This window comes from Cheilinus undulatus, linkage group 4, assembly GCF_018320785.1.
Source record: "Cheilinus undulatus linkage group 4, ASM1832078v1, whole genome shotgun sequence".
NCBI lineage: Eukaryota > Metazoa > Chordata > Actinopteri > Labriformes > Labridae > Cheilinus > Cheilinus undulatus.
In genome coordinates, this window is record NC_054868.1 from 29155763 (window position 1) to 29583124 (window position 427362).

The window sequence follows — 427362 nt, forward strand, 5'->3', positions numbered from 1 at the left end:
TTGTGTCCTATTATCACCCTTCACCCCCTTCCTTCACATCCTCTAATCTTCACACACAAACACACACAAACACACCTCTGCCCCCTCCTGGACTCGGCCTGCAGCCAAGACTGCAGCACTGGGACACTACATTTAGTCAGAGAGGTGGAAGGGAGGGGTTTGGACTCATTGTCCCCAGGAACAGCCTCCTGCTCTGGATGTTTAGGAATGTGACATTTAGACCAGCAGCCAGGATGTGTGCATGCATCGCTGACATGCATAAAGAAACACAGAGCTTTGCAGCTAAGCACTGACACAGAAGCTTCAACTCCAAAAAATTATTTTTTTATTCTGAAGGACCAATAAAATTATGGCAAATATTTACAAATAATTACTTCTTAGCTTCACATTACAGGTACATAAATGGAATAAATTCACCAACAACAGTCACTCAGGTGGACGGATGGACAGGTACACAGACTGAGTATGAGGCGATGCATCAAGCAAACTGCAATTTAATATTTCACATAAACCCAGGAAATAAAATAACAATAATATTAACAATAGAATTATGAAAAATAATCATAACATCAAATTCACAATTTATTTCCAGTTATCTGAACAGAATTGGTAACAATTCAAAAACAAAACAACTAAAAGAAAGAATTAAAGAGAGAGAGAAATCAAGTGATATGATATCTTTGGCAAATTCGCACTGCAGTAAAATACATTCAAATATTAAGACAACACACAACACACAAAGAGAAAAAACACCAAGTTTTGTTTGCAACTACTAGAAAATTGAATAAAAAACATACACATTTTCTTAAAGAAGCTTTTCTTTTACTTTTTTTTTAAATCCTCCCCTCCAGAATATTTGAAGGCATTTCTTATCTTCATTTTGTGTTTGTATCTGTAAGTCTTTTCTGCTATTTTATACCTTTTTTGTACAAGAATCTATCATTTAAAACAGGCATCACAGGCTTTGGTGAATGTTACAGATATGTTTTCTTTTTGTCACGTTTGATTTTGAAGAATTGTTCAAACCTAATTTAATCTTTGAGTTCTGGTGTATTTCTATCTGTCTTTATTTTTCTTTTCTTACCAAAACAATACAGATATAAATATCTCTTTAACACCCCAGATAGGAAGCCATGGACACAAAAAAAACTCCAGATTGTTACACGAAAGGCCACAGTAAGGTGAAAAATCATGTCATCTATTTTTTCTGATTGAAACATCTGCTTTAAAAAAGCACAGTAGATTTTTGTAGGCTGAGTCCTGTGAATGTCTCCTCTTCCACAGTTGAATAATATTAAGATGTACAGAACATTGTATCACTTCAGTATGAGATCTGTCCAGAGCCTAGTTATATCAGCGAGCATGAAACAGATTGTGCCACTAATTGCTGTCAAGATGTGATGCTGAAATTCCCTCAGGTTTCATCGAGGCAGTAGCCATCTTCATGGATTCATATTGAGATACAGTCAGGCACTGCATGCTCGCTGAGAAATCATAATAAAGAAAAAACTCATTTGCATTTACTTCAGTTTCCTGTTTGATTTGAGGCGAATGCAATCAGATTTTCATGGACAGTAAACTGTAGAAGAGATGGTCAGGAGATGCCTCTGTCTGATCTGTGATTCTTTTAGTTTTAAATGCTTGAAAATACAGGAAGAGATAAAGAAGGATTCAAGATGCAATCTCACAGAATATTCCTGTGTATATATGTAGATACTGGCAGCAATATTGCCATTGAAATGACCTCGCTTTGGCACAAAACACCCTGCTTCATTCCTATGCAGGATTCCTGACAGGACAGTGAGCATCACGTCTGAATAGTCAGAGAGAAAAGTAAGAAAAGGAGAGGGAATAAAGATTAATAAGGCTATCTGAAGAATGAGGGATGACTTTTTGAGGAAGGTCACGAGCCTGAAATCAACAGAATACTTTTAATATTCCTAATCCTGGTGGTGTGGCAGTTCTACGGGAGGGGAGGAGAGGGGGAGACGGGAGCTTCAGATATGATGAGATTAGGGCCGAGGGAGGGGGAGAAGAAAGACGGTGTGAGCTTCTGATGGCACAGCAGGTTTGGCCTCCCCTGGGGAACACGAGGGGGGCATGGGGGGGGGGGGGGGGCGATCGACACTCTGCAAAGGACAAAGGGAGGAAGAGAGAGAGTGTCTGTACTTATATTTACGTGTGTGTGTGGCCTCTAAAGTACCACATACAATGACAGTCCCCCCTCAGCGCTGAAGTCAATGTCATGGCCGCCAATCCAAACAACTGCGCGCCAATGGGAACTCTCCCTCTCCACATATGTGAACCAATTAGGTCAAAGCAATGGCAAGGCAATCCACGTCACTATGAGATGCATAGTTAACCAATAATCCTGTTAACGTATCACTGGATTCTGGGTGTCAAATATGGACAGTTTGGTATTGTTGCTTCTTGTGAGTAGAAAAGAAGCACGGCTGCTTTCACCTCCTCAAGCAGAACGACTTTAAACATTTCTTCATGTTTACAATGTTTGTAAAAACGGTGTTATCTATTTGTAAGATGCTTAAAGGGGAGACGTCTTATATGACTGCTGCTTACTTGGTCCTTTTCCTTGGGAGAGGATGGGTTATGTTCAGCCCTGATCCAGAGCTATAGATCATGTTCATTTTCAGATTTTTCTCAGAACTTTTAACATTTCAGCCAGAGATCAGCGCAAAAAGAATAAAAACAGACGACATCAGGGTGGATGGGGCTAAATCTATCAATGGTCGTAACACTGGAAAAAGTATGAATAAGCTGGCTGGCAGCCCTCTTAATACAGGAAGTGTTAACAACAGCAATTCTAACAAAATGATGTTATGCAAGCATATGAGCCACGCAGAAAATAAAGTTTTGGGACATTAAAATTTTGACCTGATGGGGGCATAATGAATGAAACCTCACCAAATAAGTTTAACTTCATCCTGCTAGAATAGTTAATACAGATAACAAATCTAATCACACGGTAGCACTGAAGGATCACAGCATTAAAACAGAACATTTCACCGGGAATCAATAAAGCTTGTGACACACTTCTTGCCTATGCATTCAGTAGTTTCTGTGCTATCTATTCACTATAATGGTGCATTTCCACCAGGCATCCAGTTTGGTTCTGTACAGTAGACCCTGAACGAGACTGGCTCTCAAAAGGGAGCCAGCTCCTAACGTTCATATATCAAGAGCCTAATCTCACAACCAGCTCAGTTGCAAAGACACACCATTACGGCCTGTAACTTGTCGGGCTTTAACTTTAATCTAAGCAGTACCAAAAATGGTTTAGCAAATCACCATTTCCTTTAAAAGAAAATTTATGACAATCTTGGAAAGATGATGGGTTGGCCAGATTCCACATCTGTCATCTTACAAAGCTCCAAACTGAAATGACTGTGCCAGGTCTGAAAACAGACTGAACCTATCAGTGTCACTGAAGAAAATGAGACTGTATCTGCGGGCGGGTAAAGTTGCATTTGGAGAGAGTGGCAATGGCTGTAGCGTTTAGCTTGGATGCTGTTTTACAACAGCAGTTGTATCAGTACTAGACCACATTTCTTTATCGAATAAAAGAAATGAACAGCTTTTCATGACCGGAAAGATGTTTCCACTCTTCTTACGATCTGCTCGGCATAAGTTTGTGATGGTTACCCAAGGGGTTTGGTTGTACTGTAAGCCATACAATGGCTGCTGCAAGCTCAGATTTAGATATAGTGTAGCAGCAGTTTTATAACAACAGGGTCACATTTTGTCATTAAAACAACAGCAAAGAGCTACACCGACAGCTTCTCTGGGCAGAGATGTTTTTGCATGTCTCCTCTGCATGTCCACTGACAAGCTCCACTGTTCATAAACTATGGCAGCACCTGTCTGTTGGGCTCAGGCTACATCCAAAGCCACGCATACCTGACTACCACATTTTGTCATGTCTGTTTGGCTCTCAACAGAATGTTTGTCCAGTCACCTTCTGAGAATATTTTTTTTAAGTTTTACCCTTCCCAAATGCTTTGTAAGGAAGGTTTTCCAGGTGAATAGGAAATATATTCATGCACTGGAAATATGAAGCAGTCCGTCTGGTGTTTCAGGTTAACTATACTGGCAGTCTTATCAGATTTGGACCAGATTTCTTTACCAAAAGAAGAGCAAAAGTATCATGCTGAAAGCTTTTCATGGCAGAAAAGATGATTTTGCTCTTCTCCTGACCAGCTTCGGCATGAGAATGTTACACCAACCGGCTCCAATGGCAAGTTCTGTCCAGAACTCTGCATGTCCATTATGTCATGTGTTTAGTTGCTCTCACTGGCCAGGAATAAATGAGATTGACAGAACTCAATCAGTAGACTGCAAAGAGCCTAGCTCTGCTCTTCTGCGCTGTGCACCTGGAACTTGCGCAGGTGGAGTATGTGGATTTTGGGGGTTAGGGTCAGGTATGTACATTTGGTACCCTAACAAAAGGGTGCCAAGAAAGTAGGACAGCGAGGGTCAGTTTTTCTAGTGCCCTTTTCAACTTCTGATGGTAACACACAAAAATTGCATACTGCATGAAACCAAACCGAACCAAACCACTTGGTGGAAAGACACCTTAAATAATTTGAACTGCTAATGGCTCTAGAAGAAAAGTCAAGATTACTGGGGTCTTAAAGAGTCATCCTGTTGTGACCATGACTACTGGAAAGAAATCACAAACTAGATGTCAAAAACTTTCTATGCTGTTAAAGAAAACTATCTTTAATTGAATTTGTAACTCTTGGTGAGTTGCTTAGTGCTCCCACTAGTGGCTTAGAGTGAATTTTCAGCAGTTCTAGCTTACAACTAAAACTATGATGTAGCACAGACTGCTTTACTAGAGCATCAGTTCACTTCACAGGCAAGAAAGGAGTTTTATTTGACTCAACATGGCTTATATTAAATATAAAAACAGTAGATGTTTCTTGGATGATGTTAGTTTTTGTGACCAGGCATGTGCGTAGATTACTAAAGGGTTTGTAGTCTAAATTCAAATAATTTATGCATGAATCTGTGACTGAATAGAAAAGTTCTGGGATACGTTAGAGTAGGGGTGGTGTTCTCAGTGTTGGGTGCTTAGGTCCTGCTTTCAGAGCTGCATTACTGTTGGTGAAATATGTAAATCATACTTTAGAGCTGGCTTTAAAATCTGTGATTCATTCGTTTTCAGAGTCATATTATCTAAAGCCCTGTGTATGCATAATAGGCAGAGTTTAGTTTAAGGGGTGCTGAAGAAGTTTTAATGATGTGTGGTCAGTTGGGGTTGTTGACATATAAAACTAAAGGCACTGTCCTTGTTTTCAGCTGGTGTGGTTCAGGTTCAATAATGCCTCAGAAAGATCAAGAGAGAAAGACAGAAATAAGGAAAGGCTCCTGCTGTGGTGCACGCTGGCAGCACAGCAGGCGAGCCGTCAGAAGATTCTTCTTTAGGGTTGTGTGCACACAACTTTTTAAGTCTACAAATGTAAAAGGATCCACTTTATCACTACTTCAAAACCCAGAAACAACAAAGATTGAAAAACTAACAGCTCTGGTCAATGTTTATAGGTTTATAGAACTATATTTAAAGTCTCACGCTGCAGATTTGGTGCCTCCAATCTGTTGTCTAGTAAAACTACACAGTAGCAATGATGTGCTACAGTCAGCCACACACACCCGAGCCAAACAAAGAAACAAAAGATGTTTAAACACCTGCAGACGATGGCTAAAATAATACCACAAACCTCTTAGTCGTTTTATCATAAAGAAAGCTTCATTACTAAATTCTAAATTCAAATGTGATTCATTAAAATTTTTATCGACATTGTGAATTCTCTTCTCGTTCACTGATTATTGTACAAATCTTGTATGGACAAAAGTGAGACAGGAAGCTATGTACAGGTTTAGGAAGATGTTGCCCCCTCACAAGATCAACACTGTGGGGCCCTCAAACCTTGGAGAGGAATAACACACTGATTTTAGATCAGCTTGAGGGCAAATCTGTCCTACGCTGTCTGTACATGATGGGTAAGGCCTCAACCCTGGTGTCATACATTGTCACAGCGCAGAACTAATGCAGGAGACAAACAAAAATAAGAAAACAGTTTCACTTGTTTTTCACATTAGCAATGCTTTTATAGAAATAATTTCAGGGTGTCAAACAGCACAAGGACAAGCACTCAAAAGAGGAGAAGAAGAAGAGAAAGTACTCAATGGTTCTGAAGAGAAGTCAGAAAGTAATATGGCGCCTTTTAATGATGATTGAGTCTCTTTGTGCTTTTTGTAGTAAGTCAGCCGATCCACTAGGGGGGGCCCATCTTTGGGGAGTTTAAAGAGAGAAATAGAAGAGAGCAAGAGAGAAAAGAGAGGGTGCCACTGTTTCCTGATTTGTGTTTTTTATAACAGGAAGTGTCTTTTTCAGTGTCACCTGTGTCAACTGTTGCCAGGCAACAAACTATAAACAGGAAAATCGCAGTCGGCTCTTATTCATAAACAAAGACTTCTTTTCATATTGACAGATTTTAAGATTCATTTTAAACTGCATCGTCATCAACATCATCATCATCATCACTACTCTAGCACAACAGCGTGACATAATAAATCATTACAGGCATTCACTCTCACAGTGGAGTGCAGCACAGAAAAGCTTCTCAATATATTACTCTGTCTCCTCCACTTATAAATAGCTCTTGATCAGGACTAAATCTTGGCTGGGGAGGGAGGATAGCACCTTCCTGTACAAAAACACTCCCTGTTGGACTGGATTTTGGTCTGATGTGAACATGGATGCTGTTGGTTTAACAGCAGGGGGCTCAGATTCATGGCTGTGCTTCACTGAAAGGCCAGTCTGTCAGTAAATCAGTGTGGAAGTCGAGATAAACTTTGTGTCCTGGGGAGACTTGTCCGAATCTGGCTAATACATGAAAAATGAGCCCTTTGCTAAACCCTCAACAGAAAAGCATTTAAAAAAATCACAGCCTAAAGAAATGAGAGATGGTATGGTAGGCCAGTCAAGCTTTCTTCCTCATGATAATGTAGTGTGAAAGAATCTGAAGGAGCAGCAACACTCTTTATCTGTTCTTTAGTTTGTCTTAGCAAAAAGTAAAGATAGATAGTTGCAATAAAATAAGTGATTAGGGTACTGCTATTAAACATAATATGTTGTGGTTTGTGCTTGTTAAACTTCAATGCAGATAGCAGCCGGCTTTTATGTAACTTGCATTACTCAGGTGTTTTTCCCAGCCAATGTTACATGTGATTACAGTAATAAAGTAAAAACTAAAAAGCCCATATTATTTTCTTTTGTATTGTTTTGGATGCAAACAGCCAACACTAAAGCTTGTCCTCTGAATTAACAAGCAAAATATTTGGAAATACAAACAAATGTTCTAGCTTGGTTACCTTACTTGCTAGCTTGCTATCAGCTAAGAGCAATGTCTTGTTTTTGATCAGGTGAACTGTTTATTTATTTTAATGTATTTAGATGCAAAACAAGCTAAAGACCAAACTATTCTCTACTTAGTGATGACTTAAGTTACTGGAAACATACTTCGGTCTGCATTTCTTTAGATTTTATTCACATATAAAATTTAGTGGTTAAATGATTGTAGCCTCACCTTTTACGAAGTGGTTGCTGCATACACGAGTGTTTTCTGACTCTACTCTACTTTAGACAGCAGATTTTAACCAGGTTAAAAGTGAAGTGGCATATTCTGCAAACTACCTATAGTTGGTGTGGGCAAGAAATGAGAGGCTGTCTTTATCTACTTTCACAGTTAAGGCTTGACGGGCCTAGCATCATTAGACTAACAAAAGGAGGATTTAGCAAAGGATCATCAGAGGAAACTGAACACTCCAGTAGCCTTAAGTATTGTGATATCAGGGTAAAACTGCGGCATCAAAAACAAAAGGAGGAGAACGATAATGATATGGATGATTTTGGTCATTCAGAGTTATGAAAATTGGATTGTCTTAACTTCACCTCAGCATGGCATAGAAAATTGATTGATTGGTGTTGGGGCATGGAAACACTGCTTGAATAAGTGTTTTTTTGTTTTGTTTTGTTTTTTTGCTTAAATCAGCTCAAATAACAGAATCAAAACAAAGACAAAATACCTGAAAACACAACATTTTTACCCAGAAAATCACAATACAGTTTCAGTCACTGCTCGGCTGACTTTTTGGATTAGTAGATGATTTGTTCACAAAAAGACAGTTTTTATACCTTGTTGTACAATGTGAGGAGCTAAGTTTACTTGCTTACTGTTTATCTGAACAATAGTTTATTTGTCTCTGCCATACTTCTGTCCTCACATAATGTAATACCCAAACAACAGTCAATGTTGGTTTACAAACGAAGAGAATTTAAACTTCACTGACGTCAAAAAGTTGAAATCTTCATCCTTATTTTTGCTCTCACGCAGGCAGGTTTCTACTGAGCAGTGCTGGTGCTAACCATCCCTCCTTTCCTTCCTCTATTGTCTCCTTCTCCTCTTCTCTCAGTAGGAGGCGTCAGTGGCGGTCATAGGCCGAGGCTGTTGCAGTGGCAGCAGGGCCTGCACCCCGAGATGTTGCACCATAGTAGTACGGTGACCCTGCAGAAGAAACAGAAAAACTTGATGATAAAACTGAAAACAAAAGGATTATTTGTTTTAATTAGGACATCGCTGTGCTCACCCCATGGAGGGATCAGATTTCTTTAGATGTTACAATTAAGAAATCACTGAATGCTGTATAATAACATTTTTAGCTTCTTGTTACCATTTTGTCCAGGTGTTCACCCTGCACAGAATGGCCTTACTGTAAATATTGATGTATTTGCTGATTGTGCAGCAGCTTAATATGTGCAAGTGTAAACCTCTGATGTTGGAAAATGAAACCAATGCACATGTGCAAAAATGGCTCCAGCCTCTCTAGTGTCAATTTCTCATCTTTTTGGTGGCACTAAGATTCAGAGTCACACAAAATAAGGGCATGGCTGAGTTGACCAACAGGAAGGCACGCTGTTACTAAGACAGAAGGCTGTAAAACCTGCCACGGCTCCACCTCTTTGTCTGTTACTTGGCTGACAGGAAGATAGCCATAGAGACAAGCATTTCCAATATGGTGACCACAATGATAGGCTTACAAATATCTCTGCAGACACCAGAGGGTGGCATCACTTAAAATATGTCCCTGCTTTATTAAGTCAGTGATCAGGAAGTGGAAGCCCGTCTGATGCAGCAAAAACCTGCAGTTTGTTGAGTGTCAACTAGAGGCTGTCTGCAGAAGCACTGGAAGCTCCTTAAACACACCAGATTAAAATACTGATGTTTACATCAAAAATAAACATTTTTACAGCCTGGTTCAAATAATTATAATTATATTAATTAGGTAAATTGTTGATAGAACTGCAAGCAGGCTCAATGTGACTTTTTGTCAGGACGTATAAGACCCGTCCCAATTCCACCTCTCTGTCTTATTACTATGTTGATCTACAGTTAGCTGTCATGGATTGGACACAAAAGCCTCCTTAAGTAATCTAATGGCTCACTTCATTCAGGCTTCGTCCTTTATTTTCTACTGTCTATGGTGATCATATGCTATATTGGAGTTATTAACCAGTGATGACTCCTAGGGGCCAGAGTTTATGTTACAGGCGGAGTTGGAAGTCTAGAGTGAGTAACTCCATTCATGGTGGCAATAGATAACTCATCAAGACTTGTTCCCTGGTTAAAGTCCCATATAAAACAACATCATTAGTGATCACATTTACATGATCACATTTTATCCGACAACTGGGAATAATCAGGTAATGGTAATAATCTCATTTGATCTGCTTACATGCATGTTTTCTGTCAATAGTCAGATTTTTTTTTTCCCACAAGTACATGAGGTAAAACCCAAACCTGCAGTTTTCAAAACTCTGATGGTGGCAGTACTGCATGCAAATTGGGAGTTGATATTTCCTCATATATTTGCAGTTAAGGAACTTATTTATTAATTAATTGCTTCATTCAGAACATGAGTACTCAAGTACTGGAATTACTCTGAAATCCCACTCCTAGCAGATATACTAAAACAGAAGAGTAAACTGTGTACATGCATTGAATAATCAGATTATTTGGGAAAAGGCTAAGTGTGTTAATCTGATTTTTCACAATCTGACAATGGCCTTTATATGATAAAGAATATTGGATTAAGCTGTTTACAAGACTACTTGAGTCATCAGGTAACTTCTGAAATCAGATAATAATCAGGTTATTAGTGTCCATGTAAATGATCTCATTGTTTTTTAATCCTGCTTGTTATGGATGTACTGTATAGTATGTGACTAATAATTAATTTATTGTAAGAATTACTGTAAGATCACTTAACAGTAACCACTTCATGATGCTAACCATGTGCTCAAGATATACAGTAAGGCTCATTTTATGTGTGTTGGTTTGAGGATTTATTTTCTGTCACTGCTACAAGCATTAATTCAGAGAAAGTTTCTGTGGAGTATGAACAAACGGCATTGTTTTTCTATTGGTGAGGGGACTTGTTTGAGATTTCTTTGGGCTGATATGGGGATTAAAAAAATAGTTTTTCACACTTAAAAACATCTTTTTTTCATGATTTGACTTCAGAAGCATCGACTCTCCCCACATTCACAGAGCCAAGCAATTAACTTTGCGACTGGAGTTTTATTACAGACAGGTCTGATGGTCAAAATGACAAAAGTGAGACTCCAGTTGTAATAAATCTGAATTATTCCCTGAATACTCAGGGTTACTGAAATGCTGTGCAAATTTGAAATGAGCAGCTTCAATTTTCATTTTAAGATTATATTTGAGTCTGAATGTGAGCACTGAAAGGCCGGGATGAGATGACATGAGCTGATGAAGCTAATGACAGAAAAAAATGACTCTCCTTGTCGTCTAGAACTGATGAAATGGACTGGGTCTACTTTCTCCATCATCTCTCTTCACTCTTTACTATCTCTCTGACGCACACACGGAGAGGGACACACACTATCTAAGTGGCAGTCTAAGCTGACACACTGAGTACAGCTCTACTACGGCTGATCCCTTGAGTCTATTCTCTCTGCAGGGAAAAGGTCAATTCAATACTGTAACCCCAAAGACACACAGAAACCCACACCCACACACCTTGATACACAGAAAAACCCTCCTCCAAACACACACACACACACACACACACACACACACACACACACCTGTCTCTGTCACTTCCATCAATCAGTCCAGCTGTGTGTTGACAGGTTATGTCTGTCCACAGTCCAGGTAATCTCAGGAGGCTCTTTGGGGAAGTGAGGCATTAAGCCACTCTGACAAACTATTTAGTCTCAGTCGAGACTTCAGTCGCCCTCTCCTCCCCTCCGTGCTCCTTTTTTAACTTTCTCCTCTTTCATTTGTTTCCTTTACTCACAGCTTTCCCCACATTTCATCCCTACCATCAATCTTAAACCTTTCAGTGTCTCCTGCCCTCATATAACGGCTCACCTTATCTGTTCTCATTGAAAAGTTCCTCTGTTTTTCTCCTCTGAGTTCTGTGGTTATTTCTTCATCATCACACACACTTCACTCTTTCTTTAGCTGTCTCCCTTTTTTCTTTGTTTCTGGTTTATTTTCTCTTCACCTACCTTGCATCTGTCCTGCCTGGCTGGTGAAGAGACTTGAGGAGCAGCCGATTTCCGTCCCCAGGAGAGAACCATAATCCTGCTGAAACACTGGGGACAGAGGAGGGGGAGGAGGCAGGGAGGGGAGAGAAAAGAGGTAAGGAGAGGAGAGGAAAGGCTGGGGGCACAAAAATGACCCCTCTCACCTATTGACCTTTGAAGCATCGATCATTGACCTTTTTACCTTTAAACATGACCCTTAAAATAGCTCCCTGGACATTGACTTTGACTGTAATTGTAGATCAGGGTTAATGTTTTTCTCTTTAATGCAGATTAAAAGCATGGAAGGCAAAACATCAGCAATAACAGTTTTGAGAGTTATTTTCTTTCTCTAAGCTGAATTTGATTAATTGATTTTGTCATTACTTGGTAGCATTCATTCCCTTGTAGTTATAAAAATGTGTGTGCAAAAACAGAGATGAGTGATGTTGGAAAAAGCTTCATAATAAAGTCAAGACACCAATTTGAGCTGGTCCAGAAAAAACATGATTCATTGTATTTGATCTTGTTGATTAGGGCTGCATGAGCAAAATACATCTGCAAGAACATTGTTCAACACTGAAATAAAAGTATGATGAATAAAAATGATGTTGGAGTACATCTAAGACAACTCAGTTTCTATGATCGTCTGCTGCTCTTCATGTTTCACAAAAAATGTTTGCAGCTCATCTCTCCTTTATCAAAATAAATCCCACAGTTTTTTTTCACTGCCCATTGATACACAAATAGAACATACCCTTATAGTACATATGCAGAATTTTAGCTCTAAATTGTCCAAACTGACTGACAAATGACTACTTCTGTCAAGCTCGACACATTTACACGTGTCGCTCTGCAGCCAAGGTCAAGCTCAGTGGCATCTCTTTAGTCTGAGCCTTTTCACCCCTGGTGATATACCCTACTTGCCACAGGAACGGTACCCTAGGCCATGCTTAGGTTGGCAACACTTTAAGGTTTTCAAATCTTAAACAGTTTTGAAAATGTGGGAGACTGCAGACACAATTGGAGCAATAAAATAATCATGTTGTTACCACATAGTTGGGAATTATTTAGACAAATAACCATTTGCAATGAGCACCCACTTGGGATACTCCTCCTCGATTGTCAGAGTAGGCAAATCTGGCCTTGCTTAAAACTGCACACTGTGCGGTAAAAGTGTTGACGTAATTTTTTCAGTTTTTTAACAGATTAATTTCCCTGCCCCTGGTAATATGCAAGGACATCCAGAGCATGACTGTGGTTGTGTCAATCTTCCCTCCCACCTGATGGTGCCCTCAGGCAGGCCTGCTCGCCATTACACGCCTTACTTCAGCCTCAATTTTAAGCCCAAACTTTCCAAAAAGTTCTGCACATTACTGTATATTTATTAGTTTACGTTATCTCAAAAAATTCCAAAAGTTTTCAAAGCCAGAGAAATTTTCAATTTTCACAGCTGTATTCTCACAATGGCTGCCACAACAGAGCCACCGTGGCAGACACGTCTTGTTTATTGTTGCTGTGGAAACATTTGACGCTATGTGCCAGACTGCTACATAAGGAAGCATGAATGCCTACTTAGAGCTGCTGGTCTGTTGCTTGATTTCACCCATATTTGTGCTGCTCACGTGTGACTGACCACATTTCTGGTACTTGATTCTGCTGTCACATCTTATTCAGATTGTCTGTGAAAACTCGGAATGATTTCCTTCCCAGTAACAGTTAGCTTACATAAAATCTTACAAACCCCAAAATGCATTGCTGATTAGTCATGGAGATAAACGCCTCTTAATCTGTGCCTTCCTTTCTCCATCTAATTCTGTCTTCCCCTTTCTTCAAACCCATTCAATCCTCAAATTGCCAGTCTTTAGAAAACCCCCTCCACAGAACCATTAGTATGTCTGTGATGTATTGAACTGTACAGTGAAAAACAGACAGAAATGTAATGAAAAACTGACACGAAGAATATGAGCGTAGTACAAGAGGGTACTAGAAAGACTGGGCCTGGGATGTAAGGTGGAATGAAGTGAAACTCATTGACACACTTATTGATCCATAGGCAGGATTGTGTGGATAGATATGGGGCACACCTACCTAATAAACTGGGGTTTGGAAATCTCCATGATTCATTGTATGTGGAATACTGGGGATGGGAATAAGGACTTCCGGAAAAATCTCCACCTGAAAGCAAACACAAAAAAGGAGCAGAGCAGGGTTTAGAGGACAACAGAGGAAGAAGACAACAAATGTGTCTATTTCTTTTTCTTTTTACAAGAGAAATAAATGCTACATAATTGCTCTATGCCTTTTACTAACAGGTATGAGATACAAATCAACCAACTGATGTGTAAATCAAATTTAAAGTGCATTTTACAAATATTGATCAGACACATGGATTAAATGATTGATTATATGCCATGGAAGCGTGCTTTTCAGTGAGGTACTCCTGCAAGAACATTCAGACTAATTAAACCAGGAAGAAGCCCATGGATGTAGTTAAAACTTTTAATAAGATGCAGCAATGTTTTGGTTTGAAATGTTATCACTGCATCTTATTAAAATCTTTTACAAGATAGTAACTGTGCTCTAAAAAGTTATTTCTGCAGGATTAATCGGACACACTTCAAACACATACTTTGATACTAATTTGTGTGTGAAAGCACTGTGTGATTCATCTCAGCTGTAGATTTTGTATTAACATGGACATATAGCAGCTTTCTAAGAGTGAAGCCAAAAAAAAATAGGACACCCCGTGCTGACTGGCCCACAGACTACATGAGTTATATAGAGCAACAACAGGATTCATCATTAAACATTCTGTTTTTGGTTGATATTAGCTCCGTCTGTTTGTATGCAAATGCTTTTTTTCTGTCAGTCTTTTTCCACCACCGTCAAAAGTGTTTAAAAACTATTCATTTAATATTTGGTGCCTGCATGACTTGATAACAGAGACTTTGACATGCAAATATATTGTATAAGTATTTTTAAAAAGCCCAAAAAAACAAAAGACAAGTTTACAAAAAAAGGAGTTTCAGTCACCCACATAAAGAGAGAATATGGCTTCATACAGCAATTCACCTACTGCTAAGCCTCGCCTTCCACAACATGAACCAAGCACATTTCTAGCAGCTCCACACACAAAAGCATTGATTATTTTGATTTTCCTGTGGTTTAATTGTAAAATTATGCAGTTATAAATCATCAGTTATGTGTGTTGTAAAGGCAACACTGATACAAGGTAGCACGAGAGACTAGGGAATGAAATGCATTTTTTCTGTAAACCTCACATAAACACAGCTGTCTTCTTTGGATTAAGGTATATAACAGACCACACTATCAGCTCAGTTTAAAGAAGATTAACAAGCATATCGACTGTAAGTTAGCTAAATGTAGCAGCTTCATAACCTTTGCTCATCATATCATATTTTCAACTTAGCATTTTTGTTCTTAACCAATCCAACATTAGTGTTAACTATAGCCAAAGATTTAGTTAAGGTCCGCCAAAGGGAAAATCTTTAACCTTAGCTAACTCTGAAAGGTGAGATTATGGCCAGTAAAAAGAAACCAGAAACCTGTCTTCAATAGGAATCATCAAACATCTGAATGACAAAACTTCAGTCTGCCAGGCTGGGAAATTTGGCGTTTATTTAGGAAGTAGCGTAAATGTATTACCTACTGTACATGAAATAAGTTCATCATTACAACAATAAAGACTTTTTTATTGCACAGTTGTTGCACAAAAATTCCCCAGAACACATGAATTTAGCATTTGGCCCTGAAACTTTTATAAGGGAGGAACCTGATTTAATCACTTGCGTTTAAATTAACACATTAGCTTTAATTTTGAATAGAAGATATTTTTTTAGGGTATAGATGTATAAAAAGAGTGTTCAGTGTTGAGATAATACTCTTCTCTTCAATTGTACAATCAATAGAATTCCTAATGATGCTTTTTTTCCTTTTTTGAGCCAGTACACACACACAACACATCCTTTTGTACATGGTATGAAAGATAACACCTCTGCTTAGTTTCACACCTGTTTGGTGTGGCAATTGTAGGGTGGAGCTAAGCAAAGGAGAAAAAGAAATGTAAGCATAATGTCAGATGATCAAAACAAAAATTGTAAATAAATGCCCCTTACACAAGTTTAAGTTATTGCCTCTATCAAAAGATTTGTACACACCTCTAAAAAATGATAACTGCTAAGATGTTATTTGTTTTTTAAAAGCAATGAAAATGTTCTTCTTTAGTTTTGAGGATTTCTTCAGGTTAATGCTGCTCACAGAGAAGCTTTAACCTTCACTCGGTCTCCTGCAGAACGGTCTGCAGACAAGTTGAGTGACTGAACTGGAGATCTCAGTGAGACCATAGTGGTCCTCCCCTACAGCGGATGATAGCTTAGCTTTTCTCCCTCATTTACTACTCACTGTCTGGGGTCTACTCTTCCTTCCTCTTGTCTTCCCCTCCCACTTCTCCCTTCACCCCCTTCCCTCTTTATTTTTTCTCTCTTGTCCTCAGACTACAGCCCGCCCGTCATCCTTCACATCAAAACAACATTCTTCCCCATTTCTTCTCCTCTTGTTCTCTTTTTTTCTACTCTTTTGCTCTTTTTTTTCTCTCCTCCTGAACCTTCACTCCTCCCGGGGGATTCCTCTCCCATAGCTGACAGTCACAGACCCCGATGCCCCCCCCACCACCTCCACTCCATCCCTCCTCTCTCCCTCTCGTTCTGTCGGTTCTGCCTCACTGCTCTCCTACACCCCCTCTGAGTGTCAGCCCCCCTGCTGCAGAGAGAGAAGAAGAAGAAGAACAGCAGAAGAGAGTTGCTTGCTTAATGAAGGTATGATATTAGACAGAGCAGACAAAAAGGAGGATAATTTGCCTGAGAAGTGCTGAGATAAAACATGGTGGAGCTGGAGAAGCAAAGTTAAGAGATTATCTTCTGCGGTCGTCTGATCAGAGAATTCCTACAGCGATGTAGATGTTGAGCCAGTTTGTGTGTTTGTAAGAAACTGGACGTATACACCAAGTTTTCTTTCTCACATCACCCTCAGTGTGTGCGTTCATGTTTATCTGCATCTGTCAGGTGGGGTCGGGATGCGGTCTCCATGGCATCCCTGGGTGCGAACATCCTCCCCTTGTCATCACCGTAGTGACGGCAGCATGTCAGGTTGTTTAGGAGACGAGGGGGAGGGAGGGGAGAAGAGGGCGCAGGGGTCTCCCTTGTGTAGCTCAGTGTCAAGGTCGCACGCACACTGTCAAAAAACAAACACACAAAGGTGCGCAAGCAATAGCATGCCAACACACACTCTCCCACAAATATGCTGTCAAACCTGAGGACAGGACGGGGTGAGCGCAGGGGGACAGGGCGACAGGGTTACCCATCTTTAGACGTGCTGCCTACATGTCCACTGAGAGTGGAATGATCAGAGATATACACAGAGAGACAAAACTTGTAAACAACAATGACTTTGTTTTGCTGCTGCTGTTGCTTTTGTGTTCTCACTGTATTTTCTCTGTCGTAAACTTTATGCTGACCACAACTAACACTGCAAAACTGAGAGAGGAAGAGAGAGAGAGAGTGACAGAGTGAGAGAGAGAGAGAGAGAGAGAGAGGAGAGAGAGAAAAGAAGAAGGATGGCGGTCCAGGATTGAAACACAAAAGTGGCATCGAAGGCGGAGTGGAAGGGAATGAATGAATTAGTCGTGGGTCACTGGTGATTCTCATTAAAAACAAATTACTAATGTTGAGGAGGGACAGCTGTGCTACTGTGGGTGCTTTCTAATGATACACACAAAAGCACACACACAATACAACACAGGCACAAACACACTCGTATATGTAAAGATATACACAAATGTGCACACACAGCACCCCCTGGGAGCACTGTCAACCATACAGACAAGAAGGAGGACGTGGCAGAGCTAAGTACACCCTCTAATGACACACAAACATGACGTATATGCACACACATCCATTAACGAAGAACACAATAACCCTTTTGGAATTCAAACTGTAACATAGATACAGATACTGATCTGCAGAGACGGCAGAGAAACTGTCAAGTAAGTTGATGCTGTTGTGGGTCAGAAATGATGGCACAGTTTGATTGAGTTGACTGAGTTTGTGTTGTACTCACCAGGTACCATGCCAGTGAGGGAGGGGGTGGAGTAGCTGCCCTGTCCAGTGGGAGGAACGTGCGGAGGGTAGCCTGGCAGAGTGGTGCTGGCTAAGTCTCGACCTGTTATCACACACACATGCACACAGATATTATGTGAATAAATATATTCTGTATTTACACCAACAAAGCTATGCTCTGTTGTAATTCCTGTACTTTTTTGGGGGAAAATACCCAAATTAGCCAATTAATAAATATCGAACAATCAAATAACCTGATTGAAGAGTTTGTCAAACCAAAAGAGACCTGTCTTCACCATGGAGTGTAAGAAACCTTACAGCTGTATGCCAAAAGGTTTCCTATGTCTGTATATTTTGAAAATATCATACTTGATGGCTTGGAAATTGATCGCTATCTTCTAGATGCAAAGCAAGCTCCTGCAGTGGACAAAAAGACATTTTCAAAAGGGAAGAATTGACTGTGACAGTTTCAAATAAAACGGACATATTTGAACAAAGAGGAGATCCTGTTACCCTGAATCTATCTGCCTGGACAACCTCTGCATGCACAGTATGTATATTAGTGGTCTCCTCAACCGAGGATATGCATGAATCAGATTGTCAGTTTGTGTTGATGAGTTAGAGTAGTGATCCCCAGCCATTTTTTCCTACGAGGCCCCTACTTGTTGTATCTAAGACAAGCTGTTGGATGCTATGAGTTTAATTAGTTTAAAATTTAGTTTAAAGGTCACATATTATGCAATTATGCAATACACTTTTTTAGGCTTTTCAAGCAAAAATATGTGCCCCTGGCCTGTCCACAATCCTCCCAAGAATTGGACAAATCCATTTCCTTCCGCTGTCTCTTTTTAAACCTTCAGAAAATGTGTGCTGAAACAAGCTGTTCTCAGATTTCCCCATCATGATGTCATGAGGGGAGTTAAGACCACCCCCAGGTTTGGTTGGCCCTCCCAACTTCGAGGAAAGTTCCACCCTCCTCTCCTGATCCTCCTTTCAGAGGATCAGGAGAGCCACACCCATTTTCTGAGAGGGGTGGAGTCAGCTCATTAGCATTTAAAGCCCCAGAAACAGCTCATTCTGAGCAGGGCTGAAACAGAGGGTTTTTAGGCATGCAGATTTTCATGGAATATTGTTTGTTATTTTTTAACTAAGAGTGCCTGCTCTATGATAAATGTGCAGCTTTGTTGAAAAGAACTGTTTCTGAGTTTATACATCAATATATATTTATGGCATGTAACGATTTTAGTTAAATAGCACAAGGAACCAAAATTATTCACAATCGAAAGATTTGTTGCTTTGAAAAACTATTTGAACAGATTAAAACAATTGAAACAATAATAAAAAAAATTATGCTGGTGTATTTGTTGAACTTACGAACCTTTATTCAAGTTTTACATCATGAGATTAAGGTGACTTGGTTTCTTTCTGTGTACTTTTTATCGAGATGTGTTAAATTTGACATCTGATCTTTTCCAGTTAGTGTTTTATTTTGATGATCTGTGATCATTTTTACAGCAAAGGAACAATTTAAGACAGGTGATTAAATGAAAGTTTCATTGCCATGTTAACTCATAAAGCCAACTAACTGCTTTAGGGTAGATACAGTGACCATGGGAAAAATACAGCTGCTCTTTATTTCCACAGCAAGGTGTTAGGAGGTGTATTCCTCCTGACAGTAAGTGTACAAAATGTTCAAAATGGTAAAAATACCACACTGAAAGGATTACATGCAGGCTCTTTGCTAAAATGTCCACGTAGGACGTCCTTTCCTCTTTTGTTTCCTTCCTCCTTGTATTCCGTCAGCTGACATCTATTAATTTACCAACTCCCCCTCCTCTCTTTACTACTACCTCCCCCCTCTGTCCGTCAGCGGGTGGATTGGATATATAACTGCATTAGACTACATGACAGTGTGTCGGCCCAAATCATTTCTCTATGTTTGCACGCAGTCGACATTGGGAGTGCGTGGAGAGGGAGCCCTCCATTCATCATCATCATCATACCCACACAACGACACACAACCCCACACATACATCGACACCCTCCTCTCCCCCCCTGCACACACGCATTTATCATCATCATAAACAGCTCAGATGCTAACACCATCAATCCCATTCGCTTCCCCTCAACTTAACCACCACTAACTAACTGAGAGGTGGAGGAGGAGGAGGAGGAGGAAGAGGACATAAAAGACATGGAGGGAGAAGAAGAAACAGGAGCACTGAAGACATAGTGGAGAAAATGGTAAGTAAGAAGCAGTGGTAAAAGAAGCTATTCTTTACTGGAGTTAAAATTCATCTATTATGCTAACATAGTCCATTACAAGTAAAGTTGTTACAACTGAACCTATATTAAATAAAGGGTGTGTAATAATTGTAAAATTAATGAAGTCAAGTATCATATAAAAATCAGATGTTACATTTAGTGCCAAATGTTTTGTAAATCATTTAATTCTGCTCACAAATCCTAACATTTTAGGAATTGTGGTTGCAAGAAGGTAATGTATGAGACCTTTGAATTGCTATTTGCTTGTTTAATAGAGTTATTATGTTAACTTGCTTAGCACCACAGTATATACATATCACATTAAAAAGAGACCTCTGATTCATCAGCCAACAAACTTCTACTTTAAAGCACACTGAAGTTGGTGCATCTGTTAATGTGCTGCTGTGTGAACAAGGTCAAGATATTTTTAGCAATTCATCTGAGGCAATAACTCCCATTAGTTAACCAGAGTGAACAATTTGTTTTCCATTGATAAAATTTTCATTCTCAGTAACAAGTCATAAATGCTCACATAGTAAGAGCTCTGTTTTGTGTTTTGCCACAGATACATTTTGTAGACATTTGAACATGCTCCAAATGATCATAAATAAATAAGAACAAGCTGGGACATTTACCATGTTCAGATCCTTGGTTTAGCTTAATATGCTAAAAGTTGATTATTGGAGATTTTTTTCAGCAAACCTTTATTTAAATTTTGGGGAATCAAAGGCATGTGTGACTTTTCCAGGGGTGCAGATGCATATTTAAAACAGAAAAAAAAATGCATACATAATTAAAAAATCCATAAAACATGCAAGCAGACATTTTTTTTTTCTTGGTTGAGCAGCCTGCTATCCATTATGTATTTAGTTTTCTGTATTATCATGGACATCATTCTCTGTTATATCATTAAAATGAATGTCACTGAATGCCAAATTACAGATCCGATTTTAAAGGGACAGCCGAAATATCATTATCATTAGTATCCCTGGAGTTGAAAAGCCATGTGAATAGAAATAATATTCATGAGTGCTAAACAAATGCACTGACTGGACATTTGACATTCAAACCATGATTAGAGAGGCCGATCAGAAAACCACAGAAGATGCTTTAGTAACCACCAACTACTATTAAGTCTTTGATCCAAGATGAAAACAAAAGCAGCTGACCAAAGACATATTTTAAGGCAGGTTTGCAAGGAATCTCTTATTCGATCTCATTTAAACACAGATCTAAACAACATCCTGACTGTTTCTCTTTGATGGCATGTAAAAATGGTCACTTTCTTTAAAAGAACTCACTTGTTTGGAGGTTTCTTAGCCTGTGGTCATCATCTATAGCTCCAAGCTTTTTTTAAAAAGCATATAAAAATGTCAATCCAAATGAGACTTTACCATGTTAAAATCTCAAAGTTGGATGAAGCTGACTAGATAACGTGGTTAGGGTCTGTTACTCATGTACATACAAACTTTAACTGGCCCCAAACTTGCTAAGGTGTTCTGAGCATGCTCCACATTTCCCATGGCTGGAAGTGAAACACAATACATGTAGCAGAAAACGGTAAGAGATGAAACGTATCAACATGGTGAGTGTTCAGGCAAGAATTACAGGGGCATCTAAATATTTAGAAAATCATGTTTTTTATGTGATCTTAATTCACGAAATGAAACTTCCACATATTCTAGATTCATCTCAGACAAAGTGAAATATTTCAAGACTTTACATTTGTTTACATCTTGAAGATTACGGCTCACAAAATTCCACTTTCTCAAGATATTAGAATATCACAAAACATCAATCCAAAAAAAAAAAAGGATTTATACCACAAAAATTTTGACCTAAAGAAAATGTATGCTAGTTGATGCACTCAATACTTGTCTGGAGCTCCATTTGCACCAACTACTGCATCCATTAAGCAAATCTATCCATGGCACTGCTGGCGTGTTATGAAGCCCCGGTTGCTTTGATAGCAGCTTTTAGCTTGTCAGTATTGTTGAGTCTGCTGTCTCTCATCCTCCTCTTGACAGTACTTTAGATACTGAAAAAACAGTATTTGGTAGTTTTGGCTTCACTGTGGGTAGGTTCCAAATCCTGCTGGAAAAGGAAATCAGTACCCTATAAAGCTTCTCAGCAGATGGAAGCATGAAATGCTCTACAATCTGTGGTTCAGGAGTGGCTTGACACTAAGATTACCACTCTTGTAGCCCATCTTCTGGACCCGTCTCTGTGTGGTAGCTCTTCACTGGTAAATCCACTGACTCTAGCTTCAGTCCACTCATTGTGAAGTTCCCCTAAGTTCTTCAGTCTGCTTTGTGAGACAATCATCTGAATCAGAATGAGAGAGTGGAGACTCGGGAAAACTACAAATTTGACTTTTCTGCAATTTTATATTATTTTGAGAGAATTGAGTTTAGATTTTTGTGAGCTGCAAGCTGTAATATTCATAATAATAAAAAAAAGTCTGGAAATATTTCACTTTGTATGAGATGAATCTAGAATTTATAAAAGTTAAACTTTTAGAAGCAAATCACAGGAGAAAAATGAACTTTTACATGATATTCTATTTTTTAGATGCACCTCTATGCATATTTGGACAGACAAGGAGACTCAGTGTTTATGTTGTGTTGACTAAAATGTGCTGAGCTGTAAAGCTGTCCATGTTTCCACCATTAAAATTCAGGTTTCTGCTTGCTAATTTGTTTGTTGATAGCTTGGTGAGTTTTAATAACCAGAAGAAGGTCCAGTGGTGACTAGCTCAAAAGAAAAGCTGTGATAGCTGTGTCAGACATACTTCCATCAATAAATCAATTCTCCCTTGATGCTTGATCACTCGGACAAGGACAGTGCAATTAAATGGCCCAACTGAGCCATAACCAACTTGACCATAACCGACTTAACTATGCATGTAAACATGTTGGGGGGTTGAAACATTTCAATCAAACCAGAAATGACAACCTGTATGGTTTCAACGGCTTAGGCTTGCAAGCCAGTAGAGAGGGGAAAAATAAGACGATAACCAAAGTCATTAGGATGCATCCTGTAGAGATCAATAATGTCTGTGTCAGTTGAGTTAATATTGCAGTCTGCGTAGAGCTACCTACTGACAAGCAGCATGGTTTAAAAAAAATCACATTTAATAGATGTCTATCAAAACTCTCTTGTGATGTCTTGTTGAGCCTTACTGATATTCACTGATTAAAAGTTGTTTAAAGGGGCTTCACATGAAAGGAAAAGGGGAAATGGCTGGAAGAAGTAGTGGAGCTGATGAGCAAAGGGAATAGGCAGAAAAAACAGTGTGGTTACAAATCAAGTGAGGCTCCAACATCCCTCCCCCTCATATATCTGACCTCTTCACTTAATATCTGCCTCTTCACCTCCCTCCTTTCTTGTGTTTCTCTCTCGTATCGCCTTTCTCTCCTCCATGCAGCCCCTTCTGTCCCTCTCTGCCTCCCCTCTCCTGTCTGAGCGTAGTAAAGTTTTTCTCGGTGTTTGACGCGACAGCGAGGCATTAGTGCAGACGGGCTACTCATCCGCTCAGGGTCAGTGCACAGGGCACGGAGGAGAGGGAGGGAGGAGAGGAGAGATGGACTCTCTACAGCCCAACTTAGAGGGGGCAGACAGGGCCAGATCCTCTGAGGTGTGAGCGTGTGTGTGTTTCTGTGTCTGTGCATGCAGTGTATTTGTGTTCATGCATGCCAGTTGTGTTGACGTATCTGCTTTCCACAGCTTTGCCATAGAGGTCAACAGCAAGTACAAGTCTACTCTGCGCTCACTTGCAGCAGCAGACGAATGCGCTTCCTCTGTTTTTTTCTCTTTTATTCTGAAACCTTTATAAAAAAAGCCATCAGAGCAACAAATGTCAAACATGGAGGAGATCCACCGTGTACAGTCTGTCCCTTTAAACTCCACAAAGACCAGGGAAATGAGAATGCCCTACAGATTAAAAAGGCCTCAGAAAGAAATATTTCATGTCTAAATGTTGTGTCTAGAGTATCAAGAGGATGCAATAAGATTGTGTCAAACACAAACATCTGATCCCCTAGAGGGAGCTCTGCTCTGAGGGAAAAGACAGGCAAGGAAATGCATGCATAATATTCACAAGGTGTGTGTGAATATGAATGTGTGTTTGCATGCATAAGCAGAAATGGAAATTTTCTCTCTCTCTCTTCTCTGTCTCTCTCTCTTTCTTCCTGAGTTGAGCAGGTAATATTCCTCAGTGGGCATAAAAAGACCCCTTTCCCAGATATCCCAAAATCCCAGCTCTATGATTCCCTTCATTACAGATGGGAACGCCGGAGCCTTGTCCAAGTGCTCCCTGGTCTGCTCTTAATTAACCGCTGCATCTCCTGGTACCCCTAAATGGAGACGGAGGAGGAGACGAGGATCTCACTTTTCTTCTCTCCATCCACCTTTCTTTTCCTCCTCCTATGGGCTGCTTCTCTCTCCTGAGATCCAAGGCACTGAGCTCTTTAAACTGAATCACTTAGGATCCGCGAAGCTTCCCTCTCTGCTGAGGTAGACTTGAAAGGTATTTAGCTGTGAAACTGCACTTGGAATATAAATTTCTATATTTTTAAGGCAGTAAGGTCAGAGCTGTGCACACAGCTTGATCCTCTTATCTATCAGCTGATTTTGTTTGTGTGAAGCAACAACATTAAATAACATCAGTTTCTCCTCTAGTAAGCTTTTCATTTATTATTATTACTTTGTAAAATGACACCTCTTTTAAACCCAAAAAAGTAAATGAGATTATCAGTATACTATATTGATCATCTCAATGCAGTTATTTTAAATGTCTGAAACTGTCCCAGTATGGGTGAAGATGTCAGATGAAGTGATGAATAGGATGCTGCTCAAAAAGCATTTTTATACTTAAACATTTTTTTTTCAACAGAAAATGTTCTAAAAAATGTGAGTGTGACTTTAAAATAAATAACTGGGGGAAAAATGGAAAAAAAAGTATGTATGGGCCAAAGGAAGCAAAAACATAAGACATATTGCTTTGACCACAGAGGGCGCTAAAGCCAACACAAACCCAGAGGTCCTTAAAGGTGCTTTAATTTGCTATAGCAAATGAATGCCATTCTATAGAAATTAAGGCAATGGAAATTTTCCTTTTTATTTCTCCCCAAATCTTCTATATTACCCGCAAAGGGAAAATGCAGCCAAAACTTAAAAAAATGCATGAGGTCTTAAAATATAAAATGCCCCCCAAGAGAGAAAAAATGGGTTTAAGATAAAACATTTGCATTTCATTTTATAACATGAGCATTTCTATGAATTAATTATGGTTTCTGAAAGTAAAGTTTTTATTTACTTTAAAAATATATAAACAGAAGCTAACATTACTTTCAATCCCAAACACATCCATAGCCCTGTGATGTAGTATTGCGACATTTTGCAGATATATCAACTTAACCCGATACACACTGTGTCCCAACAAGGCTATGAGTAAAACGATGGTCCTCTTAAACTTCTTATTTCAGCAAAGGGCCACAGGACGGGTTCAAACCCGGGCCGCCTGCGTACATGGGGTGCACCTTAAACCACTTGACCATCCGCACACCCAGAGAGAGCCATTTTTTATGTATTTGGTGTTTCCACCAAGCGAGCCAGTTGGGCTCATCCTAGTTTTGCATGATTTAGTGCAGTAAACCCTCATCTGACTTGGTAGGTCTGCCATGAGGCTGTCCATGATGCAGTGCTATGAGCTGACATTATTTGAAAAAAAAAAAAACAAAAAAAACTTTGACTTGCTCTCTTGAAATGTAAAGGAATACTTAAAAGTTACACATTTTGTGCTTTGTCATCCATTATTACTGCTGTCAGAAGCAAAGAGATTATTCTTTCGACCAATCAACAGACTGCTGTGTGTCTAGCTCCATCCTATAGGGCCTGATAGGTGTGCATGGATCCCAACAGAAGGGTGATAAAAAGGACAGTATAGACCTGTTAACTTTTGATATTAGAAATGCAAATAACAGTGGCATACAGACAACTCTTGAAATTACTGTACCCTTTGTTTATTATGAACTGTGTGAGTTTGAGTGTGTTTGATTTTGAAACTGTATTGCTGCCATTCTTGGCCAGGTCTCCCTTGAAAAAGAGATCTTTGATCTCAATGGGACTAGCCTGGTTAAATAAAGGTTAAATAAAATAAGTAAATAATTGCACATCGGACCAAACTGAACTGAAATGGACTGGACCACTTGGCAGAAACGCAGCATTTGTCTGTCAGGTAGGCAGAGTCTTGGGTATATGAAGGTAGACATCTCCCTGTGTTTTCAAGTACTCCAAAATGGGTAAACAAGTTTACACACCCAGATTGCCTTTAAAATGTTTCTGTTTCTTTCTGATGTATTCAGCAGAGATTGATGATCATTAGACTCATCCTTTATGGTTTAGAAGGGCTGAAATAAAATGTGTGTTAATCTATGATGAGTAATTGCAACTCTGTCCTCCTCTGAGTATTTCCCTGTATTTTATTATTGTAACCACTCTTATTGTTCATACTGCATAGGATTATTTCTGTTTAATGATACAGTTAGGTGTTTGAATGAGGACACATGAAGTCTTTATCTGAGTGGGTGAAAATCCATATGTTGGATGGTCTTACCTGGAACGAGGGAATAGGACTGTGGACCGGACACGCTGGCTCCTAACTCTGCTCCTGAACCAGGATTAGCCAAACTGTTCTTCATTTCATCGAGTCCACCAGCGAGTGAGGCCATGGCTGAATAGTCTGACGTCTGCAAGTGGAGGAAAATAAATAAGAGAAAAAAAGAAGAAATCATTACATTTTCTGTTAGAACAGCATAAACATAGGGTAGTAGACTGTAGTATGCTGCCTTATGGCAAAAAACGATGAAGCTTTAGAATGAACACACACACACACACACACACCGATGTACAGGAACACACCTTCAGTGGAGAGTTTATTGATCTGTTTACAAAGACAGGGATTTACTGTACAACCAAGTCCAACAGTCTATAACCACCGGATCAGCTCGCTCTCTCTCTCTTCATCTCTCTCTGCAAACACACTCAAAAACACATCATACAGTTCCTTTATACACACACACACAAAGACATGGTATAGACCATGGCTAACACAAAGCCTCTTGTCTCCCCAGACACCAACAACAATAAGAGTGGTGATCATCTCAACACAGACACACAATCTCACTTTGATCTTAACACACACACAGTAACACACAACACAGGAGTTAAAAACATATAGAGAAGAGGAAACTAAAGTGACAAAGCAATTTCTAGCTGCTATCAAGTTGTGTGTTTTTTATTTTCTCTTTTTTTACTGAAAATTTCAGAGAGTTTTGCTACAGGAAGTAAGAATTCACCACTATCAACAACGTAAGGTATAAATGTCCCTTCTTCTCCTACATGACTCTAGTTTGACTGATCATTTGAATAGTTTGACCTTTTTCTGATTGGATCGTAAGCATGAGGGAAAATCTTGCTTTTGTTTGCACATTTCCAGATTTTTATTTTCATATACTTGAGACACACTATGCATTACACTTCATTACAAAGGAGTTGTTTTCATTAAACCGTTGGAAATTCATATTCTCTTGTTGTTTCTGCAAGAACTTATTTTCTCGTCAAAGATTGACTTTTTTTTACCTTTTATTAATACAGCATAGCATAGAGTTTGAAATTAGAGTGAGAGGGGGGAATGGCATACAGGGAAAAAAGCCACAAGTCAGACTTGAACTTAGGCTGCCCGCTTTGAAACCAGCACCTTCTGTACATGGGCTGCACAAAGATATCAGTAGGTTATCTGTGCCTCAGAAAAAGCCTTCAATAACTTTCCAGAAGTAGTAAATATATATTCAGAACCTCTGTGTACAGATTTATAGAAGCCCAGTCCTGCCCATACAACTGTCTGGGTCCCTGAAAACCCAAGAGAATGACCCTCTCCAGTTGTAATTTATTGATAATATCAATGCATATGTGTTGGACCAGTGGCACTGGTGCTAGCATTCGTCCTGGCAAACACAAAACCTCATTTTGGAGTTAAAAAGTCTTTTGAGCTATTTATTGGGTTCTGCTATTCAAATTACTTAGTCATGTCACTTGATAACTCCTGTTGAGCAATGGTTATGCCTGCTTTTGCAATTTTTGTCCCATATTTGACCAATTTTTGCCTCATCACCCATTTTTGCTTCTTTTAGCTTTTCATTTTTGCTGCTTTTTAGCCCCTTTTCACCATTTTTTCAGCTCACTGTTAACTCTTTATTGCCTCTAAACCCATTTTTATTTACTTGAGCCATTTTTTTTCTAGTTTTTAACCCATTTTCAACCACTTTTGCCACCTTTTTCATCCAATTTTCCCCTTTTTTGACTCTATGCAATTATTTAATTAGGTTTTTCTTTAAGTTATTTCAGTTCCTTCTACTGCGTTCCTGATATCCTGATGTCTGTGTACATCATGACTTATCTATGAAGCCTGATATTATGGTTTAGTCAATGTGCCTATTCAAATTATAAACATAAACAAAGAGGGTATTTCTGTTTTAAGGAAGGGGGTTTCATATTTTGAAAAAGGCTATAGCATATCTTATAACAGCATGAATAAAAAAAAATGTTTTTTGCTTCTTTGATAAGGTTAACTTAACAATGGACCATGATTTTCCTGATCTCTAAAATGTCTCCACACTCAGTGCCCAAAACAAGGCAATGCTTTGCAAATTGGTTATACTCGGCAGTACAATCTCAGGTTGTCAACAAACTTGAATGACTTGTCATCATAGTGCATAGATGACATCTAAGATGGTGATGGTGATCCATTAACTCACCACTTTGAGCACCTTTAATGCAGATATTGTGTAATACTTCTGCAAGGAAACCACTTATAAATATGGTTTTCCCTATTATTGAACGTAAAAGGACACCTTGAACGCACCCTACTACCTCATACTGCACAGACTTTTGTAGTCGTGTTTTAATGCAGCTCTATTGTACTGTATTGAACTCCTAAAACAGACAGATAAATGAATCATTGGAAGTGTCCCCTTACCCCCATCTGACCCCAACACCAAACAACGACCCATTTATCCTCATTTTCACACCACAGCTGAGCTCGTGTGTCTGATGTGTGTGCGGTGATGGCAGTGACAATGATGACCACCTAGATATAGATTAAACACCATTTTCAGGATTGCTACACTCATGATGAGTGAATGACCTGCCTGTTGCCTATTTGTGTGTGCGTGTGCTGTCTTATAACTGCATTTGTGTAGTGCTGACATTCGAAAAAAGGAAAAAACATTTGTTTGAATTGTTTTACGCCTTTGATGCCATTACAACAACTTACTGAGTGCACCAAGTGGGTGGAAAATCTCTCTCTCTTTTCTTCACTGATTAAATCCCCTCCTCTTTTTTTCTGTTACTGCTTCCCTATCCGTGTATGTGTGTGTGTGTATCTGTGTGTGTGTGTACACTAATGACAGCGATCAGAATTTCCTTTAGGTGATGAGGTGAGAGTTTTGCACTGACCCTTTTAATACCTCTGCATCTGTGTGTGAAGGTGTGAGTGTAGGTGTGTGTTTCTGCTCACTGACCTCTTAAGCACTTCTGTGCTCGTCAACACACAACACAACCACTGAACTGTGACCTGCCAAATAAGAGCTTACTCTACACACACACCTCTTTACACTTCAAACACATTTTAAGCTCTTTTCTGTCTTTAAACCCCGCTCCCTCCTCCCTTACACATCACACCTGTAGTCTTTCTTTCACTCAATCATACACACTTTCCCAGCAGCCCCTCCTCCCTCTCTTGGCTTATTCTAATGTTGTCTAATGTGTCCATGTTTCCATGTAGATGGCGGCCAGGCAGCAGCAGCAGCGAAGAAGACGGGGTCTGCCGTGGTAATTGGCCATGATGAAGTTTGGCCAGTGGGGTGACAGCCCCGCTAAGGAAGATGGATCATTCTCATTCGGCCCCGTAAATGTTGTCAATTCCAGTGCTCATAAGGCACCATCAGCCCTCATCAAAGAGGGGGGGACGCAGCTGCCTTGGAAGGGTTGGGGTTTTGTGGGGTGGGGGTGGAAGTGGTTGTGATGGGGGAGATGTTTTCAGGGCAGGATGGAGGGTTAAAGGAAAGATGGCAGGAAGTCGCTTGACCTGGAGTAAGAAGAGCTATACTGTAGTTTTAAACAAGGGGAGAGAGAAATATTGAATAAATGAAGAGAGGATAGAAAATAATATGGTAAAAACTGAAAGAAAGAAAGCAAAATGCTTTTGAAAATTCTGAGTGTTTCCATGCTCAGGCAGACATTCACTGTGTGCAAATAAAATACAAAGGCCTCTCGTTTGAATTACACATCTGTGTTGACACAGTGGGCATAGTTTCTGTAAAAAATAACAGAGCAGTGATATAATTTAAGCATGGCTTTACTTCTGAAAGACTTCTTATAAAGCCATGTGTAGGCAAATTAGTTACAATCACGCACAAAAAAAAATCCAGTTAGAGAGAAAAATCAGTGTAAGCCTAATCTGTGTCTCATTAACATCTGTATAATTACCAAGGCTTAAAGCTTCAAATGCGTTTTCTGGCTATGTTTTTCCAACTTCGATTTTCATCTAACATTTAGTTTAATAGGGTTAAAAAAATATAAGAAACACAATTCCTTCTTACCATAACACTTACATTATCTTCTATTTCTTTTCAGGCTGTTTGGAGATAATTTATTAATTGAAATAAAGACTCTGAATTACATGCAACAAAAGCGCTGGGGTTTTCTTAAACTGTACAAATAAAAACTAAGCTGCACTGACACAAACAGCCTATATTATCTGTGTTTTTCAACAGTGTGAAACACAAAAGTAAAAGACTCTTATTGGTAGATTTTCACCCACTCACTCCCTCACTTAACCAGAGCAGGTTGGTCCACTGACTCATATTTGTGAAGGTAATGGTTCGGTCCAAATTTCACATCAATAACAGATGAGCCCTAATCGGCCCTCTGACACACACTCACTCACACACACCCCAGCCCTGTTGGCTTGCACCATTTGCATAATAGTATTTCCCTTTTTCTCCATTCCCCAAATAGCTCTGGATTTCTCTGTCGCTCTCTCTCTTTCTCTCCACATTGTCTTGTGTACTCCTGATGGAAAAAGGCTCGACTATAAACAAATACAATTCCCTCAGAGGCCCACAAACTGAGACAGGGATTGTGGGGAAGGAATTCATCTGAGCTCAAACTGAGCGTGGCAGCAGTGGGGAGGATATTTATTTCCTGACGGGCCAGATAGATCTCAGCTCTGGGGAGAGGCTGCAGAAGTTCATGAATTTTGAACGAAAAAATTGGGCTAAAATTTCCACTTTATGAAATGAAATTATGTATAAATGCTTTGGTAGTTAATTCAACTTTCCCAAACAGATAGTTCATCAGGGGTGTGTTCAAAACAGACTGTTGAGAAAAAAAAACAGAGGCAAAGATAAGTCTTTGTGAGTTAAAAAGGAACCAATATGAGCAACAAAGGCTGAAAATAGCCCATAGGAGGGTAGGGCAGTTAAAATGTTGGATACTTTGATAGCTTTAAACTGATACAGTCTGCAGTGTTTAAATTGTTTTCAACATTTGGACACTAAAACATTTCCCAAGCATTTATACAGTTTAGACCAGTGATGCTCAACCCATGGCTCTTGAACCACATGTGGCTTTTTGTGATGATTTGTGGCTCTTTCATGTCTTAATGTCAAATATTATTCCTGCATAAAACCTTATGAAAGGGAAACTTTGACCTCAGAGTTGTCCATTGCAACTCACATTAATCAGTTTGTTCCCCTCACTTATACAGAAGGCTTTAATTGCCAACCTTTACTTTTTCGTCCGTATATTGTCATTTCCCTTACTGGCAATTTTTGCCCCTTTCATTTTTTGCCACATTAAATAAATCTTTGCTGCTTTCAGTGCATTTTTGTCACTTCTTTTTGCCACTTCTTGTCCATTTTTGTCACCTTTATCTCATTTTTGCACCTTTTCATCAATGTTTGCCTCTTTTGTCCTGCTTTTTGCCATTTGCAATTTTTCCCCTTTTTTGCCATTTTTGACACTTTTCGCCCACTTAAACTGCTTTTTGCCATTCAATGCCCCCCCCCACCCCCCCCCCCCAATTTTTGCCACTCTTTGCTGCTTTTCACTCATTTTCCCATCTTTTTGATGCTTTTTGCCCATGTTAGTCACTTTTCACTCATTTTTTGCCACTTCTTTTTGCCACTTTTTGACCATTTTTTCAAGCTTTGATTTCTTTTTATTGCCACAATAACCAATTTTTTTTCACTGCTTTTCACCATTTAGACTGTGGATCATGTAAAGGTATTTTCAATAATTTGGCTCTTTGGTTGAGCAGGGTTGAGTAACACTGGATTAGACAATATGTATGAGTTTGCCTTCAATATTTGGTAAAAATAATAAATTGCCCAATATTGAATGATGGACTTGTATTTGTGTTGACACAGTATTGAAAGAGGTATTTAGGGTTAAACATCTGGTATTATGACAACCCACTGAGGCCTCACTTTTATTAATTTGCAACTGAAAACAGTCCCCTAAAGACAAACCCAGTATGATTTCTGACTAGGAAGTCAGGCTGACTTCCAGCCCCATTGTGCATTGTTTGTCTTGCAGTGTACAGGGGGACACAATAGCCAACCATGGCCTGACAAGCTACTCATTACTGGTTGGATGAGTTTCTAAATTTGATATTTTGATATACACACTGAGAGCAGAGCCACCTTTGGGGCATTTTTTCCCTTTTAAACTGTCAGATTGCATCTAAAATCATAGTGGAAAGCACAGGTTAAATGTCAAAACAGATAATTCTGGCTTATTTAATTAAAGACAGATGAAGAGGATTTGGGAGCTGAAAGAATCAGTTCTTATTGTTTCTAAATCAAAAGACCCAGCTCACTAAAAAGAGCCTGAATTTCAGTCACTAGCTGACAGAATAATGGTAATCATTTAGCTGCTAGTTGTGTTTTCTGGTGATAATGTGTGTGTGAGAGAAGTTTTTGTCACTGTTTGTAGCTATTGAAGTTGTGCAAACTGGATAGATCTGACATCAACTTGTGAGACTTTTTAAAGGAAATGTTCTGACATTTGTCACAGCTTGTCTTGACTTCACACGTACAGTTTGAGTGCACAGCTTGTTGCTGACCATCGAATTGTGCAGTGGTCATTGTGCAACGTTAAGGATTCAGGCGTACAATGAGAGGACATTCTACCATGAAGGTTACATGGTCAGCTTGAAATCGCACAGTGTAATACCTGCTGCTACTGATAGCTGCTACTATAAGTATTTATAGTCCCTGTAAAGTGATTTTAAAAATCCTCATTTGAGGTTTGTTGCATGGCAGGTTCTGTGTTATGAACCATCAGGCTAAATTTCAGTCATGAAAAACATCTCTAAGTTTATAAAATCAAGCTTTAAAATCTGAAAAATGAGGCAGTAAAATCTGCTCTAGGACGACGTGGCCATGTCTGTTGAATGAGCTCATGAGAAATACGTTCCTCTCAAGTTTTAAAAAAAATACTTCTGATCAAATTGTGCCAGAGCAGAGAGACAGACGTTGGGGATTGAATTTACTGTTTCCTGGAACAGATTTCTCCATTACAATACTTTTAATGACCCATAGGCAACCATGGCTGATAGGTTTGGGAAATTTACCTCCCAATGAACAAAAACACAGCACACTGGCTGTTGATTTATTGTAATTATTTTATTTCTAATTTTGTACTGGTGTTGTGGCGAGGTAATTCCCTATTAAGACTGGTGATGTCATGGGCTCCTATATTTGCCCTGCTCAAATAAAACCAAGCAAGGAAAAAGGTGAACAACTTTCTAACGCTCTAAGTAAAAAAATTCAGTCCCACAGTATTTTCACATGTTTACAGCAACCCTTTTCCAACACAGCTAGTGTGTTAAGAAACAAAGTCTGGATTTCACTTTACAGGGACTTCAATGAAAGGCAATGGTAGCTCAGTGACAGACTGGATACTTCATCATGCCTTTTTATGTTGCTCACATCAGTTACATGTATTTCATTGAACTTTTTATTGATTGAATGTGTGAAATTGCTTACCAGCTTAGCAGTCTTTGCTTTCTCATGCGTTTCATAACTCTGACGGACTGAAGAATCCAGAGGCAGTTTTGGTTGCAACTGCTGAAAATCCCTTCCATTTCAAAAATGAATTCAGAGGTTAAAAACTTTTACCTATTCTGAAATTGGTTTTGGGCTGTCAGTTTAACAAAGCCGGGCTTGGGAAGTTGGTAAGTATTTCCAGGCAGAACAAAGCCTAAAAAAAAAACGTCCATTATAAAGAAAACCATTAGTGCAGTGCAGCCACGCCCACTTTGCACTTGCAAATTATTTAGAATATTGAGTTTGGTCTTTTTGTGAGTGTCAAAAGAATAATGATGTAAGCCTTTGCATGATGACACTAATGGAGGTAGTGCTATTACAATTGTTTTGACTCTACTTTGAAGAATGTTAATGGCAACTGAGCGTGATGATTTTTAAAATGTCAAAACTCTATTTGGAAATAACAAAAAGATGAAACTGAGATATTTAATTGTTTTGGGGAAATCAAAGGCAGACAACGTACCAACTTTTTGGAATAAATGGTAAAAAAAAAAAAAAAAAAGTTCATCGAGGTCTTTTGGCTCAAACGACTTTATACTTAGTTTGACTTTTTCATGCTGGATACAATGACAAGAAATTTCCCTCCTTCTGTCTATGACTCAGTGTAGCAGGCCCGCTGGGTGCTGTGATGGGCATTTGGACCCGGGGCGGGCAGCAGGGATGGGTGGGGGCTCCATCAGCCCTGCTGATTTATCACCTGGGTAATAGGAAGTGATTGAAGGGAAATTCAAATGAACTCTCTCTGACAGGCACACATGCAGACACACGTTGGAGCACGCACACACACAAATTAATAGTGGGACTTAATAGACTACAGGGAGCGAGGGAACAAAAGCAGGAGAGGGAGATGAGATAAAAGGATGGCTTGTTAGTGTGGAGAGATAAAGAAAAGGTCTGAGACAAACAGGATAGAAGAGGAACAACTAGTGACAGATAAAATAAGATTTACTTGTGAGGAACGTGAGCAATTTCACTTTTTTTATCTGCACCAGTGAGAAAGAAAGAGGAAGTAATGAATGAAGCTCGAGTTTCAGTGCAAGAAAGAAGAAAGATAATAAGAAGCTTGAAATAACCACAGAAATGACAGTATATTAGTATACCATTGTAATATACTATTGGTATCTGAAATTGAGCCAGCAGCACCTTTGCTTTCACACCGAGTTCTTTTTTCCTTTCCGTTTATAATTAAACACACAAATATTAACACAAAGCCACTCTCTTTCACCAGCATGCACTCACAGCTGCAGAGGAACCACCAGCAACAGCAGGTCCAAGGCTTCATTTAGGAATGTCAGCCACAACACACGCTGACCCTCCTTGACCATAACCCCAGCAGCCTGACCTCACACACACAAACACACAATGACACCTCAGCACACATACCAAAGAGGCTGAGCTGTAGCTGTCAGTATGTCAGCGTTAAGGGTATGACTGTCAATCATTCCCTCTGGGAAATGCAGGCTGGGAGAAAAAAAGGATGGGGGGGTCGACTAGACAGGATGAGAGAAGGGAGCAGAGGTAGAGCAACAGACAGTGATGTAGATTTGTGTGTGTGCTCCTCTTCTTAATCACAATGTGGCTCCGGTTTGACCTGAGGGCGACCCACGTTCTAAAGCCTCCTATCCACCGACCCCAGTGGCTTGACCGGGCTCAGAGAGGACACTGACCTATGAATCATGGGTATTATAGTCTTGAGTCGTAGTCTATAGAGCTACTAGAGCCAATCCCTGTCGACCTCTCACCCTGTGGCACTCCACTCCCATGTCGGTCAGCTGGAAGAGAAAGGGCTAAAAAGCCAAACTGTGCCCTAAAGGTCTAAGGCTGTAGCCTGTTTGTGACTCCATAAACTTCTACTCCTCCTAAGCGTGTTCATCCTCTTGCCCTTGACATTCATCTGATAAATAAACCTGAAGTTGGGGTTACATTTAAAGGTTATGAGAACAGAAGTGTCATTTTGCAAAACTGGCAAAATATTTCCGTAATATTTGACGAGAGGGCCGCAAATTAGAGGATACTGAAGAAAAGGCCAATAGAATACAAATGCTAGCTCATTGTTGTTTTGTGATTCAGTGTACTGCTTACACCTGTCCATTCCACTCAGAATTACATTAACTTTCTGCAGGAAAAGGGCGGCAGGTCAATTTAGATGCAACATTAAGACACACAGACAGACTTTTCTCACTCTTGTTTTTTGCATCTTTTTCCCTCACACACTTATGCAGCACATTCCTGAGATGCATCAGCATGTACACAGCTCCATCCCTGTTCCCCCCAAAGCCGCAGGAAGTGAGGTCATAATGAGACCTGGGTCAATATGCTCATTAACCCCTGCAGTGTATCTAGATTATAGGAACATCAATAGGGCAGGCCTGACTGGGTCTCTGCTGCAGCCATCACATCTATCAGAGCACAGCAACTCACAGCAGAGTGTCAGGCAGACGGAGACACACAGCATGACGATGGCATTAAAAGATCACAGAATAAGGCAAAGCACAAAGAACAGTCAGTATGCAATGCATTAAATAAAATTAAGAATGTTTGAATTGGATATGCATTTGGCTTAATTTTCTAGACTGGCATGGCATGGCAAGGCATAGCAGGCAGGACAGGCTTTAAGCTAACAGCAGAGAAAAGCACGTCATCTAACACGAAAGCAGAGATAGAGCACAAACACTGCTCCCAACATTTTTTAGTTACACTGAATGCTTATAGATCTTGTGAGTCAAAGCTTTCTGTATGCTGATGTTTAAGCTCATTATTTCACTGCTCCTCAAAGCTCCTATGAAACACACTTATATTAAAAGTTGTATTTTCAGCTGCATTTACATCAGCAAAGATTTTCAATGAGCTATGAATTCAGGCCAAAATAAAAGAGGAAACCAGTCACTCAAAGCATGAAAAATTTTAAATCCTTTATTATAATGGCAGATATGTTTTGACCACCTCTCTTTTTATTGGTCAGAACTTTTTCCCCCTGTATCAAGGGCACCAGACTTTGTTTTCACAATTCTTCTACTTTAGCCACAGCAGCCACTCATCCCTTTGTGTCTAAAATGATGGACTTTATTGTAAAAATAAAGCAGGGGAAGATTTTTTTCCCCACACTACTTAAAGTACTACTTATAGGACAAAATCAGCAAAGAGATAAGATATACTGTTTTTGTCCACTGGTGGCACCAAGATCAGCACAAGCTAAAACTAAAAGTTTCTCACAGGAGCTTTAAATCTACATAATTTATTTATTTTTTCTGTTCTTTAGGGCTGATACTTGCTTGTCTGTTGGCCAATACAAACACAGCAGTTTCTGATTGTTTCACAGTAGTAATGCTCTAAATTTCCTATTAACAACACAACTTCAACTCAACAAAAGATGCAGGATTTTAATGTGCTGAAGTGGCGTTGCAGGTGTCACTCCCCCAGCCATCTACTCCTACTGCCTGTTTTATTCAAAAATTCACCAGCAAATAGGTTTACACAATATGGAACCATATGTAAACGTCACTGATATTAGGTCCATGTTTTTATGGCCTATGATCCAAATAGGGTTAAGGACTGTAGGAAAGGTCTCACACAGAAAGAAGTGGATAGATGGCCTTGTAAGTTATACTGTGTTTGTAACCTGAAATGGGACAGTATTTCACTCTGCCTTTGTAACTCTGGACAGCACCCTACTGTCTCAGTGACCCTGACCTGTGCCCACACTTAGCCTCAGCCCAGAGCCTGCACAGTGCCACGCCCTTACCTTGCCAGAGTCAGGGCTCACATAGAGCTCAGAGCTGGATTGGATTGGACAGGGAGGCTGTCTTTCAAACAGGCGATCCAATACCTCGATCTGCTGCGGCGAGAACAGCTCCCCTCTCATCTGCTTCCTGAGGAAGTCCCGCCCACTGTGGCCATGCCCGTTGGCCAGTGGTGACTCCTGCAAACCTGCACAGAGAAGACGGGAGAGGAGTGTGAGTTTGGTGAGAGAAACGGAGGGAGAAACCAGGAGAAGACAAAGAAAGTATGGAGGAGTAAAGGTGTTGGTTGATGAAAAAACCCTGAGGCAGAGGTTGAGAGAAGTTTGAGTAAAGCATGGACTGAAATGAACCCCACTGAGCTGATTTAGGTCTGAGTGACTCCATAGATTCGTAGACTCTGAGAAAACGCTACACAAATGCAATCCATTACTGAGCATACGCTGTCTCTCCTTCTTGATCTCTCTAAAGTACACTCCTGCCTCTCATATATGCGCGCTCCTCCGTCTCTCTTGTCGTAACACCCATACACACACTGACACACAAATATATATGGCTGTGGTATCAGTATTAGACTGTGAGCTCTCGTATCCTGCAGTTATTGCAAGGCTGAGGGACTGAACGAGACAATTATAAGAACTGTGAAGAGTCGCGGCCCACAAATGATTAGAAAGAGAGAACGAGAGAGAAAGATAAAGAGAAAAAGGGGATGAGGGTGAAAATCCCCCACTATAGAGCCAATTCATTGCTCCGAACTGCTCCTGAGAGCCTATTTTAGTGCTGGGGGTCACTCTGTGTTTGGTGTGAGTGTCTGGACTGTGTGTGTGTGTCCCACAGCAGGGGGTGGGGTGGGGTGTGGGGTGATATGATGGATAGGTGGAGATAGGGAAGGAGCTTCAGATGTGTATACAGTTTGTATACATTTTTTCGATTTGAACAGAAAATACAGATCCTTTTTCACTAAAAGCTGATCCAAAAAAAAGGGCCTATTTAAAAGTTTGGTCTGCATCCAAGCAGAAATATGGAGGAAGAACGCAGAGTATGGATAAGGTCTGTCCATATCTGTATGTCTTTCAAAGGTCATAAATAAGTCATTACAGCTAAACCAGCCTCAAACTGGCGTGGATATTCTGAGGATACCTCACATTTTCTGCCCAGAAGCATAAAAAAGACAGAAAGAAAAGAAGCACTTAGAAGAACTCAGGTTCCCTCACAGTTTGGCAGGTTCTCCAAAGGCAGTAGTCCATCAAATGGCCTCATGGAGCTAGACTATATGGACAAAAGTATTTGGCCAACTGACCATTGGACCATTACACCAACAGGGGCTTCAATAACACTGTATTCAAATACACGTACTTTAATATGATGTTAGCCCCTTTTTTGCAGCTGCAACAGCTTCCACCTCTTGGAAGGCTTTCCACAAGGTTTCAATGTTTCTGTGGAAATTTGTGCCCATTCATTTTGTTTATAACACAACACAAACCTGCTGATGATACACTCCCAGCTTGATTACTAATGTCTTCAGTGAAATTTCTGAGTAAAAACGTTTGATCTGAAGGTGGAACAGGCACAAGGCGTGATTTGAAGTTCATTTCAAAGACTTCACATAGACCATTAATCTTGAGAAAGTATCTCTGCCTCTCACTCTCACACAGAGCTAAAAACTCAAAAAACCTCGCTTTACCTTTTTCAGTACACAAAACCTCTTTCTCCCTCTCTCACAAACACCCTGCTTGATCCTAATCTCTCTCTGCTATAGTCGCTCACACACGCTCATATACAGATGCTGGGAGCAGACTGAGTGTATGGTCCAGGTCTCTGGTGACAGACCAATCAGGGGGGAGATAAAGCCGGTATGATGCTTTAGCCTGGTAACCCACGGCGACCCATTTAATCCCACCGGCCAGTCCCCATGATGGAATTCAATTGATCAATCATGTAGCTCTGATGGCACCATTTCAGCCAGCTTATTGCTTTTTTGCTTTCTCCTTCGTACACACCTACACACACAAACACACACTGAAAGACTGACCCAACCTGTCACCATGGAGGAACCACAAAGGAGCAGAGACAGACAGAGAACGAAGGAGACAACAGAACCTCCCTGTAATGGAGCAGTAAGAACAAAGCTTTTATTTATGATAATCAATATTGTCCATTTATCTGTATCAGTGTGTGTAGGTGTGTGTTATGTCTGTGTGAGTGTGGGTGGGTAGCTTGATATCCGGCTGGGCTCATTGTATCCATGGATGGGTAAAGAAACTCATTGCCGTGACGGGTTAAATCCTATTCACTGTTGGATACACACTCACACTAACACACATGCTCACAGCTGCCTCTATCTCTGTGAGTCAGTCTCAGAAGGGAAGCGCTTCTCTTCCCTCTTTTTCAGAGCAGAACAAAACAAACAATGAGCCCTTATTGTTCACTCCTTTCTGCCTTTTTCCTCTCTCTTCCGCCTTCTCTCTCTCTCCATCACCATCTCCCTCAGACTCAGCCTCACTTGCCATTTATTCAAAAAAGCCCAGGAACAGTTGAATTATTAAATCCAATCCAAATCCAATGAGTTGGCACCTGTTTGTGTGTATGTGTGACTGCATGCTTGGATGTGTGGAGGTCTGTCTGTCTGCAGGCAGTAAGACACCACCAGTGCGCATCTTTTTGCACTTGACATAGATTATCATACTGACAGGGACAAGGGTCGTCAGTCTGACCTCACCGCCCCGGCCTGTGTGTGTTTGTGAGTCATGTAAACTCCAGAGATCAAAGTTTTCAGGAGGCAGGAAGCACAGAGAGAGACTCAGGGTGAAGGGCGGAGCTCTCCTCCCTCTTCTCCTCCGTGCTCCATCTTTTGCTCGCTTGCAGCGTCTTTTATCTGCTAAGCTGCTGCGTGTCACAGTGGATGCACAACGGGGTGAGGGGTCAGCTCGGCATACTGGGTAGATCCCACAAATTTCTTCTTTGCTTTTCTCTCCCAAAAACTACTTTTTGTTTCATAGTACTAAGTTTTTGCTTTGAAAGACAGAAACATATGCTACCTTAACCCACCTTTCCTGAACTTCTTTTCAATGTAGGATCCACGCACACACATATAACACCCACACCCACACAGTGTGTGTGTAGGAGAATAGGTTAAGATACAATAGTCCCCTTTTGGCCCCACAAGTCAAGTTCTCCCATTCACTCTCATTCATCGACACTCTGCCCCCCAGTCACCCCCCACTTCCCCTCTCTTTGGCAGGGGGCACAGGTCACCAAAGGGCTTTACGCCGACACACACTCCTGCTGCTGACGCACACACATATACACTCGCACAAAACACGTTAGCATGATCCCGCCTTCCTGTGTTCCCATTACTTGCACAGCTGCCATTTCTATGCTTATGAGCAGGAGCAGCAACGTTTTCTGCATACATGATAATATGATGGTTCTCCTGACATGATGTAATTTTATAAGATCTTCTAAGAAATTCTGTAATATCACTATGACAAAACACCTCCAAGTATACTAAATAGCTCCTGTTGAAGCCTAATGACAAATAATTATGATTTTTTAAAATAATCAATGGCGAGCACAAAACTAAAAAAAACGACCTAGTGCAGTGGATCTCAAATGGTGTGGCATCATGGCACACTGGTGTGCCTTGAGGCAAATCTAGGTGTGCCAATCCAACCATATGTTATAGCGATGACAACACAACAACAGAATGTACTTTATTGAGCATAATAGCAGCTATTTTGCATGGATATGGACATGGTGCCCTGAGATTATGGATTGATCTTAGGTATGCCGTGGGCAAAGATAACTTACCTACTTGCTTACACTTATAAAGTATGATGTACTTTACTATTACAACAGAAATCTTTAAAGGATGCTTTTCCCTTCAGTTGTCCTTTAATGTATTTCAGTTTGTGTGATTGTGTGTTCCGTGTTTATTGGTTTTATCTGGCAGAAAAGCAAATTTCCCTTGGGGGACAATAAAGCTGAAGCTAAAGCCTTGTCAAATTTGCCATTTCATTTCTACATAGATATCAGCATATGCCATTTAATTATTAATACTCTACCCAAAACGAGCTAAAATGTAGTTACAAGGTTTTGGACCTGCAAGAACAGACATGGAGTTTCAGCTTATTAAAGTAGGGTTGGGTATCGTTTGGGTTATTTTCTGATACCGGTGCTAAATCGGTACTTTTTAAACGGTGCCAGAATCCATACTTTTGAGGGGAAAAAAGAGTGTTAAAAGTCAGCAGGAGAATAAAAGCTGCCTGGGTATCATAAATGATTTGCAGAAATATCTTTATATGAACATGGTCAAACGTGGGATAAGAAAAGAAAACCAGTGTAACTTAACAAATCAATCACACGCAACCCATACGTATTTTCAGCCTTTTGTTTGGGGTGGCAGAGTATCAAAATGAAGTATTGATACCTGTATTATAATTCGGTCTGGTAGGTATTGGATGTGTTGGTATCTTTCGATACTCATCCCTATACTGAAGTGTATCTAGTGACAGTGTTTAGTCACAGTCTTTTACTTTAATTGGTTTAAAGTGTGTAAGCCTACTGACAGACTTAAAGGCTGACCAATAGCACTGATTTATTGAAAAATTTAAACCCATGAATGATGGAGATACAAGACAGATCAGCATTTCATAATATCTTTAACCAAGGCACCCCCTGATTTTTTAAAAAAATTTATTTTGGGGCTTTTCATGCCTTTATTAGATAGAGGAGGACAGTGGATAAAGCTGAAAACAGGAGAGACATGTGGCAAAGGGCCATAGGCCAGATTTGAAGGCTGTAGACCACTAGGCTATCTGTGCACCCCACCCTTTGAAATTTTGAATAATCTCTCCTCAGTCAAAATGCATGAATAAAAAATGATATCCTACATCCTTATGACTGCCAAATTAAACACACAATGAGTTGTTATGGGACAAGAGGCCTATTCAACAACTGTTACATACAATTAATGGGAAATCTTCGATGGGATGATGCACACAGCTGCCCTATTCTGGATGGATGAGAGGCAGACATGGAGCTACTAGTCCTCATCTGCTATAGTCTGTACCGATGTAAGCATTTGCATTCGCTGACACCAAAATCAGTGTTGTGATTGCAGGAAAAAGGCAAAAAGAAAAATACAATAATTTATGCCAGGATAACTAATTATCTTAGAAAATTCACATAAAAAATCTTTAAATCCTGTAAAAATAAATTTTGACAAAGGCTGGTATGTATCAACCAGCAAAGTTTGTTATTCTCCATCTAACAGCTGAAATTTAGACTCATCACAGACAACTCAATTGTTGTGGCACTAAAATTTCAACAACTCTGCTCTGTTTAAATGTGCAAGGTAACCAAAAATAAAATGACTATGTTATATGCAAGGATAAAAGATGTCAGAAAAATTGGATGTGATTCAGCCATATTTAAAATATGTCTTTGCACTTGTACTAATCTCCTAGAGAAGATGTGAAGAATCAGCTCAAATTTGGGGATTGTTTTCTAATCAATGGACTGACAGCAGGCTGGGGGCTTAATTACAACAGTCAATTTGTTTGAAAATCCACACTGCGATATAATCAAGACATGGGGTGATTTAGGTGCACTTAAAAAACAACGGCCTCCCTTTTACCGGTTGTTGCATTATTTTGCATGTTCTTATTTGCAAGGCTATTTTCAGTCTACTTCCTCCATGACAGCGGTCTTCTGACTGATGTAGATCAGATGGCACAGAAACTTAAAACTTTTAGTCTTAAGATGTTTTCTTACTGTCCATTTCAAAGGTCAGAAAAACATTGAAAAAAGTGCTGTAATTCACTTGGAATGTATTACAAAAAGACCTGAGAGTGAATGAGCTGGTCTTGCTGGATGCTTTTAAGAGGATGCTAAATGACTTGGAGACGGACACATCTGGCTTTAGATGTCTTACTGATATATTCCTAATTTTAGCTGGTCTGGACAAATACATGCTGTTTCTACTTATTTCTTGTCTTTCAATGCGTTCTTGGGTTTTACATTTGTTTTTCTGGCTGCATGAAACTCTGTTACATGTGCTTCTGCCTGTTTATACAGGATACTCTTGAAATATAATTTTTTAATCTCCTTTTTTCCCATGTTGAATAAAGGTTAAATAAAGTTTTAAAAGTTTCCTTATTTAAATGATTAAATCTTGTTTAATGTGCCATGAACAGAAAAGTCACAAAGATGCAGAAGTTTACTGTCCTTGTCTTGTTCCTAAATGTTCATCTGTTGTTGGAGATAGATAAAAGCACAAAAACAACCAGAGAAGGCAGTATTGTTGTACAAATGTACGTATATTCATGTCTTCTTCCCTCGGTGCGTGTGTGTTCAAACTGGTGTGAGTGTGTTTGTAAGAAGCTTGCATTACTGTGCATTGTGTGTATATGTGTTTGTCTGTCCATGTCAATGCATGCTGTTCCCCCTGTCGCCCCTCGCTGTGTGTGTGTGTCATTATCCAGCGGGGGCTGCTCTAATAAAAGCTGTGATTAGCAATGCTGTTAATTAGACCACAGAGCCGACCGCGCAGACCTCCACCACGGAAACACTGCAGATAAAAAGCGGAGACACAACGCTTCCTGGGTGCTTCAGTGAAACGTGAAGCGATACAATATTTCTGATATGAACTAAGAAACATGCAGCTGAGTTTTAGCAAGAAGCAACAGACAAACCACACATGTATCACATGGCGTAGGATGTCATGCACATAAAGAACAAAGTGAACAATAATGCTGCTAATTAGATTACAGAGCTTCTATTTCAGCTGCAGATTCAATCCCACAGTCTTTCACACCGACATCAGAGAACACATAATAGCGGGGGATATATCTGGGTAATTAAACGTTACTCATATTGTTTATTTTTTTTCTCAATGAAGTATGGCTGAATAAGAAACGTAGACCCCTGATACATACTGGCATGTGAGTGCAACTGACAGAATGAACAATGGGAAAAATGAATACCACTTTTCTGCAAAGTAAATGATCAAAACTGAATGGCCAATGAGATATCTCGGTACACCAGACCAGAGTTGAACTGTCTGATTTAATGAACAGGAAGGAAATGTTAAACGGCTTAAGGAAAATAAAACTATTTGGCAATAAATGCCCAAATTTGATCATTACTGTCACATTTAATGCCTCTGTTCCATCAAAATCCTGTATACTGATATTTATCATAACATTGTAGCGGGTGTTCTAAGCTGATTCTAGACAATTAAACTATTAAAAAGCAGACTAAAACTAATTGGGAAAACCCTGTTCAAATAAGGGTGGGCGGTATGGACCTTTAAGTGGGAAATCCGGTAGCCTAGATGTTAGAAAAGTGGACTGGTGTTTATGAAAGTACAGAGTGTATGTTGTCACTGTGAGTCAGATGCTATCAGAGAGGGGGCTAGGGGTCCTCCCCCAGGAATTTTAAGCATCCAACACAAAATTCCCTGAGTCCCTGACATTATTTATGCAATAATTTGTGGAGGATGATGTTTAAATTGTATTAGTCAAAGTGCTTTCGAAAAATTACAACCTCTCACTGGTAAAAGGAAACACCGGACTTTTTAAGGACTTAAAATTCAAATGTGCAAATTAAGACTATTTAAGAATTTTCAAGGATCTGCAGGAACCCAGAGCAAAAGGAACACCTTAATGAGATTAATCCATCGTTAAAGCTCCTGTGAGGAAATTTCAGTTTGTGTCAATATGGCGCCCCCTGTAGACAAAGCAAATCTTGTATCTGCTTATCTTGTCCTGGTCATGATTTTCAACAATAAAACTAATCCTACTCTCTTTAGTCAAATATATCACTTACATTAAGACCTTTGCTAATCTCTCCCCTTCAAGGATTTAAGATATTACAAATGCCAATGTAGAAATAATCATTCTTTTTGATGATGGATTTTTTTTTGTTGCTTTTGTCGCTCATATAGAAGTATCAATATCAATTTCAGGCCATTTTATAGCAAGCTTAAAACTCCCCATAGGAGATTTAAAGACTCTTCTAATTATCTAAGATTCTTAGTCTTGGCCTAGATCATTTTAAGTGTGTAGTTTTGTCCCGTCTTAGCTGTGTATTTTCCCCAAATCCTTGTCCTTCTTTGCTTCTATCTTGCTTCCTACTTACAACTATGCTATACCATTACTGTATTGATGACATTTTACTGTATTATCACTCTGGTCGACTTAAAAATGGCTTTACGCATACATATCATAAACGGATTGTGGAGGGTGAAAAATGGTTATCAAGTTTCTCAAGTTTCAGGCACTAAAAGATCACCTGGGATTCATTCCTGTACCTGCTAGAATGTTTAGGAAATTTATCAACATAGGGGAAAAAGACCCCATACTGTATCCGTGTGTGTGTGAGTGTATGTTTGTGTGTTACAGAGAGAGAGAGAGAGAGAGAACTAGCCCCCAGTGGCGTTCTGTCACCCCCCCTCGCTCCGACATCTGGTCCTGTCTCATTTACCGCAGGAGTCTGTCTGTGTGATGGCTTTTTAATGCTGCTGACACCGCCACACACACACTCATTGACATGCACACATGTACTCACATCACACACCCACAAACACAAAGGTATAACTACAGTTCAGTAAGTGAGAACCCCCAAATGTGCGTAAACCTCTATTAACATGCATGCTGCATTGATCCAGTATGACAGTGTGTGTGATCAATAGTGCATGCATAAACTGCCTTCTCAGGTAGCTCTCCAGTGAAGCTCTGATAGTAAACAAATACAGCTTTCTCAATGAAGATGTTTGCTTTACAACTCCCACATTGCACTCAAACACACACACCTGTCATCGATCCTCCTGAGCTGAGATCTTTCCATCTGGGGTGAAGGAGATGTTCCTAAGGCTGTCCGTCATCATAAAATGTGTTTATGTATGTTTTGTTTTTGTAAAATGTACATAGAAATGCCTTCAAAAGGTAAAAAAAATAACTCTGAAGAGGTTAAACAAACACTCTTGTCACATGCACTGACATATATTTGTACTCACCATCGTCCCTCTTCCTCTTGCCCACATCAGCAGCTGAGCTGATACCCAGAATGCCACTGATGGAGTACGATGAGCCTGCTGAGTCGCTGGTCACTGCTGACACTTGCGTGACAGCTACAGAAGTCGCTGCAGAGAGACCACAGGCAGCACGACAATTTATCATTTGTGAGTGACCCTTGGGAAGGACTCAAGCTACTTATTTTGACATCTTCACGCTCTTTGAGAAGATAAGATTACACTCAGAGTCTCTGAAATTTCATTGAGCCCTCTGTCTTTATATATAGTTTTATCTGAATCAAACTAAGTATTGGCAAGATCCTGCTCCTTTAATCAGTTACAAGAATTAGTTTAATAAGGGTTAGGGTTGAATGTAAGACTTATCAGTCTGGTGCAGCCTGATTAAGAGGATTTCAATGAGTTCATGTCAGGAAATACATTCTTGGCTTATCATTGTTGTAATGCTCTGGAGGCAAACGACAACTTCACAAGAGCTCAATAGCACTGTATTTTCTAAAGCAGCGGCCCTCAACTGGTGGGTCAGGACCCAAAAGTGGGTACCAGAGCTGTTTTCATCAGGTCCTGAATTTATTTCTGGGAGAAAAGAAAGTAGCAAAAACTTGATGTGTTCCTGAAGTTGTTAGTGGACATGCTTCCTTCATTTTATTCAACTGTGTTTTGCAATAATAGGTAAATGTAAATGTTTTCTCAATATTTCATCAGATTTTTCTCATTTTCTTTCAACAACAGAGCTGCATTTCCGTTACACTGATGTAATTCCTCAAAATCTCTGGCAAACTGGCCAAAATGGACAAGAAATAGGTGTTAGTTTTGTCTCATCTCATTTTTCAGTCATACATTTTGTTCCATCCAAGAGGCAAACTGCATTGTTTTCCCTGCGTCTGTGGCTCAGTTGGTAGAGTCAGTGCTGGGGATTGTGGGTTCAATCCCAAGCTCCTGCAAACACATGTTGATGTGTCCTTTGACAAGACACTTACAGTCAAGGACAAAAGTATTGGTACCCCTGGAATTTTTCCAGAAAATACACCATTTCTCCCAGAAATTGTAGCAAATACAAATATTTTGGTATACACATGTTTATTTCCTTTATCTGCATTGGAGCAACACAAGAAAACCAAAGAAAAAGGACAAAATTGACATAATTTTACACAAAACTCAAAGATTGTTTGGACAAAATTATTGGCACCTTCAACTTAATATTTGGTTGCACATCCTTGGGAAAAAGTAACTGAAACTAATCTCTTCCTACAACCATCAACAAGCTTCTTACACCTCTCAACTGGATTTTTGGACCACTCTTCTTTTGCAAACTGCTCCAGGTCTCTCAGATTTGAAGGGTGCTTCTTGCAACAGCAGTTTTAAGATCTCTCCATAGGTGTTCAATGGGATTTAGATCCGGACTCGTTGCTGGCCACTTCAGAACTCTCCAGCGCTTTGTCTCCAACCATTTCTTGGTGCTTTTTGAGGTATGTTTGGGGTCATTGTCCTGCTGGAACACCCATGACCTCTGACGCTTTCTGACACTAGGCCCTACATTGCAGACCATAATTTTTTGATAGTCTCCAGATTTCATGATTCCTTGCACACAGTCAAGGCAACCAGTGCCAGAGGCAGCAAAATAACCCCAAAACATCTTTGAACCTCCACCATGTTTGACTGTAGATACTGTGTTCTTTTCTTTGTAGGTTTTCTGTAAACAGTAGAATGACGTGCTTTTCCAAAAAGCTCTACCTTAGGCTCGTCTGTCCACAAAATGTTCTCCCAGAAGGATTGAGGCTTACTTGTTCTTACTTTTTGCAAACTCCAGTCTGGCTTTTTTATGTCTCTTTATCAGCAGTTGGGTTCTCCTCGTTCTCCTGCCATAGCGCTTCATCTCATTCAGATGACAACATATGGTCTGAACTGACACTTTTGCACCCTGAGTCTGCAGGACAGCCTGAATTTGTGTGGAAGTTGGCTGAGGATGTTTATCCACCATTCCAACTATCCTGCGTTGCATTCTTTTGTCCATTTTCTCTTCCATCCACGTCCAGGGAGATTAGCCACAGTTCCATGGGTTATAAACTTCTTGTTTATAGTAAACATAGTGGAAAAAGGGATTTCAAGATCTCTGAAGATGGTCTTGTAGCCTTGAGATTGTTCATATTTTTCCACAATTTTGCTTATTAAGTCCTCAGATAATTCTCAGCTCTTCTTTCTCTCCTCCATGCTTAGTGTGACACACACAGGCACACAACACAAAGGTTGGGTCAACTTTTAAACATTCTAACTGGCTTCAGGTGTGATTTCTATATTGCCAGCACCTGTTACTGCCACAGGTGAGTTTTAATGAGCATCACATGCTTGGAAAAAAAAATGATTTACCCACAGTTTTAAAAGGGTGCCAACAATTTTGTCCGGCCCAGATTTTTTCTGTTGCTCTAATGCACATAAAGGAAATAAACACATGTAAACCAAAAACATTTGTAACTGCAACAATTTCTGGGTGAAATGGTGTATTTTCTGGAAAAATTCCAGGGGTGCCAATTCTTTCGTCCATGACTGTAAATAGCATGAAAAGGTATAAATGGGTAGGTGTGACCTGTGGCTTTGTGTGGTCAGATGATTAGAAAAGCGTACAGAGCTCAAGTCCATTTACCATTCCTTTACAGAACATGCATTGTTTAAAATTTTGGAAAACTTTGGTCATGATTGTCATAAAGAGATTGGTGGGTCCCAGGATTTGTGCAGCTGAGAACCACTGCTCTAAAGTGTCTACAAGAGTAGTTGTATAACAGTATTAAAGGGATGCACAATATCGGCAGATATTAGCTTAAAAATAAAGTTATCGTTCTTGGCACATATGAAAATTTCTGCTGTGAGAAGTCAAGTGAAAAGCCATCTGTACCTTGTGTTATCGAACATTTACTTTTTTACTGTTCCCTTATTTCCTTTTCAGTACATAACAAGTTCCTTTTTCATGGTTAAGTACATGTTAAAATCTACAATCTAACGAAAAAAGCAGGTCTGTTTCCAAACTTGAAGTCATTTTCCCTCAGTTTAAGGCTGTGGAAAGATCCAGAATCACACAAAAACCGTTTTAAAAATGTAATAATGAAATTTTAAAATGCTCTAAGAAGGTACAAATATTCACAGTTACTACAGAAATCCTGAAATAAATTGTGATAAATAAAACCATGTGGAATAAATGGGGTAAAATGAGCAGTCAGAAATCCCATGTAAAGTCAAAATAAGTCACCAAAACTGTTTGGAGTGCAGCATGATTCTTCAAGTCCAGTCAATCTTATGCATCAGCATTCGTTGATAGAGACAGATTTATAAACCTCTAAAATACTCTAAAACGGTGATGACCAAGATCCATGAGCCATATTCCTTCAGCATTTTTGTTAGTTTGAAAGATAAAAATTTAACTAGAAAAGCACTCGGAGAGTGCAGTCCTCCGCCAATAGCCCTATCTCCCAATAGTACAGAATCCTTTAAAAAATTCCTGGATCCAGACAGTGATCTGGATCACTCCCAAAATTGAGTCAGTTCTTCCTTATGCCATTTCTGACATTTTCTGAAAATTTCATGAAAATCCATCCATAACTGTTTGAGTTATGTTGTTAACAAACTAACAAATAAACAAACCCTCCCGATCATATAACCTCGTTGGCGGAGGTAAATATACAAGTAAAAACTCTGCTAAAATCAAGCTGGAGCATTGGGATTAGCATGACTTTGTGGTTTGGTTGCGTTCCCTGTAAACACAGATTGGAGTCCTCGAAGCGGGGCGCCCGGGCCAAGCTCAAACTCTCAGGAATTTTCCCTTCACTTGTCATTGCCCACTCTTTCCTCAATTTCCCACTCAATCCACTGTCCACTCGAATAAAAGCATGAAAGACACTCAAACAGATGTTTTTTAAAAGCTTCTTTCTTATTCTCGATCTCATTTATAAGCTTTAGTCAAATCCATGTTTGCCATTTTGGCCCCTATCTTTTCTTCAAATCCAGGCTCTTATTTTTCCATCTGTTCTTCCAACGTCTCGATGCAACTACTTATATTACCTTCACAACCATGGTAGTAAATCTCACTTCTCTCTCCTTATACCCAACAAAGATGCACTTAAATCTTGTGAAACTTTCCTCAGCCACACACACCAAATCAAAGCTTGTAAAAAAAAAGAGCACAAAGGACACAAGCCTGTCTGTGTTTTGCTCCTCATGTCTCTCCCTCTAATCTTCCCCCTGGAGGAGACAAGTTCCTCACTGGGCGACACAGCAACATACTTGTCACCGCTTCAGTGACACACACACAAACACACAGATTTTTCAACCTCCCGACACATACACACAAACACGGAAACATACAGTCACTCATTCCTTGGTCCCTTATCTGTGCCCCCTGTAAGCGGACGTGAGGGTTGAGTGACAGTACGGTATCCCAGGAGGGACAGAAAGGTGTGGAGACAGACATCCTAATCCTCTCTCCCAGCAGACCCCCAAACACAGAAAGACGAGACCGCAAAGGGAATAAAAAAAACAAAAAAGAGAAAAGATAAAGCAGGCGATGAAGGTCCCTCCTAGCCGTCCCTGGTTCTCTAACGACAGAGCGACTGTAATGAATGCAGATCCCTCCTTTTCCCATCACTTGATTTAGCACTTCAATTATCTGATTTTCCTTTCTCTTTCTTTTCACTCTTTTTTTTTATCACAACGTAACGCTTTTATTCTGCAAATCCAAATGTTCAATTTTACGCCTGGGAGTGGGACCCATTTATCTGTGTAATCTGTCAGCGTGCTGTTAGTGTGTGCGACTCCGTACATCGACGTGTGTATGCATGCGCAGTGTGTAAGCGTGTGTGTGCGTGCTAAATGTGTGTAAAAGGCAGGAGTCAGGGCGCAGTGTGTGTGAAATTAATTTAGATTAATAGACAATGTGCGATTATGAAGATATGAGAGACACCGAGACACAATCCACTGCAGGGCAGAGCGAGGAAGAGAGATAGGCTCTCATATTTATTTGTACTCTGAGATATTCATCGAAGGAAAGGAAATAATGTTTCAGTCACAGTTGTTATATTTCTATTGCTTCAGTTTGTAACATGATTAAAAACTACACATGAACAAACAAACACTGTTAATCTGAAGGATGAAAATTTATAATGTTCTTAAATATTTAAATTTAGTAAATTTAGTTACTTTCTAATAACATGACTGGTACATGTGATAGGAATCCTGATAATTTTCTGATTCTGATTAATCTGGAGTACCTCTGCTTTTCATAACTGTGCACAAATCACTTCATAATAAATAATAAATTCAACCTGACAAAAGACTGCCTTGTTTTCCTTATTAACTCTGACATCCATGCATTTAACTTGTTATTTGCTTTACAAAACACAGATAAATAGATCTTTACTAAAAATGATTTTTAAAAAAGGCAGTTAAACTGCTGTTTTAGTAACAGCAGCAAAGGCAAAACACTGAAATAATAAGAGAATAAAGCCTAAGACTACACTAGTGAAAGTTACTTTCATACAAAATACTTTTATAAAGAAAACTGTATATTAAAGGGCCGTTATTGCCTCAGCATGGTTATGATTTTTCTTTTCTTTTAAACATAAACTCATTCAGGAATCGGCAACAAACAACAATTTAGAAGAACTGGTACAGTTAGAAAAATATTTATGATCCATGCCCTGCTTCGATGACAGCATCATTTACATTTAATTTTACTTTAACAACGCAATTTAACATAGTTACAAGATAGAACATGAAACAGCATCTGCTGTAGAGAGTTTATAGCTATTACTAATGTCCAAATGTCTCCCTAGTCAGGCCTTTGAGTAAACAGTGAGCATAAAATGAACCACACTCAATAACATGAAGCCAAACAACAATGTATGCATGTGAAGCTATAGTAACATTCATATATCCATCAGATAAGCCAGATTCCTCATCAGTGCATTTCACAGGTCCTCAGATCTCTACTCTGGCTTCCTGTGAGTCAAAGAATCGGTTTTTAACTCCTGCTTTTAGTACTTAAAGCCCTAAATGGACTTGGCCAAGAATGCCTTTCCAATTTCATTTTAATCCTTATGAGGCATCAAGCCTCTTAGGTCATCTAGGACAGGTTTACTCATGTTCCCAGAACCAGAACCAAGCAGGGTACAAACTATCAGAGAATCTGAGGTTGTCAGCTGTATTCTCATCAGTTAAACCTCCTCTATTCTTCTTTTTTTAAAACTCTTAATTCTATTTATATTCATTTTATTGATCTTATACTGTATTAGACTACGCAAATGACCCCCTTTTGCTATCTTAATAAATTTTGATGATTTGATGAATAGAAATAATTATCTAACATTTTTAACAAATTATTTTAACAATTTCTGATGTTGTGTTATGATGTGTTTTTTATTTTGATGCCTTGTTTTTCCACTGTGTCATGTTTTGGACGCCCTCAGTGTTTTAAATACCTTATCTTGGCTCTGTAAAGCACTTTGACATACTGTTTGTATGAATGAATGGTGTTCCATAAACAACATTGCCTTGCTTTGCCATTTACCACAACATAAAAAACACAGAGTCTATAAACTAATTTATAAGAAATGCACGATAGTGGATTTTTACTGATAACTGCTATGATGATATTTACAGATTAATTCAACCCGATACCGACAATGATATTGAAATATGCATTTCAGACCTAAAACTTCAGTCCTCTGAACACAGTTAAATGTAAAGGGATGAACAAAGAGTAATCTTGAGTACTTAAAACACACTTTGAAGTTTAAGGATTAAGAATGAACAAAGAAAAGACCTCAACTGGCATAGGTCTGTTGGTCCAGCCTATAACTTTACAAATCTATTAGTACAAATGGCAAAAATGTACAGCCAAAATATCAGCTTTGAATATCTGCAGACATTTTGATACCTGCGGATACCAATAATTGCCTTGTAAGCTTATACCTGCCGACACTGATATCAGGATGATAATATGGTGCATCCCTGAAATTCACATTCAAATGTCAAATAAAACCATCTTAGATGAGTACTGCTCTTGTTCTCTTTCAGCTAGCACTCAAACCTTGTTGTTAAAAATGTTAGATCTGTGATCAACTTTTTCCAGTTGTGAACTTGTTCTATTGTTTATAGCCCTTGGCGGAGGAAGCAGATTGTCCAAGTGTAGATGTGTGACATTTTAGCTGAAGTTTCCATTCTCCATGCTTCTTGTTACTTTCACTGTGCTGCCTTTAAACATACTGCATGTGGAAAGAAGTTCAGGAGTGAGATTGTTGATGGATTTTGAACTAATCTAAGAATGCATAAATGCAAAAGCTCTCAAAACTATGTGGCTTGGTGATGCAAAGGTCATCGGCTGTCACAAATTAAAATTGGGCTTTCATATCAGTGGTCCACTTTCCACTCATGATAATCCAGGTTTTTTGATTTAAGTCATCCTGACTACATGGATAACACCCGTGCTTTTATTGCTAAATTGTTAGCTAGGTGAGAAATAGTGTATGATGCATCCATTGATGCACAGATCTTCCAATTACAATGTGTCCTAAAGTGTCCCAAGTTTTAGTCTGACTGGTTGCTTATTACATGAAATCCTTCTCATTTTATTCTGTTTACACTATCCATAAACACCCACTGTTTGAAAATGTTCTTTTAAAGCAGTTTAGGATTAAATATGAACTTTAGGACTTTCAAAGAAAAGCTCTGTGGCACACAAAATTTCCCACCTTGTCTTTCCACTGTAAGTCATGCTCCAGAATATCGATACGTTTCGTGCTGGATTTGCTCCTGAGAGACTTGCACAAAATCGTCTCTCCTGTAAAAGTGCTTTGACAGTTGGAAACAGGATTTTTAAAGCAGCGACCTACCTAAGTTGTGAGCCGATGCTGAGCCTGTTTGGCCCGGCTGCTGCTGAACCTTTGTCCGAATGATCCTGCAGGAGGCGAGAGGAGATATTAGTGTGTGTGAAGCAGGTCGTTTGTGTGTGCGTGAGAGGATTGTGAGTGACAGAGAGAACATGACCATCGTGGGAGCAAAACTGTGTGTGTGTGAATGTGTGTGTGAAGTGGCTGAGGCAGGCTGACATGGCAGAGGGGCCTCACACTTCCTGCTTGGCTGCTCATGCAAGCCTTTTCTTCCTCTTTCTTTCCCTTTCCTCCCCTTTTTCCTCTCCTCCCCTGTCCTCTCATTTCCTTTCCTCTTCCTTTCTTTCCTTTTCCTTTTGTGTCTGTTTCTTCCCGTACTCTCACACACCTTCCCTCCCTTTTGTCTGCCTCCTTTGCTCTCTCTTTCTCTCTCTTATTTCACTATCCCTCCCTCTCTCTGGCTCTATGCTCAGGGGAAAGGGTTGTCATTGTACCATCGTGTTGAACCACTGAGCTGCAGCCACTTCATACATATGGAGACTGGGGCCTCTTTACCATTCTCTCTCTCTCTCTCTCTTTTTTCACCACAGCACACAAACACACAGTATTATATTGCTCTGTGTTCGACCTACCTAAGTGGGCACTGAAACACGCACACAGATTACACAGACTGTGGTACCTGTTGATGGAGCTGACACTGGGGACACTGTCGTTGTCACACACTCTCTCAGCGAGGAGCCTGTCCCGGATCTCCCAGGCAAACATGGTGGGGTTTTGGCGTTTGTAATCTGCGATCTTGTCGACCACTTTGGGAGTAGCAACCTTTGGTTTGGATCCCCCGATTACCCCGGGGCGAATGCTGCCCGTTTCATAGTACCTGTCGATCAAAGAAAACAGACGCTTGTGTTGGTTATAAGGAGGCAAGCCAATAGTTACAGTATGTCTGGTAGGTTGGTAGTTTTAATATAAATGTATCAGTAATGTTACTTTGTATTCAGTCTCTTATTTATAGTTCCATTATGAGTACTTTGATATTTTTAAGATCCAAATGTGAATCAAAAATGCTGACACCACAAAAAATTGCAAAATATGAAAATAAATCATGCAGATCATATGTTAAAATAAAAGAGAGGGAAACATATCTGTGCATTTTTAATCATTAGCTATTTTATGTAATTACTCATTATCAGTAAAAAACTTTTCTGCACTGGCTCCCTTAAAAAAAATCTATAACAGATGGTGAAATCCACATTTTACCCTCTGAGGTCCTCAGTGGTCAGGTATCCTTGTATTCTAAAGAGCACATGGCGGCCTCTTACCCCTCTAGAACACTGTTCCCCAACCCAGGGCTGCTTCAGGTACTTTGCTCTGCCTCCCATGCTACTTTTGGAGAGTCTATGTCTTTAACTGTCAGGCTGCCACCCTGTGAAATCATCTCAGCTTTGATCCAGGGGAAAAAAACACCCTTTTTATCTTTAAGAATAGGCTTTGATTTAATTATTTCATTAAGCTTTTAGTTAGAGCTTGGACACACGGACTTTGGACCAGCCAGTAGTCAAGCTGTAATGGGCTAAGACTGCAATAGGACTTGAGATTAGATCCTTTCCAATATTCTCTCTTTTAATTGTTTGCTTGTAATTGTGCAGTTATTTCCCACCTACATCAAAATATTTACATCAGAAGTTTACCTGGTTTCAAGGTATGTGGCATCATCTGGTCTATGCTTATATTTAGTAGATGTGTTGCAGGCTCTACACTAGCAGACAAGGTTTTTAAAGGTTGATAATTTGAGTAATCATTAATGGCAAGAAAAATCAAAAACATACCCTGCCTTGTTGTTTCTATATCGATCCATTGTCCTATTAAAGTAAAGCCAGCAGCTTGAAAGGGGACTAAAAAAGAAGAGTAGCACATGATGTACAGCTGACTATTCAGTTCACCCATCCTGTGTCATGGTCCACCCAATCTCAAATCTTTTCCCTCCTGGCGCTCCAGTGCAGGAATGACCTTCACACAGCAACTTAACCTCCCCACTGGCCCGTCCACTCCCCTCTCCTCCATTCACACCTGATCTGGATAAGATGAGCCGCCTGTCTTCTGCCATTCTGTCATTACATTGAGGACTGGTATATGATTTGTTTCAGTCTGTTCTGAAATACACTGTATTTGCCCATAAAAATTAAACATGTAAATGTGATCTGTCAATGTTCTGCTGTCCCTCCCTTCTGTCTGTTCTGAGGAGATGGTTTAGTAAAAATCCACAGCCCAAATCATTTCACATTTCTTAACCTTTTCCTGGATTAAGAGTAATTTCTTTAGAGTTAAAGTATATCTTAAAACTCCCTTTACTTCTCTTTTTCATCAAAAATCACAAAATAAATACTTTACTCATCACTACTCAATTTGTCTAAGACTGCCTGCTAAACCCTTGCATAAGCTTCTGTTAAACATTATACTGGGAATGTAACGAGTTGCTCTAATTAACTGTCTGCAAAAAAAAAAAAAAAAAAAAAAAATCACATTGACATAGAAAACAGAAGTTACAACAAAAAATAATTTGGACTGACTTAAAACAAATGTAAAAACATGGGCAGCTGTTGCCTAGTGGTGTCTGTCTGTGTGCCCTATACTGAGGCTGTTTTCCTCAATGTAGGACACTTGGGTTTAAACTGCTCCTCTCCCAGCTATTGTCCTATCTGTCAAATAAAGGCACAAAAACCCAAAAAGAAATCTTTAAAATTCATCCTGTATGAAAACGTATGTGATAATTTAGCATCATGAAGACAACTTCAGCATACGTTAGAAATAATCTAAATTTTGTATTTGTATTAGTTTTGATAACTGTGTTTCTTTTTAAGTGCTATTCTCCATGGAGCTTTTTTTGGGTAAAAAATCCTGTGAGATATTTTCAGCTGGTTTTGAAACAGTTCAAACTTCTTACTCTTGCCTTTCTATGACCTACAAAAGCAATTATTTGCATAGAGACTGTCAACATCTGTAAGGGATGCACCAAGAGTAAACATCAGGGTTGACGCTGACACCAATGTTTTAAAGTACAGTTTAGCTGATGAGCGATAATAATGCTGATGTTTTTTTTTTTCATCACTTCTTTTGGTGCAACATTCCAACAATGCCAACAGTTTCTCTCATCTTTGACCATGAAAGTGTACAAATAAGTGTATGACCAGCTGGTCACATCTTCTGCCCAGTAATAAATCTCTGAAGCAGATTTTAGGTGTGCTAAATGCCAGCACTAAATTGATACAACACAACAGATGAACAACTGCCACTGACATTGCTTCATGCCCACATTATTTGCTAATGGTGGATATTTGCTGATACCAATGTTAAACTGATGCATCCATGCATCCCTTATGTCTTAGTAGTTATTTTAACGTCTGAAAATGCCACAGGGGTTAAACATTTATCAAAGGAGAGATGTTTAATTAAAAAACACCACTTACAAAACAAAGAGATATCAGGTATACATTTGTCTAAAAGGAGCGCTGGAGCTTTAAGTCAGTTAAGTCAACCTCAAACTTTGGTAAAAAATATTAATAATAATAATAATAAAAAACTAAGCTGCAACCCATACATTGTTGGAGAAGTGATGTCAATGTGGAAATGCTAAAAACTTTAGTTTTCCAAAGTTTCCACTTGAAGCTAGCTGCAAAAGCTCAGGAATCCACATTAGTTCTCATTCTATATTGTTAATTTTTACAGAAGAAACAGCCGTGTTACAGCCTCAAGGACTAAGCATACTAAATCCATTATATTCGGATGCGTTTTTTTTTTATCTGTGTACTGATTAAAAAAATTTGGGCATTCAAATCTTGCGCACAGAGTCCAGTGCTTTTATTTTTCTATTCATTGTGAAAATTTGCAGAACAGAGTAAAATGGCCACATACTGCAAAAAAAAGGCAGTGAAGATGATTCAGTTGCTCTTTCACCCAGTGTCTTCTCTTTCAGAGAAGACAATGGAGATATCCATCCTGACAGAGACCTTCATATATTTAGGTTATATGCATGAGCTTGTGTATCACCACGATGCGCCAAGTTTGAAAGGTAGATCTTTTCAGTTCGGCCTCTTTGTAACAGGGCTGTGAGAACCAGTTGTAGCCTTCATCCATGATGTTAAATAGTTGATATCCATGGCATGTTTAAAGTGAGGTTTCAATGCAAGAGAGAGAGAGAGAAGGGAGCTGCAGCCACTACTTTGAACAGTCAATCCCCAGGAAAAAAACAAACAAACAAAAAACTGGCAAATATGGATGAAAAAACGAACTCCCTGTGCTAAGACCTTGACTTAAATTTCATTTTGGTCTCAATAACTTTATTTGCATCCATAAAATAATCTGTACGTGGGACTTTTTTTTTTGTAACTAATGCATTTTAAAAGCATCAAGACTAGGAGTCATGGACAAATGGGGATGCGGCTAAGCTCACCGACAGGTGGGTATGTTGTAGCTTTTTTCCAGGAGGCTTTGGGCCTGCCTTGACTCCAGCCCTTCGTCTACTGTCAGACTGATGTAAAGTAAGGTGGAGATGGCATTCCAATAGGCACCACTTCTTCAGAAACCAGTGTGTGACATTCCTGAGACAATACGCCCAAGTTTTATAGCCTATGTTTTAAACTGGAGCAGTTCTAAACAGACTGGGCACACCTACATACACTGCAACGGCACATGATAATACCATATTTGGAGAAAATCTAATAGCAAACAAAGCTTTTCTGAAAGTGAAAATTTACCATCAGAAGGCCAATATTTCTTACACAAAATGGTGAAGTCGTTGGAATAGACCGCACATCACACTGTCAACTTATTGACTGAATCTGATGCCTGACTGTGGTGCTGGCTGTTGTTTCTCCTTCGCATTGTGACACAGAGGTAAGAAGAGGGTGGCACTGATCCACACACACTCTAAATACACACATGCACACTGAGATTCAGGCATTTCATGTCCACCATGGCTATTTCATGAATGTATTTGCATGCAGAAGGGGCATAGTGGGGCGTGCAGGGGGTGGGAGGACAGCAAATGTGCTCCACAGCTTGCAGAAAAGGGGGGATGCTGTGTGTGGATGCAAGCTGTCAGTCAGTCTTAAACCTGCTGCTCCCTCTCTCTCTCTCTCTCTCTCTCTCTGTTTGTCTCTCTCTCTCTCTCTCTCTCTCTCTCTCTCTCCACCGCTGTACGGTAGAGTAATCCCTTCCGTGAAGATGTGTGCTCCTGTAAAATGTGCATTTCCTTGTCTTTCTCTTTGTGTGTTAGTGTGAGTTTGTGTGTGCTGTTTTTGGGCTTTTCACAGCTGGAGTCTAAACACAGCTAAAGGAAAAACAATCTATTTCCAAATGGAAAACTATTTAAATTATTCACAGCTGAATCATTGGTGAATAAACGAGCGTGGTTATTGATATCCACGCAACGATGAGCCAATACACACAAACATACGCAGAGTGGTAGAGTTGGTGTTTTTGTTCTGCTGGCACCACAGAGACGGAGAGGAGAGGATAAAACAAACCCTCCCTCCCTCCTTCCATCCCTCGATCCCCTCTTCTCCCCCCCCCCACACACCGTAACGCTTGAGTGAGTTGAACGGCCAGGACAGGGGGGAGAGAGAGGTAGAGAGAGAAAGACAGAAGGAGAGAGAGGGAGGCAAAGGGAGAACAATGAGCAACACATTTTTTGATATAGCTGAGGGTCGCTGTGGTTAATCCTTCCCCTCCGTCCCCTCAAATGGTCTCTCTCTGTCTCTCATTCTTTCTCCCCGCGCTCTTCTTCTTCTTTAACATGCCGTTTGCCTGATTGTGTTCCTTGTTCTTGTCTTTCTTCCATTCTCCATCTCCCCTCTGTCTCGCTTTTTTTCTCTTTTTTTTAGGGGTACAGAAATATGGTGCCACTTTCATTTTGATGCTAATTCCAAAAAGTGATGAATCTTTTCCCTTTTGTGCCCTTTTCTTCTCGGGGGGACGGAACGAGCAAGGATTTACTCTTGAATTTTAGCTTTGAAAAGCCAGAGAGAGAAATGAAAGGTGAGCAAAGACAGAAATATTGAGAGAGGTTAGACAAGAAATACATGATATAGAAAAAAAAAAGGTTTAAAAAGGCAGAAAATAGAGAAGGAAGTGAGAGAAACATGGGATACAAAGGCAAAAAATTTGCTAGTTTGTGCTGACGGGAAAGAAAAAAATGTCAAGATGGACAATACTCTGACTTGTCAGATGCTTAGCCAACACTAAAACGGTGTAAAAATTAAATCCAAAAGTAAGCCAGATTTGGCCTAAAAATGTGATCTAAGAAAAAACAAGTATGGCTTGCAAACTGAACCAATTCAGTAACCCTGATTTCATAATGTCTCTGACCTTTTTACTACTGCACCTTAAAGGAGTTTTTATGCCGTTTACCTGCCCAGTATCTTGCTGACACATCCGTGGCTGACTCGCAGCTGCCGTGAGATGTCGCAGGGCCGAACCCCTTGGTGGGCAAGTTCTACTATTCGCTGTCGCACAACATCTGGGAGGGGCCTGCCGTTTACAAACACACCTCCAAGCTGGTTCACTCCGCCATGTCCTACGAGGGGGAGAGACAGAAGGTCAAGGATGAGTGAGTGAGGGAGGGAGAGGTGGAGAAATATGATGGTTTCTCCTCGCTCAAGACTGAGAAGAAATTTAATTAAGTTACAGGTAATGGAATGAAACAAAGATAAACTTATTCAAATGACATGGACCAAATAAAGGCTGACAAGGCAGTAATTCTGGAAGACAAATACGGTTCCTGTCAAGACGTGCAACAAATAAAAAGCAGCACAAAAAAAATCTGTGAAATAATGTTTCAATTTTGTTCAATTATAAGCGTCAAAAGCCCGGTATATCCTCTTAGAAGATTTTTGGAAAGACAACTGGAAATTGTCACAAGAACATCTTAAATCACAGTTGCTTCTTTGACGTTACCATCATGATTCTTCTGACAAACATGGCTGATCTGATTTTAGATCTGGTTACAAAAATGACACACTGAGAGAGGGAATCTGATAAGGGACCAAACTTGCAAAAAAAATCCTTCAACAATCTTTTTAGTCGATGGTGGTTGACCAAAAGTCAAAACCATGCAAAAATATTTTTGGAAGCTTTCTTTAAAGTCATTTTTGCAGGAACATAACCACTAGTATTTGCAAATGCAGCCCAGTCTGGATTACATCATCCAATTTTTATCATCTTATCTGCCTAAAAGTCATCCAAAAACTGCACAACAGGCCTCAACAAAAACACCATGCTGTCTTTGTTTCATAAAGCTGTGCCTTGACTTTAGAAAACTTTGATTTGACTGCTTTAATTTCTTTCTTTGCCTGTATATTAGTATTTTAATGATTTTTGTTAAGAAATATTAAAATTGCGGAACAGGATTCCACACTGTTGAAGTCATTTCACCGAGTCCAACGCATCTGATTTTTTCACTGATTTCTCCACCTTCGACTTTTACAAAGTGCAAACTTTGACCATTTTCACCAAAGCCAGAGTAAGCTGGAGTAAACGAAGGGATTTCAATTAATTATTGACCAAAGCCTGACCCTGGCCCTAGCCCCTTACTGAGGATATACAACTAATATTACCCCTGGGGTGAGGGTACATGAAGTAATAAATGAAAAACTGGCATGCACAAGAGTCGAGCAGAGCAGAAGACAAGCAGGACGTTTGCATAATCCAGGTCATTCATAGGATTGTTATAAATGCTTTAATCCCCTGTTCTTTAACTACTGGAGGCATAAGGCAAAAACAACAGCTTGCTTGTTAATTCAAACTTCAATTTTTTGACTGACAAATTTCAAACAGCAGCAGCAGCAACGGAGAAAGAACAGTTTGTGAAACAAAGCAAAAAAAAAAAAAAAAAAAAAAAGACATCCAGTGTAGACTTGAAGGATACAGTTTTCATGCATCTGTGATACTTTTTAAGTCTGAAAAAAATGGTCCCAAATTGGTGTTTTCACATCATTAGTCCTGTCCGACCAGCAGCCAAAAACACAAAAATATTAAAGAGGCAAAGATGAAGCCACAGAATAACCAGCATTTCACTGATGAAAACAAGTAATCATGTCTTCCACTTTTTTTCTGATTACAAAGCTAGTTATTTTCTCCCAGCATACTCTAGAAGAGAGGCAGGTCAGACTGTGGATGGGTCAGCAGTATAAGGGAAATACATCCACACCACAAGACAGAAACCAGCAGAGCCAAAAGACATGAAGGCACCTTAGGAAGACGGTGCTTAGCACTGCTAAGAGCTGAATGGACAGTACAGTGAGCATCAGTGGCACACACCATGAGACACAAACTGAAGTAAGAAGAGTTTTGGCAGCATGCTCTCTCGCTCTCAGCCCATCTGTGTGTATTTACTGTACATGTACATATCTCACCAAAGGCAGACTATAAATCAACCACATTTTTTTTCTAACACATAATCCATTGGCTTTTGTATTACCATAGTGATTACGTCTTTAGGGGAAACACACACACATGCACACACACACTAATCCTAGCTGTGGGGGTAATAGATTTTAAACACATTTCCCTAGCAGGGATACCCCCTCAAACACAAAGCTGTCCCCTGAACCTGTCCCGCTGTCCTCATCTCTCCTCCACCAGTGTGAAAGGAGGAAATAAACACACACAGATTTTCCTTCTGCTTGCATGAATGCAGAAATATGAAGCCTCCTTCTGTGAAACCAAACAGAGCTATTTCTAAACAGCTGATTTAAACCCCCACATTACTTTTTTTACTTGGAGAAAACTCTATGGAGATGCTGCCATTTAAAAAAGCAATCACTCCTCACTTAAGACAGAAATATATAGAGTCCTATTAAATGCAACGTCCATGAAATGTGGCTGAACCCCGGTTTAGTAAATTGCAAAATAAACTGCAAAATAAAGACAAAATAATCGAGTCAGCTGCCTAAAACGTATTTTACACTCATCATCAAAATAACTCAAGTAAAGAAGAAGCCGTCTGCTGAATTCATGACCATGTTCTTACATTTTCAGACTTTTTATAGGTATTTCTATGGTGGGAGAGGCGAATTTAAAGGGCAATGCAGCGAATCTACATGACTTCATCATGGAAAGCAAACACTGAGCTTACACACCGTCTTTTAAACATCTAGAGGGGGAAATAACCCTGCAGAAGCTGCTTCATATCAGAGTTGAACTCTACAAATCACAGACAGCTCTGAGAACTGGGGGAGTGGAGTCCGACAAATGTGGACATAGCAGCAGTCTGTAGGGCCTAATGCAGGTGCTTTTGAAAAATTGGGATGCAGCATATGTGGAACTTGACCTGTTTTCAGAGGAAGAAGTGCACTAAATTTATGGAATTGCAAAACTTTATGTTAATGAATCTAGAGCCATTATGGAGAACACGGCCAGTGCAGCAGGTAATAATTACTTGAGTGTCTTGAAAAATTATGTTTATATTGATATGTCATTAGAACACACATAAGTCACATTTTCCTGTTCTGTTGATGATTAACTTGACATTCATTTAGGTGTAATGAAATAATGTTTTAAAGTCTACTTTAAAACTGCAGTTAAGTGACCCAAATCTGATTATACTGGCTCATATGTGACTCACATCAGTTTTTTTTCTGACAGTGTGAACAGCTGAATGTGATCTTTTCGAATCAGATTCGGGCCACTTTCATATTATTCTGTTCTTTTGGAATTGCAGTGTGAACAGCCAGGATTGAGCATTAAGGCCTGCAGTCTGAATGTAGCCAAGGAAACACACTCACTGAGATTTGAGTTTTAGGCAATTTAATACATTATGTTTTTCTTAAACAATTGTAAAAAAAAATATATATATATATGTATATATGTTTTGTCTGATGCACCTAAATGCAAAAATATCAGTCATTGCAATCGCAGATTAAAGAAGCTAATTCATCAGGGTTTTAGAGTGGAAAAAAGTATTGAGAGGAAGCCAAATAGTGGAGCCTCACTACATATGTACCTGTTTATTTTTAAGCAGAACATTTTGGATTACATGTACTTTAATACAAATTTGTTGTAATTATGATGACATTGGTGTGTTATGATTACATGGCTTTCCCGTGTATGAGCCTTTTGTTGGTGGATTTTGATGTGAAGAGAAGCTGTCCTGTCTAATGAAGGGCAGAAAAAGACCAAAATAATCCTTAAAAAATACATCTTTTTCACAAGCAGGTGTATAGGAGAGAAATTAGTCCATCAAACATTGTAGGCAAGCCCCCTGCACAAGGTCTGAATTTAAAAGCATTTGCTTCACTTCCATTTTTGTTAGTTTTAAACAAAAACTGACCCGATACTTGGTATCTAGGACTCAGGTTTCATCTTTACTAGTATAATATCAAGGTTTAATATTCAGGTAAAGTTAGTACTCATTTGGGAAACCCCATTCTGCCACTGCTGTTACTCAATTTTATCCTGACATATTTGGAATCATTTACAGTTTATAAAAAAAAAATGAAGTGCAGCAAAGGTCTTGAATTTGGGATATGAAGTTTAGCTCAACCTGGCCTTAAACTCAACTTTTGTCATAGCTATTCCTGTGTATATGTGCATCCATATAAAAAATCAATAAGAAAAACTGACTGTGGCTAATCCCTGCAACTTCACAGAAAAGTCCTGACACTGTAATGTCCCACTGTGTCCTGACACTCAGAGAAAGCACATTTTCAGACGCCCGCTGACCTACATGAGCCAAATTCAAGTCCTCCACTCCCAGACTCTCCATCGCTCTCTGTGAATGTTTTTGTGTAGTTGTGTCACTGCATTATTGCCTCTTCCTCTCTTTATTACGTCCTGGAGCCTCTCTGTGAATAAAAGACACAGTTTTTGCAGGGTCGTTTATAGAAACCTACGTCCCCTCTCAGTCAGCACAGGTATCTGCCGAGACACCCCAACCTCTCTCTCTCTCCCCCCTCTTTCTCAGATAAGAGTAAATGAAATGGTTCCTTTCACCTCTCCTATCTGGGTCGGGGCATGAAATACCCCTTGCTTTGCAAAGAGACGGAGAGGAAAGGCTTGTGACCTACAAAAACCTTCCAGATAACTATTTATTCACTTATCTGTGTATTTACTGTTGGCATTAGGCGTCCGCACTCTCACCATTCTCTGGGACGGTTTATGGGGATTATGTGTGGAAATTTATTTTCTGTGCCTATAAATACTGATAGCCACAAACGCAATAACTTACACATTCTATAAAGGCATTTGTTTATCGGAAACTGGGGTATAATTCTCTGAGAATGTTGTTGTATAAGTTGCATTTTAAAGACTTTACTCCATTTTATTGTAATCTTGCAGTTTTTATCTTTATCTTACACAGAAATAGTCTTAGTAGTCCGGGAGGGATCTATCCCGTTTCTTGGCTTTAAAGCATATTTGGAAGACTTCAGGAGCTGAGTTTCCTTACAGCTGTGTGAGTTTAGGGACAAAGGTCCAGTAATTCATCACACTGACCAAACAAATTAACCACTTGCTCCCAGAAATTCAATCAGCGTTAGCTCAGGGAGGGTTTGTTGCAAATGAGATACAAAGATTTTGCCAAATTAAGGGTCAAAAAACAGAAGCTACAGTCTCCAGAGGCAGAGGAGGAAACTGTTGGCAGAGGCAGCAGTTTTATTTTCATCCTACAGACACAGAGTCAGAGAGGGGACGGAGAGACAGACAGCCAAGGGAGCGGGGCTCATTATGCATCCTCATAGTATTTTATTTATTTAACTTTAAAAGGAGCTGACTTAAGAGCCCTGCACCTTCTTAAATGTTTGATTGATTCACTGTATCCAAGAGGAAAAATGACAGAGATAAAAAGCAGAATATATTCAAGCTCCTCCATCCAGAAAATAAGGTCCATTAGGGCTCTGTGTCTCTCTCTTTTCCTGCTACATTTCTCCTCTATGTCTCTCTCTCTTTCTTCATCTCTCATCTGCCTCGTCACGGCCTGACGACTCAAAAATAAAGCACAAGAAAATATCGTAACAAAATGCCACCGGTTCTCTTCTCTTCTCACGTAAAGAAAAAAAAAAAAGCACAGAAAAAGAAAGGGGAAGTAGAAATGACTTTTGGCTGAAAACCTGTTTGGAAAGTTGCCTGCGAGAATACAGATGAAGCACATTCCCTGAGCAAACAGAGAAGAGATGTGAGAGATGTGGCAGGCAGGGAGGCGTTTTGGATGTGGAGTGTTATTTTTCCCTTGGTAGGTGAAAGAGTTATATTTTAAAGGGGAAGGGGGACCCAGGAAATCTTGTTAATAAAGCGTGAAATTTATAAAATGTTATCTTAGAATGGAAGAAGCCTTATTCTCACACATTCCTGAAGCCAAGTTTTATATTTCATTAAAGGGAAAAGCTGTATAAATTATTAGGCAAACATTTCTTTGCTTTTTTTCAACTGCAGGTGTAGATAAAGTTTGATTTAATGGGCTGTTTAGCCTGCAGAAACATGGTTTCAATTCCCTTTTATAACTGTTTTTAGTTTCTTATATTTCTTCAGGCTATCTATCTCATGAGTGGATCACTAAAGGTAGGCCACGGCCTGTTTTATATTCAGCATGCTGTCATTACCATTACAATATGTGATTATGAAATTCAGCTCATTATCATCACAATTATCTGCTATACATTTTTAAAACATCACTGCCAGGCCCAGGCCATAGGCTACATATTATTGCTAATGGTGCAATAAAAGGCTGAGTTATCAAAGTTATAAGTCATATACGTTACACTACAAAACAACACTGAGATGGTCAGTTACAAAGAAGTCAAGAGCAAACTTGACTAGAGTTTAAAAAAAGGGGGGGCAGGGTTCATTGTGTGAAAAATAGATTAGAATAGCAGCATTAAGGCGAGCACATGCAGCATATGTTTAAAAAACTAAAGAATAAAAACGTAAAAGGGATAAAAATATATTTAAAACAATTTTTAAAAATCTGACCTACAAAAACTGCAGACGTACTAACCGTACATGTACGTGTATGAAAGTGTTAAGCTAGCAATAAGAGGCACAGAGAACATCCACAGTGACTCTCAAAACTACATTTCCACGCGTCACAGTTGATTCCTCGCGACCTCTCTCCCTCCCTCTCTCTCTCTCTCTCTCTGACATTTTTACTTGTAATCGTTTTAAAGCGTCTCCGCTCTCTGACATATATAACTTTAGCTGCGCTGCTACCGGCAGCAGCGCGGATCATTGGCTTTGGTCGAACGGCGTGAAAGAAGAGGAAACGGGATTCGTTCTAGTTTTATGTGTGTAGGCCTATATGTGTGTGTGCGCAGTTTTTTTTTTTTTTATTCGAGGAGGAAAACTCACCGTGGGAACCTGTGTCAGTCACAGACTTTGTATTCTCTGGGGTCAAATTGCAGGAAAATATAGACTATAGGCCCAAAGCATAATCTATTACACGCTTTTAAGGCGTTTAAGGGCAGAGGGAGAGCATAAGTAGGCTAGGAAGCTAACAAATATTTGACTCGACGAAGATATTTTTCTTTCATAAAGTAAAAAATAAATGAAGTTTTCGTCAACTTATGTGCTAGTTTTAAGGCCTTCATATCGGACTCTTGAGAAAATAGCTGCCTAAATTATCAGCCATGAAAGCCTGCTATTTTCAAACATCAAATTTAAACCGTTTAACATGAGTGAGACAGCAAACCAAGGCCCGCCATGACAGTGAAGAGTTCCTCCATTAATGAAGCACCACGCACTGCTGGAGTGTCCTTGAGCAACAACCTGCACCCTGAGAGGCTGAACCTGCATGACCTTCAAGGGAGGGGTCAACAAAGTCTCACCTCGTAGTTGTTGTTAGCATCTTATAGGACCTGTGTGTCCGTCTAACCATGTTATACGAGCAGAAACGCTGTCAGCGTTTGTGGATCAAGTTCAGCTTTTAGTCATGCTTTGTTAACCTCTCTCCCTCTCTCTCTCTCTCTCTCTGACCCCTGCACCTTCTCTTTCGCTCGACGAGGGCAACACAACAAAGCAGCGTGCACAGAAAACAATAAATACAGCAAACTCCCATAAATGACGACGTATTCAAAATTTAAAAATCACTATAGTTAATTTTCAACTTGCTAACAAGGGACTTTTAAAAAATAGATTTAAAATAAAATGATGATAATAATGTAAATGTTGCACAAACGATGAAGGATGGCTGAAAAAAGGATGATTTTGGTTTTAACTTTTCCATGCACCAAAACTATAAATATCAAGACTGACCTGAATGTAGAAATCAACTTTATTTAGCTATCCATAATAGGTAGTAGCACAGAAAGAGGTTATTAACTCGCAAAGCAAGTTTTTGCAGTCAGCAGCTTTTAGAGCGTTAAAATTAATGCAAATCAATTACATATCAAAAAAGCGTAACGCTGCCCTCGTTGGGGACTTAAGAAATAAGGTATATGTAGACATTTTTTCTGTGTATGCTGCAGCTGTTCTATGCTATTGTATATGCACACAGAGTTGGTGATGATGTGGGGGTTGTCTCAGTTCAGGGCAGATGGACTCATGTAGATATGGGGATTATAAACGTGTAAACTTACTGTGCATTGCAGCAAACGGGTCGTGTTTACAGTGAATCTCCATCACTAGAGTGGGACTGGGGACCCCCGATAGTCACGATACAAGGGGTTTAAAAAAGCCACCGGACGCCCCGTTTCAGCCGGTCACTTCACTGACACACCAAAAGCTCCGAAACAGAAAAAAGAGACAGTTCCTTTAAATAAGGGGGGTCGGATTTTTTTTCTAGGGAGTCGAAAATTAACAAAAACGAAATGTTTGACTTTGAAGCAAAATTAATGAAAATAAAGGCTTATAAAAAGTGTGATTTTCAGGTGGAATTGGGGAAAAGAAATGGCGTCAAAAATGTGAATCAGAGACGGACTCCCTCCTCGTGGGGACGGGACACCACACCGGGGCTCTGCTGGCGTCCCCAAAACCAGTGGAGGGAAACGACTGCTACAGAACTCATTCCTTCGGTTTGTCGTCTACACCAGGTCCCCACAGTCCAACAGAAACACATTCAAACTTCTACAGAGAAAAAAAAAAGCGAAAGGCTTAAAAAGTAGCCTCCCTCCCTTTCTCTTCTTCTCGGTCCGCTGGTCGTGACCCCTAAACTGCGACTTCACCAGTGGGGGCTGAACTCCCCCCTTTCAATTAGCTGAAAAAATTGTAAAATAATTTTTAAAAAATCAGGAAGTAAAAATAATCTCTACAGATCCACTGATTTGTTTCTCCCAGGTTCTTTCGTGCACATTTCTTCCTGTCAGAAACCGCCCTCGGCAGCTGTTTTCACATTAACACTTGGTAATCTCCATCAACACAGCGCATGAGAGCGGAGGACAGCTCACATCTTGAAGTCTCATGTCCGTGCCAAAAATACGAAACGAACAAAAAAATTACAGAACAGCATTCATCAGCAGAAAAAATAAAAAAAAAACACAACTCTCTCTGGCGTGAGTAAAAGCTGCTGAAGCTGGAGGAAGAGTTGTTATCCTGTTTGTTTGCAGCAAAGCTCTTGGTCTCACTGATTTTTCGTCCCCCCTCAGTGTGGACCAGGACTCTGCACGAGCGTAGCAGCTACTGGACCCCGGTTTATAACGTCTGAGTTTTCAAGCGCCTTTTCTTCGCTTGTGAAAATAAAACAGTCCTGTCCGAATTCAAAAGAGAGTTTTTTCTGCTGTCGTGCCAAAAACGCCAAATATTAAAAAGCAGAAGTACGTTTCTTTAAGTATTCAGAGATAGACTTCCTGCGCCCAGCGTCCACGGTGGCGCACGCGGCGTTTCAGAACCAGCTCTCGTGCGGACAGCGCCCGCGCTCCCAACCCCCTGGAACCCTAACCTACACGCGCCGGCCAGCTGCCCGTCACTCTCAACAGAGCTAGCCAATCACGGTACGAGCGCTGTCTCTACGTCACTGCCAACCCCCAGATAGAATCCAGAGGAGGACCGTGGTGATTGGCTGGCACTCGTCCCGTGGGCCAATAACGCCCCGCGTGCATTGCACGTCAACCAATAGGGGGGCTTGATGAGGCGACGGAAGGCTCGGGGAGTGAGATGATGATATGTTTAATTTCAATTAACGAAGTAAGAAAGTTAATGCCTTTATACGCGTTTGCGCTCGATTTATTCAAGTCAATATTAAAAGGATGATTAATTGAGTAAAATGAGGCTTAGGTTGCAGCAAGCTTTTAAACGAAGGAACAGTCTGTCCATATCAAAAAAGGGGAGAAAAAAAAGAGAAATTAAAACTTTCACTCCTTAAGCAGACTTTACACATTCTAACTCTTCGGGAGAACTGCCCCTTTAAACAGGAAGCATTATTCATTTAGTTTGTAGGCCTAAGTGTTATGAAAACAATTGCTCCTGTGTAATTTCCCCCCTTCTCCACAATGTTATAAATCTTACGCTTTGGGGAGAATAGTGATAAAGCAGCATATGAAACATGTATTCCCACTCATCACCTAATTGATTGCGGATCCAAACGGACGTGCTTTTTAATGAAATGCAATTGGCGAGCTCCGCATTTAAACTCAGAGAGAGAGAGAGATTCATTACATGTTCGTCCCACCTGATTTCAGAGGGCAGATCTGAGCCTCGCCCCTGTAATATTAAACACACAAATAGCCTAAAGCATGAGCCAAATTAAAAAGTGTTATTTCCCCTTCTTCCTTTTTTCTAGACATTTAATCATTTCAAATCCATGCTGTTTAGACGTGCGCGAACGTTTAGAGCAATTACCAGCGATTTATGCCTGTTAATCAGCACCATTAAAGATATCATTGCTTAACACAACTTTGGAAGAGAGTGATTACAGTGACACGAGAAGAAAGAAAAATTACAACAATTTCCATCTTATTCTATGGGCTATTTCCAGGTTTATCCTCAGAGGACTTACAGCTTTGATGTACCTTAAGGCAATGCATCCGATCATGTAAAGGTCAATGTATAATATTATAGAGTTAATTCAGTGTCTGATTTTTATTTCTGGGTTTCTCGCTTTGATTTATTGGTTTCTGCCTCCTGTCAAAACAACCAAAAGTAATAAAGTGGATCACTCACAGACGCCCACACATTAAAGGTGACGCATATCTTCTTTGTCTTCTGCTTTAAATCATATGTCAGAGCTATTTTGGGGGGTCTTACTCTGTCGAAAGCGTCAAAGGTGAGACTGTGTACAGGATGAACCACAAGGGGGCGTCCAACTTTGAACAGAGTGCCTTTACGCACGCGCACAGCTATGCACACGCGCAAAAGCACAATGCAGAAACTTTACCATCAGCACTTGAACTTAAAGGGTCAGTGCAGCTAATGTGACACAAACTGACCTAAATATAAACACAAATCAGTGCTCAGCAAGCAGCGTGGAAGGCCTTTCTCTGTGTCTGTGATTTAAGCTACTAATAAACTCCATTTTCTATCTTGAACATCAAATCTGATTTCATAAATCTGCATTTATTCAGTATCTCTGCTCTTTAATCCACTAACACCGGAGTACACCTTGAAACATTCACGCTAATCCTCATTCATATTTCACATCTGTTCCCTGAGTATTCATAAATTAGGGCCTCAAACAAATCTGGCACACAGAGCAACATTGATTTTGTTTCTAATAAAAATGAGCCATTTAACTTAGATCAGGTGGAAGAAAAATAGGCTGAAATAGGTTAAAAATAAAGGCATGGGCCTTGAGCTCAGGCCTCATAGAACTAACAGAGGGGAAGTGTGGGGACACGGGACAAAAGACTGGCACCGCTGGAACAGACACAAAGAGGAAAAACCAACTGCTATTTTAATACGAATCTCACAATGTGAAATAAATGTAACCCCATTTATATATAACTTTTTTGGGCATCATAAATAAATAGATAAATAAATAAGTACCACTGATAGAGGAGAGTATCCAGTTTGGCCCATGATGGCTCCAGTTATGCACCCACCCCCCCAGCCGAAACGCAAAGCCATCATATTTTAGGTCCTTTTTTTTATTTTTAGAAAAAAATCCTCATGATTGAGCTCGTTCTCCCTTCGCACCCACAGTCTGTTTTATTTATTGAGATTTCGACACGAGCGCTTTCTTCCCTACAGAAGTAAATTGCAGTCGTCGCCCTTGTCTCTCCGATTTGCAAATTAAATACATAAGCAATTAAAAACTCCAAACACAATCAATCATGTATACAAATTGTTGTTGCTTTAGGGTTGAAATTTTGGAGGAAACTTCCATCAGGGTAGGACGACTTTAATCCGGGGGTCCAAATCCATTACCATATTTCATTACCTTGGAAAATGGGAGGATGAGAGGGGGGAGGGAAGAGGGTGCGTTGACTTTTTTAAACATTAGTAAGAATGTGGTGGAGTTCTGATAATCATTTGGAGGCAAATTGGAGGCATCGCTGTTGTCTAAGTGTTCCCTCTTCCTCTTCCTTCCCTCCATCCACCATGACAAAAAAAGGCTTCGGCTGTTTTGCTTTTTTAGCGTGCGAGCCTCGAAACGGAAAAGCAATGAAAAATTAATAGCGCATGTTAACTCCACCAGCTCGTTTATTACACGCCCGCTGACTGTAAACATAATGAGAAAGCTGCCGTATCTCTTCTTAACTCTGCACTTGCTTATAAAATATAAAAGTCGTAAAAAAGTATTCAATAAATCATATGGACTCCGGGGAGAGACTTCCCACAGGCAGGTAAATCACACTCGCTGCCTTCTCCTCTTTCAGGCCTAATCACATGGATCAATTTGTAATCATTTGTATCGATGATGATGATGCGTAAAAGGCCAGTCTGTCATGTGTCAGTGGGATTACGAGGCACTGCTGGTCAGAACATCAGATCTTCTCCTGTTCTGATGGGGCACTTCAGGTCAAAACGAATGTAGGCTATATGCCATGTGAGGTCATCTCTCTCTTTCTCCCCTCCCTCTCCTCTTCACTCTCTCTGCCGACTGACGCAACATTAGGGAGCGTATTTGGCCCATACGTTATACTAATGCCTTTATAGTGACGACTTTGAGGCAGAAAAAAAATCCAAAATATGAATAAATAATGAATATATTATATGAGGCTGAAACAGTCAGGAGTTATAAGCAGAACGTGTTGAAAGAAGGTGAAACATGAGCAGCAAAATAGTGCCATTCGGTGAGAAATCTGACCGTGTGCGCACCAGGAAATCCAAATTTGGATTATTTTAGAAGTCCATCTTAAAATATACAGAGGCCAAAGACTAAATTTCGCGCGTATAACATCACAGATGATTAAAACTGTCTTTTTTCACCCTTTATTAAAGTAATAATTAAACGCCAGCCCCACTGCCCCACATCTCGTCAGGCACAGATAGAAAGAGCGGCCCTGCTCAGTGAAAGATTCTGCCTTTGCGCACTTTTACGCACGACCAACCTGCGGGGCGGGAAGAGAGGGGCTCTCATTAGATCCACGCTCATTCTCACGGTGGCTCCTTTGTAACCAGAGCACGTCTCTAAAAGTGAGAGTAAAATGGAGAGGCAGTAGGTGAAGGCCTCTGGCCCTGAAGACTTCCCAAGCCAACAGGGGAGGGCCTCCTTTAAACTCTGATTTCCTCTGCGGTCTAAGGGTTATTATCCAATTGACACAAATCCAACAGTATTCAGAGTATATCAAGGGTAAGGCCCACTCTCCACAAAAGACTGCAAAGAGGGCATTATTTGTCTTACAGGCATAGGCTTACTTTGATAAGCAATTTACATAGCAGGCCAGGCACAGACTGATGTATTTTCATTATGAGACAACGTGTTCGACAAGAAAAACGACTACTACACGATTATATTGTGCGAATAACATTCTAGAAATATTTTTATAGAGCTCGCAAAGCATTAAGAAAATTTTTAACATTGATTTTACGTCTTGCATAACCACAGCCCCAGAGCCAGGCAACTGGGGGAATCACCACAAAGCACAATGCTCTTGCTCAGTGCATCACCTGCCCACCGTTTCTTAATGACAAACGACGTTTTATCAATGCAGACGCAGCAGGCAGCAATATGAAATGATGTGATAACCATTGGGTGCCATAACAAGGTCGATGGCCTGATCCATCGCTGTACCAGACCCCGCTGGTTTATGAATAGGCCTAAAGCAGATGAACCTGTTGAATAAAGTCATGCAGACATGCAGGAAAGGAGGCACGGACTGATTACTCTAAAGGTTACTTTAGAGTAATCAGCTTCAACCTGAGATCCAAAAAGTGCAGAAAAATGATCCTGATTTCACATAGTAGCAGTCCTCACTGATCTGCAAACACGACAAGAGCGCAAATGTCTGCCACGCCACACCACAGTCTTAAAAAAAAAAAAAAAAAAAAAAAGATAAGTCCTCAAATGTAATAAAATTCATTTTTATCTGAGGAAGAACATGATAGCAATTCACACAAAAAGTTTGGCCCCTTTTATAACTTAAAAAATAAATAAAAAATAAAAAATGAAACAGCTCATCTGACCATGAAATAACATTTAAAACAGCAAAAATGTGTGTTAAAATAAAGTTGGAAAATGATCCACCCACATTATCATTTATGCAGAGACCAGACAGCAAAAACTCCAAAGTCAAAGTGCCCGCTAAAAATCCTGACTCCATCAGTGGCCCACAAACTTGGAGTCAAAAGTAATCAAAAGTGAGATTTAAGTTCACTTTACAAGATAAAACTCCCTGAGCTTCTATAGCCCACGTCCTCACTGAGGATTAGTTAACAAAACTTTGTAGAAGTTGTAAAAACTCAAGAATCCTCATAAAAAAATCTAAAAAGAAGCATTAAAAAACTTTCATGTGTTAAAAAAAAACTTCTAAACTTGTATTTAAGTTTTACGCAAGCAGATATAATCATATAAACACCACGAATACTACAAATCTGTACACACAAGTATTCATTTCCATTGAGCTGAACGGGTGTGACCCTACCTGCTCTCCCCAGCCGCAGCACAGGACTCTTGGGCCCCTGATCCATGTTGCCCGGTAAGAACAGGGGGAGGCGATGACGGGAGGAAAAAGGAAAGGAACAAAAACTTTTTCCAGTGTCCACCTCTCCCTCTCTCTCTCTCCCTCTCTCCTTGGCACAGTTTTCCTCTCCCCCTCTTTTTTTTTTTTTTTTTCTCTCGTCCTACAGTACTTTTGGGGCGACTTGTAGGCTGAAATAATTCGACCCTTCCGCTCCCTCTCGCACTCCCTGCAAGTGTTCAGTCAGCTGCAACTAAACGCTTTAGGTGGAAAAAAGGCTTCGGGGGGAAGCGTGAAATGATCACGCCGAGTAAAAAAGAGCCGCTCTCTCGATGTGCGCTCATGTCCTGTCCTTTTTCCTGCGCGAGCGTACACACACAAATTCATTGGCGTGCACACGCCCGCGCACGGCTGATGCAGACATACACACAGCATCAAACCTCCACCCTTTCCCTGCAGGGCCGCGCCCCCCTCACTCGCATCTGTTACCAAGTTCCACTTTACTAAACTTTCCCGCCCCCCCTTGTCTCTCTCTCTCTCTCTCTCTCTCTCTCCCCCCACTCTTCCCCTCTTTTATGTTTGTTTCATTTCCTGTGGGGTGCACGAGGCGGTATCGTTAACATTTATGCGTGATGACAGTGTAGTTTTAGCAATTTTGTTTCTAAACAAGAGGAAAAGGCATCTTTACTCCGCGCGTGTCCGTTCATCCTCTTCTGAGGCAGCCTCCACGCGAGTCTCCCCAAACTTCTCTCCTCCGTTGCCTGTATACACCTGTTACGCAGGGCGCACTTTACGCATTACGCACGGAGGAGACTGCTGCAGGTGCAGCACACTGAGCTACAGCTTCACCTTCACCGCTCAGCTGTTGAGATCAAGTCTTCACCTTCCCTCTGCGCTCACTGTGCGCAAAGTGTTTGTAACAAAACGGATAGTTCCGGTGCTCGCCTCGCATTGTTCGCAGACACATACACCTGTGAACATTTCATTTAAATATTAATTTGCCAACTGAAAATTTCCACTCATACTGATATTCGACGCTTTGTTCACTTCTCATCGAGAACTTGGTGCTGTGGCGGAACAATGACAGTCAAGGTTTCCTGAACATGTGCGCTCTTTGTGGCTCTTCCGTTTTATTAAAGCAAGCACATATTCACGAGGGACGTGGTTTTTACAGCCATTCAGACTTGCTGAGGGTTTCCAGTCTGCTTGAATATAGAGAACCTGCTCTGTGTGAACTCTGGTATCTTTTGGCTGACCATAACATTTTACAAAAACACAAGAATCCAAAAACAAAGTTAAAAAAAAAAAATGTTTCAACCTCTTTTTACACTGATTCATCAAAGTACACTCCCCCAAAACAGTGCAGATGGCATACAGCAGTGTTGGTTGATGCCTAAAGTCATTTTTACATGAAAAGAGAGGCGAAAAAATAAATAAACATCAAGAAAATTAAATATATAGTCAAAAGAGTATAGACAGAGTCAAGCACAAGATAGAGACGAATTCTAATAGAGTGTCTACAGCCAAATTTCAAACAGGCCTGTGTCTGGAGATGGAGGGCAAAGCTTTACTTTTAAGGATAAAATCCAAAAAATACTTTCCTTCATCCCATATGTTTTTTAACCATATGTTTATAACACGCCAAGCAATATCATGATAAAGGAAAAGAGACGTGAAATCTCGCTCCGCGTAAAGCGAAAAGGAAGCAGCTTTGCAGTGAATCCCTTCACCAGTCTGTCATTTTCCTCTCACTAAAAAAAAAAAAAAGATTTACAAATAAATTCCCTCTAGGTCTGCCCAAAACTCCACAGAGCTGCAGACATTTTCAGTCAGTCTATAAGCCATTTTTCAAACTTCTCCTTCGCCTCTGTCCTCCAGACAGCTGCAGGTCTCAGGGTTCACGCGCAGCCTCGAGACTTACTCCGTGCGGAACAAAGCACGAGACAGGGACCCTTTAGCTCTGCTTGTCGCCGCGCGCTGCAACACTCCGACCCTGACCTCCGGCTCGCGCCCACGACATCAGAACATAAATAGGATGCTAATGTTTGTTTGTGGGGACGGGAAACAAAATAAGAGCTCTAACTGTTTAACTTTTATTCATTAGGGGACAATTCTAACGAGGAAATCATTTATGACCGAGTTTGGTCATGATGCACACGTCGACTTTGATGGTAACATGAAGTGATATACCACAAAAAGGACGTGGAACTGTGTCGATGTCATTATACGCCCTATATACATAAATAAATATGTAACAAATTCTACAGAGTGCCAATTTTAACCAACAGTAGGCTACTCACTCATTACACAGCTAAGGAGAATAAAGAGGTCCTCTTGTCAGTGAGTTATATTGCTGGATGTATAAGGAACAGTCTAGACTCAGTCTTTGCTCCACTGCCTAAGGGGGAATGCCTTGTATCCTCAGTAGGCTCTGCTCGTCTTAATCCCTTATAGGCCCCAAAGTTGATTCTGTATGCACAACCAGGCAGCATGATGTTAAGGTTATTAAAGCTGTAAAGAAAGACTGTATTGAGCTATTATGAGAAAAAGTTTTTACACAAGCTTTTATTTTGGTAACTTCGTAAGCTTTACAGTAAGGGATAGACGGACTTCAAAAAATCCAGGTGTGTAAATTTGACACAATTTGAGCAAAATTCAGAGCAATGTAAGGTGGACTTGATCCATATTTTTCAAATGTATAAAAATGCTTAACTTTAAAGTGACAGTCAGGCTCTTGAGATAACTTCTATCGTGTCTGTTTGCGTTTGTATTTCAATTTTCAAAATATTTATTGTATTTTCAATCATTTTTAATCAAATAGTCGCCCTATGGCATGATAAAAATATATTTTTTTCACTATTAAGTATGTTTTTTCTTACCTTTGCAAGTTTTTAAACTTAAGCCTTTATCAAAATATATGTATAATTAGTCAAAAATTGAAGCCCAACATTAAACAAGCTAATTGACAGATATTATTATTATGGTACATCACATGATATCATTCTAATAAGCTGGCCTTTTATTTGCCTCCTAAGGTTGTCGCTCCCTATTTGGTTTGCCTTGAAAGAATGCACCAGAGTTTGGATATTAATTATAGGTTGTTTGTTTTTCATCCAGCATGCTAATTAATGTCATTAATGTGAGGGGAGGTCGTGGTTGGATTGGGTGACCCGCGACTCTGACCGAGCGGAACCGGAAATAATCGCATTAAAGCGCGAGAGAGAAGAACTAAAGGGACGATTAGAAACAATAAGTAAACACGTAAACACAGGAGGAGCTGCTCTGTGCCTCTCTGAGGCCTTTAGTCTTGGACCATGACCGCTTACATTCAGGGTGAAGTAAAGGGGGAAGGCTTTAAAGGCCAGCATTAACGTGAGAGAAAGGGAGCATTTTGGACTACGTTTATTCTTGCTTTTTTAGGTTTTTGAAGGTAAACTAGCCCTGGGGGAAATATCCTGATATAAATTCTTTTAAACAGTAACAGAAAGACAAAATACTTAACCAGAGTACTGTTAAAAATCATAACGAGTCTTTCCAAATAACTCTTCAATTATGCTAGCCTATATGAACCCATCATGCTAATGTTTGGCTACATCACTGACATATGCTGCACTTTATTAGTGCTTTAATTGAACCATGTAGTGCTCTTACATGGACCACATTTTTTGTACTTTTTATCAACATAGCTTTTTATTCACTCATAAAAAATAGCATGTACCTTTTTTCCCCAAACAAACCCTCCACAAAAAGAATGATCAGAAACATGCAATGGAGTAAAAGTGCCATAACTGCCATGAAATTTGGTGAAACTATGCCTAAAAGATGAATAAGAGCAGGAAGTGAAAGTATCTCAAAATTGTGACCATGTAAAATATCGTACAAACTGTTTTTTCATTTCTCTCTTCAACAGTACCTCTAAAATCTTAAAGAATGGTGCTTTTAATATTCTTCCTTTTTAAATATATTCCTTGTTGAATGTATACACACACCCACACACACACATATATAAACATAAAAAACACATAAACATAAAAAAATTACAGCATATTTATGACAAAAATTGTGTTTTATAACAATTTATTGTAGTCTAAAAGTTCAATCCAGTGTTGTTTACAGCCAATATGTGTAGAATCAGTTTAACATGTATGGGTTTCATGCATATTTACTTTGCCTAAAGACTTAAAAATAGCTTTCCTCAAATGAACAAATATTTAATCATCAGTAAACAAATGTTTTTAATATCCATACTTTCCATAAGTGATTTTCTGCTCATGTGTCAGTCCCATTTTTGTTGCAGCAATCACGTTTCGTTGCTTAATCTGTCTGCCTCATAATCTGATGCTTTTATTTTGAAGCACAGTGTAAATTTTGGAGCATGTGTGGATAAATCTATAATTCCTAACTGAAATGCTTGTCTTCTAAGAATTGGTCTGTGAGGCTGGAGCGTTATGCTTTTGGTGGGCCGTTTTATATCCGACTAGGTCTCATGTTTTGTACACCAAGACAAAAAAAAACCTACACTAAAACAGTTTAATAACGCTTGTCTCTGGTGTGAGAGCAGAGCAGCGGTGCTGATCGTGCTCACCTCTGTATCCCTGGGATTTAATTCAGGGTGGCACTTCACTGTGGTGACACAGGGTCCTTTTTTTACCGCCATGGTGCCTGGGTGTTGCTGTGACTATAGAGCCAAGAAGAAGGGGGCTTAAGGGGCTGTAGGGCGGATTGAGAAATGCGACACATTATTTGTCCATGAAACATTATGTGACACAACATGACACCAGGCCATTTGTATGTAAAGGTAAACATTTCAGCGTGACCGTTGGACAAGAGAGGACAAGGCTCCTGTCAATGTGGTTTTATACTTACAGCTGAGAGAGAGGTGTTGTGGCATCGTGTGGCTTTGGGGTGTGTATGTGGGACTTTGTGTGTGTGTGTGAGTGTATAGAGCTTCTGTTCACAAATTTAATCCCCATAGGCACAAGTCACTCGGTTTGGTCTCAAAAGGTGTTGTCAGGCTTGTTCTCTCGCTCACGGTCCTTTCCTGCTGAGAACACAGTGTTGATCACAAAAAGGTGTTTCTTGGAGTGACTCTGATGTATGTGGGGGGATATGACCTATACCTGCTATTCATGTATTCATTTAATATGAGAAAATGGCACTGTCAGACTATATTTAACAGACAGGAAGTACTAGTTTAATTAAACCAATAAAATGGAGCACAAATTACATCAATAAGGAGACATCAAGCTCCACTGAAGCTTCATGTCAGTTGTGACTTGTTTTATCTTAAATTTCACCTCCAAAAATCAATCATCTGATGCTGTCTTATGACACGTTAACATAGCTATGATGTAGGCTAAACTGAGACAAACGCTCTCTCTTAGTTTCTTACTCAAGGTTAGGATTTAGCCGATTAGATGAAATTTTAGCTGTACAATGTAATATATTTATCAGTAGGGGGACTTTCATTACTGCGGTGTATTCTAGCATAATTTAAGGAAAATATTAGAGTTAATGTACTTTTTACACTGAGGTTATAACGTGCTTTGATTTAGACTTAGTTTGTGTATAGATGTTGCACTACAAAAAACACATGTATAACAATATGCATCAAAATCAGGGTATGAAAATACATGGAGCTTGACCGATTATTTTCTATCTCCCCTGACTAAGATGAAGAATCTTGAGGCCTGTGTTAGCCACGATCTCACATGAAAGAAAAAGCTTTATGGAAAAACAGACTTGGTAAAAGACGCATTTTTTAAAATTTCCTTTACACAATTTGTGTCAGCTCTTGTATTTTGGGAGTCCTTGAAGGAAATTTTCTGCCTTTTCTGGTAGGGATGCACAACATCATTGGCATGATATTGATATCAATATATTAGCTTCATAAGTGAAGTATCAGTTTTGGCAGATGTGAACATTTCTGCTGATATTATGTTGGATATATGGGTCATGCATACTGGCAGTATAACTTCTGTATCAGCCTTGGCGGTCAATTAAAAAAATACAAGTGTAGCATAAGGTATATGTAGTCGTCTAAGGTACTACACACTCAAGGAGGCCCATTGTGAGCCTGTAATATTTTGAAGAAGCCCCAAACGTAAAACAACAACCAGATTACTTCCCAACTCCTCTCCCAGCTCCGCTTGACTCTCGACACTTTTTGTTATTTGCAGTACAAAAAAAAAGTCTGCACACATCTGTATCTACGTTGGTATTCACTTAAATAAGTTTGGATACATTGGCATGTTGGATATAGGCAAACATTTATTCGCATGCATCCCTCATTTTTTCTGTTTATTGTCTTGTAAAGGCAAAAATCTAAAAAAAAAAAAGAAAAAAGAAATTTAACTTAAAGCAGATAAACAGCAGTCTGCACATCCTGCAGCGTTTCCAACAATGTGTCATAAATCACTGGCAAAGCTAGTGGTGTGAAAACTATTTGTTCATTCTTGGGTCGACACAATCATACAGTGTGTTCTACAGCCTCCTAAAATCTACCAATTTGCCTGATAAAGCAAAGAAATGTTGGGTTACCTTTGCTCTGAATTTTAGATTCTGGTCCTGTGATAAATCCTCACTCCCCTCCGGCTGTGTCTGATCATTTGTTTCTTCCTGCGTAAGTCTGAGTACGCTGCTGATTACTACATGCTCTACTTGGCATATTAACTCCAGAATCCACTGAATCCCTCTAATACACCATCACTTTCTTATCCTGCTGAGCTATTTGATGCTGTGATATCCATCTAAATGAATAAAAATACAACACCTCAGTGTGTTAATATGATTAAAAAGTGATAAAACAACGTCTCCGTATTACAGTGACAGACAAACTCTGCTGAAGGGACTTTTTGGGCTGCTGTACTTGTAAGTGAGCGGCTCCTGCACAGAGGGCCCCATATGGGTGATGCATGGGAGCCATTTTTGTTCAGAAGCGCTGATCCAGGGCGAGTCCTTTTTTTTTTCTTTTTTTTTTAGATGGAATTCCTCCTGCCTGGCTGCTTTGATACAGGCTGCCTGGTTATATTTACATACATACAGTAACAAGGACGCCTGCAGCAGCAGAAAAGGAAGCAGATTTGTTTTCAGCAGAGCTCACAGAACTGAAACAAGCTGATGCAACCAGTTACTGCTCGGATGTACGTCTGAGTGTTCACAGACATGTTCTCAGACAACTAATACATTTTTCTTAAGGCTTCCACTGACTGTTTTTTCTCTTTTTCATGATTTTGCTGACCATTTTCACAACTAAGTACTTCATTTGGCTATAGAAATGCCTTCTACATGTTCATCTTGTCAAAAATGTCAACGAGAACCATAAAATTTTCTCATATTAGAGGATGAAACTAATTTTTAGAGTTAAATATCAAAAAGGATACTGAGTTTATTCATGACAAAGAGATCAATCTATATCTATCCATCATATGACTTTTACAACACTTCCTGGAAAGTCTTCCCTTAGTGTCTCACCACTCAGACAAAATCCAAGGAAAACACTGTTTAGGACACAGTTGGGTCATTTTAAGCTTTTTAAACAACTAATTTTGTCCATAAATAACCATCATTTTTCAGAATATTGCCAATACACCACAATAACTGAGAGGAATCCTGTTCTGATAAACCTTTCCATTCAGAAAGTGGGCTGCAGCGTCAAGCACCAAATGGATGTAGAAACCTCCATAGCACAAACACACAGCATCAAATGAGAGCAATGACATGCTTCTTTTAACTCCTTCTCCTCAATATAGATCATTCATCAGGCAGAACCATCCCTCTGGAATGTATGATTGGAAATGGGGAGACTTTAAATCCCTGTCTTGGACTCTCCATCCATCTTCAACACCCCATTGGTCCAGACACTCCGAGATGAACCGCTGAACCAGATGCCTCCATTCAGCCAGCCTCCTCAAACCTTTTTTAAAAAATAATAATAATAATATAAATACCAGAGAATGCATGGAAGTCGAAATCAGGCGGCCACATCACAATTTCAGCGAGGCAGTGAGGCATCCCGAACCTGCATCCAATTTAGGGAGAGATATGAGGAGCAGAGGAGGCAGAGGGCCCTTCCCCAAAAACAAAACAGACGCAGGATATTAAGTGTGTGTATGTGTTTGTGTGTGTGTAAGATGACTACATGAGCTATAAGAGGTGAAAGTGTTGAGACATGAGGTGCAGCCTTTAACCTTTAAAAGGGAACAATCCAACTCTGTGATGGCCTTTCCTGTGTTGACACGCATGGAGAAATTTCAAGAATCAGATGGCATTCACCCTCTGATTCCCTATCAGAACGCCTTTTGCTCACTTTTATTATGACGGTGACGCCTATAGTGGGATATACAGAGTTCATTATTACTCTCATGATATTGAAGGGATGGTTGGGGTTTGGATTTTAATGTTACACAGTCTGCGTGAGAGCCAGGATGGCATAATTTTGCTGCATTCTGCGTGTTACAAATATGACTGATGGCGATAGTCAGTCTGTTGAATTACATTTACATATAGATTTACATTTCCATCAACATGTAATAATAGCAAAAGCCTGCAGGTCCATGCACACATACACCCAATGCATATTCTGGCATTGCATAGTTAATATTTGTGTCTTATTGGTAAAGGTGAACACGCCCAACATCCATCAGACTCTCAATAGTCCATTTGAAACAACAGTGAAGAGCCGGATGGATCTTTTGTCTGCACTGAGAGATACCAGCAGGCCTTCAAAGTAAAACAGCTGGTTTACAATTCAGTTTTGATAATGACATTTTATTATCAGAGTATGTTCAAAATAATAGTCAAATGGTATCCTGTGAGCATGTACAATGCACGCAGCCATTATCTGTTTTGGATTACAGCATAGGTCGACCAGTTCTGTTACTAAGGTTCAAACTTTTTGCGAGTGCTGGTAGGCATTTCTGGATACTGAAATTTCAGACAGATACGGCTTTCGACAAACTAGACAATTTTCAGATCTTAACTGTTTTAAATACATGGGAGACTGTATGCATAAGGGCAGTTAATCTATCTTCTTTATAATCCTCTGAGTGCACACACTAGGCTACTCAAACATGGAGGGAGATCAAAATCCTAGGTTGGCTGGCCTGTCGTGCTGAACAGTTACAGCAAAAATCGAAAGACGCAGACAATAAAGAGGGGTGAAATCCTGGCTGAGATGAAGGTAAAAGTTGTGATAATACTGTGAGCCATAAAACCACGTAACATCAGTTTGGTGACCCTATCTGGTCTGCTAGCACTTAGGTCTAACATCTTTCTCTTTTGTTTTGAAGGTATATTTTGGGGGCTTTTTGTGCTTTTGTTTTAGAGAGGAGGACCAAGGTTAGATTCAGAAACAGGGATGAGAGAGTTGGAGGACAGACATGCGGTAAAGGAGCCACAGGCTTGACTTGAACCAGGGCCGCCTGTGGACATGGGGCACCACCTACACTTAGGCCATCTGCACCCCATTCTCTCTTTTGCATAATGATTTGTAAAATTAAAAGTTTGTCTTAGGGTAAATAGTCACAACCCTGACAAAAAACTAAGACATTAAAAAAGTTACAGCGAAAGAGATATACTGTATACAATCCTGATATTGATGCATGTGCTTCTGAGCACCTGATGGTGCAATAAGAGATTGTGATGTCCTTATTTTCTGCTCTTAACAAGCAGAAATAAGGCACATATAACTGTCTTCACACAAACTCTTAGAGTGAAACTCTGGTAAATATTTGGTTTGACTGAATGTAGAGTGAAGAATTAAGCACTAGATTATCATCATGGTCTCCTTCCAGTTTCCTAAAAACCCAAGTACAAAAAAAAAAATCAAATTTAGACCTTTGTAAGACCTGAGCTGATAAAAAATATCACTTTTTGTGCAGTAAACAGTCAAAAATGAAAAGCATATATGTTTTCTTCGTACACCATACAGAGTTGAATTCTCTAATTTAATGCACTGCTAATGAAGTGTCAAATGATACAGAAGAGGATTAGGGCCATTTTTGAAGGAGAAAATAATTTTGGACAAATCGAGATTAAAGTCCAAATAACGAGAATAAAGTCGAAATTTTGAGAATAAAGTTGAAACACAATTTCAAATTTCAACTTTATTCTCGTCATATCGACTTTAATCTCGTCTTGCCCATAATTATTTTCTCCATCAACAATGGCACTGATCCGCTTCCGTAAATGATGCGATACATTTTTGGGTCATAATTGTTTCAGGCACATTGTGTGCCTCTTTTCCATTAATAAAATGTACAGAGATATTAATAATATAAAATGCTACAAGCATATACCTGATTAAAAAAACCTAAATGTAACTACAAATTGAATATTAGACATGTCCTAGTCAAAGTGCCTTCTAAAATGTAAGACCTTTCACAAGTAAGAATAAGACTTTTAAGAAGCTTTATGGCCAAAGATTTTATGAGAAGTCCAATCTATGATCTTTAAAGACTGTTCAAGGATCAGCAGGAACCCTGCCTACAGGGTTTCAGTTTGTCATGATATCAGTTTTAAACTTACAATACTACTACAAATACATATTTGATGTTAAAGCAACAAAAATATCTGTCTTAAACATGTGATTTCTTATCTTTAGTTCCAAAAATTGTATTGAAATGTTGCCAATGTATCTGTGAAATTTTGACATATCTGCATCCCTCTGTCTGTAAGCAACATCAACACAATTTTCTCATCTTTATGTGACAGTAAGGACTCTTGAAAGATTTAAGTATTTGCTTGCCTACAAATCTGAATAACCCTTGCTCTCCCTCTCGCTCTGTACTTTTTAGGTTTAGTAGTTCTTAATTTAATGGATCATTCAAATATGGTAGATTGTATAATTTAACGCTCGTGGTATTGAAATGTCTCAAAAGTTTTCAAAACCTTAACAGGGGTAGATAAGATTACATTGCCAAAAAGTGATAAACCAAAAGTAAAAGTAGTTGAACTATCTGCAGGTGATCATTCTGAGTAGCCTAAACAGACATTATTAACTGTGGTAAACTTAACACAATTCATTCAGGATGTTAGGCTTCTATAGCACAAATGAAATCCTCTACACAATTAACAACTGCCCTACAAATTGAATTTCCATATCAACTCTGCTCTGTGTTAAAAAGCAGTAGCGCTGCCTGAAATATCTAATAAAGTTGGATAGAAGATTTCTATGACGGTACTTTAACAACAGCGGTATATAGCTAATGTTAGCACCAGGTTACCACGTATTTGACCATTTTCTACATCGCTTGTCCGGTTGGAGGTCACGGGTGGTTGCCAGCCAATCACAGGGCTGACAGGCCTGTGGGGACAGACAACGGGCACGCTCACACTCACTTACTGTGAGGGAACAGCGCTAACCCCTGCGCCGCCTTGGGGCCCTAGCTGTAATGTTCTTCTACCTCATGGTAGCTCCACACGCACAACATAACAAAACTGGTTTAAACTCCGTTTAACACATTCACTTACCGGATTTATACAGCTCATTCCCACAGTCGTCGTCATCTTCCCCCCCTTCATCATATGTGGCAACATAATGTCCAAACTATGTTAGCCTGGTAGCTGGAATGGGCAGTTAACATCCTCTCATCATCTCATTGACATCAAGGGAACGATAAGCCAAGTAACCCGGTCTGTAAACAGCTATAATTAGCGTGACACTATTAATGACTTCCAAGTGAATGTGACACACGTAGTTATGAACTGTAATGTAGGACAATGTTTTTTCCTGAACCACACAATACCGTCTATTTTTTATGGTGAGTGTCAACCAGTGTTTAGGTGTTTTCCTGCTTTTTCCACACATCCGCTCAACGTCATCATCTCTCACCAAGGGAACGCATAAATTAAAATAAATAAAATACAATAACTTTTTTTTTTCCCACAAATGCAGGTAAGATGTACAGAGGTTGTCTGTGTATCATTAATATTTTCAAAAAATATTTTGATCATATTGTGTGCATCTTTGGTGTGAAGGATGGGATGGGTGGGGGGCACTTGAATATCCCAGTTGTGTTTCTTGTATAGTCTAATATTATGTATCCTCAAATATTTCACAAGCACTATTTTTCTGAAATTAGCTATTTGTATAAGTAATGTATATAAATGATGTAATGTATGTACTGTATGCAAGGCCACCCATAATGAAGGCTAAAGAGAAAAAGCTCTATGGGACCCAACCAAATGAGGGGCCCATGGAGGTCAGGAAAATCATTGTTCATTGTAAAGTTAGTCTGTGAAAACCAGATTTTATTTTCAACCTGAATTATAACCACTCTTATTGAGAGCAACAAAATGGATTTTATTTGTTTATGCTGTTGTACAATAGACTATAGCCTTTTCAAAATGTAGCCCTTTTTTCTTTAAACAGAATTACATTTTATTTGTAATGTTAACAGTGTGGATGGGCAAACTGAACTAAACCATTTGAAAAGTAATGTCAGGTTTCATAGCTAAGCCATGATGTGCACAAACATCAGGACACCAGAAAATAAAAAGGAATTTAAATTACTTTAAGGGGGAAATAATTTAATGATTGCAGAAAAAAAAGGACAAAAATGGTCAAAACTTGGTTAAAAGGGGCAAAAAAACAGCAGAAATAAGTGGTCAGAAGTGGTGAAAGTAACACCAATGAGGCAAAAGTAAGTTAAAAGAGGCAAGAAAAAAAAGGGCTTGAGCAGCAAATAGGGGTTAAGAAAGGAAAAAAGTAGTGAAAAGCTGGAGGCTGTGTCTAACTAGACAAGAACCAACCACCTTTTTTGTCATAGTTAAATCTGCAGGAGCTGATAGTAAATCACAACCAGGTTAACTTCCACAACACAAAAACAGAACAAATTCAATCACTGCTGGGATTATTCATCAAAACACATATCTTGTACATCATATTACTTTAAGAAACATTTTAAGCTGAAGTCATTGAGTCCATTTGGTGTCATTGTATTGAGAGTATGGACCCAAAACATTTCTCTCAGCGTAAGTTTCCTCAGGATGTCTCCTCCTCTACTGGGCATTGTGATTTTCTCAATTCAATAGAACTTTAATGAGGAGGGTGAACCATGATTTGCTTCATAATAATGTTTGTCAATTGCACTGTCCATGTTACCTGTACAGATTGCTGTTTTGTGCTCTGATATCTGTTGCTTGAGAGGTCATTTGGTTTGTCCAATGTATGCTAAGCCACAGGACATAGTAACATATAGATAACATGAGTGATTTTACAGAATATAAGGCCTCAGATCGGAATTTTCTTTCCACAGTTACCACATCTATATGTTGTTGTCAGCCATGTGTTTTTCTTTCTAGTGACGTTTCTGTACATGACATGACTTGATTGTAGGTGCTCTCCTGAATGAAAAGAGGGGAGGGGATTTACAGATGTCTTTCGACGATGGTTCTGCTTCTAACACATGCCACTGTCTCTTAACCACATCTTTTATTTGAGAAGCACGGTGATTATACTCTGTAGAGAAACACACACAGACTGGAGTCTTTGTTTTAAGCTTGTGAGCAAAAGATCAGAGGTGGTAGGTGGTATCAGCTATCTGTATGGCTTTTTCAATGGACTTAGATGTGTAGCCTCACTCTTTAAACCGATTTGCCATGATAGTTTTATAAGAGTGGAAATCGTCAGCATCAGAACAGTTGTGTTTCAGTCTTAAAAACTATCCAGTTGGTAAATTATCCTTAAGAAGCCTGGGATGGTTGCTAGTAGCATGCAGAATTGTATTATGTTCCATTTCTTGCAGACAGAAGTGTGAATACCTCCATTATTGCCTTTTTGGATTCTTAAATCCAGATTGTTAATTCTGTCTGTGCTCTCCTCACAAGTAAATTTCAGGAAACTTGAACTGTTGTTAAGATATGAAACAAAGTCATTCAGTTCCCCCTGTGACCCCTCCCAAATCAGCAGAATGTCATCAATGTACTTTTTATACAGTTTGATTTTTGAATGATACAGGTTTTTGTTGGGGTCATGTACAACGGTCTCTTCCCATTTCCCTACAACCAAACCATCCACAGATGGCAATGTCCCCATTGCAGTCCCAGCAGTTGGATTCATATTGTATATAGATGCGACTCAGTACCAGATGTAACTCTTCTAATAGGAAGGTGTTTGGAGGATTTTGTGTTTCTTCTCTCTTGGACAGAAAATTTATTTAAACTTTATTTAATTCTCAAAAATCATTGAGGTTTCCCTCATTTACAATGATATTGAGTACAACAGACACCTTTAGAACAAGTTAAAAAGAGACAAGAGAGTATGATCAATGAAAACAATTACACATTGTGGTGAAATTATTTGAGGTCATCATCTCAAATTTTCCAAGAGAAACTAATGTATCAATCCTCAGGTTTTGTTGTAAGTTGTTCCACATTATAGGAGCACAGTAGCTGAACGCGGATTTACCCAATTCAGAGTAAACTCTTGGGACCTGCAGCATTAAACAGTCAGTAGAGCGAGTATTGTAATGTCCAATAGGCCAGTTCAGCATAGATGTTATGTAAGTAGGTGTACATCCAATCAGGGACTTATAGATAAAAACATACAAGTGTTTATCATGCCTTTGGGCCAGAGAGGACCAACCAACTTTGTCATACAGAACACAGTGATGAGTGTCATAAGGATCTAAGAGCAGAGTGATGAACAGAATCTAGAGGTTTGAGTGTGGAAGCAGCAGCGTGTCTACAGAGGAAGTCACCATAATCAAGTACAGACAGAAAATAACTTCATTTAAATTTTTCCTGCACTCGGGAGGGAAGTTTGATTTGTGTCTGTACAGAAACCCAAGTTTCTGCCTAAGTTTACTAGTAAGAGTCTCAATATGGTGCTTAAATGCGAATGATTCATCCAGCCAAATACCAAGATATTTATATACTGAAACACTTTCAATACTGTTACCACTGGGTGTTGATAGTTGAAGGCTGTTAAAGTCTACATCCCTAGCTCTGGAGAAGATCATAAATTTCATTTTACTTATATTAAGAATTATCTTAAGAGTAATAAAAGCATTTTAAAGACAGTTAAAAACACATTGCAGTTTATCTAAAGTTAAGTGGGCAGAATCAGCAGAGCAGTGTAAAATAATATCAGCGTAAAGGTGAAAATGACAGTCTGTTAAGGAGGAAATAGGCAGTGGCATCCAGAGCACCATTGTGGGGAATGCAGCCATATCAATTTTCAACATCAAGCGAGGCCAATATCGTGTTCTCATTCAAACATTTAAGTAAATCCTTTGTGACTCCGAGATAAGTAGATTTTCAACAAAGTCTTTAAAATAGAAGCCCACATATTTTGATAGTCGTTCAGTGACTAAGCCTCTTCCTGAGACTACTGGCCTGAGTGGGGGTTCGGTGGGGTGTTTGTGAATCTAAGGAAGGCTGTAGATGATGGGGGTAACTGGATGGTCAGTGGTCAGATAGGCATATTCTTTTTCCATAATCAATTTTGATTCCAGTGCAGCTTTCAGTAAATTGTCAATTTCAGGTTTAAATTCATCCAAAGGATTCCTTTCCAACTTCCTGTAAGTGGGGCTGTTCAAATGTTTAAGCATTTTTTGTTGATGATAATCTAGAACAACCACAGCACCTCCTTTGTCAGCAGGACGAATAGTGACGTAATTTCAGATTCCATAGCTAAGCCATGATATGCACAAACATCAGGACACCAGAAAATAAAGTAAAAGGAATTTAAATGACTTTAGGGGAATAATTAAATAATTGCAGAAAAAAAGGACAAAAATGGTCAAAAATGTATTAAAAGTGGCAAAAAAATAGCAGAAATAAGTGGTGAAAGAGAGGCATCAATGTGGCGACATTAAGTTAAAAGAGGCAAAAAAATGGGTTAGAGCAGCAAATGGGGTCAAGAAAAGGAAAAGGTGCAAAAACAGGCAGCAAAAGTTGTGAAAAGCGGCTAAAAAATGTCAAAAATGGGTTAAAAGGGGCAAAAATGTGCGGCTTAGGCAGTGAAAAGCGTTTAAAGTAGCAAAACATTGCCAAAAGTGGCAAAAATGGGTTTAATGTGGAAACAATTGTGACAAAACAAGCAGAAACAGTGATCAAAAGGGGTGAAAAGGCAGCACAATAAACAATTTGCCCACCTAAACCCAATAATAGCCTGACACACTTTTCAGCAACAAAATAAAGTAACTGTTAACAACAATGATACCAATCCAACACACATGTATTGATATCATCGACAAATCACAGCTGGGGAGAGCCAATTCTCTGGGTTTTTCAAGACCCTGTCAGTTCTGTGGCAGGCCTGGTTCTATGCTATGTCACAAATACTTAATAAATTAATAATAGAGAAAGATCCATTCAATACTAAAAACAGCAAACAATCTTAAATATTACAGACTTTAATATTGCACAAGTAGTTCTTGCCTTGTGGTCACTTTTGTCTGCGTGTTGATGGAAAAAGTATAGGACTGTCAAAGTAAAAGTACAGTTACTTTGGTTAAACTTTACTTAAGAGGGCAAGAAGTAAAAGCGAAGGTCTATAAATCTACTGAAGGAGAAATAAAAAGTATATAATTCACAGTTTAAATCAAAGTACTGAGTAGCAGGTTTTTGGCTACCCATGGGGCTTTCATAGTGGACTATGATGTTTCCTAATGTGTAACAGTAAGTGAATATAAATCTCCAAACAAAATGTTTGTTTTAAGGTGTGCTGTAAGCTAAAGTAAAATGCAACAGCTGCCCATACAGAAAGAAAATATTTTCACATAGGCTAAATGTTAAAATATTTGAGTACATAATATTAATACATTTCATGAAAATACAGTGTTTTTGCACAAGCAAAACAAAGACAAATATCTGTCTGTTCACGCAGAGCATGCTTGGGGATGACATGTGAAAACGTTCTCCCTCTGTCTGCTACTGATCGTCACGTAATCAGAACTAAACTACTAGTCAGTTTCATATCGTTGACAGTAAGCTTGGACCTCCTGGTTTTGGCCTTGAGTGATATTTTTTGACTCAGTACTTGATGCTTTTTAAAATGTAGAAAGCACATTACTTTTCCTAAATATATTTTAAAGTAAAATGAATGATTTTAAAAACTACTCGAAAAATACAAGTGGGTCTATAAAAAATTAAACAAAAAAAAACCTACCCAATTACAGTAAGTTGAGTAAAAGTAATTGGTTCGTTTTCATTCCTGAATACTAGACTGCTAAATGTTTGGATTCATTTAACACATTATATAACGATATCTCCGCAATTGCCATTCTTATCTTAGAACATTTTAAATGCTAGCATCTTTCGTCGTGGTAGTCTGTGCAACAGAAGTCCCCAAAGGCATCTCTCTTCAGCCTAGTGCACTCAGTGAAACGTTACACTCGGCCAACATTTTTTTTCAGACAAACCCGGAAGTGTTTAGTCTGTTTCCCTCTGACTGGGAGCAGCGGAGCAGTTCTAACTCCTGTAACATCTCCTGTTTGTTGGATACAGGTAAGCCAAAGCCTCAGTTGAAAAACATAACGTGTGATGCTGTGGCTTTGAGAAAGCTGACACCAATTTTATGCATTTGAAATCTTTCCTTTGAGTTTGTGGCTGAATTGATCCATTGTTTACATCCTACCGGCTGCTCCGCTGCTCATAAACACGTGGACAGACAGGAGGGACGCATGCTAACCAGGGACTGTCGCCATATGCAGGTTACTGGATAAAATCGCTTCTAGGTGACAATTTTTGAGTTCCTGTGTTTTATGGGACATGATAAATTATAGTAACGGATCAGCAGCTCTCTAGAAATATAACATGAGCCTCAGCCCTGTTAGCTCTTTAGCATGGAGCTAGCAGAGACTGTAACACGTTAAACTACAGCTAATGTGTATTGATACTTAGCACGCTGACATTTTAGCAAACCAGATGACAGCCGACAGCTTGTAGAAATTGTAATCAGTGAGCCCTGTTTCATATTTATAAGCTTAATTCAAGTAGAGCATCGAAATGTCATGAAAACACAATGGACCACAGTGCGTCAACATCAATAGTAAAAGATGTCAGGAAAGCTGAAATGCTGATGAAAAATGTCATTCTGTTAGTATCTGATGTACATTTCACCAACTAAAGAAATCATATTCGCTCCTTTAGGGTACTAAAAGTCTTTGAGTGATTGTTTATGTTGTATATGCAGCCAACTTAGTACATCTCCCATCTAAAAATATCTTCTCCATCTCCATTTCCCTCTCACTGAAGCCTGAAAGACAGACAAAGTTAGGCATATTTTCCAGATTTAGTGTTCCATCTTTTTCTGCAACTTTGATCAGTGTACATTATCTGTCGTTCTGTAAATTGGTCTGGTGATGGTGAGATTAAATGCAATCACATCATTTAGCCAACTTAATATAGAATTGTTTTATATTTTTTCTGAGCTGAAGTGATTTAATAAAGGGAAGGTTATTGTTTTTTTGTAAGTTTTGTTTGAGAAAAAGTGCAAATAATAACATTGAAGGGAACTTTTGTTTGTGTATAGGCCACCAATAACAGTAAATAGTAAATGTTGAGGTGTTAAATGCCCCTGCTTGTGTTGTAGCAGAAATGTTAAAGTTTTTTGGCCCACAGATTTCATTAGTCAGTGACTTCATGTACCAGGATGCATTGTACAGAAAAAATCTTGGCCTTTATCGACAAATGTTTACTTTATTGTACTCTGGCTGTGATAAATACAGCTGAATTTCTTATCAAAAACTGTTTTATACAAATCCCATTGTGTTATATCACTTGTGCATGTCAGGGTGTTATTTTGCTGTTTGTTGTGTATGTATCGTTGCTGATTTGGCTGTTACTCAAAAAAAGTTAAAGGTAGAAATCATAACAGGAATAACCTCTAGTTTTTCTGAGTCACCAGCAGTGTTGGGTATTGTTTGGTTTTTTTTCTGATACCATTGCTAAATCAATACTTTTTTTAAAGTTGCCATGCTTAAAAGGTTCCTTAACTGATACTTTTAAGAGGAAAAAAGTTTTGAAAGTCAGCAGCTGAATAAAAGCTGTCTCAGTATCATAACTGATTCAGAAATAGGATGTAAAGTGAACATAGAAGTAAAGGAAAGAGTTGTAACTTCATTGCATAACATTTCATGCCTTTACTTTGGAGTGGCAGTGATTGCATGGGTTGGCTAGGTACCGAAATGAAGCTCTGAAATCGGGCTTGTAGTTTGGAACTGGCTGCAGGTATTGGAGGCTTTGGTATCGGTACTATGTTGGTACTGGATTTCGATTCCCATCCCTAGCCTCCAACTACATCAAATATTAGCTTTAGTTACTAAAGATATACAGCTCTTCCAAGCTGCAGCCAGAAAACACTGTGGCAACAACTGTGCATTTTTACAGACTATAACCGAATTGTTTTTGTGTAGAGACAAAGTTAAATATCAGCAAAGAGTCCCTTAAACAGTGGTTTTGAGGTATTCAAGTGTTCAAATAAGTTGAGAGTGAGCAAATGAGCACAGCAACAGTACCTCAACACTGGTAAAGCTTAATGGTAATTTGGTAATATGCATGTGAAATTGTTTTTGTGAAGTATCAAAGTATTTCCTGTAAGAAAAGCATAATAAAGTCATAATGTTTTTGCAGCAGAAACAAAGCTAACAGGACAGTCATTTCTAAATCACTAGTATAGAGTTCATAAATAGTTCATATATATATATATATATATATATATATATTATATATTATATATTATATATACATACACCCATACAGTCCTGAGCTGAGCTTTGATTGGTGGATTAAGTGAACACACCTGTGCTGGTGGACCATGTCTGCACTGGGGCTTTAAGTACTCCTATATCCACCAGTGTAAAACACAGCCAGTCATTTGTCAGCTCCAGGTCTCTGTGCACCGCTAAACTTCAAAACTGTCGCTCTCCGCCACCAGCCGGCAAGACTCTTCTTTCTGTCCCTTTAATCCCTGGCGGCCGGCTTGTGACCGTGTAGCGTGGCGTTTCTGCGGTGTGTGCGGTCTGGGAGCCAATCATCTCCAGCCATCATGGCACAGACACGCAGGACTGGACAGAGCAATGGGCCAGTGCACCTTCTCTGTCCTGTGTGTGGGTGTGTTTATGTCTGTGTCTGTGAGAGAGAGAACAAACCGATTTTGAAAATTTGAAATCTACTGTGCTTTTTATAGAGTTTTTTTGGACGTTGATTTACAGCAACTAGCACTCAGATTGGGCCCCCTAATTATATGTCTGTTAAAATAATCATTTAGTAGTTGAAGAACTCAAAAGGGATAGACTTCTCTAAACAAATCTCTCAAGAAGTATAAAGAAGAAGAAGTAGAGAAGAAGTTGTCTTAATGTCAGCTGCGGCAGAGCGGTCACATTTTTTAATGTCAAAATCAGGCTATACTCTTATAATATTAAAGTTTAGTTATATTTGTAAGTCTGGGCTGCAACTTTGGATTATGCATGTATGTATTTCAGTGTCTCAACTAATGACTCAGTTACATGACCCAGAAATTGTCAAAAAATTACAGATTTGTTGTTGAAAGTACTTTATCTTTTCAAACATCTTGTGCTATGTACAGCCCAAATAAGATACAATCCGAACACATCATGGATAAACTCTGACCAACAATTACTGTAAAAAATAATCACCTGATATATCAAATGTGAAAACATTTGTTAGTCACAGATCCTTTTTGACAGTAGGATATCTTTTTAAAATTTTGATCATTATTTTCCCCTACTTTCTCACCTTTAATCAAAGCAAATGGTAATACAATAATGTTTAGTTGATTTATTAAGTGTGTAATGGTTTGGACAACAAGCAAATAATATTTAATCAACATTATTTAAAGTGGGTAGTTTTTAATCTGGAATATTTGTGTTTAATTATCATTGTACCACTTTTGCTCATTATGTATGAATTTATTATTATGTTTTACTTCACATTAAATGCATGATACAATATATAATTACTGATTTATATTTAAGGTTTGTGAAGACTATAATACAGTGCCTATAAAAATTATTTACCCACTTGGATGTTTTACTCTTTTATTTGTATAAATCAATCATGGTCAAAATAAATTGTTTTTATGGACCATAATCATTACCAAAAAAGTCTTTAATGTCAAAGTGAAAACAGATTTCTTAAAAGTAATATCATTTAAATAAAAACATGTAATGTAAAATACGTGACTGCAGAGATATTTAACCCCTTCAAGTGAGTATTTAGTAGAAGCACTTTTGGCTGCAATCACAGCACTGAGTTTGTGGAGGTAGGTCCCAATCAGGCTTGCACATCTGGACACTGTAATTTTACTTTCTTTCTACATTCTTCTTTGCAAAACTGCTCAAACTCTGTCAGGTTGCACAGGGATTAGACATGAACAGCCCTTTCAGGTCCAGCCACAAATTCTCTATTAGAGGAGGTATGAGCTTTGACTCAGCCCCTCCAGAACATTCACTTTTTGTCTTTAAACCATTTCTGTGTAGCTGTATGCTTTGGGTCATTGCCTTGCTTGAAAATAAATATCCAAGCCTTATTTATCTTGCGGATTGAACAAGACTGTCCTCCAGGATTTTCTTAGATTTTCCCGCATTCATTTGACCATCTACCTTTATGGGCCATCCAGGGCTGGCCGAAAAGCATCCCAACAGCATGATGCCGCCACCACCATGCTTCACAATGGGGATGGTGTGTTTGTGGTGATGTGCAGTGTTTGGTGTCCACCAAACATAGCGTCTTGTATGATAGCCAAAAAGCACCAATTTGGTCCCATCAGTCCAAAGAACTTTCTTTGTCTTGACCATGGAGTCTCCCACATGCCTTTTGAAAAACTTGTCATGATCTGAGGAGTTTTCTTCAACAGAGACTTTCTCTTTGCCACTCTCCCATAAAGCTGATTGGTGAAGAACCTGGGAAACAGCTGTTGTATGCAGAGTCTCTCTTCTCTGCTGAAGCTTGTAACTCCTACAGAGTGCGGTTCTTGCACAGTCACTCAGTTTGTGAGGGCAACCTGATTTAGTCAGATTTACACCTGTAGCATGTTCTTTCCCTTTCTTGATGATGGATTTAAATGACTTCTGGGGGATGTTCTCTGCTGTGTTTTTTTTTTGTATTTATCCCCTGACTTAAACTTTTTGATAACCTTTTCTCTGAGTTGCCTGGGGTGTTCTTTTGTCTTTATGGTAGCCAGGAATACTGATTAACCAATGACTGGACCTTCCAGGTACAGGTGTTTTTATACTACAATCACTAGAGACACATTCACTGCACTCAGGTGATCCCCATTTCACTAATTGTCAAACTGTGAACACCAGTTGGCTGGACCTGTGTTGAATTAGGTCAGTCACTTTAAAGGGGGAGAATACTTATGCAGCCACTTATTATACCTTACATGTTTTTGTTTAATTGACATTACTTTGTTGAAATATGTTTTCACTTTAACATTAAAGAGGCTTAGGGTAAAAAGCAAAATTATATTGACCATGCTTGATTTTTAAAATTGATTAACGGGAAAGACATCCCATCACTATATCTAAACCGGATTTTTCATGTTTTATCCCTGCAGCTGGCTTCTTCCTCTGAGCTCTCCGCCTCCCCAGGTGTGAGTGTTGTAAAGTTGTGTGCATGTGCATTTGTCTGCTGAGTGTGCACTGGGGAAATGTACTGTTCCTATCAGGGCCGAGAGGAGTTGGAGGATGACCTTTATCAAGAGGATGATGCCGACTCTGAGGAGTCAGAGGTCAACAGCGAGCTGGAGTTCCATCTCTACAGCCAGCTCCACTACTCCTCTAATGCCGGGAACATGGAGGAGCAGGAGGAGAGAGGGGAGGAAGCTGAGGGCCAGGACAGAATGAAGGCTGCAGATAGAGAACAGGAACCCAATGGAGGAAGCAGGCCACAGTCACCTGATGTGAGCAAAATACAGCAACATCTCAAGCAGAAGAAGAAGAAGAAAGAGAGCCAACAGAAACAGATGAAGCAGAACAGTAATCCTAAAAGCTCATCGTCATTTTTTGAGGAGGTCATAGTGATCGACTCCAGCCCTGATGTCATCTCCATCTCTGAGGGAGACACTGCTGATGAGGGCGTCTGTGCCTTAAAGAGTCAAGGTGTGCGACGACTGCAGACTTCCACTCCAGCGGGACAGGTAGATAGAAAATAGTGAGATACTAAGCTGTGTTTGATTAGTTGTGTGCAAAAATTACAGTTCAAAGCCCTGCCCCATTAGTGACTGTTATTACACCCGTTGGAGTGATATTTTGGTATTTTTGAAGTATTCCACTCTATAGAATATCCATATTGTTTGTCATTTTACACAGTCTACGGCCAGCCTTACTAAAGATCTGTAATGAATTTTTATTTTACTGTAAATTTTTTTTTTTTTACTGCAGATAAGTGTATAAATAATTTATTGTCTCCAGTAACTGGTAGTTGACCCCACTAAGGCTCTGTGACCAAAATAGCTGATCAGAGGACAATAAGGCAGTATGCAGAAGAGAAAATAGCCTCAGAAATGGTGCTTTCTAGTAGGGCTGGGCAGTTAATCAAAATGTAGATTAAATTGCAAAATGTTTTACTGCAATTTTCAAATCCCAGAAGGAGCAATATTTCTTTCATTATTATCAAACATTATTCTGTTCAGTAAAACAATTGATATCAAATTTGCAATGAGTCAAAATGAATTGCAATTGGATATTTTTTACAAAATTGTTCAACCTTATTTTAGTCTAACAAATATTGTGTTTATTATAATATAGAATGATTTGGTGTTTGTTAAGAAATACATAAGATGAACTTAGAAAAAGATCACACATTAAATTGCTTCTGCAGTACTGGGGGGGGGTCACAAATAGTTCAGCCCTACTTTCTAGCAAACAATCAAAAACTTTTGTGTAATTTGTATAAATTATATATTTATATTATTTGTAATAACATATTTTTTTCTGTATAGCTTACATTAAAGCCAACATTGATCTTTGGCCTATGGACTGTACCCGTCTATAGCACTGTATCACTCTCTCCTTTAAGGGGCAACACAGGCTGAGTTCATTTGAAAAAACCTTTAATTTCATCAAAAAAGCTCTTATTTTTCTGGTATCCAGGATTAAATCAATACTCCAATGGTTTTGATTTAATACAGACTGTGATTAGATTTTTCCTACTTTTGTAATGTGGCCATGACATTAGCTGTGAATTTCATTTTATGTAGTTTGAAGCAGGTCCACAAGAACACAAGAACACACAAGAAAGCCAAATTGTTTTCCTCAGTTCGAAGGAAAGACAAAGAGGTTTTTGCTCAATTGTGCCAGAGCTCTAAAGCCAAAGTTTAAAATGTCATTGTTTTAAGAAACTTAAAATCTGAGCTCCAGAGGCCACGTCAAGGCTATAATTCAATCATCTTAAAGTGATAGCAGCAATCAGAGGTTTTATGTCCAGACTAGATATAAGGGGAACTCATTCATGCCTTCATTTCCAGTTGGGTGGACTTTTGTAATGGTCTCTTGTCTGGTCTTAAAGTCAGAAAACTTCAGCTCACACAGCACCCTGCTGCTGGGGGTTTCAGAGGAACCAGGAGGACTGTTGGTCGTTAGTCCTTATGCCAGCAGCCATTTACTGATTCCCAAGTACTTGTGATTTATACAATAATCACATAATAATAATAATATAATAATAATATCTTGAATTTTTATAGCGCCTTTCAAGAAACCCAAGGATGCTTTACAAAAACAGATAATACATCTGAACTTTAGATCTTTGGATGAGGTAAACTGTGCTACTCAGAATTATAAAGGGTAACACGGTTTTAGCTTCTGTGCTGCTTACAGATTAGTCAAACTTTCTTTAGATTTTAAATGCATCCTAACCTCGTACAATAACCACTCAAACACTCACTATTACTGTGAGTTCATACTGTATGATTTGATGATCTTGTATGATCTGGGTGCTCACTCTGCGCATGTGAAGTCAGGACAGTATGTAACTAATACAGTATCAGTGGAGTTTCCATTTCTCTGTCTTACACACGTGCATGTGCATACACACACTCACAGAGCATCAGTTAATAAGGAATATTCCACCAAGCAGTGATGGGAATTGAATCTCTTTATAGTGATCCGTATCTTTTGGTTCAGCACAGCAATAAGAGTCGATTCTTTCAACTCGCAGACGGATCCTCATTTTTAGTACCATTTTGACTTTAATCAAATAAGCCAAATTTAGCAATCGGTGGTGATACATGTGCATCTGTTTTACTGATATTACTTTTATAGTTAAAACAAACCATAGATTTCCCAGAACAAAACCACATTGTTTATGGTTTGTTTTAACATTAATGTTTTAACACAGAGCAGTAGTTGTGTCTGTGGCCAAACACTATGGAGTAAAGATCATGTCTTTCTTCTGAGATGTATTTAATAGAAGCAGAAAAAATGAAAATGGCTCACACCATTGACGTGAAATAGCTTATTCAGGAGCAGCACACCATGACTGTCCGCTGGAAGTCCATGGATATTTCTGCTCACTCATATCATTGGTGACAACAGGGGAAGGACATTAAACAGGCTTTCCTGCTGATGCCATGGTGGTTTAAAGCCCTACAACTCAAAATTTGTTTCAGAATCAGCTTATGATTGCACACAATACATCTGGCTGTAGTTTGATGATTTATTAGAACTTTAATATATCATGCAGCAGTTCAATGAGGAGTGCATTTAGTGATTTGACGGTAACAGGTACAAGAATCAGGACAAACTGTCTGCTGTAGGTGGAGGGATACACACAGTGGAAAGTTCTGTGATAACATACAGTGTGTCCCAAACAGCATACTTCTGTACTACTTACACAAGTATGTACGTAGTACAGAAGTATGCTGCATATTGCATTCAAACGGCGAAGTATTCTAGAATGCGGTGCACTTCTGGTGCTCTGTTAGGGGTATAATCCTCGCTTCAGGTATGAGAGGTCCCGGGTTCAAATCCTGGATGAACCCCCAGTCTTTGTTACGACCAGCTAGTGCGATACCAAACGTAACATAAAGGTTGACGTCTTCCTTCTTACTCCCAAGCTGACACAAGCATAAAAGGAAATTGTAAATACATGAATAAATAATGTAAGAAAATTGTTATTATTGGTCAATACAAGATATTACCTCACAGAATTATAGCTAAAATAACAAACAAAATTTCTTCCTAATCAAATAACTTACCACTCTATTAAAAAATACAATATTACACAACTAAACTGACTCTGTATACAGAGAACTGTTATCAAGAGAGACTCTCCCTTACTTGCCAGGACTGTGTTACCTAAGTTTTAACTGAATTTTCACCAAAAATCACAATATTTACGACAATCAATAATCCAACACACAAAAACGAAATTGGTGACATAGCAGCTGTTGGACTGTTAGAATGCTAGCCCCTATGCTAACATTTTATTAGCAACACAAATACATTTCAATCAAGAAAATGGCAGTTAAGGTAAAATAAGTTTGTTTTATTGAAGCAAATAATGTGTAAATTCAAGTATAAAAAGCTATTGGAAAAATGTAAATTGAATATGAAGTACAAGTTACATGAATTCAATAGTGAGTGAAAATAGTCATTTAATTTTGATTCTAACATCTTTTGGGCATCTGCTTTTAAAAACGAGGGGAAGACGAAACAGAGGTGGTTAAACAGTTTTCACTTCCTGTTTGTACAAAACTGCAGTGTGCGATTGGAGACAATACTAACCCACTATGATTCAGCGCTCTCTACTGAATTTAAGTTTACTGTGATACTGTATATTAACAGAAATATGTGATTTGAGACACACTGATACTCCATTTCACCACTCAATGGCTCTCGTCCAATCAAAGCACTCTGCTTGAACTGTGTAGAGTAAGTAAGTAGAGCAGCAGGATATTGAATGTTGACCTTAAGAACTGTGATATCTGAAGAAAATGGAATGATTAATAGTTAAAAAGTAAAAAGTAGACGTAGGTCTATCATACAAGAACCCAGTTTTATTTCTGTTATTGTTTTTTCTCATTAGGTCGGACAGCCTTATGCAGCAAGTATTTGGGAAACATACTGTTTTAATATGTAACCTAAATGGTTATTTTTATAAAGATTTATTTCACCCTTTACACTCTGTTTCTTGGCTTTTAATTCCCTACAGATTTGGCGCTGGGTTTTTTCTACAATTGCTGTGACATTGGTATTAAGTTCAGTTAGACATCTTCATTAGACATCTTTAAAAGGTCTTAATAGTCTTTAATTTCACTTAAGCTATGTTATTGGTTCTCAGATCTATAGTATGTTTTTTTTTAATTTTTTGTTTTTTTTTGCCCTCCAGGGATCCCAGAAAAGTAGACCGAGTCTTAATACGCCAGTGACTGTGGACATCAGCAGCTCAGAATCTGATTCAGAAGAGTCTGAATCAACGTCTGAATCTGATTCATCTGATGCTTCAGATTCCTCTGACTCTGATGGTCTGGAGAACTGGATGATCCTGGGTCGAGGGAAGCAGGATGGAGACCACTCCATCTCACTCAACCTGGAGGGAGAGTCAAACAGCAGTGAAGGTGTGTTTTTCTGTATATGTGATGTGTATTAGAGGTTTTGTGCATTGTTCAGACTTTTGTGCGTGTGTAACCTGTAGTGGGTAATTTTGGTACGGTCCAGCTCATTCAGAACACTTGAACCTACCTGCAGCGCATTGATAAGAAGCGGGCACAGCAATGGGCTACACTGTGTGCGTGTTTGTATGTACACATGCAGCATCTGTGCCTGCATGTTTACGAATTTGTACGCTCTTAGCATTCCTGGCAACGTCTGCCCAGCCGCTCACTCCTCTGATGCATCTTTAAGTACGTTTGTGTGCATTATGTATTGATATGTGCGCAGAGGCTTGTGGGAGTGTGAATATTTGTGTTTATAAAATATTCCAGTTTCTAATCAGCATGCATGTGTACATACACACTCAGACCAACAGTCATAACACTAATGCCAAAAACAAACAAACGGAGAGACAACAACGCAGGAGGAAGAGGGGAGGGGAGAGATGGGAGTAATCAAAAAATGAATAAAAATATTCCCCTGCAAATCTCTTCAGATCTACACATTATCTTAACCTGCAGCCTCAGCAACCTCTGCAGCTCCTCTCCCTCTCCTCCTCCCCCTCTACCTTACACTCTCCCATCTCATTCTTTTATCCTATTTTCTCACTATTGTGCTCTCTCTCTCCCTCTGTCTCTCTCACTGTTTCTTCCTCATTTGAATTTCCCTGGGCTGATGTTTCTGCAAGACTGCTCTCTGCCTCCTCGACACACAACTGGGCTAAAGGAGGGGGTCTGGAGCTGGTGGGCAGGCTCCAGGTTTTGGCCTGATTTTGGAAGGAACGGAGGATTTTAGGTCTCTGTCTCTCTTCCGTTCTTTCTTTCTTCCTTTCTCTCCCTTTCGTCTGGCTTCTCTCTGTGATCTTTGGAGCTTGACCTCATGTCTGCACATGGGGGGTCATGGGTGTGGAAGAGGTCTTAAAACTGAAAGAATGGGGGAGGGTTTTAGTTCGGAAAAAAAGGAAATGAAGGCGAGAAAATCTGAGGGACGAGTTTTGAGTTTGGAGCTTGGAGCTGAAGTGATTCTTCATAGTCGTTCTGAGCAGGGTTTATGTGTGCAGCGTTTTTTAACAATTGAAATGTGTGGAAATATATTTGTCAGAATGTCAGGAATCCCTCGCAAAGACCAAAACAAAATGTAATGCCCTTTACAGACTGACCCAGTATATGCATTTTAAATTAAAGTCTTTATACCACAATAACAAAAATGGAAATCTTAGATTCTCAGTAGGTCATTTCTTGTTTTTAAGTACCAAATTAAAGGCAGATTTTCCCATAGTCATAAATTGCACAAATGTATATTAGACAATGTTATAGTGTTTTGAAATTGAAATGTTGCCACTGCATTTGTGCAGTTTAAACAGTGTGTGCTCTCTGTGAAGGGAAGTTTTAGTTTGACTGCTCGTCTATAGTCAAATTAAAACATTGTCACTTTTCAATATCATTCATCCTCACAATCACAGAGACTGTATTATTTTAAAATGTGGTATTGAAGAAAATGGCAAGACCTTGGCCTTTCTTTCTGTCTTCAGTAAGATCCCCATAAGCACTAGCAGAAGCATTGGCTGTTCGTCCTGGGGTTCAACTCAAATAAGGTCATACACATCAACAAACAAACAAACGTAGTCAAAAACAAAAATTAGCTCCTCTCAAAGTATAAAAACATATACCAGAAGATATACAGTGCTTAACAAATTTGTTAGACCACCCTAACCAAAGTAAGGTTTATGCCACAGCTGCCCTAAATCAACAGCATTGGTAATTACCAAAATCATTTTTTTTATGTTTCTGCAATGGTTAATACACCAATATGTAAAAGCTCTTTAACTAAAATGATAATGTTAATACTAAAATAAAATTATTGTTATCCATGAATTTTCGAATTTACTGATTTACAAAAAACTGAAAAAATAATAAAGCACGTTCATATTTCTTGATTAATATGTCAAATTATAGTTATTTACTTGCATTCCTGAACAGTAAAATGAGTTTTAGTGGTTGAATGTTATGCTTGATTAATTTCTGACTTCTCAGAGAAGCCCAGTGAGCCGGCTGAAATTTGGGTGAATTCAGTTTGAAATCCCTCATTCCTGTTCAAAATGGTAAAACGTGGAGAGCTCACTGAAAATGAAAGAATCCGCATTAAAGCACTTCATGGTGCTGGATGGTCTCTGAGACAAATATGACAGGTGGTCTAATAAATTTGTTAAGCACTGTACATATATACATACAGAAGAAAAACAAAATGGCCATCCATTTAAAAACATAGTGCAAAAACACCAAATCATAATCACATTTTAAAACTCACATCAAACTTAATGTCTTTTTACCAGCAGATGCTACATGCATGCACACACACACACACACACACATATATATATATATATATATATACACACACACACACACATGCCATATTAGAATAACCACACATAACTGCGACTACAAAGCCGACTACAGCTCTCCTGTTCACTTTCATTAACAGGAGCTCTGCAGTATTCTTCAGTCCCACTTCTAACAGCAGAAACAGCAGTGTGCATAAAAATGAGGAATTACTTAGCTAATTCAAAATAAAATGTCATATAACAGGAGTGATTTTTTGAGATTTATAACCTTAAAACTGATATTTACAAACAGGGAGCCCAGATTACAATGAGAGGTTACCCAGTTCATCATTGGTTTGAATCCCTGTATGCAATTTGTTGATGATAAGAACATTTTCTTGCAGTGTTTTTGGTATACTAGGCTGCCCACTTGTAACTTAAATAAAGAGATTTCATTTAAAAAGCAAAACTTGTATGTACGGTGTGAGTGTACCTATGTACTGTCAGAGAGCAAGATGTTGGCCCCCATGATAATCACAATTATTTGATCAATATTGAGATTACAGTTATAATTCACAACTATTATTATTTTCTTTAGAGTGTGTGTCTGCATGTGTATGTGTGAAGAAGAGAACTAAAGGAAGCAAGTTGAGCAGATTAAAGTTGTTTGAAAAGTTGTTGAAAAAAACAGAACATAATAAATATCTAATTTGTTTCCAAACCTTTTCTGCCCTCTTAGGCAGTTAAAAAAATCTTCAAGCCCCTCGACACCCATTTTTACACATCAACACATTCATATATATCAATATACACTGAAAATCTTGCATAGATAGGATGTAGTAAAAGGCTCCATCCTTAAATAGGTAAAAGCAGAGATAAAATATGGTTCATCCTATTTTCTAGTCTTTGTTTTTGTTATTGTGATGTCTGTAGAGTCATTCTTAGCCATACATTTACCTAGAAATTGTCTCACAAAATTTGACTTGCTTTGCCCCACTCTGGGAATTATTGAAAAAAATGTGTAGGGGTGCACAGTATTGGGTTTTTGCCAGTATCTGATATGCTGATGTTTAAATATTTATATCGGTGGATACTGATATTGATATGAATATACAAATGTAGGTCAAACCTTAAAGTCCTTAGAGCATACAGTACTTTAAAACTAAAGGAATCCTTTTCTGGAATTGCTTCAAGATAAAATCTTTCTGGGATGGTAAACATTCAGTTCTCTTCAAAGTGCTGGGCTATGCTATTCCTTGATCATGTCTTGTTTTATATTTGGGTCATTTGTAGGGATCTGTGAATGCAGGAGATCGATACTTGGTAAAGATCCTCCTTGCAGTGGCAAAGAAAGCCATCACTAAAAACTGGCTGAAAACAGATGCACCAAATCACAAACAGTGGTGGTTCATTATAGACAATATCCTGATGATGGAGAGGATTACCTTCAGACTGAAAGTCAAGGAAAACTGTTTTGCAAGAGACTGGGGAAAATGGTTAACATATATAGGAAAAAAGGACTCAGACAACAAACTGTAAAGGATGCTCTATAGAACAATGAAAATGACATTTTCTTTACAGGCTTGGGGAGTTTGTGACTTTTCATTTGTCTTCAATGTTTGGCTATAAGTTAGCTTGTTTATTTCCACTATTCCTAATAGCACATGATAGGGAAATGTTGTGATATTTAATTGACAGATTGTGAATGGCAATGTACAAATGTTAAAATGAAAATAAGATAAAAATTGGAAAAAAAAAAAAAAAAAAAACCCAAAAGGAATCAGAGAGAACAAAGAAAGACTTCAGCTGACGTAGGTCTGTTGGTCCTGCCTAAAATGTCCCATTTGTTTGTGGATACAGTTGATATTGACTTATACAGGTCAATAATTACAGCTACTATCTTGTGAATACCAGCACATTGTCACATACCAACAATTGACTTTTCAAAGTAGTATTTGCCAAAGCCGATATCATGTTGATAATATTGTGCATCCCTAGTAATGTATGTAGGTTTATGTACTTATTAAAATTTTTCCAGTAGAAGACCACATGAAATTTACAATGGGCATTTAAAACATTAAATACAAAGAATGAATACAACTTAAAGTATAAAAAATGAGATTTAATATGTACTAGTCAGTTTGTTTTTATTTCAGTGTATAAAAGCCTGTGTGCATTGATAGTATGGTTGCAAGATGTGTAAAGGGTGCAAGAACGCTGACTATACATGATCAGAAGAATAGAATATGCAAGGATACGGGCAGATTTACATGAGGGAGATAAGATCATTTTAGATAGTTAATTAGTGCAAATGTGCATACAAGATGAAGTATTTTACCACAGAGAGCCTTCTTACAGCTGTGGAGTCACAAAGCTGAGATAGATGAATTACTTGCAGTATGTGAGCACAGTAAATAGATTAAATTATTAATTAAATCGATTAAGTAGTGCAAATATGTGTATAATGTGGGGCATTTTACTGCTGTGATTTAAGTTACAGTTAATTGATTGAGTGCAGGTGTGCATATGAAGTGAGGCTTTTACCACAGTGAGCTTTCTTACAGTATTTGAGATACAGCAGAGCAGTAAGAGACAGCAGGGCTATGGTGTTTGGTAAACGAGTGTTCAATTTTCTGACACTGCGACTATTGAGTGGTCATCAGAGTAACTCTGAATACCAAGGTCACACTTAAAAGTCAATTAGTTGTTTAGTTCTACGTGTTGGCCTTCATCTGCTTACTAAGCTCGTAATAATGATCTCAGTTTACACCACCTCTGCTACAATAATTTTTGGGAAGCCTTGTCAGCATTGTTCTTAACATTAATATGTGCTGTTAAAGTACAGTAAGTATTTTCTTACAGTGTATTGCATAAGGGAAATGGGGGAGCCGTTAATTACCGCAGCTTGAAGAAGTCAAATAATAAGTTCCTTTAAATAGGACCGCATGATATGAGAAAGGTCTTTGAAGTACACAGCCTTGTTGAGTGTTGCATAGATGAAGTGGGTTGAATAAGCAGATAATAAAGAGTGGGTATTAGCTTGCACATTTTCTTTATCTATCTGCTTGCATTAATTGTTAACACAGTACCTGTGTTTGTAACAAGATTCTTCTGAATCCCAAATAAATCCAATTGTTTTTATGACTGAAATGGTACAAGATAATCTGAGGGTTGTTGATAAATAGCTTGACCTTCATTTGACTGCATTAAAGTAGTGTGACAGGAAGAAAACTGGTGAACAAAATCAGTTTTCTTATGTATTGTAGTAAATCCATACATATGGGATGCGTATACTTATTGTGAATGCTTGTACAAAGTTAGCAATGCGATTGATCATGATCAAAAACCAGACATATATTTTTCCATCTGTTTATGAAGTGAAGTTGGCAGAGACATTAAGCACGGAAACAGTTAAGTCATCGACAGAAAATTAATCAGCTAAATGTGTAGATTCGCATTTGAAGCAAAAATGTCAAGCATGCTGCTTGAGCTCTGGGACACTGGAGACAGAAATTTAGTCTCCCAGTTTTCAGATTTATTATAAACACATCTAATTATAAATAAAGGACACAAAGTGCTTATTATTCCAGTGCATACTCACTTTAAAAACTGCCACGTATGTTGCAGAGGGCATCATTTCTTCTTGTTAGTTGCAAGTTCAAATCTTAACTGCTTTAAGCCAAGATGATAGAATGGCTAAATTTTCCTCTGGATATTTTTCCATGCTTTCTTTCATTTTACAAAGATATTGGCCTTGATAGTAGACCAGTTTTGGTCTCTAAGAGAGACAGTTACAGCTGCACACATAACCACCCTGGGCTTTGTGATAAATCTAAAGATTGATTTTTGTTTTTATATGCCATGTTGTTTGTTGTAGCCTGGGAGCATAGTTTTTCTTTCACATTTGTCTGAGTGAGTGTGTGTTTGCATTTGTGTGTGAGGAACAGGTTTGCACAGCAGTGACTAATAGTATTTGTACGCCTAAAGCCCATCTCAGCATCCCCATCAAATCACATTCACTACACTTAGCCTCCTCCTTTCAGCATACAGAAATTGAATCCTTTCATCCTCTTTCTCCCTCTCTTGTTCTCTCCTTTATGTTGTCACTTGTTCACATACTTTTACAATCTAATCTTTTCTCACTTTCCCCACATACATTTTTTAAAATCAGAAATGTGGAAGCACCCAGGCTCACACATGCTGAGCAGCTATCTGACACCTGGCCGTGCAGGGGCAGCTGTTGGTGGGTGGATCTGTGGGGACACTGGATAAGGAAAAGAGAAAAGATAGTGGAGAAAAAGGGGATGAGCGAGGGCCTGTCCGGCAGCCATGCAGCAGCGACCACATGGAACAAGAGGAGAAAAAGCCAGGCTTCCCAAAAAAAGAAATCCAGCCCAGTGCCTCTCCCACCCAAAGAGGTGTGCGTGTACATGTGCGTGAGTGACTCCGGGGCGTAGGCGGGGTGTGCTGAAGCTAAACTTGAATCGTAAGTGGTTAAACTTCACTCAGTGGTCACACTTTTTTTCTTTTCTCTGTCGCTCCCCCCAGATTCTTCCTAGCTTTTTTGTCCCCTTGGTCTTGGTCAGTGCACACCAAACTTTGTTAGAGGCTTAGAGAGTCAGCTCTGGCTCGCTATCGGGGTGGCCGATCACATCACAGTGTGTCTGAGTGTGAGCGTGTGCACTTTGTTGAAAGTCTTGGTGAATTAGAAAGAAGTGTGGGAGTGCGTTTGTGTATTTGTACCCAAAGGTTAGCTCACAGATAAGGAAGGTAAGCTCTTCTTTTCTCTTCTCCTCATTGTTATTCCTGTTCTTTGTTGTTCTATGCAATTTTTTTCATACAAAAGTGTAACAAAAATACTTGTAAAGTCTCAGACATGTACATTTAAGGTAGAAGTGTGACTTGTTTAACCTTCCTGTTCATATGTGAGTGAAATACTGATGCTGCTCAGGCCTCAAGCTGCCTCCCAGCAGCCTCCTGCACTCTGCCATCCGAACACACATGCCAGCGTACTGTACGAACAGAGGGAAATATGGATTTAGTTGGCCTCTGTGTGTTTGTGGGTGACGGGATTCTGAAATAGGATTACAATGGCACGTTGGGTACTACAATAAGTGTGTGTTTGTGAGTGTGGGTGTGTGGGTGGGCGGGCGGGCGCTGCAGAAGGGAGGCATGGATAGGATCAGCTCTTATCTTGGCTGCCCAGTGCCACACGAGGTGTAACGCCACACCCACACTACCACACAGTGTGTTTGAACAGGCACACACGCAGACACACGCAGCATCAGATCACTGCACCATAGTTTGACTTGTATTATCCAGTTTTTACAGAGGATATGCAAATGAGGCCAGACCAGGCCTAATATTAGTGCATGCTAAATAAATGGTAGAAATTCATCTGAAAGCTGGATGATTTCAGTTTTTAAAAAGCTTTTCGATGACACAATCGCTGTGATACCAGCAGTCACTGATATGTCATGATAACTGTTAAATGGATTTTATTGAGTATTTTTTTAAAACGCTCGATTTGTGGCGATGTTCATCATCGTATCCTACGAGTACAGTTTGACTTAATACACTTAGAATAAATCCATAATGTTTTTAAAGACTAGTATCTCTGTGGTTTACTAGATCAGATTTACACAATAACATTGACAAAGACATAGCTTAATGTAATGTAGCTGCAGATGTCCTTCAGTTGCCTCCAGTTGAATGTAACAGCCACACAACTGTGAATACTGCAAGATTTAATCATGTGCAGTTACCATTATACTCGACAATATTGCGTTTTCCGATTACAATATAATACATCAATGTTATTATAAGTCTACTTGTTTTTTTCATCAATGTAAATGCAGAGAATAATGATGATTTTAAAGTGTGTGCAAAGAAACACTTACTAAGTAGCATAACAAATGCAAAACCTGAAGTTTTTAACATACTGCTATCAAAATAACTGTATTTTCCCAAAAATGAAAGCTTTTCTTCTTTTGAAAATAAAAGGTACTTCTACAAAGTGCAAATGCAATGGCACTGTTTTCTGCGATGAAATTGCACAGCCTGACATTACGACTTCAATTGCAGTAAGATTAATCGTGCAGCTCTAGTTTCAATACATACAAATAGATCCACACTCAGTTCCTATATTTCATCTGTTTGTTCTTCAGAACTAATGTCTATAGTTTTTTTAACTGTTCGCAGTAGAAGGAAGCCAGACGATATTTAGCATTAGGGTGAGTGTTATCAAAATAAGAAGGAATCTGAAGCTTCGTTTGAGTTTAATTTCAAAGAAATCTACACGTACAAACAGACAGCAGAGCACCAGAGTCTCAGACAGCTACAGACAGAGAGAAAGAGAGAGAGATGGTAGTGGGTGTTAGCCAAAGTGGAAGAGACAGGCCTTGAAAAGGATCGGCCACGGTGTTTCTGTTGGTCAGGGCCGGTTTGTCTCCAGATCTCAGAGTGGTTTGAACACAGCCGGCTCTCTGTCTGCACATACTGATGTTCATAGCCGTCTGTCAGTCTGTGTGAACATCTCACCGTCAAATCGTCTCACAGAACACTTGAACTGAGCCTGCACCTCATGAAAACCACAAATATGATTTCAACACTGCATTTTTTTTTAAGGTCAATGAAAAAGCTGTTTGGCTTGTGAGCAGTTAGGCTGATCAGCCGGAGTCTGTATGATTCAGTCAATGATTTAAATAGGTAAGAATGTCTAGTGTCCAAAGTCATAGACACAAGAATTGACAGACTTTATTTCTTCTTCGGTTGGCATCAGATTTAGACCGCTACTCTTGTTTTTACTGCAGACGTGCTCAAATAGCAGCTGCAGCTTTGTGCCTGTCTTTTATGCTGATTTTAGTTTATTTATACCTCATTTATCTACATCTGCCAGAAACAAGCCATCCTGTCCGAAAGTCATCTTTGTCAAAATAATCTATGAAAATTTCTCTATTTTTTTCCTGGAAACTTTGACACAAAAACACCCACAGACATCTGCGGTTGTGGCTGCAGGTGCTCATTTGTATTAATGCTGCTGCTTGTTCTTTAATTTAAATATAATCAAGTAGAAAACATTCTGACTTTACTATCAAAATCCCCTAAAACACACTACACGTTAACATCTTAAAACCAGTATTTTTCTGAAGACAGACAGAATTTGGATTTATAAAAGGAGAGATCAGTGAAGTCGTATGACTCATGTTGAAAATGTTTATTTTTGGCATAGATCGTTGGGGTTAAATATTTTAAGTTGTGCAAATAAGGGGACGTTGAAAGTGAAGGTGTGATTAAAGGTTGAATGTTGTGTGTGTTGGAGTGTGAAGGTGTGCGCACTTTAAGACAAAGTCTATGTGTGCGTGAGTGAGGGAGAGAGAGAGCCCCGGTGTCAGCCTCACCACGCCTGAGGTGAGCCCAATAACCGTGCCCTGACCCACTGGAACGAAGTTTCACCGTCTTTAGTTCCAAAGAGAGAAAAATGTGACATAAAATCAAATACATTTCAAGACTACATGGGTTAAATGTTGTGCCGTTTCTGATTTGTGTGATTTTCAAAGTCGAATTCAGTGTCAAAGGGGTCAGCATGGATGTGTGCCGTTGTTTTAACCTGTTTTCAGTAACTCTAGCCTGGAGGAAGGGGTAATAAACGGGAGACCAGCGGGTCCCTACTGTAGTTTAATGTGTATGTGACGAGAGGGAGGGTAGAATGGGGAATTCCTGTCTTCTTCTTTAACCTTTATTTAACCAGGATATCCCACTGAGAGCAAGAATCTCTTTTCTAAGGAGACCTGCAGCAGACATTGTGCCCTGCAGCTACAGGGGAAGACAACGCAGACTGAGACACTCTCATGTATGATTAAATAAAACTTCGAAGCCTCAACACCTTAATCCTGCAGCGTGAGACTCTCACAGTGCGTTTTTAACGTGTCTTATTATCTACTGCTGTTCAGGTTGACCTTATTTACAGTCTTTTTCTCTTCCTTGTTCATTTTTAAATGCCGGGCTTGTCTTTAAAGAAGAGCTGATGAAAAGTCGGGAGAGACAGGACAGAGGGAAAAAATGTCAATTACAATTACCAATAATAATCTTTATAATTAAGCAATCACTTAATAGGAAATCAAATTATTGTGTGGGATGACAGTGGGACAGAAGGAGGTCTCATGGGACTGTATTAATTTCTCTTCTTTTATTTGGCCGGAGAACTTTCCCCTTATTGTCTTTGCTGGTTTTTTAGAGCTGGGAGGGGTCTTTCTAGAGAGAGGGCTTTATTAACTGGTAGCCTAGGGTGGTGATATTTTTGGGGGGTAGGGAGGGGAGGGCTTGGAGGGATATGTATTAATATTAATACGTTTTTGGGATAAGGAAGAGGAGGAAAATGGAGCAAGCAGAGTGGGTGAGGTTGTGGGGGGGTGGTGGTGGTGGAGGCGGTGTAAAGGCAGTCATGGATCCACAAAATCACCCTCTCTGCCCCTTCATTCTTCCTCCTCCTTCTTCTTCTCGACCTGTTTTTGACTCCGAAGTTCAATTAAACAGTCAACAGGACAAAAGGGAGAACATTTAGCGTTCGTACACTTGCTCCGGTATGCAAAGGGCTGCCTAATAATAGCTGGCCAATGTTTTTCACAAGGTCCCAGAGGATGACCATGTGTGGGTGTGAATGTGTACGAGAGATTCTTGGCAGTTTACCACAAAGACACACAAGTGTGCCTGTTTAGCAGTTTCCTCTCCAGAGGCTCCTGGCAGTGTGTCTGCGGCCTCTCCGAGCCTTCTTCCCATGTCTCTTAATTAAGGCGCTCGTCAGACAGACAGCAGCTGGGCCTGGTCTGACCGAGCTGGCACTCAACATATTTCAGTCAACACCTCGTCCTCTTTGCTTTCTCTTTCTGTGTCTCTAGATCACTTCCCCTTCACTCCTTTACCCTGGTTCTCTTTCATCTGTGCTCTGACTCCACTAAAGCATGCTAATGCAGTATTCTAAATACTACTGAGTATAAGCTAGTCTGGTTGACCCTTTCTTCACACCTGCCATCAGTAAGACAGTAATTAGGAGTCCCTGAATGATGTTTTTATTTGTTTATTTTACAGGGACAGTGCGTATTAATCAACATTTCTGTACATATGCCAGAGTTAGCCAAAAGGCTAGTTTCCATCTGCAGTCCCTGGCCAGATGTTAAATTTGGCACCCTAAAAAGAAGAAAATAATAAAAGGCCTTAACAGGCCCTTCACCAGGATTTACATGAACATTCAAGTCTTAAATAGATATACAGGGAGGGATGCACATATAAGTCATGACATTATAACCACTTATGTAATGTAATACAGTCCCATACAACTCTTCTATCAACATTCCTACCTTAATAAAACTTCTACATGTTCAGTTTTTTGTTGGAATGATCAGAAGAAAGACCTTTCTACGAAATATGTTTTTATGTCAAAGTGCAGTGATCATCACCTAGCAGACCGGGGGCCATATCAGGCCCCTCAAAGCTCCTCCTCCAGCCCCAAAGGTGATTTGCATGTGGATAAAAAATATGTTGGGATTTTAGGGTATATATTGTCTTTAGTCCTTACAAAATCAACTCCAAAATGATCAAGCATGCAATAGTTTTATCAGGAATGACTGAACGCTTGGCCTAATTTTTACAGTTATCACCTGCTGGCCATAATTAGTAAATATGATGCATTTTAAGCATATAGTAAGTCCATAATCAGACTAGTCCTGGTTAAATTTAAAGTAATCCCAATTAATCCTTTTAATTGCATTCCAAAATTTCACTATTTTGCATTTTAAACAGTTTTCTTGACTTTTTTTTTTTTTGGCTGTCTTAAAATGAGGGTAATTGACTTCCTGTTTGGGTACAGATCTACTTTTAGATGTAGATGGAAGATTTAAACATAAATTTAACCATGGGAAAAGGAACTTGCTGTGGATTGAAAATGAATAAGAGATTACTGAAAAGGTGCGATTGACTTCTGACTCATCCACTGAGCTGTCTGAGTTTTTTAAAGTGAAATGAGACATTAGCAAGCAGCGGTGGACTTGTTTTACATCACTGTGGCTGCAGGGAGATGCTGGCATGCTTGAGCCAAAGTGTGTCGAAAGGGAAAATAAAGCATGCGATTAATCATGATTGGGAAATATTAGTGCAGTAACTGTAGACCTTAATTGATCACGATTAACTTAATTAATCTTGACAGGCCTAGTTTATACATGTTACCTTTACCAAAATACATTTGTATACACTATTCAATAAGTGTTTGGCATGATTTTAGTTCATATATACAAATCCAGTTTTGACAACCTCAGAGCAGACAAAGCCTGACGTCCTGCCTGTGATCTTTGACGCCTCCCCTATGGGGTCGCAGACCATAGGTAGTGAACCAACAGCCTGGGCGGTGATGGTGCTATGTCTGATTGCCGTGTACAGACTAAACAAATCAGTTCTGTTAAAGAAGTTTACCACATGTAAAGTTTTTAGATAATTAAAAAAGAAGCTAAAGTGTTAACCTAAACTTTAAAACAGATCCAATATATCAGAATTGGTGTTGTCAAAATTTTTGGTACATTGATACTTTACAAATCTTGACGAAATGCGACAAAACCACGTTTCTAAACAGTACTGACTTTCCTATTTATTGCAGACAATATTGAATGTGATAGAAATAGAGGCCTGACTGTGTTAAAAATGTCTACTTGCTCTCTAAACACTGTTAATTAAAAGCAAAAAGTTCATTATTATGGGTGTTAAGGACTTCTGTTTATGTTGTTGGGCTTTCAAAACAGGCTTCAATGTTGTTTGATTTTTAAACCAAAGTTTAAAGTTCTGGTAGCATGACGAGCTTAATGAGGATTGAGGCATGACCGTTCTCTCCTAACCTAATTTTATGATGTTTTCAGAAGCTTCGTTGCTGGAATCACACACAAAAATGCTAAAATAAATGTGCATAAGTGTTTGACTGGAGGTAATGTGTCATCTTTGTCTAATGCTGCTTCTTCGACTGTGTCTCTTTTGAAAACTGGCTTTAAGTGAGACTAAAAGACACATACAACCCTATCACACATGCTAACATGTAGCCTAAGTCTAAAAATTTTTAGGAAAGTTCCATTTGTCCTGTGATTATTAATAAAAGGATTATCATACTGTCCTTTATTGGTGTAATCTCTTCAGTCTTTCTCAAAGCTAAGGTTGTGTCAGACATTCAGCATCAACCCACACACTCCACCTATCCTTCCCCCTAACCCTTCAGCTCTACCCCTCCTTCCCTGCATCCATCTCTTTATTCCTCCACACCCATCCCAACCATCCTTCCATACAACTAGACCAGGCCCTGGTTACGTGGCTGTTGCTATGCCGGGTCAGGATTCATGCTATAGGCTTCCCTGTACTAATCCAGCTTGTTTCTGGGCTCAGTGTGAAGAGGGGAACACCGTGTCCCTCTCTTCATGTTTAGACTTCAGTCAGAGACTCTTTATGTGCCATAATACAGGAAATGTTTAGTTGGGTACATTTTCTGTGTTGGGTTCACCATTAGGTTGTTTGTGCCCATCTGCCTACTGGTTTTCTAACATTATTTGTCTGTGAATAAAGTCAAAGTCTTTGTGCATGCACGCGCTCCTGTGCGTACACACATGCCTGTGCATTAGCACACCTAGGCAGCCCCTTTATCTGGGGGATTATGGTTAAATGGAATGCTGAGATTCTGGCACCGAGCGACCGATAAAGCTGAAGTTGGTGCTGGGAGTGAAAATTAATTATTGAGGATAAAATCAGAGCCAAGCTGATAGTTACCTACTCGTTGGGGAGTTTAGTCATTGATATTGCAGCGGAGGCTTCCAGACAACACACAGTTCATCACTGCCTTAATAGGAGACTTTTCTGCGTGTGTGTGTGTGTGTTTATGCACACATCTAACGCAGGGCTGGGCAAACTTTTTAAGGCTCAGACGGCGTTCCTTCATCTATTGTAAGTGTAATTATTTGGACCAGATATATTTTTTAAAAAATAACGACGTGGAATGACTTTAATTGTGGCATAGGTGAAGGAATAAATGTACATTTTAAGTAGTCATTGTGACGACTACATTTCTAGTTGTGTTTGCTTGATCAGCCTGGTTAGATAAATGTTTATATAGAGCAGATTTGATCAGATTTCCTGCATTTAAATGATTTTTTTCTGTATCTTCTAGCCTCTAGGGATGCAAACTTCTAAATTGAACTTAAATATAATTTCCTCAATAGAAAACCCATCATCTGCACTTCAAGGAGTGTCTGAAATGTGGTCCAAATACGGTTAAAAAGTGATCAGAGTGATCAACTCTTGCTCTAATAAGTATATGATTTAGAAAAATCCAGTTATTACAGAAGCTTTTACACAGAAATGTAAGACACTTTTTTGACTTCATTATAGAAAGATGCACTCACAGTCTGTATCTCAGTCACCTTGCGCTGTCCTAACAATAATACCACCTTGTGACATCCTTCTTGACTTTTCTTGACGTTTCCTCTTTGTCAAAATTCCCTCTTCTAAAATCTCACTTTGCTTTGCTTTTTAAACAAGACTGAAAAACATACCAGGCTGTGTTCAGACAATAGGAATTTTCTTTAAAGTGCCATAAGTGGTCAGTGTTATGAAGAAACAGCCCCGACCTTCCAGGACTCCCTATCTGGACTAGATTCCTGGATTTGTGTATGCCTGCTATGGTTGTGTGTTTGTGTGTGCAGGTGAACACATTTTTGCCTCTCCTCTGAGTGCAGCCTGATCAATAGTAATTGGGTTGAGTGTCTGAGGCCTGTTTCTCTCCTTTGTACTGCGGGCCTTTTGTCAGCTGACACATAGCCAGCAGAGAGAGAAAAAAGAAGAAAGACGGGGGGAGATGGAGAGAAAACGGAGGATGTTTGCAAGTCGACGAGCATGACTGACTCCCTCAACCAAATCTCCGGATATTTATTCAGCATTACTCACTAATCTAAAAAAAATCTTCCTCCCTCTCTGTCTCTGTTCTTTTCTTTTCATTCACACTCCACACAGGAGGGATCATGGCTCTGTGGGTGTGATACTGTAGGATGATCTCAAAGAGGTTTGATAAAACAGATAACTTGTTATAATGTATTAACAGCCTCTTCCTCCCTCTCTTACAAACACAAATACACTGGTGGAGTATCTCTCCATCCTCCTCCCTGGCTCTTTTATGACTTCCATAAAAGCGGTGTGTGCCGAGTGGAGGGCGGCGAGCTCCAGCGGTATTAGCAGGGAGGCATTAGGCATAAACTCTAAGGTATATTAAAGCAACGGCCCTGTTGTTCATATAAACACGCCAATTCAATTTAGCCTGCCCCACGGGGAATGGGATTTCAGCAGCTACCGAGAGCGGGAAGAGGAGGAGGAAGAGGAGGGGGAATGGAGGATGAGGTAAGACGAGGAAAGGAGGTGGGATGAAAGGATCTAGGGAAGGAGGAGAAGAATAGGTTGGTAAATATGTGCAGATTGATGTATGGGGATGGCTGTTTGCAGGAATTCATACTAATTGTTGCGTTAACTAGCATGACGTGTGTTTGTGGATGTGTGTGTACATGTCGAGACACCCTACCTGGCAGGCAGAGGGGGCTGCTCGCTCGGACAGAGGGAGCGTTATGTGGGAAATCCCACATTTCTATTATTCAATCCGAATTCAAATAAGCTTGTCAGGAGAGCTCTGGCTTTTTATTACCTGTCAGAAAAACCAAGGGATAGACAGAGCAGAGGGGAGCAAATTAAACGACAGTAAATAAGACCCCCTATCTCTCTCCATGCTCTCCCCCCTGCCTTTCCACCATTCCTCCCCACGCTGGATTTTTTAGGAGACACATTTACAGATTTTGACAGCGTGTTGTTGTTCAGCTCTATCTGTAGTTTACCTTAACCAGGTTTTATCTGTCAATCACACACGGGAGGCGGACCTAATTATTTTGTTTATCAGTGAATACAATCTTCAGTCAATAGGGAATCAACTAAGCCAAGAGGAAGTGAAAAAATGTAATTTAGATGGGTTGAGAACATATTTAAGTAAGGAATCATGGGAAAGTGAAGGAAAGAAACTAAAGAAAAAATGGGTTAAAGAGTAAGAGAGGCTGGATGGACAGATTTCTTAAGGATGGGCTCTGAATGTGAAGAGGTGGGGGGTAAACACACCCAGAGCAGCCTCCTCCTGTCTTGCCCCTCGCAGCCAGGCATAACCTCTGCCATCTGTCCACTTCCCCCTTCCCTTCCTCCTTCTTCCACTCTCTCTCCCCCCACCACCTCCTCCTCTTCTGCTCATCCTCATCTTCTTCCAGCAGCCCCACCTCTGTTTGGTTTGAGCCTTATTTCTTGTTTTCACTCTCAGATGGCATTTAGAGACGTGTGAAGAGTTTAGTGTTTCCTTACACATTCAGAAAGATGTTCCTGTGTCTGCACAATCACCACTGAGAGCAGCAAAGGTGAGGAGTCGTCCTGTTGGCCAAGGCAGTACCTTGTAAAGAAATGTCTGCTGTGTAATAGTAGCACATAAAACATCAGTGCTTTTTTTCATTTCTCTATTTTTTTTATTAAAAGGATGCACAACATCAACAGCACAATATTGGTATCAACAGATATTAGTTATAAAACCTAATTTTTGCATGGGCAGCTATGAAAATTTCTGCCTATATCAGCTGTAAATCCAGGCTGTATGTACATGTAAGTGTGAGAATTTTGAAACAGAACCAACAGATCTGCATCAGCTAAGGTTTCTTTTTTATGTTCATCTTCTTTCCATATAAATTTAATTGGGTTTTAAGGAATGAAGTTTCTTTTTTTTGTTAATCTTTAAACTTTAAAATATTTCATTTATTAAAAATGAAGAACTGAAATATCACATTGACATGAGCATTCAAACCCTTTTTCAAAAACAATGAGATTTCACTCAGGTGCCTCCCATTTCTCCAGATTGTTGCTGAGATGTTTCTACACCTTCACTGGAGTCCACCTGTGGTAAATTAAACTGATTGGACATGATTTGGAAAGGCACACACCTCTATATAGAAGACCTCATAGCTGACAATGCATATCAGAGCAACAACCAAGCCATGAGGCAGGTTGTTGAGACAGGATTGTTGTTAGGCACAGGTAAGGGACGGCTACAAAAAATTCAGTTTCACTGAAAGTTCTCAAGATCACAGTGACCTCCATAATTCTTAAATGGAAGACGTTTGGCACAACCAGGATTCTGTAAAGAGCTGGTTATCTGGCCAAACTGAGCAATCGGGGGAGAAGGATCTTAGTAAGGGAGGTGACCAAGAACCCGATGGTCACCAGACTGAGATCCTCCAGAGATCCTATGCAGACATGGGACAAAGTTCAAGCAGAACAGCCATCACTGCAGCCCTCCACTGGTCTGGGCTTAAGGTGGAGAGCAAGACAGAAGCCTCTCCTCAGCGCAAAACACATGAAAGCACATGGAGTTTGCAGAACACTCCATGTGTGCAAAAGGGCTAGGGTTAGTGTAGATAAATCAGAATAACAGTGTTTTTTTAAATTTTTTTTAATATAGCGTCAGGGTGTAAAACAACAAAACTGAAGAAAGTGAAGGGGTCTATTTACTTTCTGAATACACTGTGTCTGTATTGGCTAAAAGGGGTCTCATAAATACTTTTTTATGCTTCGTCTTCCCTCAGGATAAAACGTTTAATATTTGGCCCAGGGTTTGCCTTCATAAGTAACTTGAGATTTTACTTGCTTCCCTTCGAACTTCAGATTTCTTGAGAGTTGACCTCAAAGAACGCAACATGAAGAGAGAGAAAGAGGCAGATTTGAGCTAAGAAGATCCCCTGCTGGCTGAAGCTTATGATGTAAGGAATCAAAAAAGTCCAGCCCATAATGACATGTTTCCACTGTGTGTTTCTAGCCTGCATTGTCTTGTCTCTACTCCTTTTCTTTCTTTCCATTTTCTCATTCCTGGTACTTTTTCAGGGATCACCCCTTGATGTCTGACATATGAATCAGACCCCTCTTTGTCATTTTCTTACTGTTATGACTTTCGAAACTCTCCTGACCTTTTCAATAGTGATTAGTCTCATTGCTTGTAACGTCTCTGGAAAAAAACATTTTATTTCATTTGAAAAAAAAAACAAAGCAGACAGAGAACCAGGTACATTATTGCCTTGATTCCCTCCATTGTTGAAGTGGATGTCATGGCAGTTTCATGCCGCACTATGATGAACCCCACCTACAAAGAGGAGATATCTAAGTACATACTGTATTGAATGACAAGTGCCTGGTGCCAAAACTGCACGGAGTCAAGCTGAGTCAACTTAGTGCCACACATAGAAATGCTCCCTAAGTTTTAAAACTTCTGTAATTACATGAACATTTTACAGTGATAATTGCTATATGAACTAATAACAATATAAAATTCATAATTAGGTGCAGCAGTAGTAGTTACAGGTAATAATGTTTTTTTTACCTATAGTCTCCAAACTGCCCACTAACTTCTAACTCCTTCGGGTGAAAAGGACAGCGGGATGTCTTTAAGTCTGTATTTGAATGGAGAGATAAAAGAGCCATATTAGGAGCTGCCCCTCTAATCCTCTATTGTTCTCCGTCTGTCCCCCGTCCCACAGAGGGGCTGCTCTAATTAAACACTAATAATTGTATTGTTTTATAAAGCCTACAGAGACACAGATTCTGTCCTTCAATCATTCAGACTCTCCAGTGTAGCTGCCACATTGAGGTCTATCTCACAGGACGAAGCCTGGACCCTACTGTGACTCTGTGAACGCTGTGTGGCATACAGTAGGAGGAGGAAGGAAAAAGCCAAATCTAAATTAAAACTTTAAAGCACCATTATTTAATTACCCCAAAGGCTGTGGATTTGAAGGATTGAAGGGCGTGTGTTTGTGCGTTTGCTGCCGACCAGGATTATTTCACTTTTTCAATTTGCCAGTTCTCCTCAGCGTGTGCGTGTTTGTGCGTGTGACCACAGTGTAACACTCTTATTGGTTGCCCTCGTCCTTTGCCCCTCCTTCACCTCTACCCTCCACACACACACACACCAGACACACACACTTTCATGCACGCATGCTGAGGCGCCGGCAGATAAAAAGGCATTATGGTAAATTCCACTTAATGACAAATTTTTAATTTGGGGAACAGGGCCCGCTGAATGGAGCTTAATTACCGGGGCCAAAGATCCCTCGGAAAAATAACCCCCTCGACGTGCCCAACCTGCCCGATAATGGAGCGCTCCGCAAAACGCTTCAGATTAACCAACACCGTTTATCTTGCCCTTCCCCCCGCCCCGTCTCCTGCTGTATAATAACAAAAATAACAATCATGAAAATTCTATCTGCCTCCCAGCCCCCTCACCCCTCTTCCCCGTGCCGCTCTCCCGCCTCTGCGCCCTCCCACCCACTGCCTAGCTCACTCCCGCAGGAGGAAATTCATCAAAATGAAATTGAGGTTGCAACTCACTGGTTTTATTAAAATATATTTGCCCCTTCCAGAAGCTGTGCGATGGTGTGTTAGCAGGGTTTTCATCACCCAAGACAAAAGGGCTTCCTGAATAATTTGGTCAGTTTTACCAGAAATATTTCATGTCTTAGCAAATATGAGTTCAGTTTACCATAAAATGTAAACACTTGTTGACATGAGGGTGGCTCTGTCAAGTTCAAACTTTAGTCCTGTACAGAACCCAGAAAAGATGCGACTCAAATGCCACCACAGTATGAGTTTTTTTCTACTATTGGGGGAGAAACTGCAAACAGTACAATGTGAAAGACTCATTTACTGTAAAAAAAAACAAAAAAAAAACTTGATTTTGGGGTTTTCACCTATAATGGGTTTATTTTTTTAATTTGAAGATAAAATGAAATCATCACTTCCCGTAGATTTAACTAATAAAGATATCATTTAATCATTCAAAGTACCCAAAAACCTGAAAGACTTAACACTCACGTTGCATTTATTATCAACTCTTGAGATAAAGATGTTTTTCCAAATGTTTGGAGTTTGTGAGCAAATAAATTAAAAACTAAAACTAAATTAAACTAAAACTAAACTTTATAATTGACTTCTTTTTCCCACCTGCTGTATCGTTGAGGCTGTTGGTGGATTGCAGACCACACATAAAACACTAGACAAATGAATGATTTAACCATTTAAGCTCCTTATTCAGTTACAGCATGCTAGGTACTGACATATATAAAAAACTGACTATCAAGTTTATATTTATTATAATTCCTTTTTTCATTATAAAAAAAGTATAACATGTATTTAAACTAGTACTGTCAATATTTTTGATTTATTACTCACAGGGGTGAAAAATGCGATGAGAAATATGCTGATTACTCACACTCTGATGCCATCACACAATCAGCTAAAGTAGCTTTGTAACTTAGATTGGAACACAAGTTCTGTGTTCTTGATTTTTAGAATTTTATGGATAAAATTCATATTTTACACATTAACACCATCCCAGATTGACTGAGCTAGTAAAAGGTTATGATGCCGTTCTCTCAGTTTTGTGACTATTATTTTTAAATCTAAGAGTTAAGCAATCCTTCTCAGTTTATCAACATAGATGATTTAATCCTCTGAGCCCAGCGTTGTCGTATACAACAAGAAGAGACAAGTTGCTGTTAAATAATGGTTGAACCATAAATCTTGGCTTCTTACTTTTTTCCCCACTGAAAGCCCTCTGTTTTGCACTTCTAATGACACTATCCATGCCTTTGTAGTTCTTACACAAGTTTTTCTAGAAAGCCTGAAGCTTGAATGACTTTCTGGGGTCTTTAAAAAGTAAATCCTCACCAGTAACTCTGAGCATCTTTTTATCCATTTTATAATCTTTTTTTGATTGTTCCTGCTGTTAACTTTAGCCTTGGCCACCATATCAATATCCCACAATGCACTTTGATGGGCTTTAAAAACCAATGGCAGGCTGTTTTATACATGTCATGCTTTGCTAAACAGTACATGTGTAAACACTTTGAAACTGGGAGAGAGAGCCAGAATGACTCATAACAGAGAGAAAGAGACACAGAGAGGCTGTGTTGTGTCCCTCTGTGTCTCTGCAGACAGGGACTTCTTTGAATAATGACTCAAATGAAGCCAAAAAAAAGTTCCAGGACTCTTTTTTTGTTTATATGTGAATATTTTAGAGACTTTTGTGACAGAATGGTTTTATTTTCCCTTTTTGGTCTGACAGAGACGGGAGAACAAGTTTATGTACAAAAAGCCTTAGTCATTGTTGTTTATTGTGTGTTATACATTAAAATGCAATGTCATAACTTTTTTTTAAAATTGAGGTTACATTACTGCAGTACACATATTATTAAAGTCCAGGTTGTCAGAAAAAATTATGTCTAGAGCTTGACTGTGCACCACAGGGTTGATGTTTTGCATGCTTTTCAAGACAATAAGTCCAGGTGAGACACGATTGTAAAACTAGGGCTCAGAGGGTTTGTGCTTAATTAATTACAAAGCATATAATGAGATTTGTTTTTTTTAATCAACTAATATGACTAATTTAAACAATTATAACATTGTCAGCCAAACGGATTCATTGCTGTATCAACCAACCAATCACAATCCATCCCTGTTCTCATGCTATTTGCAAACCTTCATTTTTCAAAACTGAAAATCTGGTGCACAAACACATCAGTTCTTGCAAGGCTAAGCCCAAGCCTTAAGTCCATCAGCATTGTGAGCCAAAATAACCCAGTATGCAGTATTGTCTGACCATCTTTGACCATCATCAGCTCCTGCTGCTACTGCTGTTGGTCAGCTATCCTCTTAAACCAGCAGTGGTATGAGCTAAACTTTGTGAAAGGTTTCTTTGCCAAAAAATGAACAGCAACCTGTTAAATGTCCTGTGTAGCTTTTACCAGATCTTTTAAAAGATATTATCATCTCTTGTTTTAAGCAAATAATTGTAAGGAATCCATGATGGTGTGTGCAAGGACTTAGATGAGTATCTAAATTGGAATCAGTATTAAAAAAAGCATCCCCCATTCTTGACTTTACTAAACAACATGCTTTTCATTGTTTAAAAAACTGGATATAATCTTTATCTCTGGATGTTCCTGGATAGTGGCTCTTGCAAAAATATTTTTGGTCAATGTGCCTCTTAAGTAGTGCAATGATAACTGATTACCGACTGTCTTTTATAATGCTTTTTCATGCAAATTACTAAAAAGTCAGACATTGGAGCCCTAAATTCTTTCTTATAACTTTAGAAACTATAGCTGTAAAAATCTCTCTGTAACTGGCTATCATATGGTGAATAAAACGGTCTCTTTTAAAGGAATAAAATCCCTAAATGTTCTTTGAGGTGGTTCGGGATATAGGAAAAAATGCCCTTCTGCCATTTTTCATTGTCCCATGATATGCTGAGATGTCACAGCCATACATCTTTAAGATGAACAAAAAAGCTTCTTTGAAATAGATGTTCGATTTGTGAGAGTATTGTGAGTAAGGACTGCATGTTTTTGTACAAATCTCCCATCTTAAACTGATAGAAAAAGCATTTTTGTTTGTTTTTTTATTGTCTCCAGTAGAACTATTACTTATGGATGTTAAAAAGAGACACTAATTACCTGTCAAACCCGCAGACATTTGCTGGCTCATTTTCAGATATCTTAAACATGAACCGACACACAAACAGCCTCGCTCACTTTTCTTGGCCTCCTCTTGCCCCTGTTGTTGTGTACCCTGATTGGACCATGTGGTTGCCATGCGGTTGCCAGGCCGCGCCCCTGCTGTGTAGTAATTGGTGTCTGTGGTATTGCCGCGTGGCGACGGTGCTTTGACTGACAGGTTTGGCCACCTGCCCTGCCCTGGCTGCCAACATGGCGTGGACGGGGGCGAGGAGGAAGGGAGGAGATGGCAAAGGCTGGCAGGGGGTGAACGCTCGACTTGTCACGCAGAGGGTAGAAGGGCGGCTAATCAAAGACGGGCAGAGATGAAATATGTGATGGTCAAACATGAGGAAGACTCAGCAGCGATCAGGATGATGGCACGTTGCTTTTTCATTGATTTTTAGAGGCAGAAATCTGCACTGATAAAAATCTTTTTGTGAGATGCTACATGCTGATGTGTTTTTTCAAAGTTGTGTTTAGGAAACCTCATTTGATTTTAATTAGGGATGATATCCTTCATCATGTGAAAGGCTGGACTGAAGGTGTCTGATACCAAACCAGTGTTGAGTGTTATGGACACCCAGTCCTTCACATTTTGAGAAGCCAGTGGGATTTTATGTTTTTTTGCATTTCTAATTTCAAGACCTTTAGTCTTCATTTTAAAGCAAATTTAAGACAATTACATTTGCTCTGATGAAATGCATTGTGCAGAACAAGAGAGGTTGGCTGCTGTCTTTCATTAGCCCAGAAAGTTAAAATCAGAAGTGGATCATTTAGAGAAAAAATGTAGTCAGAGAGACATCACCTGTACATTTCTGAAGAGGAAAGGAAATCCAACAGATCAGTTGCTATCGTGAGCTTACTTTCAGTCTAGCAACAGGAAATGCAATGGAGCAAGCGTGGGTCTTGAGAATCCTGTCAAACAACGCTACAGTGTTTGCTTGCCAGACAACTCTGCTATGCCCCTAATTATGTGTATGTATGACTCTAGCCTTGATATAATCGAAACAAATAAGTTTTAAAGAAAGACTTTATCCCAGTAAAGTGTGCACCAACTAAGACATGATTTATCTACACCAAACCCCTTGTACCAGGCTGTAATCATGTTTATTTCTGCTGTAAAAAAAGAACATTTAAATATGGCTGTTGATGGGGTCTCCATGGCTTTGAATATAGTCTTAAATGGATTTTTGAGAAACTTAAAGATTTTTTTACATATCCACATTGGCTTTATTTTTTAAAAACTAGAGGTTAGCTCTTGGGTGAGCATCAACAAGAAATGACCAGGATACAGTTGCAAACTGTATTTTTTCTATAATTTAATTGGCAAAACAGAAACTTTCATATATATCAAGACTGATTACGCATAGAGTGAAATACTTCAAGCATTTTTGTTTTTCTTGATTGAAGCTTACAGCTCACAAAATTCAGTAATCCAATACCACTAAATATTTCAGTGTAATGTAATACTATTCAATAATGAAATACATATGCACTCAGTACTTTGCTGGGGCCTCTTTTGTGCAAATTACTGCATCATAGTGATGTGGAATGAAGGCAAGCAGCCTGCGGCACTGCTGGGGTGTAAAGATAGCCCAGGTTGCTTTATTAGCAGCCCTCAGCGTGTCTCTTTTGTGGATTTGATGTTTCTCATCTTAAGCTTGATAATACACCATAGACTTGCTCACTCAGGACCCAGCAAACCAGTTTCTAGTAGTTCTGGCTTCAATGTGGCAGGCTCCAAGTCCTGCAGGAAAAGGAAATCAGTATCTCCATAAAACTTCTCAGCAGACAGAAGCATGAAGTGCTCTAAAATCTCCTGGTAGACGGCTGCATTGATTCTGGACTCCATAAAGCAGTGGACCAACAGCAGCAGATGACATGCCACTCCAAACCATGTCTGACTGTGAACTCTGAAAACACTGGACTTCAAGCAGCTTGAATTCTGTACCTCTTCTGATCTTCGTCTAGACTGTAGGACCTTGATTTCAAAATGAAATGCAAAATTTTCTTTCATTTGAAGCAGAACTTTAAACCAATGAAGGATGCTACATTTTTCCCTCTGAAGCCTAGGTAAGACACTTATTGAGTTCAGAGGCCCACAAAAGTGTCAGTTCTGCATAATAGACAGTTGAACTCCCCTAATACAGGAGAAAAATCAGTTTGTAATTGACTTTAAATGAGCATTGAATTTAACTTGATACCCTGCATTTGGCTCTCTTACTTTCTCACCCTGTGTCTGTCTAACAGAGAGATCAGAGAGCTGCAAAGAAAGAGCATGAAATGAAGCCAAATGAAATCTGCAGCTTTAATCTATAATAGGCCTGTACAGTTATTGATCTATTCCCTGCATGGAAAATATCTACACACACAAACACACACATTCACCGCTTCATCTTATCCACCTAACCCCACCTCTTACCAACTCTGCCAGCTCTACCTGTATGCTCTTTGCTGCAGAAGCTTGATATTCAGACGGCTTTCCTTTGGTTGCGTTATGTTGTGCTCTGTGATTCCATACCCATGCCCCCTACTGTTTGTGCTCATCCCACTCCTCCTGCGCTCTACGCTTTTTTTTTGTTTTTGCTACTGCGTATGTGTGTGTCTGACTTGGCCAACCTTTTGGTGTGTTTAACCTCGTCGAGGGCGAGGCTGTAGGGCAAGGGTGATGTCATAAAGAAAGCATTTTTTCTGTGCACACACACACACACTGCACACTCCCTCCGACCCTCACCACCTCACTATTGTCATGTATAGTGTTTCTTATCCAGCCCTGTCGCTTTGGTATCAAACATAACCTTTATTCGGGGGGTGCAAGGCTTGTCTTTCACTTCCCACTTTGTGTATGCATGTGTGTGTGTCCACGCAAACCCTATTTAGTGTGTTAATGGTCCCGGGCAACAGTGCGGTACAATGGGGCGGGCTAGCCTGGAATGCCTGTTTAAGTGTGGAAGAGGGAAGGGGGGCAGAGCAGGCCAGTTAGAGGCTTTGATGTGGCATTGTCAGAGTCTAAAATAGCGAATAGATGAGACCTTAACTCACTCATACCAAACCCTCACACACATCATAAGAAATGGATAAATGATTACAGTAAATGGTGGGGTTTTTGTTCTGAAAAAATTTGACATTTGAATCCCCTTCCTGTCTAATAGAGCTCAGTGCCCACCTACTTTTTCGCCGACTCTGGTTCCGGAAGTAAAATTCATCAATCAAATCCTCCAAACATTTCCTAAAATCCTTATACCAACACTTTTAATGCCCCAACCAAGCTAACCCAGCTACCTGAATACTCATGAATACAAAATGGCAACAAACAGCATTCAAAACAGAATAAAAGGCAGAAGCACAAGACTGTGCACATTTCATGATCAGGATGAAGGAACTACTTATCCCACCGTCTATTGCAATTCATTTTATTTGTTAGGAAGGGTAGTTTTTCAAGCTTTCAGTGTACCATTTTCTACTCTTGTCTCTAATGTAGTGTTAACATTTTAAGTCATATTGATATCATTGGGGCTGTCAAAAGATCTCAATCTTTTGTTGCAATTAATCACAGAATTTACATTGTTAATTCCTGATCAATCACATCTGGATACCACAATTTTACTCCATTCTTCTTTGCAAAAGTGCTTAAGCTCTGTCAGGTTGAACAAGGATCAGCCCTTTTCAAATCCAGCCACAAATGCTCTATTGGATTGAGGTCTGGGCTTTGACTCTGCCACTCCAGAACATTCACATTGTTGTCTTTAAACTATTTCTATGTAGCTTTCGCTGTATGCCTAAGGTCATTGTCTTGCTGGAAAATAAATATGTTGCCCAAGCTGTAGTTAAGACTGCAGACCAAGTAAGATTGTCCTCCAGGATTTTCCCATATTTTTGCCACATTCATTTTACCCTCTATGTTAACAAACCCTCCAGGGTCAGTTGCTGAGAAACATCCCTACAGCATGATGCTGCCACCACTGTGCTTCACAGTGGGGATGGTGTTTGTGGTGATGTGCAGTGTTTGGTGTCGGCCAAAAATAAAATTTTGTCTGATGGCCAAAAAGCACCATTTTGGTCTCATCAGACCAAAGAGTCTCCCACATGTCTTTTCGTGAACTCTGGTAGAGATTTAATCTTAGTTTTCCTTCAGAAGTGGCTTTCTCTTTGCTACTCTCCCATAATACTTTGTCTGGTGAAGAACCCAGGCAACAGTTGTTGTATGCAGAGTCTGAAACTTGTACCTCTATCAGAGTAATAGGTGTCTTTGTGGCCTCTCTCACTAGTCTCCGTCATGCACGGTCACTCAGTTTGTGTGGATGTTCTGATGTAGGCAGATTTACACATGCCATATTCTTTCCTTTTCTTGATGATGGTTTTACTGAACTCTGGGGCATGTTCAGTGCCTTGAAATTTTTTTGTATCCATCCTCTGACTTATACTTTCAATAACCTTTTCTCTGAGTTGCATGGGGTGTTCTTTTGTCTGCGTGGTGTAATGGTAGCAAGGAATACTGTTTAATCAGTGACTGGACCTTCCAGACACAGGTGTTTTTATACTACAATCACTTGAGACACATTCACTGTACTCAGGTGATCCCCATTTCACTAGTTGTGAGACTACTAGCACCATTTGGTAGCAAAGCCAAAAAAAAGCTTAAAACATCCAAGGGGGGTGAATACTTTTTATAGGCACTGTTATAGTTTGTGTATTTCTTGCTGCATACTACGGCAGCATATATTGTCGTCATCAATAGTTAACAGTCTTTTCATACATTTTCATGGTTACAGGAGACCTCACAAATCAGAGACGTTTCTGTTACACTCTAGGACTGTGGGCACTGCTGTACTTTAGGCTGAGATCATGAATTAACTATGTTATTGTTATAAAAGGATTGATATCTTAAAAGTAATGTCTTCTATGAGAGATTTAACCATTGTTTTACTCCCTGTAGCTCATGTTAAGTCAGCCTTGGATACTTCTGACAGGATGGCTAATAATCAGTCTGCTGTGGAGAAAATGAATGAGTTTCACTTCCAGGACCACACTGTAGAGCTCTATAGGACTTGCAGCACCCTCGTCCAATGCGGAGGATGTCACTCATACTCCACGTATGTTCCCTTTTCTGTGTGTGCGTGTTTGTATGTGCGTGTGTGTCACCCCAGAGATCGGGGTGTTCATGGTTCATTAGCCACATGTACACTCCTGCTCCGTTCTCACTGGTAGAAGGGACAGACTCAGAGCTTCAACACACGTACAAGCTACCACTCACAGCTTGTACACGCACATAAACACAAATTCACACACACATGCACACGCGTTTCTGTGTTTTGTTGTGTTCTGCCGGCTCTGATGAACTGGCACGCAGCCTCCTCCCCTCTTCTCCTCATCTTCCAGTAATCAGAGTACCTATGAGACAGACAGGTAGCATCTGTCGCCTTTCCTCCCCTGGTTCTTTCCTCCCTCCGTTTCTCCGTCTCCCCCCCTCGTCTTCACCATTGTGGCAGATTTCCCTCGATGACTGAGTGATGTGATAATGTACGAGTTGTCCTAGAGAATGAAAAATCAGGAGAACTAGCTGTAACAAGGGCGCTTAGGAGCGATTTCTCTAATTTCTCTCTGCCATAAACCTTGATTTCTTTTTTACGATCACGGGACTTGAAGAAATTCTTCACCGTTCGATCATTTGAAATGGAACAGTTGCCCTCAACATGGCGGAGGCCTCTCTTGAGCCCGCTCAGCTGCTCGGTGGAGCCACAGCCATCTGCTTCTTCAGCTCCAGACTCCTTCAGATCAGCTGGGCCACGGTGAAGTGCGCAGCTCTGATGGTTTGGTTTTGAACAGGGCCTCAAAGTCGATTAGCATATTTTCACCCTGTGTACAGACAACAGCCCCCCTACCCCACCCACCCACCGATCCTCTCTTCTTAACTTCCTCCATCCTCTCCTCTGCCCCCCCACCCCCACCCATGTGTTTGATTCCTCGGCCGTGACAAAGAGCTTCACCCTTTATCCGTGTGTGTTGGTGAGATGGGGGGCCCTTAGATTAAGGGAAAGCTTCCTGCTCTTTATTTGGGGAGTCCCCCCGGGAGACGCTTTGGGAATGACTTTCGTCGAGTCACTAACGCCTACTCTCACACTCACACACAGCATGGTAAGACTCATTTCTTTGCACACATACGCACCTTTCACCCCTGCCTTTATTTTCATGCTGCCCATTGACTGGGTGCTGCCTGTTGTGTAACACTGAAAGCGTGTGCACGAACACACATAGGCCCCCCAGTCTGTCCATGGTAGGTGAGCACTACGGACGTTTTCTGTACACTTTCACTTTATTTCACTTTACCAAAGTAGCTCCAGCAGAGTAACTCTTTCCCTGCTGAGACACTGAGAAGAGAGCACCTGCTAACATGAAAACCTCAAATGTGTTTTAAGGAAACATTTTTAGCCTATACTGCAAATTTAAAGATCTCCATAGATGGAAGCTGGGATGATAAAATTTACTTTGCAAGCACTTTTACCTTCTGTTAAGAAGCATTATTACTTTACCAGGTCTTACATATTTAACCCTCTTGGTCCGTAGTTGAACAAAAACATCTTTCCGCACATGCAAACAAATCGATCCTTTCCATAACACGAATATCATTTACAATATCAATCCACTCCTGTGTTGTATGGGTTTCAGGAAGTCACCAGTGAGAGTGATAGCTTTTTTACAGTCAGTGGTCAATATCCCAAACATTTATGTATGACTGCTACTAGTCTGAAAATCTATGTTTCCAAAAATAATCTGGTAAACTGCAGAGATAGGTTAAGAATGTTTTTTAAGCAGAATTCTTTCTTATCTGGATTCCCCCAGTACTGCAACAGACGTCCGTTTTGCCATCTCGCAAAGCTCCACTCTTAAAGAATTATGGCAGGTGTGAGATCAGACCTGAAAGAGACATTGTCTGGATGGGATGCTCCAAAACTTCTATATACTTTTCAGCATTGATAATGCCTTTCCAGATGTGTAAACTGCCCCACCATAAGCATTAATGCAACCCCTACCATCAGAGATGCATGCCTTTGAACTGTGCTTATGACTAACTGGATGGTCCCTCTCCTTTTTAGTCTGCAGGACACAGGATTTCAAATTTTAAAGACCCTGTAAAGTGAAAATAGATCTTTATTTAGGTTTGTTGTGTGACAGGTCACTGTGTTAAAAACCCCCAAGTCGAATTTCAGTCAAATAAAACATCTTCAAGTTTATAAAATTAAGCTTCAAAATCATGAAAAATGAGGCAGTAAAATCTGCTCCAGAATGGTGTGGACATGTCTGTTGAAGGAGCTGAAGCCACGCCCACTCAGGAGAAATACGATCCTCTCAGGTTTTATGTGTTACAATATGAATGGAGAAAAGCACTTACGCCATTAGCCTGTCTCTTGACCTTTTGTTGACCTCAAAAGAAGAGACAAAGTCAGTTTTCTGGCTCAAATTTTTGTTATGAGGCTTTCAGTGATCTATAGACCACTGTGGCTGATAGATTTGGCAAATTTACCCCACAGTGAACAACAAACAGCATTTATTGTCTGTTAACTTTCAATAAAGGCAGTAACAGCTAACAACAGACTGTACTGAGATTAACTGCTCTGTGATTTCATATTGTAGTGTTAGAGGGGCGGAGTTATTCCCCACTGTGGGCTCTCGACATCATGAGCCCACATATTAGCCCCGCCCACATTAAACCTAGCCAGGAAAGAGGTGAAAAAATTTCTAATGGTCTTAATTCAGAACTCAGTCACATGTAGATCTCAGGGTTTCCACATGTTTACAACCATATTCAGCAGCAACAGCAGCAACCAACAGCAACCATATTACAACATATACACTTTACAGGGTCTTTAATTCATCTGACCACAGAACAGTTTTCATTATTGCCTAAGTCTTTTTTTAAATTAGCTTTGGCTTGGAGAACATGGCTGTGTTTCTGGATCACGTTCACATATAGCCTCTTCTTTCCATGATACAGCTTTAACTTGCATTTATAGACGGCACAGTGAACTGTGTTGATAGACAAGGATTTCTGGAAGTGTTCCTGAGACCATGCAGGGATTTCCAGTACAGAGTCATGCCTGTTTTTAATGCAGTGCACTGCCTGAAGATCACAGGCCTCCAATTATGACCTTCGGCATTGTCCCTTTTGCAAGGAGATTTCTCCAGATTTTCTGAATCTTTTGATGAAATTTTGCACTGTAAAATGCGTTACTCAACGTCTTCACAATTATATGTATTATTTTTCTGAAATTGAATTTTTCTGAAAAGGTAATTGGCAGGTGTATTGATGAAATATTTCCAAACAAAATGTGATACACTTTTAGTTTTGCCTGATTATTATGCTTCATAATCTTCAGAAGTAAGATTGCTACTGAAAAGACAATAATTCAGTCATTAAAGACAGCAGCTTTTGCTTCAGTGTAAATGACGTTGACATGCTTCTAAGCAGATGTGTGTTTTTGGGTTGAAGGTCGCAGCAGAAAGAAGCTTCATCCAAACAGCAGCCATTTTAATTTGTTTGACAGGGAGGAGAGGTGATAACCTCCCTCTGCAGCTGCACCCCCACCGAGAAGAGGGGAGAGAGAGAGAGTGGTAGAAAACAAGGAGGTAGAGAGAGAAAGCAAAAGAAGGAGGGCTGAGCAGAATTGTGATAAGGGGGCCAGATGGAGAGAATGAGAAAAAGAAAGAGAGAGAGAAAGAAAGGTGGAAAGGAGGCTGTAATATTTGATTATGGCTCAAGGCTGCGTGTTTGTCCAAAGGCTAAAGACTGTCAAACAGCTAATGGTGGGGGTCGATGTGTGGGTGTGTCTGTGTGGTGAAAGCATGTGGGCCTGTGTGGGTCGCTGCTATCAGCACATCATTTACGCTGAGTACACGTGTCTTTGTGTTTCTCTCTCTCTGTGTACGTTACAAATTCTGGATGTCAGTTACACTTCTGTGGGCCTGAGGAGAATACAGCGGCCTCCCTTAGGGCGCTGTTAGTGCCACTCTCATACAGATGTGCTGGGCTGCCACTCTGTCAGTTCTGGGTGTGTGTGTGTGTGTGTGTGTGTGTGTGTATGTGTGTGCGTCCTTTCTTTTTTACAGGAAACTAAACTTGCTCCGCAGGGTTTAGAGTTCTTAATACGGTTGGATATTGTCCTAAATTTGTCTGTTTTGTTTCTTGTTGAAGTTCTATCAAGGTTTTGTAAAACTGAGAATGATTGAAAGCAAAAACACCTTTATTTTCGGTCTCTTCAGGTGGCCATGAGCAGTTACAGACAGAAATTAGTAACTTCTACTGTAAGGTGTAGGTCTGAACACTACAGTACTTTCAGAGACTGGGAACACAATGGTTAAAACTACATTACAAAGTGGGATTTTTTGTCTCCACTGCCATGTGTATTTTTTCCCTCTGGCTTTGTATTCATTCTCCACAGTTTCACCTAATGTCCCAACCACAACACCACCTGATTGCTATACATCACACAAGTGCTAGCCAATCAACACTGAGGCCTGGTTTTCACTGTTGAAGCATATAGCATCTCCTGTTTTCCTGATGTTACTGTGCTGCTTTTTACTGTACAATGCAAGTGCTTTTTCATTTAAATACATTTTGTTTTTGTCTTTTTAAATAATTTATGCATAATGGTTTTAAATTGGTTTCAGCTATCGGTCTCATGAATCATTGTTAATCAGTAAGGGCCCTGAAAACGTGAGGGTTGTGCTACAACCCAGGTTTTACGAGTGAAGAACGAGAGTTCTTACTCATGCTACCAAGCTGTCATCGGCAGCGCTGCTGAATACATTTTATTTATAAAACTTTAACACCACCCAAGTTACGTCTTGGCCTGAATGGCAGGTGATTGCCTCAATGCCATGACGCGCCTGGGCCCGCCCTAAGACTATAAAGGGCCCTGCGCACCTGCCAACATCATTCGAAGCAGCTTTTCAGCCCGCGTCCGCACATGGGACAGCAAGGCTGGAATAGTAAGAACTCTCGTTCTTCACTCGTAAAACCTGGGTTGTAGCCCAACCCTCACGCTTTACTTCATTTCGAACTTGAGTTCTTACTCATGCTACAACGTATACCACCATCCTTGCTGGCCATGAGAGGACACAGCCAAATGCAACCCTCTTGACCAGTGGTCAAGGCAACATGGGAACCGTGGCAACTCAGTTTTATCTGTACAAAAGCACATAGCCCATACCAGTAATTGCCAATGCCAAAACGTGTCAATGTCTTGCTGCAGACAATACAACGTGTGCAAATGGCGCATTTGACACATCCAGACTATAATATCTCACAAAAGTGTGCAGAGTTGACCATGAAGCAGCCGCACACACGTCTTCTACTGACAGCGCGTAAAAGCGCCCATGAGGTAGAAACACCCCATGTGGAATGCGTCTTCAGATCCTCTGGGGGATCCTTCCCTAAAGAGGAATAGGCTAATTCTATAGCTTCCACTATCCATCAAGACAGACGTTCATTGGATAAAGCCCTTACTTGGGACTGAGACCCGTAGCACACAAGCAGCTGGTGAGAAAGGCGCAGCAGGCGCGTCCTCTCCAAATATGCCAAGGGCGCACGGACCGGGCACAGTCTGTTCAAGCGCTTCTCTTCTGCTGAAGCGAAGGGAGGGGGGTAAAATGCCCCCAGATCCACCAGCATAGCTTTAAAACCAACCTCAATGCGCTTTGGCTGATAAGCTGGGTTAGGCAGCAGCGTAACGCGCCGCTTATCAGCTGAAAAAATCAGACATGATAGCTCCACTGATATTGCAGTCAAATCATTGACTCTCTTTGCCGTGGACAGGGCTAATAATAGTGCCATCTTCAAGGATAGATATTCTAAATCAACCGTTTCAATGGGTTCAAATGGAGGCACAGAGAGCCCTTCCAGCACTGTAAGCAAATCCCATCTGGGAAACACACGCCTAACGGGCGGACGCAGACAGTGAGCACCCTTCATAAACAGAAATGCCAAGGAGTGGCACCCAACAGACTTTCCCTCTATATCTACATGGCAGGCTGAAATCGCAGCCAAGTAGAATTTTAGGGAAGAAGGGGATCAACCATTTTCAAGCAAGCCCTGTAAGAAACACAGAATAATCCCTATGCCACAGTATATGGGATCTTCATTATATTCTGCACACCAGCGCGTAAAAGCTTGCCATCTACATGCATACAGAGAACAGGTAGATGGAGCCCTGGCACTCTGTATTGTCTGTACCACTGCTAAAGGTAAACCTTAACCTAGCAGGTGTTCCCATTCAGGACCCAAGCCACCAACCTCCCCTTGTGCTGCAAGGGATGGAAAATCTCTCCTCTTGCCTGGCATAGGAAATCCGCGCACACCGGGAGTGCCCAAGGGACCCCCTGTGCCATTGCGCATAGGTCAGCGAACCACGTCTGTGATGGCAAATGGGGCGTTAACAAGATGACCTGCAGCCTGGCTTCCCTCACTCTGTCCAGAACCGGTTGGATAAGTGGAGTTGGGGGCAAGGCGTACAGTCTTTCTCTTGGCAAGGGTGTGCCAGCATGTCGTGCCCTAAAGGTGGGTTGTCGTTGTGAATGGAGAACCACAGCGGGCAGTGCGTTGCGAGGCGGGATACGAACAGATCGACGCTTGCACGGCCGAACCAAGTCCAAATCTCCTCCACCACTTGAGGGTGCAGGCTCCACTCTGCTGGGTGAGGACTGCCCCTCGATAGAAGGTCTGCTCCCCGATTCAGCTGGCCCTTATTTTTGCTATATCCTGATACACGATATATATCGCAATATTTTGAAATGGCCTCTCAGCAGCTGTAATTAATTTGGCCCAAAATGGCACTAGTTTGTTGGTTAAAATAGACTGTTCTATTGGATTATTATTATTATTATTATAAAGTCAAATTCAGTTGTTTTATTTTGAAAAGGACTTCATTCAATCTTTTACCAATAAATCAAAAATACATAAATCATGAAATACTCGGTCTTTTACAGTGGATGGAAAGTCCTGAAATGTTTTCTGTGTTATGTTTACTATTAGTGATTATAAAATTCTTATTTCCTTCATTAAGGGCGAAGAAAACCTACACAAAACCCAAGGGCAAAACCCAGCAGTCTAGTCCACTATTCAGGCTCACAGCTGTGATTATATTAGTCCCTTATCTGTGCTGATGAATGCTGGACCAGTTTCTGACAAGTTCATGACATGAGTTATGAACATGAGAGCGTCTTTAGACCTTATTCAATAAACTGTCCTGTGTGATCATGGGGGAAAAAGCTCATCTGGAGGCGGGGACATTTTAACTCCTCGTTGTCGGTGTTTTAAACTGTTAGGCTGAGATAAGTCTCCGTTGTTGTGGAAAAGTGGATCACATTTTCTGCTGCTGGGTCATCTTCTCTCTGACATGTACGACTCTGGTAGAGAGTTTTCAGCAAGATGTTCGCACCCAGTCAAATCTTGTATTCTGGGTTAAGTATCTTAATGAGATTTTTTAAATCCTGGCTTTTCAACAACACTGGGCTCATGTCTTTAGCGGTGTGTTGTGTTACTGCCACCGTTATCTCGGAGTCATCTTGCAGTGTATTTTAACGAATACCACATGAGTTTGACCTCCTCCTTTTCAAAGTTGAACGACTGCTCAACGCTGCTGATTAAACGCTGTTTCTCATTATTCGTCTTAAAAGGCATCTAAAAGAGATCTATCTAGCTGCTAACTCACAACGCTGCTCTGTTTACCTTCCTGTCCCCTGCTTCTCTCGCCGCTGATACAGAAACGTGCATGTACAGAGTTTTCTGGATGACCGGTGGAGAAAAACACATCTCTCTGCTGTGAGAGATGCATTCAGGGACAATGGGAGAAGCAAAACTCCAGCGAGAAATGCATGCAGGCTGCTCAAAACTTCCACTTAATTTATATTCGGATATTCACGATATAGTCATTTCAACGTCACGCTACATTCACAGAGTGAGGGCGAACAGGTAGCGCCAAAATCTATTTGTGGCGGGCCTAATTTATTTGTGGTAGTCTGCCAAAAATAAATAAATGAATGTATGGGAAACGCTGCATTAGGCAAGGGTCTGGCCATAAGATTGGCTTTAAGCCCTGACTTTTCTGCCTTTGACATGTGTATAAAAAGTCCCAGCCCTATAGTGGGCTTCGGGCTCATTTGTTTCTGTTCTATACATGTATGTAAATGTCCCGGCCCTATACTGGGCTTCAGGCTCATTTGAGTGCTTTCTGCAACCATGGCTCTTGTAGAGCTGAGTGGACAGATGTGCCTTGGGAGGAAGTGTATGGGGGAAATGTGAGGGTGTGTGCTTAGGGACTGAGTGTGCCGAGCGGTTTTCACTGGCAAGGGTCACTGCAGCGCTAACTTTCGCTTTAATACACCTGGCTGCTGTGGGACTGTGCGACCTAACAGCAGAGCGCCATATATTTTCCCCTCTCCCCCACAGGTGGTAACTAGGTCCTGTACGGCTCCCTCTGCTCGCCTGGCTGGACTGCTGCTGTTGCTGGCGCAGAGGGTATGCGAGCCAGCTCCGCGGAGTGGAGCGCTGGGCGGTCTGGTTTACCTCCGTCTGGTGGGGCCTTTCCCGGGACCGGGAGGAGCTCAGCAAGCGCTAACTTGGGCGATATCTCTGACTGGGTTGGGCAGGACGTGCACGGTCCACTGATGAGAGCTCACAAGAGCAGCGACGGATCAGAGATTTAAAAGCCACTGAATCCTTTTGTTGTCTTTCAAATTTGTGCGTGATATCTTGTATCGCAGGACCAAATAAGCCCGTAGTGGAAACAGGGGCATTCAGGAGCCTCTTTTTCTCCCAGTCGGACATCTGGGTGAGATTAAGCCACAAATGGCGATGGCCACCGAGAAGCCCATAATTCTCCCGGCGTCTTGAGCAGCACATGAAATCATGAGCAGGGAGAAGTCAGTAGCCTTTCTGAGCTCTGTGTAGGTCTCAGCCGTGGCCTTACCCTCGAGGTCACGTAGGAGATAGGCCTGGTAAGCTTGCAGGATGGCCAGGTTGTTAGTCATGGCGGCCACCTGCCCTGCTGCTTTGTAGGATTTCTCCACCAGAGAGGCTGTGAGCTGGCAAGCCTTGGAGGGAAGCTGAGGCTTGCAGGATGAAGAAGAGAGGTGAGAGGCCACGGACTCCTCCAGAGATGGCATGTTCTGGTAGCCCAACTTAGGTTCTGAGACAATGGAGGACCATCCTGGAAAAGCTTGAATGGGGGCTCTAGTTTGGTGCAGCTCACCCCATGAGAGCCTTACTTGTTGCTTGATGTCCTCACAACATGGCATCTGCTTCAGCGGGAGAGCTGCCTGCATCGCTGAACTCCGAAAACATGCTCCGCTGAGCATTGAAGGGTGTTGCGCCGGGGGGTCTGGCGATGGGATCCCCAGCTTAGTCACCTCCATAAATTCCTTGTGGAAGGGGTCCTTAGACCCCGACCCCACGGAGCCTCCCTCACCGCTGGGTATCTCCTCTTCGCCACATAAGGGACATCTCCATCATCTTCACCATACTCCTCCTCTCCTGAAATGGATGCCCATTCACTGGCATGAAATTCAGCAAGCTCCTCGTGCTGCAGAGATTCCATGACGGGAGGAGAGAGCTGGTCTGCAGGTGTGTCAGAGGGGCAGGAAGTCAGCATCCGTCCACGGGCTAGCAGGCTTGGAGAGAGCTGTGCTGGCCGTGGCGGGACCAAATAGCTGAGCTTGATGATGGAGCGTGGGGAGTGGGAGTCGGGAGCTTAAGAGGCAAAAAAAGGGGTCGCTAAAAGATAGCTCTGCATGTTCCTGTCCCAGACAGAAGACACATATCTTGTGTCCGTCCTTTCCTGCCATGTGCCTCCTGCACTGAGAGCAGCACTTCTTCGTAGCGTCCGACGTGCTAACCTGGCGACTCGTAGTACTACGTAAGCTAGGCTAACTGGAGGAGTGGCTATTGAAACTAACCCTGACCCACCGTAGCGTTGCTGAAGGAGGACACTTGTACTTGATCCAAGATGAATTTTCATTGCTCAACAAAGGCTAGGCCGTCTGTGCTGGAGCAGTTCAGACGAAAAAACAAGCTTGCAAGTATCTAGGGAAAGTGGTGTAACCAAATAAGCAGCGGGCTGAATAAGCTCGAATGACGTTGGCAGGTGCGCGGGGCCCTTTATAGCCTTAGGGCAGGCCCAGGTGCATCATGGCGTTGAGCCATTCACCTGCCGTTCAGGCCAAGACGTAACTTGGGTGGTGATAAGGTTTTATAAATAAAATTTTTTCAGCAGCACTGCCGATGACAGCTTGGTAGCATGAGTAAGAACTCGAGTTCAAAATGAAGTAAAACCAATATTGACTAACCCCTTATAGGATTATGCTTAAAGTCTAAAATTGTGAGAAAAGCTGGGAACTAGACAGTATGGTAGTTGTTTTGTGTTTGGGGCTTCATTCAAAATAGTCAGGGCTCACAATGGCCCCCTTGAGTGTGTGACACCTTAGGCCTCCAACTATTATATGCAATGCAATTCACTTCAATTAAAAACTATCTGTCTCCAGGGGAGCAGTTCAAGTACCTGATAGTACAGTCATACATTTTCCCGATATTTGGCTGGCATGTTTATACTTCCAATATGTACGGCTGATACATTGACTAAATTTTTCTGCCAAACCGATTTCGTGAAGATGATATTTTGCATTCCTATTAAAAAGGGTTTTTTTTGTCTTGCCAGATGCTGATGAGGATGGAAGCTGGTTGGTTTCTGACAAAGACAAGGAGGTAGGTGGCATTTAGAAGCTTTTGCATCTTGACATTAATATCCAGACTTTTTTATGCTTCTGAGGTCTCTTTTAAAAAGTTAGATTTATTTAAAAGTGGTACAGGGGAGATGTTTGGACATTTTCTGTTTTGCAGAGATTTTAATGGAAAATTAACATTAAACAAATGTTTATTTTCCAAGGATGTCTGATGTTTGTTCCCCTCCATAAAAAGTACCCTTTTATAACAATAATGCCATTTTATATACAGCCGATCACTTGTATTTATATGAGTTGGTATGTATAGTTCTCTTCGAAGTGTCATTGCTTCTGAGCTGCTGCACATGGTTAAATAACTTTGCTAAACTAGCTAATCTGTTTGTGTGCGTTTGTGTGTCGCTAAGACTGTAGGATGTTGCAGCTGATTGTGATAGCATCAGCCCCAGCCCTATATTGACGTTCTAAAGGCATTTTTAAATTCCAGGGTAGATGCACTTCAGCCAAAACATGGGGGTTTATTTACACTTTACAGTCAAAGTAACAATGAACGTTAAAAGGCTAGTCATATGAACGTCATATGGCATTGATGCATTAACCGTTTGTGTTTCAGGCTCAGATCTACAACAAAGACAAAGGTGCCAGGATGGCAGTGCAGCGGCTGCCAAACAGATATTACACAAGCAAAAGCGTCCAGTGCAGAAACTGCAACAAGAATGGTCATCTGTCCAAGAACTGTCCAGAGCCTAAAGTCAGTTCCATCAGTGTTCTGTCACATTAACAGCTTTAACACATCAAAAAAAATAAAGTATGTAAACTACTACTACTTAACTGTGTTAAATGTTTGTTTGCATGCAGAAATTGTTGCCCTGCTTCCTTTGTGGCACCCCGGGGCACATAGTGAACGAGTGTCCTAACAGACATTGCAACAACTGTGGACTGCCTGGACACCTCTACGACTCCTGCAGTGAGCGAGCATACTGGCACAAGCAGTGCCATCGCTGTAGCATGACTGGACACTTCTTTGACGTAAGTATAGCCTCCGGTGACTTTATATGGACTTTCTCTTTTTTCAAATCTTTGCTGTTGTCGGATGGCAACAATTTCTTATGAACTTAATACATAATTTGCAGAGCACTGTAATCTACTGATACCTGAAATTTCCAGCACTTGTAACCAAACAAATAATGGGTTTGATGGATCTCTATACTGACTTCTACTAATAATTCTTTTGGATATAATTAAACGTTTAATGAGTATATATATGTACAAGCACTATCCGGTACTTCAACACGGTTGGTCACATTTTGAACAATTATTGAGTTGTATAAAAGGTACAGTACTTTTTTATCGGAGGAATCCTTTACTCTGTGTAACAGAGCCATTAGTATTTTCTCCTTTTAGTAATCTGTATGTAATTTCTAGTTTAGCTTTTCATAAATTGTGAAGCCTAAGCATTTATTTTTCTTTACTCTATGAATTCCTTTAATTCCTTCTGGATTAATTGAAGTGTTGATGCTTTTCTCTCTGTTACAGAAAACCATGAAATTTGTTGTATTAAGATTCATTGATTCATTGATAATTTATTTATATCAAACCACTCTTTTTTTTTTTTTTTAACCACATCCAACACCTGTATTAAATTATAGAGAGGGGTCTGACTGCAGACCATGCGTTTTTGATGGCTACACTCACAGACTGATCATCTGAGACATCAAACATTAGAGACTAAGAAACATTCATAAATTAAACAGAGAAAAACATCAGAGATGTTATCCAGGATTGAATTAATATATAGACCCATTTTAGAAGACGTTGCACCAATGCTTAGCTTTTTTTAGCTTTAGCTACAGCTTACTTAGCTACGCTAGCTACGCAATTAAGATTACTACATACACCACTGTAGCTAAGTTAGCTTTAAAAACCTGTGGTTTAGCAAACATAGCTAAAGCTAAGATGGCAACATAGATAACTTACCCACATAGCTTACTTAGCTGCTTTGTGAGCTTAGCTTTAGCTACATAGCTAAGTAACTCCATAGGTCTGTAGCTCTGTTAGTTGAAGCAAAAAGAGGACAAAATTTTTCCTTCGGGTTTTTGACTTTTAATTTTTGGTAGCCAAACCCATATCTAAACCATTACTCTATCTCTAAACCAGAGTTTAATCTGATTTTTTAAAGCTTCAGCGTGTATTTCTGTTCTGAGATAAACAGCATCCCATTTGAACCTTCTGTGAGAATGTCTGTCAGACATAAACTGTCTGCAGCCAGATTGTCTTGAAATTATTACCGGAGTCGAATAGGGTAGTATCATCTGCAAACAGATTACACTTGAACAGCTTAAAAAACATGTATGATAGAATTTACATACAAAATAAAAAAAGGTTTGGTCCCAGGACTGACCCTTGAGGTACACCATAATTTAAATTGTATGCTTCTTGATTTTATGTTGTGAACAAACTGTTGTTTTGACAGACACCCAATATAAAAACAGATTGTCTCTGTAAGCACCTCACTTTTATTTCTTCATCGGTACCCCTGCTTTCCCTGTTTTCTCCCCCCTCTCTCCCCCTTCTTCCTCACGTGACGATGAGTGACCGGGGGTCAACACACGCTGCTGTTCACATTAATTGATACACTTCAGCAATTACAGCTTAGTTATGTCTCTGCCATGCTGCATATTCCAGCTGTGGACTGTGTGTGTGTGCAGTGTGTGTGGTGGCACTGAAGGGTGAATCTAATGACCATCAATGACAATTATCCCACCGCAACGTTCATTACCTTGCCCATTTACACTAATGCCAGAGAATGGAAACCCTGTGTGCATGTAAGAAGGTGCCTGAACTGTGCCCCCCACCCCCACCTCTCTCTCTCTCTCTCTCTCTCTCTCTATCTCTCTTTCTCTTTCTCTTTCTTTCTGTCTCTCTCTCTCTTTCTCTCTTTCTCTTTTGCTTTCTCTTTCTTTCTTTCTCTCTCTCTCTCTCTCTCTCTCTCTTTCTTTCTCTCTCTTTCTTTCTTTCTCTCTCTTTCTTTCTCTCTTTCTCTCTCTCTTTCTCTCTCTCTCTGGCTCCACCAGTCAGTCATGTACTGTGCTCTGTGTAATGGATGAGTAACCAGGTGAACACCAGAGGGAGAGGGAAGACCAGGACACATACTGCCCGCTCTTTCTCTCTCTTTCTCTCTCACTCACTTACTCACTCACTCATTCATTCTTTCTTCACTCTTCCTCCTGTTTACTTGTTCGTCTTATTCCCTTCCTCTCTTTTGCATATCATTTAACAACAAACAAAGGTGCAAAGTTGTGTAGTATTCTAATTACCCTTTTCTTCATAGAACAACTTTTTTTTCTGCGTGCACTCACAAATGATACTGTATGTGTGTTTGAGGGAGAAAAAGCGAGTCAGGTCTCTTTCCCCTGGGCCTTTCTGTGTCTCTCATTAAAGACAGACGGTTGACGGAGCGCGAGTGTGTCGCTCGCCTCGCCTGTCGCCCTCGACAACAACACACTACCCTGGCGGTCTGGAGGGAGAGAGCAAACAGGAGGGAGTGGATGTATGTGTGTGTTAATGTGCATCTGTGTGTGTGAGGGGGTTGTTGAAGAAAAGAAAGCTCGATGAGAGGTGGAGGAAGAGGCAGCTATCAAAATTCATATTTTCCCATCTTTGTATTCAAATCTAAACATCTCAGATTAAGGCTGAAAAAGTGGCAAGTATTCTTTAAAGGTCACGATTCAAACAAGCAGACGAGGCCAAAAACTCTCAATTTAATGTGACAGCCATTTACATATCATGTAGATGTGTGAAAAGAACTTGTTTAGAGTATGCAAGAGAAAACAAAACATATCCCTCTCCAAAGAACAGGCTCAGATTTTCCTCCACCTCTTTTTCTCAGTCTCTCTCACTCACTCAGTAGGTGTGTAAGTAGATAAATCTTGTTGCCCGCGGCGACTGCGGCATTTTCAATTTCCCAGTGGGAAGTGGCAGTGGTTGGGAAAGGATGTTGAAACGCTTAAGGAACAGCGTGGCGAAGCCCCGGAGATAATGCTTTAGCCACAGTGGGACAAAATGACTGACTGCTTTACTTACTGACTGTTTGAGTGACTGCAGAGTGACAACGGTGGAGGGAAACTGAGAAATTAGGGCTGTACAGGTTTAGTGAGAAACGGAGAAAGAAACTTTAAGACTCGGAGACAGTTTTTCTGACTCCTTTTACAGTAACCTATCTCTCTCATCTTTTAGGGGGTGTCTTACCTGAATGCCATTACTGTCTCCATGTATCTATTTTATGATGCCTTAAACAGTTCACTTACAGGTGCAGTGTATAAAACTAGGAATATTAGTGACATCTAACAGTCTGATTGAAGTGTTCTCTTCTGGTGATAACTCTGGCAACAAGGGGTATTTTACAAAATGTGTAACTGTTATTTGATCCATTCTGTGGTGCTCTACAAAAAAGCAAGCTGTAAAATCCAGCATGGCAAACTTGATGGAGGGGAACCTCCCTATGTATGAATAAAAGACTTACTCTAAGTTAATGACAGTAAAACATTTTTATATATTCAAGTCAGTAAACACTTATTTAGATTGACCTATTTATAGAACTAAGTGTTTTTCACATTCAAGCTGTAGGTTAAATAGACCAATGGTTCCCAGCCAGGGGTCTGGGACTCTCTGGGGGTTGGGGGGCGGCTTAGCTTCTCTTCATAACAAGTAGAGGGGGCTCCAATGAAAAGTGGTTGAGAACTTATGAAATAGACATTCCCTTTGCCATCAGTTTCCACTCCTTTTTACTTTGTTGTGCTCTGTTATCAAATGCATAATGTATGTCTCGTCTGTACTTTTGTTAACCTTATTTGTTTCTCTTTCTCCTCTCAGGCCTGTCCAGAGATCTGGAGGCAGTATCACATCACTGTAAGTATCATGAAACAAAAAACAAACTGTAAAATCTTCACTAGAACACTTAAATTTCAGTGCTACAATGAAACCATCTGAAATGCTAACAGTAAGCCTGAGAGACAAACACATAATTTTTTTAAGTGTAGGGTAGTATTTCAGTGTGAAAAAGAGTTTTTTTCTTGCTTTACAAACAAAAAATTCTTCAGAAAAAGTCAACAGACCAAACATTTTAAACCATCGTTCCCCAAAAAGTGTGAAACCGTTGTATTTTGTCTACTTTAAGGGCTGAACGATATTTTTTTTTTTTTTTTAAGTTTGCAAAGCAGATTGGTCAGATTTTTTGTCTGTCATCAGGCAAATCTGTCTTGCAAAGTCCACACCTAATATGTTTGTACCTTAACTGAGGAGGACGAGATGGTAGCTATGAGTGAGGTTTAGCTGTACTGCAAGCCAGTAAACAATGGCTGTCACCAGAAGAGCGATTAAGTCAGATGTAGCTATAGTGGCAGTTTGATGAGAACAACAGCAATTCTTTATTAAAAGAAGGACAAAGAAAGCTTTTCTTGGTGGAAAAAAGTTTTTGCTACTCTCCTAGTCACATTTGTTATAAATTTGATTCAACAACTAACTCCACTTATGGTGAACTGCAGCAGCAGCCTGTAGAACTCACTTTTATGTAGTTTACTTCCCAGGAATGCACATGCCTTCTACATCACATGTTTTGTCCCTCTGATTAGCCTGCAAGGTGGCAGACAGAGCGTTTATCTAATTGCTATCTGAGATTATTTTTTCAAAGTTTTTATCATTCCTATACACAGACTATGGACCGTTTCCCTGATGGATGTGAAAAATATCTCATGCGATGGATATTAAAAATATATATTTTTGGTGTGTCAGGTTTTTCTATCACAGTTACAATGTGCACATGTGCAACTGTCACATCACAGGATGGGACAATTTTAGTCATGTGACCTGAAGCATAGCATGCTTTCACTTTTATGGTGTTTGATGCAAATCAAAATGGCAAGTTTTCTTATTTTTATAACTAATCTACATTAAAATTCTGTTTGATATAATCATCAGTAGTTAGAGAACTGACCACAGAACATGTAGAGTCTGTGTGTCTCTTTTATGTAAACACACACAGACTACAGGTGGTGCTACTGAAATCCTACATAGCCTATGTCAATATGACACCCGGTACAGATGCTCAGTATTTGGCGGATCTTAGGCAAGTGCATTCTTGATATAAGCAAGCCCTTGACCCCGGTGCACAGAAATATACAACACCTAAATGCATATACATTGCTCTTGATAGCTTGAGTTACAGCAGCAGGTGTCCGTTGCAGTGTTTGAGAGTCACAGGGAAAGACTTTGAGCTTTATTTCAATTAGAAGTTTTGACCATGGGGCTGATCATGTAGACTAAATGTAACTTTTAACAGTGTTAGAAATGTTTGATGCGGTTTAAGTTGAATTGTGAAGTTTAGCCTATACAAAATATTTCATCCCATCTGTTCTCTTTTTTTCGTTCTTCTATTCCACATGGCTGTAGGTGTGTGCATTAGAGTCAGAAGGCTTTGGTGTGTGATGAAAGTAGGAAGGTGTTTAGATTTAAAATATGAAAATGGTGCAGAGATACAAATGAAAAAAGCTCAAATTGTTTGAGTAAAATTGTATTTAATGTATATGAAAATACACTGCATTAACTGGTATAATTTCCTTTTATAAGTGAAAAAATGACTTTTATGTTGCAAAAAAATGTGTTTTTTGTCATATATTGTTCAGCCCCATCTACTATCATACATAGTCTAATCTGGGTCTGCCTTATAACTTGAGTCTTTCCTTGTGCTTGTTGGAATTTTTCCTTGTCTAACATCTTTTTCTTTAATCTCACTTCCCAACATTTGTCTTGATCTCAAAAGTAGAAGTTTGATTGTCACATTACTTTATTTTATAGCCAGGGGCAACAAGTGTAAGCTGAGGCAACTGTCAAGAACACCACCAGTGCAACCTAAAAGGCATTTCAAGACAACTTATGCTAGCTTTGACACCACTTGGCTCCCAAGCTCTCTAACAACACCCCAAAAGGAGACTGTGGGGTAGAGGTCATGTTGGGAGCCAAGACATGGCACCCTCTGTCAACCTTGCAAAGAACAACAGAAAGCTAAATTAGCATCACTACTAGTGGCATTGATTTTAGGCAAATATTAAAGATCATCAAGACACATATGTTTGTATCAACTGAAGAAGTTGCTACTCCTTGGACAATCTAAAACACTTCGATTAATTGATTAAAGATGAACAAATCAGTACTCTATGTTCTGTTACATCCCTCAGGCCCTTCAAATGGGATCCTTTTCAGGAACTGGCCCCCAGTCCAAACTAAGTGAAAGCTCTGATATAAGGGAATAGAACTGCTTTTAACTTTGCAAAGGATCCTACCAGTTTGGGCTCGACCTGTGTATGAATTTCATTAAATCCCAGTGGATGTAGTAGTCCGTCCCTGAGTCCCAATTAAAAGCACAGATGTAGAAGAGCAAGGTTGTAATAAAGAAGGAGGGACTAAACCACAGCACACTCACCCTGCCCCACTCGCAGCCATTTCCCAAAGAGGCGCTGGAAAAAAATCTCTGTTGGTATCATGAAAGGAAAGGTGTGATACGATCAGTGGGTGATCAATAAGTTTGTTGTGATTAGTATTGACCTCGCCCTGAAGCAGATGAGTGAACCATAGTGGAAGCATTATCTTGGAAGATAAAGAAAGTGCTGAAAGTGACAGGAACTTTAATTTTCTATTTGTTTATTCCAGTCATTTTTAACCTGCGTGCTCATTTGACATCTGTCTGTGTGGGTGAGTTGTGTTCACATGTGTGCTGTGCAGAAACAATGTGTCAAAACGTAGAAAACTGTGTGACAGTCACATGGGCCAGATGTCAGCAGGGATGCATTCATTTATTTGTTTTTTGTGTGTTTATCCCGAATCTGAAGAGATAACTCGTTTTCTTGGCTCCTTATGTATGCATGTGTGTGTTTTAGTGTGTGTATGTGTGTGTGCATCTAAGCGAGGGGGTGATATAGACCTCAGCCTAAGAGAAAAGAGCAGCTTGTTTGTCAATTAAAAGACGTGATAAAGCATGAAATGGGCTGCCAGCGCCACTCGGGACAAGGGAGGGGAAGAGAGAGAGAGAGACAGGGAAGAAGAAGAGTGTGTGTTTGCATACATCTTGACGTTCACTTTGTGTGTGTGTGTTGGGGGAGGTCTGTCACTCTCCTCTATGGAGATTAATTAGCAGGGGCTGTCTAATGAAAAGGCAGCATCGTTAGCGTGAGGGTAGCACGGCGGGAGAGACGGTGGAGGGAGGAGGGAGCAGGACGGGGAAGTTCCAGGGGAGACGCTGGCAGAGAGGACGGGAGAGAAGTTTAATTGTTGCACAAGTAGTGACGGGGGGATTCTGGGTACATTTCACTGTAAAGGCTTTTGTTTTGAACCACAGAAAAGAAAATGATGAGATAACCTTGCAAAGCAGATGAATTGGCCAAATTCTGTGTCTGTCATCAGACAGATCCATCTTGCAAAGCTCCAATCTGAAACTTTTGTGCCTGGTCTGAGAATGGACCTGACCAATCAGCATTATCTGAGGAGAACAAGACAGGGTTTAGCTGTACTGCAAGCTGTTAGTAACTTTTGGACTATAGTTCTCTATCAAAATTAGAGCAAAGAACTGCACTGAAAGGTTCTTGTGTAGGAAAAGATGTCATGGCTTGTCTCCTGACCTTCTTCAGCTGATTGCAATTCTTACTGGCAGGCCCACCCATCGAATTGACTAGGCCCCTGAAAAACCCCATGAATGAGCCCTCCCCATGTTTGATTTATTGATGGTATCAATGCTTGTGTGTTGGATCAGTAGCATTGGTGCTGGTGTCCTGGCTAACGCTTCATTTTAGAGCTTAAAAAAGTGTCAAGCCATTATTGAGTTCTGATGTTCAAATTATTTATATGAGCCAGTTTGTAACCACTTTTCACAAATACTTCCGCCCATTTTGCCACATTTGTTTCCACGTTAAACCCATTTTTGCCGATTTTAGCTAATTTCTATTACTTTAACCTCTTTTTACTATTTAAGCCACCCATTTTTGCCCCTTTTTTGCCACTTTGTAACCATTTTTCACCCATTTACTGCCCATTTTTGCAACTTTTTTCTGTTACAAACCCATATTTGTTGCTTTACCTCATTATTTTTTGCCTCTTTTAACCTATTTTTGCCACTTTTTACCCTTTTTTTGCTACTCTTTAACTCCTTTTCACCACAAAGTTTTGCAACTTTTCACCTTTATTTTGCAATTATTTAATTAATTCTCCCCTTAAATTTACAGTTCCTTCTTTATTTAGTCCTGTTATCCTGATGTATGTGCACATTAGGGCTAAGATATGAAGTCTGATATTACTTTCCAAATGGTTTACATTGCTAACATTACCAAAAACAGGTAATTCTGTTATAATAGGTTACCTTTTGAAAAGGCCATCCTGTACTACAACATAATTATGTAGCATTGTTTTCTTGTTTTTGCTTTGATAGGAGTGGTTAAATGTAAAATATGGTTACCATATTATCTTTACAATGGACCATGATTTTCCTGACCTCCATGGGCCTCTAATTTGGCTGGGCCTCAGAAAGCTTCCCCTTTATCCCCCCTTATGGATGGCCTTGCTTACTGGTGAGGTATAGTTTTGTTACTAAGCCATTTGCAATGGCTGCCACTGGTGAAGTGATTAGTTTAGATGTAACTTTAGCAGTATTTTTTTATCAGGTATGAGCAGCATTTCTTTATTGAGCAAAGAACCACACCGAGAGCTTTTCTTGGCAGAGAATATGTTTTTGCTCTTCTCCCAACCAGCCTCAGCATGAGTTTGCTGCACCAACTAGGTCCACCATTTAGAGCTGAGCATGCCTACTTCCTCATTTTGTCCCTGTCACTCTGATTAGCCCATAATATATGGCAAACAGAACGTTCGTCTAGTCAGCCTTGAGAAGCCCTGCCATTCCCAAACACTTTGTATAGGAGGTTTCTTGGATGGATGTGAAATATATCCCATGTAATGGACATATGAAACAGTCTATCTAGGGTTTCAGGTTAAGAACAAGATTCTTCTGGACCCCTCTAAAATTGATAAACCCATCTTTTTTTGTTTGTGTTTCCTGGTGTGTTGTGTGTGACGGCATGCTTTAACGGGTGGAAGATTGTGACCCAGGTCTAATTGAAGTATTTAAGCCATTTAAGCACTGGGAACAGAAGGTCGTTACACATCCAAACTGGCATGGGGGTTAGGGGCGTGCATAGACACAAACTCACACCTGCACACACGCAGACACGGGGCTCCTTCTGTTTAAGACAGCCTCATTTTATTCATGATGCTGCTTATGACCCTGAACTCCCCAATGTGAGAAGGTGTGCGTGTGTGTGTGAGTGTGTGTGTTTGCTTTGGGAGATGTGACTCTGTCACCTTCCGTTGGGCTCAGCCAGGTGTGAAAAGGCATTCTGTCAGACCTCCCTGCTACTGGGTCCATTTATCCTCCCTGTGTGTGAGTTTGTGTGTGTGTTGGGTCCGTTTATCTTCAGTGTGTTGTCTGCCTGCACCTGGCCTTCAACTAACAAACTCCTCCAAACCACACAGTATAGACCACAAATCCCAGGGGTATTTACTGAGAAAGTAAGATACTGACACACATGGACACACATACAATTCTACAAATACATATAGAGAGAAGTAAATTGACTAAAAAGCTATCCACAACATTTTTATTTCACCTGTGTCACCTGGGTTTGGAGACATTTTTATACAACAGTCATATTCACACGAAAAGATTTGCTTCAACAACTCTTTCTTATGGTTTCTTTCTTTTTCACTCCCCCTCACACACGCCCAGAGACACTGGTTTTACAGTTTTCTTTTGCATACAGCGTGGGCATTCTTCTTTGCCTGCAGCCCCCTTCTGCCCACCTCCTTCCGTCTCTGTGTCTTACATTTTTATCTATGCATACAAAACTTAATTAAAAAACACAATGATTTTATTACATACCAAAGTTTTGTTCTTTAATGCTTTGAAGCGTTCTTTTTTTTGTTTATTTGTTTGTTGTTTGTTTGTTTGTTTGTTTGTTTTTAAAGTGATCAAAATATGTATGTATTTTTTTTAGGTTTCATAAATCTTCAAACTTAGTGTGAACTTCCAAGAGTGCCTTGAACAGACCGTGCAGCACAAGTGTAAACTTCCTTCTGTCAGACACACTTAAGTTTACATCTGAATGTTTTTCCCCATTCATGGCCAGAATCTGGATTAAGATGAGGTCAGACTGCAATGGTGGTTGCTTTGTCAGATTAGATGATTGCAGAGCCATAAACTGACTTGACTGATGGCATGATGGTACATGATCAGTCATTGTAACCGATGTGATGGCATTGGAAGGAAGAGGAGTTGGCCTAGACTACACCAGGAAAGAAGAATGTAAACAAACATACTTTCCTTGTTTATATTTTGTTAACAAGACCCCAAAGATACTTGGACTCCTTCACCTGAGGCAGAGACTTACTCCCCACCCAGAGGGAGCAATCCATCGTTTTGAGGCAGAGAACCATGAGCTTAGACCCGGAGGTGCTGACTCTCATCCTGACTGCCTCGCACTTGACAAACCGCTCCAATGCCTACTAGAGGTTCCTGGCGGAAGAAGCCAACAGAACCACATCACACAACCACCATCTACTCATCTGCAAAAAGTAGGGTAAAAGCGAACATGACGTTTACAGGCGGATGGGTGCTGGACCGTTGTGGTGAAGAGGGAGCTGGTCGATCTACCTCCCACCCCTCACCATGATCATGAACTCTTGGTAATGATGGAAAGAATGAGATTGTAGATACAAGTGGCTGAAATGAGTTTTCTCTGGAGGGTGTCTGAACTCAGTCATAGAGATGGTGAGGAGTTCAGATATCATAGGGCACTAAGAGTAGAGCCGCTGCTCCTTTGCATCAAATGGCGCCTCCATTTGGAGGTCTTCCAGGCATGTCAGCGGGGAGGCGACCTTGGGAAAGCCCCAGAATGCACTTGAGGGTTTATATATCCTGTCTGGTCTGGGAATACCTCGGGGTCCCCCCTAGAAGGAGGTGGAAAGTGTCTGGGATGGCTGGGTTGATTTGCTCAGCATGCTACCACTGCAACCTGGCCTCGGATCAGCTGAAGAAGATGGATGGCTGGATGAATGGTTGGGTGGATGGACGGACGTTTGTCTATCCAGACTTTATGATGAAGGATACACTAGCATGATGCTACTGTTAACGGCAGTTGCTCTCCAGGGTCACTGAAGTAACTCTGCTATTTCTCATTTTCTCTGTTTTTTGGGGGTATTTCGCCTTTATTTGGTTGGACAGCTGAAGTGGTACTGGAAATTTTGGAGAAAAAAAGGGAGGGAGACATGTACCAGACTTGCAGAGATCAGGAAACAATCCCAAAGCAACTGGTGTGTTGAGGACTGTAGCCTCTGCTTATGGGCGCGTGCTCTACCAACCGAGCTGCACCAGCGCCCTGTTTCAGCCATGGTCTTTATTGTTGTTTTCTATGACACACTACAAAAGATGAAATGACCGATTTTTGGGACAGATGGGTCCTGAATCCATAGACTTTTGGGTCAACCAATAATTATGCTGAAAGCTTGTAGTCTGACTTTTAAAACCTCTCAACCAAAAAAAATACTGATTTTTAATGGAAATGAAAAATGGACTGTTTAGAAAGAGGACTCATTACTGGGAGTCTTAGTGACTGATGCCAGGGCACTACATTAGATGTTTTTAGTTAGCTGAAATTTTTCATTGGAGCTGAAAATGTCAGATTGAATATTTTTGTTCAGGCAATCAATACAAGAAACAAAAATCATTAAAGTCACACAGAAATTAATTTGTATCAGTAAATGTTGGAATGAATCCATAATAGTTTTGTTTATAAACAATAAGAAATAGAAACCATATCAGATTCAGAGTAAAATTGGAAATCTTAATTTTGTTGCGATGCACACTAGTTACTCCGAAGACAAATTGGTTCAACAAAAGATTAAGTAGTTGCAAAATCCACGGCTGAAACCAGCAAATAAGAATCAAATTTGTAAAGATGCGCAATATTATTGGCATGGTGTTGATATACTAGATATAAAACAAAAAATTGATTATCGTTATTGACAGATATTAAGATCCTGATGATATTTATAACAGATAAGAAATTTGAAAATCCAACAATAAATTTCCTTTGGGAATATTTAATCAACAATTTGTGCTGGGAATACAAGTATTTTAAAAGGAAAATATAAAGTTAGAAACTGATTATTGAAAAAATTCAACTATTTCATGGATTAAGCTCACAGTGTTTCTAGATTTTGTTATTTTTCACACAGTCCTTTTAAAAATTTGTTGTTTCATGTAAAAAGACTCATGGAGGGTTGTGGTTACCACTTACTCAAATTAAAGTTCTTTCAAAGTTTATAACAGGGCATGACATTACATCACAGCCAAACATGGAGCACATAAAGTAACGAGAGATTTTACCAAATAAGGTCATTAGATTTAAGTTGCAAAGAAACATTTGTATTCTAAAATTACTTTTTTGTAGTTTGGTACATTAATGAAGTTAATTTAAAATGTTAAAGAAAAATGAGTCAGCCACACTGTTAAATAAAGCCAACAAAACTAGTCGGCTGTTTTGCTGACAGCTGGCCCTTATGGAAAGTCCTGACGTAGTGTGCGACGTAACCAGCAGACCAGTCAGAAGTGAGTAAAACAAAGGCATAAAAAGCCAATCTAAAATATGTAAAGATAATCGATTTTGAAATTGTGGAGTGGATAAAAACAAAATAATCTGATTCAAGTATGTTTTTGTGCATCCATTAATCTTAAAAGTCAGTTTCTTTGGCTGAATAAATACAATATTTTTCCCTTCATTTTCCCCAAGTTCTTTTTGGCGGCATATGGACAAGTGAATCTGTTTTAGAAGATGAAAATGTTTGTGTTAACAGAGGGGCTTGCAATATAGTGTAGATTTTCTGAAACCAGTACCAAAGGCCTTCTTTTGTTAGCCACTGGCTTAATCTTTCAGAGATAGGTAGTATCTTTATTTAGTCCATCAGGCATATATCCAAGATCAGGACCAAATATGTGACTATGGTCTTTTCCACATTCCTTGAGAGGTTTTTGATCAAAGATGACAAGTTTTTTTGGAAATGCAAAGAAAGGGATTAAAAAAGAAAAAGAAGACTGGAAGATTTAAACAAAAAAAAGATGAGAAGGAAAATGACGGATGGATGAAGAAGGAGCAGGAAAAGGCAGTCCAAGTTGACTGACCTGCTGTCCTTACACAGGCTGCATTAATGCATGTGAAGATCATGCATAAATGCATGGGTTTATTCATACAACACACACAAGTCACAGTGACTTTTTCCCTCTCTTAGTGCTGTCACGGACCTGCTGTGCTAGTTTAAGACCAGAGCGCCACCCTATGACTTCACCAGGAAGTGTTGGACCTCTTTTTTTAAAAATCCAGAGAGAGGAACGTGTCCAGTTTAACATCCCTGAGCATGTGGCATACCCTCATCAAAAAATTTACTTTTACACATCTTTACAGGATTGTTGCTACAAATTGGACTTTGTTTATAAAGTGGCCGTGTGGTTTTACTACCTATATATTTTACTTAAATGTGAGTGATTTAAACAGCAGAGATTGGAGGTAGGAGAGAAAGAGAGGGTGGTGTGTAGGAGATTCAGAGGGATGGGAGGAGAGAGAGGAGGGAGTGTATTAAAAGGCTGAGAGAGTGAGTGTGTGCACTCAGCAGCTGATTGGTGCAGGTATATCTGTGTGTAAGCATTGATTGGCCCTCTTTAGATAGCAGTGGTGACACCTGTATGTGCGTGTTTATTGATCAGTACCTCTGCTCAGGCAGTTGGAGTTGTGTCTGTGAGCAGATTCTCTCCTGATGGTGGTATCTCTGTGTATCGATCTTTTCCTCAGGGACAGGTGTGTGTGTGAGTTGGTGTGTGTCTTGGGTTGCCTGTGAAAAACAATCGGTGACCTCGAAACAAAAAATTAAGCTGTTTCGACCCTTTCCTTTAACTCCATTTAGTGTCCTTCTTTCTTACTTGACTGCCCCCTTTTTTCCCTTTTCTTTCATTTCTTTGTACCATTTTAAACCTTTTTGTCTCTGACTTTGTCTTGAAGGTTCTTTGCTGTATGCTCATATTCACACATGCCTTTGTTACCTGGTGGTGAGGACATTTTGACACTAAAATCCTCTTCTTTTCAGGAAATGAAATACATTTATGATTCTTTAAAAAAAGTTTTATGATACAAGACACTTTGGTATTTGTGTCATGTCATGTCATGTAAAAGAACTTAATGATTGTGTTTGCTACAAAATAATATAAAACACTGCACTTCTTCATTAATATAGTTTAAAGTATCAAATTACAGGTAGAGCCAGAATGGTTCGTGATATCTTGATGATGTGTATCATAATTAATCCTACTGAGTAAAATTGAATGTCTGAAAAATTAATCAAGTGGCCTAAAACGTTGTTCAAAATTAAAGTTGCATAGATTTCAAAGTTCATTTTCAAGGAGAACACGTTCTAGGCAGACTGATATGTTGTTTTGGGGTTTAATGAGTGTATTCCTGACAATGAATCATGGTTTCACTGAAATAAAATACATCTGGTCAACAAAATACTTTGACTTTATACAGTAAAACTATTACATCTTCAGCACTGCCATCAAGTTATAAAATGACTCAAAAGTCCTCATTTTTTGAGGATTAAAACATTGAAAATTTCATGAATGGTTGTAAAAGCTACAACAAATAAGAGCTGATGACCTCTAGTCAGTTAAATATGTATTTTTTACAAAATTAAAGGTATCTTTTTTTCTCTAACCTTTTTTATTGCAGGCCAGTCCTTCAGAACCTCTGAGATAAAAACCCCAGTGAGAAACTCCCTGAAACATGACTGTTTTTGCATAGTGTAAAGGTCTTTGGCTGGAGTAATGACTAATTTTTACCTCCTTTTTTGCCTTTTTTGATGATCGTCAATGAAATTAATATTTTTAAAGGAAACCATGCATTATGAAATACCCTAACCCTTCCTAACCTATAAATAAAGGCAAAGTAATAAAAACGTTGCAGTTAATAATAAAAGTGATCTGAATCTTTCCCTAGCTTGTAGCCATGTTAGACCACTGCGCTGCTTCTGATCAATATTTGTCTCACTGGGCAGCAGAGTGTTAAATGTGCTGCTGCAGTCTGCACTTATTGCTCAGATCTATTTACAGCCTTTTACCGCCACTGAGAAATACTTTATATTTCCTACAATATGCAAGATAGGAAGGATAGTTTCTGCATTTCATCAGAATTAACATCTGTATGCTCAGTTTATCTGTTAATTTTTGCATTTTAGTCTTAATAAGATTATTGTGAACTGTTATGAAGAACTGTAATATCATTTTTTTTTTTAAACACACCGGTTACTAACTGTGATGTAAAAAACAGTCATTAGGTAATATTTAATATTTGAAGTTAATATTTTCATACCTTGAATAAACAACGTCTGTTGTTTGTAGTGAAGAGTTTTATTGCAAAGGGAGAAATTACCTGACAGTTTTCTTTAGTAAATATATTATTTTTAAATAATTTTGTCTTAAAGAAAGTTATTAAGTCATGTTGAAATCTTTTTTTCAGTGAGATGGGGGATATAAAGACATAGAAGAAATGAAAGCTCTTATGCATTGTTTAGGTCAGTGATTCTTCAACATTTGCCCAAGGCACACTTAAGATCAGGCAAAAATCTCAGGGCACACCATTTTCATATCCATGTAAAACAGCCTCTTTAACACATGCTAGTATCTTTTTTTTTTTTTCTTCTATGATATATTTTTGTAAAATTTTCCTTGGCACACCTAGACTTGCCACGTGGCACACCAGTGTGCCTTGCCACACCATTTGAAAAAGCTCTGGTTTACGTGATGTCACACAGACGGAGTTCCATATCTACCAACAGGAAATGCTCCAAGTGGAGTATTTACTGTCACTGAGTGTGTGTGGTTCATTGTGTTCTCAGCATCGTTTTTTGAGCCCCTGATTAGAAATGAATCATGTAAAAGGAGCTATAAAACCATGAGTAATGGCTCCTCACATTTAAAAGGCTCTCTGAGTATTTAGTTGTGATGTCACTTCACCTTGTTGTTTTCTGTATACAGCTGGAAACTGTAAAGAACGAGTGTTTGTTGCCTTCTGTTTTATTTTGTTTAATCTCAAGTGCGTAAGTGTGACACACTGTATATTCTCTGACCTCACCTGGTCTCAGTTCAACAGTCGCGGCTTTCTGGCAGGTTTTGTGTTAGAGCGCCCTTCAGTGGTCAGACGGAGAACTTCACTCTAAAGCCATTAAGAGGTAATAAACTTCTATCAGTTTCATTCTAACAGACTTACATTAATAGTTAGGAATTAGATGTGAGAACCAGCTTCAGATTGTCCTGTTATGCCACTGAGTTTATTCCATCCAGGGTTATTTAAAGTTTTCCATTAAAGTGTAGAAAAGAGCGCTTCGTGGACTCAAAGAAAGAGTTTGTTTGAGCTGCTCTGTGGTGTAGTCACCAAAATGACAAGAGACTCCTAGACTCTCTTTAGATAATTTAAAAGCCACAGGGAGAGAGAGGGGGAAGACGTGGACCTCACAGTGTCAAGTCCAGGAATCGATCCCCTGACCAGTGCGCCAAGAACCGAAGCTTCTGATTATGGGCACCTGCTCCACTAACTGAGCTGAACCAGTGCCAGGACCTTTAAGGCCCACTTTGATGCATTTCACTCTCAAGCCTTATCAGGCTGTTTGACTTCCTGCTGAAGGCTTGGTACTAAAATACATCAAAGTGAGTTCTTTAGTTAAAGGCGTTGTAATTGCTGAAAGATAGTTTCAGAGTTTTTGTTATTTTTAAAGTTTGTCACAGCTGGCCTTTTGCAAAGTGGAAGTCAGGCATATCAAGCACATATAGTACTGGTAGAGAAAACGCTTTCACAAAGGTCATTATTTCAGTTTGAAAACAGTCAAATTATTGGTTTTAGTATCACAGGTTTATTTGTAAAAATGTGATATACTGATAAAACGTATTTCATATTGTGAAATGTTTGACTGGCTGGCAGAGACTCTCTCTTATTAATAAAAAACAATTTAACCCTAGCTGTACAGATTTCCTTTTTTCAGTCATTGATACAAAATAATAGTGGCCTTGTTGCTGATATTTTGTTTTGTTTTGTTTTGTTTTTTACAAAAAATTATCATAAATGAATGTGTCTATTTCACTGAAAATAAGCAGAAATAAGTGTGTTGGTCATTAATGTCAAGGCAAATTTGTTTATGCAGCATAAAAAATAAAAACAATAAAATATAATATCAAAAAACTACATAAAACTAAAAAAAGAGTCTGAAGCAGGAAAAAAAGAACAAGTTAGTAAAAAGCGATGCATATATGATACAGGAGAACATATGTTCACATACTGTATTAACCGCACAAAAACACAAAAGCTGCCATATAAACTTGACCTCACAAATGAATAATTTGAATATTAAAGACGGCTTTAGCCCTTTCCTCGTCTGTTCTTTCTGCTGAACTTGAAGTCACAGGTAAGTTTCCACCTTTATTCCCCTTTCTTCTTCTGTCCTTGCCCTCCTTTATTCTTTTCTCTTACATTGTGTTCATTCAGACAGCGCTCTGTAAAAATCCTTTAAATCCACGTCTCTTCATTGAGCTGTTTTTGCTGCCTCATCATTGTCCAGTACAGTAGAGTCCAGCCCTCTCACCTCTGTCGTGTCAAAAGACTCTCTGCTCTTTATTCCTCAACAGACTGAGACAATGAATGACCAGGAGGCTGAAGTGGAGGGTACATTAGTAAAAAGAAAATTTCTTTTGTGTGGTTATATCTGGTTCTGTTAATAATTAGCTGCCAAGTGGGCAAAAAAGTGACGTCCTTGAGGAATTGTCATCTAGGAAGCATTAAGTCATGGAGGAGTATGTTGTGGTACAGTTTAAATGACATTTATATGGTGCCAGTAAATGTACATAAATCTTTATACTTTTTTGCCCTCACATCAAGCTGATACCCAAAATTCACTTTTTTTAAGGTAGGTCCATTTTTTAAAGTCAAACATGCAACTTTTTGTTTTACAAGCTCTAAAAAAGAGGCACAGAGATGGACTACATCAGAATAAAGAGTATAGACTAATGTAAAAGACTTGATCAAACTTTTTTCCTCTTAAATTATTTTTTTCCTATGTAGATGTACCAAAGGTTTATGACAGTCAGTGTCTTAAATTGCTTATTTTTTAATTCTTGTTCTTTTTCCTATTATACATCATGAATCTTTTTACAGGAACTTTCAGGGTTTTTTTTCTTTAGTTGTTAATATTTTTTTAGCCTGATTACAAATCAGTCCAAGTGAACAGTAAATGATACAACACTACACAAGAGAACAGGGATGCACAATATTATCAGCATGATGTCACTGCCAGCAGATGTGAAAACTTCTGCCAGAATTTACAACAAATATATGGCCCCAAATCAGCTGAGATTATTGGCCATTTGTCCAAATAAGTTAGAAGAGCTTAGGCAGGACCAACAGACTTTAAGTCCTGCAGTTTTAGGTCTGAACTACATTTATATGTCAGTATTGATATAGTTATCAGCCTTAATTAATTTGTGATCAAGGTATCGGATATCAACAAAAATCTAATACAGCGCATCCCTACATGAGAAGAAGAAATGATACAATAATTTGAGGCAAAATACAGAAAGAAAAATATGCCGTTTAATACCCAAGGATAGAATAGGATGCAAAATTTTAGAATGAATCCAGTCCAGTAGGATAAAAATGATTAAGATAGCGGGTAGGATAAGATACAAACTGTGAAAAGGTGATATAATATGATACAAAATATATTAAAGGATAAAATAGAATGGAATAGAATGCAATACAGTTGGTACAATACGATACAGTAGGATAAATACAATAGATATAATGTAGTGTGATACAATACTATACAGTGCATTCAGAAAGTATTTAGACCCCCTTCACTTTTTTGATTTTCTTAGGTTTCATCCCTATGCTACAGTAAAAAAAAAAAAATTTTTACACTCAATACCATATCATGACAAAGTGAAAACACAATTTTAGAAATTCAGAATTAAAATGACATTTAACTAAAAATAAAATCTAAAATATCACATTGTCAAAGTATTGAGACCCTTTGCAAAAACACCTGAAATTTAGCTCAGGTCTTCTCCCATGATTCTCAGTCTTTGCTGAGATGTTTCGACACCTTGACCTGAGTCCACCTGTAGTAAAAGAAATTGATTTGACATGATTTAAAAAGACACAGACCTCTTTATAGAAGACCTCACAGTTTGCAATGCATGTCAAAGCAAAAGTCAAGCCATGAGGTAAAAGGAACTGACTGCAGTGCGCTCAGAGACAGCATTGTTGTGAGGCACAGATCTGAGGAAGGCTAGAAAAAAGTTTTGTTGAGCTCAAAATTACCAAGAGCACAGCGGCTTCCTTAATTCTCAAATGGAAGAAGTCTGGCGCAACCAGGGCTCTTTCAAGAGCTGGTCCTTCGGACAAACTGAGCAATCAGGAAAGAAGAGCCTTAGTGAGAGTGGTGACAGAAAACCCAATGGTCACTCTGACTGAGCTCCAGAGATCCCGTTTTGAGATGGGACAAAATTCAAGAAGAACAACCATCACTGCAGCCCTCCACTGATCTGCATTAATGTCAGAGTGGCTGGACCGAGGCATCCTCTCAGTGCAAAATACATGAAAGAGTTCACGTGGAGTGTTTTGTGAGATTGATGAGAAAAACAGATGTTTTTAACTGTCGCTGCATAAAAGAAGAATGAAAAAAGTAAAAGGGGGTCTGAATACTTTCTGGATTCACTGTATATACTTTATTGCCCACTTGATAATTTATGCTGCCATCTACAGCAGAAAACATAAATAAAAATAAAAGAAATAAATAATTGTTTAATTGCCAACAGAGAGGCACACACCCGTTAACCACTAAAAACACAAATTGTTAATAACTTATTTATATTTCACAGGATTTGCACAAAAACACACAACACAAAAAAGAGAAAAAATATGAAAAGGAAAGCTAAGAATGTTATGATGCTACTGCGCAAAGCTTAGATCTGTAGCAAAGACAGAGGAGTATTTGTCTTTTTGTTTAATATGTTAACAACTAGTCTTTGTTTTTCACTTTAAAAAAAATCCTTATCTTGCTGCAGCGTTAAATTAGGAAGACTCTCTAATGAGAGTTTATTCTTTGGTACAGGTGTTTTCAGACATACCAAACTGATCCATAGGAATTTACACAAAAAATTCTCTCACTTATACTTGAACATGCACAGGTAAAGTGTCTTCAGTGGTCCTGTAGGTTTTGTAGTTCTTTGTGCCTTCAGCTAGACTGTGTTGCTCCTGCTGCATGTTTGTTTGTCTGTGCCCTAAAGTGTGTTTATGTGTGAAATGTATATTTAGAGCTCTACATCCTGCCCAAAGCAACAGAGAAAGACTGAGTTCATCTGTACATTTAAAAAAATGAACCCCTGTCTCTGTTACACATGTGCTGTCTCTGTCTAATTGCTAAAAATGAATGAAATATCTCATCACACAGAACATGAGAAAGCCTAAGAACACCACAGCGAGCCCTCTGAATAGGAGGGAATAACTTAGAGCCAGATTTGAATAGATTAGCTTGTATCTTCTGTTATGCCTTCCACGGTGTGACCAGATTACCTCCAGCCCCTTCCCCAAAAAAGGAAGAGGAGGGGGGATGTTCCTCCAGTGGTGGCAACCCACCGCCGTCCAGCCCTCTGCATCCCATTATCGTTACATTCCAGGAGCGTTTTCCTCTCTCTGCAGACAAAATCAGGACTCCTTCTGATTGTGTTCACACTGATTGACTTGACTGACGGGAGGAGATAGGAAGAGCCTCTGGGAATTATTGTGAGTCCTCACAGGGCGCAGGGTTACAGCTTCGGTCTGAGGCTTTGTGAACCGTCAGACACAAAGGGGGCAGAAATCACATCTGGTTATTTGGAGAAACCCCCCCCCATCTTTCTCCAGATACTCTCCCTCACTGCACACGCACGCACCTCCACCTTAAATCGTCTCTTAAGAACGATTAAATTCTTGTTAAGTGAGAGTAAACACTATAATTAGATTCTTTACAATTTCGGGAATTGCACAATTAAAAATCCTCACAAGAGAATAAGCAGATTAATGGCTCTGTAGTTAATTCTTCTTAACCTTATAGCCATTTCACAACTGCCTAATTAACCTGTATGTACACACTGGCATGTTGGCACCACAAGGCTCTGTTTGTTTTGGTATGAGCCCGGTTGTGTTGCGTTGTGTTGTCAGGCTGTTTTCTATGATAAAGCATGCAGAGTTGGTCCCCTGTGGCTTCAGTAACATATGCAAACCTCTTCCCAACGCTGCAATAACATATGCAAAACAGCACCGCCAGCTCCCACCACCCGTTACTGTTCAGACACCCCCCCCACACCTCTTACACACAAGCCTGTTTGCTTCTCGGATTGTGTTTGATAACTGTGAGTGTGTGTGTGTTCCTTCAGATTGTAGTCTGTAACAGTCTGAGCTTTGTGTTGGCCAGAGGATTATCACAGCTTTGCCACCAGCAGCCAAGGCAAGGAGCGGAGGAGAGCGCGGCTCGGAGGCACACAGTGTATGTGTTGGGGACAGCTGTGGGAAAACAGAGCGAGTGTTTGTGTGGGACGGGGAGAAAGTGCGTGTGTGCATGCATGAGAGGCCATGGATGGCTGGTTGTCTGCGTCCACCTAGCAAAACCCTTAGGACCTGCTCAAACACCCTCCTAAATCATAACACACAGACACATCCTAAACCTTCAGTCCTCTTCAGCTTCAGTCCTCTGACTGACAAAGTGTCTCTGAGCAGCTCTTCATGACAGATCAGCAAGAGGCGGATCAGATCTCTCCTGCTGTCTCTGATCTAAAGAGGAGCTTTACTTAAACACACGGACAGGTTTTAACACAGCCTCTCATGCTGTGAATTGTCTGTTAAACAATTTCATTAATGGAGTGGTTAAAGCTACAATATGTAGAATTCTTGGACAGAAATGTCTTTATTAGTGCCATCAAAATTTCTGATTAATGTATGCAAATTGATCACACTTTGAGACCATCACACAACTGTCTACAGCAGATTCGTAAAGTGCTTAAAATCTTCTTTTCTCTGAGTTTTATTTTATTTTATCCATCCCAAACATCAAAACTACCCAAGATCAAGTGGACAATCTGCCCCCTTTCTCTTTTGACTCAGCCACTCCAGAACGTTCACCTTGTTAAAACCAGTTCTGTGCAGCTTTCGCTTCAGGTCATTGTCTTACTGGAGAATAAAACTCTAAAGCAATAGTTCTCTTGCAGACTGAATAAGATTGTACTCCAGGATTTTCCTTGATTTTGCTGAATTCATTTTACCTTGATCTTTACAAGTCTTCCAAGCCCAGCAGCTGAGAAGCATCCCCACAGCATGATGCTGCCACCACTGTGCTTCACAGTGGGGATGGTGTGTTTGTAGTGATGTGCAGTGTCCACCAAACAGTGTCTTGTCAGATGGCCAAAAAGCACCATTTTGGTCTCAGTAGACCGAAGAATTGTGTTCCTCTTGACCATGTAGTCTCCCACATGTGTTTTGGAAAACTCTAGTTGAAATTTAAGAGTTTTCTTTAACAGTGGCTTCCTCTGTGCTGATCTCCCATAAAGCTTTGACTGGTGAAGAACCAAGGCGACAGTTGTTGTACGCAGAAGTTCTCCCATCTCAGCTGCTAAAGCTTGTACCTCCTCCAAAGAAGGTGTAGGTGTCTTAGTCGCTTCTTTCACTAGTTACTTGCTCAGTCACTCTTTGAGAACGGCCTGACCTAGGCAGATTTACACATGTGCAATATTCCTTCCATTTCTTGATGATTCTGGTGCAGGTCTTTACCATATACAGGGATTTTACTGGTACATATAAAGCAAAAATAAAAAGAATGGTGCAAACTTTGAAATGTCTACACGTTAACTGATTCATTCCAGTAAAAACACACACAATGCAATGAAAGTTTCTCAGCTGTCTTGCAGCTGTTAGGAGCTGACCACCGCAAATTTCCTGCTTCTGAACCCTGCTAAGACAGAAATGATGGTTTCTGGACCTCCAAGACTTAATCATCTGTTTGGTAATTTCACTCTGTCTTTGGGTGACTGTGTTAATAATTGCAAGGCCAGAGTAAAGAATCCTGGTGTGCTCTTTGATCAGACTTTTTCATTTGATTTTCATGTAAAAGAGGTGACAAGAGTGGCCCTTTTTCACCTCAGAATTATTAGCTAGATTAGACCAGTTCTGTCGTTTCAGGTTGCTGAGGTCCTTATTCACGTTTTTGTTTTGTCATGATTAGATTAATGTAATGTCCTTCCGTCAGGTTTGCCAAAAAAGAGTCTTCGTGGTCTGCAGATGGTACAGAACGCAGCAGTTTGCTTACTGACCAAAGCAAGTAAATATGGGCATATTACTCCAGTGCTGGCCTCTCTTCATTGGCTTCCTGCTCAGTTTAGAGCAGACTTTAAGGTGCTGCTGCTAACGTACAAAATTGTTAATGGCATTGCCCCATCGTACCTGGCTGACTTGGTGTACCTACTTTGAGTTCCCAGGGGACTGGGCTTCTGAGTGTCCCAAAGGTCTATAAAAAGATGGTTGGTGAGCGGCTTTTTCCTTCCACGCACCAACATTGTGGAACAGTTTACCTGAAGAAATTAGGCAGGCCTCCTCTATTGATGTATTTAAAACAAAGTTGAAGGCCCACTTGTTTACTGTTGCATATGAGTTTGAAATTGTTTCTTTTACTGATGTCCTTTTTATTGTTTCAGTATGTTTGTATATGTTTGTTGATTCTCTAACATTTCTACCTCTATGTACAGCGCTTTGACTGAAAGGGCGCTATAGATAAATTCATTGTTATTATTAATTTATTTTATTGCACAAAAGTAACAGTATTTAGGCAGGAAGCATTATTTATTAGCTGTTAGAATGATTACTATGTCATTAAGAAAACTAGTGAATAAACCAATAAGCCATTTAAGGAAGCATTAAGTAATTTAGCTTTTACTCTGTTCTCTTTGTAAATTCTTGTGCATTCTACTTTAATTTTCTAAAATGTTGAACAAAAAATTAGGCTTTTTTTTGTTTGGTATGATCTCAAGTCAGACAAAGCCAGCCATTTTTTTTTTTTACTTGTGCAAGGCCAAACTGAACAAGCAAATGTGCATCTTGGTCAAAAAGAAACACTGAACCTCTCTGTTTGGCAAAGGGAAGCGTGTTTATCTTGTTTGCGTCATCACAATTGATATTTTATACCGATCACAAAGATTGTAGAAACTACATAAACAGAGAATGAAGTCAACAGATCTGTGAGTTTTATGATTTATTTGTGGACACACATCAGAAATGAGCAACGGATTAACTCCTACTACTAGAGAGACTATAAATGTTTTTTAGAAACTGTCACTAAAGTATAATGATAAAAAAGAAAATTGCTGTTAATTAGGTTGAGTTTTTGCGTCATTTTTCCTCACTGTTTTTGCACTTGGCACTTTTTTTTTAATTCATATACAACCATTTTATAAAAAGATGAAATTTCTAATTAAATTTCAAGGCACACTAAGCGTTTCACTGAATAAATAGTTTCACAATAGTCCTGTTTCTTTTCTCTAATTAAATAATAAACTGATTTCAGTGGATATCTAAAGAGAAAGCCCCCTTTAAATGCTGCCCTAAGCCAATTATGAAATTCAGATCTAATTTGGGGTAGAAAAGAATCCTGGTAATGAATAAATTAGAAAAGAATAAATGCATAAATACTACCCTCACATATTGAATCAGCATTTGATTAGTAAGGCTGATGGTGATCACGGTCTGTTTACTTAAACTCGGTAGCATTTGAGCCATTCCTGAACCAAAGATACTTAAAGTATCTAAAAAGCCGCCTATGCCGTATTGGCTTTCAGTGTGCAGCCTCACTCTCCAGGACTCGACTCTTAAACCTCTGAGAAAGAGAAAGACACCAAACTGATAGGATCCCTCAGGCCCTCACCCTGCTGGCAATTTAGATTTAGGTGATAGGAGGCAGCGTCAGGAAACAGAGAGCGGGGCGAACGTTCCTCTGCTTAATTAATATTGTATGAGGCAGACAAGTCCTCACACTCACACACTGATGCTCCTACACACGTATATTCACGCCAGGTCGTCAGACTACTATCACAGGTTGATGAGAGAATAAAAGAGGATTTCATTTCTTCTTCTTCTTTCATTGTGCGTGTGCTGGATCAGAGTGTGAGGAGATAACACAAGCCCAAGGTCAGAGACAGAGGGAGACTACAGCCAATTTACATGAAAGATGAATGGGAAGAGGGGCTGGGAGGGTGGAGGTCGGGACAGGGGCGGTGGGGCGGGGGGTGGCTGAGACAGGGAGGCTGTGATCTCCTTAGGGTGCACATGTATGTGTGTTTGTGTGTGCGCGCGTTCACAAGAGGTCTGTGATCTCCTGGCCTTTGTGATGGAGATGGGGCCCGGCCGGCCTAACCCGATAATGACTCGACACCCTAATAGCATTCATCCTTTCTGCCGCAAAACTACTCAAGCGGAAAAGAGAGAGGGAGAAAGAGAGAAAGAAAGAGAGAGAGAGGAGGGAAAAAACAAGTGTGAGGGGTGGATGTGGGGACAGAGGGGGGAGAGAAGGAGGTTAGCGGAGCTATGTTTAAGAAATGACGCTGGGCACAAATCATTTGTAATCTCTAAAATCAGGGCTGAAAGGCGAAGGAGGGGGCACATTTTGGATGAAGGTGTGTGTGTGTAACATTAGCAGTAAATGCACTGTGCCTGTGTCTCCTCTCTCTCTTTATCAGTGTATATTTGCTGTGAGCGCTGGTGCATGGAAGCTTTCAGAACACCGGCCCATAGGGGACAGGACCGCGTGTCCAACACACACACTGAGTGGTTACTTATCATCCAGGGTCATTACAGGCCTCTAACTATACCCACGCTAATCACTGCTTTATATCAGCACTATATTCTGCATACAATACACAGCAGGTATCAATAGAGAGTATGGGAATGATGAAGGCTGGGAGGAGGGACAGATGGAGACAAATGAAATGTTAAACCATTACATTTTTTTATAAGGGGGAATTATCAGTAAATTGGATTTTAATTTGATTTTCTGGTAACAAGCTCCTGTCATTTTCTCCTCAGACTAAACCAGGTATTCCTGTGAAGCAGCACGGGCAGGATCAGGGTCGAAGCCCTGCCTACTGTTACAACTGCTCCAGGAAAGGACACTATGGACATGTGAGTATCCCGCTCTGAAGGTTCGATTTACAACCAAGGCCAAAACAATACCATAAAACACTGGCAGGCAAATCTATTTTGTTAAAAGGGTTGAAAAGTTTATCTGTTCCTGCAACACAATTCAGAAAGAATTAAAATCTTGCAGCACTACAGATTCTTAAATCTTGGACCTTGTTCACATGTACCCAGGCATTTTGAAAACTGTGACCTTCTGTACACATGAAAATGGTGTTTTAGGCCACTGAAAATTAGGGCTGGGCAATTAATCGCAAATTAGATTAGATTATATGGCTTGCTGCAATTTTCAAATCACAGACAACGCAGTATTTTTCAAATCTGTAAAGGGTCAAAATACCAATTTAATACAGTTTTTTTGGTAGCAGAGATTTTACGCTCTGCACATTATGCATACATACAAGTGTCTTTTTTCAAAATAGTTGACTAAAATCCTACTTTTTCAGTTCTTGTATATGTTTTTCTTAATCTAAATGAGAATAACATAAAAAACTAGAAACGCACTCAGAGAGCACAGACCTCCGCCATCAGCCCTATCTCCCAATAGTGAAGAATCCTTTAAAAACATTCCTGGATCCAGACGGTGATCCGGATCACTCCCAAAATCTAATTTGCCGATTACACCCCGGTGGGGTGGAGACACGGTGAGGCAAAGCATTGGCTTCGCAACATGTGAAAGTCATGGCAGAGGGTGAATATTCCTCTGTTCTTCCCAGCATTGTGAGTATTCTCGCTACAGTTGGCTGTCTTTCACTCTGTTACGCTCCGACTCATCTCCTTGACTGGGCATGTGTCTTTCAAGCTCTATAAAGTTTTGGGAGTTTGCAGTGGTAACAGCGCAGACCTCTGCCATTAGCCCTATCTCCCAATAGTGAAGATTCCTTTAAAAACATTCCTGGATCCACACAGTGATCCGGATCACTCCCAAAATCTAATTTGCCGATTACACCCCGGTGGGGTGGAGACACGGTGAGGCAAAGCATTGGCTTCGCTACATGTGAAAGTCATGGCAGAGGGTGAATATTCCTCTATTCTTCCCAGCATTGTGAGTATTCTCGCTACAGTTCGCCTTCTTTCTCTCTGTTACGCTCCGACTCATCTCCTTGACTGGGCATGTGTCTTTCAAACTCTATAAAGTTTTGGGAGTTTGTAGTGGTAACAGCGCAGACCTCTGCCATTAGCCCTATCTCCCAATAGTACAGAATCCTTTAAAAAATTCCTGGATCCACACATTGATCCGGATCAGCCCCAAAATTGAATCAGTTCTTCCTTATGCGATTTCTGACATTTCCTGAAAATTTCATGAAAATCCGTCCATGACTTTTTGAGTTATGTTGCTAACAAACGAACAAACCCACCCGATCACATAACCTCCTTGGCGGAGGCAATTATCATTCCTTCAGTAAAGCAATCAATATCAAAAAATTACTATATGAGCCAAAATCCCAATTAGATATTGTTTTTCAAATCTTTTATCCCTAGTTTGATTTATATTATATTGTGTTTGTTATAATACTATATGATTTATTGCTTATGTTTGTTGAATAATACATATGATGAGGAACCTAAAAATAATAGCATATTAAATAGCAGTCACAATATTGGGGAAAAAAATTGCAATTCAGTGTTTTTCTCAAATTGTTCATCCTTACTGAAAATGCACCTTTTTGAACACTCTTTCCGAGATAAAGATTTTTAAGTACTCTGTTTACAGCATTAATGTGTAGAAGAGGACGACAGATCTGGGCTCATAGCATCATGCTATGAGCCCAGATCTACTACTCTGTTTGATGCCATTGGGGCTAAAGTAGTGCTGGTATTTATGTTCCTAACTTGACTTTTGAGATGCTTACCCATAGACACACCATTGCTATCCCACTTTGTTAATGAACAGAGATGCCTAAATGGACCTCAGAAGTCTGTGCTGCTTCATACAACACTATAAACCCAACTGTGAACATCTGTGGGGCTGAACATGATCTTTGAGCTTTGATTTGGTGGGACAACTTTTAAAAACCAAATGGTTCATTGCAGAGGAATGGCAAGGAAATTTTCACATTAAGGCTGTCTCCCATGGAGCAAGAGTTGTTTCCAGAAACAACTGCTGCTGACTTGTGGTGCTCTTTAGAAAGCATTTTAAAGTGCATTTTTGCATTTTCATGTGTTTTTGAGAACACAGTAGTGTGGGTGGGATTATTTTTTGAAAATGGAGGAGGAAGACCTCCATGAATGTATGCCCCAATATGGCAGTCACCCACTACTACCCAGTGTGCCAATCACAGGGCTTACACTCTGCATCATTCTGATGCATAATTAAAATTCAAGCAGGTGCATGTTGGCTACATGAGTAGGCTTCTCCATAAGGTTCACAGCTATGTGGACCTTCTCTGTATGCTACTGTGTAGATCTGCAACAGAAGTATAAATCAGGCTTTACTTTCCATCAGTCTTGTAACTGGCAAAGTGGGGTTGAACGGCCATCTGTCAGTCAAATCAGTCATGCCCTCAATTATCCATGTAAAAAAATCAGTTTTACACCTTAATCACTTAAAAAAAGGTTTATGTAATGAAAGAATTCACCCCTGTACAGTTTTTTACCAGGCTAATTGCTATTTTAGGATGGGACCTAACAGAGATTGGTTTTAGAAAGGCCTTTCTTTTTTACATATACTGTAGTACACGTTTGGAAGGAGACGCTAATGGAAACTTCTGCAACCTCAGCACTAATTTTACACACAGCTCCTTATATTTGATATGCCACATATTTAAATGTCTTCTTTTTGGTATGAGATTGTGTGTGTTTACGTTTACAGTCTTTGTGTTTTTCTCAGACATGTACACGGCAGAGGATGTTCAATGGGACGTATCCCAGCACCCCTTTCATCAACCACTATGACACCATGGAGGACATTAGAAGAAGACAGCACAGGTTAAAGATGAGGGTTCGAGGTAAGAATCATACGAGTAACAACATCTGCGCTATTTTATAATGATTATGCTACACCAAAGCCCTCAAGCTCTAAAGCTTAGGTTTTAGCTAACCATGGTATGGTTCTGTACTTAAGTGAGAACACTGATGCATTTTAAGATACACTTTTTATTTAAATCTGCTCTTTTTAAGATCATGTTGTGGTTAAAGTAATTAGCACAATGCTTTTTAAACTGTGGCTACATCCCTGCAAAGTAAAAAAAAAAACAATCAAAATGAGCTCGTTATGGAGTCAGTTCCTGTTTCTCTGTTTCAGACATGAAGCAAAATGGCCTTTTCCCTGGAGCTCCTGAGACCCCCCTCACTCCAGGACCACCAAAGAAGAAACAAAAACTAAGTCATCACAAAAACAACCACACACCTCACCAAAACACCAACAATCACAAACCAAGTCCAAGTCATGTCTTTTTTAAGGACAACCATGACTTTAAAGCCAAAACAAAGAAAAACAAACAACAGAATAGCCCTGGCAACGTGAAACCATGGAAGCCCAAGAGACCTGTGCCCACCTCCAAAGACCCACCACCTAAACTGGTTCTGGATGAAGCAGACGACTTTCCTAGAGGAGGGGGCAGAGGAGCGAGCATGGAGATGAAGAAAAGGAAGAAGAGGAAGAAAGCAAAGCAGGTTCCTTCAGGACCAGCAGGGGGACACAGAGACAGCAGAGCAGGCCATCTCTGGACTGCTGAAAGAGACACACAGGGGTCAAAGCAGCAGAAAGGAGACCAGAAAAGGTGGAGAAATCAAGGAAGGAAGGACAAACACAATAATCATGATTCACAGATGTACCCAACAGATGAGAACCTGTTTATCATCAAACAGAAGAGGAAGAGGAGCAGATAGCGTCATGTACAGCTTGGTTATCAGAAGCTGACAGGACCTTTACTTTCATTATCCACGGTTTAGACATCTTAATATTCACTCAGGTGTCACTGTAGAGTAGTTGAAGTTTCCAGTGCTGCTTAACAGGATTGGTATTGGTTTCTACTGTTGGCATTTTGATGAGTCACTAAAGGAAAATTGTCAGAGTTGTTCAAAAGAAGGTTTAATTTGCTAAGTCAGACTTCAACGGTCCTTGAAACACATTTAACATGACTAGGCTTTTCTTGCTGTAAAAATTTCTCATTTTAACACTGGCTGTTAAGGTAAACTAAAGAATGCACTCTCAGTGAAACAAAGGGGGACTTAATTCACTGTCTATTCATAATATGTTCAAAATGTGTTCACACTTGATCTGAAAGTAATATCTAACTCCTACAGTCTGAGTGAGGGACATCAGGAGGATATTTTATAAAGTAATGGCCTTGTTAGTGTTGCCATGATACCAAATTTTTTGTCTAAGATGTGTACAAGTAAAAAAAGGGGGAACACTGATACATGTTTGATAACATAGCAGTAAAAGAAGAAGTCCTGAGGTCAGTGTAGTTTCTGGCAGTTCTATTTCCTGATTGAAATGAACCTCAGAAATCTGGAGAAACTCTTTTTAATCCATGTATCGTTCATTCATTTAATATTTGAATAATGATTGAATGAAAAAAAAAATCCTTTCTAAAATGAAAGCAAATTGACAAAAATTATTATTTTTTTATTTTTTGTAAAAGACATATTCTTTTACCCACATGAAACAGCAGCATTAATCAGAGCAGGATGATGATGCTGTTTGTCCTGATAAAAAGGTGCCAGCATTTGTGCTGTGTAAATCATTACTGTAGCATGAGCTCCTTAGTGATGGGCATATTATTTTCGGGATGCTTTGCTGAGCACAACACCTGCACCAAGTTACACAAATGAGTAATGGAATCAAAGTGACCGCGCATTTCAATTTTCTGATATTTCATTGTTTGATCCCAACATAAAGAAAATAAATCAATCATTTCTTTTGTAATTGGTTTCATTTCAGGAATGAAAACAAGAAAACAAGCCATTTTTTTATATTTGATTTGATTTATATTTACTACAGAAAAAACTGAAAAATAAGCAGTTTTTAATTTATTTGTTATTCAATTATTAATAAAATATCAATTGAACAAATAATTGTTTAAGACAGAAAATGGAAAAAAAAAACCTGCTGGTTTCCTTTTTTTTCCATTTTTGTTTTTCATTTTTGATGGAAAATGGAAAAAACAGCCATTTTCCTGTTTGTTTGTTTGTTTGTTTTTGTTTCAGTCACAATATGGAAAAACAAAACAAAGCGGGTCAATTTTTTTTTCAACTCCACATTTGTTTTTTCTTGTTTTAGGAAAAGACTTTAGGAAAAGGAAATCACATGACTCAATGGACATTTTAAAAATAAAAGTCTCCATGTCAAAATAAAAGCTCAGTCAGTCATACAGTGTATTTACAGGATAATAATAGGTCTAATTGCTCCACACAGTGTATTACAAATAATACTTGTTTTGTTAGTTAGTTAGTTAGTTAGTTTTTTTACAATTAATTTCTGATTTAAAAAAATGGGAAATTGGCTCATTTATCTAGTTTTTTTTCCGTTTTATGTCAAAAATGGAAAAGCCAGTAAGTCCGCATTTCTGATATCAACCAGGAAATAGAACTATCAGAAAAAAACACTGACCTCCCACCCAGTATTGGGTCATCCTTCATTTTAATATCTGTTAGCAGGCAAACTGCAGCAAGCTTTTTCTCTTTGAGGCAGTTCTGTGTCAAACATATGGCAAAAGATCTGTGACAACACAGCCTGTGTTGAACCAGTGGCACATCATCATGATAATGTATCACTGGACACAAAAATAAGAGTTAATACATTTTGCTCTGTGACAATTAAACTCAGCAATAGTCATGACTTTAACCAAGAATGTGAAGTGATTCATCTGCTTCTGCAATACTGTAATGCTTAGAGTGCAATATGTGTCAGGTATTTGGGTTGATTGTCATCATTTTCATAACCCTTTAATTTTTGTCGACATTAGTTTTACCATGCAAAATCCATATTAAACTGTCTCTGCTCTTCATATACTGGATGATTATTTGATCCTGCCTTTGCTGTGAAGACAGTTTTAAACCTACTGGTGGTTATCACTGAAACTGAATGACTGTAGACTTAAAATGTCCCTTTGAAGTAGAACTGAAGGGGTGTCTTTTTTTAATTCTTATTCAGAATTTAAATATTTCAGCAAACTGGAAATACCTTTATTACACATTTGTTATAACTGCAGATAATCACCACATTTGTTGTTTTATGAACTGGACTCTATTCTCATTCCTTTCCTGCAGTCCTGACAGTGATAACAATCAACAATTTAATAAAAAAATTATTATTTGTAATGGTTATGAAATGATAAAACTGTAATAATGAATGAAAGAATACAACGCTTCCTGCATTTCATATACTTAGCCAAAGTATGTAAGATATGAATTATTAAGTTAAACTTGCCGGTTCCGGCAGGCACATGGAGAAATCTGTGGCATCAGATTTTACTTCTGCAAAGACTTGTTTGGTAACTTTAAACAGTTCCATGATAATAAATCTAAATAATGAATAATAAATGTGTGTTTATAAAGTGGTCACAATGAAATAATTCTGTTCTAGTTCTTAAATGTCTTTTTTGTCCACCTGAGATCAGTGGGGCCTAGTGGGGTTCATGGTAAGAACTGTAGGGGTTTACATTTTAATTTTCCTAAAATACTCTTGTTCTTCTTCTGTGCAGTAACTATATATAACCCAACTATTCTTATGCTGGGTACCAGTATGGATCAGCTCACAGGGTCTTTGCTGTACGTCATGTGATCAATCTCCCTAGCTTTGTTTTAAATTCCAGATGTGAACATTTCCTTTAAATAGTTTGGATATCTGTCCAACTAAGGGTAATAAATCAAAAAACATGCATTTCTTACCTGAAATGTATTTTTGTGGAAATTACTATGAATATGAAATTAACTCTGCAAGTGCCTCACTATGCACTAGATCAGTGGCTCTCAATGGTGGGTTGGGGCCCAAAAGTGGGTGGTTAATGTATGTCTGGAAAAGAAATGGTGGCAAACAGCCTTTTAAGTACCGCAGTTCTTAGTAGGCATGCACCCATACATGTTATTTTACTCGATTTCACAGTGATAGTGGATAAATTTAAATTTTTCTCAATATTTCAACTCATTTTCTCACACTGACCAAGCTGCTTTTCCCATGATAACAAGGTAATTTCTCATGATCTCTGGAAATTGGCAAAAGAAATACATGCATTTATGGGGAAGTCGGGTATAAAACATTTTATTTATGTTCTATCTCTTTATTCAGTCATATTTTTGTTTCATCCGAGATCCAATCTGCAACATTATTCATTAAATATATTTCTTTCTTTCTTTCTTTTTTTTTAAATTGGGTTGTGATTTGCCATTGAAGGAACTGGTGGGTCCTGATGCTAGACCAGCTGAGAACCACTATACTAGATATAATAACAACAGTAATGCTTTTTTTTGATGTAGTTGGCCATAATGCTCTCTTTATTTAGATTAAAGCCATCCATGACTCATTAGAAAATAAGGGGTCACATATGATACCGACAACTTCTTCCAGATTACAATACAGACTTTCTCAGAAGCGGTGTCTTGATCTAACAATCTGTTGAAGTTTACTTTTAATATGCCTAATGCTCTGTTCGTCGTAAAACTTTAAGAACTAATACTGGTGGCAGGTTCTGGGAGGAGCAAAGAGGAAATACTCAGAAGGACAGTAGGAAGAAGAAAAAGTACTGTTAGCACAAAAAGTAAGGAAATTTGTGTTTGGTAGATTATTTCTTTGTTGTAACAATGCTTCTTAGCAATGGATCTTATACTGCTGGAGATTCTGTTTATTTCCTTTTCAAATGGTGCCACTTTTGTCAGGAACATACATTTTTGGGATGAGCAGCAGAGCTGAGTATGTGGGTTGTGCCCATGAAAAATGTGCCAAATCTTCTCTGCCAATGCTGAACAGCTTATTTTTCTGTTGCTATAGACTCTTGTTTTGAGCTTCTGGTACCCCCAGGTGCTGACAGTCAGGTGCCAATGAGTCCTGCAACAATGATTACCTGCGGTGAGCTCCAAGAATTGGCATGCCTCATTTGACTGATCTGGATAGGGCCCATACGCTAGAGCAACTTTAAGATGATGTTCCACAGAGACTAGCTCCAGAATTTGGGAGTGGAGAGGATGAGATGGCCTGCCAGCAGTCCTGGCCTCAATCTCACTGAACACTTGTGGGATCAGCTTGGGCGTACTGTTCGTGCCAGGGTGTCCAACACAACCACATTGGCTAACTTGCACCAAATGCTGGTGGAAGAATGGGATGCCATTCCACAGCAGTGTGTGACCAGGCTGGTGACCAGCATGAGAAGGGGTTGCCAGGCTGATGTGGCTGTGTAGGTTCTTCCACACGCTACTGTTTGTTGAATGAATAAAGTGTAAAATTGCTAATATGTTTTGTTGCGATTGTTTCAGGTGGGGTATGCCAGTTTATCCAATGGCTGCTGTGCAGTGAACATAAGAAACAGTCTATCTGGCATGTCACGTTAGCTGTTTGGTATAGGCAGACAAGATTTTGCAAATCTCATGGATGCAACCCACATACTCAGCCCTGCTGCTCATACCACAAATGCATGATCCATACCAGCAGTGGAAAGTAATTACATTTATTCAAGTTATTTTAATTAGGTAGTCTTTTGACTTCCACATCACATAATGGTCAGTAGCAAATAGCGAGAGGACGATACTACTATTCATCCTGTTGCGTTTCACCTTAAGTAACACCTAAACAACAACTAAATAATAAACAACCTCAGATCTCTTATTTATATTTCATATTAAAGAAAGATCATATTCGAAAATCCTTTGGGAATCACATGTAGCTACTCGGTAGTCAATACTCTGAGTAAACTTTAAATTACTTACGTTTTACTTTTACCTGAGTAGATCTATAGAGCATCACTTTTACTTCTACTCAAGTAAATTAAGTACAACCAAAGTAACTGTACTTTTACTTGAGAACAATAGTCAGGTGCGTTTCCCACCTCTGTTCCTGTTACAAATGTGGCTCTAATAAAAAGGAAATGAACAGGCTTTCCAACGGTATAAACTTTGTTAGCACGACGAATATTTGCAACAGATGAATAATCTACCAAACACAAATTTAATTGATTTTTGTGCTAAATTTATATTACGAAAGTATTTCGAGGGATAATTTTCGAGGAACGTGCAAGTATTGCTTGGTAACGCAAATTACATTAGTGGAAGGATTAAAATATTGCAACGGTCTTGCAATAGAAACCAAGAGCAACAGTATGCCATCAACGTAGATTTATTACACTTCAAGAGTGTCCCACATTTCCTGACAATCCCTGAAGGCAACAGATGAGAAACTCGTGACGCATTACGTCGCCCCGCCCCTCCTCGCGTGGAGCTCATGTAGGTAGTCACATCTACGCGTTCATTTTCGGTTTTGCTCTGAGAACAGTCTTCAGAGAGGGTATACTAGACCCAGAGAGACACCACCGTCAGTGTTTTTGAGTCTGCCGAGAAGAGAAATGGAGAACGGCCTGTCTACAACCGGGGACAGCAGCCTGGACGAGGCTGTGAGGCTGTGGCTGCAGTATGACAAGGTGAGCTGGCAGACAGGTTAGCAAGCTAGCCTACTCTGAGCAGTAATACTAGTATGATGCTGTTTCAGCTGAATATATCCAGTGTAACCCACAACTGTTTATGACTCAATTCTGTTAATTTTTCCTGTACCGTAATCTGTGGCATTAATGTCGTATTATTTATAGCTAAAGAACTAGTAGAGGGATAGTTAGTCTTTACGTCAAGCAACTGAGTAAACACAAAGTAAATGTGAGATAAAGAGGGATTTAAGTTAAATAATAAATGATAACATAACGGGATCAACTTGAGAAATGATACCTACATTTGTTGAATTGATAAAGAAAAAAAAAAGTCCAGGAAATGACTGCTGTGTGAGAGAAAGATGATTCTGTTTTGTTTAATTCTTATCCGGTTTAACATTGAAGTAGTTATCAGTGTAGTGTACATGCAAACATATAATTCGAGGCATCCTTGGATTATATCCACACAACAGCTCAATGATAATGACTGATTATTTAACAGAGTTAACATTCAGTTATCTTGTAATTGTTGTTTCCTTTTCCATCCTGCAATTATTCCCAAATTACATACTTCTGATTGGCTTTAAGATACATTTTTTTTTAAATGTTTTTATTGTTTTTTGTAGCGTAATCCACAATAAATTTACAGACATCATATTGAAAATATTTCCCTTTTTTACATTATCAAACATAATAACAAAAGAATACATTGAACACCCACCCAGATCACCCTCTTTCAGATATAGTTAACACTAGAAACTCTCTTTCAAATATTAATTTGCAAGAAGAGAAATAAAAATATCTGTACATGCATACACACATACATATATGCTGTGCATAAAACATAACAGATATTTAAATCCTGCTCCAGAATCCCTGGGAAATTTCACTGTATTTCTCCAGCTTTCCTATTCTCAGTCTCCCTCCTGCAGAAGCTCTTCTATGTCCCCATTTTTCATAAATTCCTCATATGGTGCCCATATTTCCTTATAAATCTGTAACTTATTTTTCAGGATATATGTTATTCTCTCCATCAACATAAAAGTTACCATACTTTTAATCCAAGCACCTAATGGAGGTGCAACAGTTTTCTTCCAATTGATAGCTATCATTCTTTTTGCCTGAAGTATAGAAAAGCCTACAAACTTACATTCTTTTTTCCTTAACTTGAGATTTGATGGATATAGATGCAACGGTATTATTTTAGGTTCTAATGGAATATTTACAGATAAAATGATCTTTATTTTTAAGATACATGTTTTGAGATAACAAACCCCTTTGAAAAGCATTGCTCTCTCTGTGTATTAGTTTGTGTTGCCATCAATATAAGAGTCCTAATGTCCTCACGTCAAGTTTTTAAACTTCACATACCACCTGTCTTTAATCTGCATGGAATTAAAAAGCAAAATTTAATTTAAATTCAGCCATCAGAACTACACAAAGTCAGCCATTCATGGCTTCAAAGATACATGGAAGGACACCAATCAAGTCACATTAAGGAGGGGATAGTTAAGAGTTAACTGTGTTAAGGAAGCAGCAATTGTTCAAAAGGAAGCCATGTATTGACCCATTTCCTTAATTTCACTTTCCATTTGTAACCACAGTATTCATCTGTTAAGTTTTCACTTTAGTATAAGTTGCAGTATTGTTGATTTACAATAAAGCTCACCACGTGTTGTTGTTGTGTCTAACGCTGAGTAGGATCAGAATAAGCGCTGAAACAATCAATGTGCTTATTCTCATTTTCTTGTATTCATTGTATGTAAACAAAGGAATGAAACTGGAATATGGATAAATCTGGAATTGTTTGTGATTTAGCTAGTTTCAAATTGCTGTCATCAACAACAGGTTCTTGCTGATCAGTTAATGGCTAAAGTAACTTTAAAAAGTCAGAATCAGCTTTATAAATTTGGGTGTCAGAGCAAATTTTGGGCTTTATTTCAGACAGTATGTTAAGAACGTGATTAAGAATGTATATTAGAATTTTTATTGTATCTGGATCAGCAAATATTAACTAAAGTTAAATATTAGTGTTGACATGCATATTGCAAGAATTTTCTTGCCAGTATTCATGTTGATATATCAGCTGTAAATGTTGGCTGTATGTACAAATAAGTTTGTGCAGTTTGAGGAAGGACCAACATAGCTACATAAAATGAAATCTATTTTTTCTTTGTTTATCCTCATTCCTAAAACTTTAAATTTGTTTTAAGGACTGAAGTTTAAGGTCTACACTACACTTATATTTCAGTTACTTAATCAGTAACAGCTAAAATGAATTTGTAAATATTGAAATTTTGGATATCAGCAAAAAGTCAGTATCATGCATGCCTAATTGTAATATGGCATCAATTAAACAAATCATTTATAACAGCTAATACTTGTTTGATTATAAGGGGCTAATTACAGACCAGTCAGCAGTAATAAGATTTAGACATGTTGTACCAATTAGACTGTGATGCTGACTTACTGTAGTCTCTCTCTATCTGTGAGCTCTACGGTACAGTTTTTAATAAAATCGTAGAACTGAAGTGAAAAGAATTCCTGTCTTTAATAAAGTGTGGGCATGTTTTATTTCCCAGAATCCAAAGACAGCTTTGATCGTGCAGGACATGGTTAAAGACGGAGCGGTGGACGCTCTGAAGAAATGTTTCTCCTCCAGAATGGAGTTTGGCACGGCAGGTCTGAGAGCTCCCATGGGCCCTGGCATTTCCTGTATGAATGACCTCACAATCATCCAGACCACGCAGGTCAGTTAATAGATAAACTACAAGCCTGCCACTCACGAAGCATTGAGTCACATGCAACGCCAGACAATCACATTATTGATTCTTGACCTGACGTTTTGTTCGATGCCAAACTCTCGTGATCAGCTGCAGAGCTCACATGTCATCATCTCATTACCCATCAATGTAACACAAGGCTTTTGCTGATTCTCATATCCTGTGTCTGTCTTGAAACGTCTTCTGCTTCCTCTTGCCAAATGTGTTCTAACATCCTCACATTTCTTTTCTCTCTGACAGGGTTTCTGTCGTTACCTGGAGGAGAGTTTTGGGAACCTTAAGGAACGAGGGGTGGTGATTGGTTATGATGCCCGGGCCCATCCACCCAGTGGGGGCGGCAGCAAGCGCTTTGCCAGCCTGGCTGCAGCTGTGTTCATCAGCCGAGGGGTGCCGGTGCACCTTTTTTCTGACATCACCCCAACACCCTTTGTGGTAATCACTTTACATTCCATTACATTTATTTCCTCAAGTGCTTTGAAAAAAATAATAACTACACTGCCCACTATTTTCATTTTAAACATGAAGTTGGATCGGTTTGTCTTGTGTCATGCTTGTCAATGGGACAGGTGGCACAAGCTGAAGGGCAAACTCCATTCAAAAAGTAAACTCTAGCTTCACATACTGCTTGTTGCGTAATGCACATATGATTGACAGAGTTATGCTTTGTTAAAGATGTGCCAAGAGGGCATTTTTTTCACACAGCTTTGTGTCTGTAAAACACAAACAACACGGGCAGGACAAACCATTAGGATTTTTTTTTCTTTACTGTGGCCCAGACAAAGGTTTATTTGTCTGAACCAGGTACTTATAATATGCACTCTTTAAACTATTTAATTTGCAGCTTCTTTTTTTCCAATAACACAACCTTAAAGGTGTGAATCCATGCCAGATTTTTAGTTAAAAACACAGGTATAACCTACTGCCTCACATGAGGAGCAAACTAGACTAATCATGATCACATGATCGGTTTACATTTTTTGTACACTTTTTGATACCTTGGCTAGAAGTCAAGTCTGACAAGTTTACAGTTTGTAAAACTTAGATTAGATTTGAACTGATATCACTATTACCCAATGCTGCCAGAAGAAGTTCACTTTTCAGTAGAGAACTGTGTATCTAACAGTGAGGAAGTTGAGTTATTCGGGTTATTCCAGAGGGGGTTTTTGAGCAGCATTAAAAAAGCAGCTGTGAAAAGAGAAAGGGTACCTGCAGTTACTTGGTGCTCATAATACGCTGACAACAGTGAAATTGGCTCTTTCATTGGTACGCCAAGAGAAGGCACCAAAGATCTCAAGAGGGCATTAGGCTTTGTCTTCTTGGAGGTTCTCAAAATTAGATTTGCACATATTGACTAAAATCATGATGAAACCCTTATTAAAGCTCACATATTATGCAAAATTCATTTTTTCAGGCTTTTCTAGCAAAAATATGTACCCCTGACCTGTTCACACTACCCCCAAGAATCCACCCTCCTCTCCTGATCCTCCTCTCAGGGTCAGGAGAACCACATCCATTAAGCCACATCCATTTCCTGAGAGGGGCATAGTGAAGAGCGGAGTCAGACAGCTCATTAACATTTAAAGCCACAGACACAGAAGCAGCTCATTCTGAGCAGGACTGAAACAGAGGGGTTTTTGGACATGCTAAAATCCAATACTGGAGTTTTTTTTTAGCATCAAACTTCACAGGCATGTTTTGTGGACCTCTGAGACCAATATAAATTTGTCTTAAAGGGGTAAAATATGTGACCTTTAATTAGATAATGCTGAAGTCTTTTGATAAGAAAAACACATGTCAACCTGTTTTCTTCTGCTTTCATCAATGAAAGAATATCTGTGTTAACTTTTGAAAGCAATGCATTGCTATCTTATTCATGTGGGAGGCTCAGCTGTTCTTAGATACAAGTAGGTGAGGCTCGAAGGATTAAAGGCTGGGAACCACTGCTGTATATTATACATTGTCTACCATGATTTTTGATTAGATTGTATAGTGACCCATTTCTTTCACGCCCCCTGCAGCCTTTCACTGTGTCTCACCTGGGTCTGTGTGCTGGGATCATGGTGACCGCCTCTCACAACCCGAAACAGGACAACGGCTACAAGGTAGCAGCTTAAACTAATTTACTTCCTCATTTATTTGCATTTTTACGTTGAGGGTTTTTCCTGTTTTTTTTTTTTTTTTTTCTGTCACTTTTTCTTTTTTTTTTAAACTAGTTGTTGACTCCATCCCTGACGGGACTTATTTCATGGCTTTGTAGAAGTAGAATGACATGACACCACAAACAAATTTGTTAATGAGCTTAGGATGAAGCATCTTTAGCTTCCCTAATTTTTCTTAGTTCAATTCGACATATTATTTTTTCTTTTACTGAGAAGTCCATAATCTACACTAGTTTGGTGTTGCTAATCAAACAAAACTATCATTATAAATTAGTCATGGGAAAAATAGCGTAGGCATCAAATGTTCAGAGGAGTTTATTCCTGTATTTTGAAACAAAAGAGAACAAAATTAGTGATATACCTTTTAATAGTTACATCCTTAACACATTATTGCATCTGTTATGTTCTAATTTGTCTGTGTCTCAGGTGTACTGGGAGAACGGAGCTCAAATTGTGTCTCCTCATGACAAATGTATTGCCAAGGCCATAGAGGAGGACCTGGAGCCTTGGCCTGAGTCCTGGAACACAGAGGAGGCCCTGAAGAGCCCCTTACTGAAAGATCCCTTCCAGGACATCCACACAGAATACTTCAAAACCATCCAGAAGCACTGCCACAACAGGTGATCTACAGAAAACTCACACTGAACAGTACAGAGCTTTTAAAAAGAGAGAACAGTATGACATAGAAATAGACATGTGTACTCCGCTACAGATTATACGATGCTGCTCTGCATTTAAGATATTTGTGTTGGACACAGACACTAAACCGTACAGAGCTCAAATGAGGACAACCAGGTCATCATTTTAGCACTGCTGTCTTTCTTCGTAGGGACATCAACAAGAGTTCAGAGGTGAAAATTGTGCACACATCGGTGCACGGCGTCGGCCACACATTTGTCCAGTCAGCTTTCAAGGCCTTTGACCTACCCCCTCCATACCCTGTGGAAGAACAGAAAGATCCAGATCCTGAGTTTCCCACCGTCAAATATCCCAATCCTGAGGAGGGAGAAGGAGTCCTGGTATGTCCTGATGACATCACATGAGGACTTCTAAATGAAACATGGCTTGTTGAAGTTGAATGTGTGCTTTGTGTTTTTCAGACACTGTCATTTGCACTGGCAGAGAGGGAGGGAGCCACAGTCGTGCTAGCAAATGATCCTGATGCTGATCGACTGGCAATAGCAGAGAAACAGGAGAGGTCTGTTTTTGTGTAAAAATAAATAAATAAATAAATAAATAAATAAATAAAGGCTTTTTAATGCAGTGTTAGGTATGTAATGAGCCCAGTGTAATGACATTTACTTTGAGGTGATGTGAAATCCTCAGGTCATTGGTTATGTACTTGGAGGCTTGTATCTTCTTAATTAATTGTATTTTTATGTTAAGTTTTCTGTTGGAAATGAAAAAAAACACTAATTTTTCATCTGAAAAGCCCTGAACATCACATCCTACTAGGCTATATGTTTGTTTGCATGACTGCACTTCAATGATCTTTCTCTCCTTTCTCTGTCAGTGGACAGTGGAGGTTGTTCAGTGGTAATGAATTAGGAGCGCTGCTGGGCTGGTGGATGTTTCGCTGCTGGAAGCAGCAGAACCCTGATGCTGCTGCTGTGAAAAACCTCTACATGCTGTCAAGCACTGTCTCATCCAAGATTCTGCGTGCCATCGCTCTCAAGGAAGGCTTCCACTTTGAGGTAACTCCATCAAGGTCAAAATATTTTTTTACATAATGGTCCTCTCATTTTTCCTTCCTGATTGCTGTTTTCAAAATATCATGTTTAAATTAAATTGATCAGCTGTTATTTTGTAGTTAAAAATCAGTGATTGTAATTTAAGACAAAATGGGGCTCATTTAGAATATAATAAGTTAAAAGCACTCTTTATAGGAAGTCTATTAGACATTTTTCTCAAATAAACACAGACACATCACTGTTACTGTCACTGCTTTTTGAACAGGAAACACTAACCGGCTTCAAGTGGATGGGAAACAGAGCCAGAGACCTTTTGGACCAGAGCAAAACTGTCGTGTTTGCATTTGAGGAGGCAATAGGTACACACGCTCTCACACATGCACACAATCCAGTGTTTTCTACAGCATAATAATAAGGGGAAAGTGATCCTGATTTATTCCTTGTGGTGTAATTGAAAAAGAGTGGTTCACAGAATGATCTTTGATGTCACGAGCTGATGATCATGATCCTCCCAAAGAGCTTTCATCTGATTTAAATATGTGTGGTATAAGCCAAAGGCCAACTTCTACTTTTTATTCAGTAAAACCTTAAACCAGTTCACAAAATCCTAACCAGTTGAATTTGGCTTAAAAAGCCTTACTTGCTGATAAAAATGAGAACTAAAACATGTCTGTAAGTGCCAAAATTGAAATGCCATTATATTATATTGTTTTGTGTTTGACTACAATAAAAAGAAATCTTAACATAGATTTTAAGAAAACTATCAAATGTGCTGTCAGCAAAGCACTCGTGTGTCATCAAACAGATTTTCAGTTTGGAAAAATTATGTCAGAAGTTATTATAATAATCAAATTTCCGCAAAATGCTTTGACCATTTGGGCTCCAGATGTGTATTCCTTGTTAGCCCCAAAACCAGTGGTGTTGAAATACTGAAGAATATAGCCTGACATGAAATAGAGAAGTGAACCAGAGTATATTTATTAAGCTGTTCTTGCCATCTTCCCCAGTCTTGGTTACCTGTTAAGTGAATAAATCGATCATTAAAATTCAAAGAATGCATGAACATTTCAGACATATCAGCTGAAGATCTGACCCAGTTTAGTTTTGACTGTGGACTCTCTTAAAGGTTGTTCAGGGTTAATCTGACAAATTTCAAGCAAATGCTCACGGACAACATCACAAAGTTCAGAACATCTCTGTGTAACTGGATTATGATGCTCTAATTGGAATCACATGCCTTTACACACTGTTAGTAATAGAAACAAGGAGCTATTTTAGTTGGAGCTTTACACATATCGGGAATGAACTGTGTGTGTTTTAGGATATATGTGCTGTCCCTCTGTGCTGGACAAGGACGGAGTGAGTGCTGCAGCAATATCAGGAGAGATGATTTCTTACCTGGCCACAAAAAGCACAAGTCTTTCCCAGCAGCTCACTAACATCTATGAAGAGTAAGACCCATATTTACTCTATTCTCATGTGAGCTTTATTATTTCACTGAGAAAAGTGAAACTACAGACTGTAACCCTGTCTCATATTCAGGTATGGCTATCACATCACCAAGAACTCCTACTTCATCTGCTATGACCAGAATGTGATTAGCAACTTGTTTGAACGCCTGCGCAACTATGGTGGCCAGAAGGACTCATACCCTACTGAATGTGGTCGCTTCTCCATTTCTGCTGTACGAGACCTGACAACTGGCTATGATAGCAGCCAGCCCAATAACAAGGCTGTAAGTCACACACAGACACATTTACTACACAAGCTAACCTGGAGCAGGACAAACCTATGGAGTCTGCTGTTTTTTTACCTGTAGCATTTGATGTTTTAATGATGTTTATGTCAGAACATTGAAACCAAGAGTAGGAGACTTGAAATTAAAAAAATAGAATTTGTAATAAAAGTACAACCCTGCCTCCAAAAAAGCTGGGGCACTGAAAAATGAGAATAAAAACAGAATGCATTGATGTCCAAGCCCCATAAACCCACATAAATTCACAAAAGAGCATAAACAACACTTTATTCATTTCATTTCATGAAAAGCAATAGCTCATTTTGAATTAGTAGCAACACATCTCAAAAATTAAGGATTGGGCAATAGAAGACTGTAAGAGTAAGTGGTAATCTGTATTAATGAAAAACAGCTGGAGGAGCATTTTGCAACAAATTAGGTTAATGGGCAACAGGTCTGGGTATAAAAGGAGCATTTTAGAGGGACAGAGTCTCAGAAGTTAAGATGGGCAGAGGTTCCCCAATCTGTAAACCAACTGTGTCTAAAACAGTTTCCAAAAAAAAAAAAACTCCTCACTGTAAAATTATGAAGAGTTTGAATATCCCACATTATATCATCAAAAGATTCAGAGAATCTGGAGAAGTCTCTGCAGAAGGAACAAGGGCAAAAGTCAGTAATGGGTGCTGGGAATCTTTGGACCCCCAAGTATTAATGCATTAAACACAGACATGACTCTGAAAATCAATGCATGGAACATTTCTAGAAATCATTGTCTGTCAACACAGTTTGTCAAAAATGCAAGGTAAAGCGGTATCATGTAAAGAAGGAGCCCTATGTGAACACGATTCAGAAACGTGCAGTCTTCTCTGGGCCATTGATGAGAAGGTCTGACTCGCAATCTCCATTCCAGTTCATCCCAACGATGCTTGATGGAGTTAAGGTTAGGGCTCTGTGTTGGCCAGTCAGGTTTTTCCACACTAAACTCATCAACCCATTTCTGTATGGTCCTCGCTTTATGCACTGGGAAACAGTCATGTTGGAATAGAAAAGGGCCTTCCCCAAGCTGCTGCCACAAAGGTGAGCATAGTGTTGTCCAAAATGTCTTGGTATGCTGAAACATTAAGATTGGCCTCCCTAGCCCAGCCAAACAACCCCATACCATTATTCCTCCTCCACCAAACTTCACAGTTGGCATAATGCAGTCAGGCAGGTAATGTGGCTTATTTGGCAAACCAAGCACCAGTTTTGCAGTGTTTACTTGTTATCACTTTTCAATCATCCCCTTATTCCTCCTCATTTTAAAACAGCGTATTAAACAATTCTGCCACTTCACAGAGTTGTATATCAGGATCAGCTTATTTCTTAGCTGTTTCAGCCCTCTGCTGTTCTTCCTTTGTTGGTTTATTCACATATCCATGTCTCACATTTACTTTTTTCTTTGCTTGTTTTTGGGTGTGTGCTTGACTAAAGCAGCCAACCTTGTTTTTAGTAAAGTCCTGTTTATTTCCTGCAGAACTGGCTGTGAGCATGGTGAAGATTTTAGCTGATCAGCAGCCAAATAATTCTCTCAGGAGTTGTTAGAGTCCAAGCAGAGCCAAAACAGATGGAGCAAAAGACTTAAATGTGCTTGATGGCCAGAGACTCGTCTCCAAATGTTACCAGTTTTTTCCCATATCTTCTGCATTTGTTCATAAGCAAATGTTTGACATGAGTTACATTAGATCCACTTAAAAATTTAATGTTTGCTGTTTTGTGCAAAGCTTTTTTCCACCGGCCCTAATGGCTCAAACACCCTTTTAGAATAAACCTGAGCTTTGGTATTTTTAAGGTTAATAAATTGAACTTGGATTACATTGAGGAAGATTTCAGCACCATATGGTGTGCCCTTCCATAAAATGCAGGAACATATTTTAAATCCGTGCACACAGTTTCATGAATGAGTTTTAACTTTTTCTTACCGTAGCCATCCTGGGCTTTGTTGCATCCCAGATTTTCAGGTTTCGGTGAAAGATTCTATTTTGATGCTGCAGATTTCTTAGAATAATACTTTGAATATGTGTGATACATTCTTGTTTTGTATGATATTCTTTTTTTATGGTTTTAATGATTTCTAATGTATAATTCCTCTGTCTCTTGTCTCAGGTTCTTCCCACCTCCCGTTCCAGTCAGATGATCACATTTACTTTCTCCAACGGTGGTGTGGCCACCATGAGGACCAGTGGCACTGAGCCAAAAATCAAATACTACACTGAACTCTGTGCTGCTCCTGGCAACAGGTGGGTTATCAGGGGTCATCAACTGCATTTGTATGAGAACCAACCTTTTCTGGGGCTGCTGTGCTGTCCATCACTTTATGTAAAACATATTAAACATTAAGTATTCCTGATATTTTTCCAATATTAATTATTTTTGGGGCTGTTTTAATAGCTGTAGGGATTCTTTAAAAAATATCAAAATACCACAACATATTTTTCCTCTCACATTTTCTAAATTTATTAAACTTCAAGGGGCCTGGAGGGAAACTGTTGGGGTCCCGATTTGGCCCTCAGGCTGCCAGTTGATGATCACTGCCATAGAGACACATTGTTGATAAATGCCTGTAAGGCTGCTGAAAGTTGTTATTTTGTTTATTTATAAACCATTTATCTATTAAACCATACAGTTTCGTGCAGTCAGAGTTACTTGAATTGCAAAGGGGAAAAGCACTGGGTAAATTTGTTTAAAAAAATGCTAAAATGATTAACAGGTAGTAAAAAGTTGTTTTTAACTTCATACAACTAGACTTTTAAGACCTAAATATCTTTACAGTAACTAGCTACCCCTTCTATCTAAACACAGTCACTACATTATGACATTTTTCTCTTTTCTCTGTCTCTCTCTCCCTCTCTAACAGTGATGTGACACAGCTGAAAAAGGAATTGGATGAGCTGGTTGATGCCATTGTTGAAAACTTCCTGGAGCCTGAGAAGAATAAGCTGCAGCCCAAGCCAGTTTAGCCCATGATAAACATAATACTGCATTCAGGACCAGCTATGACTTATATCTCAGACCAGTGGTTGTCTTAATAATTCAGAAGGGATTCATGCTTTGACATTAGCTTTATTTTACAGTTATAACATAGTTTAATATAGGTTTTATATAACAAGACTTTTTCCCAGATTTTTTTGCCAGTTGGACCAAAATCACATGTAATCATGAATCTGCCTTTACAATCATCACCTGCAGGTTTAATGTTAAATCCTTACCTCTAATTTTTGGCTTTAATTAATAGATCAGGGCCGGGTTTACTTTTGTCACAGTATATCACAAGAGATGTATTTATACTTCAGTTCACTACTTGAGGTTTGAACAAGAACAGTAAAAAATAAGTTGATGCCTGTGGTGTTGAGTTACATCTGTTTACCGATAACAATCATGAATTCCACATTGCTATACAGTGCTGACACGAGGACAGAAATGTTAATGAGAGCTGTTAAAACTGTGTAATTATGATGAATGCTGTGAACAGTTTTTAAGATGAGAATTTATAATTTGACACATGAAATTAAGTTATTGAAAATAACAGCAGAGTATTTATTTTAAGAGTTACGAAAATGCCATACATGTGAGTTTACTGATTTTCAAAATGACTCAGCCCAAAGCTTAGGGCGCCACCATGTGGAGATATTGTACTCACACTTTTCAAACTGGCCCATTCTCGCTGACAAAGGGACTCAGTCACGTTTTCAGTAAGACCTCTTCACTTATTACTAACTGGTTCTAAAACTGTGTGATTAGCAACTCTGCTTTCCTGTTGTGCCTCATATTCCTAAACACTGTGCTGACGATGGGATTTCATTCAATAAAACAAACTGAAACAGACCTTTTGTATTTTAAATGTGCATAGATACATCGCAAAAACTACATCTGTTAAATACAGAAGGGGCGGACGAGTCGGTGCTTAATCTTCAGGCAGCGCATGCATACAGCATGCACTTATCATGCCCCCTGCGAGTGTATAGAGGACAGGAGTGAGGTAGGCTCCCGTCTTCTATATTTAACTCGAACTAGAAACGTCTGCAGCAGCGTGGAGATCTCTGTGTTTTCCTGTGTGGTTTGATGAAGCTGTAAACACTGGTGCCGCTTTGACAGAAACTAAGGTGAGCAGGTAAGTAGGCTCAGTTATGCGGAGCTAGTGGGACTGCAATTTCATGATTACAATTGCAACAGTGCTCTTTTCGGCGGAGCATCAGTTAACATTGCACGCTGTGAGGTCTGCGTAACCTTGTGCGTAAAAATCACTCGTTCGTGCGTAAAACTACACTGACCACTGAAGGCAGGCACACGAGGCTGCGCTCTACGGAAATAAAATCTCATTCGAACTTCCGACGCTCCTCCGGTGCAGGTGGCCGATATAGAAAGCGTTTGCTGCTGTGCCGATGGGTTTGAGTTGAAGAGTGCTTGAATCGCAAGGTCAAGCATGAGGTGCGTAAGCAGCCGCTTGTATTTAATTTTGATCGCTGAACTGTTCTATCATGTCAACATGTCCCGCTATTAACCTGGTTGCTTTTACTGTTTCCTGCTAATCTTGAGTTCATCTTACAGATGAACCACTCAACAGTCCTTGTTGTGATAACAATGCCGTTAACCTTTGTTGTTTGTGTTTTTGATAACATGAGTGGTCAACACCGTCAGCTGGACCTCTCCTTCCCTCTCTTTGTGGCCAATCATGATCTTGTCATGTGCATGTGTGCCCTTGAAAGTAAATGTCTAGGTCAGAATTCAAGCCAAGCTTTGCTGGTTGGGTAAACAACACCAGGTGGTCTTTTGGTAGTACCCTCTAAATGACCCTGCAGGACTGACTCTATACTACGGTTTAAAATATTCCCCTCAGAGTGACTGATGTTTTGCAGGTAAAGCAGAGGCAGACAGTGGCTCCAGCACCAGCCATGGAGGGACTCTACTTTGAAGTGAAGCCCAGAAAAGATGAACTCCTCAGGCCTATGAGCTCCGAGAAACCTCCTCGTCATTTAACCTCAAACCATCGCTCCTGCCCGTCACTCTCACGTATCTCCTCCTCCATCTCTGCTGAGAAGAGGATTACAACATGGAGGGGAAAGTTAGAGGAAGAAGGAGAAGAAGAGGAGGAAGTACGGTACAGACTGACATTGATCGGGTCCTTACCTGTGCATCCACTGACCACGATGGCCATGTTACCCTGGGTGGTGGCTGAGATCAGTAGGTGTCATCCTGTGGAGAAGGAAGTGACTGCTGGCTCTGTAAGTCCAGGAAGAGGAGGTCAGTCTGATCCTTCTACCTGTAGTCACACGGTTCTCCTGTGTGTGTCTGCATCATGGGTGCGATGTATGTCTGTTCTGGGAGACAAAGTTGTGTGGGACCCTCTGACACACACAGTGCTTTTTGAATGTCGGCCTCACCAGGTGACAAAACTCATTCACAACAGTCAGGAGCCACGGAGCTTTGGCTGCCTGGTCAAAGAAGCTCCAAACTGTGCCTGCTATGTGTTCCAGTGTCAGGACAGCACCAAGGTAGGTGTGCATATGTAAAGTAAGATGATATCCACACGTTTCTCAAGCTTTCAGCATAATATACATGTTTGATTAATAATTAGGAGTAGAAACTGTTATTGAAAACAATATCAAGGTTGAAAGGTGGCTCAGTAAACAGAAACTTGCCTCAACAGTAGGGATGAGGGTGTCAATTTTTTTTTTCACCAAGGGTCACATATATAAAATTATCATAATGAGGGGTACACTTTAATGTACTTCACCTTTGGTGTATAAAAGTTACTAAAACCAATCTAATACAGGTGAAGATATGCTTGGTAATTGAATAAACTTTAAGTGAATAAAGACAACAGCCTGCATCACAGCTTTCCATTACTGGGTGATGCAACAGGTAGCAATTCGTTGTTAAAGGTTAGATTTTAGTGGGCCCTGGCTACTGCTTGATCTGTGCCTGGTCTGGATGAGACTCTCTATGCAGCAAAGAGGGGAAGACACTGATTGGTCATCTCCACATTCAAACAAGAGCAAAGTGCATGAAGCTGAAAAACTTTGCAGGAGTGTTGGCAAGTGTACATGATTAGTGCAATATGTTTTGTAAATCAGACCTTGAGACGGAAGATAGTGGATCAAGCGACTGTGATTCATGCTAATTTACTTTCTGTTAATCCTGCTGTCTTTATTCATCAGGGAGGTTGAAATCAAGGTATCATTATTTTGGGCGATGACATTACTGTTTTAATTTAGTTGATAAAAAAGGCACACCAATTAATTCATTAGGTAAAAATCCAGAATTTGCTGCTGGCATATTAATGGGACGCAGTTCACCCACATGCCAATCTGGAGCGTCAGGGTATTAAGCCAAAATAAGTATATAAGATAATATATAGATAACTACAAACATAGTGGATACAGTACAGTACATCCCAAAGTACCCCAAAATTACAGAGAAATAATCACATTTTCCCATTATTACAGAGACAGTAAAAAACAACTCTCAACCCAGCGATCTCCTGACAATGTCCCACTAACACCCCCGTCAACATTTTTATTGCAATGTTTTTTTTCTTTTTGTCAAATTATTTCAAAGTGTGCATATTTGTATCAATTTGATTGTATTGCAGATAGCCTGTTTTGACTTCCCTAATCAACAAATGTGATGTGCAAACTCCCAACTTCTACACTGTCATGCATCCCCTCACTAAAGCTGTCGAAGATGATAATTGTTACCATTCATATCAGGATTTTTCAGCTATGAAAGGGAAACCCTGGAAACTGTTAGAGCTCAAAAAGGCCAAATCATCAGTACTTTGCTGGCAGATTGTATGTTCAAATATATGCAGGATTGTTTTATAAATCAAGGCTTACAGCATTAACATCATAAGCTGAGTGGATAGGAGTTCACAAGATTTTTTAAACTTTTCAATGAGAAAATCAGGGAGGAGAAGAAATGACTGGTAGGACATAATACAACAGTCCAAAAAATGTCTTTATGTTTAGAATCAAAAATCTGCCAGAGCAGAGCAGCATTTGTCCTGACATCCCTCTGGGATCTCCCTGTAGGAGCCAGTGTACACAGTGCCCCCCTCTACAATGCCAACAAACACATTCCCCCACTGTGTGCTGTGCTGACCAGCACGCTCCCGACCTCTAACACTCTCACCTCTCCTCCACATGGCATGCTCTGCCAGCAGCCTTTGTGTACTGCAAAGCTGCAGCTGGTGTCTAAACCAAGCTTGAAACATTGATATCTTCATCACTGCATGCCATGACCAACATACCAAAGACTTGAAACAGCTGGCTTAAAAAGAGACAACACAGAATACTTAATTGGGAACTTAATCCTGACAAGTCAAAAAAGAAAATGCATGCCCTTTATCCAGCACAGTTTGGCTCACTTTTTCCACAAGGCTCATGAGCACATTTTTAGGATCGTGTTACAAATACCCACATACTGCACATTAGACAAATGCCCTGCATGGATATGATGTAGTGTAAATATAATGCTGTGTGTATACATATCATTGAATCCACTGTTTGTGGTGTAAATGCACACATGCTTATAACCGTGTATTTTTGTATATTCATACAGGTTGTTAATTTGCTATAATGACAGTGTGTGTATTTGCATCAGTGAGAGTAAATGAGCTTTTTTACATGAACCAAGCCGGATATGAAACAGTGTTACCATAGCAACCACTTCTTGTGGCCAAGCACCCATTTTGATGTGTGCATTTGCGTGTTTGCATGTGCTGCTGTTGTTCTCGCTTCATCTTCAGCACTTTCAGGAATGTGATGATGATATCATGCTGACCACCTGTTACTCTAGCTCTGTCACTCTGAGCTCAGAGCAGACACTTCCTGTGTGTTTAATGTGTGTTTAATGACACTGCTCTGTTCAAACCATTTTAGATAATGTTGGTAAATTATTTTTGATACAACAAAGATGGATGATGAAATGCAGTGAAGCTGAATAGGAATCAGGGTTAGGGTTACATCTTTGGACCCTCGGATAAAAGAGCAAGATTTAATACCACTTAACATAAGACACACTCATGCAAACATGGAAATCACACCTTGTGTCACTATTAAGTGGGAGGTGATATTCCTTTACTGCACATTAAAAGTCCCCTGTGCTTCCACTCCTGCCCTGGAAGTCAAGTGTTACCACTAGGTGTCCCTAGTGTAGTTTTATAAGTTCTCAGTGTTTCAGTGCATACAGTTTATGTATGATTTTTTGGTCTTTTTTGATGTGTGGACAGTTTGTCATTTTAAGCCATGAATGAAAAAAAAATTAAAATATAATTATGCAATTATTTGTTTATTTATACATTATCAAAATTTACATGCTCTTTTCGAGAGTTTTTGTAATATCTTGAACTATTGTTAAACTGGTATTTTAACATGTACATCAGGTTTAAGAAATGTTGCGCCTTCTGCAAAATTTGGAAATTGCTGGATTAATTGCAATTTAATCTAAATTTCGATTAAGCCTCAATTGATATGTACTATGAAAAAACGATTTTTCATTGTTACCATGGGGCCTTTGGAGTCTGAAAAATAGGGTCAGTCGGTGACTTGAGTATTTAGACACAAAACGGTTGGAAAGCCTCTATGTCATGAAGTTCACTGTTTCTCTCATGCAGTTGCAGCGCTTCCCAGGGGCTTTCATAATTGTGCCTGTTGTGACTCTTGGCAGGAAACAATGTTTATGTACAGACTGGGTGTACGTAGATTATAGATTCCCCCCAAACAGTCATGTAACGGTAAAGTGGAAACCACCCATCAGTGTACCGCCTAAAGTTTGACCGACCCGGGACAGGAACTGTGTCCATCCTGTTCTTTTAGCGTATTGGTGGATTGAGTCATGAAAAGTTAACCACCGTTAGTAGAACACATTCCGGAAACTGTTTGACTCTGACTTCAAAATAAAAGCAAGATTGTAAATTTCTTACCTTTCATCCGTGTAGAGTAACTGTAAGAATTTTCCTTTGAAATTCCAAACCGGATATGTTGCAGTTGGTTTGAGTCACTTCACGGTAGGCTCCTCCTCGGCTTCAGGGAGCAAAATCAACTTTCCAATGAAATGATATCGAAGAGTCCCACACTGTCAAACTCCAGTTTCGGATAAGTATCCATTTAGGTCTCGTTTGTGGGAAGTTTATGGCGGATGGGATGAAAGCGCGACTTCAACGACTTAACTTATTCAACACTAAACAAGAGCAGAAAGATGTAAGTGAACTTCGGAAGCGTTGTGTCGTTTAAGTTAGTGTGCCATGCTAAAAGGACAGTTAGCTAACATTAACACAGGTATTTAGCGAGCATTGACATTAGCTATAGTAGCCCTGCATGTTGTTAGCCAAGCCTTAAAAGTTAGCTTTCTTTAATTACTAAACTGTCGTGACATGCCCTCTATCTCTTCCTCATTACTAAAAGAGTGACAAGTTTAAACTGTGAATATTAACTTTTCACTATTAACTGGAGTTAATTGACACACAAGTTCGTCTTATATGTGGCTGTTTTCTGACAGTGTAAGGTGACCTTAAACATCGTTAGTGGTCTTTTCATAAGAACGAAAAGTGTTGTCTGTGCTGGTGCAGTGGCTGGTCAAGCAATGTGACGTTACCTTAACTGGTCAAGAAATAATGAGTGGAAAATGTCATCAGTTGAATAGCTGCTGCTGCTGCTGTGCTGGTTGTAAACACTGAGGCTTACGTCGGCTTTAACACCATAAAACGGTTTAACTTGAATCTTTTGCACTTTAGGTCTGAAACAAATTTAACTGAGTTGCCATTTATATAAAGTTGCAGTTTTTCAGACGTAGCTTTCATCACCTTTACCTTTGTTACTGGCACACATGAATTTAAATCAGTGTGCGTTTTTGAGGGGTCATTTAATAGAGATTATAGCCCCACCTGGGCTTAAAATATATGTTATTATTGTTTATCTGCTGCCAGCCATAGTTAAAGCTCCAGTATGTAACATTCATTGAGAACCGTGTAGAATGAACTCTTCTCTCCCTCCCTTCCTGTTCTTCTCCGTGTTTGGGCTCCGTAGCTCCGCCCCTCTTCTCACATACCTCCTTCCGAATGTGCATGTCCGTTAAATTGAATACTGATGGTGGCAAAGTTCTCGTTGAGTGATTTTGATCCGCTTTTCCACTAAAATCCATGGCTGAATTACAGGTTAGAAAACACTTTGTCTCAGCATGAACAAATGCTGCATAGGACTGAACACCGTCAGTAACTCTGCCATTGTATCAACTTCTCACTGAGCTGAGGCGCAAGCACACCTACTACAGCAGCCAATAGGAATGCTCCCTCCTTCCTGAGCTGTGATTGGCTGCAAGTACTAGCCTCCTCATTGGCTGGAGCATCGTCACTTGCTGGTTTTCCTCAAGTGAGTGTGCAGCGCGAGGAGGCATTGGAGAAGTGTGTTATTCTTCTAGATGGCTTCAATAACAAGACCCTGACGGGTTGTGTTGTTTTTGTGGCCATACGACACTAAAAATAAATCGCTTACTGCAACTTTAAGTAGTGTGGCAGGGGTCAGAATTACTTTGGTTTATATAAATTGTTTACCTCCATGACTTTTTTGTTGGCAGTCTTTACTGTAAAATTAAACCACTAACTTTTTGGGTTGAGACTGCATGATCTACAGACAGAGGAGAGCAAGGTAATGTGGAAGGTAGGGATGGACCATACTACTATCACGATATTGATATTGGCAGATGTTACCTTAAAAGTTTATTATCTGTATTGCCAGATATGAGAGTTACTGCCATTACTGATAATAAACTACATGACTGGACAACGCTCTCTCTGTCACATTCATTACGGGCCAATAGGAGTCATAAGTAAAATACTTTTTTTTTTTCACTTTTTCACCTTTCTAAAAGATATATATTAAAAATAGCTGAAGGTCAATCATCCAGTGTGTTAACATGCACAGATAAGCTGAGCCATAATTATTGGAATATTAAAGTGTAAGTAAACCTACAGCTCAGAGCTAACGTCACCAACTTCAGACATTTGAAAAATGCACAAAAAATGGGCAGTTTGGTACTGAGAGGAGCAAGGAGAGGAAAAACATGGGGTTTTCCAGTTGAGGCGGGAGTGACGTCCCCTTGCCAGAAAGTGACACAGAGTCCTGCAGCACTGCTGCCTCAGAGCGATCTTTTGGAGTGGAGGATTTTTCCCTCCAGAGTCCCCTGAAGCGGGCTGTAGTATGGTGGTGGACCGTGGTTGTCCTGAGCACTACTTGTTTGGACTGTTGGCTCCAACACTGGCATTACTAAAGCCAGAGCCAAGTAGGGGAGGTGCGTGAGGGTATGGAGGTGGTCTCTGAATGGTAAAGTTGGTTAGAGGCGGTAACATTCTACCTTTTATACAAAGTTTGTGACGTAGAAACTTACCGTTCCATGTCACATAAGCCGCACCTTTTCGGAAAAGATTGTTCAAAGAAGATGTCTGTTTTAGCTCATTAAAGCCCTAAAATGCAGGTTTTTATCAGTTTGGTGCTAATGTCAGAAATAATACCAGCATTGATGTGTTTCATCATAGTTCCGTCAGATACGAAAGTGTACAGCAGAAAAAATGTGTAAGTTTCCACTATCTCTTTAATCAATATAATTAGTCTACTGCCCCTTTCCCAGGCCTATTTCAAACATCAAGGGATATTTTATAAAACGAAGGTTTCTCTTCCTCTTTTTGAAGAGAATTCGGTCAGGAACACTGCATACATTTAACCATTTTATTGCAAAATTGATATACACTTTCATGTACTTGGCATTGAAGGCTCTGCTCAAAAGACGCTCCCTGGGTTAGTCAAGCAGCGTGCTTTGACTTTCCAGGGAATGCATAGTTAGAAACTGCCACATGGATAGATACATTTATGACAATGCGTATTGAATACAATAAAATTAGTTCAAAAGCAATTAATCCGTTCAAACCATTAATCCGGCATTAATCTGAATATGAGGGCACAATGAGCTTTATGCTATAAAGGAGGAGGCTGGGGTAGAGGAGGTTAAGCTTTGCCAGCAGCAGCATGGTGCTTCAGCATTAATGCAAGCAGGGATTATTAATAAGTATGATATAATTAGATACACCACTGTGTTGAGAGAAAGAGGTGTGATTGGCTGTGGGAGCTCACCCACACACACAATTATTAAGTGTGTAAAGAGCATGCCATAGTCTGTCCTTCAGTGTGAGGCTTTGCTCACTGCATCCCAGAAATGTGTTTCAAATTGAAAATAAAATGGTAAGCATGAAGATAATGGGAAAAAATGCCATATTTTTATTTTTTTCTAAGGAATCACTAAATATTTCTTTTCAGATTGTATTTAGTCCAAAAAGAAATCTTTCTAGAATTCCTAAAGGGAAAGTTCAATTTAAACTCTGTTGTTGGTTTCAGCTGTTTCTGTAAAATTCTTTCATGTAGTTTCTTAATGTATTTGAAAAAAAAAACAATAATGTAAGTAAAGTTTAGTTTGATAACTCCTGATAAATCCTATATATCTTCTCCTTTCTCAGATTCTGTGTAATTTTAAATGTCTTCTTCACAGTTTTTGTAATTTTTTGGCCCTCTGGCAGTGAGAATAAAACTAATGGGGCACTCTTGGTAACCAGAGTTGCTCATCCCTGCTCTAGGTTATGGTAAAATTCTCAGACAGATGTCAACACACCCTCTGCCATACTACGCATTTCAATTTTGTGTGATTTCTTTTCATTGTGACATCTAACTTGTTTTAGATTGACTAACACAATGAATCTACTTTTTCTAACTGCATCTAAACATACACATTAATGAAAATTAAGGCCAAAATGTTTTCTGACAAGTTTTCATTGTGCCGGATTTGACCCAGTGAAGCCTACACAGTATATCACATTTAGAAGACGGTCCCTTTTTTCCCTGTTGGTGTTGCTCAACATGGCTGTTGAAACAGTGTTTGGCCATCTCATTTTAAATGTCCTGTCCTTGAATGATTTTGTTAAATAGAGGCTTTCTGACCTTTACACCCTCATTGAAGAGGAGTATGGGAAAATCCAGTCTGTTCAGTTATCATAAGCACAACTAGGTGTGAGTAATGACGTTATCTCTTCCAGAACCTTTGAGTTCATGCCAAGACTTCACTCCTGGACTGGGAAGCAGGTTTTGTATGCCATTCAAGCCATATAGTCTGTTTCAAGCTCTTACCTCTGACTGTTATGGCTGATTTCATTTCCATGCCATCGTCATACTCGTCATAATGAGGGGAGACACAAATAGGAGCAATGGTCCTTGTTGCAGTAGCTTTTTGGTTCTCTGATTATGAGGTGGTTGTAGAATTTGCTTTAAGAGTATGGAGTCTTTCAACAATGCAACTTTGAGTTTTTAGTGACTTCTCTTGACAAGACGAAACCAAAAATTGAGATTAATTTAGTTTGAATGACAAATGTTGTTTAGAAATCCCCCAGAAAAACTTGCAGCAACACTTAACATTGAATAACTGCTGCATGTCTTACCTTGTTGAATCAGCTTTTTTTATTTCTACCATAAAAATGGCTTTAAAAGTGATTTGGATGAATGATTATCCGGATTAACCCAAAACTGTTGTGGTTGGGTTTGGATGCCCGTTTTCCTTCTCTGGCATAGCCTCCTCCCATAATCCCCTGGTCTGGTCTCACATGCTTCTCCGTCCCTTTTCATGTGACACAGTCGCTGCGCTGTAGTAAAAACAAGGCTGTAAACTTAGGGCACCTTCCTGTCTTTATTTAACCCGCCGCTTGTCCCTGTCAGACAGGGGTCTGCTTTTTCTCTGTTTGTCTAGCGCTTCTGTTTTTATTTTTCCCCATGTCATCTTGTCAGTCTTGTAGCTACACCCTCAGCCGTCTGAGATGGGAACACTGGTTATCTGTGAAACTTACTGACCTAAATATTTCTTTGCAAACAGTTCATTCTGACTCAGCACAGTGCTTTGATGACAAGCCCCTGCACTGTGCCCCCGTTATCACATATGAATGAGCTCATCATCTCTGCCTGGCTTGTCTTCGTGCTGTAAAGTGGCTCCTTAATCCTACAGGGGTGATGTCACTGTGATGGACTCCCTTGTGGCTGACCATTTTAGTGACCCACTGTCACTTCCTGCTCTAAGGCTATTCACAACAAATCAAAAATTTTCTTCAGGCACTTCTGGAGCTCATCTGCCTCCTGGACTTTGAACTTGAACTTGAACTGGCCCTATTCCACTAGTCACAAGACCTGGGCACATGACCATGGGAAGTGCAGGATGGGAACTTTATGTTGGTTTGCCATCATTGTTGCTGATTTTCATTGGGCCCTCAGTGACAGTCATGTGTAACATCTACTTCCTGACTTCTCTTGTGAGAAGGAGAGCGAGAGGAATGTCTGTTTAAGTCAGTGTGACAAACTTGGCCTACAGTAACTCTAGTGTTGTTTGAGAGTATTATTTCTGGTAATATGGTATTCTGTCTCTGTTTTCCATGTATGTACACAAATACAATACTTTTATAACTAGTTACTGAGTAACTTAGAAACATAAAGTTGAAAATCAAAGAAGTTATCATGTCTGAAAATAGAACTGGAGTATAGCAAACTTTTTATCTTTATCTCTGTGGAAAACATTTTTCCATGTATATTTAGATTGATAGAGTTTTAAAAACTTTGTGATACCCCATGTTTTGAAATTATACTCTCTTAGTTATTGTAAGGATTGATTATGTTAAAAAAAAAAGCAAAACCTTTGAAAAACAAAATAAAAATCTTCTATAGGGAAAAGCAATATGGCCTAAAATGTTCACTTCTGTATTTTTCCCTTTGCAGTAAGGCTATTCTACCATGCTTGGATGCTCAACTCTTGTCTGAGCATAAGATCACAAAAAATGTTTTTATAACCTTCTGTGTGTTTACTTCTCTGTAACTGCACCTGTAGTTCTAACTTTCATTTCTTCCCTACTGAGGTATGCAAATCTGCCACTGAAAATACCACATTTGTTCCTAGATGCAGTCTAAAAACCAGAGATGACAGGGCGTTTGCTGTGACTGATCTAGACTGTGGAACAGTTTACCTCTTAACATTAGAACTGCTCAGTCTATAGATTATTTTAAATCTTTGCTGAAAATTCACCTATTTGCACTGGCTTTTAATATAAGTTGAGCTTGACATTTTGATATGCATTCTCTTTAAGATTGCTAGATCATTATGTTTTTGTGAGTCATTTATTGTGCTTTAATTGTGTTGTCAAAGCCTGTAAAGCACTTTGGTCGACTAAGGTTGTTTTTTTTTTTTTAAATGTGCTATATAAATAAACTTTAACTTGACTTGACATTTCCTGATGGCCATTCACAATAAAAGGAACTGAGAAAAATAACAACTACAGACTTTTATCATGAGGAACTTGTTGGAAACAGCATGTTTATCATTTATTTAACTCTGCTTTAGCTGAGGGTGTGGTAAGTGCATGGAGCTACCATATTTACAGCTGTTTTGTCTAACCTTGTTAAAAGCCACAGCCTGATGGTGCTGGTTTGGCTCAGTGGGTTGAGCAGGTGCCCATAATACTGAGGCTATATGCATCAACACACTGGTTGGGGATTGATTGTCTTGGTGCATGTTTGGTTCATGTCTTCCCCTGCCTTCTCTCCCCGTATTTCATGTCCCTCTCTGACAGTCCCATCTTATAGAGGCAAAAATAATCTTAAAATTCAACAGCCTGCTTCTTTGAATTATCATGGGCTAAAAAAATCAAGTCATGAATCAAAACAAAGAACCCTTCAAACAGTTGTTTGAATATTTGCAGCACACTGTGGGTGTTAAAACCCGAAACAGGTCTGCAGAAACACTCTGCAAAACGAGCACTCATTGTATTTTGCTGTTATGCACATTTCATCTCATTGCTTTGCTTCACGTTATTAACAGTAACACAAACAATTGACTTTTGGCTTGTAACCTGGCTGCTCTTTAGTACAGGGGTCATCAACTACAGTTGTACAAGGGCCAGCTTATATCTACACAGACACTGTGAGGGCTGGCACGTTAGATGAATTAAATAAAAGAAACCATATTCAAGGGATCAGAAGCAGCTATTTGTTTTATTTACTAACTAGAAAAGCACTCAGAGAGCGCAGACCTCCGCCATTAGCCCTATCTCCCAATAGTACAGAATCCTTTAAAAAATTCCTGAAACCAGACGATGATCCGCATCACTCCAAAAATCTAATCAGTTCTTTCCATTTCTGACATTTCCTGAAAATTTCATCAAAATCTTTCCATAACTTTTTGAGTTATGTTGCTAACAAACTAACAAATGAACAAACCCTCCCGATCACATAACCTCCTTGGCGGAGATAATAAATCAAGAAAACTATGTTAAAATTTAATCAGCAAATATATTGGTTATAGGAATTTTTTTATTCCCTATTATCATTATCTGCATCTTTCCCCAAAAATCCACATCAGTTGGGCCTGCATGAATTGCACCAATAATTTGAACTTGGAGTAAAAGTAACCTGCTGTACTCTACATGGAGTATCCTCAACTCTGACATTTTTAATCTCTTCTACATAAAGCTAATTTTGTTTATTAAACTGAAATGCAGCTTCTCTTTTACTGTGGGCACTTGTGTAACTTCCTTCTTTTTTAGGTCAGTGCTACAGTAGCTGTATTTAATTCCTGCTCTGTGAGAGACACTGTACTTTTTCAACGTTGTTCCCCTGTGAGAGGCCAAGTCTGAGGGTCACAGCCTGAGGCTGTGTCCAACTGCCTTCCTGTCTGAGATCAGCCCCATGTAAATGTTTCTCTGAACAACATACTGTTTTCTCTGTGTTTTTAGCTTACTCTCCGAAGAGCTGAACCCTCTCTCCACTCCCCTTCAATCCCTCTAATCCACAACTTAGAATCAGATGTTTCAGGTTGTACAAGCAGCCTGAAAAAAGGAAGGGAACTGCAGGAAAGGGGCTAAAAAAGGAGATGAGATGAAATGAGAAATTCTACCATAGATGACGTCTGGTGATGTTGAAAAAATGTTAATTGTTAAGGTTTCTGAGGTCTTTAGCTTTCTTTAAGTGGCAACAGCCATCATTTTACATAGTTAAAATCAGTGTACTTTCAGTGCCCACTGTATAATTACTTTGGCCCAGGGTCTCAAAACAACTGAACTGAAATTTGATGATGTTTAAAAGTAGTATGGGATCCTAAAGGTTGCGATCTTAACCATGTGTAGAGAGATTTTCTAGTTATGCCATTGTCATTCTTATTTGGAAATGTAGTTAGCTAATGTGAACAGTGAGCCCATTCCTGTTATAGTATCCAATATATCCAATGTTGAATATATCTTAGCTTCAATATGATAAATAACTTCTCTGGACTTGGACATAGATAAGAACTTTGAGATAACAAATAACAGTAGGGCTGTGTATTAGCGAGAGAATCAGATCATGCATGGTAAAGGGTTAAAACTCAATATAGTAGATATTTTTCAGTAATTTTCACTCTATGATTTCCAAAGTGCTTAAATGAAGAACCAAAGCATTTCTGTTGTACTCCTTTTAGATAACATGAAGACTAGTACTAATAAATGCATTTTATGATGCATACATCGCTGTGTTTGTGATGGACTTTCAATTATAAAAGAAGTCTTTGACTAAGAAAGCACTTGGTACTTAAGCATCATCTCACTGAGCCTTTAGGGAGCCTTTCTCTGCCAAACAAAACAGAGGGAGTGACTTTGTGTGATACTGAATGTAGGCAGAAACAAGTAAAGGATAGAGAAGCACTATAAGAAAACCATTACCCCTCCTTTTTGACTTTGCTATGTCTCTAAATGACAGAAGAACACAACAGAGAGAGGGGACACCCATTCAAGGACAAAGACTATTTGTAGGTTGAAGTGTTTCTGAGTATCATGAAGTGAAAGCAGGAGGCTGAGGAAGAAGGAGTTGATGAATGGAGGGGGCTTAGCCAAACAGAGAGAGGTCTGTTGTTAGTGGACAGAAAGCAGACTCGGCTCTCATGCTAGGATGATTAAAAACAAGGAGACACTTGAAGCTAGAGGGTGAGAAACATGGTGTGTGGATGCTGATGATGGAGGTAGAGGAGTAAAAACACAGAAGGCAGTGGTTAAACACATGATAAGAGGATTTACTGTAGAAGGTGGGCATTGAAAGGTGTTGAGGTAAAAAATACCACAAAGAAATGTTGTATTTCTGCTTCACATGTCTGTGGTGATGCCATGAACACATCTGGAATTGTCAAGAGGAGATATTCTCTGAATTCTATGATCTTATTTTAGTCCCTCAGATATTCGACTTCTTAAGCATTTTAGTTGTTGGATTTGTAAGTTGTTTGTAGTATAAAACTTCAAAGCAAATACATACAATCTATCACCTGCAAAACCACAGTAGTGAGTGAGACTCCTGCCTTTCATTGTAGTCAGGTATACAGAGGGCTCTGTCTCTTTATCAGTGCACTATTTGTGATCAGTATGTCTGCACTTTTGAACAAAGTATTACAGCACAGTGATTGTCCATCCTCACTAGCTTCCATCCACAGTATAATACATGAAAGATAATAACCACTGCGATCTGCAGAATACAAGCTTGTTCCCTCTGGGTTGCTGTCTTTTGTCTGGCTGTTCAGGAATTAAATCATACTAAAGTTTTATGCAAGCCACCTACAGTTTTTATAGTATCTGTTATAACTACAAGACATGCTGTTTAGGGTTGTAGCATTTGGATTTTTCTGTAACTAATCAGTGCTTTAGTTAACTTTTAGATGTTTTTAATATCAATCAAAATACAATTTTGGCATCCCAGAATTATGAAAACTTGATGGTTGAGATAAAAACATGTCATATGCCATGTTGTGTTTTTTGTCTGTAGGTTTCATCACGGTGGGTTAAAAAAAATTATATTATGATAAAAAATAAAATTATGATAACGTTCAATAAATACATGTGATGAGTATTAATGTTTATCAATCTCAATATTGTTATCAGCCCTAATAGTTAGTAAAGCTGTGTATCCTACTATATCTTTGTCTGGTGTCAATTATTTTATGAATTGAGACTTTATCTTTAGTCTTCTAAGCAGCAAATTAGTCTGCATTTATAATTTTTTACAATGGAAAGTGAAATGAAAAGGCAGCAGAAGCTCCTTTCTATCCTGAGCTGTTTTAGGTATTCATGATGAATGTAAACAGATGGTGGTGATAAGAGGGCCTGGAGGACTTCTTTGTCAAGTTTTAAAACATTTAATGACAACCAGGAAAGCCTCACTCATGGAGTTTGTTCATGTTGCCGCAGCACGTCTTTTTGCTGTCAGTAGGGGAACATATCAGAGTTTGTTTTTAAGTAAACTGCACTGAAGCCCTCAGGTAAAAACTTCTGTGATCCAGATTCATGCTGGAACTGAGCAGACCTGACTTTCTCTTCTCCTCCCTTGTTCCTTTCTTTTCTCACTTACTCTTTTCTTCCAATTTTGTGGATGTTTAACTTTAGGGCACAGCTTTCAGCCAGTTGTGTGACATTTGATGAGACTTTCATTTTCTTTTATACAACCTCTGTTCTTGAAAAATGAAGCCAATGCAGAAGTGCAGTAAAAACTGAAAGAAGAAGAAACAAAGAAGAAGAAAAAGAAACAATTTTTTTTTTTTTTTTTTTTTTTACTTTCAGGGCCAAGAAATGATTTTTTTTTTACTCAACTCACCTTTACAACTCATCTGTTTAGATTATCTGAAAAATTAATGGTAAGCAAAATTAGAGGTCTATAATTGCAAGTAGGTGTTGCAGTTTGCTTGAAACCTTTTGTCCCACCTCATCTTCACCTACTTGCCTGAAACTCTGCTGGTCAGCGGTTAGATTGAGACACTTTTTCAATAGTGATTGCCATCATTTGGCTTCAAAATTCCCCTCCAGTAACCAGTGAATAAAAACACTGCTATATCTATGTTTTATCTATGGAATATCACACACAAACAACTTCAGCATTTTTTGTCTCCGATGTGAGTGCAGTCTTTGTTCCGCTCCTAAAAGAGTTTGTTAAAAAATAACAATAATAGCCTTTTAAAGCTAAGAAGCATGTGTCACTGCTATGCCCTCCCTCACAGCTTCCACTCCCACTGCCTGTGCCACCAATAGTTGGCAGATTTGTTGTATTAAGTCCCTTTATCATCTGATTAAAATGCACACATAAGCGTTTGTTAAATAATAATAATAATAATAATAATATCTCAAATTTATATAGCGCCTTTCAAGAAACCCAAGGACGCTTTACAGGAACACATAGACATGGACAAACTATGTGAGGGGTAGGATGAGTGTAAGGGGTGGTTTAGTGAAGACTGTAGGCTGTGGTGAACAGGTGGTGCTTGAGACGTTTTTGAAAATGTCCAGAGATGGAGAGCTACGGATGTCTGCAGGAAGAGTGTTCCAGAGGGTGGGAGCTGCAGCACTGAAGGCTCTGTCTCCATAGGTTCAGAACTTGGTTTTGGGCGTGGAAAGTAGGCCGGTGTCTGAAGATCGAAGGTTGCAGGATGGTGTGTGTGGATGGAGGAGATCAGAAAGGTACTGAGGAGCCAGAGCATGGAGAGATTTGTATGTGAGGAGGAGGACTTTGTAGTTGATACGGGACTTGATAGGGAGACAGTGGAGGTGGATGAGGGTCGGAGTGATGTGTTGCCAGAGTCTAGTGCGGGTGAGAACTCTAACTGCAGAGTTCTGGATGTACTGAGGCCTGTCCAGGGTTTTGCTGGGTACTCCAGACAGGACTCCATTACAGTAGTCCAGGCGGGAGGTTATGAAAGCATGAATGAGTGTTTCAGCCACAGAATCAGGGTGATGGTCGGAGTCTGGAGATGTTCTTGAGATGATAGAAGGCAGATTTGGTGACAGACCTTATGTGGGACTGGAAGGAGAGGGTGGAGTCCAGCATGATGCCCAGGTTTCGGACCTCGGAGGATGGACAGATGGAGGTCCCGTCCACATCAAGCATGAGATCTCCAACTTTCTGCAGCAGCGCTTTGGGGGCTACAACCATGAGCTCTGTTTTATTGCTGTTGAGTTTGAGTTGGTTAGATGTCATCCAGGCTTTGATGTCGTGGAGGCAGTTTACCAGGGAGTGGGGAGGGAGCTGGGTGGATGGTTTGGTGCTGAGATAGAGTTGGGTGTCATCTGCATAAGAGTGGAAGCTGAGACCATGTTTGTGAATAATCTGTCCAAGGGGAAGCATGTAGATGGTGAAAAGGAGAGGTCCAAGAACAGAGCCTTGAGGCATGCCCTGGTTAACTGGGGCGGGGGATGAGTGAGAGGTGCCGATGGTAACAAACTGTTTTCTTTGTGAGAGATATGAGTGAAACCAGGAGAGAGCTGTACCAGTGATGCCAAGATGGTGAGACAGGCGGTCAAGGAGGATGGTGTGGGATATTGTGTCGAAGGCAGTGGTTAGGTCAAGGAGGATGAGGAGGCTAATGTGTCCAGATTCTGCAGCTGCGAGGAGGTTGTTGGTTATTTTGATAAGGGCGGTCTCAGTGCTGTGGTGAGTGCGAAATCCTGATTGAAGAGGTTCATGGAGCTCATGGTTAAAGACATTTAGAAAGCAGAGGAGAGAGAAGACGATGCCTCCTGGACTAAAAAGTCCCAACCTGCTGCCTTTTTTTACTTCACCTCAGAAGACAGAACATGTCTGGTATATACAGGTAGATTACATCTCAAAAAATGAGAATAGCATGAATAAGTTCAATATTTTTGTCACTCATTTCAGAAAGTGAAACCCATATATTATATAGACTCATTACACATAGAGTGAAATATTTCAAGCCTGTATTTCTTGAAATGTTGATGATTATGGCTTACAGATAATGAAAACCCAAACTTCAGTGTCTCAGAATATTAGAATATTGTGAAAAAGTTCAATATTGGAAAGTCATGGTGTCACACCATAATCAGCTAATTAACACAAAACACCTGCAATTGTTTCCTGAGCCTTTAAATGGTCTCTCAGTCTGGGTCAGTAGGCTACACAATCATGGGGAAGACTGAAAACTTGACAGATGTGCAGAAGACAGTCATTGACACCCTCCACAAGGAGGGTAAGCCACAAAAGGTCATTGCTAAAGAAGCTGGTTGTTCACAGTCAAGTCCACAGTCAACGCAGCAATCTAACAGGACATTTTAGAGACCCTCATGCTTGCCTCTGCTGACAAGCTTTATCGAGATGCTGATTTCATTTTCCAGCAGGACTTGGCACCTGCCCACACTGCCAGTGGTACCAAAAGCTGGTTCAATGACCATGGTGTTACTGTGCTTGATTGGCCAGCAAACTGGCCTGACCTGAACCCCAGAGAGAATCTATGGGGTATTGTCAAGAGGAAGATGAGAGACACCAGACCCAACAATGCAGATGACCTGAAGGCCGCTGTCAAAGCAACCTAGGGTTCCATCACACCTGAGCAGTGCCACAGGCTGATCGCCTCCATGCCACACCGCATTGATGCAGTAATTCATGTAACAGGAGACCCAACCAAGTATTGAGTGCATAGAAATGAACATACTTTTCAGAAGCCTGACATTTCTGTTTAAAATATCGTTTTTTAATTGGTCTTATGTAATATTCTAATTTTTTGAGACTGAATTTTGGGTTTTTCTTATCTGTAAGTCATAATCATCAACATTCCAAGAAATAAAGGCTTGAAATAAATCACTCTAGGTATAATGAGTCTATATAATATATGGGTTTCATTTTCTGAAATAAGAGACAACAAATATCTAACTTTTTCATGATAATCACATTTTTTGAGATGTACCTGCATGCTGGTTACCTAGATAGATCGATGGATAGACACTTTTTTGATCTTGAAGGAAATTTGAGTCAGTCTCTGAGTTGTTACTTCACTACAATATAATGAGGTTGAAAATGATGATAATGAAAATAGTTTGTTAATTTCTAAGTTAATTTAGACTACTGGGTATAAGAGGAAGTTAATTATACTACTTCTAAGAGTAACTGAAATATTTTAAATTCAGTTAATAAATGTATTTTTTAATGTGACTATCGAAGCTGTTAACATTATTTTCTAGTGGAACTGAGGTTATTTGAATTCGCTTTTTTTGAATTCATGTTTTTTTGGCTGCTCAGGTCAAGCTCTTTTGATTACTTTAAGTGGAGTTTTGGTTCTTATCTGATTCAATTCAAGCACTGCCCTAAGTTCATATGTAACTTTTTTCTACTAGTTATTCTGTTAACCTAGGTTATTTTTGTCAAATATGAGTATCAGATCAGGAATTAAGTCCTTTAGTATCTACCAGCTGGAAATGGTAGATACTTAATATAAAGAATTCGTATCAGGAGCAGAGGCCAAAAATTCTGATTGGGACATTCCTAGTGAGTATTTTTCAATCAATTTTTTTATTTACATATGTCAGTAGCCATTAATTGGTTGGTGCGGGAGTGTCATTTCAGTTTACCAGGTTTTTCTTGGTTGACTACAGGCCAAGTTTTGAGGGGCCACCTGTCTAGCATCAGCCCTGGTTCAAATCCCATCATGGGCTCCTTTACTGCATATCAGGTTGTACTTTCTCTCCATCCCTTCTCTATCCACTGTCCTATAAAAAACATATACATTTTGACGTGGTAATCATGATCTTGTATTTTAGTCCTTTTCAAACCTTTTTTTTATAAAACTGAAAACAGACAACAGTAGTAGCTGCATCTGTGTTGTTGAGTGCGTATCTGATACAGAGACGGTTCTTAAGCAAAGTCAGTTTTGTCCTGATTATTCTGTCTGAAAAACGCCATTTTACCTTATAAATTTAAAGAGGATTTGTGTTTTTTAAACAAAAAGATCAGATGTTTTCCTCAGAGATGATTTAAGACTGGCTCTTCTTAATCCTCGTTCACACTCACTTTGAAGGTCTTGCAGCTTTTCTCTTAAAGTCAGTCAGTGGGGAAAAAATTTATGACGGTCACTGTTGCAAAGAAAGGCATCCCAGTTGACAACATTTAAACCTTTAATGATTGAAATCATGAAATTCATTTTCATCTCAGTTGTTTTTGTTTCTGCAGAAAGTCCAAATAAAAGAAGAGAATAATAATTAGTTGTGTTAATGTAAGGAGAAGCTTATTTAAAGCAACTTTAACTTGAACTAAACATTTTTATAAATGAATTCCTGTTATAGAGCAGCATGCCATGATAGAGAAGCCAAGCCGTGTTGTTTATGCAAAATCTTTATGATGTCATCTACTGTAAGTGTAATGGATATTTTTTTCTGAAAATGAACAGTAAATACAATAGAAGACTTTTCAAGGGGAGCATAAAGATTCATAGTTTACATCCCTGGTCTGCAGTCTTTGACCAGGAAATTCTGAAGTTTTGTTTACCAGTAACTCCAGAGCTTTCAGCCACAGACAAAATCATCCAAAGCAGTCCAGTGAAAACTGAACAAAGCACTGAGTTTGAGTCAGGTATTGTTTTGATAAAAGAGCAGCAGTTAGCACACCTCATGCCGATACAAGACGCAGCATGACAGGGCTGGAAGTGTGTGTGTGTGTGTGTGTGTGTGTGTGTGTGTGTGTTTGAAACTGCAGATTTAGTTGCTGCTCAGGCATCTCACAGTGATGACATCACCGATGTGACTCAACCACTGCTTCTGCTTTGCTTGTCTGCTTCCTCCTTTTGGTTCCTTTGTTTGGTGCTCCGCCAGTGCAGCCCTGGGGGGTTAAACTGGGCTGGCAATAAAAGGAGACTGTGTGTAAGCAGCCATATAGTCCTTTTTGATTATGATGTCTTATTGCAGCACAACATCTCTAGGCCTACAAGAACTCAAACATCCTATTTATCTTCTGTTTGGTTCTTTATATTTTTTAAGTGTTATAGTTATGTTTATAATGGAAGTTGTCTTCGGAAATGGCCTCATGTTGTTGAATCTTTGAGGACAGATCACGCTTGTCAACATGCCTTTTTTGACTTTGAGGCAAGTATACATTGAGGGACACTGATTTATAACAGGACAATTCTCCAGGGTACAGTCTGGCTGGCTTTATTTGTTGAGTCTTGTCTATTCCTCTTTGTGTTGTCTTCAGTTAGAGTGTTGATGTTGCAATCACTGCCATTTATCAGGGCTGCAGATAATAGCACACATTGTCCCATGATGTGAAACAAAAATCAGCAAGTTAAACACATTACAGGTCATTGGTGTGCTGAGAGAAAATTTTGGCATTTTTAAGTGAGACATTTTGTTTTGTTTTTGCTGATTCTTTTGTTAGAAACTGAACGTGATGGATGTTGTAGTCTAGATATTAGGGGTGTAAAGGTACATGTATTCGTACCTAATCCGTTCGGTACGGGCCTCTTGGTACGGTACAGACGTGTACCAAACGGATATATGTGGAACGAAACTTGTACACCAACGGAAAACCAGAGAACATACTCACTGTTGCACTGTCCTGGCAACCACACAACCACAGCAAAGGACAGCAACAGCCTGAATATTCCCAGATTAAAGTGTCCTGTTTAGGAATACTTTTTTTTCCCTAGTGAAATACAACAGTGGACACAGACAACAACAGTAGCACTGACGTTATTCAGCAGGTATGTCACTGACAGCACGTTGACCAGCGGATTAATCAAAGCATTTGTAAAGGCACCACTCAAACAAGAACGTCACTGTAACGAGGAGGAACAACAGAAAGTCTCACCAGCTAGTTGTGAATTTCCCATGATTTAAGATCTTTTTTTTTTTTAACAATGGTGCTCTGATTTTGTGAATCAAATTCTAAGTGCGTTACCTTCAACTGTCAACCTCGGAGGAGGGGGAGAGGGGAGCCATCATGTCTGTCATTTCAAAAAATTCTGTTATTTGCTTTAATTACCATACTGAAAACGTACCGAACCGTGACTTCAAAACCGAGGTACGTACCGAAATGAAAAATTTTTCGTACCGTTACAATCCTTCTAAATACCACCTTGTTTATTGGTTCTGAGTTTGTTCTTGTCTTTTTCCTGATTTGCACTATTCAAAACTGACATAAGCAATGAGTTGGACCGTTTTAATGCTCATGACATGGTCCTTCGAGTTAGTCATGGAAAGAGTTTTCTTTGAAAAGGGTTTTTGTCTGAGTGAGAGGAGAGTGTTAAGCTATGTTTTCTTCAGGCTGTCCTCATTCAACCCTCAATGTCTGCTCAGAATAAAAGAATGTCTACACCATAACATAAGGACTAAACTCTTTGATTTGAATGACATTAAGAACTTTGCGTTTAATTTGACTAATTCCTTCAAAAATGTACAGAGTTTACATTGTGATGAGGGTTTGTTCTTTAATGAATGGCTGAAAGTAATTAAACATTTCAAGAAAGTCAGACAGAGAAAAGCAACAGAGCATTTTCCACCCTTATAATCTGTTTTTCCCTAAAAAAGGCTTACAGTATAGCTGTGAGGTTAAATAACGGGTGTTTCCGATATGATTATATTAACTTTAATAACAGTTAAGTACCACACTGTCTCATTTTATTGCACTTCCTGAATATTGTCTGCAAGTGGCAATAAATGTGTATAATCGCTCAGAAGTAAGGAAACTTTATTAACTTTCCACTTTTAAAACACTCTGCTGTGTTTTGACTCACGGCTCCGTCTGGGATTTCTGCCAGAGACGCAGTGTGTTTGAGTTCTGTCCCTGTTATCCTCTCGACTATATGTGGTTGAAATCAGGGATATGTATGGAAACTTGGGGAGTTGATAATAAAAGATGTTTACACGAAGTAAATATAACCCTAATCTTACTTAACGGTTGTTTGTGTTCTTTTGGGGGCTAGATCTAAAGATGAAAGCGACCAACTGAGCCTTTTCCAAAAATAATGATAGCAAAAATAATTTTATTTTTTGCTCAGCAATGAAACATCTAACCTGTTGAGGAAGGCACACGTATCACTCATCTCAATGATTTTAAAGATATTTATCCAGGGCTCCAGACTAACTTTTTTTGCTAGGAGCACAGTGGCCCCTAACTTAAAATTTTAGGGGCGCAAGCAGAAAATTTAGGGGCGCACACTGTAAATCAACTTGCAAAGTAAATATTCACATTTCCTTTCATTTTCACTGTATTACTGTGGAGTTGCACACAACTTGTTACACAAGTCACAGCACATTTTATGTTTCAGACTGGCATTGTGTTTGCTCGAAGTGTCGTGTTTTAATTGTGTAGTGCCAGTATTATCAGCAAATTTCGTGTTCCCTGCACAGAGGTTGGGCTGGACATTTTTGTTGTCCGTCATTTTGATGGAAAGGGTCATAAAAAATTCCGTCATGCCATTTTACCAACCTTCATTATAATTTTCCCATTAATATCTGTAATATGATATAATTCAATATGATTTTATTAGTAGTGTTTAATTAATGAAGCGCCATTTATAAACTTTTTTTCAAAAAACAATCTTTGAGGTTCTGCATTTTAATGGCACTGAGAGAAAGATGAACACAGCAGCACAGCGTTCACTCCTCATCATTTTTACACAGTGACCGTGGAGCAACAATCCCTGTCTGCCAATCTGTCTGTCAATCCCTGCAACTATGAAATGTGCCATTTAAGATATCATGCACAGTTTGGAGGATATTTTTAATATCAAGATGTTGTAGTTTGACGACCTTAGCTGATAACAAGTTATTCAAAGGCTGCACTGTGGAGCTGTGCGCATTTGTCTGCTCCAAAGGAGTTGTAATCCAAAAAACGTCACGCACTCAGACCTTGCACACTGAGTCCGTTGCGTTTGTATTTGCCTTGACTGCGAAAATTTGTAGAACGTGGCAAAGTTTTTCGTACTGTGAGCCTGTGGCTCTGTCACTCCTTTAAAATAATTCTGTCTCTGTTATGACCTGTGAGTAGGCTACAAACTTATTCCTTTATCTGTTATATTTCCATGACTGTTATCCACATAATACACTGGAAAACTATGGTGGATAAAGTGAGGTTTTGGGGGGGTGAGCAAGCAAGAGAGAATAAAGCAACAGGCCCTAATCTGAATCATCAATCACCCGTCTCTTTGTTATATTTCCATGGTTGATATCCACATGATAAATGAGCAAACTTTGGTGTTTAAAGTGAGGTTTCGGTGGTGAGCAAGCGAGGTGGAAGCAGCGGGAACTCAACATGCCAACTGGTGTACTGAGACACCTGCAGCAGAGACCGACGCGCTTTCATTAATTTACGATGTCGAGGTCAGTGAGAGAGCCCACTGGGTACAACATTTTTAATAGATTAAATAATCCCCCTTGATAGTCCATGTGTGCAAAATGGTAAAGGTCTATGCATCTGTCTGTGTGTGTGCGCTGAAATAAAAGCTCCTTATCATTCCAGCCCTTCAAAATAACGGACAGCCTTCATAATTCTCCGTCATCCTTCAAAAAAATCCGTCAGTGACGGAGAATATTCAGTTAACGCCACTTCTGTCCCCGCATGTTGTGGGTATTGACAGCAGAATTTGTAGTTCATTTAATTTGTCTCCCTGAAATACCTCAGCCAGGTGAACTCGCGCAGCCACTCATCCCGAAAACAGAATTCCCTGCCCTTACTGCCGTGACCGTTTCCTCACAAAACGAGTCGGACTGATTATCAGGATTTGTCTTCTCTGGCACACTAGTTTTAATGGGGAGAAAGTAAGTAGTCCTCTTAGTCTTAGTCCTCTTCGCCGTTAAGCATTGTGTACAAGATTTATGTGAAACCTGTAGATTCGCGTCATAACCCCAAGATCACCCCCACTCTCACACACATTGGCCCGCCCTCTTCTTTGGTGTTTGACTCCTTTCTTCTTCTTTTGGAGTTAATGTCGGATGGCAAACCAGCTCATTTATGCATTATCGCCAACAACTGGGCTGAAGTGTGGAGCAGAAGTTTGTCAGCAACAAAAAATATTAAATAATAATAATTAAAAAAATCAGCAAATTTACTGGTCACACATGCGCGAGTATATGAAAAATTTACTTACACTGTCTCATATTTTAGGGGCAGTCTGGAGTCCTGTATTATCAGGCTGCAGCTGTTTTTTTCAGGTGTTAATTCCTCTAGCTCTTCCCAGTGTTAAAGGAGATCAGTTCACTACTGAGCTACCTGATCCTGGAGTGACCTGACTGACACATCAAGGCCACAAGTTGCGAACAGCATTACCTGTTTATGTGTTTGTGTCATTGCTCTCAAGTTGATGGCATAAACAATATACAAGTGCCACTTCCTAAAAAGTTTGTTCAGGAACTCAGTAGTGCTTAACATTAACCATTAGTGGTGGCAGTTTACCAAGTCCACTCTGTGCTCCAGCACAGAGGGCACATATTCAGGATAGAGATGTAATGGTTACCAGTGTTAAGGATAACTGTGATAAAATTCTTCTTCTCAATCCATTAATATGACGTCGGCTCTACCCTTTGCAGCTATAACAGCTTCAACTCTTCTGGGAAGGCTTTCCATAAGGTGTAGGAGTGTGTTTATGAGAATTTTTGACCATTCTTCCAGAAGCGCATTTGTGAGGTCACACACTGATGTTGGACGAGAAGGCCTGGCTCTCAGTCTCCGCTCTAATTCATCCCAAAGTGTTCTGTGGGGTTGAGGTCAGGACTCTGTGCAGGCCAGTCAAGTTCATCCACACCAAACTCTCTTATCCATGTCTTTATGGACCTTGCTTTGTGCACTGGTGCACAGTCATGTTGGAACAGGAAGGGGCCATCCCCAAACTGTTGCTGAAGCAGAGTTCCTTTCACTGGAACTAAGGGGCCAAGCCCAGCTCCTAAGAAACAACCTCACATTATAATCCCACTCCACCAAACTTTATACTTGGCACAATGCAGTCACACAAGTACTGTTCTCCTGGCAACCACCAAACCCAGACTCATCCATCAGATTGCCAGATGGAGAAGTGCAATTCGTCACTCCAGAGAACGCGCCTCCACTGCTCAAGAATCCAGTGGTGGCATATTTTACACCACTGCATCCAACGCTTTGCATTGCACTTGGTGATGTATGGCTTGGATGCAGCTGCTCGACCATGGAAACCCATTCCATGAAGCTCTCTATGCACTGTTCTTGAGCTAATCTGAAGGCCACATGAGGTTTGGAGGTCTGTAGTGATTGACTCTGCAGAAAGTTGGCGACCTCTGCGCACTATGCGCCTCAGCATCCGCTGACCCTGCTCTGCCATTTTACGTGGCCAACCACTTCATGGCGGAGTTGCTGTCATTCCCAATCGCTTCCACTTTATTATAATACTGCTGACAGTTGACTGTGGAATATTTAGGAGCGAGGAAAATTCACGACTGGACTTGTTGCACAGGTGGCATCCTATCACAGTACCACACTGGAATTCACTGAGCTCCTGAGAGAGGCCCATTCTTTCACAAATGTTTGTAGAAACAGTCCGCATATCTAGGTGCTTAATTTTATACACCTGTGGCCATGGAAGTGATTGGAACACCTGATTTCAATTATTTGGATGGGTGAGTGAATACTTTTGGCAATATAGTGTATGAGGGAAGAGGAGAGATTGCTGTGTCTACCCTCTGCTGTCTTGTCTGCATTGATCACTGACTGTCTGTCGGGAGTTCAGAAACACAGACAAGCAGGCCTAAAGAACAAATTAGCTGTAGGATAACCAAAAACAAACTCAGACTGTAGGAGTAGTATGCACTCACTGGATTTGGCTACTCCACATCTGCTCAGAAAGTCCATAAAAGCCAACCCCAAACTTTCAGTCAGCCCCTGTAAGTTAAAAATATTCATCCAATGTTGAAATCCACATTGAATTTGCAAGAATGGAAGTTAATTAGCTCAAACCAGCTGATTCATGATTTTTTTATGACACATTTGAGGACAGCTAGAAATAAACAATTACGTGGTTGTAGCATAAATAAAATGTCATGATTTTTACATGTACAGGGTCCGACATTAAGGTTTTTGCCTACTTGCCCTTCAAGGCAAGTGCTTCCCAAATCTACTTGCCCCATCTAAATTCCTACTTGCCCTGTCCAGGAGGTACTTTTTCTGGATGTCAAGTGCATACATTTTGCTCACAACATACTTAGAACTAAAATCCAGAGCCTGTTGACTGTGGAAAGCAATACACAACACTTTTTCTAAAGAAAACTGTATGTATTAGCTATGTGTTGGCCCACTGAAAATGATATTTAACATGCACGGATCAGTGCAATGTGAAAGCTGCACCAGGTTGTTTTCCGGAGAAATTCAAATTCAGGAAATAAAACAGTGGATTGGTGGATAATTATGAGGTTTAATAGGATACAAATGTCTGTATAGAGTCATAAGAACCAATCTGTCACTGATAATGACCATATATTTATTTTGTTTATCACTGACATCAGGCTAAAACCTTGTATCTCAATTTGTCATGATTTTAATTTGTTTATAAATTTATATTTGTTTATTTGTTATAAATCATATTTATAAATTATAAACTTTTCATTCCCTAAAAAATGAGCATTTTGGAGGTACCAGTCTTTGGCCCACCACCAGTGTTATAAAAGTTCCACCTGGCCTAAAGATTTTATAAGATATTAGAATGTGCTGAGATTGAGCTCTGAGATGCTTTTCAAAGAAAATTATGACTTATGATTGGCTATTTGGGTATTTATATCTCACATTGGGGCATTTACTGTAGTTCTGTGACTTTATTAACTTAAAAGAGATGCTTTCTCATTTTTTTCCACTCATTATTCATTCTTTAGTAAAAGGGGAGGGGCCTCATTTTGGTCTTTGCCCTGGGCCTCCATATGACTAAAACCAGCCCTGCCTCACACCTGCAGCTCTCCAGACACATCGTTTCACCCTGCCTCATTTTGGAGTTTTGGTTTTATATTTCTGCTCTTTTGACAATATTTATGATCATTAGTGCATTAAAGATCAAGTAAAACACCCACGTTTGGACAACTTTCATTAGATATGACGTTATCTCCACGTGTGATCCGTGTGTGTTATGCTCGTTGATAACGCGCGTCGGCATAATTGTCATAAGATATAGGTGTGAGAGAGCATTGGCAGGATGTGGCTGGAGAAAAAGTTAAAACGAGGAAATGTGAAACTTCAGATGAAACATGACAGCACACCTCAATGAATGAGCGGGGGCTCCGTACTAACAGAAACGAGAGAGGAAAATAATAAAATTAATGAATAGAAAAGCTCAGAGTTGTGCTTGCCTGATCGGGCAAGTCCTTGCAAGTTTTACTTGCCCATCGGCTTTTTGAAGTTGCCCCAGGCATTCGGGCAACCGTTAATGTCGGACCTTGCATGTAACAAGCAAAGATAAAGTTTCTGATGAGAAACTTTCTTTTTCAGCTTTATTCTCATCTTAGATCACTTTTTAAAAAAGGAATCGTCGTCTGCCTCTTTACCTAACAACAAAAAAGTATTGACTTCAGGTCTTGACTTGGGTAAAGTAGTGTTTAAGTTCAAAGCTGAATTTGTGCGTTGGCCCCACATTTGCTTTCTTAGATGTTCTTGATTGAGATAAAAAAAAAAATTTAATAAAAATCTCTAGTATTATTATAATTGATCTTTGTTTTTGTAAAAATAATAATGGGTGACTGCATCATGAATACACTAATCTTTACTTTAAATGTCTGTGTTTTATCATGAGATTTCAAGTCTGATGTCAGTAGTATATTTAAGTCGAAGATTATTAGGACTATTTTTTTTTATTATACTATCTGAATGTGATCCTATTCTATTCCAGTATACATCCACATTAACCATGAATTAATGAATGATTTTTCTTATGTTGACATGTGTGTGTTTCTCCTCACTCCAGGTTCCTGAGATCATCAGTTCGTTGAGGCAGGCTGGCAAGAGCTCGGCACGCAGCGATGACAGCAACAACATTTCCAACAAAACTACCACCGTAGGCCGTGATCCCTCTGAAACATGCTCCTCTTCTCACTCCACAATGATAGCGTCAGTGGCACCTCCTTCTGCTGTTTCTCCGACAACCTTCGCCAAGAAGTTTGAGGTGCTGTTCTGCGGCCGTGTGAGTGTTGCTCACAAAAAAGCCCCTCCTGCCCTCATTGACGAGTGCATCGAGAAGTTCAGCCAGTTGCATGGCTCAGGGACGGCCATAAAAGGAGAAAATAGTGGGGGGTTGGTGGGCGGATTGAGGAGGGCTTTAACATTGCAATCTAATGGACTCGGGAGTGGTTCAGTTTGTAATAATGCGGCGGGGAGTCCAACTGCTGGGAAGCGTCCTGTCCTGTTTAAGAGAGACCCCAGCTTTCCCTGTCTGCAGGCCCTGGATGAGAATGGACTCTCACCTGAAATCTCCCACAACAACACTACTGATGCACACACCCACTCTGCAGGAGTACAGCCCACCAGCCTGCAGGAGAACAGGACCATGCTGTTCACGGTATGAATTTTCATGAATGTACATGAAAACAAAGACAAGAACAAATAGCTTCAGTTTTTTTACCCTTCATTTGATCTGCAAAAACAAAAATTTAGGGGAATGTATTTGGGCTAAATTTCTTGTTTCTTGAAATTAGATCAATATCCGCTAAACTTTATTTAAAACTTAAGAATTAAATAGGATTTGACAAAAAAACACAGTGGACATGACTGCAGCTTTACTCACTTTTTGTCGTATTTGGAGGTATTTTGGTTTGGTTCAGCCCTCTAACACTCCACCAATGTTTGAAATAATTATCAGTGGGAATGGTTGTATCAGTTATACACTATGTCCATATTGTGTACCTGTGCTTATGCTCATGCATGTGCTACTGCACCATGCCAAGGCTCACCACTTCTATCAGTGCTCCATGTGTGCAGTACATTGCACTCTAGCAACTTTCTGCTCTGTGTGTGTGGCAGTCCAAGATAGGCTTCATGTTTAAGTTGAGATTTGTAGATATTTTATGTCCTGTTAAGATATAATGGCAGTGATTGTTCTGAATGGGTGGGAACTATCACCAATTTTAAGTTATGTTTTTCAATTTTAACCAAGGCAGTGGTGTGCAACATTGCTGGCCCTTCATTGTCACACCATTATTTTCACTACAAGTTTACACATATGAAACATTTTTAGTGTGAGATTCTCCAACTTACCCACAATTTCATTCTTTTAATCTTTAGATTGAGAAAATGTAGAGTACAAATGTTCAGTTTGGATTCTCCAAACAGGTTTCTCTTACACATTTGTGAATAAAGAACATGGAGGGAGGCAACCATAAAAGGACAAATAATTCCCCTAATGACTCAGCAAGAGCAAATGCTGACTGTTGTTCAAAGAGAACTCAGTCATGCTCTGCTGATTCACCTTCATCTCACCTCTTTGACCTCCTACTATCAGGACATTTCCTGTTTGTCACTCAGACAGGAAACAGTGACCACTGGCACAGGAACCACCAGGGTCTGTGCCTGCTCCTCTTAGCAAATATACATGTATGATCAACAGGGATTATGCATCCTGCTACTGCCATGGATAGCTGACAGAATGACCTCATCCCTGTGACATCATCGTTTACATTTTTTTGTCCACAAGTATTTCATAATGGGATTTCTGCTGAGTAACATGAAGGGGTAGTTATAAGAGTAGTGGTGCAATAGTGGCACATTGAGCTGTCAGACCGGTGTTCAACAGATATGGGAACCCTAATGAGTCCCTTTTTGAGGTTTAATAGTAATAGTGACTCATGCTCTATGATGGTATGAATGGGGATATCCCAAAAAGCGGAACTGTCCTAAAATTAACTGGTACTTTTTGAAAAGAGTGGAAATGAAACTGTGTCATTTAAACTTAGGAACATGGCTTTTAGGCTACCCTCTTTACAACAAGATCATTGATTAAATCTTTCATTTGAAAGTCATTTGAGTGTAAAATCATTATTGCAGGCTTCTTTCAGTTTGATTTCTCTACACAGGATAAATGCTAATAAAAAGCTGATTTGTGATGTAAGACATTCAGGAAATGGTTCATAACTAGTAAATGCTTTGTGGCTCCTCATCACTGTCACTACAAAACCTCACCACACAGATCTCTGAATAGACACACTGGGTTTAAGTATTAATTCTTTTTTGTGGTTTATGTGTTTAGGTTGGAAGGTCTCAGATCTTCTTGGTCAGTCCAGACACTAAGAAAGTTGCAATAGAGAAGAGTTTCAGAGAAATCTCTTTCTGCTCACAGGTATGAGACTTTAAATTTCACCTCTAAGGGTCTGTGAATTTTTTTTAGCCTGTTTTGGTTAATCAAACCCCTGTGGATCTTTTCTTTTCAGGGTATCCGTCACGTGGATCATTTTGGCTTCATTTGCAGGGAGACAGTGGAAGGAGGGAGCTGCCACTTTGTTTGCTATGTTTTCCAATGCACTGATGAGTCACTGGTGAGAACCACAAAATCAAACGGAAAATAGAAATTGAAAAGCATGTGAAGAATACATCATAATACTGTTTTTTCTATTCTGTGCATGTTTTGCTTCCATCTTAATATACACGTCTGTGTAGATGATTGTTCCTTTATAATCACATTTGTCCACTCATGCATAAACATAGTAGAGTTTACCTTGATGTGTACTTCTTGTTTGTGAGTTTGCATATCCTTACATTTTCTCTACAGCATTCAGTGAGTATTCATATTTGATAAGCTACATATAAATCAGAACACAACATGTCCTGGAGCATATACAGTATCTTGTTTTATTCAGTTTCCCTTCCTATCAAGCATGATTAAACTCTGCTCTTTTTCTTTTGAACTTTGACTCAGTCAGTGCATCTGTGCTGCTTTGAGTCATAAACTACCACGTGAACTGTCAGATTGACAAAAAAGACCTTGGATGTACTCAAGTATATGATGTACTCAGTAGTACTAAAATTCTTGGAAAAAAGTACCTATGGCTGCTAAATATCAGTAATTCCAAGTCTTTGCTGCCTCTTGAGTAAAGTATTTATTTTTCACTCCAAGTTTGCTTTTTGAATAGTTAGTTTCTGCAAGTACCCTGATTTCTGTCATATGTGACATAAACTTCAGCTGATCTTTGCACAGACAGAATGAACCATAAATGTAATCTGATATTGTTAATGCCTTGGACGATAAGGGGAAGATGGGTTTATGCTAATTATGGTTCTCTGTTGTGTAGGGGTGTGAGATCAAAACGTCACAAGATTTCTCATGGAGGTGAAAATCATCTTGCGAGATCAATATTGCCCAGGCACCAGGATCAGCAGCTCTCCTTACACAAAACAATACCAAACTGGAAATTATAGAAGATCACAAAGATGACCTGGACACTTTAGAACTGTTGGTGGGAGAGCTAATGAAGTAACAGGGCTGATCCATGACCCATTCGATCAACGCTCCAACCCCCACTCCCTCCTCCGCGTGCGCTACTCAGGGCCACACATGATCCACAAATGCATAATAAGTAGGGATGCAAGATATTGGATTTTTGCCGATATCCGATATGCTGATATTTATAACAAATTTTGGCCGATACCAAACACCAATTCTATCATGGACTACTGCTGAGTGAGCACTCCTGTGAGTGTAGGACAGACTTTATTAGAGTAAAATCCTCATCTATCCACGGAGGCAGTGAGGCTAAACGTGATGTCTGTATATCCGTGGTGAAGCTAATATGTTTAGCTTTAGCGAGGAGCTTCTCTACGTGACTGGAAACGAAGTTGTGCAGTTCAGGTAAGGCTATAAGTGCCTGCTAGGTATAACGTAGCGGGGCTTTAAATGCATCACAAGCCGGTATATTCAACCACCCTGAAAGGCTGATTTTCAAGAGCTATAAATTCAATGATTTTCCTGTTCAGCTCCTTACCTTTGGGTGGTCACTGCTGTATTTTTTAGCTTTGTTGAATGACTTAAGTAGAGGCTGCTGTCAAGTTTTCCCTGGCACGAAGTTTTGCCATTCTTTATAGTCCTTGTAGTCATGAGGTTGGCGTTTTTTTAGATGCAAAATTAAACTGATGGTAAAGGCATGTCGTCAAGGTCCTCCATGCATCTGATGTACTTTACAAGCGATGCAAACAGCTACTTTGCTGTCTTGTTCCCACACCTCAGACTTCTCCCACACAGCTGACATGTTGTTTATTGTTGTTAGCACACGTCTGGCGTCATCGCGTGCGCTTAATTATGCCGTCATATTATCAGCCATACACATCGGCGTAAATTTTACTATGGGCCGATACCGATAATTAACTTTTTAAGCTATTATCGGCTGATACCGATATACTACCAATAATATCGTGCATCCCTAATAATAAGTTCATCATAACAGTGTGAAATGATGAAATTCTGCTACTGGAAAACTGTGCAGTCTCCACAAGTTCGTGTATGTGCACAGACTCACTCATAGTGCTGGTATATGTTATTTTATAACTTTAATTCAGTCGCTGCATCGCCATGTCTCCTTCTCGTCTCATCATCCGTCAGTCACAAATCCATCAGCTGTTGGCTGTTGCTCACCATCAATCAGAAGCTTAACATGTGTAGTGTGACGGGTCGTTGTATAGGCTACTGCAGTGGTAAACTTAGCTAAACTAACGCAGTTTGAGCACCATAGAGTCCACTGTTAGCTCCAAAAAGAGAAGTTTTAGCCCCGGTCAGACACGCCCTGTTTGTTGTCTGACGGCAGACAGAGCAGAGACACACACTTGCTCACCAACGCACACAATTTAACACACACCCTGAACTGTATGTCCTGTCCAACACTGTCTAAGCTCATATGAGAAAAAAGACCACAAAACGATAGAAAAATCTATTTCTCTAAATTACAGCAAACGTATTATTGACAGAAATATTTTTTTGAGTGTTTAAGATATGGATGCACTTAAAGAGGATGAGAAATAGTTTGATTTTAGTGATGCAGCTCTTTATATTTCAGTCTGTTGTAAATAGTTTTTAAGGTACTTTCAAAATAATCTAAATGCTTTTATTATTACTACTACTATTATAATTGTAGCAATGAGTGCACAGTTTAGTAAATTAAAGATGTGGTAGACTATTAAAATGAAAGGTCTGATTTTAAGGGCATTAAAATGTACAGTTTGAGTCAGAGTTAGACAAACTGTGTGTAAGCATTGATAGCCTATTCAGTACAAGAGGAGTTAGTTTAGACATTTCTGAATAGACCTGGATGCTTTGCAGTTATGACTTTCAGCTGTATAAAGGACATATTATCCACTCACATATTTTTTTCCAAAATTAAAAAAAATTGTAAAATCTTGTCTCGTGTCTTGTGGACCCAAATCTCGTCTCATCTCGTCTTGTGAGATAAGTGTCTCGTCACACCCCTACTGTTGTGGCATACAGATATGAAGAGAAACTGAAACTCCACATAACTGAAACAGACTTAAATACATGACCAGTTTTTGAAATGTTGTCTCAAGAAAAGCATTGGATTTTTGTTCTTGTAGGTGGATGAGATCATGTTGACCTTGAAGCAGGCCTTCTCTGTGGCAGCGCTGCAGCAGAATGCAAAGACCCAGAGCCAGCAGTGTGACAGCTGCCCCATGCAGCAGCTTCACAGGCTGTGTGAGAGAATAGAAGGTAGGGAACTGTCCCTGGGCTCGTTTTCTGTACAGGTCAGAAAATGAGGACAATGGAAAAAACTTTTATACCCGACATTAAAGAGTATTACATTGATAAGTCATAACAGCACATTTACATCTTAAACCAAGTCTGATTTTTGCCATTCTCTCCAGCTTCCTCCCATAGCCCAAAGACATGCTCTTAAGGTTAATTGGTGATGCTAAATTCCCTGTAGATGTGAGTGTGACTGCCTGTTGGTCAGCCCAGGGTTTACCCCAACTCTCGTTTACTCCAGCATCTGAGACCCTGAACAGGATAAGCGTTGTAGAAAATGGATTAATTTTACTTGCACATAAACTTAAGAAATTTATTTATTTATTTGATTGATTGATTTATTCTATTATTTTTGCTGGACTGGACACTGGCTCTAAAATGGTGTGACAGAATGCATGAACGTTTAAGTTGCTAGTTTACTTTTAGAGTCACTCCCCACTCACTTTACAGAATTACTACACTAAGTAGGAACACTGTGACCAAATGTGTGATACTTCCATATGTTGGGTACTTTTCTTTTAGGACTACATCCGTCCAAAACCAAGCTGGAGCTTCAGCGGCACTTGGCCACTCTGGACAACCAGGAGCAGGCTTCAGTGTTTGAAAACACTATGGTAACGGATCTACTCTTTTCTGTCTAAAGCCCCTGAGGGGCAATGTGTTGATTCCTAGAGTTCCCTCAAAGGTAACTGCAGCTGGAAATAAACCAGTCAGTCTGCAATTTTTACATGACTGAATCAATGCAGAATCACAAGTTTTCATGGGGGATTCACAGTGAAGCACTTACTTGTCTGTACTCACTTCTTTATTATACAAGTTGTATTATATTTCTGCCAAGTCATCTCTCTGCCTCCCCTAGTGATCTGCTGTATCCTTCTCTTTATTAATCAGTGTACACTTCAGTCTCTTTTCTGTAATATAAAACTGGGGTTGCTTGAAAATGCCAGTCCATATAACATTAAAAATAGATCTGATATTTAAATATCATTGTTTAAGCAGAATATCATTCAGTCAAAAATAAATGAAAAGTGGATAGTCCTCAGAACTTCTTTCAGGCTCTGCTGACATCTGCAGGTGAAAATGCTTTACTGCAATTCTACTCTGTTGCAAAATGAGTTTCTCTCTGAATATACTAGTGCATCTGAAAAAATAAGAATATCATGAAAAAAATCAATATTTTTTGTCACTTGTTTCTGAAAGTGAAACTCATATATTATACAGATAAGAAAACCCAAAAATCAGTGTCTCAGAAAATTAGAATATTACATAAGATCAATTAAAAAAGGATATTTTTTAACAGAACTGTCAGGCTTCTGAAAAGTATGTTCATTTCTATGCCTTCAATTCTTGGTTGGGCCTCCTTTTGCATGAGTTACTGCATCAATGCGGCGTGGCATGGAGGCAATCAGCCTGTGGCTGATTCCACTGACTATGGAAACTTCACACTGGACTTTAAGCAACTTGGATTCTGTGCCTCTCCACTCTTCCTCCAGACTCTGGGACCTTGAATCCATGGTGCTTGAAGTCCAGTGTGAAGTTTCCACAGTCAGTGATGATTTGGGCTGCCATGGCATCTGCTGGTGTTGGTCCACTGTGTTTTCTGAAGTCCACAGTCAACACAGCTATCTACCAGGACATTTTAGAGCACTTCGTGCTTCCTTCTGCTGACAAGCTGTATGGAGATGCTGATTTCATTTTCCAGCAGGACTTGGCACCTGCCAAAGGTACCAAAAGCTGGTTCAGTGACCATGGTGTTACTGTGCTTGATTGGCCAGCAAACTGGCCTGACCTGAGCCCCAATAAGTCATGCAAAACGAGGCCCAACCAAGTATTGAGTGCAAAGAAATGAACATACTTTTCAGAAGCCTGACATTTCTGTTGAAAATACCTTTTTTTTTTAATTGATCTTATGTAATATTCTAAATTTCAGAGACACAGAATTTTGGGTTTTCTTTTCGGTAAGCCATAATCATCAACATTTCAAGAAATAAAGGCTTGAAATACTTCACTCTGTGTGTAAGGAGTCTATATAATATATGGGTTTCACTTTCAGAAACAAGTGACAAGAAAACATTACACTTTTTCATGATATTCTAATTTTTTGAGATGCACCAATAGTAATATTAAGAGACTGTTTTAATTGCATTTGTTCTGTAACATTCTTTTGCTACCTGAAAGCAAAAATTCTTTTTAATGTGTGAAATCAAAGCAAAAATTGGCAAACTACATCTGCTACAATGCACTGCTATAAAAAATTTTTACTTGAAACAAACAGATTTTAATGATATTTTCATGTCAGTATCTGCAAAATGTTCACTTTTTATCTTTTGATGGGCAAGGGCTGTTAAAAAAAAAAATGCTATTTTGTGTGTGTGTTTCAGAGGGCTCGTCCTAAGAGTGATCAGGAGGAGAATGAGTTGGTAATGACCTGTTTGAGGAATTTGTATGAAGAGAAACAGAAGAGCCATCAGCACACACTGTCTGCAGACAGCAAACAGGTAACTGTACCCTGTCTCTTCTGAAGACTCTGCTTTACTTTCCTGTTTCTACTGCATTTATGTCCTGCATTTTATCGGCAGCATAACATCAGTTCTGTGACACAGATTTTCTGCATTGAACAATAATTGGAAAAAACAGTTTTATTCAAAACTGCCTTGTCTGTTTCTTTGTGTATGTAGGTGTCTGAGGAGACAGCTCCAGCCCCAGTGGAGGCGCAGCAGCAGAGTAGCAGTCGGCAGCGACTTGAGCAGTTCAAAAGCCGAGCCAAGCGCTCTCTCACTGAGTCCCTGGAGGGGATCTGGAAGGTAGTAGCTCTCTGTTTTGTTCAGTTTATATTCAGCATGTATACACTTGTATGCTGTTTTCATATGCAGGTTTTTTAAGATAATAATTCATTTCATCATCACAGCTCTTTAAACCATAGAAATAAGGAATTAAAAGCTACTGTTCCTTATTGTTCCTTCCCGGTTTATGATCTTTGCTTCTTGTTAAGCTAGATTCTGTGTCCAAGCTGAGTGTGTTTGTGATTTTGTTAGGGGAGCAGCAGAGCCAGAGCTCAGAGGGATAACAGCATAGGGAGTGACAGTGGCTCTTCAGTTTGTACAGTCATCAGCAGTCCCGAGCAGCCCTCTCTTGATGACCCCTTGCCTGCCTCCTCCCACCTGCGACCCAACAGCCCACTTAGGTAAAACACACCCCTCACACTGACTCACATCTTGGGGAAGAGCAGTCAGTCCTTAAAGGCCAGCCTGCCTTATTGTTTTTACCAAGATCTCATGATTAAAAGGGTTTTCTTCCCCCTGAGTTCAAAAGGACAGTGCTGCAGCAGCTGATCATGGCGGATGAACTTGAAAGGAGTGCTTGGATGGAGCCTTTTGGCTGCTATTTCAAACAATAATCATTACATATACTTTTGGTGTGGGACTAGACAGGGTCAGGCAAGCCAACCAGAACCCCTAACATGTGCAAGGAAGTCTTCAACTCCCCCCTCTGAAGAGATACAGCATGGTTCTGGGTTAAGCTGGAAGCACAGTGAACTAAATCAAAGCCTCTTATATGTTACAGTTGTTTCTAAATGTCATGAATGTTATTCCTGTACTATCAAGCTATGAAAAACACCTTTAGTGTATTTTAAATGTCTTTTCTCACAAGAATAATGGTTAAAAAAAACAGACCAATATGATTTAATAAACAGAACATTATCTGAATTCAAGGTTTTCGCATCCCATCCCATTTTTTAAGTGTCTGATAAGTTGCATCATACTTAGTGAATACTGAAGACCTTACTCCTACTCTTACTTCTTTCTTTAACTTAGAGAGCTTTGTTGATAGTTATGATATTTCACATTTCCTCTCACAAAATTCCCTTTTCTTCTTCAGGTGCCATAACTCAACAGGAGACCTGAAGCGTCTTGACTCCTCTCTTCATCTTTCTCCCTCTTCCTCCTCTCTACTGGGTGACCCTCAGCCCCCCGGCTTCCGTAAACGGGCCAGCACCTTCAGCCACCCTCCCACCCCCTCCTCAGCAGAGTACTCACTAGAGCACACACTAAATCACTCTCCACAGGAACCTTCTGCAACTACCAAGCCAAAGCTCGTACGACACTACTCAGTTAGCACCGACACTCCTCACCAGAGCAAGTAAGAAGATAGAGTGTGTTTGTTTATGTTTGTTTGAATGTTGATCAAAAATAGGAGGGGTTGAATAAAAAAGAGAATAAGTTGTATTGCAGATACTCTTAGAAATATGTGCTGTTATTATGATTTTTCATGATAAATTTACCACACCTCTAGATGTAATTACATATAAATCTAACCATCTACAACAGTGGATGTGGATGGCTGGATGCATGTTCATTATAATGCTTTAAAGCGTGGTTCTCTGTTTAATAGGATAATTTCTTTTGTTAAATAGACAGCAGTAATCAGTTAATCAGTAACCAAATATTGAATTATAGAGCCAGTGTAATTCATAATATGAACTGGAGAGTGCCTAATTTTTTGTAAAAGTATATATATATATATATATATATATTTTTTTTAACATTTTTAGGTTTGTTTTGTTTTTAATTAAGAAACGCTATATGATCATTTTTCTACTTAAGGGGATATGACTCAATTTCTGATCATTTCTCTTCTAACTCAAGTGACAACACTTTGAGTTAATATCTGAGTCTAAAAGTAAGCAACAGTAAATAATTTTGTTGTAAGAAGAAAAAGTGAGCTCACCAGACCTTAGTCGTAGCTCCTCTAGTGAATTAAATTTCTGAACCCATTGGCATCTATATTTTTTCATCTTCTTATAAACTCCTTTGGAAATGGAGGTGAATTTTTCTTTAGTTCTGTTAAACCCAGTAGTGAGCATTAAACATCTTTCAGGCAAGATTTCCTTTTCCATGTGGTGTTTTAGTCTTAAAGCCTGTCAATTCTCCTCCCATTGTATCATTCATTTGATGAGTCCACAGCAGGTGCTGCAGCTTTACTCTGCCTCACTTTAGTGATATAAGCTCAAGAAACAAACAAACTTTCCTGGGGTTCTCTCACAGCTAAGATGAATTTAGTTTGCAAAAATAACAATATCAGGATGCAGATCTATTAACAGTAAAAACTAATGCTTGACCAGGTCTTTCTTTAAGAATAGAAGAAAACACCTTTTATATTGCATGTGACATCTTTGCACACATAAGCTGCTGCTAGCTGCTCTGAATTGCATCATAATTCTTGCCAGTGGTTTTGTCACATTTTGGAAATGTAGGTTTTTTGACACCAAAGAGGGATTTGTAAAACATTTAAGAAAACATACCTGGATTTGAAAACATTTTTTTCTAAAATATTTTGGTTATGGTTAGTCATTTAGTATTAGAAATAGAAATACCACAATGAACAAATACTTTGTTGTACTGTTGAGACACATTTCTTAATAACAGGGTTGCTACGGATCCTTGAAAAGTCATAAAATTGTCCTTAATTGGACAGCCTTAGTTTTACCTGGGAGAGGTCTCCTGTTTTTATAGAGATTGGCGGCTCCTTTATGAAGGAGATGCCAATCTTTTCTTATTGAGCGGTAACCTTGGATTTCAAGTTAAATTTTCACCACAAATTATCTCATAAATATTCCCTAAGATGCAGGAAAATAAGTGTTGGATGTTCAAAATTTCCTTGGGGAGGGCCCCAGATCCCCTTTTATTACTTCAAATCATTGTGACTGAATAAAGCTTGTATTGTTGTGAAACACTGGTCCAAGTCTTTAAAACTCAGGGTTTCAAAGTTGCCTGCTTATAAATGTGAGCAGCCCGACTACATTTTGACAGATCTGCCCTGACAAAAGTGTTGTTCTCCTTTTAATCATTTGAATCAACTCAGCACTCCTGATAAAAATACGTTATGATTAATATCAGCTTAAAGTGTGTTGATAGAATAGAGGCTTTAAACGTGCCAGAAACCATTGGAGTTTGGCGTTAATGACCAAAAACTAATTTGTTTTATACCATTTGACATTTCATAAACAGTGAATTAAATCAGAAAATTCAATCCTGGTCCAGAGTACAGAGAAATCTCACACGCCTTTCAAAACATGGTAGATATGTTAATTTTTCTCAGTTCAGGTTTAAAAAGATTGCATAAGTTTTAAATTTGATGTTTAAAATGATATAAGAACCCTGTAAATTACATCTTATTGACAGTTAAACCAAAAAAGAAACACTTCATAATAAAAATGCTACTAAGGAGTCTGTGACGATCAACTGCCACTCTATATGCATTCTGTTGGACACCATCTCACACTTTCAAAACTTAATTTTATTTCACGCTCCTCCTTCTGAGATTTTTTCTGCCTTCATACTTCACAGTGTCTTTATTATTCTTTGCTTCTGTCTTTGCTTTCTCATTCTGTATTTCTGCTGTTTCTCAGACATGTCCCAACCAACTCCACCTTTCCTCCTGTTCCTCCCTGCCCTGCATCTCTCTCTCCTCCCCTCACTCATCATCCTTCCTCACCTTCTGCTGGAGCTCGGCTTAATAAAAGAAGGTGAGGTTACCACACAGGCATTTTGTTTAACCCATGCAGTATGTCCTTTTCTCTTCCATGCATTTATGAAATGCTTCTTTAAAATTCCTTCTGATATTATTAAAGGCTCTGTTATGACAGTGAAAACACAAGTGGTCACGAATGGATGAAAGCTGTAAAAGTTTTTGTTATCTCAAATTATAATATCTCAGATCATTTCACGTCAGCATTAATTATGTGCCATACAGTGGCATCCCTTTGATAAAATCAATAAATATGAAATATTTCTCATAAATCATGTTTATCTCTGTTTAAGCACAAGCCTTAGGTTTTCTTTTTGTTTGCCTTCTGCCTCTTTATTCCCCTCTGTGTTTCTCCATCTCAGTCCACTGGGTGGTCTGCGTGCTCGTCTTAATTCATCCTCCTCTGTCCCTAATTTTCTGAAATTTCAATTTCTGGCTCCTGTCCAAGAAAATGATTTCCCCGAGCTGAAGAGCAGGTAGATAAACATACTGAGTACACTAAAGCAAAAATGTTGCATAAAATGCGGTAAATCTTGTCTGCTTGTTTTTTTTGATCGTACTATATGTTTTATATTGTGTGTGCTGCCTTCTAATGATTGTCCACTAGGTTGATATTCAACTATGCTCTGTGAATTGCAGTGATGTTGCAGCTCTGTCCACACCAAATAAAGCCTGCGAGGTGGGGGAAAGCCCTCTGCGCAGCCACCGGCACTCATGGAGGCAGCAGATCTTCCTACGGGTTGCTACTCCTCAGAAGAGCACTGAAAACATTGGTAAGAACTCCCAGACTCCCAGATATCACTTAGATCCCTCTAAAAGAGGTATTAAGTTTAATAGCAGCCATCAAAGATACTGACAAGTCTGCCTACAAGATTAGATGGGCCTCTGACAGAAACAGTGAATGGGCCCTCCCCAGTTGTGATTTATTGTAGATATCAATGCATGTGTTGGATCAGTAGCGTTGATGCTAGCATCCTGGCGAACAGTAACCTCATATAAAGTCTGAAAAGTTTGTCACACTATTATGGAGTCTGATGTTTTAATGAATTATTTTTGTTACTTTGCAACAGATTCAACACTTTTCCCATCTATTTTTGCCACTTATTACCATTTTAACCAATTTTTCAGTTTTTTGCCCACTTTTGCCAATTTTAACATGTTTTTTTTTTTTTTTTTTTTTTTTTTTTAATTTTATTTTTTTTTTTTTTTATCCAGTTAACGTTCTCAGTTTCTTCAGCTTTATTTTCTGGAATTCAGCGTTTGTGTACATCATGGTTAGCTAAGTATGGTACCACCCGTTTTACCACTTTTCCTAACCATTGCCCCTATATTCCACGCTTTTGCTTCTCGCCCTTTTTCTCCACTTTAACATATTTTGCTTGCATTACGCCACTTTTTTGCCCCTTTTCCCCCATTTTTACAATTTTTTTGCCAATCTTAACCAATTTTTGCCACTTTTTGCCTATTTTTATTATTAACCTTTATTTAACCAGGTTGGTCCCATTGAGATTAAAAACCTCTTTTTCCAGAGAGACCTGGCCAAGACAGGCAGCAGCAAAAAACACAAAGTTACAGACGGAAATACAAGGAGAGACAGAGTACAATTTACAAAACACAACGTTTTGGATTAAAACCTTCTATGAGTCATATCAGGGGAATCAATTGTTCAAACAGCCAAGTTAAAACATCAGCATCCTATAGAATCTGCTTCCATGTCTTTCATTTTAGATTTAAAAACATTTAAGGACACCAGCTCCTTGAGCTTTAAGTCATTTTTGGTACTTTTACTGCTGATCATATCCCATCTGTGTACATTTTTGCCCAGTTGCCTCATTTTTGTTGCTTTTTGTGACTTGTTCCATTTTCATCACTTATCTTAACCCATTTTTGCCCATTTTTGGTATTTTCACTGCAAGTCGTATCCAATTTTTGCCCATTTTTGTGTCTCTTCACAATTATCATTTCTTCACTGTTTGTCTCTTGATAAGGGTCATTATAATTTAGGTTAAATATAAAATATGGTTATCACAGCTTAACTTTACAATGGATCATGATTTTTCTGACCTCCATGGGCCCCCAGTTTGGTGTAGCCCATTTATCCCCCTTATGGGGGGCCGTGGACACTGAAATTTATGTCTTTCATAATTTATCAGTCCTATGTAGAGATGATACTCACCTGAAGCCAGTGCTGTGGTCCATCATTTTTTTGTGTGTAGGCCTGTATCGCGTTTATTGTAACCTGTTCAGTGAAAAAGAAAGTTGATTTTTTTTTTCTGAGAGCAGCATTTTCCTTGGATTATAAGAGATTACACAGTGTTTTCAAAATGAGTGCTGTTTTTGGATGCTCTTGGGTTATACAACTGAAAGTTACCCCGGACTATCGTGGTGTTATCAATCATTTTTTTAAATGTTTTATAAAAACCACAAGAAAGTCTGATATGTTTGGCCTTTACAGTGGTAATCTAGTCATTCAAATTCAGCCCACCTACCTGTCTGCCTACCCTCCTGTCAACCTGCTTGACGAAAAACCTGCATTTTTTGTGCGTGAGTGGAGGTTTCACAAGCAAGCTACAGCTAGCAAGCATGACAGATAAAAGCTGTTTGACACTGTTAAGGAGACAGCATCCTCAACATAGAGCCTCCATAGTTTTTGTCAAAAATATTAAGTAGAAATTGAAAGGGTAAAATAACAGTTTATGTACAAACCTGTTGATCAGGAGCAGAAATGCAGACAGCTACTTCCAAAGCTCAAAGATATTTAGTTTTCTGATGCTTATCTCTGAAGACACAAATGTACTCTACAGTAAATTATTCTGCAATATGATTTAATATCAGTGTGTTGTGCAATTATAATACTGTAAATAGTTTTAGTTGTCTTTCTCCAGTAGACAGTGTACGTGCCTTGTGCTCGTAGGCAGCACAATTGTGCGGCAGGGCTTTGATCTTTTCTTAGGATTACTTTGCATGCTCCAGTTGTAAAGTTCAACAAAGAAAAGAGGCAGTTCCAGGTCAGGACTCTTGTGTAAACACACATGTTCTTTTAGGTGAATGCATGATAACAATATCCTGACAGAGAAAGAGCATGAGCAATACATCATACATGTGTTACATCAGCTATGTTATTACAAACATCTATACCAGAGCCTCAAGTGCAGAGACTTGTGCAGTGACATTGTCTGTCCACTTAGTGTCAGTCTTTTATATAGAGTGATGGCAATGTTGGGTTTTTGAAAGAAGTTTGGGAAGAGAATTAATCCATTTATTGTCGATCTTCTATGAACATGAGACTTTTATCATAACCTGCATGGTATTTTCTTCTTTACCTGCTGTTTGTAGTTTAAAATTGATCCTTACTGATTGATAATTGCTAATATTCACATCTATATGTTCACTTTGTGTTTTGATTTATGAGCGATGTCATGTTTTGTTTAAAGAACAGCTAAAACCACCAGTTTAGGTCAGCGACCATACTTGTATTTTTATAGAGATTTGGGCTGCAGTAAAAGATTCTTTTTGTAGTCGAGTACTCTATCGATTCTTCTGACAATTAATCAAGTAATCTAATAAGAAATATTGCTTTTTTTTAATCAGTCACTTTTGCTTTTTTCAAGAGGAGTAGTACCAGACAAATGAGAAAAGAAGATTGGTCCCTTAAATGAACTACATCTATATTAAAAATTGGTATCAACAGGTTCTCTAAAGAAAGCATATTTTACAAAGTGCGATGAAGTTCTGATGGCAATTTACATTTCTTAAAGTTACAAGGCAAGGAAGTTAAATAATGATTTTAGATTATGCTTTATTTGGGCTTTTAGGGATCCTCTCCCAGGAAATGTTTGGTGCCAACACTTTATTTCTTTTATTGTACTTTATATTTATTTTCCAATTTGCCATTAAAGTAAAGGGACACTTAATCATTTTAGTATCCTCTACTTTATGCATGAATGTAATATTGCACATATGGTCTATTTTTCAAAGGGTGTTCACTTTTAATTTTTGCACATTTTTGTTTGTGAATTCATCCACCATAAAAATATGACCTTTTAAGACCATCCACTGACACGAACACATTTTAAGGGATAACACTGCTTCTATGACCTGTTGAATGCTGACTTTATGATGATTAACTTTAACCTATTTAGTCTCTCTCTCTCAGTCACTGTCTGTGGCAGTGAGGTGTATCTATTTAATTGGTGTCAATTCATTATCAATATAAGTCTTATCAAAGAGAGATCAGAGAGAGGGAAAGCACCAAAGCAGGACTTAAATTGTGAAGCCTTACTGTCTTCTGTGAAACCGTTGGGTCAATCAGAGAAGTTTATGAAATTCCCTGAAGTCTGCAGACACAAACTGAGCGCTGTCTCACACCAGCGAGTCATGCAGGCAGTGAATAAACTCAGAGATCTGCGTAGGTTCACCAGTGCAGGCGTAGTGCCATATTTGCCATGGAGCCACGGTCAGTGGATGCATGAAAACACAGGACGCATGTCTATCAATATCACTGCATCAACTTCTCTTCCCTTGTGATTTTCACGCCTCACATCATACATGTTACGTTATTGTAACAGCAAAAAAAAATGCATTGTGCCACACAAATAGGCGTTCGTACGAAACAGAGCCCGCCGTGCAACTCACGGCGCCATGTCCAGGCTTACAGCATGGACGTATATGGATACAGGACTGACTTAAGTGAAGCCTGGAGGCAGACAATTTGCCTCGAGGAATTTTTTTAATCGAATTACTTGGATGATTCGAGGAATTGTTTCAGCCCTAATAGAGATGTACCCATTGTGGAAATTAGGGCTGATAACGATGGTTTAGATAATAATTTAGCCAATGTTGATACCAATGCTTGTTTCATCATTTCTTTTGGAGTAAAACTCAAGTATTCAAACATTTTCTCTCATATTTGACCATGAAAACAGATCAGTTTGTCTAAGTGATCACTCCTTCTGTCATGTAAAAAATCTCCTATTTGATTCAGCAGCAAGACACACCAGATGCCAGTATAGAATTGATTGGATGCAATAAAATGGTATTGGTCAGTGATATCTGTTCATTCTTTGTCATTTGGCTGATGGTATCAGTATTCGTCCTTTTTTGCATTTTACTTGAGCAGTGAGATTGATTTATATGTTTTATTTAACAAAGTATATGTACGGTAAAAATATTGCAACAAAGACTAGGTTTATGATCACAGTCTTGCTTTCTTCTTAGGTGTCTGAAAAACGCTAAAATTACCGTTTAACATTATTGATTGATTGCATGAGCTCTGGTTGCCTTTCATATATGCCTCAGAGCTCTAGACTTGTATCATTGAGAGAGCTTACACGGTTCTGTCTGATCATATCCAATTTTTACCTGTTTAACACAAAGTCAGATGAACTGAATTTGAAAGAAACTATGATTGCCTTTGGCAAGTAAATACAATTAGAGTAGTAGGCCTGCCTGGTGATTGAAAGACCTGTCAAATATTTTAATAGTTTAAGGAAAAACATGTTGAAAACAGAGTTGTACATTTTTTGAAATACTGCATAATAACACACACTATAAAGTTAAGAGTATCAATCATCTGCCTTGTCTCTGTGTATTATAACACAGAGCTGTATGTGTCTGCCTGGGCAGACATGGGAATCATGCATGTGCTTACAAGTCTTCAGATCCTATATTTTGTTAATTATATGTGCCGTGTGTTTGTATGACAGAACAAGTGTTGACAGCTGAGATAGTTGGGTTTGTCACACTATTTCTGCACAGCAAATAGTAAATGGGACAAAAAGTCCTTAAGGGAATAAAGCAAAATATGTTCAAGCTAAGCAAGAAAGGAGGTTGTTTTTATTACACCTGATTGTTGAATTAGCAATTGAACCTGCACAAGAAATTGTAACTCACTACCACAATATTGACTTTAGCTGTAAACACATTGCAGAGGTCTAAATTCATTGGAGTAAATAAAAGCACATATTTAATGCAAACAAGCAATGATTTCTCACTCAGCACTCTTACCACTTTAAAGCTGGCAGATTAAATTCAAGCAAGCTATCAGCTACAGTAGTTTGTTGCAAACTTAGTATTAAATATTAATTTATTTGGGTGACAAGAACACGTTGTAAATGGCTAAAGCTAAAAGAGGTAAGTATTCTAAGGCTTGATAAAAATGTCATAACACCCTAAAAACAGTGTTGCACATCACATAGTTTGTCATATGATTTAGGTCTACAATAAATAAAGACTAAAAATCCAACACAGTTGATTTATGATGTAGGATTTAAATGTTAATTTAACAGATTTAAATCTATATTAAATCACTGCTTTCATTTGGATTGACTTCCTGTATTTTTCCATGCTGTAAAATGTATAAGGCAGAAATAAAATTGTCCAATTTTCCTTGTATTGTTCAGCACAGGTAATAATAGTTTTTTTGGAGAAATGTCTTTGATATTTTTAGAACATTTTGAACCAGTGTTTATGTAGTAAACAAAAACATGACTAAAATTTGTCAACAGCCTTTTTTTCCATGGGAAAGATTGGACAAAATAGTGTGAGAACTAGATTTCTTTTAAGAAATATTCTGATTAAAGTAAGTTTAGTTTTGTCAAGGAGATTGAGCAAGACTCAGTTTTTAGTGCTGGACTGTCAAGCATTCAAAATCCAATAATTTTCTTTACTGAGCCAATAATCAAACCATTCAAGTCATTATTTTTATTAGTGTATTTTAAATTACTTAAACTACTACTATATGAGTGTTTTGTATTTTTTATTGATTTGACTAATTAAATTATTTTAAGTGGATAATCTTATAATAATCTTTTAGACTAAAGATGAACACTAAAATGTCATGACTTTATTGACTCAAATTGGACATAAATGTTTGAGTTTTGTCAACAAAGTCTACACTTAAACTTAAGACAGTGAATTGACTTAAACTACTGAACATTTCAGTCCAAGGTCTAAGACTAAATTTAAAGTTGCTACTAAAATGAATACTGGAATTTACAGTGCAGAGGTTGTCACATTTACAAGTAAAAAAAAACTATTTTGAAATAAAAATGGGGTTGCAACTTACCACTACTTTAACATTGTTAAATCATTCTTTTGTTTTCACCCATTTTTTCTAAAAGTATCAATAAATAGTGAAAATATGCAAGGTTATGTCTTCAAATTGTTTTATCTGAACAGTCCACAAAGTGTTTAAATTTTGGCACCTGTTTTAAGTATGCACACCCTGAGATGATACTGAAAGCACCAATAATGAGAAGCTATTTGCACGCTTCAAAGAGGCATGTGCTCCGAAACGCTGTGCCTGCAGGCATTGCGCTTTTAAGACTAAATTGGTTTTTGAAATAGTAGTCAAATGCTTCCTTTTGAAGATTTCTATCAAACTTGGATGTGCTCCCCCTTGCAAATAACTGCGATGGCATCTTTCCTCTAATAAATGTCTTTTTGTGCCATTATTTAGAGTGCAGTCCTAATAAATATTATTGCCATACAAAAACATTCCCTGTTCAACTGCAGTTATAGTATACTGCAGTCTTTTTAAACACAGATGGATTTAAACCTGATGTGACTTGCTGTCAGAGGGGAGGCTGTATATTAAGTTGATGGCTTAAGAGTGGACTCAAAGCAATGATTACAAAGTTGTCTTGTTTTTATGGAGATATCTTGGTCAAGATCTTTGAGTTACAGTTGTTGAGGGTCTAATTAGTGTTGTCATGATTGACAGAAACTTTCCTATATTATCATATTACATCATTTACGTTATTAATGTTTTTTATCTTTAGTTGGTTAAAAAGCAACAGTCTAGGCAGCATCTGTCATGCCGGTTTGTATTTCTCTAAAGTTAAATTTCAATGGAAAAGAACAAGCATCATGACAAGACCAGTTATGTAAAGTCCAGCAGCGATGCCATGCCAGGTGAGGTTAAGTGTCAGAAAAAAACAAATCTACTTCTCTGGAACTGATCCGTAAAAATAAACAATGGCACATTCTAGCACAGGGTGTTGGATCCACCTGCAGTGACGCACGCCACGCCAAAGCTAATAGATGTGGCTGTTTGGATACATGTCCTGTGATGCCAGCGTTGTTTGGACTGCAAAGCTGCCTCATTATGTTTCTCTGTTCAACCCTATAGGACTGACGTGTGCAGCTGTCAGTTAAAGTTTGACTTCAGGAAGACAGTTTGACTTTGTCTAAGGAAATGAAGAAAACAACAACAACAACAGAGCAGTAGAAACACAGCAGATTTTATCTGGTGTAGCTGCACAACACTATTGATGGCAGCTGTAAAATTAGCAGAATATTTTCTGATTATTAATTGCTATTGTCAGAAATCATTCAGCTGACCAAATTCTTAACAGAGTCCAACAGCAAAAAGTGTGGTACAATTGCATCTACCCCACTTAGGTGCAGCTTTAACAGCACTGTCATGTTGGGTGTATTTATTTGCAGGTTTTATAAATTACCTTAACTCTTAAATGAGTGTTTTTTTACCCATCTGCACACCTCTTTGTCAATTTTTTGTTTGGTTCTAAAAATTTGACGTGGGACTTATGTGACCTTCTCATCCTGCCTGTATCTGAATGTGCAGCTCATGAGGGATTAGAGGATTTTAGGCCTCTCATTGTTGCATTTAAGTTTCCCTTTCTACTACATCAGATCTCCGTTCCATTGAAAAGTCTCCACCTAAGGTTTGTTTTGACAGACAACTGCCATGAAGTAGAAGAGAAACTGCTTTTAGCAGTCCAGTGTGACGGCCTTTGTAGCCGCTGAATGCGGCTAAGCTAAGTTGGGTTGAGTTGGCCGTGTATCTGTGTATGTGCTTACACACATGAGGTCATGGGTGTGTCGAGTGTTCGTATATAGGGGTGTGTGTGTGTGTGTGTGTGTGTGTGTGTGTTGGAGGGAGTGGCGGTGTCCCAAGGTCATGTTGACAGTCCACACACAGACAGCGCCAGAGGAGAGCGCCAGCCTTGTTGACCCACTTTGCATGTTTTGTGTGTGAGTGTGTATACTGACTTGGTTCTGGCAGAGCTGGAGTGTTTGCTCAGGGAGTGTATTATGCCACTTAATGCAGGAGGGGTTATTTGGAAATGTCCATGGTTATTTTGGTGAAAACAGGGTGAGGGTTAGGCGAAAACAATGCCGTAGCATTAAGGGCAATGTGTTAGGAAATTATGATCAATGCTGGTATTACAACATGGCTCAAGAATGAATTTGTGCATCTGCTTGCATTTTTCACACCTTAAAATGAACTATTCATTTCTGTTTTGTAGGATGATGTCTGTGTTTGTCTAACACATACATGACTCTCTTAAGAGATTTTCCTGTCTCCATGTGTACTTGTGTTTGTGTTATAGTGTCACAAGTGTCGGGTTTGCCTTCTATCCTCTTCTAGCTTAAGACTCATGTGTTTGTACAGTAACTCTGCTGGTTTCAGCATGTCTATGGAAAGTCTCCCTGACGCAGACACAAAGGCATACAGAAATGCTCCCCTCATGCAGCACAAAGAGCACTATTGTCATATCGTTTGTGTGTCCGTGTTTGTCTTTGTTTGAGGATATCTTGTGTATGAGCATAAGGGTGATTTATCATACATATTTTTAAGTTTCCTCAGAGGAGTCTTTGGGAAGATATGTATCAAAATATACATACCTAAACCAAGTTAAGATATGAGTGTGTCTGTGTGTGTGCATGCAATCAGAGTGAGTTGTGATGTTCTAACGAACTGCTGTCTGGATGGCTGTTATGTCCTTCCTCTAAACAACATTGGGTATTTTGAGGTTTGGGATCCACCCTGTACTTTGGGGTGGAGTCACACAAACACATTTTTTTACTGTGTGAGTGTTTCGCCCGACAGTGTCAAATCCATCTATGTTTAGCATTTTATTTTCATTTTGCATGTGTTCAAGTGATTTTTTATGTTAAACAACCTCACTTGTGCTATTTGACTGTCTGTAAGTGATGAGTCTTAAATCACGTTAAAGAAAAAATATAGGATTTTTTGTGAATGGGAAATTTGACATTCCATTCCAGATCTTTCTTACCTTTATTTATTCTTCCCCCTAACACAGGGGTGTCAAAACTCAAGGCCCAGGGGACCCCATATTTTGACCTTTCAGACTCAAAATTTAAAATTTAGTTTCATATTTTGACCTTTAAAACTCATGATTTTGACTTTCTATTTCCTATATTTTCCCTTTTAAACTTTTGTTTGTTTGTTTTTTTTACTTTTAATGTTGTGTTTTGACATTTTGAACTGATGGGTTTGGCTTTTATCTCAGTTTTGAGCCTTTAAACTTATCTGTATGAATTGTATTATATTTATATCGTATGCTGCTTACCTCTTGGCCAGGTCACCCTTGTAAAAGAGATCTTGATCTCAGTGGGTTGTATCTGGTTAAATAAAGGTTAAACAAAAAAAAATCTTTTTGACATTGTTTTTTTTTTAAATTTTTTATCTCAAATCATTTATCGTCAATACCGTGTTCTTCCCATAATTTATTACTAGGGAAAATTAGGTTTACAGTTTATGCTTAAATGTTGACCCTGCTAGAATCTGGTCCCTGCTGTGATTTAGTTTGACCCCCCTGCTCCCCTGCCCCAGACTCAAGACGATCCTCAAGCCGATCCATTGCATCTCACAGCTTGTTTTAAAGCCCCAGACAGGCCAGCAGAGACGCTTTGTGAAGTGAGCACACCTGCTGTGTGTTGCTGTTATTACTATCATCAAAGTTGAACAGGAGTGAAAGTGTTTTACCTCATCGCTGTGATTCATGTTAATTACACTTAGACACAGTGTTATGTCTGGCTTGTTACCTGGCTGCTCTTCAGTGTTGGAGCGAAACATGCTGATGACAGGACTCAGACTGAGCTGTTGTCTGTCACATATCACTGTGCTACACTTACGCGTGAAACAGTTATGCTAGCACAATGCATGTGTTTAAACTTGTCGTGATGATGTTACAAAAATCCATTCCAAGGCAGAAATTTTACCAGTGACAGTATTAAGACTAGTTTGCAGCCCACAACTACAGCTATTAAATAATCAAAAACTATACTAATGTTATATTGAAAATAGTACATGTTGATTCTGCTGTGGACATCTTAAAAAGTATAAATCTGCTCTAATGTATTTAATGTAATCTATCTTTCAGAGCGAGGAGAAACCTGCCTTGATGCGGGTCGAGTGTGTGGTGGACAGGTGGGACTTGGAGGAGGTGGGGACTTGTCCATGAGCATAGTGCCTGAGGAGAGGACTAAGAGAAGCAAGGAGGAGCTGAGGGAGCTGTGGAGGAAAGCCATCCTGCAGCAGATCCTCCTGCAGAGGATGGAGAGGGAGAATCAGAAACTACAGGGTAAATGTAACAGATGTATGAAAAGGAAAGGAAATAAGCATATGAATGCACACATGACCAACTCTACCAATCAGGGCTCAGGGTAGTTAGCATTGGGCATCTCTCAGCTGGAAGGTTGGGGTTCAATCCCCAGCTCCTGCAGTCACATGCCAATGTGTCCTTGTCCTTTACCCCAAATTGCTCTCAATGCTGAGTCGTTGGCATGTGCATGAATGGGTATGGGATTGGCTAACAATGATGGCTACTGTACAAAGCAGGCTGTACCATTAGTATGTGAATGTAGAATGAATGGGTAAGTACAACCTGCAGTGAACTTGTAAGAGTTTTAAGTAGTGAGATTACATCAAAGTCCATTTTACACAGAACACACTTAAATAGAAGTATCCTCCATGGAGATATATTTGCATTTAATTCATGCTATTGCACAGCAGCTGATTATGTTTATGCACATTCTTTAAATAATAAATGCAATGATGACAAAGCTAATTTTCAGCAATAATCCTAGGATAAGCATTAGTATGTGTGCAACAGTGCATAGTGAAAAGTTTGCCTCATTATTATTGAAACACTTAATACAGTATATCTTTTTCAAAGTAAAGGTCTTAGTGTGGACCAGGTTACTGAGGACAAAAATCTGACTGACTAAACTCCAAATTCACTTTAAATGGAGTGTAATTACAACAAATAGTTACACAAACCTGAACGGCCTTTTGATTTAAAAAGTACTAAAGATCCAAGTAATACAAAAGCTACATGAATTCAACAGTTTTTTGCCTGTGATAACAAAATGCTGTAGTCAACAAAGAAAATCCATCATATGAGGTTTCATCACATTTAAAGGATAACATATGCTTGTTTGGGAACTTCATCTTCAGTTTTTGGACCAATCACTGCACTGTTTGATGGAGTTTGTATATTATTCAAAAGTCTACAGCTACAGGCAACAACAGGCTGGGGGTTGGGGGGGGGTGACCGTGGTAGGTGATTGATTTTTGTTCCATAGCTTACACCTGCCTGAGAAATGCAGACACAGTGAGAGTGAGTGAACTAAAGTCTGGGGAAAAGTCACCACAACAATGAAATATCAGCACCCTTTGGTGCATGAAAGTTTGTTATTGAACTGAAGTGTCTTTAGCGGCTCACTAGGACACCTCCATGCACTTCTCAAACACTGCTTTTTTTACTGAGACCTCTGCAGTAATTGTATTTTACTCTTGGATGATAAACTTTCATCAATCTACGTGTCTAGGGTTGCTGAACTTTCAGGGGTAATGTGTGCATGTAACAGATCAGCTGTTGTGCCATTGTTGTCTATGGCTGATGTTTTAAGATCACAGTACATTTTATAGCTGCCTGGTCCTGCAGATTAAGGAGTGGATTTATTGGAAAGGTAACAGCCAGAATTATTTTACTGAGAATAGTTGGCATCTTTCACATGGTGATGCTGTTGACTGACATGATGAGTCACTTTCTCTTGAAGCCCAGAAGAAAGACAGACAAGTCTTTCTATAATCCACGTTTGGCTTCATGCCTCTCTAAAAGTGCACAGAAATTAAAGGGTAAGATAATCAAGTCTACACCTGTTTCTTTTCGTCATAAATATTTAGACCCACTTATAATGAGCAGGTTATATAATGTATACAATGTGTGTGAGTGTACGTGTTAGAGTGTGTTTGCTGGTGGATCAGATCTAAGGGTGTGCCAAGCACGCCGCCTTTTCTTTGACACAGTTGGCAGTGTATCAACAAAAATCCAGCAGTGCACCACACCCTTAACTACCTGCTCTGTAGACAAACTATTAACACACACAGCACCTCATCCATCACACGGGAAACATTATTGCATTTATAGAGCACATAACAGAGTTTTTATGAAGAGAATGTGGGTCAATATTGATGTAAGACAAACAAGCCAGGGCAGCAACTTTGCACACTTGCTGTGCTCACACTGTACACACTTCCATACAAATCTTCAGTGTGGTGCAACTTTCCTGGGCGTCTGTAGTTTTATTGTGTTTTATTGCTCCCACAGGGCGTGCGCTCCACCTCTCTGTCCGATATTTGTCTGGGTGGAGATCGAATCCCTATCCTATATTCTTTTATTTCTCTCTCTCACTTCTGCCTGCTTTATGGGTCAACTGTGAAAGTGCGTGTGCGTGTCTGTCAGTTCCAGGGTGTGGTATCCTATCGTGTTGTATGTTATCAGGCAACAGAAAGAGAAGTGGAGAGCAGGGGGAGTCTTTGAGAGGGGAGAGAGTTAGGGTTGGCGGGGCTGCAGCCTTCAGGACGATACTGTGCGTGCTCAGAGACAGCTGATAAGAATGACAGCAGAGCCACAGCCTCTCCAGCAGCTTCTATTCTTACTCTGGGTGTGTCAGCTACCGCTCCATCCAACTTCTCCTCCCTTGTTATCCAGAATATGCTTTATATAATGCACCATAAAAAGTATTCAAACCTCCTGTGATGCTCTTAATTTATGAGATATTTAGGCTTAATTTGAGCCGTATACAAGTAATTCTACTTTTGAAAGGCAATTTCTTATCTAAATCTTCTCATGTTAGTTTATTTTGCCCAGTTTTTTTGTCAGTTTCTGATATCAATATATTTCTGGATTAACCTCCTCAATACATGCACAGTTTTCTCGAAGGTGTCAAAGCAGGTCAGACTGGGAAGAGGCCTGCTGTCTCTTTCCTGTCCCACACTGATGATGTCACTCCCCCTGGCTCTGCCTGGCTGCAGCTGGTCACTGGGTGGACACCACACATGAACGGGAAAGGGTGGGGAAGTCCTGAAGGGAAAATTGGGAGAGTTTGGATTAGTTGACACAAATATGGGATTGAATGAGAAGAAAGGAGTTATGTGTTGCGGAAAAGCAAAAGAGAAGTAGAGGAGGAGGGCTATGGGTTAAAAGATCAGAGGAGGGGGAGAGGAAGGGTGTTGTCAGAGAGTAAGGCTCAGCACAGATGAGGGGTGCTGGGTGCGCCCTCACCTTCTTTGATCACTCGTGTCAATGTGTTAAAAACGGAATTCACAGTTTGTTTCTCTGTTTAGAGAGTATGCGACATTCGTAGTCCAGGGACTGCACCAGTATCTTTGCCGTTTGGTTCACAGTAAACATTGTCAGTGTAATGTCTACTGAAGCGGGCTCTCTTTTCACTAAAAGTCTCTCATGTGCAATGCTCAGTAACCCAAACAAGTTGATAGGCATTCGAAACCAAGAGCTAATGAACATACTGTGATAAGCAGCAGGTAAAGCCAAATGTTAAAATCAAATGTGTTGGTAAAGGTCTGATAAAACAGAGCTGAACCAGTATTATTATTGGTCTTATTTTCTCAAAGTGGCTTAAAAAATGTAGATATGTATATTAGTATCTATTCATGACCTTCGCCAAATTAGTCGGGGTGACTGTTAATGCTTCAGTTTCAGTTTTTCGTCTCACTGTCATTGTTGATTTTGGCAGCTATTTAAATTTAGTCTTGTCTTTGTCTTCAAAATGCTTCTTAGTTTTATTTACATTTTTGTCAAGTTGTAGTCAATAAAAAGTTCTGACATTTTAGTCTTCACTTTCAGTCAAAAGAAGTATTCCCCTGTTAGCCATATAATGAAACTAATACAAATGTAAAACACTCACATAGATGCACTATCAATACTTTAGAATACACTGATGAAAATACTGATTAAACGTACAGTGGAGATGTGCCTTGAATTTTGAATGTCCAACAAATCAGTGCTAACATTTTAGTCTCATTTCCGTCTCTTTAATGAAAACTAAACAAACTTTTTGTCAAAGTTTTTATTATTAAACATCCTTTTTTAACTACTATTAGTCTCATCTTCCTTATGGCAAAAATATTTGTTGACTAAATTTTTGGTTGTAGTTTAATTCATTGAAATCAAAACTGCCCACTATTAGAGCTAATTAATCAAAATTTAGATTAAATCCCAGCATGTCTCACTAAAATCTTTGCATCACATAAGGTGCAATAGGTCTTTGACCTGAAATGTTTTTGAAAATGCTATTTTAATACAATTTTGAGGCAGAGATGTAAACATTAGAGTGTCCGTTTTTCCTAGAATAATTTGCAAAAAAAAATCCTACTTTCCTTGTTTTATTAAGATTTGTTGTGTTTCTTATGAAGAATGAGAAACACATCCAATCATCATACCCTTCAATACAACAATTCATATCGAATTTGCTGAGGGACAAAATAATAGCATTTCAAAATTGTTCAGGCTTAGCTTAATCTACCAAACTTGTGTTGGTTATAATATAGAATGATTTATTGCATTTTTGTTGAGAAATACACACGATGAGGGACTTATTGTACATCAAATCTTAAGTGCAATATTGTGGGTGGTTGGGGGGATTACAATTAGATTATTTTACCATATCATTCAGCCCTAGTCACTATTGTGTGGAGTAAGTGTTGAAAAATAGAAGGATGGTAATTGCAGTCATTGATGTCAGGCCCATGCTCTAAGTGCAAAACAAAACAATAATACAAATCTAACAGGGCTTGGTGCATTGAGAAGGGAGCAGCATGCTTGTATCCTGGCTAGTGAGTTCAGTAATTTTAGGTACACTAACTTGGTGTTTCCAGCTCAGCTACAGTTATTGGATGCTCTGCAACCAGTGCATGCAATACAGCACAGAACAAGTAAAAGATGCAGAAAGTTGTGACATTATTGGTATTTATTTTTTGTCTTTGTAGCCTCTGAGAGCGACCTGCAGAACAAGCGCCTGAAGCTGGACTATGAGGAAATCACCCCCTGTCTGAAGGAGGTCACTCTGGTTTGGGAGAAGATGCTGGGAACTCCTGGGAGGGCCAAGATTAAATTTAACCCTGAGACTATACATGCTGCTGTTGCACAAGGTAAATACTGCTCCCACAAATAAGCATATCAGTGCTTCTTTGTAATATTTGCCCTTTTGCAAAATCAGCAGGTATTAGCAAATATTGACTAAAAGCTTAAAGCATGATACTCTTAAACTTAAATATGCACTTTTTTCCTTGCTGTCGGCCTGGGCCCCAAAAAGAAACAAGCATGATTCATAGTAGAGTTTTTTTCTCCATTAGTGCTCACACTAAAGCAGTGTGTATGTACATTTGACAATGTTACCCTGCTCATCTAGCTCTGTTTTTTTTTTTTTGCTGGCTAACTGTTCTGTCTATTTCTATCATTAGCATGTTCTGCGCAGAGGACAGAAGGGTAATCTCCTCTGAGTAAGAACTTGGTGAAGTAAGCACTAAGGCCAGATTAATACACAATACAATGAAAATACATACCGATGGTGGGACAGGCCATGAGTTTTGCATATTTAAACATATTTCTTATGAGGACTTTAAAAGCTGAGAGTTTTGTTAATGTTTTTATGGTTATTTGTTTCCTTTAACAAAGACAATCATTGATAATTTTAGCAAGATTCCTTCTCCTATAATATAACCTATTTTGCATCAGTACTATCTCATTAAATCTTTGACATTTCACATGTTTGCTTATTTTTTCTATACCAAGACTAAGGGAGTAGAGGGGTTATGTGTAAGGGACAAGTAGGATTTGAGCAGTTACTAGTCATGAATTTAAGAATCCAGGATGTTACTGCTATCTTTTAAACAAGATGGTAGGTTTAGATAAGCCAATAGGAAGCTTTTAACACACCCAAGTGAATTTTTTCACCTTGTCAGTTTCATTGATCCATGTTTAACTCTAGGCAGAACATAAAAGTAGTTTGTGCTTTGGCTCATATTTGTTGTTGGAATTATGAAGGTGTTTTGAATCTTCTCATCTTTACTTCAACATGATACGAATGAGTAAGTTTCTCAAATTGTTAACAAATTGCCTGCAGCCACTCGCTCTTGGCCTTCAGATCAGAATGTGGTTCTGCAGGACAGCTCACACGTGTAAATGTGCATAAATGAACAAGGCTTGTCTGAAATGGCCTTAGGAAAACTAAAAAGCAAATCTTGATTTTTTTTTTGTCTGAAAAATTGAATCTAAGTGGATATAATAAATCTTAAAAGAGAAACATCCCTCAACCGCACTGTTATCATCTAATTTGTGATCACCAGATCAGAATCAAATTACTCTGGTCAAAATATTTTAAGTAAATCCTCCTGAAGCACCTATTAAGACTTATTATTCAGAGGTTTTACTTGCATTTTTTTGTTCCTCAGGTCAAGAATGAAATCAAATAGTCCTGTAGCCAGTTAGAAACCTTTTTTGAGACTTAAACTGACACTCCCTGTCTGTCACTCAGTCAGAGTAATTACTGGTCTGACATGAGGTATTTTTACAGTCACTTTAAGTCTCCTTTAAGTATCTTAAGCCCCCTGAGACTGACCACACTCTCAACTCCCAGTGTTAGATCCCCTTATGTTTTGCATACCTGAGACAAAATTTGCATACAACTGATAGAAAATCAGATTTTTACGAGGAATGCACCTGAACAGCACACAGTTAAAGCAGATTAACATGTCACACCACCTTTGAACCACCCCATCCCACTCAGCCCCACCCTGCTCCTTTTCCATCTCTGTCACCTCCGGCAGGTGTCCCACGGCAGCATCGCGGCGAGATCTGGAAGTTCCTTTCTGAACAGTACCTGCTCAGGCAGACCGTCCCCTCCAGACCACCCACCAATCACATGCCCTACAAAGAGCTGCTGAAACAGCTGACGTCACAACAACACGCCATCCTCATAGATCTGGGTAATTCACACTCACACAGTTTTACACCCAACCACTCATACTCTTTGTTTAAAGCTATTCTGAATGTTTTCTTCAGCACCTGAATTTTTAAAATCCGTGGTGGTGAACTCTTACAATGTTTTGAAGACATCATATTTGACTTTTTGATTTTATAATTATATGGATAGATACTTAATCTTTTTTATACTTGACAGGAGGCAAACTATTTTTATATTGAAGTTCTATTTTTTTCTCCACTGGACTCCAAAACAAATGCACACATTTCTCCAGATCAAGATCTCAAAAGACACTACCTCTACCACATAGGTCAAAAGAGGCAGCCAAATCCAGAATGAATAAATCAACTAGTTCAATTACAAAAAAACTAAATTTCTTGCAGCTGCTTCAGTTAAAGTGTAACTTGACACCTACATCACGCATAATTTTGAACTATGCCAAAATTGTTGGCAAGGGTGAGTGCAGTATTTCACTGTCAGAAATGAAGGAAATAAACGTTTTTTTTGTTTGTTTGTTTGTTTTTGCAAGAACTCTGCATTGTCACAATCTTTTGTGATTTTGCGAGTGGTTTGTTTATGCAGTGCTGTGCAGTTACATAACTCCATGAAAGCCTGCAATTATTGTTATGAAGTAGTACTTGAAAGGTTTACAAAAATGCCTGCAGAAAGACCTTGAAATTTACAATAGTGCCACTGCATTTGTACTTTGTAGAAATAACTTTATTTTCAAAAAAAAGAAAGAAAATGTTAAGTTATTTTGAAAGCAATGCTGAAAAAACTTTTTTTTTTTACGCCACTTAATATTGGTATGTTTGAGAAAGTTGAGAAAGTCGCATTTCTCCTTATTTTTTCTTGATTACCAAGCAAGTCAATTAATGATACTATATATGTATATATGTATCATAATCACAGTAGCAAATCACAATACTGTCCAGTATAATCACAATTGCACGTTATTGCCAAATCATGCAGCACTAATGTCCTCTCTTCTTTCATGATGAACTGATAAGATTTTGGACACACAAGGTCATGGTTAGAAGCTACACCATGCCTTCTTCTTGACCCACCACTGTGCTCACACTGAGTAGCAATTGTATACCATACCATGTAGGAAAATGCAAGCAGAGTAGAGACATTATCCCAGACAGCAAAACAGTTTAATTATTGAATTTAACAATTAATGCACAGCTGAAATAAAGAGAGTGGTGTCAGAGGGTCATACTGGGTGGCAGGGTATCAAATAAAGTATCAATATCTGGGTTGTAATTCAGTAGATATTGGATGTGTGGATTTTGCTACTCATCCCTACCAGGCAGTATTTCTAGTTTTTGAATGGACTCCTCATTCTGTCAAATAAAGGGTAAATATGATGATTAATTACCAATCAAACTGGCATTTTGACATTTTGAGCCCCTCTTACTGCATTCAGTGCAAATTTCTATGAATTTTGTAAGCGTAGTGGATACTTCTGGGAAAAAATACTTTTTTTTTCAAACCTTTTTTAAAATTTGGATAAAACAAATAAAAACATACAACATAAATATGCCATATTCACATGCTTTTCCTTTCAACAATATGTCCTTTTGACGTGTCCTTTTTTTTCCTTATCATTCCAGCTCCAACAACCACTTCTTTTGCCCAGTGATCCCAGTGCACACATACAGTTTTTCACACATAAAATAATAGACAGTTGACATACACAGAGTTTAAGAGGACAAAAAAGGTCTAACTAAAAACATGATAACCAAGTATTGAGTGTAAGTCACCTTGATATGCTACATCAGGTAACACTGCCAAAGTACTGGAGTAGAAGAGGCATTACAGGTTCCCATCTATTTATAAATCCCTCTGAAGCCGTAAGGCAGATGCGACTTTTACCGTTTCATATAACTCCAGTACCTTCTGGATCCAGACATTGTATGATTGGGGTTCCAGGTTCAACCATCTAACTGTAATACACTTTATGGCCGCTACTGAAAGGATTTTTGAGTAAACATACTTTATATCTGTTGACATTTTCGGATAGTACACCAAGGGGGAACAACTGTAGGGTCTTTGGGTATCTTATGATGAAAAACTTCCATGAGAGCGTCAAATATATCCCTCGTGTATCCACTGAGTTTTCAGAGAATATGAGTATGATTGCCTATGTGCTGTCCACATTTTCTCTAGCACTTATCTGACCCTGTTTGGTTCCATTTAACTTGAGGTGTTCTAAAATATCCACCTAAACCCTCTCCAAATATTAGAACTGGTAGAAAATACTACACTTGAAGTCCTTTTATATATGTATAAGTTGTTCTAAGTCAGTCCTCTTGTAAAGTCCTCTATGTGATAGAAAGACAAATGTAATAGATTTGATCTGTTGAAAACCAAAAAATTGTTAAAAAAAATGTAAAGTCAATGTTTTTAATTTAAAATCGAATCCCCAAACTGTGTTTGAGATCTGATATGGTGTCTCAAACCTCATTTTAACAGTTTCACCCTCAAATGTTCACAACACATCCTACCCAAAAACCCACACAAACACACAGAGTACCCTCACCCCACCCATTTAACACCCACATACATAGAATTCACCGAATTCATTCATACACATCCACCCACACATTTATCCCTGCAGCACTTCACCTCCTCAGTTTTCCTGTTGACCCTGTGTCTTTCATCTGACTGTTATTCACTCGACATCATGGTGGGTGGGGACAGAGATGGTGTGCACAGTGACAGTTGATGGCGTGGTTGGCTGTAAAGGTGTTAAGTGCTGTAGGATCAAAAAACTGTGTTTATGGTATGAAAGCAGCAAAGAATTCTGTAGATGGGAAAAGAATGAAAACCTAAGGCTGTTTCAATTCATCAGTTATCAAATGTGAGGTGGGGGGGTAGATGTTCAAGGTTGTGAAGTAGAATACTCCCATAGCTTACATTCAACACACAGAAACGTCACAGACACACATGCTCTTACCTCAAGGCAGGGGAGGGAGTCATGGCATTATGTTCGCAAACATAAAGCCCCTCCAGCACATTCCACAAATACACACTCACACCACCCTCATTGTCTTCTCCAAAGTCTCACTGTCACACTGTAAGTCAAGAAGTTCTCAGTCCTAAAACACACATACACCTGCCAATTACCCAGCCGTCCACTGTAAGAATGTGCTTTAACAGATCCACGGTCATTATGCTGTCATTTTTGAAAGGCACATGTCCCATCCTGCGCTATATGTTAAGCTGCAGCGGGAGGGTATGCAGTCTTTACTTTACTCAAACACCCATGCATGTGTGTGCATGTTTTCATGAACATGTTTGTGAACAGGACAACCGGGAATAAGTTGGCACATGCAAAGAGCTCTCCTGTTTTAAAATAAACACCCAAGTGTGAAGTCTCTCATCCTAAGGCAAAGTTTAGCTGCTTTGTTTAAACAAGTGGTGCACACCTACAAGTGTCTTTTGGATAATTCGGGATACTTGTCAAAAGTGTGTCACACAAAACACAGTAAATCAAATCTATTAAAGCAGTGTTTTTAGATGAATATCAGGTTTATCTCAGACATCACATAGACACTGTGTCTGGTGGAGGAATTCCTACTAAATATAAACAGTGCAGATGCTTTGCAATATGGATCATATCTGCTCTCTTTTTGTCTCACAGGTCGCACTTTTCCCACTCATCCATATTTCCAAGCCCAGTTGGGTGCAGGACAGCTGTCTCTGTTTAATTTACTGAAGGCCTACTCCCTGCTGGACCCTGAGGTATTATCCAACACTGCTTAAAGTGATCTCTTGGGCTTTCTTCACTTTTCACTTTCTTCCTTTCTTTATATCCCTGACCTGCATGAGCTAAATGGAATTGTCAGCTGTCCATCTGCCTTTAGCTTTGTCCCCAGTCCTCACCTGTGGAGATGTCAAGTCTGTTCTTGTTGTTTTTGTAGGTGGGCTACTGCCAGGGCCTGTCCTTCATTGCAGGAGTGCTGCTGTTACACATGGGGGAGGAGGACGCCTTCAACATGCTCAAATTTCTTATGTTTGATGTTGGGCTCCGTAAACAGTACAGGCCTGACATGATTATACTGCAGGTAACTTACACAGAGTCTCTCTGCCTTATTTGCTGCAAACATTTTCAGAATCTTAATGGAGATTATTACCTCCACCAAGGAGGTTATGCGATCAGGTTTGTTTGTTTGTTTGTTAGAAACATAACACAAAAAGTTGCTGATGGATTTTGATGAAATTTTCAGGAAATGTCAGAAATGGCACTGATTAGATTCTGGGAGTGATCCAGATCACCGTCTGGATCCAGGAATTTTTTAAAGGATTCTTCACTATTGGGAGATAGAGCTATTGGCGGAGGTCTGCGCTGTTACCACTTTACACCAGGAGGTGACTAAAATGAGTAACTTCAATCCCAGCAACATTTTTGGGTGTGTTTTTATTGAAAGTTTTGGAGTTTATAGAGTTTGAAAGACGCATGCCCGGTCAAGGAGACGAGTCGGAGCGTAACAGAGAGAAAGACAACGAATTGTAGTGAGAATACTCACAATGCTGGGAGGAATAGAGGAATATTTACCCTCTGCCATGACTTCCAGTCGTCCGGTGAGACCATGGGTGAGACTATCAGTGCATCTGTTGGCACTGGCAGGCAATGCTTCCGCCATGACAGCCCACACGTAGTAGAGCAAATGCTTTGCTTCGCCGTGTTTCCACCCCAGCAGGGAAGGAGTAATCGGCGAATGCCGTGGTGGGGGGCACATGGAGATGGATCCAGGAATTGTTTAAAGGATGCTTCACAATTGGGAGATAGGGCTAATGGCAGAGGTCTGTGCTCTACGAGTGCTTTTCTAGTTTCTCTCTGTTACTAACACCTTTTTCATTCTCCAAATATAAAACTACCTTATATGCCTATTAGCCATTCAGTCTATTCATTTCACATTATTAGTATTCAAGATGATATGTCTTCTTGCTGTGTCATCAGAATAAGAGTGATCTGGTTTGGTTTGCACAGGAATTTGGCTCCATTTATACCTGATATAGTGGGTGAACAAGAGTCCTGCCATCAATACCTGTGACGCAGGTTTTTGAATTTTAATCAGGCGTCAGATTTCACCCTTAAATAGAACAGCTGTGCTACCCTAGACGGATGCACTGATCAAACTGTATCAGTCTTAAATTATTTACCTCATGGTGATGATATTACCATTCTCCCGCTCTTTTTGTAACAGGAAGCTTCTTTTGCCTTGTTTCATTTGTTCTGTTGTTTAATTCTAAAGACCTCTGTAGAGGTAGACTTTAAAATAAACCTTACATCTCTGGTGCAACCAAAAAATGACTAAAGTTACTATGTAACTGGTTTCAGTGCGGGGTTTAGTGAGGACTTAGCTGAAGCTCAGGCATAGCAAACTCAATGAACAGCACTGCATTACCTACAATCCAAGAGTTTCACAGCAACTTCTCTTATTGGTGGAGCTGTGAATTTCTTGAAAAAATTTCAGAAAAATCAATTGCAGCATACAATTTTGACCTGTAGAGGGCAGTATCTATTCACATTTAAACACAAAATGTAAAATTAAAATACTTTCTTCTCAAAAGTCACAATTTGGACAGAAAAACTGAACAACAGCACTACTTAATCCCCGTATGCAAAGGTCTTCACCTGGAAGAAGAGGGTTCAGTTATACTTTAAATGGTCAGCTGAATACACAGTAATCTTTGCAGTAGAAAATATGAAGAAAAGCTGTAATTTCGGCATCTCAAACATAACTCATGGCGGGGTTTACAGGCATACCTATTCAGAAACAGTCAGTCTTTTCACTGATGGTCTTGTTTTGATTGTAGGTCAAAAAGAAAAATCACTGAGGATTTCAGTCTGTTTCAGAACTCCTCTCAGGAGCTGTAAAAAGTGACACATTTAATTTAAAAAGATGTGTAAAGTAATAAATATTTTTACACCCAGCACATATTTTATGTAAACTGACCTTTCTTCTCTTTAGCTTAAACTGTGCATCTCTGTTCATATCAGATTCAGATGTACCAGTTGTCACGGCTGCTCCATGACTACCACAGGGACCTCTACAGCCACCTGGAGCAGCAGGAGATCGGACCTAGCCTGTACGCAACCCCCTGGTTCCTTACTGCCTTCGCCTCACACTTCCCCCTCGGCTTTGTGGCCCGAGTCTTTGGTACGATTCAACCGTTTCTACACCACACTTTTGTTTAATTGAAACAATTTCATTCCGCTGAAAATAACTTGACAATTTAGATTTAGGAAATGAACATGATGGTGATACCTCAGTGTAGAAGTTAAGATTGCCACCCCTCCTCTGGTAACTTTTCAATCTGATCCAATGAAACATGGGAGGGAAAAGGGACAGAATAAGGAAAATATGATCACAATACTTGGCAAAAATAGAGGAAATAGAAGGTTTTAAAACAAGATTCATTCAAATATCTCATAATTTTGGCCCTAAAGTAAAGAAGGAGGGTGTGGATTTTCATGTCAAAGCAAAAACTGACATTTTTTATATTAAGTCTTTCTTTTTAAATGTAGACATCTGTTCCTCTGAAATAAAATCTCTCACAATGAGTCACGTACCCACAGACAGTTGTGATAAAGTCTTTGTCAGTGACACACTTGTACTTTCCTTTGTAGTAACCGTTTTTATCATTTGCGTCAATAACATAACACCCACAGCCCTGCCATACGTCCTTTTTATTCATGCTCTTCCCTCCTCTCCCTCAGTCCTTCCTCACTGTTTTTTTCATGCCTAATTTCCTACACAGTGCTTGGTCAGTGAACCAGACTCACTGGCTCCTCATGCTCATCTGAGCATAGCATGGTTTGTGCATTTGTGTCTGTGTGCGTGCGTGCATGTGTGTTACACTGAGAGGGCATCATGGTAGCTCTGTTAAGGCTTTGATATCACACCTCCACTCCCATTCCTTAATCTGCCGTATGATCTCATGCAGTCTTGCCTCGCCCTTACTCCACCCTGATGTGCTGACAGCACGCAAACAAATACACACACCTACGCTGCCTCTGCACACTCACCCTGACCTTTATTTATGTTTGCTTAACGCTTTTATTGACGTCAAAGCATCTGTCTTTTATAAAAGCCTTTTGATCACCAGTCATCTCTGTATGCTTTTTTTTTTTAGAAGCTGTCATAATTAATTTTAAGCAACATCTCAGCAACCTCTCTGAACTTGTCTCTGCCTTTTTGTCAGATATGTTGTTCCTGCAGGGGTCAGAGGTCATCTTCAAGGTGGCGCTGAGCCTACTGGGGAGCCACAAGCCTCTGATCCTTCAGCATGAGAACCTGGAGTCCATAGTTGACTTCATCAAGACTACTTTGCCCAACCTGGGCCTGGTGCAGATGGAGAAAACCATCAACCAGGTCAGTAACATCTAAGCACCCAATTAATCACTGGGAACTGGAATGGTATCGGAGTGACACCTCTGTCTGTTTTAGATGATCAGAATAAGTCTTGTATTATTTTTGTTTTAAGTCCAATGGAAAAAATTAACACTATTCACCAACGCTCCAGCCTTTCTTAGGTGCTCAGATCCAGCCCCATTTTCTTACACTGAAAGCTTAGATTCTTTAAAGTGATTTATAGTGTTATCTTTTACTGTAGAGTAATGATAAGGAGCTTCAGCTTTCACTATAGTCAAAATGAGGCAACAAAAGACTTTATGTGGTTTCTTGAAGGTTTTTTTTTCTGTTTTATGACAGTGGCTGACAGAGGTTGAATAAACATGATAAATGATAGCAGGATTAATTATTTAAGTAGAATATTATTAGATGTACCTCTCAATCTTCTTGTTGTATGAAAAGGTTATAGGTCAGGTAACTGATGGATCAGCGTCTGATAACCTCTTGGAGCCTATGTCACATTGTCTTATGTAAGTGCATGTTGTTGCAACGTGACAAAATGTACTCCAGAAACCATGAGATGTTTCATCATAAGAACTGATTCATGGCCTTTATGAAGAGACAATGCAATTACTTCTTTATGAAACAACAAGAAAACAGACATGATAATATGGGTGAATGACAGATGTGACCAATTTGAGCCGCACCCTCTCCTTTGTGTCAGAGAAGTCATATAACCTTCACCTCTTACGTAAGTAATTATGTTTCAGAAAGGTAAACCACTGTGTAAAAACATTCTTAATGACTCCAGTAACCAAAAAGTTCCAGAGCCATGTTCCACCTTCCGTCTCTATAGTTTGTTTTATGAGTCAGCTTGGTGTGGAGCTGATGTCAATACAAAACATTGAACATCACTGTTGAATTAATCGCATGTACAGCATAGAGATATTAACCCGGTACACTATGGTTAGGAAGGCATGCGTTCCCCTTATAATTTAACAGAGACAGGGTGAATGGGTGTTGAGTCATGCCGTAGCTTGTCTGTACTTTTCCTCGAGTACCACTTATCCACGTCAGGGTGTCTATATGTTCTCTGGCCTGTGACTCAAAGTTTCACCAAAAAGGAAGAAAAACCAGGGAGTGTCTGGTCAGCCATCGATATTTGTAGACCCCTGTGCAGAGGGGGGATCCATTATTTATCTTCTGGTTTGCTATAATATGGGACTAAAAACAGCTAAGTGTGAGTCATTAGTGACATTGACCTTCTGTTCTTGTTTTGGATGTCATTCATATCAGCAATGAAAACACTGAACTCTCCAAATGATACTGTGGAGATCTGAGATTGTGCTCAAGTTGTCACACCTCTGTCATTGTCTTAGAGCTCCACAGCGTGTTTCCAGAAGTAAAACCTCCATTCATTTTCTCCATTGAGCCATAATGTCAGAAGTATTGAAGTTAGACGTACCATGAGCTACCTGAGTGTGAAATGATGAAATATTCCCCCGTAGAAGACTAAAGTTTGTTAGATATCAAACTTTTATTAAGAAGAACTTATTCAAAATCTCAGCCAAAAACACTATGGCATCAACAATCCTAGAGTGTCATAGTAATGTCCCTGGTTGGTGGCGCTTTCTGTAACCTTGAATTTTGGTTGTTGATGATGACATGCCCTTAGCATGAAGCTATATATATATATATATATATATATATATATATATATATATATATATATGTGTGTGTGTGTGTGTGTGTGTGTTTATATATATATGTGTGTGTTTATATATATGTGTGTATATATATATATATATATATATATAAAAATATATATATATGTGTTTATATATATATGTGTGTGTGTGTATATATATATATATATAAAAATATATATATGTGTGTGTATATAAGCTAGGATATATGACATCATCATTTAAACCACAAAATTAATGTAAACGGTGTATTTATGATTTGAAAGTAGATAAAAATATCACTATCAATGAATAAAAGACATTGCAGTAGACTCTGGGAATTGTAGTTCTTTCATCTTTGTAAAAATGAATATATACACAGTCTTGTACCTTGACCTTTTTTCCATTTTTGAATGCCTTCTTTGTACCAAATCAAAAGTTTTACAGTTAAGAGTGTTCGACTAGCTGGTTGGTTTGGTTCCTGGATTGAAAGTATTGATACAGGAATTTCTGAGAAATGTCAATGGAGGATTTGAATGGACACTTTTCCTTCCATATGAGGCAATATTCAATGCGTGTTTCCCTGTTAATGAGATTTAAGGTAACCGTACTCTGTTAGCAGCTGTAACCTTCGTTCTCATGGATTCATCAATCAACGAGACTCCTCAGACTTACTCCTTGTAGTGAAAGAACTTTTAATGTTTTTGCTCTATCATGCTCTATCTATCTTGGTATTGCATTAGTTTGACCAGTGTATGCAAATGTTTTTCTCCTGAAGGCTGCCGATATGTTGATTGATGCAACCTTTATGTTCTGTTATTTTGTCACATGTGTGAAACTAATGCTGCTGTCTTGGCAAGGACTCCATTGTAAAAGATTTTTTCAATGAGAATACTCCTGGTTAAATAAAGGTTTAAAAATACAAATAAAATGAGACCTATCATGAAAACCTACTTTTTTCAGTACTTATTGCCCATATATATTTGGGTGTCTTGATTATCCACAAACTCAAAAAATGTGAAATAAGCCAACCCAGTCTTTTGTCCATGGTCCTCCCATATCTGAAAACATGAAATCTGACAGGCTGCTCAGGAACTGAGCTCACTGTGAATTTCCGACAGCTCACTATAAGAGTTTAGATTCTTTACTACAGCCATGAAGGCACACATTTGTATTTAAAGAGACACACCAAAACAGACCATTATGAGAGGGGCAGTTTACAGCTGGTTTGGACGGGGACGGGACTTTTCAATTGCTTGTAAACACAAATAGCTAATCAGTCACATGGCAGCAATCAAACATTTAGGTATGTAGATGTGGTGAAGATGATTTGTTGAATTTCAAACCGAGCATCAGACCCAACCCAACCCTTACCCCAAATCAGGAGGCTTTGGATTTCCCTTTAGATTATGATTTTTAATGCAGATTTGATAAATGACGATCAATTAATGTCAGATTATTTCTGAATTGTTCCCGCACTTTTTTTCCTTTCTATGTTATTTCACCAGGTTTGCGAGATGGATGTGTCCAAGCAGCTGCAGGCTTATGAGGTGGAGTATCACGTCCTGCAGGATGAGCTACTGGACACGCCTCCTACCCTCAACCAACACCAGAGAGCTGCACAGCTGGAGAGGACCAATCAGAGCCTCCGACAGCAAAACCTCGACCTGCTGGAGGAGCTGCAGGTACACAACCACTCAGAGGAATACACAACCGTATCTTCTCTTGTACTTTGTTATTGTTTTAACCATCCCTGACTCACTCTCCCAGGTGTCTCACGCACGCGTCTGCAATCTGGAGAGCCGGGTGGAGGCTTTGGCGGAGTCAGAGAGCCAGCTGAAGCAGCAGGTTTCTGCTCTGCAGGAGGAGAAGAAGCAGCTGGCGAGCACCGTAACTCGCCTTCAAGACCTTCTCATTAGCCTAGGCATTCACACCACCCCTGATGGACACACACTCCCCTCGAACTCAGGCAGACTCACAGCAAAGGTGGAGGGGCTGGTAAACAGGACTGTGGACTCTCCTCCCCACCCTCTGGCTCTTCCAGAGGGTTCATAACCACACCTGATAATTTTCCAAGAGGTTAGGTTGACCTGATGGGGTGTGGAGGTGCTGAGGATGAGCAGGGTAAAGGAGACGTTCAGACGACTCAGAACCTCCACTTTTATCCTCCTAAATGATGAATGTTTTATTGAAAGAGTAAACACTGAAGAAGTTGGACCTAACAGAGGATAGGAATGGAAATAGAACAAAAATGGGAACGAGGTTAAAGAGAAAGTAAAGTTTTAAGGATGGAACCCTTTAGTATTATCCTAAAACATCACAAGTGCATACTTCGTACTCTGTCAGAAATATAAATGAACCTTTTTGTGTTGTTTTTGTTCAGACAAACAATCCCCAAAGATAGCACTGTTCCTCTGGGCCTCTACTGCAGTTACATTTGCACTTGTACATCTACATCTTGAACGTCTGTGATTGTTGTCATTGCGTGTTTTAGTTTTTGTGTTTAAGATGCAACGCGGCTTAAAAAAAGCCAAAGAATGTTCGAATTAACACCAAACAAGCTCAAACAAATAAAATATTATTCATTTCCCTGCATATGATAATGTAAGGATTACAAAGATTTAATGTTTCCAAAGAAAAGAGATAAAGTGATGAGGGATAAACTTCATGAGAGGTTGTCCTCTCTTCTAACATATATATACACATATAGCATAAGCTAAAGGTATCAGAGCTTGGTGCTCGTAATCAGAGGTGAACTGTTTTTGGTTCTCCTCAGTATTCCAAAGTTTGTTTCTTGATCCTGAACATTTTCAAGTGTTGGAGGAAGAGAGACACAATAACTCACATCCTGTTTATTTCACCTTTGTGTACAATCCATGTGGGCAGGAGGGAAATACATGCAGGTTCAGCAGAAAAGTCAAAGTCATGCCTTTTTAAGGATCAGTTACTTTGAATTAGAACAAAACACACTTAAAGTCTGAATCTTTACTATTACTTTATTCAACACACTGAATTCCTTCAGGCTGAGCTGCTGCTCAATGTGTTTCTATGTTCATGTGTACTATGTTACTGTGTGTGCACTTCACAAATATGTTGATTTACACTGTAAAGATATTTTGCTTTTACTTCAAACTCTCCTTGCACATTTTGTTGTAATTGATCGTTGTTATTCTGTACTTTAAAATACATTTCATATCCTTTCAGCAAATCTGAAGCCAGTTCTCTTTTTCAAGTGTGTGCCGACATGTGTAAGGTGTCATGAGGACTGATAAAGATGGTATAGATCGTACACCTCCTGTCCAAACATGTCAGTCACTCTGAACGCTGATATAAGGTTTCAAGCATATGGAAATTTACTGTACATAGTATTTAAACACACACACACGCTGCTCTTTCCTGGTACTCCTCAGCTTTAGGGACAGACTTGTCCAGACAAGTAGTGTCTCTGTTTATTTGCATGTGTACACAAGACATAAAGTAACTAGAGCATAACCTCTGCTAGGAAAATCACAATGTTGGTGGAATAATTTAGCTTTTAATGATGAAAATCAGGTTGTTATAGACAAATATGAAAGGTTGAAAAACAATCTGCTAAATGGTGAATGACTCATGCTTTTGTTTTTTCTTTTTAGGAATGAATTCCTTAAAGTTAAAAGCAGTATACGATTACACAAGACAAGAGCTCTCAGCAAGACTTTTGTCTTCTGACATTCCTGTTTGAGGTCCTCTGAATGAACCCATTAATCAAACAGCTGCTGGCACTTCAGCCGAGTATTTATCAGGGTGTTTCTGTTTGCACATGAGCATAAGGAACAAAAATCATTACACTGAAGGCCATTACAGGTTGGTGGCTTTAAAAATTAAATGTACTTTTGTGGGTTACTTTAGGATTGTTTTTTTTTTTTTTTTTTACAATTTCCTATGTAGTTATGTTGCCATTGATTTAAGAGTGGATAACATTCACAAAGGCACCATTTTCACACAATCGGTTTTCAGACATCTTTAAAAGTGGCAGTAGTGCTCGAGCTTTGATATTGGCCAGTTTCAACCACATACATGTGATCTTTATTCATTTAACCAACATTCGTTCAATTCTTGAATTATTGAAGCCCCTCATTTTTAAATACTCTGAGAGTATAATGAAACAGGATAAATACAAAAAATGGTGACATTAAAACCAGTTACACGCAGAGGCAGAGTAGTTGGTTACACACAAACCAACCAGTATAATTATTTTTGTAGTGTGGTAGATGGCGTACGTAACTAGAAAGAGGACACTGATGCAGACAGATTAATGGATTATCACCTGATTGCAGCTTCTCTGCAGCTTTTGATGCTTATTGTTGTGGGTTCACGTCTCACAATGTAAGTTCACTCTCTTCTACTGGAGCTCTTTGGCGACGCTAGCCAACCTGATGAGGCACAACAGGTTCTGTAAGCATGATGAGCTCGGCTAGCTAAACAAAAAAGGTACCATGAGATTGACTTACACATGTAAAGATACATCAGTATTAAAAAATGATAATGCATTAGTGGTGTTTTTCTGCTGGTTAGAAAAGCAACAGCCTTAGCAACAACACATATTGACATATATACATGCAATCAGCATTGCAAGAATAGTGCATCATTTTGATATACAGTTGGTTGAAACTGGAATAAAGTGTCGATAAAACAGGGACATAGTTTAAGTATTTGTTTGGACTTGGGACATAGCCATTATTTTGTAACCTTGCAAACCAGATGGATTCACATGTATTTCTCAGTGGTGAATCCATCTTGCGAAGCTCTCATCTGAACAGATTTGGGCCCTGTAAGAAAGTGACAGGACCAATCAGGAGTAAGAGGCAGTACTTTCCGGAGTGGTGGAGTTGTGACATAATCGAGCAGCAACAAGAGGCCGGTGCTATTATGGCGGAAGAGGAGCATTGATGCTGCTATAGCGCCAGTTTTATCAGAACTTGACAACATTTCTTCGTTAAAAGAAGAACAAAGAACAACATTGAGTTCTTTTCTTTGCAGGAACGATGTATTTGCCCTTCTCCTGACCGGATTTGGCAAGAGTATAATCGTCACATGTTTTGTTGCTCTGATTGGCCCGTAAAGATGTGACAGACAGAAAGTTCATCCAATCACTCATAACTCATTTCAAAGGCTCTGCCCTTTCCCAAAAACCGTCTTTGGGAGGTTTTCCATCTGGCATATCAGGTTATTTTTTGTGTGGTTCAAAAAAATTGTGTTTTTGGATAAATTGTCATCCAATTTGAATGAACTCGTCCTAGAGCATTCATCCTGAAAACTTCACCTAAGGCGTACACTAAGAAGACATGTTGTAGATGGAAATCTATTCTGATGGCGTAGCCTTGGTGGCTCTTCAAATTTGGATGTTTTGCCAAGCTGGTCCTCACAAAAACCTACCATTAATTACAAAGTTGACCACATATCTCAAAATTGTTGTGTAATGATCCAATATAATCCCCATGCTATCTTGAGGAGCTCACAGATCTGCAACAATAGCTGTTGCAATGGCAAAGCATTATTCGCTATGAAACATGAAGTATGTTTTGGAACTGCTTAGAACAGTCATATTGCCATGAAGTTCAGCAGGATGCAATGTGAAGCTTGAAAATTGGATGTCACCAGTTAAACCAGGACTTAAGGTCGCTCTGTCTAGACACCGCATATACTGGGTAATTTCTTGTCTTTAATTGACTCAAAATACTGCCAAATTGCTGCACACTGTCTCAATCACAACTGAGGAGGGCCCACTGGGTCTGTCAGAGGTCGAGCTAAATCCATGGGCAGGCCTGGTTACTCACTCATTGGTCAGGTCGGGTCTGATCCTGTGCTGCCTACCTTCCATACTTGGGGCACCACCTGGCCTGACTAGGCCATCAGCGTCCCAACAGCTTAAGGTACTTTTTGATACTTTGGTTCATTCAGCTAGCAAAGATCGCAAAAAGTGTCAGAATTGCAAAATTTGACAACCTTACATCCTACTGAATATCAGGGAATTGGTACTTGTGTAGTCTTTGTTTACATCAAGGAAGTATTCTGGTGGGGTTTTTTCCAAATGTCTCTTCTGTCTTTAGCAGGCCAAGGAAAAACAAAGTTAAAATACTTGTGTTAACTCTCAGACAGTTCCCGTAATGCTGCCCTTTAAATGACCTTAACCTTAGCTAGACGAGGTCAGACGAAAGGCTTTCAGAGGGATCAACAGAAGAATGACACAGTCATTAACCAAAGACATTCGTTAATTCTTTTAGTGCCTGATCACTCCATCTTTAAGAAACAGCTTAAGATTTGATCCAAACCAAACACTCCTCTTGGAGCATGAAGCAGTCAGGTTCTTTGACACGCCTCCTTCACTGATGAGAGCATTTAACAGGTAGACTCTATGACTGCTGCATGATGGGGACACACCCTGCAGACCACCTGACCCCGCCTCACTAATCTCTGATGATCTCTTTGCTGCTGATGTTGATTTAATTTTAAAGCCTTCTAACCCCTGACTGAGCAGCCCTGCCCATGTCGTGTGTGTGCTTGTGTTTAAGGCTCAGTGCTGTTGTGATGTGTGTGTGTGTGTTTGTTTTTGTCTGCACCTGCTGAATCAAACCTACTTTTAAAATTCTAAAAGAGCACAAACTTCTCATGTCTGCGGTCGAAACTCGGCTTCTGTGGGTAGATTTTCTTAATTCCCAGGTGGAGTGAACAGAGCAAGAGAAGGATCACTTAAAGGACACCTACGCCGTGTGTAAACAGAGTGTGTGTGTACACTGTGTGACTCTGCCGGGCCGAGCACAGTGCCAGGGGTTGTGCCGAGCAGAGTTTTGTTTTATTTGACTTGGCATCTGTTTATCCTTCTACACTCCACCTCAGCCCTGCCCTGCCCTACATGCAGCTCGGCCACATGCACGTATCCTCCTACAACCCTGCTAAACACACGGAGAGAGCCTGAGAGAGGGCATCCAAAGCCAGAGATGTGACTGTTACATGCTGATAATATGTAGTCTAAGAAGAGTACATATGTGACATTTAGGGACTTTAAAATACAAAAGCACTAGAGCTAAGTTTGTTATCAACAACTTTGTTATGCTCCATTCAAACAAACAAAAAAAAAGAACATTTGAGAGTCCCTTGACTGGAATGACAATCATAATATTGTCCATGAACACAAGCCTTTATTCATGAAAAACATGGGTAAAGGAACTTAACCATGTTTTTCATAAATGAAGGTTTTAAGTGTTTTGTTTTTTTTTTTGTTTTTTTTTTTTTGTGGTATTTTAAAAGTTGCACTCTGGAACCTCTTTTACATTCCTTAGTTTTTAAGCACCCAAAACACCGCTGTCATGTAAAGGAACAGCCGGTGACTGCCATTATTAGGTTTCAAGACATGTCAGAATACAGGTACAAAGAAATTAAATTATCATGAAAAGTTCAGTATTGTTTGTCACTCATTTCAGAAAGTGAAACCCATATATTATATAGACTCATTACAAATAAAGAGAAATATTTCAAGCCTTTACTTCTTGAAATGTTGATAATTATGTCCTCTTCATGTGAAAAGAGGACTTTGGACCACTGAGCAACAGTCCAGTTCTTTTTCTCCACAGCCCAGGTAAGACGCTTCTGACATTGTCTCTTGTTCAGGAGTGGCTTGACACGAGGAATGCCACATTTGTAGCCCGTGTCTTGGATTCGTCTGTGCGTAGTGGCTCTTGATGCGCTGACTCCAGCCTCAGTCCACTCCTTGTGAAGCTCCCCCAAATTCTTGAATGGATTTTGCTTGACAGTCCTCTCAAGGCTGCGGTTCTCCCTTATGCTTGTGCACCTTTTCCTACCACACTTTTTCCTTCCACTAAACTTTCTGTGAATATGATTGGATACAGAACTCTGTGAACAAGCAGCTTCTTTAGCAATGAGCTTTTGTGGCTTACCCTCCTTGTGGAGGCTGTCAGTGACTGTCTTCTGGACATCTGTCAAGTCTGCAGTCTTCCCCATGATTGTGTAGCCTACTGACCCAGACTGAGAGACCATTTAAAGGCTCAGGAAACCTTTGCAGGTGTTTGGAGTTAATTAGCTGATTAGGGTGTGACACTATGACTTTCAAATATTGAACATTTTCACAATGTTCTAATTTTCTGAGACACTGAATTTTGGTTTTTCATTATCTAAAAGTCATAATCAATATTTCAAGAAATAAAGACTTGAAATATTTCACTCTATGTGTAATGAGTCTGTATAATATATGGGTTTCACTTTCAGAAATAAGTGACAAAAAATATTGACCTTTTTCATGATAATTTATTTAATAATTTTCATTTTTTGAGATGTACCTGTACAATGGTGATGTCACTGAGACTGCACATGTTGTACACACCCTATAGTGTTGATCTACTTCATATAATTTTGAGTGTGTTTGATATCTGCTTTAATCCTATCCTGGGAAAGTCAGAAGGCCATTAGCTAACTTTATTTTTATCTTTTTATTTGAATGTCAGAACACACTTTAATTGGTACATATCATAAGTGAACTGTTGACCTAATGTAATAAAAAAATGCCTTTATAGTGCCCTCTTGGATGCCCCCATGGCACATATGTAGGACATGATATAATGTCCTCCAGATTGCCCATTTATTAGGCAAATGTGATAAGATACCATTGAAAGTGCCCCCTAAGTGGATAAAACATGACAAGGTGCCCTGCAAGGTTCCCCTTCCAGTGGGACATGCATGATAAAGTGCCTTCAGCTGTCCTTTCAGTGATAAATGTGATAAATAAAGCTGACTCTTTTTAAAATGTAAGAAAAGGAATGGGAACAAGCAGCACCACCACCCCATTAATCATATTATAAATACTTGATATATTGCAAATATGAATAAACATGATACACATTCACCTACAGCTTGTTCTGATAGAGAACAAATAAATTATTCAAGGTATGGCTATTAAAAAAAAGCCAATGTCATAAGTACAATTTTATTGAACTATACATTTTTCAGTGTCTTCCTCCTTTAGTATACTGCCTCAGGTCTTCTTCAGACAGTTGTTTCAGTTCTTTTCTAATTTCTGACAGACTCAAACGTGTTCCTTTGAGCACAGATTTGATCATATGTCAAAGGAAGAAGTCACACAGTGCTAGATCAGGCGAACTGGGAAGGTGATCAAACACTGATTAATTTTTGGGACAGAATCTGCTTGACAGAGAGCACAGAGCTGGCTCCTCTTGATGAAGAATGAAACCATTTTTCCACAACTGTGGTCTGTTTCTTCTGACTTTTACTTGCGTTTTTTCTAGAACCTGTCAGTAATAGTATTGATTCACTGCCTACCCTTCTGGAAACCTCTCCTCTAAAATGATACCCTTAATGTCAAAGAAAACAGTTGCAATGGCCTTGATTTTGGACTTGTCATGCTTTCTTCATCCTTGGTGATGATGATGATGTTTTCCAATGCAATGGCTGCCGTTTTGTCTCAGGATCATATTTGAAGATCCAAGTTTCATCACATGTAATCAATCTTTTTCTTTTTTTAAAATTTCGGTTTCTTGTCATCTTTTTCAAAATGTTTCCTTAATTGTCTTGCATTTTGCCTTTTCAACAGGTGTCAGAAGCTTTGGGAAAACTTTAGCACAAACTTTTTGTCAAATTTTCATGCTAAATTTGCCAAGCTGTCTCTTTATTAATGACCATTTCTGCTGTCATTCTCCTACGGAGTCGTCGATCATTTCAAACCATTTGTTCGATGTGTTGAATGTTTTCAGAGGTTTGTGATGTGTGTGGGAGCCCAGAGTGTTCATTGTCTTAGATATCCTCTCTGCCTTCACAAAATCTTTTGTGCCATTCAAACACAGGCCTGACGCCTTTGCAAAAACGTGAACTTCAATCAGTAGTTAGCAGTGAACGCACTCTGTGTGTCTGTGAACCATGTGGTTTTATCCTTAAAAGCACAACATATGTTTATTGCCAAAAATCTTGTTGATATGTTTGGACTTTACACATACAGTATGTGAATAGAAAAAGACATCTATTCATAAAGATAAGACAGAATAAACATGTTGACCATTATCGCCGCACAAACCTTGTTAAAGTCAAATCTCATCTTCCTTCCTGTGTCTTATGAAATCAGTGCTGTGTATACTGTAATATGTTTTAAGCCCTTTCCTGATTGAAAACAAAGTATTTATAAGTAAATGATTGACCTGATAATTGCATTTTAAAGATGTCAAAGAATCATCAAAGTCTGTAAAATGAAATTTTAGCAGACCGTCTATAACACCTGCCATGGAAATCCTTCCAGTATTTTATATAAAACATTTCATTTTTCAAACATACTCAGCAGAACTACAACAGCAAAAATACATGCCAGTATTCATCATCTGACCTCTACACACCATCAAACATCAGCCTGATCCTTTTATGTGCTGTATAAAGAGATAAAGTGGGATGTAATCATTAATGAGGGTCTGTTCAAAGACACAAAGCAACACATCAGGTGTTGAGACGAGAGCTGCCTGGTCAGTATCAAAGGTCAAACAGACTCGGTAACAGCTCATAAAGCAATAAAACACTGATAAGGAGCTACTTCACCTGCTGCATCTGCAGCCATAAATACACAGAGCTACTGATTACAGCCGAGACGCCTCCGTCAGACTCTTTCTCTCTTCAGTCCGTCATAAGTCTGAACTTTCTTAAAAAGGAAACCAGTAAATGTTTGTTTTTAAATAATGATTTGGTGTAACACATGTAGTCATTTCAATGTAAATTGTGGAAAATAGCACAAGAAGATGACTGATAAGGTCAGAGGTACTCTAAAAAAGTTAAACATTGTGATTTAAGAAATATTTTCTAAACATAAATATTGTCTCACAATCATTTCAAACTGTTGCACACAATTTTCAAATCTCTCAGGGATCTTCTGCACATCCTTTGTAGCATATTTCCATATTTTCACAACCCATAAAACTCTTTAGTAAGGTGTAATCCTTACAACTTACACAGGTTTATACATGTTAAAGTTGCACAGTTCAGCTGTTATTGCATTTGTGTCTTTTATAATACATGCACATCATTTATAATGTTTTTATTCACAGTGGGAGTCATTCACACATTGAGCTCTTATTGTGAAGAAGAAACTGGTTTGAAAAAGAAACAAAAGCCTCATTCAAAGTGCTGGCAAGGAAATTGCACATATATCCCACCCCGCATTTCAACATCACCATCTATACATGTGTGTGTGGGGGGGAGGGTGAGTGTGTGTGTTCTTGTGTCTGTGTTGCACCAAACCACCCAGAGATTGCACCTCCACATGTCTAAACTGCTAGTTAGCGTGTCACGGTTGCATAATGTCACACTCAGGAAACAACACACACATTCCACTGATATCAGACTGAATTTAACTCATTGTGTTTTTATGTGAGTGTGTGTTTCTTTTACTTATGTTCATTTAAAAATTTGTTTCTTTTTATAGCCTCTCATCAGAAGAAACTCTGGGCTGGTATTTCACCACGTGTCTGTGTGAGTCCATAAAAATGACAAACTGCTGCACACACAAACACAACTAAATGTTTGGTAAATATCAAGTGTTACCAAATGGTTCCATAAAGTTCTTGCTTGTAATTTGTCCTGGATGTAGCAATTAAAAAATACTGGAGACATTAAACAGTGATGCAGTTAAAATTTATGGCTTAGTCAGTTAGCATCAGTAAAACAAAGGTTGAGAAAGCACACCTGCTCAAACTTTCTACAGGTATTCTCTTAGTTTTAATTCAAAATACATGCCAAGATAGAGGTTTATGTCCCTATTATTGTGTTGAACTTTATAGTTAATACCAGGACTTTTGGGTAATAATAAGCTCTCTACACATTTTGCATACACTCGGTGTGTTTTAGGAAAAACAATGCTCCATTGAAACCTATGGGGAAAAAAAACACACACAATTTGTGATCCCTCGGCAAATACAGTGAAAAGCACGCATTTAACGATGTTAGGCTTTCATCCTGGAGTCACTGCTTCAAATTTGCAGATTTTCCTGTCCTTTACCAAATGTCAGCCTTTTTCCTATATTTGGTATGAGATGATATTGCCATTTCCCTGGTTTCCCATAGGGGCGCTCTTGTAACAGTTTATCGAAATTTTAAAATGTTTAAGAATAAATAAATTATGCAAAAAAACAAAACAAAACAAAACAAAAAAAACAATCAAAGCTGTTGCTAATCATTAACATATTCAACACTCTGATAATCTCTTTCAAGGAACTCAAATTTGCATGTTATATATGAAAAACTACATATTTTTTATTTCTAAAATTACAAAAATCCATTGTTTTGCACTTTAACTGGCATCAAAACAGTTAAAATGCAAAATTAAAGGCTTAAATTTAAAAAAGAGCTGTACAGGTATATTATAATTTGACTCTTTATATAAAATCTGACTTGAATAAACTGTAAGCCTGAACCTAAACACACCTCCAGACTGTAAACCCAACTATAGCACATGAAATTTAAATAATACCAGACACTGGTCACACAATGTTCCTGTACATAACAGCACATTTCATCCGCTGCTTCACTGATTCAACAGTAACAGTATTTACCTCACGAGATGATTAAACAGTTTAGGCTAATGTGGTTATTTTAGAGTGTGGTGCCCTTTGGCAGGCCCCAGATCAGTTTTGTTAGCACCTATGCTTTGGCTTGGTGAACAATGGGGCGGTTGTGCTGAGCTATTTTACCCTCAGATTTGTTAAAGAAATTGTTGCACTCAGGGTGTAAGTGTAAAAAGAAATGGCACCATATATATATAATAATAATATACGTTGCTATTTTTTCCAACTTCTCAGTTACTTTTCTAACCAAGATCAGATTTGATCATAGGTATCAAATATTTATATATTTTTTTATGAATTTTTTAACTATTTTTTCTGGACTTTTTTTTCTTAAAAAGCGTATAAAACATCAACCCTGTGGTGCACAGTCAAGCTCTAAACATACTTTCATTTCAGGACAACCTGGGCTTTAAGAATATGTGTGCTGCAGTAATGTCACATGAACAAAAGCACTCGGAGAGCGCAGACCTCCACCATTAGCTCTATCTCCCAAAAGTAAAAAATACTTTAAAAAATTCCTGGATCCAGACGGTGATCCAGATCATTCCCAAAATCTAATCAGTTTGTCCTTATGCCGTTTGTGACATTTCCTGAAAATTTCATCAAAATCCGTCCATAACTTTTTGAGTTATGTTGCTAACAAACAAAAAAACAAATGAACTAACAAACCCTGCCGATCACATAACCTCTTTGGTGGAGGTAAAAAGCTACCATAAAGAGGACTATAGGGTAAAACTGAACGGAAATTAAAACTCAAAGATTTTTGTGTGACACACTGTAAACAATAATGATAAGATGTTTTTTAGCACAGACTTCTTCTCCCATCACTTGGGAAGAAATAATAATTGAAAATAATCATATTGTGTAAAAAGAAATCTAAATATTGACATATTAACAAAAAAACTGTTCTTTTTGTCATGGCAGTTTTCAGTCATTCAGCCTGTCTCAAAGCAGTTTCTGTCTGCAGTGACACAGAAGGCCACATCGCAGGCTCTCTGTCTCTCTTTCCCTCCATTATGAGCTATCCAGGCCATCTGCATAATGATCTAAGTGTATCATGTGCAGTTTAACACAACACTGGTTGTCAACCCATCACAATGCATTCTGATAAATAATACGTCAGTTAGCAGTCAAAGCTAACGACAGTGATAATCAAAAATTGATTAAAAAAAGACATTCAATATCAGATTTACCATTGTGGATTTAATCTTTTAAGACCCCAAAAAGTCACCAACATTCCAGGCTTGGAACGGTCCAACAGTTAGCTTGGTTGATTTTGGTCTAAAGTTATTTGTCTTTTAATAACCTGTGTCACTTCTAGTCATATAAGCCAACATTGGGCTGATAGGGTTAATATACACTGGCATTTCAAAGCAAGGGGAAAAATTACTTTTTAGACTGGATTTTGTATAGCCAGATGAGGAAGGAATTTCTGTTAAAATACAGGTCAAGTGTCATATTCAATAATATGTTTTGAATGTATATATAAAGCAGTGTGGAAACATGTGAGAGCAAAACTGATTCAGTATTTTTTTTTTTTTTTTTTTTTTTTTTTTTGAGTAGTTAGGCATTTGGGAACTTTCTATCTCTTTTTCTTCACTGACATTCAGCGGAGCCTCCAGCAGTGAACTGAGGCTCACATTATGAAAGAGGCGGACTAAAGTCAACCTGCTGAGTCACACACTGCTAACATGAAGCAAAGAGAAGACGTCCTCCTCTGGAAAAGTGGGACGGATGATGTTACAGGGTTTGTGTGTGTGCATGTCTGAGTAAATGTATGTGTGTAAGGGTGTTTCTGTTTGTTGTAGAAGGTCAGGCGCCAAAGTTTGGGTGTGACCACCGCTGTCCTGTCAGCACATCGAGTGTCCACAAAACCCCTCCCTCTACCCCCTGCTCTCTCTCTCTCTCTCTCTCTCTCTCTCTCTCTCTCTCTCTCTCTCTCTCTCTCTTTCTTCCTCCCTTCCTCAGAGCCAGGGTGGGACCAAGACTCTACTTGTCAGTTATTCAGATCTGTAAGAGGAGAGGGGGTCTTTGTGTGTGTGTGTGTGTGTGTGTGTGTGTGTGTGTGTGTGTGCAACAGGCAGAGACATCAGGCAGGTTTTCTTGAACAATAAAGCTGTCTGTTAGTTATTTCTGAACCCTGGAGAGGAAGAGCTACTCCCTGCAGGGTGGGGGAGAGGATTCATTGAGCCCCCACCCAACATGCACACACACATTGATCCAGAGGCACACAGCTCAAATTCACATGAACACACAGACTATCTCTGAGCCCAGTCTTGTTAAGTGTGCCACCACACCCTTCTTGTATAAGAATCAATGATTGTGTTGTGAAGGAATCGTCTTTATAAAGGCGGGCATTATTCCAGCTCTGCTCTGAATGACTGGGACACTTCCTTCAGGCATGTTCTGTCTGCTGCCCTCACGAAAACTCTGGATCAGGGTGCACTGCAGGTCGTCTATGTAGGACAGTATGGAGAAGAGAGGTTTAAAGCAACCTTTAATCATAGGTTAGATCTGCAAATGTAAACATGCTGTCAGATAATAACTGCAGTAACTGTCAGAATCTGCTTTATTTGCCAGGTATGTGCGCACATGCAAAGAATTTAAAGAATTTGACCCTAGTTAAGTTTTCCCTTTGTGAACAATTAGGAAAACATAAAATAAAAATAACAAATTAGTAACAAAATTAAATAATATTTACATCAGATAAAGGACAGTGAAGTGAAGGGCTACACTGTAATATTTTGCTTACTCTGAATCCATGACAATGTGATAATTTCAGATCACTTTATAACAATAAAACCAGTCATTATGTTCCTGATACAAGTTTTCATTTATGTGCTGGCAGGGGCATAGCTATGGATTTTGGGCCCTAGAAAAGAATTATTACACAGGGCCACCCTTAACAGGCTAGCCAAGCAATAAACGTTACATCTTTTTTTTTACAAATATCTTTACATTTTAATATTTCTGAACCATAATTCCTATTTGATATGAATTTCAGTCTGCATTTAGTCACCCATGTGTGCAGGTGACACTCTTATTTATTGCTACACTCTCTGATGATTACAAGAGGCCTTTAAAACTGTACAAGTCTGTGCTAAAACTGATTTTGAATCCTGATTTAACAAGGTGCTTAATATTTAAAGAAAAACCAACTGTCCCTGCTGTCAGATGGGTTTTTATCTCAGAAAAAAGTGTTGTGTTTCTTTAACAGCAAAGGAACGGCTTTTTTGAAAAACAAAGAAAGAAAAGAAATGACCTATTATTGCCAATTTCATACCTCTGATTGGTTGCAGCAGCATGCATTTTCTCAGTGTTTTAAATCTTTGAATACTACAGTATGTATCAGGGGTGTCAAACTCAAGGCCCAGGGGGGCCAAATCTGGCCCGTGGTACAGTTATTCTCGGCCCACAAGATCAGATCATATTTTTATTCTAACTGGCCCATCAGTATGAGGTCTGCAGATCCAGTATAAAAATGTAAACTTAACTTTGATGATTAAAATATCCTTGTTAAGTCATAGCATTTAAAGATGTAAAGAGGAAAACAATTTGATAAAAAGTCAGGAATATGGGGAAAAACTAATTTGTGTTTTAATTTGAGGTTTTCAATTTTGCATCCCATAATTATGACTTACACTTAGAATTTTGACTTTTTATTTAATATTTTGACCTTTTAGACTCACAATTACAAATTTCAAGTCATATTTTACCTTTTAAACTTTTGACTTTGAATTTTATTGCATATTATGACCCCTAAACTTGTGATGTTGACTTTCCATCTCATATAATTCTTTTCACAAAACGGTAGTTTAATTTTTAATTTCATGTTTTGACCTTTTGACCTAATACGTTTGACCTTTTCTCTCAGATGTTGAGCCTTTAAACTTATTTAGATCTTTAAAAATTTTAAATCATTTATCGTCAGTGCTAGTGGGCTGCACAGAGGCACAGGGGTTAGTGCTATTGCCTCACAGCAAGAGTGTCCCTGGTTCGCTTCCTAGTCAGGGCCTTTCTGTGCGGAGTTTGCATGTTCTCCCTGTGCATGCGTGTGCTCTCTCCGGGTACTCCAGCTTCCTCCTACCACCAAAGAAATGCTTGTTAGATTAATTGGTGACTTTAAAATCACCGTAGCATGCTTGGTTGTTTGGTTGTTTGTGTACACCGCGTTCCACATGATTATGCAAATGATATTTTTCTCTGATTTTCCTAAATATTGATGCAAATGACAGTCAGAATATTTTTCAAGTCATCAGCCATTAGAGCATAATTCAAATGTTTTTGAACAAACTTCATAATGACAAAAAATAACTTTTTAAAAATAAAAACCTCAAAATCGTTGCAACCAGGAAACGGATCTGCCAGAAAACACACTGACCACTTGCTCTTACCCCTTACATCACCTCTACCTTTATTCTCAACCCCATGCATGTTTATAAAGGGACTCCACATGACTTGATTTCCTAAGTGTTAAGTGTGTGTCATCAGCCAGGTGTTTGAGAACAGTGTTAATATTATCCGCAGCTCCACCTTTCAATCATAAATCAAACTACTGACTCATTCTAAGCCACTTTTTTTAGCTAGTGGCTAGCTAGTCTTAGTGAGGTCTGGATCACTAGAATAATTCTCACAGTGAAGCTTCCTGTTGTGGTTCGTTGTCAAGTTGGAGCAGATCATAATTTGTCAACAAGAGACATCATTAATGAAATAACCCTCCTGAGTCACAGTGTAGAGTAACTAGAGGACAATAGTTGCTTTTTGTGACTGTAACATGCTACATTCCTCACTGGGGTGGATCTATTTCCCTTCAGGTAGATTTCATGTCTCAATAAGTGATCTCTTAATACTGCCATGAAGCAAACTCACTCTCAAGGGCATCAGTGACACTCAATGTACATATTGGACCCCTTTTTTCTCTGTGATACACATGCACAGCAAAAATACAGAGCCAGAGCAATTTTGGAGCCCAGGAGTGATCACTTATGAGGTAAAGCACGTAAACAAAAAAATTAGAACAATTAAAGTGTTTGTTCTTACAGAATTATGTCTGCGGTTGCGCCATACCGCCTGTCTGCAAGTCAAAAAAAACCACAGAGATCTGATCATTCCTCATGGAGACATACCTATACCATAACATAGCTACAAGCAAGAATCTCCCACTGTTATTGAACAAACACAGCATTCAAATGATTTGACAACAGTGAAAAACAGAGATACTGAGAAGTAGATCGTAAATTTACTGAGTCACCTGATGGAAATCACAGCTTCTCACTGCTGTCTCTCAGCTGTCAGATAAGGCTGGCATCCATCCCATAATAATCTTTACGTATTATCTGAGATGATTATCCCCTCATCTATGACAGTATCACTCTGTCTGCTCCACAGTGTTTATGACAGCATCAAGTGGGACCAGGGGCCATGCCAGTCACTGTGGAAAGAAATCACATCAGGCACACTCAGCCAACCTGTACTATCACTACACTTCCACTGACCCGTTAAAAGCTTTCAACTAAAGTTACCAAAACTGTCAATACCACACACTGTAAAAGCATACAATCTCTTTTGTTGTAATGGTATAGAAAAGAACAAACCCCAATTCTAAAAAAGTTAGGACATTGTATAAAATGTGAATACAAAAACAGGACAGGAGCAAGAAAAGACTGGTAAAGTTGTGGAGTGCTCAGAAACACCTGGAACATTTCACAGGTAAGCAGGCTCATTGGTAACAGATGATAGCCCCAATAATAGGGTGTTAAAGGAGCACCCTAGAAAGACTCATGCATTCTTCATCTACAATGGTGTGAGGTTCTCTACTTTGTGAAAGACTGTGTGTGCAAATAGTCCAACAGTTGGTAACGTCCAATGTGCAATTGAAAGAAATAGGGCATAATATCATCAAAAGATTTAGAGAATCTGGATAAAGCTCTGCATGTAAGGGACAAGGATAAAAACCAACATTGTGAATGCATGTGACCTCTGATCCCTCAGACAGGACTGTATTAAAAGCTAGCATCACTCTGTGACAAGTATTAAAGTTCAGGTCAGTTAACACAATACGTCACTGCATTTGTACATGTAAGTTAAGACTCTGCCATACAAAGTAAAAGCCATATCTCACAACTTCTGACTTGGACAGAAACAATTTCAATGAAAAAGAAAACGATTCAATTACCTCTGGTCCAGTGAGGGTCCCTTTTCCGATGAAGTCCTGTGAAGTCAGTTCTTCTTTTCCCCATCTCCTACGCCCATGAGTGGAGCGCACGCACAGATATCTTTAACAATGTTTTGTATCTGTTTCTAAGCTTCTTTTTATGTTTTTCTAATCATTAATCGGCCTCTCCTCTCTTGTTTGTCTTAGAGTGAAACGCAGGTATGATGGATAAAGGTGTGACGTTTTTACGATTTCTCATAAAATTTCTTATCCGTCTCCATCAAATGGAAATTAATTATATGAAGTCTGCAGGAGCATAAAGGGAAAAGGTGTGTCTCCTGTCTGAAGTTTATGATCAATTTGTTTTTATTTAGCAGGAAATTTTATTTAATGATAGCTGTAACACCCGTTCGATGTTCTTTTTAAGTTGATCATTTCTATGGAGAAACTCACCTTGTTTGTACAGAATGCTTTCATCTGAATGTTGCCTGGCCCAGCTCAGCTTTACTTTGAATCAAGTCACTTGAAAGGAGATTTACTGAGGCAAAACCAGCAGCAAACATGCACTAAGTCTGAAACAGGTGTAGAGCAGCTTGGAGCTCCTCCAGATGTCATTTCCATTGTGGTTTAAAATATCAGGTAACACAGAAAGTCATGTTAAAGCAGAAAAATGCTGACTTATTTCGTCAGCTTTCATTCAAACACACAGCTCTCACACCGACAGAAAAGCAAAAGTGGCATGTCAACTCCTGACTTTGTCTTTGGGAAGGCCTTCTTGTGACTTGTTGTCTCTGTAAGAGATTAAATTAAAATTAACATTGCAAAACAGATGGAATGGCCAGATTCCATGTTTGTCATTGAGCAAATCCATCTTGCAAAGCTCCAGTCTGAAAGGATTATTCCAGGCCTGACCAACCAGCAGTAAGGAGAAGGAGGCAGTAGCTACAGCTGGGGTTTAGTTGTATTGTAAGCTAGTAGCAATTGCTGCCACCTATCTACTGATTAGTTAGGATGTAGCTATGGTACAGCTGTAGGTTTATAAAACAATCTATCCAGTTACAATCTATCCAGCATGTCCGGTTAAATTGTCATGATGCTACAAAATGAAAATATACAAATGCAATCATTTGCGAGCGTAATAATCTTCACACATAACAAAAAGCATTGTAGGCTGTGAGGGCGTCTGTGAGTTTCTATCCAAACCACAGATGACTCAGCCAAATCACTGTTAAATATCTACTTAATGATGATTTATATTTCTACCAACTTGACCTGTTCTTGTGCAGGTGTTTCCAGCAGGGAAGGTCTACTAGGCATGAATTACAGTTTATCTATTTGTATTTGCTCTGTCTGATCACGCCCCTACAGCTGCATGCCACACCTGGACAAAGGAGTATGCATCTGCCGATTAATAGTTTGAGACACTGGCTGATGAAATGCTTGATTAGTTTTATGACAATAATGTTTTTAAATGCGTTTGCCATGACTGTATGGATACTAATGTGTCTTGTTTCCTCATTGACATCATTACTTAAATATCTCCTTAGCAGCAGTTCTATGGTTGTCAGGATATCTGTTTCAAACATTTATGTCAGTTTAAAAAATATTTTAAAATCTTACTTGGAAGTTGAATTTAATGTTTTTGACCTGTTATTTATTTGAAATATTGTTACTTCAGCTGTCTTGTCTGTATTTTGCTTATTTGCAAAAGTGAATCTGATATATTCCAAGTGTTGAACACTGACATCTTGTCAATCAAAAGTGATCTTGTAAAAGTGCACACTCACACATAAATCAACAAGATAAGAATGGCAGACACCATGCTTTGTGTTGTGTGATTGTTCTTGATGTGTAATTTGATATAAAAATTTGATCAATGTCCCATCTGTTAACCCGTAGGTGAAGTTTATGACAATAATCTGTCAACAGGGGAACTCCAAATGTTTTCATTCTCTGCTCTGTAGTGGTTCTGTCGTACATGCTTTAGTCTATGGCTCTGACAGTTAATGACATTGATCTTTTCCATCTGAGGTCACTAAATATTTGTCCATCTAGATCACAGTGCAAAATGAATACTCTTGTTCACAGATTCTCCACAGAAATCTGCACAGTGTGCATTTTTTTACACAGAGAGCTTAGAGAGCTTGAAATGTCAGTATTAGATAACTGCAAATCATGTGGCATAAACAAAGCAAAATCCATTGCAAAAGCACTGACTGGGCTAATGCTAATGCTAGTAAATGCTGGTGTTGTGGAATAAAATGTGACCCTGTTTACCGGTGGCTATCATCTAATAAGATGTTGAAAGTGAACAAGTACACTATAATGCCACTTGGTGTAGTTTGATGGTCATGATTTGACATTTTAATGAAAACTTAAAAGACCCTTTTTTTCACCTCTTTCCTGGCTGGGTTTAATTTTGGCGGGCAAATATGTGGGCTGGTGATGTCACCGGCCGAAAATGCCCCCAAGGCTACAATGAAATTTAAAAAAATCTGGCAGTTACATTCATGAACTAAGTCTAATCTGGGATTGAATTATGTGTAGACCCATTTTAGATGTAGTTACACAAGCAGTTTGCTTTAGCTTTGTTAGCTTAACTAAAGCTAACAAAGCTAACATAATGAATGTTATTGCATAAGCCAATGTAGTCAAGTTGACTTTAGCAATGTAAACTTTAGCAAATGTAGCTAAAGCTTACGTAGCTACATAGAGAATGTAGCTGCTTTGTGAGCTTAGCTTTAGCTATGTTAGCTACATAGCTAAATCTACATAGCTTACGCAGCTAACAGAGCTAACAAAGCTACCTAGATATGTTCATTGTGCTAGAATGTTTTCATGGAGGATGAACCTTTATTCATGTTAGCAGGCTGTTTACTTCACTCAGTGTTTTGTAAAAAGATTTTGCAGGTCAGAGTTTTAGTCCTTTACTTTTTTAACCTAACCTTGTCTTGACCCTTACCATAACCCTAAACATAAGTGTAATCTGATTTTATCTTGAAAGCTTCAGTGTGTGACAAAGATGGCATCTCAGAAAAACAGTCCATGAGAGGGGAGGTCAGAGATGTACGACCTACAGCCATACCCCTCTCAAATAAGTGGCCAAGAGTGAATTCAACAGCATCTAGTTTGATTATGCTAGATTCAGCTAGTTAACAAGTTATTCTATTTCTTCAGTTCTGTTACTTTTCATGGCTCCAAAATACACTTAATCATCAACTAAACTGTACAGTAGCCTAATGTCAGCACCAGCTCTTCCACGGCACACTTGAGTGATGTCATAATTTTCAAGCATCTGCAAACGGCCTATTCTTGTTTAACTTTCAGCATTGTTGTTGTGAACTTGTTGCCAGGCTCACATCAACACTGAGATCAAGTAACAGTCTGAGCACAGAGCACAGGCCTGTAGAGCTGCTGGTAGGGATTACAATGATACCGGCACTACAATTACACAAATATGTCACAGGTTTCCACTGATATAAAGAATCAAAACCAAGAAAATGGCAGATTTTTTCTGTAAAATTTCAAAAGTTTGAGATGATAAGTCCATAAGTGTTCAGTTTAGTGAGACTTAAGTGGATAAGGGATTTAATCAATGATATGTCTCCTTTCTTTCGTCCAATATAAGACATCAGTTATTATGAAGCTGGGATAGGTCTGCTTTCAGGCAAAACCAGATATTCTGATTTATGTTTTTCTTCCATGAACATAAATGGTGGTAGGGCTCAAAAAGCCAAAAAGATGAATAAAAGATTTTCATGTATTTTTCTTTGACTTCTTTAATTCAATTATGGGCTTAGACCTATGTAGATTTAATACATATACATTTTAGCATGATATTTTTCTTTTTTTGGCACTTCATACTTAATAAGTTAATAAAGAGCATATTGCATTCCTTTATTAGGCTTCTGAGAGGCGATGAAAGCCCAAACAAACCACATGTTTGGATTTGGTGTCATGTTGTTTGTGTACAGAAAAACTGAACCGTTTGGGCTGTGTTACTCGTCTGTTGTGGTTTTGTGGTATTTGTAGGTATCTCTACAGTTGTCTTTGTTGACATCCTACTTGTGACTGAAGGAAATTTTTAACTATGAACCCTGTTACAGGCTAAATTGTTTAAAAAGTGTGAGGTGGATCAAAGGGCAAACCACATAGAAGATTAGGTATTTATTTAAGTACAGTGCATGAACAATTCACCAAAAGTTTGAAAGAAAAACAAAAATAAGTCTCAACTTTTGAAAAAACAAAAGCATTATTTTCAGTAGACTACAGTTCTGCTTCAACTACTAAAAGACTGCCTAATGAACTTTTTATGGATTCAAAAAGGAAAACAAGGACGGTAAGTACAAGGTCCAGAGGACTTTGACTTGTCCACTGAGCTGTCTATGAGTTTTTTAAAGAGAAATGAGATATTTAGGAGAAGTGATGGACTTATTTTGTATCACTGTGGCTATAGACCGTGCAGTGGTTTAATCAATGTGCACTGAAATGGATAATAAAGTACGTGATTAGACTGATCAAGAAAAATAAATGCACTAGTTAGTTATTGCCCCATGCTTCAGCCTTACGTTAAGTTTCATGAAAGCTGGGCCCCTTCTCTTATTCATACACTTCTTTTAAACTACATCTCCTGATTGAATAAATACCTGAGCGGTTGTTTGTTCTATTGTTGTGTTGTTGTGAATACAGATTTCTTTCAATGCCAGCGTCGCTCCTCCACTGCTGTGTATCAGCTAAAGTGGACCTACCACCACAGCGACTGACAGTCTAACTAACTCGTCCACTCACAGACTGAGGAAGGTGTGTCTGTGGCACCTGTTTGTAACCTTAGACCAGTGGAAAAACTTTTGTTTCCCAGCATGCAAAGAAAAAATGCAGTCAATGAGTTATAAAACCAACCAGCTTGATGAATCTGTCACTCATGTGAAGGTGTGCATGGGGAATGTGTTAAAAAAAAGTACAGATAATTTGAGGAAAATAGAGTTACCTAGCCTAAACAAACAGGAAATATATTTTTAACATGCAAAACACGTAGGAACCACATTAAATAAGCAGAAAGCAGAAATGATCGCAAATAAAAGGCTATAGCTCATGATGAAAGTGCTGAAATTCAGCCATACAGCAGAAGTTGAAGGTGAGACAAATGAAACATTTTTTTGTTCAGGTTGTGTGAGACGTGAGATTGCATCATGATAAATCTCCTCAGAGGCCTGTGGTTACAGTGGAATCTTACCTGGCATCTGCCAGGTGTCAGTCTCTCTGCCTTCCAGAGAACTGCAATCCATCATCTCTATCATCATTTCTTGTGTTGGCGCCTTTAAAGTCCTTCACCCTCATACCCTTTCTGCTGCTGTACTTTGTTATTACAACTCATGATGCAGGTAATGAATTGATTTAAAACTGGGATAGGAGACAGAATAAATTGTTGGTTGTTTCAGCTTTAAACTTAAAATGCTAAAGTCCCAAATGCTACTCTCCTTAGCGCTACATTTTCTTGTGCATCCAGTGAGCTGTAGCTCAATAGCTTTTACATGTGTGCAATAATTGCAGTCAAAGAGAGTATGCATGCACATGAGCATGAAATCAGCCTGATTCATTCATTTGATTCAATAATTTTGCCATGAATGGATGATTTTTATTTTGTCTCTTTTAAAGAAGAAGAAGCACCATTTACTAAATGTTTAAGAAAATCTCTTGGAATGTTTTTATTTTGGCAAAAAAAATATTTTCATACTCCAGAATACTTAACCATGACATGAAGATGGCGTTAAAACGGTATCTTTGAAACAGCTCATTGAGTGGCAGATTGTATCTTTCATTCCACATATTTGGTAAATTCTAAGTGTAACTTTTGGTGAAATATTGTTAATGCACATGCCAAAACCTGCATTTAAGATCAAACTGAGTCTGATATTTGGAGATAAAACATAATAATAGGTGTTCAATGCTGTTCTGCCATCTTTAACTGTGAAAGTGCTGACAGCAACTCAGTCCACCAGTGCCTCCAACTCTGATTGACTTTTCCTAATGTTTCTACTTGAATGACACATTTTTGTTGCATCTGTCTGTTTTAAAAATGAAAGATAGCAGAAGGCTGCCCACCAATGACTTTGCTTGTCTTTATACAAAATTCAGCCACAAGTGCTTGAGACTTTCAGGCCTCATCTGAGAGGCTTTTCTCCATTCTGGCTGAAAAACTTGAACCAAGTTAAGCATGATCTTGTATTAAGCTTTGAATAACGCCGACCTTCATAGACATGTTCTGCTTGAGGCTCCTGTTTTTTATTCCACTGTTGCCAGGTGCTTGCTCACTGTTGTGATAATATCAAGTTTCTTTTTTTTAAATATTGCAGAGACAAAAGTCTAGACCAACGCTGTTTGCTATGTGTCATGAGGTAGCTCTTGTTGTGTGATATGTCTTTATAAAATATGATGTCCTGATGAAACTTTATTCAAAGCCTGGTGTTGGGATACATTTTTTTATTGTTGGATGATGTGGCTTAGTAGGCAGAGTCAGTCGTCTCTCAATCTGAAGGTCAAGAATCCTAGAATCTGTGGCCTTATGTTGATGTGTCCTTGAGCAAGACATTAAACCCCAATATTCTCCCATTGCTGCATCAGTGGCATGTGAACATGTCTACATAGCAAGCTTCAGCATTAGTGTGTGAATTTGGAGTGAATGGGTGTGAATAGGTAACAGTTCTAATACATAATAGTAAATTATTATGCAAATACATTTCCAATGAAACAAACATTGGATTTTTAGATTTTTAATTATGCTGCTACTCCTGTCAGTTTACATTAATGACATTAATCTCAGACAGGTTTGGTAATTAGTTTGCCAGGTGAGCCTAATTTCTGCAGATGACAAGCTGGAAATAGTGCAGTAACTGTCTAAAGGTATAAAAACACTGAATATTTCCTGCAAGCGAGATCATTGTACTGTGAAGAGATTAGTATGTGGTTCAAAGCAAAGACATGTTCGTTCAGATAAAGGCATTTTAAGGAAACTTTCTGTGAGGCAAATTCATTGTATTCAGAGAGCAGCTGTGAAAAATCCACTGATGAGTAGCAAACAGGTATTTGAAGCTGCTGGTGACCCTGGAGTCCCAAGAACCTCTGGATGCTGAATCCTCCAGAGGCTTGCTGATGCAAAGCTGCATTCAGCCACCCTGAACCAACGCCCACGAGGAGAAACTATTACAGTGGGCTCAGAAATATATGAAGACTGGGTTTCAAACTGTTTTATTCACTAGTGAAAGCTGTGCTACACTGGATAGTCCAGATGGATGAAGTTCTGGATGGTTGGTGGATGGCCACCATGTCCCAACAAGGGTGCAATGTCAGCAAGGAGATGGTGAAGAGATGTTTTTGACTGGAATCATAGGACGTGGGTAGGTAGGCACCTTTAAGGTGTCTGAAGGTGTCAAAATGACCTCAGCAAATTATGTGGATTTCCTAACTGCCCATCTCCTGCCTTGGTATAAAAAGAAGAACCGTGCCTTCCAGAGTAAAATTATTTGAGACGCACCGTCCCAAGCTGTAAAAAGTACCATTGAGGCTTTTGGCTACTAAGTGCATAAAGGGAGAAAAAAAACATGGATGACCACCATCATCTCCAGATCTCAACCCTATTGAAAACCTGTGGAGCATCCTTAAGAGGAAGCTCGATGAGGGTGAATGACAGTTTACCTCAAAACAGCAGCTCTGGGAGTTAACTCTGGCATCCTCAAAGGAAAAACAGACAGACACTTTACATGGACTTACAAGTTCAATGGATGAGAGTTGTTGAGGTGATATCAAAGAAGGGCTCCTGTGTTAATATGAAACTTAATCTGTAAAGATGTTAGTGATTGATTTTTGAAAAATTACCTCCTAATGCAAAAATTACAACTGATTTCTGATTTTAAACTGTTAAGTGTTTTGAAACTGTTGTGCATAGTAATTTGCAATACTGCATTTTAAGTTATTTTGCAACAAAAACACCATTGTCATCATTGGTAATTTTGTTGAATAAAATCCAGATTACAGTATAATTGCTGAGGAATGAAAAATCCTAATGACTGCCATTTATAGAGACTATTTAGGGGAAAATGAACAAAAACAGTATATTAATAATAATTTGGAACACATTGTAAGGCAGTTTTCTTTAAGGTGCCCCTATCCATATGTACATACACACACTGAGATCCAAGAGGAACCAAACCTCCCAAGACCAACACCAAAAGTGATACATGACATCTGGAATTTCACATTAAAAGCTCATAACAATTTAGTGTCACAGTTTCTAAAATAAACTAGATCTGATAGAAACTACTCAATTTTCTGCTAAAGATCAAACTGAAACTGTATGACTGTAGCACTATAATGAATACGTGACTGAGTTAAAGCAAGACTAAATGCAGTTTGAGTGTTTCATAACTCTTTTTTGTTATCTGACAGTGATGCATCAGAAGGCCTGGATCAGTGACAAGTCTTATGTGGTTCCACAGAAAGACAACATCACGTATCACACATTCCACCTTTCACGACTTAAAAAACAACAGACATGTGTGAAGGGTAACACACAGACACCTGTACACACAAGGACAGTTGGACAAAACTGTCAGGATTACCAGAGTTTCACTGGTTAAGATACCAGAGAATACAATGGAATGACTGATATCTTCATGCAGGTTTTTTTCTTCATCTATGAGGAAAACTTTGATTTTATTTTACCTCCATTAGCACAAAAATATTAAGGAGAGGTCCCCGTGTCATGCTTTAAACTCACAAAGTATTTTTCTAGTCTCTTTTAAGTCCAGATTGCTACTTGAAGAACTTCACAAAAGTAAACATTGAATACTTGTGAAATTAACACGTGCATAAAGCCCCTGTGAGGAACTTTCATGTTTTGTTGATTTTGGCACACCTTGTGGACAGAGTGAGATTTATTTTTTTTCCTCATCTTGTCCAGCAAATGTGTAAGTACTAGGGCTGCTCTCGTGATTAATCTGGAACCTTAATGCGTTAAAAAAATTATAACGCAATTTAATCATATGACCAAGTTTGACCACAACTTCCTCCCCTAGTCCTCCAGCATGGATGTTTACATGCCTGGGGGTGAGGAGGTGACAGGCAGGTCAAATGTAAGTAGATGGCGGTATTTCAAATGTATAAATGTAGTAATAATAATAATGATAATAATAATAAAATGCATTTTATATATAAAGGGCTTTAAAGTGCTGTCCAAAGAATTCGAAGAATAAGAATAAAACACTTGAAAATAAGAATACTCAAAAATCTAAAAACATAAAAGCATAGTAAAAATACAAAAAAAAAAACAAACAAACAAAAAAATGCTGTGATTTATTAAACACAGCATAGGTCACCCTTTACATCTGTCAATGGGTTTTTACAAAATGTAACCAACAAAAAGTGTCACAAGGATTCTGACTGTGACCTTTCAGTGTTAAATTATTCAAAAATAAACCCCTGAAAAGTGGAGATTTTGGAGATATGAGGTTTCGGCCTGATACCTGAAAAAACACTAAACATACTTAAACATACAGAATAAGACATCTAGTGCACACCTAGTGTACCAAATCTAAGAGGAACGATGACCGCAAGCTAGTTCAGGCAGTCACAGTGGAGAAGACTGATATCACACCTGACGTACATCATAATCAAATCACATGACACTTCCTCTTCATTTGACAGTATATTTAAGCTGCAACACTTCTGGTCTCTTCCTCTACTCTGCAATTGCCAGCCCTCACTTCAACCCACCTCCACCCCAGCATCCACCTGTATGCTCCAACATGGGGTTTTACATGTTAACTTAGCCATAGTAAACGCTTTAACAATGACAAACGTAAGTCGACTAAAATGTGTTAACACTAGCCACGCTTCCTTTTCACGTGGGTTACTGTATCGTCCACTGACAAAGTTAATTTTACATTAGTGACACTAAAGCGTCTTTTGGTTTGTTGTGTGAAGAAGTCACACTCAACATCACGCCTAGTTCATAGGCATTTTGCCATAAAATATCCATGAATATGTGAAGTCAGCACTGATATTTGCATGTTATATTAAAGTGAATCGTAATGTTGTAATTTTCAGCATATGAAGTGTGTGTATGTGGTAAAAAAAATTAATAACTTCAAATATCTCACCTTTGGACTCTCATTCTGGATTGAATGTGCATTATGGCTCATGCTATCAAGCCAAAGAGAGAGAGAGAGAGAGAGAGAGAGAGTGAGAGAGAGCGAGAGAGAGGAGGAAATGAACAATTGAGGGTGTGTCAGATGAGAATGTTTCTGTCTTATGCCCCAAAGCTTTCAAAGCTCATTTCTACGGAAGCGTACTACAGCAGAAAAACAAAATGAAGTGCACTATGTTCAGTAACAGCAGTGTTGTCATTTCTTAACTCAGCCATGACGTACAACTAAATCAAATCACGCATCAGTACATAATCCTCAGTTTGTGCATTCTCTGCACACCTTTTCACATATAAACAGGAATTTTTGGTTAAGTAGTTTCTACACTTTTGCACTGCCTTCATTTCTCGACACCTTTCACTGCAACAAAACAATAGAAGTGTCTTCTTATAAAGTAAAAAAGCATTTTGTTGTAACATGAACACTTTTCTTATAGAAGTAAACTGCACGTAATGACATTATATACACCTTATATCTGACATGTCACTCATGAACAATGTGTACAGGTGTTTTTTCTTGTGTCAGATATAATGTATGATCCATACATGTGAAGCAAATTACCCAGGGATGATGTAATCTCAAGTATTAACCTGTCATTACAGTGGCATAGGTTTTCCCTGTTATACAAGCTTGCAAGTCGAGAAGTAAAATAGACGCTTATGAAACGGCAGATGTGACTGTACAAGGTAGAATTGTCAAAGGGGTGTGACTTTTGGTAGCACCTGCCCAGAAAAAAAGAGCCAAAAAAATAAGGGTGAAAAAGTTCAAAGAAACAGTAACAAGTGTAATCTTTGTAGTATATAATTACAGTAAGAGTTTCATTTTCATTTATTACACCTCATTCACCCACTTCCTCTGCTTTTAACGTATTTCAATCAGAAGAGACAAGTTAAAGAAAAGACGATTGTTTATCTCACAAGTAATTCACAGTGAAATAGCTTGACAGAAGATCTGTGGCGCTCTCCCTACAGGGAGAGTTTGTGATTAAACCCTAATAAAAACCTTCATGTAGTCAGACACTAGTGGTGGTCATGGTGGCTGATGATGAGCTGGTAACAGAAAGCTGGTGATTCTGTGAAGACTGCAGAGAGTTTAATAGCTCAGACCAGCCCACTTTAGTTCACAACCTTCTGCCTGAAGATGTAGCCTATAATTCTGGATTAAGAAAACCTAGCACAAAAAGTAAGGAATTTTGTGTTTGGTAGATCATTTCTTAGTTGCAACAATTCTTTTTGGCAATAAATCATACTGTTGCAAAGTTTGTTCAAGATTTATTGTCAAGAAGCATTGTTACAACAAAAAATAATCTACCAAACACTTATTTCTTTACTTTATGTGCCAGGTTTCTATTCATTATGATAACGTTAAATTATCAATAATTAACTTTAAAAAAACACATTAAAGGAAACCATTGTTCAGGTACAGATATTTTGGAACCAGTTTTATCATGTGCATTTTGTTGCGATTTGTCCCCACATACCATGAAATCCAGTGTATATGCCTCATTTTTACTTATTCTTTAATCTAAAATGTTGGGTGCAGTTTATGTACCGGGGCAACTTATAAACCAATGATGAATTAATGTTTTCACTGCAAGTGCATGCAGCTGCCACTGTCACACATTATATTAGAGCTAATGCAACTGAAAATTCACCCCATTGATTATGTATCTGAAGTACCTGCTTCACTGCTAAGAATGTGCTGGAATACATATGGACACAGATCAGACCGGTGGGGTTTGGTGCCAATTTAACCACTTTTTTCCTTGTTAGGTCAAAATCATCAGGAAGTTTGTCAGTGTTACCATTTGCATTGCTTGCTAGTTTGACAGGAAACAATCCTCAGTAATGACAACAAAAGACAGTTGGAGGGAGGCAGAGTCACTTGCAGGTTTTGAGTTGATCTTACAACAATCACTGGAGGCCAACTACCGTACTACAGCTAAAATATGTGCAAAACTCCATATGCCATAAACACAGATAGGAGGAAGACAGCTTAAACCTTTTTACCCTAGGGAGATTCCAAAACAGACTGTGCCTTATATTCTTGATTTTACAGCACATGATTAAAAAATGATTGGCTAAAGATAAAGGTGAGTCATGAACAACCTTAAAAGCAATATATAGTTCTCTAAACTGAACTTTTCTGGAGTCTTTTCAAAAGTCTTCCAGCAATGGGATGCTTTTGCTGAGTCCCAGCAAAAACATCCTACTTAGTATATATAACCTACCTACGGAAGAGGATTAGGGCCACTGAAAAAAAAAAAAGAGAGATCATTTTTATTATTTCATTTTTTTAACTTGCGATTAAAAAAAAGTCCGTTTTGAGATTAAAGTCAGTAGTAGTCAAATTCTGAGTTTTTTCTAAAAATTCTGACTTTAATCTCAGAATTCTGACTTTTTTCTCTGAATTCAGACTTCTATCTCAGAATTTTGACTTTTTTTCTAAAGACTTGAGATTGTTTTTTTCTCAGAATTCTGACTTTAATCTCAAAATTCGGACCTTCATCTCACAAGTAAAAAAAAAAGTGTCTCAAAAAATGTCTTTTCAGTGGCTCCAATCTTTTTCTATACCTACCATCATTGCTGTGGACAGGCATTTGTGCCATGCTTGTGATTATTTTGTCACCGTAAAATGGATTTTGAGATTGATCAAGAGACTTATCATGGCGGTACTAGAGATCTATTAGCAGCGAGTAAATAAGACCACCAGGAATTTAAGGACAGCCTGAATAAATGATACCTGCATATGACACTACTTGATTTGATTCCATCTGTAGATGACACATCAATAGTATGAGTTAGTAAAGCCAAGTTAATGGTTTTTTATTTTAAGGCTACAGTGGCAAAATGCCACCAAATCTTTGAAAGTTTGGCTTTCCGGGACGCCTGATAACAAATTCATTTAGTGCCACAAGATTCATTCAAGAATAAATAGGAATTGAAGTGAAATGATAAATCACTTCACCAAGCCAAAAAAGGAAAAAAAACACCAAATGAAGAACTATATTCCTCTAAATCATAAAATAGCAAATGATCTTTATGTAAATAAATAAATAAATAAATATTTACATTTCGAACCTGTAGCGAGTCAATGCAAGCTTTCAAACCTGCAACCCCATTTCACAGTGCGACATTGCTGCGGATATTTTTTCAAAGTTTTACTCCGAGGAGCGCACATGGTGGTGGTGCCGATTTTTAAGGCAGACAGAGGAACAAAAACGTACCCCTTTCTAACACCACCTGATATTTGTCCTCTCCTCTTATCTGTCTGTAGTCAGTTCTCGTGTTTTTGCCTCACGTAGCCTGGTAGAGAGCGAGACAGGCAGCAGGCAGGCCGACATGTCCACATGAGCGCAAATACGCTTCTCACACAGCTGGAGCTGTTTCTGAACTACTGGGACTTTATTCAAGTGAAATATTTACCAACACAGTCTCCTCTGACCTCAGACATACGACTTATAAACGCGACGGATCAACCAGCTCACTGAAATTACTCCTCTGACCAATGTGGAACACAAACAGGTGAGCCAATCTGTGCGATGTAGGTGAGTTAACTCCTCTCACCACGACCCTCAGCTGTGCCCTTATTACTTTTACTGATGATATTTGACATAGAATGGATGAAAAGTCAGTCCTTCCTCTTACAAACTTTGCTGGCGCAGTGAATGAAACAGTTAAACTAACCGGCACTGACCTCCTGGCTGTGCGTAAAAGTGCCGCGTTACGCATGGAGTGAAGGACGGGGAGGGAGAAACCTTTTATCTTCCGCTCTAATAAATATCACTGTTTCAGATAACAGAGAAAACACACCACAGACGTTCACAGCATGAATGTGATTTTAGAATGTATGTAATATACTCGCAACATTGTGTCGCTCCTGACGTGCACAGAAAGGCCATATTTTCTGAAATAGCCGGTATGTATTTTAAAATCTCACATAACCCCTGGAGTGCCTTCACGTACCCCTAGGGGTACGCGTACCCCCATTTGAGAACCACTGGTCTAGTAGATGAGACATTATGAGTCATTTCTGACACAGAAACACACTTCTTATGGCGACTTATCCAACCGCCTCTGCTCCCATCATGCACTGTGAGACATCACCCTGTGCCACGCTCCACTTCTCCTGCAGACGGAGCTGCTTAAGCCTAAGCGGATGTGTGTCCAGACTTGAAAAGCTTCAACCTAAACTGACGTAGAAACCATCCATGAAATAACAGTTGTCATGTCATCACTGCCTTGTTTCAACAGCAGCAGAGCAAACTGCGGCCTCACCTCACAGCACAGGGAGTGTGGAAGACAGGGCTGCAATGACAGACGTCTTACTGTGTACGTTTATAAGTGTGCTAGCTCTGCTCCACCCAACTTTTTTTTCCCAAAAGAAGCAGGTTTAAGATTCTCAGTTCACATTCAAACTAAAACAGGGAGAAAAGCTGTATTTATGTCACTGAAGCATGAAAGGAACATCAAAATAATTAAACTGAGCAGAAATGCTTGACAAATTATTAGTGAATGCTGTCAATGTTACCTTCTTGACTAAGGTACACTGAGCTCTGTTGTGCTGGTAAATCAGCTCACTCACAGTAGGAGCACGCTGTTGCACCTACATTTACTGTGGCATGCTGCCAAAGATAAAGGAGGAAGTGCTGACTGTAATTACTAAGAAGCATCCTGATGACAGATTGTGATGGACACCTGCCACACCATTATACAACAAGTTTTAACTGATTCCAAAGAATAAAACTACATTTACAATTACTCACACTCAACAATAAAAGAGCTTCAGTACAGTATGATGAAAACTGAAATCAAGATGATCAAAACTCTTCATGGTTAAGGGAAGTTTAACTGACCATGCAGCAGGGATTGTTTAAACAGTGTTTTGTAGTATCCTACACTAGTCCTACACTAGTATTAAACAAGTCACTGATAAATGTTGTTTGTTATACAACCACTGTTTTACCCTTTGCTCTGTAATAGATTATCTCACTCCCTGCTAACAGATATAGAGTTCCTTGTGGGAAAAACTTCTTCCCTGTCACGCCCTCTTTCTTTGAAAAACAAACACACACACACACACACACACACACAAGGAATGAAAACAAGAGAGAACAGTCAGTACGTTTACATGCATAGTTACGTAGTAAGATCTTTGATTGGACTATTATCCTTGTCCCAGTACACGAGCACTGCAAAGAAGTCCAACTCTGCTAGTTACTGTTGGGCCTTCTTCTTCTGACTGTGCCAACAAATTAAACAAGCAAACCACTTATACAATAGTGATTTCTGGACAACTTAATAGTCCTGTAAATTTCTTGCATGCCCTTCACTTAACTTTTGCTTCAAATGTGATGCACGTTATCCCTCTAGTTTATCGAGATATCTACAGTGTTTCCTCATTCTTAACTTTAAGATAGCGTTTCCTCGGTGCACACACTCCTGTGTGTAAGGGATCCATTTTATATATATGACACATCTGCCAAGGTATGGACTACTGAGTAGGGAAGAGGGTGGGTTTACTGGGTGGGTTGGTGGTCAGGTAGGGGTTGTGGGGTGAGGTGGGTGGGGGGGGTTGAACTAATGTATTTTTCTTTAAATTGTATGTTGTGTGTAAAGCACTTTGTGCTACATTGCACTGTATGAAAAGTGATATATAAATAAAGATTTATTGATTGATTGATCTGAAGGCAGACAACAGAGTGAATTCTGCTGAGCTTAGCATATTTACTGTTTGACATCCAGGTCAAAGCCTGGTATGAGTACTAGATCTATTCAGGGTCCAGCGTCTGCTAGTGCCGTTACACAATATCATTGGCTGTATGGTTACGTGTATGAAGACACTGCACGTTGTGATTGGCTGTACATTGGAGAGTTTAAACCCTTAAAATGAGGGTGCAACAGCTTTGTGCTAAAAAGGAGGAGACTGGGGTGGAGGGGGTAAAGCTTTGCCAATAGCAGCAGCAGCGTGGTGCATCATCACTGGTGATTAGAGAGAAGTACGTCATATTTAAATGGGCCGCTATAGTGTGAGAAAGAGCTGTGATTGGCTGTGGGAGCAAGAAGGTGATAACTGGGATCAGCTGATCATGGCTGGGTGTATGACTTTTGTGTTCTGCATTAACTAACACTAAGCTCCATGTGTCATACTACAAACAAAAAAACAATACAGGTTTAGTAGGCAAAATCTCAAAGTAAATTCTTGATCATTGATATCTCGTTATTTACAGCATCTGTATGTACTTTTCAGTTGATATTATGTTCAAGTAGAGTATTTTTGTGGTACATGCTGTGATCAAACGGTTCCTTTTGTTCATTTTGTACATTGTCATTGGAATAGGATTGCTAGCAGGTTATCACTTCAAGAAGTAAGTGCCAAGTACTATGAATATGAATGCATCCAAACTCTTCATCATTAAGGTTCGTAACTTGTAAGGCCTCAGATCTAGTCTCTGCAAGTGTAGAAGATCAGTCTGACTGAGGAACTATACCTTTAAATCTGATTTAATATTTGAGTTTTTAATAGCCCTATTGGACTTTGCAGAGGAATTTAATCTGAAAAAAACACTACAGTCTGCTTTTTTGTAAGACACACATGTATAGTCGCATACAGTCAACTATGTTTTGGTCATAAAGTCTCATTTTTGATGACTGTATTGATCGGTTGTGAGTATCTGTGTCTGGAATGTTTAAATTTAATCCTTTGTTTCAGGACTGGGGTACTATTCTGGACTACATTGTGTAAAAGTATTGTCTCACTGGCTGAGTTTTCTACCTTCATGCATTTTTTTGTAAATACTTTGAGCAAATGAGGAAGAAACAACCCGTGTAGTCAGAGAAAAACACCATCTTTAACTATTAGTTAACTACATATTTACTATTAGATAACTGAATACGTCTCAGTGAAGCTGTGGCCTTTTTCAGTTTTGGCCTCTGTGGATAAAACAGCACCTCCTCTACTTTGACAGATTTTGTTTCTCTACATGTATGGACGGAGTTTTCTGATGAAAAAGTTAATCTTGCATTCTTCAACAAGTAAATTTACTTGTTTACTCGCTCTGAATCTTTTCCATGGAGAGTGTAAACAAAGTTGTTTTTTTTTTTTTTTTGCTTCCTCTGACACCCTGTGGCTGCAGTAACATATGTTGATGGCCCTGTTTCAACTTTGCATAAACATCTGTCCAGAGTGACAGGAAGACAAGAGGACAGCACTCAAGTACAGGAATTACACTTTTCATGAACAATCTGTCTCCAGTGATGAATGTGATCAGATCTTATGAAATAAGAGTCCCTACAGCATTTCCGTTTGAAATACCAAATGTGTCATTGATTTCCCCTGGTGAGAGGCAGCATTGTTCCCAGTTCTAAACAGTGCTTCCGCAGGTAAGAGCGTCAACAATGAAAACTAAAGTTAACAAATGCACATGTTGGCTTTCAGTCCATCCTCAGGATGCGTTGGGGTATGTTCACACCTATAGCATCAAAGCTTACAACTTATTATCCCGGACCCAGGAGTGATGTTAATAATAAGTAAGATAGATTTATGGATGCCCTAGCTTGGTATCCATAAATCTATCTTACTTATTATTGTTGCTCCTAACTTGTCTCCCTCTGTTTGCACCTTTGTCACACTTTGGCAGATGGCTGTTCAACATGAGTCTGGTTATGATGAAAGTAAAAGAAGATTTTTCCTTGCCACTGTTAACTTGCTAAATGTTGATAATTGTTGTGCTCATGGTGGATCAATGTTGAGTGGTTATAAATAATACAAAATATCTTAAGATAACTTCTGCAATGAGCTGGCGCCACACAAGTAAAAATTTTAAAGCAGTAACATGATAGAAATCACCAGTTTTTCAGCCAAACTCTGAAGCTCTTGTATTAGTTTACAGTGAACCAATTTATTGGTGACAAAGTAAATGGTGAATTTGGAGTATTTGAATGTCACTGCTTTTATTGATGCTAATTTCGTAATAAAAATACGCTATTGTTGTTCAAGTCTATGATTTGTAGCTTTAAAATAGTCCATGTTGTTGTCTTTAGACTTGAAAAGAAAATTACCTCACACGTGCAAACTCAACACACCAACACGCGCGCACGAGCTGCCGGTTCACCCCGCCCCGGCCCCGCCTCGCTTCCCGACCCCACGGTGCTCAGACAGACTGAGGATCATGTGACAGCAACAGTTTCAAAGCCGGAGAGAGACGCTCACACACAGAGAGACTCACAGACCGAGAGAGAGCAGGAGTTTCGTAACTTGGGGAAGTTTTCCGTGTCCATCGATCACTGGACCTAGTCTGGTTGTTTTTCTGATGTCAGTGACAGAGCGGAGCGTCGCCTGCGCCACTTTTTCAACCGAGCTGCTTATTTGACTTTGACTGTTTTTGTGCCGTCCAGCAAGGCAGCTGTGACACTACCGTCTCTCCTCAAGGAATAGACCGAGTGCTTCATCTGAGAAGTAAGTTTGAGAGCGAAAGCTCCCTGCTGAAGTTTCCTGTCGGGACTTTTTACAGCGTGACCCCCCTGGTATCAGATAAACTGTGGTGAAACTTTAAGGGTCTCTAAAAAGTTTAACAGTCGTCTTTATATTACTTTCTAGGAGGAGAGGTCCATAAATTCAGACTTAGGGGAATTTAATTTAAATGTAAATTGAGCTTTTGTGTCAAATTCATTAGCCTAGCTAGTTTATTAAATTAACTCGGCTTCTGCTTATTGTGTAGTGTTAGCCAAATCAGTCTATTTTCATGAAAGCGTCTTATTTTATGAGTTGATGAGTAATGGTCGTAGCTGGCAGATAACTGATGTAAGTCAGCGGGGATTCAATGCTATTTATAGCCCGTAGAGCCTTTTTGGAGCATGGTGTTTAATTTATTTAAATTGAAAACGGGGTCAAATACAGGCTGTTGTAATAATGTGTCAGCGTATGTGTAGTTGGATCCTCTGATTTAGTGTTGATGTCAGTTAACCTGAGACCTCTTATACGATCTGGTTTTGGAAAACCATTTGGACTTTTATAGCTTAGTTACAGGACTGGTCTTACTGGTTTGGTATCTGATATGTCAGTACAGTTTTGAGTTTTTAGTCTGTTATTTTTTGTGACATTATACATATGATCAGTTTTAAATAATATTAAAGCTCCTGTTAGGAGTTTATGACTGTTTATGAAACTGACTGGGATTACTACTGATTAATATTTTTGACCCTTAAATGCAAAACAAGAACATCAGAATGGAAACTGATTATTTTCTCTTTAGTGTTTTAAAGCCTGGCAGAGTTGCCGCAGGGTAGGAAGTGTGAAACATCTTTTATTTACATTTTCTATTGGAAATATTCCAAATGAGTGATCATTTTGGCTGACATTACAATTAAGGATGTGCTTTAAAAACATGAACACGTCCAGATTGAGCACAACAAAGTTACAAGAAGAACCGTGTTGTCCACAGGGGGCGCCAAAATCAACACAAGCATACAAGACATCCACTCACAATTAAACAGCAATTTGCAAAGATCTTACTTTGACTTTCATAGTTCCTGCTAATTGACTGATTTATTAATTTGTTGCGCCAGCATTTTAAATGATATCAACAGGATGAGTCTGCTGCAGGATGAAGCAGTGTGACAGATGACTCTCATGGTGGCTGCATGCAACATCATACACTTGTGACAGGTGTGTGAGCGCGATATGTTCAGTCGCACCTTGGCGCCTTTGTCTTTAGCTACATCTTAACAATACACAGCTCTTTCTCACTCTCTCTCTGCGTCTCTGTCTCTCCCTGTTTCCTGTGCTTTGTTTCAAGGCTGAGGCTTGCGTCACACATTCCACTTGGCATATGAAGCCCTTATCCTGTTTAGAACCCGGAGAGAGAGAGAGAGAGAGAGAGAGAGAGAGAGATGGGGATGTGGGGGGTGGAATGAGGGCGACCTTCTTTCTTTGTCTTACATTACACTCCTCTCTTATTGTTCAAAAAAAGTTTTGAAAAGAATGAGATGAGTGAGCATCGGAGGTGAGTCATATTTATTAATTTCATTTATTTATATCTCACTTGGGCTGACACACTTAGCCACACACACCCCAAACACCCCACCCATCCCTACGCCTTTTTTCCTGAATCAACATGCTGATGTTATCTGCTGGAACAAAATGCGCCCGAGTGTGAACACACACACCACACATGCACACACACAGAGCTCAAAGGGCACGTCCCAGGGAACATTAGGGCTAAACATTAAGCTCATGGATGCTGAAAAGTTGTTGATTCTCCATTTGAAGTTAAGGAAATTAGGACACTGCTTGACAGACAGCCTTGAATGTAAAAAGCTGTAACTAGTTACACAATGTCACATGCGTGCCAGAAAATGCACACACAAACACAGGCCTATTTGAGCACACATATATTTTGCAGTGTCTTTTTTTTTTTTAAACCACTGGATTGAGCCACTGAGACTCTTTTCTCACCACTGCCCCCCCTCCTCATGTTTGAGGTTCATTGAAGTTTTGTCATACTTTGGTTGAAACCCACTTCGTTTTCTGTCTCCTGCTTGTTCTTTCCACTTCCATTTTGACATAGTTTGGTCAGAGTGGCTGTTTTCTTTGCCCTTTCTCGCTGTCTTTACCCCCCTCTCTCCTCTCATTCTTTTGGTAGGGAGGTAAAGTGTGTGCGTGTGTCAAGGGGGAGTGAGTAGACAGGAAACCACAGGCCCCCTGCAGCAGCACCCCCCATTTGGCTTCACTCTCCTCCTCTGCCTCCTCCTCCTCTTCTTCTTCTTTACACCCCCGACCCATCACGCAGTGTGGAAATAATAACAGGCAGACTAAACTCTGAGGGCTTCCGCTTCTCTCTCTCTTTCTCTGGCAGCCTCGTTCGTTCTCTCCTTCCCGCTGTCCTCGGTCGTCTGGAAAGACTCAAAACCTCGCTCTCTTTGACAAGTCCTGCTCGACGTGTACGTTTGTGTGTCAGTGTTTGAGCCTTATGTCAGCCCTAGTGTGTCTATAAATTGTGTGTACCCATGATGTGTTTGTGCATGATGATGGATCCTGTTTCCTCTCCCCCCGCTGACGGCCCCCTCTGGCTTCCCCCTGAGGTCTGCAGGCTTGCAGCCCCACAGTCTGCTGGAGAGGAGCAGAGAGGGGCTACGTGATTTGAGTGTTTGTGGGAGTAAAAGAAGGGGAGGAAGCTAAGATGAGGGAATAGGAAGCAAAAATAAAAGGATAGAGGGCTTCAGTACGGAGAAAGGAGTCAAAGTCAGAGCATGAGAGGCGTCATTAGGGGGCTAAGTTTTCGAAGTGAGGTGAGGGGTGAAATCTAGGGAGCACTGAGGTACAGCAGGGGATGAAAGCTTTGGAGTAGATACTAATCTGGATGGACATCCTCCTTAAACGAATGCAGCAGTCAGTATAGCGGATATCACTCGACAGTACAGATCAGATTATTTATCTATAAATCCCACCAAAAAATCAACAAATTTCAATTTAAAGCTCCTGTGAGACTTTTTTTTGCTGGTTGTGACTCAGACTCATATTAATATTGCTGGCTTTCTAAAGGCAAACAAAAGCATGAGCAACAAGACTAATGATTTTTATATAGTATTTTTTGTGCCTGCTAACATTGCTGTTGGGTAGGTGTCAGATAAATTGATTTTTGCACACTGAAGAAACAGCTGGTTTCTCAATATATCACAGTGATACAACTGACTATTAAAAGAAAGCAGGATGAGATCTATTGTAGGAAATAACTAGTTGGGTATGTAAGGGGCAAGATCAGCAAAGTGATAAGGCAATGCTTTGTTCATAAGAGGGGCAAAAATCAACAAAACTGAAGGTTACATACATGTGCATTAACAATGTGATGATGATAGTGCAGAATTATATCGATCAAACATAAGAACTGACCAGTAATCAGTGATTTTCTAGCATTAATAGTTGGTTTTTTTTCTTTTCTTTTTGCTGGTGTTGGAGATGTTTTTTTTTTTTTTTGTCAAATTCTCTGAATCAATTTAGGATGGAAAATTTGTACCAAAACATGTCTACTTTAAAGAAGGAATAAGTTTGATGAACAGAGAGCAACTTAAGGAGTGTTTAATGCAAAATGAGACTACAGCTGAGAAAAAGGAAAAGTTAAATGCTGGATCATTAGCCTTGCGCCTTCATGAGTCATTAAATTGTAAGAGTGATTAAATCCCAGAGTTTCCGCTGAGGTGTGTCAACCTTGGAATTCCAAAAGATGCCCTTAGAAAGTCATGACAAGGACTGAAAGGGAGGGGGGTAAGACACACCCACTTACTCCTCCCTGCTGTCCCTCATCAGCCACAACATCATTCAGTCCATGCTGCTTTTCAGATCTGATTATTACCTATGAAGTCATAACCATCCAAGGTAGACTTATTATGAGCTAACTCTGCATGGAATGATGATAAATGGTCACGATGAAAACATTTCATTAAAGTTATCTTTAGATAAAACATGATTAATTCACAATCTTGGTCAAAAGCAGTACAATACCCACAATCCTATGGTGCCACAGTGATGTCGCTTTTGTTTTAACCTAATTATGATTCAAAAGTATGAAAGCAAAACCCGTGTTACAAGTGCAAGACAATAAGAAACAAATTACACAAACACTAATTGGAGGAGGAGACTAATCCTCAGCATCCTGAAATGTAAACTAGTTCAGTCACAGAGATAGTATTTTCACCATCAGACGACCAGTTTTTTTGTACAAATTATAGGATACTCTAAAAAAGATGGTAATCTTAATTTAATGAAAGGCACAAATGTACAGTTTCATGACAATTCATTCAACCAGCATTTATTCTTTTGAGAGCAAATGATAATGCCTAATATAATCAGCTAAACAGAATTTATGATGCTTTTTCTGTACACTGAACAAAATACCACTCGCTTGTTATTCTAGTATATTTCACTGACATATCTACTTATCTACTTTTTTATACAAATTCATTTACTGATGCATACAGAAGATTTTATCAGCAGCATCTACAGCCAATTATACCTCAAATTTCTTGCAAAGACCCTGACATATATGACTAATCAAAGATAATAGTTGAAATGTTTATATTTTTCATTTGTTTACATGGAGGATTTTATCAGGTTTTCTTTATGTTTATAATTTCTTAAGTTTTGAAATTGACTTGCAAGCCACAATGAAAGAGGTGGAGGGCCAGGTTTGGCCCTGAGGATGCCAGCAGCCCGTCATTGAGTTAAGCCTTAGAGGACAGTGTAAACAGGGAAATGAAGATGTATGGTAATGTGAACACAAGCTAGTATTTTATCAACTTCTTTCTGAGAAAGACATGGTGATTGTTTGGTCATGGTTTATTCATGATCTTGGTCAAAGCACTACATTACCCACAATCCTAGGAGTGTTACAGCAATCTCTCTCATTGGTGGAACTATGAATCTCAGCTGTTGGCTGTTAGGAGTGAAGTTAACGGTCATGGGAATAGAGGGTGTTACTTGTTGGGCTCTGTGTAGATGACACATGGCATCATATATGTCCTTTAGCACCAGATCAGCCAAAAAAAAAAATTTCACAAAAGTTCACTTTCAGTAGATGGTTTCAACCTGTAGAGGGCAGTTGCACATTTTAACACAAATGTAGAATTTAAATACTTTGTGCTAAAATGTCGAGATTTGCACCCTTACTGATCAACAGTACTACTAAAGTGGTCTGAGGTTTTAGTTACTCTTTTAAAATAATCTGTCAGTTTACTGAAGAATGTAAAATGGAAACACAGGGTGATAAGCTCCACATGCTGACGTCAAACCATCCAAGCAATGAATCTGTTGATTGAGTACTGTCTGAGCATTTTGGCCTCCAGAACTGCAGTCGGGTGTAAGACTAATGAGGTAAAACGGAGACTCAGAATATGAGTCGGAAACAGGGCTGCAGTCTGTAAGTGTGCATGTGTGAGTGTGGTTGTGGACTGCAGCGTGTTCTTGGACAAAGCTGTTGTCTGGAGGTTTCTGCTCTCTCTGGTGATCTCATCATCTCCAGCCTGTTACCATTACAGGGTCTGTGTGTGTAAATGTGTGCAGCTCTGCCTGTGTCTATGCATGTTAGAGCGTATGTGCATGTCTGTAGTCATTTTTTTGTGATTTAGTGTGTGTATTCTGTTGAGCTAGCAGAAACTTGGTGTGTGCGTGCATGTGTGTGTGTGGTTGAGTCAGTAGCCAGAAACTCCACAAGCCACAATATTTTCCCCTTCAGTCATGGTATTTTATATCATTCATAGAGAGAGAGAAAAAGAGTGTGGGGTGGTGTGAGGAGCTGATAAAAACAGTAGAGAGGAAATAGATGAATGATGAGGAGGGGGGAAGATTTGAGAGGGAGAGAGGAAGGTGGGGGAGTGTAGGCTGTGTTTGTTGAGTGGGTTGGCGTTGAGTACACAGTAGCTCTACTGACCTAGAAGGACAATATTTGCGGACCACACTTGACATGCACAAATACAACCCCACATGTAGAGCACACAGAGAATATGCTCCTAAACAACCAGGGCAGAGATAATTATTTAATAAAAAATGTGAAAATTTGTTTGCTTTCTTGTACATGTTTGTCCTCTTATTTTAACATCGCTAAATAGCAGCAGCTGTCTGATTTCTATTAACGATGCCCTCTATCTCAGTGGTTCCTAACCTTTTTTCCTTGGAGCCTTCCTACTTCAGCTGAGCCCCACCCAAGACCCACCTGAAAAAACATGATATATTTCTGACAAAAAATCAACTTCTACTTCAATTGTTTCATTGTTAAAACCTGATAAAAAATAAGAATACACGTTTTTCCTCACGAGAAGGCCTTCATAAGTGTTTATCATGATTTTACCTGATGTCTAATTTTTGAAACCTCAGTAACTAATTCTGACTTTACTGATGATTATTTATTTTCTTGCTCCATGCATTCATAATTCGACAAAAATAGCAATGATGGAGATTGCACATTTCTACTTTACAAAATAAGAGCTCCAGTTGTGTTGTTTTAACCATAAATTGTGATTGCTTTTTGCTGTTAAATTATTTTTTATCCTCTGTTGTTTTCATGTGTGTAAGTCAGCTGCCTCCAGATTTGCAAGTCATGCCAGTAAAAGGTTAAAGCTTCAGTGACAAATTTGTATCTGGCAATGAAACAGACTGAAATGAATACCTGTCAATCTATATGACCCACTAAAGCAAACCAGATCATCAAGAAGAGGATTTATTGTTAATACATACTGAACTTGTATGAATGTATCTCAGCCCTGCAGGGGGTAGGTGTCAGAGGAGATTAACTGCATGCAGTTGAGACAGGCTTTTAAAAAATGGTCCATACCACAAATACATTATGAGACATGTAGACATTTAAAAGTAAGAGGGATCATGCTTTTTTATTTCCAGAAAATATGACTTTAACTTCTACATGACAAAATCAGCAGAGAAAAGACCTCCACCCTGTCCACTGGTCCTCCTGGGAGCTTTGAAAGTAATGTAAAGCTTTGATTAACAAAAAATGTTGCTGTTTAAGCAAAACGGGTGCACGATATTATCTGCCTGTTATCAGTATTTGCAGAGATTAGCTTTAAAAGGCCAATATAGGTATCGGCAGATGTGAACATTTCTGCCGATATTTCCATCCAGTTTTTTGGCTGTGATTATCAGTATATATGGAGTGTAAATTTTAACCATATAAGCCAATAAATTAGTGAAATTTCAGGCAGAATCAACAGACTATGTAAGTTGAGGTCGTTTTCTTTATTTATCCTCGTTCTTTAAACTTAAAGTGTGATTTGAGGACTAAATTTTGTTTCTTTGTTCATCCTTGAATCTTAAACTGTTAGTTCTGAAAAACATTTGTGTGGATATCAGTGTCAGCTATTAAGAATCTATAAATATCAGCATATTGGATACTGGCAAAAATCCAACATCGTGCATCCCTAGTTTAAGCTCTGTTCTTAGGGGATTAGTAGACTGTTACCTGGGGACCTTCGTTAATTTGGGAATTACCTCCTGAAGTCAGTATTCAGTTTACACTTGTCTGTAATTTATGCAAACTTACAGACAACTCTGTCTGAAAATATTGAGGTGCTGCCTGACAGCAATTATAAAGAACATACTGCACATTCTTGTATCTATACTCCATTCAAAAAGCAATGCAGTGTATCTTGATTTTGCAGGTGGCATTGACTTCATATAGCTACACATTGACTGCTGTTAACCAGTGTTTCCTTTACCTTTGTTCAGGCTTGTTGGCTGGCCTTTTTCAAAGAACGTTTTTTAGAAAGTGTAATAGATCACCATCCAGGTGACCAGATCAGGAAACTAGAGCACAAATATTCATTCATACCTTCAAGCATATTTGAAAAGTGTTGCCTAACATTGAGAGAGAAAGATTTCTGCTGCTATAGCTCTCTTTTTAGTGTGTTTAGAGAGGGGAGATGTCCTTTGTTAGATATGAACCTTTGTCATTGTTTTTTAAAGATTATTTAAACCTTTATTTGGATAAGACAGGTGAAGAAAGACAGGAAGTAAAGGAAGAGAGAGTGAGGGAGTCAAACTTGCACCCCTTAAGCAGTTGTTTTGATAGTTGTCTTCCTTTAATCTGCCCTCTAGTAGTTGTGGATTGTTGCGATACGCATCAATAGCAGCTCTGACCCATTGATGGGTCAGCTATTGTGATAACTAGATTCCAGGGGACAAATATATTTGATGAAATTGTGAAACATAACTAAATATTGACATAAGATCAGGCAGAAGTAAAGAGAAGCAGTAAGAGGCAGGGTGGGAGAAGGGCCATGTCTATCCAGAGGAGATGTGCATGGTAGGTGGGGATACTACAACTGAAAGGAAGGAAGACAAGCTTATTAAAATGTTCTGTGAACAAGCACTGAAAAATGTTAGAAAGAAAGTTCAATGAATAGCTTATTTGTGTTGAAACCTTTGTTTACAATATTCAGTGCAGTCTCTCAAACTGGAAAAAGGTGCAGAAAAGCTGCATGGACCAAAAATAAAAAACATCCCAAAACACTTAACTGCCAATTCAGCTGGGTTTGTGAAGTGTGCTGAAATATGATGCATAATTTGCCCTGGAATTTACAGACAACTTACAGACATGGTCGATTCATATGGGATTAAAAGCACAGACGTCCTCCACAGTTGCTCAAAGGTTTCACAAATTCTATGTGAATAAGTTTGCTTGTAACTACACTGATTTATACTCAGATCAACAGCCTCCAGCTGCCTTTTTCATGTAAGGAAGATGTTTCAAAGTTAATCACATATATTTCCTGTTATTGTCTGATATTTTTGTGTCTTATTGTATCTCTCCATTTCATAATACAACCCAGGGGAAAGTTTGTCTTTTCACAAGGCTGATCTACAAAAACAGTCCCCATCCTGCTGTTACAAACAGACACATATCTCCTCCCCTGTTCAGTCCCACATGTGGGAAACCTCAACCACCTGGCATAAACCTCCATCCAGACTGGAACACACAACATGAATTACCTGCTGCTTCAGTGTGACCCAGATCTCTGCCACAGTTACCTTAACTCTCCTGTGTTTATTCAAAACAAATGACAGGCAGATCCTGCCCACTCTTCTATGCCTTTGTGTATGCCAGACGTATACGAACGGCTCCACCCTCATGTATACAAGCGTACCTGACAGGGGAACTTTAGGAGGAATGGTATGTTCCAGAGACTGTGTGTTCTCCTCTAAGGAGTGCTGCAGGGATTTTTTTCTGTGCAGTATTCGTGTGAGATGAACTCATGATAACTGAGCTAATTATGACATATTTCTTTAGCATGTGTACCTGAAGTCAATGTGCACACATGTAAGTGTAATTCAGCCTCCAGCCCGGCCCTGCAGGGACAAGTCCATCTTCATTTAATGCATTTTAGTTCAAAGGAGCCTCACACTGTATGTTTCTATTTGATGGATGTTTTAAACTTATTGAACTAGTTTGTCACTCACCAAGAGGCACACAAAGTCCCATTTCTGTTTATCAGGCTTCAGGGGAACGTGTTTTGTAATTTAAAACAGTTTCTCCTTTTGCTAACTTGCTATATTTAGGATCCAACAGTTTCAGTAGTAGCAGTTCAGTGAGTGCTAGTAGGGCCACCTACAGGCAAAGAAAGGAACAACTGCTGCATTATTTACGCAAGAGTTCATCACACTCACTGCAGCAAGGAAGATAAAAGTTTAAACTTTCTTATACGTGGAAGAAGCTGATAATGATCATTTATTTACAGAATATTGATCTCCACCAGTTTATATAACTGTCCAGTCAAGGGTTTTTTTGTAATGTAAGATCTGTTGTTTGATTAGTGCCTCGAGCTTCTTCAATGTGAGACCTTGCTCATTTTCAGTCATTTTGTCATTGTAAACTTTAAAGCTTCTGTGAGGAGTTTTTGTCTGGTTATATAACAGACCCGAGGCATGAGCAACAAAAGCAAAACATCAGTGAGATTATTGACTATTAATATGCTCTATAGTTGGTAAAGGAAAGCAGGACAGGGATTTAGCTGTGTGTGTGCTCATGCATGTACATGACAAAATTAGTTAAGGACTGTTTTGTCAACAGGGATCTCCACAACTCGATTTGTTTCAATTCAGTTCAATTCAAGTTTTGGGGGCCACATATCACAGTCTGTTTAGGGCCTGACTTTGGCCAGGGGCGGCCCTGATCCTGCATCCCTAAAGAAAACATGTCATATTTTGTACTGAACTGAACAGGTTTTCTCCCTCATTTTTTCATAAGCATGCTTTTAAAGGAAATGTCAAAATACTATTTTGTTTATAAAGCCTCAGAAAAAACCCAAACAAGTTATATGCCTAAGTGATGTGTTGTTTTTCGAACAAGCTGGTTCTTAGAGCTAACAGGAGAAATCTCCAGCTTGAGAGACGATTTCCTTTTCTTTTCATTTTGTTTGTTTGATTTACATAATAAATCAAAAATGGTATTAAATGAGGAGTCGTGGGGGAGATGAAAGATCAGCTCTTGTTGCTGAACTGATCCTAACTATTCAGATCTCTATAAAGAGACAGAGATCCCATCTCTATGTGCAAGGTTTGACAGACATCGGCTGTTGAAACCCAAGCAAGATTAGGGTTTACTTCGCTAAACTGGCCCAGCAAATCCAATAGCTTGGCACAAATGCACAGTTATACGTCTTATATGTATTTTGGTCTTTTTAAGGGCGGAGTTTCAAGTTGTTTTTATGACCTGGCAGATCTTGGGGTGGACATTTTTAACTGTATTTTTACATCAACATTACTATTATTATAGTTATTGTTTTAAACTATATATTATTATATATTCTTTACAGTTGAGGCTCATGTGAGGAACCTTATGGGTTGTAAAGATTCCTTCTTTTTTTCTTATTAAGAACTTTTGGTGTGGAAAATGTCAAATTAAATCCTGCTTTGGTAGTGTGCTGTCAATTATGTTATCTGACATCTGTAGCATCATCATGATAGCAGCAGATTTCACTAGTTTTGCACATTTTTATGAGTTTTTCAGTAACATTACTGCTTGTCCTTTTTGTGATTGTGAATAGGTGTAGGGTGAGATCAATCTATTGCAGGATATCAAGACTTTTGGTTGCAGATTTAAAAGATATTCTGTTAAAGGTCATACAGAAGGTGTGGGGACTTCCACAAAAGGATCAGTTTCTTTTAATATTGAATTTCTTATGTCTTAAGGGGGAAAACCCTGACTGTGCTGTAAACTTACTGACTGAGAAGCTGCTTCTTCTATGCTTTTTCTGTTTTTTGATCTGTCTGTTTGTGCTTTATACCTGCTCTTATGATCACCTCTGTGTGCCATTCACAGCCACAATAGAACAACTGACTGGCCTCTAGTTGAACTACAGTGCAATACTAGCCGGATTAGAAAACACACCCTCAAAGACATATGTACACACAAACAATCGCACACCAAACCACCACCTGATTACACTTTCTTTGTTTCTTCAGAGCTGGGCAAAGGGCGAGGCATCACTTGTCATGTTTACACCCTTCCTGACCCAGCAAGCCAACATCCTGCTCTGCTATTGGACCATCTGCACCGTGTGTGTTTGCCAGGGTGTGACGTCCTGTGCTCTTGCCCATTTGTTAATAATTAAAGGCTGACATGTCTCCAGACTGTGGACTTTAATCAGGTCAAACACTCACAGACTGCTTCAGGGTACATTCTTTTGACAGTCCATGTTGCCTAAACGCTCGCACGTACACTGAAACACAACTACACATTTAAAACGCTCTCATTTAGGCACAAAAAGGGAGTCATCACAGCTGCGCCTAGACAGGCAAAGGTAACTGGAACCCCCTTTAAAAAACCTCACTCTCTTTTGATCCAGACTCTCAGCAGGCCTCAGTAGGTGTGTTATCACTGTCTAGTTTTTGACATCAACTAGTTTTGAGCCTCTTTGCACCTGTACTGACCTCACAGTCTCATAAACAAGTCATCGTAAAGGTGTCCGTAGTCCTGTCTGAGCAGCAGGTATTTTGTCCCCGCCATGCATTGTTTTTTATTTCAACACAACCTGACAAATTGTTAGATGGATGAGATTGGTGCAAGAAAAGAAGAATTTTTGGTGGCAGTAGTGGAAAAGTAGAGAGGAGGAGAAGAGGTGTAAAATGTGACAGAAAATATATGTTTGCTTGTTGTCTGACTTGATTTACAGAGCAGGTCAGTAAGGAGTGTAGACACTTACATTTAAGTACAGACTCCTGTCTCTTCTTCTCTCTTTGTTTGATTTAGTTTTTAGCACTTTCTTAAAATTTGTGATGCATTTAGAGATGTGCAGCAGTCCTGTTTTCTCTGCTTTTGGATATTTCATTATTATTGGTGGTATTTTAACAGTAAAAATAAGATTCAGTGGAGATGTTATGCACCTTTTTGGTCCAAAGACGAGATGGTTGAACAGGGCTGAGTGCAAGAGTGGGATTTGGGCTCCTCAGTTATGGCAAAAATTATAACCATAATTATCTAGAATGAAACAGAGATAATAGTAGATCTAGATATATATATTCTACCACTTTTTTTCTGAAGTTCAAATGTCATATGTAAAAAAAAATCAAAAAATTATAGTGCATTAAGGTCTAACTCCTCAAAAGCAAAGTGGTTTTATATGACTGAGGTTATTTAACAGCTGCCTTTTTGTCATCTTCTTCAGCTCTCTCGCCTCAAAAACAAACCAAACTATGTGCTTTTGCCCCCTGTGGTCTTCACTTAAATCAGAGTGAGAGCTGTTTTTGTGGGAGGGGCAAAGCACAAAAATGGCAAACCTATGAGCAAAATATGTGCAACACAGTGTCATCTAATCTCTGCTAGCTGTTTTTCATCTTCATTGGGCTAAAATAGTAACTGAAAAATGGATTAATTGCCCAGCACTGGAGCACTGGATTGGATGTGAATACATTTATATTTTTACTTTAAGATACATTTTAGAGCCTCTTAAACTCTGTTCAGCAGCGCTTTAGCACTTTTTTTACTTTATTTATCTGGCAGTTGCTATTTCAATCATTAGAGACTTAATATGAGTTTAAAAATAATTAATTTTACAAATTTTAATGAAAGAGAAATGTCTTTGGTGATTACACTACATGGTGGCAGTGTTGATGAGGGATGCAGGATCAGATGTGGAGTAGACTTTTGAGAAGCTGGACCACCGATGAGGTGGCTTAGAGGAGGAGACTGAGGTCTGCAGGATGAGATGTGCAGGAGCCCTGTGAGGATCTGGAATAGATGCTGGTGAACTGAACAGAGGTGGCTGGGTTGGAGGAGGGTTGCAGTGTCTACACTGAAACAACAGGCTGGCTGTGAAAGAGAGGAGGACAGATTAAAGATTAAAATATGTCAGGTGCATGATGGTTGGCGAAACAAGGTTGTGAAAGAATCTGATTAGCTTAACCTTTAAGACAGTGAATGCCTATGATCAGCTCATCAACAGAGCAAGAAGAGAGAAAGAGTGGGAGAAGGGAGCGATACGAATGAGTGGTGGCTAATGAATGAGTAGAAATAGTCTTCCTGCTTTGACTTTCACTGAGCTCTATTGTTGATTAAACTGGATGGACTGAAATAGGATTTTCATCAAATGGAAAACATTTTCACACAAACTGTTTGAAGGTCCAACTCCACATTCTCTCGATAGAAAATTTAAAGATTAAGGGAAAATTGAAAAAAATGTCAAGTTTTGATGCAAAGCCATTTATCATCTCTTGACCTCTCAGAGTTATCTTGTGATCCTCTGAAGGGGCCCAACCCTGAGGTTAGGGGTTGAACGGTCAAACACTTTTTAAACTATGACTATTTGTATGTCATTTAACATTCTTATAAACTCAAATTTAAATGATAAAGGAGTGTTTCATCATTTTGCATAGCTTTACTTAAAGCTTCTGTGAAACACTTCGCTCAATTTGGTGCCTCCTGTGGACAAACCAGTACCTCTTATCGCTGATTTGTCTTTTAAATTTGGTACACAGGTAGTGTATTTTTTTACATAAACCCTCACTACATTTTTGTAGTCATGTCAGCCAAGGTCATGTGTGCTTTTAAGGGACAACTAAAGGCTTCAGTATTTGTTACAGTGTGTTTTAAAAGCAGCAAAAACTCATGGGAGCTTTAAGGCTCGGGTTTGCTAGTGTTTTCTGAATCATCTGTTGAACATAAACCTAAATGAAAATAGATACCTGTGATGCTGTATATTTATGGCTGTTATATGTGTGTTTTATCTGCAGGAGCCTGGCCTGAGCAGCCATGCTGATGTATGATTACCCTCTGAAAACAGACATGGAGACGGTAAGACTTGTGTGTCTATTGGTATTAATTTCAGTGGTGATTTGTGCAGTCTTCATGTTTGAACATGCTACCATACAGTTACTTTGACCTAAACACTTGCACAAACTTGTACATGTCTAGACAGACTGGTTCCCACATTCCTGCTCTTCCTGGAAAAAACAGGCTGCCGTATAGTGGACATTTGCATACAATGAGGACAAACACTGCCAGGCAGCAGCCTAATGATCACACACACACGCACACCCCCCCCCACACACACACACACACACACACACCCACCCCCACACACCTACACACACACTGAGACGTAACGGTTATCCACTCCCTAACGCTCGCAGGGTTAAAGTTTTTTGGCCGGCTCTAGCTGTTTGTGTCACAGAAACATGTTTCCCTGTTATTCATTGCAGAGCGGATATTTTTAACAGACTGCTCTTCTGTCCCACCTCTCTGCTTCCTCCTTCTGCATCCTCTCCTCCTCCTCCTCTCTCTCACAGTCCTTCTACTCATCGTTGGTGAAAACCCCGGAGCCGTATGGAGTCATCTTCTCCCATCCCGCCCACCTCTACCACCCCTCACCCATGAACGCCTTCGCCCAGTCCCACACCCAGCTGGAGCCTGTGGACCTGTCAGTCAGCAAGCGCTCCTCCTCCTCCTCCTCCTCCTCTTCCTCCTCCCCCCCCTGCTCCTCCGCCTCCTCCCCCGCCTCCTCCTCACGCAGCTCCCCACCGTCCCCCTACAGCTCAGCAAGTCGTGCATCCCCACGCTGCTCCCCCCCACACTCCCAGCTGCGCTCTTCGCCCTCCCACAGTCTCCCGCCACCCACTCCCTCTCTTCCTTACCCCACCATGGTAGCTCCGCTGATCAGCCCAGGATCTGGAGTCATTCAGAGCTCAGGGGTGATGGTGTCACCAGTGATGGTGCCTCTGTCTGTCCTCTACCCTTCACCTCTTCACCTGCACCAACAAATCATGGTGAGCCCACCTGTCTCCAGCGAGGATGAGCATCTTCGAAGCAGAGAGCACAAGACAGGTGAAGACTCATTTACCTTTGTATTCAGTTTAACCTATTTTCTACTCTTCTCAATGGAACTGAGCTTTCTTAAAGCAAAAAGCTCTATAAGTGCTTTAAAAATGGAACAGAAATACCCACCAATCCTTAGACTGGAATCAAAATAAAACAACTGGATCTTAAACAATTTAACATCAACAATTTTAAAAATTAAATTAATTAGAAGATCATTACTGTGACATGTAAGTTTATACTTTTCTTGGTTTTGGCTTCTTTTTGGACTGTTTTCTGTGGTTAGATGGAGGTTGTTCATATTTTCAAAGGTTCCTAGCTTAGAATCTTCAATTCACATAAAAGGGGTAAACAAACCAAAGAAGACAGTTACTTTTTCTTTTAAAAATTATGTCTGTTTGTAGATAATCATATCTATAAGAATCTCTATTCAAGCATTAATAGGTGGGAAAAAATATTGCTTCAAATTCCCCTTCAAAATTCTGCAGAAAAATGAAGATACAAAATAAAGCAAAGAAAAGGGAAAATGATCATTTTTGTTATTTTCATTCCTAATTGACCTCCATTTCTTGTCTTTATAAAAATGAGAAAATCATAAAAAAATGTGATTATGTCAATAACCCAGTGTCATGATATGTGTTGTACCATGGTCAGAATTAAAGGTATTGCTCATACAGTTTTAGTCTGACTTAAGTGCTGGTCTGATTATTCTGTTAGATTAAAATGATTCATAAATGTCTGTGCAAATTTTCAATTGAGTCCAGCAATAGATCAAATATGTTGGTTTGGGCCAAATTGGAAGACTAAGAAAACAACAAATAGTCTGAATGTTTAACATCTTTGAGACTGATTAAAGTAATACTAAGAAAGTAACAGTATATCCATGTTTATTATTTATTTATTCGTTATATTGGACACATTAAAGTGTATGGGCATGTAAAGGTGTCAGATTGTAGCCATAGGCTAATTTCCATCCATAATCCCCAGAAGGTTGATGGTATACATATAAAAGCATCAAGCATGTGCATAATGAAAATAAAAAATGTACATAAATCAGACAACATGCTGAGACCAAACAACATAAACAGTACAATATTATCCAAAGACCCCCATATGGCAACTCAGAAGGTGGCTATATGGCGATGCATAATTAGTGATCAGCAATAAAATAACCAGTGTAGTTAAAATACGTAAGATGTTTAGGTGAAAGTATCATGACTTGATCATACTGACCAACTGACATTTGTTATTTTTTCTAAATCACAACAGTTCACTCTACGAAGCCCCTGGAGCTTCGAGGCGACACCCACGACCTGCACAGGCCAATCAAAACAGAGCCCCGCCCTGAGCTAGCTCATGACCTCCAGAGCAGCCATGAGATGAAATCATCAGTCATCAGGATACCACACGAATACGGGTGAGTGTCACACCAGCATACACTTCTTATAACCCTTAAAGAGTTTCATTGTCTGCTGCAGCACTTCCCCTTCAGCTGTACATGGAAGTGATGTAAGAGGGTTTTTTTTAACAGTTTGTATTGGTGTTTCTTTTTTTAGTTTAGGTGCAATCCCAAGAGACAGGCAAGTTATTGTCTCTGTCTTTTTAAAAAAATTGATCTGATATGGATATTTGACACTAAAATAAAAACTGAAAGCTTTTGTTACTTAGGTGCAACAGCCAAAAAGTGGTCTTATGCTAACAGTTTTCTGTATCTGTATATTCAAACAGTAAACCATGATTTTCATTACGTGGATCAATTTCATATTTCAGATAAAAGTGCCTTTTTTTGGCCACACTGCAAACTACAGAAAAGTATTTTGGGATAAATGAGGATGACCACTTTTCACAGCTTTTCTCCCTGTTCAGGTGAAATGTACCATGAAACAAAAAGAATGGTTTATGGTGGAGTAAATATATCTAATGCAGTGCAGTATGTCTCTGGAATGAAGCTTTGAAATTTCTTGTTGGGCTTCAGTGTTACAAAGGCCAGGGGATGGGAGGACTACATAGTCTATTGTAATTGAGCAACACAAAAATGATTGAGGCACAGCAACAGAACAGCAGCTTTCAGTGGCAGTTCGCACTTCCTTCTGTTGCAGGCTTTAACGTTACATCCAGTGTTTCCACAGTTACTAACTAGAAAAGCACTCAGAGAGCACAGACCTCCGCCATTAGCTCCCAATAGTGAAGAATCCTTTAAAAACATTCCTGGATCCAGATGGTGGTCCGGATCACTCCCAAAATCTAATTCACCAATTACTCTGATGTCATGGCAGAGGGTGAATATTCCTCTATTCCTCCTAGCATTGTGAGTATTCTCACTACAGTTCGCTGTCTTTCTCTCTGTTACGCTCTGACTTGTCTCCTCGACCGGGCGTGTGTCTTTCAAACTCTATAAACTCCAAAACGTTGAATAAGTTACTCATGTCCGCCATCTCCTGGTGTAAAGTGGTAATAGCGCAGACCACCGCCATTAGCCCTATCTCCAAATAGTACAGAATCCTTTAAAAAATTCCTGTACCCAGATAGTGATCCAGATCACTCCCAAAATCTAATCAGTTCTTCCTGATGCCATTTGTGACATTTCCTGAAAATTTCATGAAAATCTGTCCATGACTTTTTGAGTTATGTTGCTAACAAACAAACAAACAAACCCACCCGATAACATAACCTCCTTGGCGGAGGCGTGATTTGTCCTGTCCCTTTACAATTATAAGATTAAGCATTTCTCTGGCTTTGAAAAGGGTAATGTAGGTACTAAACTAAACGTATTTGTGCCATAGGATTCATTTAGTACAAAAATATCAACATATTGTCAATTGAAGGCCACTTATTTCTTTTTTTTATTTATTTGTACATATGTGGCCTGGGATTGGGTCCGGCCTGCGGCTGCTGTCCCACATGTAACTCACCCACATTCTCATCCCTGTTTCCAATACTACCCACTGTCCTCCTCTTCTATCAATGAAGGCATAGAAAGCCCTAAAAAAATGTGTATATATATATATATATATATATATATATATATATATATATATATATATATATATATATAAGTCATATAGGTAGATATGCACTTTTAAAGTTTTTTGGATGAATTTTGTGAGGAATCGCATGTTAATGGTTGCTAACAAGGTCATGTCTGTCCCCTGACTGTCTGTTCCCACGCTCTTGCAGGCTCAGCTACAATGTGTTGAGAGAAGGGAGTGACTGAGAAAACAGGGGGAGGCAGATGGATATGTAATATTTCAGTAGACAAGATTTACTCTTATTTTCCAGTAATACCCCTAGTCTCCAATTTCTCAAATGTAAAAAAAGGTCAAAAATATGTACATTTAGGTATCATTGGTTTAATGATCTTTGAAAAAGCGTTCAAATAGGTCATTGATTTAAAAAAGAATGTAGAGAAAACGTGCAACCTTGTGGGGTGTGGCTCTGCGGCATCTTTTCTCTGATGCAGTGGTGTCAGAGTGAGTAAGTTTTCTGAAACGCATCAAGCAGGCACTAATAAATGGGTTTATAATTGACAAAACATAATAGAGGACCAGTAGTACAACAACTGTCATGTGGTCATACGGTCTGCTTGCTGTGCTTTGTGTGAGGTGTGTCAAATTCCTTCATTCCACTGTGGCTTCTTTTATTCTCTCATTTCCTGTCTCCTCCATCAGCCACACCTCTCGTCACAACCCCTTCTTGCGTCTTCTTCTTATCACCTTCCAGTCAGCTGTAACCTTGCTCCTTTTCCTCGTCTTCCTCCTCTTTCTTCCTCTTCATCGCTGTGTATTTCTGCTACTTTTTTTTTTTCACATACAGTGCTTAACAAATTTAATAGACCACCACCCAAAGTAATGTTCATGCCACAGCTGCCCTAAATTAACAGCATTGGTAATTACCAAAATCATTTTTTATGTTACTGCAATGGTTAATACACCAATATGTAGAAAGGAAATTTTGAATACTAAAATATAATTATTATTGTTATCCATGAACAAATTTACTAATTTACAAAAAAAAAGAAAAAAAAATAGTAAAGCACAGTAGTATTTCTTGATTATTATGTCAAATTATAGTTATTTACTTGCATTCCTGAACAGAAAAATGAGTTTTAGTGGGTGAATGTTATACTTGATTCAATTCTGACTTCTCAGAGAAGCCCAGTGAGTCAGCTCAAATTTGGGTATAAAAAGGTGAATTCAGTTTGAGATTACTCATTCCTGTGCAAAATAGTAAAACATGGAGAGCACACTGAAAATGACAGAGTCCACATTAAAGCACTTCATGATGCTGGGTGGTCTCTGAGACAAATATGACAGGTGGTCTAATAAATTTTTTAAGCACTGTATGTCCACCTTTTCCCACTTCTTCTTTACCTCCCTTCCCCTCGTCTCTTCCTGTTCCTCTTCCACCTCCTGCTTCCTCCTGCTCAGCTCTGCTGTTGCGCAGCTCAGAGGAGATTTTCCTGAGAGACAGCATTGTACTGCAGTTACAAACTAACCATCCTTGACTGATGGTTATCAGGGTGGCTGTGAATATGAAAAAATGAAAAGGGAGTGCCTTCATCTGCCATCACCTGTCCTCTAAAGCACACTGACTCTGAACCAGTGTAAATATACAGTGTGTGTACGGTAAATGGGTCAAGTTTGCTCAGTGTGTGAAGTGAAGGGTCGGCCTAAGTTTGGGTGTGTGTGTGTGTGTTTGGGAGGGATTTCAGCACATTCTTTTTCTCAGAACTGATCTGTGAGAGATTTATGTTTCAACACTCGACACCTGCTCTCAACTGCCACTTAAAACACACACACACACACACAGAGCACACACACATTCTTTAACAATGGTGCGGAAAGACAACTCCTTTTTTATTTGGCTTGAAAACCTTTGAACTTCTCTCTTCTCTCTTCTGTCCTTCAGTTTAGATTTTGTTGACCCCTTCTTTGACTCAAATGTCATGTTTTGCACAAATCATTAAAAACACACAGTCTGGTAGTAACCCAGTCTGCCTGGGCTCATTGAACTTTAGTATTAGACTATAGCAGTTAAGCATCTACTGTTTCATCATATTCAGAGTTTTTAGAGCTTATATTTCCAATTTGTAGCTACATGTCAGTGTAGCAAAGAAGATTTGTATTCAATTCCCCTTAAATGAGCGTTGAAGTTTAACTGATTCTATGATTGCAACAGCACAAAGCAAAGGCAGGGGTGGGGCTGAAAAATGGCAAAAAACTTCCTGAATACTACACGCCGTTATTATGTTTGCGTAAAGCTACAACTGAATTAAAGTTGCAATTATATTTCAACATGATCAAGGGAGGTGGCCTTTCCTGGTTACATTAGCTCAGTTGTTCACAGTTGGTGGGTAAGGGACTTAAAAGTGGGTCTTAGAGTTGTGCCTGAAAAGACTGTGTCCAAAGTCTTTCATGTAGTGTAAGGGGTCCCAAACGTTTCTGTCCGTGACCCCAAAATAAAAGCTGCAGAGACTGGTGACCCCCACTGTCCCCAGCAAAGGGAACAATGGGGGTGAATGATGTAGCTCATAGCTTCATCAGGTACAAATCTGAGGAGTTTTTGTACACATTACGTACAGCTAAGCACAAATTCCAATTAATAGCTATGGCATTATTTGTAAATAAACCCCTTTAAGGATTTTTTACATAAATGCACAAAATATACCATATTAAATAATTTGAAATTATTGTTTTTTGGAAGCATCCTGCAACACCCCAAGGGGCCCTGACCAGTTTTAACTTTGACAGCTATTTTTAATTTTAGTCTCAGTTTAAGTCTTTAGATTAAATGCCTTTTAGTTTTAGTCACATCTTAGCTATTTCCACCCGTTACAGGTTTAGTCTAGTTTTAGTCAATGAAACCTGAAAAATGTTTTAGTCAAGTTTTAGTCAATGAAACCTGAAAAATGTTTTAGTCAAGTTTTAGTCAATAAGAAGTCCTTTCATTTTAGTCCTTTTAGTCCAAACATTTATGAATCTGGTACCAAATCATGGTAGTGTGTTCTATGCACCCTGTCAAACCTGGGGTCTCTGCTCTCTATAGCTGAGAGGCAGAAGAGATTTACCCACAGTGGAGAAATATCATTGATTTTGAATGTCCGATGAAAACTACATTTTAGTCATCCTTTTAGTCGACGAAATTAAAACGGGTCCCGACCCCTGCTTTGGGAACCACGATTGTAGTGTACATACATCCAAACGTCTTATCTGACATGTTGAGTAAATTTTCATTGTTTTCTTGGGCTCTGGATTTACTTATGTTGTAACTAACAAAGCTGGTTTTCTCATGATAGTGTGTTAATTTATCAAGACCTGTAGAAAACAACCAAAATGCAGCTGTTAACACAGCAGAATGGAGTGGAATACATCCACATACATCCTTTTAAAACATCCTTTTTCTCTCTTCAGTCATTTTCTCTATCCCATTTTATGTCCAAACAGTACCTTTTTTAATAAAAAGATTTAAGTAGTCAAAAATGTTCAAAAATTGTTGTCATGATTAAAGAACTGGTGGTGGATGAAGGCAGATGAATCAGCTATGACAATCTCTTAACAGTTTTTCTCCTCTCCTTCTTGTCTCTCTCAGTGGTAACAATCCCTCGGTAATCGTCCACTCAGGCACACATCATCCTCTCCCCTCCGACTCACCTGACTCGCTGAAAAAGCGACGAATTCACCGCTGCGACTTCTCCGGCTGCAACAAAGTGTACACTAAGAGCTCCCACCTCAAAGCACACCGCAGGACACACACCGGTAAGAGACTTGTTTCACACAAAATGTGCTCAAAATTATAGAGGGCTTTTAGTTGACAGTCATCTTATTTTTGTCTCTGTGCAGGCGAGAAACCATACAAGTGCATGTGGGAGGGCTGCACATGGAAGTTTGCACGTTCAGACGAGCTGACGAGACACTTCCGCAAGCACACAGGAGTCAAACCATTCCAGTGCCCCGACTGTGAGCGCAGCTTCTCCCGGTCAGATCACCTGGCACTGCACAAGAAACGCCACCTCCTGGTGTGAAGCACCTCAACAGGGAAACTTGAGAGGAACTTGGTGCTGGTTTCAGCATAGGACTGTACCACTTTGAGTTGAGGGGAGATTTTAAAGAGCTGGCCTTTTACAATGGGCGGTGTTCCTCAGGGTTCAAGTCAAAGACCCTTCCACCTCATTAGCTTGAGTGTGAGCTGGTGGCGGTTTATCAAAGCATCACATCATTTGCCTGTTTCTGATCATATCTGTAGTTCTGTAATCTTGATAGAAATAAGGTTGTTGAACCAGATCTCTGTTCAGCTGAGGAAGATCCAGACATTTTTTTTTTTTTTAAGAGGCTGCAGAATCTCAGCCGGCCTGAGAGCAGCACCCTCTTGCAGCTGCACAACCAAACTGCATGTACACCTGCACAGGTCATGCTCAAGCTTCCTCTTTTTTGCAACATCACCTCTCATTTTCTGCATGCAAGTAAAGATTGTGGACTTAAAACACATGTTATTGCTAGCTAGGCCAATATAATGTGAATCTTTGCAGAATGTATCGTATCACACATACTGTACATCACATCATACAATGTTAAGCTTTCCTTCCTGAGCTGCCAGTCACATAACGCTAATGCTAACCCCTCCACCACAGCACCACACACCTCATCTGCCTCTAGAAGCTTATTTCATGAAGATACAATAAAAAACAGGCAGCCAAAGCTTGCTTTATCTTGTAAATAAATGCACACTTTAAGGCACACTCGGCAGAAAACATGCACTTAATTAAAGCAGGTCATCCTCAGTCTGGTGTGCTTTGGTATTAGGTGGTAAAAAATGCTTGGGAGGGGGGAACTCTGGGAGTTTGCACTGTCAGAGTGAAGTGTTTTTTGTGTTTTCATTGAGAAATGTGAAGGTTGCTGCACAGGGGCATTATTTTTTAGTGAGGAAAAGACACCACTCTGTTGGTTTAAGGGTAGAAGCAATGAAATATCTTATGTCTTATATCGAATAAATGTACCTATATGAGTTATTGTTTGGTTTGTGATGTGACACCATAGTAGCCTTTTTTTTAATTGTATGACACTTTTATACAGGAAAAACACAAAGTCTAAAGCAGGGAAATTTGCTCTTCAGTTTTTGTGTATCCAGGGCAGATGAGTGTTATTTGAATGTTCCTTTAAAATCTGTAATTGATATAAATATATAAAAATTGTGTTAAACTCATCAGTTACTTTATCAAAGGTCATAAGTAAAAAAGGAAACAACTAACTGTTATTCTCTCTTATAAACCATCACAAATCTAGAACATAACTTTCTATTTTCACAGCTACATGGAGAACAAAAACAAAAGAAAATGTTTATAGCGTCTTTGTACATGTCTATAATGTGCACTTTATGTATAAAACATTCCCAAAGCCAATCTTTTTGATCACACAAGTTTCACTCACAGATCTGCTGGTCAGTTGGATAACAAGAAAAATGCCTTAACAGGGGTCTTGGTTTTTTTAATTTTGTCATCGTATAATGCCAGGAAATCTTTTATTCACATCTTACATGCACACACAGAGTTGGACACAAAATCACAAACTCACCGAATGTAGCAGCTCAACTGATCTGCATTTACCCTTGGGTATTCTTTGCGGTTTTGCTTGTAAATGTTTTATATCTCTGAAATATAAGTGGTAATATATATATTTTATAATTAATTAGACTGAAAGGGCAGTTAAAGGTTTTTATTCAGCATGATTTTGATACTCTTCTAATAATGGATATTATACATTTCTATTATGTTTTTTAATCTATTTTGGCAATTCAAAGGGAACATGTTAAACTGTGAACATATATAACTGTACAGATCTATCCGCAAGTTTGCATTTATTTTAAAACAGAATATTCATACCACTTAATAAACCTATTCATAATATTTGCAGACTGGAGAGCTGTGTCTTTAATTTTGCATGTGTGTGGCTGGTTTGTCTACTCATATTGAATAAAACCATAAACTTTTCTCGAATTCATAAGAAAATGTATAAAAAGCATATTTTAGTTGTGAAACATACTGTTCGTAACCTGACACGCCAGATGGATTCGCCAGTGAAAAATAAGGAAACGGGAGTATCCATCTGCTTTGCAAGGTTACGCTGTTAAGACAACTCTTAAGTATCCTGTGATTTTGAGAGTAATAAAAAAAGGAGGGCTCGTCCGGGATTTGAACCCGGGACCTCTCGCACCCTAAGCGAGAATCATACCCCTAGACCAACGAGCCGCGATGCGGTGTCGTGCGTCTAAAATACAATATAAATCTTTATATGTGGCATATCGTTATCTTTGATGAAATAATTTTCTTCCAAAAAACATTTTAAGACTTGCTTGTAGGATTTTCAAGGCGCATTTCAACCGCGCTATAACATAAAACAAGTAGACATGAGTATCGAGGGGGAGTGAGATGGTTCGCTGATGCCCACTTCCGTCTTTGTTTTAAAGCCTCCCACAGTCTCCGATGTTTTCATCACCTTGATGACAGTCTTGTTTTTGATTCACCAGTTATGCTATTAAAAGTTAAGATATCTATCTGTTTGGCACATTTTATTGTCTCGTAATAATCCAGCTATTTAAACATGATACAAATATTCTTTTTTCTTTTTTTTTCTTCGCTGTATATCAAACTTGAAGAGATTTAGAAATTAACTTAAATCTAACTGTCTAATGCTATAATTTCAGGGCTTGTTTTGATTTTTTGGCTCAGAAGTTGTAAACAGGAAGAGCGGAAAACCAGCCATAAACATCCCCGTGATCTCTCAAAATAAGCACAAACTTTATCCAAAATCCTAAATTTGTTTTTACTTCCCCGACGTATGCCTCCCCGTTTGGTCCCAAAGGAAATTTATTAAGAAATCGTCTCATTTTTAATATTCGGCCAGGTTAATCCCCACAAGTTAGATATTAAGACTGTCAATTGTCAAATATGTTGGGCGACAAACAAATATCCAGACCCATCCGTGTTGTGGTTTGGGAAGTCGACTGCAGTTATCATCTATGGAAGCCCATTTCCGCCAGTTAAAAAAAAAAAAATAGGAAAAGTGAAATGATAATAATTAAAAAAAGGTATTAAGTCATAATAAGTCAAAATATTAAGCCTAAGTATTAATTATAAGATACTATCTCATAATAATGAGATACCAAGTCATAATAATGAGATACTTTACTATCTCCTAATGACTTAGTATCTCCTGATTATTACTTAACTTTTTTTTTTAAATTATTATTATTGTACTTTTCCAATGTTTTTTTTTACTAGCTGAAATAGGCTTCCACAGTTATGTGTAGATGTGGTGGATAAAAATATTTTTAACACATGCACAGTTAGCATATAGTCTAAATCCTCTTTTCAGAAAATTCAACAAACAGATGTCAAAGAGGATTTAGTTTATCTATTTTTCTAGAATTAATTACATCAGCTTTTGTGCAAATATGGCACAAATACTTTAGGCAATTAAATACCTTTTTTTCTGATTATGTTAAATAGACAGATTTTTTTTAAGGCTGATATACAGCAAAAACTAAACGAGTTTATGATTTTGGCAGTGACGTAGTTTAATGGCTAATAAGCTGTAACACATATACAAATGACTGATACTATTTCACCGAATTGTTTGCCAGTTGCGGTGCTTTCCTAGAAATTAAACTCATACAGAGTTTTATATTTTCGTACATTCAGTCACATTTATGAAGATCCAAAAACAACCAATGACACAATGAGCAGCAGAAGTTCATTTTTCTAAGAAATAACTTCTGAGCACTGTGTATGGACGCCAGTGTAGTAGTAGACTTGATTGCACTTGCGTTTTGATTGTGGAAACATTTGTTATATACTGTAGGTTTTATTCCTTTCAGTGAGACTGGTGCTCTGTGTAGCATTGCCCTCTGCTTGCCCCCAACAGACCTGAGCAGTGAAGCCCTTCTGTCAATGCAGTCTGCGAATATGCTTCTGTTATCAGACATAGTAAAAAGGATATATTTACAGACAAGCACAAAAGAGCTATCTCCGGTGCAGTGACTCATCTTGTCTATTCCCACTCTTTGGTTCAGCCACCTACCGGCCTGCCGACGTGGCGGGGCGGAAGAGGAGCTACTGGCTGGTACCAAACGGGTGAGCTGCGCTGTCACTTTGATAAAAACAAGCATCTCTTTAAGCTTTTAACTGTCCTTTTACCCAAAAACAACAGAAACAGACACAAATATGCTCGTATAACAAACTTGTGCTTTACTTTAATGAAATCGCTGCATTGATGAAAATTAGTTTGGGTCGTGTGGAGGATAGCAATCCTGCCTAAATAATGGCTTGACTGTCATTTTGGCTCTCAAATACAACAGAGGTCTTATTGAGAGGATGTTTAACTTGCTCTGCATGGTGTCAGTGTAATGTTGTCAGGAAATGTTAAAAAGGGGATATAGGCTTTGACATACGTGCAGGGCTCATGTGATAGTGTGTTGTCATCAGTTGAATTTAACAAGATTGTACGACAAATTGCAAATCTATGAGCTGTTACAAGATATAATTGATAATACAGTATTTAAAATTTATGGATTAGATGCTACATTTAATCATAACAACTCTAAATTTAAAAAATATTTAACGCGACACAATATACTTGCTGTGCCTTATTTTTTCTCTTACTGTTTTTGCTGTGGAGAAATGTACCTCTTGTGAATTTTGCCAGGGATAGCGTTAAGCTTAATGACGTCTTGCTTATAGGATAAAGCCCCAAACAAACTTATAGAAAACATTGTTGTGACCTTTGGGATGTGGATGCATGCACAGCATCTGACCACTAGAGGGTAATATTTGACCATAGTACAGGAGTAGATGATTTGAGCTAAAACTGATCACAAAATTTCCCATGCCTACAAATTACAAGCTCATTTTGGCAACAATTGTATCAATGCTCTAATGCTTGTTTAAAAGAGGTGGGCTATGTCCTCTGAAAAAAGCAGAAGTCAACTTATACAGAAATTATGCACATTTTTAGAAATATTTCAAGTAAAATGTGACAAAAAAATGCTGCCTTCAAAGAAAACAAAAATGTGAGCCTACTTTAAAATGTTTTAATTGGTAACAAGCAGTGGATTTTTTTTTTACACAAATTCACAAATTATAACTAAGTTAACGGCAGCGCAACTAGTTTTACAACCGTTCACCTTGTACAGTGTAATGGACTCAGATTTTACATTTTAGTGAATGTTGATTTCTAGAATGTAAAATAATGTTTGAAGCTGAATTTATCTATTCACTTTCTGTGCTATTTAGAGGTCATAAAGTACCGCTATCATTTCAAATAGTAGGAATGTCACAATATCAGAACTTTAACTCTGCTATGATTTGAGGGAAACTGTAACCAAAATGCTACTTTTTTTGATACAGTGACAACAAAAATAAATGTCTTACCCCATAAGACCAAACAGAAGGAGGCTGTTCAAAGACTGAGTTGTGTTAACTTAAAAATCCAAAGTAGCTATTTCAGCTCTATTTTTCAGACTTAATAGAATACATTTGTAGTTTCAAAGAAGCAATACTCAATCATCGACTATGTTCAACTTGTTAAGTTTAACAGTGTAGGAGAAGACTGATGGTCCAAAATAATTAACCAGCAAACTCCTGCACACTGTCTAGACTGCACTAATACATTCACAGTCTCGACAGTGTATTATGATTCCTGTAAAAGAAAAAATAGTCACTAGTAATTATCCAGTATTGGTTGCATACACTATAAAACCGAACAAGTTTAGAATACTCAAAATATTTATTGAAGCTGATTACATCATAGTTTTCAAGTAAATAAATCACAAACCCTTTTTTAGATACATTAAGAGATTGCCTAAGAAGAACTAACTAAGAACTTTGGAATAAAAGGCAAACATGCATGGTGCAATGTAAATGTGCTGTTTAAAAAGTAGATGTTTGCAAACCAACTGAACTGATTTATAGATCTGCATGTCTTCAATGTGTGAACTATGTGCTGTTTGTTAGGGTCAAAGCATTTGGTCGACTGTTTTTACATTTAGAAGAAAGGAAGACATTTAGTGATTTCAAAGTTAAGAATTAGCTCTCATGATCTGTTGATTATTTAACTGGTTCAGAGACCTGTGATTGTTTTTTGTCTCTGAATCAATCAAGTCATTATTCAAAAAATAAAATATCAAACAATCTCTGGATAAAAAGTGATCATTTGCTAGTAAAAAAAATCATCTAAATGTGACAATAGAAGGATTAAGGTTGGCTCAGGAAATGATCAGCATTTTTAAGATTTCATTTAAGACAATATGCACGATTTAGAAGTCATTATATACAACAGTCACACATGGGGATTAGTTACATGTCAAAATCATAACATCTTTTTTATCATCATTAGTTTAACTTGGAAGTGTTTATAAGCGCTGATTTGCTCTTGCATAACTAAAATCAAAGATGTTCTCTCCATCAGATCACCATGTCTCAAGCCGAATGCTCCGACATGGACCCCTCTGTCGACATCACACCTCCTCCTGCCCACCCTTCTCCCACTGACCCTGCCTCCTCTCAGGACATCCCAGCATCCCTCACTCCCCCCGAGGCCCCTCTGCAGTCTGTTCTGAACTCTGAGCGTCTCACCCAGTCCACTGAGGAGACAAAAACAGAGGACACAGCAGCTGAGACTAAAGCCACAGAGGGTCCAACTGACCAACCAGAGGCTGCCGCTGAGAGTCAGGTGGTTGAATGTGACCAACCAGTGAGTCTGGAGGCAGACACAGAGGAAAATGAAGAGGTTTGTGGCGCTATTTACCTTATTTGCAGCAGATGACATACAGTGATTTATGAAATATGTACAACTCTGCATTTTAATGTCTGAACTATTGTAAATAAGTAAGACAAACTTCATGTTTCCTAACCAGGACTGTTATGTTTTTATGTAGAGGTTGCTTCAGGAGAAGGACAAAAGTTGGGGAGGCTGGGGTTCATGGGGGAAATCACTCCTAAGTAGTGCCACCTCCTCAGTGGGTGAGCCTTATGTTCATATTACCATCTTACACCAAATATTTACTCACCTGTCCATTCCCTCTGTCTCACACTGCCCCTCCTGATCTCATAAGTGCTGAACTTCCTGTGTCTGTTTGCAGGTCAGAGCTTGACCTCGGTGAAAGTGAAGGCAGGGGAGGCTCTGCGTCTCCACAGGGCCTCAGTCGGAGAGGAGGCCCAAGAGGAGGAGGAGGAAGAAGGAGCACAGAAGAAGATAGAAGAAGGAAAAGGAGGAGAGAGTGGAGACACTGACCTGTCCAGCTCTGCAGAGTCATCTGGCAGCGCTGCAGCTCCTGGCAGGGGCGTCTTCTCCACCATCACAAACGCTGTGCAGAATACAGTGAGTGAACACAAACACACAAGAACAGAAACACACAAAAACTATCAATCTCACCACGCTGCCCAATGATGGAACAACAATCTGCCAATGTAGACTCACTTACTTACAATGTATACCTGCAAGGTTTAGAAATTGTGACTTTTCCCTTGTTGTGAGCTGTTGCTTCTTTGGCTTTTTCTGCCTTTTGATGCATGTTTGATGCTTCAGTAAGGCTGAAGTCTGTGACTATTAAAATGTTTTAGACTGCAGTGCCGGTTGCTCAGTGGTTATGTCTGCACACCCTGTGTACAGAAGCTGTTGTCTCAGGCAGGCAGCCCAGTTCAAAATCAACTAGTGCCTCCTTTCCCACATCATTCTCCAGTCTCTCTCCACTGTTTCTGCCTCCATCTACAGAAATAAAACCTAAATGTTATATAATGTTCCCTTTAGATATAGAAATATATCTGTCTCAGCTGCAACTTCATTTGAAAAATGTAGATATTTGAATTCATTCTCAGCCATCTTTTTCTTCATCACTTATTTCCCTGTCTCAGCTCTCTTAGTTTAATCATGGTTTAACTGAACATTCTCAGAATACTAGAAATAAGCTTGATAATACCAATAAAATTAACATTGCTTTAGTTGCTTTCCTTTTGGTGAATTACGATGAGGAGTTAGCCCATAGTCTGCACATAAAAGTCTTTTCATTTGTTGGCTTCTTTATTATGAAAAAGCAGGGTATGGAGGGGGAAAAAGCAGTGCTCATATCAACAAACACCTGCTGGTCAGCTCTAGACAGTATGCAGTTGGATTAGACAGAATCCAAACTTAAAAAAAATCCTTCTATATTTTATGAAATAACAATCATGTGGTTAAAAATCACACTATACAAGAAGCAGGTCAGACCAAGCATAACACTCCCGTGCAGAGCACGAGCAGAGTGCAAGCCTCTGTGCTTGTTTCATTCAATCCTTTTAGAAAATGCCTCTCATACAAACTCTCAAAAACACAAAAATGACATTTAGAGTTTACTGCAGGGGTGCTAGAACTCATTTATAGTTGCAGTGTTTACAAATAATAATTTAAAATTGTTATGAAACAGGATCTGATACATGAAATAACGTGTTGTGTGCTTTGAATCAGGCAGTGTAGGTTCTAACTATTTACTATTTGCTGCTTGATCACTATGGCTTTGTTTTGTTACTGTGTGCTCCATGGACACTTGACTATGCCCAGTATGTTTGTGCTGGTATCCATGGGCTCCAGAAAGAAGTGTGCATTACTGTAAATTGCATTACTATGAGCTGTACAAGTGACATGTTTAGAATCTGATTTAAAGAAGACAATAACCCAGTGCCATAGTGTGATGCCAAACTGCAATGTCATTTTTTAAACTCCCTATAAAGTGGTAAAAAAAAAAAAAAAAATCTTTATTTTAGGTTTATAGTATGACAGACCACTGTGTTATAAACCACAAGGCTAAATTTCCGTCACAAAAAACATCTCTAAATTTATAAAATTAAGCTTCAAAATCATGAAAAAGGAGGCAATAAAGTCTGCTCTAGGGTGGTGTATAAGTTGAAAGAGTTGGAGCCACTCCCACTCATGAGAGTAAGAAAATGAAAATAAATGCTTCTGAATAGAGCGCAGCTGCCTTGCTTTGTGCCACAGCAGAGAGACAGAAGTTGGGGATTAAATTTACTCTTTTCTGGTACAAATCTCTCTGTTATGATGCTTTTAATGACCCGTAGGCCACTGTGGCTAATAGATTTAGGAAATTGGCCTCACAGTGATCAAAAACAGCATGTAGCTGGCTGTCAACTTTCAGTGAAGACAGTGAGATTGCCTAACAACAGACTGTACTGAGATGAACTGCTCTGAGATTTTATATTGTTGGGGCATTGGGTAGGGTGGGGGTAATTCCATATCAAGATTGGTGATGTCATGGGTTCAGATTATTGCCCTGCTCAGATAAAACCAAGCCAGGAAAGAGGTGAACAACTTTCTACAGTTTATAATTAAAAAAATTCAGTCACATATAGATCTCTGTGTTTTCACATGTTTACAGCAACCTTATTCTAACATATCTAGTGTGTTTAGACACAAAGTTTTGATTTCACTTTACAGAGACTTTAATGCATGACTATGAGGGCATCTGTGAATGCTTTTTAGATTATGTCTTATTAGACAAATTTGTCTAAAGTCATTTACAGGGGCTCTGTCATCAATTTTACAGCATCTTCAAGCAGAAATACACTCTTAAAGCATTTATTATTATAAACATGCATCTTTACACAGCAGATGTTTCTACACAGGAGACCGTATTACTACCCAACCTTTGTGTGCAGAGGCAGTACAGTATACTCTCTCTTGTTCATGTTGATGCTACAGATGATCGCACAAAAAAAATGAAGGAAACTAATTTTAGATGAGGAAAAAGAGTAAAACCACCAGAAATCACTGTGTTTGTGGCTGTAAGAGTGGGGCAAAACACACCATTGATTCTCATTTTCGTATAAATCTGGATTAAATGCAGATGTTTTTAGTTCTTACATAAGAAGGTCAAAATATTTCGTTTTGTATTTGTTACTATGAGTTTTATATTGTTGCCTTCATATATTGTAGAGTTGACTTAATAAATCATAATAAATCATTTTTTAAAGCATCTTCTTTACATGAATCATCAGTTTCTTGTAATTTTCCTAGTCTTTCTGCGTAGTTACCGTCTTTTCTTTCGCCAAGGGTAAGTCTGTGATCAGTGGAGGTTTGGATGCGTTGGAGTTCATTGGAAAGAAGACCATGAATGTTCTCGCAGAGAGTGACCCAGGCTTCAAGAAGACCAAAACCCTGATGCAGAAAACTGCATCACTGAGTCAGGCAGGCGCAAGCACACACAATCATACTCAAGTTAAAACCATCAGTTTCCTCCTGTCAGTCTTTTTGAGATTCAAGTGATAATCCATGCTCTTTCTCTTCTTGTGAATATTGTAGCTGTGTTAGATCTGTGTTTTCATATGATTGGTTTTAGATGTTAAAGGAAGCAAAGGAAAAGGAGCGTGCACGTCTGGGTAACCATCCAATAAGTGAACCCACAGCTCACTACAGTATACTGTTTGACGACTACCAGGGTCTGTCACACCTTGAGGCCCTGGAGATCCTGTCCAATGAGAGTGAGGGCAAGGTGAGCCACAAGTGTCAGGAAAAAGAAACATGCATTTTCCAAAATTCCCAATGTAGAATAGTCATAATAAATTCTTAAACTCTGTTCATCTTAGGTCCAGGCTTTTCTTTCCTCCCTGGCAGAAGAAGAACAAGACGAGGTAAAGAAGGAGCTAATTTTCATCAAAGATATCTTCATTAAGCGAGAGGAAGAGAAAGAAGGAAATGAAGATGAAAAAGGAGACCAAGAAGGAGAGACAAAGGATAACGGTGATCTAAGTTCCCAATTACACTGTTCTACCCCCCTGAGTGAGTGACACAAACCAACAGACCTGCTGGAGGTAGAGGAGGTCCTCGAGCACTGACCCTGGATCAGTTCACTTTGTTCTGCTTTTACTGCTTAAACTCTGTCAGAGAGATATCAATTATGATACTGGATGATCACTAACAGAGGTCATTTTAAAGTAACAATTAAGCTTTTAAATTTTTATATAAGACAATTTAAAGTGATCATTTATTAATCAGTGGCTGCATTATGTGACTAGATTGATGCCTGCTTAAAAGGGGAATTTCCATATTTCTCTTGGTTATAAATAGTATCCCATGTTGGGTTAGAAAACTCGGGTCAAAAATGTCAGACTGTGATTTTTAAGGACAGTTCTGTTGACTTACATCAACCTGCTAATATGAATGGATGTCAGTCTAGGTAACAGAACTGTTTTGAGTGATAACAGAAAGTTTTCTGTTCAGTTGACATTTCAAATTGTTTTAGCTAATGTAATAATAACCAACAGAGCGTAGCTTAATTTTAACTAGCTGGCTTGAAAACATTATTGTCAGCTAAAAAGTTTCGGGGTGGATTGGCCATGTCTGTTGGCTAGCTTTCAGAAAACTTCTTCAGACAACATGATTCTAGATTAACAACATTTTAGCTAGCTGGCTGAGTAACATTATTACTAACTGAAATATTCTCAGGGTACAGTTGTTGTTGCTGGCTAGCTTTAAATTCATTTCCCCATCTAACATGGTTCAAAAATTAGTTACATTTTAGGTAGTAGGCTAACTAGCATATAATTTGTCTTTGTGGGTGGCTAGCTTGCAACGTCCTTCACCAACTAACAAGGTCATAACAGTAGCTACAGTTCAGTGAGTAAGCTAACTTATTCAGCTAATATGATGTAGCAAATAGCTAATGGACTATCTGGGTGGGTAGTTGGCTAGCTTGAAAATAAACTTTACCAACAAACAAAATATATGAAAAAATGTCCTGTGACAACTGTGTTTGTGGATCATGTTCAGAGTCATATCTGTCATCTCTTGTTTGGCTAATGCCCATAGTGCTCACAGAATGCAAGGAACTCTTTTACAACCAGATCATATCCAAAAAATGTATTTTATTTGGAGACTGATGTATTTAAAAAAAACTTGTAAGAGTCAAGCAAATATCAGAAATTAATGGCATCTCATACTGTAGATGTTGCTATCCTCAGTGAAGGATAACAGAATGGATTTTTTTCTTTTTTTTTTTTTGTTTTTTTTTTACCAAAGTAAAATTCTGATTTGAAGAGACACCATATGATGTTAAGTTTTACTTTCAGAGCAGACTGTCCCTTATTCAGCGTTGGTGTTCAGGGGCCTCTGACACGTTCACATTGCTTCAGAACAAAAGTTACAAAAACAATTTACCAGATCAAGATTTTCAATCTGCATTTTTTCCTCAAACAAAACATCTGATTTTTAATTATGTGCTTGAATTTCAATGAATTTGGCATGAAAATAAGAATGAAAAGTGTGGCAAATCTCTGCCAAACAAAACAAAGAATTTTCTAACTAGGATCTCAGCATGGGGAAAACCAGTGCATGGGTGGCAAATCTCTCAATGTAAAGCTTTTGCATGTCTGGCTTTAATGCTGTGTAGTTTGACGTGCACTAACTGGATGCGTGTGTAATCTGGTTTTTCTCTTAGCAGCAGACAGCGAGGAGTTTGTAAGTGTTCTTACTGAGCTGCTGTTTGAGCTTCATGTTGCTGCAACTCCAGACAAACTTAACAAGGTAAGTCTCACACATACATGCACGTACCCATACTCGACTAAAAATGTTAGAAAAAGGCTGTTTTATCCAGAAAACCCAGTAACACACGGAATTAGATTTTTAAAAATTTTGATATCTAGTTAGAAAATTGATTGGTGATGATTTTTGTTATTTCTTCAGTGTTTCTTAGTCTCTCTTGTTTAGCTTCACATAACCATGTGCTTAAGTTTTAGACATGTAGGGCATTAAGGATTCATCATGGGGCTCAATGTGTCAAACCCAGGGCCAGAGTGGAAGGGTGGGGGGTGAGGGCGGTGTCCAGAGTCAAGCTTGACACATGTCAACACACACACTCGACTGCTTTTCTTTTGTCTGAGCCATTTTTACCGCTGGTGACACACCCGGAGACCGCTGGCAGTTTTTGGGCCCGTGGGACGTCCACAGTTTGACCAGGGGTTCATGGCAGCCTTGCTACTGGCCTGGATGGTTGCCTAGGCCATGCTTACTCGCCACATCCACCCCTTACTCTGCCTTTAAGGTGTAGACATTGTGGTTTTTTTTAACAGATTATTTTCCCATGGCCCTGGTAATATGCAAAGACATCAAGAGAACAATCCCTCCTGCCTGATGGTGCCCTTGGGCAGATTACTCACCAAATCTATGCATACTGCAGCCTCAATTTTCAGCCCAAATATGCCTAAAACTTAGATACACTACTGTACTTTCTTATTATTTCATCCTTTTTACAAGTGATTGACCCAAATATGAGCATAATTTTTATTTTTATTCACAGTAGTGAGTAGTAGTAGACTTTCACTAGATGAATCCATGAAATATTTAGATAACTATAAATCAGATAAGTTAGTTACATTTTTTAAGTAGTTGAAATCAGCTTTTTCCCATAAAACTCCTTGAAGCAAATCACAAAAAAATCTTCCTATAGACCTACACTAATTAGACTTTTCCACAGTTCCTTTTCTCACCCCCTCTCTTGTTCCTCTGCTCCCTCCTGCTGCCGTCTTATAAGTAGTATAAAAGTTACCACCTTTGAAGTCCTTCTGAATATTTAATTTCACATATAGAGAACAGAAATTAGCATATAATCGTGTGCAGGCATCTGATTAGCATACATCAGGATGGCGATCTCTCACAGAGCAGAGCTGATGGTGGTAATTATGCATCTCCAGGCTCGCAGGAGGGCCCATGATTGGGTGAGCGAGGTGGAACAGCCTGTCATCACAGAGGCGGTTGGCAGGAAGATACAGGACCTGCCGGGAGGAGAGGCCTCACCTGGAGAGAGCGAAAAGGAGGAGGAGAAGAAAGACGAGCAAAAGGAGGAGATTAGCATTGGGGAGGAGATGAAGGGTGGAGAGGAGAAGAGTAAGGAGAAAGAGGAGGAGGATCCCAGATCTGTGGAGGTGAGGTCAAGGAAGTTTTTGAATGAAAGCTCCCTGTTCTCCTGCTGTCAAAGACTGATTAGCGTTGATGTAATTTTATTATTTAAACTCCATGTGTTTTCATCTCCCTCTCTGCAGGCTGTCTATCTATCCTCAGTGGGAAGCCTGGCAGAAGTGACGGCCCGCAGTATCGAGCAGCTCCACAAGGTGGCAGAGCTCATCCTCCACGGTCAGGAGCTGGAGAAACCAGCCAGAGACCAGGCTCACATCCTCACCAGGTGGGTGTGTGTGTGTGTGTGTGTGGGTGTGTGTGTATATGTGTGTAATTGATCAGCTCATATAAAAGAGAAATAAAATGTTCTAAAATGTACATTCTACCCCAGGTTAACGTGTGCCATGTGTAAGGAGGTGGAGTGTTTGGCCAGGAAGTTCTCTGATACGCTGCATCTTGTTGGGGTAGGTGAGAGGGATTGTGTTGGTGTCTGTGTGTCAACAGTGGGGTGTTAAAGGATAAGGCTTGTGTAATATTTTTCCTGCTGTTAGCAAATCCCATAAAGGTTCTTTAGCAGGAATGTATTAATCTGCTTCAATACTCTGTGACTTTCCCACCCTGAGTCTGAGCTCATCCCTGAGCTGTTCAGCTCACAGTGTGCTACTAAGAATACATAAAAAAGAGTAGAAATAACATTTTTAAGTAAAATGTGCTTTATAATTATTTATTTTGTACTATTTTCTTCTTCTGTGTAATGCACACATTTACCTGTGAGTTTCTACCTGTGGTATAAAAAAGTAACTCTAATCTTCAGCATGTCTGTGCTGTAACAGCTGTTTTACCTCTTGATTGATTACTATTTAATTTCCCCTTTAAATGTTTTAAAAACCAGAGAAAAACAGGCTTAAAAGAAGGTTTTAAAAGACATTGTTTCAATAGGATTTCACCAGTAACTCTTGGTTATTCAACAATAACAAGGGCAAATAACTCTTTTCTACAGTTGTTCCTCTTTATAATGGGTTTTGATCATTCTTGGTATGAAGTGAAGGTCTGTGGCTGTGAAGAGTGGCAGCATAGAGACAGTGAAGCTGTATCCTGTTGTTTTTCTGGGGTTTTTTTGCCCTATTGATCCCAAATCAGTCACATCTTCACTCACTGCTGCTCGTCTCTCTCACTTTCTCTCTCAGGGTCAGAGAAAAGCAGAGGAGCTGACTCCACTGGTAGACAGTGTACTGCTAGAGGTAAGAAACATATTTTTACCTTAAACTATATGGTCTAAAATTCACAGACAATAGATCAAGTTATCAGTGTAGCTGTCTCAGACTAATGTGTGCTGCTTCTGGTTGCAACTCGTGTAAAAAAAATCTTTGGGACCAGTTTGCTGAAGGAAGCAATACACATAAAACGAAGCTTAGCGTTAGTTCAGGCAGGACACACAAGTCATGCAGCCTTCTGCCATGACAGCTCGCTGAATGAACCATTGCCCCCCCCACTCAACCAATCACAGCTAATTCTCTGGTCCATTTAGATATGATGGCCATTTCCCCCATAAAATCTACACCAACTGATTACACTGCATTACTGCTGGGAAAATTTACTCTCCACCACCCAAGCCTCCTCCATTCTAGCCTAAAGCTTTCGCTGCACCCCGTAGGGGAATTTTAGCTCTTTTTAGCAGAGCCTTCAGGAATATCCATTTTGCAATACATGCTGAAATATATGACAAGAGTTTTACTGACTAAAATATTAATTATGAAAAGAATAGTCAGTATGCATTGTAAATTTAGCTCCTTAAAATTCATTTCTGTTTATAACTTCTTTGTGCCTTTCAATTTTTTTTTACCATTCAGCATTTTTGGTAATGTATTAAATACTTTTACTTAAATATACTGCATATACTTTGTTTAAATCTTGAAATTGGGAATTCATTTTTAATATTTGAAAAAAGAGAGCAAGTTGATTATATAAGAATAACCTCACACATTATAGACAACACAGTGCATTAAAAGAATGTGAAAGACGATGATGTTTTGAGTATCTGAGAAAGACACTTATAATTCCAGCGCATCTTCATAACTCATTGATTTTTTTCTGTAGACATAAACCTCAACAGCTGTTTATTTTCTTATGTTATACAAATCTGTTGTCATAATTACCAGTTATCTTAGTCCTAGAAGATGTATAACAAGTACCTTTACATTTAAAATGTAATTTTGTTTTAGTACGTACATATTTATCTACTGTAGTTAAAAAATAAACTCATCATAGACATATTTAACTATCAAATATATAAGTTCATGACGGATTTACGTACATTTATTAAATGTATTATTATATACATTTATTGCTTACATACAAAATGACAATACAAATTGAAGTGCAATATATATAAATAATCAATATGCAAAATGATATATGATCATGCATTTTTCATGTCATTTTAAACATATGTACACTGACATTAAAAAAATACATACCTTCAATTTTGCATAAGAAGTTGAAGATAAACCAAGTAGAATACACCCCAAAATAAACATTAAAGCCCAAAGACTGTCTCACCTTCTTCATCCCTGTATCTCATAAAATCATATTTTTACACCAGATTTTGTATGGACATTGAGTTTCACATTCAGAATGTTCCATATATCACCTCATAAACATTAGTACAAAAACTTGAACTCAACATATTGACAGTAACTGTTTTGACTTTAAATATTCCCTTAAATTAAAATTATTCTTATTCATTCCCTCAAAAAGCACATTCATACATGTGCCAAGTGAAGTTTGGCCACCTGTACTGTATGTTTTAGTGAGTAAAGACACTTTAGCACATTAAATGTGTGCTCTTTTTCTTATTTTACTTCGGCTTTGTGCAAGACAACACAAGGGATTAATGAGCCATTAAAAAAAAATCTGCTTTTGTCTTTTTTTTAAATTTTTTTGTATGTTTGTAAATACTCATCTGGATCGCAGTGCTTAAAAATATCTGAAATGGTCTAAACTTGAAATGATGCTGATGTTGATGATAATGATGATGACGATGATGATTATGATGATGTTGTTCTCCTGGTTCTCTGTCTGCAGGGCTCCAACAGCACAAACTACATCCAGAATGCATTTCAGCTGCTGCTGCCCATCCTGCAGATCTCCCACATACAGAGCCAACAAAGCCGGCCCGACACAGAAACCACCGCACAAACACAGCAATAACACACACACAACCTGCTCACACACTTGTCTTAATGTATTTAGTATTGTACAGTGAGGAGATTATTTCAGATTAAGTGCTTTAATCTACAGTAAGTGCCAGAGCATCAGGAAAGGATGTGTATAAATTATAATAACATAATATAGTTTAGAAAGTAACAGTTTAATTATCAGATTCGTGTGCCTACAACTGACACAAATGTAGTGTCCAGTCATGTCGTGTATACGTCTCTTCCACATTGTGTCTTTGAATGTTGTTTTGATTTTTCTCTGATGAACCAAACAGAGATGATTTGAGTTCTGCTGTTTAAAACAAACATGTTTCTTTATCATCTCCAAAAGCTGAACCAAAAACAAAACCTAGCGATTCACTGAAGGTGTTGAAGGGATCTGACATTAATGTATTTAAGCTTTCTTTGCACTCCTTGTGGTCCGTTGTTATTCAAACAGAAAGAGCGTTGACTAACACTACCAATGAGTTGTTTTCTGTAATGTGTTAGCCTGGTATGTCGAAATATGCCAGTATTAGAAATGTTGACTCTTTACATGTTTATTTTTGTGCTAAATTATGTGAAGCAACACTACCATATACTGTATAACTCTAGCTTGTCCAGGTTGGTAAAATTATTTGATATTAATCCTTGAAGTGATAAAAGAAAATATTAAGTTCCCTCTTCTCCATTCTTGTGTACATTTGATTCAGATGTGTTCACCTCGAATTAACGTTCAATGTGCTGCTACATTTATCAAGTATAACTTGGATTTGGGGGAAATTTGCTTAATTATCTTATTGCCAAACAATACCACTTTTATGTGAAGTTAAATAAATAGAAAAACATATGTGCAGCTATTCTCACTTTCTTTAAGTTTCTCTGTCAGCGCCTCAATCCACTGATGATCGTGTATCTCGCCTGTATTCAGATATAAACCTGCAGTAATGTAAATCATGATACTGACATATCCGCTTTCAAGTGTTTCATATTGCCACATACAGCAGTTAAAAAAGCAAAAGATGGATTGTCATATTGTGTTTTTTCCATATCAAGATTTTGAGCTCCATTTCACCTCAATTTTAAACTTGGTTTACATCTCTATCACATACTGAGAAAAAAAATGACCCTTTGACTTCAAATGGCTTCACTTTGTGTTGTTTGGTGCTCAGCAGGTATTACAAAGCTGACTTGGGTTCCACTGCCTTTTGATACTTTGTTAATACAAAGTGTAGCTGATCAAAATTTAACCAGAAAACTTGTGATGTGCGGGTACGTTTTTGTGAGAGGTTTCTCTCTATTTCCAATCTAGCACTCTAAATTCTATGTTAAGCTAACACACTAGTTAAATATTGACTAAACAGATATGAAATGGGATTAATTTCCTTCTCTTGGCATTAAAGAAAAATAAGCATTTTCCAGAGTAATGACCTGTTTCTTTTTTCATACAAAGAACATGTCATGTTGTCTGTCACCTTCAATGAACACTCCAGCCAAAAGACATGGATGTATTTTGTGTTTAGTTTTTTGAAAGCTCGTCGAGCTGTTTTTCAATGATTTTGATTCATATTCTCCATAATCACAAGAGTCTACTTTCACTCCCATTTTCCACAGTTTGTTTTGAATTCTCCTCTGCTATCTCTGTTAAACAGCAATTCGAATATGCCAACAGGGATCTCCTTTTTTAAGATCCTGTGTTGAAGCTCACAGATAGACTACACAGATTACTTAACTTCTGTGTACTCTGTTTTCTGTGATAGCCAGTAAAATTAATCTGTTTCTCATTATCTCTGTTCATTCATTCTGGGATAACAATGCTGGTTGAGAGGGGCCTGGCTACAGACCACAGCTCTTGCAAACTTCAATTTTATTCATAAAAAAAGTGTGGAAGTTACATTAATGAAACAACCACGCTGAAAACATTACAGACAAAGATAAACATAAAATCACATATGTTTCACAAATAAACATAAAAGGTCAGAGGTCTAATCCAGGCTTAAATTATGTAAGACCTGCTGTAGGAGTAGTTACACGAATGTGGCTCACTTTAGGTTTGTCAGCTTAAGCTAAAGCTAATGCAGTTAAACTAGCAGTTAAAGTTACTTTTTAAGGCAATGTAGCTAGCAATGTGAGCTTTAGCAAACTTGGCTAATGCTAATGTAGCTACATTAAGGTAGCATAGCTATGTAGATACATTAGCATTAGCTAATGTAACTTGGTTAGCTTTTGTAAACATAGCTTAAAGTACTGTAGCTTTGTAAGCTTTATCTACGTAGTTATTCTACATGAATAAAATATGGGTTTATGAGATTTTAAAAATTATAAAAAGTGTATAGTCTTTAGCAATGTTACCCATGTAGCAAATGTAGCATGAAATAACATATCTTTGCTAGCTATTTAAGCAAATAAAATTTCAGGTTATGAGATTTGAAAAACAAGATGCACAGTCTCTAGCAGTACTGCATATGTAACTTTCGCAGCTAATGTAGCTTAGTCAGCTCTAGCAGTGGGGCATCTGGGAGCTGCAATCTGCAGCCAGACTGTCTTGTGGTATTAACTAGTTAATTTATTGAGATTTTTATAGAAAACTGCAAGTTTACAGGATAAATCAGCTTAGATTTAAACTAGCTTATCATAAGAAGCTGAAAAAAGTAAAGATGCATGTTTCCTAAAAATAAGAATTAAACAGGCAAAAACTAAGATTATTACGCACTGGAAAGACTGGTTATCCCTGCTGTGATTTTTAGACTCAAAACCATGAAAGGTTTAGACCAACTGTCAGTCCCACTCTTGGCTAAAATTCTAAATAACTTGCAATGCAAGTTAAATAATGTTTAGTTTACTGAACTAATATTTTAACACCCCTTCACCCTTTATCAAAGCTGCCTTAGACTGAGGAAGAAACATAAAACATGAGAAAAGCAGAAAATAAAGCAGAGCAATGTACAGGTGTCTCAGGTTTTATTATTCCCCCACACAGGGACAAGTATTTTCAGCAATAATGTAAACTTCCTTCACTGCTCCTCTGGAAAAGAGGAGGTGGATAGATGTCCACGATGATGCAGATTTACTATAAAGAAACATAATGAGAAAAAAACAGACTGTTAGTTATGACAGTGGAAACACTCAGGTTGGGGTTTATTTCAGGGAGGGATTTTACTTGTGAAGTGTCAATATTCAATCCTTTAAATGATTTACCTGTGTAGATGTTGTCAATATTCCCATTCAGCAGAGATTCTGCACCATCTAAAAATGTTTATTAAAATTACTTTTAACACATGAAAACATGGTAAAAACATCTAATTTTGAAATTTGAAATGATCTCTCAGTGAGTTTCAGTGTTTGTGCCGAGTCCTCACCTTGAACATCAACCTCTTGGATGGGGGAAAGTCCTGTAGATGAAAAAACAAAAACTGTAGAAGCACTGAAACTGCAAATGTATGAAATTAATTTCATCAATACAGTGTCTATTTATTTAGAAACTGACCTGGCCAAGGCTGTGGACTATATGGGTGCAGGATCATCCCTGTTAGATAAAAGAAAATCATCAGATTCAACATTTACTTGACTAAAAAAGACATGCTTAAAGTCTTTGTTGGTGTTAAAAGAAAGTAACTGTGTACTTCTAGAAACATCGGTTACCTTCGGGTATGATACCTTCAGCATGTTTTCTTTCGTCATCTGGTTAGAGAGCATTAGAAACGGGCAAAACTTTAGGCAGATTTTAAATGACTCATTCTATAAAGAGATGCACAGGTCTATAAAATCAAATAAGTCTGGTTTAATCATAAACATAATTAAAAATAATTTTCCTATTATGATAAAAAAAATTTTTTTGATGTTTTCCCCCCTTTATACTGATAATTGAGCTAACTTTAACATAAACACAATGTCCTCTTACACAGTATAGTTGGTCTTTTTATAATATCCAACATTTTGGATAACTTTAAAGAAAAGCGGTGAGTCTGAGATTATTAAGTCCTTTAATTTGAAAAGACAGAGTGGAATGTAAAGGTGTTTAAAATTTACCATTCAAATGCCAGCTGTTGATGTTGTAACTTATAGGCTGCATTTTAAGCGTTTCTGATTGAAATATGAAAAAAATTTAGGTCATTTTCAAAACAGTCTGATTAACACATTTATGTAGGCTACATTTGTATACATGTGTATTTCGGTGTCTTACTGCAGACTGATCTCTCCCTGTAGATTTGTCCACGTACAGTTAAGACTACAGTGAGCAGCACAATGCACAGCAGAGCCAACCAGAGCGCCATTAACCAACACTGCCACTCATCTGGAGGAGAGGGGGACAACAACAGAGACAGGTTAATAAAAGAATAAATAGATCTTTTCTACTGATTGCCCTTTCAACTACAATAATTTCTTTGCAATCTGTCATTTAAGAGAACAACATATCTTCGATTACCAACAGTAAATGGTATATCATAACTGCATTTTTAAAAACTGGTTTTATTTGTTTCTTTCTGACCAGCAAACCCAAACAGCTGATCAGTGCATTGCAAGTGAAGGAACATGTATGTGGCACTCTGAAGTAAAGCAAAGTGTCTTTCTTATGGAAAAGTAAACCCCAGAGGATTTTTCAGTTTGACATACATTTTTCCAGAGGTTGATTTTTCAGTTTGTTTTTCATAATTTGGCAAAATTATGGAGAGCAAATGACCAGTCAACATAGCAGCATAGCCTAGATTATGTGCTGGAACCAAGGCCTGTCTCCTTTATGAGGCTATGTTGTCTAGTAACTTATGTGGTTTACCTGTGTACCTTTGAAAAATGCTTCATACAACCACTGGAAAAATATAGATCCATTCCTTAAAGTTGTTTGTGTCTGCCCCAGAACCACAAAATGTTTCTTGTGTTTCATGTTTGTTTCTTTTTTATGGCTGCAATTCAGGTGAATCCACAGACAAATTCTTACTTTGTGGGGCAATAAGGTTATCTTTATTTGCTAAATGTAAAACAAAAAGGAGAAAATCCTCACATTATCTGAAATTTATATATGATAAGTTACTGTAATGATTTTATAATTTTCTAAGCAACAGAGAAAAATGAAGATTAATGTTGCTCAAAGAGGAGAGGGGTCTGATTGTACACCCCTGACAGCCCCTCTCACAGACCGTTCATGCAAGACACAATGCTTAAATGCACAATGCTTAGAAGCTGAGTAAACAATCTGCTTACAGGAGAAAAAAGCTCTTCCTCCATGAAAACATTCTAACACAGCAAACATAGCTTACATAGCTCCATTAGCTATGTAGATAACATGGCTATGTAGCTAACACTGCTACATAGCTAACATAGATCACGTAGCTTACGCTAATCTCACAAAGCCACTATGTAAGCCATGTAGCTAAGTTATCTTCATAGCTAATTCATCTACGTTTTCTACGTTAAATATGTAGCTACATTAATGTAGGGTTAGCTAGGTTGGCTTGAAGCTAAAGCCCGCCACCATTTGTGCAACTACTTCTGAAACAGGTGTATACATAATTTAATCCTGCTTTCGACCCCTGACCTTTTTGTCTGTTTTATCTATGAAATGTTTCCTGGTCTGTAATGTTTTCAGTGTGGTTATTTCATGAATGTAACTACCAGACTTTGTTTATGAATAGAGTTGAATAAAAAAAAAAAGACATCACAAACTGGAAATATGCAGTACTAGCAAATTATGGCGGTTCTGTTCTGACAGAGACGGCGTCTCTCGTTAACAGTTTGCTAAGGGGCTGCCATGTGGAGTCAGCAAAGATGTTTTGCAAGCCAAAGAACCCATTTTGACCCATACAGGGTACAGTTATATTAATTGTGCAAATATGACTTTTCTAATGTCTACAGTTTGTTGTTTGCAACTGTTCCATGTGGCGTATATGCATATTCAACAAAAACCTGTTCACCAGCAGCATAGCCAGTGCAGCACCAGATGTACGGCCTACCGTTTTGAGAACCTCTTGCATGACAAAGAAAAAAACAAAACGCCCAAAATTACTTCTCATTCTGGAGCTGGACCTCTCACTCACTTTTTCTTTTCTAAGCTTCATCTGTCACCGCCTACTTCTGTCGCTTCTCTCTCTCAGTCATTTTATCAAAAAGTAGTGAGACCCTTTGATTGGCCTCTTTTTACCTGGAGGCTTTTCTCCTCATTTTAAAGTAACTGTACTGTGAGACTAACCTTGAAAACACTATTTTAATGTGAAAAACGTACGCATTTTCAGCACTGAGAAAGGTAAAATGGGATATTTATCATATGATGTGCAACTAAGAAAAAATTCTTACCTAGAGCAAAAAGATTTAGAGGTTTGGATAAATAAAAAGAGAGACATGCCAGAGATAGAAGAAGAGAAAGAAAAAATTGTGTAAGGAAAGAGTTAAAAGACATCTTTCATGAGCAAAAAAGTAAACAGCATGGCGAAGTATAAAGTAAATCGGCTAAATATATAGACCAGCTCAATTCAGCTGAAAAAATGTGACTTTGTCATAGCTTTAAACATGGGGACTGCTGGAGTGTCAAACAGAGGGAGAGCTCTTGCCCAGATCAATACAGGCTTGAGGAGGCAGTAGATTAAGATGAACTCTCCGCTCAGTACAGAGAGAGAGACGAATAGAAACACTCACAAAGACAAGGAGTGAGAAGGAGAACTCACAAAAATGTTGTAGCTACTGAAAAAATTGAGTCCACTTCTGACTAAGAGAGGCGACGAGTTGAAATGAGATTGAATCAATTCACCACAAACGGAAAATGACTGTCCAGTTTCTTTGTCTCACTCATCTCCTGTCTGTGAGGAGAGCCACAAAGACCACACGGAACAAAAAAGCACATCTGTTTCACACCAACCTTTTGGTATCCTTTTCCCCTGCAGCTCTTTCTTTGTTGATAATTCTAAAACTGTTTGATTGGAGAACCACAGGAGACAGCGGCTTTGATTGGCAGAGTTTGGCAGAACAGGAATACAGCAGTAAAATGCCTTCAACTGTCCTTCATCATCATCCTCCTTGTCCTCCTCCTCTTCTTCATATGGGTGGAGGTGTAAGGAGCTGCGGTTATTGTGACCGTATAGAGTAAGATTCAGACTCCTTTCCCATCTTAGTTGAAGTTCCACTGACACTTCAAAATGTACCTTCAAACCTGTGAAAAGATAGTCAGACGATGTAAAAGAGCTGTGGCTAAGAAAGTTAGCATGTGAAGTCTATCAATATCATTGTGGTCAGGGGTTAAACAGTGAATGCTACACTCAAACGCCATACAAGGGCATAGCAGTGCTTACTTCAGGAAGCTAACACTGTTGTTATCAGATATACAACTACATTCATCATTTCAGTTTGTTAGCATGCTAACATCTTCAGATGCTAATTAGCGCTTGGCAGGAGGTTGGGGAGCATTCAAGGTTAGGCTGTATTTTTAGTTTCTTTTGATCTCGTCATTTCCTGTTTTATTTTGTTACTCACCCAGGTTCTCCTGTTTTCCACCTAGTGTGTAAGCCCAGCCCATGATTTCTGCACCTGTGTCTCCTTACCCTGATTGTCTGTGCATATAATACGAGTGTTTCCTGCCTCATGTTGCCAGTTTAAGTCTTATCTAGGTTAACTCGCCCTGGCATACATTATACTGCTTTCTCGTGTTCTGGTTTTGTCTGCCATCCGATTGCTTTGTTGAGTACTTAACTTGGGCTAACCTGCTTTTTTTTGAACGCCCCACTGAGCCATATCCAAGGTCCAGAAAATGATGTCAGGAAGCAATTCCCAATAAATCAGAGGCCTCTCATGGGAATAATGCTTTTGCATAGGGAGTCTGTTTTAACCATACATTTGTCCAGCTGTTTCTGGACTTGGAAATTCAAATCTGAGAAACCTGGAGCAGTTTGCAAAAGAAGAGTGGTCCAAAATTCCAGTTGAGAGGTGTAAGAAGCTTGTCGATGGTTATAGGAAGTGATTGGTTTCAGTTATTTTTTCCCAAGGGTGTGCAACCAAATATTAAGTTGAGGGTGCCAACAATTTTGTCTGGCCCATTTTTTGAGTTTTGTGTAAAATTATGTCAATTTTGTCTTTTTTCTTTGGATTTTTTGTGTTGCTCCAATGCACGTAAGGGCAACAAACACATGTTTACCAAAAACATCTGTAATTGCAACAATTTCTGGGAGAAATGGTGTATTTTCTGGAAAAATTCCAGGGGTGCCAATACTTTCATTCATGACTGTAAAAGCATTAACTTAGCCTCCCCCCTTGAAGTTTAGCTTGTATGACACCTCATCCTATTTAATATACAACTATACAAACAAAGTCAAGCTCATCAGTACCAATAAGCTTTGGTTAAATGTCCTTAATCACTGAAAATCTCAATCTTTGAAGTCATGAATATGTGTATTAATGGATTGGATACCAATGAAATGGTAGAGTTATCAATAAATGTAGACAGATGTGTAATACCTGAAGATGATATGTTGCTCTGTAACGCTGACATGTCCAAATCTGTCTCACACATGAACAAGCTCTTGTCTGGGTCTTCATCACTTCTCTTGGATTCTGTTGCGTTTCTCTGGTTCTCGTATTCACAGGCCTGCTTCCACTTTTCATGTGATTGATTCTGTGAAGGGTTGCACTTATCTTCCCTCCTGTTTTCAGCGTTTCTGATCTTTTCATCTTCCCCCCTCTTCACCTTATTCCCTCGCTCAAGAGGTCGGTAAGGCAGGCACAGGAAGTTAACTTTTGAAGCTGGGAAGGAGAGAGAGAGGGGAAAAACAACAGAAGAATTTCTCAGCGGGAGTAGACTGAGACTGGAGAAAACAAAATGCTCTCAAGTCATGAATCAGAGTGAGATCTCAAAATGGAAACTGTTGCCTTCAGTTCATATCACACAGTCACACAAAGACTGACACACAGGAGATACTCAAGAGGGCATGAAGGGGAACATGTGCAGGAGGCCAAGGCAACATGCTCACAAAAAGAGCGCGAGATTTTCAAAGAAAGACGATACAGAGACATTTTGTGAGCAGCTGCCAGTCAGGGTTGTATAGAGCTTTTTTAAGGAGTCATTTTTAGCTCAGACAACTAAAAGATGAGGTAGAAAGAGTGATCACAAAAGGTAAAAACCATGTGGAAGTAACTTAACTATAAAATATAATTACTGTAAAAGATGATCTTTTATTTCAAGCTTTATCTCAAGAAAAATAATTAGAAAACTGGGCCTTGGCTCTTCCCTTTTTTTGCCTTAAGAAGTTGTGAAATAGTAGTACAGTACTACGGAGTGAAAACACACAGTCAATTTAACTACATCTGAATGTGTTTAGATGACCCACCTCTGTACAATGTGAAGAACTCAGGGAGGCAGATGATGAAGGCGAGGATCACGAGGAGTAGAAGTTTAGTCAGTGCGGCTCTTGTCATGGTTGCACCATATGATCACACACACTGACACAGGCATGACTTGTAGCTCGTGGTGCCTGCTTCCTTTTCTGAAAACAAATACAACTATTCACAACCTCCCTCTGTCTAGAGCAGCCTTTGATAGAGCCTAAAACTCCCTGACTGTAATGTTCATAATTCTTACACAGGCAGGCGGCAACGCAGTGACATGTGCAGAGTACGAAAGTCACATCAGCTTCCTATTGCACTTCCTGTCTCTTTCACAGAACATGTAAGAAAATGGAGCGCTGCAGAGACAACAAAGAGTGTCTATCAGCAGAATGTAAGTAGAAAAATTACACTTTTGTCTATGTGTGAATGCGTGTGGGTGATGGTGTAGGACTGTCTCTTCTCCTTAAGTATCTTTGTCTTTATACATTTGGCTTTTAGTCATGTGTGAACAAGAGAATAGATTACCGGTCATTTGCATGTGATCTGTATGTGTTCAGGAAAGATCAGTTTGTTGACTCCTTTACCCACTCAGTTTATGATGTAAAAATGAGGGGAGAAACTCAAATAACCCTATGGACTTCTTCATCTGTTTCTACTTTCTCCAAATTATGACAGACTGTATATTCTCATTTTTTTTAATACAGACATTCATGTGACCTTTCCCTTAAATATTTGTTATAAATTGGTAATCACTGCATTCTTCTCTTAAGGATTTCATGAGTCAGACTTAGAAAGGACTTTTCATAAGTATACCACTAGACTTAAGCTTCTTAAAGTTACTGCTATGTTGGAATAAACTCAAAACTCATTTTCAAACTCATTTTCACAGTGTTCTCAGCATTTTAATATTGTTTAAGTTCTGCCTTCATTACTTCTTAGTAGATATTTGCTTTGTTTGTGGAGCAAGTAGGGGTATAGGCTAGGATAGCTGATATAAGCTTTGTGGTGGCAGTGCTGTTCGAGCTGTGATGACTAGGTAAAATAAGGAACGTTTGTGTATGGTAGGGTGGTGCTGGGACGCTGGAAGTTACTGTCTCAAGCTACAGGAGACAGAGTCTTGAAACATGTGAGGTGAAACATTTGTTTCTCTCTACCTTATGTCCACTTAGGATCTGCATATCTGTATGGATTTGCATGCTCCCACTGTGTCTCTCTTGCACATGCGGGCTACCTTTAATGAAGCTCAGCATTAGTTCATGCTGGACACGATAGTCATACACCCAGCCGTGATCAGCTGATGGCCAGCTGATCCCAATTATCACCTCTGAGCTCCCATAGGCAATCACAGCTCTTTCTCCGAACACGGGGTCCATTTAAATATGGCATGCTTCTCACTGATCCCTGCTTGCATTAATGCTGATGCACCATGCTGCTGCTGCCGGCAAAGCTTAACATCCTCCACCCCAGCCTCCTCCTTTATAGCAAAATGCTTGTTGCACCCTCATACTGAGATTCATGCAGATTAATTGCTTTTGAACTAATTTTATTATATTAAGTATGCATTGTCATTAATATATCCATCCATCTGGGGGTTACTGGCTATACATACAAGTAAAACTGTAAATCCATTTTGCAATAAAATAGTAAAATGTATGATGAGAATGTTCCTGACTGAATTTCTAATTTATTAAATATTCTGGTAATATTCATGTCTTAAGTGACAAAACCCTGGCGTGTGAGTGTGTGATTGAAAAGACTCGGCTTCAGTCAGACGCATCACATAGCTGGAAATGACTAAAATATTTATAGCAGTTATAAAGCATGTTAAAAACTCTTCATCAGCTAATGAGGCAGAGAAAGGGTAAGAGGCAGTCAGATTTTCAGTTCTAACTGAGTGAAACCATCTCTTTTTTGTTTATTTGTTGGATAATTCAGAATTCCTTCTGGAGTTGGAGAGAATACAGCTGCTGTTGACATCTCTGTTTCTGGGATTGGATTAATTCCTGAGTTACAGTAACAAGCAAGGAGTGTTAATAATGACTAATTTTTTCTTTATAGAATGTAAACTTGATACAGAAAATTACTTTCCCAGTCACTGAAATAGATTTGATTTTTACTAAAGCTAAGAAATTTAGAATATCAACTCCGGTGAGAGTGATAAAAGTAAACAAAAATAGAGGAAATAAAAGCTGTGATGCAATTATTCTGGTGGAGATTAGTTTAAGTGAAAACTCTAATCAGACAGTCAAATTGGAATTTGTACATCTCTGATTGAATTACTACAAAATATAATTTTTAAAGAGAACAAAATTTCCGAAGATTTTGCCTCTTCATTTTGCTTAAAATGCACAAAGTCGGTGCATTTAACTTCAAAATGTTGCATTTTTTCTCACAGGGGGGAATGCTCCTGGAACCCTGTAGAAGGTTAGCGGTTCCACCACCAGGGTCTACATAGTTGGGTTTTGGGGCCCATAAGAGGCCAGGCTTTTGGGTAGTTTGTCTCAGTTTTGTCACTGTGTTTAGCCTGGGTCAGTTAAATGTAGCAATGTTGTGGCAACAAGGACCAGGTAAGCATATAAGAAATGATTTAGATTAAGGTGTCTTTCCAGAGTGAGTGTCTTTTCATTATTGCACAAGTATGCTCAAGTAAAACTTGTCTCAGTGTGTAACCCACATATGTAACATGGCTCTCATATGACACTTGGCCACTTTATCCTTGTTACACCATTGTTAACGCCCTGGACGACAAACTATTGGCAGAACTACTTCACCCCACCTTTCCCTGTTTGTGTGTCACATTGCAGAAGAGGCATTACAGAGGCACAAATATCCCACCATATGCTGGCAACATGTAAGCAACAGTCCTTATTAAAGATAAGATTAAACAGTACCTCATATCTCTTTGCTGATCTAACTCTATGAATTTTGTAAGCATGCTTTTCTGCCAGTAAGAGAATCCCATGACTTTCTTTGTCAAAATTGATCTCTTAGAAGATTGTGGTAAAAACCTAACCCTGTTTCTAGCGTACTATGAATCATCTCATCTGACTCCTATCTGTAGCAGCAGTCACAAAAATTTAAAATTATTAAACAGACAGGTTTATTCTTGTGCTGATGGTCTTGTCAACTTTTGTAGGTCTTTAGGTCTCTAAGAAACATCAGTATTCATTTCAGTCTGTTCCATTTCCAGTTAAAAACTCCTCACAGGAGCTTGGGCTCCTTGATTTTGAGTGTTCATATTTCATTATTAATATACTAAGCAATACTTTTAACACATTTTCTTAAAATCATGAAATGCAGAGCCATTTTTATGATATTTAGTGTTATAAGAGTTTTATCAAATACATATTCACTGAAGTGTACTTGCTCTAGAACTAAATCTAAATTTTCATAAAGGTTATCATGTTAAAGGACCTAAACAGTCCTCCACAGAGTTAATATTGACACACCAGAGATAGTATATGTGTTTGTGTTTCAGCAGCAGAGGAAAATTACCTTTCTGTTGATCTCTTTTTGTTCTACCTTGCTCTGAAATAAACATGTATTTTTCCTTCCCACAGTCTGACTTGATCTCTGCTGGGTGTTTAGTGTTGCTCAGATTTTACGGTTGGGTTCCTGAAACCACTTATCATGGCAGGTGTCTGACAGGAACGTGCGTGCACACACTACACAAAAATATAGGATCAGACAAACACACATACTCAAACACACAAACAGTGGGATGAGAGTGGCTGGCAGGTGGAGTCTTATCTCCTCTCCACAGCGGCTTGCCTCTCTCAGGGCTCAGTCAGCAGCTTACAACCAGATGGAGGCAGCCAAAACTATCAAAACAAAACAAAAAAAACATTTCCTGTCCTTTTTGTCCTGTCAAACCTGCTTGATACTTGGACTTTTTCCAAATATTTTGAGGATTTCTCTGAATTTTATTTCCAGCTATGCTTGTAGACAGTATTTGTGGTAACATAGGGGACTTGGTCTCCTGGGTAAACTTCCATGCTTTTTGACCAAAATGGGCTGTTGAGGTGTTTGGAATCATGGCAAAATGGATTCAGTGTGAAACATTAACTCCTACATGACAGTACAATGTCAAAAGTATTGAGGACCCTTTAATTTTCATTTTGTTATGTTGTCGCCTGATGCTTAATCATTACAATTCATTATTTCTGTCAGTAATCTGCACTCAGTACCCCATAAAGACAAAATGATAAAAGAACTTGAGAATTTTTTGCTAATTTATTAAAAGAAACAAAACACTTTACTCAGTACTTATTTAAAGCATCTTTTGCAGCAATTATAGACAAAAGTCTCTTTGAATATGATGCAAAAAGCTTTGCACACATGGATTGGGGGATTTTCTGCCATTTTTCTGTGCAAATCCTCCCTGGCTCAGTCAGGTTGAATGGGGACCATCAGTGGACAGTCATTTTCAGGACACAAGGACATTCACAGAGTTGCCCTTGAGCCACTCTTGTGTTGTCCTAGCTATGTGCTTAGGGTCATTGTCATGTTGGAAGGTGAACCTCTGGGCCAGTCTGAGGTCATGTGTGCTGTGGAACAGGTTTTTATCAAGGATATCTTTGTATTCTGCTCCATTCAGCTTTCTCTCGACCCTGACCAGTCTCCCAGTCTCTGCTACAGAAAAACACCCCCACAGCATGATGCTGCCACCACCATGCTGCCACCACTCTGCCTAACTGCTGGGATGCTTTTGGGCAGGTGATGAGTGGTGCCTGGTTTCCTCTGGACATAACATTTGGAATTGAGGCCAAACAGTTCAATCTTGGTTTCATCAGACCAGAGAATCTTATATCTCAAAGTCTAAGAATCCTTTACGTGGTTTTTGTTTTTGTTTTTTTTGTTTTTTTTTTTTGCAAATCTTAATTGGGCTTACATGTGTTTTGTACTGAGGAGAGCCTTCGTCTAGCCACTCTGCCGTAAAGCCCAGGTTGGTGGAGGCCGGGCTGCAGTGAGGTTAGTCCTTCTAGAACTTTGTCCCATCTCCACACAGGCTCTCTGGAGCTAAGTCAGAGTGACCATCGGGGTCTTGGTCACCTCTCTTACTAAGACCCTTCTCCCCTGATTGCTCTGGACTAACTCTCAGAAGAGAGGTATATGTGATCATCGTTTGCCATATTAGCAGAACATCATTAACAGGAGTTCTTCATTCCTTTTTAAAGCATCTTCACTCACAGGCAGTGGTGCTGCAGGTGGCACTGGACACATACTCTCTAGGCATTTATTCTCATTTATTTATTTATTTAACCTTTTTTTAACCAGATAAAACCCACTGAGATCGAGATCCCTTTTCCAAGGGTGACCTGGCCAAGAGTTCAGCAGCACATGTCATAATAAATAATACATATTCAAGAGACAAATAATAAACATTATATTGGAACAAAAGTGCAATAATTACACAGCACCATCTTCATGATGGTAATTAGAGCAGTATTGGCTATTTTTTAATACCCTGGGATGCGGTATTACCGTATTACCACCCATTCCCAGTGGATAGTTGCATAAGCTTTAACAGGGATTCTTGAGATGTCACCTACACTTGAAAGGCCCAGATGGACCGATAACCTGGAAACAAAATGCCTTAGGCCTCAGCTATTGTTGATGTGTAGCAATGAAAATGTATCATAAAAGGCAAGCCCAATTTAAGATGACAATGAAGTGCCAAGAAAAGAGACCAAAAATCCCCCCCAAAAGAGTTTCCTGTTGTCTAAAGCCCCTGGGTAATCTGCATTAATGCACATAGACAGCCTTAATGCCTCTGGTTTTCATGTTCCCACCTTTTCATCTACACTAGAAATACAACTTTAACAAGAAACTATCTCGCACTGTCCTCATTAATATTTTAGGAGGCTACAAATGATCTCCTGTGAAAAGCTTGAAAGAAAGCCAGTTGTTGCTATGGAAACGTTACACCACCTTGTCCGCCTTCAAACTGTGGAAAATTGTGACAGGGATTTCTGCCACCACTTTCTTAAATGCCATTAAGTCAAATGTTAAAATAAATGAATCCACAGAATACAAGATAAGAAAATAATATCTTTTTTAAGTTTCTTGGATGACTATTAAGACACCCTGGATGTTAAATAAAAATATTCTTGGTTCAAAAACGAGAAAAGATGCAAAGATTTGAGATGAAACAAATAGAAACCAGAACTTTTCCTGGCTCGTGTTTCCCCACAGCTTCACAGAGATGACACAAGCTGGGAGTTAGAAAACAGCAGAGGGGGGTGAAACGCTCATCAAACTAGCTTTTATGGGCTCTAGTGACAGAGTGAAATTGAGTTTTCCAGGGCATCAGCTGGAAACTCTTCCAGGATCTTGGAGCCTCTGAAAATCTGGTTAGAAAACCACAGGCATAGATAGACTCGCTTTCACAGAACTTATAAGAAGTTAGCCGCTATGGTTCATCTGTGCTCACTGACCAGAAACAGAAACAGGAAAACTCTTTTAATCCCACGTGCTAAGAGCTTACCTTTTAACCGAAGTTTGCCACAAATCTTATTAAACAGGGTTGACTGGGTAAAAGCTTGCACAGATGGACGGCGAGGATAAAAACTCTGAGAGCGAAGTGAAAATGTCTGCAGAGAGTCTGGCCAGGTGTTCAAAAGCTCTGGGTTCATGATGTAATACCTCACATTTTATTACATTTCCAGCTCCAAGGCCAAGCTATGGAGCTCCTCGTTTGCTAGAGTCGGTGTCTGATGGTTCATGCAGATCTATCAAAAATGTATGATTATAAGCTAGTAGCTAGATTGATATTACATTCAGATTGAATACACACAAATGTTCAAGTTATGTCAGTCCAGCTCAAAAGCATGAGCCAGATTTTGCCATAAAGCCATAAATCAACCTTTTTAGACAGGAGAAGCCAAGTAATCCCACACACAATCTCAAAAACTATAGCTGTCACAGTAATAATGAAATACACATGGGAATTCAAAGAAAATACTATATTACACTCACAAAATATTAGAGGCATGTGATGGTAACATGCCTTTTTAAATGTCATTCATTACTATTTATTGAAATCTATATGGGACCTTTTCCTACGCCAGTTTATCATCTGAAACAAAAAATACTTCCAACAGAATCAAGCAACTGGAATAAGTAACACTTACACAACTTACATCAAGGACATACAGTGAGAATATACTGTAAATATAACATAATTTATTTTGGATTTTTGCCAGTAAAACATACAAATAATTCAAGAAAAATTGCAAGAACGGGAATTCCCAGCAAGAGGCTGATATTATGGAGGTCCTTATTATGGACTAGGCCGGCAAGGTGAGCTGTGTCCCCATGCTCTCATTAAACCAGTGGGTCAGGACTCAAAAGCCAGTCACAGAGCTGTTTTTAATGGGATACGAACATGTGACAAAACCTCCATGATGTATGGAAGCCAAACACTGACATAAATAGACATACAATCATATAATTTATCTTACTATTTTGCTTTATAATGAGTTTTTCAAGAGTTTTTCTCTTGAGAGTTTAACGCATGGATCTCATTTCTTTGGTATGACAAAGATGGTGTTCTCATGATAATGTGTTAATTTCTAAAGCTCTCTAGAAAACAACCAGTGTAACAATGTACATGTTATCATGGGAGTTGGAGTAAAATAAAAAAACACATGTCCTCTCAGGGCTTTTAAGTTTTGAGAACATTTTTATCATTCGACAAAACCAAGTGGAAAATTAGTTTGGTAGTAACTGATCCTGCGGAGAAATCTAAAGCATCAGTCACATTTAGCCAGTACTACGTATTTCTATCTCCTTTAATGCTGCAGTTAGCGACTCAAATGATGAACACCACAGTGCAAATGTTAAGGGGACATGCATGTACTGTACGTATGAGTGTATGAATTTGTGCGTAAATGGAAAGGATATGGTCATTCCTCTCAGCACCTTCCTTTTCTTGAAAAATGTGGCAGTAACTTTACTGAATGTCACAAACATGACACACACGTCTTGCTGGTCACACTGACAGTCTGCTGCAGTGTCACCTCAGGCTGAAATCATTGCACTATGTGTAGGCTATTTATGGAGCTCTGCATTACTGCAGAATAAAGTTGACGTGATGTAGAGAGTTTAGGGACTGAATGTAACAGCGTGATGAGATTAGGGATTTAGGTACGAGAGGATATTTAACAACAGGCTCAGCAGAGCAGGTTATCATTGTATTTCTAGGCATTAGATGTTATACATTCGATCCCTCTCGTCATGTCTAAATTTAATCCCTGGATCTGCTTAAAACAAGCACAGTAATGCTCTCAGATAGGCTGAGGCATCAATAGCTACAATGATTTAATATTCTCCTTCATCCTTTTCTCCTTTGTCTTTTCTGGAGGACACAAAGAGAGGATAGAGGGCAGGCAGGTGTTTAATGTTCTTTTTAGCTGCAAAGGGAAAACTGATGAATAAACTACAACAGAAAGTCCCAGTGTTTTCTTACCACATCTTTTTAAATTAAATATGAGTGGTATTCCTGCCATACTAGGTGTGACTGTATCTTTAGAATCTCAGGACTTTTACCTGATAGACCTCCTTCACTTTTTTCAGTTATAACACTCACTTATCTCTCAGGACCCTTTTATGACAAAGTGAAAACATAGTTGTAGGAATTTTAGCAAATTTGTGAAAACCCCCTGAAATATCACATTGACCTACGTATTTTGTCCTTTTGCAAAAACACTTGGAATTTCGCTCAGGTTCCTCCTGTTTCTCTGGATCTTTCCTGAGATGTTTCTACACCTGGAGTCCACCTGTAGTAAATGAAACTGATTGGACATGCTTTGGAAAGGCAAACACCTCTCTATAGAAGGCCTCACAGCTTACAATGCATATCAGAGAAAAAAAACATGCCATGAGGTCAAAGGAACTGCGTTCAGAGCTCAGAGAAAGGATTGTTGCAAGGCAAGGATCCGGCGGGCTACAAAATAATTTCTGCTGCCCAGCCAAACTGAGCAGTTGTGGAAGAAGGGCCTTAGTAAGAGAGGTGACATATAACTGATTGTTCACTCTGACTGAGCTCCAGAGATTCTGTGTGGAAATGAGACAAAGCTCTAGAAGAACAACCATCTCTGCGACCCTCCACTGATCTGGGCTTTTATGGCAGAGTGGCTAGACAGAACCTCTCCTCAGTGCAAAAAACATGAAATCCCACTTGGAGTTTGCAAAAAACACTTCAAATGAAAGCCATGAAAGAAATACACAAACACACTGGACAGTGTCAGTTTGTTAATACAGGTTGGTGTAAATCTCAGCAGCCTGAGACAAGGAAAATGATGATAATGACCTCTGCGTATTGTTCTATTTCTTAAACATAAGCATGCTGACACTCTTAACAATCATTTATCAGGGTAAACATTGTCCATGTGTAGTAATCGCTATCAGACAACTGTGAGACTCTACAGGCAAAGAAGAAAAGGGTAGAAGCTGCAGTTCAAAGAATCTGTAGTTTATAGTGATCATCACACTTGTTTCTGCTCAAAGATGGTCTCAGGTGGGAGGTCAGTGGCCTCCTTTATGAGTGTCTGACTCCCATCTGATGGCATTGACCTTCTCCCACTTAATGCTGGAATAGGTCGTGATGCCTGTTTCTGTGGTTATTTAGTGTTTCTGTCAGTGTCCTTGTGATTTTAGTTTCCTTAGTTTTGTGGCACATTGCAGGCTGAGACACTACTTCCACTTAATGCTTTTTTAGGGCACCTCTTCCTTGACTTTTCCGCTCAGTCCCAATACACATTTGCCCCGTCACCTAAACCTACACCTAGGTTTTGCATGTTTTCTCTCTGAAAGGTAGGGCATCCTTATTCTTCCTTTCACCTGAGATTTTTTGGCGAACAATTGTCAAGATGGCTACTCAAGCAATGAAGGAAGTGCACAACTGTTAGTTTCTTCATTAGTATGGTTTGAATATTAAGACAACCATCACTTAACTTCCTGTAAAATTGCTTTCAATGCTTTATGATCATTTTATTTTGAATAAGCATGTATAAAAATAAAAGAAGATAACATATTGAAAATTTCGGGTACTGTTGTTGCATCAGTTCACATGAATGCTATTGACGATGACCGGTGATGAGTCAGGGTCTTGAGGGATGGTCCTATAGGGGATGATCTCACTACCACTTCTTGTTATTCTGTTCTTAGAGAGATGTGATGTAAGAGGCATTGTCTTGCATGTGTAGTGTCCCATGTTTTTTGGAATCAGGGTTTAATGAGCTTTATTGTAATCCAAAGCTAACTGTTTGCTACTACAGGGCAAGACTCAGGACTGACTGAGTGGTTTTTAGATACAGAGGCCTGTTTGAAAAACTGTAAAGACACACAATAAACCTTATTTTCAACATTTAACAACACACACATAGTTAGCAACTCTCTGGGGAACAGGTGTTGTCTTTAAGTAGTAAACAGGGTGGTATTATTAGCCTTGTACTCACAGATAAACAGACACATCTCCAAATGAAGCATGTTGCTCTTAAGAATGCAGGCTATGTCAGTGAGCATTGTTTGCTAACAGTGTGATAATAAGTCAATTCTGGGCTAATAATCCATCTCCTCTCCCTGTAATAGGCTTAAAAAAATCTTTAATTCTTTCTTCTGGTGTTCTTCCTTCAAAGTGTTCACATTTAAACTGAGCTAATGTGGAGCCTATTAAGAGTGCACTAAGTGTGATGAAGGAAAATGTACTTGCAAAATGGCAAACAAGTTAAAGAAGAGACAAATGAGGGGAGAAAATTAGGTACGAGTTGTGAGCATGTTTTCCCATTATAATCAGAGCGGAGGGACGAGGAGGAGGAGAGAGAGGAGGAAGGAGAGCATGGTGATTTAGTGCTGTGTCAGCAGTAAGGCATCATCATGCTCTCCAGAGACGAAGCCACTGTGAAGCTTTACGATCCTTTATGGAGAAATTATGATGTTTCACAAAGAGATTATCATTATGAGAGAACCTTCAAAGGTGATGGAGGTTTACAGATTCGTCTTCATCCTGGCTCTAATCATCTGTCTGTGCGATGGAGTTATGTGTCTAATTGTGTGTATTTTCTTGTCCTAATTGTTTTAGTTGCCAAGTTGAATTAAACATAGCCACTCAAGACATTTGGATTCAGTAACATTTTCTTTTGTAATACAAAGTGTTTTTTTATGTATAAAAGGACTAAGAGGTGCTATTCTTGAAACATCAGCACAGACTAAAGCAGGCTTAACTGGGGTGACTACATGAGGTTCAGAGCCATCGGGATGCTGCCTCTCTTTTGTCTCCGTTTATGGTTCACCTTCTCTCCTTCTCTTCTCTCCTCTGTTGTAACCTTCTGAGGTGAGAAAATGCCATGTCAATAAAAGCCTTTTAACATGAGGAAAAAATCAATGCCATCCAATTGCACCTTTCTATAAGGCTGTCTACTGAACAAATGAGGGGCTCAGACTCTGCACTAGGGGCGTTTTTTTAGCAAAAAAGGCTGAAAGTTTTGGTCTTTTGTAGAATTTAGTAATAGATATGGAAATCTGCTCTTGCTCAAAATGAATCCTATCTATGTTGATATGACTTTATATGAACACCCTACTCCTAACTTTGTTTTATTGGCCACAACATCAACTTTTATTGTGTGGAAATGGAAAGCGGGCTTGCAGGCAGGGTTGCAATAAAAATATATCATAAAAACAATAAAACAATAAAAAGACATTAACATAAAGGCTCAATAAAATACATGATAAATAGACGCATCATATCCCCATTTCAGTTAGAGAGAGCAGGAAGTCTCATTGCAATAATCTATTCCAAATGTCTTTGCTTCCCCTAAGGAGAGATAGTCTTTAATATCTCCATTTTCATACATAAAATGCAGTCCCACTGCTCTTAACACAGAACTGTAGGAACAATGCAGCAATAAAGGACATATTTTTGTTATCCTAGGACTTGATAGTCACAGTAAATGTTTAACCAAGCCTACTTCCTTTTTTTAAAACATTGAAACAAATGTCAGTTTACACATGTAATCACAAACTCTGGTCAATTACTGCATCATGCTCCAAGCAGCTCCTCTCCAAATACAAAGTCTTCCAGTCAGTACATTTACCGGCAGTTAAAAAAGGCTAATTATTGTGTTAGTCAAACTACAACTGGGGTTTCTTTAAATCCCACTAAATAACTTTGTTCAACTCAAATCAAACTAAATTGAATTTCTTGAAGTAGGACTCACAGATAGTGGGAACTTGATTTTTTCTTGAATATTTACAACTCAACCAGCTTTCTTGCTGGACTTGACCCGGGAGCGGAACAGCTTAAATGCTAACCATAGTACAAGTTATGCTGTCATCCTCGTCAGAATATTTACCTAGGTTAGATGGAAGCATGTGTTGCATTTGTGACAAAGGAAATACAATTTTACAAGTTTTCACCATTAGACATATAGCAGGTTAGCTGCTCACTACTTTTTGGCATGGTCAACATGAGATCCACAGTAATTAGGGGAAAGGGGACATCTAGCCATCTACAATGTGGGGGCAGAAATGCTCTGGTCAGATCAATTCACCTGCTGTTCTTGTATGGGACAAGGACACTAGTTCAGTTAAATTGCCTGATAGAGCTGTAACTGTAGGTCAGCTTTATATGCATGTAAACATACTGAGTATCCTTTAACTAGCTGGGGTTGCTAGAAGATCCTTCATGATCCTACAGACTCCGAATCTACACCTTTTTGTTCAGTAGTCCCGTAGGGAGGAGAGTGTATCACTGTTCTCTTCAGAGCCCTCTTGTCCTGGGTGAATCCGTTGCCAAACCACACAGTGCTGCTTCTTGTAAGGATGCTCTTTACAGCTCCAGTAGAAAGACTAAAGAGCTGTCAGATAGAGCTGCCTGAGGTGTTAACGGTGTTGCACTGATATGAATTTTTGCCTTGTATGTCAGAGCCTCAGGGATGTGAACTTCACAGTATGTGGAGCTTAAGCAGGTATTCAAAAGATCTTTGAGTTCATATGTTGTCCAACAGAAGCTCCAGAGAAAGTCATTGTTGGAGTTGAGCTGATAGCAGTTGATAAATAATTCACCAACAAAAAATATGAAGATTAAATAAACTGAATTAAAATATACAATTAAAATACCTAATTGTTATATAACCAAAGTGCATATTCATTCATATATGAAAAAAATAACTATTTATTCTGATAATTACTACTGAACAAAACACGTACAATAAAAAACACAATCATGATGCAAATCAAGCCACTTTAAAACCTACTGACCTTTTATCCTATTGGCCTATCATCTTGGTAAAGACGACATATACAATTGTACCATGCAGCTGCCTGTGAGCTTTAGCTGACATTGATCTCAGGTTCACAGCACATGACAGAAATACAGTACTGTGCAGAAGTTTAAGGCATGTTTGGGCCGAAATTTGAGACTGAAGTAAGGCGTGTAATGGTGAGAACGCCCACCTGAGGGCCCCATCCGGCGGGAAGGAGGATTAACACAACCCAGGTCATGCTCTGGATGTCTTTGTACATTACCAAGGGCATGGGAAAATAATCTGATGAAAACAAAACAAAAACTACAGCTTTAGGGCGGAGTTATGGGTAGATGTGGCGCTTAAACATAGCCTTGGGTACTGTTAGGGTGGGTAGGAGGGTTGCCACAACCCCCTGGTTGTCTTGTGTATGTTCTAAGCACCTGAAAACTGTTGGTGGTTGCTAAGCGTACCACCAGGGGTGCAAAGGCCCGGACAAAAGAAATGCTGTTAAGCTTGACCTTGGCTGCTGAGCGACACAGACTCTGGCCGCCCCCCCCTCCTCTCTTCAGCCCGGGGTTGTGGAACATCAGGACCTGTGAAGAATTGTTAGCGCTCAACATGCCTAAAACTTCTGCACAGAACTGTACTTGTTTACTTTGAGCCCATGAAGCTAATTTACAGTGTTATTACAGCTTGTTAAGAATCCTTTTTCTATCCATGTAATCCTTATCCTCCATTTGTGGCAACAAATGTTCAATTGCTATTTTAGCATTAGCATCCCCTTTGCTAGAATTAGCATTCTGTGTTTTCTCACACAATGTGTTTTTGTTTCCTGTAGTTTGGTGAAATAGCTGTTGTATGATTCTCTGGGCATTTTCTAATGGAAGTACTGTAATTAGCTTGATGCTAACACAAACTGGAAAATGCCATTGGCAGGCTAACTGAGCTTGGTATGTTTAACTTTGGAAACTATTATTATTATTATTGTACATAGCCTACTTAAATAACACCATATGTATTCATTCTTAAAGAAAACAAACTTTATGGAAAACTGCCAACTTAAATTCTAGTTCTGTCTGCTGCTCTGATTCATCTTGATATATATAGTACCCTAACTTTTTTGGAATAGGGCTTGTAACACAGAACATTTTTAACCTACATTTTTTTTTAATTTCACATCACTTATTTTACTCTCTAACTATGTCATATTTTTACTATTTTTATATTTATAGGCATTTCAAACAAATGTTCCAAATATGTCTTTAATTTAGTAACTTACGTTGTGAAATTCCTCTTGTTGGAGGGGCGGCAGTCGTGCCCACTTTGCTGACCAGCTGCTATTGTGGGTTACAATAATTACCTGCCCTTTCTTTTTTTTTTTAGTTTTTTTCTAAAGGTATCTTTAGATTGATATGCAGTGTGTGTACCATGATTACCCTTCTAAGAGGTAAATGTAACATTTCTTCTTCTCTTTCTCTTCATGGCTTGTAAACTCAGTTTTCACAGCTGTCTCTTCTGGTCACGTCTTGTAGCTTGTACTTTATACAATAAATTAAAATGAGCTCATTCTGATATAACGGAGAGCAGCACACACAAATGTTAGATGCACACTCATACACACTTTCTCATGTATAAAAGAACTGTTTATTTTTAGGAAGATTAATTCAGGACTATGTTATTCATGAGTTGCTATGAAGAAACAGATGTTTTGGAAATAATTTGCCTGGTTGGTTTGACATTTAGTAGTTTTTTTCTTGCATTTTCTGGCAAATTCAGTTTTTGTGTAACATTCAAAATAAGATATGTAAAAGACATGAGTTATTTCTGTATTTTGAGTTGGGATAGTTTTTGGAATATACAGTACATCAGACCATCATTGAGAACATTCAAGCCATTAAAGTTTGATTAACATTTTATCACCAATCTCCAGACTCTCCTTTTACACACACGCACACACATACACTCACACCTTTAAATGCTCTTCTGGCATCTGATTGATTTCATTCATTCTCTTACTCTCCCAATAAAGCAGATGCACGCTAAAAACTCCTCTGTGCAAAGAAATAAAGTACTGGTGTGTAGTTATTATGAGTTCATTATCTGCAGTGTCAGCCTCCTCTAAATGCCCCCCCCCACCCTTCAGTAATTATCCCACCTATCTACAATGCCTCCCCCGTTCCTGCTCCCATTCTTGTATTTAATACCACCTCGATTATCACTAATTTTTATTCCAAATCTGTCTCACTCTATCATGTTCCTGTTATCCTGCACTTTAGACATAAAGGCTGTATTGAAAACGGCCTACTGCATACTACTGTTGAACACAGTATACAGCACGCTGCATACTGTGTTCAACAGTAGTAGTGTAACTATCAGTCAGTCCCTACTTTGTAGTATGCTATGCCCATCTTTGCTGTTTTTCTGGTCCTAGAAAACAAAAGTACAACAATAGTTAATTGGTGGGACATCTACAGTGTAGCATGCTTTATGGATGTGTCATGCCCATGTAACGACTCAAGGAAATGAAATGTACCTGTATTTGATTTACGTCACTGCACTGTTACTGTAAGATTTATTGCTAATGCTAGTAATGCTAATGCGGTTGCCTTAACTGGTTGGCCGTTTGCATTAAAGAAGGTAAAAGAAACTTGTCAAATACATATACTGTCGATTTTCCCAAAATTGTACAGCATCCAGGTATCTGTGGCACCTGATCCTGCATTTATTTGCATACTACATATCACATCTTACAAATTACATTCTGCATTCTACTCCACACAACATTTTGCCCAAATCAGTACAGAAGGTAGTTTTGAATACAGTTATGCTCACCTTTGGATGTTCCAAGGCAGATGGACAAAAACTTTACGGGTTACCGATAGAAGGGACTTGAGAATGATATGAAACAACATGTAATGCTGCCTTCAGTTAGATCTTCTGAGCTTGTTGTTATATGGGTTGTTGAGTTTAAGATATGCATCTTTCTTAAAGGTGTGGTATGTATTATTTTAAACTTTAATTCAGAAGAAATCCATGGATCCATCACCCCTTGTATCAACCGTTCAGACTGGTGGTGGTGGTGTAATGGTGTGGTGGAGATTTTCTTTGCACACTTTGGACCCCTTCATACTAATTGAGAATTGTTTAAATTAGGACTGGGCAATTAATTGCAAATTAGATTAAATCGCAACATGGCCTGCTGCAACTTTCAAATTGCAGACTGTGCAATGTTTTCTTAACCTGAAATGTGTCGAAATACCAGCTTGATACAATTTTTTTGCAGCAGAGATTTTATGCTCTACAAATTAGAATAGTTTTAAAAAGTCCTACTTTTCCTGTTCATGTGTATGATTTTCTTTATCAAAACAAGAATAACATAATAAAATCATCGTCTGTATAACAGTTGATATAAAATTTGCTATATGAGCTAAAATTGCAATTAGATATTTTTCTAATCTTTCATCTCTAGTTTAATTTATCTAATATTGTGCTGGTTATGATATAGAATGAGTTATTTATTGTATTTGTTGAACAATACATAAGATGAGGAACCTAAAATAATCACATATTAAAATGGTAATATTTGGAAAGACAATAGCTGTTAGATGACTTTCGCAAATTGTTCAGCCCTAGTTTAAATGCCACAGCCCACTATTATTGCTGACCATGTCCATCCCTGTATGACCACAGTGTACCCATCTTCTGAAGGCTACCTCCAGCAGGACAATGCACAATGTCACAAAGCTCAAATCTAAACTGGTTTCTTGAACATGACAATGAGTTCACTGCACTCTAGTGGCCTCCACAGTCACCAGATCTCTTACCAGTGGAGCACCTTTGGATGAAGTGGAAAGGGAGATTTGCATCATGGATGTGCATGCACTGCAGGATCATGTCAATATTATCATTTCAATATGGACAAGAAAAAGGAATGTTTCCAGCACCTTGTAGAAACTATGCCACGGTGAATTAATGCAGTTCTGAAGGCAGAAGGGTCCAACACAGTACCAGCAAGGTGTACCTAATAAAGTGGTTACAAGCTATAAATGGCTGCACTCAGTCGCAACCATAAATTCAACAATTTGAAAATATGATTGCACAATTATATGCCAATCAATATGGGTTTCACAGCTATCGTGATTGGAAATTTCATGATATTGATAGGGTAAAAAAAAAACATATGTACATTTTTGGTGGAAAAAAATAGCTGCCTTTTAAAACAGAAGTAAAATTTTGATTAAGAATAAATAAAGATGAAAAAGAACCAGGGAAAGATACAATAATAATTCACACTTACATTTAAAATTTAAAGTTTTCTAAGCATTATTATAGGAGTAATTGTTTCCTAATGTAAGTTGTGTTTATTGTTGATAACTGTCATGCATGAATTTTTACAAATTAATCTATTACCTGTGACTGCAGAAATACCTGTCTGTTACTGTTTTTGTTTGTTTGAAGTTTAAGAGAAATAATTGAAAGAAAATAAGGACATCTGTCATGGTAAATTAATTGTAATTAATTAAATACAGATGGGATTAATCAACATTGAGCAACTGCTGCCTGAAGATCTTGAGGACTATATTTTTACTTTTCACGGACTACATTCAACAATTAATTAACCATAATTTTTCAACCAGTCAATAGTGACAAAAAAAAAAAAAAAAAAAAAAAAAAATCCTATACGGTGTATTGTAATGAAAATGTATTCTTGGAAGTCAGGTTATTTTGGCCCTATCTACAGTCATCTGGACACTGTTGTAGGAATTTGGGAAATAAAGGCAGAAAAATGTTTACACCAGAGGTTTGATAAAGTATTTACAGTTTGATTCAAAGTACAAGCATACTACTGCTGACACACAGCTGACGTCTGTGTCTTTCTATTAAGTGATGAAACAAATTAATCCAGTCAGCCTCTGAGGTGGAATGATTCACACTCAGCCTTATGGTAGTCAGTGGAATAACCACCTATTGCAAGTTTGTTTTGAATTTCCTTGGAGGAAAATTTAATTAAACAAAACATTTGCTGCTTATTTGCAGGCCTACACACTAAAGCTGCAGGGACCCACAGCCTCATTCATGTCAACAAACCAGTTTTTTCAGAGTGATAGGATGCTGCTTGGTTAGTTCTTCTGCAGATGTCTGTTCAGTTAGCTGCAATCTGCTATATATTGACATAAACCTAAAGTCTATTGGTAAAGCTTTCAGAGACTTGCACAGCTTTCCTTGTTGAATTGTGTTCAACTGCACTTTGCCAATTTACCGTTGGACTTCTATTCCCCCCCAGTAGTTCTTCTGCTGTTCAATTTGCTCTACTTCAACAATCACTTTTCCATCAGTCAGGGACTTTGGTCCGCTGAAGTTTGTTCTCTCTGTGAAGTCAGTTACTGTATAATCAAACACTGAGGTGCAAGGAGGGACACATGGTGATGAAGGATTTTTTCATTTCTACTGCTGGAAGTGATTTGGAGAGGGCCACTTCATGCTTGCTTTTCCTTTTCTCACTAATCTTTGCCTTTCTGTTTTTAATGGCCAAAATAAAACCCAAAGGTGTCATTTTAGACACTCACACATAATGAGGAATTGATCCAGTATTGTTAAAGTGTCGACAGGCTGACTAATTACTTAAAGATTTCAACTCTGGGGGCTTGATTGGTTACCTCATTACAATACAGAAGCAGCTAGAATTGCACTGGACTTTTAATTATTATCAAAATATTGATAGATTACCTTTAATCCTCCCCTTTCTCTTCTTACTCTCGATTTTAGCCTCAGTCCATCCCTGCTCTCTTCCCTGTGTCTCTGTTGTCTCATTGGTTTATGGATCATTGACTGGAGGGGGTAAGGTGACCTTCCTCTGATGGACCAATCAGAGAGCTTGCTGGGTAAGGTGCTGCCTCATCCAGAGACTAAAAATGCTTCTCAGGCACTATCATTTTCCCTCACAGCAGGAGCAGAATAGGCCACAGAATACACTGGTTGTGCACATACAGGCATGTGTGTGTCTGTGTTACGCTTTTGTAAATGATGCTGTTTAACAGGCTGATTAAGGGTGACTATTCTAAATTGGAGGGAAATTTGTGTCCTCATTTGTTTCCACAGTGACTGGCTTCAGCACAATGGCTTTCTGTCTCTATTTGGGGGGGATTAAGGTAAAGTTAAGGTTCTAGCTGATGGTCAATTATGGCATATGATAGTGTGTGCCTGTGTGTCAGTGTGATACAAACATTTTAACATAACCTAAAACTGCATACTGACTATTACTTTTGGAGTTGAAATACTGTTAGATTACTGTCTATTCTGTGAGAAACATTTCCCCTGGAACAAACCTGCAAAAACTCCAACACAGGACACTGGTTTGGCTTGTCTGGTGCAGAGGTCAGTGGCCATCTTTCACATGTCAACCCCTTTTCTCTCATCCCCCCATCTCACCTCTCTTTGGTTGTCCTGTCTAGTGATGGCGGTAGCCAAGCTTTGTCATAATTGTGTTGCTTCAGTGTTCCAATACTAAAGTGACATGTAGAGATGGGAATCAAGAACCGGTTCCAATTCAATCCATCAACATCATTTACATTTAACCTTAGTGATTCCCGTATCAACGCCTTACTTCAGACCTTGAAAAAACCTTGCAAGAGGTGGTCAGCAAAACATAGTGAGCAGAGCACGCGCCTCTACACTTCATCTAACCCTTTATCAGAATGCTTGAGTCTAAGTCTAAGGTGATGTTTACTGAGTGCTGGAAGTGATATATAGTTGTAAAAATAGTTCTCACACCAAATAAGCAAAATAGGTTACATCAGGACAGGGGATCAAATGAAGTTTGTCTCTTTTCTCCATCTACGACACAGATGTAAACTTTTCTTCCCTCCTCTCCTCTCAGAGGTAATATGAGAAATAATGATAAAAACAAATATCATAGAATCTGGGAATGTGAAGTAATGTTCAGTGTTCTTTTAAACAGATAAAGATTGGACTTTGATATTTATTTCCACATTGTGCTTCAGTGGCGAGCTCCATCCTGCTGTGAGTTTATTGTATAAGTTACTGAAAACTTCCGTACATAAAACAACCAACAAGCACTGATTATTTTCTTCTACATTTCACATCAGATGGGTAAAGATAAGTTTAAATGTTTTTAAAAACCTTCAGTGGCTTTGATTGTGTCTGGTGAGGCTGCTGTAGGACACAGCACCTGTGGATCTGTTATTAAACGTTATCATTTCTCATCACTGATCTACACCTGTAGGAAGAGGAAGCATTTTTTAATCTCACGTTTAACTTTAGAGAAAACCATACCAGAGCTGCGCCAAGCCACGTCTGACGTGTTTCCATGCCCCGATATATACTACTATGTGCACGTTTGTTTTTTGCAAAGCTGGCCTGACATCATTAACAGGAGGTCTTTCATCACTTTTTTTTTTTTTTTTTTTTAAGATTTATTTTTGGGCATTTTTGTGCCTTTATTGGATAGAGGAGGACAGTGGATAGAGTCCGAAACAGGGTCAAGGGTGGGGGAGAGACATGTGGTAAAGGGCCTCAGGCTGGATTCGAACCTGGGCCGTCCACATACAAAGGGAGCACCTTTAACCACTAGGCCACCTGCTCCCCTTTCATCACTTTTAAAGCAATGAGATAATATAAAGCGCAAGGATTGCGCTTTATATTATCTCAAATTAAATGATGACAATGAAGACAGCATTTCCCTCATCTTCCTCACTCCGTCAATAACAAGCTGTTTCAGTAGCACCCCTTTTGGCCGTCCGCACTTTCATTGTGAAGGCTGGATTTGCAAATATTTACAAATCTTTCCTTTTTCCATTTATAAAGTTTTTATTATTATTTGCATTTGCATTTGCTTTTGCATTTGATGCATGTTGACGAGTATTTATACCTACTTGAAGTAGGTGTCAGCTCAAATTCAATGAAAGCAGGCTTGAATTTGTGAGTAAAACAACTTCCTGCAAAGAATATTCCAGCACAGTCTCTGACCTTCAAATCAAGTTTTCCATCATAACACACTGTAAATGATGTACTAGAAAAATGTGATCTTACAACCCAAAAACTATTTTTCTGTAGAGCTCTGGTGTTCATCATTAAAAATGAATGTTTAAAATTTAATTTATTTTTTAATGGATGCCTCAGTTTCTCTGTTCTTGACATTTGACAGCCAATGTTTTAAGGCTTTTAGAACAGTGTGTCTCCTCAAATAATTTATATCAGTATCGAGGGACTGTCTGTACCGACATAGCAGCTTCACTTCTCTCTCTTTTTTCCCCACTGCTCTTTCGCTTTTTGTGTCTCACTCTCTCATTTCTATGGGAGCAATGGGCTGTGATTGGCTTGTGGCTGCAGGTCAGAGTAAATTATTAAGGCCTGCTCTGTATTTGGCCGTAAATGCTCTCCCTCTCTCCTTCCCTTTGTCTCTCTTTCCATCTCTCTCCCTCATGTCTTCTACTTCCTCTCCTCCCTCAACACTCAGCCCATTTAGAAACAGAGTGAACAGGATGAGAAGGCAGTGCAGCATGGGAGGAAAGAGGCAGAAAGGAAAAATAACAAAGAGACAAATGAGGATGTAGAGATGGACAAAAATGGAGAGCATGTCTGTGGAGAAATGGAAAAAGAGAGCATGGGGGGGGGGAGAAAGTGCTGATGAATCACACAGCAAGCATTTTACTGTATCCTCCACCTGCCACCTGCCCTGCAAGGTCACCTGAGACCAAAAAACAGAGACTATGTAGTGGTGTGAGTCTGCATACTTAACCAAACGGGGATCAGTGAGTGTTGTAGCCATTAGGCTAACTGCTGAGTGAGTAAGGGCGAAGAGGAAGCAAAAGAGAGTGGAGGAGATGCTGTAAAGGGGATATAAAGGAAAATTAGAGTTGTTTTCATTTCCATCAATAATTCAGGTTGTGTATTATATCCTGTTGTGCAGCTGGAAACTTCATGCCTCAGCAGTTCTAACAGAGGCGAATAAACCCAGCACGTGCATGTATGCAGACACAAACCCAAGTGTCACAAGAGGATTAGGGATCATTTGTGTCACTTTGTGCACAGACTAGTAAATTATGTAAATATGGGATTCTAGCTGCAGGAAATGACTGAAGAAAATAAGTGGATTGGTTAATAGGGTGTTATCGTGAGGTGTCTTTTGAAACTATTAACCAACACCTACTTTGCAAATTTGTGATGCTTGTCTACATAAAAGAACTGCATTATCTCCCCTTCCTTAAATTCCTTAAGACTATAGCATTGATTTGGATTTTTTAAATAATTGTAACCAGTGATGTGAACATCATGTAAAGGAGGTGATATGTTGTGACTTCTACCCATCACTTTTATCTGCATGAAGTGCTAATAAACCCAAAGTTCATCATCACACAGGAACAGAAAGGCAGGAAAATTATCTTGTGAAAAAAGAATAATATTTAGTATAGAACAGTGTTGGGAAAGTTACTGAAAAATAGTAACTAGTTACTGTTACTAGTTACTGCTTGCAAAAAGTAATGTGATGTTTGTGTGTGGGTTGAACTCAGGTGCGGAGACGGAAGCAGTTTTAACAGTTTATTAGTGAGGATAAGTGCACCAGGGAAGGGGATTCCAAGAGTCCAGGAGGGAGTGAGGGAGTGCTGGAGCTGGCTGTGGTGAATTGAGCAGGAGGCACTGGAAAAAAGGAGGAGAGGCACGTTAGCGACAATATAGACAAAATGCAAGCACTAGAGATCACTGGAATCATCCAAAAAGCACAAAGAACTTCTCTGAAGGATCACGAGAAGGAGCCTGGAGACGACGTTTACCGTGAGGTAATGTAGACAAGACTCAGGCGCTGTAGAGAGCTGCAGCCAGTCTTAAATAGCAGGAGTAATCAGTTGATTCGCTGCAGGTGTAACTCTCCACAGCACCAGGGGGGCAGGGTGAAAGCCTCAGGAGAAACAAATGATAGTTAGCAGCCAGCAGCCAGCTCCGGAAACCGGAAGTTTCACCAAAATAAGTTACTCAATACAAAATAAACACCACAGTACCCCCCTCTCAATGGACGCCTCCTGGCGTCCTGCCGGGCTTGTCCGGGTGCGCCTTGTAGAAATCCCGAAGAAGGTTGTCGTCTAAAATTAGTTTTCTGGAGATCCAGGAGCGCTCCTCCGGGCTGTACCCCTCCCAATCTACCAGAAACTGGTAACCACGGCCTCGAGGTCTGACGTCCAGAATCTTGGAAACAGTGAAAGCGGGGTGGTCATCGATGATCCGGGGGGGAGGAGGGGCGACGGTTGGAGGGCTCAGGTCACTGGAGGATACCGGCTTGAGTAATGACACATGGAAGGTGGGATGGATCTTCATGGATTCTGGGAGTTTGAGTTGTACGGCAGAGGGATTGATGACTTTGGTGATCTCGAAAGGTCCCACGTAGCGAGGGGTCAATTTTTTGGATTCTGTCTCGAGGGGTAGGTGTCTGGAGGAGAGCCAGACCTTCTGGCCAGGGAGATATTCCGGGGCAGGAGTGCGGTGGGCGTCAGCCAGTCTCTTATTGCGCTCAGCCGTGCGCGAGAGTGCCGCCTTGGCCGTCCGCCACACCTCTCTGACGCGCTGGAGATGGTGCTGCACGGAAGGGACGGAGACCGAGATCTCCTGTTCGGGAAACAGGGGGGGTTGATACCCGAAGCAACACATGAACGGAGACATACCAGTAGCAGAACAGGTGAGGGAGTTGTGGGCATATTCAATCCAGGGGAGGTGAGAGCTCCAGGTGGAGGGATGATGGGCAGCAACACAACGTAAGGCAGCCTCCAGACTCTGATTGGCCCTTTCAGTCTGGCCGTTGCTCTGTGGGTGGTACCCAGAGGATAGGCTGACTGTGGCCCCCAGCTCCTTGCAGAACTCTTTCCAAACACGTGATACAAACTGGGGCCCGCGGTCCGACACGAGGTCGCTAGGAATTCCATGGATACGGAAGACATGGAGGACCAACAGGTGAGCTGTCTCCAAGGCAGAGGGGAGCTTGGGGAGAGGGACGTAATGGACGCCTTTAGAGAACCGGTCCACTATGGTCCGGATGACGGTGTTTCCCTCAGAAGGTGGGAGACCGGTGACGAAGTCCAAGGCTATGTGCGACCAGGGACGACCAGGAGTGGACAGGGGGTGCAGCAGGCCAGCAGGGGGTTGATGAGAGGACTTTCCTCTAGCACAGGTGGAGCAAGCAGCCACGAATTCCCGGGTGTCTCTCGTCATGCCAGGCCACCAGAAACTCTGCTGTAAGAACCCGAGGGTCCTCTGGAAACCGGGATGACAGGCGAGTCTTGATGCGTGGGCCCACTGGAGCACTGGAGAGCGAGCTGAGTCAGGGACGAAGAGACGGTCAGGGGGTCCAGTACCAGGATCTGGTTGTGTCCTCTGGGCGTCCTTGACTGTGTGAATGATGTCCCAAGTGGCAGCACCGACGATACAGGAGGGGGGAAGAATCAGGTCCGGCTCAACACTCTCACGGGGAGGGGAGTCCACACGAGAAAGGGCATCCGGTTTAGTGTTTCTGGAGCCTGGCCTGTAGGAGAGGGTGAAGAGGAAACGGCTGAGGAAAAGAGCCCACCGGGCTTGACGGGAGTTGAGTCTGCGAGCCGTGCGCAGATAGGCTAGATTCTTGTGGTCTGTCCAAATGATGAAGGGCTGTCGCGTGCCCTCCAGCCAGTGCCTCAGCTCCTGCAATGCCCACACCACAGCCAGCAGCTCTCGATTCCCCACGTCGTAATTCCTCTCGGATGGGGACAAACGACGAGAGAAGAAGGCACAAGGATGAAGCTTCTTAGTTACGGGGTCTCTTTGTGACAGTACAGCCCCGGCTCCGGTCTCCGAGGCGTCCACCTCCACCACGAATTGGAGGGAGGAGTCAGGGTGCTTGAGGACGGGAGCAGACGTGAACAGAGTCTTGAGCCGGGTGAATGCCTCAGCAGCCTCAGGTGACCACCAGTAGGGGGAGCTAGGGGAGGTGAGCCTAGTGAGGGGAGCAGCCACCCTACTGTAATCTCTAATGAACCTCCTATAGAAGTTTGCGAAGCCTAGAAATCGCTGGAGTTCCTTATGGTTACATGGGACGGGCCAATCAGTGACTGCCCTAATCTTAGCTGGATCGGGTTGTAATTGGCCCTGGGCAATGATAAAACCTAGAAAACTGACAGAAGGGGTGTGAAACTCACATTTCTCAGGCTTGACATAAAGTCTGTTCTCTAGGAGCCTCTGGAGGACTAAACGAACATGTTGCTGGTGTTCCTGGAGTGACCGGGAGAAGATAAGTATATCATCGAGATATACAAACACGAAGCGATTGAGCATGTCCCTGAGCACATCATTTATGAGGGCCTGGAAAACTGCGGGGGCGTTAGTGAGACCAAAAGGCATGACCTGGTATTCGAAGTGGCCAATAGGGGTCTTAAAAGCTGTTTTCCATTCGTCTCCCTCCTTAATTCTGATGAGATGGTAGGCATTTCTTAAATCTAGCTTGGAGAAGACCTGGGCGGAACAGAGAGGCTCGAAAGAGGGGTCGATAAGGGGAAGTGAGTACTTGTTTTTCACTGTGATGTCATTGAGGCCTCTGAAATCGATACAGGGGCGGAGTGTGGAGTCTTTCTTTTTGACAAAAAAGAAACCAGCTCCTAGAGGAGACGAGGAGGGACGGATGAGACCTGTGGCTAATGAGTCATGAATGTAGGTCTCCATGGCCGCCCTCTCCGGGGTGGAGAGGTTGTACAGGCGACTACTCGGCAGGGACGCACCAGGGAGTAAATTGATCGCACAGTCATAGGGACGGTGAGGAGGGAGAGAGACGGCAAGATCCTTGCTGAAGACCGGGGCTAAATCGTGGTATTCATGAGGGACATTGGATAAGTCAGGAGGAGTGGGAGTGACGGAGGGGCGACTGACCGGTGGATTGGCTGAACGCAAGCAGTGAGAGTGGCAGTGTACGCTCCAGTTGGTATTGGTAGCGGTTTTCCAATTGATCTGAGGATTATGTAATTGAAGCCAGGGGAGACCTAAAACAACGGGAGCGTGAGGGGACGGAATGACAAACAGTTGAATCTTTTCGCTGTGATTACCGGAGATGATGAGGGTTATGGGGACTGTCTGGTGGGTAACCTTAGCTATCAACCTGCCGTCTAAGGCAGTGACATTCTTAGGAGTCGGTAAGGGTTCAAGGGGGAGTTGGAGCTGTTGGGCTAATGTGTCTTGAATAAAGTTATCATCAGCTCCGGAGTCAACAAGGGCTCGAATGGGCACTGAATCGCGCCCCCAGAGGACACTGGAGGGAACAGCTATGCGCAGGGGAGGGCTAGAGGAGGAAGAGGTCTGGCTCACCCGAGTGCCCTCGTTCGCGGGTGCCCTGTTATTAGGCGTCTGGGGACAATTAACAAGAAAGTGGCCCGCCTGACCACAGTAGATACAGAGTCTAAGGCTAATGCGTCTTTGGCGCTCACTGGGGGTTAGCCTGGTGCGACCTACCTGCGTGGGTTCATCGACAGGAGTGGAGGAAGAATTACGGGAAGACCTAATGTGCTCAGGAGACCGAGGAGCTGACTGACCAGAAGAGGGAGCTACAGGACGGGAGCTGAAAGGCCTTTGTAGACTCCTTTCCCTACGTCTCTCCCTCAAAAGGTTGTCAATGCGAATAGCTAGTGAAATTAAACCCTCAAGGGAATCAGGTTCATCCCTGGAAGCGAGTTCGTCCTTAAGCTCACTAGAAAGACTTCTAAGGAAAACCCCTTTTAGCTCGGTCTCCCCCCACCCGCTCTCGGAGGCTAAAATACGAAAATCAATGGAGAAATCAGCTACGGATTGGTGACCCTGGGAGAGGGAAAATAAATGTTTGGCTGCTTCCTGGCCCTGGAGGGGATGATCAAAAATCCGACATAGTTCACTAGAAAATAAAGAGTAGGAAGCTAACACTGGGGATTCTCTCTCCCAAACAGAAGTGGCCCAGCGGGAGGCTTTCCCACGTAACAAATTGATCACAAAAGCTATCTTGGCCCTGTCTGTGGGGTAACTCAGGGGCTGCTGGTCAAACACAAGGGAACATCTTAACAAAAAACCACTAGCGCTACCTATTTCTCCTGAAAAGAAATCAGGGTGAGGTACATGAGGCTCTCTATAGTGGGGGAGGGGAGGAGAAGGTGAGGGATCTACTGAGGGTGGCTGAACACTGACAGGTGGAGGCTCAGGAGTAGGGTGGTGAGGCTGAGTGGCTGAGAGTAACTGCTCGGATATGTTGGAGACCTGGGTGTTGAGAGTCTGAAGAGATTGCATGATACCTTTTAACATGGATTCGTGCTGTCCTAGTCGTTGTCCTTGGTGGGTGATGGCTGTTTTGAGGGTGTCCGATTCCGCTGAGTCCATTTCTGGCCTGAGTCTTCTGTGATGTTTGTGTGTGGGTTGAACTCAGGTGCGGAGACGGAAGCAGTTTTAACAGTTTATTAGTGAGGATAAGTGCACCAGGGAAGGGGATTCCAAGAGTCCAGGAGGGAGTGAGGGAGTGCTGGAGCTGGCTGTGGTGAATTGAGCAGGAGGCACTGGAAAAAAGGAGGAGAGGCACGTTAGCGACAATATAGACAAAATGCAAGCACTAGAGATCACTGGAATCATCCAAAAAGCACAAAGAACTTCTCTGAAGGATCACGAGAAGGAGCCTGGAGACGACGTTTACCGTGAGGTAATGTAGACAAGACTCAGGCGCTGTAGAGAGCTGCAGCCAGTCTTAAATAGCAGGAGTAATCAGTTGATTCGCTGCAGGTGTAACTCTCCACAGCACCAGGGGGGCAGGGTGAAAGCCTCAGGAGAAACAAATGATAGTTAGCAGCCAGCAGCCAGCTCCGGAAACCGGAAGTTTCACCAAAATAAGTTACTCAATACAAAATAAACACCACAAGTAATTGAGTTAGTAACTGAGTTACTGCATGGTAAAAGTAACTAGTTACCTTGAAAAGTAACTCAGGCGAGTTATTGTCCAACACTGGTATATAAAGGGGAGGATACCCCATAACACATGTAAATATTATTAAAACAGATACTAAATAAATTCAATCCTAACCCTAAATAAAAATCACTAAGGAATGACTTTAATTTCTCTGGGTTTGTTGTCCTCAGCTCTGCATTCACACCGAGAGCAATGTTAATTTCGCCAACTAAAACTATGACTAAAACTATTCATCGAAAGCCTTTTTTTCCATGACAAAAACTAGACTAAGACTAACGAAAATAGATCTGTGATGACTAAAGTTGACAAAAAGTAAGTTTAATTTTTGTCAAAATGACTAAAACTAGACTAAAATATGATTTTCATCTGACATTCTAAATCCAGGATATTTCTCTACTGGTGGTTAATCTGTCAAAAAAAAAACGCAGCTGAAGCTATTCTGCCTCTCAGCTGTTGAAAGAAGTGACCCCAGGTTTAACAGAGTGCATTCAACACATTACCATGACTTGGTACCAGATTTAGGCAAGAAAATTAATGCTTGGACTAAAAGTAAGAACTAAAATGTGAGGACTTTTTATGGACTAAAACTAGACTAAAATATTGTGAGTTTTCAGCGACTAAAACTAGACTTAAACTAAAAAGGGTAGAAATATGGTAGAAAATAGGAGTAAAACTAAAAAAATAACTAAAATTAAAAATAGCTGCCAAATTAACACTTACTGAGAGGACAGAGCTCCCTTCAAGCAGTCATGTTTTACAAAGAGGCTCAAACATAAATCATACATGTCTTTTCAATATGAACCCCTCCCTCTCCTCCCATCAACACCAATTTCCACATACAACAGCTGCGCCGCCATCTGCCAATGAATTGTACTGTGGAGCAAATCGCTCCCTCTCTGGTCAATCGGAGCAGTTCCACTGCCTGCGCTCCAGTCCAGCTCCAGCACGTCCCTGATGCACCAGTCCACTCCATTTCATTGGAGATACGCTGGGGGTCTTTTTTTCAGTGCTGGCTGCTTCCAAACCTCGTCATTCCACAAAGAGCGGATCCGGTAAAGTTCAAAATACAACACTGCATTGACTCTTGACAGCAAATCATCACTGTATCAACATAACATCTCATCCTGCAGCACAAACAAAAGCTCATCTGGAGGTCAGAGGGTCACAGTGCTACTACAGTGCCATTGACAAGGAAAGGCAAACCATCCCGGAAAATTTTTTTTTACATGAAACCACAGATTCTTCCTAGAAAAATCGAACTTTTTAGCTTCATTACGTACTCACCTCTGGCAGCGGCAATAAGATCATGGAATCTGAATGGCAGATCAGCTGCAAAAAGGCATAATAATTTGCTGTTTACATACCATTCCTGCTTGAAGTTACCCTCTTGTCTCAAGCTGATCAGGGGTACATTGTGCAGCGCTCCAACTGAAGGTGGGCAATCTTTCAACCTTAGGTTGGAGCAAAACTGTGGCATTGCAAAGCACAACAGTGTATATAACAGCACAGTCTGCTCAAGGAGTACAGTTTAAACTAGCGATTTGCAAACAGAACAATAGAATTTGTTTGGTGTAAAGTACTTAAAAGAAATAACCAAAATTTCTCTGAAAGTCACAAATAACAGAGATTAAGTAAAAATAAGGAGTTTTGAATCAATTTCATCAATATGTCCATTCTTTATTGAAGCTTGGCTTGATAATTCATTTTCAGTCATGACCTTTTTAACGTGCAGTTTGTCAGAAATTTGTTTGATAAGTTTCCTTGAATCAGTTAAAATAAAACTTCCTTTTAATTTTATGAACTTTTAAACATTAACAAATAAGTGTTAAGGTTTATACTCAGTATGTCACTGAAGGCTTATGTGCAACTGTCTTAACTCCTCAAAGCTTGAAAACACAAATTGTAGCCAGAAAATTCAAATTTTTTGGAACTGAAATGTTTATTTCACTTTCTACTGAAATCCAAAAAAATCAAAATTTCCATAAAATTTTAACATATATATTTTTTGTATCTCATGTGCTACATTAGGTGTTTTTGGGAACTGATAATCCACTTGTGGGTATTTTTTTAATCATTTGTCAGATTGTATTCAGAAGGGTTTTTTTTTTTTGGTAATTTATGATTATATTGATTAGATAGAGGTATCATAAAAGCATGTGTCAAAAATACAAGAGGCCTTAAGGGGTTAAATGTACATCCTGTTCATTTACTTCTTCAGGAAATGTAAGCCACATGAGCCTCTGACAGGTTTTTTTCTCAGGTCAAAAGACTGAACTTGATTTGAATTTTCTGATCTGTTCACAAGAGCCATACATGAGACTTGGGCACTATCCAAAGATAAGAGCTGTAAAAATGTATATAGTAAGCAGTACTTTTTCACTGTTTGGTGAATTTCTCTGCAGACTCCAAACCAAGGTCTAATTGGCTTGTATCATACATCTCTGAGACCTCTGTGTGTTACAAGATCTAGAATAAAATACTGAGTATTGAAAAGTTACAAGGACTGTTTAAATCCTGTCTGACTTCAATCTGCAGCTCCTTACTTACTCATATATGCTGTAGTGTTAGGGTTTGTGGTTTCCTGTCACTCACAGGCTGGGAGAGCTCAGAGCACCATATATCTCTGCTGTTCCAACCAGCCCCCCTTGAATGTGTGTAAATGTGCCTGCTGTAGTTATCAGCTTACTCATTTGGAGGGTTTTCTTTATAGACACGACACATCTCACAACAAGCAGAAGAGTTAAGGAGTGCTGTAGGTTTTACCTTAGCTGAACCTCTGCACCTGAATGAAAAGGCTTGCAGCTGTCTCAGACAGTGTGTGAAGATACACACAGGCGTAGGGCAGTGTTATGCTGGACATTTATAAAAGGATTCAGTAGAATAAAACCTGAATAATAACTTGCATTTCTAGTTTGCCCAAGAGAGTCCGTATAATTCCATAGATTAATGCTTCCCTTGCATCAGTAACTTTAATGTTCCTTGTCTTTGGGAAATTGCCTTTTACACTTAATAATTCTCTCATATTTCCCAGGAGATGTACATGTGAAAAAAAACATGGCTGACTCAGTCCAGCCTGACTTTATCATGCCATTCCCAAAGTCATGTGTTTAGATGTCATCTGTTGTACATTGATCTGCTCTTGTTATTGTTGTTTTATGTTAGGCACCCCTGCAGTGAAGTCACCCACTGAGTTAGTTGCTTGCCACCTGTGGAAAGGATGGTCTACGTTTATGGGTAGTGTTCTGATTTTCATCAAAGAATGTTTCCTAGCTGTGAATTTGTCTCTTTGCTCCATCCTCTCCAGAAGATACCCGATTTTGCCGCGTGTTCAAAACAAACCAGTTACTAAGTATGACAAGTGTATTGCAAAGTGTCAATGATTAAAAAATACCTTGAATTTACACCCAAAGTGACAGGAAATAACCAAATGTTGGGTTAGAATTACCATTTGAAAATGCTGTAAGTGTTTAATGAACACCTTACAAATTGTTCATTTAACTTTGAAGGTGTGAGAATTATATAAACTTGGTAAAAGTATTAAATCTACCACTATGGGAGTTGATATAACATTGGTGTTTTGCTGTGTATTTGATATGGACAGAACAATTAAACAGTTTCAATACAGAGCATTAAACTAATGTGCTGAGCAGAGTGTGTATGGCTATTTTCTAATTCCAACTCTCTCTGTGGATTTCCTAAAGCAGGGGTGTCAAACTCAATCACAGCAGGGACCGGATTCGGGATTCAGGTCTAAACTGAGGGCCTAACAGGGTCAACATTTAACCATAACTGTCAACCTCATTTTCACTAGCAATAAAATATTAAAAAAACACAGCACTAATGATAAATCATTTGAAAATTGTAAAAAAGTTAAAATGATAAGTTTAAAGGCTCAAATCTGAGATAAAAATTCCAATTTATTAGTTCGAAAGATCAGAACACAATATTAAAAACAGAAAAAAAATGTTTTGAAGAGCAAATATATGAGGAGAAAGTTGAAATTACAAGTTTGAAAGGTGAAAATATAAGATCAATTTTGAAATCATGAGTTGAAGAGTCAAATATGACTTAAAATTTTAAATTGTGAGTCTAATAGTTCAAAATGTGGGACTAAAAAGCCACAAATTAGGAGCTGAATATGTCACAATATGAGCTACAATTCAAAATGATGACTTAAAAAGTTAAAAATATGACTTAAATTCAAATTGGGAGTGTAAAAGGTCAAAATATGATAGAAAAAGTAAAAATTAATCATTTAAAATGTCAAAATATGAGAAAAAAAATTGAAATCATGTTTTTAAAAGTCAGAATAGGGGATTAAAAAGCCAAAGAAAGGAGTTGAAAATGTCAAAATATGACTTAAAATTTTAAATTGGGAATCTAAAAGATAAAAATGTGACATCAATCTAAATTCTGAGTTGAAAAGGTCAAAGCATGAAATGAAAAGCCAAGATCATAAGTTTGAGTTGTAATCATGAGATGCAATATTAAAAATATGAAACAAAAACACAAATTATTTTCTTTCCCCACATTCTTGACTTTTTATGAAATATTTCTTACTCTTTACTTTTTCAGATTTTTATGGCTCAAAAAGGATATTTTAAATAATCAAGTTGAAGTTTATATTATCATACTGGAAGAAATCTGCAGACCTCATACTGGTTAGCCAGTTATAATACAAATATGATATGATCTTGCAGGTCAGATATAATTGTTCGGATGGGCCGGATTTGGCCCCCGGGCCTTGAGTTTGACACCTCTGTCCTAAAGCATTTGCTTAAGGATGGTTTTATTATGGCAAATAAGGAGTGAAACAGAAAAGGTTGATTTCCCCGCAGTCCTGAAGCACAATGATTAAAACTCTTGTACAACAAAATGCAAGGACATAGGGGTCATAGTTTAGTGTAGTTTGAAGGTGGAGCAGTTTAGGTGATTGCTAAATTTTTGCAGATAAATGCAATGATACTTCCTTGTAAACGATGATAGCTGATTAAAGTCTCCATTTGGTACCAGTGAGGAACACTTACTTCTACATTTATGATCAGGTGTAATTGCAGCAAGGATTTATACATTCCTGAGCAGTATCGCATAAAAATTCAGTGCCTTATCCTTTATTACAACATCAATAGGATTTTAACCAACCAACCGTCGTTGCCTTGCTGCTCATGGATTATTGGACTGACTCTGGTTGCAATCATTCCATTTGCTGGAGGGCGCCGTGTGAGTTGTCAGGGGTCATATAATCTCAAAACCTCTGCACATAAAGTTCTGTTTGTCCTGCAGCAGCAGAATTTAATGTCAGAGTTTAACAGGTACACACACCAGGGCCAAATGATGGGGCCCCAGCTGATCAATGGCCGGTCAGTGGCTGCTCTGAGGAGCTGTACGTGTGGGTGTGTGTTTGTGCTGGAGCTGATCTAACAACCAGTTTGATAAGACTGGATGAGAGCCAGAAACCATCGCTTTTCAGCTGCTCCTAATCATCATCATCATCCTCCTCCTCATGCTCAGAGGTTGCTAAACAGATGCAGCCCAACAAATGCAGTTAAATTCAGCAGTTTGCATTCTCCATCCTCCCTCAGTCCTCTTAGGCCATTAGGGAAACCAGAGCTAGCCAGCAGGCCAGTCAGGCATTATGCTGTGTTTGTGTGCAATTGTGTTTTGTGTTCCCAGGTGATGGGCTTTAAGGCAAACTATTTCCTCTCCCCTCAGCAACAGGCATGGATCAAAGTAATTGGACAGTTTGGTTCACACTCGGGCTGTCCTGAGCCTTGTGTATGTGAGTGTATATGTGAGTATTCTTTGCCTCGAAGCTGTGCTGGGCAAAATGCTAGCACACATTTTTAATCTAAACACCCACACACAATAACATCTTCTCTATTTGTGTTGAATAAAACATGGCAGTGAAAGTGTGTCAAAGTCTTGCTCAATGCAGCAGGAGATGAGATGGAAAAGCTTCTGCTCCATTATAAGATCAGATAGAAAGTGTGTCTCCCTCTGTTAGTAGATTGAATTGTGGGCAGTTTGGGTATTTTCATTTTTAGCTGCTGTTTTTTTATCTCTCAGATTACACAGACTTTCTTTCTTGGTTTTTCTCCCACTCATCACAATTATCTGCACCAAAGTCCATCTACCAGATGCACACACTAGATATGCCTAATTAATACGGGTCTTTCTGATACCAGAGATCCATCTCTCCCTGATGGGAGGAGAGCAGAAGAAGTGAGAGAACAAGGATAATGGATGGAAGAGAAGAGGAGGAAGAAATTAGTGAGGAAGTCATTAGGGGAAGGGATGAAAAGTAAAAGAAGAAAAGGAGCCATTACAGATATGGAAAAGCTGTTCTGCTGATCTGCAGGCTGAGCAGTGTTTCCTTTGACTGATGCAGGACTGAATCCTCCTCCATAGTGAACTTTACAGCTTGTTTTTGCCAGATAACACACAAATATGATGAAATCAAAAGAGGGAGGGGAGAGGAGGAGAGGCAAAGTGGGGATTCTTCAATCTTCTGATGGACTGATGTTGAGTTTCTTTTATTCTGTCATCTCTGTATTAGTTACTTCTGAAAAGTGGGACAACATAGTTAGTTTGGGGCAAAAACACACACACCATGAATGCAAATAGAGTCAAATAAACACATGTTCACCCGCAGACAACAGAGATTGGTGTCCTTGTTCTGCTATTGACTGTTGTGATGGAGGATAAGAGGGAAATTAGCAGCTGAAGGTGGCCTTCGTTTTATGCAGATTAGATTCACAGGAGCAGTTAGAAATGCACACACACTTTGATCCATATTCTATACAAACACATCTACAATGATGCAACACACACATCTGATAAAGAAACGTGTATGTGCACAGAAGCATCTATAGGGGTGCACTCAGCTGGACTTGCAGATGCATAAACCAGGGACTGGTGTAACCCCAGATTATTCTAATAAATAGATATCAGAATATTATTTGCTGGATTTATTTACAGATGATGTATGTTTGAATCATACAGAGGCTGAATTGTTGCACTGAAAAGTTTGCACATCTCTCATAAAGGCTGCAGCAAGGTTCTCCTCAAAGTTTAACAGATGTGATTTTCACTGTGGTTGGTGCTTTTGAATAAGAAATGTTTTGCAAAATAGATTGATTTGCATAGAGGGTGGCCAGTTTTTCCACAAATGGCTGATGGTTTGTTAAGATACACACAAAGAAACAGCAAAGGTACACAGTGAAGCTGTTTACTGTACAGCGCATTGAGGAGAGCAATAAACCATTTTGGATGTTTTTATGACTAAAGCTGTGTTTTTTTTAAGTCATGTGCACAGTTTGAGTATCTTTAAATGAGTAAGCCTTATCTCTGGAGAAAGGCTAACAGCCGGGGATCTGTTTCTGTTTTCAATCAGGCTTTACAGTTTGTGTGAGTTCTGTTTCTTTAGTAGACCTAGTTCTTGCTTTGTTGCTTTATCTTTTAGCATTAATTTTCCTCTTTTTTGTGGACCACAAACCTTAAAGTTAAAAAAAATGCTTATGCTTGCTACAGTATAGCATCAAATGACTTTTTGCTGTCCAGGTTACTGATCATGCTGTCAGGGCCTTTATTTGTGCTGGATTTTGTTCTGCCAGGTATAAGAAGGACTGCAGAAAAACTAAATAATCTATACAGAGACTGCCGAGCATAGGAGAGCCCGCTCCTTAGATCAGGACTGTACTGTCGATTTATGTCTTAAGGACAAAAGACACTCCTTTAAAATAGGCAGAGTCCAAATTTTGGGCAGAGATGGCATTGATTTGAAAGAGGTGTCAAGGAAGCCATCTATGTTAAACCAAACAGACGCAGTGGCCTGGGACATCTCCATCTCCAACATAAAATGCAGTTTTGAACTCCTTTCCAAATTTGTAAAACAATGTTTATGTCAGGGATCAGGTGGCCCTAATGATCAACACTGCCTTAACCCCTCAGAAATGATGGACAACCTTAATGGGTCCATATTAAACTACGTCAGTGACTCTGGGACTGACCCAATGTAACCACAAACTATTAGCACACTAATGTGATAACGATTCATGACTAACCTGTTTGGTTCTGTCAGTGTGATTCAGATCTATTTGCCAAGTTAATGTGGTTCATTTAAGCTGGTGTGAAAACTTTCAATCCAACTCTGGTGCAAATGGGTCAGCTTAAAAAGGTGGGATTCAGTCTGCTTTTTTGGACTCTGGTGTGGTTTATTTGTGGTAAGAGCATGAACCAGCATAGCGCAAACCTGACTGCAGGAAGCTTTGAGGTTTTTCTGAAATTATATCAGCTATTGCCAAACCAATATGGCCACTGTGGGTCATTACAAACTTATCAGTAAAAATAGCAAAAAATGTAACATTGACATATGCAGATATTCATTATCCAATATCTGCTGATACCGATATCAGGCCGAAAATATTGTGCATTCCTAACTTTATGAGTGTTTAAATATCGTCCAACTCACACTGCACAAGTGCATTTGTACTGTACACAATGCTCTTATTTTATGCGCTGACGTGTTTGGGTGGTATATACATATACACCATATATGCACACATTGGCTGTTTTACATCAACAAAGAGCACTGACAATCAGCATTAAAACCTTCTATCAGTATAGATAAGAGAAGATGTGTTGTGTACTGCTCAAATACAAAAATAAAACTTTAAATGTTTGTCCACCACCTTTTTCATGAGGAAGACTAGACAAAGATTAGCTAAAAAAGATATCTGATGATAAAATCTCTGACAAAAAGTACATTTAGTTTTTGCTAAGGTGACTAAAATGTTAGCGCTGGACTGTTGGATGCTCAATATTGTATGTCAGTGTTTTCATCAGTAATCTTTAAATCATTTAATGTATTGATCCTGCATTAATATGAGTGTTTTACATTTATATTCATATCACACTTTGGTTGATTAAATTATTTCAAAGAAAATAAACGTGATATAAGGCCTTTACTGACTAAAACCGGACGAGAATGCTTTTTTAATTTTGTCAGCTAAAACCAGACTTAAACTTTCAAGAGTGAAAATGACTAAACTGCGACTAAAACTAAATAACACTCTAATCCAAATGCATGGACTAAAACATGCAATTGAATTATGAAATTTGCCCTGACTACAAAATTAGTTGTGTGACTCAAACGAGGTGAGAAATATCCAGAGTTTGCACTGTGTATGACGAGCTTCATAAAAATAATTAACTCCTGAGGTCTAAAACTTAAATTGTTCATTAGACAGAGAGGAAGCCTGCTCCTGCACAGATCCACAGTCTCCTTCCCCCTGTAAGCTTTTTAGCAATGGTGTGAAATTAGTTTTCGATTCAATAACACTGGATATTTTGCCTCTAGATCAATGCAACTGCAATCATACACACACACAGACACACACGACCTCTGTCTCTCTGAAATGTTGGGAGAAGCTGGCATGTCGATGTGGAGAGGTAATTATTTGCTTGGCCAGTCTGAGCCGGCTCTGAGTCTCAAGGACGGACCGGCCTGCAGCTAGAGCACCAAACAACACTCTGATTACACAACGGAAACAGGCTGTGAGGGTGTTTGTGTTGTTGAGATGTAGGTGTCGTGACTTGAATGAAAGTGTGTCCTCGTATATCTTTGTATAAGCAAAGAGAACGTATAGTTTGTATATGGTTCATATTCTTCAGTGTGTCTGCTGCGTGTGGGCATATGCAGGCATTTGATGTGTATATGCCTGTGGACTTATATAGAACAATAGCACTCGCAGCATGGCCCCTGCAGGTCTCCACCTTTGGGAATTACAGCCATAGGCCCATCATTACGCACAAACACACAGCAAAACACGCACACAAACACACACAGTCCCTTGTGTGTCACTGTTTAATAGCATGGATGGGGAGCAGGAAATTGAGGTTGGGAAGGAGATTGGAGAAAACAGGGCGGAGGAAAGAGGGGAGGAGAGGGTTTCAAAACAGCATATAGGAGAAAGGAAGACAGAGAGGGAAAAGGATGGCAGAGAGAAAGAGAGACAGAGAGAGAGTGAGTGAGAGAGAGAGATTGGAAAACGGCCACTGGAGGATGAAAATCAGTCACAAGGGAACATCACAAACAAGCCAGACAGATAATGTTTCACTTTCTTGCCCTGTAAAATCTTTTACGACAGCTCTTCCCAGATGAATGCTACCTGTTTTTATCAGGCTCTGTATTTGTGTTTATGTGCATAAATGTGTGTTTGTGTGTAGTTGAAAGCTACTAGGGGACAAAGTGTGCATAAATGGGACTGTATGTGGGTAAATGTCCCTGTGTGCATACAAGCTTGCACGTGTGAATGCACATGAACAGGGTGATTACCTGGTGTGAAGTGTGTGTAAATGGGATTTCACAGGGAAATTTTCTTAAGTGTGTCTCTGTTTGTGTGTTTGTGTGTGTGTGTCCAGAGTGTGGCGTACTGCTGTAAAAGTCATGCCAAAGACTTTTGAGTGATGGCCCTGGACTACCACAGCCAGGAGAGCGATAACAGCAGGCTGCTCAAGGAGGCTCCCACCGAGTGACCAATGATTAGATCCAACTGAAGGAGACCAGGGCTCCATGGCACATCATTCCTCCGCTTGATTCTCCCTCAGAGCCCTGTTTTCAGACTCCCCCAGTGACACCACGGCATTCGCAGTGTAAGTGTTGCAGAAATTCATTAGTTTTCACTCTCTAGGTCCTAAGTTGTTTTTCTTTTTTTATTTAATGTGGTGTGTAAGGCTCGACAGGAGGGAGGGAGGGAGAACATTTGGCTCCTTGAATCAAATACAAGCTGAGATTGGGATAAGGCAACAGTATGAAGTTGTCCAAGTTATCCCTAAACAAAAAGCAGATAAAACAAAAAAGCCTCAAATCATTAAGAATCATAATGTCTCCTTTCACTGCTACGCAGACGACACACAGATATACCGTACCTGCCCCTGAGAACTGAGGACCCTAGAAGCCTAGCTGCTGTAAAAGACTATCTACATGATAACACCGGCTGGATTGCTCCGAATTTTCTACAACTCAATAAATCCAAATCAGAAATAATACTTTTTAACATTCAAAACACCACCCACATCATTCAGTCCAATCTCAGTTCCCTCTCAGAAAATGTCGGACCCACAGCCAGAAATCTCGGAGTAATATTTGATTCAGACCTCACCTTCACATCTCACATCAGTAAAGTTGTCCAGTCATGTTTTTTCCACATCCGAACCATCACAAAAATAAAATCTATACTCACCCGGTCAGACCTTGAAAAAGTCACTCATGCCTTCATCTTCTCCAGACTCAATTACTGTAATTCTTCTCCCGGTATCACTCAAAAATCCCTCTCGCCTTCAGTTAGTTCAGAACGCAGCAGCTAGGCTCCTAACTAGTTTTAACAGACGACATCACATCAACCCCATTTTAGCCTCCTTATATCAGCTCCCTGTAAGTTTTAGAATTCATTTTAAGATTTTACTCATTACTTTTAAAGCACTGAAGGGCCTGGCTCCAAACTACCTAACAGAAGCCTTAGATCCTCAGGTGGGGGCCTCCTGGTCATTCCAAAGTCGAGGCTTAAGACTAAAGGTGACAGGGACCTCTCTGTCAAGGCGCCTCGACTTTGGAACAACCTGCCCGAGGAGATAAGGCATGCTTAAACAGTGGCATCTTTTAATACACTTCTTAAAACTCATTTTTATAGACTAGCTTTTATGTGATGTTGTCTTCTGTCTTTTACTGTCTCTGGTCTTTTGATCATTTTCTCTCTTAGATCTTCACTTCCCTGTCAAATTTTACCTTAAAACCTCTATGTCTGTTCTTCTCGGCTTTGTATTTTATGCTTATTGATTCTTATTGTGATATCTCCACTTCTCCTATTTGGTTTTTAGAGCCCCCCTCTTTTTATTGTGTCCTCTTTTTGCTGCTATATCTGTTTTACCTATTATAATTATTATGACGATGATTATTATTGATTGATTGATTGATATCCTTCACTGTCTAGAATTTTAATTTTTGTATTTTGACTTATTAATCTCTACACATTTTAATAGTATTTATTCTCCTTCTTACTATTTTAATTTATATTCCTTTCTGTCTCTTCTTAATATTTTAGATGCTCTTACATTTCTGGTCCTTTTAAATCTGAGAGGACTGTAGAGGGAGAAAAGTGCAGCAGGTCTCATTGCTCTGCCTCTCTTGCAGCAGGAGCAAGAAGTGGACTTTTCTTCTTCGTATGTTTTGCTGGCTACTTCCTCCTCTTCGTTGGTGGTTTAATAGCGGTTAGGAAACACTCAGCAGCATTGCTGCCACCAAGTTTGACAGGTAGATACTGTCACATTTCTATTCTTTTTTTTAATGGCTCAGGCATATTCATAGTGTGGCAGCTTGCACCGAACTGTGACCACAGAACCGTGACCGTTCGTGACGAATACAAAAACCATAACACCCCTACTGCAATCTAATACTAACACACAGTCTTGATTTAACAGTACCAGAATCAGTATTGGAACAGTTCTTTAAGAAAGTAGCAGTTCTTGTCTACTGCCAAAGAGTTGGGTCATGTTTAAGCAAATCAAGTTGGCCAAATATGCAACAGAGGCACAAATGTAATATTATAATGGAGTTTCAATAGGTAAACAATGAAACCACTAAAGTAGACACAGTTTATAAATAACTTCAAGGCATACCAACTTAAAAAATATTTCCATTCAACAAGCTGGTAATTTAACAAAAAAAATCCCCTGAAAAGCTGGTTCACATTGAATGTTTTCTTTTGCTTTGACACTGTTATCTCTCTGTCTTAATGATTTTGCTCCTTGTTGACTCTGTTGTTTGTGTTCTTTGTAATATTGATCTGATAGAGCAGCGGGGTGGTCCTCCACTTAGATGTCAGTGCATCCTGAAGCTAAGGAAATAAAATCATTGTGTTTCTCAGAATCTGGCCAACAGAAGTGGTAAAAGTGCAATTGTCTGTGTTCATCTGCTCCATTCAGTCAATTATTTATGGAAAATGAGTCTCCAGGCCGGCATGACTGCTGCAGTCAAATTTATGAGTAACATATCTTCAGTCTGTGTAATTCACAAACTGACCTCGGCTGTTTGACTTATTGATTTTTGCTGGAGTGGGGCTCCTAAAGCATCCCTCCTCTCCTGATGGTGGGACTCCATCCAGAACACAGCATGGCACATCCTGTGGTCGTCCCAGGGTGACTGCTGAGGGTGATGGAGGTTCTGGCTGACTGGTCTGCTGCTGGTCTGCTCGGTGCCCCTGGCGCCTGGATGGGATGGCTCCCACAGGACCTGCTCCCACTGCTCATTACTGTCTATGAATAGCTGCTGCATTGCAGATGAAGGGACGAGAGGGAGGAGAAGGAGAGGATGATAGAGATGAAGGGTTGTAATGGGTGGAAAAGGGCAATGGTTTGTGGAGAAACAGGGAAAGGGGAATAGGAGGTGTGTGTATGTGGGGACAACTACATATTTTTTCAAGGACACCAGGTACCCCATTGAAGTGATCCAATGCCATTCTTTCCATTTACTGCTGTAGAGATCTGCTAAAAAAGCAAACAGGCTTACGGCAGCTCAGATTCTCACACAATGTGTGAATGCAAAGAGAAAATAGGATGAAGATGAAGGTTGCAGAGAGACAGGTGCTGAGAGGGGTGAGTGAAAACTGCCAGATTGAGTAATTAAGATGAAGAAGAGAATGTGTCTGCTGCCTCATAACGTGTCGAAGTCTTTGATTAGTGTGTAATGACTGAAGCCGCCTCACAAATCCCCATGTTCACTCACTCTGAAGTGATGTGTATTTACACGATTGGTAAAGGGCATGACACTACACAATATTCAGTCACTGTTGACAGTATATAAGGAGAATTCACATGAGATTGTGTTATTAGCTGTTCATAGTGTGGAACTAAAACAGTTTCTTCTTTTGTGGAGTTAACTGATCCTTGATTTGTTTTGTTTTGTTTTGTTTTTTAATCAAATGAGGACATTTGAGAAACTGCCCAATCATGGTGAAATCTTAAGCATTTTGCTTCATCCTACAAATTGTTGTAACCCACTTAGGTGCAATTTACAAAGAAAAAAAGCATCATTATGACTGTGGAAAAGCTGACCACAAGTGTGTGAGCCAGAGCAAATATTTCAAGATGAATCCATTTTGAAATAGTTGGCAATAAACTTCAGACCCAAAAAAATCAAGAAACTGACAAGTCAGCAGGAAGAAAGTTAAGCAATGGGATTAGAACTGCTGGTATAAAAACAAAAATGTTCAAGGCAGACTCAGTCCTTAGTTTGGATGACAGTAAATACAGTAAATTGCTTTTTACAGTTTCCTAGACACTTTGTATCACACACACATTGTAAGGCCTTGCTCTGTAGTGGGCTATAGGTGTTAACAGATTGACTGGTTGCTTCCATTCAAGTGATATTGATCGGATGTCTTGCCTGTTGAGTAATGATGATGATGTTAATGACATAATAATCATTCATATCAGCTATAAAATGCCTGTGGTCTGCTCTACATTAGCCTGTTGGCAGAGCTGTGACATTAGTTTGTCCTCGTGGCAAATGTTTGTGGTTTGGTTTTGAGCAGGAAAAGATTTTGGCACAGACCTTAAAACTCTGTGTAGACCTCTCTCTCTCTCTCTCTCTCTCTTCATCCCTCTGTCTATCTGCTCCTCTTATTCCGCTCACTCCCTCTAGTCGCGGTTAACGGGCGTGCGGTTGCCAGGAGAGACGCGTGTGCTACACCGTGTACAGCTTTAACGGCAGAGCGGCACGGGCTCTCCCCCGCCATTTCCTCGTGTCGAGCCGTGGAATGTCGAGCAGCGGCTCGGGCTCTTCCTCGCGGAAGGAGTTCGATGTGAAGCAGATCCTCAGGATCCGATGGAGGTGGTTTGGTCACCCCGCGGTTCCTCCGCCTCACTCCCCGCCGCTGGGAGACTACTTTGCCGGGAGGGGAGCGGGAGGCAGCTCCGGAGACGGACCTTCAGTTAGCGGTAGTAGCAACTCGAATTCAACCAACGTAACGCCCAGCTCCGGGAGTCATAGCGGTTTAGTGGCCAGCGGCAGCGCCGGGTCTAACCTGTGTAACGGTAGCAACAGAAAGTTTGCTGATCCGACTGGAGGGAGTCGGGGCGGTCCAAGAGGCGCGGCAGCGGGAGCAACGGGCAGCTCCTGTCCCCGCTCCTTCAGCCAGCCGGAGTGTAGGAGCTCCGCAGCGGCGCTGTCTTGGGTCTCCCCGCCGCCACACCGTCGCTCCCGGCCGGTGACGAGCATGGAGCTCCCCGTCGAGGCTCCGGTGGCTCAGCCTTTGCCCGAACCCTCCGCTCAGGTCGGGGCTGATGAGGAGGCGGCACCAGCAGCGTCGGGCACCGAGGAGATTAACCACCCGGAAACTGACTCTAGCTCCTGCAGGTAGGCTACGAAGGGGAGGATTTTAGTCGGTTCCGGGACTTTGAAGCTAGTAACCAAAACTTTCTTGGAAAAATTGGCACAAAACTCCTGAAAAGTTAGGGCCAATGAGGAGCTTAGGCTATTCACCAGAAGCTTGGACAGATACAGAAGAGTCGATTTAAAGCTGAAATTATTGGACCAGAGTAGGCTATTGCATGTTTTTTTTCAGCACCGTCATCACAATCATTACCAGGCAGGTGAAAACTCCAATAAGCTTCTGTGTCTAGAGTTGCCTATAAATAGCCCAACGAAGCAACTATAAAGGAGAGGGTGTTTTCAGACTGTATGGGGTTGTGAAGGAGAGCCACTCATTACATATAGAGAAAAAGAGGGACAAAATGATGGCTGAGTACCTTTGGGAAAGCTGATTTCTCCCCTCAGCCTCCTTTAATGAGGCTTTACTAACCAGACTGTTACATTCCACACAAACAACCACAGACGCACTCTGGTGGATGGGGGATTTTCAGAGTCAAATTAACAATATGACTCCAGGGCTGAGCTCCAGCGTGTAGCTACATACTGCACTTGACATTTATATTTTGTTTTGTCTTCAGCGACTGATTCTTCCAGCTTTTTTACTCACTGCTCTACATGTTTGTGTGCACGTGCATGCTTCATTGTGTAGCACTGGCATGGCATTAGAGCTGTAGTGATGTGAAAAGGCATTTAATTAATAGTTGCCAAGGAAACAGCATAATAAACCAATTAGGGCATCATAACTCTTATAAATGCATCTGCACAGACAAGTGGATTTATGTCTTTATTATGATCAAGCAGCAAATGTAATGAAGTAAAATGAGTAACAGGGAGTGTGTGCTCGTGTTTACTATGATAATGCATCTGAAAGCCTCCTATCATACTCTGTTCCCAAGACACACATCAGATATATAAATGATTCATAGGTTATGCTCATGCACAAACACACACAGGCTCACATTTTAACCCAGCTTTCAGTGGGAGCAAATTCAAATATATCTTTAAATCAGTTTTTATTTCCTCCCTTCATTTGTGTCTTGGAATTGGTGTATGTTTGTACATGAGAGATGGAAAGAAGAGAGAGAGGGAGAAATGGTTTTAAAAATATCTTTTGTTATGCAAGGCTTGATGTCATATCTCCTATGATGTTGGGGCAGGAACATTGCTTTAATAGGAAAGCACATGTAGACACATATCAGCCTCATCATTAGCATAGGCAAAGAGTGATGGGAACCCACACAGGTGTTAGTACATAATGTGCATGTGCGTTGCTATAACATTGTCCTCCCTGTATGTTATGGTTGCCATACCAACGCAGAAGTCGGTTTCAGTAGCTTTTACATGTATGTAGTGTGATTTGTCTCTTTCTATGCACATCCTCCTGAGAGCTCCTGTGTACACTAAGATACTCCAAGAACACTAGTGGCAGAATCCCAAATGGGATCATGGGAAGGGACGCGCACAGAATCTCAGAGTGGGTGACGGCTTTCCTCTACTCCACTGATCTCTCCTTCTTTACTTTCTCACCCCTATACCCCCTCCCTCTTTAATCCTTCCTTACTCTCTCTCTCCCTGTCCCATGTTCATCTCTGCCCACCCTTGTCCATTCATTAGCTTTCTCTCTGTTTTCATGGTTAAACAAAAGTGTTTGCATGTTTGTCTCTGGAGGGTTTAACATGACCAGACGGGCACACCATGACATATTGTATATCAGCTTTTGGAACTAAGTTTCATTTGCATTAGTCTTTAGCCTGCAGGTTAATCAGCCTAGATAGTTTATTAGGAGGTGGTTGCAAATGTGTGTGTGTGAGAGAGAGGCAGGGAGAGACACTGAGTTACAGCTGTGAGTGTCCTTTCCTGGTGCAGGGGTTTAAAAAATCTGGCTGCATGGTGTTGATTCACCCTCTGTGTTTCTCCTCTCTCCCTCTCTGTTTCTCTCTCTGTCCATGTTGAGTGCCTGCCAGGCTCAATTAAGGGGACTGGAAGGCAGCGTTCCCCCACTTCAAAGCCATCTCCTCTGGCAGTATTTAGCCCCGCCATTCGTCTACATACACACTCGCACATGCACACAAACTCACTCACAAGAGGATGGCAAAGCTAGCCAAAAAGCCTTCCTGGAGGGTGAGAAATGGGATAGGGAAGAGAGAGGACTGAGGCAAAGATGGATGATGGGATGAGGTGGGATGAAGTGAGTGATGGATGAGATTAGTGGAAGATATAAAAGTGAGGATGGGAGACAGATAAAGAGGAGTAGAGGACGGAGGCAGAGGGAAGATGACACATCACCGTCAGGCAGCATACATAAAATAAAACTGTGCATGAATATTGTGTACACTACATTTACTCCAGCTTTTTCCTACATTTTTCTGATGGTGTCAGAACAAAACAAATCACAAATTTGCCTCTTGAGTGCTTTACACCTGCAGGAACAGATTTATTTTGCATCTAGGGAGCAACCGAAAGAGGCTGTAAACACAACACTAACGTTTTATTACCTTTTAAATTGATAAACTGAGTCACTAGCAAGTTGCTTATTTGTTTGTCTGCTATGTGCTGCTTGTCGGTTAGGGTACAGGGCTGTTTTTTCTTTTGAAAGCAGGAGCAGAGGTAAAGATGTACATCAAAGTTCGAGTCAGTTAATTGATACTCTGATCCAAACTTGCTTGGAGTTACATCACATATTTCCAGACCTAATACCAGGTGTTTGGTCGTTGGCAGATAATGTGTACTTGTGTGTTATCATATAACATTAAGCTGTCTCTTCCTCCCAGTATGGAAGAGACTGGGATCATGATTTTATATGTAAGACAAGACAGCATCGTGCTTGACATACACATTTCTTTCATAGCTTTGTAAAGCACATTTTACAACTCTGGCAGATACAAGGATCCTGAAACTTGTCTGATTTGATTGTGAGAAAATGACTCCAATTTGGCTTTCTCCACATGCTTGTTAAACCTGGTTCCTTTGTTTAATATGGCAACCAGACATGCTGGAGTGTATGACTGTTACAGGTGTGCACTGAAAGTGACAAAATAACAGAACATTGTTAGTGTGACTACAAACAAAAAACATAGCAACCTTAATCTAATTGTCATGAACACTGAAGTCCTAAAATAAATGTGGTTTCCTGTTTACACGGGGCTTTATGTTGGTTCATTCATCATTCTCTTGTAATATTTGCACAGTTTTGTCTTGTCTGCTATGTGCTTGCCTCTTGTCTACACCCCCACTTTGTAACCACACTTCATTCTAAACCTCAAAATCCTCTCTCTGCCATGTCTGTGCACCCTTTGTCTTCAGCTGCTGATGTGGGACAAGAATAGCCAAAAGCAGAGTGCACCCTATATTGGTTAAATAAGAGTATTGCCATAAATGTTTTGACAAAATGATTTTAGTTTTCTGTTTTGCATAAATTTAAGTTTTAGTATGAGAAACTGATGCGACTCTACAAACAGATTGCTGCAGGATTGGCCCCTATTGTTACCAACATTTGATTCATATATTTCAGTGAAAATTGTATGATTTGTAGTATTTAGAGATAGACTGATTGCTAAAATCAGGGCATATGCTGATTTAACCAATGGCCAATATTAACCCTGAAGCGGTCCACTGGCTATTTTGCCATTTTGTTAATTTTCTTTTGACAAAGTACACCACTCAGAAAATGTATACCATGCTCATGTTTAGTATAATCTTTTTTGGCACTACCTCAACTTTATAAAATTAAAACTATATATTTTTTAAGTTAAATTTACTGTAGTAGACATAGGGCCTCCGAAAACACAACACCCCACAAAATGGATTGAAAAATTGTTATTTGAAACAATATATTGTCATTTTTAAAAAGAAATTACAATATGCTGAAATTCTGAAAAACTACCAGTGCCAGTCCTGTACAGCATGGCCCACTGTCCCCTATGTGTAACATTATTTTTTATACCAGATTGAAATGATCATATTTCCTGTTTTACTTGACCTTTGACATCAAACAAAAGCTGAAAGGAAGCCTAGAGAAGAAAGATCATGCTTTCCACACAAGGTGATTGGAATACAAAATGTGGCCTTTTTTTCATGGTGTCATGTGAGAAAAGTACCACATAATGAAATCACGCCTTTGTGATTGTGGACCCCTAAGAGTTTATGCCAGTGTTTTTGATTTCACTGCTTTATTTAGTGTAACCCTCCCACAATGTCAGCACTATCTCTCATGTTTGGCCATGAAAACCGATCAAGTTTTTCTAACTGGTCATATCTTTTTCCAAATAATAAATTTCTTATCTAAATTAACAGTAAGATGTGCTTAATACTAGCATTGACTTGTTAGGACATCACAAACAGACATCTGCAACTGATATCTGTCCATGCTCATATTATTTGCAAGTGCTTGTTAAAAGGGCTGATATTGGCCAATACTGATATTACGCCAATGCATCCGTGCATCCCTAGTGTATCCCCTCCATGGCGCATGGCTATTCCTCTAAGAGACGGTTTGAACTTAGGGAGTCCAAAGAAAGCTAGATTGGGAAAGTTTCAGACAAGATCACTTAAAGATAGAAAACATTAAGGTTACCAATGACCTACTGTTTTTTATGGTTAAAATAATACCTGTGTTTCACCTGAGTCCAAAATTATTCCAAATGATTTTTTTTACAATTAAATTGACACCAGTTTAGAGTTTCACTGACAGCTAATTCACACTTAATTTAACTACACCAGTATGATATGAAAGCAGGGCAGTATACTGTAGCTACAGTCAATTGGCAAAATGTACATATGCTACTTGAAAAAGTACTTCTTGTCTCTATATGTCTCTATATTTTATGTTGATGGTGTGAAGCTACATTTATTTTTGCAGCTCTGCTGTTAACCGCTAAAAGGACATGAGAATCTTTGTTCCTCAAAGGCAGAAGAGGGCATGGCTAGCAGGTGTGCTAGTGGTCTGAGCGCACCCCCCCCCCCCCGTATGACTTCACCCCAGGTTCAAATCTGACCTGTGGCACTTTCCAACATGTCTCTCCCCAGCTCTCTCAACCTTGTTTCCGATTCTGTCCTCTATCAATGAAGGCATGAAAAGCCCAAAAATAAATCTTTAAACAAGGCACTTTTCAGATCCATCAGGGAAATATTTTTGACATTAGAAGAGAGACTAAATAATCCCTAAAAAGATCATGTGTTAACCTTCCGTTCATTAACCACATTTTCAGTGCTTTCTTGAATTTCTGTCCAGTTTTATAATGTGAGAACATGTTGGTAAAATCTAAATTAAAGACCCCCACACAAACGCGCTCACACTTCCCCATAAGAGTGTGATTTCTCTTTAGCTGTAGAAGGGAAATGATTTGTCCTTGGAGTATCAGTTCATTTCTAATCTCTTTGTGCTGTAGGGCCAGTCCTATCACTGCTGCTGTAAAATTAAAAATGGAAGTAGAGCTCAGGCTCTCATAAATTAAAAGCTGGTTTGGGAGCCATGATGGCTGATGATTCACAGGGAAGCTCAACTTCGGTGCATGTCTTTTGATGAACACACATGCACACACACACCTCATCAGCCAAACTGGAGGAATAAGACATATCAGCCCAAGGCTAAGACTCTTCCACCAGTGAATAATGGATGTTGAAGCCTGCCTGGCCATAACCCCTGCTTCACTCCTCACTGTTGGTATAGATAGAAGGAAACTAGTTGTCATTAGGGAACAGAGTAAATTACAGCCTATCCTATGGGCTCTGCTCCTTCAGTTATTTAATTGGCAGCCTCTCTTTTAAGTGGGCTAAATTTATCTGGTCATTTACTCCTAGTAATTGGAGCATTAAAGGGCTTTTTTCTGCTTCTGGCGACATACAGTAACCCTGTTTAGAGTGAAGGGAGAGAAAACGTGTGAGGAAATGGCACATGGAAGACTCTGAGCAGCTGGTATTGCTCTCTCTCTCCACACATCTGTCTACTTGCCTGGAACAAAAGAGAATTGTCATCAACACACGCACTCAAAGCCACTGTCTCCTTGTCTGTGTCCGCTTGTCTGTATGTGTATCTGTCACTGTGTGGGCACAGGACGTCGAACAGCAGCGCCACACTGTCCTCGTGTGTGTCCATGGAGCCCTGTGCGTGTCCAGAGGAGTCTATGTTCACGGCTATGTCCCACGCAGATGTCACCTTCTCCAAGATGGAGGGCTACCTGAGGTCTCGACAGCTGTGTGATGTTGTGCTGGTGGCTGGAGAGAGGCGGATACCTGCGCACAGGTAGGCTCTAACTGGCACTAATGCATCTGAATGACTGTGATACTAAATAATGTAGATGTAGGCCTGTTGGGCTCAACTGTTGGGTCTGTTTTTCTCCCTTATCCACTGAATGCTTGGTTAATTTTGACACTGTAGTTGCAAAATGAACAGAAAAAAGTTTGTATCACTGCTGGGGAAAAAACTTAACTTACATACGTAGTTCAGCTGAAAAAATGGGACTGGAACTATATGCAACAATGTGGTTAGGGGTTTCATTTTTCAAAAACATTATTTTTTATCCCATAAAAATGCTGTTTTTTTCCCTGGAAAGAGATTGATCACCAGCAATCGCTGTTTGCCACCAAAAACCTACTGGGTACTGACGAGTTCACATCATAACTGGCTATTTTTACAGTATATGATGAGATGTGCAAAGCTCTGCTAAATGTTTTTATCATTCACACACATATTCACACAGAGAAGTTCAATGGGATATGAATCCATTAGTCTCAGTTTCGTCTGATTACACTAGAAACTTAATTCTGACTCCTTCTTTTTTCCAGATTAACAGCCAAACACAAGCTGTCTGTGGTTTCTTTACTTGAAGAATTCTAAATTACATTTATTACTATGCCAATTTTATATCTGCTTATTCCTTTTGGACTGTTTGTTGACAAAGAAGCAACCTGAAGATGCTACATTTGGAAAAAAAAGATGTCAAAACTATTTTGGGTATCTCCTAAATAAATGTATGCATCAGCCATTTATCTTTTTGCTTTGCTCATGTATGCAGGATTATTACAGTAAAGCGTGCAGATGACACATGCACACACAACCATGACACATACTGTGGGCACAGGATACTATTTGGAAGTTATATTTTATGCACACAGCAGAACCATAGTCATGCTCATGAAAGTCCCTTTTATTTTTGTAGTCTCTCTGTAGCACACATAGTCCATGGAGCCTCTGAATCATACATCAAACACAAGCACACACATACTCACGTGCTTGTCACCCACCTCGTGGCCCCCGCTGCTCTGCTCTGCTGTTGATGCTCTCTGGGCATGTGGCCACTGGTTCAGCTGCAGGGTTCATCTGCAGCAGGAGGAGACAGAAGAGCAGCCCACCATCAGCAGAAAGACTTCTTTTCTCTAGTTGCCTTCCTCTTCTGCCTCACTTGATTTGGTCCTCCAGGCACAGATGGTGACAAACAAAAGACCCCGCTGTACGAAACTCCTAATGGCATATGTGAAAGAGTGCGTCGGCATCTGAAGTCGTGTTTGTGTGCCAGTGAGGGGGTGGGGGCAAGACATCTCTGTTTGAAAGTGGTTGTTTTGTTTGCAATTGATTTACTGTACGTGTAGGATAAAGGAGCTTTTCTGGGAACGAAACATACACCCTCTTCCTCTCCTGCTCTCTCTGTCTTACATGTACACACTGACAAATGCAGCGTACATGCTGAATAGGCCTCTTAGACTGTCTGCAGCTGCACATTGTGTGTGATATTTGTTGCTAGCATTGCATTTGAGCAAAACTCAAGCTCTATGTATTTTGAAAAAGCAGAGCTCTATTATACATTTTGTCTCGGTACTGTTCAGACAAAAATATATTGACATGCGAATCTTGCTGTTTTTGTTCCCATACAGAGACCTCTGTGAAAGTGCTGTCTCAACTGATTTTACTAAGTATACCTTCAGTTCCAAACCTTTTGTCTGCTGTTATTGTAGATCAATAGGTATGCATCTGGGGACCATTATGTGCACACTAGTTCATGTCTGTTTAAATACAACAAAGCTAAGAATATACAGCAGCCATTACAGAGTTTTGATAGGGCTGCACTTAGAAAGTGCTTCAACCTAAACTCCAATGTCAGCATACTAGAATGCTCAGAAAGGTCAATATGTTAATATTAATCATGTTTATCACTATCAAAGTCTTCATTTTGCATGTTAACATTGTCTAATTAGCACTGTATGCACATAGAGCTGAGGTAAAAATTCATAAGCTTTGCAGATTTTAAAAATATGGACACAATATGTGACTGATGAAAAGTTTTGAGAGAACATTAATTGATGCACCAAAACCAAAGCCCAGGAAACAGACTAAATTGTTTTTTAAACCACTCCAGTAATGCTTGTTACATTTCAGAATGGACAAATTGGTATGCACATAGAGCTGAGGTAAAAATTCATAAGCTTTGCAGATTTTAAAAATATGGACACAATATGTGACTGATGAAAAGTTTTGAGAGAACATTAATTGATGCACCAAAACCAAAGCCCAGGAAACAGACTAAATTGTTTTTTAAACCACTCCAGTAATGCTTGTTACATTTCAGAATGGACAAATTGGTGGCCACCAGACTGACAAACAAGCCAGAATGGTTCTGTCCCTGTAACTATGAACATTAATGAGGCTGAAATGAGCCCTCCATACCTTGAAAGAAATGTTCTGATGAGTAACTTTCTCCTACCAGCCCTCATGTTGTTTTACCCTCTCTGTTTTTCCACATCTGTAGTTCTGCACCAAGCTGCAGAGCTGTACTGAAACAAAAACAGACACAGTGCTAAGTTTTCAGTTTTCTCCCTCCTTTCCTGAGTTCAACTCATCTGTTTCCTGCTCTCTTCTTTCTGGCATTTTGTCTCCTCTTTCCATTACAGTGTGACACATTGCCTGCCATGTCTCTGTCCAAAGCCAGCTATAATAACCCACTGCTGAATACAGCCTGTGCTGCTCAATGCAAGTCAGACCCACATAAAAAATTAAGGAGTGAAAATGCTATATGTTTGTGTGAGATAAGTAACAGATACCAGGCTGGAATACTGCCTAACAACTTTCTGCTGACAATAGTCTATTTTGTCACACACACACACACACACACACACACACATGTGCACAGGCACCACTCTTCTCTGCTTCAGGCTGTCTGTCAAGGTCCTGGTGTCACACTCTGTAATGAGATTACAGACATCTGCATAACACATACACATTAGTAGCACACACATCACACTTTAAAAAAGTCTGCAGAAAATTGCAAACACAAATAAAATTTCAGATCTGTTCAGGAATATGTTTTTGAGCTGTTCCTAGTTTACAGTTTCATTGTGTAAACCAAGACTCATTGTTATATCCAGCTTTTTGTCATGCATGTATGCAAATACAAGGAATTCGACTGAGTTTGGTTTAAAGTTCCTCTTACTGAATATCCACAGAAATGGACGTATGCTTTAAGACTTACTATGCAACTTTCAGAGCACATTCTCTGACCAAAACAAATGCTCCTTCATTCAACAGTTTAGGAGCTGTAGCTTTTTAAGCTACACTCTGGTCTTCAGCCTGGCTAAAAACAACTGGTGGTCAGTGGACTTCAGTGACCTCAGAGGGACATAGGGCTGCAAAAGGTCTGAAACAAACCAAGGCACTGACCCAGTTGAGGGAGGCCAGGATGCTTTCGCTTTTCAAATAAACAAGAAAGGAATGTTCTAGAGTTAAAATAGAATTTATCTGTTTATCCAGTTTAAAATCTGAATACATTTACAAGGGTTAGTTTCTATTGGCTTTACTTAAGGTTTCAGGGAGCCCAGGTCCATAAAAGGGGCATTACAGGCACCACAGAGTCCAAACACCATGGCTTCAGTTTTGCTTTCATTAAAATGTAAAGGTTTTAAGGCTCCCCGCTTTAATGTTCTTTACGCATTCCAGCAATGGCTTCAGAGAGTTGCCGTCATTTCTTCTTATTGGCAGGTAGGTTTAGGTGTCATCTGCATAAAAGTGGAAGAAGAGGTCATGCTGTTCAAAGAAATGTTGACTTAATAAAATGATATAGGTTATGATGAGGGCTGTCAAGATTAACCACATTAATCATGATTAATTAAAGTCCACAATTAGTACAAAAAATATATATATGATTAATCGCATGATTTATTGTCCCTTTCCACACACTGTGGGTAAGCCAAGTCAGCATCTCTATAGCCACTGTGTTATATATAAGTCCACCATTGTCAAGGTAAAGGTAAGAAGGCCCACTAACAATCTTCAAAACAAAAAAAGACTCAGACAACTCAGTGGACAAGTCAAAAGCCATCTGCACCGTGTGATATCAATCATTTTTTTCTTTTCAATCCATATCAAGCTCCCTTTTCTGTCTTTAAGTTCATGTTAAAATCTTTTGATCAACTTACTAAAGCAGCACTGTATCCAAACAGGAAATGAGTTACCCTTAAAAATACAAAATTCCACAAAATAGTTTTGAATGCAAAATAGTGGAATTTTAAAATGAATTAAGGATGTGATTAATTCAATTAACAACAAAAATTCTGAGATTAATTATGATTAAATGTTGTAAACTTTTGACAGCCCTGGTTATTGCACAGGCTTCTTTAAGGTACTGTAGATTGGCTTGGGAGTACAATATACCATATAACAAACAAACTTAAGCCTGCAGTAATGTAGGACATAAACTATCAATTTTCAATCAATCAGTCAGTTGATCAGTCGATCATTCAATCTTTGTTTGTAAAGCACAAAATCATAATTGCAGTTATCTCAAGACACTTTACTAAGAGGGCAGGTGTAACCATTAAACTCTCCCTAACCATGATCACAAAGATTTTTGTGCAAAAGAGAAAAGTCTTGCTAATTAAACACTAAGAATATTTGTGATGCTTTTAAACAACTTAAATGTTTGTGAGTGACTTTAGCGTCTCAGTATGAAAAGGGGAATTGATCTTTGTCTCTTTTACCTTAAGCCAATTCCTCTCTGTTGGTCTTCCTTGTGCTCCTTTACACCATGTCTCTCTTTAGATTCACTAAATTCTACATTGACCTAACTTTATTCATACCCTTCTCTCCTTCTCCTATCCTTCTCTGTCCTTACTTCTGTCTCTCTGGTCCATGAGCTCAGCTGCTGTGATTGACACATGCAAATTAAATAATCTCCTTTCTGACTGCACGCACTGGCATGTCTTTTAGACTGCATGCCAGGACTTCATCTGGCTGCTGTTGTTTGATTTTTTTATGCTGTTTTGTGTGGACTCCTGTGGGAATACTGCACAAGAAAGAGGTTTTTTTTTTCCAAAATAACAAACCGGGGATAACGAAGGAAATGAAAAAATGTAGAGTATGGGAAGATCTTTTATTTTTTCACAGTGGAAAGTTAGGGAAAACAGCGTAGATTGTATGAGTGGAATAACAACTTAATGTTAACCTTAGAGAATAACTGTGTTGTTTTTTAAAGATAGGTGTTATGATGTCAAGGTGATCATGACCTTCAGGTGACAGCATGTTGGTGAAAATCCAAAACACACGTTTAGACTGCAATAATATGAGGAAGCAGAGAACATTCAAATGTCACGTCAGTATCATTCTGTTTAGAGACCTTAAATGCACTAGTGTTTGCAAAAATAAACAACTCTTTATAAATATGTAATTTCAGGTCAAAGTCCCTTATTAAACATGGTATAATACATTACATATTAAAAACCCAGTTGGAACTGCTGTTGAGGGAAAAGATGCTCTAATGTAGTTTTAATATGAGGCTTTTCACTCTGAGGACATTATTCTCTTTATCCTTAATATGCTCACTCTGCACAAACATCTGGAGAAACCTCAGGCCTGTGCTCAGTTTTGTTTGTACAGTTTTTTCTGCATCTAATAATATCTTTTCAGAGAGAGGAGTTTACATGACTAGATTCCTATTTGGATAAAATAAACTTCCTAACTGGGACGTATGCTGGTGATTTAATGGTTAATATTGAAAGTAATTTGGGGTGCTGCGAACAGCCACAGCCTAGTGGTTATGTCCATGCACCCATGTACAGAGGTTGTTATCCTCAAAGCAGGTCACCTGAGTTAAAATCTGACCTGCATGATATTCCTTACTTTCTTTCTCCCCAGTTGCCAATTCTATTCATGGTCATGTCTATACAACATACAATGTGTCACACACACCTGGAGATCACTGGGCGTCATTCACCAGTATTTCATTTGTTCTGAAGAAAATTTCTTAGAGACACCTACCCATTCATGACACATACAAGTGCTGAATGGTTTGCACCTGTGTTCTCAAGTTGATGAATGCTAGGCGCTCATTACCTCCTTATTAACAAAAGAAACATCCTTTTATGCCTGTATAAGGACATATACGTGATTTAAGTTGATGAATGCCAGGGGCCCATTAGATCCTAATTAACAAAGAGAAATACCCTTTTATGCCTATATAAGGACATATAAGTGATTTAAGTTGATGAATGCCAGGCGCCTGTTAGCTCTTAGTTTACAAAGAGAAACACCCTTTTTATGCCAATATAAGGACATGTAAGCGCTGTGTGCAAAGACAAAAGACACCCAGGAGGGAGAGGTGAAAAAGCAACATGAATAACATTCAAGTCAAGACCCTGTGAGGTGAAATCCAAAATTTGTGTCTTAACACACTAGATATGTTGGAATACAGTTGCCGTAAACATGTGAAAACACTGAGATCTACATGTGACTGAATTTTGGTTTTAGACTATCAGAAAGTTTTTCACCTCTTTCTTGACTGGGTTTACTTTGGGCAGGGCAGTGTGGAATGACCCTGCCCCTCTAAAGCCGGGTATACAATGTGCGATTTTCCTGTGATTCAGCCACAAACTTAAAGTCGCACGACTCACTTTAAAGTTGAGACGATTTTCAGTCGCATTGGGCATCGAATGTTGTGCTGTGTACAGAGGGGTGCGACAGCCGACCACAGCCCAACTACAATCCCATGACCTGCTCCCGACTGGTCGGGAGGATTTCTGGCATGTTTGATATTTTGGTCGAACGACTCCAGGCACTTCACAGTGAGAGCAGAAATGCGAGCAGAATAAACAACTTTGGGGGATTGTTTTCCTTTGTAAATGGTCAGACAATGTCCTAAATTACCATGACAACAGCTGGAATGACTTTCTGATGCAGCCCTGCTATGATAAAGGAAATAAACAAGCAGAAAATATTCCTACCTGCAGACTTGCAGCTGATCTGGATGGTGATGCTGTTTGTGTGTGTGGGATAGCGGGGAAGAGAGAGAGAATATGACCGGAAACACTTCACCCTCAGTGTGTGAGACTTTTTAAAAAGTAGTGTAAGAGTAAATTGTGTGTCATTGTCAGAAATGACATGCATCATGCTGTAACAAGAAAAGGGTGCATTCCAGATGAGTTTTAAAAGGAAGTTAAATGGGGGGGGTTGTTAATTATTTCCTTCTTTTAGTTTGATTTGATTGACCTTTACATTCAGTCCAAAAATAGATGCTTTCAACTGGTGAAAAACCATCATTTGAGCACTTTAATACCTGTATGTGAAGAATTTTTTGTTGTTTTAAATAAGTGTCTAATAATTACAAAAACTCCTAAGAGTGGGCTTAAGTTATATTTAAATTCTAACAATTTGCTGCAAAGATCAAACACTGAATGTTAAAATTAATATTTTACTATGTCGGTGTAATGTATTTGTGCATATTATTTAATATTATGCAGTGTTTAAGTGTATAACCGTGTTTAATTGATAAAATTGCAGTAAAATATAATGACAAATTCTATTTTATTATTCTTAATCTTTCATGCTTGAGTTCTGATGATTGCATAATTGAACATTTTATCCTCTAACATCAGCACTGAAACTATCAGAAAAGTGCTCTAGAGTTTTCCTAGATTTTATTCTCAGCTAAGAATAAATTATAGATAAGAAAACCTTTGTGACAGAATCTTCTTAAGAAAAGAGGGTTTTTAGAAAAAAAATCCTCATAAGAATTGTTATGAATGAGGCCCCTAACAATCTGGCCTGGAGCACAAATCTGCACACTTTGCCTTTCTATTCCACCAATAATAGCACACTTTATAATATTTAAGTGAGCAGTTATCCTCCCTTAACTTGTCTAAAATGTAATGTGTTTTCAAGTAAAATGGTCAGAAGCTTACAGTTTGTGCTCTAAAAAAAGCTTGTGGGAGTGTCAAACCCTTCTTACTTTGTCACTTCTGCACAGCTGTGTGAGGTTTATATCATTGCTGGTCTTCAATAAGAATTTATTGGAAAGTGACCCAACCTCCTCAGCTCCTACATCAGAGATGTGGTGGAAAGTGGCGCCTACTGTTGAGCTTACTGATGCTTTTAGAGGGGCTCTGATGTGTATCTCTGCTAAGAAATAATTCACAGGATGATAATGTCATGTGTTGTCTGGTTGTATCATCATTTTCAGGCTGCTCTTTCCCTCTCTGTTCTGCATCTTTTCCCTGTCAGTACAGTCTTCTGTTCTGTCAGCAAGGTCAAAGTGTTCGTCCATTACAGCAGTCAGCCATCCTCTCTGACTGATGTCTGACACTCTCTCTCTCCTTCACAGGCTCGTCCTCTCATCAGTGTCCGACTACTTTGCAGCCATGTTTACCAGTGATGTCAGGGAGGCCAAGCAGGATGAGGTGAAAATGGAAGGAGTAGACCCTGATGCATTGTGGGTCCTGGTGCAGTATGCATACACAGGTACATAGAAACTCTAAAACACACTTACAATAAAAAGCAAGGTTCCTCTCTTTCTTTCCCCTAAAGCAAATGGCACACCATAGTATAGTTATATATTTGAATATATAATTGAGAAAAGCTTTATTTCTAAATAACCTATAGTTTAATCTATACATTTGATCATGTAAATCCCATATATATTTATGATTTAAATAAAAATCCCTGATGGCATTTTTAATTCGTCTCCTGCTTCATTAAACCAGATGTGAAGTAATAACAATCTAAAAAGTGAATATTAATTGTTTTAACAATATGCCACGCTGTGGTTTTAATCACAATGACTTGCTAATAAACAATACTGTATATAAAGGAACACTTCTACAGAAAAGTAAAGAACTGGAAATAAAGAGAGTGGCAGTAAATATCAATTTAATGTAATAGTACCGGTAAATTGTGGATCTTAATTTTTCATTGTTTTTGTAGTTACAATTTAGATAAAATTGTGAGGTTCTTGTAAGTCTGGAAATGATTCATTTAAGAATTTTGAATTTGCTTGGATTTTGCTCTTCAAAAATTAAACTCACTCTTCAAAGTCTGATTCTTTTGTTTTATACCCTGGACAAGCCCCCATATGTCACAGCTCAGGCTCAGTAAGCTGGGAAAAGAGGGGAAAAAACACAGTTTTGAAGAGATTTAGAGAAGTATTTATTGAAAATAACAGGAAATAACTACAGAGAAAGACTCTATAATCTGTAAATCAGTGGTGTCTGCAATGGTAAATGTATGTGGTGTTAGGGAGGCAAACCAAAACCACACTGCTGGTGGAGGCCTAGTGGGGGAGAGAGGAGAGAGATGTTAGAATGGAAGCTACTTAAATAAGCTGAGGTATGGCTGACTCAGGTGAGATAACTGCTCAATTCACATATGTCCTTCTCAATTCTGCCTATTGGCTGCTGAACCAGGAAACCAAGCCAATGCGGACAGTGAGGCAGGCTGTTACATCTGTAGTCAGCCTAATAAAGCTTATACTTTACAGAACTAATTATAATTGAAAACCTATTTAATACACAACAGTGGCTCTCACTGTTACCAGTGCTGGGAATCTAGCATTGCTATTTGTGCTAACTAGTGATGGGAAAGTTCCTGTATATTAATAACTAGTAAAAGTTAACTAAGTTATTTACCAAGTAACTGCATTATTTAAGTGTCTGGTTACTTGGGAATGTTACTTTTGCATCACTTGTTTTTGCTTGAGTACTCATATATTATGAAAATGTTATTTCAGTGTTGATGTAGCTGTTTGGGGAGAAAACAACTTCATTCATATAAGGTGAAGCCATTTTAAGAATGCAAGTACAGTATTTTGCTGAATAGTTCTCTGAAGGCAACAAACTCAGCAGTTGATATGGAAAACATGTTGTCAACAACATACCTTACAATACAAACCCCATCAAAATTATTGACTTTTGTTTGAGTAATACTGACCAGAATGACAGTGATTAGATTATTTTTTTAACGAAACCATTGGTTTGTGATCCACTTTTTTAACAAACATCATCAGTAGGCTTTAGTCTACATGCCAAAGATGTGAAACACACTAGCTGAGGCTGATTCCAACAGTACATGTAAACCAGTAAGCAAGCATCGGCAGGGGTCATCATCATCATTAGAGGTGTCTAGTTTGGCATGAAAGGAGGAAAAACCCTCTAAACTAACTAACATCAGCCCTCTCTGCCTGCTCTCACTAATTGAATCCATTTTGTCTTGGTTCTGTAAATAATAAATGATTCTCATGACAGTTTTAGTTGACAGAAGTATTGGTCATGAACTCAACACCTTTAAATATCATTATTGACATTTTCAAAAAAGCAGTTCCCATTTTGTAATACCGACTCTGTGTCTTCCTTCTTAAACCAGGCCGGCTTGAGTTGAGGGAGGACACCATCGAGTCTCTGCTGTCAGCGTCTTGTCTTCTCCAGTTGACATCTGTGGTTCAGGCATGCTGCTCGTTCCTCATGAAGCAGCTCCACCCTTCTAACTGTCTGGGTATCCGCTCCTATGCTGATGCTCAGGGCTGCCATGACCTGCAGCGGGCTGCTCACGCCTACACTATGGTGGGTACACCTCCAGTTGATTGTAGAGGACATGAATGAAATATTACTGCTAGGAAGAAATGGAGAATGATGACGTAGATTCAGGTTAATCACAGGTGCAATTTGGGTCTTGATTTATATAAAAAGACTGAAAAAGCTTCTTTCACCTCTCCTTTTACCTCTGTAGACTTTCATCTTGTCAGACTTTGGTCATTTTTCAGCCTTGATGTTATTCCTGGTAACAAATTGGGCTCTTATTCTCAACCTTCCACAAACCATTATTGCCACAATGGCCGTTTTCTGCACAGGGTTGCTATGGTGACTGTGAAAAAGCTGCTCTGCCTCCTTTATTATTCTTTTTCTTGTTCTTCCCTGTCTGCGTTACTTGCTTTTTTATTTTTCACCTTGCCTCCTTCTGAGTGTCTGTGTCTGTCAGTGTCAGCATTCCTCTCTTCTTTCCTTTATTTCTCTGTTTCTCTCTAAGTGGATTATTGTTCAGCTTTAATCTGGGGTAATTAGGTCGTTGAGGTTCCTTTATCTGGGTGTGACTGTCTGCCTTTGTCTGAAATTCTTTCTCTCACACACATTTTTGCACTAACACAGCTCAGAGCATTATTTTGTTCTATATGGGGGAGCTACACACTGGACTAGGAAAACTTGTTTGGTTTTTGTTTATTAATTTGAAAGTTTCGCATAACCGTAAGTTAAGCCACATAAACTACACATATGACTTTCAGTCCTTCCTGTCCTCTGCTTCTAACATACAATATTTTTTCAAAAGTGTAACAAATATCGAGAAAAGTAAAAAGGCACATCTACAGTAGATAAACCGTGCAGTCAAAGAACAACAGAAAAACATCACTGAAAATAATATCAGTGTATTATCATATTTGACACAACTATGAACAGTTGCCAAACATAAATTTGAAAGCATTGTTGCTATGTTTGCAATCACGCATTTAGTGATTGTTAGAAAATCATGCCTTCTGACATGTTTAAGTTTTGAAGATTTTCTTTGGTCAAAGAAGCATTTTCTGTGTTTGTTTAAAATACCTGTGGAACATAGAATTTTCATTTGTGACTGAGATTAGAAAAAATGTTTTCATTAGTTCACTTTTGTGGACTTTTTTCTGTTATGTTTCTGTCTTTCTTTTTGGGTTGTCATGTAAGCTTTTAGGACCTTCAGTATCCTCTAAACTTAAAATTATGAACTGACATTTAATTTATAATAGCCTCTTAAGCTTTCAGTATTTTTCTGACATGTGTACTCTCACTCAGGAAGCTGATATTCATTGTTTATTTGTAAATTTTCAGATTCAGAGCTGACTTTTATTGTTTACAGGCTTGTGACTGCTTTCAGTTAAAGCTGTACTGCCTATTTTGATAAGCTGGTTGTCTGATGAAGCTTTTTTTTACCAAAACGTTAACAAAAAATGTATGTGCAAGTTGGACGAATGGTAGGAATTCGTAAGTTTTGGTAAACACACTGTGCTATAAGTAATTTTGATGAATTTATGCAATCATTTTGTGATGACTTGCAGACAAAGCATTAAGATTCCTTAAGAACATCATTGTTTTGATCTGCAATAAAAATGATTTTAAGTTGCAGCTTTTTTTTAAGAAGCCACCTCTTCTGCAGCAACTGATTCATTTCAACGTATTCTCAACCACACCCTTTTTGTCTGCAGCTTTTCATCCATCTTCCCCTGACCTTTCATAAGCCTTAATTTCCTTCCTTTTATTCTCTCTTCTCTCAACCCTTGATCCCTTTCCTCTTTCCACTGATATCTTCCAATTGGTTTTTCTCCTCTCATTCCTTTATCCTGCAGTTCATTATCCCTTCAACCATTAATCTTCATCCGCCCTTCTCTATTCTTATTTTCCTTTCATCCTCGTCCACCAGGAACACTTCCTAGATGTTGTTGGAGGCCAGGAGTTCCTGCTTCTCCCGATGGAAGAGATGGAGAGGCTGCTGACGTCTGAAGATGTAAATGTGCCTGACGAGGAAACCGTGGTCACATCTTTGCTAACGTGGGTCGGACATGATGCTGCCACACGGCAACGTCACTTACCAAGGCTGATGTCTCACGTTAGACTGCCATTGCTGCAGCCACAGGTGAGAACTGAGGGGAAAACTGTGACAAAGGAATCACTCATTATGATAAGACCACAGAGAATAATCACTAAATTTTAAACTTTAAAGCTTCATGCATCATGAATTGTGCATCACTTATCAGCACCCTTCTAATGTGCAATTCATTAAAAAAAAAAAAATCCTGTTTCTTTTAAACAGTGCAAACACAATCATAGCATTTTGCAGCAGTTTGCCCTTCGTTACAAGGCCATAAGAGGGCACAAGGAGGACAGACTTCTGGGGCCCAGTCACACCCAGGGGTCAGTCAAGGGTGGCAAAAATATGTACCTTCTTGAATTCAAGCAACATTAACCAAATTGTATGATGTTTTGTTTTATTTTGGGTTTTTTTTGTTTTTGTTTTTGTTTTTTTGTTGTTTTTGTTTTTTTTGCAGTATTAGTGCATGGGCCCACCCAACTTACCAACTGTGTATTTTCATTTTGGACTACATACAGCCATGCCAGGACCTAAACAAAGGTTGAGACACAAAAAGAAAATGCATTTGATCTCATCAGTGACTTGTTACTAAACTTTTTTCAGTCAACTTCAAAGTTGATCAAAGTTGATTGGAGCTGGATGGTAGCCAGGAGACAAGCCCTAATGTTGCTGACCCATGTCTTTGTATTATTACATGAGATCCAAGGCGGGCCCTTTTATTGGGCCTGTGAAGGGCCCAGTAATTTTTGTAGGCAGGTCTGCCTTGTAATATGTCAAACTATGATTATCTATGTTTCAGAGGATCAAATGATTATTTCATTTAAAGGCACCATGCCTGCTCTAACCCCTCATGCCATTATCACACTACGCTACAGTTACCATCAACTTTTTCAGGGCACTAAAAAAATGTACTAAATGTCTATAAGCAGTGTTGTTTTTGAATGGAACTTTTTTTTGGTATGCCACTCATTTGCACAGAAAGGGATTTGATGCAAAGCATGTTAACTCAGCATGTGCAAACACTAGCATCAGAATATTGTTGCACTTAGTGCTGGCTTCGCTTCTTTATATGGATGCATTTTACCCCCTGCAGGTCCTTTTAGGATTACAGATTATTTTTGTCTTATGTACTGGCTGAATAAGCCACTCAATCCCTTTACTAATTGGACCCTGGCATTGCTAAAGACGGTATCATATGGACCTGACATGGCCAATACCTGATCCACTAATAATGTTAACATTTCACCACTGAAGAGTTTAAATGTCAAAAGCCTCTCTTCGTTATCGTAATTCCCCTTTCTCTGTCTCTTGACCTTTTCTTTGTACCATTTCTTCTTTTCCTCTCAAGCTCAATTTAGTCAGTGAGCATGAATGAATTTACATATTGCTGTTAAGGAAAAAGTAAAATAAAATTAATTGCGTATACTATAACAAGGGTCCATTATTATCTACCTTGTTAATGAGGTTGTTGAACAGTTTTCAAGGTGTAGCTTATTCAAATTTGTTCTTGTCTTGCTTTGCACAGCTACACAAGAAGAAATAGTATGTCTGAGTGCTGTTGCCATTGATCTGCTGGTCTTTTTACACTATCCATCCACTTTAGGCAATTAGAGGGACAAAAACCAGTACATTAACTCTAATCAAAATTATTACTTTTTCATGTTTGACTTTGTGTCTTTTATGTGTATGTTTAAGATGCTGCATGTGAACGTGGCTCTCTCTCTTCCTTTTTTCCCTAGCTTATGTAGCAGAGTATATCCACTGAAAATGTGATGCTGAGAGGTTTATATGCCAGGCAGAAGCTCAGTTACAGCCTAAGGCGCTGGATGCACACACTCCCTCATAGACACAGACACACGAACTTTTTAAACCTTAATCAAGTGTGAAATCTCTTTTAACTGCAGCTAAATTATCTGCTCTCTCCATCTCCCTCATCAGTCTTCTCCCCCACCATATATAAAGGAACTGTTGAGATAAACCCCCTCTCCCTCCACACTTCCTCTTTCCATCTCCTTTGCCTGCACCTGCATGTCTCCCAGGTTGTGCACATATGCAGTGTACAGATATATGACTCTGCCCTGGTCAGCTTGAATCACAAGTAGCTGTAGCATGTAAGGGGGAGAAGATGGTAGAGCTGTGAAGCAGATGTTGTAAGGGCAGGACACACAGAGCTGAGGTTTGAATCAGCCTTTAACACAGTAACACAAAACACCACCATCGTAGGACAGTGACAAATGAATTAACACTCAACGACCTCATAAGCTGTGAAATGCCAATAAAACAGCGTATAAACCTCACACAGACAACCAATCAATATTCATCAACCAATTAGTCAGCTCTCTATCTGGGCTGCTGTGAGATTTCTCATCAAGAGGAATGCCAGTGCACCAAATTAATACCTTTAATCCTTTCTCCCCATTACATTCAGACACTTTTTTAATCTTCTCAGTGGAGCATCTGTTGGCTGTTTATCTGGCTGTAAACGTGTACGTCTCTCAAAGTGTGTGTGGGCGTGTCTTCGTCAACAATTGTCATAGATTAATTTGATTCATTTCTCAAATTTCCATTTGGTTCATAAAATGGCACAAAATGTCTAAGCCTTCAGTTTTTCTCCCTTAACTTAAAAAAAATCCACTTTTATCCAGTCTTTTTAAACTAAAACAAGTTTAGCTCTTGTGGAGCTTGAAATAGTGAATCTTAATTGTTTTTAATCAAACTCAACTGAAGCTTTGTTTAGACCAGATAAGTTTCTCAATCAAAGCCTTTTAGATAGAGATGCATCAATTGTGAAAATTAGGGCTGGTACCAATACAGATATTGTTTTCTTTACTTATTTTGATGTAAAACTCCTTGTGCCAACATTTCCTCTCATGTTTGACCATGAAAACAGATCAGAGTTTAAAGGCCGGCTCAGACAAAACATGTTTAGTCAGATTTTGGCCCGACTGCAGCATAGGGGATGACAAATTGTCTTGTAGTGTGACATAGCTGGCAACATGTCTAAGATGCCCACAACCATGATTCAACAAGACTAGCATGTCAGAATTATTCCTGCATCATCATCCAGTTTGACACCCTGATCCGATGTCAGCGACGTAAATCCTGACTCCTACCAATAGAAGAGCATTTGCTCATCTCTTCATCATCATTGACCAGCGTAAAGCCCCTCTGTTTCCCCTTCTGGGGATTTTCATGATGTTTTATCACATTCATACCTCAAGTTCAGTTTGAAGGAGAGCCGTTTGACATTGTCCTCCTCTTGATACGTCAGGAGGATTCAATAATTGTTTCATGTGTGTTTTTTCTTCTTGTCAGAGCAAAGACCACTTGTATGACACAGAGCACTTCTTCAGAGCACTTCTATTGTAGCTATGACTGACAATCTTTCACCCCCACCTCCCTGACGACCTGTGATCAGGCTAACTGCCAAGATGGGATAAAACTTAAGTTGCATCATCTGACATGGTACTGTTGTAAACCACCTCAAAAATCGTGTAGTCTAAGCTGGTCTTGACAGCTCACCTCTTCTGCCCTGTAAAAAAATTAGTGGGTAGTGGCAAGTTTAACTGATTTGTAATTCTGATGTACACTACAAATGGATCTGAATTTATCCATTAAGTTGGCTAATCATGCATACCCAGTTAGTGTAGTCACAACATAGGCTTTAGCTACTACATATGCTGACAGTGCAGCTTTCTATTGTAGAAGCAATAAAAACAGAAACCCTTTGTGTTTTTCAAACAGTCAAGCTGTCAAGTTTAAGGTAACTACCAACATCGTCACACAGGAAAACTGACAAAGAAGGGTGTTTTTAATTTTATACTGGCTAATTCTGGACTGAATTTGATGCTGCCACTGTGTTTATGTTTGTAGCAAAACAACAAACACTTGAAGGTGAAACTGTAAAACTGTAATCTTATTTCAAGCAACCACTCAATTTGACTTGATCCTCTTAGCTAATCTCACACTTTGTTTCTTTCTTGCTGAACAAACTTTCAATCATCTGTATTTGTTCAATTAAAAAATGAAAAAGAGAGAAAACACAATTTCAGTTGGCAATGAGACCCAAGGTAAAAAGATCAGTAGGTTAATGATAACAGCTGTTTAATATGCCAGTATGAAGCCAGTGTTACATTAGATATCATACAAGGCATGGCAAGGCGAGTTTAATTGCTTGTTGTACACACAGTAATTCAAATATGAGCATTTAACAAAGCAGATAACAAAAGACATGAAACTGAGCAAAATATGAAATGAACCTATCAAGTATGTTAAAATACCACATCAAAAGAAATGTAGAAATATGACACGAAACACAAAGTTTAGTGAGATTTATGAATACTTTTAGTGAAAAAGTAGCTCTGTAAGGAAAGCACTGAAGCTAATGGCAATGTTATTTGTTGAAAGGTGCAGAGTAAAGTCGGATGATTGACATTGTAAACTGGCCTCATTCTATTTAAGAAGGGAGAATTGGTTAGAGAGTTTGTAGTTATTTCAATGAGACTTCACAAAAAAGCTCCTGCTCAGAAATGTATCAATAAGTGATGTTTCGAGCCAACATGCTGCTCCCCAGACTTGCATATGTGTCAAATGATAAACTTTTGCAAGTCAGAGGAAGAGCATGTTAGAGTAATTGGATGTGTGTGTCTTACTTTGATTTTCCGGTATTAAAATGAAACTCTTAAATTGAACTCAGTGGTGGTGCAAGGAAGAACAATGGTGATGAAATGTTAGTTTACTCCTTAGGTGAGAACAACAGTATTTCCATACATCTCAAATCACTGTGGATGAAGTGAATTGATACATATCAAATAGATTACTTAACAGTGTTCCCTTATCAAAATGACTCATCAGTTAAATGACTGACAGATTAATGGGCAAGTATTTTTAATTTAACACATGAGTGCACAGTGGAGAGGGTGCTCATAAAAAGTCAAGAGTCAAGAGGGCATGTTGTGAGGGAAATGAGAGTAGTGAATATAAACATAGGTACTGTGACAGACGTGTGTCTCTGTTTGTATGAGTGTGTGTATTTATTGTCAGTGGTCCTTTTTGTTCCAAACAGAGAGGGGAGCACTTTTTCTCCCTGCCTGCTGTGAGCTAAAGAGAGGACAGAGAGGGGAAGGTGGGACGCCTGCAGGATGCAGTCTTATCTTGTCCTCCATGTGCAGTCCTTCACACTGTGATGACTGAAAAGCACAGGAGAGGATAAACCCCGTATTTTATATCTGTCCTCCTTTATCACACACACACAAATAAAAGCCGAAATAGGGTTCACTCTAATTTTTCCCTCTGTGCTCATGTGTAAAGGAAGTGTGTGTTCACCCTGGTGTGTAAGCTGCTTATCCATTTAGCACGCTTGCTTTACGCTCACCACGTCTGGTTGAGAAAATTGATTTCATATTCAGTGACCAAATGGAATTATTTATAGGTTGAATCTTTTTTCAGGGTGGAATTATGGAATAAAGAGAGGACATGGCATAATTCCCTTTTTAACACCCTCACCACTCTTTTATTAAATATCTATTCTTGTTCTTCTTTGATTGAATCTTTGCAGCTACATCCGAACATCCTCTCTGACTAAACTACAGCCGGCATATGCACACATATACCGTAGGTGCAGGGACACACACACTCAGGAAACTTTAAATTACTTTTATAAGTCGAAAAACTGTTTCCCTCTGCAGCCATTTATTAACACACAAACACACACCTATCTAAATGTAAATCATGTCTACTCGCCTTCAGGGAAAACTTGCTTCTCACTAGCCTGCCGCTCTCACGGGCAGTGGTTTCCTGTCAGTGTATGTTTAAGGAGCAGGCTGGTGGAGTGAAGCGCTTCATACTGCAGCCCTGGGCTCTTTCTGTCGTTCTGTTGTGTGTGATGATAGATGAGGTTAGAGGATACCGGCTAAGTTGATGAGATGCTGAAGACAGATTAGTCGTCTCTTGTGTCAGATGATCACTGTGTGCATGCTCTTGTGTAAGAGGGTGTGTAATACTAATGACTGCTGGTCTGATCTGATCTAATCTCTCAATCAATGGGAGAACAGTTTTGTTCTGACCCCCAGACCTTCTCAATCAGTGATAACATCATAACACACACTAGCCAACACCCACACAAACACTCACACTGGATTTGTGTCTGCTGCTTGTTGACATGATTGTCTGATTCTTTTTTGTGTGTTTGTAGTTCCTGGCAGACCTTGAGTCAAACCCTCTGCTGCGGGACAGTATCGAGTGCCAGCGGCTGCTGATGGAGGGGATGAAGTATCACCTCTTGCCCCAACGGCGGCCTCTGCTTCAAAGCCCCCGTACCCGGCCCAGAAAGGCCACTGTAGGGGCCATGTTTGCTGTAGGGGGGATGGACGCAACAAAAGGTAGCTTAAGCACATATTGCACAACACAACAATCAGGCATTTTTCAACAGTCCAAGGTATAATAGATGACTTTCTGAGCAGATGTCCAGCAGATGTCATGTTTTAAGTAGAACTAAACCCCCAGACCACTATTTTCAGATGAAAAGGATGTATATTTACATTAACTAGTGTTGTTGAATAATTCGGGTCCAACTCTCAACATTTGAGCTCAAAGTTTTATGCTGCGTTCCGTTTACTTTGGAAGTCTTATGTCAATGTGGGAATGTGGCACACTGGAGTTGAATATGCTCCAATTACTAAAAGTTAGTTACTCAGAGTGCGCTAGTTGGGGGGGCATTTGTGATGATTTCTTCAACTTTATCTCTGAATTTTCGAGTTCTGAGATGAAGTGGAACATACCATTAGATTTACATTTTGTGTAAAAAATGTGCACAGTTACTGCCCTCTATAGACTGACACCAGGCTACAGCAGCTGAATTTTTCTTTTGGCTCGGCTGGCACCATCTGACATCATCAACCACTTTGGAACCAAGTCACCCACAAAATGTTAAATTTAAACACGCTGCTTTCAGTGAGCTGTTTCATTGAAATGCATTCTAAAAATGTAAAATATTCTGAAAGTGTTGTAAAGTTATTTTTTGGAAATTCCAGGTTAGATGAATGTCAACCAAAACTCTGGGGTTTGTTAAGCACTAGTCCTCTCAAACCAAAAAGAACCACAATACTACCCCTCTTCCCTCAGTCCTCCCTAAAGGTCTTCACACACTGGGTCTATTATTACCCACACCGATGAAATCAGCAGGGGGTTATGTAAAGGGTTCCGTATCTTTGTTTGTTTGTATGTGTACAAGATAACTCGAGAACGGAAAGTCAGATCTTCACCAAACTTTCAGGGAATACTGGGATAGTGACAGCGAAGAATGGATTAAATTTTGGTGATGATCCGCACACCCGTTCGTTTTTTCTCGGACTTCAAAATTTTGAACACCATAGTAATCAATGGGAGCATGAGTTCCTCGGTGGCGCTGCTTAGGCATGGGTCTGCCGCCTCAGACGGCCATTCTAGTTTTCCTATGCATTTTTTATGCATTCGTATTCCTAAATAAAAACCCTCTCGCATTTGAACCTTGCACACTGAGTCCGTTAGGTTTTTATTGTCCTTCAATGTGAAAATTCCTAGAATGAGGCAAACTGTTTTGTACTGCCTGTTGCTCTGTCACTCCTTTAAAAACACTCTGGATCCATCCAACCTGACAGAGATCCGCTCGTGTGTCATAGCGCTGTGCCAAGTTGGAGAGGTGGAGAACAACTTAGTAATTCAGCCTCTGGTATAACCTGTGAGTAGTCTACAAATGTATGCCTTTATCTGCTACATTTCCATGGTTACTATCCTCATAATACACTGGGAAATCACAGTGTTGAAAGTTAGGGTGTCGTGCGAGGGAGGGAGAGAGATGGGGAAGGGGGGCAGGCGAGTGAGAGGGAAGCAGCAGGCACTGATCTGAATCATCAATCACCCATTATAATAACTTGGACTGATGTAAGAATTTGCATAAAATTAAAGCTGTCCAAAACAAAATGACTGGCAAAAGTTTCGGCGTCGGTGTACAAACATGATTGGAACAACATAAGCTCAATTTTCTTCTTTAAAGTGCAAAAAATTCAGCCGAAAAAACTGTCTCAGTGTGCATAGGCCTTAAGTGTTGAAAGTATTTGAGACAAAACAAGGTCTCTCTTGGGTTTGAAAAAATCTTTTGGTTTTCCTTCCCTTTTGTCTCCTCATGGCATGCCTGGGTGGGTGGGGCTTAGCCTCTCCACCCACAGAGGTGTGAGTTGGCATGACTGGACAGGGAGCGGTTGACATGACAATAACATGTATGAAACATATATGAGCTTCTCAGTAAAACATAAACATGGGGAAAGACAAACCCTCCCACAAGAGGAAATACAGAGCTGAGAACAACAAACCCAGAAAGATTTTGAAAAGTCATCAATCAATCATATGTTAAGCAGATATCAAATTAATCATAACTATAGACTTGTTTTAAATGCTGCATATAATGCCTTTTATGGTGAAGCGTTGGCAAGAAATCAGCAGAGCTGCAGGAAGCCATATTGTGATTAAGATCAGCATTTTAAATAGAGCTGCAGTTTTTCATTGAATAAATCTATTAATTGTAGTACAACGACATTAGTCCTCACTGATTAATGTAATTTCTAAAACAAAACCTCTTCAAATCTGTCACTAACTTCTTATGGCAAAGAAGAACTGTTGTAGCTTAGTTGGTAGAGCAGATGCCTCATGGGCAGGGTCTTAGACATATTGGTCAACTGTTTGGCTCCTTGCCTGTGAACATAGATTCACAAGATCTCCACTCTTTCCTTACCACATTTCCTGTGCGTATTAAGCTATCATGTCTCATGAAGGCAAAGTGCAGTAAGTAATCCTGCTGCAGAAGAGACAAGTATCTGTGCATGTTGGACTAGTAGTTGAACAGTCTTTTGAATGACTCAGTTTTGGCCTGAGGAAGCTGTGATTTGTCCCTGACATTTTAAAAAAATCAATGAAGGGAGAAAATAATGCCCAGAGTAATCGATAATGAGAATAATTGTTTGTTACAGTCCTCATGTAAGAACCTCTGGCTGCAGGATGATTCAGCACTTTGTGTTTAAGCAAAAAACAAAATACAGACATTTTCTTCTAATTATTGTCTAATGGAATATCTGTCTCATAATTAGTAGGTCTTTATCTTGTTATAATGAGTGTAGATTATAACGAACAATGTATTGATCCATGTGTGCAGGCAGGCTCTGTGTTTAACAAATTCACAGAATAAAGAATTCACTGATGTACAGTGAATGAAAATGCTATAATTTTAAAGTCACCTTTGTCTCAAGTTAGGGTAACCTCGTTAGAATTGTCAGTAATCTCCCTGATTAAGTGAGAATAGAAAGCAAAGGGGCGCTTGTGGCTCAATAGGTAGAGTTGGTCATACTGCAACAGAGGGTTGTGGTGTAAAAGCACTTTGAATAGTCAGGTGACTAGAAATGTGTGATACAAGCTCAAGTCCATTTACCAAAAATATCCAATTTAGCAGACTTGGAAGAACAGATTTGATCTAACACATTCTTGTATTTTTTTTGTCCAGGAGCGACCAGCATCGAGCAGTACTGTCTGCGTAGGGACACCTGGAGGCAGGTGGCCACCATGAGTGGACGTAGACTTCAGTTTGGTGTAGCTGTCCTTGACGGTCGTCTTTATGTGGTGGGAGGTCGAGATGGACTCAAAACCCTCAACACTGTGGAGTGTTACAACCCACACAGTAAGACCTGGAGCGTCATGCCTCCCATGTCCACGCACAGGCATGGCTTAGGTGAGCTGAAGAAGAAATGAGATATAAATACAGAAAAGTTTTAATGAATGGTCAGAAAGGTCAACTGATATTGATATTTATATTAAGATTGCACAGAGGATAGCTACCAAATAGGATTAGGCAGTACTCTGTTTTTTACACTGGTATAAACCTTCCCTAATTTTTCTTTGATAATTATAAGCTGTTCCAACAAATCACTTGTCAGGAATCAGAGCACAGCTACCAGCTGTTTAACTGCCCAACCTGACTACCAATTTTTTTTTTCTGAAAATTTGACTGTTAATGTGTTTTTTTTATAATTATTAACAATGACCTCATTTAAGCCAAGCAAGGTCAAAAATCAAAGGCTATAACGTTGTAGACTGGACATGTTCAATTGTGTTTGAATGAGTCTTCCCAAAGACAAAAGGCAAGGTATGCTGTTTATGTGTGTCATTGTTTTATAAAATGTGTGTGCTGGGAGGTGCGTATTCAAGCATACATCTGGCATGGCAGATGTTCTGGCAGAGCATAAAGGTGTCAACTTGCTGCTAACTCTGCATGCCTGAAGCCAAGGGCGTATTAGTCCGCACAATAAAAACCCACACTCCTGTCCTAAGTGTGAGTTGTTGGCTGTCCAAACTGATCGTGTTCTGGTAAGTTGCCATGATTTAATCACGCGTATGTGGCTGTGTATCACAGGTGTAGCTGTCCTAGAGGGGCCCATGTACGCTGTGGGAGGACATGATGGTTGGAGCTACCTCAGTACTGTGGAAAGGTAAGATAAAAGTACACACATGGTGGATATGTTAACCCAGTTAAAAATATATATATGCATTTATTTTCTCCAGTATTTACCTTGGTGTTCAGCCATACAAAATTGTTTGTTATTTGACACAGATCTAAGACATTCTTGATATCTGTCTCCATCCCAGTACACTTCACTGACAGTCCAATGGACTTTATCACAAGATTAAAAAGAATTTAATACAAAATTATTGACAGCTTTTTGTCTGGATTATCAAGGTGACAAAGGAGCTGTACATTTGCAGAAACAGTAAGCTTTGAAGAGTTTTTGAAAGTAATAATACAATGTCCAAAATGCACTAAATGCTTTACTGGTATACTTACTGTTTTATTATGTTCAGAAGTGAAAGTTGTTTACAAATAGACTGTGCGTAAAAGTGAACATGGTGTTAGTGATTTCAAAATTTGGTTTTGGAGTCAGCTTCCAAGCCCATTGACGACAGCTGCTACATTGAAATTGCTCTCTCTGCCTAACCTTTTACGAGTTATGATAGAGCATAACATCTGAAGTGGTAATATCATACACGTTTGCTATTACCAATTCAGGATCTTGGAGGCTACAACATGATTTGGAGCAATAAAACAACCATGTTGCCACCACACACTTAAGAATTATTCAGATAAATGGTTGTTTGCAACTAGCCTCCACTCGGGATACACCCCCACAATCTTTGGCGGCCACCATAAGTGGACGTAGAGGCAAATCTTGCTTAAAATTGGGCTTAAAATCCTGTAGTGTGTAGCCAGCCTAAATCTCTTTCATTCTGACATGAAAAAATCCCCTCCATACAGGTTGTGCCAATCAAGAAATTAGCCATTCAGGTGAAATTCCTTTTCTGAACCAGGCTGTAAATATGTTTGTTTCTGCTAGCTACTCCTAGGGCTTTTGCAATCAGCCTCAAGTGTACACTCGAGGGCTGGCATGTTTTTTGCACTTCCACATTGGCTTCATTTTTCAACTCTGGAGGCTACCGTTGAGGTTTACCTCATTTACCTTGTTTTTTTAACAGATGGGACCCCCAAGCTCGCCAATGGAGCTTTGTTGCAAGCATGGCTACACCCAGAAGCACAGTGGGAGTTGCGGTACTGAATGGAAAGTAAGTGAGATAGAACATCTAATTATATATTACTTCAAACACATATTACTACACTATATCAAAGTTTTAATAACAATTAGTATGATCAGTTTATAGTATGTTTTTTTTTAAAGACATGCTTCTTTTAATCTGTTCAATTGATGGCTGAATTGTTTACCAAAAAACATACAAATCTCTATAATTTAAAACAGAATGTTATTTATATTGTTAACTATACTTGCTGAGTTTAACATGTGTTGCTCATAATGGTGCAAATCATTTATTTACCTTAGAAGCAGTTGATGAATACAATGCTGTTGATTTTGAGAGCAGTTTCCATAAACTGAGTAAAATATCTATCTTTATTAATTTGGATGAAAAATTTAGGAGAGAGGTGGTTATTAGACTGCAACTTTTCTGTAAAATACCCTCATCTTGCACGGTCACAAAGCAATATCAGGCTCACAAGCGCTCATCCTGACAGTCACTTGACTCCCATGATTTGGGGAATTTTTTAGAATTGCAATATTTGGATGTTGTTTTTATTATTCAGTGCCTCACACAGATGCTACAGAAGAAGCTTTATAGATGATAATTAATACAGAAATAACTGATTTGGCTAAGCATGCCCAGCAGTAGTGTATATATGTGTGTGAAGCCCCGTTGTGAGCGTGAGTATGTGTTGTCTATTCTCTGGGCTCTTTGCCTGATGGAGCTCATTACTTGCTTGACTGGTTCTGGTGCACTTTTTTTCTTTGCCCTCCAAAGTCCACTCCCATGTATAAATACACACACGTAGTTGTGATACCCTGAGAGGGCTGGCTGATTGATTCTGCTCACCTCACATTGTCCCCAGATCCTGCACAGCACACACATAAATAAACCATTTCACCACCTGTGTCATTGTCACTAAATTGTAAAGGGACTTGAGTCCAGGAATCTGCAGTTTTTAGGTGTGTCCACAGAGATAACAACATCCTCTGTCTTCTTCAGGTTATATGCTGTAGGGGGTCGTGATGGCTCGTCCTGTCTTCGATCAGTGGAGTGTTTCGACCCACACACCAACAGGTCAGAGACGAGGGACTTCATCTGACCTGAATTAATTGCCGTCTCCTGATTTATTTCCTGCCTGCTGTTGTTGGTAGAGAAGTGCCTCCAGGCTTTTTAGGTTGTTTACCCACAGATCAAAGGAGACAGCTAACCCTCCCAGGATGTTAGAAATAGATCACATTCAAAGCACTTGTGTTTATCTAACACATTCATTATGGACCCAACTATCAGGGCCAAATTTTAGACTGAGCAAAAATCAGAGTCTGTGTCAGTGTTGTTTTTAGTGATGAAGGTGGAGAGGTGTCCTGTTTTACTGTTTTATTCTGATGGTTATGTTCTCCATCGACAGGTGGAGTGGCTGTGCTCCGATGGCCAAAAGGCGTGGAGGTGTGGGTGTGGCCACATGGCATGGCTTCCTGTATGCCATTGGAGGTCATGATGCTCCAGCCTCATCACTTGCATCTCGACTAAGTGACTGTGTGGAAAGGTGAGTCTTTAAGTACTGTTACTGTAGTATTTTTCACAATATTAAAGGTCTGTATATGTCATATCTACTATGAATCTGAAAATATCAGCATATTGGAAAATCCAATATTGTGCAGCCCTAGTAAGCACAATATAGGAATGAATGGGTTAATACTCTAAATAAATCTGTTTGGATAAATTTAAGAAAAAAATGTATGCATACATATTGGGACTGGGTATTTCCCATTGTCTCACGATATGATACGTACCAGGATACAGCTGTTTCTTATTGTAGAGGATAACAGAAGAGGTATAGTTTAAAGTTTTTTACATTTTAAAACACTTGAATTCAGTTTCTCAGAGAGCCAAGTAAATTCAAATTGCCTATTTATAATCACTTAGCTTTTAATAAATGCAAATACAGTAATATTTAATTTTTTAAACTTAAAATGACCCTCTCTGTTGTCTCTCTTTCAGTAGTTTTTCATACTTTTCTTATAATATTTTGGTTTCAATTTACTATAAGCATGCTTGTATTTGTAAGAATGACTTCTTGCTTTTCTTCTGCAGAAAATGACACCACTTTTTCTGTGATGAGCCAAGTGAGGATTAAACAGCATTACTTGCACTCCTTTTATCAGTGGCGCTGTTCTACTCATGTCTTTACAAATTAAACAGAAAATTTCTGCTTATGATCTCCTGATGCTGTGTAGAAGTTGAGGGAAATTTTGAGTTGACAGCCTCATTCAGTGCTGGTTGGGATGACATAGACTAGCCTGGTGAGCCTAGCTATTGTTGCTAATTAGCCAGGTGATGAGTGTTGTGATGTGTGAAGACTGGAATTGCAGCAGTGCTTTTTACCTTCTTACAGTTTGCATGACTCCTGTCCAATTCCTGACACTGGTATGTGAGGAAGTTGAAATAATCCTTCATCTTTGCTTTTAGCCTGCTAGCAGTAGTTGGAAGCAATGATCCATGTTACTGGTGTGAGAAGTGAGGTTTGCGCTGCATCATGCAGATTTACAACAGCTGCCATCTGCTGGCTTTTTTGTGCTACGTTATGGGGGATGTAATCTTAAAACTGCCATCAGAGCATTTAGGCCATATCGATACTGTCAAATCTGTATTGATGCGTGCATCGCAAGGTGCTTGTGACGATGTTTTGCCAAATGACTTTTTGAGTTCAGGCCTGATACATATGCATAGATTGCAGCGTACTTAAGTTGATTGACAGCCATCAGCTGTTTGCCATGAAGATAAAGGCACATTTCTAATGCAGAAACCTCCATCATTCAGAGTATTAACACCTCCTCAGAAGCCAATGAGTAACCTCACTGAGACTACATCCATGTTTTAGACAGTCTAGTATGTCTGGAGCATAGTAACTTTATTTAAGTTTAATTCATCACTTTGTTTGTTGTGTGAACCTGTTTGTCATGTTGTCTGTTAACAGGTACGACCCTCAGACAGATGTGTGGACAGCAGTCGCCCCCATGAGTATCAGCAGAGATGCTGTTGGTGTTTGCCTCCTCGGGGACCGCCTTTATGCTGTTGGTGGATATGACGGGCAGGTCTATCTCAATACTGTTGAAGCTTACGACCCCCAGACAAATGAATGGACACAGGTACACACACACACGAAACTACACACAGACATTCATGCACGGAAATAGTCTACACCAGTCTTCCAAAAAGGATTTTTTCATTGTTATGTAAATGTCTGTTTTTCTCATGCTGATGTTGTCCTTGCCATGGCAGCAGCATGGGCAAGAAGAGACAGTATCAAAGTTAAAGGATCTCACACAAATAACTTCTCTTGTACTTCAGATAATGCCTCATTTCCTGCATAGCCTTAGAGTTTTTCCTACCAACATCAAAAGAAATCTGCTATTCTGAAGACATGCTGAGAACAAGAGCGCTATGAGTGGGCAGATACAGCATAAAGACATCATTCAGACTGACACAGAGGGATGAGGACAAACTCAGATGAGCAAGGACATGTGGGCACAGTTAATGTGTCCTCTGTTAAAAAAAAAAAACGACGGACGGATCTTCAGTCTTGTCCTGGCTGCTTCACAACTCCTGGTTGTTGTAGCACAAATCAATAGAACTGTTAGCATTAAAGACAGATAACATGGGAAGTAAACTTACTCAAGGTTAATGACAGGCAGCTCTGAATATCTGTACAAGTATTAGATACAAAACTAGCAGAAGTAGACACCCACAAAAGAAAAGCTTCCCACAGAGCCAGAGGATTAACATCTACACACTCCCTGCTGTGCTGAAGCATGTACTTAAAGAGGGGCGCAAACCCATGTTTTACAGTGAGCTAATTCATCCCCTTAAGTATGCTTTGTGGGATTTAGTTACTTTTTTGACCTGTGGGAAATAGTTTTAAAATAAAATATTAACCTTAAATTTCAATTTTGCATTGCTGCAGGAGTTACAAGCAGATGGTACCAGAAAATTGTCAGACTATCAAACAGTATCTTATTTGCACATAAAGCAAACACAAGGCAACATAGGCATTCTTGAAGAGATGTTTTTTTCTGTCAAACTAATGAAAAAATCTCTATGACCTGTTTTTGCTGTTTTTGGTCTCGATACACTCCTGCACAAATGCTCCCTCACTTTTATTAGTCTTTTACCAACTATGTTTTTCAGCTGCTTCAAGATTCAAACAATTTCCTTTATCCTGGTAGGGGAATTCAGTTTACAGTCAACCAACAGAAAAGAAAACAGACAAACATAGTCAACAGCAGTATTCAGACATGTTCATTACAACAAATTTGCTGAGAGGAGCAAGTCTTAAAGCACAAGCCAATACCCAAATGAACAACAAATAAATACAGAAAACAGACTTACAACGTACCAGATTTTATGATAGCTGGCTTAGTATTCAGTAAGGCTGCATTTAGCAACCTGATAGACAAAGGAATAAAAGAGTTTTAATATCTTTTTTTGTTGTTGTTTTATAATAATAGGGGTGTATAGAGGGTTTTTATTAAGCTTAGCCACCAGAATGTGCTCCCTGCTGCTGCTGAAAACTAGAGGTCTGAGAGAAAAACAAGACATTAAACATGCAAGTTCAAAAGTTAAAAGCTGCATCTGACTTAAACTCAAATGGATTAGAGTTTTATGTATTTGTTTGTTGGTAAATTATGGATTATAAATCCTTTCATGACCTCTGGTATGATAATTTAAAAGTCACTATTCAGGGTTGATGACTGTGTGTTGTAATTAACATGTTAAATGGGTAAAGAAAGGCCACATGAGGCAGCAGAATGTGCTGACCACAAACAGGAGCAAGTGTTACATTAATTGAAAAGATTTCACAGGACTCCATTGACTGAATTTTAATTGTGTAGTTAATGCGCTGCTGCACTTGTTTGTATCCAGGTGGCACCTCTGTGCGTGGGCAGAGCAGGGGCATGCGTGGTGGCTGTCAGACTGTGAAAACAACAACATTCAGTGGAGGACTTTCAGGATTTTGCTCAGAGACCCCGGTCTTTGCCTCCCCTGATGTACAACCCATCTACCTGCCAGTGTGAGCTCAACGCCAGGAAGTGAGAGATTGATCACTGAACACACTTTAGTGGAGGCATATTTTACTCTCTGTACAGCAGTCTAAATTTCATTTCAATGTTTAGGGTTTGCTTAGGGTTGTGCTGTGTGATGGGTTTCTTGACAGAGTTTTCACATTCAAACTTCTTGATAACCTCTCCTGTTGAAATGAACCATCACAGACACCCACGATGAAGAAGATACTGCAGTGTTTGTGTGAGCATGACAGAACAGCTGTCTCCCAGTTTTTTTTTTCACCTTGCCTATTATTTTGTTCCCGTAGACAGCATGGGACACACATACTCACACACAAACATAGGAGGCTGCTTTCAGCTTCTATTTCTGTCTATAAAAAAGAGAGAGAGAGACTGTCAGACAGTTGAGATGCCTCATCATTTTACACTTTTCCTAACATTAACTGATGGTGTGGTTTGATGCTATTTTAATATAGTCCCCATTATTTTCTGCCGCAGTCTGCCAGCACTCTGCTCTCTCTTTCCTACTCCTTCCCTCTGACAGATTAAAGAAAGACTTTTGACATAATCAGCACAACCTCATGAACAGCAGTGTAATAAGAAACTGATGCTTTTTATTCTTCTCAGACAAAACATTACGCGCTTTCTAATATTTTATGTCTTCTGTGTTGCATCAGCTCACATCTGAGGCATACACAGTGTCTGTGAAGTGCAGGCTTTTTTAGGTCTTTAGTAAATTTTTCAACTTTTCCTCAAACTTTCCCTTTTATCTTTTGTTGTTACTTTGTATTTTTCAAATTATTCACATGATTTAGCTTTCATATGGTATGCAGTCTGAGTAATAGAAACCACAAATGTTCCTTTTTGTTGATCTCTGTAGGCAGACTTGTTTTATCCCCTACAGAGCAAAGTCTCACCTACTTTACAGTGCCTAAAAAAAATATTCACCCCCTTGGATGTTCTACCCTTTTATTGAGTTTATTAATCAATCCTGGTCAATCTATTTTTTTTTATACAAAAAAAATGTACTAAAAAGATCTTAAATGTCAAAGTGAAAACAGATTTCTACAATGTAATGTCAATTAAATAGAAATATGTAATACAAAATAAGTGACTGCATAAATATTCACCCCCATTAAAGTGACTGACCTAATTCAACAGAGATCCAGCCAATTGGTGCTAGAAGTCTCAAAGTTAGTGAAATGGGGATCACCTTAGTGCAGTGAATGTGTCTGAAGTGGCGGTAGTATAAAGACACCTGTGTCTGGAAGGTCCAGTCACTGGTTAATCAGTATTCCTGGCTACCATTACACCATGAAGCCAAAAGAACACTGCAAGCAACTAAGAGAAAAGATTATTGAAAAGTTTAAGTCAGGGTATAGATGCAAAAAAATTCCAAGGCACTGAACATCCCCTGGAGTTCACTTAAATACACCATCAAGAAATGGAGAGAATATGGCACATGTGTAACTCTGCCTAGATCAGACCGTCCTCACAAACTGAGTGACCATGCAAGAAGGAGAGGCCAGCAAGACACCTATGACTACTCTGAAGGATTTACCAGCTTCAGCAGCTGAGATGGAGGAGACTCTATACAAAAATTGTTGCTTTTCCACCACTTTATGAGAAAGTGGCAAAGAGAAGGCCACTGTTCTCAACCAGAGTTCACCAAAAGACATGTGGGACACTCCATGGTCAAGTGGAAGAAAGTTCTTTGGTCTGATGGGACCAAAATGGTGCTTTTTGGCCATCAGACAATACGCTGTTTTTGGCGAACACCAAACACTGCACATCACCACAAACAAACCATCCCCACTGTGAAGCACAGTGGTGGCAGCATCATCCTTTGGGGATGCTTCTCGGCAACCAGCCCTGAAAGTATTGTTAAGAGTAGAGGGTAAAATTAATGCGGCAAAATCTAGGAAAATCCTGGAAGACAATCTTATTCAGTCTGCAAGAGAACTACGGCTTGGTAGAAGATTTGTTTTCTAGCAAGACAATGACCCAGGCATACAGCAAAAGCTTCAAAGAAATGGTTTAACGACAACAAGGTGAATGTTCTGGGGTAGCCAAGTCAAAGTCCAGACCTCAATCCAATAGGGAATTTGTGGCTGGACTTGAAAAGGGCAGTTCGTGCCAAATCCAAATGCAATTTGACAGAGTTTGAACAGTTTTACAACGAAGAATGGAGTAATCTGTCATTTTTTACAAATATGTACTGTAAATACTTTTGAGATAGGTACTTCATCTCCTCCTCAGCCTGAGTAACACCATCTGCTAGAGGATTTATGTGTTGTCTCCCTCTACAGGTCATAACTCTGGGCTCAAGTGGGAAATTCATAGAAGTGGAATACCACTTTAAAATGACTTATGGTTTTCTGTTTGTTTGACTT

The 427362-nt window shown here is 39.3% G+C and overlaps 8 protein-coding genes and 1 non-coding gene across 21 annotated transcripts; 6 read left to right on the top strand and 3 right to left on the bottom strand.

Annotated features, from left to right (window-relative positions):
* Positions 1-382: 382 nt before the first annotated feature.
* pax5 (paired box 5) lies at positions 383-76147 on the bottom strand. Of its 5 annotated transcripts, none has more exons than XM_041785793.1 (11): positions 75799-76147; positions 61262-61427; positions 55536-55733; positions 54860-54924; positions 46968-47081; positions 37954-38138; positions 26654-26786; positions 17774-17875; positions 13727-13813; positions 11621-11707; positions 383-8588 (listed from the first exon to the last, which is right to left on the bottom strand). In XM_041785793.1, the coding sequence occupies exons 1-11, from the start codon at positions 75842-75844 to the stop codon at positions 8506-8508; spliced, it is 1266 nt and encodes a 421-aa protein (XP_041641727.1). In that variant the 5' UTR covers positions 75845-76147; the 3' UTR covers positions 383-8505. The 5 variants fall into 5 exon arrangements, with proteins under 5 accessions (XP_041641727.1, XP_041641728.1, XP_041641725.1 ...); XM_041785794.1 differs by having other exon boundaries at positions 38038-38138; positions 46968-47093; XM_041785791.1 differs by having other exon boundaries at positions 46968-47093.
* A 17064-nt stretch (positions 76148-93211) lies between these two features.
* Positions 93212-175248, top strand: zcchc7 (zinc finger, CCHC domain containing 7). Its single transcript, XM_041785561.1, has 10 exons — positions 93212-93288; positions 98363-98944; positions 103135-103363; positions 142064-142110; positions 142699-142836; positions 142944-143114; positions 146958-146993; positions 169370-169465; positions 172311-172428; positions 172725-175248. Exons 2-10 carry the CDS (start codon positions 98456-98458, stop codon positions 173309-173311), a joined length of 1911 nt encoding a protein of 636 aa, XP_041641495.1. The 5' UTR covers positions 93212-93288; positions 98363-98455; the 3' UTR covers positions 173312-175248.
* Positions 175249-178840: 3592 nt separating this feature from the next.
* On the top strand, positions 178841-191281 carry pgm2 (phosphoglucomutase 2). Its single transcript, XM_041786366.1, has 13 exons — positions 178841-179052; positions 181635-181802; positions 182076-182267; positions 183854-183937; positions 184421-184614; positions 184824-185013; positions 185095-185192; positions 185508-185688; positions 185951-186044; positions 187007-187136; positions 187228-187420; positions 189563-189696; positions 190314-191281. The coding sequence occupies exons 1-13, from the start codon at positions 178978-178980 to the stop codon at positions 190414-190416; spliced, it is 1836 nt and encodes a 611-aa protein (XP_041642300.1). The 5' UTR covers positions 178841-178977; the 3' UTR covers positions 190417-191281.
* Positions 191282-191515: 234 nt separating this feature from the next.
* On the top strand, positions 191516-262827 carry tbc1d1 (TBC1 (tre-2/USP6, BUB2, cdc16) domain family, member 1). 4 transcript variants are annotated; one of them, XM_041784935.1, is made up of 23 exons: positions 191516-191559; positions 192313-192948; positions 220217-220807; positions 222491-222580; positions 222672-222776; positions 225817-225949; positions 226508-226599; positions 228367-228483; positions 228664-228789; positions 229021-229169; positions 229865-230125; positions 232395-232511; positions 232876-232989; positions 233153-233286; positions 243667-243867; positions 248580-248741; positions 250419-250577; positions 254223-254323; positions 254503-254646; positions 256587-256746; positions 257792-257961; positions 261134-261310; positions 261396-262827. In XM_041784935.1, exons 2-23 carry the CDS (start codon positions 192349-192351, stop codon positions 261678-261680), a joined length of 4188 nt encoding a protein of 1395 aa, XP_041640869.1. In that variant the 5' UTR covers positions 191516-191559; positions 192313-192348; the 3' UTR covers positions 261681-262827. The 4 variants fall into 4 exon arrangements, with proteins under 4 accessions (XP_041640869.1, XP_041640868.1, XP_041640870.1 ...); XM_041784934.1 differs by lacking the exon at positions 191516-191559 and adding an exon at positions 191745-191884; XM_041784937.1 differs by lacking the exons at positions 191516-191559; positions 192313-192948 and adding an exon at positions 196474-196656.
* A 33934-nt stretch (positions 262828-296761) lies between these two features.
* On the top strand, positions 296762-321294 carry klf3 (Kruppel-like factor 3 (basic)). Its single transcript, XM_041785314.1, has 6 exons — positions 296762-297040; positions 311315-311375; positions 311870-312404; positions 313665-313812; positions 318984-319150; positions 319235-321294. Exons 2-6 carry the CDS (start codon positions 311334-311336, stop codon positions 319414-319416), a joined length of 1074 nt encoding a protein of 357 aa, XP_041641248.1. The 5' UTR covers positions 296762-297040; positions 311315-311333; the 3' UTR covers positions 319417-321294.
* A 270-nt stretch (positions 321295-321564) lies between these two features.
* Positions 321565-321636, bottom strand: trnap-agg. The gene has a single exon. It is a non-coding gene; the product is annotated as a tRNA-Pro (tRNA).
* A 1833-nt stretch (positions 321637-323469) lies between these two features.
* On the top strand, positions 323470-337919 carry fam114a1 (family with sequence similarity 114 member A1). 4 transcript variants are annotated; one of them, XM_041786391.1, is made up of 13 exons: positions 323470-323520; positions 325853-326173; positions 326322-326406; positions 326526-326764; positions 329486-329620; positions 329772-329924; positions 330019-330211; positions 331869-331954; positions 333121-333351; positions 333469-333608; positions 333714-333786; positions 334510-334563; positions 336407-337919. In XM_041786391.1, the coding sequence occupies exons 2-13, from the start codon at positions 325859-325861 to the stop codon at positions 336530-336532; spliced, it is 1830 nt and encodes a 609-aa protein (XP_041642325.1). In that variant the 5' UTR covers positions 323470-323520; positions 325853-325858; the 3' UTR covers positions 336533-337919. The 4 variants fall into 4 exon arrangements, with proteins under 4 accessions (XP_041642325.1, XP_041642326.1, XP_041642327.1 ...); XM_041786392.1 differs by having other exon boundaries at positions 331872-331954; XM_041786393.1 differs by having other exon boundaries at positions 330019-330172.
* A 1549-nt stretch (positions 337920-339468) lies between these two features.
* Positions 339469-346182, bottom strand: si:dkey-192k22.2. Of its 2 annotated transcripts, XM_041784969.1 has the most exons (11): positions 346076-346139; positions 345825-345980; positions 344956-345240; positions 343367-343657; positions 340703-340813; positions 340549-340602; positions 340162-340200; positions 340007-340045; positions 339879-339911; positions 339718-339765; positions 339469-339589 (listed from the first exon to the last, which is right to left on the bottom strand). In XM_041784969.1, the coding sequence occupies exons 2-11, from the start codon at positions 345910-345912 to the stop codon at positions 339534-339536; spliced, it is 1044 nt and encodes a 347-aa protein (XP_041640903.1). In that variant the 5' UTR covers positions 345913-345980; positions 346076-346139; the 3' UTR covers positions 339469-339533. The 2 variants fall into 2 exon arrangements, with proteins under 2 accessions (XP_041640903.1, XP_041640904.1); XM_041784970.1 differs by lacking the exon at positions 340549-340602 and having other exon boundaries at positions 345825-346182.
* klhl5 (kelch-like family member 5) lies at positions 346183-426071 on the top strand. Of its 2 annotated transcripts, none has more exons than XM_041784968.1 (13): positions 346183-346213; positions 395493-395681; positions 404020-404156; positions 406053-406249; positions 408132-408344; positions 414493-414679; positions 417829-418053; positions 418735-418810; positions 419850-419936; positions 420909-420983; positions 421315-421452; positions 422884-423055; positions 424830-426071. In XM_041784968.1, coding segments are annotated over exons 1-13 (1755 nt in total). In that variant the 5' UTR covers positions 346183-346211; the 3' UTR covers positions 424887-426071. The 2 variants fall into 2 exon arrangements, with proteins under 2 accessions (XP_041640902.1, XP_041640901.1); XM_041784967.1 differs by lacking the exon at positions 346183-346213 and adding an exon at positions 388653-389425.
* Positions 426072-427362: the final 1291 nt, after the last annotated feature.

Coding starts and splice junctions, on each gene's coding strand:
- pax5 (XM_041785791.1), bottom strand. CDS start 75,844: ATGGATCAGGGGCCCAAGAGTCCTGTGCTGCGGCTGGGGAGAGCAG. Junction 55,734..61,261: donor GTCAGCAAGATACTGGGCAG/GTAAACGGCATA, acceptor TTTGATCGACAG/GTACTATGAAACGGGCAGCA. Junction 54,925..55,535: donor AGTGTCAGCTCCATCAACAG/GTACCACAGTCT, acceptor CGCCTCCTGCAG/GATCATTCGGACAAAGGTTC.
- zcchc7 (XM_041785561.1), top strand. CDS start 98,456: ATGTACTGTTCCTATCAGGGCCGAGAGGAGTTGGAGGATGACCTTTAT. Junction 142,111..142,698: donor TTTCTGACAAAGACAAGGAG/GTAGGTGGCATT, acceptor TTTGTGTTTCAG/GCTCAGATCTACAACAAAGA. Junction 169,466..172,310: donor GGAAAGGACACTATGGACAT/GTGAGTATCCCG, acceptor TGTTTTTCTCAG/ACATGTACACGGCAGAGGAT.
- pgm2 (XM_041786366.1), top strand. CDS start 178,978: ATGGAGAACGGCCTGTCTACAACCGGGGACAGCAGCCTGGACGAGGCT. Junction 182,268..183,853: donor TCACCCCAACACCCTTTGTG/GTAATCACTTTA, acceptor CGCCCCCTGCAG/CCTTTCACTGTGTCTCACCT. Junction 184,615..184,823: donor CAGAAGCACTGCCACAACAG/GTGATCTACAGA, acceptor CTTTCTTCGTAG/GGACATCAACAAGAGTTCAG.
- tbc1d1 (XM_041784935.1), top strand. CDS start 192,349: ATGGAGGGACTCTACTTTGAAGTGAAGCCCAGAAAAGATGAACTCCTC. Junction 192,949..220,216: donor AGTGTCAGGACAGCACCAAG/GTAGGTGTGCAT, acceptor TCCTCACTCCAG/GTTCCTGAGATCATCAGTTC. Junction 220,808..222,490: donor ACAGGACCATGCTGTTCACG/GTATGAATTTTC, acceptor TTATGTGTTTAG/GTTGGAAGGTCTCAGATCTT.
- klf3 (XM_041785314.1), top strand. CDS start 311,334: ATGCTGATGTATGATTACCCTCTGAAAACAGACATGGAGACG. Junction 311,376..311,869: donor TGAAAACAGACATGGAGACG/GTAAGACTTGTG, acceptor TCTCTCTCACAG/TCCTTCTACTCATCGTTGGT. Junction 313,813..318,983: donor AGGATACCACACGAATACGG/GTGAGTGTCACA, acceptor TGTCTCTCTCAG/TGGTAACAATCCCTCGGTAA.
- fam114a1 (XM_041786391.1), top strand. CDS start 325,859: ATGTCTCAAGCCGAATGCTCCGACATGGACCCCTCTGTCGACATCACA. Junction 326,174..326,321: donor ACACAGAGGAAAATGAAGAG/GTTTGTGGCGCT, acceptor GTTTTTATGTAG/AGGTTGCTTCAGGAGAAGGA. Junction 333,787..334,509: donor ATACGCTGCATCTTGTTGGG/GTAGGTGAGAGG, acceptor TTTCTCTCTCAG/GGTCAGAGAAAAGCAGAGGA.
- si:dkey-192k22.2 (XM_041784969.1), bottom strand. CDS start 345,912: ATGACAAGAGCCGCACTGACTAAACTTCTACTCCTCGTGATCCTCGCC. Junction 340,201..340,548: donor CAACAGCTGGCATTTGAATG/GTAAATTTTAAA, acceptor CTCTCTAACCAG/ATGACGAAAGAAAACATGCT. Junction 340,046..340,161: donor TGAAGGTATCATACCCGAAG/GTAACCGATGTT, acceptor TTTATCTAACAG/GGATGATCCTGCACCCATAT.
- klhl5 (XM_041784967.1), top strand. CDS start 388,827: ATGTCGAGCAGCGGCTCGGGCTCTTCCTCGCGGAAGGAGTTCGATGTG. Junction 414,680..417,828: donor GGGGATGGACGCAACAAAAG/GTAGCTTAAGCA, acceptor TTTTTTGTCCAG/GAGCGACCAGCATCGAGCAG. Junction 419,937..420,908: donor GTTGCGGTACTGAATGGAAA/GTAAGTGAGATA, acceptor TGTCTTCTTCAG/GTTATATGCTGTAGGGGGTC.